Source organism: Narcine bancroftii, chromosome 2 (genome assembly GCF_036971445.1).
Source record: "Narcine bancroftii isolate sNarBan1 chromosome 2, sNarBan1.hap1, whole genome shotgun sequence".
Classification (NCBI taxonomy): domain Eukaryota; kingdom Metazoa; phylum Chordata; class Chondrichthyes; order Torpediniformes; family Narcinidae; genus Narcine; species Narcine bancroftii.
In genome coordinates, this window is record NC_091470.1 from 360087234 (window position 1) to 360629810 (window position 542577).

Genomic DNA, 542577 nt, shown 5'->3' on the forward strand with positions numbered 1-542577 from the left:
TCTGCCTGTCCCGCATCAGACTTGTCAGCCACAAACGAGCCTGCAGCTGACGTGGACTTTTACCCCCTCCATAAATCTTCGTCCGCGAAGCCAAGCCAAAGAAAAAAAAAAAAATATATATATATATATATATATATGTTATGTTCATGTTTAGTTTATTGTTATATGTTACTTAGTATCTGTATTTTGAACGAATAAATAAAGTTTAAAAAAAAGAATATACACAGTGTCATTTTCTCCCCTTTTCCCCCCTCCCTTTCACCCCCTCCCTACCCACTAAACGTTCAACATATACAATACAATAAACCCATTAAACAATGTCATCACACAATGAAAATAAACAAGAAAATTGTGTCTTCTACTTTTACATACTGGGTCAGTTAATTTCGTCTTCTTCTCCTTCTCTCATTTTAGGGGGGGGTGGAGGTCCGCGGTAGACCCTCTCTGTTGTGTTCCATGTATGGTTCCCAAATTTGTTCCAATAATGTGACTTTATTTTTTAAATTATACGTTATTTTTTCCAATGGAATAGATTTATTCATTTTTATGTACCATTGCTGTACTCTCAGGCTCTCCTCTGATTTCCAGGTTGACATTATTAATTTTTTTGCTACAACCAAGGCTATCATAATAAATCTTTTTTTGTGCTTCATCCAGTTTGAGGCCTAATTCTAGCTAGATAAAATAGGGGAGAAGGTACCAGAACATATACTTTATAAGTGGGATGAAAAACTGGTGCAATAATAGAAGTTCACCAGTACTGCACCATCTGCTCAACATTTAGAAGAAGATTCATGTAGAAAGGAAAAAAAACAAATTACCAACTACCAAAATTATTATTGACGCAAGATCAACTAATCCCTTTCACAATAGATAACCTTTCCTTTAGAGAATGGGAGAGAAAAGGGATTAAAAGAATAGAAAATTCTTTTTTTGGGAAAAAATTTATTATCTTTTGAATAAATGAAGTACAAATATGGAATAACTCATGGTACAATGTTTGCATACCACCAACTGAAAACCTACTTGAAGGACAAATTGGGAAGCACACTGAGGTTACCAGAAGGAAGCAGTTTTGAATATGTGATTACAGACACAATGATAATTAAAAGATTTATAACAAACATGTACATCAAGCTGCAAGAGAAAGAGAACGAGGAAACAAGCTGTAAACCCAATGTACTCCCTGAAAAGTGCAAATATACCACTGGGGGTACATGTACCCCAGGTTGGGAACCCCTGTCTTAGAAAGAGTGCATATGCGTGTAAAGCCTTTGTATTGTTGACCAAGAAAGAATCTTGTCTATGTGGGCTCTTGAGATTTGATGTTCATTGCCAAAATGATGATGTAATAATTTTTTTGCCATTTTAAAACCTTGATCTGGATTCATATATTGACAACTTTTGACTAACTCCTTTACCTGTTGTCCAGTATACTGTTACAGGTAATACAGATGATTTTTAGCATTTTTAGTATTACTTTCAATGTGATGTTCAAAGGATTTCATGAACGTCAGATATGGTATGGATCTCCATTAAAATTTGGAATTTCCTTCTTAAGTAAATCATATGAACCTCGTTGCTGCATTAACATAGCAGAAATTTCACTTTGTTTTGCTATGAATTGATATTATTTAGTCTTGTCCACATGGCTTGCAACTGGTTGTCATGTTGTGAATGGAGCATAAGGAACTTGAACTGGTGCCACAGGTGTAGGACCTTGAGTTGTAAGTGATGGCATTGATGGGGATCCTTGGTATGTAAGTGACGGCATTGGTGGAGATCCTTGACTTGTCCCTGGTTCTTCAGCAACTCGAAGAGACATCATAGTTGAGGATGATCAACTCACATGGTTGAACTTTTTTGAAATACTTTTTTCAGGAAGATTCATATATTGAGTGCTTGGAAGAGATTGAATGTCACTAGCTCTTTCCACAGAGTTGGTTATTGTCTTTTGAGCCCTTGCAGCACCACCTGTGGCTCCTTGCTCGAGTCGACTCGTTTCCTGTGGCTGCGGTACCCATTGATCTGCTGGAATGTTAGGTGCTAGCCCTTTGGGTACTTTACTTTGAGTGAAAGATCTTTCAGAAGCCTGAGCTAATGCTTTTGCTTTGGCCATCTTCATAGCATATTGTTCCTCAAGATCTAGTCATTTCTTTTCTCTCTTAATATTTTTTGCTCTTCACTAGCCATTCTTCATTTCAGCTTCTTGCCTTAATTGCTGATTCTTCATTTCAGCTTCCATATGTTCGAAAGCACATTTTTTTTCCAACCACTCATGTTGTGTACGGATAGTCTGCTTGCACCTTAGCAAGCATAGCTGATATGCCTGAAGCACACAAACCTGTACTTGCTCTAGATAACTATGAAGATCTTCCTACACTCATAACCTTGAAAATACTATAATCAGGATTCACATCTGAACTTTCAGAAACCGCTGATTGAGGATCTATCTTCAACATTTCATTTGGTACAGCACCAGTGGGGCTTTGCAATGCACATTCATTTGTTTCAATTCCACTAAGTCAGCCAATAAGGCCTGCAGTGCCTTGATTGTGTCCTCTTCTTGCTTGATAGTTGAAGCCATTTCTTCAATGGTGGCTGGCTCAACTCTCCTGCCAAGCGCTGTTGATCAGCTTGCTGGCTCAACTCACAACCAAACAGCTCTTTGAGAGGAGCTGTTTGCTTAAGGTCTTTAGCCTGATGAGACTTCTCCATCTTGGATTCTTCACCCTGCACCCTTCTCCTGGCTTATCCTGGTTCCTGGGAACTGTAAACAAATTTGTATCTTGTGTGGTCCCTTTAAGAGGATTTATCTGCTTGTCTTGGATCTGTGAATATGCACACAAGCTTTCTTTATCAGGTGTTTTTATAACTTTTCAAAGCATTCTTCTGGGCTTCCTCCCAGATTCTGCAAACCAGAGCTCTATCTTATCTCTCCAAGGTTACAGGTGTCTGGCCAGACCATAGTTCAATTTCAAACTGCACAATCAGACATGTTCTCATAGAGGCTTCTGGAATATTTTAACAGAAAACTGGACTCCTTGTTAAAGCTTAAATGCTCCTTGATTTTAATTCAAGTTGAATTCTTTCAGACAAATTTAACGAGCCTTTCTTCCAAACAAAGTTCATAATTATAACTTTTCTTTGAATCTAAGTATAGATGACACTTTCCAAGTTCTAGTATTTCCCAATTTCAAAAACGTGTCATCTTCAAGGAAACATGAGCGACAATATTCTGAATTACTACCTTATTAATCCAATAAACAAACATTGTAGTTGCATCTTTATTGCTTTAATTTGTTGATAAAATGGATAAACATTTTGCATAACTTCGCAATGAGATTTTCATGATGATGGCTAAACAAAGCATACTGTATAACAATATAACAATACTCAACTTTAAACAGATACAAGAAGAAATATACAAAATAAGACAAATTAAGATGAAATAAGATGAATTCAAAGAAAAGTATTTCAAGCTTATGTCTCCTTCATAATTCTTCGAAGAATGAGATGCAAGCTCTTGGTCCGCTCGGATATTATGACATATGACATCATAGTCACTATGGTAAAACGCTTTTCTGTATTTCTTTAACCCCCCCCCCCTCCTCCCACCTTCTGTCATCTTCTTTCCATTCTGTCTTCTTTCACACAAGCATGATAAATTCTTGCCTTTTCCTTATCATACTCAATTAACACCTTTTGTTGGTCTGGGTTTCTTCCCCATTGTCTGAATTCTGACACTTTGAGATTTCCTTCTTCTGGCTTATTCTGCTTATTCCTTGAAGGGGTCAGGTCCAAAACATCAGCAATATATCTTTGTCTCCTATAGATGCTGAAAAGACCATCTGAGTTCCTCCAGCATTTTGATTTGTTTTTATTGTCTTTTCTGTATGCTTAAGATGGTATGCGAGTTGAAACAAAAAGTTTGAAAACCACCGCTGTTGACTGCGGTTCTTCCCCTCAGCACCCTTGTGTTGGCTGCAGCACGTACTCCTGCAGTCTGGAGTACACCAGTTGGCAGCATTCCCACACCAACATCTGCTGAAAGATCAACAGGTTTCAGGCAGATCAAAGTGCGTCTTTCACCGAACAAGACCATCAGTTCTGGATCGTTTGGCTCTATGCTGAGTCCCCGGGAACAGCCTGTAGATCAGAGAGTCCTGTGTCACGCTGCTACTGGGGATGAACCATGACAAAGACCCTTACATCCTTATCCACACACTCTTAGTGAATTGAGATTCAGCAAATAGGTGGGTGACTGTCTCCACTCCACAGCAGTCAGGAGATCCCATGCACGAATCATAAAGGCTTTGACAAGCTAGATGCAGAGGGGTAATGACCAGGAAGTCGAGGTCCCTGCAGAATTAGGAGAGGTAATTTACAGCTACCCTCCCCTACCCCACCCTGATCCAGTTTCACTGTTTCCATCTGTCCTTTACCTGTTTCAATTCCACTTTTCCTCAAATTCCACAACTGCCCTTACCTCTGCCTCTATTTATTACTTATAATCTGCGAGATAAATATCATGCTTTTTGGAAAGTATGGAGCCCATATTTAGAACATTTTGGTTTGTATGTGTAGTGAATCTCTGCTGAGCTGTCAGTCTCCCTCTTGCCAAGCCTTGCCTTACCGACATTGGCCGGGTATTATCTCTACCATTAAAGACACTCCCCTTGGGTATAACTGTGTATGCACCCATTGTATTTCATTATTGTACCATTAGTTTCTGCTAATAAAATTGAAGTCCCAGTTAATGAAGTAGACAAAGGCGATGTGGTCAAACAATAATCATGGCTTTTATATATACATGTATACTTTTTTAAAAATAATTTACAATTGAATGTAATTATATTGTGCTTAAGTATTTTTATTAAAAAAACCTCTGCTTCTACCTCCTTTATTTGTCCAAAATCCTATCACCTCATGGCCCTCCCAACAACTCCCGCCCCACCTCCCTTTTATATTTGCGACCACTCCTTCCCAATTTAGTCTTGGACACAGTTCCGACCTGACTGCCTAATCCACCGGGTCTCTCCAGCTTCTCAGTTTCTCTTTGTTCTTCTGTTTATCTTTCTCAAAATTATAAATGCTCAAGGAATTTCACTCATCAAAATAATAGGAATTTAAAGCAATAATTTTTGGTGTTTACAGAACATTAAACATATGGTGAAATCAACATATTGCAAGCAATAGAGAACAGATTCTGCCTGATAATCTGCATGGTTACTCATTATAATTATTCACCGTACTTGCAGATTTAACAGCAATCAATGTTATTTTTCTCTTTGACTGAGTGATCAGACAAGTATTTAGTTGGAGATAATGTTTTGAATACTTCAGGTATCAAGGGACTTGAGCTGATATAGGTCAAATGGGTAGCGTCATGCAGACAGATAGTGTGGGATTTGAACCCTTGTCCCGATCGCTGGGGCTGTATAGATCTATGGTGGATACTGCGAACACCACACAAAGAATACTTGAGCTCGACTGTTAAGCTAACTTTGCTTTTCACTAGCAATGGAAGCAGATAATTTCAGCTTGAATATATAGGCACCACAAGCAAAAGTCAAATGTTAACACAAAAAAATTACATTTCAGTACATTTCTGGTTATCCACAAAGCTTGGGACTGGATATTTTTTGGTTAACTGGATATTTCGGATAACTGAATAATGGCTTTAAGCAGTCCTGTAGCATCAGAATACTTGTATCGGCCATTGCCGATCCCACTTCTGTTGCTAATCCTGCCCGGGAATCTGAGGTCTCTGCTCCTGCCGCCATCATCAATCCCTAACACCTCCCCACCCCCATCAGCGATCCTACCCATGAGGCCACTCTCCTTGATGATGCCGGGACAACAGAGAATCAAGTAATAGAGGGTAAAGAAGAAATGGAGAGAAGGGAGGGAGTTACCTGAAATGAGGACAATCTCCTCATGCGCTGCATGACCCACCGACTTCCTCCATTCGCTCACTGATGGCTTGAGATTCCAGTCTGCTTCTCTGAGCCAGCATACAACTGTTCAGTGTGTCCTCGCAGCTGGTTTTAAGCTCTGTTGTTACCAAACTAGCACTAACAGTTCATCAGAGCCCTATGTGAGCAAGTCGGGTGACATTTTTTTTCAACCTGTGGTGTCATGTTGCCACCGAAAATAAGTTTGGAGAACTACGATTTTCGGTTAGCTGATTTTTTGATAATCGGAAACATACTGTATTAGCTTTCTTCTATAATTTGTTCATCTTGATAACCACATCAACAACTTTATTTGTTTATTTTGGTCCACAAGTCTGTGCTGCTCAATTTAAACCCAATTAACCTACACCTACATCTCTTGGTGCCTGCCACATTGACCACCGCCAGTGGGCTGATATTGCCTCAAACCATGCATCTTGGCGCCTCACAGTTCGGCGGGCAGCAACCTCCTTTGAAGAAGACCGCAGAGCCCACCTCACTGACAAAAGACAAAGGAGGAAATACCCAACACCCAACCCCAACCAACCAATTTTCCCTTGCAACCGCTGCAACCGTGTCTGCCTGTCCCGCATCGGACTTGTCAGTTTCCAACGAGCCTGCAGCTGACGTGGACATTACCCCTCCATAAATCTTCGACTGTGAAGCCAAGCCAAAGAAGAACCTACACCCCAGTAAATTTCGAAGAGGAGGAGGAATCCGGAGCCCCTGGAGAAAACCCATGCAGACAGACAGTGTGGGATTTGAACCCTTGTCCCGATCGCTGGGGCTGTATAGGCATTGAGCTAACTGCTATGCCAACCATGCCATTCATATATAGCCCTTATTTCTGAATTGTATTAACATTTTGTAATGTCTTAACATTTTTGCTTTCATTAGGGATGCTTTTCAGTTTTTATTAGTTTTCAGTTGAAATGAGTTATCTGGAATTCAAGCAAGAGGACAAAAAAAGAGAAAAAATACGCAAGTTAAAAATTGGTGCACCTTGCCGTTAGTTCTCCATTAAGGTTTCTTACAATCTCTGTTTCCAGAACTGATGGAAGATTATAATTCAAAACCCTAACATAATTTCCCCTCCACAGTTGCTGGGTATTTCAAGCATTTTATTTATTTCTGATTTCCAGAATCAGAGGCAGCTTTTCAAAGAAAATAACTTAACTAATGAATAAAACAGTGGTTTGTAAATATAATCAACTTTATTTTGTAGCAAAATATTTTGTATTTTGTAAAAAATTAAAAATAACCTCCTCCACTGCTTTTAATAAATACACATATCAAATAGAAAATGTGTACAATAGGCTTACTGTCTCAAGGACTTAGGAACTTAGCCTCATTTGGAAAGACCATCTAATAGGATGGTCATTATGGAGCAACAAGAAGGAACATTCCATTGTTGGCATACACCAAAAGTGAAGGCAGCACCATTACAAAGCTCAGCGGCATCAGAGAACTGAACGGTACTTGCATGCAAACATAATCCAAACTGCACAGGCAGACTCAGGGTACGGATACACTCGTACTCGCACAGCAAGTCGAACCTGGTCCCCTCGGCAGCAAACTATCTCTTCACAGAATGGAGACCTAAAACGGAAAGGGAAATAAAAGAAAGATTAGAATGACTCAGTGGGTAGTATTTTTACTTCCGTCAACCTGGGTTCAAGCTAATATTTTGTAGACTGGAGTACAAAATCTAAATTGGTGCTTCAATCCAATTTCAAATGAAATGTTAAACAAATCTGTCACCCTTCTGAGAGAGATGCAACAGATTGTATATGATTTCAGAGCTCTTCAAGATATTTGGACCAATATTTACTTTTAACCCAGTGGTTCTCAACCTTTTTCTCTCCACTCACAACCCACTTTAAGTAATCCCTATGCCATCGGTGGTCTGTGATTTGTAAGGGATTGCTTAAGGTGGGATGTGAGTGGGAAGGGAAAGTTAAGAATAACTGTTCTAGACCCAATTGTTTCTGAAATATTTTGCTTGAGAAAAATTGTCATTGGCCCATTTCCTTTGAAGTTATGAAACCGTGCACATAACAAGTCAAAGAGGTACGATTAAAACAGGGGTTTTCAAACTTTTTCTTTTCCCCCATATACCACCTTAAGTAATCCCTAATTAATCACATAGCACCTATGGCATATGTGGTATGTGAGTGTAAAGAAAAAGACTGAGAACCACTGGTCTAACCAACATATATTACCTGGTAGTTATCTCACTTATACACGAGCAACAATCTTAGCGAATGGTAGAGGAGGTTTAAAGGACCAGATGGATACTCCTGCCCCTATTTCCCGTGCTCTTATAGCAAATAATTTAAAAGGCTCCATCCCTTAAACATAGTGTAATAATTATTTATATGTTGTGTGCCAGTGATGTTCTTCTCAAAAGTATCATTTAATGTGGAAACAGACCCTTCGGCCCAACTTAACCACTCCAGCCACAATGTCCCACCCACCTGTGTTTCGCCCATATCTCTCCAAACTCATTCTATCCATATTTCCTTCCAATTTTTTTCTTAAACATTAAAACAGTACCTGTCTTAACCACCAACTCTGCCAGCCTATTCTATACACCCACCATCGTCTATGTAAAAACACCCTCAGGTTTCTGTCAAATCTCTCTCCCATCACCTTAAACCCATGTCCTCCAGTTACCGATTCCCCTATTCTCGGGAAAAGACTCTCTGCATTCATCCAAGATTTTGCTTAAAGAGATTAGACTTGGCAGTGGGCCCAAAGAATGTACTGATCTTCAGACAACACTGCCACAGTTTGGAAATAGCTTCCAGTTCACAGTTTATCAAATGGATTGAACTGAATTGGATTGATTAAATATCCTAAGGATGGTCATGCGAACTACTATTTTTAGAATTTCTAAATAAGTAACTGTTGTACCAGTTTAGAAGCATATTTTTTAAAATGTCACCATTTTCTTTCCAATTTTATTCATTCATTTGCAGACAAATTGAAGAGACACTTGGGAAAAAAAACGGCAGCGCCGCCGGAGCTGCTGTAACGGCAGGACTGCTACTGGTGCAGCCCTGCAGAAAGCGGGGAGCAAATTCTCAGCACTCCCCCACGGGGGTCAAACCAACTGCTGTCGGTCTGTACAGGTTTTAAACAGCCCGTTAAATGAGCTGATGATGGTTTATTATTAAATCCTGTGACTTTGGGGTCTGGACCCCAGATGGCGGTGCCTTTAATTGGCAGTAGCCTCGAGGGGTTGCAGACTCCGGGAAAGCAAGAGGACTGGAGCAGGGCACCATAAAACCCCATTTTAGAAGGAGAAGCAGAGGGGACAACCTTTGGGATGGCAGCCACGGCAGCGGAACAGTGAGGGGCTCTGAGACAGAAGAACCCAAAGGTGGCAGGTTTTTGGTGACTCAAGGCAAGGAACCCACTGTGGGTTGCTGCCATCTGTGGTCAAAGGCCTCACGCCAGGCTGTGGGCTCAGGTTGCTCATGGTTTGGACTGAAGGCTTTGTGGCTGAGGGAGCACTAGAGGTGAAGCCATGGACATTCAGCAACTCTGAGGGGACGCTCTTTTGCTTCTCTTTCTCTGCCTGTATGGGGTGCTGGGCAATTTTTGCTGATAGTGAATTTTTGTCTGCCTTATGATAGACTAAAGGAAATTTGGTGTAATATCACATTTTATGTTTTCTTACATGACAATAAAATAATCTTGGATCTTGAAAAAGGTTCCAATTCAAATATCTGTTCATTTCTCTCCATGCATGCTGCCTGAATAGGATTCCTCCAGCTTCTCATTGCTTGCTCAAGATTCCAGCATGTACAGTTAATAGAACATTACAGAACAGTACAGGCCCTTCTGTCCTTGATGATGTGTTGATCTATCTACAATACAAACTAAACCTTCCCTACCTCACACCCATGACTCTCAATTTTTCTTGCATCCATGTGCCTGTCTAAAGAGTATTTTAAATGTCCCTATTGTACCAGCCTCCATCTCCATTCCTTGAATTGCATTTCAGGTACCCACTATTGTGTTTTAAAAAAACTTACTTCTGACGACTCCCCAAACGTTCCTTCCCTCACCTTGGTGTTTGCTTGTCTCGCCTCCGGAAAAAGTTGCTGGTTCTCCACCCAATCTATGCCTATCATAATTTTGAAGACCTGTATTAAGTCACTTCTCTTCCTTCTTTGCTCCAAAGGGAATGGCCTTAGCTCTGTTAAACTTGCCTCATAAAACACGTACATGTGTTTCTATGAATTTATATTATTGGACAATCATTTGGTAATTTTTTTGCAATCAGATCAGATCAGCCCAAGAGCACTTTAAACAACCTGTTCCCAAAAGAGGCCACTTGTTCAAGATAGCAATCAAATAAATGGGCTAAAGTATGTAAATAATTAAGCGAGCAAAGGAATCTAATATTGTCAGCCACAAGAAACCAGGTTTTGAGTGAACATTTGAGGCATCACAATAAATTTTAACACTTTCATCTTGTGTGTGATGATACAATGTGTAAGTACCCTACAGATCCTGGCAGATTCTGTACCTCAACTTGACTTTCTTTCTCAATCCTTTTATTCTGTGACGCCCTATGTTCCAAAAAAATCTCAGAAATGAAAATGCTCAATGAATTGGCATTCACATCCCTCTGCATTTGAAAATTCCAATGATTAACAACCTCCATCCTCGAGTAAAGGCATTTAAGCTCATCTGTCCTAAATGGCCAATTCTTTATCCTGCCTGATTCTATACCTTCAAGTTCCAGGCTCTCCAGAGTGGTGAAATTATCTCTCTGCGTCTATCTGGGAAATATTTTCAGAACCTTGTGTTTTCATAATGACATGGAGGATATGAGGATATTCTTCAAAACTGAAGTAGTGGAGCGCGTCAAGAACTTAAAATTAATTTATGGACGTGAGTGTTATGGAACATGTATGGGTGTGACGTCAGATAACAGCTTTGTATTGTGGGACACAGTAGAACCATTTTAGATTAAATAAAGAACACAAAGGATTAACCACATCTCATGTGAGTGTCTTCTACAGTGGGATGAGGATGGGATTAAAATAAATGTTATCCTGTAGTCGCCCACGCACGGAGATGCGGACTGGCCCACAAAATGACTGACAAATGCAGCAACTGCACGGACCTGGGGTGGGAGGGGGGGGCGGGTAACACCGGCTGTTGTCCCAGGTGACCTCCTGCATGGCGGAAAGACGAGAAACTATGCTGGGAGAGCTGGCCAATCCCAAGCTGGCGCTCTGATGACACAGGACCCTGATGTCAGCACCAAGGGCCCACATAAACATGACAGCTAGGTTAATAAACCAGTTTCAACTTTAAGGCTTTGGTGTGCATGCCATTCTTCTCCACATCCATGCAGTGTAAACACTACAATCCCATACTCCATATGTTGAGGGGGTGGGGGGGGGAAAGAAAAGATTTTAAACTGAAACTAAAATGACCTTGAGCTGCCGAAGCCCATTCATAGTGAAACAAAGGAGAAGCCAAAAATGGCAGAAGGAAGTTTAAAGAATGCAAGGAATCAAAAAACTAGGATGAGTATGTTGAAAGATTCAATTTGTTCTGTACCGCCAAGGGAATAAGAGATACAGAGGGCAATTTAAGAAAATGGGCAATATTTCTAAGTGAGGTGGGAAACAGAACATAGCCTGATACAATCCCTAGCGGTGCCCGCAAGCCCAGATTCTATGTTGTATACTGCTGTGTGTGTCTAGTGGGAGGAAATCTTACCTCAATAGTAATGATAGAAAGATACCAGTTTTGACTAGAAAGCAGAAACCAGGTGAAACAGTGAACCAATATATGGCTGAATTTGAAAACCTGAGAGTTTGGAATATTCTTAAATGAAGCCTTAAAGGACATGTTGGTCATCGATTTGGCCGACCGCAACACTCAACAACAATTACTGAGTAAAAGATGATTAGACATTGACGTTGCATATGAAGTAGGCATTAAGCTTTGAAACGGCCAACCACAACCAGGGTATTATACATGAAGAGCAGCAGGAATATCAAATAAAGAAAATGGAGAGCCGAGAATGTAATTACTTTCTCCGCAGCGGAAACAGTCCAAATAACTGTTTCTTCAAAAAAACCAAATGTTACCTAGAGAGCACATGAAGTCCAGATGCCCAAAGAAAATGGAAAATGAGCAAAAAGATCACCCCAAGAAAGGAAATGATGTCGAGAAATAAAATGCAAGGTGAGGAACATCAAGGAGGAAGAGGAAAGTTCCGAAAAAAAAAATCGGAGCAATGACCCAAGTGGCTCTGAAAAGGACAAGGCGATGGAAGTATTGTATGTAAATAATGTGACAAATTACAATTCAGAAATCTTGATTCCTGTTAACATTAACGATGAACCAGTTAGGTTGGAACTGGACATTGGGACCATGGTGTCCTTAATGCCAGAGATCTTAAAAAGAGTATTTATTATCCAATCTCAAGGTAGGACAATCTGATATGGTGTTGAAAAGTCACCAGAGAGAAAAATCAAAGTATTGGGAAAATACAAGGTAGACATCGAGTACAAGGGACAGACATCTAAAAGATAACCTCTTTACATCATTGACACAAAGGGACCCGCTTTGTATGGAAGAGATGGGATGTCACTAATCTAATTGGATTGGAAGGATATTGGGGTAACAAAAAATGTAGAGACAGAGCAAGAACAAAAATTAAAACTGGAGCAAGTGCTCCAAAAGTACCAGATAGTATTTGGAAAAGACCTGGAGAAAATCCAGGCCAGACTGCACTTGAAACCAGAGGCCAACCCCAAATTCTTCAAACCAAGGATGGTTCTTTTTGCGATGAAGAAGGGAATCGAAGCTGGACTCAACAGACTGGAAAACGAAGGAATCATTGAGAAATTGCAGTACAGCAATTGGGCTACCCCAATAGTCCCTGTTAGAAAACCCAATGGTGAAATTCAAATTTGTGGTGACCATAAGGTCACCATTAATCAAGTTCTGGAAGTACCCCAAAATCCAATTCCCAGAATAGAAGACTTGTTTCAAGCATTGAATGGTGGTAAGAAGTTCGTGAAATTGGATTTATCACAAACATTTCAGCAAGTTGAATTGGATTCTGTTGAGAAAATGTGTGGCAATTAATACTCACTTAACATGGTTTTTGTATTCTAGAATGCCATATGGAATATAAGAAGCTCTGCGATATTTCAATCAATAATGGATGTTATTGCACGGAATAAATGTGGGATGTTACCTAGATGACATTATCATTACTGGTTGCAATGTTGCGGAGCACTTGGAAAATTTGGAAAAAATACTAACCCGACTGAAGGAAGCCAAGGTCAGACTACGTCAATGTGTGTTTATGGTACCCTCAGTATCATATTCGGGATTTACAATCAACAGTGAAGGAGTCTGGATAAACATAGCAGGTACCGAAGCTGTCCGCAGGGCACCTCGCCCCACAAATCAAGCAGAATTACAGTCATTTTAAGGTTTGGTGAACCATTATTTTTTTTTACATTTAAGAATTTTAAAACCACATCTACATTAAATGAATAAATTGAAAAAAATACAAACGTGGTATATATGTAAAAATGCAACCTAATCTCTCCCTCCATCCCCCAACCTACCCAACTTTACACAAAAAAAGAAAAACACCCTATGTCATTACATATAATATTGGAGTAAGGGATATCAGTGCAACGAGTTTTCAGAGAGTCCTTCAAATTTTCAAACCGACACATTATTAGTATGGGATCTATATTTTCAAAAGGAAATTATATTTATTACGTAAATTATGTTATTTTCTCAAGTGGAATACAAGAACACAATTCAGCATGCCATCTCTCCATTCTTAAATCTGTATTTGATTTCCAAGTAATGGTAATGCACTTTCTAGAAACTGCTTAAGCTAATTGTAAAAATTCAATTTGATACATAGCTAATTTTAATCTGTCTAATCATTTTAATGCCACCCAAAAGAAATAACATCAGATCTCATGAGAGTTTTATCTTTAATATTTTCTCCAAATTTTTTTTAACCTCTAACCAAAAAGGTTTTATTCTAGGACACTCCCAAGTAGAATGAAAAAAATGAACCAATCTGATACTATTAAATTCAACTTTAAAAATTTTGGGGGTGTTAAATATAATTGATGTGAACAATTATATTGAACCAATCAACATCTTACATTAATAATTTTCATCATACTATCCTTACAAAGTTGCTTCCAATAAATTTCATCTATTTGTGTACCTAAATCAACCTCCCATGTTAATCTTGATTTATGAATTCCTATTCTAGGAGCTGTTTTCTGAAGTAATTTATACACCTCTGAAATAAATTTTCTCATACCATCTTTAATTCAAATAATAATTTTAATTTATTTTGTTTAGATAATCTCAAAAGCTTTAACTTGATGATAACAAAATAAAATATTATTCGGGACATTAAATCTTTCCTTCATTCATTGAAAAGTAATAAATTCAGCTGCCTCAAAACAATCTTCTATTTTTTTATTCCCATTTGACTCCGTCCTCAAAAATTGATTATTCATAGAAAAAGGAAGTATATTTTGATATGAAGGTGTTCTACAAGAAATTAAACCCTTTCCACCTATTTTATTCCAGAATTCAATCAAATGCCTCAAAATAGGTGTATCTCTAATTCCTATTAATAATTTAGAATTCCATTTATAAATGAAATCCTGTATATGATCTTCACCTATTTAACTCAGCTCTATTTCATCCCAAGTTAAAGATTTCTCAAAATCAAACATTCCATTGAAAAATTTCAACTGGGCTACTTTTTAAAATTCTTACAATGAGGAAGTTGTAAACCTCCGAATTGAAACTTCCAAGTTAATTTCTCTAAATAAACTCTAGGCATCTTTCCTTTCCATAAAAACTTTCTAATACTTGAATTTTAAAATATTTTGAGGAATACCACAAGGAATTGACTGAAAAAGCTATCGAACCCTTGGAAAAATATTCACTTTTATACGTTTACTCTACCATTAATGTTATAGGTAAGTCATTCCATTTATTTAAATCTCCTTAATTTTAAATCATTATCAATTCTTATCCCCAAATATTTAATTCCATTTTCTGACCATTTAAATTGGATAAATTGTTTACACTGAATATAATCTCCTTTTTCCAAAGGCATAATTTCACTTTTGTCCCAATTAATTTTATAATCTGATATTTCACCATATTCTTTCAATCATATAAACAAAGAACACAAAGATTTATAGGATCTGTCATATAAATCAAAACATAATTAGCAAATGAATTAATCTTGTGTACCTCTGCACTAACTTTAATACTCTTAATACTAATATCCTATCTTATTAATTCTGCTAATGGTTCAATTGCTAAAACAAACAAAGCCATGGATAATGGACATCCTTATCTAGTTGATCTAGACAATGAAATAGCTGAAGAAATTTATCCAGTCATTATATAAAAATCTTTCTGCCAAGGTTGTAAAGTTTTAATCCAATTAATAAACAAAGATCCAAAACCAAATTTTTCTAACACCATAATCTATTCTAGCCTATCAAAAGCCTTCTCAGCATCTAAAGCTAATGCCACCACCAATTCCCCTTTCTTTTAAGATGTATGTATTGAACTAATCAATCTAACAATATTATCTGCAGAATGTCTTCCTTTAATGAATTAAACTGGATAAATAATTAGCCAATCCGTTTGCTCAGACTTTATCATATAATCAACATTTAATAATGATATTGGTCTGTCAGATTCTGTTTTTAATGGATCCCTATCCTTCTTAGGTATAACTGTTATAATCACATTCAAAAAAGATTCCAGTAGAGAATGGGTCTCATGTACCTGCTTCAATACCTCCATAAAAGGGAGGAATTAATGTCTTTAATTTTTTTGTAAAATTCTGGCAGAAAGCCATCCTCTCTGAGAGACTTAACAGATTGTAAAGAATTAAGGGCATTAATAATTTCCGTCACCATAAATGGTTCACCTAAATCTTTTTGATCTTGGAAATTTAAAGTAGGAACATTAATTTTATATAAAAATTCTGAATCTTATTTTCATCATTATCAGACTTGAAATATTAACTTGAAATAAAAATCTTTAAAAGAATCATTTATTTCTTGAGGTTTATATAACTTTTTTGAGTTCTTTTTAATAGCATTAATAGTTATTGAAGTTTGTTCAGATTTCAATTGCCAAGTTAAATATTTTTATTTCTTTCAATTATATAAAGTCTGCATCGAATTATAATAAAATTTCTTCTTTATAAATTCTCTTTTACACTTAAGATTTATTTTTCTTGTAAATCTTTTTCCAAATTCTCTATTTCTTTTTTTCAATTTATCTAAATCCTTAACATAATCTTTTTTAATTTTAACTGAAAACTTATTATTTGACCTCTTAAATAAGCCTTCAAGGTATCCCATAAAATAAATTTATTGGCCACTGAATATCTAAATATTCCTGGATTTGTCTTCTTATAAAATTACAAAAATCAACTTTTTTTAAACAATGAAGGACTAAATCTCTATCTATATAACATTTTTTCTTTTTCAGAAATTATACATGACATTAAAAGGGGTGAATGATCTGATAAAATCCTAGCTTTATATTTTCCTTGCATAACTCTTCCTTGTAAATTTGCTGACATTAAAAACATATCTATTCTCAAATAAAAATCATGACTGTAAGAATAAAAAGAATAATCTTTTTCTTCCAGATTTAATCTTGACCAAATATCAATCAAATTCAAATCCTTCATCAAATTCGAAATTCTTTTAGCAGTTTTAGTCTTAGTAACTGATTTTTGCGACTCATCTAAAATTGGATCTAAACAACAATTAAAATCTCTTCCAATTAAAACATTTTCAAGTGCTTCAGGAAAGTACATAAGACTCACTAATAAATTGGGTGCATAATTTCATGAGTTTCCACATTTCTGAATAAATTTGACAATCTACTATGACAAATCTCCCAGCATTATCTGTAACTACAAATTGCATATTAACAGGAACTTTCTTATCAAAATAATAACTCTGCTTGCTTTAGAATTAAACCAAGCTACCACGTGATCTACCCTTTCCCTTTTTAATTTTTGATGTTCCTTTTCAGTTAAATGTGTTTCTTGTAAAAAATCAATATCAACCATTAATTTTTTAATATAAGCCAATACCCTCTTCCTCTTAATTGTGTTATTAAATCCATTTATAGTAAAAGACACAAAATTTAATACATTATGACCTGTCATATTCAAATCTAAGAATCAAAGAACTCTCGCCACTCATTGCACTGGATCCCCGCTCCATAAACATATTCAAATAAATTTGACATCTCCAAGAAAAGAAATAACCCCCACAAAAAAATCCCAACAAGAAAAGTACTGGTTAAAAAAAACAGTATTAATTCCCTCTACTGTGCGGGAAGTGGCCTTCACTCCAAAGTGGCACGTGGCTGCAGAAGGAGAAGACAAAAGGTCCACCCCTCTCAGACAGAATACATAACTTCAAATTTAGTTCATTCAGGTATAAGCAGCTTCTTCAAGACCTTTATTCACTTGCCCATCATCAATCTCCACCAGTTCTTAATCTTTTAAGAGCTATTGAGCAGATTGACTGAAACTTGAAGTTTGATCTTGTTTAAGATTTGGCAAAGAATTAGCAAATTTCAAAGCCTCTTCTTTATCACTGAAAAACCTTGATCGATTGTCTCTAGAAAACACTAAGTACGACTAGGAAACGAAAAGAAAACATACCCTTTCTTCAAAAGGACTGATTTTGCGGGGTTAAATTCCTTTCTTCTTTTAACAATTGACATACTTCAATCCGCATAGAAAAACATTGTTATTTCCCACTATTAAAGAGCCTTGTTTTCAAGCATTTTGTACCGCCAGTCTTAATATCATTTCTTTATCCTGATAATGTAGACACCTTACCAAAATCAAATGTGGCGCTGACCCGGAAATGTTTTTTTGAATTTGATCAATGCGCTCGATCCAATTCTAATGCATTAGGAAAATTTTCAGAAGCCATAATTTCTGGAACCCATTTTTGAAAAAATTGCACTGAATTAGAGCCTTCATAATCTTCAGGTAGCCCTACAATCTTAACGTTATTTCTGTGACTATGATTCTCCAGTACAATGTTTTTTCTAAAAGTTCTTTTCTTTGTACCCCCTAAGCCATAAAAGAATCTTCCATTTTATTAACTGTATCCTTACACTGATCTACTTCATCATAATAATCTTGACTATCATCTTCAATTTTCTTGTCATTACTTTCAACTTTCTCCACAATTTGCCATTTCTTGCTTAATAACTTTCATTTCACCATTCAAATATTGAAATTGCATTTTAGATTCATTTTTAGAAGACCCAAACTGTGAATCCATATGTTTGACCAAATTGCCTTCTTGGCTAAGCTTTAAATTCCTCACTCTGAAATTTAACTTCAGGGTGTTCAAACTTTATATCCTCCATACCTTGAATAAGTTGGGTTTCTTCTTCTTCCACTCTCTCTCCCTCCAATTCTTCATAAATTCTTACTTCCTTTTTAGTATCTTTTTCCTCTTCCTCCAAAGATAAACCAGGTCCGTGCTCTGAATAAGGCCACTGCTGTAAATGGGCCTTACTAGCAACGCTAGCAGACCCAGGTTTATTCCACTGTCTAAGTTCCCATGCAGATACGATTGTTCGGTTGTGTGCATATGCAGACTTCCGCGTATGCACAATTGTTCCTATGCAGTTTGTGGTTAAATAGTCTTCTTCTGGACTCCAGTGCCATCCGAAGAAGAGGCGCTGGTGTTACGTGAATCTTCGCTGCTGTTCAGTGCCATCTTCCCTGGCTCCCTGAAGAAGAGGCGCTGGTGTTACGTGAATCTTCGCTGCTGTTGCTTGGCTCATCCTTGGAGGGTGTGGAACTTAACTAAAGGTTGAATTGTTACAGTCGGCCCAACTTCTTCAGTTATACTAACGTCTCTAGTAGTTGTTTTCCACTATTTGAGTCTTTGCCTTCTTTGTAGCCATCGTACATCACTTCAAATCTATCTCAAAGTTCTGAGTTTAAAACATTTTTAAAAAAATTCAGATTTTAATTAATTCTGCTGAGAGAGGCGTATTTTCATGTCTCCAGCCTATGCCATCACGCCACAGTGAACCATTATTGAAAGGATATCCCCAACACGCCCACATTGTGCGACCTGCTTAATTAACTACTAAAGAAGGATCAACAATGGTGTTGGACGACAGAAAGAGAGAAAACTTTAAAGTGGTTGAAGAAAATGCTGACCTCTAAAGATAATGTTCTCATTCACTACGACCCAGACAAAGAAGTGACCCTGGCAGTATCACAGGTCACAGAAAAAGGAGAACAACCTTAGCTTACGCTTCTCATTCTTTAACACCCTGTGAACAGAATTATGCACAACTAGAAAATGAAGGACTGGCCATAAATTTTGGTATCCAAAGATTTCACCAATACTGATATGGTAGAAAGTTTACCTTAGTGACAGAAAACAAGCCACTGAGTTTAATCTTGGGCCCGAAGAAAGGCATTCCGGTACTAGTGGCCACAACAATTCAAAGGTGGGCAATACAGCTTGCAGCATACAATTACAGTACGGCTCTGATTATCCGAAATGGTCGAGACTGGGTCCATTTCGGATAAACATTTTTTCAGAGGACGGGTCTTTTTTTAAAAAAAAACAGCCCAGTAGCAACAACAAATCACTTGTAACAACAATAAACAAGGTAAGGCTTTTTAAGTATTAAAATAATGTTTAATTCTCACCAACAAATATGCTGGCCACCACCGATCACTGACACGTCCCCACCAAGGCCCCGCTTGTGCCAGGAGCCTGAGGGTCCCTCTCCTGCCCAGGAGATTGAGGTCCCTGCTGCCGCTGGGAGCCCGAGATGCGCTGCTGCCGCTGCTGCCGGGAGCCCAACATTCAGCTCCGAAAATGTTTTGGATAACTGAGGATTTAGTTAATTGAGTTGTACGATACGATTTAAAACATAGTCCAGGGAAGGAAAACTGCCAGACAGATGTGTTGTTGCACCTACCTCTAACAGAGACAGAACAAACAGAAGGATTGATCAACTGGACAGCAGAGGCCACAGCCATTAATCAAAAGCAACTTTGACATTTGCCAATTACTGCAAAAACTATCAGAAGAGATATGAAATGAGGTGACCCTATCAAAGATCCTCTACTTTACATTAAATGGATGGCCCGAAGCTGAGAGGATTAGGCCTGAGTTAAAACCTTATTACATGTGACGCAATGAGAAATCGATTGAAGAGTAAATGGATGGCCCGAAGCTGAGAGGATTAGGCCTGAGTTAAAACCTTATTACATGTGACGCAATGAGATATCGATTGAAGAGAGTTGTTTATTGGTGGGGAACAAGAACAATTATTCTGAAGAAATGGCAAACAACCATGTTAGCTGAACTCCATAACAATCATCCAGGGATGGTCCACAAGCATGTCTGGTGGCCATCAATGGACATGGACATTGAACAGACCATGATAAGATGGCACATTTGCCAAGAAATACAGCCTAAAGCACCCCAAGCTGAAGTGAAGCTCTGGAAATGGCCTGCACACTCCCGGCACTGAATTCACATGGATTTCACTGGTCCATTTATGGGCGAAAACTTTGATTGTGGTGCATGGACATTCAAAATGGCCTATGGTATTCCAAATGGTCTATGGTATCCCAAATGCGGACAACAACAGGAAAAAAAACAATCAAGAGACTAAGGAGTTATTTTCGCAATGAACCATTTACCAATGGAACTGGTCTCTGACAATGGACCACAATTTGTATCTGATGCTTTCAACCAATTCCTGCAAAAAACCAAGAAAAGCCACATCTTATCAGCACCCTGTCATCTGAGTATCAATGGAGAAGTGGAATGCTTTATACAGACTTTAAAAAATAAACCATGAAGGCCCAGAAGTTGTGGAAAATAACGTGGCATCACAAGATCACAAATCTTTTGTTATACAGGACAACCCCGCACTCTACAACAAAATGCATGCTGGCAGAACTGATGTTTGGACACAACTTGAGAACCACACTCTCTGTGGTTCATCCAAACATGGGGCTTCATATCCAGCAAATGGAATCTCTTAGTAACCAACCAGAACTCTAGAAGTTGGACAACAATTATTGGTGAGATTACCAAGAGAATAAAGAAAATGGATAAGAGGAGTGCTTCTGACAAAATTAAGCCCACGTTCATATTCTGTACTGGTGGGAGAAATGATATGGAAATGAGATATCAATCAATTGAGAGCCATGAATATTCCAGAGTGGATTTATGCCAATGAGGACACATGGGATCTGACCCCATTAATGGTTCCAGAGATCCCCTCACCATGGGGTACACGGGAGAATGATGAGCAGCCACAGGATGTACCAACAGTAACTACCCAATCTCTAGGGTCAGCCGATGAGGAAATGATACTTTCTCCTGTGAGACCAAAAGTTTCCCCGGAAAGACTAGAGGGTTTTCCTGAGAAGTCAAAAAGTCCTCCAAGTCTTCTATCACTGAAGAGATTTAATTGCAAGAAGCATTCTCCATTACATTTGAAGTACTATGTCCCATGAATGATTGAGAGGCGCCGAGCTTAGTAATTTGCTTATTGCCACTGACTTATATTGTTGGTATTCTTAGTTTAGTTTTAGCTTTTATTTTGCGTTTTTTGGGGGTGGGGGGGAAAGAGTGTAATGCAACATGCATGCTTGTGACATCAGATAACAGCTTTGTATTATGGAACACAGTAGAACCATTTTAGAATAAACAGAGACACAACAGATTAACCACGTCTCGTGCTGAGTGTGTTCTACAGTGGAAGGAATATACAACAGTCAACATCTCTTGAGGATCTGTCCTGGAGTTTCCATGTTGCTGCCAACACAAAGGCTCTTCTAGTGAGGTGTCTGAGGAAATTCGGTATGTCTCCAAAGACTCTCGTAAACTTCTGCAGGTGTACTGTGAAGAGCATTCTGTCTGGTTGCATCACTGCCTGGTACGGAGGTGCCAGCTCTCAAGTCAAGAATAAACTCCAGAGGGTTGTTAACTTGGCCTGCGACACCACAGGCACCAGACCACTCCATTGAGGATATCTACATGAGGTGGTGTCTTAAGAGAGCAGCCTCCATCCTCAAAGACCCTGTAATGGAAGATTCTAACCTGTTTTTTTAAACTTGCAGCTCTGGGTTCTGCAAGGCTGAGAACCTGCTTGTGTTTTAGAATCAGCAGACATAAGCTAAATTCTACCAAGGGGCCAGAGATGCTGTTATCTGAAGAAAGGACATCTGTGTACCAAGAACATTTAATCTTGTTTTGGTCACAGACTGTCAGAGGCCTAGCCTTGATGCAAAATAAACCATTGTATTCAAAGTGATAAGATGAAAATTATGTTATTCGTTAGAAGCCTAGCATGCTAGCTTGCTTGCTTATCTTTCTTGCTATGCTGGGAATAGGTGCTTAGGTAAGCAGTTTTTGGGTAATACAAGTCATGGTCCTGCTGCTGAAGTTTGAGACTCTACGAGAGGTGGCAACATCTCTCAGCAAGAAGAAGAACTTCTGGAGTCCAGCCAACGTCCCGGTCAAGGGAGGTGGAGAAGCTGCTACAGGCACCCTGACAACCTACTACAAGTGTACAGTCGTTGCCTCGCTTCGGCAGTTGGGACCAGTCCAAGTGTTGATAAGTATAGTTGGGAAGGGCTTACATATTGTAGTGTGAAATCAGCTTTTGAATTTGTAATAAACATTTGTATAAACTGAACTGCTCTCGGTGTGTGTGTCTATTTTCTTTCGGTAGCTCAAACACTGTGACCAATCTAAAACGAACAAAATGAGAGGTATAAGTTTACCCAAGACAATTGGCGCAGCGAGCAGGGTTGGTCTCAAGATGTTTTGCCGAAAGAAAGAGGTGAGCCCTGAGCAGTTCTTGATTCCTGGATCGACTTCCAAAGACAATGGGTTTGGCATGTTAGCCAATACCCTGTCTTTGTTGGGACAATCCATTAGTTGGGATGAGAAGTTAGACCCATCAAGTGCAACTCTGGGAGAGCGGGTTGCCACTCTCCTTCGAGAAAGTAAATTTCCTGATAAAAAGGGGACGCCGACGGATGGTTTTTGGTTGCTGGCCACAGCCTTACGCCACTCCTTTCAGCGTGAAGCAGAATCAGTTCAAAGAGAAGTAGAATCTCAGCGCAAGAGAAAGCAATTAGAAGAGGAGCTAGAAGCCATGCGAACACGCTGTTCCATGATGAGTGAGATTGTTCACACCAGTCACGACAGAGCCAAAGAAATGGAAGATAAGCATGTCCAAACAATCTGCCGTAATATTAAACTCCGGCAGCAGCTCTGTGCAGATAAGGAAAGGCAAGGAGTAGAACCCGATCCATATCGTATTCGTGTCATGATAAGGAATGGATCCTGATGTAATTGAGGATTGGGATGGGAATATCTGGAATGACAATGGTAATAATGCAGATACTCCTCAGCATGTGTCTAACATACTACCCTCTCCACCTGCTGTTCACGCCCTCCCTATAAGGCAGCAGACTTCCCAAACAGACAGAAGGGGGGATGATGTAAGGGTAGAGATTGAAGGGATAGATACCTCGGTCTCCCACGTGGACCCAGGGGAAAATACCCAAACTCCTGCTTGTGCTCTATGGCCTATTCCTTCTACGGGATGGCCTCGGAATCCTCCCCTAGACTGGGTGGAGGGCCCTGCGGGCCAAAGTGGGAACAGGGGTCGGAAGCAGTTAATGATACGTGACTTCTCTGTAAAAGAGCTGGCTGCTATTGGAGATCGATTTAGGCAAAAGGCAGGAGAAACTCTGGCAGCCTGGCTCCTGCGTGTCTGGGAACAAGGAGGGGGTAATGTATTTTTAACCCCTGAGGAATTGTTGGGATTAGGAACATTGTCTACTGATATCAGGGTCACTGCTGAGCTGCGGGGTAGAGGGAGAGAGATGGATTACTTACTTACTACTCTAGGGGATGCCCTGCTACGAGTATACCCATCACCAGTAGATTGGGATTTACATTTGCAGAACAATTGGAGAACCCCAGAGGAGGGTATAGCAGTAATTCGTCAACAGGCCCTGGCCTCTGCCTTGTATGCAGGGTGTTTGAGGCTGTGGGTACACGGGGGGAGCCCTGATGAAGAGATATTCACGGCCGGAATGCATACCAGATTGGTTCGTTCCGCCCAACCCACTACACGGGGGCTGGTTCTGTCCGTAACTAGTCCACTAATTGGGCACCCTGTGTCTGAGGCGGTGCATGCCTTATCTGGGTTTCGAGAATTAGAGTTGGGAGGTAAAATCCACTCTTGTACAGCCCAGGTTAAATCAGACAAGCAGGATGAAAAGAGAGGGTCTGCTGCTCATAACGGACCGACAAGAAAGGACCTTTTTCTAACCTTGTTAAAGTTAGGCGTACCTAAAAGTGATATTGATGGGAAACCTACTGCGGTCCTTTATGCCCTTTATAAGAGAAAGGCAGGGGAACATCATCCTCAGCTGCTGAGTCCTCCTGGCCCAGCTGTCCCCTCTGCTCCCCCTGCTGCTTCTATTGAGCCAGCTTCTCCTGCTCCAGTTATCCGTGTTGAGATACAACAAATGGTTAAAAAGGCTCTTATGGATAATAGTGGCTTGTGGGCCTGGAAGCCCCCAAACCCTACTAAAGCATGAAGGTGTGGGCAGGGCTCCCGTGTCTACTCCATTGAGATACGGCGGATACACGGGGACCCATGGCCCTACATATCGTTAACAATCCATTGGGGTGGAGGTAATGACCACCAATATTTGGCCTTGGTCGATATGGGTGCGGAGCACTCGGTGATTCCGGGTAACCCCGACCTCTGGACTGGACCGACCTTTCGAATAGAGGGGCTGGGAGGAGCGGTCACCCTGACAAAGGAAATAAAAGTCCGTGCCACGGTGGGTGATAGCCCTTCCCCTATCTGGTTACATGCCCTGGTGGCTGCTACTGACAAGTGTATCCTGGGTATTAATATGTTGGCCAGTACGGCCCTTAATACTAGCCAAGGGGGATTTGCATTTGGAATTCGAACTATTACAAAAAAACTAGTAGTGGGTCAGGTTAAGTGGGATCCTGTGATGGTGCCAGCCCCCATGAAACCAGTGTGCATTCCACAATATCGTCTCCCTGGGGGGCAGGAAGAGATTAGTGCCACCATCTATGCTCTGCAAGAAGAAGGGGTAGTGAGGCCCGCAACATCGCCCTTTAATAGCCCTGTTTGTCCGGTCCAGAAGCCGGACGGCTCCTGGAGAATGACAGTTGATTATCGTTTTTTGAACAAACATGCCCCACCACTGGCTTCAGCAGTTCCGGACATTGTTTCCCTTATTGAAAACATTGCTACTGGGAACTCAGGAACATGGTATGCTGTCATTGATCTCGCTAACACCTTCTTCAGTATTCTTATAGTTTTTTTGTTTTTTTTTAATTTTTTATTTTTCACACCATAAATCACATTAACCATGGTACACACTTTTTCCTTTTCACACATATACAGTGCCATTTTCTCCCCCCCCCCTCCCTCCTCCCATCCCACCCTCCCTACCTCCCCCCTCCCGTCCATTTAAGGTATACAATCTAGGATACATTAAACCAGTCAGACAATGTTGTCATTCAATAAAAATACACCAGAAATTCTACTGAGTCCATTCTTTTCATTTCCTTTTCCTTCCGTTACCTTAGGTTATGATTTATTCTTATAGTTGAAGACTCACAGGATCAGCTCGCCTTTACCTGGAAGGGGCGCCAGTATACCTTCCACCACCTCCCTCAGGGTTATGTACACTCTCCCACTATTTGCCACAGCCTAATTGCCCGTGATCTGGAGACGGTGCCAGTATCGCCTTCCCTCTCAATTCACCATTATATTGATGATGTAATAATCCAAGGCGCCACGGAAGAGATGGTATAGAAAGCAGAACAAGAGGATGCCTGGTTTACTGATGGTAGCAGCCGGTGGGTGCAAGGAAAGCAAAAGTGGAAGGCAGTGGCTTACTATCCCAAGTCAGGAACTCACGTATCAGAGGAGGGGGATGGTGGCTCCAGTCAGTATGCTGAGTTGAAGGCAGTCACTTTACCACTAGATCCCCATGATCACCCTCTTCACTTAATTGGTAGTGCAAAAAAAAGCTGTACAGTGCACATACATGTAAATAAAGATAACAAATATAAACAAACTGACTGTGCAATACAGAAAGAATGAAAATAAATTAATAAAGTGCACAAGAGCCTTAAATGAGTCTCTGATTGAGTTTGTTGTTGAGAAGTCTGATGGTGGAGGGGTGGCAGCTGTTTCTGAACCTGCTGGTGCGAGTCTTATGGCACTTATACCTCTTTCCTGATAACAGCAGCGAGTATAGAGCGTGTGCTGGGTGGTGTGGATCCTTGATGATTGCTGCTGCTCTCCAACTGCAGCGTTCCCTGTAGATATTCTCAATAGTGGGGAGTGTTTTGACTGTGATGTCCTGGGCTGCATCCACTACCTTTTGGAAGGCTTTATGGTCAGCGGTATTGATACAGCTGGTCAGCATACTTTCCACCACACATCTGTGGAAATTTGCTAGGGTTTCTGGTGTCATACCAACCTCCGCAAACTCCTGAGGAAGTAGAGGCGCTGAAGTGTTTTCTTCATGATCCCATCAGTGTGTTGGGTCCAGGAAAGATCCTCTGAGATAGTGACTCCCAAGAACTAAAATTTGCTCACCCTCTCCACTTACTGATTCCCCCAATGATCAATGGATTGTCCACCTTTTGCTTTCCCTTCCTGAAGTCAACAATAAGCTCCTACTAAGGAAAAGGAGTAAATCATGAAAATCTGTACACTGGGGTTGAAGTAAAAACACAAAATGCTGGAGAAGTACAGCAGATCAAACAGCAGCTCCTTCTAAGGTGCAAATTTGCTTAAGATCTTTAACTAATTCCATAATTGATAGATACTTTTATAAAGTTTTTTCTCCCTGCATCAAGAAAAAAAAACACTTTGGAGATAGCAATGTTCATTTATTTACCTTAAGCACGTTGCGAAAGCTCTCCTGGGATTTTGGTGCACAAAATGAATAGGGAAACCTTTGAAGGTGTGTCCATCAGGCACCACTCGCTTGATAGCATCTTGGAACTCTTCATTGCCTGCAGACACTCCAGTTGCACGTTCAATCTCATATGCAGCAAGTGCTGGCGACAGTAAGTAAGACAGATGGTCATCCCATACAGTGGTCAAACTGAGGTCCTATTGAGGTAGAATCAGAGAAGGAAAGAAACTAAATGACAGTTGCACCAATGTAATTATTAAGATGTCAAGATAGACGTTCTTATAATCTTAATAATTGGTTGAGATTTAAATTTGATGTCATTAAAAAGTTAGACTACCTTATTGCCAAAGAACCTTGATATTTACATAAATAATTCAATTAATTATTCAGAAACTGATCCATTTGAACATCCATTTCTGCATGCTGTGCACCATATTAAGCACTAAGCTTGAGAGGTTAGCAACATCTTAGCAGGTGAAGACATTTATTTAAAGACAAGAGAATGGCTTTTCTCTGGTTTATTCTAAATTAATATTTGATTTCAACTAAAGAAAATGATTTTCCAAAATTAAAACACGGGTCAATGTTCTTGATATGCTGAGTATAAAACAAAAGTTGGTTTGTTCTGAATTTTTTGTCGTATCTTCTACATTGCATTACCATCAAAACCTGACTTCTTTTCTCTCCACCCTTGCCTAAACAGAAGGCCAGTTTGTTCTAGTTCAGTTTAAGTTTATATAGAGATAGAGAGAGATATATATATATGTAGAGAGAAATAAATAAAGATAGAGAGATATAGAAATAGAGAGAGATATAGAGAGACATAGATACATACATACATATACATACATATATACATACATACACACAATCCTTGATCATCTAACTTTCCACCCAATATTGAAACATTAATTGTTCACAAGATCCTTTTAGGATTTTGTAGTGAACTTAACCATTCCCAAGACATGGAATCTTCAAGATCAGTAGTTTGATGAATAAAAATAATTCTCATTTTCTGAATAACAAATAATTACATTTTAAAATAAAAATTGTGTGGAGAATGCAGGGTTAAAGGAGCAGATCATTCATTTCTCTGTGCTGACACCATCATTCACTAAGATTAAGACTGACCTTTTACCTACTTTCCTGTACTAATCATAATTTCCTTAATATCTAAAATTCAATTGACCTATGACATGAATAAACTCAGTGATTGAGCCTACTTAGATCTTTCCAACGATTCATCACTTAGCAAAGAAACTTCTTCTCCTTGTTCTGAACATCCAAGACAATCTATTTTGCTTGTGTTCTTTCCGCAGTAATTATTCATTGGAACGACTTCATCCCTAACATCGAAGTACTTAAGATGGCAGAGGCTGCTGAAGATCCAACTGCGCTGGGTAGGTCACGTCTCCAGAATGGAGGACCATCGCCTTCCCAAGATCGTGTTATATGGCGAGCTCTCCACTGGCCACCGTGACAGAGGTGCACCAAAGAAGAGGTACAAGGACTGCCTAAAGAAATCTCTTGGTGCCTGCCCCATTGACCACCGCCAGTGGGCTGATATCTCCTCAAACCGTGCATCTTGGCACCTCACAGTTCGGAGGGCAGCAACCTCCTTTGAAGAAGACCGCAGAGCCCACCTCACTGACAAAAGACAAAGGAGGAAAAACCCAACACCCAACCCCAACCAACTAATTTCCCCCTGCAACCGTGTCTGCCTGTCCCGCATCGGACTTGTCAGCCACAAACGAGCCTGCAGCTGACGTGGACATTACCCCTCCATAAATCTTCATCCGCGAAGCCAAGCCAAAGAAAAGAAAGTCCAGTGATCCTTTGTTACACACTTTCTTTCACAAGTATATTCTTTGTGGGTAGACCTGACCTACATGCAATAATCTAAGTGCTGCCTTATCTGGGACCTACGTAATTCCAATTTTCATCCTTGTACTCAAATCTTCTTACAATAAAGATCTTTATACTGTTTGCCTTCTGGATTTTTCTGCTTTATTTGCATTAGGTTTTAAAAATACGTAGTCATATATAGGTTTATAAAAATAAAGAAATAAATAAAGATAGAGAGATATATAGAGATAGAGAGATATAGATATATATATAGAGAGAGAGAGATATAGAGATAGAGATAGAGAGAGATCTGTAACACTGGGTGTGAATCCCATTTTGCTGCAGTAGTGTTTGGAATTTATGATCAAGATGAGTGCAGAGAGGAGTTAAACAAGAAAATCTGCAGATGCTGGGGTCTTTTTTCTATTGAATGCACTGAGGAAACTGTCCACAAGCATTAAAAATGTGAGCTGGTGACAAGACACAAAAGAAAAAAGCGAGATTGTAGGCAAATCTAATGCACTTTGACTGTTCAGTTTTACTAAATGAAGCGCTATGAATGTGGGAAGGGAAAGCCAAATGGAGCTGCAAGGCCGAGCTTTCGTATACAGCAATCTCTAGCCTTCTTGTTCTGATTCCAACTCTTTAGACTAGATAGGCTAGCTTGTCTTTTACAAGCTAACTAACAAAGGTAGCTTATCCCAAGCTGCAAAAAACTTTCCATTGTGGTTCCATGTAAATGGTGAGACTATGACCAGGGCTGTTCCTTGTCTTAGAATAATGAATTTTATGAAGCAAATTTTGCATTGTATTCTTCTATTGAAGGCAAGCAAATTTGAATTAAAAACGCCCTTCCTCCTCAGATATACTTCCATGAAAGAATGTAATTTAATATCTTGTATTATACCTTGTGTTTGAATAGAGCAGAATTCTCAATTTACAGATCTCAAAATACTCAATCCTGTTCTTCCCCTTACCTTCCTGTGCTCAGAAATTAAACCCCTCAAAACCAGTTCAATCTCATTGCTGGCAGCTGCTGCATCAATCACTGGAGGACACAAAGGTGGAAATGGCGGCAAGGAAGTTGACGATCCAGGAGTGCACACGGATTTTATGGCCTCAGTACTCATGGGTTTCCACTTTGATTCATCACTTAGGTCAAAGTAGCACAGTTCAACTGTGTCAGATGGCTGGCAATTTGCATAAAAGCTCTGGTGATTGAAGAGACAGCCTACTGAATAATATGGATATGGTCGCTTTGGCTGCTCTACTAGTGGTGGGTCATCAGGATTAACAGGCCTGTGAACATATCTGCAAAACAGGAACAAAACCAACTTGAAATAGACAGGAATATTATGGATTCCCAATAACATGTTTGTGATAAATGCATCAAACATTAACTTATGCAAATTAAACAGTGATATACATTTTAATTTAAATAGTTTGCACATCTACCAGAGCCTCACCAGTTGATACAAAGTTGATGCATCTTTAACCCGTTACTTCCAACAGCAACAAAAAGAAAAGCCATTTAAAAACAAGGGAAGGCCATAAAGTTTGCTCTTGGACGCATTCCTTGGCTTTGTCTATTTCCTGCCAATCTTCAAAACTCTTAATTCCTCTTGTCTAAAAATTTATCCTAGTCTTGCTGACATCAACAGGTCTGATCTATCTACCAAAGGGAAATATATTTGAGATTGAAAGTGTGTCGCAAAAGTTCACCTGACTGATTTATTGTACGAGGACCAGCTCTGCTCAGTCGATTATAGAAGAATGATTAGTGATGTTTTTGGAATGTACAAAATTAGCACATTGTAGGAAATGCGTCATGACAGGATGGATGTAAGGATCTCAAACCTGCAGTCACAATTTCAAAATAAAGAGGTCTAAAATATCTTCACCCGAGTGGACGGTGGAGGATCTGCCATTCAACATTATTTAAGAAGCCAATTACCAATTTTTGGAGAATGAAAATATATAGGTTAGCGGAGAAAAATGGCATTTAAGTTCTGAATGGAGAAACAAGTAACTATGGACTGAATGGCCTACTTCTGCTTCTATTTTTTATGTTCTACAAAATGATAAACTGGCTCCAAGTTAACATTTTTTTCCCCCAAACAAACAGATGAACCCTAACCTTAGTCCAGTTACACAAAGGATACTTCCAAGGTTGAAAACCAATGAATGGAACTGTTAAGAGATCCTGTCCCTCTGTGCTCTCACACAATTGCACCCGAGAATCAGGGCATAGATCAATGGGGTATAAAAATACACTGTTAATACTCTCAGCATTTGGTTGTGGCTCAAATTACAAACATATTGATTTCACCTGTGTCCAGTTAAGCTCTCCCAGAAAACAACATCTCCATTTGTTCCACAGGTCATCACCCAGGTATGGGGCACTCTCCTGGCTTTTGTTCCAACACATACGTAGGCATCCAATCCAAAGCCCAACAGCAAATTGCACAGTAAGGTGGCATGATCTTCACAGTCCCCCTGTCGGTTATCAACAGTTGATTACACAGATTCTCAACAATGGAAAAACTATTCACCCCACCACATCAGTTTAACAATAATTATATACACTAAAGTGCTATTCTTTTGCCTCTTTCTTGCCTAATTTCATCTGCAATCTGATATAAATGAACAAAATCATGAGTGATTGATAGAATAGAAAATCAGAACCATCGGGCAGCACAGTTGGCGTAGCGGGCAGCACAGTTGGCGTAGTGGTTAGCGCAATGCCTTTATAGCACCAACAATCAGGACGAGGGTTCGAATCCCAAACTGTTTGTAAGTTCTCCCTCATGTCTGGTGAATTTTCCCCAGCGCCTCCAGATTCCTCTCACTGTTTGAAACGTATCAGGGGTGTAGGTCAATTAGGTAGCACAGACTTGTGGGCCGAAATACCATGCCGAAGGTCCAAATTTAAAATTTAAATTCAAAAACAGAATATTTGTTCCCAGTGTAAAATTGTTACATCCTTGATGATGCATTATTTGGGAAAAGAGAGGAAACTAGAACAGTCAGAAGAAACTCCCACAATATGGTGAATACATAAATTGGCCTTCTCTGCATGGGCAAGACTGGACACATCTTGGGAGGTGGCTTCACTGATCACCTTCGCTCAGTTCAATTCTGCGCCCCATTCTCAAGCTGACACGTCTGCTCATGGCCCCATGTATTGTCCCACGGATACCACCCGTAAATTGGAGGAGCAACACCTCATTTTCCATCTGGGCACTCTCCAACCAGATGACATTAACATCGACTTCTCCAGTTTCCACTAGCCTACTCTCTGTTCTCTCTCCTTTCCTTTTCCCTCTGTCTTTCCTCCAGCTCTCCTCTCCTCCTCCCCCTGTTTGCTGGTGTGACCTCCCTCCCTTATCACCTCCTGCTTTTGGGACTGTGTTCTTTCCCCTGCCCCTCCTCCCCATCATTTTGTTCAGGCTCCTGCCTACATTTTTCATTCCTTGATGAAGGGCTCAAGCCCAAAACATTGATCATATATCTTTATCTTTGCTATATAAAGAACACTGTTTGACCTGCTGAGTTTCTCCAGCATTGTGTTTTTGCTTCAAATACCGTATCTGCAGACTTTCGTGTTTCACCCCAAAATGCACCCAGATAGCAGCCAAGAGCAGGATTGCACCCAGATAGCTGAAGCTATAACTTCATTAGTGTCAGAGATTTCTATGAATTTTTGTCAATTGTGAGGAAGATTCCTTACAATTGACAAAAGTCCATAGAAATCTTTGATACTAATGAATTTGTATATTATTTAATCAAGTAGATTGCAATGCAATATTTCCCATTTAATTTTTAGACAAATTCCTGTCGCACAAAATTGTGGGGACAAAATAAGATGAAGCAATTCTGGCATAGAAATTGCTGACTACTTCATAAATCAAAGTGTTGAGTATAGGAATTGGGATATTATGATTGTAACCGGCCCCAGTAAGCTGGCACTCATACATGCACACAAGAAGAAACATGTCTGTGTTTGGCCTACAGACCCTAGGATGCTGCATAACTAAGTAAATGCCCCCTCTCTCGCCCTTTCTGCCCCTACATTACCAAATCCTAAATGAGACATAATGCCTCAAATAACAATTATACTATTATACAATCAACACAGAGAATTCAAACATTGTAAAGATCTTCTTTCTTCTCTCTTTGCAAGGCTATGTAGTCCATGTAGTGGGCAAGGGCCAAGGTAAAAAACAATAACAAAATTAAATCAGTTTGTTCTTGTCACAGTTCCTTTTTTGTTTTCTACTTTTCCAAGAAGATATGTAGCATTTTGGGATGCTTTTGACTACATATGTTGCAGCTGAGTCCCTTTTTCAGTTTTTGCCAAAACATTCTTAATTTTCCTTCAAAAAAAAGCAATTTTCTCACTATGTGTCTTCTTTTTGGAAGCATGCTTGTCATTACAGTATAAACATTTCTTCACAATAGGCAAACTTTCATTTTCTTTAACTTCTTTATCCTGCACTGCCAGTGAGATGGCAGATGTACTTTTAAAAAATTTTGGTTGAAAGTTCCAAATCATACCCTCAACCAAAATTAAAAAAGGAAAATACTTAATACTAAGGCTGAGCCAGTGCCCTGTTTATGAGATGTGTTTGGACCTGAACTAGCCAGGTGGTGCCAAATTTCAAACCCCAATAATGACCCCATTGGACAGAGATGTGAATCGAATGCCATCTTACAGAACACAATACCACCTATTCCCAGCAGGTAATAGAAATCTGGGTGAACAAAGTATCTTACAGCCAGGCATGAGAAGATGAATTGGCTGCATTGTTAATTCAATTACAGCCTCTTTCTTCTCTACCCAAGAGAAAGATTCCAGTTTTTGACAGTGACCCACTTCAATTCCAAGCGTTTATGAAAAACTATGAACACAGTACTGATACTAAGAGCCAAAACTCAGAGGATTGTCTGAATTATTTGGAAGAGTTCATGAGTGCAAAACCACAAGATCTTGTAAAGAGTTGCCATCAATGAAGGAAACCAAAAGGCCAAGTTTTTACTAAAGAAGCATTTTGGCAACAAGCATAAAATTTCTATAGCTTATGTACAGAAGGCTCTCTCATGGTCATCAATAAGACCAGATGACATAAAGGATTGACAAGCTTACGGTCTCTTTCTTAGAGGATGTTGCAATGTCATGACGAAGATCAGTTATCTACAAGAGCTTGACATATCTACTAACAAGCAAATCATTATAAATTACCCTATAGAGAAGTTCAGTTGTTGAATACCAGAAAAGAAACCATGTGGCAGCTACTTTTGAGGATTTGGTGGAGCTCATTGAAGGGCAAGTGGACATTGTCACAGATCCAGTGTATGGAAAGATCAAAAGGACTCAAACAGTCAGAAAAGGTAAAAAGGTAAAGGTTCCATTATTGTCACATAATACATTAAGAATGTAACATACATGAAATTCTTTAACTTTGTCTACTGTAAGGAAGACAGAGAGTCACCACTTTGCCCAGCACCCCTTACAGAAATGAGGATCCAGCAAGAAACAAACTCGCGAGCCCTGGTTTACAAGGCCAGGGCTTTAACCACTGAGCTATCAGAAATTGAAAGGTCCAAATCATACAACCAAAATTTTTAAAAAAGTACATTTGCCACCTCGCTGGCAGGGCAAGATAAAGAAATTAAGGAAAATGAAAATTTGGTTGTTGCGAAATGTTTGTTCTGTAATGACAAGCATGTGCACTGACGGAAAAGATGCAGGGTGAGAAAATTGCTTTTTTGAAGGAAAATGGTATGTTTTGGCTATCCTTGTAAAGGAGATGTTAGCAAAAAGTGCAAAAGGGACTCAGCTGCGACATATGTAGCTAAAAGCATCTCAATGCACATCTTCCTGAAAAAGAAGAAAACAGAAAAGGAACAAATGACAAGTGCAGAAGCCTCAGTATTGACAAATGGTCTTACTGGGACCGGAGAGAACAACTGCCAACTTTTCATAATACCTGTGCAGGTCAAGGTCAAGAAAGGTAGTTCAATAGTGAGTTCCTATGTATTTCTTAATCCTGGAAGCATTGCGTCACTATGCACCGTGGGGCTGATGAATAAGATTAATCTTCAAGAAAGAAGTAGAAAAATTCTACTGAAAACTATGTTAAGTTAAACACATTGAAATTAACATTGTTTCAGGCCTACAGATCGCTGGATTGGATAGTAATGATTTTTGTGAACTCCCAGGCATATGCACTCAGAAGACTATGTCTGCACATTAAGAAAACACCCCACATCAAAATGACATTGAATCGTGGACACATTTGAAAAACATTTGTTTTATGTGAAATCAACTCTGGGATTGAGCCGCTGATTAGTTCAGATGTACCAAAAGCTCTGGAACCACTAGATACGATAAGGAATGTGGGAGATGGGCCTTACGTGGTCACAACTATGCTTGATTGGATGATTAATGGCCCATTAGGAGAAAGAAATGAGGTTCAAAATCAATCAGCTATGTGTCAACAAAATATTGATTGTTAAGCTTGATAGGCTGTGGGAGCCGCAGTTCAAGTATGACTTCCCTGAGTGCACCAGGGAGAACCTTCAAAGGAAGACTAGTGGTTCTTGGAATTGGTGTCAAAATCTGCCAAGCTGGCACTGGTTTACCTTTGAAGAAAAGGGAAATATGCATGCCTGATAATAGAAGCATTATCGAACAACTTGCACTGAATTTATCTTTTCTAATTTTTGTTTTACCCCTCACTTGTAATCAAGGTTACAAGAAGAATTCAAAGATGGATCAAGTCGCAACCTTCAGAAGACCAATGGATCAGCACTAGAGCCGGCCAATAATGACAACATTCTATAAATGAGTCCCTTTTCAAACGGAAACTTTTTATCTTTAATATTATACCTAATTTTCTCTAAGCTTAAATATGTCATTACATCATGTAGCCACTGTACATTAATCTGTGAGAGTTCATCTTTCCATTTCATTAAAACTGCTCGTCTGGCTATCAATGTGCTAAAAGTTAAAACTTTCTCTTGAGGTGCTGACAAAAGTTTATCCGCTTCACTTGAAAAACCAAACAAGGCAATTAAAGGTCATGGATCTAATTTAATCTTAAAAATCATTGATAAAGAATGAAAAATATTCTGCCTAATTTAGGACATTCCCAAAACATATGAATCAGTGAGGCTTCAAAAATTTAACACTTTTCACAAAATGGATCAACATCCGCATAGAAACGGCGTAACTTGAGTTTAGACATATGTATTCCGTGTACCATAGTGGCTTGCACAAAATGAGGAATCATTGACCAAACTAAAAATGGAACACCAATCCTCACCTGAAAAAGATATATTAAGATCACGCTCCCAATCATTTTTAATCTTGGCCATTAGGGCTAGTCTTAAATCAAATAAATCAATATAAATACGTGATATCAATCTACTGTGAACAAACTGTAGATCAAAAATTATATCAAAAATATTTGAGTCTGCGATTCTAGGAAAAGCGTTCTCTTTAGACTGAACAAATTTCCTAACTTGCAAATATCTAAAAAATGACTATTAGAGATCTTAAATATAACTGACAGTTGTTCAAAACAAGCAAAGTTATTTTGAATAAATTAATATTTTAATACCAAATCTGTATCATTCCTTAAAGCCTTCATGTAATATTAAATTCAGAAACTGAAAATGGTAAAGCGGAACCTAAAATTGCCAATAGGTGATTTCTTAGAAGAACAACTGACTAATTTATCAAATTTTAATAATAAGATTAAACTGCGTATATTAATCGCCCAATAGTAAAATCCAAAATTTGGAAGTGACATTCCCCCATTCCTTATAGATTTCTGAAGATGAGCTTTGCTTAGACATGGTTTCACCATGATTCACAGTCCAATTTCACTTCTCACTCCTCCAAGTTGCAGGCAATTCTTAAACTGTGCACAGAATTTAACATTTATTAATTTCACCAGGCTTTGGCACTTGAAAAGTAAATGGTTACCGCTCAAGAAGATTCTTGTCAGTTTTAAGAGAGAGATTTGTTGCCCATTGTGACATCACAACCAATTCCTTTAGATCAGACACTTCATTGTCTTGCCGAAGAAACTTGCCCCATCAGAGTTTTCCAGATGATAATCCCTTTCTTTCAGGTCACCAGAATTCCTTTTCTGTTTCCCTTATTTCAAGTGAAACATTATACAGCCAGCCATCTCATCTTGTATGGACCACAAGGGTTTTGACCAGGCTGAACTAAGAACTCAAAACCTGTCTTCCAAATGGGGGTTTTCCACAAGTTTGCCAGCTTGTCCTGTTCCAGTTCCAGCTGCTGCTGCTGAACTGTAGAACGGAACTCTCTCTCAGAGAAAATCACATGACCCTCTTAGAATAGCAAACTGCACTCAAATAGACTGCGGCTCCAGACCTAATCTTCTGAGTTCATTCATCTGTTTCTTTCCAAAATAATAATCCATACTCTACAGCATCCCCAATTAACACCTACATGTGAAGTCCTTATTGGCATCGTTCAAAGTTTTTGCAAAGGCATTCGGAACCTGGACTATCTGGCTTGAGCAGAGCTTTGGATTTTAAATGAGGTCTGTTTTGAAGTGTTTGTATGTGACCTACACTAAAAACCCTGCCACAATTTTTCTCCTTTAAAACACATCTATATACAAATATAAAATATAACATAATCTGTTGTAGATTGAAAAGAATGAATTAAAGTTGCTGTTTAGAAAGAGTAGGAGATCTGGGATAAGGACAATCTAAAACAACATCTAAACAACAGTTAAAATCCTCTCCCAAGATCAATGAGTAATAATTATAATCAGGTAGAGGTGAAAACAAATGTCAAAAAAGCAGGTTCATCCATGTTCGGTTCATAAACATTGGCTAACACAATCATTTTATTATATAATTTACCTGTAAGAATAATAAAACACCCCTTGTTTACCTGAAGTACTATTATGGAGTTCAAAAGGAATATTCTTATTCATTAAAATAGAAACTCCTCTGATCTTGGCTTCCAAACAAGAATGAAAAAATTGTCCTTTCCTTCTAAACATTAATCTTTATCAGAAATTTTTATATACATCTCTTGAAAAATGACTATGCCTCCCTTTACATTTTTAATATGTGCCATTACTCTTTGTCTCTTAATTGTCCCATTTATACTTTAATATTCCAAGATATTGCAGCAGCTGCTTCCGGCAGCATTATTGAAATGAATCATGTCCACACAGCACAAGGGTAAACCAGGAACTGAACATTATTTGAATCTCTTGCGCTGCTTTAAGGGAACAACCCACTTCCTGTCTGGGGCACACTAATCTAAGGAAGTGACATCAGCGCATTGTGGAGTCACTGTCTGCCCAGCGACGTACAACCAGGAAGTGGTGACATCTCCCAGGCAACGCGTGTTGCCAAATGCGGGCTTCTCCTGAGAAGGGAAGGGGCCCCCGTACTATCTTGTTGCAACCAACTGGGGCAGCAATTCGGCCCCACTAACCGTGACTTTACACCCCCACCCCCCCCCCCCCAGAATCACTCCCACCCTTTGAGCAAGTCACAGAACTGTCTTTAGGTGGGCAGCCTGTGTCTGACCTGGAGATCTGGGACAGGCTGGCCTGATTCCAAATGCACTACCTTGAGGCGTGCATGATCTGCTGCCCGCCAATGTCCAAGGTGAAAACGACCCTGTCGCACTGCATCACCTTGAATAGGCCTTCTTAGGAGAATTGCAGGTGCTCCTTGCTGTCCTCTGTGAACAAAAATGAAGTTGGTGGACTGCAGATTCCCAGGGACATGGTAGGGTCGAGAGCAGTGTTGGGAAGGTGGTGGAGGTTTCGGCTTACCCATTGGTACAGGGCCAACAGCTCATAGTTGGACATGCTGTATTTGAGTTCTGGTGTCCAGAGATATTTGCTGAAGGTGACCAAGGGGCACCACTGTTCATCGACCCACTGCTCAAGCACCACGCCATCTGCCCTGTCCGATGTGTCTGTTGTAAGGGCTGGGGGAAGGAAGAATCAAGATGAGCCAAGGATGTGGCCTCCCTAGTACTGCTTTAGTTGTCTGGAATGCTTCAACGGTTTCGTGTGTCCACTGGAGCCCCTTGTCGCTGAGTTTGATGAGGTCAAATAGGGGTTGCATGAGTGTGGCTGCTTCCGGGAGGAAATGATGATAAAAGTTCACCATCCTTATGAATTCTTCTAGGCCTTTGATTGTGCTCAGCTTGAGGAAATTGCTGGATGGCATCTACCTTATCTGGCAGCAGTGTGGTCCCCTCGTGGGTGATATAGTGTCCAAGGAAATCAATTGTTTCAAGGCTGAACTGGCACTTAGCTGGTGTGTCTGAACTCCTGCAAACTGTTGAAAAGACGACTCAAATGCGTCCTGTGTGTGCTGGTGTCAGGGCTGGTGATGAGAATGTTATCCAGATAGACAAAGATGAAATCAAGGGGTTGCTGCCAACCATGTCCACGAGACAATGAAATGTCTAGGCTGTGTTCTTTAGTACAAAAGGCATCCGAAGGAACTCAAAAAGACCGAAAGGTGTAATAATAGCCATTTTTGGGATGTTGTTAGGATGCACTGGAATCTGATGGTACCCCTTGACGAGGTCCACCTTCGAAAAAAATCCAGCAACCCTGGAGTCTTATAGCGTGGAATGGGGTATTTATCTGAAACTGTGATGTCATTGAGTCATTTGTAGTCACCACATGGACACCAACTGCCGGAGTTCTTCTCGACCACGTGCTGCAGGGACACCCAGGGGCTGTTTGAACGGCGGACAAAACTCAATTCCTCTATGGCAGCAAACTCGGTCTTGGCTTGGATGAGTTTGTCCTGCAGGAGGCACCATGCCTGTGCGTACACTGGTGGTCCGGTAGTCTTGATGTGGCGCTCAACACCATGTGCTGGTTTAGTGTTGTGGAAATTGGGCGCCATCAGAGACAGGTACTTGGCCAGTAAAAGGGCATATTAATTGCAGTCCAGAGCATGGATGCTCAACAGTAAAAAGGAACGTTGCCATAGCATGAGGGGATATAATTGGAACATGGTAGTGATGACCAAGCAGCATCTGTTCATGTTTACCAGGAGCTCATGTGCCCAGAGGAAATCGACTCTGAGTAGGGCTTGCCCAACAGATGCAATCATACACTTCCAATGGAAAACAATTCCCACGGCATGGATTGTGACCAGACGGGTGCCAAAGCTAGAAACAAAAGAGCCGATGGCTGCTGGTAGGGTAAGGCCTTTGGGATTGTCCTTGAGCTCGAAGTATGTCAGCAGGATGAAGCTTATCTTTGCATCCACGTCGACTAGGAAATCCCTCCTTGTCCACTAGTCGCTGAGGTAGAGTAGGCCACTATTAGTGGCTGGCCTGTTCATTTCCTGTTGCCAGCTCAACTTGGCATTTGGGTACAGTGTGGAGGAATGCACCGCAATGCGTTGCAGACCTATCTGCGGCGGTAGAAACAGTAATCATTCTGTTTGTCTGAGTGTGCATTACTTTGCAATTGGGTCGCGACTACTGCTGTCACACCCAGCGGTTGGGGGGGATAGGGTTGAGCTGGAGGCGGCGGAAATCGGACGAATATGTATCGAGCTCTGTTGCATGTGGAAAAGTCTGTCTTCTTTCTTGGCTACCAGGTGTGGGGTGCTGAAACCCATGTCTAATATTGCTGAGGAAACATGCACCGGTAGCTGGGTGAGGAACAGGGCCTCGAACAAAAAAGTTTGTGTGCCCATCCACTAAAGGAACCATTTTGTGAATGATCTCGGAGGGATTTCTATCACCCAGGCCTTGCACTTTCAGGATGCGGATGGGAAGCTCGTGCAAGCTGAGTTCCAGGGAATCATGGAGGAAACACCGGAATTGTGTGCACTTATGTTCCATCGGAGGATTTTCCATGAAGGTGCCTACTTTGGCTGCGGTAGGAGCGTCCAAGGCGCTGACAACATGCCAGAGGTTAGTGTCCTCTGAGACAATGCCTCTGACCTGGAAATGTGACTAGACCAGCTGTAACCAGTTTCTGGGCTAATTATCCCAAAAGGGTGGCAAATGCACACCCGCAGCATTGCTCGCAGCTGTTGTGACTGTGGCAGTAGCAGCATCCTGCATTTTGTTGCGTTCAAGAAGGGTTCCAAAGATGTTGGAACCATCAGGGTCACCACTGTGGTGGCTACTCCTGGCGTTACTGAAATGAAGCACATCCACACAGCACAAGGGTGAACCAGTAACTGAACTTGATTTGAATCTCTCGTGCTGCTTTCAGGGGACGGCCCGCTTCCTGTCTGCGGCGCATTGGGTCTAAGAATGATGTCAGTGCACTGTGACACACAACCAGGAAGTGGTGACATATCCGGGCAACGTGTCACCAAATGCAGGCTTCTCCTGAGAAGGGAAGGGAGATCCGTGCCATCTTGTCTCAACCAACTGGGGAGGTGATTTGGTCCGTCTAACCCCGTGGTCGCTCAGCTTGCTAATTGGTAAATTACTGAGCGCTCCAATTCATTGCTCATGATCCATCTGAATTTAAAGAGAAGATTTAAGAAAGATTTTTCCTTTCATTCAGCCTACCAACTATGACATCCAAAGGATTTGCAGAGAAAATACCAGATGATGCCTTGGAACATGATGATAGCAAAAAAAATATGATATTTACCACTCTATGGGGTTTTGCATCCACAGAAGAAATACTTTGTGTGGTGTTTGATTGTGGAGCAAACTTTCAGGGGGGTGGAGAGGTTCCACAAAATTCTCAACTCATACAGGGTCCTGATTTGACCATCCGTAAAGAATCTCGTCATTACTGCAGACGTTGAAGCAATGCTCCATCAGGTGAAAGTACCGAATGAAGACCGTGACATGTTATGATTCCTTTGGTGGCCTAATGGAGACTATGGTCAGAACATGGTAGAATACAGAATGATAGGGCATCTATTTGGCGTGACTTCATCACCAGGTTGTAGGAATTTTGCCCTTAGGAAGTGTGCTGAAGACAATATGGAACAATTCAGCTCTCAAGCCATAAGCATCAACAGGAATAACTTCTACGTGGATGACTGTCTCACTTCTGCAGTTACAGTTAAAGAAGCAATAGCTCTGAGTTAAGAGTGATCTGCAACAAAGGACAAATAACAGTCACCAGGTATTGGCTGTCATACCTGAAAGCAAAGGCAACAAAAAAGAAAAATTTGGATTTAGACAATGACAACCTTCCTGTTGAGAGGGTGTTAGGTATACAATGGTGTGTTCAGCGTGACGTCTTGAAATTCAAAATCATTTTGAAGGACTAACCTCTCACAAGAAGAGGTATTCTATCAACAGTTAGTTCAATATATTATCCTCTCGGAATATTGGCACTATTGTGAATTTAGATAAATTAAAGCATGTGGATTAACTTCATACCTAGTTTATTAACTATATACATCGAGGATGTGTCAAAGAATGACCAATATTCAGTAGACACATTCAGTAACTGAAATAACAACCATATTAGGTGAGAAACATAAGAAAACACTCTGCTACATGTAAACAATATGAATATCAATTACAATAATCAAACAAATATATATACTGTAAAACACCGTTCAGTCTCTGTATTTGGCTCACTAAAATGACCTGAGCATGTTCTATACAGATTTTCACTTATGCTTGAGGGCGGCTCAGATGCTAGCACCTCTACCTGAAACCATTCAGTGTCCATCCTTTCCGGTCCTACTCTTGTGGGAGTATTGTAGTCTTCTGACCCAGGTCCAGGATCCTGATAGTCAGTGTCACAGACTGGGCTGGGCTAGTAAAGGCAGAATATGTCAGCGATTCCTCCTGTATAACTTTACTTCTGAGTGAACAAAATCTGGGCAACTCTCCTTTACTATGCCTGGCCAGTTGTAATCTTGTGAGGTCAGAGACCTGACAACCTGTCCTTCCATTAAAGGCTGAAGTGGTTGGCTTGATCTGTCATAGCACAACTTTTGTGACAGTCTCTTATTGAGAAGCTGGGATTTTACTTCTCGTGGCTTGTGCATATGAGGTTCAAGTAGCTTCCTTGAGACAGGGAGAGTAGTGCGTGTTTGCCTTGACATTGCAGGAGACCCTAGCGTTGTGTCTCGTGGCACATTTCTGAGATTTAGGAGGTTGAGGAAAATATCAGTTCTATCTCAGTGAGATTTCTCCATGAGCTGCTTGGCCCTGTGGTCAGCTCTTTCAGCTAACCCATTAGATTGGGGATACTCTGGGCTGCTGGTGACATGAGTAAAGTCCTTAAATCGCTGGTTTGTAAATTGTCTGATATGAGGACACATGGTGCTCCATTAACTGAAAAGTGTCTCTTGAGTTTTGTAATGACCGTTGCTGAGGTAACGTCACAAAGCAGCTTGAATACGAGTCCTCGAGCACCAAATACTGCTGATAATGTCATTCAAACATACCTGTTGCCACAGTCTACCAAGACAGATCAGGAACTGGATGAGGGAGGAGTGGTTCCTTTTGCTGGTGTGGTTGTGCGCTGATACAGACAGAGCATAACTGTATCTCCTCGTTGATGTCATCTGTCATTGTTGGCCTGTAAACTATGCCTCTTGCTCTCTGTTTAGTAGCTTCTATACCAGGATGCCCTCTGTGTATAATGCTGATGTACTCAGGACGAACAGCATGTGGTTTGATGGGCCACTGATGTCTAATGATAGGGCTGCGTGTCGCTTTAACGCTTCCCAAAAAGATCCCCCTGGCACAGGTCAATCCATCGAAAAGGCCCAAATTCACCGAGCACGCTTTGCTCTGAATTCCACAGAATGGCTGGGCACAAGAGCTGCTTCTCTCCAGCAGTCAGAACGGTTCTCTCATGCAAAATCACAATGTCTTTGCAAATGTATTGAATTCTGAAACAGACTGTGACAAGCCTTCCCTCAGTTCTTCCAATGTATTGGAAGATACAGCTGGGCTGTGACTTGGGTGAAATGTTAAGTGTTAACTTTGACCATTCAGTCCCTCCTGTCCATACTATCCCTTACAGTGATAATCCCATTTCACTAAAACGGGAGCTTGTGTCTAGCTCAGCTTTGACTCTGACCTTCATAGCCACATATATGCGATGTGCAGGATGAACAATTGGGCTCACTTCCGGGTCAAGTCTCATGGAATAAGTTACAGGCAGCTTTCCAAGCTCACCAGAAAAAAGGCCGCTGTATTCATCTTGAATTTGATGTAACAGATTATCTTTAGTGGGACTTAACTGGTGAAAGTCTTTGCTGAATGAGACCAGCTCCATTTGAATGCATACACGCAGCCCTAGAGTGGCAGAACATTCACATGAACAAAAAACGGCAATAGGTATAGCTGTCCCTCTAGGTAGCACTGAAACCTAACCATACCAACCGTTTGGAATTTGCTACCCCCAGAAGGCTTGTGGATTTAATGCATGCTCTTATTTGTTCTTCACTCTTTACTCACTCAAATGCCTTTTTTACCAAGACATTACACTTGGCGGATGTGTCAACTTTAATTTTAACTAAAGTTCCATTAATTTGCACATAGACAAAAGCATCAGCATTTTCTTTGATCTGCACATCAGTTGAATCAACTGTCATTTCCAAAGTTATACCATCGACATAGCATGCCTCATCTGCATTGCTATCTTCTTGGTCTGGTTTTCTCTGGTGAACAGTTCTTCTAGGTCTCCACCTAACGTAGGCCTGTTGCTTGGACTTGATCAATGATTCCATTTGTTACAGGCATGGCCCTGTTGACCCACAGCTGGACATTTGTCTCCTTTAGCTGTATGATCACCTCCACTGTTGTTGCAGTTAGCAATAAACTGTGTCACAATATTTTTCTGGTTGATTCTTCATTTTTGTCTCATACTTGCTTTCTCATGAACTCAGCCTGGACGGCATCAACATTTGTGACTTGAGTGATATGGAGAAGCCAGTGTTTTGTTATGCTCTTTGGTCATCTTATACATTTGACAGATGGAGATAGCCTTCGCTAATGTTAAATCACTATTTCACGGTAGCACCATTCTCATATTTGTCATTATTAGTCTATCTTTAACAAGCTCCTCGCAGAGAACTCCTAAACTGCAGCTTTTTGCTTTGTTTCTTAAATCACTGACAATATGAGTCAATCGTCTGACCAGCTTTCCGATTTTGTGTGTTGAACTTGTGTCTTTTAATAGTAACATTAGTTTAAGGGATGCATTTTCTCGAGGAATTTCAGGAATCTCTTAGGATTCTGCGGGAACAAGGATTAGTCCTCTCTTACCGAGATCGCTCACTTCTCCCGCATACAGGAAAGACCGTTCATGTGCAATGGTTTCCGATCCTGCTAGATTGAGGACAATGTATACTCGAGTACAGGCTGGCTTGCATAGGTCATATGCATTAAATGGTAGGCTATTGAGATGTGCAGAGCAACAAAGGGATTTAGGAGTTGTGGTAAATAGTACCCTCAAGGCTGATACTCAGGTAGATGGTGTGGTGAAGAAGGCATTTGGAATGTTGGCCTTCATAAATCAGAGTATTGAATTCAAGAGTAGGGAGGTTATGATGAAATTGTACAAGGCATTGGTGTGGCCAAATTTGGAGTACTGTGTACAGTTTTGGTCACCAAATTATAGGAAAGATATAAACAAAATAGAGAAAGTGCAGAGAAGGTTCACGAGAATGTTGACAGGATTTCAAGGTTTGAGTGACAGGGAAAGGTTGCGCAGACTGGGGCTTTTTTCTCTGGAGCGTAGAAGATTGAGGGGGGACTTGATAGAGGTGTTTAAGATTTTAAAAGGGACAGACAGAGTAAACGTGGATAGGCTTTTTCAATTAAGAGTGGGGGAGATTCAAACTAGAGGGCATGGTTTAAGATTGAAGGGGAAAAATTATAAGGCGAACGTGAGGGGAAATTTCTTTACGCAGAGGGTGGTGGGGATGTGGAATGAGCTTCCGGCAGACGTGGTCGAGGCGGGATCATTGGTTACATTTAAGGAAAGACTGGATAGTTACATGGATAGGAGAGGACTGGAGGGGTATGGACCGGGTGCTGGTCAATGGGACTAGGAGGGTGGGGATTTGTTACGGCATGGACTAGTAGGGCCGAACTGGCCTGTTCTGTGCTGTAAGTGGTTATATGGTTATATGGCTTGTGCCGCCGGAACAAAAATATCATATTCTTGTTCAAAGATCTGCTAGTTTTTTGGCAACGATACCATCAAAGACAAGTGATTTGGGAATCCGGAATCCATCTGCCATATTCACTGTTTAGCTGTGCTGTCATGACTGGCTTTAGTCCTCCCCACTCAAAAAAAACCAAATCCCGGCCGAAGAACATTAACCTTGAAAAGTCAAGGTCATCCCACTTCTGACACCAGATTGTGAGTTTCGATAAATGAAAGCAAGTGGATAAACTTCAAACCTAGCTTATTAACTATATACATTGAGGAAGGAAAGTAACAGAACTTGGCCACTGGAGTGCGCCAGCAGAAAGAATCCCCTGGAACCACAGCAACCCGGATAAACAGGATATGAATACAGTGGCTGATCTACAGGCACCAATTGTCCTAAGTGGCAAGAAGATCCTGCATGATTTATGTAGGGAGAGGACTGATTGGGATGATGAGATATCAGAATGGACGAGCTGAATTCAGGATCTTTATAAGCTAGAAGACTTCACGACTGACAGTTTCAAACACACAAATTTTGGAACTGTTAACACTTGCTCAATTGCATCATTTTGCTGAAGCACGTGAAGATGGTTGAGGAACTGTTAGTTACCTGTTACTGCAGAATAACAGGGATCAGGTACACTGGGGATTTGCAATGGGAAAAGCCAGAGAAGCCCCATTGAAACTAATCACTATCCCACAAATGGAGTTGATAGCTGCCACCATGGTGAGCAGAATGGACATAATGTTGAACAGTGAGTTGCAGATGAAACTAACAGATTTCATATTCTGGAACAATAGCACACATACATCAACAATAAAACCACAAGGTTTACTCACAGAATCACTGAAATTGATAAAAGTCCATATCCAGAACAGTGGCCATATGCTAACGCAGTTAACAATCCTGCCGATCTAGCTTAACCCTATAACCATATACAGCACAGAACAGGCCAGTTTGGCCCAACTAGTCCATGCCGGAACAAATCCCCACCCTCCTAGTCTCTCTGACCAGCACCTGGTCCATACCCCTCCAATCCTCTCCCCTCCATGTAATTATCCAGTCTTTCCTTAAATGTAAATAACGTCCTTACTTCAACCACCTCTGCCGGAAGCTTATTCCACATCCCAACCACCCTTTGCGTGAAGAAATTTCCCCTCATGTTCCCCTTATAATTTTCCCCCTGCAATCTCAAACCATGGCCTCTGGTTTGAATATCCCCCACTCTTAACTGAAAAAGCCTATCCATGATGACTCTCTCTGTCCCTTTAAAATCTTGAACACCTCCATCAAATCCCCCCTCAATCTTCTATGCTCCAGAGAAAAAAGCCCCAGGCTGCTCAATCTTTCTTTGTAACTCAAACCCTGACATCCTGTCAACATTCTTGTGAACCTTCTCTGCACTCTCTCTATTTTGTTTATATCCTTCCTATAATTTGGTGACCAAAACTGCACACAGTATTCCAAACTTGGCCTCACCAATGCTTTGTACAATTTCATCATAACCTCCCAACTCTTGAATTCAATACTCCGATTTATGAAGGCCAACATTCCAAATGTCTTCTTCACCACTCTATCTACCTGAGTATCAACTTTGAGGGTACTATTTACCATAACTCCTAAATCCCTTTGTTGCTCTGCATTCCTCAATTGTCTATCATTCAATGTATATGACCTATTTAGATTTGCCTTTCCAAAATGCAACACTTCACACTTATCCGTATTAAATTCCATCAGCCATTTCTCAGCCCACTCCTCTAGCTTTCCTATATCTCTTTTTAAGCTACGGTAATCTTCCTCAATGTCCACAACACCACCAATCTTTGTATCATCCGCAAACTTGCTTATCCAATTCTCCACCCCTTCTTCCAGATCGTTAATATATATAACAAACAATAGTGGACTGAGGACCGATCCCTGAGGAACTCCACTAGTCACTGGCCTCCAATTGGACAAACAATTTTCTACCAGTACTCTCTGACACCTCCCATCCAACCATTGCTGAATCCATTTCAATTTATATTGGATTTGTTCTAAAAAAAAAGACAGGTGAAAGAATATCTTCCATTTTTTTCAAGAGCGACCGAAATGGTTTAAGAACTGATGCAATTTCACGGCAGGGGATGCCATGATCGTCACTGACTATTCAGCGCCTCAAAATTCCTGGGTGATGGGGAAGATTTTTGATACCATCCAGGACAAAAAAGGTCTTGTATGTCAAGTTTGGATCAAGATTAAATCTGGTTTTCTGAACAGACCAATTACCAAAATCTGTCTTTCACAAGAGGCAGAAAACTTTGATAATTGACTTTCTCTTTCTTTTGAAATTTAATCTATATATATATATATATATATATATATATATACACACACACACACACACACACACTCCTATGTACTATGCTTCATGTTTTTATTTGTAATGGCAATTATTTTGTTGAAATAATAATTAGGGGCTGGTATTGTAAGGGTTAAAATGCAAGTTGCAAGCAAATTCTGAGGCAAGCAGCCAGTAGATGTTGACATATTTCATGTTACCTCCTAGTAACATCTTTGCTTCAGCTAGTTTTCTCTGTGTGTTGAGATAAACGAGCAGTTTGATTTTATTTGTTTTACAAAAATGCAGACATTAGAAGAGTTCTGACAACTTTCATTGATCATTTTATCATAGTTTTAGTTCCGTCTAACAAAGTTTTAATGGCTTGTAATAATGTAGTAACTGACGTTTAATAAACTGGAAAACACAACTCAACTTTAGTACAGATTTAGTACAGTTTTGAATAGTTCAAAACAACCAAGCAGGATAAAGTTGTACTCAACTTTAGTACAGATTTGTTTGAGTCATAGATCACAATGACAAATAGTCATTACAATGAGAAAGTTGTACATGACATCGGTGAGGCCAAATTTGGAGGATTGTGTGCAGTTTTGGTCACTTAACTGCAGGAAAAATATCAGAAAGATTGAAAGAATGCAGAGAGGATTTATAAGAATATTGCTGGGACTTCAGGAACTGAGTTACAGGAAAAGGTTAAACAGGTTAGGATTTTATTCCCTGGAGTAGGGAGATTTGATAGAGGTATACAAAATTATGAGGGGTATATATAGAGTAAATGTAGGCAGGCCTTTTTTCTACTCAATTTAGGTGAGATACAAATCAGAGGACATGGGTTAAGGGTGAAAGAAGAAAAGTTTAAGGGGAATGTTGGGGGAACTTCTTAACAAGATAGTCGGAGTATGGAATGAGCTGCCAACTGAAATGGTGAATTGACGCTTAATTTTAACATTTAAGAAAAAAATTGGACAGGAATATGAATGAGAATGGTATGGATGGATGTGGACTATGCGCACGTCAGTGGGACTAGACAGAATTAGAGGTTGACCCAGTGTGGAAGGGCCGTTTCTGTGCTGTAACGTTTTGAGGTTCTATGGAGAACGGGAGTTAGATGCAAGAGCCAAGAGATTATTTGGTGGACTTCAAATACTTTATGAAAGCACCTTAAAAGTAAAACACTGTGGATACTGGACATCTGAAATATAAAATACGGGGATTCAGCTCCTCAGGCTACACCTCCGAAAAGAGAAGCATCAATGCTTCAGGTTGGCTATTTCTGGAAATTGGTAGAATTTGGAGATAACCAGGATGCAGAGAAAGTGGAGAGAGAAAAAATGGGCGGGAGACAGGAATATTTAAGAGACAAAAATAGATGATAGTGCAAGACAAAAGTAAAGTGGCAATAAAACAAGTAGTAATAGAATGACAAAGGGGAAATGAGGATGGTAGTCGTATTTTTATCTGAGAATGAAAGTCACTGTGCAATCAGGAGGGAAGCAGTGTTCCACAGGAGTAGGGCTGGGAGTACTCAATTTACAGTAACGATATGGACTAAAATCCAAAAGTCACCTTTTTAAATTTCCTGATGATTACAAATCTGATGCGTTGGAGGGTGGGGTCGCGGGGGGTGGGGGGGGGGCGGGAAGAGCCAAAAACCAATGACTGTATTCCCTGGAGCGTAGAAGGTTGAGGGGTGATTGGATAGATGTATTCAAAATTATGGGGGATGGATAGAGTTAATGTAGATAGGCTTTTTCCACTGAGAGTGGGGGAGATTCAAATAAGAGAGCGTGGATTGAGAGTAAAAGGGGAAAAGTTTAAGGGGAATTTCTTCACACAGAGGGTGGTGGGGGACTGGAATGAACTTCCGGCAGTGGTGGTAGAAGACAGATCGATGTTAATATTCAAGGGAAGGTTGGATAGGTATATGAACGGGAGAGGTGTGGAGGGTTATGGGTCGAATGCGGGTCAGTGGGACTAGGTGGGAGAAGATGTTCGGCACAGGCCAAAATGGCCTGTTTCTGTGCTGTAAATGGTTATATGGTTTTATGGTAGCAAACAATTCAAGGCCATGAGTAAACTTTCAAAATGGCCAACTAATAGCAGCATATTTTGCAGAAAGAGAGAGATAACTTGGAAGGTGAAAATACTAGAATTTGTTGAACTTCATGTTGCATCTAGAATCTTGTTACATTCCCTAATCAGATGTAGAATATTTAGAACCATAGAACATTACATCATAGAAAACAGGCCCTTTTGCCCTTCTAGTCTGTGCTGATCTATTATTCTGCCGAGTCCTACTGACCTACATCAGCCCATAAGCCCTCCGTACCCATCCCATCCATGCATATGCCCAAACTTTTCTTAAATGTCAAAATTGAGCGTGCATTCAGCTGGCAGCTCGTTCCACACACCCACAACTCTCTGTGTGAGAAATTTCCCCTTATGTTCCCCCTAAACTTTTCCCCTTTCATCCTTAACCTATGTCCTTTTGTTTGTATCTCACCTACCCTCAGTGGAAACAGCCTACTCAGATTTACTCTATCCCAGTGGTTCTTAATCTCCCCCCCCCCCCCCTCATATACCACCTTAAGTATTCCATCTGCCATAGGTGCTCTGTCATTAGTCAGGGATTGCTTAAGGTGGTATGTGGGTGGAAAGAAAAAGTTTGAGATCCTCTGTTTTAATCGTACCTAACTGACTCGTTATGTGCACAGTTTCATAACTCCAAAGGAAAAGGGTCAATTACAATTTTTCTCAAGCAAAATATTTCAATAACAATTGGGTCTAGAGCAGTGATTCACAACCTTCCCTTCCCACTCACATAAAAGAGAAGGGAGGAGAGAACCAACAGTTTTGGACAGAGTGAAGACTGAGAAGTTCTCAACGACAGTTTGTCTTGGTGTGTCCAGAAAACGATCAGATCCCCAGGGTCTTTTATACTCGTCAATTTATACCTCTCACGCAGGAATGGGGATGTGGAAGGAGAAAATAGTCACTCAATCTTGAATAATTACCTATCTATCAAAGACATTCCCCTTGTTCTCTTTGACTTAATTTCCAAGTTGAACCTGGGAGAGTTGATGGGAATTGGAAAATTATTGGAGAATGGGAATGGTGTATGCTAAAACTGCCTTCCGTTTGTCATAAGTATAAGGAAATATTAAGAAACTCCAATTCTAATTCATTAAATTAAAAATATCAAATTTATCTTTAATCAGCGAAGAATGAAGTTAGATCTGAAAATAAAAATAAAAAATGAGTTACGTACCTTGCCTCTGCAGAGAAAACTCAAGAGAGTGGACCATTGCTCCTGTTTGGATCCACCTCCAACCGTGGCTGCTTTCTCATAGCCAAGAACATTGACAAATCTAGCAGCCTGTCTTGGTGTGTCCAGAAGTCGACCGGCTCGCATAGGCCTTACATAGGTACATACTGGTCGATTTACACCATTTTCATCCTGAGGCAGAAAGGGAAGGATACAAATACAGTTAAGGGCTTCTAACTTCCAATTCAAAATAATAGACATTATGATCAGAAGTTCTCAAAAAAGCTGTATTAATCTTTGACTCACCATTTAAAAAATGGTTAGTGGTCATACAGAAATACAGCCATGCACAAGCACTCTAGCACATCATGGCCAAGCTAACCATAAAGTACTCAGCAATACGATTCCCATTTACAGCCTCCTAATTCTTTGGAACTCAAGTGCTCGCCTAGATAGTTTGGTGCTTGCACCACCCACTCAGGCAGTTCTTCTAGGCTTAGGTGGAAATGTAGGCCAGTCATATAAAGACAAATTAAGGATCCAGCCTCAAGTTGCGCATTTGGGACAGCAACAGCCTTTTGTGGGAAGTGGGTAGGAGAGAAAATTGGCTATTAATGATTCTATGGCAAAAGAGCTGATAAAGTCAAGCCATACTGTACAAAAAACAGGCCTCTGACATGAAACATCCATGCTGAACTTTTTGTCCCTCTGCATAAGGATTGGGCCTTTCTTGGCCCTGCTTATTCAGACTTTCATTCAATATGGACTCATCTATGATGGATTGGGTTTACTGAGATGGAATACATTAGTTTGTTTCAAAATTTCTTTGCATTTAAATAATCTGGTAATATTTGCTGCTTAGTGCCCTCCATAATGTTTGGGACAAAGACATTTTTTTCCTTTATTTCCCCCATACATTAAATTTGTAATCAAACAATTCACATGTAATTAAAGTACACATTCCAGATTTTATTCAAGGTTTTTAAAAAAAAATTGTATTTATTAAATGATACACATGTTAAACATACAATTAATGAATGAAACTTAGAAAAGACACAACATAAATGCATGTTATTTTGAAAATTAATCCCCTACAACCCTCACCCCCCTTCACTAACCCTTCAAGTTTTATGATAAAAAAGATAATTATCGTGTAAATTATATGTTATCTTTTCCAATGGAATACAAGAACTCAAATCCATAGGCCATCTCTGAATACTCAAATTTTTTCCAAGTAATTGCCAAACATTTTCTGGTCACAGCTAAAGCCGATCTCAAAAAAGACATTTGAAATCTATTTATTTTAAATTCTAAGATAATCCTCTTAATATTACCCAACAAAAACACCACAGGATCTAATAGAAATTTCACTTTCAAAATAACTTCTAGAAATTCCTTAAGTTTATTCCAAAAGGGTTTCACTGTCTTACATCACCAAGTAGAATGTAGAGAGGAACCTAACTCCTTATAACATCTAAAACATAAATCCAAAGAAATAAAATTATATTTATTGAATTTTTCCTGAGTTAAATATAATTGATGAATAAAATTATAATGAACCAATCGATACCTTACATTTATAATTTTAGTCATACTATCCCTACACAAGTTCATCCAATCATCCTGAGAAACACGTATACCTAAATCTTTCTCCCATTTCAATCTAGATTTATGAATATCCAGCTTAAGCATCTTATTCTGTAATAAAGCATACATCTCAGATACTGAGGGTGGTAAGAAGGGACTTGTAAGTAAAATTTCAAACTCAGATTATCTAGGTAACCGTAAAGAATGTCCAAAATTATCCAACAGTAAAGCTTTAATTTGATAATAAGTAAAAATATTTGAAGATGAATCATATTTCTCTTTCATTCTTTGAAAAGAATGAAAATATCCTGCTTCATAGCAATCTTGCACTAATTTAAGACCCTTTTGATCCCATAACTTCAAAAGTTGAATATTAAGTGTAAAGATGAAAAGCTTTTACCTGAAATCTTGCCTTGAGTACCTATGGCTTCATTTTTTTTAAAAAATACCATAAATCCATTAATTGTTTCAAAACAGGTAAATTATAATTACTCAATAATTTAGGATTCCATCTATAAATAAACTGATCCATCTTCTTCTCACTAATTTGAGATAATTCAATATTAGCCCATATCAAAAGTTTATCTACTTCAAACATCCTATTCATAAATTTCAATTGTGCTGATGCATAATAATTTTGAAAATTAGGAAGTTGCAAACCTCCTAATTCATATTTCCAAGATAACTTCTGTAACGATACCCGTACCATTTTATCCTTCCATAAAAATGTCCTCACCAAAGCATTTAAATCTTTTAAAAAATTTTTTGAGGAATCTTACAAGGAATAGAAGGGAAAAAATACTGAATTTGAGGAAAAATATTCATTTTGAGACAATTAACTCATTCTATTAATGTAATCAGTAAATCTTTCCATCGATTCAAATCATATTTAATTTTAGACAATAAAGGCAAATAATTTAATTGATATAAATGACTATAATTACAATCTATCTTAACATGTAAATACTTAATCTGATCTGACCATTTAAATTTCACAATATGCCTACATGAAGAATAATCCATTTCAATTAAGGGCATAATCTCACTCTTCTCCCAATTAATTTTATAACCCGATATCTTACCATACTGTTCCAATCTATCATGCATGTTCCTCAAAGAATTCTGAGGTTCTGTTAAATATATCAAAACATCATCTGCAAACAAATTAATTTTAAATTCATCAGATTTCACCTTAATACCTTTAATATTACTATCTTGTCTAATCACCTAAGCCAAAGGTTCAATAACTAATGCAAATAGAGCTAGTGTCAAAGGGCAGCCTTGCCTTGTCAATCTAGTTAACATAACTGTCCATTTGTCACGACTCTAGCAGTAGGACTTCTATATGAAGCCTTAATCCAACCAATAAAAAGGAGCCAAATTTAAATTTATCCAAAGCTTTAAATTAAAAAAAAACTCCACTCTACTCTATCAAAGGCCTTTTCTGCATTCAACAAAATAACCATTGGTAGGTTAGATTCCTCCCGAGAAACATTAATTAAAGAAATCAACTTCACAATATTATCTGCCGAATAACGATTTTTAATAAAACCTCCCCTGGTCTAAATGAAGTAAATCTGATAAATATTTAGCTAGCCGATTAGCTAGAACCTTCGCCACAATTTTATAATCAACATTTAATAAAGAAATAGGTCTATAAGACCCTGCTTTAAATGGTCCCTATCTTTCTTAAGGAAAGCTGTAATAATTGTTTTAGATAAAGAATGAACCTGTCACCTGCTTCAATACATCCATCAATAAAGAAATTAATAAATCCTGAAATTCTTTATAAAATTCAAAATTAAAACCATCATCTCCTGGAGACTTCCCACTAGGCATAGATCAAAGTGCATCTATTACTTCTTTAGCAGTAAAAAGCATTCAAATCCTTAATAACCTTATCACTCAAAAAGGGTAAATGCAAATCAGATTTTAAAAATCATCAATTTTAACCTCATCTTTCACTACTTCAAAAGTATACAATTTTTCATAAAATTGAAACACACCATTAATTTCCTGAGGTTGATATGTAAATTGAATCATATCTAATAGCATTTATTGTTCTAGTAGCTTGCTTCATTTTTATCTGCCAAGCTAATACTTTATGAGCTTTCTCCTAACTTAAAAGACCTTTAAATTCTCAAATTTATGAGTTTGTAACAAATTATATCGTAACTTCATATTAACTAAACATATTTTCTTAATCTTTGTCGAATTTCGCTGTATATACTTTTCTAAAATCTATCTCCTTCTCCAATTTATTTACTTCAGCAACATTGTTTCTTAATTTTAACAGAATAACTAATAATTTGTCCCCTTAAACAAGCTTTTAAAGCATCACATGAAACAAATTTATTATCAACTGAATCTATATTTATTTTCAAAAAAAGCTGTATATGATCCCTTATAAAATTACAAAATTCAACGTTTTCATCAAAAAAGAATTAAATCTCCAAAAATAAATATTATCAATTCTCTCTGAACAAATACACGTTATTAATAACAAAGAATGATCAGACAAAAATCCTACTCTTATATTCAACCTTCAATACCCAGCCTTGTAATTGTGCTGATACCAAAAATAAATCTATTCACGAATAAGAATAATTTTGAAATGAATAAAATGAAAAATCTTTCTCCTTATGAATTAACTTTCTTCATATATCTATTAAATTCATATCTTTCATTAACACCACCAATTGTTTAGCCATTTTTGTCCTAACTACTGATTTTGGAGATTTATCTAATAGTGGATTCAAACAACAATTAAAATCACCAGCTATCATAATTTTTTCATATGCTTGATTTAAATTAAGAAAAGAATCCAACAAATTTCTCATCATCTATTCGGAGCATAAATATTCATTAAATTCCAACACTCAGAAACATTTTTACAATTAACAATCAAAAGTCAACCAACTGACTCAATAATTGATTCCAATTTAAAAGATAACTTTTTATTAATCAAAATAGTTTCTCCTCTTGCTTTTGAATTAAACGAAGACCTATAACTTGTGCAATCTCTTTTCAATTTCTGATCCTTCTCAGTCAATTGTGTCTCTTGCAAAAAAGCAACATCAACCTTCAATTTTTTAATATACGCCAACTCTTTTTCTCTTAATTGGATTATTAAGCCTGTTAACATTAAAAGTGCACATAATATGCATCATTACAATTCATTTCAAACACCTCCCCATGGCAACCACACAAAAAGGACCAAATTATCTCCTCAAAAGAAAAAAACATATATATAACCCCCCCCCAAAAAAATGCTGTACTATCTCCCTCAATTAAATGGGAGTAACAAATGCCACAAGGTGGCCACAACTTTGGAAGGATCGGTAGCCAAACTATCTACCCCAAACAGAACAAAACAAATGAACAAATTATTTCAAATATGATATGCTTTCTCCAGATCTCTATTAACTTGATCATCATCAATGTCAATCAACTGCTGAGATTCCTTCTCTCATTTTCCATTCTACCCCTTCTGAACTGAAACAGGCAGTTGGAAAAAACTTTCTTGACTTTTCATCTCTTTATTATCCGATAGAGTTTGCAAATGTAAGAGCTTCAACATCACCAAAAAATAACTGGGATTGAAAGTCTCCATAAAAAACTAAGTACAGCAGGATATCGAAAAGCAAATTTATATCCTTCCACAAAACAGCTTTAATTGAATTAAATTCTTTACGATGTTTAATAACAGCTCGACTCAAATCAGCATAAAAGACTATTATTCTTAACTACCAAGGGGCCTTGATTGCTTCTCGCATTTTGACAACAACTCTTAAGATAAATTCTCTATCTTGATAGCATAAACATCTAATCCTGATAAAATATGGAGTTTTACCTGGAAGAGGTTTCCTTCTTATCACTCTATGAGCTCTATCCAATTCCAGACCATTCAGGAAATATTCTTTCCCCAAAACTTCAGGAATCCATTTCTGAAAAAATTGAACGAGATCCAGACCTTCAAAATCTTCCAGGTGACCAACAATTTTATCATTATTTCTTCGACTTTGATTCTCCAATGCATCAACTTTCTTCAATAAATAATTTCTCTGAATTTCCCAACCAGTAAATGAATCCTCCATCTGACCCATCTTTTCCTTACATTTTTCCACATCTTCTTTACATTCATGAAAATCCTCTTCAATCTTCTTAAATTTATCTTGCACTTTATCCATCATTTTCAGACTTTGCCACATCCAACTTAATATCAGCAAGTTGTTCCAACATAGATGAAAAACCTTGACCCATCTGAGTTGCCAAATTTTCTATCTGTTTAGATATATCAATTTGTTGTGGTGGATCTGCATAATAAGGGTCAGATTTAAACATTGTTAAAAGCTGTTTAAATATAGGCCTAACCTTGTTTATGATAGTTTCTTCTTCCTCCATAACGATAAATTTCTTCTTCTTCCAGTCCTCCAGTGTCTCCTTCTTCCTCATTGATGCTAAAGGCATTTCAGCCCAATTGCAAGTTCGGACCCCCCCTCCCGTCAGTCCAGGATTGCTGGACCGAGAGAAGTTGGGTCTCCCCGCAGTCCGGGCCATATTTAATATAATGCGCATGCTCCTCCTGATCCAGAGGACAACATCAGGTGTCGGCGCCATCTTCTGCAATGCTGCGTGAAGTCGGCACTGGAATCAATCGAGTGAATCCTACTGAGGACCTGTTGCGGTCAACTTGGATAAGGAGGAATCTACTCCGAAGGCTCTACTTTGAAGTTCTTCTGTACGATAGCTGTTTAGGTCGTTTTTTTTAACTGCTGTGCTTTTGTTTTCCTCATAATTGCTTCCAGAATATATCAGCAATATCTTCAATATTTTCTGAAAAAATTTAAAAACTTTAAAAACGGGTTTTTAATAGTGCTGCCAGAGGGAGGTGCTTCTCCACATCTTCCCACGCCATCACGCCAAAACCTCCCCCCTGGTTATTTTTATACCATTTGGATTGATCATGTAGAAATTACAACACTCTTTATACATCGTCCCCTCATTTCAGGGCAGGATAATGTTTGGGACATTTGATTTCACAGGTGTTTGTTTGTTTGTAAGTAATCAGGTATGCCACATTGACCACCGCCAGTGGGCTGATAACGCCTCAAACCGTGCATCTTGGCGCCTCACAGTTTGGCGGGCAGCAGCCTCCTTTGAAGAAGACCGCAGAGCCCACCTCACTGACAAAAGGCAAAGGAGGAAAAACCCAACACCCAACCCCAACCAACCAATTTTCCCTTGCAACCGCTGCAATCGTGTCTGCCTGTCCCGCATCGGACTGGTCAGCCACAAACGAGCCTGCAGCTGACGTGGACTTTTTTACCCCCTCCATAAATCTTCGTCCGCGAAGCCAAGCCAAAGAATCAGGTATGTTTAATTGCTGCATATATAAGAGAGCTAGGTCTGCTTCTAAGCTTTTGATCACCTTTGGAACCTGTAGTTGTCATTTCTCAACATGAGCACCAATGAAAGCCAAAAAAAAAAGCCATTATGAGGCTGAAAATCAAGACTAAAACAGTAATGGCAACTACAGGTTCCAAAGGTGATCAAAAGTTTAAAAACAAACCTCATCACTTATATCTGCACCAATGAAGTGATTAAACATTCCTGAGGACTCACAAACACCTGTGAAGCCAAATGTCCCAAAGATTATGATGCCCTGAAATGAGGGGACTATGTGTAAAAAGTGCTGCATTTTCTACATGGACAAACAAAAAGGTATACAAATAACCTTGAATAAAATCTGGAATATGTACTTCAATTACATGTGAATTGTTTGATTACAAATTTAAAACTGTGGAGCACAGAGGCAAATAGTTTTAAGAAAAAGTGCCTTTGTCCCAAAATTTATGGAGGGCCCTGTATACAATACCTATATATGCATATTTTAATATGGGCAATTTTTTTTCTTCCTTCATTAAATTACTAATTTACATCAATGGACTAGACAAGTATCTGATACATCTATCAAACTGCCATATATGTATATATGAATAATATTTTTAAAATATTGAAATATATACATCACACTTGAAAGTTGCAGGTACTTGCATAATTACTAAGGTAGCTGAAAAAGAAATTGAAACACAACCTTAAACCCACACCTGTGCAAAGATTTTTACAAGTCTGGTATTATGTGAAGGTCTGATCTGAAGATACTCTCTCCACCACTGTTTGGCATAGATGAGGTACAAGCGTTCCTTCTCTATAGTCTTTTGACGCTCTAACGTTAACTGGAAAATTGAACAGATAAAAAAACAGGAAACAAATTATGACACAAATTTAGAGCACAAAACATAGGAGCAAAATTAGGCCATTTGGTCCACTGAGCCTACCCCACCATTTCATCATGAATATTTTACTATCTTTTTATTTTAAACCTCATTCTCCCTATAACCCTGGATTCCTTTCCCAATCAAGAACCTATCCACCTTTGCCTTAAATTTGATCATATGGTTATGTGCTTTTATTGCAGCAATTTTTTATTTAGCAAGTGTTAGTGATTTTAAGCAACAAAATAAAATCAAGTTCATTCACAATTATTTGTCCAAATAATTATGTTGCATGTGTTAAGCCAGAATAAATGTGCTGGCAGGCAACTCAATTTATGAAGGAAAATCCTAAGGATTTCTACAGGTATATTAAAAACAAAAGGATAGCAAAGAACAAAATTGGTTCCCTTGAAGATCAGCGTGGTCAGCTTTGTATGGAGTCAAAAGAGATGGTGTAAATTTTAAACTTTTTTTCCCCATCACTCGGGAAACAGGTACAGAATCGTGGGAAATAAGGAAAATAATCAGTGAGGTCATGGAATGTACAGATTAAAGAGGAGGAAGTGCTTGCTGTCTTAAAATAAATAAGGATAAATAAATCCCCAGAGCCCAACAAGATATTCCCTCAGGCCTTGAGGAAGGCTAGAGAAGAAATTACAGGGGCTCTGGCAGAAATATGTAAGATGTCCTTAGCCAAGGTTTTGGTGCCGGAGCATTGGAAGGAAGCTCACATTATTCTGTTGTTTAAAAAAGACTCCAAAGGTAACCCTGGAATTATAGACTGGTAAGCCTGATATCAGTAGTAGGTAAATTATTGGTTAAACACCAACTACCACGCTCAAAGCCATGTTGACTATCCCTAATCAGTTTCTAGCTATCCAAATAATTGTACATCCAATCTTTCAGAACTCCTTCCAATCTTGTAATTTTTCAAGGAGTTTACCAGAAAAGTAGACGAAGGAAGGGATGTGTGTGGAATTTGTCTACGTGGACTTTAGTGAGGTCTTTGACAAGGTCGCACATGGGAGGTTAGCCAGGAAAGTTCAGATGCTAGATATTCATGGTGAAGTAGTGAACTGGATTCAACAATGGCTGGACAGGACTGCTTCTCAGACTGGAGACCTGTGACTAGTGGTATGCCTCAGAAATTGGAGCTGGGACCACTGGTGCTTTTCATCTATATCAATGCTCTGGATGATAATGTGATAATTTGGATCAGCAAGTTTGCAGATGATATCAAGATTGGAGGTGTTGTGAACAGCGAAGGTTTTCAAAGCTTGCAGAGGGATCTGGACCAGCTGGAAAAATGGGCTGAAAAATGGCAGCTGTAATTTAATGCAGAGAAGTGTGAGATGTTGCATTTTAGAAGGATTAACCAAGAAAGGACATACATGGTGAAAGGCAGAGCATTGAGGAGTGCGGTAGAACAAAAGGGACCTGGGAATAGATACATAATACCCTGAAAGTGGTGTCACAGGTTGATAGGGTCCTAAAGAGATATTGGCCTTCATAAATCAAAGTATTGAGTATAGGAGTTGGGATGTTATAGGAAGAGTAAATATGGATAAGACTTTCTTCACTGATGTAGGTGAAGTACAAACCAGAGGACATGGGTTAGGAGTGAAAGGGGAAAAGTTTAGGGGAACGTCTTCACACAGACTGGTGGGAGTGAGGAATAAGCTACCAGCTGAGTTGGTGAATGTGGGCTCAATTTTAACATTTAAGAAGAAAATGGACAGGTACATGGATGGAAGAGATATGGAGGGCTATGGACTGGGTGCAGGTCAATGGGACTAGACAAAATAAATGGTTTGGCACAGACTAGAAGGGCTGAAGGGGCCTGTTTCTGTGCTGTAGTGTTCTATGGCTCTAACTACAAGAAGATCTTGGAAAGGAATCCAATGCAAAAGAAAGGCTAATGTAAACATAGAGCAGAGCAAGCATGATTGGAAGTGCAAACTGCTTCACCAGGATGGACTGTTTCCATGATGATGCAAAGGAAAACTACATGGAAATGATATTTTCATGCTACCTTTGCTACACTTGCTGTTGAAGACCATCTTTTTAGGAAGAGTTGGAAAGAATCCTTGGGGATTTCCAGCTGTATACTGTATAGTTTGTTCAGCAACCACTTTCCCCTGGTGGTGGAAGGAAACTAATTTATCATGAATGAACCTGATTATTAATTAGCACACACTTCTACACCAAAAGACTTTCCATTCAAGGTGACGACTTAGGTTGCCAGATAGTACTGGTTACACATAAAGTGTCAAGTGGTCAATGTTTAAAAAGATCACACCTGTCACATCCTCAGATTTGGGGCCTATTAGCACTTTTGAACTGTAACCAGTGTTCTATAGAGCAAATATGCCAGCCAATTTTGCCAGCCCAAAACCAGCAATCTGATAATATTTGAACAATACGTTTTTGATGATGTATGCAAAAGTATTAACAAAGACTCCAGGGATACTTCCAATCTTCCATATAACAGTACTTAGTCTCTTCAACCACCTAATAGGGGACATTTAACTCTTCATCCAAAAGACTGATTTCTCCGAATTGAGCTAGTAGTCTGGGGGTGCACGAGGCATTGAGAAACAGAATTTGTCTAATTTCTTGTTAATGAGCAGGCTAAGATATTTCAAACTAAGGCAAAAAAAAATCATATACTCTTTCTGGGATATAATGAATCAGTGCCAGCTGTCGGGTTTGAATTCTTACAATCTATTTCATTGAGAATAATGCAGGGTGAAATATGGTAGACAAACTGTATGACCAGTAAAGTGTATAATGATCCTATTAATCCAGGACTATTAACATTGGAGACAACTACATAATGTTGGGATATTTGATTGTTTTGGTGTACACTGAGCAACTCACTGGAAAAGTGCCTCTGTCCTTTCTATTTTTTGAAAAATATATCAGTTTACAATCAGCTAAGTTCACTAGAAGGCTATTGGCTCCATTCGCTGGAAAAGCAAGATGAGGTACAATGCCAAAGGTACAAATTCACAATGTACATGCTTCAGACAATACATTGACAAATGGTCCAGGCTGTGGTATCATTTCTCAGGAGATGAAGAACCTTTGGCCAGATCACACCAAAGATGCACCATATTTGATTATTAAAACAACCAAATACAGTAATGTAATTCTGGAAAGACACATTTACTAATGTCAAGAAATCAATGGCTCTAAAGTTAAACAAGAAAATATAAGGTCAAGTGCAATACTCAAAGGTGCTGGAGAAACTCAGCAGATCACGTAGCATCTATATGAAGTAAAAGATAACCAACATTTCAGGCTTGTGTTCTTTGTGTTAGGTCTGCTTTGTTCAAGAATGAGTGAGTCAGACACCAGACTGAGTCGAAATCAAGGTTCTTTATTACCGGATTGTAGCACTTGCAACTAACAGTGTTAGTTGGAGAAGGCGCATTCTCCCGATATCAGCAAGTGGTGTTTTTTTTATACCTCAGGACACGCATTTAGTAAATTATCATACCATTGCATTGTCCAATGAATAAGCTGTTGCTACCCTTCTCTGTTAGTCTGCTGCACATCATCTTGTTATTGCCACACTTATCTTGAGCGTGCAAGGTCACACCTGCATCCTGTTACTCCTTAGTACTGGGTGACTCCTTCTCCGGTCCCAACTCATGATGTTTTTACCTTACATTTGTCAGAAATAAGAAAAAGAACAGGCAGATGTCTGAAAGAAAAGCTTAGCAGGATTAAAAGGAGGAAAGGAGATGAAAGAGGAAAGGGGAGAAGCACAGGCTAACAGGTGAATACAGGTAGGAGGGTGGAAGAGATAAAAACCCAGAACGGCGCTATACCTTATTCCAGAGGGTAACAACTGTTCTTGAACTTGGTGGTGCAAGTCTTGTGGCGCTATACCTTATTCCAGAGGGTAACAACTGTTCCTGAACTTGGTGGTGCAAGTCTTGTGGCGCTATACCTTATTCCAGAGGGTAACTACTGTTCCTGAACTTGGTGGTGCAAGTCTTGTGGCGCTATACCTTATTCCAGAGGGTAACAACTGTTCCTGAACTTGGTGGTGCAAGTCTTGTGGCGCTATACCTTATACCAGAGGGTAACAACTGTTCCTGAACTTGGTGGTGCAAGTCTTGTGGCGCTATACCTTATTCCAGAGGGTAACAACTGTTCCTGAACTTGGTGGTGCAAGTCTTGTGGCGCTATACCTTATTCCAGAGGGTAACAACTGTTCCTGAACTTGGTGGTGCAAGTCTTGTGGCGCTATACCTTATTCCAGAGGGTAACTACTGTTCCTGAACTTGGTGGTGCAAGTCTTGTGGCGCTATACCTTATTTCAGAGGGTAACAACTGTTCCTGAACCTGGTGGTGTGGGTCTTGCAGCACCTAGATCCTTATTCCCGATTGCAGCAGGGATTACAGAGCGTGTGCTGGGTAGTGTGGATCCTTGATTGCTGCTGCTCTACTTCGGCAGGGTTTGCTGTAGATGTTTTCGATGGCGGGGAGTGTTTTGTCTGTGATGTCCTAAGCTGTGTCCACTACTATTTTCAGGGCGTTCTGCTCAGAATATTGGTGTCCTCATGGTGCAGCCAGTCAGCACACTTTCCACCACACACCTGTAGAAACTTGCCAGGGTTTCTGGTGTCATACCAATTCTCCGCAAATTCCTGAAGAAGTAGAGGCGCTGACATGCTTTCTTCACGAATTATTGTGTTGTGTCCAGGAAAGATCCTCCGAGGTAGTGACTCACAAGAACTTAAATTTGCTCACTTTTTCCACCTCTGGTCCCACAACGATCACTTATTGGAAGGGATAGCTCTTTGATTGAAGGAATGGAAGGGGGGGTGGGGAGTTGGAGAAAAGGAGACAGAAGGTGAAGAGAGAAATAAGGGGGGAGGTTTAAGGAAATTATAGGTCGCTCAAAGTTTCATTGTCTTTGCCATCCTCCACAAGAGAGCTGTTGAATCTATTGATTATGGTATTACATCTCTTTATACAGCCAACATCACTTGTTACCAAACCTGAAGGCAGTCATATCCATTTTATAATATCCTTGTACTGAATCTTCAGAAACCCAAATGATTACATAGCTCACATCTTTCATCCTGCTTTGCTGCCAATACATCAAAATATGAAGAACACAAATCCTAGAGATAAAATTGACCAGTATTATGGGCAATAAAGTTATTTATATTGAAAAGGGGTGGGGACTGTCAAGAAAGTCTTGAAAAATAGAGACCATAGAACATTACAGCACAGAAACAGCCCCCTTCGGCCCTGCTAGTCTGTACCGAACCTTTCTTTTTGCCTCGTTCCACTGACCAGTCCATAAAACTCCATGCCTCTCCCATCCATATACCTGTCCAAATTCTTCTGGCATCTCATTCTATACTCTCACCACTCTGTATGAAGAAGTTTCCCCTAAACTTTTCCCCTTTCACTCTTAACCCATGTCCTCTGGTTTATATCTCACCTATCCTCAGTGGAAAAAGCATATTTACTCTCTAACCCCCTCATCATTTTAAATCACCCCTCATTCTTCTACACTCCAGGGAATATAGTCCTAACCTGTTTAACCTTTCTCTGTAACTCAGTTCATGAATTCTGGGCAACTTCCCAGTAAATCTTCTCTGCATTCTTTCTATCTTATTGATATCTTTCCTGTAGTTAGGTGAAGAAAACTGCACACAATACTCCAAATTTAGCCTCACCAATGTCTTATACAACTTAACATAACATCCCTTATCCTTTACTCAATACTTTGATTTATGAATGCCAATATGCCAAAAGCTCTCTTTACAACCCTATGATATCACTCTCATGGAGTTATACATCAGTTATCCCAGATCCATCTGTTCTTCTGTACTCCTCAGAGCCCGACTATTTGTCTTTTCTTGGTTTGTCCTTCAAAATGCAACACCTCACACTTGTCTGCATTAAATTTAATCGGCCATTTTTCCAGCTGCTCCAGATCCCTCTGCAAGCTTAGAAAACCTTCTTCGCTGTCCACGGCACCTCCAATCTTAGTGTGATCTGCCAACTTGCTGATCTAATTTACCACATTATCATACAAGCACCAGTGGTCCCAGCACCAATCCCTGCGGCACACCACTAGTCGCAGGCCTCCAGCCTGAGAATCCCTGCGGCACACCACTAGTCGCAGGCCTCCAGCCTGAGAATCCCTGCGGCACACCACTAGTCGCAGGCCTCCAGCCTGAGAATCCCTGCGGCACACCACTAGTCGCAGGCCTCCAGCCTGAGAATCCCTGCGGCACACCACTAGTCGCAGGCCTCCAGCCTGAGAATCATCCAGCACTATTTTCGGCTTCTCCTGCCCAGCCATTGTCGAATCTAGTTCACTACTTCCCATGAATACCTAGCGTCTGTACCTTCCAAACTAACCTCCCATGTGGGACCTTGTTAAATTCCTTACTAAAGTCCACGTAGCCAACATTCACAGCCTATATTTCATCTGCTTTCCTGGTAACCTCCTTGAAAATCGCTATGATTGGTTAAACACAATCTACCAAGCACAAAGCCACATTGACTAATCCCTAATCAGTTTCTGGCTATCCAAATAATTGTATATCCGATCTCTTAGAACGCCATCCAATGATTTACCTACTACTAATGTCAGGATCACTGGCCTATAATTTTCTAAGTTACTTTTGGAGCATTTTTAAACAGCATGCACTAACCTCCAATCCTCTTGCACCACACTCTTGGCTAAGGAGATTTTAAATATTTCTGCCATAGCCCCTGCAGTTTCTACACTAGCCTCCCTTAAGGTCCAAGAGCAGATCTTGTCAGCCCCTGGGGATTTATCCACCCTTATTTGCGTCTGCAGGTTACAAATGAGTTCTGTTACCTGGGTATGTCCATAAGCTGAATTTGTACACATAGCAGAACAGGTACTTACGGTTCCTATATAGTGTTCATGAGGTAACATTATGCACATATGCCAATTGGGGCCCAGACCTATCCTTCTCCATAATTACCTTGAAACTAATGTCATTATGATCACTGGACCCAAAATGTTTCCCTACATATACTTCCGTCACCTGTCCCATCTCGTTCCATAATTGGAGACCTAGTATTGCACTCAATCTAGTTGGTACCTCTATATATTGATTTAGAAAACTTTCCTGAATACATTTGACAATCTCCAAGTCATCCAGCCCTTTTACAGTTTGGGAGTCCCAGTCAATATCTGGAAAGTTAATATCTCCTCCTATCTCTCTATAGATTGGCTCCTCCAATTCATGCTGACTATTGAGCAGTCTATTATACAACCTCATGGGTATGGTCATACCTTTCCCGTTCCTCAGCTCCACCCATATAGCTTCAGTAGACGAGCCCTCTGGTCTATCCTGCCTGAGCACAGCTGTGATATTTTCCTTGACGAGCAATGCTATTCCACCCCCTTACATCCCTGCCCCCCTGTTCTATCACATCTAAAGCAATGGAAGCTTGGAACATTAAGCTATCAGTCTTAGTCCTCCTGCAACTTTTTTCACTAATGTCATAATTCCACCTGACAATTCACACTCTCAGCTCATCTGCCTTTCCTACAATGCTCCTTGCAATGAAATAGATGCAACTGAGAACATTTCCATCGCATTCAACCCATTGACTTCTACCAGTGCATGTAATTTTCACATCATCTTTTCCCTTCTCCACTCCTCTATCTGCTCTGGCACCCTGGTTCCCATCCCCCTGCAAATCTAGTTTAAAGCCACAAGAGCAGCACCAGCAAACCTTCCTGCAAGGATATTTGTCCCCTTCCAGTTCAAATGCAAACTGCCCATTGGAACAGGCCCCACCTTCCCTGGAAGAGAGATGATCCAAAAACCTGAAGCCCTCCTTCCCTCCCTCTTTAGCCACATGTTAAGCTGCATTATCCTATTTCTAACCTCACTAGCATGTGACATGGGTAGCTATCCTGAGATCACTATCCTGGAGGTCCTGTCCTTCAACCAAGCGCCTAACTTCCTGAACTCTCCTTGCAGTACTTCCTCAACCTTCCTACCAACATCATTGAGCCCCTATTGTAAGTGAACTAAAGCAAACCAATCACTAAAGAGTTAAAGCATGATTTAAAAAAAGTTTCAGAGGTTGCTAACCTGAAATAAAAACATGATGGATTTGTCAAGGATCTCTAGTTCTGATGACAGATATTGACCTGAAATCTTAATTCAGCTTTTCTCCCACAAGAGAAGTTGGAGACAAATTGCCAAGAACAAACAAGGACACGAAGTACTGCATTGCAAAGTGCATCAAAATTCCACCACCTCAGTGGCTGAAAGTTGGAGGGTAGAAAATGTGGCCAAACTATTTGAGAGAGAGAGAGAGAGAAAACATCAGACACTTGCAGTTCAATTATCTTAGAGAAGGATAATAGTATTGAGTTGAATGAACGCTGATTTATGGAGGGAACTTGTATTTGACTAATATATTGGAAGAAGAGGGAATTGGTGAGTTTGGACTTTCAAATCTATTGTGACGGATTGTGTTATATTTAATATTGTATATAGCTATGTTTCAAAGGAGATAAATTGTGGGGTTTTTTTTAGTGTAGGTCACAAACAAACACTTCACAACACAAATCTTATTTTAAATGCCAGAGCTCTGCTCAAGCCAGACAGTCCAGGCTCCCAGTGCCTTTACAAAGACAATGGAAACTGCTTTGCAAAAGGGCTTCATAGGTAAGTGTTAATTGGACTGTGATTATTGTTTCGGAAAGCAACAGATGAACAGATTCAGAAGATTAGATCCAGTTCCGCAGTCTGTCGGTGATGATGTAATATGGAGGGGCATATTATACTGATTGCTTGCTATTAGCTATGGTTGTAGAGATACTCCACCCTACTGGTATAACAGATTTTTCGTCTGTTAATAAAATTGATTTGCCATAGACAAGGAACAGTCAAGAATCATTCCAATACTGGGCTTTTATTAACAGATGAAAATCCACCTCTAAACTGGCGAGTAGGAAAGGTTCTCCAACTGTAATACCAGTAGGGTGGAGTAGCTCTACAATCATAGCCAATAGCAAGCAATCAGTATAATATACCCCTCTCCATTACATCATCGCATTCACACCCCTCTAAAATTGACTAATTTTAAGAAAATGCAACAATGGCAAAAGCAAAGGACAAGGTGAAAAAATAAAAGTCCAGTATTGGAATGATATTTGACTGGTCATTGTCTATGGCTTATCACTGTCTGAGTGCAGTTTGATATCAGTTGTACAGTAGCGGCTAGGACTGGAACACAACAAGCTCGTGGAAAAACCCCTTTTTGAAGACGGGTTGTGAGTTCTTAGTTCAGATTGGTCAAAGTCCTTGTGGTCCATACAAGAGGAGATGGCAGGCTGTATAATGTTTCACCTGAGATAAGGGAAACAGAAAAGGAACTTGTGCTGACCTGAACGAAAGAGGTTATCATCAGGAAAACCCTGATGGGGCAAGTTTCTTTGGCAAGACAACTGAAGTGACTGATTGTAATGAATCAGTTTATGTCCAATGAGCAACAAATTTCTCTCTGAAAACCAACAAGAACCTTCCTGAGTGGTAATCTTTCAAGCACTAAAGCCTAGTGAAGATTCATAATGTTAAATTCTGTGCACAGTATTGCCTGATACCAGTGAACTTGGAGGAGTGAGAAGTGAGATTGGACTGTGAATCAAAGAACTTTTCTGAACTTATATACACATTACATACACGTGCACTTAGAATGAAAAGGGGGTTAAGTTAAGAGTAATAAAGTTAAAGATTGTACCTGTTTTCATGTTTAAAGATAATTAAAAGCAACTTTTGTTTAAGTAACCATTTGTCTTGGTGAATTTCTATTGCTGCTGGGTTTTAGGGTCCTTTGGGCCTGTCACATTCTCAATAATGTCACATGTAGTATGTTGGGTAACATACATCGAACATGGACTTGTAAGCAATCTATAAGAGATAGAAAAGAAAAATGTCTCCCTCAGATTAGCAGACTGTAATTCGTGGAGAACAAGGATTGGTGCTTAGACCCCACTCACAATCTACATTAACAATTTGGCTGAGGGGACAAAGTATCATATTTTCAAGTTCAAGTTTATCATCTGATTGTGCATATGCAACCAGACAACAGTCCCACCAGACCTTCCTGCATGCACAAAAAAAGAACAATCACAAATAATCAAAATGTTGGTGTGAGTGAGAGAGAGAGAGAGAGAGAGAGAGAGAGAGAGAGAGAGAAATGGGAGGATATTTATAGTTACAGGATATCATTCATCAGTCTCACAGTCTGTGGGAAGAAGCTATGCCCCAGCCTGGCTGTGCTGATTTTGATGTTCCTGTATTTTCCTCTTGATGGTGGTGGGTTGAACATATTGTGCAATGGATGGAAAGGGTGTTCTACAACTCCTTGAGCACTATTTAGACAAAAGTCCCAGTAAATGTCAACTATGGAGGAAAGAGACCCCAGTAATCCTCTTGCCTGTTTTAATGATCTTCCATATAAATGATTTTTACACAGCCGCTAAGTAATGTGAAATTTTCGCAAAAAACTTGGAATGGAAACGAGTGACTCATTCCCGTTCCGAAACTTTTCCTGCAGCAGCCCTAGACAATTTTGCGGACTGCCTGCAGTTTAAACTGAACTACAGGAGGTCTGCAACAGTGGGCTAATGAATATGACACACATGATGATATGCAATGATGCGTTCCGCTCACGTCTTTTCCCACAGCTGTTGGCATAGACTGATATTCACGTTCCCGTTTTCTCACTTTGGAAAAAAAGCCCAAAATTTACAAATTAACACAAAAGATCAGTTTGATTTTGGTGAGGTTTGGTGTGGGGTACAGTGACCTGCACAGTTATCAACCCTTTATTTAGCATGGATTGTCTCATTTCTTAACCTGTGGTATTTCTTTAGCACTTTTGTGTCACTGAGAAATGGTTTCAAACCAAAGTCCTTCCAATATGATCATAATTAATGTCAAATCCAGTAATTCACCCACACCTTCACTTCCATAAGCTGAGGAAATTTGGCATGTCAGTTTTGCATCCCTAAACAACTTCTACAAATGCTCCTTTGAATGTGTCCTGTCAGGGAGAATTATTGGGAGGAGACTGAGGAGACCGCAGACTGAGGCTTGCAGAAGATTGTGAATGCGGCTCAGACCATCATAGGTACACCAGCCCTGCCTCTATTATTTTCTCTGCATTGGTAAAGCAGGCAATAATGTATTAGAAGACCTTTTTGTCAAGAAGATACAATGATGAGGTTCTTTCCCGCCTTATTCAGACTCCAGAAGGAATCTCACTCTCATGAAATCAAGTTGCCATTGCTCTGCACAATAATTCTGAATGTTTGACCCGTGTAGTTGTATTACGTGTGGGATGTCCATTTCAATTGCTTACATAATTTTCTCTTGCTGTACCTTGATATTCGTGACAACGAATTAGCAAGTCCTTCTGAGAAATAAGAACGCGGATCCAGCCCAGGTAGCATCCATGAAGAAAAATGGTCAGTGAACATTATTACATTTTAAAGTTAGACATACAGCACGGTATAGGCTCTTTTGGCCCACAAGTCTATGAAGTCTAGACTTCATATCCTTCATATCCCTCCTTCCCACATTAGTCTCTTAAAGGGTCTCAACATTGACTGCCCACAGGTGCTGCCTGGCTCGACACATCCACACAGGTTTTAATTTCTTCCTCATGATTAGGCTCCTCTGAAGTTGATGCAAGAAATCCGATTCAGAGAAGAACCAGCCTTCAGAACTGCTGTTCAACAGGGATGCGCAGCAAAATTCGCGAGCAGGCAGACTCCGTATATAATGGAGTGAAACACGAAAGTCTGAAGACGCTGTTAATGCAATAAAATCACTAAAATGCTGGGAGAACTCAGCTGGTCTTGTAGCGTCCATTTGAGGTAAAGCTACATTACTGATATATCTTTGGAAGAGCTCAGGCCCGAAACATCAGTAATATATATTTACCTCCTGTGGATGCTAGGAGACCAGCTGAGATTCTCCAGCGTTTCTGTGATTTTACTGCCATGCATAATGGAATGAGTCCCAGCAGAGTGTGGGGATTGCCAGCCTCCCCTTCCAATCCTCACTTTCACCGTCATTATCACATCACTCTCCCCTGCTCTCTGCTGTCCAACGTTGGCGCAGTGATGCTGTATGTTGCACACAGAGTCCAAGTCTTGATCGACGTTGACCGACGTCCAGCCTTCGAAATCACCACAACTTGTGTATTTTAATATAAACGTCCTTCCTGTATGAACAGCCACCTCAGAGGGTAAGTGTGAAAATTATCGACGGGAAATTATTGCGATGGCTGTGTGTAGAAACCATAATAGACTTCTGGTCTGCTCCTTAGCAGCTACCATACCACATAGTTTTACATTTACAAAACAGGTGAAAAATAAAGTTAGCGTAGGTTGTAAGAAAGAGGATGCAAAGAGGCTTCAAAACAAAATGAGTTTGAGAACAAAGCAGATTGAATATCAAGTTTTAAAAGTTTGAGCCCATCCGGTTGATGTTCAGAGATCAAAGTCACTGAAAGCTAACATGTAAATACCATGACCAATTAGGAAGGCAAATTGTTATTACAAGACAATTTGCATACAAGAGTAAAAAAAATATTATTGCAATTCCATAAGGACTTGGCAGACTGCACATGGAATGTTATACAGGGTACAGTTTTGGGCCCTGTATTCCCCCCCCTCCCCCGCCCAAATAAAGGCATGTGCTTGCCATAGTGGGACTGGTTCCTGAGACTGACAGGTTTGCTGAATGAGATTAAATTGAGTGGATTAGGGCTGTGTTCTCTAGACTTTAGAACAGTTGCTCTCAACCTTCCCCCCCCACCCCACCTGCTTCCATAAACACATAATATCTTAAATAACTCTTTACTAACCACAGAGCATCTATGGCATCTTAAGGGATTATGTAAGGTGAAAAGAAAAGGCTGAGAACCACTGGTTTATAATATTATGAGGGCTTGTATGGGAGGATGCTTGCACGAGGAGTCTGGAACCAGAATTCAGTCTTAGAAAAGGAGCAGACCATTTAGGACTGAGATGCAGAAAAAAAATGTCTACCCAGTGACTTGAATCTTTGGAATTCTCAAACTTGGAAGGCTGTGGAGGTTCAGTGAAGGAGTTCATTTAAAGCAGAGATAGACAGATTTCTGGACGTATGGGAATTATGGGACTGCGAAGTTTCAGTCTGAGATTAGTTAAGATTTTGCAAAATGAAGATGGTCTACTCCTGCTTCAAACCCTTATGTCCTTATGAACATTTATATTTTTTGGTGAATGGAAGAAAACTCATTCTTGTATAAATACAAAAATATTTTATTCAGAGAATATAGACCCCAGCCACAAAGGGCTATAATTTATTGTTATTACTGTTCACAGCTTTAAGGCCATTAACATCACATCCCGTTCAGGGGCAGATGGCCGTGTTACTTTGTTATAGGAGTTATAGATTCATGTTATAGATTTGTTATAGATTCATGCTGAATCTAAAAGAATAACTTGCATTTTTTGGCAGGTGACATGGTACAATCTGGTCAATACATCTAACCAGAATCAGGGGTTAAACAGGAAAGTCTGCAGGTGCTGTGGTCGTGTGCAATACACAAAAGGGGTGGAGGACTCAGGAGGTCATGCAGCATCTACAGGAACACACTCTGTTCTAATTGCTGCCATCAGTAAAGAGGTATAGTTCAGGTGGCACAAGACTTGTACCTCCAGGTTCAGGAATAGTCAGATTCCTAAACAACAGACTCAATAGAAAACTCATTTAAAGATTCTTACTTCATACATTATTTATTACTGAATATTTATTTTTCTGTATTTGCACAGTTGGTTAACTTCTTTCTTTTGTATTCATTTTATTCTTTCGGGTTTCAGTTTATAGTTATTGATATCAGAAATTCTCCCTGGCCAGCAGGAAAAAGAAACTCAGGGTTGTACGTGATGTCATGTATGTACTTTGACAGTAAATTTGAATTTTGTAACCATCATTTCGGGCCTGAACCCTTTGTCAAGGTATGAACAAAAAGCCTACATGAAATAAGAAGGTGAGGGGAGGAGAGGAGGGTGAAAGTGGCAAAGGGAGAATAAGATCCTGCCTCTACCTTTTTATTCAGGTGCCTGTCAAGCTTTTTGTTCATACCTTGACAAAGGGCTCAGACTCCAAAACATTGGTCGCCCTTTACTTCCTATAGATGCTTCGCGACTTGTTGACTTTCTCCCGCACTTTTATGTATTTCAAAACAAGAACCAGGAATGGGATCAACAAATAAGGCAGAAGCTTTTATTTGTGCAAAATTATAAATTATACAGAAAATTCAAAATTTGTTTGAAATGAGAAGCAGACAAGATTGCTTTATACGAAGATGATATCTGGTCTCAGATTTTCCCCAAGCAGAGCAAATGCTCCAAAGTGAGAACCAAACAGCAGCACAACAGCTGCCTTTTCCTGCTTTTTTTCTTTTTCACAATAATTGGAAAATTATCTGAGTGGGGCTTAAACACATTTGTTTAGGTTCAATGTATGTACCGCTTGTCCTCCCTCAATACCTTGTAAAATCAGGAATTTATTACAGAGATAGATTATAACAGATACAGTACCTGAGTGTCAACTATTTCTTGGCTGAGTGGTTGCATCAGAGGGGGATATATTTCAAGTTTTAGATTTAAAACTCCAACTGGAACTTTAGACTCTGTGCCTGAAAGAGTTCAAGTAAACGTTTCATGACAAGTGCATTCAAAGCTATGGCCTTCATATTTATGAAACTGTGGATTCAGAAGATAACAATTGTAGGAAACAACAGATATTTAGAAATGTTTGATCATCTATCATAAAAACAGGATTGGATGTGAAAGGTGCATTCTTCATAAAAATATGAGGTGGGGGTCGGAAATGGTTCAAGTGTGCAAAAATTTAGTGCTTCAGCTTTTTTTTTTAAAAAGTTATTTTCACTTCAGTATATCCAGGAAAAGTTTTATTTCAGTATAAATTTGAAATGAAGATCCATGCAGATCCTAATGCAGATCCATCCAATATTTTTATGCAGATTCATTACATTTTTTTCACTAAAGGGTTCCACAATGAAGATAAATTACATTTTACGATGTACAAAATCCAGAATACAAGAGATAGATTCACAAGACAAAGAGGGTAGTCATTACCTACCAAGCTTGACAAGATTTTTGAAACAGTGTTCCAATTAGTTCCAGAATAGTATATATTTATAATATAAAATAAATCAGTCAGTGACATGATTAATCATCAAAGTCATCCTAAGCTACATTTATAATAAGTAATTTTACTAACCTCTGTACCAATTGTTCAACTGATTACTGTCTATGACAAATCTGCTGACATCAAATCAATACTCTAATTAATCTTTAGAATCTCAACATTTAGAAATACAATTTGACAACCCAAAAATCAGAACCCTACATCAATGGAAGTTTTAACGTGGGCACCAACGAGGTTCATAATTATACTGTCAGTAGCAGAATCCAAATTGTGAGAAAGATGCAAAGAGGCAGAAGCTAGTGGGTAAAGACACAACAAATGGAATATGAAGTGAAAAAGGAAGGCAGAGGATGGTAGCTTCAAAATGAGTTACAATTCCAATTGAGGCTTTAGCTTACTTGTAGCACATTTGTATACAAGTCATGGGTTGGTTGAAGCTGCTTACAGGTAGTTGACCACATTAATTGTACTGATGCTACAATGCACCACTGAGGAGATGCTCCATTGTTTCAAAGTGGAAAATTAGGTTTCATTCCAATTTGGTTTCTGAAGTGAATATACTAGATTCAATCAGCATTGTTTAAATTTGCCAATCTCAACCTTTTTTTTGGCTATGGCCCCCTTAGAACTCTGCTCAAAGTTTTGGGGCCCCTTCCCTTCATTGGTTTCCTCCACACTTCCCTCCTACTGACTGCATAAAAAACAATTTTTTTTTAAAATATAATTTTTGTCCCCCCCAACCCTTCAATGCAATGTGGCCCCTAAGGAGGCATATGGTCCGCAATGAGAATGGCTGGTCTAAATTCCAACTGGAAGCCATTCTAGGCTAATATTTCTTCTTCAGATTGTGACAGATTATGTTATATTTTATAAACATATATAGATATGTTTTAAAGAAGATAGATTGTGGCATTTTTAATTAGGTCACACACAGATACAAACACTTCAAATAGAACTCATTTAAAATGCAAGAGCTTGGCTCAAGCCAGACAGTCCAGGCTCCTAATGCCTTTGCAAAACCTTTGAAGAATGCCTATAGAGGCTTCACAAGTAGGTGTTAATTGGACAAGCTGTGGATTAGTGTTTAGGAAAGCAACAGATGAATGGACTCAGAAGATTGGGTCCAGTGCCGCAGTCTGTCTGAATGAATTCAGTTCTACACTTCACCAGCAGCAGCTGGGACTGGAACAGGACAAGCTGGCCAACTTGTGGAAAAAACCCCATTTTGAAGACAGGTTGTGAGTGCTTAGTTCAGCCTGTTCAAAGCCCTTGTGGTCCATACAAGAGGAAAATGCAGGCTGTCTAATGTTTCACCTGAGATAAGGGAAACAGAAAAGGAACTCTGTGCTGACCTGAAAGAAAGAGATTATCATCTGGAAAACCCTGATAGGGCAAGTTTCTTCGGCAAGACACTGAAGTGGCTGTTCAGAAGGAATAAGTTTGTGTCTAACGAGCAACAAATCTCTCTCTGAAAACCGCCAAGAACCTTCCTGCTCAGTAAACGTTAACCTTTCAAGCATCAAAGCCTGGTGAATATTCATAAATGTTAAATTCTGTGCACAGTGAACTTGGAGGAATGAAAACTGAGATTGGACTGTGAATTAAAGAACTTTTCTGAACTTATATACACATGAGCTTAGAATTAGAAGAGGGTTAAGTTATGAGTAATAAAGTTAAAGATTGATCTTATTTTTATGTTTGAAGAAAATTGCAGCTGGGTTTTGGGGTCCTCTGTGCCCATAAGATTTGGGGCTCGTCCTTTTGGATTGAAAATTGGAGTTTTGGGATCTTAAACGTTTGGAGTTTATTAGATAGTTGCTGTTTCCAAGCTGATTTAAAGCTTGTGAGTGGAAAAACAGCAACAATGGATGTTGGTTCATTTTTGTCACAACCATCACCCGCAGAGCTGCAGAGCAAGAGAAAAGAGGAACTGATGGTCCCTGCTAAGGCATTAAAGATGCCTGAAGTCCAGCATTGGATAAGGAAAATACAAATACAGAGGATTATAGTGAAATATATATAGGTGAGGGAAAATTTGTTGAGAAAGACAGAAAATTTTCCAGATGATACATCTGTTGAATTGCAATTGGAGTTGGAGAAATTGAGGGTGTTAGAAGAAAGAGAGAAACGGAAGGTTGAGCTGCAGAGACTACAATCTGAGGCAGACAAAGCTGAAAAACCAAGAGAAGAGACTGAAAAACCAAGAGAAGCTGAAAAAACAAAGATCAAAATCGGAGGATATATGAGGCAGAGGTACCTGAAAAATGGAGGTAGGCCTAATGAAAGACAAAGAAAATATGACAGAACAGATTGAGGTGACAGACGGTTTCAATTAGAGAAGTGAAAAACTGAGATGGAAGGTGGCAAGAGAATTGAGGCTGCCACTCCTGGGGAGAGGTTTCTGGCTAGTAGATCCTCCTTTTGATGAGGGAGATATAGATACATATTTTCAGCTTTTTGAAAAGGTTGCTGAGAGCTCAAGATGGCCAAAAGTAAAATGACCTCTTATGCTCCAAAGTGTACTGAAGGAAAAAGCACAAATTATATATTATATTTGACTATAGAGCAAGAGGCAAATTATGATACTGTTATAACCATATAACCACTTACAGCACAGAACAGGCCAGTTCGGCCCTACTAGTTCATGCCGTAACAAATCCCCACCCTCCTAGTCCCACTGACCAGCACCCGGTCCATACCCCTCTAGTCCTCTCCTCTCCATGTAACTATCCAGTCTTTCCTTAAATGTAACCAATGATCCCGCCTCGACCACGTCAGCCGGAAGCTCATTCCGCATCCCTACCACCCTTTGAGTAAAGAAATTTCCCCTCATGTTCCCCTTATAATTTTCCCCTTTTAATCTTAAACCATGCCCTCTAGTTTGAATCTCCCCCACTCTTAATTGAAAAAGCCTATCCACATTTACTCTGTCTGTCCCTTTTAAAGTCTTAAACACATCTATCAAGTCCCCCCTCAATCTTCGACGCTCCAGAGAAAAAAGCCCTAGTCTGCACAACCTTTCCCTGTAACTCAAACCTTGAAATCCTGTCAACATTCTCGTGAACCTTCTCTGCACTCTCTCTATTTTGTTTATATCTGTACTGAAAGCTTATGAGTTGGTTCCAGAAGTATATAGACAAAAATGTAGGAGTTTGGTGAAAACATGGAGCCAATCTTATATGGATTTTGCTCAGGAAAAATCTGCATGTTTTGACCATTGGTGCACCTCAAAAGGAATTAATAATGATTTTGACAGATTGAGAGAATTGATGTTAATTGAGGAAATGAATAGGTGTGTTCCAAATGAGATTAAATTATACCGGATGAAAGAGATGTGGGGTTGTGGCAGCAAATGGCAAGGTTAGTGGACGAATACTCCTGATCCATAAAAAAACAAATTTCAGAATGGTAAGCCTGTTCAGAAGGTTAATGTGGAGCAGACTAGTAAGCCTGAAATTAAGTCTGAGGAGAATGTTAAGAGAAAAGATGAAGGTAAAGTGGGAAAGGACGGAACTTCTAGATTTGTATGTCATTTTTGTAAGAAATCTGGTCATATTATTGCAAATTATTTGGTGTTGAAAAGGAGACAAGAGAAGGACGTTTACCAGAAGCATGTGTTCAGACTGTTGAATTTAAAGAGAGCAGATGTTCCAAACCCAGGGTGTTATGGATGTTTTCAAACGTTTTGTGTCAGAGGGCTTGGTTTCAGTAAAGGATGGAGAATCACAGGTTCCGATTAAAATTCTTAGAGATACTGGAGCTGCCCTGTCACTGTGGTTGGGAAATGTTTTAACTTTTGATTAAAAGACTGAAGCAGGGGAGAGGTGATTAGAGGTGTTGAAGTTGAGGCAGAGTGGTGAATTCAGAATGAGTTAAATGACCTGTTGTAGTAGGAGTTATTTCAAAGTTACCCATGCAGGGGTGTTTCGTTTTTATCAGGGAATGATTTGGCAGAGGATAAAGTTGGGTCAGTTTTGAGATTAACAAATCAGCCTAGTAAGGGTGATATTGAAGAGGACTGTGAGATATATCCTACAACGTGCAGTAACAAGGTCTTTGTCTAAAAGTATGATGAGGATTTATTATCTGGAGGAGGGGAAAGATTGGGACAAAGGTATTCATTTACTGCCATTTGCAGCAAGGGAGGCTGGGCAGGATTCATTAGGTTTCAGCCCTTTTGAAATTGTGTTCGGTCATCAGGTTAGAGGACCTTTAATGTTATTAAAAGAGGGTTAATGAGGATGTGCATTTGAACTTTCAGGATTATGCTTCTAAATTACAAAACGTGTGGACTTTGGCTCAAGAGAATTTAGAAATGGCTCAGGGTAAAATGAAACGTTTATTTGACAGGAAAGCTCAAGTGAGGAAATTTAAGACAGGAAGTGTAAATTTTGTTCCCAACACATGACAATCCTTTGAGAGCTAAATTTTCTGGGCCATACGTAGTTAAATCAAAATTGAATGAGGTTAACGATATTGGTAACACTCCAGATCATAGGAATAAAACTCAGGTTTGTCTCATAAATACATTGAAACACATTTTAAAACAGATCTCATTTGAAATACTGAAGAATTCCTATTCAGGAACATTGCAAAGACTATGGAGAATATTATTCACATTTCACAAGTAGGTGCTAATTGAAATGACGTCATGAAATGAATAGACCATTATCTTGGATTGGAGACAAGCTGGCTGGTTGAATAACTTCAAGGTGCTCACTCAAAGGTCAATGATAAGTTTTGATTATCCAAGACAACAGATGGGAGCAGAAGGAGAACTCCTGTTGTTTGCTGAAGAAGGTGGGGGTTTTTGCACATGAGAGAGTCACATGGGCTTTCTGGCAGTTAGCAGTTGGAGAGAGGGAGAGAAGACAAGCTCTCTCAGCCAGTGTGTGTGACACTGAAAGCAGCTGAACAGTGTAAGCCAGGAAGCTTGTTGAAACAGAAAGCTCCAGAGCAGTGGATGGCTGGAAGTGCTATCTGTCTAATGTTTCTCTTGGAATAAGTGGAACAGAAAGGAACTCTGTGGTGGTAGCCTGAAGAAAGAGGTTATCATCTGGAAAACCCTGATGGGGAAAGTTTCATCAGCGAATATTGAGGTGACTAATGGTGGTACCTCAGTTGTAACCCTACAAGAACCTTCCTGAGAGTAAACATTTACCTTTCGAGCACCAAAGGCTGGTGAATTTTATACATGTTAAATTCTGCGCACAGTATAAGAAATGCCTGCAACCAGAGAACTTGGAAGGAGAAGTGAGATTGAACTGTGAACCAAAGAATTTTTCTTAAATTTACACACACGTGTGCTTAGAATTAGAAGGGGGTTAATTTGGGTTAGTTAAGTATAGAGATAAGTTAAAGTTTGATTCTATTTTCATGTCTAAAGTTAATTCAAAGTAACTTTTAAAAAAAATAACCATTTGTCGTGGTATCGCTGCTGAATTTTGGGGTCTTTTGGGCTCGTAACATATAGAATAAACATTTAGAAGAGTAAAATCATGAATCAGGAGGTGGAATAGATGTTGAAAAATGATATTATTAGATCTTCGAACTCAGATTGGAGTTCTCCTTGTATTCTGGTACTTAACCCAGTTGGAACTGTTAGGTTCTGTACAGATTACAGGAAGGTTAATTCAGTAACTAAAACCGATACTTATCCTATTCTGAGAATAGATGACTGTATTGATAAAATTGGGAAAGCTAAATTTCTTAATAAGGTCTATTGTTGAAGAGATACTGGTGATACTGAGAGAGGAAAGAATATTTTGGTTTTTGTAACTCCATCTGGTTTATACGAATATAATGTGTTACCTTTTGGCATGAAAAATGCCCCTGTAATATTCCAAAGGATGATTAATTTGGTAATCCAAGGGTTGACACATACAGATGCTTATATTGATGACTTGGTCTTAAAAAGTGACACATGGGAAGAACATCTAAAGGATTTGGAAAATTTGTTCTCAAGATTATCCAAAGCAAATTTAACTGTCAATTTAGCTAAAAGTGAATTTGGACATGCTACTGTGACACACTTAGGTCATGGCAAAGTTGCACCTATTCAAGCTAAGGTGAATGCAATTTCTGAATTTCCAATTCCCAATGGCAAGAAAGCAGTGAGAAGGTTTTTAGGAATGGCAGGATATTATAGGAAATTTTGCAGAAATTTTGCTGAGGTTGCTCTTCCTTTAATCAATCTTTTGAAGAAAGGGTACAAATTTGTGTGGACTAAAGTTTGTCAGAGATATTTATAAAATTTAAAGGAGATGCTATTCCATTACCGTTTTAAAATCTCCTGATTTTGACAGATCATTTTCTTTAGCAGTGGATGCCAGTGAAGGGGCAGCAGGTGCAATTTTGTTACAAAAACCTGATGAAATTGACCATCCAGTGGGAAAAGTGAACAGCACCATGCTTAAAAATAATTCATCAGCCACAAAGCTGGTTTGAGCTATTCATGTCATGGCACTGTTTTCTCTTAATAGATCGATGGTGGTAAATTCATAGAATTACACATTATCTGAAAATATTCACACGATTCAAATTTTTCCACAGGAACAGTCTATATGGGACAAAAGTCAATATGTTGGAACATTTTAAAAAATCAGTAACTATCAGTTATTTTGTCAACTATGTTTGAATACTTGCTAGCAGAGCAAAAATGGTTGAAACAATAAAATGCTTAATTAAAAAAACATTAATTCAGAAACGCAGCATAACAGGCCCTTCCACTCTACGAGACCACCCTGTGCAAACACACCAATGTGACCAATTAACCTACTAACCCAGGATAAGCATATTTTTTAGTACAGTGAAACCCATGTTAGCCAGATCTCAAGCAACCAACAAAATTAAAATTGTGGAAAATAAATAGGTTAAAAATATGGAAGTTTAAAATTGGTATACCTCATCGTTAGTTTGCCAATAATGTAACACACAGTCTCAAGCAAAGGTAAAATTCACTTATCCGGTATCTAGCAATCTCCATTGGTGCCAGATACCAGAGATAGTACTGTAGTTAATTAATGATAATACAGATGATAAAATGTCCGGATCTATGTCAGATATCCTCTGTACAATCAATGAAATTCATACTTGGTAAAATCTGGTGCTGTCAGGATTCCATTTTAATCCATGCTATACAACAAATGCCTGACAGGATCTCTATCAAAGCAGATGCATCATTTCCTTGACAGTTCAGAAGTTAGATAAAAGGACAGGACAGGTTTCCACCCCATGGGCTTCCTTTAAACACTGATAAAAGCCAATCAACAATTAAAACATTTAATCAAGGTTAAAAAAAAACTTACCTACACCCAGTAGCTCCACAGACATGTTCATTTTTCCATCTGGTGAACTCAGCAATGATCGCCATTCCAAATAGTGTGATGCAATCAATGTTATTTCACTAGAAGTATCAGTCTTTGTAAGAACCATGTGCACTGGATCACAAATTGATAATAAAGTTGTTGCATCGGCCATCTTACTGCCATCACCTGGAATGTGATCCAATAGTAAGAATTTTAAAAATGATCATTTGAGATTTAAATTTTTTTTTCATAAATATACATAGAAAATTCTCCAATATCATGTGGGTGTGTATTATATAACTTTTTCTTACAAAAACAGAAAAGCAACCCCTCCCCCCTCCCTTTTTACAATATTAACCATCAGGACTCACATTTATGCTGACCATAAAAAATTCTATATAAGCAAGTCACTTGCATTTATACTATAGCAGCATTTATTATTAACCTTTTTTTTGTACTTGTCTAATGCAAATCAATTTGTCATAATTTTTTTCTAAACTGTATGCAATTATTTTTCCATAGGTATCCAACTATTCTTCTCAGCAAGCCATTGTGCTATATGTCAGATTTCCAAGTAATTGCAACACATTTCTTAGCCACTGCTAAGTCTATTTTATTGCATATTTCAATAAAGTTGGCCAAAAGATAAAGCTCCGTGAAGGCCACCCGTTATCCTTGTTAATATTTCAGTAATATCCTGCCAGAAAGGTCTCACCTTCACACGCGAACACGTAGTATGTAAAAAATTCCTATTTCTGTCCCAGACCTAAAACACATTTCTGATATTTCAGATTTTGATTTATGCAACTTCTGTGGTGTGAGATATAATTGGCGTTGGAAATTATATTGCACTAATCCATATCTTGCATTTATAATTTATGTCATGCTATCCAAACATCAATCAGATCAAAATCTTTCCTTTATTTCAACGTTTAGATTGACTCCCATCTCTCTCTCGATCTCTGTAAACCTGGTTTCGCACTTTCATTATGGCAAGCATAGTACATCTTAGTTATAAATTTAGGTGTATTCCCCAGCCAAATCGTTCGTTTCTTTTCATTAATTTCAAGTGCATCTTTCTCTTTGGAATGATCTCAGCTGGTGAAAACAAAAGAAAGTCCCATTAGCTACTCCATATTTATTTCTTAATTGATCAAAAGACATGAGATCCCTCCACAAAACAACCATCAATATATCTTATTCTTTTATCATACCATGAATTCAATATTTTGTTACCCAGATTCATACTGCAATACATTTTTTACATAATGATATATCTGCTTTTTTTTCCAAGACACTCATTAATTTCATGCCATATTCTAATATGTATTCATGTACATTATCCGTCATTTTTGTTATTAACTTAGCATTCCTTTTATAAATAAAATTCCTCGCTCTTTATTCTTCTATTGAATTCAATCTAATTCGAATTCAAGGGGGTCTGTCTTCTTCAAAAAAGATGATAAAAAATCTTGCTTGTGGAGATAAACAAGTCCTCCCAACCTATAGCCTCATGTTAGCTTTTCCAATGAAATTCTCAGCACTTAGTTATCCCATAGGAATTGCCTTATGTAATTATTCAATGATTAAAAGAAATTTTTAGGTAATGTAATAGGCAACGATTGAAAAAGATATTGTAATCTTGGCATCACCTTCATTTTAATACAATTTACTCTTTCCACTAATCAGCAGATCTTTCCATTTCTGTAAATATTTTTTCTTTTTTTTTCTAAGATGAGTGTAATTAAATTTATATAAGTTTTGTAAATTACTATCTGTCATTATTCCTAAATATTTGATTCCATCTATCTTCCATTTAAATCTACTACCTTTTGGATATCTTTCATAATCAAAATTATTCAATGGCATTATCTCACTTGTTCACATTTATTTTAACATGCTCTTCTTCCATATTTTTCTAATATTGTTCATAATTTTATCAAGGATTTAGCCAGATCAGACACATATCAGCAAATAAGCTAATTTTATGTTCTTCTTGTCCAACTTTGAAGCCCTAAATATCTTTTTGTCTCTTTATAATCTCCACCAGTGGCTCAATAGCTCGGATAAAAAGCTTCAGAGACGGAGAATACCCCAGTCTACTCAAGAGAAAAACCGCTGACATCTGATTATTAGTTAAAATTTGGTTTGTGATTTATGATAGAGAGTTCTTATCCAGTTTATAAATTTTCTGCCTATACCAAATTTTTCTAATGTTTCAATTAAGAAAGACCATTCTAATCGATCAAATGCTTTTTCTGCATGTGGAGAGATAGTAATATTTGGATTTGATTTTGACATATTTATTATATTACCTAGACTATTTGAAGAATGTCTTCCTTTGACCAATCACACCTGGTCCGTATGTATTAATTTTGGTAGATATTATTCTAATATATTAGCTAATGCCTTTGACAATATTTTATAATCAGCATTCAGGAGTGATGTAGGTCTATATGATGAAGTTTTTAAACAGGAATCTACTTTTCTTCAGTAGAACTGTAATTATAGCAGTTGAGAAAAATTCCAGGAGGATCTGAATCTCTATCACTCAGTCTAATACATCCTCATAAGAGGCATCATTAAATCTTTAAATTGTCAGTAGAAGTCGGGAGGAAACCCACCATGCCCCAGAGATTTGTTAGCTTGTAAAGTACCCAAAGGTTTCTCTTTTTCAAAAATATTTCATTTTGAATCAACACATATATAACAAACAACGAAAATCATATCACATTATTATAAAACTTGATTAAATACATGTTGATGTATATATCAAGGGAAAAAAATCACCCCATGTAACCCTTAACTAAATCTTCCCACACGTTCACCAACCCCTACTAACCTCACTAAAAAAAACCCAAATTACTAAAATACATAATAAATATAATTATATATTAAATTGGATTGCTTCAGAAAATGCTCAAAGATCCCAAAAAATTTAACCAAAAAAAAAACATTATTTATTTCTAAGGGAAGACTTTTCTGGTCCGGAGGATTCAAAGGAATTATTTATAATTTCAAACCCAATGTTCAAGCATATGGACTCCAAATCTGTAAAAATACAAAATGCTTACCTTGCAAGTTGTATGTAATTTTTTCTAATGGAATACAACTTTGAATATCTGTTTGCCATTTGCCTAATGTTAATGAAACATCTGATTTCCAAGTAACAGCAATACATTTTCTTGCTATCACCAAAGCTCATTTAACAAATTTCAATTGAAAATCTGATAAACATAGTTTAGGAGTTATACTTTCAAAATCTCCCATAAAAAATAACTCAGGGTTCAACGGAAAAACAACACCTGTAACCTGTGTAAAAACTTACTAATAGAAATCCAAAAAGGTTTAACTTTTCAACAAGACTATGGAGAACGAATAAAAGTTCTAATATGTTCACTACATCTAAAACATTGATCCGATGTATTCAGTTTCCATCTATTCAATTTCTGAGGCGTAATATATAACTTAAGTAAACAATTATAATGAAATAATCTATATCTTACATTAATTGTATTATTCATAATCTCTTTACATAAATTTTGCCAAATTTGTTGATCTATTGATATATTTAAATCTTGTTCCCATCTTTCTCTTGACTTAAATAAACCTAATTTAAGTGCTTTTTCTTGTAGCATCAAATATGCTATTGAAATAAACTTTTTAACCATTCCCTTACAATCAAATTTCATATCTGGTACTAATTTCTCTCTTAAATATGCTCTTAATTGAAATAACAAAAAAATGGAATTAAGTGGAATATCATACTTAATTTTTAACTGATCAAATTACATCAGTCGGGGTCCCTGGCTTTCTTCTTAAAGCTCTATGGACTCTCAATTAAAATTTTGTCTACAAAATGTTCCTCTCCAAATATCTTCAGTATCCATTCTTAAAAAAAATGAATCGCATCTTTTCCTTCAGACAATCCCATTATTTTAACATTATTTCTTCTGCTATAATTTTCCAGAATATCAACTTTCTACTACAGTTTTTCATTGATCGAGATCAAAATATTCATCGTTTCTTCACACATATTAGATCTCTCTTCAATACGCTGCACTTCCTCTCGAACATCTTGAACCTTACTTTCCAACTTATCCACTCTTTGTGAAACCTTATTCATCACCTTTAATGCATTGTCCATTTTCATGGTCAAATCTGTTTCGACTTCCTTCAATTCTTCAGACAACAATTTAAAATTATTTTCCAAAGTCAAATTAATTTTTATTTGAAGTTCATGTATTTTTGATTCCATCTTATTTATTTCCTACTTAAAAGTCTTTTTCTTGCCTCTAATCTGCTCCTCTTCTGAACTTGATAATCTTCACCTTCATATTCTTCTGAGGCCTCTTCCACTGGGCTTGTATTCCCTTCATGTTCTGACATTGAAATGCCAAACTACCCCTTTAAGAGACTTTGAGTTTTTTTCAACTTTTTTTCAACTGCACCGTGCATGCACGATAGTTTTAGTTTAATCCAGCACCATCTTTACGAGTTGACGCGAAGAAGGCTCCGGAGTAAGGTCCTTACCGGTGGATCCAGAAAGTACCTCAGTGACCGGCTTCTTTGCTAAGGTAGGCGCAGTTTCTTTTTCCTTTTTCTCTTCAAACTTTTTAGTAGGAGTTAATTTAGGTTTTTTTTCCTTCATAGGTGAAATCCTCAATATTTAGTTAGAAGTTTTATATTAATCTTCAAGTAATTTAAAAAAACTTTTCTAAATAGGTACTTTTTTAAAAAAAATGAATCCCAAAGGAGTCGTACAGTTGTGTGTCATTCCTCATGGCATCATGTGATATCCCCCCATCCAAAGCTTTCTCTGTTTCTTCTCATATGAAAGGGGATCTAAATCAATTTGTTCTCTATCTTCAAATTTTGAAAATTAATTTTCATCTCCTAATAATTCTGATTTATATAGTTTCATATAATATTGTCTAAAATATTATTTTTTTTTTGGTTATATGTTGTAATATCATCCTCTTGCTTTTATTGCAATTAACATTCTAGATCATTGGTTCACAACCTTTTTCTTTCCACTCACGTGAGAAGGGAAGGTTGAGAATCACTGCTCCAGACCCAATTGTTACTGAAATATTTTGCTTGAGAAAATCTTACCATAATCTTCCAAATTTAAATAATGTGTAAATAAACTAATTTTCTATTCATCATAACCAACCTTGAACTCTTTAATTTCTAAATCACTCCTAATTATTTCAGTCAGTGGCTCTATAGCTGCAATAAACAAAGCTGGGGCTAAAGGACAACCTTGTCTACAGATCTCACCAGAAAAAGTGGATCAGACACTTGTCCATTAGTTACTATTTTCGCCTTGGGATTCTTATATAATGCCTTGATCCAATTTATAAAAATGTGTCCAAACCCAAATTCATCTAGTATTGTCAACAAAAAATCCCATTCCAATCTATCAAAAGCTTTTACTTCATCTAATTCCACTGCTATACTTAGGTCTTTCATCTTTGAGCTGTATGTATGATACTAATTAATCTGGCTACTGTCTCTTTTTAACAAATCCTGTCTAGTCCATGTTTATTAATCTAGGCAATAATTTAATAACTGTTCCCCAATATTTTAGCCAGTATTTTATAATCTGCATTCAGTAATGAAATTGGTCTATAAGAAGAGGGTTTTAAAAGAATCTATCTTTTTTTGGTATCAGATTAATTACTGCTGTTGAAAGAGAATCTAGAAGATTGTGAGTTCTTGATGCTTGATCCAACATTTTCATAAAAAATACGAATAAATTAATCTTTATATTCATCCTTTATAAAATTCAGGTGGAAAACCATCCTCCCCCAGAGATTTATTACTTTGTAATTAACCTATTGGTTCCTTCACCTCAAGTTGTGTAAATTGTGTACTTACTTCTATTTGTTCTTCCAAGTTTAGTGTGGGTAAATTTATCCTCAATTATTACCTATTTTATTATTGTCTTTTAAAGACTCTGAACTATATAGTTTAGAATAAAAGATTTTGAAAGTTTCATTTATTTCTCAAGGTTTATAACTAATCACATTCGATTCATTTTTAACTGCACTTAATTGTTCTTGAGGCCTGCTCAAATTTTAATTGCCATGCAAGTACACCCAATTTGTAATATCTTCAGTATCCATTCTTAAAAAAAATGAATCGCATCTTTTCCTTCAGACAATCCCATTATTTTAACATTATTTCTTCTGCTATAATTTTACAGAATATCAAATTTCTACCACAGTTTTTCATTTATTGAGGATTTGTTTAGTTCTTGAAATCATTTTTTCAGTTCTGTAAGTTTGTAATGAATCATATTGAAGTTTTTTTTAAATTAATCAATTGCCTATGCTTATCTTCTGAGCTTTGCTTCTGACCATCTTTTTCCAATAATTTTATTTCATACTCCAACTGATCTACTTCTTTCATAGAGTCATTCTTAATTATTTTTTTGTGAATCTTACGATTTGCCCTCTCAGATAAGCTTTCAAGGCATATTGAAAATTTATCATTCACCAAATTTAGGTTTGTATCACAAAATAACTGAATTTACCTTCTAATAAAATCACAAAAATCTTTCCTTTTTAATTATGTTGAGTTTAATTTCTATTTATATATCGATTTTTCCTTGTCTGGCATTATAATAGTCATTAACAAGGGCGAATAGTCTGATAATATCCTCATTTTATATTCAGCTTCCTCTCTTGTATTTGTGCAGATATTAAAAATAAGTCAATTCTAGAATAAGAGTCATGTCTATTTAAATAAAAAGAAGTCTCTTTCTCAAGGATGAACTATTTTCCAAGAATCTATCAAATTCAAATCTCTCGTTAAAACTGAAGTTGCTTTTGGTGCTTTGGTTCTTATGGTTCCTCTTGTAGTTCTATCTAAAATTGCATCCAAATAAAAGTTAAAATGTCCTCCTATCAAAATATTATCATGGGCTTCTGCAAGATTCAAAAAAGTATCTCGAATAAATCTCTCATCATCTCTATTTGGTGCATACAGATTAAGAAGTGTCCATAATTCCAAAAATATTTGAAAATGTACCTCCACACATCTTCCAGCAGGATCCATCCCAATATTTTGTATTTTAATTGGAATATTATTTTTAACCAAAATGGCCACAGCTCTTGCCTTAGAGACAAAAGAAGCTACTACACATCCAACCCAATCTCTCTAACTTTGAATGCTCTTTTTCAGTTAAGTGAGTTTCTTGCAAAAAAGCTCTATCTACACCTTTCTTCTTAAGGAATGTTAATACTCTTTTCCTCTTCACGCCTCGTTTAACCCATTAACATTATAATTTACAAATTTAACTGTATTACTCATCCTGCTAATTCACTATTTCTTTTCTCTCTGCCTGTAAATCTTCCTCTCATAACTCTCCTATTCCAAACCCAGCATGCTTAAACACCTTTCCTCTGGCAATACAGATAAAAGGAAGGAAAAAAGAAAGAAAAATATTTTTAAAATATTTCTTTGGCTTGGCTTCGCGGACGAAGATTTATGGAGGGGGTAAAAAGTCCACGTCAGCTGCAGGCTCGTTTGTGGCTGACCAGTCCGATGCGGGACAGGCAGACACGATTGCAGCGGTTGCAAGGGAAAATTGGTTGGTTGGGGTTGGGTGTTGGGTTTTTCCTCCTTTGCCTTTTGTCAGTGAGGTGGGCTCTGCGGTCTTCTTCAAAGGAGGCTGCTGCCCGCCAAACTGTGAGGTGCCAAGATGCACGGTTTGAGGCGTTATCAGCCCACTGGCGGTGGTCAATGTGGCAGGCACCAAGAGATTTCTTTAGGCAGTCCTTGTACCTTTTCTTTGGTGCACCTCTGTCACGGTGGCCAGTGGAGAGCTCGCCATATAACAGGATCTTGGGAAGGCGATGGTCCTCCATTCTGGAGACGTGACCCATCCAGCGCAGCTGGATCTTCAGCAGCGTGGACTCGATGCTGTCGACCTCTGCCATCTCGAGTACCTCGACGTTAGGGGTGTGAGCGCTCCAATGGATGTTGAGGATGGAGCGGAGACAACGCTGGTGGAAGCGTTCTAGGAGCCGTAGGTGGTGCCGGTAGAGGACCCATGATTCGGAGCCGAACAGGAGTGTGGGTATGACAACGGCTCTGTATACGCTTATCTTTGTGAGGTTTTTCAGTTGGTTGTTTTTCCAGACTCTTTTGTGTAGTCTTCCAAAGGCGCTATTTGCCTTGGCGAGTCTGTTGTCTATCTCATTGTCGATCCTTGCATCTGATGAAATGGTGCAGCCGAGATAGGTAAACTGGTTGACCGTTTTGAGTTTTGTGTGCCCGATGGAGATGTGGGGGGGTTGGTAGTCATGGTGGGGAGCTGGCTGATGGAGGACCTCAGTTTTCTTCAGGCTGACTTCCAGGCCAAACATTTTGGCAGTTTCCGCAAAGCAGGACGTCAAGCGCTGAAGAGCTGGCTCTGAATGGGCAACTAAAGCGGCATCATCTGCAAAGAGTAGTTCACGGACAAGTTTCTCTTGTGTCTTGGTGTGAGCTTGCAGGCGCCTCAGATTGAAGAGACTGCCATCCGTGCGGTACCGGATATAAACAGCGTCTTCATTGTTGGGGTCTTTCATGGCTTGGTTCAGCATCATGCTGAAGAAGATTGAAAAGAGGGTTGGTGCGAGAACACAGCCTTGCTTCACGCCATTGTTAATGGAGAAGGGTTCAGAGAGCTCATTGCTGTATCTGACCCGACCTTGTTGGTTTTCGTGCAGTTGGATAATCATTTTGAGGAACTTTGGGGGACATCCGATGCGCTCTAGTATTTGCCAAAGCCCTTTCCTGCTCACGGTGTCGAAGGCTTTGGTGAGGTCAACAAAGGTGATGTAGAGTCCTTTGTTTTGTTCTCTACACTTTTCTTGGAGCTGTCTGAGGGCAAAGACCATGTCAGTGGTTCCTCTGTTAGCGCGAAAGCCGCACTGTGATTCTGGGAGAATATTCTCAGCGACACTAGGTATTATTCTATTTAGTAGAATCCTAGCGAAGATTTTGCCTGCAATGGAGAGCAACGTGATTCCCCTGTAGTTTGAGCAGTCTGATTTCTCGCCTTTGTTTTTGTACAGGGTGATGATGGTGGCATCACGAAGATCCTGAGGCAGTTTACCTTGGTCCCAACAAAGCTTGAAAAACTCATGCAGTTTGGCATGCAGAGTTTTGCCGCCAGCCTTCCAGACTTCTGGGGGGATTCCATCCATACCTGCTGCTTTGCCACTTTTCAGTTGTTCGATTGCCTTATATGTCTCATCCAGGGTGGGAACCTCATCCAGCTCTAGCCTTAGGGGCTGTTGAGGGAGCTGGAGCAGGGCGGAATCTTGGACTGAGCGGTTGGTACTGAAAAGAGATTGGAAGTGTTCTGACCATCGGTTGAGGATGGAGATCTTGTCGCTGAGGAGGACTTTGCCGTCTGAGCTGCGCAGCGGGCTTTGGACTTGGGGTGAGGGGCCGTACACAGCCTTTAGAGCCTCGTAGAAACCCCTGAAGTCACCAATGTCCGCGCTGAGCTGTGTTCGTTTGGCGAGGCTAGTCCACCACTCATTTTGGATCTCCCGGAGTTTGCGCTGAAGATGGCTGCATGCGCGACGGAAGGCTTGTTTCTTCTCTGGACAGGACGGCTTTGTAAGGTGAGCCTGGTTGGCAGCTCGCTTCTTTGCCAGCAGCTCCTGGATTTCCTGGCTGTTTTCGTCAAACCAGTCCTTGTTTTTCCTGGAGGAGAAGCCCAGTACCTCTTCAGTGGATTGCAGTATGGTAGTCTTCAACTGATCCCAGAGGGTTTCAGGGGACGGGTCCGTGAGGCGGGTTGCAATGTCGAGCTTTGCTTTGAGGTTTGCCTGGAAGTTTCCTCTCGCTTCGTCTGACTGCAGTTTTCCAACATTGAACCTCTTTCTGGGGGCTTTATTGTTCCTGGGCTTTGGCTTGAAGTGAAGGTTGAGCTTGCAGCGAACCAGCCGGTGGTCAGTGTGGCATTCCGCGCTAGGCATGACCCTGGTGTGGAGCACATCTTGTTTGTCACTTTCTCGCACCAGGATGTAGTCCAGGAGGTGCCAGTGTTTGGATCGGGGATGCATCCAGGTGGTCTTAAGGCTGTCCCTCTGCTGAAAAAGGGTGTTTGTAATGACAAGCCGCTGTTCTGCGCAGAGCTCCAACAGGAGGCGCCCATTGTCGTTGCACTTGCCGACGCCATGCTTGCCCAGGATTCCTGGCCAGGTTTCTGAGTCTTTGCCGACACGAGCGTTGAAGTCGCCCAGGATGACAACCTTGTCGGCTGTAGGGGTACGTTGGATGAGGTTGCGCAGGTCGGTGTAGAACTTGTTCTTTTCTGCTGGTTCCGCCTGGAGGGTTGGAGCATAGACACTGATGAGGGTGATGTGACGCTTGTTTTGAAGTGGGAGTCGCATGGACATGATTCGGTCCGAGAGGCCTGTCGGAAGGTTTTCGAGTTTGGAGGCAATGAAGCTCTTGACCATGAAGCCTACACCAGATAGGCGTCGTTCATCCGAAGGCTTGCCAGACCAGTAGAGTGTGTAGCCCGCGCCGCGTTCTTGGAAGCTGCCTACATCTGCCAGGCGGACTTCATTGAGAGCGGCTATGTCGATGTCAAGTCTGAGGAGTTCATGTGCAATGAGGGCAGACCGACGTTCAGGTCGATGGCTGTCAGTCTTATCTAGCATGGTTCTGATGTTCCAGCATGCTAGCTTGAGTTTGTGAGCATCTTTTGAGGGGGAGGACGTGGAGGGGGAGGACGTGGAGGGGGAGGACGTGGAGGGGGAGGACGTGGAGGGGGAGGACGTTGAGGGGGAGGACGTGGACCTGTCCTCGGGCCTGCGCAAAGGAGCTTTTAGGTGGAGTGCAGTGCGCGCAGTACTGGCCCCACCCTTTACACCCATGGTTCGTGTGCCGTGGCTTATACTTATACTTATAACATATAACTACATATAAACCAAGAAAATCCCCTCAATACATATTGTAATAATGTAATCCAACACCACCTCCTTCCATTTTATGGGCTGTGACCGGAGTCACAACTACCCACATGATACAATAGAAGTTAGAACCAAGCCCCTTGGTACTTTTACTTTAAGTTTTTTAAATCTATACATACAAAACACCAAGAAAACAATAATAAAGAGAAAAAATGGTCAGTGTAAGATATCTTAATTTACACCTCATAATAAAAAAAATGCCAAAAATTTAGTCCATAAAAAAGAAAAATTAAAACATTCACAAATCTTTGCATTTTTCACTCTCTCTGAACAATTGGGAGATTTTGTGCCAATTCCTCAGCTTCCACAAAGCTCAAAAAGAACTTGTTTCCTTCACATGGTATGTATGACACAGAATTAAACCTGTATCCTTTCTCCCATAAAATCTTCTTAACCAAATTGAATTCCCCTCTTCTTTTTAAGAAATCTGCACTTATATCAGAGTAAAATAAAACTTTGGCATCTTCATACTCAAGTCGGCCTCCTGTTGACTTGCTGAAGAAATTTAATTAGTATAAATCGTGGATTTTGAGTTGGAGACAGTTTGGGTCCAAGAGCTCTATGCGCTCTTTCAATCTCTACAGGATGATCAAAATATTCAGGACCCAACGTTTTGGAAAGCCATTCAAGGATAAAACCAATCATATCTTACTTTTCTACACTTTCTTTGAGACTGACAATCTTAATTTTAAAAAAAACTTTATTTTAAAGTTTTCATACATGTAGTCCATATACATCCATCATTTTAATACAGATTAATACTGACTACAAAACAAAAAATAATCCCCTTCCCTTGAAAATAAAACCCTCCCTAACTAAAACATCAATCATTACTTATGTTAATAACATATTAAAGAAAAGAAGAGAAAGAAAAAGAATAATAGAATTACTGGATTGAAACAAGGCAAGCCTGGGAGCACAGAGGACTAACTATCAAATATTTCCAATGATATCTGGTGAAGTCATAGGGAATGGTGATTAGAAACAAAAACAAACTTAATGTTTCTCCAACTAAATTTTCCAGTACATCCACTTTTTGGCGCAATTTCTTATTCCAAACTTGAGGAAGGACATACTAGCTATAGAGGGTGTGCAGCGCAGATTTACAAGGTTAGTTCCAGGGATGGCAGGGTTGTCATATGCAGCAAGGCTAGAAAAACTGGACTTGTATCCATTGGAGTTTAGAAGGATGAGGGGGGACATGATTGAGGTATACAAAATCATCAGGGGGATAGACAAGGTGAAGTCTGATTACTTGTTCCCAATGATGGGGGAGACGAGGACTAGAGGGCATAGTTTAAGAATACAGGGTAGGCCCTTTAGGACGGAGATGAGAAAGCATTTTTTTACCCAGAGAAGTGTGAATCTGTGGAATGCTCTGCCACAGAGGGTGGTAGAGGCGGATTCGCTGACTATGTTCAAAAGAGAGTTAGATAAGACTCTTGTGGGTAACGGAGTTAAGGGTTATGGGGATAAGGCTGGAAAGGGGTACTGATGGTAATGATCAGCCATGATCTAAAATGGCGGTGCTGGCCCGACGGGCCAAATGGCCTACTCCAGCTCCTATTGTCTATTGTCTTCATGGTTAAAGCACTAGTAGTATCTTCGACTATAGTTACTCTATCATCTACTGCTGCATGTCTTCTTTCATTATTTTCATTAAACCTTCTAATTTAGTTAATTTTTCTTCATTTTATTAACAGCTTCAAGTACTTTAATTATTTCTCCCTTTACATTTGCCCACAGTTCAATATTAGATATATCCTTGGCCTTAGATTTAAGTCTAGTTTCTACAGTTCTAGTTGTCTTTTTCTCTTTACCTCCTCTTCTTCTGAGTCTTTATCCTCTTCTGCCCGATGTCTGTGAGCCTGAGTTTTCTTCTGTCAGCATCACCACAGACCTCCATTGTTCATGCATACGTGTCGCATCACTTCTGGGTTCCTCTCCTTCTTAGTTGCTGCAGGAGAAGGAGGTTGAAAGTGGGGCCCTCAGAAGGATCATTCCCCTGGTGGAGTAGCCTGAGTGCTGGTTCCCTGCTTCTCTCTGATGGTAGGCCTCTTTTCATCATGACAGGCTCCAGGTAAGGAAGCAGCAGCTTTATCTTTTTTAGAAGACATGTTTGAAAACGTGTAGATGTTTAAATATATTTTGAACAACTTTTAATCACTTAGCCTAACTTTTTTTTCAGTTTTCCCAGGAGGGTAAGGTTCCACATCCTAACCCTACAGCATCATGTTCTTAGTCTTGAAAAATCATCGAATACCTTCTGTTACTTTGACCCTCAGAGTTGCAGGGTATATCATCGAATATTTCAAGTTTTTTCTTTCTACATCATCTTCCTTTGTTTAATCAAAGTAGTATTAAAATCTTGGAAAAATAGCACTTTTTCATGATCAATCTTGGGTGGACCATTATTTTGCTTAGAGTATTTCATATGCTGCTCCCGGAATTGTCTCCCATTCCTGATAACTCTAAAGTTTTACCAGGACCAGTTGTGGTTGCTGATCGCAGGCTCTCCTAGGTCTAAGGGTCTGGTGAGCCTTTCAATATGTAATTTTTCTCTGAATAGGTCTTCTCCCAGCATGTTTAAAGAAGCTCACCAGATCTCTTCCCTCGATTCCTTCTTTTAGTCCAATGATTAGAACATTATTTCATCTGCTAAAAATCTCCATGTGGTCGATCTTGTCTAGCTCACCTTATCTGTCCAACTCCCATCTTTTTGCAAAGCTTTTAGATTATCCTGTGCTTTTAACTAGTCTACTTCTGCTTGGTTCATTCTTTCCATTAAGTCTTCAACGATTAATTTCAGTTATCCTTTCAGTCAACTCACTCATTAAATTTTTGATGCTTACAAATTGGTTGCTCAAGTTTTCCATTTTCTCCAGGATAATATTTATTTCTTGTCCTGATTCCACAGCTATGCTGGGATCTGCTGGTCCCAAGGCCACTCTTGCGCACAAGGTTCCTTTCTGGCTTTTGCTCGATGTTCCTAGTTGAGTGGAAACTTTTGTTCTTGGCTGCTTTAATTTCTTAGTACTTATTTTGTCCATTTTCTGTGAAAAAATGCTTAATTTTAAGATTTTAACCCTTTTTGATGCTCTTCACTGAGAACTCAATTGCATTGCCATGCCCCCGACTTTATTGAGATTTATTAAAATCATGAGAGAAGATAATTAAGCCTAGGCTTTTTTCCTCTGAGAAAGTGAATCTAAGATAAGAGGTTATAGATTTAAAGTGAGTGGGGAAAGATTTAAAAAGGGAGCACCTTTTTCAACACCAAGCATATGGAACGAAGTTCCAGAGGAAGTCGCAAAGGTGTTTTAGAAAGATATCTCCCGAATGCAAGCAAATGGGACCAGCTCAGTGAGCACACGGTAAAATTCTAGCACTCTATGTCTGTATAATTTAGTATCAAAAAAGCAACACAACAAGTGAAGCATGCAAATTATTTTCTCTTAGAATGTACCACTAAATCAACTTTATTTTTAAAATACCTGCAGAAGCAAACCTTCAGCATTACTCACCTAAACTATCCTTGTGAACTTCCAACAGAAATCCATCCTGCAGATCAGGATCACAGGCACACGGTACAGGCTTGGAACGGAAACGCTGATTTCGGAAATGCAAGTAAAGCGTAAATGTGGAGCACACTTGCCCCGGTAAAGGTGGTGGTTCCTCTAAATGCTCCAGGAAAGCTCTACCACCCAAAACCTGAAGGTACACATTTCTTCTAGTAGGATCAATATTTGCTGAAATACAAATAGCAAAACGTAAACATCTCTGCTCCACTTAAATGAATTTACATTTAAATAACATCATTCACATGTTCAAAATTATTCAAAGAGTGTTACAGGCAATGATCTATTTTCAAAGTCATTTTTTAATATTGGTTCAGTTTACATAGCACTTCAATCAATTTGTTCATAGCCTGCTCACAAAAATAACAATATGATAAAGACCATGTCATTTACTTTTGGATGAAAATGTTTACTTTCTTTTCTTTCCGCAGATGCTACTTGATCTGCTAAGTGTTTCCAGATCACCCTGTTCTATTGCACTCCACAGTCCTCTTCCGTTAACCATGCAAGTCCCATCCTGATTTGTTCTCCTGAAGTGCCACACCTCACACTCATCTGCATCAAATGACATCTGCCATTTTGCAACCCTTTTTTTCCAGCTGGTCCAGATCCCGCTGCAAGGTTTGAAAGCCTTCCTCGCTGTTCTACACCCACAATCTTTCTTTCATCTGCATCTGTTGATCCATTTACCACATTATCACCCAGATCATTGCTAGAGATGACAAATAAAAATGGATCCAGCCTTAATCCCTGAGGCACACTACTAGTCACAGACCTCCAGACAGAGAGGTGATCATCTACCACCACTGCCATCTCCTGCAAAGCCAATGTCCAATTCAATTTACTACCTCATCCTGAATGTAGAGTCCCTGAACCTTCTTGACCAACCTCCCATGTGGAACCTTGTCTTAGGGCCTTAAAAGTCCATGTAGACAACATCCACCACCTTTCCTTCACCAACTTTCCTGGTAACCTCCTCGAAAATCTCGACAAAATTGGTTCAATGTGACCTACTACGCATAAAACCTAATCAGTCCCTGTCTATCTGGACTTTTGGAATACTTTCCAATAACTTACCTACTACTGATATCAGGTTCACCAGCCAATAATTTCCCAGATTATTCTTGGAGCCTTTCTTAAACAATGGAATAACATTAGCTTTCCTCCAATCTGCTGGCAATTCACCCATGGCTAAAGACATATTCAATACCTACTTCTGCTTAGGACACTGCAATTCTGCACGAGCCTCCCTCAATGGACGAGGGAGCACTTTGTCAAGCTCTGGGGATTTATTCCCCCTTATTTGTTTCACGACAGCATCTCCTCATCAGCAATCTGAATAGGGTCCATGACCTAATTGCTGTTTCCCCTCACTTCTATGGTCTTGTGACTGCTCAATCAGTAAGTTGATTGTCCATGATGATGTAATACATGAATCCATCAAGACTGAAATCAACCCGGTCCTATAGGATTCCAGTTTTGTATCTATTACATCTGCAGATTTATTGCACAGGTTGATATCAGCTTTAAATTTAATTTTTTGTATTAGTTGGAACATACTTTGCTTTGCTTTTTCCTCTTTGCTTAATTAACTATCTAAATTAGCCATTCTCAACTTTCTTTTGGTTATGGGCCCCTTAGGACTCTACTCAAAGTTTATAACCCACCTTCCCTGTGATCCAGTCAAGTTTAGTTTGTTTCTTCCATACTTCTCCCCTACCAATAATATTAAAAAAGTTACAATTTCAGTCTCTGGCCTCCAGGGGAGGTGTGCTGTTTGGGTTTATAGTCACTGTTGAAATTGGCTGATCTGATCTGAAGCAAAATCTCCTTAGATCCACCTTCTCAAGATGAAAAATCTACATGTCTTCATTGCACTGAAGGTATACATTTATACTAAAACTTCAGAGAAACTGGGATAATTACCTAGAGTAGGTAAGGGGAGTTTGATGGGGGCAAATAGGGAGAAAACTAATTCCTCCAGCATGTTGGCAGATAAACCAGAAATCCGAGATTAAAATAAATGGCAAAGAACTAGGGTAGCATCTCTTCAGGTGGAAGGTCTTTGAAATTCTTGGATGTACCTCCCAAAACCTCATGAACAAACTATACAGGAACTTTCATGAGGTAACAGGGCATGTCATATTTCAGATTTATTTATTTTTTTAAGAGTACATATATGACATCACATACAACCCTGAGATTCTTTTTTCCTGTGGGCAGGGCAGAATTACCACTTATTAGTGGTGCAAAACAAAAAGTTCACATATAAACAAATGTAAACAACCGACTGCAATACAGAGATGATTAAAATAAAAAGCAAAGTGCAAAAGTAAGAGTCCATAAATGAGTCCCCAATTGAGTTTGTTGTTGAGGAGTCTGATGGTGGAGGGGTTGCAGCTGTTCCTGAACCTGGTGGTACAAGTCTTGTGCAGTCTGATGGTAGCAGTGAGATCAGAGCATGTGCTGGGTGATGTGGATCCTTGATGATTGCTGCTATTCTCCCATAGCAGCGTTCCCTGTAGATGTTCTCAATGGTGGGAAGGGGTTTTCTTGTGATGTCCTGGGCTGTGTCTATTATCTTTTGCAGGGCTTTACACTCAAGAGTATTAGTGTCCCCATACCAGACTGTGATGCAGCCGGTCAGTACACTTTACACTACACATCTGTAGAAATTTGCCAGGGTTTCCAATGTCATATCAAACCTTCGCAAACTCTGGAGGAAGTAGAGGTACTTGAAAAAGTGTAATTTTCAAGAGGACAAGCAGGAATAACGGGCTGTATTATTAGACTTGAATCTTTTCAGAAGGTTCCAGGTCAGATGCAAATCCCTAAATATCCTTCTTAATTCTCTACTAAAACTGTTGTCAGAATAAATTTGACCTATCAATTTTTATGTAAAGGCAAAGTAAATACCAGTAATATGCACTCAAATTAAAGCAACAAATAAATTGCTACAGGAATCCCCCCCCCCCAGGTTATGGAAGAACTGTTTGTAACCCAAGCTGATCCCAAGTCAGAGTTGAACAAAAATAGTGTGTTGAAGAGGAAAGCACGGGTGGGAAGAACAGCCGCCAGTCAGTATCACTGACTCAGGGATTCAGTGAGCAAGGCCATGGAGAGCTTCCATCACTACTTAGCCCAGCCCCCAAGTTAGGGGTGAGGTGGGAGAAGAGGGAGTATGAGGATAGGAGGCAGCCCTATAACAATTCACAAATCCGTCCCTTCACCAGTTGCTCATTTGTATGAACAGGGTGTCTACAAGTTAGGCATTCATAACCCAAGGAGTTTCTTTTTTTTAAAACTTTATTTAAGATTTTATAACATGAATAAAATAGAAAGTTACAGTAAAAAGATTAAACATAAGATAATAAAAATTACAATACTACATCGGCAGACTAAATAAACTACCCAAGGAGTTTCTGTATTGTGTTTAAATGAATGAAATGCCAGAATCACTCACTCTTCCTTAATTCAGCTGGCTCTTTGTCTATGAAATGTGTAGCTGGTTTTGAACTAGTTGTGGCTTCTTGACCTTGCACTTCCTAGAAATTAAAAAAAAGTTGTGTAATACTTGCATTTCAATTAATTTCATGCAAAGAAACCGTACAGACCATTTGAGAGAATAAAATAACAGGATTTCAAGTTTCATATTGCAGTTGGTCTTTACTGTACAAAGCACAAGGACAATATGAATATAATATTGATGCACATCATCAATGGAATAGTACAAAATAAACAAAAATAATGAATGCCCACAGCTTGAGAACTGTTCTGAGAAAAATGCAATTTATTGCAGTAAAATACTTACTGTTAAAAAATTGAGTTCTTTCATGACATCATCCACAATCCCCCGGTGTTGTAAAGCTTTTATAAGATCAGCCTCAGATAAACCTGGTGAACTGCTGCCAAGCTTTTCCCGGACCGACTCTGATAAGATGTCCCTGATTTTTCCATGAATGTTCATCTAGTCAAAAGATAACATTGTAACGTTGGAAATTTTCAGATTTGATCCATAGGTTTGAATTTAACTAAAATGAGCAAATCAGAGTCTTGTTTATATATCAATGTTTATTCAAAATTTATCTCAATCCTCTGCAAAAGTTACACCTCCTCTTTGCAGAGGAGGTGTTTTCTCCCTATTTTCCCCCATCAAACTCCCCTTAAAATTCTAAAAAAAGAACATGCTGGAAAACGTCAGCAAGTTAAATGGATGCAGGGAGGAAAAAGGTTTCAGATTAGAGGGTGAGGTAAAGGAGAGGTAGAGGAAAAAAGGAGGGAGAGATGTGGAGGAAGGGTTCCCACTTGAGGATATAGGTGAAGGGTGACGGGAAGAGTAGGAGGAGAGGGAGAGCAAGTGGTAATGAAAATCATTGACCCTTTCAGGAGATTATTGTTGTTGGTGCATCTTAAGTACCTGTGTGGCTGCAGCAGGTAAGAATTTTGGTGTACATTATACTTGTGTATATGACAATAAACTCACATCATATCATATTGACAATCTAATAGAAACCTCATGGAAGACAGAAAACCTGGCATTCAACTCCAAAGCAAGTATTAGAAAGATAAATACAGGTACCTATCTATTAACTGAAATTCTTGGGACCAGAAACTTATTGGAATTTATTGGATAATAGAATAATAGCAAAGGTGGTTTGTTAAGTATTTGCACTGATTTCAGATTTGCGCAAAACAAAGACATAGTCCAATTAGAAGGATCTCTGGAGCGGGAGGGGTTTGCGGCGGCAAATGGTCAAGATCTGCATTTTTTTACCCTATGCAATGTTTTCCTTTTTATTATTTGTTTCTGGCCATCATTCTCACTGTGAAACTTCAACAACTTATCTTTCAGCTTCTTTAAGTCACATGTGGTGGTAGTTCCCACACCATTATCTTCAATAAGACGTCTCATAGATACACCACAATCAAGCTTCTGCAATAACTGTGCTATTGATAATGACAGACACTTCCTTTTCTGCTTCTCTCTGTTACCCATAGGGGACTCTGCAGCTCTTTTTGACATTTTCACAGTCTTCAAAGTCCATGAGCAGCAGAGACATGTCTGATTGGTAAGAGCACTGAGACATGTCACTTCGGGTCATGTTTGGCACCAAACACGAGCTTTGATGTGCAGACAACATCCGTGGAAAAAATATTCGGATTTCGGAGGATTCAGTTTTCAGAATTTCGGATAAAAGAATATGTACCTGTACCAGTACTACTTTGTATACTGTACATCTCTACTTATATTTATAAATGTGAGAAAAGCAAACTGGAAAATGGATAACAGATAATATTTCATGACAAGCCAGTAAGTCAAAAGCCAGAATTTAATAAATTACAGGAAGAAATGATGAACTTAGCACAATTATTCATAGTATTAACTCAGGAAAAAGGCACAGAGTCATGGGAAGTAAGGAAAACTTAGATCACAGAGCCTATACAGATTAAAGAGGAGGAAGAGCTTGCTGTCTTAAACCAAACAAGGGTGGATAAATCCCCAGGGCCTGACAAAATATTCCCTCGGCTAGTGTAGAAATTTCAGGGGAGATGGCAGAAATATTTAAAATGCCCTTAGCCACAGGTGTGGTGCCAGAGGATTGGAGAGTAGTTCATGTTGTTTTGTTGTTTATAAAAAAGGCTCCTAAAGTAACCCTGGAAATTATAGGCTTGTGAACCTGACATTATTGGACATCTATTGTCTATTATCAATAGTCGGTAAATTATTCGAAGGTGTTTTAAGAGATTGGATATATAATAATTTGGATTGCCAAGGACAGATTAGGGATAGCCAACATGGCCTTGTGCGCGGTAGGTTGTGGTTAACACCAGGAAAGTTGACGAAGGATAGGCTGGGGATGTTGTCTACACGTACTTTAGTAAGGCTGTTGACAAGGCCCCACCTGGGAGTTTAGTCAGGAAGGTTCAGACACTAAATATTCATTGTGAAGAAGAGAACTAGATTCGACAATGGATGAGAGGAGGAGGAGGAGCCGGGAGTTAATTGGGGTTAATTGGTAAGGAGTAGAAAAGGAGGGAGTGGCCACCGAGGAGCGGCGCAGTGAGTGAGTGGCCCAGTGAAGGAGTGGGGACTTTGGTTCGAGGCCCAGTGAAGGAGTGGGGACTTTGGTTTGAGGCCCAGTGAAGGAGTGGGGACTTTGGTTCGAGGCCCAGTGAAGGAGTGGGGACTTTGGTTCGAGGGACTTCGGTGAGCAGGGGCTAAGAAGGAGCTTATTAGTAAAGGGTATTATAGTAAGAAAGGAGGAAATGGAGTCAGTTGGGGTAGTTAAGTGCTCCAGTTGTGGGATGTGGGAAATCAGAGACTGCACAGCTGTTCCTCACGACTACACCTGCAAAAGGTGCATCCAATTGCATATAATGAGTGACCGTGTTAGGGAGCTTGAGCTGCAATTGGATGAACTGAGGATCATAAGGGAAGCAGAGGCAGTGATAGAGAGGAGTTACAGGGAGACAGTCACCCCTAGAAGGCAGGAGTCAGGGAATTGGGTGACTGTGAGGAAAGGAGGGAGAGCGCCAGTGCAGAGTACCCCTGTGGAAGTGCCCCTCAGCAACATGTATTCGGCTTTGGATACTGTTGGGGGGAACAGCCTATCAGGGACGAGTCGTGGGGGTCAGGTATCTGGCACAGGGGCTGCCCCTGAGGAAGGAGGGATAAGAATAGGATTCTTGTAGTTGGGGACTCATTAGTCAGAGGGACAGATAGGAGGTTTGTGGGATGAGATCGGGGATCCAGGTTGGTCTGTTGTCTCCCTGGTGCCAGGGTCAGGGACATCTCTGATCGAGTACATAGCATTCTGCAAGGGGAAGGAGAACAGCCAGAAGTCGTGGTCCATGTGGGGACCAATGACTTAGCAAGAAGTGGGGATGAGGTCCTGAAACAGGATTATGTAGAATTAGGTAGGAAGTTAAAAAACAGGACCTCCAAGGTAGTAATCTCTGGATTGCTGCCCGTGCCACGCGCTAGTGAGGGTAGAAATAGGAGGATGTGGAGGATGAATGCGTGGCTAAAGAGATGGTGCAGGGGGCAAGGGATAAGATTTCTGGATCATTGGGATCTCTTCTGGGGAAGGTCAGACCTGTACAAGAGGGACGGACTCCACTTGAACTGGAGGGGGACCAATGTGCTGGCAAGCAGATTTGCTAGAGCTGTGGGGGAAGGTTTAAACTAGTTTGGCAGGGGGGTGGGGAACAGAGTGTGAGAGCAGTGTCCAGGGAGTATGGCCACCTAGCTAGGAATAAAAAAGATAACAAAGGTAGGATGGAGATTAGGGTAGAAGGTTAAAAAAGAGAATATATGTGAGGGTCATTCTCTGAGATGCATATATTTTAATGCAAGAAGCATAGTGAACAAGGTAGATGAGCTGAGAGCATGGATAGATACTTGGGTTCACGATATTGTGGCAATTTGTGAGACCTGGCTACAAGAGGGGCAGGACTGGCAACTTAATATTCCAGGATACATTTGTTTTAGATGTGATAGATCAGGGGGTAAAAAAGGAGGAGTTGCTCTGCTTGTTAAGGAGGACATTACTGCCGTGAGGTGGCAGGATGGTATGGAGGGATCGACCAGTGAGGCTGTTTGGGTGGAATTGAGGGGTGGAGGAGGCAAGAGGGTGCTAAAGGGGGTGTATTACAGACCACCAAATGGGCCAAGAAAATTAGAGGAACAAATTTGTAGGGAGATAACGTATATGTGTGAAAATCATAAGGTGGTGATCATGGGAGATTTTAACTTCCCACACATTGATTGGGATACCCATACGGTTAGAGGGCTGGATGGGCTGGAGTTAGTTAAATGTGTTCAGGATTGTTTTCTAAATCAGTTAGTAGAAGAACCGACTCGGGATGGTGTAATACTGGATCTCCTGTTAGGGAACGAGCTCGGTCAGGTAGCGGACATTAATGTTGGAGAACCAATTGGGTCTAGTGATCATAATTCTGTTAGTTTTAGGGTAGTTTTAGGGAAGAGCAAGGAGAGGCCTAAAGTTGAGGTTCTGGATTGGAAAAGAGCAAATTTCGTAGGAATAAGAAGGGATTTGGGGAGTATTGAGTGGGACAGGATATTTTCAGGTAAGGATGTTAATGAAAAATGGAGGATATTCAAAAAAGAAATTTTGAGGGTACAGAGTAGTTATGTCCCAGTCTGGATCAAAGGAAAGGCTGGAAGTCATAGGGAGGCTTGGTTTTCGAGGAATATTGGAAATTTGGTTAGGAGAAAAAGGGAGGTGTACAAGAGGTATAAAGAGCAGGGAGCTGAGAAGTTGAAGGAGTGTAGAAGGAATCTTAAGAAAAAAATTAGAAAGGCCAAAAAAAGGCATGAGGAAATGGGGGAAATTTTGAATGATTTCTTTGCCTCGGTATTCACTAGGGAAAAAAATGTTGAACCAGTTGAAGTAAAGAAAAATAGTGGGGAGGTCATGAAGCATATAAGGATAACCGAGGAGGTAGTGATGGCTGTGTTAAAAAAGATAAAGGTGGATAAATCTCCCGGACCGGACAAAATATTCCCTAGGACACTCAGGGAGGCTAGTGGACAGTTAGTGGGGCCATTAACAGAGATATTTAGGATGTCACTGGCCACGGGGGTAGTACCAAAGGATTGGAGGGTGGTGCATATGGTTCCTCTGTTTAAGAAAGGGTCCAAATGCAAACCTTGGAATTATAGGCCTGTAAGTCTGACGTCTGTGGTGGGCAAGTTGATGGAAAGTGTTCTGAGGGATGCTATTTACAAATTTTTGGAGGTACAGGGATTGATAGGGAGTAATCAGCATGGTTTTGTCAGGGGTAGATCATGCTTGACAAACCTGATTGAGTTCTTCGAGGGGGTTACAAAAAAGGTTGATGAAGGGAAAGCTGTGGATGTTGTCTATTTGGACTTTAGTAAAGCTTTTGACAAAGTTCCCCACAGGAGGTTAGGAAAAAAGGTGGAGGCATTAGGTATAAATAAGGAGGTAGTGAAATGGATTCAGCAGTGGTTGGATGGGAGGCATCAGAGAGTAGTGGTAGAAAATTGTTTGTCCAATTGGAGGCCGGTGACTAGTGGAGTTCCTCAGGGTTCAGACCTGGGTCCACTATTATTTGTTATATATATTAACGATCTGGACGTAGGGGTGGAGAATTGGATAAGCAAGTTTGCGGATGACACAAAGATTGGTGGTGTTGTGGACAGTGAGGTAGATTACCGTAGATTAAAAGGTGATTTAGGAAGGCTGGAGGTGTGGGCTGAGAAATGGCTGATGGAATTTAATACAGCTAAATGTGAGGTGCTACATTTTGGAAAGGCAAATTTAAATAGGTCATATACATTGAATGGTAGACAATTGAGGAGTGCAGAGCAACAAAGGGATTTAGGAGTTATGGTAAATAGTACCCTCAAGGCTGATACTCAGGTAGATGGTGTGGTGAAGAAGGCATTTGGAATGTTGGCCTTCATAAATCGGAGTATTGAATTCAAGAGTAGGGAGGTAATGATGAAATTGTACAAGGCATTAGTGAGGCCAAATTTGGAGTACTGTGTACAGTTTTGGTCACCAAATTATAGGAAAGATATAAACAAAATAGAGAGCGCAGAGAAGGTTCACGAGAATGTTGACAGGATTTCAGGGTCTGAGTTACAGGGAAAGGTTGTGCAGACTGGGGCTTTTTTCTCTGGAGCATAGAAGATTGAGAGGGGACTTGTTAGAGGTGTTTAAGATTTTAAAAGGGACAGACAGAGTAAATGTGGATAGGCTTTTTCAATTAAGAGTGGGGGAGATTCAACCTAGAGGACATGGTTTAAGATTGAAGGGGGAAAATTATAAGGGGAACAAGAGGGGAAATTTCTTTACACAGAGGGTGGTGGGGATGTGGAATGAGCTTCGGGCAGACGTGGTCGAAGCGGGATCATTTAAGGAAAGACTGGATCGTTACATGGATAGAAGGGGACTAGAGGGGTATGGACCGGGTGCTGGTCAGTGGGACTAGGAGGGTGGGAATTTGTTACGGCATGGACTAGTAGGGCCAAACTGGCCTGTTCTGTGCTGTAAGTGGTTATATGGTTATATGGTGAGGAGAAGCCAGAGAGTAGTGGTGGATAATTGCTTCTCAGACTGGAAACCTGTGACTCGTGATGTGCCTCAGGGATCAGTGCTGACCATTGTTGTTTGTCATTTATATCAATGATCTGGATGATAATGTGGTAATTTGGATCAGCAAGTTTGCAGCCAAGGCTAACATTGGAGGCGTTGTGGAGAATGAAGAAGGTTTTCAAAACTCGCAGAGGGATCTGGACCAGCTGGAAAAATGAGTTGAAAAATGGCAGATGTAATTTAGTGCAGACAAGTGTGAGGTGTTGCATTTTGGAAGGACAAACCAAGAAAGATCATACACAGTAAATAGAAGGGCACTGAGGATTGTGGTAGAACAGAGGGATCTGGGAATACAGATATATAATTTCCTGAAAGTGGCATCACAGGGGGATAGGGTTGTAAAGAGAGCTTTTGCACATTGACCTTAAATCAAAGTATTGAGTACAGGAGTTGGGATGTTATGTTAAAGTTGTACAAGACATTGGTGAGGCCCAATTTGGAGTACTGTGTGCAGTTTTGGCCACCCTACAACAGGAAAGATAACAATAAGATAGAAAGAGGGCAGAGAAGATTTACCAGGATGTTGCTGCAACTTGAGGAGCTGAGTTGCAGGAAAATGAGTGCAGAAGAATGAGGGGAGATGTGATAGAGTTTTTTTTTAAATTATGAGAGGGATAGACAAAGTAAATGTAGATAAGACTTTTTCCATGAGGGTAGGTGAGATACAATCCAGAGAATAAGGGTTAAGAGTGAAAGGTGAAAATTAGTGGTGGGGGTGTGGAATGAGCTTCCAGCTAAAGTGGTGAATGCAGGCTCAATTTTAACATTTAATGGATGGGAGAAGGATGGAGAACTATGGACTGGGTTCAGATCAGTGGGATTAGGCAAAAAAAATAGTTTGGCAATAGAAATTCACCAAGACAATGGTATCTTAAAACAATAATTTTTATTAATAACTTCATAAAATTACATTTTACTTAAATTTAAATTTAACTCCAACTCTGCGTGTGAGAGAGTGTGTGTGTGGTGTGTGTGTGTATCTCTCTCTCATATACAACCTCTCCATAGCCCCTTGAGATTCTGGATGACGTGCAGACAATGTGATTTGTTTAAAATTATATACTATCTGCTGAAATACTCCTGACATAAAATTACTTCCCTGGTCTGACTATTTTTTTAGGCAAACCAACTTAAGTGAAAAATTTCACAAGAACACTTGACATCGTCTTAGCTTTAATATTTTTAAGTGATATTCCTTCTGGAAACCTGGAAGCTGTACACATTCCCAGATTTTGTGCAATGGGCTGACACAATCCACAATAACTTTAGAAAAGGGTTTTCCAAAAGCAGGAATGGGGTTTAATTGAGCCACTGGGGGACACTGATGGGGTGTACCTGCAACCTGTCAAGTGTGACAGGTCTGGCAAAAGGTCTTAACATCTTTTCTTAAACATAACCTTGTATATAGTTTTCCTTACACTAAGGTGACCACCCAAGGATGTGCTATGTGGCAAGGTTAAAATGTCATCCCTATTGGCTTTAGGAACTACAACCTGGTGAGCAACTTCCCATTCTTCAATGGCAGGAATATCGGGTGATCTCCATTTCTTCATCAACACACATTCCTTGAAATAATATTCAACTGGCACTTTCTTAATTTTATCAGCAGAGAGAACCTTATCTCTCAGTTCAGGTCATTATAACCTGCACCATCACAGACTCATGTCCCTTCTAAACCAGTCTGTTCAACACCATCTTCACTGGCAAGCTCCCTAGCCATAGCCTGAGTTGCTGCTAGATATAGATCAGAATCTGTTTTTGTCTCATCAGTGACTGGCTTATCTGTCAACTGCACTGCAGGGACTACTTTATTCTCTGAAAGTTCACTTTCTAATAACAACAAAACCCCAACCACTAGTAAACTCGATCTAATCCCTATTGTAACAGGTCCATTAACCAATTCTGATTTCAACATTATCTTGTGACCGGTATCATCTCCAAATCACACCCCAAACCTCCAATCAAATTTATGCCATGGTGGCAGTCTTATTGCCAAACTCTAAAACACTGTCTAACCCAAGTGACTGGGAGGGCTCAGTATCTCAAAGGATTTTTACTGTCACCTGTGGTGACCCTTTCTCTAACGAAACCTTACCCTTTGACACAAAATATTTGAAGTCCTTCCTAATTTTACCAGCAGGTCAGGAACCTTTTTTATTTCCATGTGTTTCATCTCTTTTAATACAGGCATCTGGTGCTGCCACCATTTCTTTCTTTTACTTCAGCAAGGAACAATTTGCAATCACTTAACCAGGTTTCTTACAATAGCAGCAAAGTTGACCCAAAGGATTTTCCATTTCTTGCTTCCCTTCTTTGCCCCTAGCACCACTTCCCCATTTATTTTCTAACTTACTTGGATATTCCACATTTCCCTTTTGGAAAGGCCTACTGGGTACAAATCTAACCTTGTGAGTTAAAGCATTCTCATCTGCTAATTGAAATTTAAATTGGACAGCAAGTTGCACAACTCAGAAAAAGGTAGGAATTGAGCAGGAGGCCAGAAAGGGCTGGACAGTTAAATTTATGCTAAGAGTTAAAAAAGTAATGGTATATCAGAAAAGGGACCAGTCCCATCAATGTTCCAATTACACGGAACAGGAAGAAGAATTTATAATGGTAATAATGCAGCCATAGAAAAACAACTAAAGTGAAAAAAAGAATAAGAGTTGAAGAGATAATGGGAGCCACAGGGGAGGAAACTTTCTCAATTTCATGTCTGGAATATTACTTAGTGATCAAAGCAAAGTTAATAACGATGGGCAGCTCACGCCCTGTCTGTGCAGTATATTTATTTTTGAAGGCGGATATTAAACTTTTCTCCTCATAAGATGTATAATAAAAATTAAACTGAAATAAAGAACAGACCAGCACCAACTCCAGAATGTGAAACTGATTTAGCATTTCAGATTAAAGAGATGTTAATTACGATTAAGATGGTAACACATTCTCTCAGGCACCAAATGGTTAACAAACAGAAGGTGAAAGAATAAAACCCCCGGGGATATGATGTCAGACAGGGCGGCCTATTCTTGCAGAATGATGAGAATGAGGAATCAAAATATTCCTTGTGGACAAAGCCACCCCCATATATACCCTAGCAGCCACAGTGACCAGATCTGTATCTCACTAGAAGAAGGATTCTGACTTAGCTTTGATGTAAAATTAAGCAGCTGTTATAAATGGTCTTCATTGTTTATTCAGAAAGTGATAAACTGCTTGAATAGAACGGTCTTGCCTGATATGGGGCTGAAGAACAAGTTCACGAAGACGCACATACCATTTCGTTAAGCTCTATAAGCAGTAGGGGGTGTGCCAGAAATCAAATTATGAACCAGTCTGTGCTAATTCAGAAGTGATTGTGTTGTAAAAGCGAGTACCCTGGCAACCTCCTCTGAACGTACTATCTATCTAATCAGATAAGTGTGGCTGGCTCTCTATACACCTTCCTTCAGCTGCTTGGAACCATTTAACTGATTCATTAGCCAACATCCCTAACTTCTGATTGGTGTTATAAACATTCATCTTATTGTGGCAGCGCACATCGCTCATGTCGAAGCAGCCCTGCTTGCATCGCCACACCAGTGAAGCAGCCGCAGGATGATGGCGCCTTCGGGGGACATGACGACATCATCGCCAGTACAGGGGGGGAGCTCATGCCGCCCTTAGGGACGCGCACAAAATTTGAATAAACAGTTCAACTGAAACCTCCACCGTGTCCTGTGGTATGTTTCTGTGTGTGTAGCAGCTGCTACATTATCAACATACAAGTAAGACACATTTAAAAAGGTATTATGCTGTCACCAAAATGCTGCCAAAATGTTTGGCCTGGAAGTCAGCCTGAAGAAAACTGAGGTCCTCCATCAGCCAGCTCTCCACCATGACTACCAGCACCCCCACATCCCCATCGGGCACACAGAACTCAAAACTGTCAACCAGTTTACCTATCTCGGCTGCACCATTTCATCTGATGCAAGGATCGACGAGATAGACAACAGACTCACCAAGGCAAATAGCGCCTTTGGAAGACTACACAAAAGAGTCTGGAAAAACAACCACCTGAAGAAACACACAAAGATCAGCGTAAACAGAGCCGTTGTCATACCCACGCTCCTGTTCGGCTCCGAATCATGGGTCCTCCACCGGCATCACCTACGGCTCCTAGAACGCTTCCATCAGCGCTGTCTCCGCTCCATCCTCAACATTCATTGGAATGACCTCATCACCAACATCGAAGTACTCAAGCTGGCAGAGTCCGCAAGCATCGAATCCACGCTGCTGAAGACCCAACTGCGCTGGGTGGGTCACGTCTCCAGAAAGGAGGACCATCGCCTTCCCAAGATCGTGTTATATGGCGAGCTCTCCACTGGCCACCGAGATAGAGGTGCACCAAAGAAGAGGTACAAGGACTGCTTAAAGAAATCTCTTGGTGCCTGCCCCATTGACCATCGCCAGAGGGCTGATATCGCCTCTAACCGTGCATCTTGGCGCCTCACAGTTCGGCGGGCAGCAACCTCCTTTGAAGAAGACCGCAGAGCTCACCTCACTGACAAAAAAGGAAAAACCCAACCCCAACCAACCAATTTTCCCTTGCAACTGCTGCAACCGTGCCTGCCTGTCCCGCATCGGACTTGTCAGTTTCCAACGAGCCTGCAGCAGACGAGGACATACCCCTCCATAAATCTTCATCCGCAAAGCCAAGCCAAAGATGCTGTCACCAAAAATTCCTCTTTTCAGTTTCAACTCTGGTCTTCAGTTCAAATGTTAGGGCAACAAGAGGCGTAACAATAAAGTCCTCATGCTATAGGTGGGCCTCTCTTTTTCAGTCTGTTATAATAAGTCTTAATGTCTTAGCTGAGTCTTTTTCCTTAAGTCTGTTTGGTGTATCTAGTGAGGCTGTCCTTCAAGCTTTACTGCAGTCACTGTTATTACAGGGACCTGAAATTGTCATTTCCAGCGAGTTCCCAATTTCTTCGGATCTAATTCTTTACCAGAACCTAATTCTCAGGTTTCACATTAGGATGTTCATCACTTTGATCTGCTAGATTAGCCTCCTCAAGGTGTGTTTGTTGAACCTGTGAACGCATCTCTCAAAAAAGTTTTAGTTAAATTACTCAAATATTTGCTTATGTCACCACCTAAAAATATTAAATCCATCCCTACTGGCAGTGTGGGCTTTGTTCCCCAATATGTCCGTGTTGGCTGTCTGTGGACCATCTCTGCAGGAGAGAGCCCTAACTTAGCCTGTGGTGTCATCTGCAGTTAAAACAATGCTAGGGGTAGCACTTTTTAGCCAATTTTAACCCTGTTTCCTCAGTCAATTTGGCCAGTTTAGTTTATTTTTGCACATTCCACTATTCCTGCTGCCTGGGGTTAATGGGAGTAGTGGAACCACTGTAATCCCTAATTCCTTTATCCAATTCAACCCAGTTTCTGCTGACATCTTAGTCAATTTGTTCTTTAAAGACCCAGGCAAATCAATACTTATAGTTACATACTTAATTCTATAAAATCAATCCATATACACTCAAATTCAATTTCTTTACCAGGATTATTTTGGAGGCAGATAATACATTCCTTGCTTTGGAAGGTCCTACTTTCTTAAATTAATGATGTGCCACTCCTATGCCACTCCTCCTAAGTCAATCTACATTATTGCATATATATCATTAAGTCATACAAGTAAAAGAAATTTCATTTGGTACAGAAATTGTCCAGCAGGTATGGTTCATAATTTGATTTCTGGCACACCCCCTACTGCTTATAGAGCTTAACGAAATGGTAGGAACGTCTTCCTGAACTTGTGCTTCATCCCCATATCAGGCAAGACCGTTCTAGTCAAGCAGTTTATCATTTTCTGAATAAACAATGAAGACCATTTATAACAGCTGCTTAATTTTACATCAAAGCTAAGTCAGAATCCTTCTTTATCATAACTAGTGAGATACAGATCTGGTCACTGTGGCTGCAAGGGTACATATTGGGGTGGCCTTGTCCACAAGGAATATTTTGATACCTCATTCTCATCATTCTGCAAGAATAGGCCGCCCTGTCTGACATCGTGGCCCCGGGGTTTTATTCTTTCACCTTCTGTATGTTAACCATTTGGTGCATGAGAGAATGTGTTACCATTTTAATCGTAATTAACATCTCTTTAATCTGAAATGCTAAATCAGTTTCACATTCTGGAGTTGGTGCTGGTCTGTTCTTTATTTCAATTTAATTTTTATTACACATCTTATGAGGAGAAAAGTTTAATATTCACCTTTAAAAAATATATACTTCTCTTAAATAATCGTTACCCCATGCGTTTTGATGGTCCAGGATGGTAAAATTGAAAGATGATTTGCCTTGTATAGAAGAACAAGGCTGGAAACATGACTGTGGGATTAAGGAAGGACACTTCTCATGCACTTGTTTAAAGAAGGAATGTTTGAATCTAACTTGAGGAACTCAGGTAGTTTATGGCGATGCTGCTAGGAAAAACAATGGGAAAAATAAGGTAAGATAGTGTGACAGATGTTTTTGTTTTTGGGAGCTAAATTGGGGCAGGTTTTTTACAAAAACTTTAAAACAGATATTATTTCAAATACTGGAGCTCTGCTCATGCTAGACAGGCCAGCCCCAAGGGCCTTTGCAAAAGCATTGGAGAGTGCCCAAGAGACTTCACGACAGATTAAATAAATCGTCGAAGCCACAGGCTGTCTGGAGTGGAACTTGCTGTTCTAAGAGGATCATGTGGTTTTTCAAGCAGAGAGAGTAAAACAGGCTTTTTTCTCAGAGAGAGAGAGAATTCAGCAGCAGCAGCTGGGACTGGAACAGGACAAGTTGGCAAGGTTGTGGAAAACCCCATTTGGAAGATGGGTTGTGACTGCTTATTTCAGCCTGGTCAAAGCCCTTGTGGTTCATGCAAGAGGAGAGGACTGGCTGCCTAATGTTTCACTTGAAATAAGTGAAACAAAAAGGAACTCTGTGGTGACCTGAAAGAAAGAGAACCCTGATAGGGAAAGTTTCTTCAGCAAGACACTGAAGTGGCTGTTCAGAAGGAATCAGTTGTGAGTGTCCAACGAGCAACAATTCTCTCTCTCTGAAAACCAACAAGATCCATCCTGAGTGGTAACGATTTACCTTTCAAACACCAAAGACTGGTGAAATTCATAAATGTTCAATTCCGTGCGCAGTATAAGAATTGCCTGCAACCAGTGAACTTGGGAGGAGTGAGAAGTGAGATTGGACTGTGAATCAAAGAACTTCTCTGAACTTAGATACATATTATGTACACGTGTGCTTAGAATTAGAAGAGGGTTAAGTTAGATTAGTTAAGTTAATAGTGATAAGATAAAGTTTGATCCAATTTACATGTTTAAAAATAATTAAAAGCAACTTTTGTTTCAGTAACCATTTGTCTTGGGGAATATCTATTGGTGCTGAATTTTGGGGTCCTCTGCGCTCATAACAGTAAGAAAAATCATCCTTTTTTTTGGGGATGAGGAGAGTGAGAGTGAGAGAGAGATCCCAGACATTGGTACAACAAATGTACTCAGACCCCACCGCACGTTATTAGTTAAAAAAAGCCTATGTCTTACAGGAAACAGCCTCCCTGCCTTGTTTGCCATTGGGATCTTAGGACCTCTTGTTGTTCCATGCCCAGAAAATGCTAGAGACAGAAGACAGATCATCGCCAAGGAGTGTCAAAGGAATTTGTGTGAACTATAACAATCCTGTTACCCAAGGATCTGAAATTTGAAAGGTAGTCCTCAGCTCCTCACCTCTATTCATTTGGATATGGAGCTGAGGACTACCTTTCAAATTTCAGCTTGGGTGGTGGCTGCCAAGAATCACAATCATCTCATCTGTGGCTTAATAGTGTTGGGCAACGGCAGGGTTGGAGGCTGTTAACTGAGAAATGGTAGAATTGAGGCTTTTCTCACAACAAACCAGATATTCGGTGGATTATCAGTTTGCTACCCATGGTGGTGTATACTCGATTGTAGGGGATAATTGTATTACAAAGGTTACAGATGAATCCTTCATTATATCCAAGGCAATACAAGATCCGCATAATCAGTTCGACAGTTTTAGAAAGGGACCGAGGGGCAGAATGAATAGCTTGCTCGGTTAACTTGAATATTTGGAGGAACATGGGGATCACATATCTTGCTTGCAATTGTGATATTAGCTAATTAAAAATTACAAACCAAAATACAAATAAAAAAAATGTAGTATTAAAGTGAATTAAAACACAAAATGGAAGCCTGAATAAGGTTACAGACTGGTATGACCTTCATAAGGCACCAACAGCCTTTGGAATGCAAGCAGTGCAGATAAGAAATATATTTTGGGGATAACTACTGTGGTTTAATCTGACCTTTTGTGTGTGGCTCTGTCTTCTCTCTTTATGTGAGACCATCTGGGTTTCAAAGGGGAAAATATATGGAAAATAAACCATATGAACTACCATTACTAGGTAACAATTTACACATACTATGTTAAAAAAATATTAATTCATTATGCATTTACTACCATATAACCATATAACCATTTACGGAGCGGAAACAGGCCATGTTGGCCTTTCAAGTCCGCACCGGTTCACTGATTTTGTGCGCCCTCTTCAGGCATTGGTGAGACTTTTTAATAGTTGCCTGCGGAAAGATTACTGGTGGCAGCCAAAGTTTTATTTTAAACACAAGGCCACAGTAATAAATAGAAGGAAGCAGGTGGCTAGATATGATGAAACACGGAGTTCTAAACATGATTAATGGGTGGAGAATAATGAAAATAATTGTGGCAAGCCAAGGGATGATATTCTGTTAAGGGTATGAGGTTATGAATGATTGGGTGCAGAAATGTGATTAAGTCAGGACTATAATATAAAAAGGGAAGTGTCTCAGAGCCCAGGCTTTGATTTGTCTCAGCTTTTTGTTTGCAAATAAAGGCTTAAACTTTTCTGAAGAATTCTCCACGTATGATGTTTGGACATCAAAAAGCCACAACAATAATAAATCAACAAATGTTACACAATATAGATTTTACCATACTCTTTTTTTGTTACTACTGTATTCAGAAAACCCATGAGACCCAAGTAGATGCAGCAAGATGGATCCTAAACTAACTTGAGTAACAGTGAGTAAAGAGTAATGGTTGATAGATAAAGCTTCTCCTTTGTAATAGAGTTTCATGGGACTTGGTAGTAAATACAGTAAAATCCCATTACCAGAATTCACGAAACCAGCAAAAAAAAACTGAAGATAGGTAAAAAAATATGAACTTAAAATTGGCACCCCTGGGGGTTAGTTCACCAATTCATGCCACACACAATTTCAAGCAACCAGAAATTAATTTATCCGGCTTCTACCAATCCTCATAAGTGCCAGACACCTGGGGTTTAACTACTTCTTTCGGTAAGTGCCAATAACTTGGACCAGTGGTTTTCAACTTCCTTTCATTCACAAATCACTAGATATTCCTTTGTGGACAGTGGAGCACATATAACAAACCCACACACTACCAGTGGGGGGCTCAAACCCATTCCCACACCAGAGACAGGATTTTTTTGGAACATCAGGAGACACTTCTTCTCTAAGAGGGCGATGAGAGTGTGGAATAAGGTGCCAGCAGAAGTGATGGATGCATGTTCAACTTCAACATTTAAGAGAATTGGGATAGGTACATGGATGGGAGGAGTATGGAGGACTATGCTCTGGGTACAGGTAGATGGGATTAGGCAGTACGATAATTTGGCAAAGACAAGATGGGCCAATGGGTATGTTTCTGGGCTATAGTATTCCATGATTCTAAATGTGTGACTGAATACTCTCCACTTGCCTGGATGAGTGCAGCCTCAACAGTTCTCAAGAAGCTCCACATCATACAGACATAGCAGCCTGGCTGATAGGCACTCCATCCATTCATTCACGCCATTACCAACACACCGTGGCAGCAGTTAGTACCATCTGCAAGGTGCACTGCATCAATTCATCAAGACTCCTTAAACAGCACCTTCCACACCACCAACCTCTACCTGGAAATGACCCTCCAAGTGACTTTGAAATATATCACTGTTCCTTCATTATCGCTGGGCGAAAATCCTGGTACTCTCTCCTGAACGGCATTGTGGGTTTGCTATCACTTCAAGTACTGCCACAGTTCAATAAGGAAATTTAGCACCTTTCTGCACTTGGCAACAAGCAATTAAATGCTGGCTCAGCCTGCAAAGTTCATGCCCCTTATATTAATAACAAGAAACTGTTGTTTAAGAAGATATGATTGATCTTGACCTAATTCCACTTTATTTTTAAGGTATTATTACATGATGTTACAGAATCATGTTATTATTAATCTTTAATTTATAAATATATTATATTTAGTAAAGTTATTTTGTGGGTTTGGAAACAGAGGAAAACACACACACAGACATAACACACATTTGTATTAACAGATAAGAAAGGTCTTCCAGAGACAAAATGTGTCCTCATTCAAAGTCACAAAGTGGATTGTTCTCTATTGAAAGTTTGAAGCCAATGGATGTTTACTCAGAAAGCTACCTGCATGCACAAAAGAAAAGCCGTCTACTTGTTGGCTATGTAGACAAATCGGAGGCATTTGCTTGTAAACTTTTGGAAGAGATGAACTTCAAACAAAACCAGTGGTGATGATATATCACGTGATTGGGACCCTACAAGAAAGCACGTTTTAATATTGACCCAGTCTTCAACTGAAGTCAGAAATGCAGTGACATTCTAGGGAGAAGGTTGGCTGTAATGTTCTCCTTGTCATGGGAGGTACACATAATCAGTGGCTAATTAAGAAAGGGTCTCTTCAACTGTTTCTTTGTAAAGAGACAGCAATTCTGCTGTGTCCATTTGTAATAGTCACTTCATTTAACCCTTGCCCGAGTTTGTGAAATCATCGTGGAAATCACAAGTTTCGTAACCTCCATGCAAGAGTGGAAATAGTGAAAAAAGTCATTTGTATTAAGAAATATTTCTCTGAAAGCAACTCTAAAAGAATGTATGAGCTTTGAGAACTTTTGAACAACAGTTTGAAGACTGAGTTTCAACACAAAGATCTCTAAGACTAAACTTTAAATTTGAATCATCTTTTCAGAATTGTGCCTAAACTGCAATGGTTTGGAATCTGCAAAACACACACATTTGCATGTAATTTAGTATGAAATATTATATTATTAAAGTTATTAATAAAAATTGTTTTGTCGGTGAATTTCTATTGCTGCAGATCTCTGTCGTAACAGGGACAATAAAAGGAATTGACTTTATTACCTTCAATGAAACTGCCAAAATGTTTGGCCTGGAAGTCAGCCTGAAGAAAACTGAGGTCCTCCATCAGCCAGCTCCCCACCATGATTACCAGCCCCCCCACATCTCCATCGGGCACACAAAACTCAAAACGGTCAACCAGTTTACCTATCTCGGCTGCACCATTTCATCAGATGCAAGGATCGACAATGAGATAGACAACAGACTCGCCAAGGCAAATAGCGCCTTTGGAAGACTACACAAAAGAGTCTGGAAAAACAACCAACTGAAAAACCTCACAAAGATAAGCGTATACAGAGCCGTTGTCATACCCACACTCCTGTTCGGCTCCGAATCATGGGTCATCTACCGGCACCACCTACGGCTCCTAGAACGCTTCCACCAGCGTTGTCTCTGCTCCATCCTCAACATCCATTGGAGCGCTTACACCCCTAACGTCGAAGTACTCGAGATGGCAGAGGTCGACAGCATCGAGTCCACGCTGCTGAAGATCCAGCTGCGCTGGATGGGTCACGTCTCCAGAATGGAGGACCATCGCCTTCCCAAGATCCTGTTATATGGCGAGCTCTCCACTGGCCACCGTGACAGAGGTGCACCAAAGAAAAGGTACAAGGACTGCCTAAAGAAATCTCTTGGTGCCTGCCACATTGACCACCGCCAGTGGGCTGATAACGCCTCAAACCGTGCATCTTGGCACCTCACAGTTTGGCGGGCAGCAACCTCCTTTGAAGAAGACCGCAGAGCCCACCTCACTGACAAAAGGCAAAGGAGGAAAAACCCAACACCCAACCCCAACCAACCAATTTTCCCCTGCAACCGCTGCAATCGTGTCTGCCTGTCCCGCATCGGACTTGTCAGCCACAAACGAGCCTGCAGCTGACGTGGACTTTTTACCCCCTCCATAAATCTTCGTCCGCGAAGCCAAGCCAAAGAAGATATCTAATGTCTGCTTCCACACAGAATTCCAAAGATTCAGAAGTCTGAGAAGACACCCTTTCTTCTCCTATCCTTCCAATCCATCTTAAATGGGCAATTCATTTTGTGAGAATATGTTTCCTAAATTCACATTCCATACAAGGGGCAACTCATCCTCAAGATTTCTTACCAACTCCCATTAAATCTTGTTTCTGAAACTAGGGATCTCACAATTTAAAAAATAGGGAAAAGATGAGGCAAAATGTTTTTGTTCATAATGTCCTTCAAACTCTCTCCTCACAGGGTTTTTTTTTAAGTTAAACATGGATATTCTTGATAAGCAAGGGTATGAAAGATTTTGCAAGTGGCAGAAATTCAAGTTCAAGTTTATTATCATCTATCTACATATACCATACAAAACAGTGTTTATCTGGACCACAGAGCATGCCACTATCTTAATAAATTGCAGAGCAAACTTGAGGGGCTCCTGTTCCTATAGAAAATAACCTGAGAAAAGACAGTAGACTGATCAGCTTCTGAGCCTAATCCACTATTTAATAAGATTACAACTGACCTAATCTTAGCCTCAGAGCCCCTTTAGTGGACAGACCAGGACATCACAGGTAAAGCTCTCCCCACTATTGAGAATATCTACATGGAACACTACTTTTGGAGAGTAGCAGTAACCATCAAGGATCCACATCACCCAGAACATGCTCTGTTCAGTGCAGCCATCAGGAAATAGATGACAAGACTCATACCATCAGGTTCAGGAACAGTTGCTACCCTTCCATCATCAGACTCCTAAACAAATCTCAATCAGAGACTCATTTAAGGACTCTTACTTACTTATTAATGAATATTTTCTGTATTCAATTGTTTGTATTTCTTTCTCGGTCTACATCCCTCTTTTGTATACATAGCTTTTCTTGAGTAGTTTTTTTTTATATAATGATAAATAGTAATCCTGCCTGGTCTGCATGAAAAAGAGTAACAGGGTTTGTGTGCGATGTCATTTTTGACAATAAATCTGAACTTTGAACATTTTAAAAAAAGATCACAATTCCCTTTTTGCTTATGTCCATGAGTCTCTGCCTTGATGACAATATAAAGAATTACCAATATTCATGAGCCTAAAAGTACTTCATCATTTCCACTTTAAATGACCTCACAAATCAACTTGAACATTGTAATTATGAGTGACAGAATGAATGAGAAAGTGGTGCAATGGGATTTTCAGAAGACAGATCGCACATAGCAGTTCAAAAAATCAACAAAAAGGGTCAGAATACATAGAATTTAGGGCAATGTACTTATAGATATTCAGATTTGATAATCGGACTGCAACCTGTGAATTATTTATTACACATTGATAGACCCAAAGACATAGAATTGTAATAAATAATTCACAGATTGGCAGACCACGTCTTGAAGAATCGCTTGGGTCTTTGATCAAATTTTATATTTCCGGAGAAATGAAAGCACAGGGTTCCTCTTACATACAAAGGAAGATGTCTGCACAGCATTTACATCACACATCCAAAGGGATTATAGATAGGTCCAGTCAGTGCACAGAAGGTTGGTGGAAAGGGATGTGAAAATATCCCTTTGAAAATATAAAGATATTCTGTTTGGAAGAGAGAATAAATAAGCAAAATACTATTTAAAGAGCAAAACAACAAAATATTATGGGTCAAAATGATCCAAGTGTCTTTAATATGTGAAATAGTTATCTCACGTTGCCTTTTATTGCAAGGGATATAAAATATAAAAATGGGGAAATTTTGACAATTTTACGGAGTGCTGTTGAGACTGTACCTGCATCAGGTACAGCTTACATAACATTTTTGATATAGTACACAAAATTCACTATAGTTCCTGAGATGAAAGGGGTTGATAACATTGATATATGGAAAAGGTAAGAACGCGTTGTGTCTGTATTCATTGATGTTTTCAAGAATGAAAAGTAGATTGTGGAACAAATGCAGAAGAATGCCCGCAGTCAAAGATTTGATGAATATTTAGAATTCTCTTCTTCGAAAAGCGGAGAACAGTCATCAAATACATTCAAAGTGAAAAGTGACAAGCATACTAATTAAAAGGGAATCTAGGAATATGAAAAGTGGTGTGAATGCATGATCAATGACCTCAATAGTTTTTGGACCATGCACAAGGTCCAAATGGCCCACTCCTGTTTCATATGTCATGAGAAATGCACAAAGCAGTTGGGTCCAAACTGACTGTCAATCTTTGCATTGCATTTGTGCTAAATGATAGCACCTAAGATTTGCAATGATATTGCCACAGATGGCAAAATTTACTTGTGAAGATAGTGACTTCTTTTGCTTTCTTTGGAAAAGATGGCTGAACAGAGATGTTATAGAGTTAAGACAATGAGATTTCTAAATAGGACAGAGATGCGTAAGCTAGGAGGAAAATATTTAAAGATGAGAATTGAGAAAACAACTAGAGTGGAACCCCGATTTAACGTGCACCAATTTAATGCAAATTTAGATATAATGCTACGAGTCATTGGACCCCTTTACGTCCACTGTCCATTCTTTGAGATAGGATGTTAAGTGAGCCCATTTTAAAAGATGCAGTACCAGGGATGGCCAGCCTGAGGCACAGGCGGATGTTTAGAAGCGGCGTGTCTAAATGATTAAGGTAAGTACAGTAAAATTTATTTTGGTGGGGAATTCATCACATTGATGGGGGTGGGGGGGTGAGTGCTTCTGCTAATGGGGGGGAGGGGTGAATGTTGCTGCGAAAGGGAGGTGGGTGGTGAGTACTGCCGCAAACAGGGGGTGGGGGGTTGTGGGGTTGCTTCCACGATCAATGTGTGTATATATTGTACACAGCACTGAAATCTCGATTTAGCACAGCCCTGCATTTTTTGCGTTGTGATTTTTTTGGATCCCAACTATTGTGGGCTCCAATGTATCTGGGAGGAAAGGGGTCTGAATCACACTGCTCGAAGTGCAGTGGAGGCAGACTCTCATACTTTAAGGACCCAGATGAATACTTAGAGCAAACAATGAGAATGCTGGAGAGACTCAGTAGGTGGATATGGTCAATCAATATTTAGGTCAGGACCTTTTATCGTGACCAAAAAAAGGATAATTCTTTAATCCAAAATTCTGAAAACTGATTTTTTTTCCCCCCATGAATGTCGTCTGCACACCAAAGCTCCAAACATAACCCAATGCGACCCAACCCCACCCAGCGCTGTGTCTCAGTGCTCCTTTGCTGCTTACAGACTTTGAAGACCATGGAAATGTCAAAAAGAGCCACAGAGCTCCCTGTGGGTAACAGAGAGAAGCAGAAAAGGAACCATCTGTCATTATCAATAGTGCAGAAATAAAGTTATTGCAGAAGCTTGATTGTGGTGTATCTGTGCGAAAGTAGATTATGGTGTGGGAACGACCACCATATATGACTTAAAGAAGCAGCGTAGCTGCCTCCCCCACCATCGTCCAGAGACCTTTCTAGTTGGAGTGTCTTTTGTTTGGAACAAATCTGATAATAAGTACTACTGTTTCCATTATTCTGTTATCCCCAAAAATTCTGAATTCTGTAAAGTGTCTAGTCCCAAGGGTTTCAAATAAAAGATTATGTACCTGTACCAAGTTCAGCAAGGAGATAAAAAGCTGGGGGTAGACTAGGAGATGTTGGGGTACAGGGCTGAAGATGGAAAGACTGGTAGAGGTAGAGACCACTGGATGAGATGAGGGCAATTTAATTTTTAATTTAGAGATACAGTTTATGTGCTGTAGAACTCTTACTGGGTTGAACATGAGCATAAAGCAATGATGTGGTTTTTTTTTAAAAAGAGAAACAGCAAGTTAACACTCTTCTAGTAACAGGTAACAGCCTATTCTGCCCCAAGCCCCCAATTAATCCAATACATTTTTGAAGGTTGGGAGAAAATCTGAGCACCTGGAGGAAACCCATGCAGACACAGGGAGAGCATACAAACTCCTTACAGACACCACCAAATTCAAACTTGCGTCACTGGTGTTGTAATAGAATTGCACTAAACACTACACTAACCATGCTGTCCTTTTTATAAATTGGAGAATAGTAAAAAAAAATGAAAGAGGAGATGGAAACAGTGGAACCAGATAGAGGTGGGATTACCTAAAATTAGAACAATCTATGTCCATGCCAAAGGTGTCCAAGAGAAAAAGGACAAGCTGTTCCTCAAGTATACATCTGGCTCACCCTGCCGATGAATGTCGCCAAGGACAGCTATGTCCATGGCAGAATGAAGGGAAATTAAATGGTTGGTTCCAAGACATTGTTAAGGTCAAATTTGAAGTATAGTGTGCTGTTTTGGTCACCTAATTTTAGGAAAGATATCAATAAGATTGAAAGAATGCAGAGATTTACGAGAACTTCGTCGGGACTTCAGGAACTGAATTATAGGGAAAGATTAAGCAGGTTAGGACTTTATTTACTGGAGCACAGAAGAATGAGTGTGATTTGACAGAGGTACACAAAATCACGAGGGGTATAGACAGAGTAAATGCAACTAGGCTTTTTCCACTGAGGTCAGGTGAGATATCAACCAGATGACATGGGTTGAGGGTGAAAGGGGAAAAGTTTCGGCAGAATAGGGGGAATTTCTTTCCATGGAGTAGTGGGAGTGTGGGACAAGTTGCCAGCTGAAGTCCTGATTGAGGGCTCAATTTTAACGTTGAAGAAACATTTCAGAATCAAAATTTATTGCCTTGATCAAGTCACCAAATTTGTTGCTTTGTGGCAGCATTACAATGCAAACCTTTATATAAAAACCACCTTACAAAAATAAAAATAATGCACGAAAAACAAAGCAAGGCAGTGTCTTTGGTTCACTATTCATTCAGGAATCTGATGGCAAAGGGGAAGAAACTGTCCTTGTGCTACTGTGTGGTAGTCTTTAGGCTTCTGTACCTTTTAACGAGCCTGCAGCTGACGTGGACTTTTTACCCCCTCCATAAATCTTCGTCCGCGAAGCCAAGCCAAAGAGAAGAGTAAGAGTGAAGAGGGAATGGCCTAGGTAGTGTGGATAGAAACTGCTTTCTTATGACAGCTTCTTGTAGATGTCCTTGATGGAATGAAATCTGGTGCCTGTGATGTCTTCGACCAAGTTAACAATCCTCTAGTTTTATTTTTCTTCTCCTGAGCATTGGCACTTCCATACCAGACAGTAATGCAACCAGCCAGAATTCTCTCCACAGTGCACCAGTAGAAGTTTGAGGTTTCAGTGGTATACTGAATCTTCTAAAACTGCTCACAAAGTATAACCACTGGTGAGCCTTCATGATTGCATCGACATGGAGGCTCCAGGACGGATCCTCAGAGATGTTGACACCCAGGAATTTAACGTTCTTGTCTGTCTCCACTACTGAGCCCTCAAATAGGATTGGACCGTGCTCTCTTAACTTCCTCCTGAAGTCCACAATCATCTCCTTGGTTTCGCTAACATGGAATGCAAGGTGGTTGGAGTGACACCACTCAACAAGCTGATCTATCTCCCTCCTCTACACTTCCTTATTACTGTCTGTGATTATGCCAATGACCATGGTGTCAGCAAATTTGTAGATGACATTGGAATTATGCCTGGCCCCACAGTCATGGGTGCATAGTGAGTAGAGCAGTGTGCTAAGCATGCATCCTCCATTGTTGTTAGTTAGTAAGGAGATGTGGTTTCCAATTTGGACAGGTAGATGGATGGGAGAGGGTATGGAGGGCTATGGACTGGGGCTGGTCAGTTGCATTAGGCAGAATAATAGTTTGGCATTGACTAGAAGAGTTGAAGGGCTCATTTTCTGTGCTGTAATGCTACCATTGATAGCTCAAATTTAGACCCAGAGTGTGCAAGTAAGAAACACAAAAATTGCAGATGCCAGAATCCTGAGCATACAATGAGCTGCCGGAGGGACTCAAGAGCATCTGTGAGTAGAAATAGCCAATCAAACAGTTCGAGATCCATCTCAACCCAAAGAAATGAATGACCATTTCTACTCATGGATGCTACATGGCTCACTGAGATCCGCTAGCAACTCGTTGCTTGCTTCTAACATAATGTAAGTGTTCATCTACAATTAATCTCACTGATGTAGGGGAGGCCAGCCATGTACTCTAATGCAATAGATTAAGTTGGTCTTCAGATTTGTCAGTGTACATGCATGGCATCACATACTACTTGAAGATTCTTTTTCCTGCAGGCCAAATAGAATTACCACTTAAGGGTAGTGCAAAAATATACTGCACACAACAGACATGTCAATAAATAAATGCAAACTGACTGTGCGAGAGAAGAAAAAACAATAAAGTGCAAAAGTAAGAGTTCCTGATTGAGTTTATTGTTGTAAAACAAAAGTCTGCAGACGCTGTGGTTGAAATAAAATAGCAATGTTGGAGAAAGTCAACAGGTCAAACTTTATACAGTGAAGTTTCAGGCTTGAACCCTTCAAGGTTTGGAAAACTGTTGGCAGGCACTCAAACAAAATGGTGCTCCTCCCCCTCCCATTTTGTTTGGGTGCTGCCAACATTTTTTCTATACCTTAATGAAGGAATCAAACCTGAAATGTTGGTTATGGATCTTTATCTTGACTATATAAAGTACCCTGTTTAACCTGCAGAGTTTCGCCAGCATTGTTTTTATTGTTGAGTCTGATGTTGGAGAGGTAGCAGCTGTTCCTGAACCTGGTGGTGCGAGTTTTGTGGCACCTACACCTCTTTCCTGATGGCAGCAGCAAGAAGAGCGTGTGTTGGGTGGTGTGGATCCTTGATGATCGCTGCTGCTCTCCGAGGTTATCAATGGTGGAAGCTTAGTTAAGTCACAAAAGTCTGTGGTTGAAGTCAAAACACATAATGTTGGAGAAACTCAACTGGTCAAACTGTAACAACAATATACATCAGCACTCTAACAGGCCAATTCAGCCCTACAAGTCCATGCCACCCAACTTACATCCCAGTAATCTCCACCCCGAGTACGTTTTTGAAGAGCGGGCTGGAAACCTGGACGAAAACCACACCGACACAGGGAGAGCATGCAAACTCCTCACAGACAGCACAGGATTCAACCCCAGGCTCGGCCCCAATGGCTGCTGCTGTCCCACCGCCAGGCCAACCACCTCTCCATCTCCAGCAAGTGCACTTATCGCTGTTACATCACGGACACCGTTTGACCAGCTGAGTTTCTCCAGCAGTGCGGGTTCACTTCAACCACGCTGCCTGCAGACCTTCTTGCTTTCCTGGGGTTCTTGCCTGTGATGCCCTGGGCTGCAGTCCACTCCCTCCCTTCACATTGCATGGAAGCAAAGGAGGCTTGGTCGTCACTCCAGCAGCCTCACTGAAGGGGGCCCCTGCACGTCCCGGACCCGGCCGTCCGCTCACCTGCATCAGCTGGTTGCGAATGATTTGCTTCAGCTCGGAGGCTTTCTCCGGTGACAGCGACATGATCGCAAAGAGCTCGGCGCGGCTCTGGATGACGCTCGGGGGGCGCGGCTCCGGAGGACGCTCGGGGGGCGCCTCTGGATGACGCACGGAGGGCGGGCCTGGATGACGCACTGAGGGCGGGCCTGTTTGACCTCACGTCGTCACCAAGCCCTTGCGCCAATCGCGCCCGCTGGCGCCATGTCACTCAAGGTCTGCCACGCGGGGGGAGGGGGAGATCCCGCCCCTTACCCGTCAGCGGTGTTTTAAACCTGGCGCCAAGCTGAGCGCGAATGGCCGTTCCTTTTATTACGTCACAAGATCATTGACTCCCCGTCGTAGTTTTATGGGGTGGGAGAATAAATATGACGCTCACGCCTCGAGGCGGCCGGTTGGACGACGCTTTGCATCATGGGAGAGTGACGGTTGCGGCGGGGCGAAGATGGCCCCGCTCTTTATCCCGTGCGGGGCAGGCGCCGGCAGGTTCTGGGGCTACACGCTCATCACGGTCGGTGGCTGCTTGCTTGTTTCTCGTTTGCTTAATGGCGTCGAAACACGAGGCTGGAGAAAACCCAGCGGGTCAAGCGAATCCGGCCGAGTTTCTCCAGCTTCGTCCTTTTACTTCAGTCACGGTGACTGCATATATAGCATGGGGGGGGGGGGAGAGAGAGGGGGGGCACACCAGTTGAGGGGGAGGGCCCACCAGTTGAGGGGGAGGGCCCACCAGTTGAGGGGGAGGGCCCACCAGTTGAGGGGGAGGGCCCACCAGTTGAGGGGGGGGGGCACCAGTTGAGGGGGGGGGCCACCAGTTGAGGGGGGGGGCCACCAGTTGAGGGGGGGGCCCACCAGTTGAGGGGGAGGGCCCACCAGTTGAGGGGGGGCCCACCAGTTGAGGGGGGGGGCCCACCAGTTGAGGGGGGGGCCCACCAGTTGAGGGGGGGGGCCACCAGTTGAGGGGGGGGGCCACCAGTTGAGGGGGGGGGCCCACCAGTTGAGGGGGGGGCCCACCAGTTGAGGGGGGGGCCCACCAGTTGAGGGGGGGGCCCACCAGTTGAGGGGGGGGGCCACCAGTTGAGGGGGGGGGCCACCAGTTGAGGGGGGGGGCCCACCAGTTGAGGGGGGGGCCCACCAGTTGAGGGGGGGGCCCACCAGTTGAGGGGGGGGCCCACCAGTTGAGGGGGGGGGGCCCACCAGTTGAGGGGGGGGGGCCCACCAGTTGAGGGGGGGGGGCCCACCAGTTGAGGGGGGGGGGCCCACCAGTTGAGGGGGGGGGCCCACCAGTTGAGGGGGGGGGCCCACCAGTTGAGGGGGGGGGCCCACCAGTTGAGGGGGGGGGCCCACCAGTTGAGGGGGGGGGCCCACCAGTTGAGGGGGGGGGGCCCACCAGTTGAGGGGGGGGGGCCCACCAGTTGAGGGGGGGGGCCCACCAGTTGAGGGGGGGGGGCCCACCAGTTGAGGGGGGGGGGCCCACCAGTTGAGGGGGGGGCCCACCAGTTGAGGGGGGGGCCCACCAGTTGAGGGGGGGGCCCACCAGTTGAGGGGGGGGCCCACCAGTTGAGGGGGGGGCCCACCAGTTGAGGGGGGGGCCCACCAGTTGAGGGGGGGGCCCACCAGTTGAGGGGGGGGCCCACCAGTTGAGGGGGGGGGGCCCACCAGTTGAGGGGGGGGGGCCCACCAGTTGAGGGGGGGGGGCCCACCAGTTGAGGGGGGGGGGCCCACCAGTTGAGGGGGGGGGGCCCACCAGTTGAGGGGGGGGGGCCCACCAGTTGAGGGGGGGGGGCCCACCAGTTGAGGGGGGGGGGCCCACCAGTTGAGGGGAGGGGGCCCACCAGTTGAGGGGAGGGGGCCCACCAGTTGAGGGGGGGGGCCCACCAGTTGAGGGGGGGGGGCCCACCAGTTGAGGGGGGGGGGCCACCAGTTGAGGGGGGGGGGCCCCAGTTGAGGGGGGGGCACCAGTTGGGGGGGGGGGGCAGTTGGAGAGCTGGAGGAAAGAAGGGAAGGAAAATGGAGAAGTTGATGCCATCTGGTTGGAGAATGCCCAGACAGAAAATTATTAGCTATCTTCCTGTCTTCTGACACCTCTGTCAGGGCCCTTGCTGATTTCTTCCCTTGCTTTCCATGGTAACCTGTGAAGGTCTTGTCTTGTCCTGGGAATTTATCAACCATTTATCCTGAATACATTCAGGACCTTCCCCACATTGCCTCGATTACCCCTTTGCTACATTTATACTGAATACATTCAGGACCTTCCCCACATTGCCTCGATTACCCCTTTGCTACATTTATACTGAATACATTCAGGACCTTCCCCACATTGCCTCGATTACCCCTTTGCTACATTTATACTGAATATATTCAGGACCTTCCCCACATTGCCTCGATTACCCCTTTGCTAACCATTCTCCTGCAAATGGTTTTCTCTCCTGCCAATTCAAAGCATAAATGAAATTCCAATTCTGCTTCTGCCTTCTCTGCAGACATTCAATTCCATATCATAATTCCACCACGAATTAAATAGAAGATTAAACCGTGTACTTTATATTAGCAAAGATAAAGATATATGAGCAATGTTTTGGTCTTGAGCCCTTCATCAAGGTGTGAGCAAAATGTAGGCAAATGCCTGAACATTAGTCGTGACAGAGGTGCACCAAAGAAAAGGTACAAGGACTGCCTAATAAAATCTCTTGGTGCCTGCCACATTGACCACCGCCAGTGCATCTTGGCGCCTCACAGTTTGGCGGGCAGCAACCTCCTTTGAAGAAGACCGCAGAGCCCACCTCACTGACAAAAGGCAAAGGAGGAAAAACCCAACCCCAACCCACCAATTTTCCCCTGCAGCCGCTGCAACCGTGTCTGCCTGTCCCGCATCGGACTTGTCAGCCACAAACGAGCCTGCAGCTGACGTGGACTTTTACCCCCTTCATAAATCTTCGTCCGCGAAGCCAAGCCAAAGAAGAAGTCGTCTGCCTACATTTTGCTCCTACTTTGTTGAAGGGCTTAAGCCTGAAATGTTGCCTATGTATCTTTAGGAAAGTAAAACAAAAAAGGCCACAAACAAGTCATTTTAAATGAAGGACATTCCACTTGCAGAAGTTATCTACTGCATCTCTTTGTGGCCACACAATATACAGTACATAATAATCACATATATACATGAAATATATTTTAAAATCAATATTTATAAATATTTTGGGATGATTTACTTGGTTACAGGATATTGTTCATCAATCTCACTCACTGCCTGTGGAAGAAACATTTTCTCACCCTGGCAGTCCTGATTTTGATTCTCTTTGTGATGGTAGTAGGTCAAAGATTCAGTGTGTCGGATGGAAAGGATATTCTACAATCCTTTGAGCCCTATTTAAGCAATGCTCCCAGGAAATTATATAATCGAGTAAAGGATCTTCTTGGCTGTTTTGATGATTGTTTGTCTTGTCTTCCTGACTGATGTTTTACAACTACCAAACCACACAATGATGCAGCCAGACGGGACCCTCTCAATTGGGCTCCTGTAAAATGTTGTTTATGCATGAACCAGTCGTCTTGCCCTCCTCACCTTCTTGGGAAGTGTAGGTGCTGATGCATCTTCCTGACTACTGAGGAAGTGCTGCAGATCCAGAATTATGAACAAAAAAAATCGAGTCACTGGAAGGACTTGACCGGTCATGTAGCATATGAAGAGGGAAGTGGAAAGTTGACAATTTGTGCCATGATCTTGCATCAAGAATGAATGTGAGGGGGCATGGCAAGATGGCATAGAAGAAAGATATGTGTTCCACCTTTCCCCAGCTCGATTATTAAATACCCAATTTTAAAAAATTATAAAAGTGGTTAAAAATAATATTTACAGCTTTTTGAACAACAGTGATTCATTATGACTACTAATGTGAAGAAATCTAAAACTCAACTTCAGAATAAACCACCATATAAAAGTGTAGAAGAACTGAGGCCTACCTGTACAGCTGAATCCACAGAGTCATTGTTGGGAGCCTCCAAGCCTCAGAGGACTCCTGCCCATTCAAGCTTGACCTCGGCGCCGATCCTGCAGTCGCAAGGTGGCACCGGCATTCTGGTGAGTTCGGTGTTGCCAACCCGTGTGCACGTGAAGCCATGCGCACAGGCGGCCCGACCGACAAAGGGGCCCATGAGCCCACAATATTGCTGGGTGGCCCAGGGTGGCGTCAGAGGACGCTCCTGCGGTTCTGGGCATGCGCAGGGCATCCCGGGTCCGAGAACCTTTGGAGAAAGTGTGGGCTGTGGGGGAGCCTGTACGCCGGCGCCCCGACAAAGTTGGGGTGTCGGGTGTCCAAAGCTGTACAGTCAAAGGACCTATGGTGACTGAAGAAGAAGAAGAGGAACTTAACATTGGAATTTGCCCAGGATGAGGAGCCTGCAGTTAAATAAGGTAGACCTCAAAAAGTGGCTCTGGAATCTGGATTGGACTCAGTGTTCACTGTTTTGGAAGGGATTGCTTGCCAAATGGACAATATGTCAAAATAAATGTCAACTGACCCAAGGATTTATGGAGGTGAAAACAAAAATGAATACTTTGTGTGATGAAATGTCAACTATGAAACAAGAAATGACTGTAGTTAAGAGTGAAATTAATAGATGTATAAAATCTGTTGATATTGTACAAGATAATTTTTAAAAAATTGAAACAGCCTTTTCTGAATGTCAAAATCAGGTGGAATGCAACAGAGAAAAAATGGAAAAAGTGGAAGGTTCTTTTGTAGATTGGGGGATTCAAAAAAAGGGATTTATTGAAGAAGATTGATTTGTTGGAAAATCAAAGCTGAAGAAATAATGTGAAAACAGTTGGTCTTCCAGAGGACATTGAAGGTTTTGATCCAATAAAAATTTTTAAACATTGGATCCCAGAGGTACTAGGTAAAGAGCTTTTTCTTGAAGGTTTGGAACTGGATCGGGCTGATAGAGCATTGAGGAAATAACCATTTCCAGGACAAACACCGAGGGCAGTCTTGATTCATTGTTTGAAATATCAAGATAGAAAAATGATTTTACGAATGGTGGTACAGCAAATGTGGCAGAATCAATATCCGTTGATGGTTCAAAATAATAGTGTTTTTTTATGCTGATTTGAGTCAAGAGGTTATTAGAAGACAACGGGAACTTAATTCGGTTAAAGAAAGGGCTAAAAGTTTGCTTTTCGTTATCCTGCAATTTTGAAGGTTTTTTACAGAAACTTTCAATCTTAATTTTTTGAGAATGATCATGATGTCTTGGTTTTTGCTAATTCATTGCCAGAGTTGCGAAGAAATGGGCGGACTTCATCATCGTCTCCTAAGAGGAAGGTAAATGGAAATGGGTATGGAAGGAATGGTAAGAATGGAAAGAAAGAAGAGTTGACACAAAGTCTTCTTCACATTGAAGATCCGGAATAATCATTGGGCTTGGAATCATTGGGTTGAATATATTATATTTGATTGTTCTTAATTACATAATGAATATGTATCTGGCTTGGGGGGGGGGGGGGTGGATGACACTGAAAGCTTTGACTGTCATCTACCACTAATCGGCTTACCACACCCAGATTTTTAGGGTGTTACTACCTTTGAGTGGTTTTTAAAATTTTTTTTTGGTTTTATTGAGGGGTGGGATATTTTTTGTTGCTTTTGAAGAATTATAAAGGGGAGCGTTATAGAGTGTAAATATATTAGTAGTTAGTAAAAATGTCTATTTTGAATTTTGCAACTTTTTATGTTCAGGGATTAAATAATCCAATTAAGAGAAAGAGGGTATTGGTTTATGTTAAAAAAAAATGAAAATTGATATTGTCTTTTTACAAGAAACACATTTGACCGTAAAGGAACATTTGAAATTGAAAGGAGATTGGGTTGGACATGTGTTTTCTTCTTTTAATTCTAAGGCAAGAGGGGTGGCGATTTTGATTCATAAAATTTTACCATGTGAATTGGAATCTTTAGAGGGAAATGCTGGTAGAGTTTTATGGGTGAACTGTAAAATCTTTGCTGAATCTTGGACTTTGTTTAATCTTTATGCGCCTAAAATAGATGATGAGCGGTTTATTTCAGAAGCTTTTTTATTGTTAACTAGCTAACGAAAATATTTTAGTTGGAGGAGATTTTAATTGTGTTTTGGAACCTTTATTGGACAGAAACCCGAAGAGTATAGGGAAATCAAAGATGGCAATGCAAATCAATGTGTTGATGAAAGATTTAAATCTGGTTGATATTTGGAGAAAGGTTAATCCTACAGAGAAAGATTTTTCTTTTTATTCATCACGACATGATTCATTTTCTAGGATTGATTTCTTTTTGGTATCTGCATGCCTACAGGGTAGAGCACTGCAAGCCGAATATAAAAGTAGAGATATCAAACCATTCATTATTATTATTTTTTCTGTGAAAGTTCAGAAGTGGTACGTTCGTCGTTTGATGCAATGTTATCGAAAAAAACCCAGAGTTTGTTACTTTTGTTATTTGTTAAAGAGCATATCTCTTTATTTTTGACTGAGAATATTAATTCTGTGGATAGTCATTTTGTAATATGGGACCCGTTAAAAGCTTATTTGAGGGGACAGGTTATTAGTTATTCTATGAAAGTTAAAAAAACAATGTATGGCAGAAAGTTTAATGTTGGAAAATCAGATTTTCAGAAGGCTATAACTGAAGACAAAAAAGTTGCCTTAGTGAAATTGAAATTATGCTATAATACTTTACAAACTTATCAGTTTGAGCGTTTAACAACGTTATTATGAGTTGGGAGAAAGAGCTCACAAGGTACTTGCTTAGGAATTGAAAGCTGAACAGGCATCTCGGACTATTAATGCCGTTAAAAATAATTAAATAATTACTTAGAAGCCTCAGGAAATAATTGATCAGTTTTATTCTATCTATCAAAAATTATATGCTTCTGAGGGGAAGCAGGATAATGGTTCTATTGAATCTTATTTATCTAAATTAAGGTTACCAGTATTGGATGAGAAAGATATTCAGAAATTGGAATCACCATTTACAGATTTTGAAATCAAGATAGTTATACAGGAATTGCCAAATGAAAAGTCCCCAGGGGATGATGGATTTTCTGTGGAATTTTATACATTTTTTAATGATGATTTATCTAATGCATTTGGAGATGTGTTAAAACAAGTTACTGAAGAACAGAAGATCCCAGAATCTTGATCAAGTGCTTTAATAACTATTATTCCAAAAAAAAGATAGAGATCCATTAAAAGTGTCTCCATATAGAAATTTCTTTATTAAATGTAGATTATAAAATTATAACAAAAGTATTAGCTAATAGACATGCTACATACTTACCTAAGTTGATACATATTGATCAAACAGGTTTTATTTAAGAACAGAAATGCATCAGATAATATTCTTCGATTAATTACTTTAGTCAATGCGTACCGAAAGCAGCCTAACCATGGATGCACTAGATGCAGAAAAGGCTTTTGATAGGGTTGAGGGGGATTTTTTTTATTTAAGGTGTTAGAAAAGTTTAAATTCTGCCCTTTTTTTATTGGTTGGTTTAAAGCTTTATATACGAACCTGATTGCTAGGGTGGTGACAAATGGTCAGATTTCTTTATCCTTTAGGTCGACTCATTCAACTCATCAGGGCTGTCCATTGTCACCAGCCTTATTTGCATTGGTTATTGAACCGTTAGCTCAGACTATTAGACAAAATTATGAAATTAGAGGGATGAAGGTTATGAATGAAGAATATAAGATTAATTTATTTGCAGATGATGTATTGATATATTTGACGGAATTGGAACGGTCGAAGCAGTTACAAGAGTATTTGTCAAAATATGGAGAATTGTCAGGATATAAAGTTAAATGGGATAAAAGTGAAATTTTACCAGTTGGAATAGGAGATTATTCAGAATTTAAAACAATTACAAAATTAAGGCAGACAAATAAAATTAAATATTTAGATGTGTTTGTAGATGTTAATTATCAGTTAAATTATATGCCTATATTAAAACGGATTAAAGCTGATTTGATTAAGTGGAAAGATTTTCCATTAACTTTGATTGGTAGGGTCAATTGTATTAAAATAAATATTTTCCCCCAAATTCAATATTTATTTCAGTCAATACCTTATTTACTTTCAAAGGGTTTTTTTTCAGGATTTAAATAAGGTAGTGCGTGAGTTTTTATGGAAAGGTAAATTAGCTCGAATGGCATTGTAAAAACTTACATGGAAATATGTGTTAGTTGGACTTGAGATACCACATTTTCAAAATTATTATGAAGCGGCCCAGTTGAAGTTTATCAGTAGGTTGATGGATCTAGATCAGCCTCCTAGCTGGGCTAAGGTGTAAATGGAGTGTATTTCTGAGGTCGAGGTACATTGATTTATATTTCGTTGGAACTTGAATTTTTTACAGGAACATAATATGCCGGTATTGAAACATTTGCTAAAGATCTGGATTTTAAAAAATAGGGTTTTGGGATCAAAAGATCAATTTTAACTCCATTGTATAATAACCAGCGTATTTATTTTTCAATGTTTAATAATTATTTAAAGAGTTGGGATTCTAAGGGTATAAAGACAATACGGGATTGTTTTGAAGAGGGACAATTTCTTTCTTTTAATCAATTGAGAGAGATTTTAATATATCTGTAAATTCTTTGTGTATTATCAACTTAGAGCCTTGGTAAAGGATAATTATGGTAGAGAGATGAATTTACCTACTTTGTCGAGATTTGAGTCTTTGATTTCCTCTGTACCAAAGAAGGGTTATATTTTGGTTATGTATAATCTGTTATAAGATCATATAGATAAGACAGATTGCGAAAAATCTAAACTTAAATGGGAGAGTGATTTAGTGGGTTTTTTTTCCTGAAGATGATTGGGCGGATATGTGTCAGGATAATGTAATTAAATTGACTAATGTAAGATATGCAATGGTTAATTATAATTTTTTACATCAATTATATTTGACTCCGGAGAAACTGAAAAAAATATGGGTTGATGTTTTAGATGTGATTCATGTATTGGAACTTTTTTTACATGCTGTTTGGACTTGTGTTAAAGTTCAACCATTCTGGCAAGGAATTAAAGTAGTTTTGTAAAAACTTTATATTACCATTAGACCCAATGATTTTCTTGTTGGTTAATTTGATTTCTTTGAGAGGATTGGGTTTGGATAAAATTCAAATTGCTTTTGTACGTTTGGGGTTATCAGTAGTGTGTAAATGTGTCGCGAGTACTTGGAAAGACAATACAGAGATTAATATACTAGGTTGGCACAATGAATTGAAAACTTGTATTGTTATGGAAAAAAATTACCTATCATTTACATGATAATTATTCCTTTTTTGTTAGTAAATGGTCTCCATATTTGGAATATATGCATTTAGATATACTTTGAATTGTTCTTTATGTTTATAGTTTATATATATATATATATATATATATATATATACACTTTATATTTTTGGCTTCCCTTAAGGGAGTTGGCTGAGGGGTTGGGAGGGTGGGGTTGTTTTTTTTAAATTTTCCTGGGTTTTTTTTGTTTTTTGTATATATATATATATATATGATCTTTGTAAAATTATCTTTTGATTATTATTAGACTGTATGTTATATTTTTTCTATCTTTAAATAAAGTTTGAAAAAAAGACTGAATGTGAACAGGGAAGATAGCTGGGATAAAGGTAATCAATGAACTGAGGAGGAGTGAAGGATGATGTTGAACAGTAGTGTCAGTTGGGGAGATTTGGAGGCCTGTGACTAGTGAGGTCTGCAAGAGGCTATGCACTGTTTAACAGTTTGGATGGCAATATGAAACAATTGGTAGTGTGGTGGGAAGTGAGTTTACGGCAGGATATAGATCAGTTTGGAAGGTGGGACAAGGAGTGATGAATGGAATTTGAACTCTTTGTTGGGTGTGAGTTGTTGCTCTTTGGTACATCAAACCAGGGTAGGACTTCTGCAATGAATGATAGAGCCCTGGAGATTGTTGTGAAGAGTGTAACAGATGTGTGTTAATATTAATCCTTAGTTTAATGTTAAGACTATATTTTATATAAATATAGGCTAACGTTAGTTTGGGAGGACAGGGCTCATTTACATTCTGCAGCCACATAGTTCTTTCCAGCTGTTAGCTGACTTCAGCACAAAGGCAACACATCAGCATTTTAAACACACATGGTTCTTTGAGATGGAAGACAGAAGCCAGTTTGAGACAAAAATGGCTACTGATTGAAGTTGGAATCAAGAAGATGAAAGTATTTATGATGGTTTTTGAGATACTGAAAACAATAAGTGTTATTTCAGAACCACCTGGCCATTTTAGCTCTGAGAAGTCCTCCTCGAGGCATAAGTGGACTTGAATACTTTTAGCATATCTGCGTCAAAAGACCATATGAACTTCAAAGACAAATGATGTCACATACCATGTCACATTAGAGATTTACAAGAAATATATTATCGAAATGAGACACAAAGTCAGTTTAAGGAAATTCACCATTTTGTTAAGATACAGAACTGACAAGCAGTAATTTTTCCTGAGAAAGGGGAAACGCTGACTATGTATTACTCCCAACAGAATAAGTAGATTTCAAAAGAGACTGTCTCTTTAAGATAAAGAGGACAGTTTCATCATTTGGAAAACAGATTCCAAAGTCTTCATTCAAAAGAAGAAGATTTGATCCTGGAAAGACAGGACTTGTATTATCCTATTCACAGGAGATATATATGTGGCTCAGAGGATGCTTGAAGAATCTGAAGGACAACTAATTGAAAGAATTGTGTGTTTAAAGAGGCCTGAAGATAGGATGTTTAAAAGCGCTTAATAATTATTTCTGAACTGAAAAATTTAAGACCTTCGAGCAAGACTAAAATGATGCTGAAGTTTTAAAATTGACTTTTCAAAAGTGGGGCTCTAATTACACACACGCATTTACATTTGCGCATAGTGGGGTTAAATTTAGAGATAAGTAAGAAATGTTATGTTATCATAGTTTAATAAAATCTATTATTTTGAATTTACCATTGTCTGGTGAATTTTCCATTGCTGTTCCTTTGTTAGTGCTAAGTAAGTCCCTTTAGTCCCAAACAAAATTAGAAGGTTTGTTAGTTCGTAACAAGAGACTTAGAGGTGCAGGTGCGTGGTTCCCTGAAAGTAGCAACTTAAGTTGTCAAGATGGTGAATAAGGTATTTAGCCTGCTTGATTTCCATGGGTGGGGTATTGAGGACAAAGGTTGGAACCTTATGATTCAGCTGTTCAAGGTGTAGGTGAGCTCATATTTGGAGTAGTGTGTGTAGTTCTGGTCACCCTGTTAGGGAAGGACATCAATACATTGGAAGAGGTGCAGAGGATGTTCAACAGGATGTTGTAGGGACTAGAGGGCTTCAGTTATGTGAGAGTTTACATAGGCTGGGCCTTATTCACTCGACCATCAGAGGGTGAGGGATTTAGAAGTTTATATCATCGTGGGTGGCATGGAAAAAGTGCATGTTCTCACTTTTTTTCCAAGGTTAGATGATTATAGAACCAGTGGGAATAGGTTTAAAGGGGATGGGGAGAGAATAAGAGTAACCTGAGTCACTTTAATGAAAAAATCAAGTGGTCTGTATCTGGAGGTGCCGGAGGAAATTAAATGTGATACAATTCTGACTTTCAAAAGATAAGAAAGACTTAGAAGGATATGATCAAGATGCAGGCAAATGGACTGGCCCAAAATGCAAATTTTGGATGAGTTGGGCCGAAAAGCTTCTGTGCAGTGACTGACTATGAATGGAATTAGGAGATAGAAGCAGGAGAGTGGTGGAAGATATTCAGAAGAAAAAGAGAGGCAAAAGGGAAACAGATGGAACCAGGTTGAGGGGGTTGCTGAAGGTAGAGACGGTTGCTGGAGAGTGATGTGTGAGTACACAAAGGCTACCTTTGCTGGAATCTGATAGGTAAGGAAGCTGTTAGTGGAAACAGTAATGGAGAGATGGAAGCATCCCATCCCCTCTCCTGTTTATTCACGCTATATTTCCTGTCGCAATCTCAAATGAAATAGAGTCAAGACCTGAAACGACAACACTCCACACCACCCCTTCCCCCTGCTCCCCACCCCCCCCCCCCCCCCCCCCCGCCCCATTGATCACCCTCCACTATTCTATCAAGTTAAAGTTCAGGTTCTTTATTTACATTGCACATTTTTTTTCCAACTTGTATTGACCAAATTGCTATACAAACCAAGGCAATCGATCGAAACTAGTACAACTATTTGCAGAACAACGGATTAAGGCGTTATAAATAGACCACAATTGCAGTGAATAGTGCAATGCTGTTGGAGGTTAGGGACATACGAAGGGATTTAGACGTTAAATGCTAACGATGGAAGGAACGTTTTTAACCTGGATTTGTTCAGACCATTTTTGATGGATTGATGTAAGAGCTATAAGAGGTGCTTCGGCAATTCCTGCTGATGGCGAATCTGTAATAGGACACTGTTTTATTACTATGATAATCAATTGAATCTTGAATTTTGATGTTACAGCCAGTTGTATCTGTGGGTAATGTTGGCCAGTTAACAGCGGATCTGATCATCTCTACACTTGGCCTGCCCCGAATCGGTTATATCCATAGTGAATGCCTTGTTCCAGTCGTGGGAAACAATCCATATGCAACAGCTTTGGAGAATTCTGCAGAAATATGCACCAGCTGTGAGGGTGAGTGGTGTCAGATTCCATGTTGAGAAGAACAAAGAAGAGCATCTCTTGACAGTTTTAAGAATGTAAATTTGGACTAATATTTCTTTACAGAACAGGAATTTCCTGATGCAATAAACAAAAGTACTGGAGAAACTCAGCAGGTCATGCAGCATCCATCGGAAATAAAAGATAACCATTGTTATGGCCCAAGGCCCTTCATCAGGTAGAAGGGCTCCGACCCGAACCGTTGTTTACCTTTCACTTTCTGTAGATGTTGCATAGCCCGCTGAGTTTCTCCAGCACGATTGTCTATTACACATCACCCCAGCATCTGCAGACTTACTTATTTAATGGAAATTTCCTAATAGCTTTGATGATTTTTAAATTTACAGGTACAGCACAGTAACAGGCCCTTCCGGCCCATGAGCCTGTGCCATTCAAACAAACTCATACAACCAATTAACCTGTTAACTCTTCATGTCTTTGGAATATGAGTGAAAACTGGAGCACCCAGAAGAAACCCATGCAGACATGGGGAGAATGTACAGCACCAGATTTGAACCCAGAATGCTGGCACTGTAATGGCTTTGGCACCCCTAAAGTTTTTTGGGTTATAAAAAGGAGGTCCAATAAGAGCAAATTGTTCACTATGATTGCGGATTAAAATACAAGGAAACATCTGAATGAGTATGACAGAACATTTTGGAAACCTTATGAAAGGTTATTAATCTGACTATTTTCTCTCCACAGATGTTGCATGACCTATTTAGTATTTTCATTATTTTTTAGTTTATATTTCCAGGCTTTGCCAAACTCCTTTTGTAGAAGTCTTTGTTGTTGAAAAATAATTGGTATATATTTGGTATTTGATTGTTATATTTTGAATATTTTATTTTTGTTTTTTCCATAAATATACATAACAAAATTTTCCATTTTCAAAATATATATAAATATATATAACTCTTTATATATATTTATATATAACTAAGCAAAACACAACAATCCCTTCACCCCACCCCTTCACAATATAAATCCGTACACCATCAGGGCTTACAGTTGGGACTTTTAAAAAATGAAGTCTTCCTTGGGAAGGTCACAAATTTTTATAATAGTAGCACATTTTTAAAAAATGTATATTTGGCCCCTTATAGAATCCAAATATGGTTGCTATATTTTATAAATATGTCATATATGTTCTTTAGATTGTATGTGATTTTCTCCATAGGTATATAGTTGTTTGTCTTCCATTGTGCTATTTGTAGAGGAGAGTTAGATTTCCAAGTGATTCTTAGCCACAGCTAAAGATATTTTAACAAATGAAATTTGGAATTTAGTTAATTACTTACTTCAATAAAGTTGCCCAAAATATAAAGCTCTGGGTCACCCACGAAGGTCACCTGTTATCCTTGTTAGTTTTTCAGTAATCTGCCAGAAAGGTCTCACCTTCACACAGGACCACATAGCATGTACAAACGTTCCTATTTCTGTTCCACATCTAAAGCATACCTCCGATAGTTCCAATTTTGATCTATATGGCTTCTGTGGTATGAGATATAATTTGTGTAGAAAATTATATTGTACTAATCCATATCTTGCATTTATAATTGATGTCATGTTATCCAAACACCAATCAGACCAGCATCTTTCCATTATTGCAACTTTTAAACCTGACTTCCATCTCTCTCTCGATCTCTGTAAACATGGTTTTGCACTTTCATTTTGGAGAGCAAAGTATACCTTAGTTATAAATGTAGGTGTGTTCCCCAGCCAAATTGTTCGTTCCATCTCACTAATTTCGGATGGGGCCAAGTTTGGCCCCCATCTTTCTCTTAAGAACAATCTTAACTGGATAAAGTAAAAGAATGTCCCATTAGTTACTCCATACTTATTTCTTAATTGTTCAAACAACGTAAGAGATCCTTCCATATAACAATCATCAACATATCTTATTCCTTTGTCATACCATGAATTCAATATTTTGTTTCCCAGATTCATAGGCAGTAGTACATTTTTACATAATGGTGTCCTCAGTGATCTATTGTATATTTCGGCGTATAAGATGAGACGTGAAACCTAACAAAATCTCAAAAAATGGAGGTTGACTTGTATGCCGGATATACTTTTGAGACCTTAAATTCAGCTCAAAATCCAATCCACGCTGATCAGGCATACAAGTCAACCCCCGAAAAACTGATTCGGTGTTTAAGTCGACCCGCGAAAAACCAACTCGGCGTATAAGTCAACCCTTGAAAAACCACAGAAAAATCCAACTGCGTCAAATTTTCATTGAGATTTTTATTGAAAATAACAACACAATTAGCACCCTTGAACACTGCTATCATTGTCTGAAAACAACACATTTAGAATTCTTCAAAATCATTCTCACTCTCATCGTCTGAAGCAAAGATGGAGGCAAGCACATCCATAATCTCACTGTTGAAACAGTCATCACATGGGTCCCAGTCTGTATCTGGTGAGGCAGTTTCAGTTTCTTCAGTGTCCCACAATAAATCATCTTCCACGCTATCAGTTGCATGAGAGTTGCCGCACTTTTTAAACCATTTATCTTTGTCGTGTGCCTTGAGGACAAACTTACACAGCATATCAAGTGATGCAGCATGCATTTCCCTTTCCCCGCCTTTTGTAAACAGCTTTTCTGTACTCAACATCCATGTATTTCATTCCTCACGCACATGGCCTTTGAATGGCTTGTTCAAGCAGACATCGAGACGTTGCAATATCGACGACAAATCACCCGGGATAACTACCATGCAAGTGTTATATAGTGCTAATCTACTTTTAGTGTTCTCAGTTAAGTGGCTATAAAACATACCCCAGACAAGCAAACTCCGTTCTTTGCGTAAACCGCTTGCTCACCTGTTCTACACATTGTCTATCCGTAGTTTTTTACACCATTTTCATCCATCCATCCTTTTTCTAGAAAATGTACAAAAATACCTGTAGGGAATTTCATTTTTGGTTTAATTTTGCACTTGAAAATTACCAAGGGTCTTAACTTTGTCCCGTTGGCCAGGCATGATAAACCTGGTCCTTTCATGGCCTGTACAGTTTTAACATGTTTCCATTCCACTGTTCTTTTGCCTGTCATGTCAAAATTCATGGAGGTTTTGTCCATTTTTCCAATAATTACCAGTGCAAACTGGTGTTTCTGCTGGTTACATATAACGAACTGGTGAAAACGTACAACTTTATGATCAAGGTCTTTTGGTAGTTTCTGCAATTTTTGTTTTTTTGGCATAATACCAGATTTTTCCTGTTCATGAAACAATTGCACCAGCCGACTGTAGCCTCAAAAATCATCACTGACGTCTGGGTGTGACTTTGCCCACTGCAATGCAAATATTCTTATTTTATGTCAGGTGACTATATAGCAGATTTGCCTCTGTTCATGTACCCAGTATGCAACACGATTTTCCAACTCTGTCCAACAAGTGATTCCTTTGAACATTGCCTTTTTTGGTATTTTTTTTAAGGACTTTCTTCCTCCAATCTCTTACCAACTTATGCTCATCAAATTTTCTTGCAACAGCTCCCATCTGTACCTTTGCAAAGATCAACACATATTTCAAAGCCCCCCCCGAGGCTCTGTTATGACCATTTCTAATCTTTGCTACAATTACAATGAGCACAGTTGCAGAGTTTTTCTCAGGCTGAAGCTCGCAGCTTGTTTTTTTTACTAGGTATTCTCATTTATTCTGTTTGTAACCTTGATCTTTTGTGATTTTTTGTTTTTGCTTTTGCCATTATTGTATTTTATTAAAATTGGTCAATTTTGGGGGCGGGGGGTGAATGTAATGATATAATAGGGGGACTATTATACTGATCACTTGCTATTGGCTTTGTCTGTAGAGATACTCCACCCAACTGGTCTAACAGATGGAAACACTTTTCCCACTGGCCAGTTAGAGGTGGTTTTCTCTTTCTTTCTTCTTTCTTTGGCTTGGCTTCGCGGACGAAGATTTAAGGAGGGGGTAAATGTCCACGTCAGCTGCAGGCTCGTTTGTGGCTGACAAGTTTAATATAATAAAAGCCTTGTATTAGTATAATACTTCACTGGTCCATGACTATGGCATCTCAGTCATATCTCTCATCACTGTTGCTCACGTTCTCCATTTTTTCCAGGATGATGCTCAATTCTTGACCTGACTCCCCAGTTTTACCTGATTCTACCATTTCTGTCGCCACCTTTCGGACTTTTACCCAATGTTCCTGGTTGAATAGGAACTTCTTCAGTCTTTGTTCTCAGCTGCCTTAGCTTCTTCTTACTAGCTTTATCTATTTTTGATGACAAAAAAATCTTGATTTTAAAGTTTTGACCGTCTATTTAGTAGTCTTCGTGGAGAGCTCAACCAAAACACGTCTTTTGCATTGTCACGCCCCAAAGTTGTTGATTATTTCTGGTCGTTTCTTTCAAAAGTACTCAATAACTTTTGCTTATTTAGAAAAATTACTACTGGTAAATTAAAATTTTGCTCTCAATTGTCCTTTTTTTTGATCCTCTGGACCATTTCTTTTTTTTTCAATACTTTAAGTGCCATTTTCTAGAGGTTTGTAATAGTAATTTGGTGTGGCAGTCTAATGTTTTGTTCCTTTAACATAATGCAGTTACATCCAATATTTTCTCATTTAATCTATTCTTGGATTTGCATGTAGAAGGTCTTGAGATTTGTGATGCTGGGCTGGGAATCTACCAGAGAATTTCCAAGCCTCTGACCTTGAGTGTTAACAGTGTTTAATTAAACTTTTAATGGAATGAATCTTGGGAACAGAACAGCCATGTAGTGCTTGATGTTAACAGGGTCGTGTTGACTCAACCCAAGTAGCCCAATTTCTTCAACTGAATAAGCCAGGAAGTAGAATGACTCTTGACACTCTCAGAAGGTTATGAATTTGAATACTTGAAACAGTATAAAAATGCAAGATTACATGGCATGGTTAGCGTATTAATAACCATTTTTAAACATAAACAATCGAAGGGTGAAGTACCAAAAGATGGAAAGTGGTTAGCATTATATCGTTATTTAACAAGGGAAGTAAGTAAGGACAAGCCAGGAAAGCCCGATGTCAATAGTTAGGAAAATCCTGGAAGGGATTTTGAGGAACAGGATCTACCAGCACTTGGATAGGAAGAGACTGTTTGGCAGTTGTCAGCATGGCTTTGTGTGTGGGAGATAGTGGCTTACAAATCTGAGCAGCTGACCAGTGCAGGGCATCAGAAACTGAGAGAACACCACCCCCCCCTTCCATCCCTGAGAAGGGGAAGCATGGAAGATGACTGTACAGGGAAGGTAACTGCAGCAGCGGACCAGCGAAGACCTCAAAGGACTCACACGGGCAGTGGACTGCTGGAGACTTGCGTTGAGGGATCCACATAGGCAGTAGGTTGCTGGAGACTGGCTTGTGGGTACCGGGATTTGAGAAGGTACTGAGGGCAAGAAGGGCTCCCAAAGGGCTTCAGGCACTGAAAACTTCCTGATCATATTAGAGGTTTGGACCTGAAGCTCGGGTTGCCATTGGACTGAACAGGAGTCTGTGTGGCTATGGGAGGGATGGATATACATTGTCTCTGATGGGACTCTCTTTTGCTTCCCTTTCTTTATTGTTAGGGATGCTGGGCAATGCTGGCAACTTTTTCCTTTCAGGCAACAAAACTTAAAGCATATAATTTATATTACATTTTTATTTAAACTTTAAACACAAGGCACAGTAACAGGTCCTTCAGGCCCATGAGCCCAAGCCACCCAAGTACCCCAATTAACCTTCAACCCCTGTATGTGTTGGAGGGTGGGAGGAAACTGGAGCACTCAGAAGAAACCCATGCAGGCATGGGGAGAACGTAAAAACTCCTTACAGACAGCGCCAGATTGGAAAATGTGTTGCTGGTGTTGCGCTATTAATACGCTAACCATGCCATGTAATATGTATTATTTATACAACAATAAAAACCTTGAACCTTATAGTTTTTTTTGAAGAGGTGACCAAGAGGACTGACGAGGGTAGGTCGATGTGCATGGACTTCAGTTAGGCCTTTGACAAGGTCTCACGTGGCAGGTTAGTGTGCAAGGTTAGATCACATGGGATAGAAGATGAGCTACTAATTGGAGTGATGGTGGAGGGTTGCTTTTGTGAGGCCCATGTCCAATGATGTGCCTCAGACGTCAGTGCTAGGTCTATTGTTGCCCACTACTCTATTAATATTTTGGATGGCAAGGGAGTTACCATGATTAGTGAATTTGCAGATCATAAATTTATGGTATAATTGACAGTGAAGAAGGATATATTTGTTTACAATAGGATCTAGTTGAATTGGAAAGGTGGGCCAAGGAGTGGCATATGCACTTTGGTAAGTCAAAGTGGGATGGGACTTGCATAATAAATAACATGGCCCTGGAGAGTGATGTTGACCATGTGTAAATAACATTGCCCTGGAGAGTGATGTTGACCATATGTAAATAACATGGCCGTGGAGAGTGATGTTAACCATATGTGGGTTCAATTGTGTTTGACCAAAATGTGGTTTGAAAGTGATTTGAAAGGATATGAAGCAAAGGTAGGCAAATGGCACTATCCCTTTCCAACTTGTTTGTCATGAATGAGTTGGGCTTACGGTCCCTTTTCATGTTGCATGACTCTAAGACAAAGTAGAACAATACAAAGTTCTGTAGCAGTTGTGGAAAACTCTGTGCCCACATTTGGAGTGCTGACATTCCTTCTGGGCACAGTACTTCAGAGGATATGTGGAACAGCCTTGCTGAATGAAGCTGGAAGCCAAAGGGTTAAGCTATGAAAATGGTTTGTACAAAATAGGCATGTTCTTTTTGGTACAGAAGAGTAAAATGTCATGTAATTGAGTTATGGATGGTTAAAGTAAATAGTATCTTGGAGGAAATAACTTATTTCCTGTGGTAGGGAGAATCCAGAACAAGTGGTCATAACCATAAAACCTGAACACGAGTATGTATGGCTGAGAGAGCAGGCCACTTCACAAAGAATAGTTTTATTTCCTTCTACGCATACTCAAATTTTGCTTAAAATTAGTTCAACATAAGAATTTCAGTGCTCTGCTTGAGATTTTTGTGAGGTAGTGGTTTGTGTACACTCATTAGACATCAAATTGGCTGGTCAAATGAGCTCTTCCTGTTTACAAGATCTATATGAATGCATAATTTTCATTGCTGGACTCTCGTTAACATTTCCTCCTGTATGACTTACAAAGATGTTCATTATGCAATAAAACCCTATTTATCCTGAATTCAAGCAACCGGCAAAAAAAATCACTGAAAATAAATAGGTTAAAAAAATCTGAAGTTTAAAATTGGTGTGCCTCACCGTTAGTTCAACAATCACGCAATAAGCAACCTGAAAATTCACTTATCTGGCATCTACCAATCTACACAGGTACACAATCCTTTATCCGGACATCTAAAATCTGGAAAGCTCCAAAATCTGGCAAGTGGGGAGAGAGTCGGCAGCGCAAGTCAGATGGGCGAGGGTGAGAGACCAGCAGCATGAATGGGGTGGGTGAGGGGGGGGGGGGAAGACCGGCAGCACGAGTCGGGCGGGCGAGGTGGGGGGGGGGACAGCAGAGCGACTGGAAGTGGGTGGGGGTGAATACGGCAGGACAATTTGGGTGGCTTAAATCTGGCTTTCTGAAATCTGTAAAAATGGTTCTGGATAAAGGATTGTGTACCTGTATGTGTGTGTATTATGAGGAATAAGGTATTGTCATGCAAGGTGTACCTGCGCGTGGGAAAACCTTCCTTTGTTATGTGGAATGTGACAACAGTAATTGGAGAAAAAGGCAGGAACTCGAACAATATAAAAGTCGGGCTTTATCCCTAATAAACCAGAGCTTAACCTGACCACGCTTGTGATTGTCGTTTCATATATACACACACACACATATTATCATCCAGCCAAAATGTTGCCTCTCATTCTAATTTGTAAAGATTCTGGTCATGAATGCAAGTTCATGTATTTTGAGGGTATATTATTTTTGAAAATAAACTGGCTATATATAACTGCAAAACTTTGCTGTGAAAACTTGTTAGCTTGTGTTTAATATATTGATTTCTCTCCACATCACAGTTTATGCGTTGGCAGACCGGAAGTTGGCAGTCCTGCAGATTCGATCACCAATTATTCAGGTATTCAGAGTTACAAAACAGAGAAGGTTGTGTCTGTCTTTGCCTCATTAAATCTGTTGAAATTTAAATGGAACTGTTCACCAAATAGGGCCATGAAGCACTCAGGATGATGCAATTGATCAGAAAATTAGTTTTGATTCAGAAATCTTGTATTAGTACTGTATATACTGAATTATACATTTCATCAATGCATTTAACAAGTTGTGATTAATCTTGTTACAGTTTTCTGTGAACAACCTTTTTTGTCAATCCAAGTTGGCTGAGTGACCTGGTCTTTATGGAAAATTTAATGTACTGCTTTTTATAGGGGAAACAGCGCTCATTCCGACAGCAGCTCCTTTCGTGGATTAAAGAAAGTGAATTCAGTAGAGTTGTAGTCCTGTCTAGCACCTATGCACATCACCGAGTTGACCAGCAGCTCCTTGGGTAAGTTTGGCATCAATCATAACGTTTGACCTATAAGAATGCTAAAATTAATCTTTCAGAAGTTCACAGTGGATGAACAGTATCCTGAGCCAAGGAGCTCTGTTGTAATCTAAGCAAGGCCTGTGGCACATGCCTGGATCCTGAAGCAGTGGAGATAAATAAAACATCAGGTGGCACTCGTTCATACCCAATCATAAGTTCTACAGTGTGTCCATTTCAACAAAACTAGCCCCATTTGCCTCTGTTCACCGCATACCTCTTTAAATTTTTTCAATCCATGTACCCGTCCAAAAATCTTTTGAGTGTTACAATTGTCACTTCTTCTGGCAGCTCATTTCATAATCTCACCACCTATAGATGACACTTTCCTTATTCTAATAGATCCTCATTTCAAAGTATCATCTTCCAAAAGCATGAGCTACGATATTCCGAATTTCAATCTCTTTAATCCAATAAATCCCACTCTGTGACTCCAGCTTTATGTAGCTTTAATTAAGTTGATAAAACAATAGCTCTCTTAAAAAGATAGGCACAGAATCAACTAAGAGTTAAAAAAACACAAGGATTAAACCTTTACCTCACCCTCTGTTTTGCCTTAAATCTATGCTCCCTAGTTTTAGATTCTCTTGTCCTGCATCTAATCTATGCCCCTCATGATTTTATAAATTGTCCCCTCTTGAACTCCCAAATTCCCAGCCTATCCAGTCTCTTATAAATCAAGTTTACCTGTCCCAGTAACATTCCTGTGAATTTTTTAGTTACCTTTCCAACCTCGTGATGTCTTTCCTAGAGTTTGGTGACCAAAACTGTACAATATTCCAAGTGCATCTCTCCAATGTCTTGCACAGTTGTATATGGTTTTGCTTCTGTACTCAATGCCCTGACCAATGAAGGGAAGCTTACCATATATCTTCTTCACCACCATGTATATTGCCATGGTGCTTTCATGGAACTATTGTAATGGAGTAGATAAATATTGGGAGAATTTGGTAAAATTAGAGAAGGTTACATACATACACACATTTTAAAACAGATCTTATTTGAAATACTGAAGAATTCATATTCATTGGACTGTACAGAAACTATGGAGAATGCTATGCACATTTCACAAGTAGGTGCTAATTGAAATGATGTCATAAAATTAATAGACTATTATTTTGGACTGGGGACACTTTGGCTGATTACAAGGCTTCTGACTTTTCTACAAAGTGCTAACAGAAAGGTCACACCTGGGTTTTATTTACCTAAAACCTGTGGTTTGCTAAAGAAGGTTGGGGTTTTGTGGCAAGTGAGAGTCACATGGGCTTTCTAGCAGTCTCAGTTGGAGAGAGAGAGAGAGAGAGGTGAAACAAGCTCTCTCAGCTAGTGTGTGTGACATTGAAAGACAGCTGAAACAAGCAGGAGAAGCTTGTTAGAAACAGAAAGCTCCAGAGCAGATGGCTGGAAGTGCTATCTGCCTGATGTTTCTCTTGGAATAAGTAGAACAGAAGGGAACTCTGTGGTAGCCTGAAAGAAAGAGGTTATCATTTGGAGAACCCTAATGGGGCAAGTTTAATCAGCAAGACATTGAGGTGACTAATGGTGATAGCTCAGTTGTGGAAATCCTGGAACAACAAATCTCTCTTTGCAAACCCTACAAGAATCTTCCTGAGCGGTAAAACATTTACCTTTCAAGCACCAAAGCCTGGTGAACTTTATACATGTTAAATTCTGTGCACAGTATAAGAATTGCCTGCATCCAGTGAACTTGGAAGAATGAGAAGTGAGATTGAACTGTGAACCAAAGAACTTTTCTTAAATTTACACACACACATCATGCACGTGCGTTTAGAATTAGAAGGGGATTAATTTGGGTTAGTTAAGTTAATAGAGATAATTAGTTTGATTCTGTTTTCATGTTTAAAGTTAATTAAAAACAACTTTTGTTTAAATAACCCTGTGTTGTAGTGCATATCTATTGCTGCTGGATTTTGGAGTTCTCTGGGCTCATAACACTATGTAGATGCATCTCTTTGTCCATCAACAATTCCTCGGGCCTGACCATTTGATGTGCAAGCCCTGCCCTGGTTTAACCTACCAAAATGCAATGCCTCATACGTTAAATTTAATCACCCATGTCTTGGCCCACTTTCCCAATTCATATAGACCCTGTTGTAATCTGGATAACCTTCACAGTCCACTATATAGCAAACTTACTCACCATGTCAGCCAAGACGTTAATATCGATGAGAAACAATAATGGACTTAGCACTGATTCCCTACAGCACACCACAGGTCACATGTCTCCAGTCTGAGCAACATTCATAACCTTCCTCTTATCTCCTACCATCAAACCAATTCTGTATATAACTGGCTGGCTCACTTTCGATTTCATGCAATATGACCTTCCTGACCAGCCTACCATGTCAAAAGCCTTGCTAAAGTCCATGTAGACAATGTTGACCACCCTGATTTCATCAATCTTCTTGATCACCACTTAAAAATACTCAATATGTGCGATGTGATTTCCCATACACAATCCCCTCCAGTAACTCGTCCTTGACATGAATCTCACCAGCCTCTGGTTTCCTGGCTTATCTTTGTGGTAATTGTTTATCTAAAGGTTCAACATTAAAGGATCCAGTCTTTCAGCACCTCTCCCGAGTTTAACGATGGTACAAATATCTCCTCCAGGGCTCCTGAATTTTTATGGGATGTTTCTCATAAAATCTGAGGATATATTTGATTAGGCCCTACTATCTTTCTGCACCTTAAGACCTCCAACATCTCTTTTGTTATGTGGACGTTCTTCAAGATTTAATTCCCTATCTTCTTTAGTTTCCATGTCTTTCTCCACAGTAAATATAGATGAGAAAAGATTTGGACCTTGCCTATCTCCTGTGGCTCCAGACAAAAACCTTGTTGATCTTTAGGGGATAATATTGGTTCCCTGATCACTCTTTTGCCTTTAATAGACTTGTAGAATCTCTCGTTAAACTTATCTGCCAGAACCATCTCATACCCTTTCCTTATTTCCCTCTTAAGAGAACTCTTACATTCTCTATACTGCTCAAAGGACTTGCTTGATTTCAATTATCCATCACTAACACCTGCCTCCTTTTTCTTGACCAGATCTTCAACATCTCTCGTCATCCAGGGTTCCTTAATCTTGCCATCCTTTCCTTCAATATAACAGGATCATGCTTTCCCTGAACTCTCCCTATCCATCTTTTCATAGCTCCCACTTGTCAGACCCTCCTTTACCTGCAAATAGCCTTGCCCAATCAATCTTTGCAGATTCCTGTCCAATTCTATAAAATCAGATTTAAAAGTTATTGATTTGTGGGTTGGAAACTGGATTGAAATAGCAATATTGGAGCATCTGCTTGTAGTTTTAATTTCTTTTTTTAATGATCATTTTTAACTCTGGGCTAATATGACAACAATCAATAGTTTTTATTTTTTTTGTACTGATGCTTTTTACAAACAGGATATAAAAATACGTAATGCTGGATTCAAAATGTCAAAAAACCCAAACGTGTAATACACTGATATCCTTTTATTATTTAAAAAAAATTAAAAATTCATCTGCACACATAATAAACACTGACCTAAGGCTCAACATCAACATTATTTTTCTACCACTGATGCTGTCTGGCCTACTGAGTTTCTCCAGCATATTGTTCAGCTTCACAAGGATGTCGCCGGAACTGGAGAAGCTTGACCAACAAGACACTGGATGGGCTAGAACTATTGTCCCGAGTGTGTTGGAGGCTGAACGGTAACTTGTAGAGGGGTATGGATTGGGCAGATAGTGATTTTCCCAGGGTAGGGGAGTCTAAAACTAGAAGCCATAGAGTTAAGGTGAAAGGGAAATGATTTAAAAGGGCAGGTTTTTACACCTGGACAGTGGGTATATGAAACTAGTGCAAGAGTCGGGTACAATTACATGTTAAAAGACATCGTGAATAGGGAAGGTTTGGAGGGACATGAGGCAAATTGAATTTGGTCATCATGTATAAGTTGGGCAAGCGTCAGCTCTGTATGTGACTATGAATTAATAAACAATGGAATGAACAAAAGACTTGGTAACCATAGTTTTACCAGATTATTGTAAAATTTGGTTCACAACATCCTTCTAGGAAGAATATATTTAATCTTTACTTGATCTGACTTAAATGTGTCTCCAAACTTGCTAGTGTGTGACTTGTAATTGCTTTCACAATTCAGGGACAGTAAACAATGGCATTGCCATTGATATTATTACCTTGTGAAATTTTTTTATTTTAAATTTATCCTTGTTATCAATGCCATATAACCATAAAACAATTACAGCCCAGAAACAGGCCAGTTCGGCCCTTCTAGTCCATGCTGAATACCTTCTCTCACCTAGTCCCATTGACCAGCACACAGCCCATTACCTTCCATACCTCTCTCTCGTCCATATATCTATCCAACTTTACCTTAACTATTAAAATCAAACCCGCATCCACTTCGGCTGGAAGCTTATTTCACACTCCCACCACCCTCTGAGTGAAGAAATTCCCTCTCGTGTTTCCCCTATCCTTTTCCCCCTTGAATCTCAATCCATGTCCTCTTGTTTGAATCTCCCCCACTCTCAATGGAAAAAAGTCTATTCATATTTACTCTATCTGCCCCCCTCATAATTTTTAATACCTCTATTAAATCACCCCTCAATCTTCTATGCTCCAGGGAATAAAGTCCTAGCCTTTTAACCTTTAATAATAACTCAAACCCTGAAACCCAGGCAACATTCTTGTAAATCTCCTCTGCACTCTCTATTTTGTTTATATTCTTCTTAAAATTTTGCAAACAAAACTGGACACAATATTCCAAATTTGGCCTTACCAATGCCAACTTCATCATGACATCCCAACTCCTGTACTCAATACCCTGATTTATGAAGGCCAACATTCCAAAAGCTTTCTTCACCATCCTATCCACATGTGACTCCACTTTCAGGGAATTATGTACTAGAATTCCTAAATCTCTTTGTCCTACTATAATCCTCAACTCTCGACCGTTTAACATGTATGATCTTTGCTGATTAGTCCTACCAAAATGTAGCACCTCACACTTATCAGTATTAAGCTCCATCTGCCATCTTTCTGCCCACTTTTATTTGACCTATATCCCACTGCAAGCTTTGAAAACCTTCCTCACTGTCCACAACACCACCAATCTTAGTATCATCTGCATATTTACTAATCCAATTTACCACCCTATCATCCAGATCATAAATATATATGACAAACTGCAATGGACTCAGTACCGATCCTGAGGTACTCCACTAGTGTCACCGGCCTCCAATATGACAAACAATTTTCCACCACTACTCTCTGGCATCTCCCATCCAACGATTATTGAATCAATTTCACTACTTCAACATTAATATGTAATAACTGAACCTTCCTAACTAACCTCTTATGTAGAATCTTGTCGGAGGCCTTACTAAAGTTCATATAGTCAACATCCACAGCCTTCCCTTCATCAACCTTCTTGGTAATCTCCTTGAAAAATTCTATAAGCTTTGTTAAACATGATCTACTGCACACAAAACCATGTTGACTACTCCTAATCATTCCCTGCCTATCCAAATAATTGTATATTCCATCTCTAAAAACACTCTCCATTAATTTACCTACCACCAACATCAGACTCACAGGCCTATAATTACCCGGTTTACTTTTAGAGCCTTTTTTAAACCGTGAAACTACCCTCTATTCCTCTGGCACTCTCCCGTGGCTAATGACATTTTAAATATTTTTGTCCGAGCCCTGCTAATTCTACATTAATCTCCCTCAAAATCCGAGGGAGTATCTTGTCAGGGCGCGGAGATTTATCCACCTTTATTCTCTTTAAAATAGCCTCCTCATTAATCTGTATATTTTCCATGCCCTCACTACTAGTTTTCCTAACTTCACCTGACTCAATATTCTTTTCCTTAGTGAATACTGAAGTGAATACGGGCAGTGAGACTGCTGAATGACAGCTAAAACAACTCTCTGTGACTCTACTCTACAATTGCAGTACATTTGGAAAGTAGTGGTATCATCGCTCAGAGTCAGCATGGTTTTGTGAAGGGGATATCATGTCTGACAAATCTAATAAGAGTTTTTTGAGGATGTAATGAGTAGAGTGGATAGGGGAGAAACAGTGGATGTGGTATATCTGGACTTTAGTATGGCGTTTGATAAGGTTCCGCACAGAAGACTAGCGTATAAACTTAAAGAGCATGGTATAGGTGGTATAGTATTAAGGTGGATAGAGAATTGGTTGAGGGACAGGAAGCAAAGAGTAGGAATAAATGGGTTCTTTTCCGAATGGCAGCCATTGACTAGTGGAGTACCGCAGGGCTCAGTGCTGGGGCCACAGTTGTTTATGATATATATCAATGACTTAGATGTGGGAATAGATAGCAGTATCTCAAAATTTGCAGACGATACGAAGGTAGGTGGCATGGTTAGCTGTGTGAAGGATGCTAGGAGAGTGCAGGGTGATTTGGACAAGTTAGGCAAGTGGGCAGATGCAATATAATGTGGATAAATGCGAGGTTATCCACTTTGGAGGAAAGACCAGGAAGGAGGACTATTATCTAAATGGAATCTGTTTAGGAAAAGGGGAGAAGCAGCGAGACTTGGGTGTTGCTATGCATCAGTCATTGAAAGTGGGCCTGCAGGTGCAGCAGGCGGCGAGGAGGGCGAATGGTATGTTGGTGTTCATAGCGAGAGGATTTGAGATCCTGCTGCAGCTGGACAGGGCCTTCGTGAGACCACACTTGGAGTACTGTGTGCAGTTTTGGCCTCCTTATCTGAGGAAGGACATCCTCTCCATGGAGGGGGTGCAGAGAAGGTTCACTAGCCTGATACCAGGGATGGAGGGACTTGCATATGAAGAAAAGTTGGATAAATTCTCTAGAATTTAGAAGATTGAGGGGGGATCTTATAGAAACTTTAAAAATTCTTAAGGGTTTAGACAGACTAGATGCAGGAAGTTTGTTTCCAATGCTGGGAAAAACTAGAACCAGGGGCCATAGTTTAAGGATAAGGAGGAATTTTTTTAGGACTGAGATGAGGAAAAATTTCTTCTCTGAGAGTGGTAAATGTGTGGAATTCTTTGCCCCAGGAAGTAGTTGAGGCCGATTCCCTGTCAATATTTAAGTGTAGGTTAGATTTGGCCCTTGTGGCCAAGGGGATTAGGGGGTATGGAGAGAAGGCAGGAACCGGGTACTGATCAGCCATGATCATAATGAATGGTGGTGTAGGCTTGAAGGGCTAAATGGCCTCCTCCTACACCTATTTTCTATGTTTCTAGGAACATTTATTTTAATATATGTTCTGTGTTTATGTATTGTTTGTGTGTGTGTTATGTCTGTCTGTGTGTTTTGCACTGTGGGCCAAAGAATGCTGTTTCGTCAGGTTGCATTGGTACAATCGGATGATAAATAAACTTGAACTTATAACACTTGTACAATATTTAAAGACAGCTGGCACGGGATTGCTTCTTAAATCATATCAAAAATCAATGTGAAATTTAAAATGCTGTCAAGTATATTAGAATTGAAAGCGAGTCTTCCAGTATCCACAAAGGGAAAAATCAAGAATTAGTTTGATGACCTTGTGTTAGAAGTGGGAAAAGTTAGAAGGCAGAACAAGCTGTACGTTGCAGCAATCTAAGGGGCAGAAGACAAAAAGGAAAGTCTCTGATCGGGTAGAAAGGAATGAACATTTCAGAACCTGTTCTATCTTTGCAGCCCTCCTCTACGATATTTGGCAACTCCTGCACTACAGACTATTGTGGGAGAGAAATTTCAGACTCTCAAATGGAAAGAAATGGAAAAGGTAGCAGCTTTCCCAGGAATCAGTGATGTAGAAATGGAGCTCTCTATCCCAGGAGGAGGAATCACAAAATCACTCTATGCTGACAGGTAGGAAATGTATAAATTTGGTCACGCTGGAAAAAGTACCCACAGACTGAAGATCAAGTGTAGGTGTTACACTTGAAATGCTAAAATCTGGTACCTAAAGCATATTAGAACCAGAGGCGTTGAACTTAAACTGAAATTAAATTCCAAGTATGTAGCTGAACCTTGATCTTTTGTGGAATGAGCAGCTAAGCTGAAGTGGTGAATGTGGGCTCAGTTTTGACATTTAAGGAAAATTTGGAGGGTTATGGTTTGGGTGCTGATCTTGAACTTGAACTTATAACACTTGTACAATATTTAAAGACAGCTGGCACGGGATTGCTTCTTAAATCATATCAAAAATCAATGTGAAATTTAAAATGCTGTCAAGTATATTAGAATTGAAAGCGAGTCTTCCAGTATCCACAAAGGGAAAAATCAAGAATTAGTTTGATGACCTTGTGTTAGAAGTGGGAAAAGTTAGAAGGCAGAACAAGCTGTACGTTGCAGTTCAAGTTGGGCCGGAAAAATAATAGTTTGGCACAGACAAGCTGAGCTGGGCCAAAGCGCCTGTTTCTGTGCTGTGTGTTCTATGATTTGTGCTCCAGATAATGCAGTATTTTGGGTTGTTACGAGCTGTTGTGTAGTTTCTGACTTCAAAACTTGATCTGTAAAATTGTAAGTCACAAAATATTGCTCATTTAATTGCATTTTTGAGTGTTGTGCAGTTGAAAAACTACAAGTCTACTCCAGCTGGATTAGATATTCTCAATGCTCTGGATCTATTTACGTAGATCAGACCTTTTGAAGGAAACTGGGAGATTGGCCAGGAGGGTTAGGAGAGGTGAACAACAGCTTAATTGAAGCAATGTGTCTGCTTGCAAACAGAGGGAAGTTGTGAATTAAAAGAATATGATGAAAATTTTTCAAATAGAGAATTTAAGGCTGTCCTTCAGAGAGAAAGGTGGTCAAGATACCAGTTGGGGGCAAGGATGCCAGAGATGGGCAAGTAGATTTGTGGATGAAATAAAGAAATTACACAAGACCGTGAGAAGAGACAGGGGGCTGCTTGAAATTGAGTTTGGAAGAAGCTAGAGTTTATTGACACTGAAAAAGAAATTTCAGAGGCGATGACAAGAAGATGACTTGTAGAATGGTCAAAGATTTTTGATTCTTTGGAAAAATGTAATCCTGGCAGGAGGTAGAATACATAATAATGGAAAAGAGCACAACGTCTTTGTAGTCTGATTTAGCCTGAGGAATGAAGAGGAAATGTTTTTGTTAGGGAATTGGTGGGGGGGGGTCCTTCATCAATTATCAGAGATTTTGGCTCCTGCCGAGCAGGCAATTCTTATGAAGCCAAGTTGGAAAAAGTATGTTCAGCATGAATCCTGGTTTCTGAAATAAGCTCCCTTTTGGAGGTTTTGTTCAAAGGCTGCCTTGTTTAAATCTCCTCTGTGAGGATATTTTTCATTCCCAAGTTGAACAATTTAGGTGATACATTGGAGATTTCTGGTGGCTTTAGTGAATTCCTCACAATTAAACTTGGTTCAAACCTCCACCGTTGTTGGAGGTCAGGCTGAGTTGGGCACTTCTATGCTGGAACACCAGAGGGAGCACTTTGTTAACAAACTAGTTTTTTTGAGTGGTTGATAAATGCCAAAATTCTGTGTAAGTGAACATTGTTCCAAATAGCCTCTTGTCTAGGCCTCCTGAAATGGGGGTATTAATGATGATTAAAGGGCTGATTTTTATTTCTTGGGTATAATTTAAAAATTTACGGTAAAATGAACCATGATCACATCCTTCTATTAATTGTCTGGGCTTTTGTTTTGTAGTTGCTCGGAAGGAATCCCATTAGTTGTGCTACTCCTTTTCTGTTCCGAAGGGGATAACATTCCAGATGCGTTGAACCTCCTCAACTTCCTGAATGAGTGGCTTCAGTTAATAGAAAAAACAGTAAGTGGTAGAGCTGCAAGTTGCTTCATTATTTTTGTGTCAAGGAATATTTAAGTTTAAATAATTCTATTAACCTGGCATCCTATACGTACTGTAGTGATTTTAAATATTCTTCCACTAGCTTTTGTGCTCGGGGGCACTGGAGCCTGGGTCAGATCAACGTGAAGAGTTTTAATGGGTGATCTACTTTTGGTCTACTTTTCTTGTATCCCTTTAGTATCTACCCAGCACGATCTTTCCCACCCTCAAAAAGCAGGCCCTCTGCTAGTTGCTCTCCACTCAGCAGCAAGATGATAGAAGTGCATTTTATCAGCGCAGTTGGGCTTCAGATCTCACCGCAATGTGGGCAAATCACACACTGAGGAGCTGGATTCCAGAGGTGAAGTGGCAGTGACTAGCCATGGCATACAAGGAACTTTTGATAAAACAGAAATCTGTGGCTTCAAGGCAAAAAAAACTCCACTTGTGGAGTTACACCTTGCACAATAGAGAATGGTTGTTGGTGGTCAAGCATTTCAGCCCCAGGACATCACTGCAGGAGTTTGTAAATATTCTAAATTTAAATTTTAAATGTCTTCTTTGGCTTGGCTTCGCGGACAAAGATTTATGGAGGGGGTAAAAAGTCCACGTCAGCTGCAGGCTCGTTTGTGGCTGACAAGTCCGATGCGGGACAGGCAGACACGATTGCAGCGGTTGCAAGGGAAAATTGGTTGGTTGGGGTTGGGTGTTGGGTTTTTCCTCCTTTGCCTTTTGTCAGTGAGGTGGGCTCTGCGGTCTTCTTCAAAGGAGGTTGCTGCCCGCCAAACTGTGAGGCGCCAAGATGCACGGTTTGAGGCGTTATCAGCCCACTGGCGGTGGTCAATGTGGCAGGCACCAAGAGATTTCTTTAGGCAGTCCTTGTACCTTTTCTTTGGTGCACCTCTGTCACGGTGGCCAGTGGAGAGCTCGCCATATAACAGGATCTTGGGAAGGCGATGGTCCTCCATTCTGGAGACGTGACCCATCCAGCGCAGCTGGATCTTCAGCAGCGTGGACTCGATGCTGTCGACCTCTGCCATCTCGAGTACTTCGACGTTAGGGGTGTAAGCGCTCCAATGGATGTTGAGGATGGAGCGGAGACAACGCTGGTGGAAGCGTTCTAGGAGCCGTAGGTGGTGCCGGTAGAGGACCCATGATTCGGAGCCGAACAGGAGTGTGGGTATGACAACGGCTCTGTATACGCTTATCTTTGTGAGGTTTTTCAGTTGGTTGTTTTTCCAGACTCTTTTGTGTAGTCTTCCAAAGGCGCTATTTGCCTTGGCGAGTCTGTTGTCCATCTCATTGTCGATCCTTGCATCTGATGAAATGGTGCAGCCGAGATAGGTAAACTGGTTGACCGTTTTGAGTTTTGTGTGCCCGATGGAGATGTGGGGGGGCTGGTGGTCATGGTGGGGAGCTGGCTGATGGAGGACCTCAGTTTTCTTCAGGCTGACTTCCAGGCCAAACATTTTGGCAGTTTCCGCAAAGCAGGACGTCAAGTGCTGAAGAGCTGGCTCTGAATGGGCAACTAAAGCGGCATCATCTGCAAAGAGTAGTTCACGGACAAGTTTCTCTTGTGTCTTGGTGTGAGCTTGCAGGCGCCTCAGATTGAAGAGACTGCCATCCGTGCGGTACCGGATGTAAACAGCGTCTTCATTGTTGGGGTCTTTCATGGCTTGGTTCAGCATCATGCTGAAGAAGATTGAAAAGAGGGTTGGTGCGAGAACACAGCCTTGCTTCACGCCATTGTTAATGGAGAAGGGTTCAGAGAGCTCATTGCTGTATCTGACCCGACCTTGTTGGTTTTCGTGCAGTTGGATAATCATGTTGAGGAACTTTGGGGGACATCCGATGCGCTCTAGTATTTGCCAAAGCCCTTTCCTGCTCACGGTGTCGAAGGCTTTGGTGAGGTCAACAAAGGTGATGTAGAGTCCTTTGTTTTGTTCTCTGCACTTTTCTTGGAGCTGTCTGAGGGCAAAGACCATGTCAGTGGTTCCTCTGTTTGCGCGAAAGCCGCACTGTGATTCTGGGAGAATATTCTCGGCGACACTAGGTATTATTCTATTTAGTAGAATCCTAGCGAAGATTTTGCCTGCAATGGAGAGCAACGTGATTCCCCTGTAGTTTGAGCAGTCTGATTCTAAATATTCTAAATTTAAATTTTAAATGTAGATGTACAGCATAATAACAGGCTCTTCGAGCCCACAAGGCCGTGCCCTCCAAATACACAAATTAACCTACAAACCCCATATTTTTTGAGAGGAAACCACACAGACACAGGGAATATATACAAAATCCTTTCAGACAACGCCAGATTCAAACCCGTGTCACTGACTGTAAAAGCTTAGCACAAACCGCTGCACTAAACGTGATGCCGTACAGCATCATGGATCAACCACACTCATCTGCTTGAATGACTTTTCTTTCATTTGGATCGTCACTGATAATAGTGTAATAGTTAATTCCATTTTCAACTCTAGCAAGTGAAGCTAGTTATGGCTGCACACAGCTAGAGAGAAACAATCTTAATAGCTTGACTGACAAGACTCAAATAACATTGTCCATACATAAGTGCCAAACAATGGCCACCTTCCCATCTAACCTACCTTTAGCTGTGTTCAACCAAGCCAACTTCAAGAGCATGCTACCAAAATACTCCCAGCACGTCTCGCATACCACCAAAGGTACCACGCTCCCTCGACCACTGCCACACATAGATCAATAATGCCTATCGTTCTATCCTGTGCCATCACTGGCAAATCCAACTATCGGGGTATACTTCTCAAACATGGGTAAAAACACCCTACACATAAATGACGTATATATATTATTGGTAGAGCTGCTATATGTCTGTTACTTTTGTGTCACGGAATATTTAAACTTAAATGATTCTATTAACATAACATCACGCGGGTGCCAATGTGAATTATAAATATTCTACCACGAGATTTTGTGCTTTGGAGCCTGGGGCAGATCAGCTATTCAAAATAAATAGTGATCCAAAATAAATATAAAATAATTTATGGGTTTTTCGGCTTGTTCAACAGTCTCACTGCCTCAGGGAAGAAGCTATTTCTCAGCCTGGCAGTCCTGGTTTTTATAGTCCTGTACCACTTCCTTGAAGGTAGTATCTCAAAGGACTTCAGTGATTCTAAGCCCTCTTCTAGCATCACTCCCTGTAGAGGGAAGGGAGATCCCAGTGATCTCAGCAGTTTTATCACCCGCTGTACTAACCTCCCACCTGATGCTTTACAGCTACCATCCCACACTATGATGCAGGCCACCAGGACACTCTCTATTGTTCTCCTGTAGAATGTTGTTAGGATGGTGGCCGGTAGCCTTGCCTCCTCAATCTCCTTAGGAAGTGTAAGCCCTGCTGGCCCTTCCTGATGATTGAGGAGGTGCGGTGGGTCCAAGATAGGTCATCCTTTAAATAGATGCTAAGAAAATTCTTGAGTGTAAGATCATGCACCTACTAGATTCAAGGACAGTTTCTTTTCCTTTATTATTAGACGCCTGAACAAATCTCACAGCAGTAAAATAATGTTGCCTTTGCTCTATTCTAACTAACCTCTAATTCTAACAATGCCAACGTACTGAGGTTCCAGAGGCCAGTGAGTTTGTGGAACAAGCTGCCAAAGGCAGGGGTAGAGGCGAAAAGAAATTGAGTTGGGTAAATGACTAGGAAACATTTAGAAGGATACGGACAAAACAAAACACAGACAAATAGAGCAGTTCAGATAGACAAACTAGTTACAAGTTACAACTTCTCTCTTGGAAGTACTACTGTTCTGGTCTTGAGTGATATTTTTAGGGTGATTTTGCTTCTTATTAAGGCTCCTAGAACGCTTCCACCAGCGTTGTCTCCGCTCCATCCTCAACATCCATTGGAGCGCTTTCATCCCTAACGTCGAAGTACTCGAGATGGCAGAGGTCGACAGCATCGAGTCCACGCTGCTGAAGATCCAGCTGCGCTGGATGGGTCACGTCTCCAGAATGGAGGACCATCGCCTTCCCAAGATCGTGTTATATGGCGAGCTCTCCACTGGCCACTGTGACAGAGGTGCACCAAAGAAAAGGTACAAGGACTGCCTAAAGAAATCTCTTGGTGCCTGCCACATTGACCACCGCCAGTGGGCTGATAACGCCTCAAACCGTGCATCTTGGCGCCTCACAGTTTGGCGGGCAGCAACCTCCTTTGAAGAAGACCGCAGAGCCCACCTCACTGACAAAAGGCAAAGGAGGAAAAACCCAACACCCAACCCCAACCAACCAATTTTCCCCTGCAGCCGCTGCAACCGTGTCTGCCTGTCCCGCATCGGACTTGTCAGCCACAAACGAGCCTGCAGCTGACGTGGACTTTTAACCCCTCCATAAATCTTCGTCCGCGAAGCCAAGCCAAAGAAGAAGATGAAAGTACAATCTGTGTACTGGGTAGATTAACATTAAAAGCACTTTATAACCATAACTATATAACAATTACAGTACGGAAACAGGCCACCTCGGCCCCTCTAGTCCACACCGATTTAAGTGATCTCCTCCAGTCCCACCTACCTGCTCCCTGTTCATAACCCTCCAACTCCCTCACATCCATGCACTTATCCAACCTTCTCTTAAATGACAAAATTGACCCTTCTGCAACCACTTCTTCTGAAAGTCATTCCACTCAGCCGCCACTCTCTGAGTGAAGAAGCTTCCTCTCAAGTTACTTATAAACCTTTTCCCCCTAACCCTTAATTCATGACCCCTCGTTCCAATCTCACCTACGCTCAAGGGGAAGAGCTTATTCACATCTATTCTGTCTATCCCCCTCATAATTTTAAATACCTCTCTCAAATCCCCCTCAACCTTCTATGTTCCAATGAATAAAGACCTAGTCAACTCAATCTTTCTTTGTATTCTATTGTTACAAGCCCAGAGGATCCCAAAACCCAGCAGCAATAGATATTCACCAAGACAAATGGTTACTTAAACAAAAGTTGCTTTTAATTATCTTTAAACATGCAAACGGAATCACAGTTTAACTTATCAAAATTGACTTAACTAACCTAACTTAATCCATTTCTAATTCTAAGCGCATGTGTATGTACTGTATGTGTAAGTTCAGAAAAGTTCTTTGGTTCACAGTCCAATCTCACTTCTCATTACTCCAAGTTCACTGGTTGCAGGCAATTCTTAGACTGTGCACAGAATTTAACATTTATGAAGTTCACCAGGCTTTGGTGCTTGAAAGGTAACCGCTCAGGAAGGTTCTTGTCGGTTTTCAGAGAGAGATTTGTTGTACACTGAACACCCACAACTGATTCTGTTTTAATCAGCCATTTCAGTGTCTCGCCAAAGAAACTTTGTCTACAAGCCTTCTCTATTTGTTGAGCCTTCTCTTTGCTGTTCTCTATATGGACCCCTTTCCCTAACCATACTAGTTTAAAGCCCCTTTAGTAGCCCTAGCAAATGTCCCCGCCAGGATCCTGGTCCCTCTGGGATTCACATGCAACCCGACCATTCAGTAGAGGTTCCACCTCGCCCAAAAAAGATCCCAGTGATCCAAGATCACCCTTCAGCCATGCATTCATCCTCCACCTGATACTATTCTTGCCTTCACTATCGCATGGCACAGAGATAGCCCCCTTTGTGGTCCTTCTTTTTCACTCCCTACCTAACTCCCTATATTCATTTTTTAGGACCACTTCATTCTTCCTCCCTATGTCGTTGGTATCGACATGTACCACGTCCTCTGGCTCATTACCCTCCCCCCCTTAGGATGTCATGGACACAAGAAGTTACATCCCGGACCCTGGCATCAAGGAGGCAAACCTCCATCCGGTTTCCTTTATCGTATCCACAGAATCCCCTATCTGTCCTCCTGACCATTGAATCCCCTATAACTATTGCCCTCCTGGCATGGATAAGTTAGGCTGAAGGGCCTGCTTGATTGCAATCAAACTTTGGGGGCGAAGGAAACTAGGAGCTTCTGGAGGAAGCCACCTGTACCCCAAAGTCTTTCCAGGATGCCAAGGGCACAAGTCAAGGCTGCAACAGCTTATTCTCCATTTGCCAGGTTGAGAGTAGCTCCAGGAAGCCTGATAACATTTGCATCCCTTGTACATAATTTGGAGCTCTCGACCCATTAAAGTGGTGTTCCTCTTTGAGGGCAATTATTGATGGTCTCCACAGCAATATCCACAAGCTGAGAAATGAATAATAAACCATGACTTGTATCATTAATAATCCAGATATTCACACACTAATCATCTTCACATCCATTCTATCCAGCCCTTTCAATAGTCCATTCTTTTTGATGAGATATCCCCTTATCTTTCTGAACTCCAGTGAGTACAACCCTCTCCTATCCTTTTAAATGTCCCTTTTGTACCAGCCTCTACCACCACCCCTAACAATGCAATCTAGGCACCCACCACTTCAAAATAAAAAATAACTTCTGATGTCTCCCTTTAACTTGCATTCACACACCTTGCTATTAAATGCTGTCTGGCCACCCTATCTATGCTGCTCATAATCTTATATACTTCTATTAAGGCATCTTTCATCCTTTGTTGTGGGTTAAGATAAAGCCCTAGTTCTGTCAGCTTTGCTTCATAAGACCTGTTGTTCAATTCAAACAAATGTCCTAGTAAATATCCTCTGCACTCTCTCTAAAGTTTTTACATCCTTCCTGCAATGAGCTGATGAGAAATGAACACCATACTCCAAGTGTGTCCGAACCAGAGTTTTATAGAGCTGCAACAATACCACGTGGCTCTTCAATTTAGTCCCCCAACTAATGAAGGCCAGCATACCATGCACCTTCTTAACAATCCTATCAACTTGGATGACAACTTCTAGAGATCCAAGGTCCCTCTGTTCCTTCACACTGTAAAGAATTCTGCCTTAACCACATACTTCAAGTTCAACCATCTAAAGTACATCACTTCATTTATAACCATATAAATATTTACAGTACGGAACTTATGACCCCTTGTTCCAATCTCCCCTACCCTCAGGGGAAAGAGCTTATTCACATCTACTCTATCTATTTCCTTCATAATTTTAAATACTTCTATCAAATCCCCTCTCAACCTTCTACGCTCCAATTAATAAAGTCCCAGTCTACTTAATCTTTCTCTGTATTCAAGATACTGGAATCCAGGCAACATTTTCATAAACTTTCTTTGCATCCTCTCAACCTTATTTATATCCTTCTTATAATTTGGAGACCAGAACTGCACATAGTACTCCAAACTTGGCCTCAACAATGCCTTAAACAGTCCCCCCCCCCCCCCCCCCAGCTCCTATATTCTATGCTATGATTTATAAAGGCCAGTATACCAAAAGCCTTCTTCACCACTCTATATGGGAATCCACCTTCAAAGAGCACTGAACCCCTATTCCAAGATCCCTCTGCATTCCTCAATGCCCTCCCCTTCACTGAATACGACCAATTTTGGTTATTCCTCCCAAAATGAAGCACCTCTCACTTATCTACATTAAACTCCATCTGCCACATTTCAGCCCACCTTTCCAAACAGCCCAAATCCTTCTGTAGTCCATGAAAACCCTCCTCACTATCCACAACTCTCCCTATTTTTATATCGTCCGCATATTTACCCAATTTACCACCCCATCATCCAAATCATTAATATAAATGACGAACAACAAAGGACCCAATACCAAACCCTGAGGCACACCGCTGATCACTGGCCTCCATCGTGTCAGACAGTTGTCCACCATGACTCTTTGGTGCCTATCTTTCAGCCACCGTTGAGCCCATCTGACTATCTCTATATTAATCCCTAGAGACTGAACCTTCCTCACTAACATTTCATGTGGAACCTTATCGAAAGCCTTACTAAAATCCAAATAGACTACATCAACTGCTCTACCTTCATCAACCTTTCTGGTCACCTCTTCAAAATATTCAACAAGATTTGCCAAGCACGACTTGCCCCTCACAACCCCATGTTGGGTGTCCCTGATCAATCCCTGCCTTTCCAGATATTTATACATAATATCCCTAAGAATTCCTTCCATTAATTTCCCCACCACCGATGTCAAACTTACTGGTCAATAATTGCTTAGCCTACACCTTGCGCCCTTTTTACACAACGGAACCACGTTTGCAACCTGCCAATCCCACAGCACATCTTTGGCTTGGCTTCGCGGACGAAGATTTATGGAGGGGGAAATGTCCACGTCAGCTGCAGGCTCGTTTGTAGCTGACAAGTCCGATGTGGGACAGGCAGGCACGGTTGCAGGGGAAAATTAGTTGGTTGGGGTTGGGTTTTTCCTCCTTTGCCTTTTGTCAGTGAGGTGGGCCCTGCAGTCTTCTTCAAAGGAGGTTGTTGCCCGCCAAACTGTGAGGCGACAAGATGCACGGTTTGAGGCGATATCAGCCCACTGGTGGTGGTCAATGTGGCAGGCACCAAGAGATTTCTTTAGGCAGTCCTTGTACCTCTTCTTTGGTGCACCTCTGACACGATGGCCAGTGGAGAGCTCGCCATATAACACAATCTTGGGAAGGCGATGGTTCTCCATTCTGGAGACATGACCTACCCAGCGCAGTTGGAACCTTTGAAAATTCACCTTCAGAATCTCCGCTCTTTCCTCCCTATATTGAATTCCCATCTCCCGCTTATCAACCCAATTCTGCATCCTGTCTATTTCCTGTTGTAACCTAGGACAACCTCCCACACTATCCACATCTTCAACTTGTACTATCAGCAAAATTACTGACCCACTCCTTCACTTCACTGCCCAATTTATTTATAAAAATCACAAAGATTGGGGGGTCCCAGAAAAGATCCCTGTGGGACACCACCAATCGCTAACCTCCAAGCTGAAAACATTCCATCCACTACTACCCTCTTCTACAAGCAGCCAATTCTGCATCCAAGCAGCTAAGTTTCTATAGATCCTATGCCTCATGACTCTCTGAATGACCTACCATGAGGAACCTTGTCAAACGCCTTACTAAAATCCATATACACAACCATCTGTCGTCAATTTTGTTTTTTACTTCAACATACACCACATTAACTGCCTTATCTTCATCAATTTGTCACCGCCTTGAAAAATTCAATTAGCCTTGTGAGGCACAACTTGCCCATATACTGACTATCTCTGAGAAGACTCTGCTTCGCAAAATGCCCGTAAGAATCCACTTCAATAGTCTTCCCAACATTGACATAAGGCACACTAGTCTATAATTCCCAGGATTCTCTCTCTTGCCCTTCTTAAACAAGGGAAACTACATCTGCCATTCTCCAATCCTCTGGTACCTCTTGTGTGGTCAGGGTAGATACAAAAAACATCATCCCAGCAATCTTTTCCTCACTTCCTATCATAACCTGGGACATATCTCATCTGGTCCTGGGGACTTATCTTTCCAAATATTTTCAAGAAGATCCAGCTTGATAAACTGCAGCACATTAACCTGTTCTACAAAGACCAAGGTTCTTTTCCCTGGTGAACACAAAAGCAAAGTATTCATTTATGATTTCCCCCCCCCCCCCCCCCCCCCCCACTATCACCTCTGCCACCAGGCATGTTTCCCATGTAAAAATATGCAGAATTAAGGGTATTTTCTTTCAGCCATGTAGTCAACAACTGATTTTTTTTATTTCCCAAGCAATGCCGGGTAGCCTGCTAGTAAAAAAAATATTTTATATTACAGCAAATGAAAACAAGGCATTTATTTCAATGGTCTGTGGCCCCTGGGGAGGCAGTAGGACTCACATTGAGAATGGCTTGATTAGAGGAAGGTTTAAAGGTCACTCAAGCCAAAGACTCCAGGTCTTGTATTTGCCACACACGGTGAATGCTCCACTTTAGCTTTCCTTCCTTTTATTGGCTCCAGTTAATTATCAGCACTTTTTTAAAGCATTCCCCTCTCGTTCACTCTCACACCAACTCACACCACTGGAAAAGTAATTCCGAGAACTTTGTGGACGGTTTAGAGCATGGACGGCCAAACATGCTTAACGCAAAAGCCACATACGAGAAACTTCAGACATAAATAAATATTACCTACACATTTTTACTCTTACATGCACATTTTGTTTCAAACATTTTCTCTAAATATTAAGAAATACTTGTACTTAATACAGGTCGAGTATCCCTTATCCAAAATTCTGGCAATGTGCCTAAATCCAAAATTTTTTGAGCGCCAACATGACACCACAAGTGGATGCCAGTTTGCTACTGACCATCCATCAGAATTTCTAGTGTTTAGTGCTGCATTTATCTTCTTTTGTAAACAAAGATAAAGGTTTTTTTTAGAAGTACAAAACATTATTCACATTATTAAACACATTATTCCAAAATCTGAAACACTTCTGGTCCCATGCATTTCGGATAAGGGGTACTTGACCTGTAATATGTATTAATGTATGTAGTTTTTAAACTTCTAATTTTTAATAGTTTCACTAATCAAAAAGCACACATACCTTGTATATGTGTGTAGTAGTTGAATTTTGTAGACCAATTTGTAGGGTAAAATTTAGGGGGTTGACTATTGCGATGCAGTAAGTACCTGCACGGTTTGGGACATCAGGACCGTGGATGGGTGGCCTGGGCCTTGGTGATAGTCCGCGGTCGGGATGTCGGGAGCTCTGGTGGGCAGGCGACTAGGTGAGAGTCCACAGCCAGGGGGTCGGTAGCTTGGATGGGTGGGTGGCCAGGGACTAAGCAAGAGTCCATCCCGACTGCAAACACTCGCCTAGGTTCTGGCCACCCTCCTATCTGAGCTCCTGACACCTCAACTGTGAACCCTTGCCTAGTCCCCGACCACCAACCCCTTTGAGCTCCCAATGCCCAGAACATGGACTTAGCAACTGGTCCCAGCCGCCCATCCCAACTCTTGACACCCCGAACGTGGACCACTAAAACTACCATTGTGAACACTGGCACGTGCAATTCCTGCCTCAGCGAACAGATTTCCATGAACCGCACATTAAACGTCAGAGCCACATGTGACTCAGGAGATTCAGTTTCACCACCCCTGAGTTTAGAGTCTCCCTTGCATGAGATCAAAATTGTGGAATTTAAGATCTGCATCAAATGATTCTGAAATCTTGGATTCTCTACTCCATTGTTGATTACATTGGTTTAATATTTTTCGATTTAAGATGGTGGATGATCTAACGTTCTGCTGCTCATCGACAATGTAGTGAACGTGAATGGGTTGACATGTTTATTTAATGGCAATGCTTCTCCCCTTCAGAATGATCGGCAACCCATGACTCGGCAACCATGGAAGATTCCAAGTTCTTGGCAATTATTGTTTGGCAGCGGTATTCCACCAGCTCTCTTCTGATCTTGCAGATCCTAAAAGGAATGTGGATTACCCTTCAAAATGGCAGTGGTTTCATGGCGAAAGACTTTAAATTAGTTATTATGAGTATTTCTCAGCAGGAAAATCTGCTGTCTTTAGTGGTTGTGAGAACATTGAATAAAGTGAAAGGGAGATTATTTACAACAGCATATATTGGGTAAGCAAAAGAAGTTTTGAAAAGTACTGACAGGGCTGTGGAGTTCAGTGTGAATTTGTTCTTTTGTTTCATTGTTAGCTATTTGTGTCTTTCCCCGATTTTTGACAAGAGTTGGAATGTCGACACTTATCTAAATTAAACTTCAGAGAATGTTTAACACAGGCAATGAAAGCTGAGATGGCAGATACATGACTAACGCAGGACCATCAATGTCGATGTTCCTCAGTTAACACCTGATACCTCAGAATTTCATGTGTTTGTATGATAATATCCATGTGAAGGTATAAGATTCTGATTTAAACAAACTGAGCAAACCATTATTTCTGGAGGGAGGGGCAAGCAGTGTAAGTAAACTACACTTTCACTTTCGGACTGGATGCAATTAGTACTGATTTTACAAGGTAAATGGAGTTTTCTACAGTTGAAGAGGCAAAATAGAATTGTTATATTGCATGTTATATTATCTGTCATATACACTTGCCCAGAAGAAGGAGCAAAACTTAATTTTCCCCTTCTAACATAGACATGCACTATTTGAAAGAATCAGGGATTATACGGAGTAGTTAATATAGGAAGTTGAGGCATTAGAATAACTTTTATTGTAATAAAAATGACTCAAAAGTTCTTCACAGGCATGTTATCAATAAAACAAGACATTAGGATTGGATGATATGAATTGATTAACATTCTTGAGTTCATTTAAAGCAACACAAAAAATGAAGAGAAAGCCAGAATTTAATTTTTTTTAAAATTTTTGCTGTGGTCTGACAACAGCAAAATAAGCATGAAATATTTCTGACTACAACAGCACTTAGCAACATCTTCTGTAAAGTATTGCAATTCCAGACCTTGGGTTTATAAACTATGACATCACCTTTGCATAATTAAAAAGTCAAATACACAAGTTTCAATCTTTTCTGTATACACTTGTGTTATGGAAATAAGTAAATACTGTTTTTAAAAATCCATACACACATTTTGCCATTTTAAGTTACATAGAGGTCTTTAGTGTGCAAGTTACATTGTCAACCTTTCTGCCAGCATTTTTTTTGTAACAAGAACATTCAACTATTTTGAATATTGCAGTACACTTGCTTTGGTCAGTAATTAACAAAATAAGGGTATATGATGGCTTGTAAGTCGCAGTAAAATGTCCTGTATCTGAGGCACCAGAGCTGGAATAAAGCCTGTCATAATCCTAGCAGCTAGAAAGCTGACAGCTGTATTTGAATATTTTGACCTATGCAGCACTGCTTTGTAAAAAAAAAACTAAATAAAAATTAACTTGAATATTGTTTACAAGAAACCATTAGGATACTTATTTGAAAAATGCTAATATTTGAAAGAAAAAAACTTGTTTATTATTAGATATGTAAACTATTAGCATTCCTTTGTTCACGTCATCAGTAAAAGATCGGAAGGATTCTGTAAAAAGTTGTTCTAATGCAATTAAATTTGCTATATTTGTGGTGATTTAAAAAAAAACTTTTACACTGTTGACCCTTCAATTTCCTTTCACATCAAATGTAAATGAGAGGTTTGACTCAAAAAATTGTACAGTTGCTCCTTTGGATAAGCCAGTACTGTTTTATCATCTTCCAGACCCAACTAAGGACTTAAAGGAATAAAAGTTACACCCCTCTCCCTGTGGTTTTGAAACTCAAGAGAAAATATTCAAACCCAACTAACATATTTCCATACATTTTAAATTTCTGATTCTGATCACTTTGGTATTTTGATGGACTCAAATGCCATCACAGCTCTTAAGGATGTCATCATGACCTACTGGACAGTCATGAACCATTCGATGCCCAGGTCTGAATTCTCACCCTGAATCAACTTTGAAACTTCACCACGCACACCCAATTTGCAACATTTCCTTTCAATATTGTCAAAGAGAAGGAGCTGCTTCGTAATGAAGTAACTCTGAGAATGTAACCCATTATTTTTAACAATCAAATATTTTGCATGACATTTTCTATGCCTTTAAAAGTATCTACAAATGTTGCCCTTTAACTAAAGAACGAACAAAAGCACTGTGATATAAATCATTCTTTAAATCAATCCTGGTCCAACTGGGTGGGAGCCAAATGATAGGCCAACTAAGTCGTGAAAATTCTATTGCATTTTAATGCTGACTTAGCAGATTTTCACTGAAACATTTCGTTTCACAATACTGAGGATTGTGTTGCATACAAACTAACTGCCCCCAATTTAGGAGACCTTTAACAAACTTCAGTATTTTACTTTACCGTTGCAGGATATTCATTTTTAGGAAAATAAACTAAGTAGATATTCTTTATGTATTTTGCAAACTTTTTTTTTCCAAAAAGGACAAAGCACATGGTAGGCATTCAAATTCTATGCCATTGTTAAAATTTGTCATCTATACATTATCATACATTATTAACAATGTCTTATCTACCCATTGGGTAGGAAATGTGCATAATATATTCAAGTTATATACACAGTACCATACAAATCAACATGAAAAGAGACCACAATAGAAGCACCCTATTTAAGTGAGGCACAACAAAGGTGGGAGCTCAGAGTGCAAGGGGATTCCTATATCTGCTCAAACCTGAAAATGAGGCACCTTATCTGCTCACATCTTGTAACATGCAAACCTCTATATATATATATTTATATATAGTTATTGTTTCTACCACAGCTGACAGAACAAGCCATGAGAGAAAGCATAAGGAGGCTTCTCTTTGCATCATGTCACGATATAGAATGCAGGTATGATTATTACAAGTACAGACTGTTAAAAGCAATCGCAATTGTAGCAGTACCAGTAACACCACAGAACAAGTCAATTATTGAAAATCATACCTCATACACTAGCAAAAGTAAAGTTACTCGAGAACCAAGGATACACTGCGACTAATATTCTTCAAGAGGAATACAGGATACTGCACGGCATTTGGAAAGGTCGTATGAATTAACTTTTAAATAGCAAAAATGCAATATTGTCTGGTGTCAAAAAAAATCATCTTCATTCGAATAAATGTTAAGGTTCTTCTATTCAAACAGATGTAAAAATGTAAGTCATGTTCGAGATTAGCTCCTACCTCATGTCATAGCTTGAGGCTGCATGGAATGGGAAAAGGCTAACGTTGGAGGCAGGATACTAAACGGATCCTTCATAGTCCTTCAGAAAATGGGTGACTGAAGAATTTATAAATGATTGCATTAATCTGTGAAGATTGTGCTTTCTGAAGATACACTATTAATTAGTTATATCTGTTTTGATATAAATATTAAAAAGGACACAAAAAGGCAAGTCTGGATAAGGTAATAGGACAAACATTCAGTTTTAACCATTTTTCTATACAAATCTGCAGTTATCTACATCAGTTATAGAAATTATTATTTTAATAATGCTTTTATTTAATGGAAAATACTGTTTTGACATGGTTATCTAAATATACATAAAGTTTCCCCTTTGTTACAAATGGCAGAGTATTAAAGATTCCATGACATACCAAATGTACATTTAGCTCAATAATGTTCACGGGATAATGACCATCATTCGAATGGACATTTCTCAGGTGGCCCTTTCAAAGCACAGCGTTGCAGTGTCTGAGAGAAAGCCACAAGGTAGCTCCTGCATGGAGGATAAGGAGAAGGGTGTGTGACAAACATGGGAAAGTAAACATTCCTCATGTGACATGAGCAAAGTACTCTTTAATGGCAAACTGCACGAGAAATAATTCACTCACAACTGGGAGGGAGGCAAAAGAGGCGGAGGAGTGGCAATCTTGATTAGGGATACAGGTACACAATCCTTTATCCGGAACCCTTGGGGTAAAGTGTGTTCCAAATTTCGGATTTTTCCGGATCTCAGAAAGCCAGATTTAAGCCCTCCCGAATTGTGCTGCCGTATCCACCCCCACCACCTTCCAGTCGCGCTGCCTGATCTGCAGAAAAGGAAGTGGTGGAGGGATTCTCTGCTGAGTCTTTATGGTTGGAAGTCAGGAATAGGAAGGGGGAAATAACCCTACTGAGTATATATTATAGACCCCCTCCCCCCACCCAATAGTAAGACATCAAAGAGCAGATTGGGAGGGAGATTCCAGAAATGTGCAAAAATAATTTGTCATGATGGGTGATTTTAACTTTCCTCATATTGATTGGCACCAACTTAAAGTGAAAGGTTTGGATGGAGTGAAATTTGTTAGGTGTGCTTAGGAAGTTTCCTGACACAATATGGAGATAGGCCAACTAGAGGAGAGGCTACACTTGACCTGGTATTGGGAAATGAACCAGTTTAGGTGTCAGATCTCACAGTGTGCAAACATTTTGGAGAAATTGATCACAACTCTCTCTCCCTTACCATAGCAAGGGAGGAGGAGAGAAATAGACAATTTAGGAAAACATTTAATCGCGATGGGGGAAAATATAATGGGATTAGGCAGGAGCTTGGAGCATAATTTGAGAGGAGATGTACTTGTGGAAATATATGGCAGAAATTTGGAAAATGTTCAGAGAACATTTGCATAATGACCTGCAAAAGTATATTCCATTGAGTTAGGGGAAAGGATGATAAGGTTAACCATGGTTTACAAGGGATGCATAAAATCTTGTAAAGAAGAAAAGAAAGGCTTATGGGAGGTGTAAGAAGAAAGGAAATGATAGAGCACAAAAGAACTACAAGATTAGCAGAAAGAGCTAGACTTGGGACTTGGGAGAGCTAGAAGGAGCCATGAGAAGGCCTTGCCGAGGAAAACATCATGGCGTTCTACAAGTATGTGAAGAGCTAGTCATGTGAGGTGAAGACTCATGTGAGAGGTGGTAGTGGAAATGCGTATGGAGTCAGAGGAGGTAGTGGGGATGATTAATGAATACTTTGCTTCAGTATTCACCAGAAAGAAGGGCCTTGGCAATTATGAGGATGACTTAAAGCGGACTGGAATACTTGAGCACATTAACATTAAGAAAGTGGATGTGTTGGAGCTTTTGAAAAGAATGTAGATGAGTCACCAGGATTTACTCAAGGCTACTGTGGGAATTGAGGGAGGAGATTGCTGAGCCACTGGCCATCATCTTCATATCATCACTGGGTAAAGAGGTACCAGAGGATAGCAAACGTTCCCCTGTTCAAGAAAGAGAGCAGTGTTAACCCAGGACATTATAGATCAGTGAGTCTTACTTCAGTGGGAAAGATGTGGGAGGAGAGACAGGATTTACAAGCATTTAGAGGCATAATCTGATTAGGGTTAGGCGGCATGGCTTCTTCAAGGGAAAGTCATGAATGAATTCTTTGAGGATGTAACAAAGCGCATTGATTAAGGTAGAGAAGTGGATGTAGTGTATATGGATTTCAGGAGGGCATTTGATAAGGTTTCTCATGCAAGGCTCATTCAGAAAGTAAGGTGATATGGAATCCAAGAAGGCCTTGTTTTGTGGATACAGAATTAGCTTGCCAGAGAGGGCAGAGGGTGGTCATTAATGATTTGTATTCTGCATGGAGGTAAGTGACCAGTGATGTTCTGCGGGGATCTGTTCTGAGAGCCCCTCCTCTGTGATTTTTATAAATGACCTGGATGAGGAACTACAGTCAACAGGTCAGTGTACTTAATATAGCAAAGATAAAGATACATGACCAATGTTTTGGGCTTGAGCCTTTCATCAAGGTGTGGCAAATGCCTACATCTTTTCATACCTCGATGAAGGGCTGAAGCCCAAAACATTGGTCATGTATCTTTATCTTTGCTATATAAAGTACTCTGTTTGACCTGCTGAGTTGCTCCAGCGTTGTGTTTTTACTTCAGCCACAGTGTCTGCAGACTTTCGTGTTTTACCTGGATGAGGAAGTGGAAGGGTGAGTTGTTAAGTTTGTGGATGGCTCAAAGGTTGGTGGTGGTGTGGATAGTATGGAGGGTTGCCAAAGGTTATAGAAGGTTATTGATAGGATTCAGAGCTGGGCTGATGAGTGGAAAAGTGTGAAGTGGTTCATTTCAGTAGGTCAAACTTGAAGGCAGAATATAATGTTAATGGGAGGGCTCTGACAGTGTGGAAGAACTGGAAGATCTTAGGGTTCATGTCCACAAGATACTCAAAGTTCCTGCACATGTTGATAGTGTTGTTAATAAGGCATATGATGCATTGGCCTTCCTTTACCATGGGATTGGGTTCAAGACCCGTGAGGTAATGTTGCAGCAAAGCAAGACCCTAATTGGATGGCATTTGGAATAATGTCACTTGTGGTCAGCTCATTACAGGAAGGATGTGTGATTTACAAGGAGGCTGCCAGGATTGGAGAGCATGAGGATAAGTTGAGTGAACTTGGTTTTTCATCCTTAAGGAAAGACTGGATCGTTACATGGATAGGAGGGGACTAGAGGGGTATGGACTGGGTGCTGGTCAGTGGGACTAGGAGGGTGGGGATTTGCTACGGCATGGACTAGTAGGGCCGAACTGGCCTGTTCTGTGCTGTAAGTGGTTATATGGTTATATGGAGTGACAGAGGATGATGGGTGATCTGATAGAGGTGAACAAGATGTTGAGAGGCATTGATCATGTGGTTGGCCAGAGGCCTTTCCCCAAGGCTGAAATAACAAACACAATGGGACATGGTTTAAATGCTTGGAAGTAAGTAGGAGGGAAATGTACGAGTTATGTTTTTCACACAGAATGTGGTGGGTGCATGGAATGTGCTGCCGGCAACAATGGTGGAAGCAGGTACAATAGGATCTTTTAAGAAAGTAGGTGATTAGGTTAGCACAACACTGTGGGCTGAAGAGCCTGTACTGTGCAGTAGATTTCTGTTCTACGTACGTTCTAGCCACCAATTATTTTATATCATATTCATTTTTATAATCAATAATGAAGTGCATATTAAAAAAGTAATCTGTAACATACAAATTAATATATTGTCGTTCACTACAAGGTTAATATCTTCCTGTTCTCAATGAAATATAATCAGGTAATAATCTGAAGCCAAAGAGCAGTGAAATATTGAAGAATTGCTTTTGAATACATATTGCTTTCTGCTAAATATAATGTATCTCAGGATTCAGTCACTTTTACAAATATTTTCTGAAAGCAGGAAAGAGTCACAAATGTTCCAAGTGAAAACTTTCACTGTATGTTTTTTTCATGGGCTGTAAAGTACACAAATAAATAAAAACAAAAAAAAATAAAGTGAAAAATATTGCAGAAATTTAGTAACTAATTTTCCCTTAACGGTTAAGGAAAATCAACTGTGTAAGTCAAGAAAGTTCCAAGTATTTAGTGTTCAGGCAATTTTAAAAACAGAATGAAAATCAATTTAAGAGTTTAGATTGAGGAATGCACTCAGCATGGGCTGGACTCGTGTCACTTTTGGAAATTCTGCAGCTTTCAGTGAGCCCTTGACAATATTTCATCTGATGTTAATTGATGCACATGGAAATGGTGATCACATTGAAAATATTACATTCAAAATTCACAGTGAAGGGCTTTTGATTTAGGGTGGCACAGTTAGCAATTAGAGCAAAGCTATTACAGGATCAGCGACCCTGGTTCAAATCCGGTGCTGTCTGTAAGGAGTTTGTACATTCTTCCCATGTCCACGTGGGTTTCCTCTGGGAGCTCCAGTTTCCTCCCACCCTTCAAAACATATGGGGGTTGTAATTGGTGTATTTGGGTGACGGGGGATCATGGGCTGAAAAAGCCTTTTACCATGCTGTATGTCTAAATTTATCGTTTAAAAAATATACTGTTTCGTTCAAATTGAAAACAACCTTCATTTTGGATCAAAATGGGCTGTAAATGTCTGAAAATTTCCAAAAGCAATAGCCAGTAAACAGCTTAAATGTGATTGGATATTTTGGGAAATTAAAAAAAACTTACCAGTAGATCCATGTGTAAATGTACATCGATTTTAGTCACTATATCTAGATTGAACGAGAAATAATCTATATCCTAAATTCCTCCTCTGGAATTAAATCTACATATTTGTAATTTTTCTGCAGAAATAGAACGGAATAGTTCCATCATCTTTGCAAATATTAAGAAATTACATTAAAGTAATGAAGAACTTACATATTCTACAAAATGCCTTTAAACTCATTTTAATGTTACTAGGAGAGCAGAGTTAAGCAAGTGCAAATATGCAAATATATTTGAGCAGTTGTAAAATGGATCACTGTTCATTCTAAGCAGCTGCATACATTGAGCTTTAAACTATCTTCCACCTTGTAGGTTTCAAGATGGAAAACATCGTATTGGTATTTCTTGTACTTATTGCAATGAGAGTTAACATTTTGTGTCCCTGCATTTTCCATTTCCAATATGAAATAGGCATTAGGCTGGAACCAGAAATCACTTTGGAAATAACACCATGATCTGAAAATGCAAGTCCCCTGCATCCTTAGTAATTCTGTTCAGTTCCACAGGTGTGAAGTCAAAGGCTAGATTCAATTTTCCCTTAAAGCAATTTTCCTTTTCCCCCCTCTCCGTGAACAAGAAAATAGTGCAACATTTCAATTTATTTTCCACAAACTAGTAAAACATTGCATTTTCTCCTCCACCTTTTTTGTCAGCACTCAAAAGGAATTTCAGTTTCTTGTCTGACAAAATGAGCCAAAACATTTTTCAATTGAATAGCTGAAGCATCCACCATGGGCAATTTAGTTACTACGAAATAATCAACAAGGCACTAAAAGAAATTAGTTAAGGATCCTTAAAATTAAATAATCCTGTTTTTTTTAAAAAACTGTTCAAATACACCAATTTTGCTGAAGTGGAGGGTAAATTTCTAGAATTCAAATATCATGAACTCCCTCAAAGAAATCAATGGAATTCTTGTTTTGTTTGACCAACTAATTCCCACAAAGTAACACCTTGGGTATTACGACACCACACTCACCAAACATTCAGAGCCAGTCAAACATTTTTTCCTGTATGTGAATCCTTTTCTTGAAATGAAACAATTGTATTGTTTTCGTTGTTCTGCCGAAGTTGGAGTCCATTGTTGTCCTGTGAAGGTGGTATGTTGCGGTGGGGATGGAAGAAGGTTGACCCTGGGTAGTGGCCCATAACCTCACTGTAAGTGGGTGGTGGTCCTTCCATCCTTCTTATGCTGGTATAATTAGTTGCACTTATACCAGAATTGCTACTTGGTGGGCGTGGTCCTCCATTATGCACAGAGATGTCAATCAAATCACTATCAAAGATAGTTCTATTAGGTGGTGCCCTGACAGACTCACGATTGAGTTCCATTTGTTGTTCTGGATCTCGAAGTTGCAGTGTGCACAGCCCCTGATATGGAGGAGGCTCCTCTCCGTCTGACAGAGAAATGGTAGGAGGAAGATCAATTTCATGTTGCGCATAAGGATACGTAGGTTGGAAGCGGCCAAAGCGCTCTCTCTGTATGAAAGATGGGGCTGAAAATCTGTCCCTTGATCTTGGAGAATACATCAACTGAAAGCAAGAGAAAATATCTTAATGCTGAATTTTCACTGAAATAATGAGAATTTTTATATTTCATTTTAAATTGCAGAATGCTTTTTCAAAGACAGCTTCAAGAAATAAAGTGTTTAGACATATAGCATGGTAACATGCCCCACCGGCCCATGACACTGGTCACCCGACAAACCCCCTGTACTTTTTTGAACAGTGGGAGGAAACTGGAGCACCCAGAGAAACTCATGCAGTCACGGGGAGAATGTACAAACTCCTTACACGCCAGCACCGGATTCGAACTCAAGTCACTGGCGCTGTAATAATATTGTTCTAACCACTACTGCTTCCTTCATCTATATGAGTATATTAGGCAAACATCCATCATACCAAAGAGCACTAGCTCCATAATGAGAATAGTTGATGGTTTTACCATAAATACATATGTAATAGTCAAATTTTGGGGACCAATTTTTTGCAAATTTGGGAGAGGTTGGCTATTACATGGATACTATTTTTGGCCGTGGTAAGTGCCTTCATCGTTCAAGGCATCCAGAACTCGGATGGCTGAAACTGGGTGGTAAGTCTGTGTTCGGGCGTCAGGAGCTCAGGTGGGCGGGTGGCTGGGGGTTTGCAGTCGGGGTGTTGGGAGTTTGGGTGGGCTGGAGGCTGGGGACTAGGCAAGAGATGGCTATCGGAAACTTGAATGGGCGGGCGGTCGACTGTGGCGAGGATCTGTGGCTGGGCATCTGGAGCTCGGATGGGTGGGAGGATGGGACCAAAATTAGGTTGGGGGGAGGTCAATCTTTACACAGGTCATATAGAAAACGTGATTTTTGGCCCAAAAAAAGGTTGGGGTTGACTATTACACGAGTATATGCAGTAAATATGTCAGCGGCACCTACTGTGGGAAGCAAACTTACTCTAGGGTAGGGGTGGCTAACCTTTTAATTTAGACATACAGCATGGTAACAGGCCATTTGGCCCTCTATTACGTACTGAGGGTGTAGGTTAATTGGGTGCCACAGACTTGAGGGTCAAAATGTCGTGTTACTGTCAATTTAATATATTAAACTCGTATTCATATTTTCAAATATTTAGCTGGATCCTACCTCTAAAGTACCATGAAAATGAAAAGGTTGGCTGGTGCAAAGCAAAATTCAAAGGACCCAAATTAATTTTATAAAATAGGGTTAGGGTTAGGGTTAGCCATATATTCCTTTATCTGCTCTGCCATGATAAAACACAGAGTAGGTAATTTTTGGGTTGGGAAACTGATTAGTGGGGTTCCAGAAGGATTGATGTTGGGCTCTAACGATTGATATTCTATAGCAATGATTTTGATGAAGGGGTACATTTAAAGCATCCAGATTTCCTAGTATAAAGCTAGATGGCAGTGTGAGCTGTAATAGGGATTAAAAGAGACTTCAGGAGAATGTAGACGGATTGTGAATGGAAAATGATATGGGAGGTAGAAAAAAGGTGAGTTTGAAATGTGACCATGTTTGTGATGTTATGAATGTCTTCGTATATGAATCGTTGACAGTTAATATGATGTCCAGCAAAGAATTAGAGACAAACAAAATGTTGTCCTTCAATTTAAAAGGATTATAAATCAAAGACTTCCTGCTGTGATTGTATAAGGTCCTAACTTGATCCAAGGCAGGATGTACACAATAGAGGAAGTACAGTAAAGGTTTATCAGATTGATTCATGGGGTGTGACCGAGATTTAGTAGACTGGGACTATCCAAAGTTTTTGATACGAGGACATTAATTGTCTGTTTTATTAAGTCATACGAAACAGCATCATTATTCTATCACAACGTCTGGGTCATCAATATCAACAGATGTTGCTTCCAGGATTCCTGCTTTTTTAATCAGGTTCCAGTGTCTGCAGTGTGATGTGTTCGTCTCTCACTCTCCTTTGGTTCACACATTTCAATTTAATATATTAAACTCGTATTCATATTTTCAAATATTTAGCTGGATCCTACCTCTAAAGTACCATGACGAGATACTGTGCTGCTCTCCGATGGGCACAGGCACCCTTCCTATTGAAAAGATAAGCAGTTTACAATTGAATAACTTTTCACGAAAACAGCATATACCATGAGAAAATTAAAGTCTTTTCTATTTATGGTTTATTGGTTATGCAAGCAATCTTTTGTCCAAATCTCATTAGGTATTTGGGTTAGAATCAATACGTTCAAATCTAACATTAAACAAACTGGATCAATATCAGTCACAGAAATAAATAATTAGAAAATAGATTAACATGACATGTAACTCTTCTGTAGACCATTTGTTTTGAAAGAAGGATGCCTTTTACACCAGTGTTTCTTGTCAATAAGGACAAAGTCAACTTAAAACAAATTTGCTTTTTGTTATAATTACATAACAAATGCTACAAACTTAAAAGATCATTGATCATACGACAGTGAAAATGTAAAAAGAAATTCCAAACAATCTTCTTTTAATATTTTAACATCTGGGTTTAAAGGTCTTAAATATCAATCCATCAGAAGGGCATCATTACACAGTTCTCTTAGCTTGACGAGTGAGTTTTCATATGCATTTCGAAAGGCAATTTAATACCTTTAGTATAGGGAAAAGCATAAGGTAAAGCAAATCTATCGTACCTATTCATTTCAATTATTTTCAACCAAACTTTCCATGTTACATTTCCAGGTTTAAGAACATAGATACAATAATAGGAACTTGCCATCCTACTGGAAATACAAGTCCTGCTCAAGAGTGAAGTATTAAAAGCCATACTCTCCTGCCTTACCATTTTCTATAAATGACATAGAGTACTGTATTTCTCCATCATAAATATAACCAAATAACCATCTCGGCCCTTCAAGTCCACGCCGGTTCACTCAAACAACTCCGCTAGATCCCCCCGCCTATTCTCCGCCCATAACCCTCCACTCCCCCTCCTATCCATGTATATATCCAGCCTCCTCTTAAATGAAAGATTTGACTCTGCCTCAACTATTTCCTCTGGAAGATTATTCCATTCAGCCACCGCTCTCTGAGTGAAGAAACATCCTCTAATGTTTCTCCTAAAATGTTGCCCCCTTACCCTCAACTTGTGTCCTCTTGTTTCAACCTCCCCTGCTCTCAGGGGGAAGAGCCTAGTCACATCTAGTCTATCTATTCCCTTCATAATTTTAAACACCTCTATCAAATCCCCTCTCAACCGTCTACGATCCAAGGAATAAAGTCCTAACCTCTTCAGTCTTTCTCCGTACTCTAGGTATTTTAAGCCAGGCAACATCCTTGTAAATCTTCTCTGCACCCTCTCCACCTTATCTATTTCCTTCCTATAATTTGGAGACCAGAACTGAACACAATACTCCAAACCTGGCTTCACCAATGCCTTAAACAGTCACTGCATCACTTCCCAGCTCCTATACTCTATGCTATGATTTATGAAGGCCAACATACCAAATGACTTTTTAACCACCCTGTCAGCATGAGAATCCACCTTCAAGGAATGCTGCACCATAACTCCAAGATCTCTTTGTTCTTGTGCATTCCCCAATGTCCTCCCCTTTACTACATATGTCCTATTCTAATTATTTTTTCCGAAATGAAGCACCTCACACTTCTCTACATTAAATTCCATCTGCCATCTTTCAGCCCAATTTTCCAGACAAACCAAATCCCTCTGTAATCCCTGAAAACCTTCCTCACTATCCACCACTCCGCCTATTTTTGTATCGTCTGTGTATTTACTTACCCAGTTAACCACCCCATCATCCAAATCATTAATATAAATTATGAACAACAGGGGACCTAGCACCGATCCTTGAGTCATGCCGCTTGTCACAGGCTTCCATCCTGACAGACAGTTGTCCACCATGACCCTCTGCTGTCTCTCCTCCAGCCATCTCTGTACCCATCTTACTATTTCTCTATTAATCCCTAGTGACTGAAGCTTCTTTACTAACCTTTTATGTGGATCCTTATCAAAAGCTTTGCTAAAATCCAGATAGACTACATCAATTGCCCTACCTTCATCCACCTTTCTTGTCACTTCTTCGAAAAACTCAACAAGGTTCGTCAAACATGACTTCCCCTTCACAAACCCATGCTGGGTGCTCCTAATCAATCCCTGCCTATCCAGATATTTATACTCACCATCTCTAAGAATACCCTCCATAACTTTCTCTACCACCGAAGTCAAACTTACAGGCCTATAATTACTTGGCCAACACCTCGGTTTGTGCAACGCTATTACAGCTCTGGTGACCTGAGGTCAAATCCAGCATTCTCTGTAAGGTTCTCCCTTTGTCCGCTCTGGTTTCCTCCCACATTCAATACATAGGTAGGTTAATTGGTAATACTTGAGGGGCACAGGATTGTGGGCTGGAATAGGCTATTCGTGCTGTAGTCTAAATTCAATTTTGAGATAATGCAAGGAAACAGCCCCTCAGCCCTAGTCTGCATCGACTATCACCCCACACAAACCTACATTAATCCTACTTTTTATGTTTTCCATATTCCCGTCAACGTCCCCCAGATACTACCATTCACTAGGACAATTAACCTACCAAACTCCACATTTTAGGGAAGTGGGAGGGAACCAGAACACCCGGAGAAACCCATGTGATCACAGGGAGAATGTGCAAAATCTGTACCCACAGCATCCAAGATCAGGATCGAACCCAGATCACTGCCAACATGTACCAGCTCCACCACCCAAAAATTTAAAACTTGTCCTACTGAAGAAATGCATTAAAAATTTTTAACATTAAAATGATTTTAAGTTAAAAATTAGAAAATTTTTAAAGCATTAAAATGCAAAAAGATTTAATTACATTTAAATTAGCAAATAAATGTTTAAGTGTTTCAACTAAGTGAAAAATTGTAACTATTTGATTTTTTTCCTTAAGACTTTCCTTTGAACTTAAATACTTGAGTATTATATAAGACAATGTGTAACTGACATGTGACTCATATCTGTTTTGCATTATATAAAAACTATCTAATTAATTAATATCTAAACAATATATACATGTAATATTTCTCTCTATCTAATTAATACAAATATTTTAAAAAGAAAAAGAATTTAAATACATGCAAACATGAATTGGGAACATGAGTGGATCCCTCAACCCCTAAGTTCAAGTATGTAATGAGATCCTGAGTTAATCTAAAGTAAACACAACCAGGGATTCCTGTCTCCCCATGTTATCTTTCACCCCCTTGCTAATAAAGTATCTACCTCCACCTTAAAAATATTCAGACTCAACTTCCACTCAATCCACCCACCACTTTGAGGTAAGAGCAGATTAATTTATTGTCATATACAAAAATGCACAGAAATTCCTGCTTGCTGTAGCTACAAAGGTATGTAAAATACAGTAAACAATTAAATTACCACACAGGCAAAAAAAAGAGATAATACAAAATTATTGATTAAATTATTCATATATGAAATACAAAAATATAAATCCAAAAGAATCATTCACAGTAGTAGATTGTGCAATAAAAAGTAATGTTACAATAGAGCAGACAGATCTTTGGTGTCCTGGAGTAGTATTGTGGTAAGAGTGGTGCAGGGAGGTTCAGAAGCCTGATGACTACTGGGAAAAAAACCCTATTCTTGAAGTAGACTTGTTGGATTTCAGGCTTCTGTACCTTCAGCCTGAAAGGAGCAGTGAGAAAAGAGCATGACCAAGGCGATGAGCTTCCTTTCTGATGTTGGTTGCATTTTTGAGTCAGTACCTCTCATCGATGTTTTCAGTGGCTGAGATGTGGGTGGGTTTGTCACTTTCTGCAGTTTTCTGCATTCCTGGGCACACAAGTTTCCAAACCAGGCCATGATGCAATCAGTCTGTATACTTTTCACAGTATACCTGGAGAAGTTTGATGGAGTACATGACGACATGCTGAATCTCCTCAGATTCCTAAGAAAGTTCAAAGTTTATTTTATTGTTACATAATAATAACTATATAAAATGTAAGAGATATGATGTTTCAACTTTTGTCTGCCTTAAGGCAAGCAGAGTCACCATGAGCATTGCCCAGTGTCCCTAACAATAAGAGAAAGAGAAGCAAATGAGAGTCCCTTCAGAGGTACCAAGTCTCTAGTGCTCCTGCAGCCTCTGCAGATCCATAGATTCCTGTTCAAGCCATTGGCAGCCCGTGTTCCAGGGCCAAACCTCTGATACGATCAGGTCAGGAAGTCTTCAGCACCCAAGGCCCTTTGGGAGTCCTTTCTTGCCCACAGCATCCTCTCAAATCACGGTTCTGATACATGGTTCCATGAGTTAAAATAAAAAGCGTTGGTGTGTCTTTTTCCTGGTTGCCTTGATATGCTAGCCTCAGGAGAGGTCCTCTAATATGTGGACACCCAGAAACCTAAAGGTATTAATTCCATTCTCCAGTCTCACCAAAGAAGGCAGATGTATGGTTCCTTATTAACGTGTTAAAATCTGCAATAAGTTCCTCCCTCTTGGTGACTTTGACAGCAAATTGCAGTTATGACACCACACAACTATTCAATCAATCACCATCTTATAATGTGACTCATCAATAATTGTTATTTGGCCAACAACAGTGGTGTCGTCATGAAATATATAGGTTGTTTTGAACCCAAACTTGGCTACCCAATCCAAGAATTGAAGAGGCGACTAGGCACACAGGTGTCCTTGCACTGATGGTCAATGAGGAGGAGATGATGTTGCCAATCCACACTGACTGGGGTTTGTTAATGAGAAAGGAACTGAATTACAGATCCCGGAGTTTAAGATTAGCTTTGCGGATATGATAGTGTTAAATGATCAGCTGAAATCAGTAGGTCCAGGGTGGAGGGCTACTGAGATGGCAGACTTTTTATGACAGTCAGCAAATTGAAATTAGTACAAGTACTTCCTAAGACAGGAGTAGGTTTGGTCCATACCCAGTCTCTCTCAAGCACATCACGTTGAACGTCAATGCCACTGAGGCAGGTCAACTTGTTCTTCTTGGATCCCAGAATGATGGATGCCATTTTGAAAAAGGTGGGAACCTTAGACCGTAGTAACAAAAAGTTTAAAAAGTCTGCAAAAACTCCAGCGAGTTGGTCATGCAGGATCTGACCAAGTACACACACCATCTGATTCTTTCATGTCTCCCTCAGAAACTGGAAAAGAGCATTCGAAATATTCTTGATCCTTTAGAGCAGTGGTTCTCAACCCTTTTTTGCCCTAGGCCTCACTTTAATTTTTCAAAAAAACTTACACCCCACCATTAGCAGAAAAAAAGTTATATATTCAAAAGAAATCTTAATTAAATCATTTACTGCAGTTAAGGTTGGGAATACATTGGAACAACACATATTTCATATTCGACTACTTCTTCAATATGTCAACCATCTCAAACACACATTTAGCAATTGTCGTCACTTCAGTGGGAACCTTGCCCTGATGCTGGCTGAAGATTTCTTTGATTTGAGGGACTAATTTTGTTAGTTTCAACCTTAAATCTCCACGTTTTGTAATTTCCAGTCAATTTCTATTAGCTTGTCACAAATCACGAACAGCACTGAAGCCACATTCTACTAAATAGGACAAATGAAAATGTATCAATAGTTCCCTTGCTAAAGTAGTTGAGTTTGGGTCTTTCTTTTCAATCTCGTTAGTTAGCCACATCATGGTTCCTTTTACTTGGAACAGAGTTTTCACAGAATCATCATGTTGCAACTCAGATAACTCCTCTTGGTATTGCAATGGAACTTCAGATAAGCCTACCAGCAATGGCTGATTTAACCAAGAGGGAAAATCCTTTGTCTTTAATCGCAAAATCTATCATTGAAGTTGGTAATCAACATTTTCCAATGGTCAATAATGTTTGTAGCAGCATTAGTTACCTCACACTTACTCAACCAATAGAATTAACTGAAATCTCTTGCAGAAATATTCCTTTGGCATAACTCTAAATTGACATGAATCCAAATATCTTTGTTTTTGCATCACTGAGCATTATATTTGCCACTTGGAGTTGTTTGTTCAATGTACTTAGTTTCTCAAAAATGTCCGTCAAGTAACTCGCATAAGCTTTGCCATCTGTTGTTAGCAAGAGCTTCATTTCAGGTTTGTCCTTCAAAAACTTGCTGAGGAGATCAAACAGTTCCATAAACCTTTTGAAGCAGTTTCCCCTTTACTTCAATGTGAAGCAATAATCTCACATGTTCTGCATTTTTATTGACACAAAACTGCTTAAACAGATGTTCACATTTGGCATTAGCTTTGATGGCATTGATACACTCGAGCAGAGAATGCAATATCTCGTGTAGAACAGGGGAAACTTTCTTGACAACTAAGTTTTCTCAGTGGATAACACAATGCACAACCAACGTGTTTGAATTTTCATCCTTCATTAATTTTAAACATCTTGTTTTTTTACCCATCGTAGCAGGTTCACCATCTGCAGCACAAGATACAAAGTTTCCTTTTGGTATTTCATTTTCATCCAGATAATTTTTGAGCTTGCTGTAGATATCAACTGCAGTAGTGCTTGTTTCCATTGATTCACAAAACAATACCTCTTGTTGAAACTCTTCCTGATCAATATATCTCACGTATGCCAATAACAGAGCCTCACTGTCCCATACGGTCGATTCATCCAGTTGTATTGAGAACTTGCATGATTTCAACTTCTCAATAAACTGTTTTGAACATCTTGACCCATGTCATCTATTCTGTTACGGACGGTACTATTATTCAATGGCATTGCTCGGACATCTTTCCGTCCTTTTGCAGAACTGTTTTGAGAAACAATAATATTGCAGATTAAATCAGTTCCTCCATCATCGTATGATTCTCCCATGTTTTGCGATCAGCAGAGAAATTTCATCGAGAGCTTCAGGGGTACGATTCAGAGTTGTAGTTTGTGCAGTGAATAATGAAGTGATTTTTGAACTTTTTTCAAAGTTCTCTTTCAGTGATTTAAAATATTCCAATTTCGAATTGACATGGTTAGGATGTTTCAAGATGGCCTGCTTTCATTGGTTCATTTATCAAAGTCTGTTGGCATAATAGTCAAAAAGGAGCACGTTCATCGTGTACAGCAGGTATCAATCTAAACTTCAAGAACTCCACTGAATATTGACAAAGCTTTTGCTTGCTTGGTCTGCTCAATTCGAATGTACAACACGAGCTCCCTGAAACAGGTTAATACAACAGCGCGAGCTCCCTGAAATAGATTAATCAATATTTTATTATGTCTTAGAATTGAAAAATGTAATAAAAGTAATGATTGAATCAAAGGAAGAATAATGACCCTAAAAAAAAAAGAAAACAAAACACTAGCGTGGTTTCTGACATTTTTTTCTCGCAGAGTGCATCAAAACTTCGCTAGCCTCGTGTTGTACTTTCTGGGGTCCCTTTTTTCTGATTTTAGTATCCCCCTCAGGCTGGCGCCTGGGGCGGACCACCCCCCCATCCCCCCCACATCAATAGTGCACTAAGATACATACAGATACAGGTCTCACTCACTACTGAACTGACAAAGTAAAGGGATATGGATGGAGACATGATTGTTAAGATCATTTGGAATCCTCGTCGCCAATGAGATCATTTGGAATGGATGATAATATATAACCAGTCAGAAAAAATAATTATAATGTTAACCACGGATAACAACAGCTAAAATAAGAGAAACAACGAAGAAACATCGGAAGAGCAAAAACACATTATGAAAATAAAAAGAACAAAGTGATTTTATTTGGAAGTTACCCACAATTGTGTTGAACTGACAGTGATGCCAAGTCACATCTTTCACACCAACATAACAAGTTTATTTCTTCAAACCAACTTTTTAATGATTTCCCAAAATATTCCTACACCCCACTAAAATATTCTTAAGCCCCACACCCCACCAAAATATTCCAACACCCCACCGCTGGGGCATACTTCCCACCTTGAGAATCTAAGCTTTAGAGAAAAAAAGCCTTCTTTCTTGAAAGGAAAACCCCTTATTTTCAAGCTAGTTCTACATTCTGGCACAAATTCTTCCACAATGGAATTCTTTGTTCATAGAGACCGACAGCATAGAAACTGTCCCGTTGGCCCAGCCTGTCCCATTTTCCTACTCACTCAATTCAAATCCATGCCCTATAGTTTTAGCTTGGAAAAAGATCATGACTATTTACCTTATCTATGCCCTGCATATTTTATAAACCTGTGTCAGGTCCACACAGCCTTCAGGGAGAAAAGTCCCAGCTTATGCAGCTTCTCCTTATAATTCAAACCTATCTGTGCTGGTAACATTCTTGTGAATCTTTTAGAACAATAGAATACTAAAGCACAGAAATAGGTCCTTTGGCCCATCTAGTCTATGCCAAACTATTCCACCTAGTCCATTCGAACTGCACCAGGGCCATAACCCAACAACACCTCCCATCTATTATCATAAAATATTACACCACACTACAGGCCCTTTGGCCCATGATGTTATGCTGGCCCATATACAGGTATACCCTGCTTTACAAATACTCGCTATACACAAATTTGCTTTTACTAAAGGGTTTTCACTTTTACGACAAAGCGGCCAATGGAGCTATCACAGAGCGTCCAGCCGGGCGGTCACAGGTTGGCCAGAGGGGCGGTCAAAATTCACTGTCTTCCTGATTCTGATAAGTGAAACTACACTGTACATACATTATTTCTACTCATATAGGCTGTGAATTTATCATATCATTCCTGCTTTTTCTATATATTAGTTTTAGTTTAGGTCTTATGTGTTATTTAGTATGATTTGGTGGATTATTTTTTGGGTCTGGGAGCGTTCAAACAATTTTCCCATTGAAATCAATGGTAATCGCTACTTCGCTTTATGCCATTTCAGCTTACTAACAGTTCTGAAGGAATACTGTAGTTTCACAAAGCGGGGTATACCTGTATACCTACCTCTGCAAAAAAAAAACCCTTCCTATCTCATAATCCTCTATTTTTCTTTTATCCATGTGCCTGTCTAAGAGGCTCTTAAATATCCCTATTTTTCCAGCTTCCACCCTGGCAATGCATTCCAGGTACCCACAACTCTCCGTTAAAAAAACATACCCAATGTCTCCCCTAAACTTTCCTCCTTTCACTTTCTACACACGTCCTCTGATGTCTCCTACTCCTGCCCTGGGAAAAAGGTGCTGACTGCCTACCTTATCTATGCCTCTCATAATCTTTTTTTTTTTTTTTTCTTTGGCTTGGCTTCGCGGACGAAGATTTATGGAGGGGGTAAAAAAGTCCACGTCAGCTGCAGGCTCGTTTGTGGCTGACCAGTCCGATGCGGGACAGGCAGACACGATTGCAGCGGTTGCAAGGGAAAATTGGTTGGTTGGGGTTGGGTGTTGGGTTTTTCCTCCTTTGCCTTTTGTCAGTGAGGTGGGCTCTGCGGTCTTCTTCAAAGGAGGCTGCTGCCCGCCAAACTGTGAGGCGCCAAGATGCACGGTTTGAGGCGTTATCAGCCCACTGGCGGTGGTCAATGTGGCAGGCACCAAGAGATTTCTTTAGGCAGTCCTTGTACCTTTTCTTTGGTGCACCTCTGTCACGGTGGCCAGTGGAGAGCTCGCCATATAATACGATCTTGGGAAGGCGATGGTCCTCCATTCTGGAGACGTGACCCATCCAGCGCAGCTGGATCTTCAGCAGCGTGGACTCGATGCTGTCGACCTCTGCCATCTCGAGTACCTCGACGTTAGGGGTGTGAGCGCTCCAATGGATGTTGAGGATGGAGCGGAGACAACGCTGGTGGAAGCGTTCTAGGAGCCGTAGGTGGTGCCGGTAGAGGACCCATGATTCGGAGCCGAACAGGAGTGTGGGTATGACAACTGCTCTGTATACGCTTATCTTTGTGAGGTTTTTCAGTTGGTTGTTTTTCCAGACTCTATTGTGTAGTCTTCCAAAGGCGCTATTTGCCTTGGCGAGTCTGTTGTCTATCTCATTGTCGATCCTTGCATCTGATGAAATGGTGCAGCCGAGATAGGTAAACTGGTTGACCGTTTTGAGTTTTGTGTGCCCGATGGAGAAAACTGAGGTCCTCCATCAGCCAGCTCCCCACCATGACTACCAGCCCCCCCACATCTCCATCGGGCACACAAAACTCATAATCTTTTAGACCTCCATTAAGTCTCCTCTCATCCTTCTTCACTCCAAAGGGAAAAGCTAACCTTATTTAAGTCATATTTTCCAATCCAGGAAATATCCTGGTTAATCTGCTCTGCACTCTCTCCATATCTTTCCTATAATGAGATGACCAGAATGAGATATTCTAAGTGTGGTCTTACCAGAGATTGATAGAGCTGCAAAAGCAAATCCACATCCGCCACCTTTGCTGGTGGCTCATTCCACACTCTCACCACCCTGTGAGTGGAGAAGTTCCCCCTATAGTCCCCTTAAATATTTCACCTTTCACCCTTAACCCATGTTCTCTAGTACTGGCCTTACCCAAGCTCAGTAAAAAAAAGCCTTTTTAATTTACCTGATCTATACCCCTCAATCCTGGCAGTACTTGTAAATATTCTCTGGCCTCTTTTGATCTTATTAACATCTTTCTTGCTGCTAAGTGTCTAAAATTTCAGCCAGTACTCCAAATTTGGCCTCACCAATGTCTTATCCAACTTCAGCATCAAATCCCAATACCTGGATTTAATACTTTGATTTATAAAGGCCTCTGAAAGCTTTCCAATAATATAGAGTGTGGTTTCACCAACATCTTGCACAGTTGTAACATGATGTCCCTGCTCCTGTTTATCACCCTGTCAATCTGTGTCACCACTTACGTCATTCTTTGTGCCTGTACCCGCAAGTTCTCTGTTCCACAACACTCTCCAGGGCCTTTCTGTTCACTGTGCAAGTTCCACTCTGGCTTAACACTGTATTTGTCGGAGTTAAATTTCATTTGCCCACTTTTGCAGTTCATCTGGATCTTTTTGTAATCTTAGGTAACATTTTTCTTAGTCCACAATACCATCAATTTTGCTGCATTTTCTGCAAAATTACTAACTGTCTTAATCATATTTATCCAAATAATGAATATAGATAACCCGATTCCAATTCCTGCAGCACGTCAATCAACAGAAGCCTCCAATTTGAGTAACGACCCTTCTCCACCACCCACTGTCTCCTACAATCAACCCCATTCTATGTCTAGTTGGTTCCCATGCGATCTAACCTTCAAGACCAGCCTACTACGTGGGATCTTGTCTCATGCCTTGATAATATCTTCATCAATCTGTTTCAACACTTCTTCAAAAAATTCAGTCAAATTCGAGAAGCACAACTTCCCACGCTGACTAACCCTAATCAGTCCTTGCCTTTCCAAATGCAAGTAGGTCTTTGAGTCAGGTCCTTCAGCCTAATTTTCCCTTGCCGATAAAAAAAATCCCACCCACAGTAGTCACACCTACCCATGTTTGGCCCATACTCTTCTAACCTATTCTATCCATGTATCCATCCATAATTTTTCTTTAACATTGTAAAGGTACCTCTCTCATCGACTCCCTCCAGCAGCCTGTTCCATGCACTCACCACCCACTGAGTAAAAGCTTTACACCTCATATTCAGTTTAAATTTACTAAACCCTTCTGTGTTCTTCTAGGATGCCAATTGTCTGTCCATTTGGCCATCTCCCCTTGGATCCCATACAATCCAACCATCCCAAACAGTCTACCATGCGGAACCTTAATGCATGCCTTGCTAAAATCCATTTATGCAATATCTCAATTTTGCCAACATCAACCTTTTGGTCTCATCTTCAAAAATCTCGAATTTAGGTGGCATTACCTCCCATCTACAAAACCATGCTGACTCTCTGTAATCAGCCCTTCTCCATCTAAGTGATGTATATCTTGCACTGTAATTTCCTCTCCAGGTTCCCACAAATATCTGATCATCCCTAGAAAATTTTGTCTATCTTCATACGCTTCAGGTTTTTCTCTGGTTGTTCTTCATCATTTGATGTACTTAAAAATCTCTTGGGATTATCTTTAATGCTATCTGCCAGAGCTCTCTCCTGTCCCCCTTTTGCCCTTCTGATTTCCATTTTAGTTCCCAAAACTACTCCAGGTATAATGTAATCCCAGCTGATTATACCCTACCCAAGTCTCCTTCTTGATCTTGCCAGAGCCTGAATTTCCTCATCATCCAAGTATCCCTACATTGCTTGTCTGATCCTTCACTCTAACAGGTTATGTGCATTTCCTAGACACCTGTCAACACATGTTTAAAAACATCCCATTTTCCTGAAATTCCTCTTCCAATAAACTTGACATATAAAATTGCTGGAGGAACTCAGCAGGTCCCACAGTGTCCAAAGGAAGCAAAGATATATGCCCAACATTTTGGGCCTGAGCTCTTCGTCAATCATACCTTGATTCTACTGGCCGATATTTAATTGTAACTGGTAATTTGCACAACAGGAAGGTGGTATTTGTGAATATTTATGCGCCCAACACTAATCATCCAGGATTCTTTGAGTGAGGTTTTTTCTTTACTACCTGATACGAGTGAATACGCTTTGATAATTGTTGGATGGATCCGGTGATTGATCGGCCTTCCCCCAATCCTACAATTTAAAACAAGTCATCGATTTTCATGCATTCTTTCTTGCTCCAAAATGGTATCGTGGATGTTTGGCACTTTGTACATCCAAGGATTGAGATTATTCTTTCTTTTCACATGTTTACCTGACTTATACTGGATTGACTACTTTTCTTAATCGATAGCCAACTTGTCCCTTTGTCAGTTTGTATAAATATCAGACGATAGTTATTTCTGATCAAGCTCCTATATATCTTTGTCATTTAATTTTCCTGACGTACCTCTTAGTAACAAACATTGGCATTGTTAACTCGACATCACTTTCAGATAAAGAAGTTTTGAATTTTATGGAGGAGCAAACTCATTTTTTTTAGATGAATGCTTTGGATGAGATTTCGAATTTGACATTATGGGATATGCTTAAAGCTTACCTTAGAGGTCAAATTATATCGTACTCTGCAAATTTGAAGAGAAAAACTAACAGAGGACTTAAAGAATTAACAGATAGATTAAAACAAACTCTCGGCACGCCTCAATTGCTAGTCCGGATTTTATAAGGAAAATTATATTATAACATTTTAATCTACCTGACTTAAGAACTAAAAGTCAATTTTTATATCAATGGTGATAAATTGGGAAATCTGGCAAATCAATTAAAAATAGCTTTCATCAGGAGGCAGATAACAGAAGTGCGTGAGAAGATGGGAACATCACAACTGATCATAGAGAAATTACTAATGTTTTTAAAGATTTTTACTCCAGGTTATATGTTTCAGAGTTTCCAGACAATGGTTCAACAACAGATTTTCTTGATCAACTTAATTTTCTTGCATTATCCTTAGAGCATCATATAAGATTGGAGGAATCCTTCTCTAAGGAGGAAATCTCTAATCCATTTTATCTATCCAATCTGGAAAGGCACCCGGTCCAGACAACTTTCCTAGAGAGTTTTTTTTAAATCCTTTTCCCACATTGTCCTCCTGGTTAAGTACTGCTTTTTCTGAATCCTTTGTAAGGAGAACTCTGCCCAAAACTTTCCATGAGGCTTCAATATCCCTGGTTTTAAAAAAGAACAAAGATTCAACTGAATGTGCCTCCTACAGATCTATTTCATTATTAAATGCTGATGTTAAGATTCTTGCTAAGGTTATTAGCTAACAGACTAGAGAATATTTTAACTTTGATTGTTTCGCAAAATCAGACCAGTTTCATTAAAAATCATCACTCACATTTTAACATTTGTAGATTATTAAACATAATATGTTCACCTTCTCCTAAAATTCCAGAGTATGTTATCCCTCTGGATGTGGAGAAGGCCTTTCACAGGGTTGAATGGCAATACCTTTTTGAAATCCAAAGAAGATTAAATTTTGGTTTCATCTCATGGATTAAATTATGATACATTCATCTTCTGCATCTGTTTTTACAAATAATCAATAATCTACTTTATTTAACTTACATTGTGGAACTAGTCAGGGATGCCCTCTCAGTCCACTCTTGTTTGATTTAGCTTTAGAACCGTTAGCTATTTTCATCATTCTGCGGACATCTCTGGGATTTCTAGAGGAGGTATAGTTCAAAAGGTTTTTTTTAACGTAGGCGACCTTCTGTTATTTGTGTCAAATCTGGAAGTATCTACTCCTTTTATGTTGTCTTTACTACCACAATTCAGTCACTTTTCAGGGTATCAACTAAACTTACACAAGAGTGAACTTTTTCCCCTAATACTATCGTGCCTATCTATGCCAAATATCTCTTTTAAGGTTATTAAGAACCAGTTTACTTACCTAGGATTATAGTCACCAAAAATCACAAACATTTATTTAAGGAAAATTTTCTTAATTTATTAAAACAATTTAAGTGGGCATGCCTCAGATGGTCACCTTTCTCTATTTCATTAGTTGGTCGTATGAACTCTATTAAAATGATTATTTTACCCAAACTTTTATACTTTTTAATGCAATTCTGGTCTTCATCCCCAAAGCATTTTTTTTATTCCCTTGACTATATTATATCTTCCTATATTTGGCAAAACAAATGACCTTGGCTGAATAAGCTTCATTTGGAGAGATCTAAAAGGAATAGAGGCTTAGCATTGTTGAATTTTAGATACTATTACTGGGAAATCAATGTACTTTTTTTCTTGTTTAGGATTCAATATTTTAATAGATTGGATACCCAATTTGGGTCACTTTGGAATTGGGATCGGCTGAGAAGTTTTCAGGAGTAGTACTTCCTTTTTCTTTAGCTAAAGTTAACAAAATGAAATACAGCCCTGTAGTAAAACATTCCTTGCATATCTAGTTTCAATTCAGGAAATCTTTTGATTTAAATGTTTTTTCCTTATCAAGTTTTATATTATCTAATTATGTATTTCCTCCTTTATATGATTCAACGTTTGTCAATTGGTATGATAATGGTAGTCAGAGTTTTTAAGTCTTGTTGACAGTTGTCTCATGTTTTTGAACAGTTATCAGCGAAGATTAATTTACCAAATTCACTTTTTTTTTATTCTTGAAGATCAGAAATTCTTTACAGGTTCAATTACAAAATTTTTCTATGACTTGTGAATCTAACATGCTGAATGTAATTTTCAAATTACAACCCTCCCAGAAGGTTTTAAAAACCTCTATATATGATATATTTTCAAAATCGCGTCAGGTTTCCTTCAATAAGATTAAAAGAGCATGGGAGCATGATATACAGTTTTCTATCTCATACAAAAATTAGGATTGATTCTTAAATTAGTTAACACTTCTTCACTATATGCTTAACATTCTCTTATTCAGTTCAAGGTTGTATATCCGACTTACATGTCTAAAGACAAATTATCCCATATATTTCCTGATCTAAATCTCCAACGTGACAGATGTAACAATGGGGAAGCAACCTTAATACACAAGTTCTGGTCTTGTCGAGTTCTTGAAGGGAGATTTTTTTGTGTTCGGTCAATAATATTACGTGTTAATCTTGAACCTAATCCTTTAATGGCTTTGTTTTGAGTGTTAGATGATATTAATGAGTTTAATTAATGATATAAATGATATTAATTCATCTGATCGTCAAGTCATACTATTTACTACTCTTATAACACCAGAGCTATCTTATTTAGATTGCAAGATCCTGTACTCAGTGGTTACGTCATGTTTTGTTTTAATTTAGAAAAGATCAGGTGTTCTACGTTGTACATTGACACTAATTTTCATAACATTTAGAGTCATTTTATGGACTATTTTTGTGCTAATTATTCATTGATCATTGAATGTTTTAGTCCTTCAGTTAGGAAAGTTTTATTGATTCAGCAGAATTATTACTACCTTTAATTTTATGTCAAAACAGCCCAGTTTTTTTTTCTTTTTATTCCGATAACATTGTATGGGGAAGGGATATATCGTTATTGTTTTATTTTTGGAAATGTAGTTATGTTCTTCATATTTGGTAACCTTGTTTTCTCTATAAAATGTGTTCTTGTTTAAAAAAACTTAACAAAAAGATTGAAAGTGAGAGAAGGGCTCACATCTGAAACATTGGCTATATATCTTTGCCTCCTATATACAGTTCAGATCTTACTGAGCTTCTCCACCAATTTTGTGTATTTACCACAATCTCAGTGTTTGCAGACTTTCTTGTTTCACTCCAATTATCTTCAGCAAGTTCTTGTCTTATACCTTCATACCCCATTTTGAATTTTAATTCGTGGTCCTCCCCTAACTATCTTAAATTGAATCAGAGATGGTCTGTGATCAGACCAGTAGACGTCTCATACATAGTACATTAAGAAAAGACAGTTCAAAAGTGCAACTACAGAAAGGACTGTTCATGGTTCTAATAGACAATAGACAATAGACAATAGGAGCTGGAGTAGGCCCTTCAGCCTGTCGAGCCAGCACCGCCATTTTACAGATCATTTTACAGATCATGGTTCTGCTACACTATCTATTAAGCCCCCAAATTCAGATTTCTGATTTATTGTCAGAGTATATACAAGACATCACACACAACCCTGAGATTCTTTTTCCTGTGGGCAAGGTAGAATGACCACTTATTGGCAGTGTAAAAAAAAACTGTATACAGCGTATACATGTAAACAAATAAAGAATTGTAAACAGATAACAAATGTAAACAAACTGACCAATACAGAGAGAATTTTAAAAATCAATAAAAAGCATCAGTAAGTCCTTAAATGAGTCCCTGATTGAGTTTGTAATTGAAGAGTCTGATGGTGAAGGGGTAGCAGCTGTTCCTGTATCTACTGGTGTGAGTCTTGTGGCACCTATGCCTCTTTCCTGATGGCACCAATGAGACAAGAGTGTGTGCTGGGTGGCGTTGGTCCTTAATGTTTGCTGCTTCTCTCCAATGGCAGCATTCCCTGTAGTTGCCCGTGATGTCCCAGGCTGTGCCCATTACTTTTTGAATGGCTTTTCGCTCAAGGATATTGGTGTTTCCATACCAGACCATGATGCAGCCAGTCAGCACACTTTCCATCACACCTCTGTAGAAATTTGCCAGGGTTTCCAGTGTCATACCAAACCTCCGCAAACACCTGAGGATGTGTTTTCTTCATGATGCCATTAGTGTGTTAGGTCCAGGAAAGATCCTCTGAGATAGTGACTCCCAAGAACTTAAAATTTGCTCACCCTCTCCACCTCTGATAACCCAATGATCACTGGATTGTACACCTCTGGCTTTCCCTTCCTGAAGTCAACAATGAGCTCCCTAGTTTTGGTGATATTGAGTACAAGTTAATGATGGTGTACCACTTAGCCAAGTTTTTAATCTCCCTCCTGTATGCACAAGTGTCTCTCCTCAAGCTTTCTATAAATCATGCCACATAGTACTTGAGGACTGCAATGAGAAGCTCAACACCATCTAGGACAAAGCAACCCATTTGGATGACTTTTTATCCACCCCTCAAATATTATGTCGCTCCATCATCTGCACAACAAATTTCTACTACATAACAAGCAATAAGAAATGCTGGAAATTCTTAGGAACCCATGGAGCATTTATGGAGAAAGAAACAGTAAACCCTTCAGATTACCTAATTAAAAAGTCATCAACCTGAAAAGTTCATTCTATACAACTTGTGGAACCCACTGATACTTCAATAACCTTCTCTTTTTTATTTTGGATTTCCAGAATACACAACTTTTTAAAAATATTGATGACTGCAAAATTTACTATTCCTCAAGATGAAGAATGATTTTTTTTTTCATGCTACCATCCAAAAGGACAAAAATCAGCAGTCAAACTTATTACTTGTTTCCCAGGTTAAAGACCATCCTGATTTGGAAATCTAATCCTTCATTATTTGTTGGGTCAAATTCCAAGAAATCCGATACCACTCAGTTCAATCACAACATGGATTACAACAAGTGAAGTACGTGTATTACTACCACCATTAGGGGAAATTAGGGATGAGCTGTTGGCTTTGCCAGCCGTGCCTGCATCTCATCAATGAATAAAGTGAAAGCAAAATCAGTGTCTAATTGGTAAATCTCGATGTGTTAATTCTCAAATTAAGAACAGCCATTGTGATTACTTGCAAACTATCATGGTCAAACCCATCACAGAACCAAGTAAAAAAATAACTTAAATTTGAGAAACTTTTAATATTAACAGCCCCGTTTATGTATTCTTATTGCATGTTTTCTGAGAATTCGTACTAGCTACAGCCATTGAACATAGAAGCATAAAACAAGCCCTTTGGCCCTTGATGTTGGGCCTACCAATATAAACCTACTCCACAACAATCTAACCATTCCCTAACACATGCCCATACCTCTCTATTTTTCTTACATCCACGTGCCTATCTTAGTCTTTTAAATGTCCCTCTTGTACCAGCCTCCACCACAATCCCCAGCAATGCATCCCAGACACCCCTGTATCCAAAGATATGGTTACAAGTATATGGTGCCTGGAATGCATTACCAGGGGTGGTGGTGGAGGCTGGTACAAGAGGGACATTTAAAAGACTCTTAGACAAAAACATGAATGAAAGAAAAAATACAGGGTTGTGAGGTAGGGAAGATTTACGTTTTTTTGAGTTAAACAAGTAAAGCTGCAGATGTTGTGATTGTAATGTACACAAAAATGCTGGAGAAATTCAGCAAGTCGCACAGCATTCTTTATGAAGATAAAAAATACATAACCAACATTTCAGACCTGAGCCCTTAATCAAAGTGTGAGCAAAAAGCAGGCAGACACCTGATATTCAACGTTCCTTTATTGTCATGTAATAGCACAGAACATGTAATATTACACAAAATTGCCTTCTGCCTGCCATAATGCAGACAAACAGTCAGCATTAGTGTAGCCTGACACCCCTTACAGTGAGTGAGAAAGAGTAGCAAAGGAGAGTCCCTTCAAAGTTACTGAATGTCCATGGATTTGCCTCTAGCACTCCTGCAGCTGCACAGACACTAGTTCGATCCATCATCAACCTGATATCCAGATCCAAACCTCCTACTCGATTAGGAAGTCTTCAGCACCCTTCCAGCCCTCAGCTCCCCCTTGAATCCCGGCTCTGGTTCTCATGAGCCCATCTCCAGCAGCGGGCTTCCCGAAAGCAAATCGCCCACAGCCTGTGTGGGTCCCTTAGCCACTAAGCCCCTTGCTGATCCCACTGCCTTGGTTACCATCATGTAAGATCGTCTCCTTGCTCCTCTTTCTCAACGGGGTGAGGGGGGCGGAGATGCTCTCCCTGTTTCTGGTGTTCTGTGCCGATCCGTTGGTTCCTGGAGTCTTCAACCTTTCATGGCCACTGCTGAGCAAAAGTGCCACCATCCTGGGTGCAGACCTCACGGTTTCAGGATTTTAGTTTATAAACACCACTGGCTCTTCTAACAGGCCATTTAACAGTACAGAACCACCACCATTAGGACTGGGCTATTGTACTCTTTGAAGCAGTGCTGTCTCTCTGCTCTGTGCTCTCTTGGATCTGCACCAGAGGCATTTTTTGGGTGGGAGAGCAGAAGATAAAACAGCTGAGGCGATAGAGGGAGTGGAGAGCTCTCTGAATGGAGGGGGAAGGTGTTGGTAAGCTGGAGAAAAGGAGTCAGAGGAATGGGGAAGAGAGTGTTGTTTCACTTGGAAGGGCTGTTTGGGGTTCCAAATGGTGGTGAATGTGGAGGTCTGGGCGCAATGCAGTATTTCCTGCAATCATAGGGGTAGGTACCAAGGGGGCAATTAGTGGGAAGGGATGAGTGGAGGAGTGTGATAGTACAGATCTATCACCAATGTATATAGTGTATATAGTTACAGTATCTAGACTGTGCTTACAGCGATTGGCTGAGAGCTTAGCCACGCCTACTGTCTGGGCCTTAAAGGGTTATGTCCTTAGCCAGGTCGGATCATTCTGGACTGGTTGGCCACCTGTGAAGAGCTCCGGTCTTTTGCTAATAAAAGGAGAGAGTCACAAAGGGAGCAGTCCCTGCAGAAGGTGGAGAGGGGAAGATGCATCAGGTGGTGGGATCATGTTATAGGTGACAGAAATTGTAGAGGATAATATGTTGGATGTGGAGGCTAGTGAGGTGGTAGGTGAGGACAAGAGAAGTTCTGTCCTTGTTGCATTTAGGGGGCAGAGGGAGCCATAGCAGATGTGTGGGAAATGGAGGAGATCTGGGTAAGGGCTGAGTTGATGGTGATAGAGGGGAAGTCACATTTTTTTGTTAGAGGAATCCATCTCAGATGATCTGGAATGGGAGACCTCATCCTGGGAACTTCCTAGTTTTTAGGCACAACATTGTGGGCCGAAGAGCCTGGTTGGTGCTGTGATGTTCTATGTTCTATTTCTTCTTCGGCCAGTCTAATCCTTAATTATGGATTCTAGGAATGCCCCACATCAGATTATGACTAACAGGCCTGTAATTTGTGAACACAGAACAAAAAACAAATACAAAATCAATCCCCTGCAGTACTGTTTAGTCAAAACAGTGAGGTTAAGACATAGAAACAAAATGACATGCATTAACAATGGCAATTATCCAAAGAACTCTCTTTCACCTACTGAGAATTTTTGGGTTTTAAGATATTCATATTAAAAAATTAGAAACACATTTATTGTAAAAGTGTTGTATTACAATTGGTGCTTGCCATCTATCAGAATAAAACCACAAAAGTTTACATAGACAGTACAACTGCATTACCAATGCTCCAATATTTGAACTCCTGCCTTGCACAAAGGAAGATGGTTTTGTTGTTTCCAAGTTAGTGTTTTGGGCCTGATCAGTTTTAGCTGGCTCATCAATGACCTTTTTTACATCAGGTTAGAACTGTTGATTTGTTGCTTGTTCATTACACAATCCACAATGAAATTCAAAATGCCTCAGAGAATAAAGCATTCCATCCCTGCATGCTGCAAGATTCAGAAAACTTTAAGGTATGGCAGACAGGTGACATCCATGCCACAGGAACAGCAGGCAATATTCATCTTCAATAAGAGAGAGATTCTACACACCTGACCTTGAAAAACAATAGCATTACCGCTGCAATGCATCCCATATCTTATGAACCAGAGCTGACCAGAAGTTTAACTGAATCAGCCATCTAAACACTGTGATTATAAGAGCAAGTAAGAAGCTGGGCACCTTGTGGTGATGAACTTAAATCCTCGCACTCCAAAACCTTCCTATTGATCTAGAATGTGGAGGTCAGGATAATGATGGGGTATTCCCAATTTCTTGGCCAAGTGCAGCTCAAAAAACATCCATGATGCTTAATGCAATTCATGACAAATCAGTCTACTTCACCATCTATTGCAGTTAATTGCCAAGGTCAACCTCTGACCTCAACCACTGTTATACAAGAAAATCTGCAGATGCTGTGATTGTAGTTTACACAAAAGTGCTGGACAAACTCGGAAAGTTACACAGCGTTCTTTTTGTACGAAAGATAAAGTCATTGATGAAGGGCTCAGGTCCAAAACATTGGTTAGATATCTTTATATTTTCCACATAAAGAATGCTGTGTGACTTGCAGAGTTTCTCCAGCATACAGGTATACCCTGCTTTACAAAACTAGAGTGTTCCTACGAAATCTTATGTAAGCTGAAATGGCGTAAAGCGAAGAAGCGATTACCATTGATTACTATGGGAAAAATTTTTGAGCATTCTCAGACCCAAAAAATAACCCACCAAGTCATACCAAGTAACACATAAAACCTAAAATAATGCTAACATATACTAAAAGCAGGAATGATATGATAAATATACATTATACAGAGTAGAAATAATGCGCTGATAGCCTTGCCAGCAGCTTTTTCGTAAAAGCAAAATCCTTATGTAAAAGCGAACACGTTTCTTCGTAAAAGTGAATTTGCGTCAAGCAAGTATTCGTAAAACAGGGTATACCTGCATTTGTTTGAACTTCAACCGTCGTTGATAGCTCTAAACCTTACAGCCTCCTATTCAGTTATATTTTGGGAGTATCTAAAAATGCTTAAACTTTTCAATAGCAGTTAGGGATGAACAATAATGCTGATTTTCCTAGTCGTGGTCTGAATCTTAAATTAATGAACTTTTAAAAAATGACCTGAGAATAATTGAGATTATCAGAATCTGCAATAGCAATTGTCTTTGTTTACTCCATATCCACTATTCTGCCCATATAACTGTTAAAACAAACAATTTGCCAACTACCATAAAAGTTTACATGAACTGGACATTGACAATTTAAGATTCAATGGCCTGCTCCTTTGTAAAGTTCCTATCACCACTTGCTGGAGCCAAGTGCTTAAATGGTGACACTTTATTCTTCCCAAATTTAGTCGTGGTGGCATAATCAAAGTTCCATGAACATTTCATTGACACTAATAATAAAATGAAAACTTTAGTAAAGACAAGGCTGATTAATTAATAGTTGCCAGATTAAATAACAAAATAGCCATTAATGCCGTCAACCATGCATAGACGATAAGGAGGATTCAAACAAAGAAAAATATGACTTAATTGCATAATTATTAATTCTCAGAAACTAATGCAGTAAAACATAGAACAAAGAACAATACTGCATCGGAGCAATCCCAAATTAAATCTTTCTGCCTACATATGATACATATTTTCTGCACATTCATGAATCCGTCTTGAAGTCTCTTAAACACATCCACCAGTACTGCAGGCATTTACCACTCTGAGAAAAGGCTGTTCCCACACATTTGAAACTCACCCCTCTCACTTCAAACATATATCTTCTAGGTGGTGATCTTTTACCTGAGTAAAAGATTCTGACTGTCTACTCATCAGTCTCTCTCATAATCTTCTATCAGGTCATCCCTCAAACTCTGACATTCCAAGGAAAACAACCTCTCTTAATAGCTCATACATGCATATACTCGTGTAATAGTTGAACTTTATGGACCAATTGTTAGGGAAAAATTTAGGGGTCAACTATTGCACGTGTGGTATACGAATGTTATGCCATGATTGGCTGCTGCCACTGGACACGCCTCCCGAGACCGATCCTACCCATAGTCCCTTGCATGCTCCCCCCCTTCCTCTTTGCTTCGATCAGTCAATGAGGTTGATGGTTGCTCCAATTTTGATAGTTTCACAACTCCAGCCTTTTGTGATTATTGATGCTCCATCAATTTTATTAACTAAATATTTCAAAGAAGTATAGAAAAGTACCTGAAACCTGAGAAGCTTGACATCGACCCTCGGTTGCCAGATGCCCTGAACACATTTGAGCTTTGGCTATGCTGCTTTGAAAACTTCCTGGCAGTGGTCGTGGATGCCATCATCATGGATGCTAACCAACTGAGAATACTCCTCTCGTGGGCCGGGTCCCAAGTGTTCCCGATGATCAGTGACGCCAGCTTGTACCAAGCAGCTATGGAGATCCTCAAGGTCCAGTATCGCAGGAAGGTTAATGAGGTCTACACCAGCCACTTCCTGGCCACCAGAAAACAGAAACCTGGTGAGTCATGCACCAAGTCCCTGCGGGCCTTCCGGAATCTGTGCAGAGCATAAGGCTGTGTCGGCTGCCCAGAACGCAAAGGACCTCATCAGAGACGCGTATTTGGCCAGCACCTACTCCAGGTACATATGGCAACATGTACTGGAACAAAAGGTACTCGATCTGCAAAGGGTGGTTGAACATACAGTGACACTGGAGGTGAATTCCAGAACTCAGATGATAACTCTGCCACTTGGTCTCCGTGGGTGCCATTATCCTGGGATGGTGCATCTCCCTGGTCTGTGAGTGACTGGACCCTTACACCATCCCACTACTCATGATCTGACCTCAGCCGCCATTGTGGGTTATCTCACCCATTGCTATGTCAGCGGGCAGGGTAACCACCCAAGGAAATACTGTCCTGCCAAGATGCAATGTGCTCCAGGTGCTGGAAGAAGGGGCATTAAGCTAAAGTTTGTCAGTCCATGTGCAGACAGTCACCACTCCAGGCAGTGCGATTGGCACCATCTTCCCTACACACCAGCAACGCCATGTGCAAGTCATGCAGGCCGCCATTTTGGACTGTGCGCCAAATGCCATCTTCCCAGGCATAAAACACCACGAGGTGTCAAGGCTGGCCATCTTGGGGCTGAGGACAGCCATCTCAGGAGCATAAACACCCATCAGACTCGGACAATTAATCTGTACTGTCCTCCATCACACTGAACCAGGAGGCACTGCAAAACTCACCAGGTCTATGATGGACGTCCAGGTAAATGGGCATGTTATCAACTGTTTATTCGACAACAGGAGTACAGAAAGTTTTATTCACCCCGAAACTGCTAAATGACTGTCCCTTAAACTGTGGCCTGCCAAACACACGATATCACTCATGTCCAAATTATACATGGCAGCCATCCATGGGACCTGTGTAGTGACCCTGACTGTTGGACGCATAGTGTACAAAAGCTTCAGACTGTTCGTCATGCCACAACTCTGTGCCCTCTTGCTACTGGGGTTGGATTTCCAATGCCAACTTCAGAAAGTCATTCTGCGATTCAATAGCCCCTCCCCCTTACTGCCTGCAATGAACAGTTCCTGCAGGCGATGTGTAGCCTCTCGACCCTCGAGGTTGACCCCCCCCCCACTGCTGTTGGCCAATCTCACCCCCAGTGGCCACCAGGAGTAGACGGTACTGTGCATTAAGTCAGAGGTTCAGCGCTTATTAGGTGAGGGCATCATCGAGGCTGCTCTTGGAGAGCCCTGGTGGTCATGGTAAAGAAAGGGGAAAAGAATAGGATGGTCATAGACTACAGCCAGACCATCAACTGGTATACGCAGCTTGATGCTTATACCCTCTTCCCCGCATATCCGATATGGTCAACCAGACTGCACAATATTGGGTATTCTCCATGATTGACAGGAAGCCAGTGTATCATCAGCTCCCGATCCGCCCAGAGGACCGCCAGTATATGTCATTTGAGGCGGATAGCCATCTCCACCACTTTCTCTGGGTCCCTTTTAGGTGTCTCAAATGGGATCTCTGTCTTCCAGCATGACTGCTACGATCTACAGGCCACTTTCCCATACCTAGAGAACGTAACTCTCTGCAGGCATGACTTGCAGGATCATGATGCGAACCTCTGTAAATTCCTCTGGGCAGAAAAATGAATGAACCTTACTTATAATGAGGATAAATGTATGTTGCGGACAGCACGATTAGCCATATTTGGCTGCATGGTCGAGAACGGTGTCATTGACCCTGACCCAGATCGCATGCATCTGTTGATGGAGCTACCCCTCTCACATATCCTCAAAGCACTGAAGAGGTGTCTTGAGTTCTTCTCATACTACGCTCAATGGGTCCCCAAATCTGCAGACAAGATTTGCCCATTGGTCAAAGCCACCACATTTCTCCTGCCAACAGAGGCCAAAGCTGCATTCAACAGTATCAAAGATGACAACACCAAGGCAACCATGCATGCCATAGATGTCCACACTGTTCCAAGTAGTGATGTGTCTGACTTTGCCTTGGCTGCCACTCAATCAAGCGGGCAGACCCGTTGTCTTTTTCTCACACACCCTCCAAGGCCCTGAAATTTGCCATTCCTCTAGGCCATTGTGGAGGCAGTAAGCCACTGGAGGCACTAACTCACTGAGAAACGGTTCACCCTCCTCACAGATCAGTAAGTGGTCACCTTCATATTTAATAATAAGCAAAGGGGCAAAAATCAAGAATGCTAAGATCCTCAGGTGTAGAATCGAACTGTCCACCTACAACTATGGCATTCTCTACCAGCCTGGCAAACTTAACAAGCCCCTAGACGCTCTATCCCAAGGAACCTGTGCTAGTGTTCATATAGACAGACTGCAGGCTCTCCACAATTACCTTTGCCACCCCAGAGTAAATAAGTTTTTCCATTTTATCAAATCTCAGATTCTATCATATTCCATTGAGGAAGTCCGGACAACGATAAAAGCTGCCAGGTCTGCGCCAAAACCAAACCTCAAATCTATCAGCTGGACAAGATGCATCTGATCAAGGCTACCTGCCCCTTTGAGTGCCTCAGCATTGATTTCAAGTGACCCCTGCCCTCTTCCAACCGGAATGTCTACTTCCTTACAATCATCGACAAATATTCCCATTTCCCCTTCGCCATCCCATGCCCAGATATGACTACAGCCACAGTTATCAAGGCCTTCCATCATGTTTTCATGATCTTTGGGTTCTCTGGCTTCATCTACAATGACTGGGGGACCTTATTCATGAGTGATGAGCTGAGGCAGTACCTGCTGGCTAGAGGGCATCGCCACAAGCAGGACCACCAGCTACTACCCTAGGGCTAAGGGGCGTGGTAAGGGAGAATACCATCCTCCTGGCACTGAGGTCATTGGATTTCCCCATCTCCAATGGCAAGAAGTCCTCCAAGATGCACTCTACTCCATCTGGTCACCTTATATATGGCCACCAACAACATCCCTCATGAATGGATCTTTGCTTTCCCTAGGAGATCAGTTTCTGAGACTATGCTGGCCGCCTGGCTTATCTCCCCAGGACCAGTCCTGTTTTGGAAGCATATCAGGCAATCTAAGACTGACCTGCTGGTTGAGATGGTCCACCTTCTCTGCACAAACCCCCCAATAAATCTATGTTGCCTTCCCTGACAGGCGCAAAGGCACAATTACAATCCGGGACTGGCACCATCAAGGACCTCCCTGACCACCACTGACTTTCAACAGACACCACCCCCCCCCACTTCAACCTTAGGGGTCCCAGAACCTGCAGCTGACCACCCCTTATCCTGTCCACTGTTGACGCTAATGAAGTACCAGCACCACACTCCCCCACCACCCCATCTGTCCCCATCCCTTGACAAACTGTTAACAGGCCAACCTCATAAGCTGTTTAGGATGCTACGACAGTGCCCTAATATGGGCCATAAAAGTTTGGCCACATCATTTACTGCGGCAGAGGAGACCCCCTGATAGACTTAACCTGTAAAATGTATACATGTCTAGTTGTTTCGCTTTCTTTTTTTCATCGCCCCACAGGACTCTTCTTAAAAAGGAGGGTGGATGTGGTAAACCACTGTTATTCGTGATTGGCTGCTGCCGGCTGGACACGCCTCCCGAGACCAATCTTACCCATTGCCCCTTTGCATTCTCCACCTTTCTCTTTGCTTCGATCAGTTAAAGATAGGTACATGGATAGAAATGATTTAGGGCAGAGGTGGCCAACCTTTTAATTTTTAATTTAGACATACAACACTGTAAGAGACCATTTAGGCCCACGAGTCCATACCGTTCAATTAACCTACACCCCCAATACGTACTGGTCGGTTGAAATGGCCTGTTACCATCCAGTATATCTAAATTAAAAATTAAAAGATTAGCCACTCCTGATTTAGAGGAATCCACGTCAAACACAGGCAAATGTTGGCATCAATAAGTTGGGCCAAAGGGCCTCTGTCCAGGCTGTACAGATTTCCAAAATCTTCTGATTTTTGATATTCATTTAACCTATCAGTTGACGCCTGATCTACTGAGGGTTGCCAGGAATTTTTGTTTTTATTTCTGATAAAATGTTGTAACATCTGTTTCACTGTGGAAATGATTAGTAAATTAATCTTTCAAGTGAAAAAAATGACTGCTTTGTATTTTATTTACACTAAATAAAATTTAAGCTATACTGTATTTGGTGCAATTATTTTGATATGTAAAGTGCAAGAGTGTAGGTCAACAGTACATTATTTAGAACTGTAGAGTAGAAAGTTACAAGGTTTGGTCAACCCACATCTGGACCCAATGAAGCTCAGCTTCTTCTGGGATTGTAGATGATGGCCATTAAAATAGTGACGTTATTCACCCATAAGCCCACTCAGTGGGTCAAGTATGGAACTGTTAAACATTTCCTATTTAACATTTTCCATTTCTTCTAAGTCAAAATTAAACTCAAATATAATATCAACATTAAAAATAAATCAAGATCACATTTATAATCATCCAGTGATGAAAATATTTATCTTGAGTTATTTTGTTTATTTTAATAGTCATCTTAAAAAAGCATTTCTGATGTAAAACTTTTGTTTAAAAAAACTGTGCTTTTAAAATTTAAATATTTTACAGCAGAATTTTTTTCTAGTAACTCATTGGAACAAGAAACCAAAGTTAACTCCTAAGCACAATCTTATCTTGTTATAATTTTTAGCAGTACATGAGAGAAATTTAAATAGAATGGAATATAAAAATCTATCATTCAAATTGAATGGTCTGAATCCAGGGCTTGCACTCTAGAACATAGAACATTACAGCACAGTGCAGTCCACAATTTGATGTCAACCTATGTAATCCTACTGCACAGCTATCTCATCTTTGCCTACCTCACACCCCTCTATATTTCTTAAATCCAAGTGCCCAGCTAAGAGTCTTTTAAATGTCCCTATTGTACCAGCCACTACCACCACCACCCCCAGCAATACATTCCAGGCACCCACCACTGTGTAATAAATCAACCTCTGATATTCACCTAAACAAATCTCCAATCCAGGCAATATCCGCATCCTCACTAAATATTATACATCCTTCCTGTAATAAGGCAACCAGAACTGTGTGAAATACTCCAAGTGTGGTCTAAAGAAAGTTTTGAGAACAGCGACATTATCTTGTGGCTCTTGATCTCAATCCCCTGAATGGTGAAGGTCAGCACACCATATACCTTCTCAACTACTTTATCAAATTGCATGGACCACAAGATCCCAAATGCAGTCACTGAGGCTAATCTTAGGTCCATCAAATTATTATAAATAATTGACATCAATTCAACATGAGAAAATTTCAAATCAAAAAGTAAATCATGAACATTTATTTTGGGAATTCGAGGAAAATCAGAAAGTTTGGACTGAACAAAATGCCTAATTTGTAATTATCTAAAAAAGATGCATATTAGGAAGGTTAAATTTGGTCAGATTCAGGTGTCAGTTAAATAAGGCCTATGCAATACCAGGTTTTATCTATAGTCCATAAAGTATAAAAGCAAGAAAGTCATGCTGAATCTTTATAAAATACTGGCTTGGCCTCAATGAGATGGAGATGGTGATCAGAACTGAACACCTTATTGAATTAAGGCAAGAAAGGCATGAGAAAGGAATAACAGAATTGTTTCTGAAAAGGACAAGGGTAGATTAGAGGATTGAATGGGAGGTAATGAATGAGGGGTCTGAACAGTGTGGATAGTGGAAAGTTGTTCTCATTAGTGGTGGGGTTGGGGATTAATTTCTCATGTATTGTTTACCTATAATGTGATTAATAAAAAGATTGAAAAAGAAAGAAAGAGGGTTAAAGGTCATCGATACAAAATGAAAAGGGAAAGCACTAAATATTTTTTTTTAATTGTTTTATTCAGTATGTTGGATTCTGGGATGCATTGCTTATCAATGAGATGTACCAAGGTTCCATTGTCCAAAAGAAAGAAGATACATACAGTATATTGTTATGAGCCCAGAGGACCCCAAAACCCAGCAGCATTAGATATTCACCAAGAAAAATGGTTACTTAAACAAAAGTTGCTTTTAATGATCTTTAAACATGAAAACAGAATAACACTTTAATTTAACTCACCTAACTTAACCCCCTTCTAATTCTAAGGACATAACTAATCTTCAGGAAATTGTTGAGGATCGGGGACCTGATGTGAGGGAGGGTATAAAGGAAATAATTTTAAGTCGAGAAGGTGTATTAGTTAAATTGTAGGGATTAAAGGCGGATAAATCCCCAGGGTCGGATGTTCTGCATCCAAGAGTGCTGAAGGAAGTACCCCAGGAAATAGTGGATGCATTAATGATCATTTTTCAAACCTCTTTAGATACTGGCTTAGTTCCTGAGGATTGGAGGGTGGCCAACGTAACCCCACTCTTTAAAAAGGGAGGGAGAGAGAAAAACCGGGAAACTACAGTCCAGTTAGCCTGACATCGGTCGTAGGGAAGGTGCTAGAATCAGTTATTAAAGATGCAATCGCAGTACATTTGGAGAGTAGTGGCTGACGGAGTCAGCATGGTTTTATGAAGGGAAAATCATGGCTGGCAAATCCAATAGAGTTTTTTGAGGATGTAACCAGTAGAGTGGATAGGGGGGAATCAGTGGATGTGGCATATCTGGACTTTGGATAAGAAGACTAGCATACAAACTTAAAAAGCATGGTATAGGAGGTAAGGTATTAAGGTGGATAGAGAATTGGCTGATGGATAGGAAGCAAAGAGTAGGTATAAAAGGGAATGGCAGCCAGTGACTAGGGGGGTCCGTGCTGGGGCCACAGTTGTTTACAATATATATCAACGACTTAGATGTGGGAATAGATAGCAATATCTCAAAATTTGTGGATGACATGAAGTTGGGTAGCGGGGTTGGCTGTGTTTAGGATGCTAGGAGGGTGCAGAGTGATTTGGACAAGTTAGGCGAGTGGGCCAGGACGTGGCAGATGCAATATAATTTGGATAAATGCAAGTTAAGAACAGGAAAGAGGATTATTATCTAAATGGTATCTGTTTAGGAAAAGGGGAGATGCAGAGAGACTTGGATGTTGCTGTGAATCAGTCGTTGAAAGTGGGCATGGAGGTGCAGCAGGCAGTGAGGAGGGCGAATGGTATGTTGGCGTTCATAGCGAGAGGATTTGAGTACAGGAGTAGGGAGATCCTGCTGCAGCTGGACAGGGCCTTCGTGAGACCACACTTGGAGTACTGTGTGCAGTTTTGGTCTCCTTATCTGAGGAAGGATATCCTGGCCTTGGAGGGGGTGCAGAGAAGGTTCACTAGAATGATACCAGGGATGGAGGGACTTGCATATGAAGAAAGGTTGGATAGACGAGGCTTTAATTCTCTGGAATTTAGAAGATTGAGGGGGGATCTTATAGAAACATATAAAATTATTAAAGGTTTAGACAGTCTAGATGCAGGAAGGTTGTTTCCAATACTGGGAATAACCAGAACCGGGGTCACAGTTAAGGATAAGGGGGAAGTTTTTTTAAGACTGAGATGAGGAAAAATTTCTTCTCTCAGAGGGTGGTGGATCTGTGGAATTCTTTGCCACAGTAAGTGTCCATAATGTTTCCCAGAAGATACAACTCCAGATCCTGTAGAAAATCCACTTTTGTAATTTTTTTCAGAATGCCCCCCAGGTCCTCCCAGAAGGATCTCATCTTTGTACACAACTAGGCTAAATGGACAAGGGTTTCAATAGCCACATCACACCTAAAGCACATTTCCGGATTTCTGATTTAGATTTATGTAATTTTGTGGTCTACAGTTGATGCAGGAAATTCTTTTGCACCAACTTAACCTAGCATTAATAACTGCTGTCATGCTGTCCAAACACAAAGTCTGACCAGCACTGCTTGTTGATTGTTGTACCCAAGTTCATCTCCTACCTTTCCCAGCTTCATGCCCTCACTTTGGAATAGGAGGTACATCATAGAGATGAACTTACGCATATTCCCCTTTCGAATAAGAATCTGCATGTCATTACACATGGGAAGGGCCATAGACAGTCCCAAATTATCCCCTAAGAAAAATCTTAGCTGAAGATAGCAGAAGAAAGTTTTATTCCTTCGCTATTCGAATGATATAAGCTGCCCTTGTTCAGTACAATCCTCGATAAACCTGATGCCCTTCGAACACCAGGTGTCCAAGATCTTATTATCCAGAGTCATGGATATTAATTTGTTCTGGGTCAAAGGTGTTTTAGGTGTTCAAGTCTGAATTATATGTTTTAATATGGGGTTACCCCTCCACCTATCTTCTTATTGTCCACAAACCTGGCCACAATGCCATCATATCCGTCATCCAAATCATTAATATATAACGAAAAAGTTGCAGGTCTAAAACCAACCCCTGCAGAACACCACTTGTTACCTACCTTCTGCCAGTCAATCAATGGTCAGTCAACATTCACAGACTCTCATTTTTCAATCTTGCTTTTTACTGGAAGCATGGCCATGACAAGGACCTAGACAGACTGCTTTATTGACCTCCATGAAGAGTATTAAAAAGACAGTTAAAACATTAAAATTAAGAATTATTTTACAAAAAAAAATTGGATAAAATAACTATCAAGAAACCAAGGCAACAAAGAACCAAAAATGAAGAAATTTCTATGCAGCCAGGAACATCGAACGAAAGCCCAAAAGGGAGTGGCGCAAAAGTGGCCCTGGGACCAGTTGACCCCGACAGAGCTGGGGAGGTGGGACAAGAATTAAGTATTAACCCGGAGAAGATGGAAAACTTGAGCAACTGATTTGTTGGTGTTGAAAATGTAATGAGAGACATCACTGAAATTAAAGAACTGGTGAAAAGATTTAATGGAAAGAATGACCCAAGCTGAAACAGACTTAGTAAAAACACAAGATAAGCTAAAAGTTTTGGAGAGTGAAGTGAAGCAATGGCAATCGGACAGACAAGGTCTGCTGGACAAGATTGACCACATGGAGAATTTTAGCACACGAAATAATGTCCAAATTATTGAATTGAAAGAAGGAATTGAGGGAAGTGATCCAGTGAACTTCTTTGAATCAAGGATCCTGTAAGCGTTGGAAGTCAAATTCAGAGAAAAACTGCATATTGAAAGGGCCCATCGGACCCTCGGACAAGAGAGCCAGCAATCAGCAACCACGACTGGTCCTGGTAAGAATTTTGAGCTATTGGGAATGGGAGATAATTCTGAGAACAGCTTATGAATATTCTAAGCAAAATAATGGTCTGCCCGGGATTGATCATGAAAAAAAAGTGCTACTTTTTTCAAGATTTTAGTCCTACTTTGATTAAGGAAAGGAAGGAGTTTGATGATGTAAAAAAAACAATTGCGTTCCAAAAAATTGAGATATTTGATGATTTTTCAAGGCTAAGAATGAGGTGGAAGACTTCTTGTGAGGTTTATGAAAAGGCTAAAGCTGCCAAAGAGGACGACTATGAAGAACGTTTACAATGGGACCAAGTAAAAGTTGCATTTTTTTAAAAAATGTCTTGTATTTATTATTGAAAAATAAACTTTATTGAAATATTCACAGAGAGCTCAGAAAAGAGAGGAAACTTGGGAAAAGTAGTAGCAAGGTGGAGACTCAGTTCTAAGGAGTGTCTGTAAAAGACGGTGCTCAAGAGAGGGGTTCCTCAAGAGATTCTGTGGGCTTTTTTCACGGGCTTTCGGAGTTTCTTGTTTATGTCACTGTCAGGGCAAGGACATACTACGTTTTTTTTTAAGGGGAAAGATCACTGCATTATTTAAACAACCAAAAAGTTTTTGATGTTAAACAATATTTGTTTGAACGTTAAAATTCATTAGTCAATGATAATGGGGGATAAACGGATCAATGAAGAGAAGGTGGGTCTTCACACACCTACAATAAAGGCAAATGTAGTCTTTCAACAAGAAACACATCTCATCAAATCAGAACATACTAAATTAAAAAGAGGATGGGAAGGACAAGTAATATTGTCTTCATTTGGCTCAAAAGCAAGAGGAGTAACGATTCTAATTAATTAAAAAATATACCACTGACTGACCAAGTACAGGTACACGATCCTTTATCCGGAACCCTTGGGGGACGGTGTGTTCCGAATTTCGGATTTTTCCGGATTTCGGAAAGCCCACCCGAATTGTGCTGCAGTATCCACCCCTACCCCCTTCCAGTTACCCGGTCCACCTCTCCAAACCGCAGTCCCTCAGCCGCCTCCCCCAAACGCTGGTACCACGGCCGCCTCCTCCAAACGCTGGTCCCTCGGCTATCTCCCCCGACCGCAGACCCTAGGCTGCCCGGTAGTCTCCCCTGGCCACCGGTCCCTCGGCCACCCAGCAGTCTCCCCAACCGCGGACCTTCGGCCGCCCGGAGGTCTCCCCCAACCACCGGTTCCACGGTTGTCTCTCCCAACCACCGGTTTTTCGGCCACCTGACTGCCTCCCCATCCGCGGTCCCTTGGTTGCCCAGACGTTTTCCCCGACCGCCGGACCTTCAGCCGCCCAGATGTCTCCCCTGACCACCAGTCCTTTGGCTGTCTTTTCTGACCACCATCCTTTTGGCCGCCTGGCTGCCTCCCCAACCACAGTCCCTTGGCTGCCCGGATGTCTCCCCTGACCACCGGTCCCTTGGGCGCCCGCCCATCTCCTCCATCCGCAGGACCCTCAGCCGCCCAGCAATCTCCCCCAACCGCGGACCTTTGGCCGACCGGATGTCTCCCCCGACCACCGGTTCCTCGGCTGTCTCTCCCAACTAGCGGTCTTTTGGCTGCCCGGCCGCCTCCCCAACCGTGGTCCCTTGGCTGCCCAGATGTCTCCCCCGACTGCCAGTCCTTTGGCTGTCTTTCTCGACCACCGTTCCTTTGGCTGCCCAGCTGCCTCCCCAGCCGCGGTCCCTTGGCTGTCTGGATGTCTCCCCTGGCTGCCGGTCCCTCAGCCGCCCGGCAGTCTCCCCTTTCCCCCAACCGTTGGTCCAACTGCTGGATTTTGGAGCTTTCCGGTTTTTAGATGTCTGGATAAAGGATCATGTGCCTGTAGGAAGATTTATAATGGCACAATGTAAAATTTACACAGAATCATAGACGTTTATGAATATCTATGCACCAAATTATAATGACGAAGCTTTTATGAAAGATATTATTTTTTAAAAACAGCAGAGGGAAGACAAAATATACTGGCTGGAGGAGACTTAAATTTCTGTCTAGATCCAATACTGGATAAATCAACCAGAACAGTGACAAGGGCAAAAGCTGCAAAAACAACACTATCATTTAGGAAGGATTTAAAATTGATTGCTATCTGGAGGCAGCTTAACCCTGTAGAAAGAGACTACACATTCTACTCAAAAGTACATAATTATAATACAGGGATTGATGTGTTCTTAATGTTTGCCCAGTGAAAAAGTAGAGCAGTAAAAATGGAATATCTGGTGAGACTTCGATCAGATCATTCATCATAAACTTTAACTATTGCAATAATGGAAAAACAAGAACATGTATACAGATCGCATCTCAATGCCACTGTTTTGCAAAGGAAAGACTTTTGTGAGTTTATTAAGATACTATTTTGTGAAATTAATCTTTCATCTATTGATAATAGGTTTTTAATATGGGATATGCTTAAAGCTTATCTAGGAGGACAAATTATTTCCAATACAAAAATTTTTGAGAGAGTATGTTACAGAACTACATGGTATAGAGCAGTGGTTCTCAACTTTTTTCTTCCCACTCACATACCACTTTAAGTATTCCCTATGACACAGGTGTTCTGTGATTAGTAAGGGATTGCTTAAGGTGGTATGTGGGTGGAAAGAAAAAGTTTGAAAACCACTGTTTTAATCATACCTAATTGACTCTATGTGCAGTGTTATGGAATCCAGAAGACCCAAAAACCAGTAGCAATAGATGTGCGCTACAACACAGGGTTATTTAAACAAAAGTAGTTTTTAATTATATTTGAACAAGAAAGCAGAATTAACTTATTACTTAACCTACTTACTTAACCTACCTAATCTACTTAATCCCCTTTCTAATACTAAGCGCAGGTGTGTGCAATGTATATTTAAGATTATAAAAGTTCTTTGGATCACAGTCAAATCTCACTGGTTGTAGGCCATTCTTGTACTGTGCACAGAAGTTAGCATTAACAAAGTTTACCAGGCTTTGGTGTTTAACAGGCAAATGGTTACCACTCAGGAGGGTTCTTGCTGGTTTTAAGAGAGATTCCTTTTCCAGTACATCCACAACTGAATCCTTCTCAATCAATGAAACGTCCCTGACAGGGTTCTCCAGATGATCTTCTTTCTTTCAGGTCACCTTTCAGACTGCCAGTCTTCTCCTTTGACCAGGCAGCCTTCCAAAGTTTGTCAGCTTGTCCCTCTGGAACTGATTTCTGTGACTCTTTCTCTCTCTGTTTCACACCCTCCCTCTCTGAGAGCAAAACTCTTCTGTCTCTGCCTGCAAAGATCACATGCTCTCCCAGGCAAGCTGTATTCTGCAACTTTGTTGCTCTTGCAAAAAGCACTCTGCAAAAGTCCTGCAAATATTCTGTGTTTTAAAATGTGTGTGTGCAAGCTACTCTAGCAATTCCTCCCAAGCCACCTCTAAACATCCTGTCACAGCACGGTTTCATAACTCCAAAGGAAATGGCCCAATGACAATTTTTCTCAAACAAAATATTTCAGTAACAATTGGGTCTAAAGTAGTGATTCTCAAACTTACCTTCCAACTCACATACCACCTTAACCAATCCCTTACAAATTACAGAGCACCGATGGCATAGGGATTACTTGAAGTGGTATGCAAGTGGAAAGAAAAAGGTTGAGAACCACTGGACTAGAGAAAGATATTGAGAAATTGGAAAAAGAATACTAGAGAACAGGGTCACAAGAAAAATATAGATTGTTAGATAATAAAAAAAATTGAAATATAACACATTACAAACATACAGAACACAAAAAAATATATTAAAAACTCAACAAAAATATTCTGAATTAGGGGAACAGGTGTGCAAAGTCTTATCTTGGTAGTTAAAGGCAGAGGAGTCTTCTAGAATGATAAATGCAATAAAAACAAAGACCGCTATTATAACACATGATCAAAAAAAATACTGCTTTCAGACTGTAGTGGCCCGTGGCTGTTGCCACAGGCCGACACAGAAGATGCTGTTTGAAAACGGCAATCGAGTGGGCTGCACAAGGTGTCAGCAGCTTGTTCCCATAGGTGGTTGCAAAACGAGCTCCGCCAGCCAATCTCCGTCAACGGATCGCAAAAAGCTCAATCGGCGCCCATGGCAGCACAAACCACACCCATCGATGATGCAGCAGAAAATGGGCCAATCCAGCCAACCGTTGATGGCGGGTCATAAGCCTGAAGTGACACAGGTTACACCCGTTGGTCACATGGCAGCCAAGGTCTGCCTGACAAAATAAAAGAGAGCAGGCAGTTTATTAAACCAGTGTCGGGGGGGCGTGGCAAGATGGCGTAAGGATCAGACGTGCCTTCCAGTCCTCTCCTGACTCTATCTTATTGTTTTGTCTAGAAATGCCCGTTAAAATTCTTTAAAAGTTTAGATAATTTCAGTGCTGTTAATTTAACTTATGATGGTACAATTGGTGGAAAAGAGCAAAAAAAATTGACAACAGATCATCAAAAAACTACATTTTCCAAGAGTTCAAGTTTTGGAGCCTACCTGCAGGAAAGACACCGGGACTCAGCGTGAAATGGATTCCAGGAGAGAGGTACAGTGTTCGGATGTAGAGCTCTATGTTATATTGGTAGAGCCCCCTAACGAGGGCGCCAAACAGCCTTTAGAACAAAGAGTTACTCAAAGGCATTTGTCAGCTGTAGAGGTGGCGCTGCAAACTGCATCTCTTGAGATACAAGAACCTATACAACTTGATGTACTGGGAGAATTTAATACATTATGGACTGGGGAAAACCCCAGCCAGCGTCCTCCAGTTATTGCTGGAGAGGCTGTGGCTGGGGTTTCCACACGCAGTCATACTACAAGGAAGGCAACCAGAATGAAGGAAGGAATAGAAGATCCTTTGGAGAAGAAGCAGGAATCTGTTGAGCCAAAATCTCTTCCAATTAAAAAGATTTTTGTGAATTTTGAATCTAAATTATCTTATACAATGCAGGGATTATTCAAGATTATGACTGAACTTGGTACTAGGTTTAATACTTTGGTGAAAATACATTCTCAACAGATGGCTGAGTTTGAAGCTTTTAAGCTTGAAGTGAGAGATAAATTTAATTCATGTGAAGAAGATATAGATGAAATACGGGATCAAGTTTTTGATGTGACCAAAATGGTCGAAGACTTACAAACTCAAAATAAAAATTTGGTGAATAAGATTGATTATTTGGAAAACCAATCCAGACGGAACAATATAAAGATTATTGGTTTGCCGGAAGGTATGGAGGGACCAGACCCAAGAAAAATTTTTACTGAATGGATTCCGCAGGTGCTGGGACAAGAACATTTCCCGGAAGGTATAATACTGGAACGTGCTCACAGAGCCTTGCGTAGAAGACCTATTTCAGGTCAAAGTCCAAGACCTCTTTTGGTTCGTTGCTTGAATTATTACGACAGAGAAATAATTTTACGAGTGGCTATTAGAAATGCACAACAGAGAAAATCACCCTTGATGATTCAAAATAATCGAGTTTTCTTCTATGCGGATTTGAGTCAAGAAGTTATGTTCCAACGACAGGAATTCAATCCTGCTAAAGAGTTGTTGTGGAAGAAAGGTTATAAGGCAACCTTTAGATATCCAGCTGTTTTGAAGGTTTTTCAAGATGGTTGCCAACCAAAGTTCTTTGATTCTCCAAAGGAAGCTATAGCATTTGCTCAAGAGCTGCCAATTACTCAGTTTCAACAGAGACATAGTCTGCCGCGATCTCTAAGGAGACAAGAAATGGAAGAAAATAGCCGTGCTCCAAGAAGGAATGGTTGTAATGGTGACTCGGCAGTTGGAGCTGATTAAAAGAAGAGTTGTCCTTTTTTTTTCTAATGTTTTTTTTTTAAAAAAGAAGGGATATTAAATAATGATGATGTTAGTTTAAGATGAAATGAGAGTTGGGGGAGAGAACTGGATAGGCACTATTTACTGAAAGTTACCTGCTACGTGTGAGTTATCTCACACCCATTTTTTTTTGGGAGTTACCGGATTGCGCGGTTTAGACAGGAGGGGGTATTTTTAACCCCCTACCCGTTTTTTTCCTTTTTTTTTGTATTATTAGATTAAAGATTGAAGGGGGTTTTTTTTGTTTAAATTATAAAAAAAAAGCATAAGAAAGTATTTGATTGTTTAAAAAACTAAAAATTGATGTGGTTTTTTTTGTAAAATTTATTCAGTAGATAAGGAATATCGGAAATTTAAATGTGAATGGGATGGATAAGTTTTTTTTCATATATTTTTTCTTTAACTTTAAGGTGAAAGGAGTGGTAATTTTGGTGTATATTATTTTGTTATTTTAGTTATAGAATGAAGGGAATAATGGTGAAAGTTATAAATTGAATTGTACAATTCTTAATGAGGCTTGAATTTTGTTTGTGGTTTATACTCCAATTGTTGAAGATATAGATTTCATTGTAGATGTGTTTTTATTATTGGGATATCTGAATTTTAACGTAATGATTGGGGATATTTAAATGTGGTATTGGAGCTTTTATTGGATAACTATTCAAGAGTAAAAGGGAAAAATGGTGGAAGAGTACTAAAATTGAATTGTACAATGCTTAATGAGGTTTGAATTTTGAATTTTGTTTTAAGATGGTGGTTTATGTGACTAATATGATGATAGATGTGAAGTTAGTTGATATTTGGTGAAGGTTTATCTCTATAGAGAAAGTTTTTTTTTCATCTTTTTTTCATGCTACAATTTTTTTTAAGAATTGATTATTGTTTAAGAACTTTTGATAGATAATGTTACTAACTTTACTAATTTTTTATATTAAGTTTGAGTTAAATATATGTTTCATCTTAACTCCGTTTGTTAAATATATGCATTTAAGTTTGATTTAAATATGTTTTTTAAGTCTGATATCTTAGTATTAATTACTTTTCTTTTTGTTAGTATTTTAATCGGTTATGTTTTTGTTTTTTTTTGTAAGTGGGTTTTTTTTCTCACATATATTATTAACTTTATTAATTCTTCACTCTTTATTTTGGGGGGAAAGGGGAGGTTGGACTAATTTGAGTTGGGTTATTAATATGTAATAATTATTGGGGAGGGTATAGTTTATTTATATAACTGATATTGTATTGTAATTTTATTATTTTATTCTTAATTTTTTTAAATGTAATCCTATATGTTATTCATGTTATAAAATCTTAAATAAAGTTTAAAAAAAAAACCCAGTGTCAACTGTTCCCCTAATGTGTGTGTCTCATTTCCGAGCTAGAACCTTGAGACACACCACAGTGGTGACCTCAACTGGTCTAAAGAGTTTTTGGACCCAATGCTGGATATTGAAATGAAAGACCAACCTTCAATCAATGCGATCTCCCTGAAGCTGCTGAGCTTCTAAACGTCGCAGCCACGAGTGTGATTCCAGTAAGCCGAGGCACAGTTTGCCATTCGCTGGATCTCCGCTGACAACACGTGCTACTACCACATAGTAAGCGTGCTTGACCACTGTGGCCTGGATCACCAACTTTCTTTAGCAGCGCCCCAGAGCAAAGGACATATGCGGCCATCAAGGAGCTACTAACCCACACATTCGGGCTATCAAGGTACAAGCATGGCTCAACTGTTGCATATGGATGGTTTGGGAGACAGGACCCCTTCCGCCTTCATGAGCGACATGTCCGCTCTCAACAATTGCCACACCTCTTGCCTGCTGTTTCAGCAGATCTCTCTGGAGCAGCTGCCTGAAGACATCCGGCTGCTCATCACAGAAGAAGATTTTGACGACCCCAGAAAAGTTGCTGCCCGAGCAGACGTGCTATGGGCGGTGATGAGAGATGCCTGTGCTAAGCTGGAACAGACGATGATGCCTCGACATCAGTGACCAGCCAGGAAGCCTGCCGACCGACCGACCGACCGACCACTCGAGCGATGGACCCCACCAGTGAGCTGTACTATTTTTATCATTAACGCTGGGGTTCAGAGGCCCGTCAATGCCATTCCCCCTGCCAATTCCTGGGAATTCATGAATCAAATGACATTTATAATTTTTGAGTCCTCTGACATTTTCCAATGTTGGTGCCCTTCACAGTGAAGAGTAATGCAAAGTGTCTATTCAGTTCACCCACCATTTCTTTGTTCCCTATTACCTAATCTCCACTCTTGCTTCTCCTTCACTCTTTATATGTATAAAAAACAAACTCTTGATGTTCTCTTTTATATTATTGGCTAGTTTATTTAATCTTTTCTCCCTTTTTTGCTTTATTATTTGTTTTTGGTTGGTTTTTAATTTACCCAATTCTCTGGCTTCTCATCAAATTTCTAACACTTTCTGCCCTCTCCTTTGCTTTTATGCAATCTTTGACTTCCCTTGTTAGTCACTGGTATCTTTGACTTCCCTTTTTAGTCACAAACCTGAAACGCTGGTTATGTATTTTTACTGTTGCTATATAAAGAACACTGTTTGATCTGCTGAGTTTCTCCAGCGTTGTGTTTTTACCTCAACCATGGTGTCTACAGATTTTTGTGTTTTACTTCTGTAATAATGACATGTCCAATTTTAGCTTTTCCCTCCCCCTCTTAAACTGTGATCACTGCCTCCTGAGGGTTCCTTTACCTTAAAATCTCTAATTAAATCAGGTTCATTGCACAGCACTAAATCCAGATTTGCTTTGCCTGAGTGGGCTCGATCACAAGCAGCTCTAAAAAGCCGTCTTGTAGCCATTTGACAAGTTCATTCTCTTGGAATCCAGTGCCAACCTGATTTTCTCAGTCTATCTGCATATTGACGACCCCATGACCACCTGTAACATTGGCTTTCTTACATGATTCGACAAACTCATGTTGTAATTTGTACCCTGTATCCTGAAAACCATTCAGAGGCTTGTATACAATTTCTATCAAAAGTCCAATCAGAATCTCACTTTGAAATATGCATCAGTTGACAACACTAAGTATTTTGTATTAACAGTCAATGGTCATTTAACTCTGAAGGTTTGCAGATTAATTGTGACATGACATTGTGAAATAACAGCATAGTAGCTCCAGCTGAGACTTAGGAAGTCAATGTCATTGTTTACAATTTTAGTCATGATCAGTTGGTCTCTAAAATTCATTTATCAAAATGATTTAAGAATGTTTAATTGCTTTAGTGACTTTTGAAGAACAAAATTTTATGGGGCTTTTAAATTCAGATTTTCAAGAAGGTATGTTTCACATGAGTCTGGACCTTTATTTCAAACTTATTTGGATCGGACTACACAGAAAAGACATTTGGATCTAAATCTAAATTGCTGCTTATGGTATATATGTCTCTTTCATCCCTAATCATATGCATCTTTTTATTCTTTTCTATGCTATGCACTTCTCAGAAGTGCTTTTACACAGTAAAACAAAATATAGGGCAAGAACTCTGGATTAGAATTGTACCTCTAAGCAAAATTGTAAAAAGCAGCTTACATCGATGACAGACATATGTGTGAAATGTTTTAGCCAATGCACTCTATAGTCAGAAAACATAGGGGCACTAGGTTTAAGATCTAGCTTCCACTATACTGCATTGAATAACCTTAGCTAGGGAATGCTTTGCGAATAGGAGTGGAAATGGCCAGCAAGACCTTCTTTCTCTGTCCACGTCATAATCAGGTGTGGGGGCCATTCTGTAGAAACTAACACATCCCCAGGACAACAAGAAGCACTTGTCCCAAATGAAACTTCTTACCAAGGATAAGTATAGAGCCAAAATACAAAACAACTGTCCCAGTTGTGTTTCTCACAACAACCACCACTTGAAAAAGCCCAAAGTCAGCCAGCTCCAAACAGAGAAGCAATACTGAACTGTAGGGGGGGGGAGGATCAGAGGTGGAGAGGCCAAGTTCTTGGAAGTCACCATCTTGGAGGACAAAACATATAAATAGCATCGTGAAGAAAGCACAACAGTGCCTCCATTTCTTCAGGAGTTTGCGGAGGTTTGGTATTTCATTGGAGACCCTGGTAAATTTCTATAGATGCGTAGATCAGCTGCATCATGGTCTGATATGTTGACACCAATGCCCCCCAAATGAAAAACCCTGCAAAACATAGTGGGCACAGCCCTGGGCATCTTGGTAAAACCCTCCCCACCATCGAGAAAATGTCAGAGAGCATCAGCTATCATCAAGGATCCACACCAACCATCCCCCGCTCTGTTCTCACTGCTACCATCAGGAAACAGGTATAGGTGCCATATGACTCACACCATCAGGTTCAGGAACTGATGCTACCCCTCCATCATCAGATTTCTCAAGAACAAACTCAATCAGGGATTTATTTAAAGACTCTTACATTTGCACTTTATTCATTTTTTTCTCTGTAATATAGTCAGTTTATTTACATTTCTTTATTTGTTTGTATGCATTCGCCGAGTCAGTGTTTTTTGCACTTCCAATAAGTGGTAATTCTGCTGTGTCCACAGGAAAAAGAATCTCAGGGTTCTATATGATGTCATGTATGTACTCTGACAATAAATCCGAATCTGAATCAGGTTCCTGTCTGCCATAGGGCCCAATGAGCTCTGCAGATGAGACCAAGAAGTGCAAGCTCTTTTCTTCCTCAAATAATCAACCTTGGTCAACCGGTACGGACTCGAAAGGCCGACATGGCCTGTTTCCGTGCCGTAAATGGTTATACGGTTATGGTATGGTTAAAACCAATGAATTCATCTGTGGATAATTATTATTAATTATCCCTCAGCCAAGTAATTTTGGACTGTTCTCAACTATCCAAGCCTGAACCACATATTCCAAGGATTTAAAATTACATCAAGTCACTTCAGTTAAAAAAAAACTCAAACACAGACTACTAACCTAATGCATCCAAATATTTTATGATATATATAACCAAGAGGATTCTAAAGGCTCAGCAGCTTTATTATTGATACATGGTTTAGAAATGATGTGCAGTTCCTACTCTTCAGATGTTTACACATTTAACTTAAAAGTTAACAAACTGAATGGAAAATACTTTCAAAAATGTAGAAACAAATCCAACTCTCAAAATGAATGATTTTACAAAAAAGGGGCAATAAAGATTTTTTTTTTAAATTCATGTATTTGGTACACTTAAGCCTCTTGAGAATTGAACTAAGCTTAAGCAGATTCATTAATTTAATAAAATTCATTTCTATAAGTTGAATAATGCAGGTAGTGAAAACAAAGATCAACGTACATTTAACAAAAATAGCTACCATTTTCATAAGAGCACTTTATTAAACTTACAGGATGTAATGCTTCCTCTTGCCGTCGAGCTTGACTCTGTCGATTTATGAAAGACCGTGTTAAAAGTTTGTAGTGGTTTAACAGGCAAACGATAACAACCACCATCACGGTCAGTACTGCAACAATTATGATTATCTTGACAAATTCTTGTTCAGCTGAAAGGACAAAAAAAATTCGCTTAAAATGTCAGTTTAGAGGCAAACAAAACTGTCAATGTTTCTAATTAGCAACTGTCCCAAATATTTTCTGTACTGATCACATATTGAGGTAATGTTTTTAAAAACTCCAATTCATAGCTAGTTTTGAAACATTTAAATAGAAACAAATTTAGGTTTTTCTTCTGTAAACCTGAACATTCATAATGTATTAAGATTTTTAAAAATGTGTTACAACTTTTCATCTATTCTCTAACTTTTTGAGAGATGAAATGTCAAATCAAGGCTCAATTTTCTCTTTAAGGTAAATACAAAGAGTTTCCATTTTCTCTCAGCACTCTGGTCAACAAATCAACATTACTCAAGGCATATCCTTCATTATCACATTGCCAGCAGCAAGTTGTGCCCAATACAGTGGTTAAATTGAAAGTGCAGGATATATAATTTGCCATAAAGTGCTCTGGGGTATCCCCAGATTTTGAAAGATGCAAGTCTTTGTTGTTCTTTTTACCTTTTCCCCAAATCCAGTCATTTGACTGCACAACCTTCACTGCGGTGGTATTTAGTTTATAAGTCTGCATGATAAAAAATGTGTAATATTATGATGTAGATCCAGCTGGACTTGAACATGTTCCTTAATTTCAAGTAAAGCAGACCTCAGAGAGCGGAAGTAAAAAGCTTAAAACTGTTGACACAATACATAGATCACAAGTACGCAGGTGCTAGACTGCAGACAGCAGCTGAATAAGTATGAATCAACCAAAATCAGTGGTAGAAAATATATAATGTCGCAGGATGTTTCACGTGGAAACATAACAATTCTCTTGGCCTTGCCTCTTTTGCTTGACAAAAGCTTTCTTGCCAATTGTTTACTGAAGTTAAATAAACAGGAAAAGAACTAGACATTTCAATCTGAATCCTTCAGCCAGCTCACAAGGGAAACTGGAACAAACAGTTTAATATGGTTTGCCAGGTCCATTAAGAGGATGGGACAACACCCAACAGATTGAGGAAGGATTTTTGCTTCTTGACTTTACTACTCTAACTTTAAAAATATCAGCTTGTGTTAAGCATTATCTTCACATATATTTCTGACCATTTATACTGTAACAGGATCCTTTTGTTTGGAATTGACTTACGCACGCACCTACCGCAATACTCTGCATTTGGACCTCGACATATTTTAAAGTAAAACTTTCCTTGACATGTCACACAATTTCCAGTGCTTAATGAAGAGATGTTTAGTTCTCAAAAGTCACATTTAAAACTGCAGGACAGTCACACTAGGGAATATCAGCATTTCCTCTTTAATCAACAAAGCCTTACACTCTGAACGGCGCTATATGTTCACCATCTTTCCTGAATGTGAAATTTCTATTGGTGTCTGTGAGCAGTCACTGAAATCCTTTCATTTCCAGTTGGGCATGGTATGCCACACCAAACAGAACAAAAATCAGGCAAATGTATGCAGTCTATTTTGGGGAAAAATGTTTCTTCTTCTTTGGCTTGGCTTCGCGGACGAAGATTTATGGAGGGGGTAAAAAGTCCACGTCAGCTGCAGGCTCGTTTGTGGCTGACAAGTCCAATGCGGGACAGGCAGACACGATTGCAGAGGTTGCAGGGGAAAATTGGTTGGTTGGGGTTGGGTGTTGGGTTTTTCCTCCTTTGCCTTTTGTCAGTGAGGTGGGCTCTGCAGTCTTCTTCAAAGGAGGTTGCTGCCCGCCAAACTGTGAGGCGCCAAGATGCATGGTTTGAGGCGTTATCAGCCCACTGGCGGTGGTCAATGTGGCAGGCACCAAGAGATTTCTTTAGGCAGTCCTTGTACCTTTTCTTTGGTGCACCTCTGTCACGGTGGCCAGTGGAGAGCTCGCCATATAACAGGATCTTGGGAAGGCGATGGTCCTCCATTCTGGAGACGTGACCCATCCAGCGCAGCTGGATCTTCAGCAGCGTGGACTCGATGCTGTCGACCTCTGCCATCTCGAGTACTTCGACGTTAGGGATGTAAGCGCTCCAATGGATGTTGAGGATGCAGCGGAGACAACGCTGGTGGAAGCGTTCTAGGAGCCGTAGGTGGTGCCGGTAGAGGACCCATGATTCGGAGCCGAACAGGAGTGTGGGTATGACAACGGCTCTGTATACGCTTAATACCTATGTTTAATGTTTAATACTTTATAATGTTTAATACCTATATAAAAGCATATACATCTTGGACACCTAACATTTTCATGTATTTTTTCAATAAAGTACTTAAAAACTAATTAACTGCATATTAACTATTAATTGAAATAAGACATTTCTGAATATGAAATATTATTATTGTATGCATTAGCAATTTCATCCTTTATTTTTCTAGTATAGATTCAACAGAGCCAAAGAAGATACAATGACAAATTGCTATGGTTTTGACCCTAAACTCTTAAATGTTGCTTCAGCAATAATGATGTCTATTGTCACCAGTCTTGTAGTTATTACCTTGGCTTTGTGTCTCACTTACTTATTTTTCATAGGTACTTGTCATTCATTTTACCCAGTTCTTCAGTCAGATATTACAAGTTCAGTCAGATATTTTATGCCTAATTTTTGAAACTGCGTGGTATTTAATTGCATCCAATACGATCTAGCAAGTCAATCTTTCTTATAATTATTGGGTGAAATGAAACAATACATTTTATGGGTTTGTATCATAAAATCTTGGTGGAAACTCATGCAGATATAGTGAGAACATGCAAGTTCCGCACACAAAGCACCCCAGGTCAGGATTGAACCTGAGTCTCTGTCCCTGAGGCAACAGCTTGACTGACTGCCCCATAGTGCCATTCATTGTTTTCCTGTTTGTAATGGGTGGGGTTTGAGTCAAATAATAGCTTATTATGTCCTTGGCTCTTGTTCCATCTGGTCATGTTTGGGCTGGGTTTTAATTTTATACCCAAGCAGCTCTCAAATTTAGGACAAAAATAATAGATGGCATTTAATTTACCAACTTAATTATCTTTCCTTATCTCTCAGAATGCATCATCTGCAGCTTGCAACAGAGCAACTTGCCAAGATTTCTTCAACCTCTCCAATTAAAATAGCAACCTTTCCAATCAAGACAATGAGGCTGAGGGTGAGCTTTTTGAAGAAACAAAATCATGAGGGGTGAGGATAAAGTGACTCTTTTTTAATGGATTCAGGACAGATTAAGAATTCCTGGATTTCAATCCAGCAATTTAAAGTAGACACATGACTATTTGAGAAGAAGCATGTGCAACTTGAAGAGAAAATTTCAAATAGCATGCTTTAAATCCATTTTCTACTTTTATCCCTGCAGCAGATCATGATTCTTAACAGTGTGGAGGAACAAAAAGATCTTGGGATCCAGGTGCATGGTTGCCCTGCATTTTGATAGGGTGGCTAAGAAGGCATATGGTGGAGGATTGAGTTCAAGAGCCATGAGATAATGAGGGCTTTGTAAAACTCGCGTTAGATCACACTTGGAGTATTCCGTTCAGTTCTGGTCACCTCATTACAGGAAACATGTGGATGCTTTGGAGAGGGTGTAGAGAAGATTTACCAGGATGTTGCTCGGATTGGAGAACATGTCATATGAAGCAAAGTTGACAGACCTAGGGGTTTTCTCTTTGTAGCAACAAAGGATGAGAGATGACAATAAAAGGATGCAAGATTATGAGGGTCTAGAATAGGTTGAACAGCCAGCACCACATTGGTTTAAGTTGCGTGGAGGAAAGTATAGGAGAAATGTCAGAGGTAAGCTTTTTTTACCCAGAGAGTGGTGGGTGCCTGCAATGCATTGGCAGGAATGGTGGTAGAGGCTGATAAAACAGGGATATTCAAAAGATTTTTAGATAGATATATGGATGTAAGAAAAGTATAGAGTTATGGGTGCAAGGTAGAAAAGAACTAGATTGCTTTGGTGTAGTTTTATATTGGTTGGCACAACATAGTGGGCCAAAGGGCCTGTACTGTACTGTAATGCTCTATGTTCTATGTTGAAGAAAATGATTTTAGAACTAGAGGGCAGAAGGTTTTTGGTGAAGGGGAGAGAGTTACCCTGAGGGGCAACTTTTTCATTCAGAGGATGGTCTTCCAGAGGAAACTGTAGAAACAGGCATATACTGAACATGCAAAACACATTTGGACAGATATATAGTTAGGAAGGGTTTGGAAGGATATAGACCAAACACAGGCAAGTGGGACTAACCTAGAATGTCAACTTGGTCAGTATGGTGGTAGACACACAGAGGGGGCAACCTCTGTACCTGCAGGAGTGTAAAGGGACAGGACAACACCTGGCTGGCTGTCCATCAGTCGGCCTGAATGGATCAAGCCCCACCCAGTCGTGTGTCAATCACCCTCCGGGATATAAGCCTGCGCCGGCCAGCCTCCCAAGGCCTCACTCAGAGTTACTGCAGCTACAGCCAGACTGGCTCTGTGGAAGTCTTTGTGGATTAAAGCCTGTTGTACAGTCTTTACCTTGTGTGTGTCTGATTCTGGTTTAAAATTGTCCCGGAGGGGGGAGGGGGCAGTAACAAGGAATCGCACCAACTATGTACATACAATATTTACAGGTTGAGACAATTCAGCGGCTGCCAGGGTCTCTGTGACCATCGTAGGACTGGCTCCTGGTCACTGGTCAGAGGGGAAGTTGGGGGGCTGGCGGCAGGGGTGTGTGTGGGTGGTGTGGTGCCGCGCGGAGGGGTGGCCAGGGGGGCCGGGGTCAACATTTGCGAGTCGTATTGGATTGGTCGGGGGGGTGGGTTTGTCTCCTAAGACTGAAGTGGGCCCCTGGTGGTCAAGGTGGCCCTGTGTGCCCCATAGCTGCCTGGGGGTGGGGATGTATGCCCGGTCAGCATTGTCCTGGGTTGGAGGGTGGCGTGGTATGGTGGGTGCTCCTGCTGGTGCCAGGTCCCTGGTTGAGATGGTGTCCTCCCTGCCACTGCCAAACCTAACATAAGCATAGTTGCGGTTTGCATAAAGGAGGAAAATCTGCTCTACTAGGGCTTCGGCCTTGTGTGTCCGTACACACAGAAGCACCGGTCCCAGGGACGTGAGCCATGCTGGGAATGACATTCCAGTCGCCGACCTCCTGGGGAATGAGAACAGGCGTTTGTGAGGGGTCTCGTTGGTAGCCATGCACAGCAGTGACCGATGGCATGGAGTGCCTCGGGCAAGGCGTCCTGCCAGTATTCAACGGCCCACCCTTTTGACCTGAGAGCCAGGAGGACTGACTTCCAGACCACCCCATTCTCTCATTCCACTTGCCCGTTGCCTCTCAGGTTATAGCTTGTCGTGTGACTGGTCATGATGGCCCTTGCTGTCAGGTACTGGCGCAGCTCATCGCTCAAGAAACTAGACCCCCAGTTGCTGTGGATGAAGGCAGGGTAGCCAAACATGGTGAAAATCTGTCCCAAGACCCTGATGACGGTGGCCGTGGAGGTGTCCGGACAAGGGATGTCGAAAGGGATGTATGAGTACTCGTCTACTACCGTGAGGAAGTAGATGTTTCGGTTCATGGAAGGTAGGGGCCCTTTGAAGTCCATGCCGAGACGCTCGAAAGGCTGAGTAGCCTTTACAACGTGGGCCTGGGGGGGGGGTCAGAAGAAGCAGGGTTTACACTCCGCACAGACCTGACAGGCCTTAGTCATGTCCCTGACATCTCTGATGGTGTACGGCAGATTTTGGGACTTAACGAAATGGTACAACCGGGTGATGCCCGGATGGCAGAGTGACTCACGCAATGCCTGCAACCTGTCGTCATACATAGACGTGCAGGTGCGAGAGAGGGCATCAGGGGAGTCATTAAACTTCCCGAGGCAGTACTGGATGTCATAGCTGTAGGTTGCCAGCTCGACTCTCCAGCACAGGATCTTGTAGTTCTTGATCTTGCTCTTGTGGGTAGTGTTAAACATGAACATCACGACCCACTGGTCTGTGAGGAGTGTGAATCTCCTGCCGGCCAGGTAGTGGCGCCAGTGGCGGACCACTTCCTCAATTGCCAGGGCCTCCTTTTCTTTTTTTTTTATTTTTTATTTTTCACACCATAAATCACATTAGCCATGATATACACTATTTCTTTTTCACACATATACAGTGACTTTTTCTCCCCCCCCCTCCTCCAAAGCCACCCCCCCACTCCCCCTCTCATCCATTTTAGGTATACAATCTAGGTTGCATTAAGCCAGTCAGACAATGTTGTCATTCAACAAAAATACACCAGAAATTCTACTGAGTCCATTCTTTTCTTTCCTTCTCCTTCCATCAACTTAGGTAATGTTTGTCCCCGGTAGGTTTTCGCTATTGTATTTAATGTAAGGCTCCTATACTTGTTCGAATATTTCAATATTATTTCTTAACCTATATGTTATTTTTTCTAATGGAATACATTTATTCATTTAAATTTAGTAGTTTCTTCCTTTTAATTTGGTTATGTATTCCATTAATATTTAAAGTCATATAGTTCAGCGTAGCCCTTTTATATTTTGTTTATCTTCTCTTTCCGTTTTTCCATCATTACCTTTCCTCCTTTTCCATTTCTGTTTTCTTATTTTCAACTCTTTATAAGACAACATTCCTACAACATCCAACATTTTCCTTATTCTCCTATCTCTATCTTATTTATCCCCAATCTCCCCTTCCCCTCCTGAGTTGTCCTTTATCCCTTGTTGGACAACCACATCTCCCCTCTCCATTTGGATTTGCGAATCCACTCGCAAGCGTCAACTGATTTTGCAGTGACCGCTATTTCCCCTCACCCCGCCCCCCCCAGAAAAGATTTCACTTTTCATATGTCACAAAGGTCACTCTTTTAATTCCCTCCTTATTCTCTCTATTCCATTACCTTCCCTTATTAATTCTTGTCTATACTATCTATATTTTCCTCTAAGTACAGATACATTCACGTATGCACATTGTCTCTATTCACTCTTATACCTCTTTACCCGCATACATATCAATCGTGATCATTTTTACTCTCATTACCCGTCTTCATCCCTCAGTCTATTTTTGTCTTTACCCACATACATATCAATCGTGATCATTTTAACTCTCATTACCCGTCTTCCTCCCTCAGTCTATTTTTGTAATTGTTCTGCAAATTTTCGTGCTTCTTCTGGATCCGAGAATAGTCTGTTTTGTTGTCCTGGAATAAATATTTTCAATACCGCTGGATGCTTTAGTATAAATTTATACCCTTTCTTCCATAAAATCGCCTTTGCTGTATTGAACTCTTTTCTCTTCTTTAGGAGTTCAAAACTTATATCTGGATAAATGAAGATTTTTTGCCCTTTATACTCCAGTGGCTTGTTGCCCTCTCTTACTTTTTCCATTGTCTTCTCCAGTACCTTTTCTCTTGTAGTATATCTTAGGAATTTTACTACAATAGATCTTGGTTTTTGTTGTGGTTGTGGTTTAGAGGCCAATACTCTATGTGCCCTTTCTATTTCCATTTCTTGCTGTAGTTCTGGACATCCTAGGGTCTTAGGGATCCACTCTTTTATAAACTCCCTCATATTCTTGCCTTCTTCATCTTCCTTAAGGCCCACTATCTTTATGTTATTTCTTCTGTTATAATTTTCCATTGTATCTATTTTTTGAGCTAGTAGTTCTTGTGTCTCTTTAGTTTTTTTATTAGATTCCTCCAATTTCTTTTTTAAGTCTTCTACCTCCATTTCTGCTGCTACTGCCCGCTCTTCCATCTTGTCCATTTTCTTTCCCATTTCTGTTAAGGTCATCTCTATTTTATTCATTTTCTCTTCTGTGTTGTTTATTCTTTTTCTTAAATCCTTAAATTCCTGTGTTTGCCATTCTTTAAATGACTCCATGTATCCTTTAATAAGAGAAAATATATCCTTTATCTTGCCTTTCTTTTCTTCTTCTATTTCACTGTACTCTTCCTCTTCCTCTTCTTCTTCCTCTGGGTTGGCCATCTGTTGTTTCTTTGGTGCCCTTTCCTTCTCTTCTTTCTCGTTTCTATTGTCTTCTGTGGTCTCTTCTTGCTGCAGGTGTTCTGCAGCTGTCGTTGCCGGCTGTGGAGATCGACTCCCCAGCTGGTCCCCCCTCCCGTCGGTGTGTTTTTTTTCATGCGCGGTTGCGCACTTTTACTCGGCTCAGCGAGCCATTTTTGTAGTCCATTATTTACCGACCTGAGGGAGCGGGTTTCTCTCTCCGCAGCGGGCCTCTTCAGACAGGTAAGGCCTTCACCTTTTTCCTCCTTTGTCTTCTCTTCCTCTCTTCTTACCATTGCTTTCGATTTTTCTTTTTTTGTCGCCATCTTCTTTCCACCTTTATACTCACTTTTCTGTAACTTTTATTTCTGTGCCTTTGTGTTTTCCTTTGTTTTTCCCGACTTTTCTGGAGAGGGCTGGAGTTCACCGTCCGGCCACTACTCCATCACGTGACTCCTCCAGGGCCTCCTTTTCAATGGCGGAGTGCCCTAGCTCGGAGCCGTGGAAGGTCCTGGAGAAGAAGGCGACGGGACGCCCCCCGTCGTTGAGGGTAGCAGCGAGGGCCACCTCAGAGGCATCGCTCTCCACCTGGAAGGGGGAGTCCTCATCGACAGCCTGCATCGTGGCGTCCGCGATATCTTGCCTGATGCAGGTGAAAGCTATCTGCGCTTCGGGTGGGAGGGGAAAAGTTGTGGCTTGGGCCAGTGGGCGGACCATGTCTGAGAATCAAGGGACCCACTAAGAGTAATAAGAGAACAGGCCCAGGCACCTGCGGAGGGCCTTGAGCCTGGGGGGAGGGTTAACTCCATTAATGGGCACATCCTTTCTGGGCCGACGACTCCATGGGCCACGATGTACCCCAGGATGGCGAGGCGGCTGGTGCCGAACACATACTTCTTGTTGTAAGTGAGGTTCAGCTCCGTGGCCGTCTGGAGGAATTTTTCCAGGTTAGCATCATGGTCCTGCTGGTCACGGTCGGATAGAGTGACGTTATCCAGATATGGGAATGTCGCCTTCAACTTGTGCCGGTGTACCTTGTGATCCATCTCCTGTTGGAAGACGGAGACCCCGTTCGTGACCCAAAAAGGAACCAAGTGGAACTGGTACAAGCACCCGTCCACCTCAAAGGCGGTGTAGGGCTTGTCCTTTGGGTGGATAGGGATTTGGTGATATGCCGACTTCAGGTCAATCATGGAGAAAACCCGGTAGCGGGCTATCTCATTGACCATGTCGGCGATCCTCGGCAGGGGATAGGTATCCAGCTGGGTGTACCAATTAATGGTCTGGCTGTAATCCACGACCATCCTCGGCTTACTTCCCCCTTTGACCACCAGGACTTGGGCTCTCCAAGGGCTGATACTGGGCTCTATAATGCCTTCCGCCAGGAGTCGCCACACCTCTGCCTTGATGAAGTCCCTATCTGCAGCACAAAAGCACCTACTTCTGGCGGCAATCGGCTTGCAGTTGGTCAGCATGAACAAATTGGGCTGAATTGGATTGAATCATGGGAGCGTCAAGGAGAGACAAGGTGTGACAGACAGGAGAGAGAACGGTGTGTCAGAGGAAGAATTTTAAAAAGAGTTAGAAGCAAGGCCTAGCGCCATTTGAATCACAGGAGCACCGAGGAGAAAGGAGGAGCGACATGGATATATCATTTTTTAAAGAATATATGGAATCAGTGAAAAAATGGCAATTACAAGAATTTAATGAGATAAAAAGAAGAATTAAGAATGCAGAAGAAAAAATGAATAAAATAGAAATGGTCATATCAGAGATAGGAAAAAGAGTGGAAAATGTGGAAGAACGAGAAATAATCGTAGAAATGGAAGTAGAGGATTTAAAAGAGAAATTAGAAGAATCTAATAAAAAAGTTAAAGAGGTACATGAGCTATTAGCTCAGAAGATAGATATAATGGAAAACTATAATAGAAGAAATAATATAAAGACAGTGGGCCTTAAGGAAGATGAAGAAGGTAAGAATATGAGAGAATTTATAAAAGATTGGATCCCCAGGGTCCTAGGAAGACCAGAATTACAGGAAGAAATAGAAATAGAGAGGGCACATAGAACATTAGCGCCGAAACCACAACTGCAGCAAAAACCAAGATCCATTTTAGTAAAATTTTTAAGATATACAACAAGAGAAAATATATTGGAGAAAGCAATGAAGAAAATAAGAGAAGACAAAAAGCCACTGGAATACAAAGGTCAAAAATATTTTTTCTATCCAGACATAAGTTTTGAACTCCTGAAGAAGAGGAAAGAGTTCAATACAGCAAAAACGATCTTATGGAAAAAAGGATATAAATTTATGTTGAAGTACCCAGCGGTACTTAAAATAGTTATTCCAGGGCAACAAAACAGACTATTCTCGGATCCAGAGGAAGCACGAAAATTTGCAGACAACTACAAAACAAGCAGAGAGATGAAGACATGTAATGAGAGTAAAAATGACCACGAACTATATGTATGGGTATATATATATATATATATATATATATATACGGTCAACCAGTTTACCTATCTCGGCTGCACCATTTCATCAGATGCAAGGATCGACAACGAGATAGACAACAGACTCGCCAAGGCAAATAGCGCCTTTGGAAGACTACACAAAAGAGTCTGGAAAAACAACCAACTGAAAAACCTCACAAAGATAAGCGTATACAGAGCCGTTGTCATACCCACACTCCTGTTCGGCTCCGAATCATGGGTCCTCTACCGGCACCACCTACGGCTCCTAGAACGCTTCCACCAGCGTTGTCTCCGCTCCATCCTCAACATCCATTGGAGCGCTTTCATCCCTAACGTCGAAGTACTCGAGATGGCAGAGGTCGACAGCATCGAGTCCACGCTGCTGAAGATCCAGCTGCGCTGGGTGGGTCACGTCTCCAGAATGGAGGACCATCGCCTTCCCAAGATCGTGTTATATGGCGAGCTCTCCATTGGCCACCGTGACAGAGGTGCACCAAAGAAAAGGTACAAGGACTGCCTAAAGAAATCTCTTGGTGCCTGCCACATTGACCACCGCCAGTGGGCTGATAACGCCTCAAACCGTGCATCTTGGCGCCTCACAGTTTGGCGGGCAGCAACCTCCTTTGAAGAAGACCGCAGAGCCCACCTCACTGACAAAAGGCAAAGGAGGAAAAACCCAACACCCAACCCCAACCAACCAATTTTCCCTTGCAACCGCTGCAATCGTGTCTGCCTGTCCCGCATCGGACTTGTCAGCCACAAACGAGCCTGCAGCTGACGTGGACTTTTTACCCCCTCCATAAATCTTCGTCCGCGAAGCCAAGCCAAAGAAGAAGATATATATATATATATATATATATATATATATGTATATGGGTGTGTATGTATATATGTGTATACATGAGTGTATCCGTATTTAGAGGAAAATATATAGAGTATAAGATAAGAATTAATAAGGGAATGAAAGGGAATATAGGGAATAAGGAGGGAATTAAAAGAGTGACCTTTGTTATATATGAAAATTGAAATCTTTTCCGGGGGGGCTGGGTGGGGAGGAGTTACGGTCAAAATCAGTTGACGCTTGCGAGTGAATTCGCAAATCCAAATGGAGAGGATGTGGTTGCCCGACAAGGGATAAAGGGCAACTCAGGAGGCGAGGGGAGAATGGGGTTAAAGAAGTTTTAAGTAGGAAAATAAGGAAAATGTTTGTTGTTTTAGAAATGTTGTCTTATAAAGTGTTCAAAACAAGAAAGCAGAAATGGATAAGAAGGAAAGGTGATGATGGAGAAACGGAAAGGGAAGATAAACAAAGTATGAAATGGTTACGTTGAACTATATGACTTTAAATATTAACGGAATACATAACCAAATCAAAAGGAAGAAACTGCTAAATTTACTGAAAAAAGAAAAAATTGATATAGCATTTGTGCAAGAAACACATTTAACTGAATTGGAGCACAAGAAATTAAAGAGAGATTGCGTAGGACATGTAACAGCAGCATCGTATAATTCAAAAGCAAGAGGAGTAGCTATATTAATCAGTAAAAATATACCAATTAAAATAGAAGAGGAAATAATAGATCCAGCAGGGAGATATGTAATGATAAAATGTAAGATATATTCGGAGTTTTGGAATCTACTCAATGTATATTCACCTAACGAAGAAGATCAAAAGTTTATGCAAGATATTTTTTTGAAGATAGCAGATACGCAAGGGAACATATTAATAGGAGAGGATTTCAACCTTAATTTGGATTCAAATATGGACAAAACTGGGAAAAAAATTAACAGAAAGAACAAAGTAATCAAATTTATAATTAAATCGATGCAAGAAATGCAACTTTTGGATATATGGAGGAAACAACACCCAAAGGAAAAGGAATATTCATATTATTCGGGTAGACATAAAACATACTCAAGAATAGACCTATTTCTGTTATCAGCTCGTATGCAAGATAGAGTAAGAAAAACAGAATATAAAGCTAGAATATTATCGGACCCTTGATATTGACAATAGAGTTAGAGGACATCCCTCCAAGAATGTATAGATGGAGATTAAACTCTATGCTACTTAAAAGGCAGGATTTTAGAGAATTCATTGAAAGACAAATTAAAATGTACTTTGAAATAAATATAGAATCAGTGAAAGATAAGTTTATACTATGGGACGAAATGAAAGCTTTCATCAGAGGGCAAATAATAAGTTATGTAACCAAGATGAAGAAGGATTACAATCAGGAAACAGAGCAGTTGGAAAGGGAAATAGTAAATATAGAAAAAGAATTAGCAATGAAGGAAGACACAACTAAAAGAAGAGAATTGGCAGATAAAAAAATAAAATATGAAACACTACAAACATATAAGGTGGAGAAGAACATAATGAAGACAAAACAGAAATATTATGAACTAGGGGAAAAAACGCATAAAATTCTAGCATGGCAGCTTAAGACAGAACAAGCTAAGAAAATGGTATTGGCATCGAGGAAAAAAGACAAACAAATCACATATAATCCAACGGAGATTAATGAAAACTTTAGAGAATTCTATGAACAATTATACCAAACTGAAAATGAAGGGAAAGAAGACAAAATAGATGAATTTTTAACTAAAATTGAACTACCAAAATTACAAATAGAGGAACAAAATAAATTAACAGAACCATTTGAAATAGTAGAAATACAAGAGAAAATAAAATAACTACCAAATAATAAAACACCAGGAGAGGATGGATTCCCAATAGAATTCTATAAAACATTTAAAGATTTATTAATTCCTCCCCTCCTGGAAGTAATCAACCAGATTGACAAAACACAAAGCTTACCAGATTCATGTAAAACAGCAATAATTACAGTAATTCCAAAGCAAGGGAAAGATCCACTCGCACCAGCGTCATATAGACCAATATCATTACTTAACACAGATTATAAGATAATAGCTAAACTATTAGCAAACAGATTAGCAGATTATGTACCTAAAATGGTAAATCTAGACCAAACTGGATTTATTAAAAAAAGACGCACAACAGACAATATTTGTAAATTTATTAACTTAATTCATGCAGTAGAAGGGAGTAAAGCGCCAACAGTAGCAGTTGCTTTAGACGCAGAGAAGGCCTTTGACAGAGTAGAATGGAATTATTTATTCAAAGTATTGCAAAAATTCAGTTTACCAGAGAAGTATATTCATTGGATTAAAGCATTATATAAGGGGTCATTGGCGAAAGTGACAGTAAATGGATATATATCAAAGCAATTTAATTTAAGCAGATCAACAAGGCAGGGATGCCCACTATCACCCTTATTGTTCGCGTTAGCTATAGAACCACTAGCAGAATTGATAAGAACAGAAAATAATATAAAAGGGATAAAAATAAAAGATAAGGAATATAAAATCAGTCTATTTGAGGACGATGTTATAGTATACTTAACAGAACCAGAACTATCAATAAAAGAATTATATAAGAAATTGAAGGAATATGGAGAAGTGTCGGGTTACAAGATTAACGCAAATAAAAGTGAAGCAATGCCAATGAATAATGCGGATTTCTCAAAATTTAAGAAGAAATTACCATTCAGATGGCAAATGCAAGCAATAAGATACCTAGGTATACAAATAAATAAAAATCTCGGCCATCTATATAAACTCAATTGTTATCCACTAATGAAAAAATTACAGGGCGATTTAGAGCATTGGAAAGATTTACCACTAACACTAATAGGAAGGATAAACTGTATTAAAATGAACATTTTCCCAACGATACTATACCTATTTCAGCCATTGCCAATACACTTGACAGAGAAATTCTTCAAGGAGTTAAAGAAAAAAATAAGGAAATTTTTATGGAAAGGGGGGAAACCGAGGATAGCACTAGATAAATTAACAGAATGGTATAAACAAGGACGCTTACAACTGCCAAACTTTAAAAATTATTATAGAGCCGCACAATTAAGATACCTATCAGATTTTTATCAAACAAGGGAAAAGCCAGATTGGACTAGATTAAAACTAGATAAAATAGGGGAAAAGATACCTGAACACATATTATATAAATGGGATGAAAAATTGGTACAACGTAGGAGTTCTCCAGTATTACATCATCTGCTCAATATTTGGAAGAAGATTCATGTAGAAAGGAATAAAACAAATTACCAATTACCAAAACTAATAATGATGCAAAATCAGTTACTCCCTTTTACAATAGATAACCTTTCCTTTAGAGAATGGGAGAAAAAAGGGATCAAAAGAATAGAAAATTGTTTTTCAGGAAATAGATTATTATCCTTTGAACAAATGAAGGATAAATATAATATAACTCAAGATACAGTGTTGGCATATTACCAATTGAGATCCTACTTGAAGGACAAATTAGGAAGTAGTCTGAGGTTACCAGAGGGAAGTAACTTTGAATATGTGATTACAGATACAATGACAATCAAAAGATTTATAACAAATATGTATATTAAACTGCAAGAAAAGGAGAATGAGGAAACAAATGGTAAAACTAAACAAAAATGGGAACAAGATTTAAATATAAAGATAAAGAAGGAAACATGGGAGAAGTTATGCTCTGGAACGATGAGAAATACAATAAATACGAGGTTACGTATGATACAATATAACTGGTTACACAGGCTATACATCACACCCCAAAAGTTAAATAAATGGGACCCAACAGTATCAGATAGATGTTTTCGCTGTAAGAAGGAAACAGGAACAACAATACATGCAATTTTGGCATGTGATAAAGTGGAAAAGTTTTGGGAAGATCTAAACCAGATATTAAATAAAATCACAAAAAGCAATATACCAAAAAACTCAGAGATCTTCCTTCTAAGTAATATAAGAAATAAAGAATTTGGACTCAATTTGGATGGAGCAGAAAAAAGATTTATTATGATAGCCCTAGCTAGAGCAAAAAAATGTATTATGTCAACCTGGAAATTAGAAGACAACTTGAGAATACAACAATGGTACATGGAAATGAATAAATGTATTCCATTAGAAAAAATAACCTATAATTTAAGAAATAACATCATAATATTTGAACAAATATGGGAACCATACATGAAACACAATAGAGAAATCCTACCATGGACCTCCACCACCTAAAATGACAGAAGGAGAAGACAACGAAATGAACTGACCCAGTATGTAAAAGTAAAGGATAAAAATTTGTTTATTTTTATTAAGTGACAACATTGTTTAATGGGTTTAATATAGATTGAACTGAATAAATGGGAAGGGGGGGTGAGGGAGGGAGGGAAGGGAGGGGGGGAAAAGGGGAGAAAATGACACTATATATTCAAGAGAAAAATGTCTGTATGTATTTTGGTCAGTAAGGTTCATAGCGTGAAAAATAAAAAATTTAAATTAAAAAAAAGATTGATAAGTCCTTGGGGCTGGAGTGCTGTGGGAAGTGAGAGAAAAGATAGCTGGGGCGGTAGCTATGATTTTTGAATCCTCTTTGGACACAGGGGAGGTGGCACAGGATTGGAGAATGGCAAATGTCGTCCCCTTGTTTAAAACAGGGAGAATCCTGGAAATTATAGACCAATGAGTCTTGCGTCAGTGGTGTGTAAACTGTGACAGATTATGTTATATTTTATATTATGTATAGATATGTTTTAAAAAAAATAAATTGTGGCAGGTTTTTTAGTGTAGGTCACATACGGGTACAAACACTTCAAAACAGATCTCATTTAAAATGCCAAAACTCTGCTCAAGTCAGACAGTCCAGGTTCCAGGTGCCTTTGCAGAAATTTTGAAGGATGCCTATAAGGACTTCACATGTAGGTGTTAATTAGACATGCTTTGGAATAATGGATTATTGTTTTGGAAAGCAACAGATGAATGAACTCAGAAGATTAGTCAGGAGCCGCAGTCTGTATGAGTACAGTTGGCTGTTCTAAGACAGTCATGTGATTTTCTCTGAGTGAGAGAGAGGGAGTGGGGGGGTGGAGGGGGGAGAGAGAGAGAGTTCAGTTCTATGGTTCAGCAGCAGCAGCTGGGACTGGAACAGGACAAGCTGGCAAACTTGTAGAAAAAAAAACATTTTGAAGATGGGTTGCGAGTTCAGCCTGGTCAAAGCCCTTGTGGTCCATACAAGAGGAGAGAACTGGCTGTACAATGTTTCACTTGAAATAAGGGAAGCAAAAGGAACTCTATGGTGACCTGAAAGGAAGAGGTTATCATCTGGAAAACCCCGATGGAGCAAGTTTCTTCGGCAAGACACTGAAGTGGATGATCTAAAGGAACCAGCTGTGGGTGTCCAACGGGCAATAAATCTCTCTGTGAAAACTGACAAGAACTTCCTGAGTGGTAACCATTTACCTTTCAAGCACCAAAGCCTGGTGAACTTTATAAATGTTAAATTCTGTGCACAGTATAAGAATTGCCTGTGACCAGTGAACTTGGAGGTGTGAGAAGTAAGATTGGACTGTGAACCAAAGAACTTTTCTGAACTTACACACACATATTACATGCATGTGATCTTAGAATTAGAAGGGGGTTAAGTCAGTTAAGTTAAGTTAATAATGATAAGTTAAACTGTAATTCTGTTTTCATGTTTAAAGATAATTAAAAGCAACTTTTGTTTAAGTAACCATTTGTCTTGGTGAATTTCTATTGGTGGTGGGTTTTGGGGTCCTCTGGGCCCATAACAAAACTAACAGAGAGGATTCTTAAGGATAGGATCTATGACCATTTGGAGACGTACAGTCTACTCAGAGATAGTCAGCATGGCTTTGAGAAAGGAGTCTAATAGAATTTTTTAAGGAGGTAACAAAAGAAATTGATGAGGGTAAATGGATATTAGCAAGGCAATTAACAAGGTCCCCCATGAGAGACTCAACCAGAAAATCATGAGTCATATGATTAGTGTAAAATTGGCTGTATGGATAAATAGTTGGCTTGCAGGAAGAAAGTAGTAGTGGAAGGAAAGTGTTCTGCCTGGAAGTTGGTGACTAGTGGAGTGTCGCAGACATCCATTCTGGGACCTCTGTTCTTTGTGATTTTTAGAAATGACCTGGATGAAGAGGTGAAAGGATGGGTCGCTAAGTGTACGAATGACATGAAGGCTGGAGGAGTTGAATGTTATTGAAAGTTACAAGAGGATATAGACAGGATGCAGAGTTGGGCAGAAAAGTGGCAGATAGATTTCAATCCGGATAAGTGTGAGGTGATGTAGTTTGGAAGGACTAAGCAAAAGCTGAGTACATGGTTAATAGACAATAGACAATAGGAGCTGGAGTAGGCCCTTTGGCCCGTCGAGCCAGCTCCGCCATTTTACAGATCATGGCTGATCACTACCATCAGTACCCCTTATCCCCATAACCCTTAACTCTATAAGATTCTATAAGATCTATAAGATCTATAAGAGGTCTATAAGATTATGAGAGGCATAGATAGGGTAGACAGCCAGCACCTGTTTCCTAGGGCAAGATCAGCAAACAGCAGAGGACATATGTACAAAGATTTTTTTGAATATTTTATTTAACTTTTAAGAAAATACAGAATATAGAACTCAATTAATATAATAACAATAATACATTGAATATAAAATTTTAGAAAAACATTCATAAGGTCCAAAAAAAGGGAAAGGAGAGTCCCTCTTCTCCTGGTGCCCGCTTTCCAGATTCAAAAGAAAAGGGGACAGACAGCAGCGAAGAGAGGGAGATAAAAAGAAAGAAAAAGCAACAGGAGCATTTATATAATTTTAAAAGTATTAAAATTCTAATAAGGAGTATACTAATTGATAAATATCAAAATAAATTATAAATTTGGGCATTTAAGTAATCTAAATAAGGTGGCCAAATTTTTATGAACATACTATATATCTATTCCTAAGACTATAAGTAATCTTCTCAAGGGGAATACAACTTTGCACTTTCATGTTCTAATAATCAATGTGAAGTCAGGAATCGGATTTCCATGTTATCGCTTATTGACAATGCAATTTTAATAAATTTAGATTTAATTCTGGAGAAGTTAACTTTTATAACTGAAAAATTCCCCAGAAGAAACAATTCCAGGTCGATAAGGAAGTTCACCCCCACAATTTTTTTCAACACTTTCCCCAATTCTATCCAAAAGGGTATTCATTTCATGCATAACCAGGTGGAATGTAAAAAGGCACTAACACCTATACCACACCTAAAACACCTATCAGAAAACTCGAGTTTATTTTTATATATGTTTGAGGTGTGCGATATAATTGGTGCAGAAAATTACAATTAATCAGTCTATATCAATAATTAATTAAGGTAGTCATTGTGGATCGATTACAATCCTCAAAATCGGATTCCCATCTCTCCCTTGATCGATGTAGTCTAGATTTTTGGCTTTGATCTTGGATCAGAGCATATATATTAGAGATAAATTGAACTGACGTCATGAAATGAAAGACCATTGTTTTGGAGGAGACAAACCGGCTACAAGTACCTTTCTGCAAAGTGCTCACAGAAAGGTCATTCTTGGGTTTTGTTTATCTAAGACAACATCTTGACTAAGTCAGGACTCCTGTTGTTTGCTGAAGAAGGTGGGGATTTTGCAAGTGAGAGAGTCACATGGGCTTTCTGGCAGTCTCAGTTGGAGAGAGAGAGAGAGAGAGAGAGAGAGAGAGAGAGAGAGAGAGAGAGAGAGAGAGAGAGAGAGAGAGAGAGAGAGAGAGAGAAGTAAGTTAACAAGCACTCTCAGCTACTGTGTGTGACACTGAAAAGAGACTGAACAGTGCAAGCCAGGAAGAGCTGGTTGGAAACAGAAAGTTTCAGATCAGTGGATAGCTGGAGGTGCTATCTGGCTGGTGTTTCACTTGGAATAAGTGGAACAGAAAGGAACTCTGTGGTGGTAGCCTGAAGAAAGAGGTTACCATCTGGAAAACCATGATGGGGCAAGTTTCATCAGCGAGACCTTGAGGTGACTAATGGTGGAACCTCAGTTGTGGAAATCCTGGAACAACAATTCTCTCTCTGCAAACCCTACAAGAACCTTCCTGAGTGGTAAAGATTTACCTTTCGATCACCAAAGCCTGGTGAACTTTATACATGTTAAATTCTGTGCACAGTATAAGAATTTCCTGCATTCAGAGAACTTGGAAGAAGGAGAAGTGAGATTGAACTGTGAACCAAAGAACTTTTCTTAAATCTCCACACATTACATACACATGTGCTTAGAATTAGAAGCGGGTTAATTTGGGTTAGTTAAGTATAGAGATTAGTTAAAGTTTGATTCTATTTTCATGTTTAAAGATAATTAAAAGCAATTTTTGTTTAAGTAACCATTTGTCTTGGTGAATATCTATTGTTGCTGGGTTTTGGGGTCCTCTGGGCTCGTAACAGTAGTCACGGACTCAGTGGGGAAATTCGTAATGATACATTGACAAATATACTTGGAATCCTGGAAAATTATGAATATATATTCCCCGAATTTCGATGAGAAAACGACCATACAAGATATATTTTGAAAGTAGCTGAAGGGTGTGAGAATGCCTTGACTGGAGGAGATTACAATTTTTGTCTGGATTCGATTACGGACAAGTCAGCAGAGAAAGTAACAAGGGCTAGGGCAGCTAAGTCTACCCTGGCCTTTAAGAAAGAATTGAATCTCATAGATGACTGGAGAAGGCTGAACCCAAGAGAAAGGGATTACTCCTTTTACTCTCGAGACATGACTCCTACACTAGAATTGATTTAATGGGATCAGCCCAATTTGGGGGTAGGATAGTGGTAACTGAGTAGCAGCACAGCTACAGTCAGACCACTCTCCCTTAAATTTATCCATGACAATGCCAGATAAGCAGGCCTCGATGTATAGATGGCATCTGAACACTGGAATTTTGTAGCTTTGTTAGGGCCCAGATAGAATTGTTCTGTGAGATTAATTTCCCCTCCACTGAAGGCATTTTCCTAATATGGGACACATTAAAGGCTTATTTAAAGGGCCAGATCATTGGATATGCCAAAAGCATTAAAAATTGACACATTGAAGGAGGTCAGCTCCCTAAAATAGGAGATAGTTCAACTGGAAAATGATTACCAAAGAGCAGATACAGAAGAAAAATACAGGAATTTGGTGAACGAAAAGCTCAAATACAAGATGTTAAAAACATAAAAACAGAAAAGTTGAGTTTAAGATCAAGACAACAATATTATGAGCTGAGGGAGAAGGCCCACAAAGCCCACAGGTGAGGCGGAAGAGGCATCAAGAATAATTAATGTGATTCAGACAGGGCTCACATAAACCAAAAGAAATAAATTATACATTTGGAAAGTTTTACAAGGAATTGTAATAAATTGGAATCAAGGGGTCATTCCGCCAAAATAGATGACTTCTTGCTTCCATTGGATTTACTGAATCTGGACCAGGATGAGTGAGAGGGTCTGAAAAGTAAATTGCAGAGATCATGTGCTCTTTACAGGCTGGCAAATCACTGGGAGAAGATGGTTTCCCTGCCAAATGTTATGAAAAGTTTAATGATCTGCTAATGCACCTTCTTATGAAGGTGATGGATCAGGCGGCAGAGATGCATAGACACCTGGAATCTTTCTCAACAGCAATCATCATGGCAATACCCAAAAAAGGCAGGGATCCATTGAGCCCTGCCTCGTATAGACCCATTTTGTTATTAAATACAGGCTATAAAATTATTGCAAACAGGTTGGCAAAATATTTGATGAAATTAGCAAATCCAGATCAAGTCAGATTTGTAGAAAGAAGGCTGTCAGCAAACAAAATGACCAGACTGTTTGATATAGTGCATCTGGCACAGTCAGGGATGGATCTGGGAGTGGCAGTAGCTCTGGATGCGGAAAAGGCCTTCGACAGACTGGAGTGGGATGCTTTGTTTAAGGTACTGGAGAAATTTGGATTGGGTCAAACTTTTATTAATTGGATGAAGACATTATATCATAAACCCCAAACGAAGGTTATTACAAATGGGCAGATGTCTCCAGTATTTCCATTGAGTAGGTCCAGTGGCAGGGCTGTTCATTGTCTTCAGCGCTGTTTACACTGGCAATTAAGCCACTAGAGGAAGCCATTTGGTGGGACCCAGACATAAAGGGGTTCATGGTGGACTAGGTGGGACACAAAATCAACCTTTTTGCTGATGATGTGTTAGTTTATTTGACAGACCCTGGAGGGCTGTTGGCCAGTCTGAAGACCACATTGGAAGATTACGGGAAGTTCTCGGGTATAAGGTAAATCTGGATAAAAGTGAAATTATGCCTTTGACAAATGGAGATTATAGATAATATCTATAGGGAAGAACATTGAAATGGCCATTAAGTATTTGGGGGTAAAAATAGATAAAGGTTTAGGAAACTTATACAAACTTAATTATCTCCCTTTGCTCCAGAAGATTGAGGAGGACCTTGATAGATGGAGGACTCTGCCCATAACATTGGTGAGCAGAGTTAACTGTGTCAGAATGAAGGTGATGCCAAGACTCCAGTATCTTTTTCAATCGTTACCCATTTCATTGCTATGGGGTTTCCTTAAGACACTTGGCAAATGTGTCAGAAGGCTCCTGTAGAATGGTAAGGTGACTAGAATCTCCATGACAAAGTTGACGTGGAATCACAATTTGGGGAGGTTAAAATTACCAGATTTTAAAAAATATTATTGGGCAGCCCAGGCAAGGTTTATTAAGGGGGGCTGCCCCCTCCTGGGCACAAATTGGACATGATACAATAGGTGAAAAGATGGCAGGATAATTTATATATAAATGGGACACTAAATTAAATTCAGATAACCCCATACCAAAGCATATTTTTCAGATATGACAAAAAAATAAATCAATGTATTGGATGGTAGATGGGGATATCTCCTAAAACACCTTTGATCAGAACAAGTTGATACACTTGACACTGGGTAATAAGATCCTGGACACCTGATGCCAGTAGGGGATCAGAGGTATCAAGGACTGTTACAAACAAAGGAAGGTCATGTCATTTGAGCAGTTGAGAAACAAATATAGTCTGTCTAATAGAGCATTCTTCTGTAATATGCAAATAAGATCTTTTTTAAGTGAGAAAATTAGGACCATCTATGACCCTGCCTAGGTCTGGTAATGTGGAGATTCTAATTCGACAAGGGAATGTGTGCAAATTTATTTCTCGAATGTATTACATATTGCAAGGTTAGGGCCCGAAGCCAGGCATATATAGGTCAAGGGAGCGATGGGAGTCGGACTTGTGCACAATAATCAATGAAGAGTGGTGGCAAGACCTGTGCCTGGACAGTCATTAATGCCAGATACAGGTTGGTACATTATAACTTTTTGCACCAGCTGTACCTCATACCACAAAAATGATATAAATCAAAGCCTGAAATTCTATATTACATTTTATATATGTATGCATACACTATGAAATGAATTATGTAATGTTAGGAAGGGATCTATGGGTTTGCACAACGTTGAGGGCCGAAGGGCCTATACTGTGCTGTATTGTTCTATGTTCTATTGCTTTTCTCTGAATTATAAGCTGTCTGACCTGCTAATTCCAGCACTTTTAATACTTCAGATTTCTACAATGTGCAATTTTCCGCTTTTAATTTTTCACCTGAAAGCAAAGATATACAAGATGACCCATGGAAGACCATCCTTCGAATTTTTCTCCCTTCCTGTAATTAATACAACTGGTCATAGAATCTTAATATAATTTGAACTGCTTGAAATGAAATCAAAAGTCCTATCAATATCACAAATAGATCTCTATAATAGAAATAAATGACTTTGGATACAAATAACTCTCCAGCAATGCAATATCAGTACCAATAGAATTTCAACTTTATATGTCAACCTTGTTTGCATGTTCGAAGTATTTTCACTGTAGTTTAGCTCTCTGAGTCTGTTCTTTTGGCAAATTCAGAACACATTGCTGTATTCCTAATACCAGGAAGAAAAAAAATGGATAAATCAGAATTCCTCTATCAGTACAAACAGGATTTTCAGGAATTCTGAGTATAGTTCAGAGACAATACAATTTGTGTTTGGCAGTACGTTCTATTAGCTTGACATCTATCATTCCAATAAATTAAGTACAGTTGAGAGGATTTCAACAATAGTCTTGTTATTAACTCACTCTGAAGTGTTTAAGGATGATCTAAAACCATAGGATATTGAAACTGAAAGAGGATCATCTGGATGTTAGACCAAAAGGGAATGTTACCTGCAGGGTAATTGTCCCCAACAACAATTAGGCTCTCTATTTGAAAAGCAGTTTCCATTCCAGGAATGTAAATAACCTTTCAACCATTTGCTGCCCCATATAATTAGAAAGCAATATTCTCTGAAGTCCTGGTGATTATCCAAGCATCAGGACACCCCAAATGGAATTTCAGATTTATGTAAATTTAATTGATCTCACTCACTAGAGGCACTATTTGTAGTGGTAGCTAACTGGAGTCGGGGACGAGACCAGTAAGTAGTCAGTGGGCTCGTTTGCACTCCAGTTGTTTATTGAATCTTCCCGCGCTGCACCTCATAAGGCCGCAGGTAAGTCCCGCCCTCGTGCCAGAAATGATGTCATGATGTTACCCTGCGCGGATACGGACCCATCCTAGCTGGTGGAAAAGATGATGCCAGTGACGCCATCTTGACGCGGCTGCTTTGCTGCCGCAACTGTAACACATGGATCCAATTCACCTGCCGTCAGTGATGTGCACCATCACACAACACCCCCCCCACCACCCCGAACTGAAGATAGTATCCTGTGCCCCCAAGTCCTGTGTTGCTTTTTCCTGACGGGGCCTGTCCCTATGCTTGGCTGGCTGAAGGGCAACTGGCTGGCTGGCTGAGATCAAGATGCACAGGTTTCAGGCGGTTGGCTGTGAACAGTTCCTCCCTGCCCCCAATGTCAAATGTGAACGTGCCATCGCTGCTGTGGACCACCTTATAGGGGCCTTCGTAGGGTCACTGGAGGTGGGAGGGGGTGGGGGAGAGTGTGCACCTTGGCAAACGAACACAGTCAGTTGTCTTTAAGTCTGCAGGCACCAAGGTGGGGTAGTGTCCGTGGTGAAAAGGAGGATGTGGTGCGAGGGAGCCCAACCTGGCCCTCAGTTTTTGCAGTGCTGCCCCTCCTTCTGTGTCTGCCCTTGGTGATGGAAAGGAATTCTCCATATACCAATTCAGCCAAGGAGGCCATGGGAGCTCGTCCACCCAGTCGGGTCTGGTCAGGTGGGCCATAAATGCCGACTTAAGGTGGTGGTGGAAATGCTCCACCAGGCTGCTGGACTGTGGATGGTAGGCGGTGGTGTGGTGGAGTTTCGTGCCATGGAGGGAGGCGAGCTATGCCCACAAAGCCAAGGTGAATTGTGCCCTCCTGTCCATAGTGATATGCCCGGGTCCCAAACCGGGATATCCAGTGCACGAGCACAGCCCTGGCACAGGAATCTGCGGACTTCTCTTTGAGGGGGCAGGCTTCGGGCCACCTGGTGGCATGGTCGACCACTGTGAGGAGATACCAGGCATCCCATGAAATGGGCAGGGGACCGACAAGATCGACTTGGATGTGGTCAAATCATCGGCTGGGTAGTTCGAAATGCTGGACAGGAACTTTTGTGTACTTATGGACTTTGGAAATCTGGCAATGTATGCAAGTGCAGGCCCACTCAGTGACCTGTTTGCATAGGCCATGCCATACAAACCATGCAGCAACCATGCATGCTGTGGTCTTGATGGACAGGTGCGAGAGGTTGTGGATGGAGTCGAAAACCCGTCGTCTCCATTGACCCAGGATGACTGGTTGGGGCTGGCCATTGGACTTGTCGCAGAGCAGGGTGCGGCCACTGTCTGACAGGGGGACATCTTCGAAGTGGAAGCCAGTGATGGCTGTGCGAGAAGCCTGGGTCTCTGCATCGTCTTCTTGCGCCTGTTCAAGCTCGGAATAGTCTAGGCCTGGTGCTAACGACTGGATGGCCAGCCTTGAGAGGGTGTCAGCGACGATATTCTCTTTGTCAGAGAGATGTTAAATGTTGGTGGTGAATTCCGAGACATATGCCAAATGATGTTGCTGGCGGGCCGACTAGGGGCCAGTAAACAAGGTGAAAGGCCTGCCCTCAAGGAAATAACGGAAGTGCCTCACTGCGATGTAGAGGGATAGGAGTTCACAGTATTTTAACTCGGGGGGGGGCGCAAATGATGGCTGAAGAAAGCCAGTGACCAGTGGCCTCCAATGTCCGTCAACCAGCTGTTTGAGTACGCCTCCTATTGCTGTGGCTGATGTGCCGACTGTTAAGGAGGTGGGAACATCCATTCTGAGGTGGACCAGCAACATGGCATGGGCTAGAGCCTCCTTGGTCCTTTCAAAGCCATGGGTGGCTGCCTCCTCACTCCAGGCCAAGTCCTTCAGTTTGGAGGTCATCATGGCGAAGAGGGGATGCATGGTTTGTGCTGCGATGGGTATAAACCAGCTGTAAAAATTGACCATGCTGACAAATTCCTGAAGGCCCTTGACCGTGGTGGGCCTTGCGAACTGCCGAATAGTCTCCACCTGATCATCTCCTGGCCAAACTGACACTTTGCTGGGTTGTACGTGAGGCCAAAGTCAGTCAGGCAGGAGTAGAGTTTGCGTAGGTGGGTAGTGTGTTCCTCGTGGTTCCCGCTGGTGATGAGGATGTCATCCAGGTAGATGAAAACAAAGTCCAGGTCCCTGCCTATTGCATCCATTAGGCACTGGAATGTCTGGGCTGCATTTTTAAGTCTGAAAGGCATGATGATAGTTGTCTTCCCCATGTCATATGGGTGCCTCACACCAAGTTGATTTTGGAGAAAAAAGTTACGCCGTGCAGGATGGGTGTGAAATCCTGTATGTGGGGGGACTAGGTCTGGGGTAGTTGAATCGTTGAGGCGCCGGTAGTCTCTGCAAGGTCGCCAGTGGCCTTGGATACCATGTGCAGAGGGAAGGCCCATGGGCTGTCGGACAATGCCGAGCTCCTCCATATGTTTGAAATACTCCTTGGCCAGCTGCAACTTGTCTGTGGGAAGGTGTCTGGCCCTCCTGTGAGCGGGGTCGGGGGGGCTGCATCATGGTGTGGTGCTGCACACCATGTCTCCGCATTGTGGATGTGAACTGGGGCCTGAGGATGGATGGAAATTTGGCCAAAATGTAGCTGTCGTTGTTGGGAGTGGTGACAGTGGCCATATCCTGGTTTCCCGTGCTAGTGGCAGCAGGTTGGATCATCTGGAATGTCTGGGCATGTACCAGGCGCTTGGCCTTGAGGTCCACGAACTGGCTGTGAGCTTGAATTCTGCGCCAAGGAGTGCCTTCTCCACCATGGCCAGTTTGAAATGCCATAGGAATGTCTTGCTGCTGAGGCGTACCGCCACTCTCCATATGCCGAAAGTCTTTACGACAGTGTTGTTGGCCGCCTGCAGGGTGGGCCCACCACATAGTCATGTTCGGGTCTCTAGTGGTGCCAGTGGAATGACGCTGAGTTCGATGAGGAACTGGCAGCCTGTGGTCTTGTCTGTCACGAGTAGCATACTGTTTGCATGGCCAGCCGCTGAAGCCATTCATGGTGGCTGGCCTGGGCTTTTCCTGGAAACATGCAGGGTTGTTTACATTTACAGGCTTCTGCTCCCCAGCGCTGGTGGTAGAAACACCTCCGCACCTCTGCTACCTCTGCTAGCTTTTGAGGGCAAGGCTGATTCCTGCTTGTTTGGGTTTTGGGCTGCTGCTCTGTCTGGGGGCATGTCAGCTGATTCATGGTGGCTTTGTTCTCCCTCTTGGATGTCCATCTTCGCTGTGACCCTGCGGGGATCGCTGAAATCTGCATCCATTAACGGCAGCTGAATGTCATCGGGCATCTGTTCTAAGAATGCCTGCTCAAACGTGAGGCAGGTCTTGTGGCCCTCTGCCAGCATGAGCATTTCATCCATGAGGGCAGATGGCATTCTGTCGCCCAGGCCATCCATGAGCATGGGCCAGGCTGCTCTCTGGCATCTTGCTGCTGATGTGCAGAGCCTTCAAGGCAGAGTATTTACCTTCATCCGGTGGGTTCTTTATGAGTTCTTCCACCTTGGCTGCTGTTTCTTGGTCCAGGGAGCTGACCACATGGTAGTACTTGGTGGAGTCTGAGGCAATCTGCTTTATCTGAAACTGTGCCTCTGCCTGTCCAAACCAAATGCATGGGCGAAGTGCCCAGAATGTCAGGAATTTGAGGGCAACTGCACTGACTGCTGCAACGTCCATACTGTTGTGCCCAGAGGCATCTGACCCTTTGGGGTCACCAATGTAGCGGCAGCTAAGTGGAGTCGAGGAGCACAAAACCAGTAGTCAGTGGGCTCATTTGCACTCCAATTGTTTATGGGGCCATCTTGATACGGCTGCTCCACTGCCACAACTGTAACACGCGGAGTCTGTTTGCCTGCTGTCAGTAATGTGCACCACCACACTATAATAATTGTCATGAACAAGCCATGAAACTTGGTGTTTTGAGGAAGCATCAAGGAGAAAACGTTCATATTATAACCATCTTATGTAAAAGTAATAGTGCACAAAAAGTAAGGCAGGGTCTATAGTTCATTGATTATCAGGAATCTGATGGCAGTGGGGAAGAAGCTGTCCTTGTGCCATTGAGTATTTGTCTTTAGGCTCCTGTACTTTTTTCCTGATGGTAGCAGAGTGAAGAGGGCATGGCCTGGGTGGTGGGGGTCTTTGAGGATAGAGGCTGCTTTTTTAAGACATTGCCTCATGCAGATGTCCTCAATGGAGTGAAATTTGGTGTCTGTGATGTCAACCCTCTGGAGTTTATTCTTGTCCTGAGAGTTTGCGCCTCTGTACCAGGCAGTGATGAAACCAGCCAGAATGCTCTCCATGGTACACATGCAGAAGTTTACAAGAGTCTTTGGTGACATAACAAATCTCCTCAGACACCTCACAAAGTATAGCCGCTGGTGAGCCTTCTTTGTGATTGTATCAACATGGAGGCTCCAGGACAGATCCTCAAGGATGTTGACACCCAAGAATTTGAAGTTCTTGGCTATCTCCACTATTGAGCCCTTGATGAGGACTGGGTTGAGTTATCTATTCATTTGTGCATGCATCAAGTGACAAATAATAGCAGTTGACTATTGTTATGAGCCCAGAGGAGCCTGAAACCCAGCAGCAATAGATATTCACCAAGACAAATGGTTACTTAAACAAAATTTGCTTTTAATTATCTTTAAACATGAAAACAGGATCAAACTTTAACTTACTACATTAACTTAACTATCTTAACTTAACCCCCTTCTAATTCTAAGCACACGTGTATGTTCAGAAAAATTTTTTGATTCACAGTCCCATCTCACTTCTCATTCCTCCAAGTTTACTGGTTGCAGTCAATTCTTATACTATGCACAGAATTTAACATTTATGAAGTTCACCAGGCTTTGGTGTTTGAAAGGTAAACGGTTACCACTCAGAAAGGTTCTTGTTGGTTTTCAGAAAGAAATTTGTTGATCACTGGACACCCAGAGCTGATTCCTTGTAACCAGTCACTTTGGTGTCTTGCTGAAGAAATGTGCTCCATCAGTTTTCCAGATGATAACCTCTTTCTTTCAGGTCACCACAGAGTTCCTTTTTGTTTCCATTATTTCAAGTAAAACATTAGACAGCCAGTCCTCTCCTCTTATATGAACCGCAAGAGCTTTGACTGGGCTAAACTAAGCACTCACAACCCATCTTCTAAATGGGGTTTTTCCACAAGCTTTCCAGCTTGTCCTGTTCCAGTCCCAGCTGTTGCTGCTAACTGTAAAACTCAGTTCTCTCTCTCTCTCTCTCTCTCTCTCTCTCACACACACACACACACACACACACACACACACACACACGCACACAGAAAAAGCCTGTTTGACTCTCTCTGCTTGAAAAACCACATGACCCTCTTAGAACAGCAAGCTGCACTCCAGACAGCCTATGGCTCCGAACTACTCCTTCTATCTCTTTCATCTGTTGCTTTTCAAAACAACAATCCATTAGTGAAGTCTCTTGAGCACCCCCCAAAGTTTTTGCAAAGGGCAAAGGCCCCCAGGAGTTGCCCTGTCTGGCTTGAGCAGAACTCCAGTATTTTAAATGAGATCTGTTTTGAAATGTTTGTATGTGACCTACACTAAAAAACTTGCCCTAATTTATCTCCCAAAAACATATCTACATACAATACAAACACAATATAATTTGTCACACTATGACAAAGAAATAATATAAATGCTGTCATCAAAATGTAATCATCACAAATCAATACAGGATGTGTGCTGAGGCCACTATTCTACTCTTTCTATATCCATAACTGTGCGGCTAGAAACAATTGAAATGCCATCTACAATAGAATAAGGAAGCGTACAGGAATGAGATAGATCAGCTAATTGAATGGTGTCACAGCAACAACCTTGCTAAACTGTTAGCAAAACTAAGGAACTGGACTTCAGGAAGGGGAAACCAGGAGAACACAAACTAGTCCTCATCAAGGGGTTGTGGTAGAACACGGTAGTGCAGGTATGACCTCACTGGACTGTATAGGCTGGCCTGCCTTCATCCCTGTATCTCCTCCCTGTAAGATCCCCAATAAAGGCAGATAGCCCTTGTCTCCTCCTTCCTTACCAGCCTTGGATCTGGGCCAGCAGCATGTAGAGACATGCCTGATGTTTCTGGATATTAAAGCCTTTAACCACTTGTTTTGTGCCTACTTTTGGTTTTTGATTGAGCTACATTTTCATGGGTCCTCTACCGGCATCACCTACGGCTCCTAGAACGCTTCCACCAGCGTTGTCTCCGCTCCATCCTCAACATCCATTGGAGCGCTTTCATCCCTAACGTCGAAGTACTCGAGATGGCAGAGGTCGACAGCATCGAGTCCATGCTGCTGAAGATCCAGCTGCGCTGGGTGGGTCACGTCTCCAGAATGGAGGACCATCGCCTTCCCAAGATCGTGTTATATGGCGAGCTCTCCACTGGCCACCGTGACAGAGGTGCACCAAAGAAAAGGTACAAGGACTGCCTAAAGAAATCTCTTGGTGCCTGCCACATTGACCACCGCCAGTGGGCTGATATCGCCTCAAACCGTGCATCTTGGCGCCTCACAGTTTGGCGGGCAGCAACCTCCTTTGAAGAAGACCGCAGAGCCCACCTCACTGACAAAAGGCAAAGGAGGAAAAACCCAACACCCAACCCCAACCAACCATTTTTCCCCTGCAGCCGCTGCAACCGTGTCTGCCTGTCCCGCATCGGACTTGTCAGCCACAAACGAGCCTGCAGCTGACGTGGACTTTTACCCCCTCCATAAATCTTCGTCCGCGAAGCCAATCCAAAGAAAGACATTTTAATATCCAGATTACTTGCCATGGACAATGCAATCTGAATGGAGAAGCTGCAGACCGACCCCAGGAACCAGATGCCTCTGTCAAAGTTGATATGTGGCTATATTGCTTATTGAATATATTTAAGAGGGAATTAGATATATTTCTTCAGTATAAGGGAATTAGGGGTAACGGAAAGAAGGTGGGGACGGGGTACTGAACTTTAAGATCAGCCATGATCTCATTGAATGGCGGAGCAGGCTCGAAGGGTCGAATGACCTACTCCTGCTCCTATCTTCTATGTTTCTATGTTTAAAGGCCTACATGAGGCATCACGAAATCACCGCAGACAGCGACAAGTACAATCTGCTCTTTTCATCGGTGGGCCATGAGACTTCAAGAAATTATGATAATTCAATAGCCCTACTGCAACAGCTATATGGTGCGTCAATGAATGCCATGTATTCTTGCTATCTACTGATCACCTGATGCCAGGGCTCTAGTGAGTCTGTCGATGATTTTGTAAGGACCATGAGGAAGCTGAGGTGAGCCTGTGGGTGGCGAGATGTGATTGTGGTGGCCTACCAAGAGGAGCTCATCCACAAGCGAATAGTGGCTAGCTTCCATTCTAACCACATCCACAAGTGCCTCCTGGAGAAGGGCGATCAGACCTTTAGGAAGTCGTACAACTGGTTCGATCACTGGAGGCAGCCTAGAAGAATGTGGAGGCCTACTCAGCAAGTCACGTGGCTGCCAGGTGAGGAGCACAGGCACCACCATCTTGAGACTCAGGGTCCCTAACCATCACTGCCAAGCACGCGTAGTACTACTACTGCAGCCAGGTCAAACACTCATGGAGGTACTGGCCAGCCTGCAGTGAGACCTGCTTGAACTGCTGAAGAAAGGGGCACCTTGCGAAAGTATGCTGCTCTAAACCCCCCTCCGCAACCTGCAGTGCCATGTTGGATCGACCAACTTCGGGAGTCACTTCTGGTAGCCGAGAACTCAACGGTGTCAACAGGAGGATGACAACATAGGATGATGTCACATCCAGCTTCTCTTCTGGATTCAACCACATGCAATCCATGGGGACGGCCATCTTCAGTATCTCCAGGGCAGCCATCTTGGTGGCAGTCATCCCAACCCTACTGAAGCAATGATTCCGACAACGAGTTGACTTTGGCCTCCATCATGCTGGCCCAGAGCAGGCCACACCAACTGGCCTGATCGATGATGGACACACCACAGACATGGAGAGCACAGAGAGTCTTATACACCTGTGCATGGGTTCAACATTATTCCCTTGCAGTGTCCCCTGCAAAATGTAAGGTAGCCCTAGCATCCAAATCCCACTCTATGGAAATCCATGGGTGCTGCACTGTGACGCTAACTGTTAGGGGCATGAAGTATTAAAAACTTCAAGCTCCTCGTGATCCCAATCTCTGTGCACCAGTCATACTGGGGCTGGATTTAGCTTAAGAGCATGCTAATGCAGTTTGATGGGCTCCATCCTCCCTCACAGTCAGAAATAACCAATTCCTGGGGGGCCCACCCTTCCTTCCGAACACGGCCAATCAAACGCATTAACGCCAATCAGGGCACTCAACCTGCAGGTTCTCCACGCTCCAGGTCCCTCCGCCTCTCGGTTCCAGAACCTCATCCTGGACTGCAAAAAGTAGGCAATACAACCCAGGGACAGGAAATTTATAAAAGCTGAAGTGGGGCAACTGCTGACGTAGGCCATCGTAGAACCCAGTAACAGCCCCTGGAGGACACAGGTGGTGGTAGTTAAGAGTGGGGAGAAGCACCAGATGATCATCGATTATAGCCAGACCGTCAATAGGTTCACCTTATTGGATGCCTACCCCCTTCCCCGCAAAGCCAACATGATGAATGAGATCATCCAGTTCCAGGTCTTCTCCACCATAGATTTCAAGTTGGCATATCACCTGATCCAGATCCGCCTGGAGGACCATCCATACACAGTATTTGAGACCAACGGCTGCCTCTACCACTTCCTGCGGGTCCCATTCAGCCTCACGAACAGGGTGTCAGTGTTCCAAAGGGAGATGGACCGCATGGTGGATGACAATAAATTAAAAGCCACATATCCATATTTGGATAATGTCACCATTTGCGGCCATAAGCAGGAGGAACACGACATAAATCTGCAGAGGTTCCTTGCCACCACTAAAGCCCTCAATTTAACGAAAAACCAGATAAAGTGCGAATTCAGCCCCACGCAGCTGGTCATACTGGGGTACGTAGTGGAGCATGATGTCATTGCCTCCGACTCTGAGCACATGTGCCCCCTTCTGGGACTCCCACTGCCCCAGAACCCCAAGGCTTTAAAAAGCTGCCTGGGGTTCTTCTCGTTCTATGCCCAGTGGATCCCCAATTATGCGGACAAGGTCTACCCCCTGGTGAAAACCATCACCTTTCCCCCATTGGTGGAGGTTAGTAAGGCCTTCGAGGCCATTATGAGTGAGATTGCCAAGGCGGCAATGCACGCCATTGATGAATCATTCCTGTTCCAAATGGAGAAGTGATGCCTCAGACTTCACCCTGGCCGCCACACTGAACCAAGCAGGAAGGCTCATGGCATTCTTTTCCTGAACCCTCCAGGGTCCCGAACTCAGGCACTCAGCCATTGAGAAGGAGGCACAAGCTATAGAAGAGTCTGTGCGCCACTGGAGGCACTCACTATTTGACTGGCAGACTATTCACCCTGTTGATGGACCAGAGAGACATCGCTTTTATGTTTAACAATAAACAGCAGGGTAAAATCAAAAATGACATGATCATGAGGTGGAGAATTGAGTTGCCCACCTACAATTACAAGATCTTGCATCAGCCGGGAAGTTCAATAAGACACCCAATGTTCTGTCCCAGGGAACCTGCACCAGGGCATAGTTAGATCATCTCCAAGCCTTCCATGATAGCCTCTCCCACCCCGGGTGTCTAGACTCTACCACTTCGTGAGGGCTCACAACCTTCTCTATTCAGTAGAGGAGGTCAGGGAGCTGACTCGTAACTGCTCAGTCTGTGCAGAGTGCAAGCTCTGCATTTTTACCAGCGGATAGACCTCAGCTCATCAAGGCCACTCACGCCTTTGAACATCTCAGTATGAACTTCAATGGCCCCCTGCATCCACGAATCGGAACATGTACTTCCCATTTGCAATCCCCTGCCCAGATATGACCATGTCCATGGTCATTAAAACCCTCTGCAACCTCTTAACCTTGTTTGGATACCCCAGTTACGTTCAAAGTAATCTGGGTCCCTTATTCATGACTGAGGAGCTGTGCTAATATTTCCTGTCCAAGGGATACACATAATTAATAAAACAATCAGTACATCAAAAACAAACATAAGTCGCAAAACATATCCATAATTCGTAGCCCAGATAGTATTTTAAAAACCTAATAATTAAAAAAGAAAAAAGGAAAATAATAAAAAAGGGAAACAAAACAAAAAGAAAAAAACTCAGCGCCTCTCGCTAATCGCATTGCCAGGTGCTACATATGATTCGTATTAAAAGAAAAATGAAGGGAGAAAAAAAAATGAAAAAAAAAACATTGAAAAGACACAAGGCAGACAATTCAATTACATTGAAATCAAATTATAAAATAAGAAAGTGAATCATAAATGACCCCCACAGCATCTGAAATCTTATATCTGAATTATTAACTGAATAATGAAACTTTTCCATATTCAAACAAGACATAATGTCATGCAACCATTGATTATAAGTAGGCAGGGCAACATCCTTCCATTGAAGTAAAATCACACGTCTCGCCAAAAGAGAAGCAAAAGAGATAGCATGACTCTGCAGATAAAAAGAATCATTCCCTCTCATTGTACTAAAGAGGGCCACCAAAGGATTCGGTACCAAATCTATATTAAAAATTGTAGACAAAGTGCATAAACCTCTCTCTGGTATTTTTCTAGACGAGGACAAGTCCAGAGCATATAAATTAATAATGTTTCTCTGCTCTTACACCTGTCACAACAGGGACTTGTATCAAAGTAAAAATGAGACAATTTATCGTCAGACATACATACCACCTAAATTGTAAACCTGAATCCGCTAATCCGTGTAAAGAACCTTCAATCCCCACTCATATAGGCCAACATACAACCAGTCCCATACTTTGTGGCTGATTAAATGCACTATTATGTGGTCTCACAACAGCACAAAGATCCATTCAAAGTTACAAGTTCATTTTTAGAGGTAAAAGGTTGCTACATATCTGGACCAGCTGCAAAAATGGCAGATGGAATTTACGGCATACAGGTGTGAGTTATTGCATTTTGGAAGGAGAAACAAAGGTAGGACATACATGGTAAATGGTAGGAGTGGAGTAGAACAGAGGGATCTGGAAAGTGGCATTGCAGGTAGATAGGGTTGTAAAGAGAGCTTTTGGCATATTGGCCTTCATAAATCAAAGTATTGAGTCTAGGAGTTAGGATGCTTTGGTAAAATTGTATAAGACATTGGTATAGCCAAATTTGGAGTATTGTCTGCAGTTTTGGTCACCTAACTACAGGAAATATATCAATAAGATTGAAAGAATGTAGATTAAAGAATGTTGCCAAGACTTACAGGAACTGAGTTACAGGGCAAGATTCAACAGGCTTGGACTTTATTCCCTGGAGCATCGAAAAATTATTTGATTGGTGTCCAAAATTATGAGGAGTATAGACAGATTAGGCATTTTTCACTGAGGTTAGGTGAGATACAATCCAAAGGACAAGGGTTAAGTGTGAAAGGGGAAAAGTTTAGAGGGAATTTCACACAGAGAGAAGATGGAGTGTGGAACAAGCTGCCAGCTGAAGTGGTCAATGTGGGCTCAATTTTTAATTTAATAAAAATTTGGACTGGTACATGGATGGGAGGGGTATGGAGGGCGAGGGATTGGGTGCAGGTCAGTGGGTCGAGGCAGAATAATAGTTTGGCATAGACTAGAAGGGCCAAATAGCCTGTTTTCTGTGCTGTAATGTTCTATGGTTCTATATCATGGGGAAAAAAGCTGAAAAAGTGCCAAATAATATTGATAGGTATTTTTCAATATAGCTTCAGGAAAAGCAATACAGCTTCAAAAATAAGGAACAATTTTAAGCAGCTTTTGCAAAGAATATCTTTGAATATCTTTATGTTGAATCTTTATAGGGGATCTCATAGAGACATATAAAATTCTGGCAGGACTGGACAGAGTGGATGCAGATGGGATGTTTCCAATGACGGGAAAATCCAGAACCCGGGGCCATGGTTTGAGGATAATAGGCAAACCATTTAGGACCGAGATGAGGAGGAATTTCTTGACCCAGAGGGTGGTGAATCTGTGGAATTCATTGCCACAGAGGGCAGTAGAGGCAGGTTCATTAAATATATTTAAAAGGGAATTAGATCTATTTCTTCAGTATAAGGGTATTAAAGGTTACGGAGAGAAGGCGGGGACAGGGTACTGAACTTTAAGATCAGCCATGATCTCGTTGAATGGCGGAGCAGGCTCGAAGGGTCGAATGACCTACTCCTGCTCCTATCTTCTATGTTTTAGAAAAGTCTGTCAGGTCCAGAAAAATGCAATGCTAATTCAACAAAAACCAAGCTTTTAAAAGACAGATTAACTTAAAATAACATAGATAAACAAAAACAATTATAGCCATGTTTTTTTTAAAAAAAATCATTAATGAGAGCTGGAGAGGCGGCAGGAGGTGGTGGGGTGCGTGGAGTGGCAGACCATGGTGAGGCAGAGGGAACTGGAACAAGTCCAAGCGAGGCGAAGCGAGTATGCCTGGCGAAAGTCGAAGCGAACACTGCAGATGGAGGAAACGTTCAGCATCTGGGGAGAAGGTGGGGAGAGAGAGAGAGAGAGAGAGAGAGAGAGAGAGAGAGAGAGAGAGAGAGAGAGAGAAAGATACAAGAGGTTATGGGTTGAGAGTTAGCGGGCAAAGGTTTAGGAGTAACATGAGAGGAACTTCTTTACTTAGAGAGGGGTTACTGTGTGGAATGGGCTTCTGGGAAAGGTGGTGGAGGCAGGGTCAATTTTGTTATTTAAGAAAGAGTTGGATAAGTATATGGATGGGAGGGGGTTGGAGGGATATGGGCAGAGTGCTGGTAAGTGGGATTAGAGGAGGGTGCTTGGATCAGTGTGGACTAGAAGGGTCAAACTGGCCTGTTTCCGTGCTGTAGTTGTTATATGGTTATATGTTATATAGGAAGAGCCAGCTCTTCAGCGCTTGACGTCCTGTTTTGCGGAAACTGCCAAAATGTTTGGCCTGGAAGTCAGCCTGAAGAAAACGGAGGTCCTCCATCAGCCAGCTCCCCACCATGACTACCAGCCCCCCCACATCTCCATCGGGCACACAAAACTCAAAACGGTCAACCAGTTTACCTATCTCGGCTGCACCATTTCATCAGATGCAAGGATCGACAATGAGATAGACAACAGACTCGCCAAGGCAAATAGCGCCTTTGGAAGACTACACAAAAGTGTCTGGAAAAACAACCAACTGAAAAACCTCAAAAATAAGCGTATACAGAGCCGTTGTCATACCCACACTCCTGTTCGGCTTCGAATCATGGGTCCTCTACCGGCATCACCTACGGCTCCTAGAATGCTTCCACCAGCGTTATCTTCGCTCCATCCTCAACATTCATTGGAGCGACTTGATCCCTAACATCGAAGTACTCGAGATGGCAGAGGTCGACAGCATCGAGTCCACACTGCTGAAGATCCAGCTGCGCTGGGTGGGTCACATCTCCAGAATGGAGGACCATGGCCTTTCCAAGATCGTGTTATATGGCGAGCTCTCCACTGGCCACCGTGACAGAGGTGCACCAAAGAAGAGGTACAAGGACTGCCTAAAGAAATCTCTTGGTGCCTGCCCCATTGACCACCGCCAGTGGGCTGATCTTGCCTCAACCCGTGCATCTTGGCGCCTCACAGTTCGGCGGGCAGCAACCTCCTTTGAAGAAGACCGCAGAGCCCACCTCACTGACAAAAGACAAAGGAGGAAAAACCCAACACCCAACCCCAACCCACCAGTTTCCCCTGCAACCGCTGCAACCGTGTCTGCCTGTCCCGCATCGGACTTGTCAGTCACCAACGAGCCTGCAGCTGACGTGGACATACCCCTCCATAAATCTTCGTCCGCGAAGCCAAGCCAAAGAAAGAAGAGGAAATGCCAACATTTACTGTATATACAAGTAATCCTATTTTCTGTTGAATTTGAGCAGCTTATTTGACCACATCAGAAGGCAATTAAGTATTAAAAATATTGACATTTACAGACATATAGAGGAAACAGTAGGTAAGATTTGCTTCCCTAAAAGACACGATGAACAAAAGTGTTTTTACAATCTAGCCACTGTTACTGGTACTAGCTTTGAATTCCTGATTTATTCAGTTCCTTCAATCTAAATGTTCCAGCTACCATTGTGGGATCTGAACATGAATCCTGAATCCTCCAATAAACTGATTAATAGAGAGTCAAAAAGGAAACAGTGCCTTTGGTCCATTTAATCCATTCAACATGCCACCATATGAAAAACTTGCCCCTCAAGTCCCCTTAAAATCTTCTCCCCCCCCCACACCCCCCCCCCCACCCCAAATCCTAGGCCTTCTAGTTTCAAATTGTTCCACCCAGGGAAAAAAGACTGTGACAATCCACCTTATGTTCATGATGCTCTAAGGTCGTCACCCTTCAGACTCCTTTGCTCCAAGCCTATCCACTCTCTGTTCATAACTTAAGCCCACCAGACCCAGCAATCTTGCTGTGAATCACTTCTGCACCTTCTCTAGCTTAATCACATTCTTCCTGAAGTGTGCAACCAGAAATGTTCACAATACTCCAAGAACAGTCTCACCAACATCTTGTACAGCTGTAACATGATATCTCAGCTCAGCACTCAAGTGTCCTGGCTAATGAAAGTGAGCATCCCATATGTTGTCTTCACCCCCATCTATCTGTTTCTACTTTTATCGAACTTTGTACTTGCATTTCATCAACTCTCTGTTATCCAACACTCACGGCGGCCCAGTGATTCACTGTGTATTTCTTAAAACTTGCTTTTAACTTACCAAAATGTATCACTTTGCACTGAGTAAAATTCCATCTGCTTATTATTCCTAAGGCCACTTCTCTGTTGTAGCCTTCGACAATGTTTTTCGCTGGCCACTATACCACCAATTTTATGTCTTCCACAAACTTATGAACCATGCCACCCACATTCTCATCCAAATCATTAATACATATAGGAGGGACACAGCATTAATCAGACATCCAATCTGACAAACAACCTTCTCCCACCACCCTGTGACTCCTACCACCGAGCCTGCATTTTATCCAATTAGCTCGCTCATGCAAGATCTCATGTCTGAACCAGCTCACCAAGTAAAGCAAAGACCTTGCTAAAGTTCATGTCCACACTCCACTGCCAAGCCTTCATTCATCCTCTTTGTTGCCAAAACATTCCATCAAATTTGTGAGACACTATTTCCCTTGAACAAAGCCATATTTCTTGCATTTGTGTGGAACCAAAAGTCAGAACGTAAAAACTGTTTAATGCTTTAACAAAAAATTCTAAGTTTAATGCTTCAAAACTAAAAATATCAATGTCAATCAGTATCTGTGATTTGATGATTAAATTGAAATCCACATGCCTGGGTGTGTTGTTGCACTTTCATCTAGGCCATAAAGGGTAATACTAATTCATTGTTCATTTCCAATCTATATTCAATGGAATTTGTAATGATATGGTTGTATGTACTACAGGCACAGGCTGATGACATCCTCTCCTAGACTCCTCCCTGGACTCCAGGCCAAAAAGGTCGAGTCTCCTCTTCCTCCCCTCACTTCCCGCTTGGACCCAGGCCAGCAGTCTCGTGTGTAATGAAGTCTATCGTTCCCTTCAGTCTTTGTCTCTGTGACTAAAGGGGCAACTGGTAGCGCCCAACAGAACTTAAAGATACTATTTTACCAAAAGATTATAGAGAGAACACAGCATCTATTACTGTCATTCTGAACTGATAGAATATACCAAATCCAGACTGCTGAGGAATGAAACATGAAAAGAGAATGTAGTAAAATATGAAAGTGTGCAGACACTGGGGTTGAAGTAAAAACACAAAGCTGGAGAAACTCAGCAAGCCAAACAGTCTACTTTATGTAGCAAAGATAAAGATACATAACCAATGTTTTGGGCTTGAGCCCTTCATCAAGATATAAGCACATAGCATTGGCTTATATCTTGATGTCAGATTCAAGCCTGAAATATTAGTTATGTATCGATAAGATTTAGAAAGAATTGAGCCAAGCAGAGGTATATGGGACTGGAATGTTGATTGGCATGGATAGGCAGGTGCCCAAACAAAATGGTTGTGGTGGGGGTGGTGCAGGAAGAGGAGCAAAGTCCCAAAGGAAGGAACTAATAGGTGGATAAGGAAGGGAAGGCACAGCAGCAAACAAGGGGAGGGGGGGTGGCTCTGTGAATGGAGAGGGAAGGGGGTGGAGAGCTGGAGGAAAGAAGACAGGGATAGGGAAGAGAAGGAGAATGGGGAGTAGCTGGGAGAAACCAGAAAAGTCGATGTTAACGTCATCCGGTTGAAATGCCCAAACGGAAAATTAGGTGTTGCTCCTCTAATTTACAGGTGATCTTGGTTTGACAGTACATGAGGCCATGGATAATTGTGTCAGTGGAAGAGTGGGGTGCGCAATTGAATGGTTGGCCACTGGGAGATCCTTGGGACAGAGCAAAGGTGCTCAGAAAAACATTCTCCTAGTTTGTGCTCTGTCTCTCTGATGCAGGGAAGGCCACATTTGGAGCACCAGATGCAGTAGGTGACTCCCACGGGTGCACAAGTAAAGTGTTGCTTCACTTGGAAGAACTGTTTGTGGCTCCGAATAGTGGTGAGGGTGGAGATGTGGGTGCAACTGGGGCATTTCCTCTGACCACAGAGGAAGTTCCTAGTTATACGAGCAGTTAAGAATTTTATTTTTCTGTCTTTATATTAGAAATATTATGATTACAATTGATATCTTGAAAACCAGAAAGTATTCTAAGCACAAGATCTCACTCATAAAAATATTCAATATAGGCAATGGAATAACTGAAAAAGTCCTCAGCTTAATTATTCTCCAATGTTCATCTCATTTGAAAAACATTATGACTGATCAAATTCATCTGCACATTCACTGTTGAATTGTGGGTGTGGGGGAAGGGGTCATGTTAAAAGCTTTTACCTGTCATGCAAATAAATAACAAACAGTACCTGGAAATATTGACATGGATTAGCTGTGGGGGAGTTTTCTTTATTTTCATTTAGGGGTTTGGTTACCAAACAATGAGAAAGAAAAGCTATGCAGTACTAAAGGCCTGATGTATGAACCAGACAGCCAGGTATTAGATACTCAAGCTGTCTGGATGTTTTTAAAATCTAAATGTATTATTGGCTACTGTCCATGTGATAAGGCTGTGAAAAGTTCATTTTCATTCCACCCACAAGGCATTATTTGTATTAGTGTTTGAGTGGCTGGCATACTTGTCTGCTCAAAGTGATCAAAGATAAGATTTGTCTGTTATCTATAGCATTTCACCAAGCAGTGAGATGTAAGGATAAAAATGAACTCACAGCCTATGTCGACATTTAATCTTGAAATCTGTCAACTTTATAACGAGCCATTGACTACATCGTTAGGAACTATTGGGGAGTTTTTACCTTTCATTTCTGTAATATTTTCTTCTGCAAAACCTAAAGAATGATCGTGGATTTGAAAATTCCTGGTGTTACTTATTCTTGTTTTACAGCCTCATAATATCTTCTTTTACTTTTAGTGGGCACATCTCTGATCCTCATGAGAACAAATGGCAACTGCAGACTCCAAAGGTGAACAAAAGCTTTGAAGCAGGCCCAGCTCTCTTACACCTGCACCCATGAAGCAATTAAACATAACAAAGTACTCACAAATACCTGTGAAGCCAAATGTCCCAAACATGAGGGTGCCCTGAAATATGGAAACTATGTATAAAGAGCTGTAATTTCTACATGGTCAAACCAAAATATATACAAATAATCTTGAATAAAATCTGGAATTTGCACTTCAATTACACGGGAATTGTTTGATTATAGAAGCACAGGGGCAAAAAAAAAGTTTATGGAGGGCACGGAGTATTGAGACATGCACTGTGTATTGAGACATATTTTATAAATGCAAGTCATATTCATTCACAGTTCATCAACATGAAAATCTATTCCCATTATTCAACTCAACAGTTTAAGTGCAGATATTACAATCTTACCAGATAAAAAACATTATTCTACAAATATAATCCCATCTCATAATTTCACTGTCATCTTGAATTACAATATTAGACATTCTCTAATCTCTAACAAATCCTAAAAGTTGGGGTCAAACAGGGCACCAACACCAGACACGTCTAGACTCCTTGCATTTGTGTTTAATTATTTAGCATATATGTCATTATACATCCAAATCCAAATCAGACCAGCTGATGTTGAATCTGATACTTAATACAATGCTCAACACCTCTGTATATTTAATTACTTCAAAATAAATTACAATTGCTTGTGGGAAAGCATGGTAATGCAAACATAACAACTGGTGAACTGGGAAAGGGGAAGACTTTACAGTAAATCTCATGTCTGATAAATTCCATTCATGGTTTCTCTCGCAGCATTTAAATTCCTTGAAGCTGTAATGATCTCCCCAAATGGTTTAACTTCCAATTTTACAATTTTACAATTGCAAAAACAAAGCAGGGCACTATTGTGTACTAGATTGGCAATAAGATTATAATACAGTAATTGGTAAATTTAGTTCAGATAAAAATACAAAATTAAGCTATACCTTATTTTTCATAAACACAGGGTGAATAGAATTACAAATCAACACATCTTTTACAAGTAAACAAGAAGTCTGCAGATGTAGTGGCCATTGACTTCAATTCCACATCCCATTGCCATATTGTCATGAGACCAGGTTGAGGCCACACATAAATTGGAGAAACAACACCTTATATTCTATCTCAGCAGTCTCCAACCAGACAGCAATTCCGACTTCCCCAGTTTCCAGTAATCCCCTCCTCCAGATTTTCTGGCTTTCTCTCCTACCCCTGGCTCCCTTCCTGTAGCTCAAATCCCTTCCCTTCCTTTCTCCTATCAAAAAGAATCTTTGTCAGTTCTCTGTCCCCTTCCTCATTACCCCTCAGCATCTATCTCTTCTTTCCCCTCCCACATATATCCACCTATCACATTTTAGCATGTATTCCTTCACCTTCCCCTCTTCCCATTAAACCTTCTTATTTGGCCATCTGCCTGATTTACAGCATTTTCAGCATACCTGAAGAAGGGGTCAGGGCCGAAACGTCATGAGCCTATTGCTTTTCATTGATGTTATGTGTCCGTAGGCTGCACCCTCTACCGCGTTGACCGGACACCAGCATCAAGAAAAACCAGGGGAGGCAGCGTTTGCACAAACATAATGGTTATGTCTCAGTCCTGCTCCCCTAACCTGAAACATCTGTCGATTAAGTGCTGCCCATTCTATCTGCTGTGGGGGTTTACCACCATCATCCTGGTCGCTGTGTACATTCTGTCACAGGCTAATGGCACTGGAGAGATTGAGCACAGTAATTAGCATCTATAAGTCAGCATATCCTAATGCCTTCCCAATCACTATAGGGGACTTAAATCAGGCAAACCGGAAGAAGTCTCTAACAAAAACGTCACCTGTGCAACCACAGGATCCAACACACTCGACCACTGTTACACGTCCATGAAGAATGCCTACCGAGCCATCCCATGACCATACTTTGGCAAGTCTGATCACCTGACTGTACCTCCACTCCGGATGTACAAGCAGAGACTGAGGACTACAAAACCAGTGGTGAAGACGGTGAAAGTATGGATAAGAAAAGCGGAGGAGCATCTTCAGGATTTTGCTTTGAATTGGTGGACTGGATCATATTCAAGGACTCATCCTCAAACCTGAATGAATATGCAACAGGCATCACTAACTCATCAAGTCCTACATGGATGAATGTGTGCCCATGCGCACATACCAGGAGTTTCCCAACCCTAAGCCTTGGATGAATTAGAGGATCTGCAACCTGCTGAGGGCCAGATCAAGGGACATTTATGGCCAGGGATCCAGATCTCTTCAGGAAGACCACATATGACCTGTGGAAGGCTATGTCTGAAACAAAGAGGCAATTCCAGAAGAAGCTAGAGACAGAGACGAATACTTGTCAACTATGACAGGGAGTGCAGGCCATTACATACTACGAAGTGAGGACGAATATTAAGTGTTGTTAGGCCTCAGCAGCAGCAATTGAACAAAATTTATTAACAAATCAACAATAATAGAATTACCTCAATAAACTCAACAAGCCTTTATGACAATTCTACATTAACAACAGATGTAGGTGTATGTGGGGAAAAAAAAACCCCAGACCATTACAGTCTAAACTCAACATGCTCCAAAAGAAAACTCCCAAAACAAAACCTCAAGTCAGTCACATCAAGTCCTTCAGTCAAAAAGGAACAGCCCCCCGAGCCTGGTCTCCAAGCTTGGAATTCTTAGTTTGGTTTATCAGTTGAGCATAGAGACAGATGGCCATGATCACTGTAAACTTCCGAATTTCCTGAGTTTCGATGTTGCAACAACCAACTTTGATTTCTTTACACAGGAATTTTCACCTCATAGTCATTACATGAGGTTCACACCTCTGAAGCCCATTTTAGGGTTAATAAGTGACTTTCTGTCACACAAGTCTTCCCCTCTAAACATCCTGTCACACGAGGCCCTCCTTTTGAAAGGGGACTGGAACTAGGAAGCCCAGGTTGCGCTCTCTCTCTCTCTCTCTCTCTCACACACACACACACACACACACACACACACACACACACACACACACACACACACACACACACACACACACACACACACACACACACACACACCAATCAGAGTGGCGCAAACTGCTGTCAGGACAAAGTAGTTCAGTCTTCTTTCTCCCACTAAAATTACTGGGTAAGCATACTGATAGTCTGATTTGAAACTGCCCTCCAACCAACCAACCAACAGACAAACCCATTCAAAAACAGTGCGCTGGGCTCTTCACCTGCCCCAGCACGTGCCTTCAGCTCCAGGAGAAAGACTGGCAGCAGCAGGTGTGCTCTCCGTGAGCCCACGGGTTCCCAGCGCATGACTCTCACGCTTTTGACAGATGTCAGCTTTCCCATCTATGATTCAAAGCTTCACATGCAGCGTTCAGTGCTACTTCACAGCAACGCACAATCCTTTCTTTCTCCTGTAGGTTCAGTCCTGTCTCTGGTCCTAAAATAAAATTGTCCAGGGTCCATAACAGTGTACAAAGAGTGATGTGATATGGGTAGCTACAGCTCTTTGCAACTGAATCCTCATTGGCAGCCCCAAATCAGTACAGGTTGGCAACATCACCTTCTCCTTGCTGACCATCCACATTGCAGAACCTCAATGCTGCATGCTTAGTCCCCTGCTCTATTTCCTCAACACCCACAATTGCACAGCCAAGTTTGGCTCCAACGCAATCTATAAATTCACTAACGACATCAGAATATAGGTTGTGTGGTGCCAGAACAACAACCTTGCTCTCAATGTCAACAAGACCAAGGAGCTGATTGTGAACTTTAGGAAGGAAAGGCCATGCACCCTTTTTCATTGGGCAGGTCAGCGGTGGGGAGTCTAAATATCAGAGGACCTTCCGGGAGTCAGAACATTGAAGCAACTATGAAGAAGGCACACCAATGCCTCTTCTTTCTAAGAACTCTGAGGAGATTCAGCAGGTGTACTGTAGAAAGAAATGTAATACATAAAAGTGTTGGAACAATATAGCAGGACATGCAGCATCCATAGGAAGCAGAAGGATAATAACCAATGTTTAGGGCCTGAGCCCTTTGTTAAGGTATGAATGAATAGCAGGAAGGCACCTGAATAAAAAGGGTGGTGGAGAGGAGAGAAGAAGGGGCAGGAGCACAGGCCAAAAGGCAAGAGATCAGAGGTGAATATGTGTGGGAGAGTAGAAGAGAAAAAAGCTGAGGTTATGGGGAGGATGTAGCTCTCTGAATGGAGAGAGAAGGAAAGAGAGTGGGGAGCTGGAAGAAAGGAGACAGATGGATAGGTATTGAGAGAGTGAGATTGGGGTGGGGACCTATAGAAATTGGAGATATTAATGCCATCTGGTTGGAGAGTGCCCAGAGAGAATATTAGGTGTTGTTCCTCTAATTTGCAGGTAGTCTCAATTTGGGAATGGGGTGTGGGATTAAAATGGTTGGTCCCTATTATTGCAGCAGAGGGGTTGAAGATGCTTAATGAAATGATCTTCCATACTGTATCTAGTTTCGCCGATGCCACAGGATTCACAAGTGAAGTGTTGCTTCACTTGGAAAGACTATTTAGAACCCTGAATGACGATGAGGGTGTGTGTAGCATTCTTGCAGCCACAAGGGTAGGTACCAAGGGTGTGATTAATTGGAAGGGATGAGTGGTCAAGCGAGTCCCAGTGGGAGCGGCCCTGCAGAAAACAGGGAGGGGAGAAGAGGAGATGTATCTGGTGGTGGGAATTTTGTTGTAGATGGTGGAATTTCCTCCTCCCCCCCCAACCTTTTTATTCAGGCGCATTGCCTGATTTTTGTTCATATCTTCACAAAGAGCTCAGGCCCAAAATATTGCTTATATCCCTTTGCTTCTGAGAGACACTGCATGACCCACTAAGTTTCTCCAGCACTTTTGTGTATTGCACCACAATCATATTTTCACATTGAGACATCAATGTGAAGTGTGGCCTCAAGAAAGCATCCAATGTCATAAAGGATGCCAATCACTTAGTCATAATCTCTTATTCCTGTGATCTTGAGGCAGAAGGTACAGAAACCTAAGGTCCAGCACCTCTTGGTTCCATGGATCCCATGCTTAATGACTTTCTGAAAGAATTTACCATGCGGGACCTTGTCAAATTACTTACTAAAATCCATATACCTCACTTCCACTGACCCACTTTCATCTATTTCTTTTGTCACTTCCTCAAAAAACTAATTTATCCTAGGGGCACAATCTCCCCCTCACAAGCCATGTTGACTATCCCTGAGAAGTCTATGCTTCTCTAAAGGTTCATAAATCCTGTCCCAAATAATCTTTTCCAATAGTTTATCCATCCCTGATGTAAGACTCACTAGTCTATAATTCCTAGGATTCTCCTTGTTATCTATTACAAGGAGTCTACATTTTCCATTCTTTAATCCTCTGATACCTACCCTATAGTCAGGAAGGATGCAAAGATTCCTCTCTCTGATGAACACCAAAGCAAAGTATTCATTTAGAACCTCACCTTCCTCCAGGCACATGTGCCCCCCGCTTTCCTTAAGTGGCCCTAACATCACTCTAGTCATCCTTCTGTTTTTTGCGTATGCAGGCATTCTCATGCCCTCTTCTAGCTCTCTTAAGTCCTGTCTTTAGGCTACCATATAATTTTCATGAGTCTTTGTGTTCAGTTCTGATTGCCTCATTACAGGGAGCATGTGCAAACTTTGAAGAGGGTGCAGAGGAGATTTACCAGGGTGTCTCCTGGTTGGAGAGTATGTCTTATGAGGCAAGGTTAATAGGTCTTTCTCTTTGTAGTAAAGAAGCATGAGAGGTAACTTAATGAGGTTTATTAGATTATGAGCAGCATATATAGCATGGATAAGCAGCACCTTTTTCCTGAGACAACAGTCGTCAATACTAGAGGATATCTGTATAAAGTGATAGAAGGAATGTTTAGGGAAGAAATCAGAGATGTTTTTTAAACAGAGAGTAGTAGGTGCCTGGAAAGCATTGCCAGGAATGGTGGTGGAAGTTAGTACAATAGGAACATTTCTTTCTTTTTAAGATTTTTTATTGAAGTTTGCAATAATACAAAAATTAAACAATAAAATTTTATATTGATTTACAAATTACAAGTAAAAGGGGGAAAAAAACCCCATTAATTCAAAACCCCTACCACTATACAAGGTTGGGAAAAACAACATGTGGGCATCATGTGATGACAACCTGGAAATAGACAGCACAGCATCAAAGTTTATAGCAACCCTAAAACTTTAGATAGTGATGATGGTCCATAAAAGGGGCCCATGTCTTTCAGAAATTAGTATTTAAATCTTTAATGGCATATCTAACTCTTTCTAAACTTAAACAAGCCATGCTATCCTTTTCTCATACCAAAATGTTGGTTATGTAGTTCTACCTTTGATACATAATCAGCATGTACAGAGCCGTTGTCATACCCACGCTCCTGTTCGGCTCCGAATCATGGGTCCTCTACCGGCATCACCTACGGCTCCTAGAACGCTTCCATCAGCGCTGTCTCCGCTCCATCCTCAAAATTCATTGGAATTTCTTCATCACCAACATCGAAGTTCTTGAGCTGGCAGAGTCCACAAGCTTCGAATCCATGCTGCTGAAGACCCAACTGCGCTGGGTGGGTCACGTCTCCAGAATGGAGGACCATCACCTTCCCAAGATCGTGTTCTATGGCGAGCTCTCCACTGGCCACCGAGACAGAGGTGCACCAAAGAAGAGGTACAAGGACTGCTTAAAGAAATCTCTTGGTGCCTGCCACATTGACCACCGCCAGTGGGCTGATATCGCCTCCAACCATGCATCTTGGCGCCTCACCGTTCGGCGGGCAGCAACCTCCTTTGAAGAAGACCGCAGAGCCCACCTCACTGACAAAAGACAAAGGAGGAAAAACCCAACACCCAACCCACCAATTGTCCCTTGCAACCGCTGCAACCGTGCCTGCCTGTCCCGCATCGGACTTGTCAGTCACTAACGAGCCTGCAGCAGACATGGACATACCCCTCCTTAAATCTTCGTCCGCGAAGCAAAGCCAAAGAGAGACATAAAGGACTCTGTTTGACCTGCTGAGCTTTTCCAGCATTCTGTGTTTTTTACTTCAAACACAGTGTCTAAAGATTTTTGTGATTTACGACTAACATCATTTAACCATTGTGTGTGGGTAGGTGGAGTGTTATCTTTCCATTTAATCAAAATTACACGTCTGGCCATCAATGAAGTAAAAGATAAAATTCAGTTCTGAGTTAAAACGTCAGGCAAAACAATTTGAAATCTAAAACTCTTTGACAAATGTATTAATGCAAGAAAAAGAGGGATATGGGTGTGAGGTAGGAAAGGTTTAGATAGTTGAGTAGGTTTCATCGGCTGAAGGGCCTGTAACTTTGCTGAAATATTCTATATTCTTCCTCTTAACTTGCTGTCTCACCTCTTTTGTACCTAAACACCCTCCACATTACTTCTGTGCTTTACCCTGAGAACATCTGTTCCCAATTTAATCTTCCCAATTCCTGCCTAATCCCATCAAAATTAGCCATTCTCCATTTAAATACTATCTTTTTGTCTACTCCTATCATTGCCCATATCTATGCTAAAGGTCAGGGAGCTACTGTCATCAGAAAACTCCCCACTGAGAGGTCTGTCACCTGACCAGGTTCATTGCTCAGTACTAGATCCAGCATGGTCTCTCCTCTAGGCTATTCTCCTTCTTCGGAGACACCTGACAAATTGTTTAAATTTTACATTTTATTTACATGTTGAAGCCAATTCAGGCCACTGAGACCTATTCCATATTTATCGCTCTTGTGGTAAGAGGTGTCAATCAATATTAGGGAAGTTGACATCTCCCATAACAAAAACTTGGTTATTTTTGCACCATTCCAAAATCTGCCAACTCTTCTGTTCCTCAGTGTCCCAAGGGCTATTTGGGGACTGACAGACTACTCCCAATAGAGTAGTCACTCCCAATCTCACTTTTTCTCTTTTTTTGCACAAATTTGTTTTTAAAGGAAATATTTAGTAATTTTTGTCCCTTGTAAGCTGCTGGAAAGCAACACATTTTGTAAAACATGTTCTCAACAATAAATTCTGATTCTGACTTCCACCCATACAGAGCACAATCCCTCCACCACATCCTCCCTTTTTGCAGATGTGATATTACAGCGCTGAGTGGTACTGCACTCACATTGTACTGTCAGTATTTTTATAATTGTTTGTTTGCTGAATGCGCTTGTTTTTGTTTGCACGTCGTTATTTGTATATAGCACTATTTTTTTAACTTCTAGTTAGATGCTAATTGTATTTCATTGGCTTTGTATTTTACTTGGCACAATGACAATAAAGTTGAATTTAATCTAAACTATCCATGATTAGTTATGCTACTCTTTTTTTTAAAGAATACTTTATTTTAAATTTTAAACCACATTTCATTCAAATATAATAATTCATATACAAAAAACAATGTGCTATATACCAAATCCCTCTTCCCCCCACTCCCTCCTATCCACCCCAATACCCCTCTCACCAATCCTTCCCTCTCCCTACTATCCCCAATCCCAAAGAAAGAAAGGAGATACACCCACCAATAACATAATTAAATGCCACGGAATAGGGTAACACCACCACAACGTGCTGAAGAAATTTCAAAATTTTAAATCCATATAATCCAAATCAGGCCTCCACATTTTATGATTTAAAAAAAGTTCACTAACATGTAAATTATACATGTTCTTTTCCAATGGAGTGTATGATCTTAATTCCATATGCCACCGTTGCAAACTTAAATCAATCTCATTTTTCCATGTAATCGCTATGCATTTTTTCGCTACAGACAAGGCTAATTTGATGCAGGTACACGATCCTTTATCTGGAACCCTTGAGGGACAGTGTGTTCCGAATTTCGGATCTTTCCGGATTTCGGAAAGCCCACCCGAATTGTGCTGCCATATCCACCAGTAACTTCCAGTCTCCCAGACGCCTCCCCCGACCGCTGGTCCATCGGCCACCCTGCCGCCTCCCCCTACCGCCGGTCCCCACTTGCTCCATTTTGGAGCTTTCTGGATTTTAGATGTCCAGATAAAGGATCATGTTCCTGTACCTACTTAATCTCAATTTTAAACCAAACATTTTAACATTACCTAATAAAAATAATGTTGGTTCCATCAACAATTTAATCTTAATAATTTCCTCTAAAACCTCCTTAAGTCAGGTTGTGACAGATTATAGGGTTAAAGAATAGTTTTCAATACCTTAAATTTAAAAAACTCCACTCTATCCTATCAAATGTCTTTTTGGCATCTAATGATAAGACCATTGGTAAGTTGGATTCCTTCAAACTAATTAATTTTGCAATATTATCTGCAAAATAATGATTTTTAATAAATCTAGCTTGATCTAAATAAATTAAACCTGGTAAGTAATTTGATAATCTATTTGCTAGAACTTTAGTTACAATTTTATAATCAACATTTAATAAAGATATAGGTCTATATGATCCAGTATTTAAAGGATCCCTATCTTTCTTGAGAATAATAGTTATAATTGCATGAGAAAAAGAATCCGGTAAAGAATGAACCTCCATTGCTTGTTTCAATACATCCATTAATAGAGGCATTAATAAGTTTTGACATTTTTTATAAAATTCAGATGTAAATCCATTTTCACCAGAGGACTTCCCATTAGGCATTGAATTAAGTACTTCTATAACTTTTCTATAAGTAAAGGGAGCATCTAAGTCATTGCATTCATGAATACTCAAAAAAGGTAACTGAATGTCAGCTAAAAATTTATTAATCTTCACCTCATCTTTTTCAGATTCAGATGTATATAATTTCATATAAAATTCCTTAAAAGCATCATTTATATCTTGGAGTTTATATGTAATTTTTGAATCTTTCCTAATGGCATTGATTGTTCCAGGAGTTTGCTCTGTCTTTAATTGCCATGCCAATACTTTATGAGCTCTCTCCCCTAATTAATGATATTTTTGTCTAGTTCTTTGTAGTAATTTCTCTGTTTTATTCCTGTAATGAATTATATTGCAATTTTTTATTTAACATTATAGCTTTTTAGCCTCAGTTGAATTCTGCTGTAATTCTTTTTCTAAATTTTCTATCTCCTTTTCCAATTTATCACTAAAATACTGTTTCTTAACTTTAGTCATAAAGCTAATAATTTTCTTTTTAAATATGCTATTAAGGTGTCCCACAAAACACATTTACTATTAACTAAATCTGTATTTGTTTGTAAATTTTGTGGTATTTGATCTTATTACAGAACTCTACATTTCTTAATAATAAAGAATTAAATCTCCATCTATATGTAGTTTCTATTTTTTATGTTAATAATAAAAGAGAATGATCTGACAATATTCTTTCATGAATATTCAGTGGATATTAAATGTCCTTGCAAATGAGCCAATAATTAAAAAAATATACTCTAGAATAAGAATCATATTGTGATGAATAAAATGAAAAATCTTTTTCCTTATGATTCAACCTTCTCCAAATATCAACTAAATTCATTTCCTTCATTTCTTTCTTTTTTTTTAATTTTTTTTAAATTTTTTTATTTTTCACACCATAAATCACAATAGCCATGATATACACTTTTTCTTTTTCACACATTTACAGTGACTTTTTCTCCCTCCCCCTCCCTCCTCCCAAGCCACCCCCCACCCCCCCCCCACTCTCATCCATTTTAGGTATACAATCTAGGTTGCATTAATTCAGTCCATTTCCTTCATTAATACTAAAATTTGTTTTGCCATTTTGAATCTCTTACTATTTTTGGAGATTTATCTAATAATGGATCCACAAAACAATTAAAATCCCCTCCAATATTACCTTTTTGTATGCCTGAGCCAAATTTAAAAAAAGAATTCTTGAATAAATTTCTCGTCATCAACATTTGGCACATAAATATTTATAAGTGTCCAAATTTGACAATTAATTACTAAAAGTCTTCCCACTGAGTCACAAACAATTGATTCTCATTTGAAAAGCAATTTCTTCTTAATCAAAATAGCAACACCTCTTGCTTTTGAATTGAAAGAAGAAGCTAAAACTTGACCAACCCAATCCCTTTTCAATCACTGATGTTCTTTTTCAGTCACATGAGTTTCTTGCAAGAAAGCAATATTTATTTTCAACTTTTTAACGTAAGCCAAAAAAGTGGGTCACTACATGTTCATCTTGTGAGATGTTGGAATTCTGTGAGACTTGCCATCTCCCTGATGGCTACATCTGCACAAGATGCATTGAGTTGCAGCTCATTATAGATGAACTCCTCGTACAAGAGAATGAGGAGTTCATAGATAAGAACTACAGGAAGGAAGTCACACTGAAGTTGCAAGAGGCAGGTAGCTGGGTGACTCTCAGGAAAAGGAAAGCAAAAGCAAGTAGCTAGGTAGTGTAGGTACCCCTGGGGCAGTTCCCCTTAATAAAACCATTTTTAATACTTGAGGGGACGACATCTCCAGGGCAAGGCTGCAATGACTGGGTTTTTCGTATTGAGCTCTGTCGTAAAATTTAATTTACTTGCCATCATATTTAATATCATGAATGTTAAACTTCTTTGAATTCCTGAAGAAGAGAAAGGAGTTCAATACATTGAAAACGATCTTATGGGGGAAAAAAAAAACTATTCTCGGATCCAGAGGAAGTAAGGAAATTTGCAGAACAACTACAAAACAACCAGAGAGATGAAGACATGTAATAAGAGTAAAAATGACCACGATTTATATGTATGTGGGTAAAGAGGTATATGTGTGTATATGTATAATGTGCATACATGAATGTATCTGTATTTAGAAGAAAATATAGATAGTATAGACAAAAATTAATAAGGGAAGGAAATGGAATAGAGGGAATAAGGAGGGAACTAAAAGAGTGACCTTTGTTACATATGAAAAGTGAAATCTTTTCTGGGGGGGCTGGGTGGGGAGGAGTTACGGTCAAAATCAGTTGACGCTTGCGAGTGAATTCGCAAATCCAAATGGAGAGGATGTGGTTGCCCGACAAGGGATAAAGGACAACTCAGGAGGGGAAGGGGAGATTGGGGCTAAAGAAGTTTTAAATAGGAGAATAAGGAAAATGTTTGATGTTTTAGGAATGTTGTCTTATAAAGGGTTTAAAACAAGAAAACAGAAATGGATAAGGAGGAAAGGTAATGATGGAGAAACGGAAAGGGAAGATAAACAAAGTTTAAAATGGCTACGTTGAACTATATGACTTTAAATATTAATGGAATACATAACCAAATTAAAAGGAAGAAACTGCTAAATTTACTGAAAAAAGAAAAAATTGATATAGCATTTGTGCAAGAAACACACTTAACTGAATTGGAGCACAAGAAATTAAAGAGAGATTGGGTAGGACACGTAACAGCAGCATCGTATAATTCAAAAGAAAGAGGAGTAGCTATATTAATTAGTAAAAATGTGCCATTTAAAATAGAAGAGGAAATAATAGATCCAGCAGGGAGATATGTAATGATAAAATGTCAAATATATTCGGAGTTTTGGAATCTACTCAATGTATATTCACCTAACGAAGAAGATCAAAAGTTTATGCAAGATATCTTTTTGAAGGTAGCAGATATGCATGGGAACATATTAATAGGAGGGGATTTCAACCTGAATTTGGATTCAAATATGGATAAAACTGGGGAAAAAATTAACAGAAAGAACAAAGTAACCAAATTTATAATTAAATCAATGGAAGAAATGCAACTTTTGGATATATGGAGGAAACAACACCTAAAAGAAAAGGAATATTCATATTACTCGGCTAGACATAAAACATACTCAAGAATAGACCTATTTTTGTTATCAGCTAGTATGCAAGATAGAGTAAGAAAAACAGAATATAAAGCTAGAATACTATCGGACCATTCACCCTTAATATTGACAGTAAAGCTAGAGGACATCCCTCCAAGAATGTATAGATGGAGATGTTACATAAAAGGCAGGATTTTAGAGAATTTATTGAAAAACAAATAAAAATGTATTTTGAAATAAATACGGAATCAGTGAAAGATAAGTTTATACTATGGGATGCAATGAAAGCATTCATTAGAGGGCAAATAATAAGTTATGTAACCAAGATGAAGAAGGACTATAATCAGGAAACAGAGCAGTTGGAAAGGGAAATAGTAAATATAGAAAAAAAATTAGCAATGAAGGAAGATACAACTAAAAGAAGAGAATTGGCGGATAAAAAAATAAAATATGAAACACTACAAACATATAAGGTGGAGAAGAACATAATGAAGACAAAACAGAAATATTATGAACTAGGTGAAAAAACACACAAAATCCTAGCATGGCAGCTTAAGACAGAACAAGCTAAGAAAATGGTATTGGCATCAAGGAAAAAAGACAAACAAATTACATATAATCCAAAAGAAATTAAGGAAAACTTTAGAGAATTCTATGAACAATTATACCGAACTGAAAACGAAGGGAAAGAAGGGAAAATACATGAATTTCTGACTAAAATTGAACTACCAAAACTACAAATAGAGGAACAAAATAAATTAACAGAGCCATTTGAAATAGTAGAAGTACAAGAGATAATGAATGTTAAACTTCCACCGCCACTGGGATGGGACCACTGTTCGCAGTTAAACTGCAAACTAAAATACATCTCCTTGATAGAAAAGAAAGAAACCATTAAAAAGAATAAAAAATATATATTAAACCCTCCCCCCCAAAAGAAAAAAACACTGACAACCAGCACGGAAAGTGACCAACATGACCAAGTGGCCAACAACTTCGGAAGGAGAAGCAAACAAAACCACCTCGTCCAAACAGAACAATTAAGTAAAAACAGTAAAACTTAAAAAACATTTCAAGCATCATCTGCAGCTTGCAAATCTCTGTTAACTTGGACATCATCAATATCAATTTCAGTTAGTTCATGGCATCCACCTTCTGTGAACCATCTTTCTCTTCTTGAGTTGGCTTCATTTATTGAGAGTATTGATCTTGATATTTTTTCTGCTTGTTTTCAGGCCATGAATTAGCAAATACAAGAGCATCATCTTCATCAGTAAAGACACTGTTATTCTTGACCAACAAAGGGGTTTGGTGCTTTCTTGCATTTTGAACTGCAACTCTTAAAATAATTTTTTTTCCCTGATAATATAGTCATCTAATTAAAACGGAGCATGGCGGTTGATCAGGAAAAGGTTTCTTCCTAATAGCTCTGTGCAGTTATGCTACTCTTCCCCATCCCACTTTTACTTCCCTTCCTCTTCATTTTAAACTTCGTTACCTACATCAGCCAATTCTGTCCTTGCATCAGCTAAGTCAATGCAACAGCCACAACATTATAATTCCACACACTGATCAATGCTTGAAGTTTAGCTCCCTTATTCCTAATACATCTTGCATTGAAATAAACACATTTCAATCCTTCCAACTGACTACAGTGGTGCTCCCTTCACTGCCTGTCCTCCCTCACAATCTCACTACACATTGCATTAACCTTTCCACCATCTGCTCCATTCTCTACTTTTCACTTTTAAAACCTCCTCAAAAGCTCTTGCAAACTTATCCACCAGTTCAGGAGTAACCCGTCCATTTTGTACAGATTGCATCTTCCCCATAGAGATCCCTATGATCCAAAAGCCTGAAACCCTACCACCTGTACCAATGATACAGCCACACCATCATCTGCCATATTCCATCCTATTCTTGCCTTTACTGGTGTGTGGCACAGGCAGCAAACCTGAGATAACTGCCATTGAGGTCCTGTCTTTCAGTGTCCTACCTAACTCCCTGTATTCTCTCGTCAGGACCTCATCCTTTTTGCCACTTATGTCATTGATGCCAATATCAAAGGGGTGGTATGGTTAACATACCAATGCTGTTATGGTGCCAGCAAACTGGGTTCGGATCTGGCACTGTCTGTAAGAAGCTTGTACATTCTTCCTGTGTCTCTGTGGGTTTCCTCTGGGTGCTCCAGTTTCCTCCCACCCTTCAAAATGTACAGGGGTTGTAGATCAATTGGGAATAATTGGATAGTAAGGGCTCATGGGCTGAAAGGATCTGTTACCATGCTATATGTCTAAAATTTGATATATGTTCCATGACTTCTAGCTGCTCACCCTCACTTTTCATGATGTTATGGACCCAATCTTAGACATAGGCACCTAGGAGGCAACAAACTGTCTGGGTGTCTCTTTCATGACCATAGAATCTCCTGTTTGCTCCTCCAACTATTGAATCCCTTATCACTCCTGCTCTCATTTTCTCCCTCCTTCCCTTCTGAGCCACAGGGCCAGGCTCAATACGAAAAACCCAGTCATTGCAGCCTTGCCCTGGAGATGTCATCCCCTCAAGTATTCAAAATGGTTTCAATAAGGGGAACTGCCCCAGGGGTACCCTACACTACCTAGCTACTTGCTTTTGCTTTCCTTTTCCTGAGAGTCACCCAGCTACCTGCCTCTTGCAACTTCAGTGTGACTTCCTTCCTGTAGTTCTTATCTATGAACTCCTCATTCTCTTGTACGAGGAGTTCATCTATAATGAGCTGCAGCTCAATGCATCTTGTGTTGATGTAGCCATCAGGGAGATGGCAAGTCTCACAGAATTCCAACATCTCACAAGATGTACATGTAGTGACCCACTTACCAGCAAACGAACCAGCTCCCAAAATGGCGGACATGCTGTGGAAAATGCAGGAAATTGACCTGCATCCAACACAGGTTTTTTATCTGGGCTGATGACATCACTTCCTGTCCATGTGGAGATGTCAGTCTTGCACTAGACTTCACAGTAACTCGACAATGTCTACACCAACAGCTATAGTAGCTCAATAGAGAATACTTTGCTACAGAGACTCCATTAACCCTGTTACCATTTTGTCTATTTCACTAGGCACTAATATAAGGTCAAAGAATAAATAATAATGTTCTCACCAGAATCTATCCTTAGTCTCCACCTCTTCTCGCCAAAGCCACTTGAGCAAAAGCCTCAACTCACCAGTCACACAATGGCTGCTCTGCTTATACTCTCACCTTTTTAAACTGTTTTCCTCTCACTCTAACTCCCGTTCACTGGAAAAGAAACTTACCAGCACACTACTCAGCTATTCAAACTGTCCCACTCTCGCACACTCTTGCTCCAACTCCTGTTTGCTGGAAAAGACTGTGAGCATTCACTTCATCCATGCCCCTCAGTTTTATAAACCTCAAAAAGATAACCCATCAGCCTCTTACAATCTCCGGAACAAAGACCCAATGTATCCAACCTCTCATTTTCACTCAAGACCTCCAGTCTCAGCAACATCCAAAAGATCATCTCTGCACCCCATCCAACTTATTGATATCTTTCCTATGGCTGGGCAACCAGAATTGCACACTGTACCCTTACTGTTGTCTCTATGTGCCTTCCACAGCTGTCCCAGCTTCATGAGGTCCCAACTTTTGTACTCAATACCCTGCCCATTGAAGGAAAGTATGCCAACTGTCCACCTGAGTCAACACTTTCAAGAAACTATACAGATATAACCCTAGATCTCCCTAGATCTCTCTGTTCTACAACACACACCAAGCTCTGTCCTACACTTATTTGAATTATCAAAGTGCATTGTCTCTCACTGGTCAGGGTTAAGTTCCATTTACCACTTCTTGACTCATTTTCCCAACTAATTTGGATCCTGTTGTAAATTTAGATATTTTTCTCAGTGTCTAATACATCACCAATTTTGTCATCTGAAAATTTATTTATCGCATTGACTACATTGCCATTAAAATCATTATTATAGATTAAAAAAACACAGTGCATCCAACATTGGCCCCTGTGGTACACCAATGGTCAAAGGACTCCAATTAGAAAAGCAACTCTCCAATAGCAATTCCTCTAATTCCTCTACTGAGCCAATTTTGAATCCAATTTGGCCAGCTCATCTTGGACCCTTAAGATCAAATCTTCCAAATTAATTTGTAAAAAGCCTTGCCAAGTCCATATAGACGTAGATATCCACCAGCATGCCCATCTCATCAATCCTCTAGTTACTTCTTAAAAAGACTACTTTGTAAGACAAGGACTCCCATGCACAAAACGACTTTAAATTCAAGTTTATTATCATCTGACTGTACATATACAGTACGACCAGATGAAACAGAATTTCTCCAGTCCACACTGCATGCACATGAACATAAAATACCTCTTTCACCCAGCATATAATAATCACATACATACATAAAATACAAAATAAATGCCAAAATAATTTACTTAGTTTCATCTCCAAGAGACCTCAAGTTATGTTATTTGGTACATTAGGTCCCACCTATCCAAATGTCCATACGAATCCCACCAACTTTTCCACTACTGACATCAGGTGCACTCTCCTGTAGATTTCCACCTTTCCAAATAACAGTACAACATTAACCACTCTCCAGTCTTCACTGTAAGGGCCTCTGTAATTTCTTCCCTAGCTCTGTTTTCCTAAAGTCCCAGAATGATTTTCATTAATGAATTCTAGTTTGCTGCTCAAATGATCATCTCTTTGAAGAATAGTGAGATGGAGGAATGAATGTTGAGAAAATATTAAAGCGGTCGGAATCATTGCAAATGTACGAGGTTTGTCATATTTGAGACAAGAAAATAAAGTTCTGAAATGTCCATGCTTTGACCTTTAAGGAAAAGGTGAAATATACAACGGTCAGAAAATACAAGGGCAAATAGTAATCAAGTTGCACAGCGTTCTCACCATATTGACAGAATTCGTACAAATAGATCCATGCTAAGATAGATTGCCAGTGATTCAGCGCAATCATGCTAAAAAAAGGGTTCTTATACTGAAATATTCACACAAAGTAATGACAGAGTGTGGCGGCCCGCCACCACGAAGATCAAGCCAGCACATCACGCGACACGCATGGTAGTAAACAGCAGCATAACACTCTGTAACACGTCCCTTAACGCAACGAACCAATGCGGTTGAAAGATGGAGCAGTATGAGACCAGCGGCCCCAAAATGGCACTGGTAAAGCTGCCCAGCTAACAGATCAATAACAGGCTGGGGAAGAAGGGTATTCACATGCAAGAATGCTATTGTTATTCTTGCAGCTGATGTCAGTCAATCAAACAAACGGCGGGAACTCCAAGTATATTAAAGGAGCCTTTCCAGCCTCAATAAATCTCAGAGTTTAACTTCCCACACTGCAAGTGTGTGTGTTTCTTTGTAGTAGTTGGCTATAATTGGCGACCCCGATAGTTTAGATGTCATCTAAACCCAGTAATGGATAGCGAAGCAGCAATCAGTACAGTCGGCCTCAAGCTCCCAACCTTCTGGACAGTTCAACCACTATGTGGTTCGACCAGGCTCAGGCTCAGGTGCAGATTTGGGGCATCACATCTGAGATCACACGGTACTACCACAAGGCCAGCGCCCTGGATCCAGAGACTGCAGCTAGAGTGGCCAACTTCATCCACAGGCCATCATCAGAAGGCACTTACAGTGCCTTCAAAGAGCTATGAACTGAGACTTTCGGGCTCTCGTGGAGAGAGAGAGAGGGTCATGGCTGCTCCACCACAATGGGCTAGGGGACAGATTCCCATCAGTGCTCATGAACAAGATGCTGGCCCTCCTGGGAGACTACGAGCCCTGCATCATGTCCGAGCAGCCGTTCTTGGAGCAACTGCCCAAGGACATCCAACTGCTCCTGGCTGATGCAGACTTCAATGACACCTGGAAAGTCGCAGCATGGGCAGATATTCTGTGGAAGCAGAAACAGAAATGCTTGGCTATTGTGGGGCTCGTCACAAAGTCTTGCAACCAGACCAAGGCAGGCCCTGGAAAGGAGTGGCAGATAGGGCTCCGAGGCCCGCCAATGCCGGTCACCTTGAAGTTCCAGAGAAACGACAAGGCCATCTGTCGCTGATGGACAAGGCGGCTGGCCATCGAGAGAGCCTCCTGTACATTTGGGATTGCCTTTCCAGTTGATGATTCTTGGTGGATACAGGAGCGGAAGTCAGCATGATGCCCCCGACAGGTATGGACACTAGATGCAGGCAAGCGGGCTTCCATCAACAGCATATGGACCTATGCAATGCGTAGGGCTGAGCAGCAGTTCGGAGGCAGTCACTTCTCGTGGGAGTTCACACTGGCCACAGTGGAGCAGCGTCTCCTCAGAGTGGACTTCCTGCAAGCCCACAGCTTTCTAGTAGACCTCAAGAGCAAGAGACTTGTGCATGCAGAGACATTCCAAACCTTCCCACTTAGGGGTGCCGGTCTCCCGGCACTACACCTGGACCCCATCCACATCTCAGATGATAAGTTCTCCAAGGTGCTAGCCGAGTTCCCGGCAATCTTTTCCTCTCAGTTCATGGTGGAGGTGCCTCAACATGGCATCAGGCATCACATTCTTACCAAGGGTCCACCTCTTCATGGATGGGCAAGACGACTTCCCCTGGAGAAGCTCCAACTGGCCAAGGAGGAGTTCCGCAAGCTTGAGGTGTTGGGCATTGTTCAGCGGTCTCACAGTCCATGGGCTTCTGGGGGCTGGAGACCATGTGGCGACTACAGTCAGCTTAAAAAGGTCACCATTCCAGATTGTTAGAAACATAGAAACATAGAAGATAGGAGCAGGAGTAGGTCATTCAACCCTTCGAGCCTGCTTCACCATTCAACGAGATCATGGCTGATCTTAAAGTTCAGTACCCTGTCCCCGCCTTCTCTCCGTAACCTTTAATACCCTTATACTGAAGAAATAGATCTAATTCCCTCTTAAATATATTTAATGAACCTGCCTCTACTGCCCTCTGTGGCAATGAATTCCACAGATTCACCACCCTCTGGGTAAAGAAATTCCTCCTCATCTCGGTCCTAAATGGTTTGCCTATTATCCTCAAACCATGGCCCCGGGTTCTGGATTTTCCCATCCTTGGAAACATCCCATCTGCATCCATTCTGTCCAGTCCTGCCAGAATTTTATGTTCTCTATGAGATCCCCTCAATCTTCGAAACTCCAGCGAGTACAATCCCAATTTGTGCAATCTTTCCTCATAAGTCATTCCTACCATTCCAGATATCAGCCTGGTGAATCGCCTCTGCACTCCCTCCATTGCAAGAACATCCTTCCTTAGATAAGGTGACCAAATCTGCACACAATACTCCAGGTGGGGTCTCACCAAGGCCCTGTACAGCTGCAGTAAGGTATCCTTGTTCCTAGACTCAAACCCTCTTGATATGAAGGCCAACATACCATTTGCCTTTTTAACCGCCTGCTGTACCTGCATGCTCGCCTTCAGAGACTGGTGTACAAGTACCCCTAGGTCTCTCTGCACTTCCCCATCTCTTAATCTATTGCCATTCAAATAGTAATCTGCCCTCCGGTTTGTATTACCAAAGTGGATAACCTCACATTTATCCACATTGTAGTGCATTTGCCATGTATCTGCCCAGTCCTTCAATTTATCCAAATCACACTGGAGCTTCCTGACCCCCTCTTCCGTGCACACAACCCCTCCTAGCTTAGTGTCATCTGCAAATTTGGAGATATTACATCCAATCCCCTCATCCAGATCATTAATGTAAATTGTGAACAGCTGGCGTCCCAGTACAGATTTCTGTGGCACCCCACTGGGTCACCGCCTGCCACTCAGAAAATGAGCCATTTATCCCAACTCTCTTTCTTCTACCTGCCAGCCAGTTCTCAATCCACATCAATACTTTGTCCCCGAAGGAGTCACGTGAAGGAGTAGTGGCCGGTCAGGGAATTCCAGCCCTCTCCGGAAAAGTTGAAAAAAAAACACACAAAACACAAAGGTACAAGAATAAAAATAAAAAAAAAGTAAAAGTAAAGGTGAGAAGAAAATGGCAGCGAAGAGAGAAAAGTCGAAAGCAACGGGAAGAAGAGAAGAAGAAAGAACATCGGAAAAAGAAGGTGAAGGCCTTACCTGTCCAAGGAGGCCCGCCGCGGAGAGAGAAGCCCGCTCCCTCAGGTCAGTGGAAGTCCCGAACTCGGGACTACAAAAATGGCTCGCGGAGCTGAGAAAAAGTGCGCAAACGCGCATGGAAAAAAACACACTGACGGGAGGGGGGAACAGCTGAGGAGTCGATCACAGCTGAGAGTGACAGCTGCAACACAGCAACAGGAAGAGAACACAGAAAACAATGAGAACAAGAAAGAAGAGAGCAAAAAGAAAACAACGAAACAACAGATGGCCAACCCAGAGGAAGAAGAAGAACAACAACATAGAGAAATGGAAGAAGAAGGGAAAGGCAGGACAATGGATTTTTTTTTAAAAGAATATATGGAATCAGTAAAAGAATGGCAATTACAAGAATTTAATGAAATAAAAAGAAGAATTAAGAGTGCAGAAGAAAAAATGAATAAAATAGAAATGGTCATATCAGAGATAGGAAAAAGAGTGGATAATGTGGAAGAACGAGAAATAATCATAGAAATGGAAGTAGAGGACTTAAAAGAGAAATTAGAAGAATCTAATAAAAAAGTTAAAGAGGCACATGAGCTGTTAGCTCAGAAGATAGATATAATGGAAAACTATAATAGAAGAAATAATATAAAGATAGAGGGCCTTAAGGAAGATGAAGAAGGCAAGAATATGAGAGAATTTATAAAAGATTGGATCCCTAGGGTCCTAGGAAGACCAGAATTACAGGAAGAAATGGAAATAGAAAGGGCACATAGAACACTAGCCCCGAAACCACAACCGCAGCAAAAACCAAGGTCCATTTTAGTAAAATTCTTAAGATATACAACTAGAGAAAATATATTGGAGAAAGCAATGAAGAAAATAAGTGAAGACAAAAAGCCACTGGAATACAAAGGTCAAAAATTTTTTTTCTATCCAGACATAAGTTTTGAACTCCTGAAGAATAGGAAGGAGTTCAATACAGCAAAAACGATCCATGGAAAAAAGGATATAAATTTATGTTAAAGTACCCAGCGGTACTTAAAATAGTTATTCCAGGGCAACAAAACAGACTATTCTCAGATCCGGAGGAAGCACGAATATTTGCAGAACAACTACAAAATAAGCAGAGAGATGAAGACATGTAATGAGAGTAAAAATGACCACGAACTATATGTATGTGTGTATATGGGTAGATATATATATATATATATATATATATATATAGATGTGTATATATATATATATATATATGTGTGTATATGAGTGTATCTGTATTTAGAGGAAAATATATAGAGTATAGATAAGAATTAATAAGGGAATGAAAGGGAACAGAGGAAATAAGGAGGGAATTAAAAGAGTGACCTTTGTTATATATGAAAATTGAAATCTTTTCCGGGGGGGGCTAGGTGGGGAGGAGTTACGGTCACTGCAAAACCAGTTGACGCTTGCAAGTGAATTCACAAATCCAAATGGAGAGGGGAGATGTGGTTGCCCGACAAGGGATAAAGGGCAACTCAGGAGGGGGAGGGGAGAATGGGGTTAAAGAAGTTTTAGATAGGAGAATAATGGAAATGTTTTATGTTTTAGAAATGTTGTCTTATAAAGTGTTCAAAACAAGAAAGCAGAAATGGATAAGAAGGAAAGGTGATGATGAGGAAATGGAAAGGGAAGATAAACAAAGTATGAAATGGCTACGTTGAACTATATGACTTTAAATATTAACAGAATACATAACCAAATCAAAAGGAAGAAACTGCTAAATTTACTGAAAATTGATATAGCATTCGTGCAAGAAACACATTTAACTGAAATGGAGCATGAGAAATTAAAGAGAGATTGCGTAGGACATGTAACAGCAGCATCATATAATTCAAAAGCTAGAGGAGTAGCTATATTAATCAGTAAAAATGTACCAATTAAAATAGAAGAGGAAATAATAGATCCAGCAGGGAGATATGTAATGATAAAATGTCAGATATATTCGGAGTTTTGGAATCTACTCAATGTATATTCACCTAACGAAGAAGATCAAAAGTTTATGCAAGATATTTTTTTGAAGATAGCAGACACGCAAGGGAACATATTAATAGGAGGGGATTTCAACCTTAATTTGGATTCAAATATGGATAAAACTGGGAAAAAAATTAACAGAAAAAACAAAGTAATCAAATTTATAATTAAATCGATGCAAGAAATGCAACTTTTGGATATATGGAGAAAACAACACCCAAAGGAAAAGGAATATTCATATTATTCGGGTAGACATAAAACATACTCAAGAATAGACCTATTCCTGTTATCAGCTCGTATGCAAGATAGAGTAAGAAAAACAGAATATAAAGCTAGAATATTATCGGACCATTCACCCTGGATATTGACAATAGAGTTAGAGGACATCCCTCCAAGAATGTATAGATGGAGATTAAACTCCATGCTACTTAAAAGGCAGGATTTTAGAGAATTAATTGAAAGACAAATTAAAATGTACTTTGAAATAAATACGGAATCAGTGTTAAGTTTATACTATGGGACGCAATGAAAGCGTTCATCAGAGGGCAAATAATAAGTTATGTAACCAAGATGAAGAAGGATTACAATCAAATATAGAAAAAGAATTAGCAATGAAGGAAGACACAACTAAAAGAAGAGAATTGGCAGATAAAAAAATAAAATATGAAACACTACAAACATATAAGGTGGAGAAGAATATAATCAAGACAAAACAGAAATATTATGAACTAGGGGAAAAAACGCACAAAATTCTAGCATGGCAGCTTAAGACAGAACAAGCAAAGAGAATGGTATTGGCATCAAGGAAAAAAGACAAACAAATCACATATAATCCAACGGAGATTAATGAAAACTTCAGAGAATTCTATGAACAATTATACCAAACTGAAAACGAAAGGAAAGAAGACAAAATAGATGAATTTTTAACTAAAATTGAACTACCAAAATTACAAATAGAGGAACAAAATAAATTAACAGAACCATTTGAAATAGTAGAAATACAAGAGATAATAAAAAAAAACTACCAAATAATAAAACACCAGGAGAGGATGGATTCCCAATAGAATTCTATAAAACATTTAAAGATTTATTAATTCCTCCCCTCCTGGAAGTAATCAACCAGATTGACAAAACACAAAGCTTACCAGATTCATGCAAAACAGCAATAATTACAGTAATACCAAAGAGAGGGAAAGATCCACTCGCACTAGCGTCATATAGACCAATATCATTACTTAACACAGATTATAAGATAATAGCTAAACTATTAGCAAACAGATTAGCAGATTATGTACCTAAAATGGTAAATCTAGACCAAACTGGATTTATTAAAAAAAGACGCACAACAGACAATATTTGTAAATTTATTAACTTAATTCATGCAGTAGAAGGGAGTAAAGCGCCAACAGTAGCAGTTGCTTTAGACGCAGAGAAGGCCTTTGACAGAGTAGAATGGAATTATTTATTCAAAGTATTGCAAAAATTCAGTTTACCAGAGAAGTATATTAATTGGATTAAAGCATTATATAAGGGGCCATTGGCAAAAGTGACAGTAAATGGATATATATCAAAGCAATTTAATTTAAGCAGATCAACAAGGCAAGGATGCCCACTATCACCCTTATTGTTCGCGTTAGCTATAGAACCACTAGCAGAATTGATAAGAACAGAAAATAAAATAAAAGGGATAAAAATAAAAGACAAGGAATATAAAATCAGTTTATTTGCAGATGATGTTATAGTATATTTAACAGAACCAGAATTATCAATAAAAGAATTACATAAGAAATTGAAGGAATATGGAGAAGTGTCGGGTTACAAGATTAATGCAAATAAAAGTGAAGCAATGCCAATGAATAATGTGGATTTCTCAAAATTTAAGAAGGAATCACCATTCCGATGGCAAATGCAAGCAATAAGATACCTAGGTATACAAATAAATAAAAACCTCGGCCATCTATATAAACTCAATTATTATCCACTAATGAAAAAATTACAGGACGATTTAGAGCATTGGAAAGATTTACCACTAACACTAATAGGAAGGATAAACTGTATTAAAATGAACATTTTCCCAAGGATACAATACCTATTTCAGGCATTGCCAATACACTTGATAGAGAAATTCTTCAAGGAGTTAAAGAAAATAATAAGGAAATTTTTATGGAAAGGGGGGAAACCGAGGATAGCACTAGATAAATTAACAGAATGGTATAAACAAGGAGGCTTACAACTGCCAAACTTTAAAAATTATTATAGAGCCGCAAAATTAAGATACCTATCAGATTTTTATCAAACAAGGGAAAAGCCAGATTGGACTAGATTAGAACTAGATAAAATAGGGGAGAAGATACCTGAACATATATTATATAAATGGGATGAAAAATTGGTACAACGTAGGAGTTCTCCAGTATTACATCATCTGCTCAATATTTGGAAGAAGATTCATGTAGAAAGGAATAAAACAAATTACCAATTACCAAAACTAATATTGACGCAAAATAAGTTACTCCCTTTTACAATAGATAACGTTACCTTTAGAGCAGGGGTGACAAACTCAAATTCACGGAGGGCCAAAATTAAAACCTTGGACTAAGTCGAGGGCCGAACTAAATATTTATTGAAAATTTTCAACAACATCTGCATGTTTTCTCTTCTTTCAACATATGTAATGTTAAACTTTTTCTTATTAAAATAAATGTTTAATAATAGTTTTGGATAAACTCTTTCATTGTCATTGTCATTGTCATTGGCCCATTTCCTTTGGAGCTCTGAAACCGTGCACATGACGAGTCAATGAGGGATGATTAAAGCAGTGGTCTTCAAACTTTTTCTTTCCACCCACAGACCACCTTAAGCAATCCCTTACTAATCACAGAGCACCAATGGCACAGGGGCGCGAGTGGAAAGAAAAAGGTTGAGAACTGTTGTATTGTGGTAACTCCACATCTGATTAGGTTAATTGTTAGGCAAGTGGTCAGAGAAGAACCCCCCCCCACACCAAGAAAGGCTTAAATCACAGGAACAAAATAAGCTTCCGTCTCACTGCTCCCAATCTTACACACAGTCCTGATGTGGAATGTGGGGTCATAGCTCCACGTTCACCCGAGTTCAGGTGCTGTCTGTGTGGAGTTTGTACGCTCTCCCCTTGTCTTGGACCAACAGGTCGGTCACCTGACGAAGGCACCCGAACTCCCCGTTGAAACGCCGGTGTCCAGGGCGGTGGAGGAATTGGCTGAGAAGAGCGCGTTGCTCCCACCCCCCTACCATGGTTGGAGAGGGATTAAACTGCGATCTCACGGCGCCGGGCTTGTCTCCAACAAAAGGAGCGGGAGGCAGGGTCCGCCGCGCACGGAGGGAGGGGGAAGGCATCGCCAACGAGACGTTCGGTCCGGCGTCGCCGCTGAAGCGCAGACCCAGCGAGGATGTTCCCCAACTCCAACCGTGTGTCCGGGAGCCGGGCGGGCTGAGTGCGGCGCTCCGATCCCCGGGATTCGGGACTCTGAGATCCCTCCACACCTCCAGCGTCTTCATTTTCACCTTCAGTGTGCATGCGCTATACTGGCACGGCAGCCAGCGGGCCAACTCTAATATATATTTAATATGACCTTGTGGGCCAAATATAATTAAATCACGGGCCAAATTTGGCCCGCGGGCCAGAGTTTGACATGTGTGCTTTAGAGAATGGGAGAAAAAAGGGATCAAAAGAATAGAAAATTGTTTTTCAGGAAATAAATTACTATCCTTTGAACAAATGAAGGATAAATATAATATAACTCACGATACAGTGTTGGCATACTAACAACTGAGATCCTACTTGAAGGACAAATTGGGAAGCAGTCTGAGGTTACCAGAGGGAAGTAATTTTGAATATGTGATTACAGATACAATGATAATCAAAAAATTTATAACAAATATGTATATTAAACTACAAGAAAAAGAGAATGAGGAAACAAATGGTAAAACTAAACAAAAATGGGAACAAGATTTAAACATAAAGATAAAGAAGGAAACATGGGAGAAGTTATGCTCTGGAACTATGAGAAATACAATAATCACGAGGTTACGTATGATACAATATAACTGGATACACAGGCTATACATTACACCTCAAAAGTTAAATAAATGGGACCCAACAGTATCTGACAGATGTTTTCGTTGTAAAAAAGAAATGGGAACAACAATTCATGCAATCTGGACATGTGAGAAAGTGGAAAAATTTTGGGAAGATCTAAACCAGATATTAAATAAAATTACAGAAAACAATATACCAAAAAACCCAGAGATCTTCCTCCTAAGTAACATAAAAAATAAAGAATTTGGACTTGATTTGGATGGTGCACTAACAAGATATGTTATGATAGCTCTAGCCGTAGCAAAAAAATGTATTATGTCAACTTGGAAATTAGAAGATAACTTGAGAATACAACAATGGTATATAGAAATGAATAAATGTATTCCATTAGAAAAAATAACATATAATTTAAGAAATAATATTGAAATATTTGAACAAATATGGGAGCCATACATGAAACACAATAGAGAAAACCTACCGGGGACATCTATCTAAAATAACGAAAGGAGAAGGAAATGAAAAGAATTGACTCAGTGGAATTTCTTGTTTATTTTTATTGAATGATAACATTGTTTGACTGGTTTAATGTATCTTAGATTCTGTACTTTAAATGAATGGGGGGGGAGGTAGGGAGGGTGGGATGGGAGGAGGGAGGGGTGGAGAAAATGACACTGTATATATTTGAAAAGGAAAATGTATGTATCTTGGTCAATGTGGTTTATGGTGTGAAAAATAAAAAATTTTAAAAAAAAATACTTTGCCCCCAATCCCATGAGCCTTGATTTTGGAAGCCAGTCGTTTATGCGGGACCTTATCGAAGGCCTTTTGGAAGTCCAGGTACACCACATCCACTGGCTCTCCCCCATCTATTTTACCTGTCACCATCTCAAAGAATTCCAATAGATTTGTCAAGCACGATTTACCTTTTGTAAATCCATGTTGACTCTGTCCGATCCCTTCTCTGCTAGTCATATGCTCCGCTATTACATCCTTAATAATGGATTCCATCATTTTGCCCACTACTGATGTAAGGCTCACCGGCCTATAATTCCCCGCTTTTTCTCTACCCCCCTTTTTAAATAGTGGGGTAACATTAGCTACCCTCCAGTCCATGGGTACTGATCCTGAGTCTATCGAGTTCTGGAAAATAATTCTTAAAGCATCTGCTATCTGAATGGCCACTTCCTTAAGTACCCTAGGATGTAGATTATCAGGCCCTTGGGATTTATCTGCCTTCAATCCCATCAATTTCTCCAAGTCCATGTCCTTAGAGATACTGATTTCTTTCAGTTCCTCCCTTGCATTAGTCTCTATGTTTCCCAACATTCTTGGGAGGTTATTTGTATCCTCTCTTGTAAAAACAGAACTAAAGTAAGAATTTAATTGGTCTGCCATTTCCTTATTCCCCATTATATATTCCCCTGATTCCGACCGCAAGGGACCTACTCTGGATTTCACCAATCTTTTCCTCTTGACATATTTATAAAAGCTTTTGCAGTCGAATTTTATATTTGCTGCAAGCTTACTTTCGTAATTTATTTTTGCTCTCTTGATTAATCCCTTTGTCCTCCTTTGGTGGATCTTGAACTGCTCCCAGTCTTCGGTTGCGGTACTTTTTTTGGCCAATTGATATGCTCTCTCTTTGGACCTAATGCTGTCTCTCATTTCCCTTGTTATCCACGGTTGAGTCACCTTTTTTGGTTTATTTTTCTGCCAAACCAGTATAAACGATTTTTGCAATTTCTCCATTAGATCTGTGAATGCTTTCCATTGTCTATCCACAGTCAACTCCCCCATAAACACCACCCAATCAATCTTACTCAACTCCCGTCTCATACCATCATAATTCCCTTTATTTAAATTCAGGTTGTTACCCCGTGCCGCATATCCAGGACTTTGTGGCAAACCTGCACAGAGCAACGATCTTCTCCAAAGTGGACTTGGTGTGAGGTTACCACCAAATCGTGGTACACCCTGACGACAACCCCAAGACGACCATCATCACTCCATTCGGGCGGTTCGAGTTCCTGAGGATGCCATTCGGGCTCAAGAACGTGGCACAGACCTTCCAGCGACTGATGGACGTGGTGGGCCAAACCCTGGACGGCACCTTCGTCCACTTATCTGATATCCTGGTGGCGAGCAGAACCCGGCAGGAACATCTACAACACCTCTGCCTAGGTCTGACTCTCATCTCTCTCTTGATCTGTGTAGCACCTGCTTGGGGCTTTCACCTTGGAGTACAGAGTACTTTCTTGAAATAAATTTGTGTGTGTTTCCCAGTCAAAGTATCCCTTCAACCTCACTAAGTGTAGGTGGGGTCACTGCATGCCCCACCTATCCCTTAGAAATGATCTTAACTGGAGGAATCAATAAAAGGTCCCATAAGACAAATCTTTTAGCTGCTCAAAGGACACAAGCTACCTCCCTTTCTAGCAATCCTCAATAAATCAGATCTTCTGCTGATACTAAATCTCCAGGAATTTTGTTACCCATGTTCATAAATTCGTTGTGAGTAAGTGGTGCCTCAGGCAATATTTCCACTTTCTCTCCAATACACTTATTGATCTCGTACCAGATCTTAATCAGATGTTTCAGTATGGGGTTATCCATTTTTTTCCCTTTTAATTTGGCATCCCGTGTGTATATGAAATCTTTCGCCATTCCCTCCCCCATTGCGTGCAATCCCATTTGCACCCAAGCCGGTGGTTCATAAACACATGTATTGCTAAACTTCCTTTTAATGAGTATAATACATTAGCTATCTCCAGAAAGAGCATTTTTCATCAAGAAAGGTAAATATGATAATCTGAAAATACAACAATGGTATATAGAAATGAATAAATGTATTCCATTAGAAAAAATTACATATAGTTTAAGAAATAATATCGAAATATTTGAACAAATATGGGAGCCTTACATTAAATACAATAGCAAAAACCTACTGGGGACAATCATTACCTAAGTTGATGGAAGGAGAAGGAAAGAAAAGAATGGACTCAGTAGAATTTCTGGTGTATTTTTGTTGAATGACAGCATTGTCTGACTGGTTTAATGTAACCTAGATTGTATACCTTAAATGGATGGGAGGGGGGGGGTGGGGGGGTGGGTTGGGAGGAGGGAGGGGGGGGGAGAAAATGTCACTGTATATGTGTGAAAAGGAAAAAGTGTGTAGCATGGCTAATGTGATTTATGGTGTGAAAAATAAAAAAATTTTTAAAAAAAAGAAAGAAAGGTAAATATGAGAACTTCTGGTTGATGTAGGTGTGTTGTATCTTCTGATTCTTCCAGTAATATTTCAGGATTCAACGTTTACCACCTCAAGTAAATAAAAAGGAAATTGCTGACCTTAATTAGCCAAAATTTTCTATCCTTCATAAATGTACAAGCTCAATCTACTTCAATTATCTCATATTTCATAAATTTTAGTACACCTCCAGTGTACAATAGAATCCTGGCCAATTGATTCAGTTTTGCATCAACTAAGACCCTGCCGTGCACAAATGTTATGTACGAGCTCAAAGTATCAGTCTAGTCTTTTAAAAGTAATAGCAGTATCATTACAGATACCCTCAAGTTTCCTCAGAAAAAAATTCCTGCCATTTAAACCCATGCCCCCAGATTTCACCAAATTAATCTACAACACCTCATACAGGAAGGAAACCGATGCACCCGGGGAAAATCCACGTAGACATGAGGAGAACGTACAAGCTTCTTACGGACAATACTGGATTCGAACCCTGGTCGCTGGCATTGTAACACTGTTGCAATAACTATATCATATTAGATACCCTCAAATCTCCTCCCAGATTTGTCAAATGAAATTAAAATAAAAAAGGAAGTTAAGTTAAACTTTGCAGACACTGAGTAGTTATCAACATCAACATGTTCTCGGAAGGATATGTAGACATTGGAAAGAATACAAAAAGATTTACCAAGTTAGTAACAGAAATAAGACATCAGTCACATTGAGAGTCTGAAAAAAACTGGATTTTCAACTCCTACTTACTACCATGCAACATGTAATGTGATTGTCACGCCCACCATAAAAAAAGTGATTTCGCACCCACAGCAGTGCTAAAACCACAAGCCCCTCTAGAGTTACAGCAATAGCCCCACAATGATGCAGCATCAAATAAAGCACTGGTTGATTAGGTTGTCATCGTTGGATCTAGTCCAATAATGAACCCAACCTCAAAGAATGAATCTTCAAGCCAAGTGGAAACTTGCCAGATTTCTCAATTTGATTTGCAAGATTGGCTGATTAAGTAAGGTATGGCCCAGTGGCAGCAGCAGGATTGGCAACACCTGAAAAATCAGAGCAGGAGGCTTCATTTTTGAGGAGATGAGAGATCAAAGTGCTGCGGTTGAGAACAAAGTGCAGATTTTGATCAACGTGGACAAGACATACTGGGAAGAGGGAGGGAGCGAAGGGGTTGTGTTCTGTAAGAAAAAATAAAGTTTTGATCTGTATATTTATGAAAAACAAACAAAAATAAAATATTCAAAAAAAATGTGAACTAGACAGAAGAGATGATTGTGAACTTCAGGAGGATGAAGGTTGACCATTCTCCATTCCGTTGTGGAAAGTGTGGAGCCAACAAAGTTCATTGGTGTACATATAAAGGATGGCCTACTCTGGACCCACAACACATCCTCATTAGTCAGGAATGTGCAACAGCACATATTTCCTAAGATGGCTATATTTCCTAAGATGGCTGAGGAGAGCAAAGCTACCAATCTCCAACTTGACATTTTACAGGAACATTATTGAGAGTATCCTGGATTTCTTCTGGCAACCAGATGCTGTGAAGAGGTATAGTTATGAGCTACAAGTATTTTTTATTAATTTTCCAACTTTATACTCGCTCTTAATCAACTAAACATTTTGAACCTTATCTCTGAGATAGTGACATTTACCAGAAACCTTCTGATGCCAAAGAAAGGAGTTAAAATTCTTAAAATACCTAAAATATCTCCTCTTAAACCCTTGGAAGAAAGAGATGATGCAGAACAAACGGAGGAAGAAATAAGCCCAAACAGGATACTCCTCTCACACTTGATATGTCCTCCAAAATGATTTCTAAATATCCAGAGGATATTTATAATGCCCTAAAAATGTGGGCAAAAGAAATTGGACAAATGTTGGATCTGGTTTTGAAGTCAATACTGTGACAGAATGCATGGATGTGTTTTTGAAAGATGGATTGGGAGAGGTTTGTTGGAGTGGGATGCATGCAAATCAGATTTTATTTGAGGTGGTGGAACTTTGCTAGTGCTGGGCATGTCGGCTCCACAGCTTTTGCAAGAGCTTTAGAGTGTGCTCAAGAGACTTCACTAATGGATTGATGTTTACAAAAGACAACAGATGAAAGATTTTGTTGGAGCTGCAGATTGTCTGGAAGAGAACTTGTGATTCTAAGAGAGTCATGTGGTTATACAAGCAGAGAGAGTCAAATAGGCTTTATCTCAGAGAGAGAGAGAGATGCACACACACAGATCACTTGTACAGTGTTACAGCCAGTACAGCAGCTGAGACAGCAGTCAAAGCCCTTGTGGTTCATGCAAGAGGAGAGGACTGGCTGTCTAATGTTTTACTTGGAATAAGGGAAACAAAAAGGAACTCTGTAGTGACCTGAAAGAAAGAGGTTATCATCTGGAGAACCCTGAAGGGGAAAGTTTCGTCAGCAAGACACTGAAGTGACTGACGGAAGTACATCAGTTGTGGATGTCCTGCAACAACAAATCTCTCTCTGAAAACCAACAAGAATCTTCCTGAGTGGTAACCATTTATCTTTCAAGCATCAAAGCCTGGTGAACTTGATAAATGTTAAATTCTGTGCAGAGTATAAGAATTTCCTGCAACCAGTGAACTTGGAGGAATGAGAAGTGAGACTGGGCTGTGGACCAAATAACTTTTCTGAACTAACACACACATTACATACACATGCACTTAGAATTAGAAGGGAGTTAAGTTAGGTTAGTTAAGTTAAGTTAAAGCGTAATTCTGTTTTCATGTTTAAAGATAATTAAAAGCAACTTTTGTTTAAATAGCTATTTGTCTTGGTGAATATCAATTGCTGCGGGGTTTATGGGTACTCTGGGCTCGTAACAATACCACAACTAGAATTGTGTCTGACAACTTTGGAAGAAGTTTGGGCTGCGATAAATAACTGGATGGAAAAGTTTGAAAAAAGATAACAAGTCCTTGGTTGCTGAAAACAATAAATTATAAATGCGTGTAATGAATCTGGAAGGTCAGAGCCGCTAAAATAACATTCATATTTTAAGTCTGAAGGAGGGTATTGAGAAGGACAAACCACCAATAAATTTCTTCACAGATTTACTTACAGAACATTTCAGTGAAGAAGCCGTTGGAAAGTATTCAGTGCTGGAAAGAGCACACTGCTCTCTATCCTTTAAAGACTCTTCAGAATTCCCTAGATCCATTATTAAACATTTCCATCATTTCCAAAAAAAAAACAGAATTGATTTTGAAGCTGGCTAGTTTGAAGAAGGATTTAACATACCAAGGAGCATGCATTCGAACGCTCGAAGACTACTGCCCGGAAGTTGTTTTGCTTTGCTGAGTCCACTATGAAGTTATGGTTGATTTATATTAAAAAAAGTTTTAAGGCTGCCTATTATACTCACCGAGATTGAGGATTAGCCATGGCACTCGGAAGATATTTTTAAATTTGCTCTAAGAACCTTGAGACTGTGGTGAATCTCTGCTAAGCTGCCTGTCTCTCCTCTGGCAAGCCTTGCTGTACTAACATTTTGGTGCATTAAGGACACTCCCCTTGGGTTTAGCTGTGTATGCACCCATTGTCTTTCATTATTGTACCATAAGTCTCTGCTAATAAAGGCCATGATTATTGTTTGATCACATCGTCTTTGTCTACTTCATCAACTGGCACTTCAGGGACTTTATCAAAAGAGAGACCCCAGGAACATCGACTGCTACTCCAAGATGAGTGAACTGCTGTTATTTGAAACTGCAGAATGTGGAAGAAATTTTTCTCTTTTCTGCACTTGCTAGTATAATAGTAAAAAGGGCTAATATGAACATTTCTATGTTTCTAATTTAAATATTTAATCGCCTATAGTTTAACGGCTCCAGGTGATACATCTCTGGGGCTTGAATGTTAGTACTCATTTTGATCTTAGTAACTGTTAAATTTCTGAATTTTTGTTCTCTTCTTATGTTTATAGATGTCCCAGGTATTTCGGGGTAGGGGAGTGACGTATTCCTGGAAAATAGACTGCATCACTGTTTTCTGTAAAACGAATCAGCGCCATCTGCGCGCGCACTTCAAAAACTGTGAATTGAAAATAAGCTTTTGTTATTTTTTACTTTGTTTTCCTGCCTTGAGAAAAAGAGTAAAAATGCTTCTGATTTAAATATTTAATTGCCTATAGTTTAACAGTTTCAGATGATGTCTCTGGGGCTGGTCCATTAGAACTTGTTTGGATTTTAGTAGCTGTTAAATTTCTTTCTGCGCATGCATCCAACACTCTCTTGTACTGATGACTGTTAGATGGTATATCGGTTTACATCTAAAGGAATGAAGATTGAAAGAAATGAAATTGACGATTAGTGATAGTCTGTCTGATAGGCTGAATTCATTTTTTCATCTTTCCAATATGTATACCAACTTTAACATCTAATTCAAAAGTTAAACGGGATGTTTCACAGTCTAATTGATTATAGTAGACAGAGCATGTGCAATGGAGGACTGAAAAGTTACTCAGACATTACCTATGGTTATGTATCATCAGTGTTTTGTCTAACATTGTTATTTTTATTATTGTGAAGAAATATAACATACTACTTGATTAAATAGGAGCAAAAAAAGTCTACAGAGGAGCCAAATGGGGCTGTATCTGATTTTTTGAGCTGCTCACTTTTTATTCAGTGACTTTCAAGTATTGGAGGGTTGGAGGGTTTTTTTCTCTGGAGCGTAGAAGATTGAGAGGGGACTTGATAGAGGTGTTTAAGATTTTAAAAGGAACAGACAGAGTAAATGTGGATAGGCTTTTTCAATTAAGAGTGGGGGAGATTCAAACTAGAGGACATGGTTTAAGATTGAAGGGGGAAAATTATAAGGGGAACATGAGGGGAAATTTCTTTACGCAGAGGGTGGTGGGGATGTGGAATGAGCTTCCGGCAGACGTGGTCGAGGCGGGATCATTGGTTACATTTAAGGAAAGACTGGATCATTACATGGATAGGAGGGGACTAGAGGGGTATGGACCGGGTGCTGGTCAGTGGGACTATGGCATGGACTAGTAGGGCCGAACAGGCCTGTTCTGTGCTGTAAGTGGTTATATGGTTATATGGTTATATGGAAGGGGATTGTTTGGGTCTGCATAGTAAAAGGTTGCAATTAATAATTTTATTTTTCTGTTTTGTTATGTGGTGTAGATTCAAAACGGTGGCCTTGGGGGTGAAGGGGAAACATGTCCCAGTAAATTCATCTATTTCTATTTCACTTTAAAACATTTTTTGAAAGATGGCACCTATTAACATTATTTCATGGAATGTGAAATGGCTTAATGGACCCATAAACCAAAGGAGAGGATTTGCACATATCATACAGTTAAAGGCAGACATCACGCTTTTCCAGGAAACACATATCAAAAAGGCAGATAAGGACAAACCAATGTTTAAATGGAGGGGGCCAATATTATCACTCATCTACCGAAGATAAAATCAGGGGTGTCACCATTTTAATAAAACCAATGTGCAATTTATACTACATAATAGTATTATTGATAAAATGGGGTGCTATATCATACTTACTAAGACATTACAGAATAAATTGGTTGTTTTAGTAAATATTTATGCTCCAAACATGGATGAACCAGTGTTTTTTGAAAAACTTTTTGATCTTTTACCGGACTCATCCCAATACTCATTAATTTTACGTGGAGATTTTAATTGTTCGAACACAATCTTTCTAATAGGAAAGTATATCGGCTTTAGGAATATATTGTCTTTCTTATCTAATATGGGGGTATCAAATCTATGGATATTTTTGAACCCTACTAGTAGGGATTACTCTTTTATTTTCAACTATCTATATACCAGGATAGATTATTTTTTAATTGATAATCAGTTAATTAATTTGGTTAAAGTATGTGAATATCAAACTATAGTCATTTCAGATCAAGCTTCTTTGTTTGGAATTTCTAAATACTCTTAGTATCAAAAAGCAGTGATGCCAGCATCAGGGGCAAGGTTCCCACTGAATGACGACAATTGTTTGAGATCGTTGACATATTGAAGTAGTAGTTGAATAAGAAATATGTGTTCCATTGCATTCCTGACCTTAATTGCATTGAAATACACTTTCAGTAAATGATTGAATTAAAACTTCTTTTCAATATATAACTTTTTTCTGTTAATGGTGGGGCATACATTTTTTTTGAAAAATTAAAGTTGGGCCTAGGGCAAAAAAGGTTGAGAATCACTTTGTTACAGCCAGGTAAAGCCTCGGGTCCAGACAGATATCCAGTGGATTTTTACAACACATTTTCCAAACAACTTGTCCCACACCTAAGCTTCGTATTGAATGACTCTTTTTGAGAAGGGAAACTACCTCCTTCTTTTAGCGAGGCAGCTATTTCTGTGAATTTTAAAAAAGGCAAAGATCCAGAAGAATGTGTGTCCGACAGACCGATCTCTTTACTTAATGTAGACATTTTAGGATATCATCAAAACTTTTAGCATATTGTTTAGAGAATATTTTACCAGTAATAATTAATTTGGACCAGACAGATTTTATTAAAAACACATTCCTACCATAATATTCATAGATTATTGAATATTATATATTCAACCTCCACTCATAATTATGAATGTATTTTATTTTTAGACACTGAAAAAATGTTTGACAGAGTGGAATAGGGATATTGGTACTTATTCGCCACCTTAGTAACATTTAATTTTTGTCCAGGTTTTATCCAATGGATAAAACTTTTATATGCATCTCCAATGGCCTCAATTCGCACTAATTCCCAACAATCCAAATTTTTAAAATTACAATAAAGCACAAGACAGGGTTGTCCCTTTAGCCCATTGCTTTCCGACTTAGTGCTGGAACCACCAGCTATTGCTTTGCGAGAAAATCAAGATTTTACAGGTTTGTTTAGAGGACCTATTGAACATAGGCTATCCGTATATGCAGATGACCTTCTACTTTTTACTTATATCCCCAAGATATCTATACCTAGCATTTTATTACTTTCCTGCTTTGCCAGGTTCGCAGGTTATAAACTTAACCTACACAAGAGCACTAGCATTTAAGGGCCCATTGGTTTTCTATTCTAACTAACCATTCAAAATAGTGATTGAACAATTTAAATATTTAGGTATTACAATAACCAAGAACTTTAAAAATCTTTTCAAAGAAAATTTTACAGTCTTAGTTGATCAAACTAATTCTTACCAGATGGTCACCACTTTCTTTGATTATGATTGGTCGTATTAATTTAGTTAAATTAAATATTTTACCAAAATTTTATATTTATTCCAATCACTACCAATATTTATTTCTGTCCTTTTTTTAAACTCATCAGACTCAATCATTATGTCATATATATGGCAAAATAAACCAAGATTGAATAAAAGATATCTTCAGAATTCAAGAAATAATGGGGGGGGGGGGGGCTGGCGCTACTGTTACGAGTCCAAAGGACCCCAAAATCCACTCACCACGACAAGTAGTTACTTAAACAAAAGTTGTTTTTAATTATCTTTAAACATGAAAACAGAATCAAACTTTAACTTTTCACTATTAATTTAACAACCCAACTTAACCCCCTTCTAATTCTAAGCACACATGTATGTGATGTGTGTGCAAATTTAAGAAAAGTTCTTTGGTTCACAGTTCAATATCACTTCTCATTCTTCCAAGTTCTCTGGATGCAGACAATTCTTCTACTATGCACAGAATTTAACATGTATAAAGTTCACCAGGCTTTGGTGCTCGAAAGGTAAATGTTTACCACTCAGGAAGGTTCTTGTAGGGTTTGCAGAGAGAGAATTGTTGTTCCAGGATTTCCACAACTGAGGTACCACAATTAGTTACCTCAATGTCTTGCTGATAAAACATGACCCATCAGGGTTCTCCAGATGATAACCTCTTTCTTTCAAGCTACCACAGAGTTCCTTTCTGTTTCCCTTCAAGAGAAGCATCAGACAGATAGCACTTCCAGCCATCTGCCACTCTGGAGTTTCAGTTCCAACAAGCTTCTCATGCTTGTTTCAGCTGTGTGACTCTCTCTCCTTCTGAGATTCCAACTGCCAGCCACATGTCCTTTTTTCTCTCACTTGCAAAACCCCCTGCTTCTCCAGCAATAGACCAAGAAATAGAGGAGCACATACATAGGCAAATAAAAGAAAGGTATAAGAGTAATAGAGTATAATAATGGGAGAGTTTAACTTTTGCAATATTAACTGGAATTCCCATAATGCAAAGGGCTTAGAATGGGGAAGAGTATGTTATGTGATGGGGTGGGAAGGGGTTTTTTCCTGGGAGGTTTGTTTTGTTTGGTTTTGGGATATGGGTTTTAGTTCTGTTAACTTAGATTTTCTTTGGAGCATGATCATCTGGGCCAAGGATCAATGGAAGAGAATCAGGACGGAGGTCAAGTATCGAGAGACAGGAAGGAGGGGGATAGGCATAATGGAGTGGTCTGAGCATAATGGACAAGTCAATTAAATTCATGAGCTTTAATGTAAATGAGATAAACAACCCAATTAAGAGAAAGAGAGTCTTGGATCATCTAAAAAAGATGCAGGTGGATATAGCACTTTTGCAGGAAACCCACATTACAGAAGAAAACATTTAAAATGAAAAAAGTGGATGGGTGGGTCAGGTGGCGATGTCCTTCTTCAATTCCAGGGGAATGGCCATTTTGATAAGGAGGAATGTTCCAGTGGTGGTCAAGGATGTGGTCGCGGACTCAGCAGGGAGATTCATAATGATACATTGATAAATATATTTGGAATCCTGGAAACTTATGAATATATATATGCCATGAATTTTGATGATGATATTCTTGAAAGTAAAGGGTGTGAGAATGTCTTGATTGGAGGGGATTTCAATTTTTGTCTGGATCCGGTCATGGACAAGTCAGCAAAGAAAGTAACAAGGGCTAGGGAGGCTAGGGCTATCCTGACCTTTATGAAAGAATTGAATCATATAGATAACTGGAGAAGGTTGAATCCGAGAGAAAGGGATTACTCCTTTTACTCGAGACAACATGACTCCTACACTAGAATTGATTTCTTTTTGGCCTCAGCCCAATTGAAGAGTAAGATAGTGGAAACTGAGTATATGGTGTGGCTACTGTCGGACCACTCTCCCTTGATTTTTTTCCATGATAATGCCAGATAAGCACGCCTCGATGTATAGATGGTATCTGAATATGCTGCTATTGGGAAAACCGGAATTTTGAAGCTTTGTCAGGGCCCTGATAGAATTGTTCTGTGAGATGAATTGCCCATCTACTGAAGATAATTTCCTAATATGAGACATATTAAAGGCCGGATCATCGGATATACCAAAAGCATTAAAAACGGACACATGAAGGAGGTTAGTGCTCTAGAACAGGAGATAGTTCAATTGGAAAATGATTACCAAAGAGCAGGTATAGAAGTAGAATACAGGAATCTGGTGAACAAAAGGCTCAAATAAAACAATGCGTTATAAACATATAAAACAGAAAAGTTGAGTTTAAGACCTAGAAAGCAGTATTATGAGCTAAGGGAGAAGGCCCACAAAGTCTTGTCCTGGCAGGTGAGTGTGTAAGAAGCCTCAAGAACAATTAATGTGATTCAGACATAAACCAAAAGAAATAAATGATACATTTGGAAAGTTTTGCAAGGAATTGTATAAATCGGAATCAAGAGGTCATCCTGCCAAAATAGATGATTTCTTGCTTCTATTGGAGTTACCAAATCTGGATCAGGAAGAGTGAGAGGGGCTGAATACCTCTTTCTCTTAAGAGGAAATTGCAGAGACACTGAGCTCTTTACAAGCTGGCAAATCATCAGGAGAGGATGGTTTTCCCACCAAATGTTATAAAGAGTTTAAGGATCTGCTAATGCCCCTTCTTATGAAGGTGGTGGATCAGGTAGCAGAGACGCATAGCCACCCAGAATATTTCTCAACAGCAATCTCTTGGTGATACCCAAAAAAGGTAGCGATCAATTGAGTCCTGCCTTGTATCATCCCATCTTGTGATTAAATACAGATTATAAAATCTTTGCAACTCATTGGCTAACAGGTTAGCAAAATATTTGATGAAATTAGCAAATGTATATCAAGTCAGATTTGTAGAAAGGAGGCAGTCAGTAAGCAATATAATTAGTTTGATATTGTGCATCTGGCACAGTCAGGGGTGTATCTCTGGATGCAGAGAAGGCCTTCAACAGACTGGAGTGGGATTTATTTGTTTAAGGTACTGGAGAAATTTGGATTGGGTCAAACTTTTATTAATTGGGTGAAGACACTATATCATAAACCCCAAGCAAAAGTTATTACAAATGGACAGATGTCTCCAGTGTTTCCATTGAGTAGGTCCAGTTAGCAGGGCTGTTCATTGTCTCCAGTGCTGATTATACTGCCAATTAAGCCGCTGGAGGAAGCCATTTGGTGGGACCCAGACATAAAGGGGTTCATGGTGGACTAGGTGGAACACAAAATCAACCTTTTTGCTGATGATGTGTTAGTTTATTTGACAGACCCTGGAGACCACATTGGAAGATTACGGGAAGTTCTCGGGTATAAGGTAAATCTGGATAAAAGTGAAATTATGCCTTTGACAAATGGAGATTATAGACAATATCTATAGGGAAGTCCATTGAAATGACCATTAAGTATTTGGGGGTAAAAATAGATAAAGGTTTAGGTAACTTATACAAACTTAATTATCTCCCTTTGCTCCGGAAGATTGAGGAGAACCTTGATAGATGGAGGACTCTGCCCATAACACTAGTGGGCAGAGTTAACTGTGTCAGAATGAAGGTGATGCCAAGACTCCAGTATCTTTTTCAATCATTACCCATTTCATTCCTTTGGGGTTTCCTTAAGATACTTGGCGGAATGTGTCAGAAGGCTCCTCTAGAATGGTAAGGTGACTAGAATCTCCATGAAAAAGTTGACATGGAATCACAATTTGGGTAGGTTAAAATAACCAGATTAAAAAATATATATTATTGGGCAGCCCAGACAAGGTTTATTGCCTCACTCTTTGAGGGGGCCATCCCCTCCTGGGCACAAATTGGACTAGATGCAATAGGTAAAAAGATGGCAGGAGAATTTATATACAAATGGGACACTAAATTAATTTCAGATAACCCCATACCAAAGCATATTCTTCAGATATGGCAAACAATAAATCAATGTATTGGATGATAGATGGGGATATCACCTCAAACACCTTTGACCTGAGTAATAAGATCCTGGATACCTTGTGCCAGAAGAGGACCAGGTGTATCAAGGACTGCTACAAACAGTCATGTCATTCAAGCAGTTGAGAAACAAATATGGTCTGTCAAATAGAATATTCTTCTGCTATCTGCAAACAAGATTTTTTTTAAAAGAAAAAACTAGGACCATCTTTGACCTTGCCTAGGTTCAGTAATATGGAGATTCTAATTTGTTGTGTAAATTTATTTCTCAAATGTATTACATATTCCAAGGTGAGGGCCCGAAGCCAGGCATTTACAGGTCAAGGGAGAGAAGGGAGTCAGACTTGAGCACAACAATCAATGAAGAGTGGTGGCAAGACCTGTGCCTGGACAGTGTGACTGGGGTCATTAATGCCAGATACAGGTTGCACCAGCTGTACCTCATACCACAAAAATGATATAAATCAAAGCCTGAAATTTCAGAAATGTGCATTAAGTGTGTTGTGGACATTGGAACATTTGTCCACTCCACCTGGCTATGTACAAAAGTGAGACCCTTCTGGGAAGAACTGGGGGACATTCTGAAAAGAATTACAAAAGTGGATTTTCCACAAAATCCAGAGTTATGCCTTTTGGGAGATATTAGAAATGGAGTTTTAGACTATCCAAATGTCAAATTCAGTTTGTGAAGGTCACCTTGGCGGTAGCCAGGAAATATTTAACGATTACATGGAAGTCCAACTCCCAATTAAATACTGCATGATTGAACATGGAAATGCAGAATTGAATTCATTTGGAGAAAATCACTTGCAGTCTAAGGGGGGAAACATGACACATTCTTTAAAGTGTGGCAACCATATCTGGATATATGGGCATGTAGATTGACCAGCACCCCCTCCCTGTGAAATGATAAAAATTTGTCCCAGTAGCGAAAGGCATGGGGTTAAGGAAATGAACATGGCACAGGAAACATGCGTGTTTTCTTTTTAGCCCATTTTTAGTTTGTTTTATTTTAGTTTTGTGTTTTCTTTAGTTTTCCTTTTATTCCTTACTTGGGTTATTTAGATAATTAGGTGGTTCCTTTTTTAGGATTAAATGGGGGCTCTGAACCCCACTTGTATTTATTTGTATTTGTACAATGTATAATCGGCATGGTTATATGTTTGGGGGCAAGGCGGGGAGGATGAAATAAAATACAGACTCTGTACAATCCATGAATGTTGAAAAAGATTGTATTGATTGTTGGAATTATTTTATGAGTCTGCAAAAAATTAAAACAATAGGAGCTGGAGTAGGCCCTTCAGCCTGTCGAGCCAGCACCGCCATTTTATAGATCATGGCTGATCACTACCATCAGTACCCCTTTCCAGCCTTTTCCCCATAACCCTTAACTCCTTTGCCCACTAGAGTCTTATCTTTAAAAAGTGCCTGTAACAGAATTACATGGAGAAAAATGCTAAAGGACAGGATGATTTCTGATTGAAAGACCAAGACCAATGATATAGCTGGGATGGATGCTGGGAACTTCATTGCTTGTGATACAGTATATATTTACAAGTTAGATGAGAATGCAGGAGGCATGATTTAGTAAGTCTGTGTTTGGTGGTGTCGTGGATAGGAAGGAAGGAAGGATGTCCAAGTCTACAACAAACAGTATGTTGATCAGAAGGAGAGTTAGGTGTAGCATTGGCAGATGAGTGAAGTAATGTTTTTTTGGAAATCATTCAGGGTAGTTCCTAGTCAATAAATGGTAGTTGATGAACAGACTTGGGAATCAAGTCCATAGTTCCCTGAAAATAGCAAAACAAATAGATATGGTAGTGAAGGCATATGGAATACCTGCTTTCAGAGGTAAGCACATATAATTTACAAGTTGGGATGTTATGTTGCAATTTTATAAAACACTGGATAGACTGCACTTGGAGGAGATTCACCTGGATGTTACGGGGAGAAATTAGAAAGGATGTTTTTTTTCCTCCTTGGAATGAAGGAGGAAAAGGGTTGACATGATAGAGGTGCACAAAATTGAATTGAATTATTTATTGTCATGTGTGCAGAGATGGAGCGACAAGCTGTTTTGTGTTACAGACAGAAGGAAATATACGGAAAATTTAAGAAGCAAAAGTCAGGAATAGTTCCTGAGAATTATATGGTAGCTGGGAAGGAACTTAAGAAAGGACCGGGGAAGTAGAAGGGAGCCCAAGAAGGCCTTGGCACATAGGATTCAGTAAAACCCACAGGAGTTCTCCACGCAAGTAAGAACAACAGAAGGATAACTAGAGTGAGGAAAGGGTCGCTGAGGGGTAAAGGGGGGAACATATGCCTGGGGGAAGAGGAAATCCTAAATGAATACCTTGCTTCAGAGTTCATTAGGGAGACAGTCATTGGTAAACGTGAGGTCAATGTAAAATAGGCTAATGTGCTGGAGCATGTAATGGTTGAGAAAGAGGAAATGCTGGATCTTCTTAAAAATATTTAGATAGATAAGTCCCCAGGACTGGACAAGATAACTGACAAATGTTTTCATGGATATCTTCAACAGCTCACAACAGCAGGGTGCAGTACCCACCTGTTTCAAACAAGCCTTAATTGTATGAAAGCCCAAGAAGAGCGTGGTAACCTGCGGAAATGTCAAAGTGTTTTGAGAGGCTGATGTTGATTATATCAGGTCATGTCTTATCAGAGACATGGATCCATTCCAATTTTTCTAACCATAGCAACAGATCTATGGCAGATAGCATCTTACTGGTTCTATATACAAAACTATGGAATACCTAGATAGCAAAGATGCTCGTTATCACCATCATCCCCTCAAAGTGGATCAACAGACTCCAAGACCTGGGCCTCAATATCCAACTGTGTAATTGTATCCTGGATTTCCTCACCTCCAGACCACAATCAGTGAGGATTGGTAAGAATATCTCCTCCTCAATCTCCATCAGCACCGGAGCACCACAGGATTGCGTACTCTCTTTACACTGTTATGGGCCCAGAGAACCCTAAATCCCAGCAGCAATAGAAATTCACTAAGACAAATGGTTACTTAAACACTTTTATTTTTAATTTTCTTTAAACATAAAAACAGAATCAAACTCTAACTTATTACTATTAACTTAACTTAATCCCCTTCAAATTCTAAGTGCACGTGTATGTAGTGCATTAAATTCAGAAAAATTATTTGATTCACAGACCAATCTCACTTCTCACTCCTCCAAAACCAGTATCAGGCAATTCTTATACTGTGCATAGAATTTAACATTTATGAATCTTCACCAAGCTCTGGTGCTTAAAGATAATTGGTTACTGCTCAGGAAGGTTCTTGATGGTTTCAGAGAGAAATTTCTTGCTCGTTGGACACACACAAACTGATGCCCTCCGATCAGCCACTTCAGTGTCTTGCCCCATCAGTGATTCCCAAATGATAACCTCTTCTTCTGCAGGTCACCACAGAGTTCCTTTTGTTTCCCTTATTTCAGGTGAAACACTCTATCTAGCCAGCCATTTCCTCTTGTGTGGGCCTCAAGTGTTTTCAACAGGCTGAACTCAGAACTCACAATCCATCTTCAAAATGGCGTTTCAATAAGCTACCAGCTTGCCATCACTGCAGAAACCAGTTCTCTTTTTCTCTCTCTCTCTCTTAGAGAAAGCCTGTTTGGTTTCCTCTCTCTCTCTCTCTCTCTCTCTCTCTCTCTCTCTGTTTGCAAAACCACATGACCTTCTTAGAATAGCAAACTGCAACCACATAGATTGCGGCATCGGACCCAAATTTCTGAATCAGTTCATCTGTTGCTTTCAAAACAATAATTCATTTACACCTGCTTTTGAAGTTTCTTGAGTTCGGGTTCTTCTGTTTGCACCTCCTTGTGAAAACCTTCAGCAAAGCAGTCTCCTTGTTTTATTGTCTTTGCAAAGGCTCTAAGATTTATGTTTATTTGTGACCTACACTACTCCCACAATCTATCTCCTTCAAAAACATACCTATATACAATATAAAATATGATATAAATCGTTACACCTTGATGATACCAAATTGTATAAAAAGGGGCTATGAGTCAGTATAAAGGAGGGAGATTGAAAACTTGGCTGAATGGTGAACTGACAACAACCTCGTACTCAGTAACCAAAACCAAGAAGCTGATTGCAGATTTTAGGAAGGGAAACCAGAGGACGACAATCCAGTAATCATTGCGGGATCAGAGATGGAGTGGGTGAGCAAATTTAAATTTCTGTGAGGTCACTATCTCAGAGGGACATTTTCTAGGCCCAACATACTAATATCATCCTGAGAAAGCACATCAGAGCCTCTACTTTGTCAGGGGTTTGTGGAGGTTTGGTGTGTGATTAGAAACTTTTGCAAACTTCTACAAAGTGTGTTGACTGGTTGCATTACAGTCTGGTATGGTGCTACCAATAATTGGTTGCAGACATAGCCCAGTATATCACAGGCAAAACTCTCCCCATCATTGAGAAAATCTACATGAAATGCTGCCGTCAGAGAGCAGTAGCAATCATCATGAATCCTAACCGCCCAGGACATGCTCTGTTTTCACGACTGCCATCAGGAAAGAAGTGTAGATGCCACAAGACTCATACCACCAGATTCAGGAATAGTTGCTATCTCTCCACCATCAGAATCCTAAACAACTGACTCAAGCAGAGACTTATCTAAGGACTCTTATATTAGTTATTACTGAATATTTATTTTTCTTATGTATTTGTACAACCAGTTTGTTTACTTTTCTCTCTTTTGTATATGCATCTTTTCATATATGTATTACACTACCGATAAATATAAATTCTGTCTGGCCCGAGGTAAAAAGAATCTCAGGGTTGTTTGTGTTGTCATGCAGGTACTCTAACAATAAATTTGGACTTTGACTTTGTTACAAGATCAAACCAGCAACCACAAAGAAGGCATATCACACAGGGGTAAAGATGAATAATTACTTTATTAACAAAAAATTCACCTTCAAACTTTAATTCAATATCCCCCCTTTTATAACAATGCCCACTGGTTACTATACAAATCTCTACAACAGTGTAAAACTAATAAATTCCCCAGCCTAAATATAACATACATAATCAAAGTCTAAGGTACACTTCCAACCCGCCCACAGAAAAACTTAGACACAAAACACACAAGACTCACAAAACTTCAATCTCAACTGAAGCAAAGATCATAAACAAAATTCAGTTTGTTTGGTAAACTGAAGCCAAAAGATCTTTGAGAGAGAGAGTGAGAGAGGACAAAATTCAAAGTTGTCTTGTGTTGCTTGCAGAGAGAGGAACCACTGACTTGGTCCAGATCCTTCTGGCTGCCTTTGGAATGTTCATCCTTTTTGAAATCCCAACATTCTAAACTGGGCCTCCTTCCACTCCACAGCACCCATAGTGGTGGTTTATCGTCCACAGAAATTTTTAGATCATTTTCTGCACATGCTCAGTCTGTCTCCCACTCTCTCAGCAGTCCATCTTCACCTTGGTTCTCTAAGACAAACTGTCACTTTTTAACATAAAACCACACAACACATAGGCCAATACACATCACAGAACTCTGTAACAACTTGAACTTGGTATACCCCAGATAACTACATTAAGTGAAAGAAGATTGCTGAGTGTTGGCAATGATCTTTACATTCTCTCTGTCAACAGGAGAGGTAGTGGAGGACTGGAGAATGGCAAATGTAGTCCCTTGTTTATGAAAGATAATGAGGAAATCCTGGGAATTATAGACCAGTGAGTCTTATGCCAAAATTGGGCAAGCTATTGGAGAGAATTCTTAGAGATAGGGTTTATGAACACTTGGAAAAGCATAGTCTTCTCAGGGATAGTCAATATGGCTTAGTGAGGGGCTAGTCATGCCTCATAAGCCTGATTGTTTTTTGAGGAGATGACAAAATAAATCGATGAAGGTAGGCATTTAAAAACCAACAGATGGCAAAAACAAACCAGTGAGAGAAAAGATGAAATATAATGGTAAGCTTGCCAAATAATATAAAAGAGATAACCTTTCATTTTCAGGGATCATTCACGTGAACCTCCTTCTGACCTCTCCAATGCTTACACATTTTTCCTTTGGTAAGAGCTCAAAACTGCTCACGATATTCCAAGTGTGGTCTAAAGCCTCAACATTACATCCCTGCTTTTATATGCTATCCTTTTTGAAATGTGTGCATTTGCCTTCCTTACAATTCTGCAAGCAAGTTAACATATGGGAATCTTGCACAAGGAATCCCAAGTCCCTCTGCACTTCTGATTTCTGAACTTGTTGCCCATTGTGAAAATAGTCTACAGCTTTATTCCTTTGACTAAAGTGTGTGATTATACCCTTTACACCATATCCCATCTACTATTTCTTTGCTAAATCTCCTAATCTGTCTGTCCTTCTGCAGACTCAGTGCTTCCTCACTGAGGAGTGAATCAGAATTAGAATACATTGTCATAAACAAGTCACGAAATTCGTTGTTATATATTTCTGGGTCTGTACTCACTGGAGTTTAGAAGGATGAGGGGAATCTCATAAAAACCTATTAAATACTGAATAGGCTGGATAGAGTGGATGTGGGAGAATTTAGATGAACAGCATGGTATAAACCTTTCCAGCCCATGAGCCCATGATTCCCAATACACCCATATGTTTTGAAGTTTGGGAAGAAACTGGAGCACCTGGTGAAACACACAAGTCTACAGATGCTGTGATTGTAGTAAAAACACAGAAATGCTGGAGGAACTCAGTCCATAGAAAGTAAAGATATATTAACAATGTTTCAGCCTCAGGTCACAGCAAAACCTGCTGAGTTCCTCCAGCATTTCTGTGATTTTACGGAAACCCAAGCAGACATGGGGAGAACGCACAAACTCCTTACAGAGAGCACTGGATTCAAATACAGGACTCTGGCACTGTAATAGCATTGTGTAACCGCTATGCCAACTATAATGCCCATTTTAGGATCCAGGACCAGGGGGCACAGCCTCAGACTAAAAGGATGTCCCTTTATAACAGAGATGAGGTTGAATTTCTTTAGAAAGTGGGTGGTAAATTTGTGGAATTCGTTACCACTTGATCTCTGTGGAGATCAAGTCACTATGTATATTTGAAGGTTGATGGTTGAGTAAGGGTATCAAAGGTTGCAGTGAGAAGGCAGGAGAATGGGGTTGAGAGAAAATAAATCAGCCATGATTGAATGGGGAGTAGACTCAATAGCCTAATTCTGCCCCTCTGTCTTGTCGGGTCACCATGGGGTAAAGAAAAATCTGATTATTTATTTAAGGCTGCCCCCCCCCAATGAATGCACCCATCAAGATTGACCTATAATTCAGATGATCTCAATTAGATACAAAAGTCCAATACATCCACAGGCTATAAATAACTAACCAATTAAAATAGCTTCTTCCTTTTTGGTATTTGCAACAGGATAAAACCATTGCCAAGGGGATGACAGCCAACATCTGCTTCATCAGTAATTTATTAAACCCATTGGAAAAACAAGTTCCTTCAATTCTGCAGTGGGAGTTATTCCTTCATTCATGGAGGTAAACAAGAAAATCTATAGATTCTTTTTCTAGTTCAGTGCACAAAAATGCTGAATGAACTCAGCTAGGTCACACAGCATCCATAAGGTAAAAGGTAGTTGATATTTTAGGCCAGAGCCTTTCTTCAGGAGTGCCAAATATCAGGTATATGCCTAAATAAAAAGGTTTGGAGGGGGTGGATTACAATGCTTTGGACTGCTATCAAAAGCATGGTCTCAGGAAGTATCAATAAAATGTTACACACAATTTGCAGATCCTGTGGGAGCGTAGAAGTTTGAGAGGGGATTTGATGGAGGTATTTAAGATTATGAGAGGGATAGATAGAGTTGATGTGGAAAGGCTTTTTTCATTAAGAGTAGGAGAGATCAAAACAAGAGGTCATGAGTTAAGAGTTAAGGCGCAAAAGTTTAGAAATAACGAGAGGGAACTTCTTTATCCAGAGATTGATGGGTGTGTGGAATGAGCTTCTGGGAGAAATAGTGGTGGCAGGGTCAATTTGGTTATTTAATGAAAAATTGGATAGGTATATGGATGGGAGGGGAATGGAGGGTTATGGGCAGGAACTAAACTAGAGGAGAGGACTTACTTTGGTGAGGACCAGAAAGGCAAAAATGGCCTGTTTCTGTGTTGTAATTGTTATATGGTTATTTTCCAGAAACTTTTCATATAACCATATAATCATATAACCATTCACGGAGCGGAAACAGGCCATGTGAGCCTTTCGAGTCCGCACTGGTTCAATAGAACAATTCCACTAGCTCAAACCTCCCGCTCTCTGCCAATAACCCTCCAACCCCCCCCCCCCCCCCCTCACCTCCATGTACACATCCAACCTTCTCTGAAATGACAGAAGGGACCGTGCTGCAACTATCTCATTCGGAAGATCATTCCATTCTGCCACCACTCGCTGAGTTCTTTGAATACCTTGTGCCAAAAAAGTATAAAGAAATTGCACATTTTATTCCCTCTTGCCTAAAGGGCACTGGTGAAACCTCACTTGGATTACTGCATACAGTTTTGGGCGCCTTATTTGAGAAAAGATTTGCTGGCATTGGAGAGGGTTCAGAGAAGACATACTAAAATGATACAAGGAATGAAAGGGTTATCCTATGAGAACATTTGTTAGCTCTTGGACCGTACTTGTTGGAGTACAGAAGGATGAGAAAGTCAAGGACAAGAGGTGTCAATTTAAAACAGAAACGTGGAATAATTTCTTTAGCCAGAGGAGCATTAGTCTGTGGAACTTGTTGCCACAGGGGACTGAAGAAGCAAGGCCATTGGGTGTATTAACGCAGAGATTAACAGGTATTTGATTCGTTATGGCATCAAGAGTTATGGGAAGAAGACCAGGGAGTGGCGCTGAGTGGGAGGATGGATCAGCTCATGATAGAATAGTGGAGCAGACTCGATGGGCCAATTGGCCTACTTCTGTTCTTTTATCTTGTGAAGATTTCAAATCTCAACCATTTCCAACTATGTCTATAGCTTAGTCAAAAATGAAATTTCAAATGTGCGGAATGTTCATTTTACTCTTAATTACCAGTTAACAAACAGAATATTCAAAAGCTGTGGCTATTTATCATTTTGTCAGATGTTAATTACTGATCAAAATCATACATTCTCAAATACTGATGGAAAACTGCACCTCCCGAAGATCTCACAAGTAACTCTCAAGACAACATCAAGATGAAGTTGCTCTCTGAACTAATGACTTATTTCATTTGCTTTGGATTTTCTGAACAATAAATTTTAATTCAAAAGATTAAATGGCATAAAGTTGGCAACCGAAGGAAATTCTGTTCAAGTTGTCCTGACAATGAGTTCATTCTATGTACAAGGTATCAGGCAAAAATCCATTTAAAAAGTTACAGAATATAATCTTATATTTCTTTTGTATCTACATAAAAAACAAAATGTTTTATTGCCACAGAAATTCTGTCGAATCAGAAATACCTAATCAAAAACAAGTTATATAACAACTGTAGCTTTCTCAGATTTGAAAAGGGAACATTAAAATTAGAAAATAAATGAAGTCTTTGTAAACGTGTGCCTTTAAAAATGATAATTTTTTTCTGTTCAATTTTTTTATTGTTGGATTCAAGGAAAGTGATATGAACTGACTGTTCATTTATACTTTACCTCCATCATTTTATCTTTAATACCCATAAAACCATTATGTGTGGCGGCGCACATCCTCATGGCGGACCGGCCCCGCTTGTATCGCCACGTGACGGGGCAGCCATGGGGAAATGGCGTCGTCAGAGGTTTCCCTCTGACTCCACCATCCCTTCCAATGGGTGCCCTGGGGCAGCGATTATGATGTCACAATGCACTAGGTGACTGAGCTCATGATGCCCTTAAAGGGGCGCGCGCTGTATTTGAATAAAAACAATCATTAATTACCCTCAACGTGGTGGCTGTGTTTCTCCCACTGCTCACACCGCCACATATCTTTCTTTTCCAAATAAACAAATTACCAGTATTCTCCTCAATGGTCTCCCGAGCTCTTTCCATAAAACTACAATCGCCTTAAAACCTTCTCCGAACAAAAGAGCCAAATGCAGAGGTTAAAAAAAGTAAATCACAAAATTCTGTGGACACTGGTTGTAAAAACACACACACAAAGCTGGAGAAGCTCAGCAGTAGAAACAGTGTCCTTTATATAGCAAAAATAAAGATACATAACCGACTTCGGGCTTGAGCTCTTCATCAAAGTAGGAGAAAATACTGGCAAGCGTCTGAACAAAAGAGTGGGGGGGAGGAGGGGAGGTGGAAAAGGCAGGAGATGATAGGTGGAGAAAGGAGGAGACAGTAGCAATAAGAGGGAGGAGGGATGACTGGAAAGAAAGGAAAAGTGGGAGGGGAAAGAAAAGGCAAGCAGGTTTAGTGGAAGGCAGTAAAGTCAATGTTAATGCCATCTGGATGGAGGGTGCCCAGACAGAAAATAAGGTGTTGTTCTCCAATCTGCAAGTGGTCAGGGTGGGATACTGCACAAGGCCATGGACAGACATGTTAGCGCAGGAGTGTGACTCGGAATTGAAACTGCAGGTTGGTCACTGGGAGGTCACTGCAGTTGTGAACAGAGTAGAGGTCCTGAGCGAAGCGATCTCCCAGTCTGAAATCGGTCTCTCTGATGTAGAGAATGCCACAAAGGAAGCACCAGATGAAGTGCATCCTCCAGATGAACAAGTGAAATGTTGCTTCACTTGAAAGGCCTGTTTGGGGCCCCAGACCATGGTGAGGGAGGAGGTGTGGGTGCATGTTGCCCCTCCTGTCGGCACAGGGGAAGGTGCCAGGGTGTGATAGATGGGGAGGGATGAGTGCACAAAGGAATCGCGGAGAGAGTGGTCCCTATGGAAGGCCGAGAGGAGAAGAGAAGGAAAAATGTATCTGGTGGTAGGATCCTGGAGTAAGTGCCGTAAATACTGACGCAAGCTGGTGGGGTGATAGGTGGGATGAGGGGGATTTTATGTTTGTTGCGTCTGGGGCCCAAGGGGGCCAGGGCAGATGAGTGGGAGATGTACCTACCTTCTAAGACATGGGGAGATTTGGCATATCATCAATATTATAAGGAACCACCCCCCCACCCCCAACACCTTCTTTCTGCTAACTTCAGGAAGAGGGTACAGTAGCCTGAAGTCGAAAATCTCTCGTTCAAGAACAGTTTTGATCCAATGGCTACCAGGCTCTTGAACCTCCCCTTAATACCATAACCTTAAACTGCTCTAAAAAGACCCATCACACTTTTTTCTTGCATTAAGTGAAACTGTGAGTATTTATCTATCATTTATATTTTATCTCTTTCATACTGTGATAATTTAATGTATATTATTACAGTTGCATACTTGTTTGGCTACAGCAAGTAAGAATTTTGGGACATATGCACCTTGTACTTATGCGTATTACAATAAACTCATTATCATCTCACAAATGTCGCTGTGCACTAGACCTAAATGAGGCCAGAAGTAGGGATATTCACTGATGACAATGTAATGTTTGATTCCACTCCGAAATCCTCGACAAAATAATTTATGCAGCATGACCAAGGCAACATTCAATCATGCATTGTGAAGCGACAAGAAACATTCACACCCTAAAATAATTACCATTTCCACAGGAGAGACTCTTAATGATCTACTATTTCTTTCACTAGCATTATCATCTCCAAGTCCTCCAAAATCAATAGTGTGCCTTGGGAGGAATGAACAGCATGTAAAAAATCAAACCACGGAGGACTACTCTCAAGATTCGATGGGCCAAAAGACCATTTCCAAGGTTATAAGAGAATACGAGAAACTTAATTTGACTTATTACAAGAATAGGTTAGAGAGGGAAGGGTTATATTGATTGGCGACTTCAGGGGTTTTTATGAGGCTCTAAAGGCTGTGTACGGCCCCTCACCCCGTCCAAAGCCCACTGCGCAGCTCAGACGGCAAGATCTCGATCCTCAACCGATGGTCAGAACACTTCCAATCTCTTTTCAGTGCCAACCGCTCAGTCCAAGAATCCACCCTGCTCCAGCTCCCTCAACAACCCTTCAAGCTAGAGCTGGATGAGGTCTTCACCCGGGAAGAGACATATAAGGCAATTGAACAATTGAAAAGTGGCAAAGCAGCAGGTATGGATGGAATCCCCCCAGAGGTCTGGAAGGCTGGCGGCAAAACTCTGCATGCCAAACTGCATGAGTTTTTCAAGCTCTGCTGGGACCAAGGAAAGCTGCCTCAGGATCTTCGTGATGCCATCATCATCACCCTGTACAAAAACAAAGGCGAGAAATCAGACTGTTCAAACTACAGGGGAATCACGCTGCTCTCCATTGCAAGCAAAATCTTCGCTAGGATTCTCCTAAATAGAATAATACCTAATGTTGCCGAAAATGTTCTCCCAGAATCACAATGCAGCTTTCGCGCAAACAGAGGAACTACTGACATGGTCTTTGCCCTCAGACAGCTCCAAGAAAAGTGCAGAGAACACAAAACAAAGGTCTCTACATCACCTTTGTTGACCACACCAAAGCCTTCGACACCGTGAGTAGGAAAGGGCTTTGGCAAATACTAGAACGCCTCGGATTCCCCCCAAAGTTCCTCAACATGGATATCCAACTGCACGAAAACCAACAAGGTCGGGTCAGATACAGCAATGAGCTCTCTGAACCCTTCTCCATTAACAATGGCGTGAAGCAAGCCTGCGTTCTCGCACCAACCCTCTTTTCAATTTTCTTCAGCATGATGCTGAAACAAGCCATGAAAGACCTCAACAATGAAGACGCTGTTTACATCCGGTACTGCACGGATGACAGTCTCTTCAATCTGAGGCGCCTGGAAGCTCACACCAAGACACAAGAGCAACTTGTCCGTGAACTACTCTTTGCAGACAATGCCGCTTTAGTTGCCCATTCAGAGCCAGCTCTTCAGCGCTTGACGTCCTGTTTTGTGGAAACTGCCAAAATGTTTGGCCTGGAAGTCAGCCTGAAGAAAACTGAGGTCCTCCATCAGCCAGCTCCCCACCATGACTACCAGCCCCCCCACATCTCCATCGGGCACACAAAACTCAAAACGGTCAACCAGTTTACCTATCTCGGCTGCACCAGTTCATCGGATGCAAGGATCGACAACGAGATAGACAACAGACTTGCCAAGGCAAATAGCGCCTTTGGAAGACTGGAAAAACAACCAACTGAAAAACCTCACAAAGATTAGCGTATACAGAGCCGTTGTCATACCCACACTCCTGTTCAGCTCCAAATCATGGGTCCTTTACCGGCATCACCTACAGCTCCTAGAACACTTCCACCAGCGTTGTCTCCGCTCCATCCTCAACATTCATTGGAGCGACTTCATCTCCAACATCGAAGTACTCGAGATGGCAGAGGCCGACAGCATCGAATCCACACTGCTGAAGGTCAAACTGTGCTGGGTAGGTCACGTCTCCAGAATGGAGGACCATTGCCTTCCCAAGATCGTGTTATATGGCGAGCTCTCCACTGGCCACCAAGACAGAGGTGCACCAAAGAAGAGGTACAAGGACTGCCTAAAGAAAGCTCTTGGTGCCTGCCACATTGACCATCGCCAGTGGGCTGTATCAGCTCAAACCGTGCATCTTGGCGCCTCACAGTTCTGCAGGCAGCAACCTCCTTTGAAGAAGACCGCAGAGCCCACCTCACTGTCAAAAGACAAAGGAGGAAAAACCCAACACCCAACCCCAACCAACCAATTTTCCCTTGCAACCGCTGCAACCATGTCTGCCTGTCCCGCATTGGACTTGTCAACCACAAACAAGCCTGCAGCTGACATGGACATTACCCCTCCATAAATCTTCGTCTGCGAAGCCAAGCCAAAGAGTAGGTTTATATTGGTCCAAAGACCCTGTCCTGAACTGTGATCTTTCTTCATTGTGACTCATATTTTATCATCTCAAAGTCTTTTCTCCCTAAACACAACACTTCAGGAGTGTGATGGAATATTCTCTACTTGCCTGGATGAGTTTATCCCAACAATGCACACAAGAAACTCAATACCAGTCAGTCCAACCATCCTTCTTAATTGATACCCCCGTTCACCACCCTAAACATTCATTCCTTCCAATTCATTCAGAAAATGTAACATCTACAAAATACAGCAGTACTTTACCCTGGCAAACCTGAAGGCATTTCCAAAACCTGTGACCTCTACAACAAGTAAGGTTTTCAGATGTCATAGAGCATAGAAACCTACAGCACAGTACAGGCCTTTCAGCTCATAGTGTTGTGTGGACCTAATAACCTATTCTAACAACTGCTTTGAATTTCCCTCCATTTTTCTCAGTTCCATGTACTTATTAAAGTTTCTTAAAAGATCCTATTGTACCTGTCTCCACCACTGTTTCTGGCAGCACGTTCCATGCACTCACCACACTGTGTGAAAAAGTTAACTCTTACATCCCCCTGTACTTATTCCCAAGTACCTTAAAACTATGCCCTTTGTGTTAACCATTTCTTCCACACAATCAATGTCTCTCATCATATACTGTATCAGGTCACCCCCTCGTCCTCCGTTGCTCCAAGAAGAAAAGTCCAAGTTCACTCATTCTATCCTCATAAGTCATGCTCTCCAATCTTGGAAACATCCTCGTAAATCTCCGCTGCACCTTCTCCATAGCATCCACATCTTTCCTGCAATGGTTTGACCAGAACTAAACTCAATATTCCAAGTGGGGTTTAACCACGGTTTTATATAACCTCATTACCTCTTGAACTCAATCCCCCAATTAATGACGGCCATCACACCATACACTGTCTTAACAGCACTATCAATTTGCAGCAGCTTTGCATGTCCTATAGACACAGACCACAAGATCTCTCAATTCATCCACTGCTCAGAAACCTCCCATTAACATAATATTCTGCCTTCATATATGACCTACTGAAAATAACCACTTCACAATTTTCTGGGTTAAACTCCATCTGCCACCTCTCAGTCCAGTTCTGCATCCTATCAATGACCCTCTGGCAAACCTCCAGACTATCCACGCACCACCAATCTTTGTGTCATCCGCAAACTTACTAACTCGTACTTCCACTTCATCCAGGACATTTATAAATATCACAAAGAGAGGGGTCTCAGAACAGATTCCTGCAGAACAGCATTGGTCACTGACCTCCATACAGAATACGAATCATCCACAACCACCCTCTGCCTTCTCTGGCAAGCCAATTCTATATCTACAAAGCAAGACCTCCTTGGATTCCATAACATCTTACTTTCAGAATGAGCCTCACATGAGAAACCTTATCAAATGCCTTCCTGGAATCCATAAACACTATATCCACCGTTCTACCTTCAGGTTGACTATCCCTAATCAGATTATACCGATCTAAATTCTTGTAAATCCTATCTTTCAGGATCTTCTCCTATAGTCTGCCCACCATTAAAGTAAGACTCACTGATCTATAATTTCCTGGGTTATTTGTACTCCCTTTCTTGAACAGAGGAATAATATTTATAACCCTCTAGTCCTTTGGAACTTTTCCTGTTCCCAGTGGTTCAGCAATCACTTCCCTCGCTTCCCACAGTTACCTTGGGTAAATCTTGACTAGTCCTGCCGACTTAGAAAGAACCTTTAGAGGTGACCAGAAAGGTTGATGAAGGTAGAACAGTTAATGCGGTCCATTTGGATTTTAGTAAGGCTTTCGATAAGGTTCCACAATAAAGGTTAGTGAGGAAGGTTCAGTCTCTAGGGATTGATATAGAGATAGTCAGATGGGTTCAGCGGTGGCTGAAAGATAGGCACCAGAGAATCATGGTGGACAACTGTCTGTCAGGATGGAGGCCAGTGACGAGTGGTGTGCCTCAGGGATCAGTATTAGGACATTTGTTGTTCATCATTTATATTAATGATTTGGATGATGGGGTGGTAAATTGGGTGAGTAAATATGCGGACTATACCAAAATAGGGGGAGTTGTGGATAGTGTGGAGGGTTTTCATGGACTACATAAGAATTTGGACTGTTTGGAATGGTGGGCTGAAAGGTGAAAGATGGAGTTTAATGTAGATAAGTGTGAGGTGCTTCATTTTGGGAGGAATTACCAAAATCGGTCATATGCAGTGAAGGGGAAGGCATTGAGGAATGCAGAGGTACAGAAGGATCTTGGAATAACAGTTCAGTGTTCCTTGAAGGTGGATTCCCATGTAGGTAGGGTGGTGAAGAGGCTTTTGGTATGCTGGCCTTTATAAATCATAGCATAGAGTATAGGAACTGGGGAGTGATGTTGAGACTATTTAAGGCATTGTTGAGGCCAGGTTTGGAGTATTGTGTGCAGTTCTGGTCTCCAAATTATAGGAAGGATATAAATAAGGTTGAGAGGGTGCAAAGAAGGTTTACAAAAATGTTGCCTGGATTGCAGTATCTTGAATACAGAGAAAGATTGAGTAGACCAGGACTTTATTCTTTGGAGCGTAGAAGGTTGAGAGGGGATTTGATAGAGGTATTTAAAATTATGAAGGGAATAGCTAGAGTAGATGTGAATAGGCTCTTTCCCCTGAGGGTAGGTGAGATTGGAACAAGGGGTCACAAGCTAAGGGTTAGGGGGCAAAACTTTAGGAGTAATATAAGAGGAAGCTTCTTCACTCAGAGAGTGGTGGCTGAGTGGAATGACCTTCCGGAACAAATAGTTGCGGCAGAGTCAATTATGTCATTGGGCAAGGGAGTGGATAGGTGGAACTAGTAGAGTTTCACGTAGATCGGTGCAGACTAGGAGGACCGATATGGCCTGTTTCCGTACTGTAAATTGTTCTATGGTTATCTAACTTCATGTTTTTGAAAAACTCCAACACATCCTCTTTTTTGCTGTCAACATGCTCAAATGTTTCCACTTTAAGTCAACCTCACAATTGCCAAGGTCCTTTTCCCTGATGAATACTGAAGCTGTGTACTCAACATCACTTTGAAAGTACCTTTAACAAAACGACTGCAGCAGTGGAACATCACATCCTTTATGGGCAATAAATGTTGGTCTTGCCCGTGACAGCATATTCCAAATTAGCGATTATTTTTAAAAAAATAGACTGTCACCTATCGTATTTTCAATTGGCTACACATCTTCCAGTGAAGTAGTGACATCTTAGTTAACATGAAAGCATAAGTATAAGAAAGTGGCAGAGTAAAACTCCTTTATGCTCAGCAGAGAACATGTTCTGACAACTTCATGTAAAATTCATTTCTCTACAGTAAAACAATTCGGATAAGCAATCATAGCAGTAATTTTCTCCAAGTATTCCGTAGGCAGTAACAATATAAACTCTTAATCAATCTATTTTGGATGTGTTATCTAACAGAACAATCATTTTAAGAAGCCCACACTCTATTCTGAATAGGCTAAATTTAGCATTTATATCAATAGTAGCACTTGATATGGACAGGGAATCAGTGATCTCCACTGTTAACATTCCACATTATTGTTATGCCCCTTGGTTGTCCAGTCAAGTCTTCAAGTATGATGGGTGAGATCTTTAATGAGTATTTCTCATCAGCGTTTACCATGGAGGCAAAGGAACTGAAAAAAATAGCAACGTCTTGAAAAGAGTCCAGGTTCCAGAAGGAGGTGCTGGAGATTTTAAAACAAATTAAGGTTATTAAATCCTTCAGCCTTAATCGCATAGGATGTAAGGGAAGCTAGGAAACAACAGGATAGAAACCAGAATTCTGGAGGATGGGTAATGTTGTGCCTTTTAATTAAAAAAAAAGCAAAGCCAGGGAACTGGTGAGCTTAACTTCTATCACAGATAAGTTATTGGAAGATCTACTTAATTTGGAAAGGCAAGGACTGATTAGGGTTAGACACAATGCTTATGTGCAAGGGAACATGACTCACAAAGTTGATTGAGTTTTTTGAACAGGTGACAAGAAATTGTTGAGGGCAGGATGGCACATGTTGTTTTGAATGATTTTTAGCAAGGTCCTTGACAAGGTCCCGCACGATAGGCAGCTCTGGAAGGTCAGATTGGATGGATCTAGTGTGAGCTGGTTAATTGGATACAGAATTAGCCTGATGTTAGGAGAGAGAAAATGATAGTGGGGGAGGGGGGGGGGAATGGTTGGAGGCTGAAAAATCATGATATAGGAGCAGAAGTAGGCCATTTGGCTCATCAAGTCTGGCAATCAATCATAAGTCTCTCTCCCCTACCTTCCCCCATAACCCTTGAATCCCTGTGATGTGGTGTGCTGCAAAGACTGATGGTAGTTCTATTGGTGTTAACAACTTGGATGACAATGTCGTTAACATGGTTAGTTAGTTGGTGAATGACACCAATGACAGATGAACTGGGAAAATGGATCAAGAAATAAGAGGTAGAATTTACTTTGGACATGTGCATGGTGTTGCACTTTGGTAGATTAAGCTAGGTAGGACTTAAAAAGTGAATAGTAGGGCCCTAGGATGTTTTGTGGAAGAAAGACATGAAAGTTACATAAAAGTGACAATGCTTGCACACAGACATTTGGCACACTTGTCTTCATCAGTACACTGAGTACAGGAGCAAGGATATCAAATTAGTCTGATGTGGGTAGTTGGAAAATTATTGGAGACAATCCTTCAGGACCAGGTTATGAAATACCTTGAGGTGCAGGATCTGATAAGTCCAAGCCAGCATGGTTTCATGAGGAAAGATCCTGCCTGACCAACCTATTGAAATATTTTGAAGAAATCTCTAGTAGGATGGGCAAGAGAGTGAATATGGATGTTTTGCTTTTGGATTTTCAAAAGGACTTCAATAAGATGCTGCATAAGAGACTGCTTAATGAGAGCCCATGGAATTACAGGAAAAATATTAGATTGGGTGGAGCATTGGCTGTTAGGCAGAAAGCAAAAGGTGGTGTTCTGGTTGGTTGTTGGTTCCTAGTGGGGTTCTGCAGGTGTCAGTGTCGGTGTTGGGGCCACATCTTTATACAAAATATATTGATGATTTAGATTATGGATTAAATGATTTTGTGGCTAAGTTTGCAGATGTCACCAAGATAGGTGGTGGAATAGGAAGAGTTGAAGAAACCAAGAGGTTGCAGAGAGACTTGGACAACTTAGGATAGTGGGCAAAGAAATGGCAAATGAGATACAATGTTGAGAAATGTACAGCTGTACATTTTGGAAGAGGAAATAAACAGGCAGATTATTATTTGGAAGAAGAGAAAATTCAAAATTTGGAAGTCCAAAGGGACTTAGTGGTCCTCATGCAGGATAACCTAAAGATTAACCACCAGGTTGGATCAGCAGGAAGAAAGTGAATGCTATGTTGGCATTCATTTCAAGAGGAATAGTGTATAAGAATAAAGAGGTGTTGATGAGGGGCATTGGTGTGTGCAGTTTCGGACACCTTATCTGAGAAGGGATGTAATGATGTTGGAGAGAGTACAGAGATGATTTACAAGGATGATTCCTGGAATGCAAGGGCAAACATATGAGGAACGTTTATTGGCTCTTGGACTGTATCCATTGGAATATAGAAGAATGAGAGGGGATCTCATAGAAACACTTCAAATGTTGAAAGGATTAGACACAGTAGATGTGAATAAGAAATTTCCCTTGGTGGGTGAGTCTAGGACAAGAGGGCACAGTCTTAGAATTAGAAGGTATCCATTTAAAACAGAGATGAGGAGAAATTTCTTTAGCCAAAGGGTCGTGGAATTCATTGCCACATACAGGTGTGGAGGCCTGATCATTGGAGGAGTTTAAGGAGAAGATTGATAAGTATCTAATTAGTCAGGGTTCCAAGGTATTTGGGGAAAAGGCTGGAATTTGGAACTCGATGAGAGAACAGTTTTAGCTCATGGTTGAGTTGAGGAGCAGACTTGATGGGCCAAATGGCCTACCATTTTTTTTTTCCTTTATCTTGTGAAGTTACAACTGTACAAGATGTTGGTGAGACCATATTTGAAGTATTGTGCACAGTTTTGGACACCCAGCTATTGGAAAGATATTGTTATGCAGGAAAGGATGCAGAAAATACTCTCGAGAATCTTTCTGGGACTGGTAGGTTTGAAATGTAAGGCGAGGTCAGATAAGTTAGTCTCCCTGGAGCATAGGGGGCTAAGGGGAGGGTGTGATTTATATTGGTTTATAAAATCATAAAAAGCACAGATAAATGCAAATAGTCATAGCCTTATTCCCCAGAGTACATGAGTACGAGAGGACATAGATTTAAGGTGAGAGGGAAAATATTTAAAAGGAACAGGAGGGCAACCATCAGATCGAGGGTAGTGGGTAGATGGAAGAAGGTGTCAGAGGAAGTGGTAGAAGTGGGGAAAATTAGATGGGTACATGGAGAGGAAAGGTAAATGGGACTAGCTAGGTCAATATGGATAAGATGGGTTGAAGGGCCTGTTTCCATGCTGTAGAATTCTGAAGTATGTTACAAAGTGAATCGAGATAATGCACAAAAATTAGAAATAGAGTTTTGAAACTACGACAAATCTGGATATAACCTAACATTGCAAAGGCACAAAAGTCCCTGAAAAGACTGCCAATGGAAAAGTGAAACAAAATTCTTTCACTAAATTTGACGTTCATATGTTGGCAAGAGTCTGCTAACTGATGCATATAAAAGCTGATGGCATTTTGGAAAGAATACACTTTCTCATGCAGTCATCCTAAAATTTGATTAAAATTTAATGATGTCTAAAAATATAAAAGTTTATGCAGTTCCTATGGATCTTTGGAAGATTTACAAAGATGCCGTCTGGATTAGAGAATAACTTATGTAGAAAGGTTGAGCAAGCTAGGGCTTTTCTATTTGGAGTAACAGATGAGAGGCAACTTAATAGAGGTGCATGAGAGGCAAAGAAAGAGTAGACTGCCATCCGTTATTTCCATGGCAGCAATGGCTAAAACCAGAGGACATTTGTTTAAGGTGGTGGAAAAAAGTTTAGCAAAGATGTCAAAGGTAGATTTTTTTAATAGAGTGGTGGGTGTATGGAACTGTCAGGAGTGGTGGTAGAGACTGATACAAAAGAGACTTCTAGATGTAAAAGACTTCTAGATAGGCACATAGATGTAAGAAAAATGGAAGATTATGGGATGTGAGGGAGGGAAGAGATGATTGATATACAGCAGAGGTCAGCAGAATATTGTGATCCAAAGAGCCTGAACTGCTCGATGTTCCAATATTTTTAGGGACATGGAATTTTTAGGGACATGGAAGAGGAAATGTTTTTTCTTTGGCTTGGCTTCGCGGACGAAGATTTATTGAGGGGGGTAAAAGACCACGTCAGCTGCAGGCTCGTTTGTGGCTGACAAGTCCGATGCGGGACAGGCAGACACGGTTGCAGCGGCTGCAGGGGAAAATTGGTTGGTTGGGGTTGGGTGTTGGGTTTTTCCTCTTTTGTCAGTGAGGTGGGCTCTGCGGTCTTCTTCCAAGGAGGTTGCTGCCCGCCGAACCGTGAGGCGCCAAGATGCAAGGTTGGAGGCGAGATCAGCCCACTGGCGGTGGTCAATGTGGCAGGCACCAAGAGATTTCTTTAGGCAGTCCTTGTACCTTTTCTTTGGTGCACCTCTGCCACGGTGGCCAGTGGAGAGCTCGCCATATAACACGATCTTGGGAAGGCGATGGTCCTCCATTCTGGAGACGTGACCCACCCAGCGCAGCTGGATCTTCAGCAGCGTGGACTCGATGCTGTCGACCTCTGCCATCTCGAGTACTTCGACGTTAGGGATGAAAGCGCTCCAATGGATGTTGAGGATGGAGCGGAGACAAAGCTGGTGGAAGCGTTCTAGGAGCCGTAGGTGATGCCGGTAGAGGACCCATGATTCGGAGCCGAACAGGAGTGTGGGTATGACAACGGCTCTGTATACGCTTATCTTTGTGAGGTTTTTCAGTTGGTTGTTTTTCCAGACTCTTTTGTGTAGTCTTCCAAAGGCGCTCTTTGCCTTGGCGAGTCTGTTGTCTATCTCATTGTCGATCCTTGCATCTGATGAAATGGTGCAGCTGGGATAGGTAAACTGATTGACCGTAAGATTTACAGAACCACATCTTTTCTGCTCCTCCTTTATAGCTGCAGCAGTTACTTTTTCTGCACCTTTTCAACATAGACATTTAATGCCTCTCCTCTGGCAATGCCTCCATTTCTCAATCTTTCAAAAATTTATCTAGTTCCACCTTCAGTATTTCTAATGATGGCTCCTCCACCACTTTCAGAGGTAGAGACTTCCAAAACTTTATGATCCTCAGAGAAGAAATTTTTATATATTCCAGTTTTAAATTATGTTTCAGCCATTTTCCTTTGTTTATGACTCTCCCACTCATTGAAGTGTCGAATCTTGTCAAATTCCCTTTGGATCTTGCATGTTTGACTGAGGTCATCACTCGTTCTTCTAAACTCCAAGTATACAGATTCAACTTTGCACAAACTTGACAACCCCCAGCTGTGATCTGGTTTTAAACTCTTAAAAGGTACAACAATTTAGAGAAAATATGTTTTGGCATAAAATGTTATATAAACAAATAAAAACAAAGCATAAGAATTCATGTTTATTGTAAAACAAATGTCTCAGCACAATGACTGCATTTATTCTTTTATCATTTGGCAACACATACATGTCCCATCCACCCTCCCACCTCTAATATTTGAGCTGTATAATTTACAACTGTCGGGGATTGAATTTTGATTTAAATTTTTCAAACACACCATAAATACCATATTTGTTCTTTCTTCCTAGTCTGTGACAAATCTAATTCTTAATTTACACAAGAAAAAGACAGATTTACATTGTTGCATCCTGTTAAGAGTTACAGTCTTCAATAGGAATATATTACACAAGTCTTACAGAAAATGTACAATGTTCTTGTTATTGAAAAACTTCAATCAAAACTTTTTAAAGGTGTGTGCCCACACAAACATACCGGGTGTTTCCCAACCAGAAGCCTTAGATGAATCAGAGGATTCGCAATCTGCTGAGGGCAAGATCAAGGGTCTTTAAGGCCAGGAATCTAAATCTCTACAAGTCCAGGTAAGGCCTACACAAGGCCATCTCTGAAGCCAAGTGGAAATTCTGGAAGAAGCTAGAGACAGAAACCAGCTATGGCAGGGAGTGCAGACCATTACAGCCTACAAAGCCAGAGTGAATTCATAGATGGTTGTGATGCTTCATTACCCTACGAGCTGACTACTTTCTATACCTGCTTTGAGAAGGAGAACCAAACAATGCCTACTAGAATCCAAAGTCTGAGGACCCTGGGATATCTTTCGCTAGGGATGATGTCAGAACATCATTCAGGAGGGTGAACCCTCGCAAGGCATCAGGCCTTGACAGCGTACCTAGCAGGGTACTGAAAATCTGCGTCAACTAACTAGCTGGAGTGTTCATGGACATTTTCAACCTCTCATTGCTGCAGTCAGAGGTTCCCAACTGTTTCAAAATGGTGTCAATCATCCTAGTGCCCAAGAAGAGTAGTGTGAGTTTCCCCAACAACTATCAGCCAGTAGCACTAACTTCTACTGTGATGAAATGCTTCGAGAGGCTGGTCGTGGCCAAATTTAACACATACCTAAGCCAAGGTCTAGGCCCACTGCAATTTGCCTATGTTACAATCGCTCCACAGCAGACGCAATATCACTGGCTCTCATCTCAGCTCTGGATCACTCAAAAACAGCAACTCGTACATACGGCAGCTCTTCATCGACTACAGCTCAAACTTCAACACCATTATTTCCTCAATGCTGGTTAAGAAGCTACAAACTCTGGGCCTCTGAACTCCCCTCTGCAACTGGATCCTTGACTTCCTCATCGGAAGACCACAGTCAGTACGAATTGGAAACAACATCTCCTCCACAATTATTATCAACACAAGCGCACCTCAAGGATATATGCTTAGCCCATTGCTCTAGTCATTATACACCCATGACTAAGTGCCTTCTACAAGTTTGCCAATGACACCAAGTTGTCGGCAGACTGACAAAAGGCAATGAGGAAGGGTACAAGAGGGAGATAGATCAGCTCTTTGAGTGGTGTCACATCAACAACCTTGTACTCAACATTAGCAAAACCAAGGAGATGATTGTGGACTTCAGGAGGAAGTCAGGGGAACACAACCCAGTCCTCATCGAGGGCTCAGTAGTGGAAAGGGTCAAGAACTTCAAATTCCTGGGTGTCAACATTGCAGAGGATCTGACCTGGAGCCTCTATGTCAATGCAATCTCGAAGAAGGCTCACCAGCGGCTATACTTTGTCAGGTGCTTGAGGAGATTCGGTATGTCACTGAAGGGTTTCAAAAACGTCTACAGGTGTACTGTGGACAGCATTCTGGCTGGTTGAATCACTGACTAGTATGGAGGAACCAACTCTCAGGAAAAGAAAAAAACTCCAGAGGGCTATTAACTCGGCCTGTAACATTACAAGAACCATCCTTCACTCCATCGAGGACATCTACAAGAGGTGGTATCTTAATAAAGCAGCCTCTATCCTCAAAGACCCCCACAACTCCCAGGCCATGCCCTCTTCACTCTGCTATCATCGAGATAAAGGTACAGGAGCCTAAAGACAAGAACTCAGCGGCACAAGGACAGCTTCTTCCCCGCTGCCACCAGACTCCTGAATGATCAATGTACCAAAGACATGGCCCATACTTTTCATGCACTATTTTGGTTTTTTTAATTTATTGTAGTAAAAGTGATTATATGAATGTTTACCCTGTGACGCTGCCACAAAATATTGAATTTCATGACTTGTTCATGACAATAAATTCTGATTCATTTCTCAGAAAAAAATATTATTTTCATCCACACCATCCAAGGTTAAAAGTAGTCATGAAGGCTGGAATAACCCTTAACCAGTGGCAAGTGTTCAAGCTACCATAAATTCTCAGCATTGGTTACCTAAGCTTAATTAATTGAAGACATGAAAACAATGGGTTCGATAGAAGCTAACATTACTATTGCAATCCAAGGAGCTAAGTACTCGATTCATTCCTCACTCCACTTTCTTCAGGCTGCAAGAAATAAACTAAAAAGTCCCATTGGTTCCAATACAGACACCCATAAACCCCTGCATATACTATTCCCGGATCTCCCGTCCTCCACCAACTCCCATTTCCATTACTGGGCTTGACACAACACTGACCTGTTCTGTGCCCAGAAACACTCACTTAACCAAGCAAGTACAGCTGCACAGACTAAACATATCAGAGATTTCCAGACTTGCATTTCAACTAAACCTAAATTGGATGCCAGAAATTGTATTTTTTTTAACTTTTTATCTGCTAATTCAACTTCAGAAGTAAAAGAAAATGTTTCAAAAATGCAAACCAATTGAGAAAAAAATGTATAAGTTAATGATTAGCATTTACAAACATCAGATTTGTTTAATTGAATACGTGCTTCACCAAAACTTTCATGAAAGTTTATTTCTCCCAGTAAATCATTCTTGGTATAATTAACCCTTTAGTTGTTATGGCATGAACTTACACGCTCTCTCTGTCACAGTCTGAACACATTCAGTACCGACTCAATAATCCATCTATCTCACTGCCACATTTATCAGTTGGACTATACTTTCACCAGTATATGCTCGTTCTCTCTCCAGTCACTTCCTTATGTTGTTATACATTTAATCCAGCCATTCTCAACAGGGGTGGTGGTGGGGAGGGACAGCACAGTTAAGGATGGCCTCCGACTGAAGTCATACCATTTTTATATCTTTTTATGGAGTCATTAGGAAAAAAGTACAGAACAAACAATAAACAACTGCTTCTCAGCAAAGGGGGCCCAAAAATTTAGCAATGTCCTAAGTGGGCCATAGCCAAAAAAAGGCTGAGAACGGCTGGAGCACATCCCTGTCCCATGTTATTCTACTTTTCCTATCCCAGTGGAGAGAAGAAGGATTATAACATTTATTCTGATTTATTTTACAGATAGTACTCAATTGCACTTACCCTAATCCTTGTCTTCTTGCTATTCAGCAACAACATGGCTCATCCCACAAACCCACTCTCTGAAGAGATTACCAGTGAAACTACCTCCTTTGGGCTCAAATTTAGTTGCCACATTCTTTCATTCTTCCACCAGATCCCTAGTTGCCTGTCATCTTTCAATCCGAATTACAACGAATTCAACACTAGAGGCCATAGGTTCATGATAAGGGGTAAGATGTTAAGAATTTTTTCACTGTGTGTGGTTAGAACCTGGAATTTTACTGCTTGAGAGGGTTATGGAAGCAGATATTTTCACTTTATTTATGAATCCAACGAGCACGACCCATCTACGTCCATCCTCAAATAATACCTTGCGATTTACAAGTCAGAGATCTAGTAAGATTTGTCTCGATGCATTCAGCTCCAACATTCAAGCAATATGGTTGCCTTCTGACTGGAGGCCTGTGACTTGTGATCAATCCTGAGTCCTTTGTTGTTTGTCATTTATATCAACGATCTTGATGATAATTTGGTAAATTGGATAAGCAAATTTGCAAATGACTCTAAAATTAGTTGGATAGTTGACAGTAGGAAAGGCTTTCAAAGCTTGCAGTGGGATCTGGACTAGCTGTGAAAATGATCTGCAAAATGGCAGATGGAATTTAATATGGACAGGCACGAAGTGCTACACTTTGGGAAGACAAAGCCTACGGACCTTAGCGACACCACCAATGCCCGCAACCACAACAGGTAAGGACCGAGTCTATGTTACATGATGTAACAGGTAGATTGAGTCGTAAAGAGAGCTTTTGGCACATTGGCCTTTATAAATTAAAGTACTGAGTACAGGAGTTGCTAAGTCATGTTAAAGTTGTATAAAACAAGTGCAAATTTAGTCATTCAGCCCATCAAGTGTGCTCCTCCATTCCACCATGGATGATTTACTATCCTTTTCAGCCCCACTCTTGATTCTCTTCCTAATCAAGAACCTATCTACCTCTGTCTTAAATATACCTAATAAGGGCACCCACAGCAATGAAATCCAGATTCAACACTCTCTCTCTCTCTCACAGAGAAAAAGCCCTGTTTTACTCTCTCTGCTTGCAAAACCACATGACCCTCTTAGAACAGCAAGTTCCACTCCAGACAGCCTGCGGCTCCGAGTTTTTTCATCTGTTGCCTTTTTGTAAACAACAGTCCATTAGTGAAATCTCTTGGGCACTCTCCAAAGCTTTTGGAAAGGCTCTTGGAACCAGAATGTCCAGCATAAGCAGAACTCCAGTACTTTAAATAAGATCTGTTTTAAATTGTTTGTATGCGACCTACACTAAAAAACCTGCCCCAATTTATCTCCCCAAAACCTATCTATAATCTGTCACAATACTGTTCTGAGGAACTCCTTCAGTGGTGTCAGTGGGATATTGAGATATTCTATTATTAACTGTAAGACGTGGTTAAAAGTAACCAACAATCTTCAACAGTAAAAAAAACTTATACTGATTGTAATTGGGTTCAGTATGTTTTTAGCTGACACAGAGACAAAATTAGAATTTAGTTAAAAATCTAGAAGCTTATAGTTGAAACGAGCACATTTTTAAATCAAAGAGATACCGATACATTTAATGTCCAGCAAAGCACAACAGAAAAATTCTTGCCATATCATAGTAACAAAAGAAAAATTGGATTGTGCACTCAATTAATTACCAAAATTTGTACAAAGCAACTAAATAGCTCAAAATATTTTAAAATAGCATTCAGCAGCTCAATTGGCCACTAAGATTTTTGCAACAGGAAATAAGGTCTCTAATAAAGATTGATACAAAATCAATTAAATACCATTTTCTGTTTAACATACCTCCAACATTTTTCCAACAGTTGGAGATCTGGATTTGATTTCATGGGGTTCTCATTGACATCACTCCTATTAATGACTCAGCAAATTTGATAGCTGTAGGCTGCTATCCCAGAATTATTGGAAAGGCCTGGTCATGCACATTTTGCATATGCATGTGTCACCTACTTGTGTTTGACTTGAGGCACAGATTTCTCAAAGAAACCAAATTAATATGTTTTGGCACAGTATGAAACATAAATAACAAAAAAAATTATTTCATGCGAAGTCACAAAAAGTTTGATTTGAAGTTCTTGTCAGGTTCTGAATGTCACAAATTTAAAACATTGTGCTGCTACGGAGAATTCAGAAGCATAAAAAAAGTCCACATTTGTGACTTTCACATCTTATTTGATACCCTCATGTTTAAGGTATAAACTGCTTGTTTCCATTTTTGGAAAGACATTTTCACGTATATGTGGGTTGCGAAATGTGTGATTAAATTCATGTCTTCAATGCACACCAATCAAAAACAAAGATCAATAAATAGCTCTATTATATTGCATAGGAGTGTAATTTAAATATTATATCCAAAAATAAAGCACTCACTAGTTTTAACATCCATAAAATGGACATCTACCTTCCTTTTATATTGCAAAGCTGCAGTATACCCGTAGACATGAACTGTCTAAGGAAGCCAGCTTGCGTGTTCACACAGAATCAAAAAAAAAGCCAGCTCCATGAGTCAAATATGCTCCATCGGTGAGACTGCACCCCTTGGAGGATCAAAGATGGGTAAGTCTGGAGCACCCAATCCACCTTCAATTTTTTTTTAACACAGCTTGAAAGATGGATAAAACCCGGCTTTACAGCTCTGTGTAAAAGGGGCTTTAATTCTTCCAACCATTTTTAATGATCCCCTTTTTCTCCCCCCAGCACAGAATCAAAAAAAAAGCCAGCTCCATGAGTCAAATATGCTCCATCGGTGAGACTGCACCCCTTGGAGGATCAAAGATGGGTAAGTCTGGAGCACCCAATCCACCTTCAATTTTTTTTTTAACACAGCTTGAAAGATGGATAAAACCCGGCTTTACAGCTCTGTGTAAAAGGGGCTTTAATTCTTCCAACCATTTTTAATGATCCCCTTTTTCTCCCCCCAGCACAAACCTAGCACCACTCATCTTGCCGACCATCAGCTTATTCACAAGTGCGTCATCGCCACTCCTCGTCGGACCACGCCTGCGTGTTCCCAAGGGCAGCCAGCTGTGCGTTACCAAGGGTGGCCAGCTTGTGCATGCACACCACTTCCCATGCACATCACTCCAAACAAAAACTCTTGGAGCCAGGTCCAGGTCAGTAAGCAACTGCAACAATTGTACGTGAAGTTTTTCACTCAAAAAAGAGAAAAAAAATGAGGTAATATCTATAGGTTTATGGTCTGTTCAGAAATCTGATGGTGGAGGGGAAGAAGCTGTTTTTGCAAAGTTGGATGTTTGTCTTCAGTTTCCTGTACCTCTTTCCTGATGGTAGCAGTGAGAAAAGGGCATGGCCTAGGTGGTGAAGGTGCTTTCTTGAGGCAGTGGTAGAAGACTACTGCATGTCTTTTATTTACATAAAAGAATTTATCATCTCCACAGTCAGGATTGAACCCAATTGAATCAGGACCAATAATGCCATAAAACAGCAACTCTTTTACCCATGCCACTGTGCTGCCATTGCACCAGGCACATGCAGAGAGTGCTTATTTTTTGCCTTTATCAGCCTACTCATCGTTGTCAGTTTGTTTTTACTGCATGTGGTAAAACTAAATGGAATTGAACAATCTGAAATCAAAGAATAATTAACAAACAGACCTAACTTTATTTTTTAATATTTATTTACAGCACAGTGGAAGCCAATTCCAGCCATTTAAACCCATGCCACCCAATTACACCCAAATTAATCAACAACCCCATCCATTTTGGAGGGTGGGAGGAAACCATGCAGACACGGGGAGAACATACAAATTCCTTATCGCCAGATTCAAACCTGGGTCACCGGTGCTGTAATAGCCTCATGCTAACTGATGGATAGGAGGTCATTGATGAAGCAATTGAAGATGGTTGTACTGTACATAGGACACTGCCCTGAGGAACCTCTGGAAATTGGATTCTTATCATCCGTGTTCTAGATCTTTTACAGTTTATCTTGCTCATATGTCCATAACTTCATAATATCATATTAAAATTACATTTCCTTAACAGACTGGACTTGTGTCTAATTTATTACCTACCAGTTACTTTCAGGAAATAATTAGTACATTGAAAACTAGATCAACTGGTCAATATTCTTAAGATAGTCTTCTCTTAAACTAAGGATGAGTATTCTTTAAGGACAGCAATTATTGCTTGTCAAAAGAACAGATGCTAACATTGACAAAGTGTTTTCTTGGGGAAAATGCTTGGCAATTAACTCATGAATAAAACAATGCCTAGAAAAGAGAGCCAAATCTTTCGCCTTTCATATTCTGGGTAGGACACCTTGTCCAAGACGACTTAAACATTGGAAACAGTCTACTTTGTACTCTGTCACAGGTCTGTCACTATTTTAAAAAAATCTATTGTATTGTTTCTTAATCTGAAAATCCTAATAACATTGAATTCATCTTGCCATCTTCCCTCATTCCAGCATTTTAACCAACATTTCCTTGTAACTTCCTCTGATCTTCGTAATTAAATTACTTTGTGTCTTATTGTGATACCAATTGCATTATACTTGCACACCATTCCCTTTAGCTCATCAAATGCTTTTGTATGTTCATGTAAATGATATGTAAATTATAAGTTTATTAACTATAAGACTGTAAAACAGATTTGGTAATTGGCATAATTAAGACATATTTCATGCTACATTGCAGCACAACTAATGCCATTAGGCACATTCACAATGTACTATGCAATTATCTGATTACAAGTCACAAAAGGAAAACGTGAATTTACCAAATGCACTTGTTTTTGAAACATCTTCTCCTTGAATATGTACAAATTCTTCAGTTAATCAGTTAGCTTATAAAATTCCAAAGACCTCACACATCTTAGATAAAATTACTTTAAAAGGTTCAAAGAAATGTATGAACCAATACATTTTCTGCAAAGTGGGCAAACCAGGAAGTTCTCATTTGATTGCATAGCAAATGTCTCTATTAAATCTGACAAAAGAACAAATAATTAAATGTATCATCCAAGGTAGAGAGGGAAATCTGCTGTTGTAGACCTGGGTTGTGCAGGGAAACAGCCATTCAGCTGTTTTCCACAAGGTCCTACTGTACAGCAATCCAGCCTGATCATCTCCAGTTGCAGTTTTCACATTATATTGAAGATTCAGACTTCTCGGGACCATTACTGAAAGAGGAATGTAAGATTCGAGAGAGCTGGGAGTGTTGGGAGCCAGCTTGAGGTGAGTGCCTTTAAAAAGTATTTGGAGGGCAAGTTATGGGTTAAGCAGAATGGTGAATGGTGGGAGGAGTAATTAGGATAAGGGGCAGTGACAAATGAAAAGAGGGGTAGCTAAAGAGGTCAGTATATGAGTGGCTCAGGGTAGGAGTGGGACTTAGCTTTGGCTCATGAGGATTCTGCAAGCAGAAGCTGAGGTCGAGATTGATTCCAGTAAGGTAAGATCTTAGAATTTAAATTAGGAAGAGTTAATGGAGACAGCAGATGGGGCAGTAGAATGCTCTGATTGCAGGATATGGGAAATCTGGGACAGCACAATTGTCCCTGATGACTGCAAGAGGTGCATCCAGCTGAGATAGGGAATTGGAGGAACTCTAGATCATTCTAGTGATAGAGAGGAGCTTCAGGGAGACAGTCACCCGCTAAATGTCAGGGGACAGGTAACTGGGTGACTGTGAGGAGAGGGAAAGGGAATAGGCAGACAGTGCAGAGTATCCCTGTGGCCATTCCCCTCAACAAGTATACTGTTTTGGATACTGTTGGGGGGGGGTGATCTACGAGGGACAAGCCATGGTGGTCACGTCTTGTGTCACGAGGGAGAAGAGGAAAGCTATAGTAATTGGGGACCCGTTGGTTAGGAGAAAAGATGAGGCTTTGTGAATGAGATTGAGGCACTAGCTGGTATGTTGCCTCCCATGTGCCAGGGTCACAGATGTCTCTGATCATATTCACAGCAATCTGGAGGGGGAGTATGAGCAGCCAGATGTTGTGGTCCACATAGGGACTAATGACATAGATAGGAGAAGGGATGAGGTCCTGAAGAGGGAATATATGGAGTTAGGAAACTAAAAAGCATGACCTCAAGGGTGGTAATCTCAGGATTGCTGCCTGTGCCATGCACCAGAGAGGGTAAGAATAGGAAGTTATGGCAGATGTGGCTGAAGAGTTGGTGCAGGGGGCAGGAGTTCAGATTCATGGATCATTAGGATCTCTTCTGGAGAAGATCTGACCTGCACAAAAAAGACAGGTTTCACCTGAACTGGAAATGGACCAATATCCTGGTGGGTAGGTTTGCTAGAGCTGTTGGGGAGGGTTTAAACTAGTTTGGCAGGGAGTTGACAATCAGAATGTAAGTGCAGAGATTAGTGCAGAAGGTCAAAAGCATGTTGCCTTATGGTTCTGAGTTTGTGAGGAAGGAAAGGGTAGGGGACAAAACATGAATGTAGCCAGTTAGAGGGATTGAAATGTGTTTATTTCAATGCTAGGAGTATTAGGAATAAAAGGGATGAACTTGGAGTATGGATCAGAACTATGATGTTGTAGCAATTACAGAAACTTGACAGGATTGGCTGATGCAGTAACCGGGGTGACGGATTATATATTATATTGTATATAGATATGTTTTTGAAGGAGATGGGTTGCGGGGGTAGTGTAGGTTACAAATAAACAAAAACTTCACAAAACAGATCCAAAAACTTTGAAGAATGCCTATAGAGACTTACAAATAGGTATTAATTGGACATGCTGTGAAGTAATGGATTATTGTTTTGAAAGCAACAGATGAACAGAGTCAGAAGTTTGGTCCAGTTCCACAATCTGTCTGGTTGCAGTTCGCTGTTCTAAGAAGATCATGCGGTTTTGTGAGGAGAGAGAGAGGGAGAGAGGACTGGTTTCTGCAGTAATGCAAGCTGGCACCTTGTTGAAACTGCACTTTGAAGACAGGTTGTGAGTTCTGAGTTCATCCTGTTGAAAAACTCTGTGGTCCATACAAGAGGAAATAGTTGGCTAGAGTGTTTCACCTGAAATAAGGGAAAGAAAAGGAAAGAAATGGTAACCTGCAGAAGAAGAGGTTATCATTTGGAAAACCCTGACGGGGCAAGTTTCTTCGGCAAGACACTGAAGTGGCTGATCGGAAGGAATCAGTTTGTGTCCAACGAGCAACAAATTTCTCAACAAGAACCTTCCTGAGTAATATGCCATAAGCAAGGACCAGTCTTGTATCATACTACAGGCTTTTAACAGAAGAAGCCACCTCTACTGACCACTGGGATAAGTTGCACCATCTGTTACACCAGAAGGGTGGAGTCAATCTACAGTATAACCAATAGCAAGCAGTCAGCATAATGCATTACATCATTACATCACTACCATCTACCTTTCAAGCACCAAAGTCTGGTGAAGATTCATAAATGTTAAATTCTGTGCACAGTATAAGAATTGTCTGATGAAATTGGAGGAGTGAGAAGTGAGATTGGACTGTGAATCTAAGAATTTTTCTGAACTTATACATACACTACATGTGCGCTTAGAATTAGAAGGGGGTTAAGTTAGGTTGTTATTAGTAATAAGTTAGAGTTTGATCCTGTTTTATGTTTAAAGAAAATTAAAAATTACTTTTGTTTAAGTAACGATTTGTCTTGGTGAATTTCTATTGCTGCTGGGTTTTGGGGTCCTCTGGGCTCGTAACTCTGGGGTTTTGGTGTTTGAAAAGGTCTAGGATGGGAGTTGGTGGGGGGAAACATCATTACTAGTAAGGTAAAATATCATGGATATAGAAAGGAATGACGCTTCAGAGGGAGTGTCCACTGAGTCAGTGTGGGTAGAGGTCAGAAATAGGAAGGGAGCAATCAGTGTGCTGGGAATAGTCTGTAGGCTCCCAAATAGACCTCGGGACACCGAGGAACAGATAAGCAGTCAGATTTTAGAATGGTGCAGGAAATACAGGCATGCCGTTATGGGTGATTTCAACTTCCCTAATATTGACTGGCACCTCCTGACTGGAATAGGGGTGGATGGGGCTGAATTTGTCAGATGTGTCCAAGAAGGGTCCCTGGCACAGTATGTGAACCTGCTGACAAGAGACAAGGCCATACTGGATCTAGTTCTGGTAATGAACCTGGTCAGGTGGCAGATCTCTCTGTATGGAAGCATTTTGGTGAGAGTGATCACATCAACTTCAGCATAGCTATAAAAAATAGATAAAAACAGACAAAATGGGAAAGTGCTTAAATGGGGAAGGACTAATTATGAAGAGATGAGGTAGGAGCTAGCAAGAGTAAATTGGAAACAGATGTTCAAGGGTGAAAACACGGAAGTAATGTGGAGGACGCTTCGGGACCATTTGTGTTGGGATAGGATAGGTTTATTCATTGGGACAAGGAAACAATGTTAGGAACCATGGCTGACAAACCGGTGAGGCAACTAGTTAAATAGAAAGATGAATCATCCCTTCCTCATACATTTCCTATTTAAGTTTAGATAAAATTAGATAAAAATAGGAAGTTCCAATTTATGAAATTGTGGGGGCCATTCTTAGAACTTTTTAATAATTGGAAGAATTAACAATTACTGCCTGTGCCGGTGATTCAATGCCTATTCTCCGGGGGTTGCCTGTGGTTCCACATTTTTTATTAATTATATAAGGTAACCTTGATTAGAGGGAGGGGGTAGATTAGATTTAGTTTTCGTTTTCAATTTTTAAAAAATTTTATTTTATTCAAGTTATTTCAACAACAGGTTTAATGTGATCATTTTAATTAAATGTTTTTGAGGTATTATAAGCAATTATTGATGTAGTTTTACCTATTTTTTGCCTGCTTACTTGTATACAAATGAAATATTATGCGATTGTTAATTCTGTATGTATACTTCTATGTTAAACAATATTTTAAAAAGGAAGCATATATTAGATATAGTAAACAGAAAGGGCTCATGAGAAGTATATGGTAGCCAGGAAGGAGCTTAAGAAAGGACTTAGGAGAGCTCAAAGGGGATAGGTGAAGGCCATGGCATGCCACCTCATTATAGGAAGGATGTGGAAGCTATGGAGTGGGTGCAGAGGAGATTTACCAGGATGTTGCCTCGATTGGAAAACCAGCCTTATGAGGCAAGGTTGGCAGAACTTTTCCTTTTGGAGTGTAAACGTATGAGAGGAGACTTAATAGAGGTCTACAAGATTATGAGAGACATAGATAGAGTTTACAGCCCGCGCCTGTTTCACAGGACAGGAATAACAAACACCAGAGGATATATGTTCAAAGAGAAGGAAGTTTTTTTTATGCACAGTTGTGGGTGCCTTGAATTCCTTTCCAGGGATGGTGGTGGAGGCTGAAATATTAGGGGCATTTAAGAGACTCTTAGGCAGGCACATAGATGGAGGATTACAGAATAGGGAGGTTTTAGTACTTTCTTTTGAATATATGAGTCGGCACAACATTGAGGTGCCTCCAATGTTCCGAGGAGGAAAACACAACCTCTGCCTGGAAGGAGGAGCTCAGTCAGGACAAGCCACAGGAATGAATCTGGAAAGGATTTTGTCAATCCATCCGGGTTGCTGTGTGTGCCTGCTGAGGCAGGCTCCAGCTCAGAGCTTGGTAGCTAAAGGCTTCACTCCAGGCAGCAAGTTGCTGTTGAATGGTTCCTGGGGACCAGGAATTGGGTCCTCTACTTGCAAAAGTGGATGGCACTGACAGTTTCCTAATGCTTTGGGAATTTGGAACCAAGGGTCAAGGATATGCTATTTGGATACCTCAATCTCAGGTTCAAAATTCAAATTTATTGTCAAAGTACATACATGACATCACATACAAACCTAAGATTCTTTTTTTTCCTGTGGACCAGGCAGAATTTCTACTTACTAGTAATTGTAAATTATACTCAAGAAGATACAAGAGAGAAATGTGAACAAACTAACTGTGAAAGTACAAAAAAAATTCAGTAATAAATAATGTGCAAAGTAAGAGCCCTTAAATGTGTCTCTGATTGAGTTTGTTGTTCAGGAGTCTGGTGGAGGGATAACAATTTTTCCTGATCCTGGTGGTACGAGTCTTGTGGCACTTTACCTCTTTCCTGATGGCAGCAGTAAGAACAGAGGGTGTTCTGGGTGGTGTGGATTCTTTTTTTTTTTAATTTTTATTTTTCACACCATAAATCACATTAGCCATGATATACACTTTTTCTTTTTCACACATATACAGTGACTTTTTCTCCCCCCCACCTCCCTCCTCCCAAGCCAACCCCCCACCCCCCCCCCCTCATCCATTTTAGGTATACATTCTAGGTTGCATTAAACCAGTCAGTCAATGTTGTCATTCAACAAAAATACACCAGAAATTCTACTGAGTCCATTCTTTTCTTTCCTTCTCCTTCCATCAACTTAGGTAATGTTTGTCCCCGGTAGGTTTTCGCTGTTGTATTTAATGTAAGGCTCCCATACTTGTTCGAATATTTCAATATTATTTCTTAAACTATATGTTATTTTTTCTAATGGAATATGGCTGCTGCTCTCCAATGGCAGTGTTCCCTGTAGATGTTCTTGATGGTGGGGAAGGTTTTCCCTGTGATATCCTAGGCTGTGTCCACTACTTTTTGCAGGGCTTTCCACAGTATGGGAAAGAGTTTTGGTCTTCCCATACCAGGCCATGATGCAGCCAGTCAGCACATTTTCCATTACATAGCTATAGAAGTTTGCCAAGGTTTCTGATGGTATACCGAATCTCCACAAACTCGAAGAAGTAGAGGCACTAATGTACTTCCTTCACGATGACATTGGTATGATGGGTCTAGGAAAGGTCCTCCAAGATTCACAGGTTACAAAAGGCCATGCAGGTATGATAGTTACAGGAATGCAGCAAGATTCATGACCATTCAACATCTCTGAAGAGACTCCCTTTTGCTTCTCTTGTTTTAATAAAGAAGCTAGATTAGTTAGTAATTCTTTGTTTGCCTTTGCAGGACAAAGGAAAGATTTTTGTGTATACGGTATAGTGTTAAATATTATAATTGTTGGTGTTTAAATCTTCTTAAATTAGTTTACATGTCTTAATTATTTTCATACTATCAGATACTCAATGATGGTTTGATGATGGCGAAAAGAAAGGTATGGTTTAGATGCTTTGCACACAAACTTGTTCTAATCCACATGCAGGATAGAATTGCATTGTACAAGCCCATGCCACTTAGAATCAGAGTGACTTTGGAAAAGATAATGTAGGTCAGTGGCAAGAATGAACAACACAATGCTGGCAACAAGTTCTTGTCATGTTGTACAAAGGAACAAAAATGGTATAAAAATGCTAACTTTTGAATATCCAAATCATGTTCTTCTTATTGATTATATTTTCATGATAATTAATGCTGCATTTTTCATTTCAATACAATATGAACAAGAATAATTACTACAAACATGTTCTTCAATTTAGCATCAACATTTTGCATAAACTCAAAATCAAACACTCCGTGACACACCTTACAGAGTGCACATGGGAATTGGTTTGAAGCCAGTGTCTGCGGCTGAACAACTAATCATCCAGGTATTCAGCTGTTCATTCCTGCAAACTTGCTTAACATAGAATTGGGATGTCAGCCCAAAATATGAGGTAATGTCTAGGTTTCAAGCCAAGTCGTGGAACTGGTAAGACAGTGCTGGTAAACATTGTCTTACAGATGGCAAAATCTACGTCCACTACAAGTCCTGTAAAGACTCAATTATACATTTAATTTATAGTTTCCTGCTTACATCAACCAATACTTTCACTAATTTGCATTAAGAAATTTCACATCATAATGAAATCACAGCCACTGAAATGCATTATTGAACTATTAAACCTGACAGATAATGTTATACTTAGCAAATAATGACATAAACTAAAATCAAAGCTTACTCTTCAGGTAAATGCAAATTTTAATAAAATATTGCTTCCCCTTGCCACTTCAACCCTCAAGAATTTCCTTCAATTGAAAGTGTTAGCATGTGAACTTAAATTATGACAATCATAAAACTAAAATAAAAATTGTAGCTGCTGGAAATCTGAAATAAAAAGAGAAATGCTGGAAACATCCAGCTGGTCAGGTAAATCTGAAAGAGAAACAAGGGGAGGTTGGAGACCCTTCATCATTAACATGAATAGTGATCATTTATAGTCAATGTAGATACAATTCTCATCAAGGTCAAAAAGACATAGGCATATGATTTCTAATATTGGTCATGGCATAGTGAAGAATGGAGAGTTAACATAAGTTTCTTGATCTTTCCTTTATAAGCCTATAAGGAGAGATTGAGTTGTCTGAGGCTGTGCTTGTTTGAATTTAGAAGGAGAAGAGATCTTATAAAAACATATTGAATTATGTTGCTAAGTTGTTTCCATTGGTAGGTGAGACTAGAACTAGGAGACATAGCTTCAAGATCCAGAGTAGTAAATTTAGGATGGAGATAAGGAGGAACTGCTTTTCCCAAAGGGTGGTAAATATGTGGAATTTGCTGCCCATTGATCATGAAGATTTTCTTAATGGCATGGAAAGTTTTTCCCTGTGATGTACTGGGCTGTGTCTGCTATCTTTTGCAGGGCTTTCTGCTCAGAGGTATTGGTGCCCCCATGTAGCCGGTCAGCACACCTTCCACTACACATCTGTAGAAGTTTGCCAAGGTTTCAGTCATTCCGAACCTACACAACCCTGAGGAAGTAGAGGTACTGACATGCTTTCTATGATGGCATTGATATGTTGGGTCAAGGAAAGGTCTTCCAAGATAGTGACTACCAGGAATTTAAATTTACTCATTCTCTCCACCTCCAAATTCCCCCAACAATCATCAGATCAAACACCTTTAATTTTCCCTTCTTGAAGCCCACAATCAGCTCCTTGGTTTTGGTTACATTGAATGTGAGGTTGTTGTTAGTATACCTTTAAACCAAGTTTTCAGTCTTCTTCCTGTTTCCTGACTCATCATCCATTTTTATATAACCCACTATCATGGTATTGGCAGCAAAAATGTAGATGGTGTTGTCATACTGAGCCACATTGTCAAAGGTGTAAAGTGAGTGGAGCAGGGGGCTAAGAACACGACCTGCTGTGCTCGTGTACTGATGGTCTCGAGGTGAGGAAATCCAGGATTCAATTACACAGAGGGGTATAGAGGCAGATAGCCCTTGAATTACAAAATTAATCATCCTTTGTAATGTTGCAGGGACCTTTTTTCATGCCAAAAGGTAACACATTATATTCATATAAACCAGATGGAGTTACAAAAGCCGAAATATTATTTCCTCTCTCAGTTAGAGGCACACACCAGTAACCCTTCAACAAATCCAACTTAGTAAGAAATTTAGCTTTCACAATTTTATCAATACAGTCATTTATTCACAGAATAGGATAAGCATCTGTTTCAGTTATTGAATTAACCTTCCTGTAATCTGTACAGAACCTAACAGCTCCATTTTGTTTTGGTACCAGAATACAAGGAGAACTCCAACCTGACTTTGAAGAACTAATAATATCATTTCTCAACATATATTTCATCTCCTGATCCATGATTTTATTCTTATGAATATTTATTCTATATGGGTGTTGTTTTATGGGACTTGCTTCTCCTACATCCACATCATGATAAATCAATGATGTCCTTTTTGGCACATCAGGAAACAGATTTGTATATTTCAAAATTAATTCTTTCAACTGCATCCATTCTTGTGACTTAAAATGGCCTAACTTCTCCTACAAATTTTCCACAATTGCTGAGTTAGACAGGTGCACAGGAACCACAGTTTCTTTAAGGTTACCCTCTCAAGATTCTGTTTCCGTAATCTTATGATCCATAACTTCCACAACCCTGTCAACAACTAACACCTCTGATGCAGATTGTTCTGCACTACCCTTATCCTCATAATAAGGTTTCAACATATTTATATAACAAACCTGAGTTTTATTCCTTCAATCTGGAGTGTTAACAACATAGTGCTTTTATTAACATTAAAGGTCCTCTAACCTGATGTCCAAAGCAATTTCCAAAGGACTAAAAACTAATAAATCCTGCACCGCCTCCCTTGCTGCAAAACAATAAATGAATACCTTCGACCCAATCTTTTCCATTTTCCAGACAATAAATTCTCATCATATTTTTAAGAAAAATAGAATGAAATCTTTCCAAACCTCCCTGAGTTTCAGGATGGTATGCAGATGAAGTGATTTGTTTTATTCCCAACTCATAAATCAACTGCTGAAACAACCCAGACATAAAGTTAGATCTTTGATCACTCTGGATCTCTTTAGGTAATCCAAAAACTGTGAAAAATCTTTCCAGAGCCTTTACCAATGTTTTGGCTTTAATATTCCTTAATGGTATAGCCTCTGGAAATCTCAATGCTGTACACATAATTGTTAATAAGTACTGATTCCCAGATTTAGTTTTAGGCAAGGGACCTACTCAATCCACAATAACCCTAGTGAAAGGTTCCCCAACAACAGGAATAGGTTGCAATGGAGTCACTGGAGGACCCTGGTTAGGTTTCCCCACATCCTGACAAAAGTGTCATGTCCGGCACCAATTTACAACATCCTTCCTCACACCAGGCCAGAAAAATTGTCTCAAAATCTTATTCATGGGTTTTTAACACCAAGATGACCACCGAAAAGTGTACTGTGGGTTAGAATTAAAATTTCATTCTGGTAATTTGTAGGAATGACCACCTGATGAATCAGCACCCCCCTCCCCCCCCCCCCCATTCTTCATTAGCAGAAATATCAAGAGGTCTCCATTTCCTCATCAACAATTCACCCTTCAAGTAATATCCACAAGCCATTTCTTTAATCTTCTGTTCACTTACTGCTTTGTCCCTGAGGTCAACAAAATATGTATCTTCCTCTGTTGCTAAACTAACTCTTTCCATGAAAAAGAGAAATCCTTACTCCCACAATTACCCTGCTCTTTCAAAACTATTTCAGAAGTAATGGGAAAGTCTCTATCAAATGGATCTTCCTCAGCTCTCATCATTTTCTTAGACAAAGACCTTGTAACAGCACATGCAGGATATATCTCACAATCCTCTCCAACCTCAACCTTACTAGGCTGATTTGTTAATCTCAAAACTGACCCAACTTTATCCTCAAGAAAATCATTCCCTAATAAATGAGACAGCCTGCATAGGTAACTTTGAAATTACTCCTACTACAACAGGTCCCTTAACTAATTCTGAATTCAGCACTATGTTGTGAAGAGATACTGACTCTACCTCACCTCCAACACCTTTAATCAAAGTTGCCTCCCCTGTGTCAGTCTTATGATCAAGAGTTAAAACATTTTCCAACAACAGTGTCTGAGCACCTCCAGTATCTCTAAGAATTTTAACTGGAACCTGTGATTCTCCCTCCTTTACTGACACCAAGCCCTCTGACAAAAGGTTTGAAAACATCTATGACACCCTTACCAGGTTTGGAACATCTGTTCTCCTGAAATTAAACTGTCTGAATTCATGCTTCTAGTCAAACCTCCTTTCCTCATCTCTTTTTCAATACTAGACAATTCGCAATATAACATGACCAGATTTCTTATAAAAATGACATACCAATCTAGAAGTTCTGTCCTTTCCCACCTTACCTTCATCTTTTCTCTTAACATTCTCTCTAGACTTAATTTCAGGCTTACTTGTCTGCTCCACATTAACCTTCTGAACAGGCTTATTAATCAGTTCCACATTAACTCTCTGAAAATGCCTACCATTCTGAAATGTATTTTTGTGAACTCGTGCAAAATCGTCCACTAATCTAGCCCTTTGCTGCCACATTCCCAAGTCTCTCCCATCCAGGTATAATTTAATCTCATTTGGAACAGACCTTTTAATTTCCTCAATTAATATTAATTCTCTCAACCTGTTAAAATCATTATTTATTCCTTTTGAGGCACACCAATGGTCAAAACATACAGATTTTCACAGAGCAAAATCCAAATACGATTGATTCCATGTTTTCACCCAACTCCTAAATTTTTGGCTCTATGCTTCTGGAACCAACTTATAAGCTTTCAATACTGCTTGTTGAACAGTATCATAATTTGTCACTAGCTCTGCAGTCAAGCTAGAGGATGCAATTTTTGCTTTTCTTTTCAATGCACTTTGGAGCAAAAGAGGCGATTTTTCTTTTGGCTATCTTGATCTCTCAGCAACCTTTTCAAATCTGAAAATATGTATCTATATCTTCCTCATCAAAAGGAGGAACTAGATTTAACTCTCTTCTAGCCAAAAACCTCTCCCCAGGAGTTATAAATTTTCTAATTGAAACTGGCTCTTTCAGTTTCCTTGCTCCGTCTTTCACCTCCCTCTAACTCATATTTCCTCTGTTTTTCAACTTTCTCTGCCCATATATCCTCTGTTTTTCAGTCTCTTCTCTGTTTTTCAGTTTGGTCTGCCTCATATTGTTGTCTCTGCAACTCAAAATTCTGTTTCTCTCTTTCCTCTTCCATCCTCAATTTCTCCAATTCCAATCACAAGTCAAAAGGTCTATCTTCCGTAAAATTATCTAAGTCTTTCTCAACAAATTTTTCCTCACCTATATATTTTAATATAATCCTCTGTATTTGTATTTTCCTTATCCAATGCTTGACTTCAGTCAGCTTTAATGCCTTAGAAATAACCATCAGTTCCTCTTTTCTCTTGCTCTGCAGCTCTGCAGGTGATGGCTGTGACAAAAATGTATCAATGTCCATTGTTGCTGTTTTTCCACACACAAGCTTTAAATTATCTTTAAAAAAAACAATGAACTAACAAATCACAAAAACTCCAATTTTCAGTCCAAAAGGACAAGCCCCCCAAAAATGTTACGAGGCCAGAGGACCCCAAAACCTAGCAGTAATAGATATTCACCAAGACAAATGATTACTTAAACAAAAGTTGCTTTTAACTATCTTTAAACATGAAAACAGAATCACACTTTAACTTATCACTATTTACTTAACTAACCTAACTTAATCCCTTCTAATTCTAAGCACACGTGTGTGTAATATATGTGTAAGTTCAGAAAAGTTCTTTGATTCACAGTCCAATCTCACTTCTCATTCCTCCAAGTTCACTGATTGCAACAATTCTTATAATGTGCACAGAATTTAACGTTTATAAACGTCACCAGGCTTTGGTGCTTGGAAGTTAAATGGTTACCGCTCAGGAAGGTTCTTGTCGGTTTTCAGAGAGAGATTTGTTGTCCACTGGAAACCTGCAACTGATTCCTTTTTAATCAGCCACTTCAGTGTCTTGCCGAAGAAACTTGCCCCCTCAGGGCTCTCCAAATGATAACCTTGTTCTTTCAGGTCCCCACAGAGTTCCTTTTGGTTTCTCTTATTTCAAGTGAAATATTAGACAGTCAATCCTCTCCTCTTGCATGAACCACAAGGGCTTTGACCAGGCTGAACTAAGCACTCACAACCCATCTTCCAAATGGGGTTTTTTCACAATCTTGCCAGCTTGTCCTGTTCCAGTCCCAGCTGCTTCTGCTGACTGTAAAACAGCTGAACTGAATTCCCTCTCTCTCTCTCTCTCTCTGAGAATAAACCTGTTTTACTCTCTCTGCTTGCAAAACCACATGTCCCTCTTAGAACAGCAAGTTCCACTCTAGACAGTCTGCGGCTCTGACAAGTTCTTTCATCTGTTGCCTTTTTATAAATAACAATCCATTAATGAACTCTTGGGCACTCTCTAAAGCTTTTGCAAAAGCTCTTGACACCAACATATCTAGCATTAGCAGAGCTTCAGTATTTTAAATAAGATCTGTTTTAAAGTGACCTACACTGAAAAACCTGCCACAATTTATCTCCCAAAAACATATATATTCTGTCACAGACCAAAAGTAAAAAAAATGAATTAAGTAATTCATTAGATTCTTTCTTTTCTTCTTTCATTTGGAAAAAAAAGCACCGTCACCTCAAAAGAAATTTCCTTGAAAATGTTTTTCAAAATGTGGGTTTGGCATCAGATAATTTTTCTTTTTGTTACTGGGCATCGAATATTAGATATATATCATTATTTGGATTCATCATAATGAATTTCAAGGTGATTCAAGATAGATTGACCTCGAGATTAAGTCTATTAAAAGGTATTTTCTCCTTTCTTTACTTGGAGCAACCTTGCCTTTTTTGGCTTCCAAGTTAAGTGATAATTTAGTAGCTAGACACACTTTGAGAATTTGGTTTCAATTTAGAAAACATTTTGGTTACCATAGGTTTTTATTGATTTGCCCCAGTTAAAAATCAAAAGATGCTACAGTTGGGAATGTTCCTTTCTAGTTTGAGCTACCATTCAATAAAAGCATGGGTGAAACTGTGTAGCACGCGTGATACGGTGGCGGTGCAAAAAGAAAATAACACGTCTGCACTGAGCTGAGTGAACCAGTAACTGACTCTTTACTCAAACAGATCGTGCTACAAAAGCAATACTGCGACACCCGCACCTGCCGCACTGGCTCATGGGAGTGACGTCAGCGCACAGCCTGAGGAGCGGCGCTTGCATTCAGTCCGCTCTTTAACCCTGGTGCTTCTCCTCAGTGGGGAGATGGTTCCTTCGCCATTGTGTGTAGGCTGTGTGCTGTGGCAATTTGGCCCCTTGTGTACGGGGCAGAACCAGACTGCTACAACTGCATCTCAAATACTCTCCCATCCAATTTCCATGTTCTCTAATTTTCATAACATCCAAAAATTTTATCACCTTCAGCTCTGAACATGCTCAATAATTGGACATCAGAGATAAAGAATTCCAGTCATTTGGAACCCTCCACACAAAGAAATTCCAAATCTCAGTCCTGAATGATTGACTCCTCACTGTGAAACCATATCCATCAACCTCTTAATCATCCAATCTGTAAATCCCTGCCAGAATTTTGAATCTATATTTAATGAATATAGGCAAATCCTCTTCAATGTTTCTTCACAGGATCTCCTCATCCAAGGAACTAATCTAGTGAATCAATGCTGCACTGACTCTTTCAGCAAGTATAGTATTCTATAGGTAAGAAGAATGAAATAAAAATTGGTCTGCATCCCAAATGGGATTTTAGCAAAGCAGCATACAATTTAATCAATATTTTCAGCTTTCATTCTATAACCCACCTGCAGCAAAAGCAAACATACAATTTGCTCTACAAATTGGATGATGTACCTACACATTTATTGATTGTATATCATGATGCAACACACCAAAATCATTCTGCATGTAAAATATTTACCACATTTATCATTTAAAAACTATTCGAATTAATAGTCATCCTACCAAAGTTTTTTGGCACATTGCTTTAAATCTAAACTGTCTAGCTGTGACAGACTATAGGTATGTTTTTGGGAGATAAATTGGGGCAAGTTTTTTTTAGTGTAGGTCACATACCAACACTTTAAACCAGATCTTATTTAAAATACTGGAGACATGTTGGACAGTCTAGCACCAAGAGCCTCTGCAAAAGCTTTGGAGAGTGCTCAAGACTTCACTAACTCTGTCTGGAGTGGAACTTGCTGTTCTAAGAGGGTCATGTGGTTTTTCAAGCAGAGAGTACAACAGGTTTTTTCTGTGTGTGTGTGTGTGTGTGTGTGTGTGTGTGTGTGTGTGTGTGTGTGTGTGTGTGTGTGTGTGTGTGTGTGTCAGTGTGAGTGAGAGAGAGAGGGAGAGATTTCAATTATGCAGTTTTTACATTCAGCAGCAGCAGCTGGGACTGGAACAGGACAAGCTGGGAAGCTTGTGGAAAAAACCCATTTGGAAGATGGGTTGTGACTGTTTAGTTCAGCCTTATCAAACCCTTGTGCTTCTTACAAGAGGGGAGGGCTGGCTGCCAAATTTTCACTTGAAGTAAGTGAAACAAAAAGGAACTCTATGGTAACCTGAAAGCCAGAGGTTTTCATCTGGAGAACCATGATGGGTCAAATTTCTTTGACAAGACACTGAAGTGCCTGGTTACAAGGAATCAGTTGTGGGTGTCCAGTGAACAACAAATCTCTCTCTGAAAACTGACAAGAACCTTCCTGAACAGTAACCATTTACCTTCCAAGCACCAAAGCCTGGTGAACTTCATAAATGTTAACACCTGTGCACAGTATAAGAATTGCCTGCAACCAGTGAAATTGGAGGGATGAAAAGTGAGATTGGACTGTGAATCAAATAACTTTTCTGAACTTACATACACGTGCACTTAGAATTAAAAGGGGGTAAGTTAAGTTAATAGTGATAAGTTAAATTGTAATTCTGATTTCATGTTTAAAGATAATTAAAAGTAACTTTTGTTTAAATTACCATTTGTCTTGGTGAATATCTATTGCTGCTGGGTTTTGGGGTCCGCTGGGCTCGTAACACTGGCTTAAAACCAATCTGAAAGAGGAAACAGCTTCTCTCTGTCTATTTGCATTCTGTGACATTGCAAAAAATATAAGACCATAATTAATGATAAAAGGCTCTTTAATTATTCATTCCACCAACAACCAATGAGTCAGTGGTGATTACCTACACAAACAGCTAAATTGTTTTCATTCTGAACTATTAAATCAAAACACAATATTTCATGTGAGTACATAAACTTCTGAAATGTTTCAACGAAGGGTTCAGTGTAGGAACAGTAACTTTTGACTTAACCCATGGCTAATATGTAATATGATATTCTTAGCTTATGTTTAAAGTTTTTCTTCACATTAAAAACAGATCATTGACTTGATAAACTTAATGTGCCTGTAAACAAAATTAATGTGAAATGCATTAATCTTCTATTGAATCAAAATATGGCCCTCTGGCAAATCAGTATGAGCTTTATTGATCATTATCTCTGGAGACCTCTGAGCTAATTATATATTCAGGTATTCATTTGTGTCTCTGAAGCACTGTGGGCTGTTTCCTACACTATTGGAGTTATTTAAATCCAAATTATTAGAACAAGACGGGATCCACATCTGCTAAGTCTCCAGCTCAGACAATGTCCTCCCTTTACCATCGCTTTTTCTGGATTTCTTCATGTCGACGATAACTTTTCAACAATGCAGACAATGTTCAGGAAGTCAATAACTGTTCAACTCACCCAGGACTGTCAAAAAGTAAAATCTAAAACTTTTACTATGTTGATATTCCTGAAACTAGATATGCAAACACTGCATTCAAAATATATTGAGAAGAACATAAAGGAACCAAAAAAACAATGAATATAACAAAAATAAAAAAATAACCACAAATGACATCAAGAATGTGAATGATATAAAAAAAATGATTGAGCTTCAATTCATTCCAAGTATAATTTTAAATAAGCAATCTTAATGTGGTTCAAAGATCTTGTCAAATGTTCTTGAAGGAAAAATTAGTCGTATGCTTTTGATTAAGTCGTTTTGAAACAAAGGCACTGCAATGATTTTCTTGTTTGAAGATCCTTTTATTTTATAGAAATGTATATAAAAACATTGTGCTGTTTCACGATGCAAGATATGTGAGAAATAGATTTTGTGGTTACCATCTAATTCAGAGCAAATGTTTTCTTTGGTCCATAGTCTTACTATCAACAAGGAAACACTGGTGTCTTTTCGTCATTGCAGTATAGGAGCTGCTCTGTTCAAGATCAGGAGAAGGTACTACTGAATGCAGCACACCTTTAACACACTCTCATCTCTCCCGACTTCCATTAAGGAGAAGGCATGCTCTAACAGGCTTAAATGCAATTTCTTCCCTGCACCCATCAGGCTCTGAATGAAATCCTTAAGAGTGCTCCTATGTTGCCCTTGCTTGGTGCTAATTGATCTTTCTTTTAAATGGCATCCTGTTCTCTGTAAATTATGCTTTATACTCAACTGTATGTAATGTTAAAGATAACTTGTTGGTCTGTTCGCAGAAGAACTCTTCTCACTGTACCAGGTATTTTATGTCAAATAAACTTCAACATATCTCTCTAAGTCCATCCTATCCATGACCTGTTTAAATGTCTTCTGAATGTTACAATTGTCCCCACTTCCACCACTTATTCTGGGAGCTCATTCTATATACCCACCACCCTCCACCTCACCTTAAATCTATACTGTCTAGTATTAGATTCACCTACTCTGGGGCAAAATGCTATGACTATTTACCATATCTACACACCTCATGATTTTCAAAGACTTCTATAAAATCCCATTCTCATGAATCTTTTCTGTGCCTCTTCCAGTTTAATAACATCCTTCCTATTGTTGTGTGACCAAAACTGTGCACAATACTCCAAGTGCTGCTTCCCTAGCATCTTGTACAGTTGTACAGACACGCCATTATTGTTGCATGCTAATCATTTTGGCTTCTAATCTAGTATATTCACATTGATATCAAAAAGTGCAGTACACATTAAAACATGCATGATGCTTTCTTTGGTTTCGTAATCACAATCTAATTTCAGCACAAGATAATAGTGTGTCAATGCACCGTATTTTGCTTTTTATTGAAACTTGTGAAACACGAAAGTCTGCAGATGATGTGCTTGTAATGAAAACACAGAAATGCTGGAGGAACTTAGCAGATCTCACAACATCCTTATTATGTGAAGATACAGTATATAACCGACATTTTGGTCATGAACCCCATATAACCATATATAACCATATAACCACTTACAGCACAGAACAGGCCAGTTCGGCCCTACTAGTCCATGCCGTAACAAATCCCCACCCTCCTAGTCCCACTGACCAGTACCCGGTCCATACCCCTCCAGTCCTCTCCTATCCATGTAACTATCTAGTCTTTCCTTAAATGTAACCAATGATCCCGCCTCGACCACGTCTGTCGGAAGCACATTCCACATCCCCACCACTCCTTGCGTAAAGAAAATTCCCCTCGTTCCCCTTATAATTTTCCCCCTTCAATCTTAAACCATGTCCTCTAGTTTGAATCTCCCCCACTCTTAATTGAAAAAGCCTATCCACGTTTACTCTGTCTGTCCCTTTTAAAATCTTAAACACCTCTATCAAGCCCCCTCTCAATCTTCTACGCTCCAGAGGAAAAAGCCCTAGTCTGCACAACCTTTCCCTGTAACTCAAACCTTGAAATCCTGTCAACATTCTCGTGAACCTTCTCTGCACTCTCTCTATTTTGTTTATATCTTTCCTATAATTTGGTGACCAAAACTGTACACAGTACTCCAAATTTGGCCTCACCAATGCCTTGTACAATTTCATCATAACCTCCCTACTCTTGAATTCAATACTCCGATTTGTGAAGGCCAACATTCCAAATGCCTTCTTCACCACACCATCTACCTGAGTATCAGCCTTGAGGGTACTATTTACCACAACTCCTAAATCCCTTAGTTGCTCTGCACATCCCAATAGCCGACCATTTAATGCATATGACCTATGACCTATTTAGATTTCAAAGCATTTCTGAAGAAACTTAGTTATTACAGACATAACATGAATACAATGAATATAAACTACACTTACATACTTATTTAAATCTTCTATAAAAATATAGTTTTATGGTAACTGTCAATGCAGAATGCTTGAAGCAATATAACTGGAGTTGACCATGAGAGACTGCAGATGCTGGGCTCAAGTGCAACACACAAAAGGAGTGGAGAATCCATAAGAAGTAAAAAGCAAACAACATTTTGGGCCAGAGCCCTTCCTCAGGAATGTGAGAAACAGTTGATGCTTGAATAAAAAGGTGGTGAAGGGGAGGTGAGGGGGGGGGGTGCGAAGGAGGATGGTGAAGTAGGGAAGAGCACGGGCAATTAGGCAAGAGGTAATAGGTGGATACAGGTGGGAGGGTAGAAGAGAGAGAAGCTGAGAAGTGATGATGGAAAGGGCAGAGGGCTAAGAAGGGTAGCTCTGTGATAGGAGAAGTAAGGGAAAGGAGTCAAAGAGCAATGAAAGAAAGAGATCAGGAGAGGGGATTAACGGAAATTGGAGGAGTCGACATTGATACTGATTGGTTGGAGTTTGCTAAGACTGAAAAGATGTTGTTCCTCCAATTTTCAGGTAGCAGTGGTAAACCACTGTATGTATATATTTATCTGTCTGGACACACCCATTGGCCGACTGTACCCGTGGCCCCTCCCCAGTGCAAATGCAGGATATTCAAGCAGCTTGGACATGCCTTTGTTCTATAGCAAATAAAAGCCTATCAGTTTGCTCAATTTCAGCCTTTTGGAGTAATTGATGGTGCATTAATTTTATTTGCCATAGTTTTTATAATGGTGCAGATCCTGAAGTCAGAGAAACTGAAAATCGACCTTCAATCACCTGAGGCATCTACCAGTTTTGAAACCTGGCTGTGCTGTTTTTAGGCATTCCAGCAGGCATCTTCACCCATCGTATGGTCAGAGAGTGACGAATTATAGGTACTGCATTCCCAAGACACCACCCTGGTGTACTTGATGATCAGGGACACCATATCACATCAGGAGGCTATGGACATTCTAAAGGGCCAGTACCTGTGAAAGATTAATGAAGTCTATGCCAGGCACGTCCTGGTGGCCAAAAAGCAGCAACCCGGGGAGTCAAACGCTGAGTACCTCCAGGCCCTGTGAACCCTCGGAAGGACCTGTGAATGTAAGGCCATGACGGCTGTGGAGTACACGGAGGTCCTGATCAGGGATGCTTATGTTGCAGGGATTAGGTCGAATTACATCAGCCAAAGACTATTGGAGCAATGGGAGCTCAGCCTGTGGAGAGCAGTCGAGCCGGCAGGTACGCTGGAAGTGGCCCTTCACAATATGGAGGCCTACTCAACCAACAATGCAGCTGCCTCATGGTTGCCCTGGCCGTCGCCATCTTGGGACACACTGCCACCCCCTCACCCTGCTAACGATCTGACCATGGTGGCAGTACCCCAAGAACATCTTCTAACCCGACCACAGCCACTGTACTCCAGAGGGATCCGAAGTGCTACTTCTGTGATCTGGGCAAGCACCTGAGGAAACACTGCCCAGCGAAAGACACGGTCTTCCCCTGCTGTTGGAAGAAGTGACACTATGCTAAGGTACGAAGATCTAAACCCCTTCCCAGCAGTGCCACATACGGTTTGTGGGGGCCCCCATCTTGGATGCCATCATCGCCGGGAACTAGCAACGCCACATGTGAGTTGTGGGGGACGCCATCTTTGGGACTCAACAGCACTGCGTACAAGCTGTGGCCTGCCATTTTGGACACCGCCATCTTCCATCCTGGCATGCGATCTCTCCATCACAGTAACAAGCAACGCTCCAACACTGGTCTCCATCACACTTCACCAGGACAGCCCACATCAGCTTGCCAGGTCAATGATGGATATTCAGATTAACAGCCACATGATGAGTTGCTTCTTTGATAGCACTACTCCCTTGTGGTAAGGTCAATAAACCAAAAGGTCTCCTTGACCTCAAAGCCATTTATGGCAGATGTCTACAGCTACTGCGTAGTGACTTTAACCAGACTACAGACTCTAAAGATTTAAACATTTGGTAATGTTGTAGCTCTGCGCTGCCATGCTACTCGGACTTGATTTTCAATATCACCTTAAAAGCGTGACAATGGAGTTCGATGGGCCCCTCCACCCCTTGATGTCTGTACCCAGTATTATCAAATCGCCCACTGCACTCCACCCTCCCTTCCGCCACCCCCTCCCAATCGCACACAGCCAACAACTCAGTCACTTATCACACACGATCTACAGACTCTCCACTCTCAAAATCACCCCCCTCAACCGTCATTTGCCAATCTCACCCCAACTGTAAACCCGTTGCCACCAAAAGTAGACAGTACAGTGCTGGGCACAGGGCCTTTATTTGGGCAGAGGTGCAGAGGCTTCATAATGAAGGGATCACTGAGGCCAGCATCAGCCCTTGGAGTGGTGGTAGTAAGGAATGGGGAGAAGAATTTGATGGTTATCAACTACAGTCAGACCATTAATAGGTATACACAACTAGATGCGTATCCCCTTCTCCCATATATCCAATATGGTGAACCTGTCACAGATTTATGTTCATCTTTAATGTTAAACTATATATTTAAAAAATATCTTAGTAAAGGAAATTATAGAGTTAAAATATTGTATCTGTATTCTTATTTGTGAGCTGGTATGGGGTCACACACAGGTCACAGTATATTTTCAGATATACAATTGTACTCAAAGAGTGTTCATTCTCAGAGTCACAGTGTCTTGAACAGACAGTGCTAATGGATTTAAAGTGGATCTTAATTAATCAAGAACTGCTGAAGGAAGCCATCTGTTTTTATTCAAAGCCACTTAAGCCTCTTGAACAGAAATGTTGTTATGGATATGGAATGGTTTTGAAAAAGGAACAGAATTTTGGTTGAAATAAAACTGATGGTCATGTGGATTCCAAGAATTGGGACTCACCTTGGTGATGATGTAATGGTCACATGATTCAGAGAAATATATTACCGAATTCAGATATTTTGAGTTCCGTTTTGGAAGAGTTCAGTTTGGAGTTGACATAAGTCAAAACCCTGTGACACAGGGGTTGAAACCTTGTAACCAGTATTTGTTGCTGTTGTGTGTTACTCCTGGAAAAGGGAAACACAGAAACAGTGGATTTTGAAATAAGAAAGACCATTTCACTACCTTTTTAGAAAAGTGGACAGATTTCTACTTTGTCTATTTTTGTGTATGGCCACTTCATTTAACCCTTGTCTGGTTTGTGACTTCATCGTGGAAGAAGATAACCACATTTGTTTAACCTTTGTCATGGTTTGTGAATTCATCGTGAAAGAAAATAGCCACTTCTTTTAACCCTTTTCTGGGTTTGAAAATTCCTCCTGGAAGAAAATAACCACTTCCTTTAACCCTTTTCTGGATCTGTGAATTAATTGTGGAAGAAAATAGCCACATTATGAGTAAAGAGGCCTGAAGGTATTATGTTTAAAAGTGCTTTTTATTCATTTCTGAACTGATCATTTAAGATCTTCAAGCAAGACAAAAATGATGCTGAACTTTTAAAGATTGACTTTTCAGAGTGGGACTTTAATTCTACACACACACACTTATACTTACATTTACACATAGTAGGGTTAAATTTAGAGTTTAAGTTTAGAGATAAGTAAGAAATGTTATGTTATTAATATTTTAATTAAAAAGTTATTTTGAATTTACTATTGTCTGGTTAATTTTCCATTAGTGTTCCTGTGTTAGTGCTAACAAAGTCCCTTTAGTCCCAAAAATAATTGAAAGGATTGTTAGTTTATAACAAACAAAATTGTACAGTATCAGGTCTTCTCTACCATCAACCTGAAATCCACATATCATCAACTCCCTATCCATCTAGAGGACCACCAATATACTAAGTTGGAGGCAGATGGCTGCCTCTACCACTTCCTGCTGGTCCCCTTTGGCCATCAGCAATGGAGCCTTGGTCTTCCAGCAGGAGATGGACTGTCTGGTGGATCAGTATGAGCTGCAGGTCAAATTTCCGTATCTCAACAATGTCACCATCTGCACTAATGATCTGCAAGACCATGATGCCAACTTTCAAAAATTTGTCCAAACCGCCGAGCTCCTCAATCTCAGGTACAATAAGGCCAAGTGTGTATTTGACACAACCCACCTTGTCATCCTTGGCTGTGTCAATGGAGTCATTAGTTCAGACCCTAACCTCATACGCCCACTCCTGGAACTTTCTCTCTCTCATAGCCTTAAGGCCCTAACTATGCAGACAAGGGCCACCCCCTCTCAAATCCACCTCTTTTCCTCTAACGCCCGAGGTCTGTGCAGCCTTCAGCTGCATCAAGGCAGATATTGCCACACCACAATGCACGCTGTGGATGAATCCACCCCATTCCAGGTGGAACGCGATGTGTCAGACTTCACTTTGGCTGCTACCTTTAACCAGGCAAGCAGAGCAGTTGCTTTCTTTCCCGTACCCTCCAGAGCCCCAAAATTCGACACTCCTTGGTCAATTCACCCTTCTAACTGACCAATGGGCTGTTACGTTCATGTTCAAAATCAACAGCAGGGTAACATCAAAAACAACAAGAGATCGAGGTGGAGAATTGAACTGTCCACGTACAATTATGATATCTTGTACCAGCCTGGGAAACTCAATGAGCCACCTTATCCCCTATTCTGTGGGACCTGTGCCAGTGCACAGATTGAGCACTTACAGCCCTTCACAATGATCTCTGTCACCCTGGAGTTACCAGTTTCTTCCACCATCAAAGTCTGCAACCTGCCATACTCCATTGAAGAAATCAGGTCAATGACCAAAAACTGCCAAGTCTACGCAGACTGAAAACCACACTTCTACCAGCCAGAGAGAGTGGAGTTGATAAAGGCCACCCACCCCTTTGAAAGCCTGAGTGCTGACTTCAAAGGATCTCTGCCCTCCATGGACCACAATATGTACTTCCTCAATGGTATTGATGAGTACTCCCGTTTTCCGTTTGCCATCACCTGCTCTGACATGACAACTGCCCGTCATCAAGGCCCTGCACAGCCTCTTCACTCTATTTGACTTCTCCAGCTATATTCATAGTGACTGGTGGTCCTCTTTTATGAGTGATGAGCTATGCCAGTACCTGCTAGCCAGAGGCATTGCCACGAGCAGGACCAGCTACAACCCCTAGGGGAAAGGGAGAATGCCACAGTTTGGAAGGCCGTTTTCCTAGCCCTGCGGACTAAGGGCCTTCCAGTCTCCTGCTGGCAAGAGGTCCTCCCAGAGGCACTTCACTCCATCAGGTCCCTCCTACGTACTGCCACGAATGCCACATTCACAAACATACGCTTTCCTTTCCCAGGAAATCTGTAATAGGGACCTCACTGCTGGCATGGCTGATGTCCCCAGGGCCGCTCCTATTTTTACAGTGAAAAACCAGACCACCTGAAAGACTTAATTTATAACTGTAGCATCACCACTTCACCCTGCCTGGTGGTCACAGATGAACTCTACGTGTTGGGGTCGGTGGTATGGTGACCAGAGTTGGTGGTGAAGGCTGGAGTCAGCGGTATCTCAAGGCTGGAGACAGCAGGGCAGCAGCCAGCAGTCTCAAGGTGGGATGCAGCTGTGAGGGCCTTCTGAGTCACTGGGAGTGGCACTGTGTTGGGCTGGAAAGATGGCGATTAGTCGAGGAGGTAGCCGAGGGTCTGGAGCGGTAGGCTGCATGCTGGCTTGGGCACCCATAACGGGTGTGTCGGCTGGGAATGCAGGTTCAGCAGCGGCTGGTGCTGAGCCCAAGTCTCCAAGGAACTGTAGACTGAGGGGAGTTTTCATGAAAAAATAGGATGGAGGACTCTTGCCACCATCTGTGACCTGGTAGTGGTGGGAAACCTCAGATGGCAGCGTGGCAGAAGGCTGCAGCAGCCTCTGGACAGGAGGATTGGCAACTGCTGAGCCAGGAGTCACTTTAAGCTGATATGGACATTGCTATCCTGTCTTACTGAGCCACAGACTGGTCTCGATCTATAAACATGTTCCATTCACTGTTATTTTGTAATATTCTGTTGAGTAGTTTGTTTTAAAGTTAAATGTTATGTTGTTAATTTGTTCAGGATAAAATTATAACTGGGAGGCTGGGATAAGATAGCGACCAAGGTTCAAGATGGCTGTGCGGCAATTGCTCACAGCAACCCCTTGCTAAGTTGCCAGTTGCCTGCTTCTTTGCTTGGTCTTATGTATAATATTACGTTATTAAGTAACAACTTGTCCTGGAGAAACACAATTTGTTTTTTTATGGCTTTTTTACAGTTTTAAAAATGACAATAAAATGCTGACTGACTGATTTCCAATAGCTGCTGTGAGATCTACTGAGTTTCTCCAGCACTTTTGTGTGTACCACATCCACCTGTTCTCCTCTATGCCTTGAAAGAATCCACTAAAGTAGTTAAATATGAACTGCCCTTCCTGATTCCATTCAACACCTGCATGAATATAATTTCCTATATCAGTTTCATCTTACACCACAAAAATTGAATAGGTTGAAAATAGACCTTTCAGATCAATGTTTCAGATGTGGTGAATGGTGAATGTAACTTTTTTACATTCAACTTGGTCCTGTTCCAAGATAAGACCCTTTTGGTTGGAATAAGCAAATTTTTTGCAACAAATTTCTGCAAAATCCATATTTATTTTTATTAGGAAATGTCGAAAGAACAAGACATAAATTAAAATTATTAATATACCAATTCGAGTTTGTTAAGATTACATTAGCAAGGAAATGTATTGTAGTTACTTGGAGATTAGATATGCATTTGAGTATGGCACAACAGAATGTAGAAATTCAAAGTTGTATCCCTTTAGAAAAAAATTCATATAATTTAAGAAATAAATATGCTGTGTTTTTACAAATTTGGCACCCATATACCCAATTATTAGGTTTAAATTTATAATGTTGAGCTTCCTATAACCTCTGACCCCATGGGAAATCTCTAGCATGTATTAAAAGATTTTGGTAAAGTAGGTATAACCATATATAACCATATAACAATTACAGCACAGAAACAGGTCAATTTGGCCCTTCTAGTCTGCACTGATCCAAGCACCCTCCTCTAATCCCACTTACCAGCACTCTGCCCATATCCCTCCATTCCCCTCCCATCCATATATTTATCCAACTCTTTCTTAAATGACAACATTGACCCTGCCTCCATCACCACCCGGAAGCCCATTCCACACAGTAACCACTCTGAGTAAAGAAGTTCCCCCTCATGTTACTCCTAAACCTTTGCCGGTCAACTCTCAACCCATGACTTCTTGTATCCTACTCTCAATGGGAAAAGCCTTTCCACATCAACTCTATCTATCCCTCTCATTATCTTAAACACCTCTATCAAATCCCCTCTCAGCCTTCTACGTTCTAAGGAATAATGTCCTAATTTGCTCAATCTTTCCTTGTATTCCAGATGCTGAAACCCAGGCACTCTCTCTATCTTGTTAATATCCTTCCTACAAATCGGTGACCAGAACTGCACACAGTACTCTAAATTTGGCCTCACCAATGCCTTATACAGTTTCATCATTACTTCCAAACTCCTATATTCTATGCACTGATTTATATAGGCAAGCATACTAAAGGCCTTCTTCACCACCCTATCCACATGCACTCCTACCTTCAGGGAACAATGCACTGTTATTCCTAGATCTTTCTGCTCCACTGCATTCTTCAACACCCTCCCATTTACCACATATGTCTTACTTTGATTATTCTTTCCAAAATGAACCACCTCACACTTATCAGCATTAAACTCCATCTGCCATCTTTCAGCCCACTCCTCTAAGCAGTTTAAATCCCTCTACAATCTTTGAAAACCCTTTTCATCATCCACATTCCCCCTATTTTAGCATCATCTGCATATTTACTAATCCAATTTACCACCCCATCCTCCAGATCATTAATATATATGACAAACAGCAATGGTCCCAATACCGAACCCTGAGGTACACCGCTTGTCACCAGCCTCCATCCTGACAAACAATTATCCATTCCTACTCTCTGGCACCTTCCTTCCACCACCGTTGAATCCATTTGACTATCTCCAAATTAATACCCAAAGACTTAGCCTTCCTAATTAACCTCCCATGTGGAACCTTATTGAAGGCCTTACTGAAGTCCATATAGACAACATCCAATGCTCTACCCTCATCAACATTCCTAGTCACTTCTTCAAAAAAATTCAACAAGATTGGTCAAACACGACCTTCCATGCAGAAATCCGTGTTGAGTGTCCCTGATCAGACCCTGTCCCTCCATATACTATCTCTAAGAATGCTTTCCATCTATTTACCTACCACAAATGTCAAATGTACAGGCCAATCATTGCTAGGCTTGCTCCTCGAACCCTTTTTAAACAAAGGAACCACATGCGCAACATGCCAATCCTCCGGCACTATACCCATCTCTAATGACATTTGAAAAATCACTGCCAGAGCCTTCACTATTTCCTCACTAACTTCTCTCAAGGTCCTGGGGAAAATCCTGTCAGGACCTGGAGACTTATACACCTTTATATGTTGGAACATATTCCTTTGTGCAATCCTGAAAGTCTTTCCTTTTCTTTTTCCATATGACTATATTTTATTCTTATATTGATTATTCTGAGGGTGGGGGGGATTTGGAGGGGAGTCTTTGGGTGTTGGGGGGGTTGTATACCACATATATGTAATTTTAGATTGCTATTTTTTTTAGTTTGTATTAGTATGTTGAACTTGAACATACATGTTGAAAATTTTAAATAAAATAGAGTTAGAGCAGACTCAAGGGACATGGGGAGAAGGCAGGAACGGGTTACTGATTGTGGATGATCAGCCATAATCACAGTGAATGGTGGTGCTGGCTCGAAGAGCAGAATATCCTACTCCTGCACCTATTGTCTATTGACTACCTGCATTAGAATTCAAACAACAAAAATATAGCATTAGAGAACAATAACATTTTAAAGCACTGTGTACCAAAGAAGTAATTCAACTAACCTGGATATCCAACAAAATCACTTCTTTTAACCAATAGATGGGACAAAAATTATAAACATGATGATCATCAGTTATATTTATTGAGTTAGGATCCTAATACCCAGCAAGGTTTTTTAGTTAATGTTCCAATTGAAAGAAAGATACATTTATAGATAATACATAATCAACTTTTCTAGGGTCTTGAAGAGTACCAAGAAACAGAGATCTTGGTGTATGCATTTAAGAATCCCTGAAAGTGACCCTACACATAGATAAGGAATATAGGATACTTTCCTTCATGAGCTAGTGCACAAAATATATGAGCAAGGAAGTTATGAAAATTTAAAAAATGTTAGCTACAATATCATATACAGTTCCAGTTGTCATACTGTACGAAGGTTGTCATTATAATGGAGAAGATGTCGAGGAGATTTAACAGGATGCGAAATGTGGCCTTTATAAGGTGAGATTGGATAGGATAGGTTTGTTTTCCTTGGAATGGAGGAGACTGAGTGGGTACCTAATAAAAGTAGGAAAAGTTCCCCTATATTTTAATGCATGGTGTTTAATTAAACTGTGTTTAATATTAAAGGACACGGGTTTAGGGAAGGGGTAAGAGGTTTAGAGGGGATCTGAAGAAGAATTTCTTCTATCCAAAAGATGCTTGAAACGCAGAAAGACACAACATTTAAGAAGCACTCTGACTAGAAAATAATCACCAACACAGAGAGGAACTAAGTACTACTAAATGGAATTAGACAGGGATGTGGTGGTCAGAATGGATATGGGAGGCTAAAGGGCTTACTTCCATGTTCCATTGCTGCTTTGAAAATAAAAAACTACGTGGAACCTCTATAAAGTGCAACAGAAGAAATTATTCTGGAAACAAGGAAATGATAGAGAAATTGGTATTTTTTTTAAACAGAGAAAACCTGCATCTCAAGAATTTGAAAGTGGTTATAATGGAGAAAGTGAATTCATTGGTTATCTTCTTCCAAAATCCCATGTATTTCAGAATGCTACTCACAGATTTTAACAAACAGAACCTCACAATGTGAGGATGTTATTGAAAAGGGACCAGCAAGACTGAAAACAGTTACAAGAAAAATAGTGGAATCTGTACTATTTAAGTGACAACAATTTGCTTAGAAAATGTGAATTTATGAAAGTGAAATCGTGTCTGACAAATCTGTTAAAAGCTTCCTGACATTAAGAATCAATAAACTTGCTGTTTTTAAACCAAATTGGGCCTGTTAGGATAATACCTGGAACACTGGAGACACACAAGAGACGACAGAAGCTGGAAACTGGAATTGGGGGTCAAGACTTGAAAAGTACTAACTCAAAACATTAACTCTCCTTTTTTTCCACTGAAGCCACTCAACTAGCTTAATACATGGAATATTGTTTGCTTTTTACTGCATTTGAACTTATTTATTACATTTGTATTATTTAGGTTTTTTGAAATATTTTTTAGATTTCAAATAAAAATAAAATGAATACAGATGTAATTATAAAATTTCAACAAAAATATACATATATATCTTCTTCTTTGGCTTGGCTTCGCGGACGAAGATTTATGGAGGGGGTAAAAGTCCACGTCAGCTGCAGGCTCGTTTGTGGCTGACAAGTCCGATGCGAGACAGGCAGACATGGTTGCAGCGGTTGCAGGGGAAAATTGGTTGGTTGGGGTTGGGTGTTGGGGTTTTCCTCCTTTGTCTTTTGTCAGTGAGGTAGGCTCTGCGGTCTTCTACAAAGGAGGTTGATGCCCGCCGAATTGTGAGGCGCCAAGATGCACGGTTTGAGGCGATATCAGCCCACTGACGGTGGTCAATGGGGCAGGCACCAAGAGATGATATATATAAAATTTTATATAAAGCAAAAATACACATAAAAAAGCCTAACTCTACCCTCTTTTAATTCCCCCCCCCCCCCACCCCTTTATTAAATATTCTTTCATGCACTGTCAGAGCCTCACAGAGTAAATTAACCTCAGAATTTAGGGAGTGATCACTTTTGATTTTAGCAGCATTGTTGAAGTTGAACACCGACAATGTGCAAGTACGGTTGCCATATTTTCAAAAACATATCATACTTGTTCCTTAAACTGTATGTTATTTTTTTCATTGATGTCTCTGCTATCCACCTCGCCAAGGTGACCAGAGAGTCCAACTTCCATGTGATTCCAATACACTTTTTGGTCACTGCCAGTGCAATTTTAACTACAAAATTTGAAACTGTGTGATATCTTTGCTTGTATCTATAAAATTGCCTAATAAATAAAATTCTGGATCCCCCAGAAAAGGTCACCCTTGTTAGTACTTCAGAAACTTCTTGCCTAAAGTGTCTAACATGTCCAGGTTGCATGAAAAAATTATTCTTCTATTTCACACCTAAAGCCACCATGACAGAGGTGCACCAAACAAGAGGTACAAGGACTGCCTAAAGAAATCTCTTGGTGCCTGCCACATTGACCACCGCCAGTGGGCTGATATCGCCTCAAACCGTGCATCTTGGCGCCTCACGGTTCGGCGGGCAGCAACCTCCTTTGAAGAAGACCGCAGAGCCCACCTCACTGACAAAAGACAAAGGAGGAAAAACCCAACACCAAACCCCAACCCACCAATTTTCCCCTGCAACCACTGCAACCGTGTCTGCCTGTCCCACATCGGACTTGTCAGCCACAAACGAGCCTGCAGCTGACATGAACATTACCCCTCCATAAATCTTCATGCGCGAAGCCAAGCCAAAGAAAAAAAAGAGTTGAAGTTACACTATCCAAGCACCACTCAGACTAGGATTGTTCTGATATTGCAAAACCCTAGTTGGAATCCCACCTTCCATCTCTGCAGACCAGGTTTAGCACTTTCTAACTGTGAAGCAAAATACATTCTAGTAATAAATTTGGGTATATTACCCATCCAGAATGCCTGTTCCATTTACTAACTCCCAGAGGAGTCAATGCTTGTCCCCATCTTTCCCTCAAGAAAAGCTCTCAGTTGGAGAAAACATAAAAAAGGCTCCCCATTAGGTGTACCATAGGTACAAATGACATCAAAACACAACCTTTGTAACAATCTGCCATACAATGTATACCCTTTAGTAACCATATGTATTATTATTAAAATAGGTGAGCTTCCAAGATTTAACAGGTTGATTCTATAAGGCCATAAGACCCAGGAGCAGAATTGGGCCATTTGGACCATTAAGTTCACCTGCCATTCCATCATGGCTGATTGACTATCTTTTTTCAACCATATTCTCCTGCCTTCTCCCGTAACCTTAAAAAACCGCAATCACTTGGCCTCTACCTCCAGGTAAAGAAATTACTCCTCATCTGTGATCCAAATATTCTTGGCATAGGAATATATGTGGGTGAAATTATCCGACAAGGATAAATTACACAGATTTGGCTTATACAGCCTAGACTTTTGAAGAATGGGATAATAACGTCATTCAATCATATGGAGAAACACAAATGATGGTGACATGCTGGAATCTTGAGGAGAAAAAATTTGTTGGAGGAACTCAGCAAGTCATTTAGCATCTTTGAGTAAAAATGGTCAATGTTTCAGGTGTGAACCTTTTATCAAGACTAAAATAGAATGTTAATTACATATATAAAGAGGGAAAGAAGCTGGGGGAGGGGCCCAATGGGAGGTGGAGAGACACATAGAAAGAGAAACCATTCAGGGGTGGGGAAGAAAAGTTAAAGAGAGAGATTAAAAACAAAACTATAGAGTAGGTAAAGAAGAGATGAAAACAGCAGAAGGGATTACCAAAAATAGAAAAATCAATGTTCATGCCAGAAGGCATGGCTGTCCAGGCTGTATAGTTTCTCAAGTTTATGATTAACCTGCAACAACATTGGGAAGCACCTAAAGGGGTGTAAGGTTGAGTTGGAGGGAAGAATGAACAAAAGACATCCCAGTGAAAGGCAGATTGGAATGGAGAGGAAAAAGATGTGGCTGGTAGTGTGATTGTGTTGAAGTTGGCAGAAGGTTCAGAAGATTGTGATGTGGAGGTTGGTGAGATGGAAAGTGAGGGCCAGAGGGACTCTGCCCTTGTTCTGCTGGGGATAAGTGAGGTAAGGGCAAAAGTTGGAGAAATGGTGGAGATATGAATCCAGGATTTATCAATAACAGTAATGGAGAAATCGATATTTATTGAGGAAATAGGACATTGCGGAGGTCCTGGAATGAAAAGCTTTATCTTGGGATCATATGTTTTCGAAGCAGAGGAATTGTGAGAAACAGACAGTATTTAACAGGGTAAATGCAGAGACGATGTTTTACTAAAGGGTATGCAGATCCTGCACTTTGATATTCATGACAACCTTCAAAAACAATGAAACATGAAGCAAAGAGTTTACAAATGTTAAATGTAAAACAATTTAAAAATTAGAAGCACCTAAAACCAATTTCTTATTTCATCTTTCCCTCTTGATCCCATATTGCCATTCCTACTTGTCCTTCTCGTTAACAGGCATTGATACAGCCGAACGAAATTGTAATATTAAAAATAAAAAATATATAGATGTTGGAAATGAGGGCAAACAATCCTCAAAACACTCAGTTGGTCAGGTAGCATTTGTTGGACGAGAAACAGAATTAAACATTGAATCAAGGGAAAAAATATGGCCTTATGGCCATATAGAATCAACCTGTTAAATCTTGGATGCTCTCCTATTTTAATAATAATACATATGGTTACTAAAGGGTATACATTGTATGGCAGATTGTTACAAAGGTTCTTGAGGGAAAGATGGGGACAAGCATTGACTCCTCTGGGAGTTAGTAAATGGAACAGGCATTCTGGATGGGTAATATACCCAAATTTATTACTAAAATGTATTTTGCTTCACAGTTAGAAAGTGCTAAACCTGGTCTGCAGAGATGGAAGGTGGGATTCCAACTAGGGTTTTGCAATATCAGACCTCTCTTCTGGAAACTACATGACATCCAGTACATGAGCAATTTTGATTCAGTGCACAATTGTCAAAAAAAATTGCAGTTAAAAATCAGTAAATAGTAATGAAGTTCCAGAGCAAATTGAAAGTGTGCGAATGTTTTACCATCATGCAGGTAAGATTAAATTTCACACTTTAATTTCAGGTTTGAAAAAGAAGCAATTGATTAACTGAATATTCAGTATCAGAAGTGTTAATAACAGACTCTGATTAGTTAGCAGACTACATTATTGAGTTAAAGTCAATAATGTTACCATATAACCATTTACGGAGCGGAAACAGGCCATGTTGGCCTTTCGAGTCCGCACCGGTTCACTGATTTTGTGCGCCCTCTTCAGGCATTGGTCCCGGTAGATAACGATGGGCGAATTCAATGCAGGTGGAGCAATTTTGTCAAATGTGCATATTCTTTTCCCACAGCTGAACTTCTAACTATTTGCCTATTATATGAAACACAGTTCTTCTGTCTCTATGCTAATGTCTGGATTGACTAGTATTTGATTAGAGGAGAAAATTTCCATATATTTCCAATTATTTAAATCAGCCTTTCTCAGTGACATGTCCTGAGAATCCACAGCTTTACTTGGGCACAGTCTGTCTTGTTGGTATTCATGATCCATCTGTCTCATTCAGACAAACCCCTTTAGAATTCAAAGTCCTTTAGTGTGCAAGTCAGTAATCTCACTCTGAAAATCATTATCATTGGTCTCAAAATAACATCATTTATTTCATTGACATCTGCACCAGCCTCCTAAATATTTAATGAACCTAGCAATCTGCTAGAACGCCCTTAACAGAGGGACCCCACTGTCTCCAGGAGTGGGTGTTACCGGTTCTCGGGACTTGAGCCACCAATCAACTAATCCAGTCACAGGTGTGTGAGATGGCTCATGAGAGTTTCCTCTGGATAAAGGGCATTGTTAATACTGTAAATAATTCTCTAACTGTAAATAAAAGGGGTTGTTCTTTGGATTTGGGAAAATACTGGTGTCGGTCATTCCTCTCTGGATTTAACAAGATGGAAGCTTATATTCCACACAATGCATGCACACCACAAACATTCGGCACATTTACAACATTTTGGCGACAATATGCCAATGTCAGTCAAAATGGAACAGTTGCAGGCTGTCCACAAGCAGCAGCAGAAAAACTTTGAAGGAATACAAGCGAGGCTAATTGACCAGCTGGCTGAGAAAGTGTCCATTGGGTCTCAAGCCAGGTAGAAGGTGAGCCTGAAGTTAATTCAAATTCAGCAAATGTTTTAATGAGTTCGATCACTGAGTTCTCATTTGACCCAAAGTCAAGCACATTTGAAACTTGGTTTAAAAAGTAAGAAGACTTATTTGCAGTCAACTTTGCCAAGTTCAATGATGCATGCAAAATTAGCCTGTTGTTTCGAAAGATAGGCACGAGAGAACACAAGCGCTGCACAAACTGCCCAAACTTCCCCATGAGCTCAGCTTCAGGGAAACACTTAAGGTGTTGCCAGAGATACTCAATGAGCAAACATCACTGTTCCTCATTCGGTATCAATGCCTCAAAATGACGAAGAAAGGTACCAAAGATTTTGTGATATGGTGAATCGACAGTAAGAGCATTTTAAACTCCCTACGCTGACTGAAGACCAGTTTAAGTGTCTAGTCTTCGTAGCGGGAATGTAGTCGCACCAAGATGCTGATCTCAGAATGTGCTTGCTAGTGAAGATTGAGCAGAAGTCAGATATGTTTTTTCAAAGATTAAACAGCTGAATACCAACACTTAATTGATCTGAAACATGACAGCAAAATGGTGGAAGCGGCACATCCATCTACAAGCAATTGTGTTCAGACAGTCAAGACAGCAGACCCCACTAGACAAAACAAAACTGTGACCCGTCCTGCGCCTGTTGAAACTGCAATGAGTGGCACTATGCTCGTGACTGCCCATACAGACGTTCTTTGGCTTGGCTTCGCGGACGAAGATTTAAGGAGGGGGTAAAAGTCCACATCAGCTGCAGGCTCGTTTGTGGCTGACAAGTCCGATGCGGGACAGGCAGACACGGTTGCAGCGGCTGCAGGGGAAAATTGGTTGGTTGGGGTTGGGTGTTGGGTTTTTCCTCCTTTGCCTTTTGTCAGTGAGGTGGGCTCTGCGGTCTTCTTCAAAGGAGGTTGCTGCCCGCCAAACTGTGAGGCGCCAAGATGCACAGTTTGAGGCGAGATCAGCCCACTGGCGGTGGTCAATGTGGCAGGCACCAAGAGATTTCTTTAGGCAGTCCTTGTACCTTTTCTTTGGTGCACCTCTGTCACGGTGGCCAGTGGAGAACTCGCCATATAACACGATCTTGGGAAGGCGATGGTCCTCCATTCTGGAAACGTGACCCATCCAGCGCAGCTGGATCTTCAGCAGCGTGGACTCGATGCTGTCGACCTCTGCCATCTCGAGTTCTTCGACGTTAGGGATGAAAGCGCTCCAATGGATGTTGAGGATGGAGCGGAGACAACGCTGGTGGAAGCGTTCTAGGAGCCGTAGGTGATGCCGGTAGAGGACCCATGATTCGAAGCCGAACAGGAGTGTGGGTATGACAACGGCTCTGTATACGCTTATCTTTGTGAGGTTTTTCAGTTGGTTGTTTTTCCAGACTCTTTTGTGTAGTCTTCCAAAGGCGCTATTTGCCTTGGCGAGTCTGTTTTCTATCTCATTGTCGATCCTTGCATCTGATGAAATGGTGCAGCCGAGATAGGTAAACTGGTTGACCGTTTTGAGTTTTGTGTGCCCGATGGAGATGTGGGGGGGCTGGTAGTCATGGTGGGGAGCTGGCTGATGGAGGACCTCAGTTTTCTTCAGGCTGACTTCCAGGCCAAACATTTTGGCAGTTTCCGCAAAGCAGGACGTCAAGCGCTGAAGAGCTGGCTCTGAATGGGCAACTAAAGCGGCATCGTCTGCAAAGAGTAGTCTCTTCAATCTGAGGCGCCTGCAAGCTCACACCAAAACACAAGATACAGACGTTAATGCTGCAGTAAATGCAAGCGCTTGGGGCATGAAGCAGAATGCTGCAGAGATGGAAGACAGAAAACACTTGATAAGTTCACTTCGCCCTCAAAAGTGAAACCTATCACAGCAACTTTCAAAGTGGCTACTGCCAAATACAGGAAATATGTGAAAGAGCACATTAATACAGGGTCTGAGATTAACCTAATATCAAAGAAAACATGGAAACTGATTGGTCAGCCAGAGATGACTCTAACTGCAAGCACAGCACTGAACACTTCCGGGGTGGGGTGGGGGGGAGATCCTGGAGTTGTTAAGTTCAGTTGACTATTCCATCAACTTAAATGGCATGGATGAAAATTGAACGTGTTAGGTGGTAAAATGTCCTAACCTCGATCTCGTGGGTCTCGACTGCATCGAAAGGTTGAACCTTCTGGACCGGCCACTAAACAATATTTGCCACAAATTGCATGTGACACATACCCCACAAAAGTTGCCGGTACAGCTAAAGCAATGGTACCATGCAACGATATTTTCCGAAGGCCTCAGATGGTGCAATAAAATAAAGGCAAAACTCTGTCTTCTGCCAAATGTGAAACCGACTTTCAAGCTAAAGTGACCTGTCCCATACACAGCCTTGCAAGAAGTGGAGCAAGAATTGGAATGGCTGCAACATGAAAGAGTAATTGGACAGGTCGACTACTCATCATGGTCTGCACCTATTGTGGTGGTGAAAAAAAATCGAATCGCTCCTTCCCCAGTGGAATAGATTTGATAGACTGAAATCCACTCATATCAAACCAACTTTGAACTGTGTGCTGCTACCCACTGCCATTGCCTGATGACCTCTTCGCTAAACTAAATGGTGGCAAATGCTTTTCAAAGACCGACATAGCAGAGGCTTATGTAGAGGTGGAGGATGATGACGAATCCAAGGAACTCCTTGAATCATTCACATATACACATCTACCATTTGGAGTGAAGACTGCTCCAGCTATCTTCCCACATATCATAGTCACAATGCTGAACAATGTTTTAGGGATTACAGTATACCTAGATGACATCCTGGTAATGGGAGCACACACTTGAGAATTATTAGGTCACCTTAAATTGCATTCTGACCTGCATCAAGACTATGTTTTTGAATGCGTCCCAGAAAAATGCACATTTATCATGAAGTCATGCAAATATCTTGGTTTCATCATTGATAAGCCTGGACGGTGGCCGGATCCACACGACACTGATGCTATCAAGCTTATCAGTAACTACAGTTCATTTCCGCCAGAGATGCAGAAACTCCATGATCCACTTAACAAGTTCCTTACCATGGGTAGCAAATGGAAATGGGCATCAAAATGTCTAGAGTCGTTCAATCAAGTTAAGTCGATGATAAACTCGAACCTTCTTTTGACACACTATGACCCGAACTTGGAGATTGTCATTAGCTTCAGAGGTGGGTGCATCATTTCTCCAGAATTCCCAGATGCAGAGCGTAACTATGGACAAATTGAAAAGGCAGCTCTAGCAATTGTTTTTGCAGTAAAGAAATCCCATAAAATACTCTAGGGAAGGCAATTCACTCTTTTCACAGATCACAAGCCTCTCCCTGCAGTATTTGTTTCAAAGAAAGGAATTCCAATTTACCTGGAAAACCATCTGCAAAGATGGGCGACCATGCTACTTGATTGGGACTTCAAAATTAAATAACTGCCAACTACAAGTATCAAGCAAGCTGATGCAATGTCTCAACTCATTAGTGAGCAGGAAACAGAGACGGAAGATATTCTTGTTGCTGAACTCTCTGCAGAGGCAAAGGTGAACCAGGTATTTCAAGATGTTATTAACTCACTGCTGGTCACAGCAGAAAAAGCCAGACAAGCAACCAACAAAGATGACCTCCTACAAGAGATAATACGTTATCATCATTCAGTGACCAAAAACTTGTCCTCGAATGGAAATCCAGCCATTCTTCAAAAGATGAGAATTATTGGCAATCTCTAATGGCTGTCTTTTCTTTGTAGAAATAATTTTGATTCCCAACACTCTGCAATCCTCAAACAGTTTCACAGTGGACATCCTAGAATGAATCAAGGGAAAGCATTTGCACAAAGCTATGTTGATTGGCCACTGATGGGTGACCACAATGAACAACTGACAAGGTCAGGTATCCAATGTGCCTCAGCTGCGAAATTCCCTGTTAAGACTAATCTACATTCCTGGCCTCAAACAAGCGGGCCGTGGAGTCATCTTCATATTGACTATGCAGGACCAGTTAATGGGGAGTACTACCTAATCGTAGTGGACGCATAGTCCAAATTGCCTGAGATCCTCAAAGTAGCCCGACCAACTGCATCGACTATACTCATAGAACTCAAGTCCATATTCAATCACTTTGGTTCTCCTGTAACATTAGTTTCAGACAACGGGACACAATTCACTGAAGCTGGCTTTGATCTTTTTGCAAGCAATACGGCATCACACACATTCACTCGCCTCCATATCATCCTCAGTCCAATGGTCAAGCAGAATGTTTTGTGGATACATTCAAACAAGCTCTGAACAAACCCAAGGTGAAGGGCCCAATGGAGAAGATCCTGCAGACATTCTTGTTATATTACAGGATTACTCCAAACCCACAAATTCCAGGTGACACTTTGCCTACTGAAAACCTCTTTGGTAGGAAAATATGAGCACCATATAACGTCATATTTCCACAAAGACTAGAATCTGGAATGAGAGATTATGATACGGAACAACAGTATAACCACCAACATGGATCGAAAGAAAGCACATTTGATGATGGTCAATGTGTGTTGCTGAGGAAATACAGAGATAAGTCAGATATACGGCAGCTGGGGTGAATCCTAAGAAAAATTGGAGATGTTCTTATGTTCTTTACCATGTACAAGTTGGACCGTGCCAGCCAGTTGTGACCAACAGAATGCAACCTTGCTGAAGCCACACCTGTATAACTCAGCCTTCATGCCCTGTTGGACACATATGAACTTCAGGAACCACTGAACCACCAATCACGCCCATCACATGGAAACCCGTAAGGAAGTCTCAGAGTTCTGAGACCAGTGAAGCCCTTCCAAGTGGATCCCAGAATCCACTCATATGAGTAACCAGCTGAAAGGGGGAGGTGCGAGGACGCTCTAAACAGAGGGACCCCACTGTCGCCAGGAATGGGTGTTACTGGTTCTTGGGACTTGAGCCATCAATCAACTATCGAGTCACAGGTATGTGAGATGGCTCATGAGAGGTTCCTCTGGACAAAGGGCATTGCAAATAGTTCTCTAACTGTAAATAAAAGGGTTCGTTCTTTGGATTTGGAAAACCCTGGTGTCGGTTGTTTCTCTCTGGGTCTAACGAGGTGGGAGCTTGTATTCCACACAACACGTGCACACCACAAACATTGGGCACCTTAACAACATAATCACAAACCTGTATAACTATCAGATTATTCCTATTGATTTCCATTTGTGCCTATAAATTCATCAACTAGTGGCAAATACTGCATATATTCAGATAAAAAGCCTTCAATTTTAGACTGTTTACCATTTTATTCTCAAGGAACTCCACTAAAATGCAAGTACACACTATACTTTCCTTTCACATTTTGCTCACCATTGGTGCACAAAGGTTGTCTTCCTCTCTAGCTTTCTAAGCTACTTCTCATCCAAACCCTCCTCCAATAGCTTGTTAAAAGTACTAACAGTTCAATAATTGTTTTATTCACAAGGACACTGATCATTTCAAGTGGCATCCTTCCCCAGTGGAATAGATTTGATAGACTGAAATCCACTCATATCAAACCAACTTTGAACTGTGTGCAAAATTCTGACATTTGGGTGTGGTGCAACTAGTAATCCAGAGATCATCACCTTTGTAATTCTACCTTTTCATTCAGTGAAAAGTGGAACCTCTTATTTCATCAACCTACATCACTCACAGCCCTACAAGTAATACAAGAACTTCCCTTTCTTCTCCAAACCCCAGAAAATCTCCAGAACACTGGCATGGAACAGGCGCGACGTGCTTCAGGTCTGACACGCATAAGCTGGAGAGAACAGAATCAGCAAGGGAAAAATAAAAATCATTCTCCAGGTCAATCTGCAAGGTCTTTTATTTTGTTTATTAGTTAAAACTGAGCATTTCAAATTCCATTCATTTTCAAGTCAATGACAAGAGAAACCAAAATAATCCCAGTTCTCCAGCTCTTCATGGAAACATAATAGTTAACAGGAGCTGCATTCAACACTTACAGTTGAAAATTGTTGGAGGTGGGTGTTCAGTTACTCGCGGGCACTTTTCTTCTTCACTATTATCCCCACAGTCATTCAATCGGTTGCAAATCAAGTTTCCAAATTCCAAACAGTTGCCATTGGTGCACTGGAATTTGCACTCTGGAAAAGAACATATTAATTATTTTCAATGGCCTTCAAATTAAGTAGGAAAGAACTTCCTAAATTAATGTAATTTTCATACACATTTCAGTAACAAATTCTAAAAAAAATTATTTTCTGCTTTGAATGTTTCACAGTGAAATCTTTGGCTTGGCTTCGCGGACGAAGATTTATGGAGGGGGTAAAAAGTCCACGTCAGCTGCAGGCTCGTTTGTGGCTGACCAGTCCAATGCGGGACAGGCAGACACGATTGCAGCGGTTGCAAGGGAAAATTGGTTGGTTGGGGTTGGGTGTTGGGTTTTTCCTCCTTTGCCTTTTGTCAGTGAGGTGGGCTCTGCGGTCTTCTTCAAAGGAGGCTGCTGCCCGCCAAACTGTGAGGCGCCAAGATGCACGGTTTGAGGCGTTATCAGCCCACTGGCGGTGGTCAATGTGGCACACAATGAATGGGTCAAATTGCAAGGAACAGCAAAACCCCTGCCATCTGCAACTATGGGGATTAGTAGATGCTGAATAGGAGTATTTTCTAGTTGGTTGAGACTTATTCTTGCAATGCCTAACTAATGCACTTGTATTAAGAATCAACAGCTTAAAAGACAAAAATACTAAATAAAATGCGAAAATCTGTAGACACCATGATTGAAGTAAAAACACACAATATTGGAGAAACTCAGCAGGTCAAACAGTGTCAAGAACATTATCCTCCGGAATTTCCAGCACTTACAAGATCCCACTACCAGATACATCTTATCATCTCCTCCCTTCTCTGCTTTCCATAGGGACTGCTCCCTCCATGACTCCCTCCTATACTCATACCTCCCCACCAATCTTCCCCCCCCCCCCCCGACACCTTCACCTGTGGCTGCACAAGGTATCTCACTTGCACCCACACCTCCCCCCTCACCATCAGGGCCCCAAAGAGGTCTTTCAAGAGAAGCAACACCTCACGTATATCCACAGGACTGATTTACTGCATCTGGTGGTCCCTTTGTGGCCTCCTCTATATCGCAGAGACTGGGTGCAGATTGGGAGATCGCTTTGTGAAGCACTGCCTCTCCTTCTGCACCTGTGACAGAGACCTCCCAGCAGCCAACCGTTTCAGTTCTGTGGCATACTCCCATACTCAAATGTCTGTGCAAGGCCTTATGTACTATCCCACCAAGACCGCCCGCATATTGGAGGAACAATACCTGATTTTCTGTCTGGGCACTCTCCAACCAGATGGCTTTTCCAGTTTCTGCTAACTTGCTCTTCTCTTTCCTCTCCCTCTTTCCCTTCTCCTTTCCAGTTCTCCTCCCTCCTTTCCCCTCCTTTCATCAAGCTATCCCTCCTCCCCTTGATCGCTTCTGTCCCCTCACTTCCTTCTCCACCTATCACCTCCTGCCTTCGCAACCATAAAGGACATTGTTTGGCCTGCTGAGTTTCTCCAACATTGAGTGCTTTTACGGAAAAAATAATACACTGAACAAATTTCACCTGTATTAATACATAAACCTTAAAGTATTTTACTTAATTTTCAATCACATTCTTTGAAAACATTTAATCATCACTGCATCGGTAGATTCTTCCCCCTGCATAGAGCCATCCAAAAGTTGAACAACGACATTAGAGATAATTAACCTGCACTCCCCACCGCCCTCCACTCTCTACAAAGTTTACAGATAAAGCTTCTGACCAGGCCAACTCTTACTCAGAAGGGATAAGGAAACACTTTTAGAACATCAACCAGCTCTTCATCATGGGCGACGCCATTGCTGTTTCACACAACTTTATTCAAACAGCTGCTACGAGCAAAGTACAACCAAGGCACTTCACTGGATGAATATTTGCTCCTATCTTCGAGATGGTGGGGGAAGTTCTATTGCAGTGAATAGCCAGTCCAAGCTTCGATGCAAGAGATTCCCTTGCCGTACTTCATGATATGTGTTTGCTAGATGGTCGTTGATCCTACAAGGAGGTTCGTCCACCCTTTGACAAGTCTTGTTTTTTTTTATCCTGCAGGGTGTCTAGCCACCCTCCACACCAGGTGAGCCTAGTGAATGGAGCCAATTTAGTCGCCGACCACCAAATTATAGTACTAGTTTTACAGTACTAACATAGTAAATACACAAAATTGCTGGAGAAACTCAATAGGTTCCACAACGTCCCTAGGTGCTGGAGTCACTCAGCAGGTTGGCATTCCTTGTTCTTTATTTTAAGTGTGGCTACCATTATGCAAGCAATCACCTGAGCATACAAAATTCCTACAAAAAGTAACAAAAAACAACTATTATGTAAACAGCAACATTTAGAATACTGAAGAAGGTGTTAGAAGAACATGCCTACAAGCAACAACCCCTTAGAACTATAGAACAAAACTGCACAGAAATAGGCCTTTTTAGCACTTCTAGATTGGGCTGAACCATTTTTTTTTGCCTAGTTCCACTTAGAGACGACACTTTCCAGGTTCTAATATATCCCAATTTCAAAACATGTCATCTTCAAAGAAATATGGGGACGATACTCTAAATTACTATCCTATTAATCCAATAAAACAAACTTTGCAGCTTTAAGTAGCTTTAATTCGTTGATAAAATGGATAAACATTTTTAATAACGTCACATTAAGACTTTCATAATGATGAACAAACAAGCATACTGCATAATGATATAATGATATTTAACTTTAAACAAATATAAGAAGAAATAGATGAAATAAAATGATATAAGATGAAATAAGATGAATTCAAAGAAAATTATCTCAAGCTTACATCTCCTCATGGTTCGTTGAAGAATGAGATGCAAGCTCTTAGTCTGTGCAGATATTATGACATATGACATCATAGTCACTATGGTAACACTACAAACAATACTCCTTCTTAAAGAGATAGGCACAAAATTAACTAAGAATCAAAAACACGAGGTTTTAACCTTTACATTCTGTCCCCTAATTATTATAATAGACATTAATGACTAATATATAATTACTATTACAGATACAAAAGTAAATATCGTAAGTATAAGATTAGAAATCAAAACTTTCTGCTTCCTGTAAAAGACAGATTTTATAATAGGTCTATTTAAGTAACCAGACTTGGTTTTAATCCGCACTTGCGGAACAAAACATTTCTGAACCAGAATTTTCCACAGCAACCAAGAATTTCTTTGTGCAGAATAATCCATAATTACAATGTCTCCGCATACAAAATTGCATTTAGCTTTAGACCATTTTTGTCTTTCTTGTGGTAGTGAAAGATATTCTTTAATCCATCTTCTCCAAAATAAATCTGCAATAAACTGCACTTGTGTCCATCTGCATCTCACATAAATATCGTGTTTCTGAAATTGAACTGGAGGCATTAAAGGTTTAGATTTAACAAGTAAGAAATGATTCAGTGTAAGTGCCTCAATATCATTTGAATCGACAGAAATTTTTTTTATTGGACAACTATTTAAAATAGCTTTGATTTCACACAATACTCTCTGAAGATGGTCATTATTGAGTATTTGACTATTCAAAATGGAATTAAGATTTTTTTTTAATTGATCTAAATATTCTTTCCCATACACATCCATGATGTGATCCTGTCGGTGGGTTAAATATCTAATTAATTTCTTTCAGAAATAATACATCATGAATTTGATGTTGATTCCAATTTTGAATTGCTTTTCATAACTCTAGTTGAGCTCCTGTAAAGTTATATCCATTATCAAAACGTAATTCTTTTATTTCACCACGTCTGGTGATAAAATGTCAAAGAACATTAATAAATGAGTCTGTATCAAGCGATGACGCTACTTCAATATGAATAGATCCGTATCATTTTTCAACACTTCTTCCTTGTTTTACTTGAAAAAGACCAAAATAATCAACTCCCACATATGTAAATTGGGGTTTATCAGGTAAAATTCTGTCTTGTGGCAAATCTGCCATTTGTTGTCATCCAGGTTTAACATTCAAAACCTTCTCAATCTCATTAATTCTGTTAGTCACAAAGGTACGAAGCCTCATGATTTTGTTATTAATGTATTTAAGCACTGATGTACTATCAGTCCAAAACATAGTATCTGCTAACTCTATCTGTAGTTCTCTTCTTAACACAGTGTCCATTTTACTCGCCATACTAGCGGCAGTCAATTCCATTCAAGGTATGATGTCTGGTTCCAATGGAGCCACTCTGGCTTTTCCCATTATAAATCTTTTGGTTATTTTGCAGTACTAAATAACTGACAGTACCAAAATCACCTTCGCTTGTGTCAGCAAAGTGACGTAACTGAGCAAATATGGCAATTCCAAAGTCTGTAGGTTTAAAACATCTGTTGACTTCAAAACTTTCTAACATTTTAAGACTCTCAATCCAATTCATCCAATCTTGTTCAATGGAATCTGGTATAGTTTAATCCCATACAAATTTTCTTCTGCAAAATTCTTGCATAATTTTCTTAGCTATTAATACTATTGGTGCCAATATTCCCAAAGGATCATATATTGAGCTTACGATTGAAAGAATATCTGTTCTTTCAGAACAATTTTGAATTTGAAAGCATCAGATTGAACACACCATTGAACTCCTAGAATTCTTTCAACAGGGAGAATGTCAACAATCTAAATCAAGATGTTTTATCTCCTTTGCTCTTTCTGCCTCAGGAATAACAGCCAACACATCTCGACTGTTGCTAATCCATTTCGAAAGGAAGAAATCTCCTTTATTACAGATCTCTTTTAACTCATGATAAAGATCTATTGCTTTTTTTCTGAAACCACTGATGTAAGACAATTATCAACATAGAAATTATTCCTTTTTTTTTAAACTTTATTTAAAGATTTTATCACAGGAATAAAAAGAAAAATTACATTTAAAGAAAAAATATAAAATAAAATAATATAATTACAATACAAACATCAATAACCTAACTTAGTTCAACCTAACCCCCCTACATATACAAGAACTAAAAAAATCTATATAAAAAAAACCACCCTTCCCCTCCCCAAAATAAAGAGTGAAGAATTAGTAAAATTAATATTATATTAAAAAAACACACACAGAGAAAAAAAAACAAATAAAAATAATAAAAAAGATTTATCAAATCTAAAATATCACATCTAAGAACATACTTAAATCAAACTTAATTGCATATACTTAACAAATGGAGTCCACTTCAACTTATAAAAAGACATCTTATCTTGAATTGAAAAAGATATCCTTTCCATAATTAAACAAGACTTCATCTTTAAATACCACCTATCCAAAGTTAGTATATTTCTATCTTTCCAAGTAGATGCTATACATTTCTTGGCCACTGCTAAAGCTAAATAGATAAAAGAAATCTGATAATCATTTAATCCTAGATCAATTAATAATTGCATATTCCCTAACAAAAATATATCAGGATCTAATACAATACAAATAGAAATTATTCCTGATGTTTATAGTCTGAGAACTAAATTACTCTTCATTATCTTCAGCACATTTCCTGAGAGCAAAATTTGCACAACTCAGTGACGAAGTTGCTCCAAATAAATGAACTGTCCTTCTGTATGCAATCATATCTTTACTGCAATCTCCATTAGGCCACCTAATGGAGAAAATCATGATCTTCTGATGGTATTTTCATTTGATGAAACATCGCTTCAATATCTGCAGCAATTACAATAGGCTCTTTACAAAATCTTATCAAAACACCTATTAAACTACTGGTTAAGTCTAGACCTTGTAAAAGTTGAGAATTCAATGAAACTCCTTGAAATGATGCTTCACAATACAACATGTAGTTTCTCCTTTTGTGGATATATAACTCCATGATGAGGTAAATACCATTTTCTACCATCTTTACGTTCCAAGATATCTTCAGATACCTTTTCTACGTAACCCATTGTTATCATGTTCAACATGACATTGGTATATTCCAAATAAAAGGAAGAATTTCAGCATACGCTGTTCTGCAATTATTTTGTTGTCTGGCAGACAAATTTCTCTCTTCTTCAAAGGTAATATTATACAGTAATGACCATCAATATGTTTAACAGAATTTGAAACTAAATCCAGAAACTGTTTATCCTCTTTTGAAGGTTCTTCAATATCAGTGAGACATTCATGAAAATCTATTTTAATCTGTTGTTCCCACAGATCATTAAGTTTGACAACTGACATTTACATTCAATGACTCCTGATTATTATTCATTTTTCCTCTTAATGGTCCATTATTTGTCCATACAAGCAATGTTCTCACAGCATAAGGTCCATCATTTTGACTCTTTATTACTTTTAGAAGTTCGAGAGCTTTTGGTACATCTAATCCAATTAACATCTCGATTTTGGCATCGATCTTGGGTAAGCAAACGTCTTTTAGATGATCCCACTGTTTAATATCATCCTGATAGGGAATATTCTCCTTATTCACAGGCATAGTCCTTTGACTATATACCCTTGGAAGATCGGAAAATCCATTGCTATTCAATCCAGCAATCTGTAAACCTGAAACTATATTAGTTTCAATGTTCTTTCCATCGTTCATTGTTTTCAACAAGATCTGTGATCTTTTACCAAGAAGATTAAGTTTATTCATTAATTCAACAGTATAAAATAATATGGTACTTCCTAGATCAAGAAATGCATAGGTCTTCAGTATGAAGCATCCTTTTTTAGCTTTAACCTGTTCAGAAACTATTGAGAGAGCTTTGTCACTGGCCCCAGTAAGACTATGTATGCAGTAACTTGGGAAGCTTCATTGAGTATGCAGTAACTTGGGAAGCTTTAAACTGCATATATCACAACTGAGTCGCTTATTACAAGTTTTGCTGATGTGTCCTTTACACAAGAAACCAAAACATATTCCATTCTTCTTTAAAAAGGTTAATTTCTCATCATACAACTTTTTTTCCAATTGTGAACATTTTTCTAAAGCATGCTTATCTTTGAAATATAAACAGCTTTCCTGTACAGTCTGATCTTCCTTTTCCTTTGTTTCCTTGTTCTTTCTTATGCTTGTATCTGACACAGCAGTTACAAAGGTACTTCCCTTTGGTTTCTGTTGAGGCGATGATTTAGACTTCTTTACATCTTTAGGAACTATTGAAGTATCCTTAATATTTCCAAAAACTGGTGCAGTGTTAACATGCACATGCCATTCCAAAATTTGTACAACATCCTCAAAAGTGGTGTCCCTTTCAGGAAGAATCTTAAGCTCTGCAACTTTGGTCCTCCATAAGTCCCTCAGCTTATAAGGTAATTTATTGACAATAATCGACAAATAAGCAAGCAAATTCAGATCTTGCAAATGTACACCACATCCTCTCAGAAAGAATGCATATGCTTGTAAAGCCTTTGTATCCTCTGATTTTATTGCTGACCAAGAAAGAATCTTGTCTATGTGGGCCCTTGCGATTTGATGTTCATTCCCATAATGATGATGTAATAATTCTTTTGTCCTTTTAAAACCTTGTTCTGGATTCATATATTGGCAACTTTTTGACTACCTCCTTCGCCAGTCATCCAGTATACTGTTACAGGTAATACAGAAGATCTTTTGTGTTTTTAGTATTACTTTCAATGTGATGTTCAAAGGATTTCATGAATCTCCATTAAAAACAGGAATTTCCTTCTTAGATAAACAGTATGAACCTACATAGTAGAAATTTCATTTTGTTTTGCTATGAGTGATATTTTATTGCCTTATCCACCATGGCTTGCGACTGCATGTCTTGTTGTGAATGGAGCATATGGAACTTGAACTGGTGCTAGGTGTAGGACCTTGAATTTGTAAGTGATGGCATTGATGGAGATCCTTGACTTGGCTCTTCAGCAACATGAAGCGACATCAGTGGTTGATGATTGTATCAACTTGTATGATTGAACTTTTTTGAAATACTCTCCTTTCGGGAAGATTCATATATTGTGTGCTTGGAAGAGACTGTATGTCGCTAGCTCTTTCCACAGGGTTGGTCATTGTCATTTGAGCCCTTGCAGCACCACCTGTGGCTCCTTGTTTGAGTAGACATGTTTCTTGTGGCCGCTGTATCCATTGCTCTGCTGGAATGATAGGTGCTAGCCCTTTGTGTATTTCACTTTAAGTGATAGATCTTGCAGAAGCCTAAGATAATGCTTTTACTTTGGCCATATTCATAGCATATTGTTCCTCAAGCTCTAGACTTTTCTTTTCTCTCTTCAATAATCTATTTTGTTCTTTACTAGCCACTTGTAACTTCAGTTGCTGATTCTTCCTTTCAGCGTCTTGCATTAGTTGCTGGTTCTTCATTTCAGCTTCCCTATCTTCTAAAGCATGTCTTTTCTCCAACCATTCATGTTGCGCACAGACAGTGGCCAAGTCTGCTTGTGCCTTAACCTGCAGAGCTAATATGCTTGAAGCACATGAAGCTGTACTTGCTCTGAAGACTTTGAAGATCTTCCTGTGTTCATAACCTTGGAAATACTATCATCAGTATTCACATCTGAACTTTCAGGTACATCTGATTGAGTCTCTATCTTTTTCACTTTGCTTGGTACAGCACCAGTGGGACTTTGCAACGTACATTCATCTGTTCCAGTTCCACTAAACTTTATGTCAGCTAATGAGGACTGCAGTGCCTTAATTGCATCCTCTTCTTGCTTGGTAGTTGAAGCCACTTCTTTTATGGTGGCTGGCTCCAATCTCCTGCCAAGCATTGTCAGTCCACCTTGCTGGCTCAACTCACAAACAGTTATTTGAGAGGAGCTGATTGCTTGAGGTCTTTAGCCTGATGAGATTTCTTCTTCTCCATCTTGGATTCTTCACACTGCAGCCTGTCTTCTCCTGGCTTATCTTGGTTCCTGGGAACTGTAAACAAATTTGTGACTTGCTTGATCCCTTTAAGAGGATTTCTCTGGCTGAACTGTCTCTGCGTTCTGTGCACAAACTTTCTTATCAGGTATGTATAAAAAATGTTTACAATAACATTTCTGTGCTTCCTGCCAGATTCTGCAAACCAGAGCAGTATCTTATCTTTCAAGGTTACAGGTGCCTTGCAGTCCTTAGCTCAATTTTAAACTGAGCAATTAGACATGTTCTCATAGAGGCTTCTGCAATATTCTCACAGAAAACCGGATTTCTCATTAAAGTTGAAATGCTTCTTGATTTTAAATCAAGTTGAGTTCTTTCAGACAAATTTTACAAGCCTTTCTTCCAAAACAAAGCTTGAGATACTTTTCTATGAATCAAAATATAGATGAAACTTTCCAGTTTCTAATATATCTTAATTTCAAAATTTGTCATCTTCCAAGAAACGTCAGGACAATATTCCGAATTACTATCTTATTAATTCAACAAATCAAACTTTGTAGATGCAGCTTTAAGTAGCTTTAATTCATTGATAAAATGGATAAACATTTTGAATAACTTCGCATTAAGACTTTCATAACGATGAACAAATAAGCATACTGTATAACGATATTCAACTTTAAACAAATATAAGAAGAAATAGATGAAATAAAATGATATAAGAAAAAATAAGACGAATTCAAAGTAAATTATCCCAAACTTACGTCTCCTTCATGTTTCGTCAAAGAATGAGATGCAAGCTCTTAGTTTGCTTGGATATTATGACATATGAGATCATAGTCACTATGGTAATACTCCTTCTTAAAGAGATAGGCACAAAATTAACAAAGAATCAAAAACACAAGGTTGTAACCTTTATACCACTGACCTGCACCCAGTCCATTGCCCTCCATACCTCTTCCATCCATGTACCTGTCCAAATTCCCTATCCACCTGTGACACCACTTTCAGAGAATTATGTATCGGTATTCCCAGATCCCTATTTTACCACACTCCTCAGTGCCCAACCAGTTACCATGTATGCCCTTTCTTAGTTTGTTTTTCCAAAATGCATCATCTCACACTTATCTGCATTATATTCCATCTGCCATTTTTCAGATGGTCCAGATCCCTCTGCAAGCTTTGTAAATCTTCTTCGCTGTCCACAACACTTCCAATCTTAGTGTCATCTGCAAGCTTGCTGATCCAATTTACCACATTATCACCCAGATCATTGATATGGTTGACAAACAACAATGCCCCCAGCACTGATCCCTGGGGCACACCACTAGTTGCAGACCTCCAGTCTGAGAAGAAATCATCCACCACTACTCTCTGACTTTTCCCATCCAGCCATTCTCAAATCCAGTTAACTATTTCAGCATGAATACCTAACATCTGAACCTTCCTGACTAACCTCCCTTCTGGGACCTTGTCAAAGGCCTTACTAAATTTTAAGTCCATGTAGACAACACCCACAGCCTTTGCTTCATCACCTTTCCTTGTAACCTCCTCGAAAAATTCTACAAGATTGATTGAACACAACCTACCATACAAAAAGCCATGTTGACTATCCCTAATCAGTCCATGGCTATCCAAATTATTGTGCTATATAGTCAGGATAATGTGAACTATTTTGTAATCACGTAAGAATACAATCTTCTCACTGTAGTGCACCACTGTGAGGTGTATGTATATGTAAAGGTGTGTGTGTGTGTGTGTGTGTGTGTGTGTGTGTGTGAGAGAGAGAACAGCTTCCTGAGATGGTGGAAGGCATCAGTAAGTAAAGTCTCTATTGTTATTTGAATCTTGCATCTCAAAGTTATTTAAGAAGCCTCCCAAGTAACACAGAGACATAACATGGTGGCAGCAATATAAGAGAACAGGAATAAAGCCATACAATTGATTATAAGTCACTGAAATATAAAGGAGGAGAAGAGAAAAAACATTACTGAAAAAAATGTCTCGAGCAACAGCAGTTCACCCAGTGGTGGACAGGGAGGCTGAAGATATTGATGAATCATTTAGAAAGTTTCAGCAGAAGTACAATTTACCATTCAAAAGCTATTTTAAAATTACAACAGCAGAGGAGAAGGTCAGTTATATACTTCTCTGGACAGGGGTATGATGCCTTGACTTATTTAATAACTGGGAGCTTACAGAGGTGGAGAAAAATGATCTAGAGCAGATATTTGCAAAGTTTGCTTCTCAGCTTGAATCCAGGTCTAATCATTGAATTAAATGCTATGAAATTCAAGGATTAATGCAAGAGATTGATGAAACTGTTGATAACTTCCTCATTAGACTAAAAATTACAAATACAAATAAAAATACAAATTTAAGGATATAAAAGAAAGATTAGTTGATCAACTAATATGGGGGAATGCCCATCTTGAAGTTCAAAAGCCTCTTATAGGGAAGGATAGAGTGAAGCTGGCTGAAGCCATAGACACAGCCAGAGCCAGAAATCCCTATCTATGCAGACCCACCTACAGCAAAGGGAAGGAAGGGTTGATGCTATAAAGAACACAATCAGAAAAGTGCAAACCCCCAGGTCCTGCAGAAGTGCGGCAGGCAACACCCTTTGCATGACCAAAACAAAGCCCTGCATATAGTTCTGGATGTAGAGCCTGTGATAAAGAAAATGTGCAAGTCTGGTATGAAGAAAACAGTAATTCCAGTGAAGAAAAAAGACAAGGAGAAGATCCACAACATAAAAGGAAATAGCAATGAGGACTCCAACACCCAGATACTAGACATAGAATCCATACACCTTCATGAGATGTTGGGTGAGATGTAAGAAGGAAGTGAGTTGCACACAAGGATCCAATACAGAGGACAATCCAGAACAAGCCTACAATATTTAACCTAATAGTGAAGCTAGATACTGGATCACAAAGCAATGTCCTTCCACTCAGTCTCTACCACCAGATGCTCCCAGAAAACATAATAAAAGGATATCCAAAGGATGATGCATTGGAAACAGCAAATGTCACGTTAACGGCCTATGGTGGACCCATGATCAAACAGCTAGGGAGAGCTAAGATCAATGGCTGCCATAAGGGAAAGAACATCTACTGTACATTCTATGTGGTAGACGCAGATGGAACAGCAGTTCTAGGTCTGCCGATTATGAGATCCAGATGAAGAAGATATCTAAAAGGATCAACAGAGACACTCCACTAGAGAACCGACCTCCAGTCACAAACAAGGTTGAGCTCATGAGCATGTACCCAGATTCAGTTGGATGCTTTGGAGACTTTGACTATCACATCACCATAGACCCAAATGGCAAACCCGTCATCCCTGCTCCAAGGAAAGTCCCTCTAGAGTGAAAGAAGAAGCTGGAGCAAGAACTAAAGGACATGGAAAGGATGAAAGTCAGAGTCAAACTGACTGAGCCAACTGACTGGGTACATTCCATAGAAAACCAAATGGCCACTTGAGAATAAGTCTGGACCATAAAGACCTAAATCAAGTAATAAAAAGGGGTCACTACCCAACACCAACTCTGGAAGACATCACAGCAGAACTAACAGGATCCAAAATCTTTAGCAAGCTAGATGCTAAGAATGGATACGGGAATGTGAAACTAGATAAGGAATCAACACTACGAACAATGTTCAGTACTCCATTTGGTTGTTACGAGTTCCTACTGTGACAGAGTATATAGAGGTGTTTGGGAGATATTTTGGTAAAGGTTTGTTAGAGCAGGTCACACACAAACACTTTAAAACACAGAATTTTTGCAGGAGCTTTTGCAAGAGGCTCAGACTTACGATGGTTGGTCATTTGGAAAAGGCAACAAATGAAACAACGTGCAGTGGATGCTTTGTCTGGAAAAGAGCATTTACTTTCTGGAAGGTCATGTGATCTTTGCAGGCGGAAAGCAGAAAAAAAAGAGGCTTTGCTCTCAGAGAGAAGGGGGTAAGCCACTTTCAGGTGGAATTACCTGGAGAATGCAGCTCCAGGGCAGCTGCAGGTGGCTGTGAAACGACGTTCAGGTGGCAGTGCTGAAGGCGGTGTTCTGCCACCTGAAAGGCCCAAAGTGGGGAGAGGTGCCGCGGAGCAAACACCAGCTCCTGAGTCGGGGCAGGGGGAGCCATCTGACAGCTCACCTCCCCGCTGCCAACAGCCCCTTCCTTGCTGCCTGACAGCCCCCTGGCGCGGGACTACAGGGCTGGGGTGGTACGCGCAGGACATCTGCGCTAGGGTGGCCGGTGCAGACCTGATGTTCCGCACCAGGGGACTGTCAGGCAGCAGGGACTGCTAAGCACCTGAAAGCTGCGAGCTGCTTTTCCTAGTGATGCATATAGGTGCAACGGGGATTCTCTGAGCCAGAGAATATACCTTCCCGAGGAGTGTTAAGGTAAGTGCTCCTCCTGGCTGGGTTCTCCACTTTCAGGTGGCCACCTGACAGCCACATTGGGGCAGAATAGGCGGCTTTACAGTCAGGTATTCTGGTCACCTGAAAGTGGCTAGAGAGAGCGGAGAAACACGGACATCGGTTCCAGAGGGACAAGCTGGCAAGCTTTGGAAAACGGCCTGGTCAAAGGAGTGGACTGGCTGTCCGGTGTTTCCCTTTGAATAGAAGAAACAGAAAGGAACTCTGTGGTGACCTGAAACAAGAAAGACCAACAAGAATCCTTCTGAGTGGTAACCATTTGCCTGTTAAGCACCAAACCCTGGTGAACTTTGTTAATGTTAACTTCTGTGCACAGTACAAGAATGGCCTGCAACCAGTGAGATTGTACTGTGAACCAAAGAACTTTGCTGAACTTACACACACATGCACTTAGAATTAGAAGGGGGTTAAGTAAGTCAATAGAGATAAGTTAAAGTTTGATTCTATTTTCATGTTCAAAGATAATTAAAAGCAACTTTTGTTTAAGTAACCCTTTGTTGCTGCTGGGTTTTTCAGCCTAAAGATGAGCCAGGACGTGTTCCAACAGAAGATCGATGAGACTTACAGAGTGTGTAAAGGTGCTAATGGCATCACAGATGACATCCAGATTTTTGGCAGAGATGGAAAAGCTCATCATCTTCATCTACATGAGGCCATGGAGAGAGTAAGAGGAGCTGGAATTAAACCTAATGCATTATAAAAGAGAAGGAATGCCAAATTCTTCGGAATGGTGTACACTCCTGATGGGGCAAAGCCAAGCCCAGAGAAGGTTAAAGCCATTTCTAAGATGAAGCACCCAAAGGACAAAAAGGAATTCAGAAGTTTCTGTGGGTTGGTCCAATACATGAGTTCCTTCATACTACATGTGTTAGACTACACAGCAAACATCAGAGAGTTGCTGAAGGAAGACGTGGAATTTCAGTACTCACCATCACATCAGAGAAATTTTGACCAGCTCAAAGAAATAATATGCATCTAACAGAGGCCTTGGTGCAGCATTACTACAAGAAGGAAAACCAATAGCTTTTGCCTCAAAACCACTAATGCAGGTACACAATCCTTTATCTGGAACCCTTGGGGGACAGTGTGTTCTGAATTTCAGATTTTTCCGGATTTCAGAACAAAAGCCAGCTGCCCCAGATTTAAGCCCACCCAAATTGTACTGCCGTCTCCCCCCTCACCCGCCCAAGTCGCACTGCTGTCTCCCCCCCCTCACCCACCCGAGTCGCACTGTTGTCTCCTCCTCTCACCTGCCTGAGTCGCGCTGCCATCTCCCCCCTGCCCACCTGAGTCACGTTGCCGCCTCTCCCCCCTCCCCCCTGCCGGTTTTTGGAGCTTTCTGGATTTTAGATGTCCAGATAAAGGACAGCGGAGATCAGATATGCCAATATTGAGAGGGAGCGATGCAATCTTATACAGTTGCAAAAAGTTTCACAAGTTTCTGTATGGAAGAAAGTTTATAGTGGAAAGTGATCATCGCCCACTGGAAAACATCCAGAAAATGAACCAAAACAAGGCACCAAGTAGACTGCAGAAATTAGTTCTACAACTACAATGCTACAACTTGGACTTAAAATACATACCAGGCAAAGAGATGGTGCTTGCTAATACCTTGTCACAAATGAAAAATATGAAATGGAAGACATGGGAATCAAGATACATCATCTCACCAGTGTGACCAGTAATAAATTAAGCCGGATCAGAGAAGAAACCATTAAGGACGATGTGTTGCAAATGCTTTCTCAACAAGTAATACAAGGATGGCCAGAGAGGATAAAGCTGATACAACCTTCAATACGTCAATATTGGTCTATTAGAGATGACATATCGTTGGAGAATGGTGTTCTGCTGGCTGGATCAAGACTGATTATACCTGAAACAATGCAGAAAGAGATTCTCCAGAAAAATACTTGAAGGTCACATGGGAATGGAGAAATGCAAACTCAGAGTGAAGTCAGCCGTGCACTGGACTGGTATATGTAAAGACATTGAAAATATGGTGGCTACATGTTAAATATGCCAAAAGTACAAAAACACACAACAAAAAGAGGAAATGATTTCCACAGAAGCACCTGCCAGGCCATGCCACACAGTGGGAACAGACTTATTCACCGAGAATCAAGAGTGATATTTAATAGTAGCCTGCTACTACTCTAAGTTTCCATTCATCAAAAGGGTGAAAGACCTGAGAGCGTCAACCATCACCTCAGAAATGAGAGCACCCTTTGCTGAACAAGGAATACCCAAGCAAGTAAATATGTGACAATGAAACACAGATCATGTCACAAGATTTCTAGATGCTGGCTGCAGAGTATGGGTTTGTTATCACTATATCATCCCCATACTACCCCAAAGGTCATGGGTTAATTGAAAGATGTGCAAACTGTGAAATGCACACTAGATAAGTGAAAAACAAAAAAAACCCATCCTAGCTCTTCGATCATTACAAACAGCACCTTTAAGAGCTGACATGAAGTTCCTGGCAGAACCTCTAAATGGCAGGAGATATAAAACAACTCTGTCAAGCAAAATACACCCTCCAGAAGACCAGGAGGAAGCCAGAAGACTGGCTGGCACGCAGGAAGGACGCCAGCATTATAAAAAACATGCAGAAACATTGACAGGACTCTTCAGAGGGCAGCATGCGCATATTCAAGAGCTGATGTTGAAAACATGGACCCCAGCAAAGGTCATCAGAGAAGCTGAGACACCAGGATCATACATTGTCGAGACAGACTCTGGCAATAAGCTGAGGAGGAACAGAATTCACATCCGGTCAACAGAAGATGTGATGAAGCAGAAAGCTTTAATACTAGCAAAGCCTGCAACACCAATATCAAATGAGGAGACCACAGCCACTAATACCGAAACATCAACACAGCACTTGTCAGGTGAAGCACCACAAGCTACATCACCTACACGTGGACCAGCAACAGAGAGCCCAACAGTCACAGCCAAATCCACTAGATGGGGAAGCAACATACTGCCGCCAGTGCGATATTGGTAAGAACTATTTAAAAATTGTTGTGTAAATAAACGAATGTACAAGTTCAGTTACTTAAGTGGCATTGAAAAGAAAGTGATAAAGAACACCAAATTTTTCTTTATCGTGAGAAGGAGGAATGTTATATAGTCAGGATAATGTGAACTATTTTGTAACCACTTAAAAATACATCCTTCTCACTGTAGTAAACCACTGTATATGTTTAAGTGTGTGTGGGAATAGTTTCCTGAGATGGTGGAAGGCATCAGTCTCTTTAATTATTTGAGAAACCTTCCAAGTATCACAGAGACATAACAAATTGTATATCTGATCTCTTTGAACATCTGGCAATAATTTACCTACTACTGAGCCTTTTGGAGCCTTTTTTAAACAATGTAACAATGTGAACTACCCTTCAAACCTCTGACATGTACCCGTGGCTAAGAACATTTTAAATATTGCTGCCAGACTCCCTACAATTTCTACACTAGCCTCCCTCAAGGTATGAGGGAATATCTTGTCAGGCCCTGGGGACCTATCCACCCTCATTTGCTTCAAGAAAGCAAACACTTCCTCCTCTTTAATCTGTATAGGTTCATGACCTCAGTGCTTGTTTTCCATTCTCTGTGGCCTTTTCCTGAATGAATACACTTAAGAACTTTCCCATCTCTTTTGGCTCCATACAAAGCCAACCACCCTGATCTTCAAGGGGACCAATTTTGTCCCTTACTATCTTTTTGCTCTTAACATACCTGAAGGAACCCTAAGATTTTCCTTCACATTGTCTGCCAAAGCAACTTCATGTCTTCTTTTAGCCTTCCTGATTTATTTCTTGAGGTTTTCTTGCATTTTTATACTTCCCAAGAACCTCCTTTGCTCCATGTTATACAGCTCTCTCTTCCTCCAAACCTGATCCCCAATATCCCTTGAAAACCAAGGTTTCCTATGCCTTCTAACATTGCCTTGATCCTGACAGGCACATACAAACTCTGTACTTTCAAAATTTCACCTTTGAAGGTCCTCTACTTACCTCGCACATCCTTGCCCATAAACAATTTATCCTAATCCACACATTCCAGATCCTTTCTCATTTCCTCGAAGTTAGCCTTTCTCCAATTTAGAATATCAACCCAAGGCCCAGACCCATCCTTTTCCATAATTAATGCTGAACCATTGTCTTTAACCACGTGTTAAACTGCATTATCCTCCTATTTTTCACCTTACAAGCACATGGCATGGGTAGTAATCCTAAGATCATTACCTTTGATGTCCTGTCTTCAACCTAGCACCTAACTCCCTGAACTTTCTTTGCAGGAGCTCCTTACCCTTTCTCCCCTCCTGAGATTGCTGTGAACTCAATTTGAGATATCTCAGACCCTGGAACGAGGGAGGCAACATACCATCCAGGATACTCAATCTCTTCCACAGAACCTCCATCTGTCCCCCAAACTATGGAATCTCCTATCACTTCAGCTCGCATCTTCTCCTCCATTCCCTTCTTAGCCTCAGTGCCTAACTGCATGCTAAAGACCTGATCTCTGTGGCTTGTCCCTGGTAAACCATCCAAAATGGTATACTTGCTATAGAAGTGGACAGCCACAAGTGTGTCCTGCACTGCCTGCCTGTTCCCTTTCCCTCCCCTGCCTGTCACTCAATTACCCTCCTCCTGTGCTAGTGTCCCTGTAGCTCCTGTCTATCACCCCCTGTGCCTCCAAAATGATCTGGAGTTCATCCAAATCCAGCTCCAAGCTGAGTATTTCTGGAGGAATTCAGCCGGTCTCGCAGCATCCATAAGCAGTAAACATATATTTCCAATGTTTCGGACATGAGCCATAAAAGAGACACATGACTATGTTAAAGGCTGGAGAAAAAAAAGAGGGAAGAATGGGAGGAGGAGGAGTATAAACTTACAGACCAAAGTGTGGTTAATTGGATATAATAAGAGGACAGGAAAGAGGAAAGGTGAGAATAGATTTTGGCTCTGAGAAAGGAGACTTGAGGGAAAAGGGAAGAGAGAAAGAGGGACAGAGTTAGAGGAAAGGTGACATGGGGAAAGATTTCAAATAGAAAGCAGAGAAGTTGATGTTTATGCCATCTGGTTGGAAGGTGCCCAGATGGAATATGAGGTGTTGTTCCTCCAATTTGCTGTAGGTCTCAGTTTGGTAGTGCATGAGACAATGGACAGACATGTCAGCAAGGGAATGGGGTGGAAAATTGATGGCCGCTGAGAGATCTGTGATTTTGCAGCAGACAGAATGATGGTGCTCAACAAAGTGATCTCATAGTCTCTGTCCAGTCTCTCCCAAGTAGAGGGCACCTCAATGGGAGCACTGGATGCAGATTACCCCTGCAGGTTCACAAATGAAGTGTTGCTTCTCTTGAAAGGACTGTTTGGGGCCCTGAATGGTGGTGACAGAGGACATGTGGGCAGAAGTGGGGCATTCACTGCAGAGGCAGGGGTAGGTGCCAAGTGGTCAATTGGTGGGGAAGGAGTGGACAGAGGGAGTTACAGAAAGAGCAGTACCTGTAGAAGGTGGAGAGGGAAATATGTGTCCGGTGGTGGGATCAAATAGAAGGTGGCAGAAATGGCAGAAAATGATCAGTTGAATGCAGAGGTGTTGGGGTGGTAGGTGAGTACATGAAGAATCATGTCCTGGATGATCGTGGGGGCTGAGGGGACCAGGGCAGATGTGGAGGATATGCAAGTAAGATGGTGGTAGAGTGAAAGTCACATTATTTGAAGAAGGAGGGCATGGAAGACCTCATCCTGGGAAAAGATACGATGGAGATGGAGGAATTGATAAAAAAGGAATGGAATCCTTGGAGGGAACTGGTTGTGAAGAGGTGTAGTCAAGGTAGCTGAAGGAGTTGGTGGGTTTGTAGAAGATGTCTGTCAAGATTTTGTCTCCCGAGATGGAGACAGAGAGATCGAGAAAAGGGAGAATGTTGTTAGAAATTGATTAAATGAGTTTGTGGTCAGGATGGAAGTTGGCAGCAAAGTGGATGAAGTGAACAAGTTCATCATGAGTGCACGAGTCAGCACCAAAATAGTCATCGATGTAGAGGAGGAAGAGTTGAGGAACTTTGCATGTGGAGGCTTGTAGCATGGATTGCTCCAAGTAGCCAACAAAAAGACTAACATAGCTTGGGCCTAATATGAGTATCCATTGCTACTCCTTTGACTTGGAGAATATGGGATAAGCCAAAGGAGAAGTTATTGAGGGTGAGGCCAAGTTCTGCCAGCTGGAGGAGGGTGGTGATAGTGGGGGTCTGATTGGATCCGTTGATGAGATAGAAACAAATAACTTTGAGGCCTTCAGTATGGGGGAATGGAGATGTATAGGGATTGGATGTCCATGATAAAGATGAAGTGGTCAATTTCAGGGAACTGAAAGTTATCAGTGATGGAAGGCATGTGAAGTATCCGAGATGTAGGTGGGGAGGGACAAGACCATTTTCCCCACAGAACTGGTATCTGCTTTCTCCCTAGTCCACCTACTTCATGATCTGCCACCAGATACAATTTCCCGTCTCCTCAGCTCTCCACCTTCCACAGGTACTACTCCCTCCGCAATACCCTCATGAACTCCTCCCTCCCCACTGATCACTTCCTTGACACCAACCCCTATGAATGCAGGAGATGCTCCACTTATGCCCACCTGTCCTCTCACATCACCATTCGGGGCCCCAAACAATTCTTTCAAGTGATGTAACACTACATTTGTGAATATACAGGGGTAATCTGCATCTGTTGTGGTCTCCTCTACATCCGAGAGTCTAGATGCTAATTGGGAGATCACTTCATTGAGCACTTTGGCTCTGTCCATCACAATAGCATGGATCTCCCAGTGACCACCCATTTCAATTCCCCACCCCATTCCCTTGCTGACATACCTATCCATGGATTCATGCACTGCCAGACAGAGACCTCCAGCAAAATGGAGGAACAACACCTTACATTCTGTCTGGCCACCCTCCAACCGAACGGCATTAACACTGCCAGTTTCTGTTAGAAACCAATGCCCATCATCTTTTCCCATGTTTCCTTTCTTCTAGCTCTCTCTCTTTCTTCCCTTTTCCCTCAGATTCCTTTCACAGAGCCAAAATGTATTCTTATCTTTCGTCTCTCCTGTGTCCTCTTTATATCCAATTAACACTTTTTGTCTGTTGGTCTATACTCTTCTCATCTCATTCTTCCCCCTTTTTTTCCCCCATCCTTTAACAAAGATGCATGTCTCCTTTTTTCCTCATACCTTGAGGAATGGCTCAGGCCCAAAACATCAGTAATATATCTTTACCTCCTACAGACACCGCAAGACTGGCTGAGTTTTTCCAGCATCTCTGTGTTTTCATGATAATCACAGTTCAGCAAACTTTCTGTGTATTTAACTATCTCCATTGACAATAACTGGAAAGGCAAGTTCTGGATTCCTTTGAAATTCCTATTAAATATATTTGAGCACAAGTTTTCTGTCAAGATGAATACTTGCTCTGTTGTTTGAGGTAAAAGAAATCCATGAGTTTTTTTTTCACAATTCTACTGAAATGATAAAAACAAATGACTCTGAGATACCAGAGATGCAATCTGGCATCCAAATCCCCAGGGAATAATTTAAACAAGCATGTCTTCCACAGATAACCAGTAGCTCAGTTGTAGTTTCATTATCAAACTTAGTTCTATGAAGGACAGGTCAATATGGATCTTATGCTTAGGACAACGTGACATGTTCAGTCCCTGGCAATAGATAGGTGAATGTCTTTTCCCAGAGCAGAGCAGTCTAACAATGGAGGGTATGTAGCAGGAGCTACAGCAAAGAAACTCACAGACACCACCTTGGATGCTCTCAACGACCGTCTTATTCAAATCCCACACTCGCCCCTTTAAGGGCAGCGGGAGCTCGGTCACTGCGTGAGCCGAGACGTCATAATGGCTGTCTGAGGCGCGCGCTGGGTGCCTCAGATTATTTATTTGTTTACTTTTCTTTATTTGTTTACATGTGTATGTATTGTACAGTATTTTTTGCATTAACATTAAGTGGTAATCCTGCCTCACCTGCAGAAAAAAGAATCTCAGGGTTATATGTGATGTCATATATGTACTCTGACAATAAATCTGAAATCTGAGGAGAAATTTATAAAATTATAAGAGGTTTTGATAGGTTAAATAGTGAGTCTTTTTTCCCAGTATATAAATGGAGAGCATAGATTTAAGAAGTTGTTTTCTATGCACAGAGAATGGTAGGTTCCTGGGAGGGTGGTGAAATCATGTACAATAGCATATTTAAGAAACATTTAAACATGTATATGAACAGGCAGGGACATGTATATGTGCAGCAGATGGGATTAGTTTAAATTTGCATCATCATCAACGCAGATATTGTGGGCTGAAAGGCCTGTTCTTGTCCATCAAAAATCTACCTTTCAGGGGGGGGGGGAAGCGTGATGTGCAGGGGAAGAAGGTGGAACAAGGACTCTCCCAGGGGAAAATTATTAAAGCCCCAAAATAAAAATTTTGAAAATAATTTATGGCATTAAAAAACTCTTGGAATCTACCTGCAACGTGCTGGGCATGGATGGGAGAGGAAAGAAGACAGCAAAAATCAAGTTAACAGTGAGTAAAGAAACAAAGAAAATGGACAATGTACGGCCTATCTTCACAGTAGAGCCTGGAGCTCACGTTCTGGAGCCTCCACGGACAACGTGAGAGATGTCAGCTTTCCTGAAGCCGGCAGCAGTGCCACCTTCCCGGTGAACTGGGGAAGATGGCACTGGAGCCGCGCAGATCTCTTCCGAGGAGTATCAGAATGTCGTGCGTATACACGAAGGGTTCTGCGCATGCTCAGAAAGGAACAACAGGATTCAGAATGGAGACTCTGGCACTGATAGAATGGAGGTACTACAATTTGGGACAGAGCTGTCAGAAACACTCGTTTTGTGGACAGGAAGTCATACAGAAGGAAAAGAAGAAGAAGAATCAGAAGAAGATGAAGAATTAGATGAAAGCCAAAGTGGAATTATAAAGAATCTTCCTTCATTATTGAAAGGACAATTCCAGATGTTAAGAGAAGATATACAGAATATTATGTGATGTGAAAGATGTCAGATCTGATATTATGAAGTATACTGCAGAAGTTAACAAAGTTAAAGAAAAAGTTCAAATGTGCAAATTGGATGTGCAAATTGTTAAAAATTATATGGATATTTGCATGAACAGAATTGAGTAGGTTGAAACTTCTCGGAATGTCTAGGACATATTGACAGAAGAAAGAATTCCTGGAAAAGATTGATATACTGGAAAATCATAGCAGATGTAATAATGTTAAGATTGTTGGACTTACAGAAGATACTGAAAGTAGTGAGAATCCTGTGGACTCTTTTCAAAAATGGATTCCTAAGGTTCTGGATGAAGAAAATTTTCCTAATGGAATTGATTTAGAGAGAGCACATAGAGGTTTAAGGGAGAAGCCACGGCCAACTCAGCCACCCAGGGCTGTATTAGTGAAATGCCTACATTATCAAGATAAAGAAAGAATTTAAAAAGTTGTGGTTCAAAAGGCAAGACAAAATATGGGACCTATGATAATCGATGGGAAGAAAATCTTTTTTTATGCTGATTTGAGTAAAGCGATGGTGGATAGAAGAAAAGAGTTCAATCCAGTGAAGGTGGTTCTTGAAAGAAAGGTTATAAGTTACATTCAGGCACCCAGCCATATTAAAAGTGTTTCTAGATAACAACCAATGTAAATTTTTTTTGGTAGCGGAAGAAGCAAAAGTTTTTGCAGAATCTCCTCCTTCAATTAAAGAAGATCACCAGGGAGTACAAGTCCTCAGCGAAAAATAAAAAGGGTGGTGACAAAGATACAGCTTACACATAAGGGAACCGTACTGTTACAAGTTTCACTGTCAATAGGAGTTGGATCCAGAGGGACAAAGTCAAAAAGTTATAATCGACAATGACTAGAAGGGCCTAATGGCCTGTTTCCGTGCTGTAATTGTTATGTTATGTTATTAATGACCAAGTGAATGCTGACTTGGAAGCAGCTGCTGAAAGACTGTTTTGAATATAAATGATATTTTTCACCAGGGGGCTTGGGGTTGAATGTTTAATTCCTTGCTTACTTTATCCATCATGTGCTATCATATTATGGCAGGAGCAACAACACATATAGTGGAGAGGGGTAGTGCTGTTTATTTTTTTCTTTCTTTTTCTATATTTTTTTTCCTTTGGGACAGAATTGCTTGTGTTGGATGATGGAATCCTGGGAGAGTGAGACTGGAAGAGATTTACATTTGAATAATGAATAGTAATAAAACATTAAATTTTCTTAGCTATAATTTTAATGGGCTTCATAGTCAAATTAAAAGAAAAGGAATTAATGCTTATGTGAAGATGAAAATTGATGTAGCATTTTTACTTTTAACTTTTAATGGATGTTAAAAACAAGCAATGGATTCCTTTTCTAATGCAATTATAACAGTTATTCTTAAGAACGATAGAGATCTGTTAAAAACTGTCTTATACACCTATTTCCTTATTAAATGTTGTTTATACATTGTAAAAATTTAGGTTTGGATCAATCTTTATATTAAAAACCCTTCTTCCAGAGTGGTGACAAACGGCCAAGTATCATCACCTTTTTTATTACAGATATCTACGAGACAAGGATGCCCCTTGTCCCTGGCACTTTTTGTATTAGCTATTGAACCTTCAATTGATAAGACAGGATAGTGTTGAGCCTAGAGGACCCCAAAACCCAGCAGCAATAGATATTCACCAAGACAAATGGTTAATTAAACAAAGGTTGCTTTTAATTATCTTTAAACATGAAAACAGAACCAAACTTTAACTTATCACTATTGACTTAACTAACCTAACTTAACCCCCTTCTAATTCTAAGTGTATCTTTAAAAAAAATTAACTTGGAAATATGAATTAGGACATTTACAACTCCAAAATTTTCAAAATTATTATAATATGTGTACAAGTTCAGAAACGTTCTTTGATTCACAGTCCAATCTCACTTCTCATTCCTCCAAGTTCACCGATTGCAACAATTCTTATACTGTGCACAGAATTTAACATTTATAAGGTTCAGCAGGCTTTGGTGCTTGAAAGGAAGTTTTTGTCAGATTTCACAGAGAGATTTGTTGTTTGCAGGACACCCACAACTGATTCCTTTGTAATCAGCCACTTCAGTGACTTGCCGAAGAAACTTGCCCCCTCAGGGTTCTCCAGGTGATAACCTCTTTCTTTCTGGTCACCACAGAGTTCCTTTTTGTTTCTCTTATTTCAAGAGAAACATTAGGCAGCCAGTCCTCTCCTCTTGCATGAACCACAAGGACTTTGTACAGGCTGAACTAAGCAGTCAAACCCATCTTCCAAATGGGGGTTTCCACAAGCTTTCCAGCTTGTCCTGTTCCAGTCCCAGCTGCTGCTGCTGACTGTAAAACTGCAGAACTGATCTCTCTCTCTCTCAGTGAGAAAAACCTGTTTGACTCTCTCTGCTTGCAAAACCACATGAACCTCTTAGAACAGCAATTTCCACTCCAGACAATCTGCGGTTCCGACAGGTTCTTCCATCTACTGTCACAATGGTAATATTAAGGGTATGAGAGTTAATTCCAAATAATTTAAGATTAATTTATTTGCTGCTGATGTTTTGATTTATTTAAACAGAATCAAAAGATTCATTGAGGTTATTATATGAGAAATTGAAACAATATGAACTAATATCAGGTTATAAAATTAATTGGGATAAAAGTAAGAATTTCCGTTAGTTGCTGGTGATTATATTCAATGTAAGAAAATTGCTCAATTTAAATGGTCAGATTAAATTAAATATTTAGGTATTAAAATTGATAATGATTTAGATAATTTATACAAATTAAATTATTTACCTTAATTTTATTAAAGACAATTTAAATAGATGGAAAGATTTACTTATAACATTAATAGGTAGAGTTAATTGTATTATGATGAATGTTTTTCCTGGTATTCAGTATCTTTTTCAATCTATTCCTTGTAAAGTTCCGCCAAAAATTTTTAAAGATTTGAATTTTGTAATTAGGAATTTTTTTGTTCATTAAAACCTAGCTACAACCCTAGCTCAGATGGGAGGGAGGACAGGGGTTGGGAGCTTGGATCACACTTCCACTCCGCTAATTCCACTGCCTGCAACACAGCCAGTTGCATCGCAATCACATAATTGCATATCACACCAACTAACACCAAAATACTTGCCCGTGAACCACACATCTTGTCAGCATGTGGCTCACAAGCTGCGGTTTGACCACCCCTGCTGTATTCAGTGCTTTCAGATGAATCACATAGGATGAATTAAATTACTGGAATGGTGGGGAGCTGATATGGACCAGATGATCAACACTGCTGGATGGACATTATTGTAAATATATCAGCCTTTTCTAAAGCACTCACACATTATGTGGCTGGATGTCAGAGCTTTGTACCATTAGTTGTTTGTTATTCATAACTAGACCTGGCAGGACTGCAGAGCTTTGATCTAATTCATGAAGTACTGATTTGCCCACAGAGTTTCTCCAGCATTGTGTTTTTAGTTCAAACATGGTGTATGCAGTCTTTCGTGTTTTACTTGAGATTGCTTTCATCTGCTTCTTGCATGCCGTTTCTTGATTATAATAATCGGTACTAGTTTTATATTTATTTAATCACCTTAATTTAAATTGCTTAGTTGATGCAGTGGGATTTCCACACTCCAGATCAATGATTGATACTTTGTTGAACAGTCATGTTTCCATACAGTACGTTTCCAATTTTCTGAAATGCTTGGGACCAGACCTATCTCAGCTAAACAGATTTTTTGGATATTTGTGAATTTTCTTTAAAGCAGCCCAGTAGCTTCAGGAGATCCCCGACTCCTCCCCATGCAGTCGCTAATCCCCGACAACTCCCCACCGCTGTTGTCAATCCTGCCCAGGAGCCCGAGGTCTCACCTCACCTGTAAGTGGTAGGAGATTGCACAGGGATTGTCATCCAGAAGAATTTCAGCGACCCCGCTGAAAGGGTATTTGACAGATGGAGCGGTTTGGTGAGAGGGGAGAGAGCACAGCTCGGGTGGGCAAGCAGTGGTAGAGCATGGCTCAGGGTGGGTGAGCAGGGAGAGAGCATAGTATTCAATTCAAATTCTGAGAATGGTACAATGCAATTTATCATAAAGTTGCAGTAATTCATGGTAAAAAAAATGACAATTTATAAATAAATAATCAATACTATTGTTTCCTTCAATGTGTATAACATGTAGACAAATGCCACCTTTGTAAAACTGATTCCCTGTAGCTCCACTTGAGCATAGTGGTAATTTTTTAAAAATTTCAAATTGTGACATCATGGCTCATTCAAAAAAACTTTCAGATGTTCAGAATTTCAGTTGTTTGGTTTTCAGTACTGTACAGTTGGAAAAAAAATCTTGAAAACGGTTGAAGAGAGGCGATGAGGAATTCAAAATGTCATGGTGTTTAAATTATCCTTGCATTCTGGGAAGAAGCTATGCTTCAACTTGAGAGAGGAAGAATTAATAAAAATGAAGTTGAGTGTTCATGCATGAGATTCATTTTAATGACTTCCCCCATAACCCATCTTTGGAAAACAAAGCACATGTTTCCACGTGCTTTGTCTCACTATGACTGTCAGGTTATTTGGCAGCCTCATGCTAAATAAACAGAAATTGCCTCCATTAAAATACTGTAAATCTAAGTTTTATCCATCCGCAAACCACTCACAAGCAAATTAATGAAAATAAATAACTGTTTGCACTGATGTTATATATATTATCCAGAGAAGCATCAAACGAATAACCATCATATTTACCAAGACTCTCCATAACATCATTACTTAACTAGGGCTTATCTACTACTGGAATACAATCCGCTCTCTCTCTTTCAGAAAACCCTTACTAAACCTGAATGCAAATCAGTTGTCCATGCCCAAAATCACATCTGTTCCCATATTCATACTGACCCTATCTTTGCTTAACCAGAACTAAAATTAATCAATAATGTTTGAATTTAGGGGGTGTGGCCATGTGAAGGATCTAGGTGATATGTCTTGAATGAACCCTCCATGAAGAGTGATAAAAAGACAATTTAAAAGTTTAAATTCAACAATTCAACTTCCAGGCTTTGGCTCATCAGGCTTCGGCGAAAGCAGGCGGAGAGAAAGCTAAGATAGTCTTTATTACTACTTCATTGGGGTAAGGGATGAGTGTTAAGGCTGTGTGTTGTCGGGAGTGCCAGATGTGGGAGGTCCTGGAGTCTTCCAGACTCCCGGATGTCCATATCTGCACTAGGTGTGTCGAGCTGCAGATTGTCAGGGACCGTGTTAGGGAACTAGAGCTGCAGCTCGATGACCTCAGGCTGGTTAGGGAAACAGAGGTAGTCATAGACAGGAGTTACAGCCAGGTGGTCACGCCAGGGCCACGGGAGGATGAAAGGTGGGTAACTGTTAGGAGAGGGACAAAAGAACGTAAGGTGCCAGAGACGAGCCCTGTGAATGTAACCCTCAGCAATAAGTACGCCTCTTTGAGCACTGTTGAGGGGAACATCAAGGTTGGGGGGAGTGACAGTGGCTGTGCCTCTGGCACGAGGTCGGCCCCTGTAGCTCAGAAAGGGAGGGAAAGGAAGAGGAGGGCAATTGTGGTAGGAGACTCCATAGTTAAGAGGACGGATAGGGGATTCTGCGGACGCAGCAAGGAGAACCGGATGGTGGTTTGCCTCCCTGGTGCCAGGGTCCGAGATGTTGCTGCTCGTGTCCCAGATATCCTAAAGTGGGAGGGACAGGAGCCAGAGGTCGTGGTACATGTAGGTACCAATGACATAGGGAGAATTAAAGAGGTCCTAAAAAGTGAGTACAGGCAGTTAGGTAGGGAGTTAAAAAGAAGGACCGCAAAGGGGGTAATCTCTGGATTACTCCCTGTGCCACGTGACAGTGTGAATAGAAATAGAATGAGGTGGAGGATTAACACGTGGCTGAAGGGGTGGAGTAAGGGGCAGGGTTTTAAGTTTCTGGATAACTGGGACCTTTTTTGGGGGAGATGTGACCTGTACAGTAAGGACGGGTTACACTTAAATCCCAGGGGGACCAGAATCCTGGCAGAGGTATTTGCTAGGGCTACTCAGGATCCTTTAAACTAGAATGGTTGGGGGGAGGGAACAAAATAGTACAGAGCAGTAAGGAGAAGGTTAGAATGCAAACAATGAAAGTTTGTAGTAAGTATTTGAATATGGATGGGCAGGTGATAGAGAAGGGAAATGCTCTGGAAGAAGATGAAGGGCAATTGTCAGGAAAAGTAAATAATGTTGTTCTTAAAGATGAGGGAAAACAGGGATTAAAAAATGGGAAATCCCTGAAATTCATATATTTTAATGCCAGGAGTATTGTAAAAAAGGTGGATGAGCTGAAGGTGTGGATTGATACTTGGAAGTATGATGTGGTAGCGATTAGTGAGACATGGTTGCAGGAGGGATGTGATTGGCAACTGAATATCCCTGGGTTTCGTTGTTTTAGGTGTGATAGAGTCGGAGGGGCAAGAGGAGGTGGGGTTGCATTGCTTGTCAGGGAAAATATTACAGCGGTGCCTAGGAAGGATAGATTAGAGGGCACATCCACGGAGGCTATTTGGGTGGAACTGAGGAGTAGGAAAGGAGAGGTTACACTTGTAGGGGTGTATTATAGACCACCCGGAGGGGACCGAGACCTAGAGGAGCAAATCTGTAGGGAGATAGTAGATATTTGTGATAAGCACAGGGTTGTAATTATGGGAGATTTTAATTTTCCACATAGATTGGGAAACACATTCTGTGAAAGGACTGGATGGGTTAGAGTTTGTGAAATGTGTGCAAGATAGTTTTTTTACAACAATATGTAGAGGTGCCGATCAGAGATGGAGCAGTGTTAGATCTACTGTTGGCAAATGGGATGGGTCAAGTGACGGAGGTTAGTGTTGGCGAGCACTTCGGGTCCAGTGATCATAATGCCATCAGCTTCAATGTCATTATGGAAAGAGAGAAATCAGGGCCAAGGATTGAGGTTTTTGATTGGGGAAAAGCTAGATTTGAGGAGATGTGAAAGGACTTGCAGGGTGTGCATTGGGACAATTTGTTTTATGGGCAGGATGTAGTAGAGAGATGGAAGTCTTTTAAAGATCAGATTTTGAGAGTGCAAAAGCTTTATGTTCCTGTTAGGTTAAAAGGAGGGGCAAAAGGTTTGAGAGAGCCGTGGTTTTCAAGGAATATTGGAAACTTGGTTCGAAGAAAAAGGAAGGCGTACATTAGATATAAGAAGCATGGAGTTAAGGAGATGTTTGAAAGATACATTGAATGTAAGAGGAATCTTAAGAGAGGAATTAGGAAAGCTAAAAGAAGGTACGAGAAAACTATGGCAAGCAGGGTGAAAACTAATCCAAAAGAGTTCTACAAATATGTTAATGGTAAGAGGAAAGCTAGAGACAAAATTGGTCCCTTAGAAAATCAGAGTGGAAAACTGTGTGTGGAACCTAGAGAAATGGGGGAGATATTGAACAGTTTCTTTTCTTCGGTATTCACTAAGGAGAAGGATATTGGGAGATGTGGGATAAAAAAAGCAAATTGGGTAAATATGGGGAATATAGAGATTACAAAAGGTGTAGTTTTAAGGCTTTTGAAGAATATAAAGGTGGATAAGTCTCCGGGACCAGACGGGATCTTCCCCAGGACATTGAGAGAAGTGAAGGAGGAAATAGCAGAGGCTCTGGCAGTAATTTTTCAAATGTCATTAGATATGGGGATAGTGCCGGAGGATTGGCGCATTGCGCATGTGGTTCCGTTATTTAAAAAGGGTTCAAGGAGGAAGCCTGGCAACTATCGGCCTGTAAGTTTGACGTCTGTGGTAGGTAAATTAATGGAGAAAATTCTTAGAGATAGTACTTATAAACATCTGGATAGACAGGGTCTGATCAGGAGCACTCAACATGGATTTGTGGGAGGAAGGTCATGTTTGACCAATCTGATTGAATTTTTTGAAGAGGTGACTAGGAATGTGGATGAGGGTAGCGCAGTGGATGTTGTCTATATGGACTTCAGTAAGGCCTTCGATAAGGTACCACATGGAAGGTTAGTTAGGAAGGTGCAGTCTTTAGGTATAAATTTTAAGATAGTCAAATGGATTGAACATTGGCTGAAAGGGAGAGGCCAGAGAGTGGTAGTGGATAATTGTCTGTCAGGTTGGAGGCCGGTGACCAGTGGTGTGCCTCAAGGATCTGTATTGGGCCCATTGTTGTTCGTTATATACATTAATGATCTAGATGATGGGGTGGTGAATTGGATTAGGTAATATGCAGACGATACTAAGATAGGTGGAATAGTGGATAATGAAGAAGGTTTTCAAGGATTGCAGAGGGATTTGGGCTGCTTAGAAAAGTGGGCTGAAAAATGGCAGATGGAATTTAATGCTGATAAGTGTGAGGTGCTTCATTTTGGTAAGAAGAATCAGAATAGGACATATGTGGTAAATGGGAGAGCATTGAGGAATACAGAAGAGCAGAAAGATTTAGGAGTGACGGTACATCGTTCCCTGAAGGTAGAAACTCACGTGAATAGGGTGGTGAAGAAGGCTTTTAGTATGCTGGCCTTTATCAATCATTGCATGGAATATAGGAGTTGGGAGGTGATGTTGAGATTGTATAAGACGTTGGTGCGGCCTAATTTGGAGTTCTGTGTGCAGTTCTGGTCGCCTAATTATAGGAAGGATATAAACAGAGTGGAGAGAGTGCAGAGAAGGTTTACCAGAATGTTGCCTGGGTTTAAGCATCTGGAGTATGGGGAGAGATTGGACAGATTGGGTCTTTATTCTTTGGAGCGTAGAAGGTTGAGAGGGGATTTGATAGAAGTATTTAAGATTATGAAAGGGATAGACAGAATGGATGTGGATAGACTATTTCCATTAAGAGGAGGAAAGTTTAAAACAAGAGGACATGAGTTAAGAATTAAGGGGCAGAGGTTTAGAGGTAACATGAGGGGGAACTTCTTTACTCAGAGAGTGGTAGCTGTGTGGAATGATCTTCCGGGAGAAATTGTGGCGGCGGAGTCAATTGTATTATTTAAGAAAAGGTTGGACAGGTATATGGATGAGAAGAAGATGGAGGGTTATGGGCATTGTGCAGGGAGGTGGGATTAGAAAGGGGAGTTTGGTTCAGTGCGGACTAGAAGGGCCTAATGGCCTGTTTCCGTGCTGTAATTGTTATGTTATGTTATGTTAATTTTTCCACTGTGGATATGCAAAATGACTAGCAAGAAACAAAATCTGAAGAGGCACCCATTCCACTGGGATCGTTGAGTGAAAGCCTGAAAGGGAGCAGCACAAGAGCCGCCTCGAGATCAGTTGGACCTGTCAGTGCGGGGGTGGGGGCGGGGGGGGGGGGGGGGGTGGGGGCGGGTCAGTGCAAGTTTTAAGTAAAATCTTGGAGAATATGGAGATCTTATGTACATGTTTTATGAGTGTGGAAAATATAATAAAGGATATGTCAGAGAAGATGGGTGAACTCTCAGAGGCAATTAATGACTTAATGAATCGAATGGGCCAAGTGGAAGTTGACCTGGTTACAAGAAAAGCTGAAAGCTTTAGAAGATGACGTAAAAAAGTGGGACTTGGACAGACAAATGCTGCTGGATGAGATCAATGACATGGAAAACTTTAGCACACGCAACAATGTTCAGATTATTGGACTGAAGGAGGGGACTGAAGGGAACGATCCAGTGAGCTTCCTTGAATCATGGATCCCATGTGTTGGGAGAAAATAAATTTAATAAGAAACTACAAGTAGGGAGCGTGGTAAGATGGCATAGTGGAGACACCTCTCCCCAACTGAATTAATGAATGCCTGAATTATAAAGACTTGAAGTATTTGAAAGTTGTAAGAAGTGGATTAAACCTTGATTGCAGTAATAATGAGGAAAACAAAAGGTCAATTAGTGAAGAAACAGACTTTTAGACGAGCAGAAAGTGCTGAGGAACTTCGGCCTACCTTCCAGAAGGAACCTCGGGAGTCGACTGGAGCAGTTCCCAAGCAGCAGAGGAGTCTACTGGGCAAGTTGAACATAATGCTTTGAGTTCTGAGACGCAATATGGTACGGACGTCTCTAGTCATTCCATGGAGTGGGGGGTGCGCAGTGCCAAAGCCGAACATGCGTCCGAGGTTGCCAAGAGACGTGGTGGCGACGTGCCCAGAGAAGAGTGCAATCACATATGCATGGCCAGTGGTTTGGTTGTGCGCAGCGATGTGTCTGAGGAACCTCGCTTACATGCAATGGGTGCATGAGCATGCGCGAGGATTTGCGCATGCGCACTCTACTCGACCGGGTCCGGGCAGCGGAGGGGAACGAGATCGGCCTGGCATGGGGAAGAGCATCCAAACCCACAGCCAGGTAGCCTGGTATGAAATAATGGCAGGTGAAAAGGAAGAAGGAAGCCCTGCTTTGTAGGATGAGGAAGAAGAAGCAATATTTATGGAAGCAGCCAAAATTATGGAAGGTAGGCCTCGGGCTTTAAAGACTACTTCTCCACAAACTTTAAAAACTACTTCTGCTGGAATTGAAGCTATTAATCCTATATTAGAAGATATTGCTAAACAAAGGGAAAATATGGTTTTTCAAATGAAACAAGGTTTTACAGGTGTCAATTTGATGATATGAAAGGAAAAATAAATGTGAAGAAATTTCAACTGTAAAAATAGATGTTGCTACAGTAAAAACAGACGTTAAATGTTTGAAAGCAGTTGATATTGTACAGGATAAGTTTAAGAAGGTTGAACAAGCTTTTACTGATTGTAATGACAAGGTGGAACAGTACACAGAAAGGATGGACTATATTGAAACTTCTTTTACTGATTAGGATATTCAGAAAAGAGATTTGCTGAAGAAAATTGACTCGTTGGAGAACCAGAACTGAAGTAATAATATCAAGATAGTAGGTCTTCCAGAAAATATTGAAGGATTGGAGCCAGTAAAAAATTTTTGGAAATGGATTCCCGAAATGTTGGGGGTTGAGTTTTTTCCGGATGGTTTGGAATTAGACCGAGCGCATCAAGCGATAAAGAAAAATCCTTTTCCAGGTCAACCTGGGAAGTTCTTATTCGCTGTATGTGATATCAGGATCGGGAGATGATTTTGCGTCTTGCAGTGCAAAAGTCTAGCCAGAATCAGGGCCCTTTGATGGTTCAGGGCAACAGTGTTTTCTTTTATGTTGATTTGAGTCAAGATATAATTAGAAGGCGTAAAGAATTTTATCCTGAAAAAGCTTTATTGTGGAAGAAGGGGTATAAATTTGCTTTTAGATACCCGGCAATACTGAAGGTGTTTTATGGGAATTATCAGGCTCAATTTTTTGAGAGTGATTACGATGATTTAATATTTGCTAATTCTTTGCCAGTTAATCAAGATTAACAAAAATCAAGATTTTTGCAGAAGCAGTCGATGGTGAAGTTATCTCAGGAGAAGAATGGGAATGGGAAGAAAGTGTTGGAATCTCAGCGATTGATCGATATAGAAGAAAATGATCAGGCTAATTGTGGATTGGAATCAGTGGGTTAAATATTAGAAAGATTTGTATTTCCTTTAATGAGGATCAGTTGGGGGAGAGGTGGACAACTCTGACACTTCCAAAGTCATCCGCCACTAATGGTATTGACCATACCCGGTCAATTGAGGGGGGGGGGCGGGTACTACTAAGGTTGTAGTCTTTTTTTGGGGGGAGGTCTTTTTGTTTGATATTTTCTTTGTTTGTTTTTGTTATTTGGTAGGGATTTTTTTTAATATACTGAGGGTTATTTTTCAATTTTTAAAGGAGCCTTTTTTTTTTACTTGTATTAGTGTTGACTGTGTGAGGTGCCTCTCCTAGAGGATAAAATGGATAATTTGAATGTTGCAACTTTTAATGTTAAAGGGCTTAACCACCAAATTAAAAGGAAACGAGTATTGGACTATATTAAGAAGTTGAAGGTTGATATTGCATTTTTACAAGAAACTCATTTGACTGAAAAAGAACATTTGAAGTTGAAAAGAGATTGGGTAGGACATGTAATTGCATCATCTTTTAATTCTAAGGCCAGAAGGGTAGCTATTCTAATACATAAAAAGTTACCTTTTATGTTGGAATCATTTTCTGCAATGCTGGTAGAGTGTTGATTGTTAATTGTAAATTTTTTTCAGAAGCCTGGACTTTGATGAATATTTATGCTCCCAATGTGGACAATGAAGAATTTGTAACTGAAACATTTCTGAATCTGAATCGGGCGATTGAAAACATTTTAGTAGGTGGTGATTTCAATTGTTGTTTGGATTCTTTATTGGATAAATCTCATAAAACTTTGTAAACAAAGATGGCTAAACAATTGGCAGTATTAATGAAAGATTTAAATTTGGTCAAAATTTGAAGGAGATTAAATCCAACTGAGAAAGACTTTTCATTTTATTCTGCAAGACATGATACTTTTTCTAGAATTAATTTATTCTTAGTATCGGCACAATTACAAGGTAGAATTACTCATTCTGAATTTAAAAACAGGATTTTATCCGATCATTCTTTATTATTAATTTCTTGTGCTGGATCAGAAATGGTTGAAACTGCATATCATTTGAGATTTAATGAGATATTACTAAAACAACCTGAGTTTATTAATTATATTAGGGATCATATTACATTTTTTTCACAAACAAACTTAAATTCTGTACAAAGTAAGTTTATTTTATGGGATGCTTTAAAAGTGTATTTAAGGGGTAAGATTATTAGTTACTTGTCTAGAATGAAGAAGCAATATTTGGCAGAGAGTCAAAATTTGGAAAAGGAGAAAGATGTTTTAAAGAAGGAGTTACAAGGGAATTCAAATGAAGATAAAATTAAGTTATAATACTTTGCAAACATGTAAATATGAGAAATTGATACAAAGGTCTAAACAGCATTATTATGAATTAGGGGATTGAGCTCAAAGTATTAGCTTGGCAGTTAAAGACTGAACAAATTTCTAGGACAATAGGAAGGAAGAATTCGGTAATTACCTATAAACCCCAGGAGATTAATGATGAATTTCATTTATTTTGTCAAGAATTATATACTTCTGGGGTGGTTCAGGATAATGATCAGATTGTCCCTTCTGGCTAATTTAGATCTAACATTTTTGAAAAGATAAAAATGTGAATGAATTAGTTCTTTTACTGATTTAGAGATTAAAGAAGTGTTACAAATTATGACAAGTGGGAAATCACCAGGACAAGATGGATTTACTTTCGAGTTTTATAAAGAATTTCATTATTTATTGCTTCCGGTATTTATGGATGTGTTGAAGCAAGCCACTAAAACAGGTTTGTTTCCAGACTCTTTTTCTAGAACATTAATTACTGTTATTCCAAAAAAAAGACAGAGATCCTTTGAAAATGCCTTCTTATACACTGATTTCTTTATTAAATGTAGATTATAAAATTGTAGCTAAGATTTTAGCTAACAGACTTGCTCAATATTTACCACAATTAATACATGTAGATCAAGCTGGTTTTATTAAGAATAGATATTTGGCTGATAATATTGTTAAATTAATTACAATAATTAATGCATCAAGAAAACAACCCAACCAACCAATGATAGTAGCATTAGATGCTGAAAAAGCTTTTGATTGAGTGGAGTAGAATTTTTTAAATTTAAAGTGTTGGAAAGATTTAATTTTGGACCACTCTTTACTGGTTGCGTGAAGGCTTTATATAAAAATTCATCAGCCAGGGTGGTAACAAATGGATAAATATCATCTTCATTTAATTTGACCAGATCAACTTGACAAGGTTGTCCTCTATCACCAGACCTATTTGCATTGGTTATAGAACTATTAGCTCAAGCTATTAGACAGGATGTTAATATTAAAGGAATTAAAGTTGGTGAAGAAGAGTATAAAATTAATTTTTTGCAGACTGTGATAGAATATTTGGAGATGTTTTTTGGAGATAAATTAGTAAAATTAGAGTAGGTTACATACATACACACACTTTAAAACAGATCTTATTTGAAATACTGAAGAATTCATATTACAGAAACTATGGAGAATGCTATGCATATTTCACAAGTAGGTGCTAATTGAAATGATGTTATGAAATGAATGGACTGGAATCAGGTTGTCTGTGTTGGACATTTTTACAATGCTTCTGACCTCTCTGCAAAGTGCTCACTCAGAGGTCATTGAGAGGTTTGTTTACCTAAAACAATAGATGGGAGCAGAAGACAGACCGCTATTGTTTGATGGAGAAGGAAGGGGTTTTGCAAGTGAGAGAGAGAAGGACATGTTGCTGGCAGTTGGAATCTCGGAGAGAGAGAGAGAGAGGGGGGGAGAGAGATGGAACAGTGTCAGCCAGGAGAAGCTTGTTGGAAGTGAAACAGAAGCACCAGAGTGGTGGATGGCTGGAAGTTCTATCTGTCTGATGTTTCTCTTATAATAAGTGGAACAGAAAGGAACTCTGTGGAGCCTGAAAGAGGTTATCATATGGATAACCCTGATGGGGCAAGTTTCATCAACAAGACATTGAGGTGACTAATTTTGTACCTCAGTTGTGGAAATCCTGGAACAACATATCTCCCTCTGCAAACCTACAAGAGTAGGTTTCCTGAGTGGAAAACATTTCCCTTTCGAGCACCAAAGCCTGGTGAACTTTATACATGTTAAATTCTGTTCAAAGTATAAGAATTGCCTGCAACCAGTGAACTTGGAAGAATGAGAAGTGAGATTGAACTGTGAACCAAAGAACTTTTCTTAAATTTATACACACATCACATACACGTGCATTTAGAATTAGAAGGGGGTTAAGTTGGGTAGTTAAGTTAATAGTGATGTTAAAATTTGATTCTGTTTTCATGGGGTTTTTTTAATTTTTTTATTTTTCACACTATAAACCATACTGACCAAAATACATACAGACATTTTTTCTCTTGAATATATAGTGTCATTTTCACCCCTTTCCTCCCCCCCCTTCCCATTTATTTAAAGTTCAATCTATAAGATACATTAAACCTGTTAAACAATGTTGTCACTTAATAAAAATAAACAGAAATTTTTGTCTTTTACTTTTATATACTGAGTCAATTCATTTCATAGTCTTCTCCTTTTGTCATTTTAGGTGGTGGAGATCCGTGGTAGGATTTCTCTATTGTATTTCATGTATGGTTCCCATATTTGTTTGAATATTGTAATATTATTTCTTAAATTATATGTTATTTTTTCTAATGGAATACATTTATTTATTTCTATATACCATTATTGTATTTTCAAGTTGTCTTCTAATTTCCAGGTTGACATAATACATTTTTTTTGCTACAGCTAAGGCTATCATAATAAATCTTTATTGTGCTCCATCTAAATCAAGTCCAAATTCTTTATTTCTTATATTACTTAGAAGGAAGATCTCTGGGTTTTTTGGTATATTGCTTTTGGTGATTTTATTTAATATCTGGTTTAGATCTTCCCAAAATTTTTTCACTTTCTCACATGTCCAAATTGCATGTATTACTGTTCCCGTTTCCTTTTTACAGTGAAAACATCTGTCTGATTCTGTTGGGTCCCATTTATTTAACTTTTGGGGTGTGATGTATAGCCTATGTAACCAATTATATTGTATCATGCGTAACTTTGTGTTTATTGTATTTCTCATAGTTCCGGAGCATAGCTTTTCCCATGTTTCATTCTTTATCTTTATGTTTATATCTTGCTCCCATTTTTGTTTGGGTTTACAGTTAGTTTCCTTGTTCTCCTTTTCTTGCAGTTTGATGTACATGTTTGTTATAATTTTTTTAATTATCGTGTCTGTAATCACATATTCAAAATTGCTTCCTTCTGGTAACCTCAGACTGTTTCCCAATTTGTCCTTCAAGTAGGTTTTCAGTTGGTGGTATGCAAACATTGTATCGTGAGTTATATTATATTTGTCCTTCATTTTTTCAAAAGATAATAATTTATTTCCTGAAAAACAATTTTCTATTCTTTTGATCCCTTTTCTCTCCCATTCTCTGAAGGAAAGGTTATTTATTGTGAAAGGGATTAGTTGATTTGTGTCAATATTAATTTTGGTAGTTGATAATTTATTTTATTCCTTTCCACATGAATCTTCTTCCAAATGTTGAGCAGATGGTGCAATACTGGTGAATTCCTATGTTGCACCAATTTATCAACCCACTTGCATAGTATATGTTCAGGTATCTTCTTCCCTATTTTATATAGTTCTAATCTGGTCCAATCTGGTTTTTCCCTTGTTTGATAAAAATCTGATAGGTATCTTAATTGTGTTGCTCTATAATAATTCTTAAAGTTTGGTAGTTGTAAACCTCCTTGTTTGTACCATTCTGTTAATTTATCTAGTGCTATCCTCGGTTTTCCCCCTTTCCATAAGAATTTCCTTATTATTTTCTTTAGCTCCTTGAAGAATTTCTCTGTTAGATGAATTGGTAATGATTGAAATAGGTATTGTATCCTTGGGAAGATGTTCAATGGCCATGTTGAACTATATGACTTTAAATATTAACAGAATACATAACCAAATCAAAAGGAAGAAACTGTTAAATTTACTGAAGAAAGAAAAAATTGATATAGCATTCGTGCAAGAAACACATCTAACTGAAGTGGAACACAAGAAATTAAAGAGAGTTTGGATAGGACATGTAACAGCAGCATCATATAATTCAAAAGCCAGAAGAGTAGTTATATTAATCAATAAAAATGTACCAATCAAAATAGAAGAGGAAATAATAGATCCAGCAGGGAGGTATGTAATGATAAAATGTCAGATATATTCAGAATTTTGGAATTTACTCAATGTATACCTAATGAAGATCAAAAATTTATGCAAGATATCTTTTTGAAGATAGCAGATACACAAGGGAATATACTAATAGGAGGGGATTTTAACCTTAATTTGGACTCAAACATGGATAAAACTGGAAAAAAAGACTAACAGAAAGAATAAAGTAACCAAATTTATAATTAAATCGATGCAAGAAATGCAACTTTTGGATATATGGAGGAAACAACACCCAAAGGAAAAGGAATATTCATATTATTCGGGTAGACATAAAACATACTCAAGGATAGACCTATTCCTGTTATCAGCCCACATTCAAGGAAGAGTTAAGAAAACAGAATATAAAGCTAGATTGCTATCGGATCACTCACCCCTGTTGTTGGCAATAGAGCTAGAGGACATCCCACCAAGAATGTAGAGATGGAGATTAAACTCCATGCTACTTAAAAGACACAACTTTAGAGAATTCATTGAGCGACAAATTAAAATGTACTTTGAAATAAATACGGAATCAGTGAAAAATAAATTTATACTATGGGACGCAATTAAAGCATTCATCAGAGGACAGATAATAAGTTATGTAACTAAGATGAAGAAGGACTACAATCGAGAAATAGAACAGTTGGAAAGGGAATAACAAATACAGAAAAAGAATTAGCAATAAAGGAAGATACAACTAAAAGAAGAGAATTGACAGACAAGAAAATAAAATATGAAACACTATAAACATATAAGGTGGAGAAGAAGATAATGAAGACAAAATAGAAATATTATGAGCTAGGAGAAAAAACGCACAAAATACTAGCGTGGCAGCTTAAGACAGAACAAACTAAAAGAACGGTATTGGCATCAAAGGAAAAGGACAAACAAATTACATATAACCCAATGGAGATCAACGAAAACTTCAGGGAATTCTATGAACAACTATATCAAACTGAAAACGAAGGGAAAGAAAACAAAATAGATGAATTTCTAACTAAAATTGAACTACCGAAATTACAAACAGAGGTGCAAAATAAATTAATAAAACCATTTGAAATAGAAGAAATACAGGAGATATTAAAAAATCTACCAAACAATAAAACACCGGGAGAGGATGGACTCCCAACAGAATTCTATAAAACATTTAAAGACTTATTAATTCCTCCTCTCCTGGAAGTAATGAACCAGATTGAAAAAACACAAAATACACCAGATTCATGCAAAACAGCAATAATTACAGTAATACCAAAGACGGGGAAAGATCCACTAACACCAGCATCGTATAGACCAATATCGCTACTTAACATAGATTATAAGATAATAGCTAAACTATTAGAAAACAGATTGGCTGACTGTGTACCAAAAATAGTAAAACTTGACCAAACTGGATTTATTTAAAAAAGACGAATAACGGACAATATCTGTAAATTCATTAACTTAATCCATGCAGTACAAGGAAAAAAAAACTCCAACAGTAGCGGTTGCTTTAGACGCAGAGAAAGCCTTTGACAGAGTAGAATGGAATTATTTATTCAAAGTACTACAAAAATTCAACCTACCAGAGAAATATGTTAATTGGATTAAAGCATTATATAAGGGACCAATGGCGAAAGTGACAGTAAATGGCTATATATCAAAACAATTTAACTGTTTTCATGGTTAAAGATAATTAAAAACAACTTTTGTTTAAGAAACCATTTGTCATGGTGAATATCTATTGCTGCTGGGTTTTGGGGTCCTTTGGACTCATAACAAGACAATATGTTAATATATTTAACACATCCTAAAGAATCTCGGGGCAACTTCAAAATCGTTTGAAACAGTATGGAGAAATGTCAGGTTATAAAGTTAATTCGGATAAAAGTGAAATACTACCAATTTAAGGCGAGGATTGTTCAAATTGTAACAGATTATGCAATTTCAGGGATCTAATAAAATAAAAAATTTAGGTGAAATGGTTGATGTTGATTACCAAAATTTATATAAATTAAATTATGTACCTTTATTGAATAAAATTAAGTATGACTTGTATAGTGAAGGATTTACTTTTATCTTTAATAGGACATGTGAATTGCATTAAAATGAATATATTTTCATGTATTCAATATCTTTTCCTATCTATTCCTTGTTCAATCCCAAAAGTTTTTTTTAAAGAATTAAATACATCAGTGCAACTGTTTTTATTTGAAGGTAAATGATCTAGAGTATCTTTACAAAAATTGACATGTGTTAGGAGGACTCCAATTACTGCATTTTCAGAATGATTATGAAGCTGCTCAATTAAAATTTATTAATAGGATATTTGATATTGATCAACCCCTGATATGGGCTAAAGTTGAATTAGCATAGATTTCTGAATTTAATATACATCAATTTATATATAAATGGAATCCATATATTTTACAAAATTATATGTACCAGTATTGAGACATTTGATGGAGATTTGGTATAAAAGAGATCAAATTATAGGAACTAAAGGTAAAGCTCAGCTTAGACGCCATTATATCAGAATAAAACAATTCCTTTTTCTATTAATAATTTTTATTTGAAAACTTGGGGTTTGAAGGGTTTTAAATTGGTGGAGGATTGTTTTGAGGCAGGTACTTTTTTTTTCTTTTACTAGACAAAGAAAATTTGGGATATTGCCAAGTTCTTTATTTGTCTATAATCAAGTGCTTGTTTTATTAATGGAAAATTTTGGACGGGATTTGATATTACCTAGGTAAACTAATTTTGAGATTTTAATTGTTGATGGTGGAAAAAAAGTGTTTATTTCTGAAATGTATGCTTTGCTTCAAGAGAAGATGGTTAAATTAGATTTATAAAAAATGAAGAATAAGTGGGAGAAGGACTTATCTATTTTATTATCTCAGGAAGAATGGATGACTATGTGTGAAGATAGTGTAACTAAATTAATTAATGCGAGATATAGTTTAGTCAACTATAATTTTTTGCATCAGATGTATTTAACTCCTGAGAAGTTAAAAAGATATGGTTTTAGTTCTTCATATTTGTGTTTTTGTTGTGGAATACAGACAAGTACTTTTTTACATTCAGTCTGGATTTGTGAAAATTTTAAATCCTTTTGAAAAAGAATTATGAAGTTTTTGGAAGATTTATTTAAGTTGAATTAACACTTGATCCATTACTTTTTTTTAATGGGTTATACCACAACATTAACAACGGTTTTAAGTTTGGATAAATTTCAAATTGCGTTTATTCATCTGGTGTTGGCTGTAGCTAGGAAATATATTACAATTACATGGAAGAATGATATTGAACTGAATATACATAGATGGCATAATGAATTGAGATCTTGTATTTATTTAGAAAGATAACATAATTAACGGAATAATTATTCTTTTATTGTTAAAATGTGGACTCCATATTTGAAATGTATGGGTTTGGATACATTTTAAATGTCTTTTTTTAAGATGTTAAGGGTTGGCACACTCCACAGCAACGGAGTTGCTGATATATGTTTTTGGCTCTTTACATAAGGGTAGTTTGGGGTGGGATGTAGGGTAAGGGTGGGAAGGGGAGGGGGTGATTAGTAGGGTTATTAGTATTAGTGTTTAGTAAGGAGTTACTTTTATTTTCTGTATGTATTTCAAATCCTATACGTAAAGTTTTAAAAAAAAAGAAACGACATGTAGAAAGAGCTCATCGGACCCTCGGTCCCAGAAGACCTGAGGAGCAGCAACAACAGCCAGTCAGGAGGCAACTTTGGGAGCAGCATTTGATTATTCTAAACAACATCGTGGGCCACTTGAGATCGACAGCGAAAAGGTATTATTCTTTCAGGTCTTTAGACCAAGTTTGATCAAGGAAAGGTAGAAGTCTGATGATGCGGAGACAATTGCAGTAAAAAAATGAGATATTCAATGGTATACCCCGCGACACTGAGGGATGGAGGGAAATCAGCATTTTTTCAAGTCTAAGAAAGATGCGGAGGAATTTATAGGAAGATTATGAGAAAACTGAAGTCATCAAATAAGAAGACGGAGAAGAATGTTCATAATGGGACTAAGTAAAAGTTGCATTATTCTGAATCATCTTTGAGTTATTAATAAAAGTGAATGTTATTGCAATTTGCATGGAGAGCTCAAGAAAAAGCAAGAACTGCAAAAGTAGTCTAAGGGGGTAATGGCGCTGGGAGGGGAGAGAGGAGCATTTTTACAAGATGGTGCTAAAGGGAGAAGTTCTTCTTCCTCAGAAGATTCCGTGGGCTTTTTTCAAAGGCTTCCGGGGTTTCTTGTTTACATCATCGTCAGAGCAATGGCACTATATGTGTTTTTTAAAGGGGAAAGATCACTATTATTTGAATAATCAAAAGGGTTTTATTGCTGAATAACATTTGTTAAAGAACTAGTATGGATAGAACATTAAAGTTTATTAGTTTTAATGTTAAAAGGTTGAACAGAACAGTGAAAAGAAAAAGCGTCTTGGCATACTTAAAAAAATTAAAGGTGAACATAGTTTTTTTTCTGCAGGTAACACATCTTACTAAATTGTAGCATGCTCAGTTAAAAAGAGGTTGGTAGGGCAAGTAATATCATCTTTTTTTAGTTCACAAGCAAGAGGGGCAGCAATCTTAATTAATAAAAGTAGAACATAAGAGTAAGTGATTGACCAAGAGGGAAGGTTAGTAATGGCATTTTGCAAGATTCAACCAGAATGCTGGAGGTTTATGAATATTTATGCTTCAAATTATGACGACGAAGCCTTCATGAAGGATGTCTTTTTAAAAACAGTAGAGGGAAGACAAAATAAATTGGTTAGGGGGATTTTAATTTTTGTTTGGATCTGATATTTCATATGTCTATTTAGAAGCATCTTAAATGCTACTTTTGTGGCAGTTTCCACTCTACTCCTGGCAGCTTGTACTAGCACCTCTCACTCTCTGTTTAAAAATTGTACCCCACAATTGTCCTTGAATCTCACCTCCTCCCCTACACCCCACATTAAACATCCTCTAAAACGTGACATCTTTAACTTGGGAAAAAGATTCTATCTACCCTATCTATGTTCCAAAGTCATTATTTTCTGTGTAAAACGTGAAGGCTCTAGCATCAATCTCTGTACGACACCACTCTTCACATTAAAAATGTTATTTCATTTGTGATCAATTTGAACGGAACAAATGTGGTACCGCAGAACACAGAATAGATAGAATTGAGGCTTAAGAATTACCAAGCTAATTAACACCCATCTTGTGAATTATAAAGTCATGGAGGGATTTAGAGCTTGGAAACAGACTCTTTACCCCACTAATTGTTACATTGATCCTATCCTAATCTATTATATTCTTCCCACTTTCTCATCAATTCCTATCAGATTCAATCACACATTTATACCCTCAGGAACATTTATAGTGCTAATTTAACCTACCAACCTACACATTTTTGGGATGTGGGAGGAAATTGGAGTATCTGAACAAACACATGCGGTCACATTAACAAGATACCAGCATCATGCAAAAGATTGAGGCAAACAATCAACTATTACTAGGTCAACTAAAATGCTCAAATATCTAGTTCTAGCATCTTCCGTTTAGTTTTTGACACTACTGCTGACAAATGGCACATTTACAATATAGTATTTATTGAGGATGCTGGAATTACGGTGGTTTTTTTATTGCTAAGAATTACATTTCCCTTGTCACTTTGAGCCTGTTCCACCATTCATCAAAATCACAGCTGATTTTCTGCCACTATTCCCAAATCCCTTCATATCCAAGAATCTGTTTTGAATGAACTCATTAACTGAACTTCCATGGCCCTCCGGTATAGAGAACTGCAAGGATCACCAGCCTTTCAGCAAAGAAATTTCCCCTCATTTCAGTTCTAAATAGCCTACTTCTTATTGTACAGCTGTGACCCCTGATTCTAGATTCCTCAGCCAGCAGAAATATCCTCCCTGCATCCAATTTGTCAAGCCCTATAGAAACTTTTAAAGTTTCAATCACATTCTCTACAGAACACAGACATTGTACTCTTGACAAATGGCAGACCTCAAATCCCAACAACCAGTCTGGTGAATCTTTGCTGCAGTCCCCTATGACTATTTCTTTCGATTTTTCAGTTCAGTATTGGAGTTTAAATTAAAAGTAACATATTCATTTAGCTGCAAGTAATTCATAGGTAATGGGCATTGTAATGACGTGATGCTGTTAATTTACATCTCCAAGGACCTGGATTTGACCCTGATCTCAGTTTACGTCTGCGTGGAGTTCTTCACATAACTGTCTGGATTTCATATATGTTTCTTCTCACTTCCAAAATACATTTCTTATTGTACTATCGTGGAAATACTCATAGTAAAGGTAATTGGCATGAGTACCAGTGAAGAGTTGCTATATGAGAATTTTCAGCTAAATTAGACTGAAATGGCTGTTTTTTTTTCCCTTAAAACAAAGAGTGCTGAGAGAATTTCACAGCAGGCTAAGAGAGAGAAGTGTGGTTTGCAGCAGTAGAAAATTATGTTGATATCCACAGCTGAATATAATTAGGATTAATAGGGTCAAATTGAGAATTTAATCCAGCGAACTATTTTTACGTAAAATAGAATTTATTTTGCACCATACAAGTGCCAAGCAATCCCCATATCCAAAAAGAGAAAATCTAGCTGATTCATCACTGAATCTCCTAATCCATATCCATATCCTGGGCATTACCAATGATCAAAAACTGGAGTTGCCATAGACATACATGGCTACAAGAGCAGACAGAGACTAGGAATCCTGCAGCATGTAACTCATCCGCTAAGTCCCCAAATCGTAACCACTATCACCTACAAGACTCAATTCATAAGTGTGATGGAATACTCTCCAATTACCTGGTTGAGTGCATCTTTAAAAAAATTTGATATCATATGGGACATAGCAGCCCATGTCCAACCATTCACTCACTCAACCACTGATGCACAGTCACAGCAGTTTGTACTATATACAGGATGTACTGCAGAACTCACCAGTACCCTTGAAACTGATGACCTCTACCAGCAACAAGGACAAAGGCCACACCACTATGTTGTCCTCTAAGCCACATATCACCCTGACATAGAATTATATTGCTGTTCATTCACCATCGCTAGGGCAAAATTCTGACATGCCCTTCCTAACAGCATCTCAAGGACAGTTCAACAGGACAATTCATTGTCACCTTCTCAAGGACAGATAGAGATAAGCAATTAAATGCAAGATCAGCTTGCAAAGCCCACATTCCAAGGTTAATTTTTTTTTAAACCTGCTTACAAGGTATTCTCTGTCCTTTAAAGAATTTCTAAGTATTTTGTGTTTGCAAGGCAGTTAATGAATTGGTAAAATAGGTTCAATGAGGATATAGAGAAAAGTTACAAGTTACAATGAGAGTGGCCAGTTAGTACTCCAAAAAATTAACAATTTCTAATATAAGTTTCTGTTGCCAAATTAAGTTGAGGCTGAAAAATCAACAATCTGGTAACAGATGAACATAAGAAATCGAGCAGGAGTAGGCTCTGGATGGTCAAGCCGGCTTTGCTTTCAATAAGATCATGGCTGATCTGGCTGAGGACTCAGCTCCGTCTGCCATTCTTTTCTCCCATAACACTTCATTTCCCTACTATGTAAAGATTGATCCAACTCTGTTTTAAATATATTTGATGAGGTAGCTTCTACTGTTAGCTTGGGCAGAGAATTCCACAGATTCACTATTCTCTGGGAAAACCAATTCCTCATCTCCATCCTAAATCTATCCCCCAAAACTTGAGGTTATGACTCCTAGATTCACGTCAATCTGCTGGATAGGATGTGAAACTGAAGTAGTTGGCCACTAGGAAGTCCTTGCTGTTGCAGCAGACAGAGTGAAGGTGCTCAATGGAGTGATCACCTAATCAATGTCCACTACTGCAAGAACTGCTATTTCCTTGCACATACATTAGATATAGATTATGAAAGCTAACCCTCAGGCTAGTCATAGAACATAGATTTAGATCCACAATGATAATAATATTTTACAGATTTGATAGAGGTGTTTAAAATTATGAAAGGAATAGATAGACTAGATGCGAGTGGACTCTTCTCCCTGAGAGCGGGGGAGGTTGAAACAAGAGGACCAAGTTGAGGGTAAGGGGGAGAAATTTTAGGAGAAACATTAGAGGATGTTTCTTCACTCAGAGAGCGGTGGCTGAATGGAATAATCTTCCAGAGGAAATAGTTGAGGCAGAGTCAATTCTTTCATTTAAGAGGATACTGGATCTATACATGGATAGGAGGGGTTGGAGGGTTATGGGCGGAGAATAGGTGGGGGAATCTAGCGGAGTTGTTTGAGTGAACCAGCGTGGACTTGAAGGGCTGAGATGGCCTGTTTCCATGCCGTAAACTGTTAGATGGTTATATGTTATATCATCCATTTGCAGGGTAAAACAGTTTCTTATGGATTACTCAAGTTCAACTTGCCTTATAATCAAAATGCAATCAAATGACAATGAAATTTCACAAATTTTAAAAAATTTTTGCCCTTAAGTTATCACGAAAGACATTGTTTGGTGGTCTCAATGTGAAGTTTCCTCCAGTGAATCTATTATAAATACATACCTTTTAAAGCATTTGGAGCTTGAAAACCAGCTTCCTGCATACTGTTTTTCAAGCAATGATTGCAATTCCAACTTCAACCTGCCCTTACTGGGCAAAACGGAGCAGGAAGCAAACAGGATACTTCCACGGCAGGTCTTGACATTCCATTTCTAAATGTAATGCGTTTCATCTGCAAACAATCTTGAGAAGCAAATGTACAAATAAATGTTGAAGTTCCAAACTGATAAATATATAAGCAGATAACTATCCACTAAACCACAAGAATCTTGCCGTTGTCAATTTGAAATTCACATTAGAATAAGGAACCATTCCAAAAGACCCTCATTCAAGAAGTTATAATTCCCGTGTCTTCGCTAGGATTCAGTCACAAGCATTTTCCATTTCCATTTCATTGCTTTGGGCAAACTCCTGAAAAATTAAAAATAAACGTTTTCATTATCAATGGACATTATAAACGAACTGTCTCTAAAATGAAATTTAAACACATCAAATAAAAGGAAATGCAAATCTCAAGGCCATAATTCAATTGACTTTGCAGTGCAATATAACGAAAGGTATAGTCATGAAAATGTGACCAATGCTTAATATTCAGTATTAAATGAGTCATGTACAGCGTCTAATAGTTAAGTGGTTTTGTTGAGAAATGTAAATCCACATTGTTTAGTGATAAAATCAATGCTTTAGTTTATCAACAAATTTTCAATACAGATAAGTTTCATTCTTTCATAGAAATGGACACCATTGACAACATAGGCATTTGTTGATCATCCTTGAATGCTCTGTTTGTGCGCGTGCGCACAGGTTTTGCAACCAGTGTAAAGGTTAAAACGTGTTTTTGATTTTTGTTAATTTTATGACTATCCCTTTCAGAAAAATTGTTGTTTGTCATGTTACAATAGTTACTATGACATCATATGTTGTAATAGCCAGGTGAACAGGGAGCTTGCGTTCAGTCTTCAAAGAACCATGGAGGAGGTGTAAGCATAGAAATACTTTTCCTTGAATTCATTTTAACATCTTATTTTGTTTTAATCATCTATTAATCATCTTTTATTATCATTTTATATCACTATGTCTTTAAATATAGTCAAATGCTTTGTTTATACATCGTTATGAAAATCTTGATGTAAAGTTATGCAAATTCATTATATCAACTAATTAAAGGCTACATAAAGCTGCAACTACAACGTTTGGTTTATTGGAATGATAAGATTGTAGTTCAGAATATCAAAGCTTACATTTCTTAAAAGATTACATGTTTTGGAATTGAAAATTACTAGAATTTGGAAAGTGTCTCTACTACACAGTGCACAAAGGGAATTAACGTACATAGAAAAGGTTAATTACCTAAAATAATCTCTTAGATAACTGTTTCTGTTAACTAGTTAGTTGTACATCACTAAATATATCACCTCACCTTTCCTGTTCCGGTTTGTACAGCTGCAGCCATGTTTGGCAGACAGAGTTCATATCGTAAAATTTACAAAGATCTGTTTCAAATTCTGTAGATAGTTGACTGAGTTTTTATTGAAGGGCATGAAGCGCAAAAGAACTGCAAATTTGTTTAAAGTTGTTAGCTGTTAAAATCAATAACACATTAATGAACATATGGAAAAATACGTGCAACTCCCAGACAGCTGGCGAAGCAAAAGTTGTGCATTTGAATTTCTGGAGACTATCAACTATCTGGTTCAGAAAGACATGTTGGAAGAAATAGCATCAGCTGATTTTCCACACATTAACAGTTGATGAAACCACAGACATTTCTGTCAAGAAATGTCTCATTCTGTACTGCAAGTTCACATCTGGGAGACAATATTTCAAGAAGTGAAAAAATTAAAGTAGATACAAGTTTGCTGTTGACTTTTATAAATTATCTTTGTGTTCATTTAGAAGAAATGTTTCCTGAAGGTGAGGTATAAGAATGGTCAGCTTTTGATTTCTCTGCAATTGCAGATTGTGACTTCACATTTGGCGATAAACAAGTTAATGCCCTGTCTAAAAGATCATGATTTTCCAGATGAAAATACTGTAATAGTTACAGTTTCATTATTTCAAATTTTCCATGAAAATAAAAATGAAATCCAAACTGATTTCAAACTTTCAAAATGAACAGTTTTGTGACCTTACACAGTTGATGGACATTGGGGGTACCTTTCTTGCATATAGTGCAGTCTGTGAGCGAGGTTTTAGTCTAATGAATCAGCTCAAAAACAAGCTAAGAAATCGTTTAGGTGAATGTCATTTGCATATGCTAATGAGAATCAAAAGCTATTAATTGGGTAGAAGTTCTATTAGTCTAGAATGGGCAAGTACCAAAGACAGGAGAGGAAAAAAATAACAGTGACTGAAATATCTATGTTATTTTGTTGCTATTCTATGCAGTTTTAAGTCAAATATTTTGTAAACCTACATAAACTGTGCTATGTGTGAAGATTTTCACATTAAGCATCTGGATAGTTTGTCAACTAGTAATTGAATGAGTTATGATTTAACCATTTCCAGTAACTTTAATAATAATAATCTGTGAATTGATGGGTATTATTGCTATTTATTTATTTAGACATTGCATCACATTAAAAATAAGAAATACTCATTGATGTTTTATTTAATGGAACAACAAACTGATTAAAGTAGTTCAAAGTATAGATTAAAATCTTAACTAAATGCATTACTCTGTAGAATGCAATCATACTTTTATTATATTAAAACATGCCAATACAGTTTTATTAGCCATGAGAGATAGGCTGTGCCAAAATGATCTGGAAACAATTTCAAGTTTGCATTTGCACAAGCATTCAGTGCGCACATACTTTTGCCACAGGAAAAAAAATTGCACAACCAAAGATTTTTGTGCACCCTGACGACTGAAAATGAGAGGGAACATTGGTCCAGAGGTACTGCAGCAATTCAAGACTTCCACCACATTCTCAAAGGAATGGTGTGGTAAACCACTATTTGCATATAATTGTCTGATCAGCCACATCCATTGGCTGACTGTACCTGTGGCTCCTGGATAAAGGTGACTGTTCCACAGCCCCCTCCTCAGTGCAGGTCAGTTGAGCAGTATGGATGTGCCTTTATTCTTCAGTAAATAAAAGCCTATTGGTTTCTCAACAAGTTGTTCAAGTATTTGATGGTGCATCAATTTTATCACTGCAAGTTTTTTTACAATGGAGCAGATCCTGAAGCCAGAAACACTGGAAATCAACCCTCAATCACCTGAGACATCCACCAACTTCGTACTCTGGCTCCGCTGCTTTGAAGCATTCCTGCAAGCATCCTCTACCATAGTACAGTCAGATTTCAATAAACTGCAGGTACTGCACTCCCAGGTCAGCACTCTGGTGTACTCCATGATTAGGGACGCCATATCGTACCAGGAAGCCATGGACATACTCAAAGGTCAGTACCTGATGGAAGATCAACATTGACTACGCCAGACAACATCTAGTCACCTGCAAACAGCGACCCGGTGAGTTCAATGCCAAGTACCTTCAAACTCTGCGATCCCTCAGCAGGGCCTGTGCAGGTAAAGCCGTGACTGCTGCGGAGTAAACAGAGGACCTGATCAAGGATGTTTACATTGCGGGGATCAAGACAAACTACATCCGCCAGAAATATTTGGAGTAAGGGGAGCTCAGTCTGCGGCAATCAGTCAAGCTGGCAGGTATGCTAGAAGTGGCTCTTCAGAGCATAAAGGCCAACTTGACCAAAAACGTGGCTGCCTTATGGCTACCCTGAGCGCTACCATCTTGGGATGCGCCACCACCCCCCACTCCATTAACGACCCGATCACGGCAGCAGTGCTCCACGTGCCCTGTCCTGTTGGCGACCCGATCACAGCTACGGTGCTCCGGGAGCACCCAAAGTGCTACCTTTGTTGCCTGGGCAAGCATTAAAGGAAATGCTGCCCAGCAAAGAATTTGAATTGCTCCAGCTGCAGGAAGAAAGGACACTATGCCAAAGTGTGTAAGTTGAAACCACTTCTTAGCAGCGTGGATTATGGGGGCTGTCTTCCTAGACACTGCCATCTTCAGGATCCAGCAGCACCACATGTGGGCCTTGGGGCCACCATCTTGGACACCGCCATCTTCCACAGCAGTGATGAGCAGCGATCTGACACTGAGCTCCATCAATTCAACTAGGACAGCCCATACCAACTCGCCAGGTCAATGACAGACATTAAGGTAAATACCACTTGATGAGTTGCTTATTCAACAGTGGGAGCACAGACAGCTTCTTACACCTGGACATGGTACTCCATTGACGAGATCACATCCATGACAAAGAACTGCCAGGTCTGCGCTGAGTGCAAATCACACTTCTACCGGCCAGACAGGGCGCAGTTAATAAAAGCCACCTGCCCCTTTGAGCACCTCAGTGTCTACCTAAAAGGACCTCTGCCCTCCACTGACCTCAATGTGTATTTCTTCAATGTCATTGATAAATACTCCCATTTTCCATTACCTGCTCGGACATGACAGCTGCCACAGACATCAAGGCCCTGTGCAGTCTCTTCACTCTATTTGGCTTCCCATTATATCTACAGTGACTGGGGGTCCTCCTTTATGAGTGATGAGCTGCACCAGTACCCGTTGGCCAGGGACATTGCCACAAGCAGGACCACGAGCTACAACCCTTGGAGGAATGGACAAGCGGAAAGGGAGAACATCACAGTTTGGAAGGCCATCCTCCTGGCCCTGTGGATTAAGGGTTTCCCAGTCTTCTGCTGGCACGAGGTCTTCCCAGAGATACTCCATTCTATCATGTCTCTACTATACACTACCACAATTGCCACACCGCATGAACATATGTTTTCCTTTCCCAGGAAATCTGCAACAGGGACCATACTGCTGGTATGGCTAACATCCCCAGGACCGGTCCCACTTCAGAAGAATGAGAGAAGTTATGTCTAATCCCCTGGTCGAAACGATACATCTCTTCCATGCCAATCCCCAATATGCCTACAAGGCATACCCTGATGGACACGAAGACACCGTCTCTGTTAGGGACCTGGGGCCTCCAGGGGCCCTGGAGACTTCAGCGGATCACCCCACACACCCTTCACCATTGAACACACATGATACACCTGACCCCTGCTGCCCTGCCCCTGTCCCAAGGGAGGATACACCAGACTCATCAGAGCTTTCCAACCAGCACAACACCAATGAGTAAATTCAGGCCCCGAGACCGTCCAGGACCCTGTCACTGCACCTCAGCCACAACCGGTACTATGACAGTCCCAACAAATGGCCAGACTGCCTGAGAGACTTAATTTGTGACTTTGTAAATTCCACTTCACCTGCTGGACTCTTTTTAAAAACAAGGGGTGAATGTAGAAAACTACTGTTTGCATATTAATTGTCTGCTCAGGCACACCATTGGCTGACTGTACCTGTGGCCCCTACCACAGGCTCCTGGATAAAGATGACTATTCCACAGCCCCCTCCTCAATGCAGGTCAGTAATATGAATCTGCCTTTGTTCTTCAGTGAATAAAAGCCTATTGGTTTCTCCACAACAGTCGTTCAAATAATTGATGTTGCATCAAATGGGTAATGCACGCTTGCCTTCTCTAAGAAACCCTTCATGCAGTGTTCAGATTAGAGCATAATTTAGGTCTTAATTAATATTTCTTTCTTACATCGGACATATAAAGAAGTGCACTCTTAAGAATAATACACAAACATGCTGGAGAAATTCAGTAGGTCCCACAGCATCTATACGAAGCAAAGGGATGTAACTAATGTTTCTGGCCTTAGTCCTTAGTGAAAGTATGAGCAAAAAGCAGGTGAAGGCGAAGGCCCAAAATGTTTGTTGTATGTATCCCTTGCTTCCGATCACATGCACAGCATCTGCAAACTTTCCTGTTTAACTGAACTTTAAAATAAATTGTTTGATTTGAAAGAATTTGATCTGAAGAGAAACAAAGAATCATTCAACAAGCCATAACTTAAATTTATCACTTCTTAGAAATAGATTTCCAATTTTGTCAAACTAACCTCCTTCAACAGACATACTTAGAATATCTAAGAAATTTTGGCCCAGCTTGATGGACAGGCTGTTCCACAGTTCACATAGTACACTAGTTATGTGGCAATTTGAGTTAACATAAATTTCCTGATTTTTTCTGAAACAAACTGTTAGCAACTTGCTTTGACTTCTAAGGAGAATCTCCATCAATGAATATAATCAGCAAATTTATTGTCTCTGAAGACAAATGTTCAAGTTGTTCTGGTATGGAATTTAGAGAACAATAGACCAGCACATAATTCAGGCGGTCAAGGACAGACTGTAGATGGTATAATGAGTCATCATGTTCTGGATTAAGGGTAGCTAAATATAGACCAATTGGACCCAGCTAATTAGATTTTCCTAACTTATTTAAATTTCAATATCTTTTGTGGTACAGGTATTTCTAAAAATAGATGCATTTTGATTTTATTCTGAGACATTAATTGTGTTTTGGTTCATCAGAACTTCAACTTATGTTACCAAAATGTTCCAATGGAGTCATCAACAAGCCATGAAAGACCCCAACAATGAAGACGCTGTTTACATCCGGTACCGCACGGATGGCAGTCTCTTCAATCTGAGGCGCCTGCAAGCTCACACCAAGACACAAGAGAAACTTGTCCGTGAACTACTCTTTGCAGATGATGCCGCTTTAGTTGCCCATTCAGAGCCAGCTCTTCAGCGCTTGACGTCCTGCTTTGCGGAAACTGCCAAAATGTTTGGCCTGGAAGTCAGCCTGAAGAAAACTGAGGTCCTCCATCAGCCAGCTCCCCACCATGACTACCAGCCCCCCCACATCTCCATCGGGCACACAAAACTCAAAACGGTCAACCAGTTTACCTATCTCGGCTGCACCATTTCATCAGATGCAAGGATCGACAATGAGATAGACAACAGACTCGCCAAGGCAAATAGCGCCTTTGGAAGACTACACAAAAGAGTCTGGAAAAACAACCAACTGAAAAACCTCACAAAGATAAGCGTATACAGAGCCGTTGTCATACCCACACTGCTGTTCGGCTCCGAATCATGGGTCCTCTACCGGCACCACCTACGGCTCCTAGAACGCTTCCACCAGCGTTGTCTCCGCTCCATCCTCAACATCCATTGGAGCGCTCACACCCCTAACGTCGAGGTACTCGAGATGGCAGAGGTCGACAGCATCGAGTCCACGCTGCTGAAGATCCAGCTGCGCTGGATGGGTCACGTCTCCAGAATGGAGGACCATCGCCTTCCCAAGATCGTATTATATGGCGAGCTCTCCACTGGCCACCGTGACAGAGGTGCACCAAAGAAAAGGTACAAGGACTGCCTAAAGAAATCTCTTGGTGCCTGCCACATTGACCACCGCCAGTGGGCTGATAACGCCTCAAACCGTGCATCTTGGCGCCTCACAGTTTGGCGGGCAGCAGCCTCCTTTGAAGAAGACCGCAGAGCCCACCTCACTGACAAAAGGCAAAGGAGGAAAAACCCAACACCCAACCCCAACCAACCAATTTTCCCTTGCAACCGCTGCAATCGTGTCTGCCTGTCCCGCATCGGACTGGTCAGCCACAAACGAGCCTGCAGCTGACGTGGACTTTTTACCACCTCCATAAATCTTCGTCCGCGAAGCCAAGCCAAAGATATTTGTGCATCAGTCTTTCATTTCTATTTTCTAGAATTTAATGCCAAAACTTAACATGCATATTTCCACAAATAACATTCCTTGGGAATAAAAAGGCATGATTACTGAACTTAGACTGTAATAAACGGCAATTAACATGGAACTGCAACATCATACCTAGAAATACCTTGCATGAAGTTTAATTTACAACATGCAAAGAATAACCTTTGAACTATATGTATGTGTATGTTTTTTTTTCATCAACATACTGTGGACAAATCAAACTTATTTTCTGAGCCAAAATTTAGAAAAAATTGAATTAGTTTCTTTTTGCTGCTCTTCATTAAAGTTCTTCAAAACAAATATTAATACTGCAAGATTTGTCTATTTCTGTTTCATTGAATGCAAAATATGAAAAACAAATCTCTCAACAGATGATTTGCAAAAGGATTCCAGTCTTTCATAAAACAAGTTTTGGAGACACTTACCTTAAAATATATTTTTTTAAATGTCAGCCCTTGAAAGCAAATAAAAACTTCAACTGAGATGTAATAAATTTCTCCTGGAATGAGTACAGAACTAGAGTTCACACTTGCAATATATTTGGTAGGCCAGTTCAAACTGAAATGAAGAGAAATTTCATCACTCAAAGATGCCGAGTCTTTGAAATTCTCTACCTATAAAGACTTTGTCATTGATGTGTTTAATAGAGAGATGAATAGATTTCTGGATATAGGCAACTCCCCTATATCATGGCGGGATAACATTCCTGGAAAACTATGCTCAATACGATTTTCCAGAATACAAAACTCCATTTCCAATTGAATCCCATGCCATTTGGAGATGCGTTGCTTTTCTCTCAACAGTACTGCTGGTTCACAGTTAGAGGCCACGAGAGATTTGCTTTGGAAATTGTCCAGGAAATCTTTTATTAGACCAGTATAAGAATTTGGAGACATAAGCAACTACAGATGTAATCACCTTCCAGTTTTCCGTTGGATTGAAGATGTGTACTTTTAAACACTTAACAAATATAGGTTAAAATAACCCATATTAGATTTAGTTTCTAAATCCACCCTCCTCTGTTATGTTGATGAACACATTGGGGCTGCTTCCTAAACCCAAACAGAATTCATCAACTTTATTACTCACCTCCAGCCTGCTCCAAAATTCACTTGGACTATTTCATACACTTCTTTCCCCTTTCTAGATCACTCCTTTCCAGGATACAAGCCTTATACTGAATTTATTACCAGCACACTGACTACCCCTCTTCTCTTGAAAGGATGCTATCCCTTTCTCCCATTTTCTCCACCTCCATCACATCTGCTCTCAAGATAGGCCTTCCATTCCAGGACATTTGAAATACCCTTCTTTTTCAGGGAATATGGCTTCCCCAAACATTTCTCAGGATCCACACTCATCCCATTCCCTCCACACACCACAAAGATAGGGTTTCTTTTATGGGGAAACAAAAAAGTCCATAGATGCTGTGATTGTAGTTAATACACAAAAGTGCTGGAGAAACTCAGCAGGTCCTGCAGTCTCAATAAGAGGCAAAATGAGGTAACCAACATATCGGATCTGAGCTCTTCATCAAGGTATGAGCAAAAAGCAGTCTGAAATGAAAAGGTGGGTGAGGAGAGAAGAAAGGGCAGGGGGAGGAACACAGGCCAACACCCAGGAGGCCATAAGTGGGCATGATAGGAGGGGTAGGAGAGAAAACCTAAGGATTGCTCAGGGGAAGGGTGTAGCTCTTTGAATGCAGAGCTGGAGGAAAGGAGACAGAGGGCAAGGGAAAGAGAGAGAAAGGAGTGGCAAGCTCCTCTGCAATTTCTGCCACCTATAATGTGATCCCACCACCAGCTCATCTTCACCTCTATGCCTTATGCAGGGACCAACCTCTCTGTGACTCCCTTATCCCTTCTCACCAATCGTCCCTTTGGTACCTAACCCCTGTGACTGCATGAAATGCTACACTTGGGACCACAGTTCTTCCCTTATCACCATTCAGGGCCACCAAACAGTCCATCTTGATTTAAAGGAACAGTTCACTGTGAATCTGTAGGGTCATCTACTGCATCTGGTGCTCCATTGTGGTTCAGAGACTGGACATATGATGGCATGATTGGCATGCACTGCCAAACTGAGACCACCTGCAAATTGGAGGAATAACACTTCATATTCTATCTGAGCACCCGCCAAAATGATGGCATTAATATCGACCTCTTCTTCAGTTTCTGTTACACGCATCCCTACCCACCTCCTGTCACTTTCTCTTTCCTTATGCTTATAGCTCCTTTCCTCCAGCTCCCCACCCATATCTCTCTCCCTATCCCTCTATGTCCTTTCCTCCAGCTCTGCATTCACCTCTTCCCCAATCAGTTCTCAGCTTTTTCCTCCTGCCTCCTATCCATGTCCACCTATGGCCTTTTGGCTGTTGGCCTGTTTCCGCCTCCCCCCCATTTTTATTCAGCATCTGTCTGCTTTTTGCTCATACCTTGAGGAAGGGCTCACACCCGAAACATTAGTTATATATCTTTGTCTTTGAATACTGAAGGACCTGCTGAGTTTCTCCAGCACTTTTGTATAGTAACTAGGGTTTCTTCTGTCCTCACCTTTCACTCCACTCACCTCCACATTCAGCACATTATCATTATTTCCACCAACTACGACTCCACCACCAGGCCCATCTACCCCTTTCTGCCTTCTGTGGAATCATTACCCTCCATCACTCTCTTGTCTGCTCATCCCTCCCCAACCAACTCTCTATGCCCCAATACTTTCCTCAGCAAACGCAGGAGGCTACATTTGCTGTTTTACTGCCTCCGTCATCACCATCCAGGGAGCTAAGCAGACCTTCCAGGAGAATCAGAGATTCCAGCCTCATTTACTGCATTTGGCACTTACCATGAGACAAAGCGTAAACTTGGAGATTGTTTTACAGAGTATTTATGCTCTATCTGCAATAGCCATCCCAGTTCCTACTGCATACCATTTCAATTGCCCTTTTCATTCCCTCACCAACCTACCAATCCTTGGCCTTCCCTGCTGCCAGAGTGAGGTCCATCATAAATGAGAAATACAATACTCCATATTCCACCTAGGCAGAATACAACCTAATGATATGAACAATTAATGTTCCAATTTCAGGTAATGTGTCCTAAGCCTTCTATTCTTCCACTATTCTTCTTTCCCCCATTTTTGTCTCTTTTACCAGCCACATCCAATCCATCCCTTCACCAAATCACCCTCCTTCCTCTTTTACCCCTATTTCCCATTCTGGATTTTTCCCCTCTACCCACAACCTCGCCTTGGTTCAGACTAGTCTCTCACAGTACCATTATTGTCACCTCTATTTAGAAGATTCCAGTATTGACAGCCTTTGTCCCTACCCATCAACTACTTGCCCTGTTTGAATCGTCTTCCGTCGTCCACCTTACCAAGTTGATTCTCCCTCCCATGATCTGACATCTGCCAGTCAATAGCCTCTGTCAATCATCCTTCACTTCTCCCTGGTCCACAAATCACAGTTCGCATAGCCGTTAGTGAAATGCTATTACAGTACAGGTGACCCAGTTTAGATTCCTGTGCTGTCTGCAAGGAGTTTGTACATTCTCCCAGTGACCTGAAAGGGTTTTTTTCCCAAGTGCTCAGATTTCCTCTTACCTTCTAAAACAGCCATTCTCAACCCTTTTTTTGGCTATGACCCCCTTAGGACTCTGCTCAAAGTTTATGGCCCCTTATCAGCGAAGCAATCAAGTTTAGATGGTTTCTTCGTACATCTCTCTTACCGACTAGATAAAAAACAAAATTATGATTTCAGTCTGTGCACCCCCCCCCCCCCACTTAAATGTGCTGTCACTCCAGGGGGCCATATGACTCCCTGTTGAGAATGGCTGTTCTAAAATATGTGTGGTGTAGGTTAATTGGGAAGCACAGATTTTATGGACCAGAAGACCTACCTACCGATTTGCATCGTTATGTTTTTTTAAAAATTCCCTCACTGGCTCCAGTCTTACACTTCCCACCCTGTTTTCATGAAACCAGATCTCTCTCTCTCCTCCACTCACTCAGTCCTGATGAAGAATTCCCACTCACAATCTTGACAATTTCTTTTCCTCCCACTGATGCTGTTTAATCTGCTGAGTTCCTTCAGTAAATTGTGTGTTGCTCCAGATTCCAGCATTTGCAGTCTCTTGTGTGGCTACAGTCATTTCTTTCTTCTTTGGTTCTTTATCCCCCTGAAAGTGCTATAAAACACCTGGGGATTTTACTAGACTTTGAAGGCATTATACAAGTTGCTGCAGCATAATAAATAATAAACATCTTGATTTAAAGGAATGATCATTCTAAGATCACATCACACCAACAATCCTTCAAACTTTAAGCATTATAGCCATCCTTGTTGCAGCCTTGTATCACCATAACTTAATTTTAGAATATGAAAAAGAGAACATAGAAAAGTGCAGGGCAGGGCCTTCAGCCCACCAAGTCTGCATTGAACATTCTGCCAAATTAACTTCAACTAATGGACCACATCCCTCTCCACTGCCTATCTATCTGTCAAAATGCCTCTTAACATTTGCCTCTACTGCAGACACGTTAACTCTCCCAAATAAGTTCATGCGTTTCCATATACGAGTAAATCCTACCCCAAGAAACTTTTCAATGATTTCCCTACCTCAATGGATAAATCTTTAACATGAGCTAATATAGAAATAAATAAAATAAATCAAAAATCTATACAAGAATGTATTTATAAATGGAATATCAAATTATTAAATGGCAATAAGGGCCCACCTATACTGAAACATTTAATTGAATTATGGAATAAAATAGATTATGAGGTAGGTGGGAAAGGTAAGATTTCACATCAAACACCTTTATATCAAAATAAACTTTTTCCTTTTACTGTTAATAATCAATTTTTAAAGTTATGGAATCAAATGACGATTAAAATGATAGGAGACTGTTTTAAAGCTGGTTATTTTATTTCTTTTCAATGGGTTATTTTATATATTTTCAACAAATGAACGAAAAATATAATGTTCCAAATAATACTGTTTTTTGTTGTTATCAAGTTAAAGCTTTTTTAATTGATAAATTAGGTCAAAGTCTAAGATAATCTGGACAATCTGAGTTAGAAATTCTGTTTACTAAAAGATATATTAATAAATTTATTTCACAAATGTAAAAACTACTTCAAAGGAAAATGCCAAAATTAGATATTCATAAATCAAGATTAAAGTGTGAAATTGATTCAGGTAGAATAGATCAAGATGATTGGAGAATGTCATGTAAAAATAATATGACTAAAATTATTAATGTAAGATATATTATCACCTCAAAAATTAAAAAAATTTAATTTAATATCTTCAGAATTATGCTTTGGATGTCATAAAGAGATAGGTTCTTTTTTTCACTCGAATTTACAGTGTATTAAGGTTGTCATTTTTTGGACACCATATAACCATATAACCACTTACAGCACAGAACAGGCCAGTTCGGCCCTACTAGTCCATGCCATAGCAAATCCCCACCCTCCTAGTCCCACTGACCAGCACCCGGTCCATACCCCTCTAGTCCCCTCCTATCCATGTAACGATCCAGTCTTTCCTTAAATGTAACCAATTAAAGCATTTTTAGATAAAGTATTAAAAGTTAAACTTCTATTAAATCCAATGTTATTTTTATTAGGAAATAATAAAATGTTTAGCTTTAAATTAAGGTAAACTATGTATCAAATTGAATTTTTACTTTAGCTGTTTCATGGAAATGTGTAACTATTACTTGGAAGTCTGATATGGTTTTGGAGATGCAGAGATGGCATATTGAAATGAGATCTTGTATTCCTCTTGAAAACTTATAATTTGATAAATATCATTTCTTTTTGAAAATATGGAGCCTATATTTACAACATGTTGGCTTGAAAATTTAAGCTTTCAATAGCTCGTCATGATGGTGGTTTTCGGTTTCATGGTAGTTGATTTGAATTTATATATCCATTTGATAATCTCCTTTCTTCTTTCTTTATAAGGGGTATTTAGGAGGGAGGCAGGTGGTGGGGAGGGAGGGAGGGATTAGGTTATATACCACGTGTATTTTCTTATATACAATTCATTATTAATTGAATGTATTGTGGTTTTTAAATTTTAAATAAAATATTTAAAAAATAATTTCCCTACCACACATGCAAGTCTCATCGGCCAGTTTCCTTAAATAAAGAAACAATATTGGCTATCCTTCAGTCTTCCAGCACTATGCCCATGCATAAAGAGGACTGAACGATCTATCAAGTTCTAAACAATCTCCTCCTTTGCTTCTGTCAGTTTCCTGGTGTAGATCCCAATAGGCACTGGGAACGGATTTTTTTTTAAATGAAACCCAAAACCCACTCTACTTTAATGTCAACAAATTGTTGAGAGATTATAATAGTGACAATTGTAGAATTCTTCTGTGAGATAATATCTGTTAAAATTTAATACCAGACAGTTACAAAAGCAGAAAATTAAATGCTCCTGAACAGTCCAATGATAGTTGATATATTTCTGCAACGTGAAGGAATCAAATTATTAAATTGAATTTTATTTACGATTTTTATTTCTTTATTATTCATACACAATACTCACAGACAGCTTTGTAGTGAAGAAGTGAGACTTGAGTAACATCGATAATGATGTTGACTAATTAGGTAATTTATCACTCTGATAAGAATTGTCTTTCTTTTCTTTTTTTGTGGTGTGGCAGAGTATCTGGATATGTTTATGGGAGATAAACTGGGAAAGGTTTTTTAGTGTAGGTCACATACAAACACTTTAAAAGATCTTATTTAAAATACTGGAGATCTGCCCATGCTAGACATGTCGGGGCCAACAGTCTTTGCAAAAGCTTTGGAGAGTGCCCAAGAGACTTCACTAAAGGACTGTTGTTTACAAAAGGCAACAGATGAAAGAACTTGTCAGAGACACATTCTGTCTGGAGTGGTTTTGCAAGCAGAGAGAGTCAAACAGGCTTTCTCTCAGAGAGAGAAGAGAGACAGAGATCAGTTCTACAGTGTTACACCCAGCAACAGCAGCTGGGACTGGAACAGGACAAGCTGGCAACTTGTGGAAAACCCCATTTGGGAGACGGGTTGTGAGTGCTTAGTTCAGCCTGGTCAAAGCCCTTATGGTTCATGCAAGAGGAGAGGACTGGCTGTCTAATGTTTCACTTGAAATAGGAAAAATCAAAAAGGCACCCTGTGGTGACCTGAAAGACAGAGGTTATCATCTGGAGAACCCTGAGGGGGAAAGTTTCTTCGGCAAGACACTGAAGCGGTTGGGTGTCCATCGTACAACAAATGTCTCTCTGAAAACCAAAAAGAAACTTCCTGAGTGATAACCATCTACCTTTCAAGAACCAAAGCCTGATGAACTTTATAAATGTTAAATTCTGTGCACAGTATAAGAATTGCCTGCAACCAGTGAACCTGGAGGAATGAGAAGCGAGATTGGGCTGTGAATCAAAGAACTTTTCTGAACTTACACACACATTATATACACGTGCACTTAGAATTAGAAGGGGATTAAGTTATGTTAGTTAAGTCAATAGTGATAAGTTAAAGTGTTTTCATGTTTAAAGATAAGTAAAAGCAACTTTTGTTTAAGTAATCATTTGTCTTGGTGAATATCTATTGCTGCTGGGTTTTGGGGTCCTCTGGGCTCATAACAGTGGCCAAACAGCTTATTTCTTGGTAGTGGGTTTAGACTTTTATTTTTTTAATAATAAAATAATAATATCAGAAAAAAATATTATCTGTTTGCTCAATATGTGGAGTACTTTGGATGAAATGATAATGATTTAAGTGTAATGTATCTTTTTGAATTTTATGTGTAAAATATGTATTTTTGAATGTGATATTTCAATGTTAATAAAAATATTGAAAAAGAAAGAAAAAAGTGAAGCAGCTTCAGTGAATGTCATCATCTGAAAAACTGCTGTTATTGAAACGCTCGCACCCTCGTTCCTGCCTGCTTGCTCCCTCTCTCCCTGCTGGGTGACAACAGCATCGCGCGAGAGTATCCTACAGCATAATCACATTCAAACCGGAAGGTCACAGCATTCTATTTCCAGTTGGCTTCTCGGTATGCAAGTATGAGTTGTTTGTAAATCTGGTGTTTTCAACCCGGGGACTGCCTGTAATGAAAACCAGCACACCATATGCTTTCTTATCCAAGCTATCAACTTGTGTGGCAACCATAAGGCATCAATGGAGTTGTACCATTTACTTTGTTCTTCCATTAACCATGCACCTCACATTAGCTTGATCTTCCAAAATGTGCACTTTTCTGGATTAAGTTTCATCTGCCACTTCTCCTCCCAACTCTGGATCCTGTCCATATCCTGTTGTAACCTACAATAACTTTAAACTCTAGCCATTCTGAATGGGCGCCACTGGAGGCCAGAGTACATTTAAGGTGGGGGCAGGGGGGGCACGGACTGAAATCATAAAATATTTTTAATGCTTTTATGCAGTTGGTAGGAGAGAAGTATAGAAGAAATCAACTAAACGACTGTTTCACACAGAAGGGGGGGGGGTTCTATAAATTTTGAGTAGAGTCCTGAAGGGGCCATAAACCAAAAAAGGTTGAGAATGGCTGGTTGACACTATCCACAATATCTCCAACCTTCAGGTAATCTACAAATTCACTGATCTTCCCTTCCACTTCCTCGTCCAGGTCATTTATAAAAATCACAAATCTACTATGATCCACTGTGGGGAAAAAAAAGACAATGATCATTCACTTTATCGATGCCCACGTTATTTAAAAATCTCCAGATAATAATCCCTCAGATTTCAGCACTTCTGGAATAAGGATGCAGCCTATCTAACCTCTCTTTATAAATTAAGCTTTCTAGTCCTGGCAACATCCTGGTAAATCTCCTCCACACCCCTTTCAATTTACAGATATCCTTCCTGTAGCTGGATGATCAGAACTGAACAAGGTTCTCTCTCTCAGTGTGGTCTCACCAAAGCCTCGTAAGTATCATAAGATCCAAACTTTTACACTCAATACTCCACCAAATGAAGTCAGTTGTGCCAAACACCTTCTTCACACCTAATCCAATAAAGCAGCATAAATATTCTTTCATATGACATCAGTAAGGGTAAATTGTACTTGTATTGTTCGATATTAATATCAATTAGCAGCCTGCTGCAAGATTCTTGTGTCTTGGACCAATTCACTCATTTTACACTGTCAGTCAAAATTTGCCACATCAGAGAATTTGGTTCTTTAAGACCAATTGATGGCAAAACATTCTTCACAATATCCATCCTGAAACTAATAACTCTCAGACATCAGAGTATATTTCATTTATGGCTTAGCCATCCAGTTAATTTATATACTAGACCACATAGCTTGCCTTTGTTATTGTACTCTTGGAAAAACTATAGTGATAGAGGGGTTTATAGATTTATAGAATAGAACAGTACAGCACGGTACAGGCCCTTCGCCCCACAATGTTGTGCCAACCTTTAGACCCTGCCTCCCACATAACATTCCACTTTAAATTCCTCCATATGCTTGTCTAGTAGCCTCTTGAAATTCACCATATACCTGCCTCCACCACTGTCCCAGGTAGTGCATTCCATGCACCATCATGCCCTCTTGTATTGAGCAGTAGTGCCCTGGGAAGGAGGTGCTGGCTGTCCTCTCTATCTATTCCTCTTAATACCTCCATCATGTCTCCGCTCATCCTCCTTCTATCAAAAGAGTAAAACCCTTTCTCCACATTACTTCTGTCCTTTCACCATTGAACGTCTGTTTCCAATTTACTCTCGCTAGTTCCTGCCTCATCCCTTCGTAATTATCCCTTACCCAGTTAAGCATTTTCCTATTTTGTCCTTTTTCCATAGCTATGCTGAAGCTCAGAGAATTGTGGTCACTCTCACCAAAATGCTCTCCCAACCGAGAGGTCTGCCACTTGACCAGGTTCATTACCCAGAACTAGATCGAGTATGGCCTCTCCTCTTGTCAGCCAGTCCACATACTGTGTTAGGAATCCTTCTAGAACACACGTGACAAATTCAGCCCCATCTATCCCACTTGCAGTCAGGAGATGCCAGTCGATATTAGGAAAGTTGAAATCACCCATAACTACAACCCTGCATTTCCTGCACCTTCCAAGATCTGACTGCTTATTTGGTCCTTGACGTCCCCAGGGTTATTTGGGGGTCTATAGATTACTCCCAGCACAGTGATTGCTCCCTTCCTATTTCTGACTTTCACCTACACTGACTCAGTGGACAATACCTTTGCAGTGTCCTTGCTTTCTATAGCCATGACCAGTATGATACTCTTCCCTCTTTTCTACCACCCATCCTATTCTTTTTAAAGCATCTCAACCCCAAATCCTGCATCAGCCAAATCTTGCCCATCTTCCAGTCAAGTTTCTGTCACAGGCACAGTTCCATGAACTGATCCATGCTCGAAGATCATCCCTTTACTCCTAATACACCTAGCATTGAAATAGACACATTTCAAACCCCCTAACTGGCTACATTTGTTTTGTCCCCTGCCTGTCCTTCAACACCAACTCAGAACACATAGCTTCTTGCTTTTGTCCTTCTACCCAATATTTCTACTCACATTCTGATTCCCAGCTCCCTGCCAAACTAGTTCAAACCCATCTCATCAGAGTTGGAGGTCAAATATAAGGAAAACATACACAGTAAATGAAAGGAGCATGAGGAGTACTGATGAACAGAGTGATATTGGGGTGCAAGTCCATCTCTCCCTGAAAGTGGCTATACAGATAGGGTGGTAAAGAAGACATATGACATGCTTGTCTCAATCAGCAAGTAATATCACAATTGCATAAAACTTTGGCTGGGCGGTTTGTGTATGGTTCTGGTAGCCACATTACGTGAAGAATGTGCATGCCATGGAGAGGTTTCAGAATAAGTTTACCATCATATTGCCTGCATTGGAGTATATTAGGTAGAAAGAGGTTGCACAAGCTTGGATTGTTTTCTCCAGTCCAGGAGGCTGAGGAAAAACCTTATGGAAGGAAATAAAATTATGAGAGACATAGGTAAGCTAACTGGTCAGAATCTTTTCCCCAGGGTGGAAATGCCAAATACTGGAGAGCATAGCTTTCTTGTGACATGGGAATATTTAAAGGGAATTTTATTTTTTACAAAGAGAGTTGTGGGTACCTGGAACATGCTGCCAGAAAGTGGTGGAAGGAGACACAATAGTGGTATTTAGATAGGCATGTGAACAGGCAGAGAATGGAGGATATGGATCATGAGCAGGTGGATAGGATTAGTTTAATTTGGCCTCATGGTCGGCACAGAGATGGTAAGACAAAGGGCCTATTTCTGAATTGTACTGTTTTTCGTTCAGTCTTCTGTACCAAACAGCAATGCACGTGACTCATTCCACAATTATACCAGATTGGTATCTCTTAATAAAGCTGCAGTAAAAGTATCCTGAATACTAATTCATATACCTAAAGTAGTGAACCTAAAAAGTTCATGTGACATGGCAGTATGGATAATCAACAGACAATCTAATCAGGAAAAAAAATTCAGGGGTATGGAGGGCTGTGGACTGGGTGCAGGGGTATGGAGGGCTGTGGACTGGGTGCAGGGGTATGGAGGGCTGTGGACTGGGTGCAGGGGTATGGAGGGCTGTGGACTGGGTGCAGGGGTATGGAGGGCTGTGGACTGGGTGCAGGGGTATGGAGGGCTGTGGACTGGGTGCAGGGGTATGGAGGGCTGTGGACTGGGTGCAGGGGTATGGAGGGCTGTGGACTGGGTGCAGGGGTATGGAGGGCTGTGGACTGGGTGCAGGTCAGTGGGACGAGGCAGAATAATAGTTTGGCACAGACTGTTTTTGTGTTGTAATGTTCCATTGTTCTATAAAGCAAATCATAAAAATTAATTATAAATTTATGACAGAAATGTATAGTAGACCTGCTTGTACATTGCCCTGCTAGTGTTATTTTTCAAAGACTTTGACTAGATCTTTGCATTAAACTACTTAATAGATAATGAGACACAAATCCAAATGTAATAACTATAAACACTGCAAAGCCATTAGTTCACGGATAAACACCGGTATCTTGCTTAGTGTGCATGACACGTTTCCAGAAGCAAGGATGCTAATAGGATTATTGCTAAACTGGCCATTATAACATTATATATTATATACAGAGATGCATTAGTTACAGACATTATCAACATTCTTGAACAAATTCCTACCCTATCCATACTGGGTATCTGGTGGGAATCCTGGAATGGTTTGTTTCATGCTAAACATAATCTGCTGGAGAAACTTAGCTAGTCGAGCAATATCAGTGAGAGAAAAAGAATGATCAGTGTTTTGGGCTGGAGCTCTTCATCAAGATTGGAAATTCAGAGAGAGGGAAAAACGAGTGCAGATTGGACAGGATGGGAGGAGCAGGACAGGGATGGTGGACCAGGGAAAGGTGAAGCATGACAGTCAGAGGAAGAAGATTGGCAGATGCCAAAGGGAGAAAAGAAGCAAGAAAAACAAAGGGATTAGGTAATGAGTCATACAGAGGTACTCGTAAATTGGAGGACCAATGCTTAATTTTCCACCCAATTAACCTACACCCCCAGTACGTACTCGTGGGCTGAAATGGCCTATTACCATGCTGTATGTCTTTTTTTTAAAGTTTGCTGCAAGTCTAAATTAAAAATTAAATGGTTGGCCACCCCTGACCTATTACCTCCTGCCTGTGGGACTGTGCTCCTCCCCCTGCTCCTTGCCCCTACTATTTTGTTCAGATGGCTGCCTACATTTTTCATACCTTGATGAAACATAGGTTAAATATCCTTATCTTTGCTAATATAAAGTACACTGTTTGACCAGCTGAGTTTCTCCAGCATTGCATTTTTACATGAGTCATTCAGAGTGGAGTGGGTGATTAGAAGACACGGGATGCTGGTGCAGAAGTCTGATAAAAGGTGACAATGGTGGTATTAAGAAACCACATAGAATAAAGTGGGTGATGGGGGGGGGGGGGGGCAAGGGATTGGGGATGGAAAGAGCAGAAGAATAGGGGTGAAAGGGGATGGAACCAAAGAGTGCAGGGATGAGAATGGATGAGGAGCTGGATGGGAAGGGTACAAAAATAGAAAAAAGTGGGGAGAGAGAAAGTAGAAGAGGTACGGAAGACAACAGACTCATTACCTGAAATTGAAAAAGTCTGTGTCCATACCATTGGGCTGTAGACTGGTCAAGCAGAACATTTTATCATGACTGATTTACTATGTTTCTTAACTGTATTTTCCTGCCTTCTCCTTGGAACCCTTGATTCCCTTCCTCATTGAGAACTTGTATACCCAATGACATGACTGCCACAATGTTCACTGCCACAAATTCCATAGATTCACCACCCTCTGGGTAAAGAAATTACTCCTCATCTTGGTTCTGAAGGGATGTTTTGTACCCTGACACTTTGCTCTCTGGTTCCAGATTCCCCCACCATAGGAAACAACCTCTCCATGTCCACTCTATCCAGTCCTTTCAGTATTTAATAGGTTTCGATGAGATCTCCCCTCATCCAGGCTCTTTCCCCTGTCAAGTCTTCAGTCTTTATTCTGCCGCCTTCCTGTTCTTTGCTTATACCTTGAAGAAGAGCTCTGGCCTGAAAGGTCAGTAATATATCTTTTCCTCCTACGAACACTGTGAGACTGGCCGAGTTCCTCCAGCATTTCTATGTACCTTGGCAGAGCAACCTAATCTTAAGGGCTCTTTCATCACTTCCTGTCGAATATAACGAAAGCTGCTGTTTCCTCTTCTCTTTGTTTGACTCCAGTTTTCCCCAGGCAGAAGAATAATATTTTCAATAATGATTCCTGGCCATTGAATCTGTTCCCATAACGAAATCCCTATGCTTGGGAGAATGAATTGAGCCGAATTGAGAGCAGCTTTCATCAGGTGAAACACAAAATCTGAAGGTGCTGGGATCTTGAGCAAATAATGAGCGCCTGGAGGGAATCAGCAGGTCAGGCGGCATTCATAGAGAGAAATGAATAGTCAACGCTTTGTCAAAAAAAGGGTCCTGACCCAAACAATGAGTTTCCACCATGTGGTGAGAAAAACCCTAAGATCTGGGTTGTCTAAAACCACATGAAGCAGGTACTGTACTCTGCCAAACAGGAGGCATCCTTAAGACCAATATCCTAGGACTGAGCAGGTCACCACTCACTATATTCATCTAACTTCACCCCTCACGGGCAGGCTCTTCAAAGTGAAGCATAAAGTGATTCATTGCTGGGAGAAGCACTGGAGGTGGAAAGGCATTCGCACCTGGTTCCTTCATATAGCAACAAAGAGCACAGGGATCTGTATCAAGTTCTTGACGTAACAATGCATAGTTCAAGCAGGTATATTTTTTAAGCTTTTGATAAAATACATACCTGAAAATATTCAACTGAGGAATAATGCTACCTCTGAGACTAGTGTCACCTTCTAAATACCAATAATCTGTTGGAGGAACTCACAGCAGATCAAACAGCATCAATGAGAGAAGAAAATTGTCACTGTTCGGGCCAGAACCTTTCTTCAAGACTCAATATTAACTTTCTGTAGTGGCAGCTATGATGAAAGAGACTCATAGCCACTACGTTGGGAGGTTCTCAATGACCGTTTTATTCAAATCCCACACGCACCCCTTTAAAGGCAGAGTAAGCTCCGCCCCCACGTGGGCGGTGATGTCATAACGTCTGCCTGAGGCATGCGCTGGCAAAAGCCTTGAGGCAAGGAGGTCCCCCGACGGTGCCATCTTCTCGTGGCTGCCCCGCCACGCGCCGGTACAAGCGGGGCCTGCCACACAACCCCCTCAGAACCGGCTTACGCATCCCGCTGCTTGGGCGGATGGCCTCGGCGCTTTGGCTGAGCCATATGAATTGGTTGCGAGAGGTCTAGGTGTGCCACCTTCAGGCGGTCTACCATAAATAGATCACTTTTACCCCCAATGTCCAATGTGAAGATCTTGCCGGACGGCTGGAGGACTCTGAGTGGGCCTTCATAAGGGTGCTGCTAGGGCGCAGTGTGTGGGCTGCATCAAATTTGACTAATTTGACTTCATCCAGCTCTTTGGGCAATCGGGCTGATCGTGTGACGTAGTGCGTAGGAGGCGGAGGGGAGGGCAGCGAGATGAGTCTACTGCAGAGATCTGCTAACGGGATTGGGTGATCGGTCGTGGAGTCTGTTTCCGGGCCAAAGAACTCACCGGGTAGTGACAGTGGCGCACCATACACCAACTCTGCAGATGACGCTTGCAGATCCTCCTTCAGGGCTGTCCTGATGCCAAGCAGAACCCAGGGCAACTCAACTGCCCAGCCAGGACCGGTGAGGCGGGCCACGAGGGCCAACTTCAGATGACAGTGAAATTGCTCCACCAGGCCATTGGTATGGTGGAGCTTAACCCCCAGTAGGGTCACCTCACCAGGGGCAGAGGTGAACTGGGCACCTCTGTCATTGGTGATGTGCGTCGGGACTCCGAACCTAGCGATCCAGTGAGCAATCAAGTACCTGCCACATGTCTTGCCGGAAGTGTCCTTGATGGGGATGGCTTCTGGCTATCTCGTGGTCCAGTCGACCACTGTCAGCAGGTAGCGCGCCTCTCTGGACATTGGTAGGGGGTCCACAATATCAACATGTATGTGCTGGAACCTTTTGACCGCCGGGTCGAACTGTTGAATCGGGGCTTTCGTATGCCAGTGGACCTTGGAGACCTGGCACTGCGTGCAGCTCCTCACCATTTGGGTTACCTCCTTATTAAGCCCGTGCCACACAAACCACTCCGCCACCATCCACACCGATGTCTTGACCGAGGGGTGTCCTAGATTGTAGACCATGCTGAAGGCCCGCAACATCCACTGCGGCGGGACTACCGGGCACGGTGAACCAGTGCAAACGTCACAGAGCAGCGTGTCTGGGATGCCCGGCAAACGAATGTCCTGGAGGCGGAGGGCCTGCGTTTCTGCATCTTCCCTCTGAGCCTGCGCTAGCTGGGTGTAGTTTAGGGCGGGTGCGAGGTTGTAGATTGCGGATCGAGAGAGCACGTCTGCCACGATGTTGTCTCTACCTGCCCTGTGCCGGATGTTGGTGGTGAACTCCGACACATAGGAGAGGTGGCGCTGCTGGCAAGTCGACTATGGACCTTAGGCCATAGTGAGGGCCTGCGTGAGTGGCTTGTAATCAGTGAACGTAGTGAATGGCCTGCCCTCCAGGAAGTACCGGAAGTGTCGGATGGCCAGGTACAGGGACAGGAGCTCCCATTCGAAGGCACTGTACTTGAGTTCCGGAGGTCGAAGGTGCCTGCTAAAGAAAGCCAACGGCGCCATTGGCTATCGAACCACAGTTCTAGCATGCCCCCATGGCCGTGGCTGAAGCGACTACCGAGAGCGCGGTGTGGGCCTCTGGGCACAGGTGGGCCAATAATGTGGCGCCCATCAGTGCGTCTTTTGTTGCTGCAAAGTCGCCCTCCGCCTCTTCCAACCAAACCAGGGCCTTGTCTTTTGCAGCGATCATCGAGAATAATGGCCGCATGATCCAGGCCGCACCAGGGATGAAACGATGATAAAAGTTCACCATACTGACAAACTCTTGCAGGCCCTTGAGGGTGTTGGGTTTGGGAAACTGACGCACAGCCATGACTTTTTCTGGTGCGAGGGCAGCTCCAACCACCGAGATGGTGTATCCCAGGAACAGCAGCATTTGCTTGCTGAACTGGCACTTTGCCACGTTGACCGTGAGGCCAAACAGGGTGCGGAGGTGGACCTTGTGCTCCTCGTGGTCACGGCTGGCAAAAAGAATGTCATCAAGGTATATGAACACAAAGTCCAGGTCACTGACCACTGCGTCCATCAGGTGCTGGGAAGTCTGGGCCACGTTTTTAAGTCCGAAGGGCATCCACGAGAATTCAAACGGGGTGACAATCATGGTCTTACCAATGTCCTCAGGGTGGACTGGGATCTGATGGTAGCCCCATACCAGGTTGACTTTCGAGAAGACCTGGGCACCTTGGAGGTTTACTGTGAAGTCCTGGATGTGCGGGATGGGATACCTGTCTGGCATAGTCGCGTTGTTCAGACGCCGATAATCCCCGCAGGGCCACCAGCCCCCAGAAAACTTGGGGACCATGTGGAGAGGGGAGGCCCAGGGACTGTTGGACCAGCGGACGATTCCCAACTCCTGCAGACGGGAGAACTCCTCTTTGGTCAGCTGAAGCTTCTCGGGCAGTAGTCGCCTGGCCTTGGCATGCAGCGAGGGGCCTTGCTTGGAGATATGGTGATAGACCCCATGCTGGGGCATGGCGGTGGTGAACTGCGGCTGCAGGATGGTGGGGAACTCGTCGAGTATGCTGGAATACTCGTCCCTGGGAGCGGTGATGATGGCTATCTCCAGCTTGCAGGCTCCCGTGGCATTGAGGAGGACTGAGTGGAAAGTGCGAGTGTTATCTAATCATTTGCCCTTCACATCCACGAGTAGGCCATGCACTCTGAGGAAGACAGCCCCCAATAGCGCAGTACCCACTGACCTCCAGCGGAACTTGTCTTTCTCAATCTGGATCTGCGCCCTGCGGGTGCCGAAGGTTTTGATGGCAGAACCTTGGCTGCCCGCAGGGTGGGACCCCATGCTCGGGTGCGAATCTTGAGGGTGGTCGGGGGTAAGATGCTCAGTTCTGCTTCGGTGTCCACCAGGAAACGCCAGCCGGTGGACTTATCAATCACATGGCAGACATTCAAACCATTCAAGATAACTGCCATGTACGTGTTCTCAGCGAAGTGTCTGATATTGAGAGATTACAATATATATGTCAAACCATCCAGGATAACTGCCATGTATGTCTTCTCAGCGAAGTGGCTATAAAACATATCCCAGACAAGCAAACTCCGTGGGGCTTGGTCTATTCAGGTCAGCTGATTGACAGTCGGCCAGGTGTTGTCTCGTCCCCATGCTCTTCTGTAGGTACAAAGGTTTCCCCCTGCAGTAGGCCAGTGGTGTACCACCACATCGTGTCAAAATTCATGGGTGCTTTGGCTCACTGCTGTGCAAATGTTCTTAATTTGTTTGGATGACTATTTAGCAATCTTGCCTCTGTTCACGTACATATTCTGCAATGTGATTTTCCAACTCTGGCTAATCCCAGACCAGCAAACTTCGTTCTTTGTATAAACCACCTGGCTGTCTGTTCCACACATTGTCTATCCATAGTTTTACACCATTTTCATCCATCCAAAGAACCTGCAGGGAATTTCATTTTTCATTTATTTTTGCGTTTGAAGATTACCATGGGTCTTAACTTTGATCCTGTGGCCATACACGGTAACACCACAGTAAACCTGGTCCTTCTGGTTTGTACAGTTTTAACACCTTTCCATTCCCCTGCTGCATTGCTTATCGTGTCAATATTCATTGGTGTTTTGGCCCACTGCAGTGCAAATGTTCTTATGAATGAACCAATTTATTGCCAATGAATACCTCAATCATAGGGTTTGATAAATACATGTAAATTATAGGTTGATAGATTCCAACATTCAAAAAAACTTTGATTATTATTACTGAGTAATTATATCAAGATTTTTTAAAAGTGGATTGTGGCTACATGCATTTCCCATTTACCTTTCAATATGAAAAACTCCAGCAATATTGAATTAATCTGCTTCTCTCAAAGTTTATTACACTTCAAACACTCTTGGCACAAAAGAATGTTTAAAATGTCTGCATAGACTAAGGGGCCTCTTAACATTCCTCATCTTCCATCATCATTTATGCTACAGTGTTACTTAAAACAATTCTACCACATGAAAAGAATATTTATGATAATAGCTAGAGACACTGAACATAAAAATATTTGGTTTAAGACAGAATACTTCCTTAAATCCAAAGATAAATTCTTTATCATGTTTTCAGCTATTACTGAGTCAACTAAAATCAAAGATGCACAGCACCAATTTGAAGCAACTTCCATTAACTTTCCATTCTTGTTATTGAATACTATATAGAATATGCGGTAATTTTAATGATGAAACTAAAGAAACATAAGGAAATGATGGGAAGAATGAACATACTGCATTAGATGGTGAACCTGAAGGTGGCAATAGCAGAAAAACAAACAGTGCAACAGTGCAAACGACAAAACAGAAGCCGAACATCAGAGAAATGTTTTGGAAGAAAGAGGAGGTACAAGATTAAACTAGACTTAAAAAGGAAGAGATATAGTCAGGGTCAGCATGGCTTTGTTAAAAGTCATTACCCAGGAACTTAAAAGTCATTATCCTTTCCACACAGTCCCCATTAATATACAATGGAGCTGGGGCCAAACTATACCTCATACGGTCCATTACGAGTTCTTGCGTCTTCAAGGAATTCAATACCAGATTGTTTTCCGAGCACCACATTGACAAGTCTGTGGACTTCGTCCTATAGGCTGATTCATTGCTCCTTAATATGAGGGTCACGTCTCCAGAATGGAGGACCATCGCCTTCCCAAGATCGTGTTATATGGCGAGCTCTCCACTGGCCACCGCGACAGAGGTGCACCAAAGAAAAGGTACAAGGACTGCCTAAAGAAATCTCTTGGTGCCTGCCACATTGACTACCGCCAGTGGGCTGATATCGCCTCAAACCGTGCATCTTGGCGCCTCACAGTTTGGCGGGCAGCAACCTCCTTTGAAGAAGACCGCAGAGCCCACCTCACTGACAAAAGGCAAAGGAGGAAAAACCCAACACCCAACCCCAACCCACCAATTTTCCCCTGCAGCCGCTGCAACCGTGTCTGCCTGTCCCGCATCGGACTTGTCAGCCACAAACGAGCCTGCAGCTGACGTGGACTTTTACCCCCTCCATAAATCTTCGTCCGCGAAGCCAAGCCAAAGAAAAAGAATATGAGCCCAACCACAGTCATGTCATCTGCAAATTTAATGAGGGATACAGAGAGACGCAGTCGTAGGTATCAAGAGAATACAAAATTGGGCCCAGCACCCAGCCCTGCGCAGTGAGGCAGGTAGGTGTCGGCAGCAGGGTGGGTGGGTATTGGCAGTGGGCAGGGTAGGTGTCGGGAGCGGGGAGGGTAGCTGTCAGTGGGTCGCCAGCTGGCTGTCAGCAGTCCACCCACTGCTAGGTTCCTGAAAGCTGATAGCCGCTTTGCCTTGGGGGAGTCAAGGGGGAGCGCTCCAAGCCGAAGAATATACCTCTCGAGGAGGGTTAGATAAGTGCTCCTCGGGACCTGCTTCTCCACTTTCAGGTGGCCTCCCGACAGCCGTATTCGGGTATCTTAGGGACCTTTTTACATTCAGGTATTCTGGCCACCTGAAAGCACCCAAACAGGCTGGCTATCCCAGCAACCCAGTAGCAGATTAGAAGCAATTAACAGCATAAAGCAGAGTAATTAGTGTTGGAACCTAAACCTAGCAGCAGCTTGCTATCAGAAGCAGTTCAAGGAGGGGGGGGGGGGGGGGAAACACAACCGGCTCCCGACCCCGGAATATGGCCGTACAGAAAGGGGATTCTGACTACAGAGGGTACCCTACATGTGGGCTACTTACAGGAGTATACACACTCCCATACCCCTGATAATTGGGACCACAGCTACAATACCAGTATTGGCTGTGTCTACAGCGGTACCCTTAAGGGGTTGCAAGTCCCTTACCTGCAACCACATGGAAAAGAGAATGAACAATGGTGTGCTCAGGTTTAAATATCCCACTCTGCTGAATAGGGGCTGTGATGTACGAGGCCAGCCAGTGACAGTGTGTGCTTTGATTGGCGGGCAGGCACACATCTGATTGACAGGCTGGGTGGTGCCCAAGGGATGATGGACAGTTCTGTATGGCTACCGATATCAGAGGTATGGTTACCTTGCCGACGTAACACCAACTGGATTTTTAAAAATGGCTTAGTGATAAGAGTCAGAGATTGATTGTAGAGGGCAATTTTTCAGACTGGAGAACCATGATCAGTGTAGTCCCTCAGGGTTTGGTACTAGGACTGTTGCTCTAGAATCCAAAGTGAAGCGATAGTTGGAATTTTGATTTTGCTTGTCCATAGAAGGCATAGAGTAATGGCGGTAGTGTTATTCTGGTTGGAGGTCCATGACCAGTTTGTGTATGGCAGGGATGAATGTTAGAACTTCTTTATTTGTATAAAATATGTATGACTGGAATGAAAAAGGTGGGTAAGTTAGTAAGTTTGCAGATGACACAAAGATGGGTGGTCTTTGACAGTGTATTAGGTTATCAAAGAACACAATAGGATATAAATCAATTACAGATATGGGCAAAGAAATGGCAAATAGAATTTAATCAGGACAAGTGGGAGGTCAAATGTAAGAGCAAAGTTAAATGCAAGAACAATAGCATTAATCTACAGAGGGTTCTGGGAGTCCAAGTTCAGAGCTACTTGAAGTGGAAATGCATGTAGATAGATGGTAAAGAAGGCATATCAATTACTTGCCTTCATTGGTCAGGGCATTGAGTATAAGAGGAAGGAAGGTCCATTCAAGAAACTGAAAACTGAAGAAAAATATGGTCCTTGAATCAATGGGAAAGCTAAAATTTTCTCCTTAGAAAAGATGAGGTTGCAAGATAATCTGATAGAGATTTTTAAAATCTTCCAGAAGTACTTGTGCAATGTGACTTGGTGCCACAATTTAAACCTAATGATAATGAATGTTCTATCATGAAAATGAAACTCGGAATCATATGATGCTGAGGAAAACTTGTGGTGGTGCTTTTGCAGGCCTATTAGCCCTTTTCATTTTTGGTGGGGTCACAGGTTGAGAGATGCATAGTGGAGCCAACATGCAATGGTATTGAAGGGAATCAAGTAGGCAGCTTTTGTCCAGGAAAATTTCAAGATTTTCAAGTATTGTCAAAGTGGCACTCATTGAAGCAAATAAACAGATTTCTATCAAGATCCTAATTGTTTTAGGATTCAGCCAAGACCTGAAGGCAGAGGTGTACGATCCAGTGATCAATGGAAGGATGAGCAGTGGAGAGGGTGTGTGTCCAATTAGCAACAAATCTCTCTCTGAAAACCAACAAGAACCTTCCTGAGTGGTAACCATTTACCTTTCAAGCATCAAAGCCTGGTGAAATTCATAAATGTCAAATTCTGTGCACAGTATTACCTGCGACCAGTGAACTTGGAGGAGTGAGATTGGATTGTGAATCAAAGAACTTTTCGGAACTTACACACACATTACAGATATGTGTGCTTTGAATTAGAAGGGCGCTAAGTTAATAGTAATAACTTAAAGTTTGATCCTGTTTTCATGTTTAAAGATAATTCGAAGTAACTTTTTATTTAAGTAACCATTTGTCTTGGTGAACATCTATTGCTGCTGGGTTTTGGGGTCCTCTGGGCTCATAACAAATGGAATTCTGAGCTTTCAATCCCAAAGGTAAGCATAGCCATTAGTGGTTAATTGAGAACAGAGGAGATTACATACAAGAAGTCAATTAGAGATGGATGATTTGCAGAAAGGTTAGAAAGATTGGAAAACAAGAATGATAATTATTAAAGGTGCAAGATGTTAGATGCTGCAACGTTATGCTGCAGAGAATGACAGTGATTTAGTGGGTGCCTTTCCAAGCCAAGAAAGTTTTCACTATTGTTAAGTAAAAGTAGCTTCAAAGTTTAATTGATATGTGCTTGTTCACAGTTTAAAAAGAATTACATTCCAAGGCATTATGTGACATTGTTTTGACCTTTTTCCATTTCTGGCCATCATTTAACATATTTTCTTTAAAAAGCATTCTAAGTGCAATATTTATTTGTAGGTGCTCATAGAAAGTCAGAGAATGTACTTAGGGCAGGGACACTGTTAAATATCAAGCATTGAATTTTCACTCATTGTATCAGTTGAATCGAGGTGAAATCAGTTGGATCAACATCGCATGAATGAAGTTTAAACATACACAGTTACACCAGTTATCTTAAGTTTGTACTTACCCCAATCTTTATATTAATTCAAGAATTAATTTTCCCAAATCAATCTTAACCCATAACCATCAATGAAAAACTGCAAGATTCTGACTACACTAATTTGTGAAAGCACAGCAAATTTCAAGTAGCTGAAGAAGCATCTTCCTGTTTTATTAGTTTTAAATTTATCAACAAATACCAAATTAAAATATAAGATTATTTGGAAAAAAATTTTAGACATTTTCAATCATTTTAATATCAGGTGATTCACAACAAGGAACAGAGGGAGGAGGAGGAGAGCTCAAGGACTAGAAAATCTTATTAAACGTTAACCCTTGATCATCCTTAGACTTTATTTAAAGTATACAAATGTTATGAGCTTTACTCAAGTGTTTAATTTTACTCATTCTCAAACATTCTGCACGTGGAATGATAGAGATACAAGAAGATTTGCAAAGAAACAGGCCTTTTGGCTTAACAGATCCAGGCAAATCATCCTATTTCACTACATTTAGCCTAAATCTCTCTAAAGCTTTTCTATCATAAGGAGGTAAAAGAATTACCTTGTTGAAGTATAAAAAAATAATGAGAGGCCTAAAACAGCCAATTGTCTTTTTCCCCCAGAGTAGGAGACTCTGAGCCTCTGTACCTCCCCTTCCCCCACCCCTGCAAATGAATCCTTAACTTTCTCATCAGAAGACCACAGTCAGAATGAATTGGAAACATCTCCTCCTCTCTGATTATCAACACAGGTGCCTAGCCCATGGTTCTGCTCGTTATACACCCACAACTGTGTGGCCCAGGACAATTCCAATGCTATCTACAAGTTTGCCGATGACACCACAGTTGTCAGCGGAATCACAAACAGCAATGAGGAAGTGTAAAGGAGGGAGATAGAACAGCTCTTTGAATGGTGTCATATTAACAACTTTGCGCTCAATGTTAGCAAAACCAAGGAGGTGATTGTGGACTTCAGGAGAGAGTTGGGGTAACACAACCTAGTACTCATTGAGGCCTCAGTAGTGGAGAAGGTCAAGAACTTCAAGATCCTGGGTGTCAATATCTCCGAGGATCTGTCCTGGAGCCTCCACGTTGATGCAATCACAAGGAAGGCTTGCCAGCGGTTATGCTTTGCGAGGTGTTTGAGGAGATTCGGTATGTCACTGAAGACTCTCGAAAACTTCTGGCTGGTTGCATCACTGTCTGGTACAGAGGCACCAAATCTCAGGACAAGAAAAAAACTCCACACGGTTGTTAACTCGGCCTGTGACATCACAGGCACCAGACTTCATTCCATCAAGGACATCTACATGAGGTGGTGTCTTAAAAAAGCAGCCTCCATCCTCAAAGACCCCCGCCACCCAGGTCATGCCCTCTTCACTCTGCACATCTATAGTCACAGGCATCCAATCTAAAAACAACCCTGCATTACCACCTTCGGATTCCTTCCATCAAGCCAATTTTGTATCCAATTAGTTAGCTCACCCTGGATCCCATATGATCTCACCGACCAGCAAGTCTACCATGCGAGACCTTGTCGAAAGATTAAACATTACTCAGTTTAATCCTCACAATTTAAAGTACATTTTGCCACAACAATCCACAAGCGGTACTGGTCAGACTGGTTATTAATGGACAGCAGTTATTAATGTCAGGTATAGTGTGGTAAACCACTATTATGCTATGATTGGCTATTGTTGGCTAGACACATCTCCTGAGACCAATCCTATCCACAGCCCCTTGCATGCTCCCCATTCCATTCTGCTTTGATCAGTCAATGAGATTGATGGCTGTTCCACTCTATAGATAATAAAAGCCTATTAGTTTCACAACTCCAGTCTTTTGTGATTATTGATGGTGCATCAATTTTATTAACTATATTTTTCAAAAAATATAGCATGGAACAATACCTGAAACCTGAGAAGCTCAACACCGACCCTCGATCACTGGATGCCCTAAACACATTCAAACTCTGGCTACACTGTTTTGAAAACTTCCTGGTGGCAGTGGCAGAATGTTATCACCACGGATGCTAACTGACTGAGATTACTCTTATCGTAAGTCAGGCCCCAAATATTCCCAATGATCAGCGACACCAGCTCGTACCCAGTGGCTATGGTGATCCTAAGGGCCAGTATCATAAGAAAGTAAATGAGGTCTACGCCAAACAGCTCCTGGGCACTAGAAAGCAGCGACAAGGGGAATCAAGCGCTGAGTACCTGCGGGCCCTCCGGAGCCTTTGCAGAGGGTGCAACTGTAAAGTCGTAACGGCGTCCCAGAATGCTGACGACCTCATCCAAGATGCTTACATGGCCAGTATCCGCTCCGGGTACATAAGACAGAAACTCCTGGAACAAAAGGTACTTGATCTACAGAGGGCAGTTGAGCTGACAGAGACCACTGGAGGTGGCCCTCCAAAATTCGGACGCCACTATCCTGGGACGGGAGATCATCCACACTGTCCCACTCCTCCAGTGACCTGAATTCAGCCACTGTTGCGGGTGATCTCCCCAATTGCTACTTCTTCGGGCAGAGAAAGCTGCCCTGCCAAGGATGCAGTATGCGCTATGTGCAGGAAAAAGGGACATTACACCAAAGTTTGCTAGTCAAAACAGTCTGCGAAACTTAATAGCACACTGTGTGAGGACATTTACCACTCTGAACAGTGCAATCTCCTCTATGAACCAGCAACACCATGTGCGAGTCATGGGGGCCACCATTTTGGACCGTGTGGCAAACATCATCGTCTCAGGCATAGGACACCACAAGGGAACAGCAAGAGCAGCCATCTTGGGATTGAGGGTGGCCATCTCGGGATCATGAGCACCCATCGGGCACAGACAACGAGTCTATACCTGGCCTCCATCATCCTGAATCCAGAGGCACATGAACTCACCAGATCCATGATAAAGTCCAGGTAAACGGGCACGTTACCAACTGGTTATTCGATAACGGGAATACAGAAAGTTTTATCCACCCTGATACCACTAAGCACCCATCATTTGCGTCCAAATCACACATGGCAGCCATCCACGGATCTTGTATAGTGACCTTACAAACATTTAAAGCCACAACTCTGTGCCCCCTTGCTACTGGGGCTGGACATCCAGTGCCAGCTTCAGAAAGCTACATTGAAATTCAATGGGCCCCATCCCCCCTCTTACCGGTTGCAACAAACAATTCACAGACAGCCCTCTGCGTGCGACCTGTGGCCTCTCAACCCTCAAGGTTGACCCACTCCACTGTTCATCAACCTCACTCACAACTGCAAACCAGGGGCCACCAGGAGTAGATGGTGCTGTGCAGCAGACAAGGTGTTTATTAAGTTGGAGGTTCAGCGCTTATTGGACGAGGGCATCATCAAGGCCAGCAATAGCCCTTGGAGGGCGCAGGTGGTTGTGATAAAGTACGAGGAAAAGAGTAGGATGGTCATAGACTACAGCCAGACCATCAACAGGTCGATGCATACCCACTTCCCCACATATCTGATATGGTCAACCAGATCGCACAATATCGGGTATTCTCCATGATTGACCTGAAGTCAGCATATCACCAACTCCCGATCTGCACACAAGTCCGCCAGTATACTGCATTCGAGGTAGATGACCATTTCTACCACTTCCTCCAGGTCTATTTCAGCGTCACAAATGGGGTATCTGTCTTCCATCAGGAGATGGAACACATGTTGGACCACTATAATCTAAACTGCAGGCCACCTTCCCATACCTAGATAATGTAACCATGTGCAGCCACGACCTGCAAGATCACAATGCAAATCTCTGCAAGTTCCTCCAGGCAGCAAAATGCCTGAATCTTATTTATTACGAGGACAAGTGTGTGTTCCAGTCAGCACAACTAGCCATCCTTGGCTGCTTGGTTGAGAACAGTGTCATTGGTTTCGACCTTGACTGCATGCATCCTTTGCTGGAGTTAACTCTCCCAAATGGCAGTGAACTGGGATTCGCTGGTAGTGTGTTGTGCTAATGGCCAGCCCTGCCCTGCCTCCCGGCTCCGTCGCCATCTGCTCACATATAACCCTGGTTTCCCGGCTAAACCCAGAACCCTTCTGAAGACTACTGTGAAACCTTACCCTTAGTTATAAGCTAATAAAAGCGTTTATTCTCCCTCCAGTCGTGAGAGCTTTTATTCACACTACTATTTTATTAGCTTATTCCCTAACGATGGAAGTGCTGCTCAAGCCAGGTACGCTGCTGATGGGCCCTCTGTCCCCCGACGCGGCTGAGGAGTTCACGTACTGGCTAGACTGCTTCCAGGCCTACCTGAACACGACCAGAGACATCTTCCACATCGATGAACTCACGAGGTCTGCAATAATTTCAAGGGTAGGAATGAAGGGTATGCAGTCATCAGGGACTGCACTACATATGACGCTGCCATCGAGGCGTTGAAGGCTGGGTACCTGAAGATGCAAAACGACGTCCTAGCAAGGCACTGACTCGCTCTATGTGGCCAGCTGCCAGGAGAGACCATCGATGATTACCTGCTGGATCTGTGGATGCTTGTGAAGAAGTACAAGTACGAAGCGGCTAAGGGCCACGTTTGTAAGGAAGAACAGATCTGGGACCCCCTAGTCGCAGGGGTCAGCTCAAAGTACATGAGACAGCGACTGCTCGAGTCAGGTAAGAAGGACCTTGCTAGCCACGATGAACCGGCCAAGTCATTGGAACAGGCCAAGCTTGAGAATAACGACCTCAAAGCCAGTGAGCTCGCTCACTCAGGAGACCCCTTTCAAGGACAGGCTGCTCCCGCTACCCCAGCCCTAACAGCTGCCGCTTCCTGTGCTAGGGAGGGCTTTTCCTGTAGCAAGAGCCAGCCTCCTCGATCTCGTTACCCAGCTACAGACTCAGTGGGTTCCAGCTGTGGGAAGAAAGGGCATTGGGCGAGGGTTTGCCGTGCGAGGGGAAGCACAGGAAGTCCATAGCCTGCACTGCTCCCTGATTAAATTCCAGCCCCAAGCCACCTGTCCCGAATTCACCCAAACTCACTTGCTGTGCCAACAGAGGGTGGCAGTGAAGCCCAAATTCAAACTCGGCGCCATCATCGTCAGAGAAGGAAGAAGGGTGGCCATCTTGCCGCACCACAAGGTCGACGCCATCTTACCCATGCAGGGAAACCCAGGACAGTGGGGGCCACTCGAGTGAGGAGTATGGAGTCTCTGTGGACCTAGCCTCGATGGACCTAGATCAGGACAGCCTCATCAACTCAGCAATTCCATAGTGACTGTGAAGGTAAACAGACATTCCACTAAATGCCTAATCGACACAGGCTACTGAAAACTTCATAGACTCACAGACTATGCAAAAATACAACCTAAAGAGGTATCCTTCCAATTACTGCATATTCCTTGCTTCTCATTCGCATTCTACACATGTTCAACAACATTGTATAGTACATCTGTCGTTTGAAGGGGGGGATTTCTGTAAATTTTACTTGTATATACTTGATGAATTGTGTGCTCTGGTGTTGTTGGGTCTGGACTTCCTGTGTCACCTTAAAAGCATGACCTTGGAGTATTATGGTCGCCTCCCCCCATAACGGTTCAGAAAGGAGGGCCCCTAAAATCAGAACCCACATCCAGCATCTCCACACTAAATATCGACCCCCTCCTCTCTTCCTGAATCTGTTCTCAGACTGCACACCTATTGCTGGAGATACAGTACAGCAGACTGAGATTTTATAAAGCCTGAGAGACAACGTCCACTTGAAGAAGGTATCATTGAACCTAGCACCAGCCCATGGAGAACGCAAGCGGTAGTGGTAAAAGGGGAAAACAAGTCCAGGCTAGTAATTGACCATAGCCAAACTATTAATTGGTACACATTCCTGGACGCATACCTCCTCCTTTGAATTTCAGACATGGTGAATGATATTGTGCAGTATCGGGTCTATTCAACCATCGACCTGAAAGCTGATTATCACCAGTTCCCAATCCGTTCCGAGGACCGTCTATATATGGCATTTGAAGCCAACGGTCATCTTATCAATCCCGGAGGTCCTTTTCGGTATCACTAACAGGGTTTTTATTTTACAGAGGCAGATGGACAGAATGGTGGATGAGTATAGGTTAAAGGCTACCTTCCCCTACCATCCAGTCGCCACTATGTAATGCAACCAATGCTACTCCTCACGAGCTCCTATTCCATTTCAAAAGGTCGGCATCGGGAACTACACTCCCAACCTGGATCATCACTCTTGGTCCAGTCCTTCTCAGGAAGCAAGTGAGGAGAAACAAGATTGACCCCCCGGTGAAACTTCTCCATTCCAATCCCACGGACACTTATGTGGAGTGCCCAGATGGCAGGGAGCCATCAGGGACCAGGCACCTGCTGGAACAGAGGGTCTGTTGCCTCAAATGCCCTGCGAGCCATGGAGCTCATTCACGCCACCCCCAGTCAGGGCCTCAGGAGATTCAGTTCAGGAGGAAAGTGCATCCTCCTCCACCTTTGAGCCAGAGACTTAGCCCACCTCTCCTCCCTCAGAAGGGGGCTAGGAGACCCAAGGAGTCCAAGGCCCACTGGTGCTAAGGTGCTCCACCAGGATCTCCAGATCCCTGGACTGCTAAAATGTGTAAATTTGTAAATAACTATATTTTTCAACCTTTTTTTTCCTGAACCTTTTTTTTCTATTTTCATTCACAGACCCTAAATTCTAAAGGAAGGGATGAATGAATAAACTGGGATTCACTGGTAGTGTGTTGTGCTGAGGGCTGGCCCCACCCCCATCTGCTCACTAAACTCAGAACCCTTCTGAAGACTACTGTGAAACCTTACCCTTAGTTATAAGCTAATAAAAGCATTTGTTCTCCTTCCATTCATGAGAGCTTTTATTCACGCTACACACATACCCTCAAAGCACTGAAGAGATGCCTTGGGTTCTTCTCATATTATGCTCAATGGGTCCCCAACTACGCAGACAAGATTCTCCCACTGGTCAAAGCCACCACGTTTCCCCTGCCGGCAGAGGTCCATATCAAAGACAACATCACCAAGGCAACCATGCATGCCATAGATGAGTCCACACCATTCCAAGTGGAGAACCATGCACCTGACTTTGTCCTGGCTGCCACACTCAACCAAGTGGGTAAACCCGTCGCTTTATCCTCACACACCCACCAGGCCCCTGAAATTCACCATGCCTCTGTAAAGAAGGAGGAATGGCCATCAGAGAGGCACTACTTCGCCAGAAAACTATTCACTCACCTCACGGATCAGTGAGTGGTCACATTCATGTTTAATAATAAGCAAAAGGGAAAAATTAAGAGCAATAAAGACCCTCGGATGGAGAATTAAACTGTCCACTTACAACTACAACATCCTCTCCAAGCCTGGCAAACTTAATGAGCCCCCCCCGAACGCTCTATCCTGTGGGACCTGTGCCAGTTTCCAAATGGACAGACTGCAGACCCTCCATAATAACATTTGTTACCCTGGAGAAATTAGGTTTTTCCAATTTATCAAAGCTCAGAATCTACCATACTCCGTTGAGGAAGTTTGAGTAATGATTAAAAACTGCCAGGTCTGCTCCGAATGCAAACCACAATTCTACCAACCGGACAAAGTGCACCTGATCAAAGCTACCCGCCCCTTCGAGCGCCTAAGCATTGATTTCATGGGGCCTCTCCCCTCCTCCAACCGGAATGCCTAGTTCCTTACAACCATCGACGAATACTCTCATTTCCCTTTCACCATCCCATGACCTGACAGGACCACAGCCACAGTTATCAAGGCCCTCCACAATATCTTCACACTCTTTGGGTATCCTGGCTTCATCCACAATGACTGGGGGACCTCATTCATGAGTGATGAGCTGTGGCAGTACCTGCTGGCCAGAGGCATCGCCATAAGCAGGACCACCAGCTACAATCCTAGAGAAAACAGGCAAGTGGAAAGGGAGAATACCACAGTCTGGAAAATCATCCTCCTGGAAATGAGGTCACAGGGCCTTACCGATACCAAATGGCAATAAGTCCTCCCAGGCACACTCCACTCCATCCGATCACTTTTATGTATGGCCACCTAAAACATGCCTCATGAACGGATGTTTGTTTTCCTGAGGAACTCTGCATCAGGAACTACGCTGCATGCCTGGCTCCTCCCCAGGACTGGTCCTGCTTTGGAAGCACGCCAGGCATTCTAAGACTGACCCACTGGTCTATGTTGTCTTCCCTGATGGGCGTGAGGACAAGGTCTCAATCCAGGATCTGGCACCATCAGGCGCCTCTCCAACCGCCACCTACTTCTACCTTAGGGGTCCCTGAGCCTGCAACTGATCACTCTCCACCCCTGGGTACTGTTGTCACCAAGGATGCACCAGCCCCACACTCTCTTACCCCCTCTCCTGTTCCCCCCCCACCCCTCTCAACAAACTGTAATAATGACAGGCCAACTCCACAAGCTGCTCAGGACACCACGGCAGTGCTCCCCAACAAAGGAGACTTCCTGACAGACTTAATCTGTAAAATGTATATATGTATATTTGTTTCTTCATCTTTCTTTCTCACCCTGCAAGAGTGAATGTGGAAAACCACTGTTATGTTATGATTGGCTGCTGCTGGTTAGATACACCTCCCAAGACCTATCCTATCCTATCCTATCCTAGCCCTTTGCATGCTCCCCATTCCACTCTGCCTTGATCAGTTAAGCCTGATAGTTTCACATCTCCAGTCTTTTTGTGATTATTGATGGTGCATCAAACAGATTAGTGCAATACAATTTCTGCATCACAAAATCTACTTAAATCTAAACCAGAAATTTTGGATGTGGTGTGGAGATTGGAAACTTTATCCACTCAGTCTGGCTGTATACAAAGGTGAGATCCTTCTGGGAGGACCCTGGGGAAATTCTGAAAAAAATTACAAAGGTGTATTTTCCACAGGATTTGGAATTGTACCTTCTGGGAAACATTATGGATACAAGTTTTAAACTGTCCAGATATCAAATTCAGTTTGTGAAGGTCGCCTTGTCAGTAGCCAGAAAGTGTATAATGTTCACGTGGAAGTCCGACTCCCAACTAAACATTACACGATGGAATATAGAGATACAGAGTTGTATTCCCCTGGAGAAAATCATATATAAATTAAGGAGAAAAATATAACACATTCATTAGGGTTTGGCAGCCTTATCTGAAACATATAGGTATGCAGATATAGTTATGGTGGTGGGTGAGGGGAAAATGGACTCTGATTGTAATGTATCATTGTTGAGAAAGATTTTGTTGTTTTGGATTTGTGTGATCTCGAAAAGTACATTTTGGTATATTTTCATATTTTGTTTCACAAAAATAATTATGTATCCATCAAAATCTTTTAAGCTAAGGTAAAACTGTCAACTACTGGAGGACATGCATTTAAGGTGAGGAGAGGAAAGTTTAAAAACAATTTTTTAAAACTGAGTACTGTAGGTGCCTGGAATGGGCTGCCAGGAGTAGTGGAGGAAGCAGAAAAGAGGCTTCCAGGTGTACAAAGATATGTAGGGAATAGAAGGATATGGATCCTGTGCAGGGAGCCAAGTTTTAGCATAACTTGGGCATCATGCACAGACAGAAATGAATTGAAGGGCCTGTTCCTGTGCTACTGTTCTATTCTAACATTGTCTTACTGAGATTTGCAGACATTGCTGTGTGTAATTTAGCTATTTTGATTATACTACTCAGTGGGTTTAAAGGCAACACCATACTAAAACATAAGAAACCACAAAACACAAAGAATTACAAATTATGCATAAAGTTATTCTTTTACTACTAACAAAAATCTAACTGAAGGTACATAAGTGAAATAAAAACAAGTGTTGGAATCACTCAGCAGGACAGGTGGCATCTACGGAAAGAAAAGCAGTTAGTGTTTCAGCTCGTGGACACCTCATCAGAATATGAGTAAATTCCAAAAGGCCATAGAGAATCTACAGACAATGTGTCTCTATTTGCTGATTTTTCTTTTAATATATTTATTAAGTTTCTAGGACTGATCAGCCAGCTCCCCACCATGACTACCAGCCCCCCACACATCTCCATCGGGCACACAAAACTCAAAACGGTCAACCAGTTTACCTATCTCGGCTGCACCATTTCATCGGATGCAAGGATCGACAACGAGATAGACAACAGACTCGCCAAGGAAAATAGCGCCTTTGGAAGACTACACAAAAGAGTCTGGAAAAACAACCAACTGAAAAACCTCACAAAGATTAGCGTATACAGAGCCGTTGTCATACCCACACTCCTGTTCGGCTCCGAATCATTGGTCCTCTACCGGCATCACCTATGGCTCCTAGAATGCTTCCACCAGCGTTGTCTCTGCTCCATCGTCAACATCCATTGGAGCGACTTCATCCCTAACATCGAAGTACTCGAGATGGCAGAGGCCAACAGTATCGAATCCACGCTGCTGAAGATCAAACTGCGCTGGGTAGGTCACGTCTTCAGAATGGAGGACCATCGCCTTCCCAAGATCGTGTTATATGGCGAGCTCTCCACTGGCCACCGAGACAGAGGTGCACCAAAGAAGAGGTACAAGGACTCTTGGTGGCTGCCACATTGACCACCGCCAGTGGGCTGATATCGCTTCAAACTGTGCATCTTGGCGCCTCACAGTTCGGCGGGCAGCAACCTCCTTTGAAGAAGACCGCAGAGCCCACCTCACTGTCAAAAGACAAAGGAGGAAAAACCCAACACCCAACCAACCAATTTTCCCCTGCAACCGCTGCAACCGTGTCTGCCTGTCCCGCATCGGACTTGTCAGCCACAAACGAGCCTGCAGCTGACGTGGACATTACCCCTCCATAAATCTTCGTCCGCGAAGCCAAGCCAAAGAAGAAAGGATACAAGTGCCTATGGCCAGACCAGCCTGTTCTCAATTGCCTTTAAGAAAAGTGATAACACATTTTCTTGAATTGTTGCAGTCCTTAGTTGCGAGTACTTATTTCACATTGCAATGCTGGAATTTAGATTAATAAATTAAGGAACAGTCACACATTTCCAAGTTTATGAAAGAAATTCCAGGGATTATGATTCAGCAAAACTCTTGTCCTAATCCTTCAATCAGCAAAACCAGAAACTATCGCATTTCTGTATTAGAGAAAAATAAAAAGTGTCACTTTAATGTTTATCAGGATTGATATTGCTGTTTTTAACACATTTCCCCAGATATACTGAATTAAATGTTAAGTAATTGATTTCCAGTTTAATAAATATTATTATCCTTTGATATTTTTTCAACAAATGCAATATGAAACCACAAATTGGATTTTGTTACTTTCAACTGAAAAAAAATCAAATTTTCATGCGTTCTCTCTGCAGAACATTATCAAATATTGTAATCAACAACTTTATTTTGCTATGTTGTTAAACCCAACTTAATGAATTCCTCATTTTAATTTCCACTTATTTTCAAAAGAGAGAAAAAAAGTTTTGCACTGACTTAATTTTGGCATGAATAAAATAGATAAAATAAAAACATTTTTAATAAGCACTTTGGGATTTGAATTTTCTCCACATATTCCTGGTTTTCTTAACAGCACCTCACGTCCCCAAATGTAAACAGGCACCAAGTTTTTTACATGGTTAATTGATTTTCAAATTTATGCCTTAGCTTTTCCTCAAACTGTATTCAAATAAACATCTAAAGTGCTGACATAAAAGATGTAGTATCCTGGAAACCATGCATCAGATTTTAGGATCTGCGTTCAACATCACAGTTCAGGGCCAAAATATCAAACTGAATGCCAAGCTTTTGAAAATACCAATTACATGAATTTAAAAGACAAATTCATAGTTAAGTATGTTCCTATTAATGGGGAATATTTTCACAACTTGCATTTTTTACATAAATAATACTGGAAAACAACCCAAAGCAGTTTACGGAAAAATCTTCAAATAATATTTGGCACCAAGTCACAAGGAAATATTGATAATATAGAACATAAAACTGTTCAACATAGCAACAGGCTCTTCAATCCACAATGTATGTGCCAAACATTTTGGCCATATTAAATTAAAACTGCTGTTTGCACATGATACATATCCCTTTATTTTCTGCACATGCATGTGTTTTATCTGGAAACCTTTTAAAAGCTAGCATCATATCTGTTTCCACCACTACCTCTGCCAGGCCGCTACATAAAAATGTGCCCTCATATCTTCTTAACCACCACCCCCCATCCCCACCCTATCTCACCTTAAATACAGCTCTCCAGTGTTTGACATTTTTATCTTGGGGACTCTACTCAGCTTTCCATGCACTAGATTTGATTTAAACTCTCCCAGAGCTCATAGCCTCTAACCCAGGTACATCTTGGCAAATCTTTTCTGTACCCTTTCCAAAGCCTCCACAACTCTCCTGTAGTTGCACACAAGACTTCAAATGCTGCCTAATCAGAGTCTTTCTTTGCTGCAGTTTTCTTCCTCTTATATTCAATGCTCCAACCATGCCATTGACCTTCTTTACCACCCTATCGACTTTCAAGAAGCCATAGATCTAGAACCCCAGATCCCTCTGCATATCAATGCTTCTGGAACATAGGGAAATGGCACTAGCTTAGTCAGCAGGTACAAGTAGAGCTGAGGGGGCCTGTTTTCATTTCTGCACTCAAAACCTCTATGACTCAAGTTGAAGAACAAGCATCAATGGTGCAACGTAATCAAGTGGTTAAAAATTAAAAAGCACGGAGCATTTTCTATGCCCCACTTCTCTGGTCTTTCAGGAAAGCTTTCTTTCTGAATTTTTTTTCAAAAAATATACATAGTAACATTTTAAATATACAATATATTAAACTTTTTCTCACAAACACAACAAACAAAATCAAAAAAAAAAGTCCCTCCCTCCCTCCCCTTCCATATATACAGATCCATTTACCATCAGAGCTTACATATATTTTAAGTATATAGAATATAGTTGGGGAAACTATGTTTTTGTACACAAGTTACTTTTATACCCTTTTTTGTTCCTTTTTATTACTGTATCTGGGCTCCTATGTGATCCAAATACGGCTGCCAGACGTATATAAAAGTGTTATATGTGTTTTTTCAGGCTGAAGAAAACTGAGGTCCTCCATCAGCCAGCTCCCCACCATGACTACCAGCCCCCCCCACATCTCCATCGGGCACACAAAACTCAAAACGGTCAACCAGTTTACCTATCTCGGCTGCACCATTTCATCAGATGCAAGGATCGACAACGAGATAGACAACAGACTCGCCAAGGCAAATAGCGCCTTTGGAAGACTACACAAAAGAGTCTGGAAAAACAACCAACTGAAAAACCTCACAAAGATAAGCGTAAACAGAGCCGTTGTCATACCCACACTCCTGTTCGGCTCCGAATCATGGGTCCTCTACCGGCACCACCTACGGCTCCTAGAACGCTTCCACCAGCGTTGTCTCCGCTCCATCCTCAACATCCATTGAAGCGCTTACACCCCTAACGTCGAAGTACTCGAGATGGCAGAGGTCGACAGCATCGAGTCCACGCTGCTGAAGATCCAGCTGCGCTGGATGGGTCACGTCTCCAGAATGGAGGACCATCGCCTTCCCAAGATCGTGTTATATGGCGAGCTCTCCACTGGCCACCGTGACAGAGGTGCACCAAAGAAGAGGTACAAGGACTGCTTAAAGAAATCTCTTGGTGCCTGCCACATTGACCACCGCCAGTGGGCTGAGATCGCCTCAAACCGTGCATCTTGGCGCCTCACAGTTTGGCGGGCAGCAACCTCCTTTGAAGAAGACCGCAGAGCCCACCTCACTGACAAAAGGCAAAGGAGGAAAAACCCAACACCCAACCCCAACCCACCAATTTTCCCCTGCAGCCGCTGCAACCGTGTCTGCCTGTCCCGCATCGGACTTGTCAGCCACAAACGAGCCTGCAGCTGACGTGGACATTTACCCCTTCCATAAATCTTTGTCCGCGAAGCCAAGCCAAAGAAAAAAGGATATGTGTTTTTTACATAGGTATACAGCTGTTCATTTCTGCAGTACATCATGCTATGAGTAGAGAGGAGTTGGACTTCCAAGTGATCTCCATCTTTCTCTTAAAATTTATCTAAGCTGGAGAACACAGAAGAAGGTCCCATTGGCCACTCCATATTTGTGTTTTAATTGTTCAAAGGACATAACAGTTCCTTTCATGTAACAGTCCTTAATATATCTTATACCTTTGTCATAACATGAATTTAATATTGAATTGTCCGTGTTCATCGGCAGTAACACATTTTCACACAATGGTGCTTTTTTCCCTATACATTCATTTCTTGCCACGTTCTAATAATATGTATTAGAATGGGGTTATCCATCTTTTTCTTTAGTGATTTGACACTCGATTTATAGATAAAATCCTTTGCTTTCCCCTCCTCCATGGAGTACATTCACATTTGAACCCAATATGGGGGATGGGGGAGGAGATGTCTTCAGTGAAGAAGGCCGTGAGAAATCTAGCCTGTGGAACGAGATAATATTTTTTGAAATCTGGAAGACTAAGTCCTAGGTCAGTTTTTCCAATGCAATTTTTGATACCTTATTGTTCGATAGGAACTGTCTTAATATGGTTGTTTAGTAGTTTAAAAGTTTTTAGGTAATGGAATAGGCAGCGATTGAAAAGGGAATTGGAGTCTTGGCATCACTTTCATTTTGACGCAGTTAACCCTTCCCAACAAAATAATCAGCAAGTCTCTCCATTTCAGTAGGACTCTTTCCACCTTCCCAAGAAGAGAGGAAGATAATTTAGTTTGTACAGATTTTACAAGTTATTGTTTGTTGCTATTCCAAGATATTTTATTCCATCCATCTCCCATTTAAGTTTACTTGTCTTTCAGGAAAGCTTGAATTGTGCTGTCATTTCTAGCCACTTATGCCCTCTGATTTGTGTTTTCCCATCTTTTCACCTCTTTAATTCAAGGCAATTATACTTTGCACAAAGGAGGGACCAAAATATTTTAAAAATGAAGTAACAAAAGCATCAAAAATATATGAGAATTGCTGACTATCCCAGAGTTACATTCTAAAGTAAAAAGTAAGAAACTGCACTCACTCTGATCATGAATCAAAGAAGAGTCTGCACTCACATTACAAAACACAATTTACATATTAGCCTTCCTTTATCTAAAAAAACCCAGAACAGAAATAGACCCTTCAGCACCAAACTATTCCTCTGTTTAGTCCCAATGACCTGCATCTGGACCATAGCCCTCCATACCCCTCCCATCCAAATTCTTAAATGTAAAAAAATCAAACCAGCATTTGTCACTTCAGCTGGAAGGTCATTCCACGTTCTCACCACTCTCCGCATAAAGAAGTTCCCTCAAATCCATGACGACTTTGTAACAGCACTGATTTACCACAGCTAATAAATAAAGAATACACTCACTCGTTTCTTTTAGCACACCATGAAGTCGACTACCTTTTATAACTCACTAGACACAACATTGCATTCTTCAACTCCCCAAAACACCACTTAACAAAACTCCTCTGACCTTCTCAATGCCACCTGGGTGATCCTGATCCTCCCACTCTCCTACTTCTGTATCTGAGATTCGTCACCCTTATATTGATGTTTAACACACCTGTGCATGCACACTATTACTCCCATGTGTAGCTTCACTTACATCATCAGCGGCAGCTGGCTCCACTCCCGAAGAAGGCAAGTAGGTGACCACACAAGTTTCCCTTCCCCACCCCAGCCTCTGAGCCATGCAAGGAGATGACTAATTGGAGGTGTCCCACTATGTTACGGTCCTGAGGGCTGATAGTTCTGTCCAACCTCGTATGATAGTGCAAGACAAGCGATTCACAGTCCAACTGCAAGGGTGCCATGGGTCCTCTGGCTTTGGCTCTGATGGTTGATCCTTGTAAGTATGACTGCAACTTCAACTTCATCTGTGAGAAGTACATCCAGCTGCAGCTCCTTACAAACCGAGTTAGGGAATTGGAGCTGGGGTTGGATGATTCAGGAGACTGAGGGGGTGATAGACAGGAGTTAGAGGGTTGCTATCACACCAATGAGGCTGGAGTAAGCAAGCTGAGTGACAGTCAGAACAGGGAAAAAGAACAGCCGATCAGTGCAGACAGCCCTGTGGCCAATTCCCTCAATAACAAGTATACATTTTGGATACTGATGGCAGGGAAGAATGACCTACCTGGGACAAGCCACAGCAGTCAGATATCTGGCATGGAGTCTAGCCTTGTGGCTGAGAAGGGAAGGGAGGAAAGGAGGCGAGCTGATGTGATTGGGGATTCCATAGTTAGGGGAACAGATAAGCGGTACTGTACAAGAGATCAAGAATCCCAGATGATATTTTGTCTCCCTGGTGCCAGAGTTCTGGATATCTCAGATCAAGTTCACGGAATTCTTAAGATGGAGGGTGAGCAGCCTGATGTTGTGATCCAATGACATGGGTAGGAAGGGTAACAAGTTCCTCCAAAGAGTTAGGCACTAAGTTGAAGGACAGGATCTCCAGCATTCTGATCTCAGGATTTCTAACCGTGTCACATGCTAGTGAGTTAAGAAATTGGAGGATAATGCAGCTTAACACATGGCTAAAGAGATAGTGCAGGAGGGAGCGCTTCAGGTTTCTGGATCATTGGACTCTCTTCCAGGGAAGGTGGGGCCTATTCCCACAGGATAACGTGCATCTGAACTGGAGAAGAAACTAGTATCATGGTGCAAAGATTTATTCATGCTGCTCCAGGGGGGTTTAAACTTGATTTGCAGGAGGATGGGATCCAAAGTGCCAGTGCAGAGAGTGGAGTAGAGGAGGTAAAAGATTATGTGAAGACTGCATTATATGTCAGAAATCAAAGGGTTGTACATAGTGAAAATATTCTCAAGTACATCTACTTCAATGCAAGAAGTAAAAGCAGGAGTTCAGAGCGTAGATTGGTGCATGGAATTATGACATTGTGGCCATTAGTAAAACTTGGTTGCAGGAAGGGCAGGACTGACAGCTCAATGTTTTGGGGTATTGTTGTTTCAGATGCAATATAGCGGGAGGGATGAGAAGGGGAGGAATGGCATTGCTTGTCAGGGAAAATATCACAGCTGTGCTCAGACAAGACAGACTAAAGGGCATGTCTACTGAGGCTACATGAGTGGAACTGAGGAAAGGGAAAGGTATAATCACACTCATGGGATTGGATAATAGACCACCCAATAATCAGCAAGAATAAGATCATATCTGCAAGAGATGCCAGATAGCTGCAGGAAACAAAGCTGTGATAGCAGATTTTAACTTCCCATATATTGACTGGACTTCCATACTGTAAAAGGGCTGGATGGCTTGGAGTTTCTCAAATGTGTTCAGGAAAGTTTTCTAAATCAATATATAGAGGTACCCACTGGAGAAAGTACAATTCTAGATCTCCAATTAGGGAACGAGATGGGACAGTGACAGAATTATGTGTAGGGGAACATTTTGGGTTCAGTGATCATAATGCCATTAGTTTCTAAATTCGAGAAAGGCCAATTCTGAGGAAATAAGAAAGGATCTAGAATATTTTTCAGGCAAGGATATGTTTGGTAAATTCGCCTTCAAAGGCGAAATCTTGAGAGTACAGAGTTTGTATGTTCCAGTCAGGATTAAAGGCAAAGTTAGCAAGTATATTGAATTTTGGTTTTCGAGGGATAACAGGAATATGGTTAAGAATTTAACCAGGTAGTGGCAAAAAGGAGCAAATGAGGTACTTAAGGAGCATAAAAATGCAAGAAAAATCTTAGAAAGAAAATCAAGAGGGTAAAAGACATGAGGATGTTTTGGGAAACAATATGAAGGAAAATCCTAAGGATTTCTACAGATATATTAAGAGCAAAAGGATAGTAAGGGACAAAATTGACCCATTGAAGATCAGAGAGGTTAGCTAAGTATGGAGCCAGAAGAGATGGAGGAGATATTAAATGATTTTCTTTTGCATCAGTATTTACTCTGGAAACTGGAATCAGTCTAGGGAGTAAGGAAAATTATCAGTGAGGTCATGGAACCTATATTGATTACAGAGGAGGTGGTGATTGCTGCCTTAAAACAAATAAGGGTGAATAAATCCCCAGGGCCTGACAAGATGTTTCCTTGGACCTTGAGGAAGGCTAGTGCAGAAATTGCAGGGGGCCTGACAGAAATATTTAAAATGCGTTAGTTACAGGTGAAATGCCAGAGGATTGGAGGGTAGCTCATATTATTCCATTGCTTTAAAAAGCATCAAAAGTAACCTTAGAAATTATAGGCCGATTATTATTATTATTCCCTGGAGCGTAGGAGACTGAGGGAAGATTCGATGGACGTAATTCAAAATTATAAAGTGCACAGACAAATCAAATGTAAATGCAACTCAGCTTTTTCCACTGAGATACAAATCAGAGGACATAAGGATGAAAGGGGAAAAGTTTAGGGGACACATGAGGGCGAACGTCTTCACACAGAGAGTAGTGGGAGGGTGCAACGAGCTGCCAGGTGAATATGGGCTCAATTTTGACATTGAAGAAAAATGTGGGCATGTACTTGTACTTGGATGGGAGGGGTGTGGAGGGCTCTGGGTGCAGGTCAGTGGGGCTAGGAACAATAATAGTTCAGCATAGACTAGAAGGGCTAAAGGGCTTGTTTTCTGTTCTGTAATGTTCTATGGTTCTAATGTTCCTTTGAAACCTTTCCTCTTTTTCACTCTTAACCCATGTTAACCCATCTAGTTCTTGTCTCACCTAACTTCAGTGAAAAATCCTGCTTGCATTTAGTCATCAATAACCCTCATAATTTTGTATACCTCTATCAAATATCCTCTCATTCTATTCTTCAGGGAATAAAATCCTAACCTGTTTAACCTTTCCCTGTAATTCAGTTCCTGAAGTCCTTGTAAATATTCTCTATACTCTTTCAATCTTATTGATATTATTCCTGCAGTTAGTTGACCTTGTACAAGGTACAAGGACTGCTTAAAGAAATCTCTTGGTACCTGCCAGTGGGCTGATTTCACCTCCAACCGTGCATCTTGGCGCCTCACAGTTCGGCGGGTAGCAACCTCCTTTGAAGAAGACCGCAGAGCTGTCAAAGACAAAGGAGGAAAAACCCAACACCCAACCCCAACCCACCAATTTTCCCTTGCAACCGCTGCAACCGTGCCTGCCTATCCCACATCGGACTTGTCAGTCACCAACGAGCCTGCAGCAGATGTGGACATACCCCTCCATAAATCTTCGTCCGTGAAGCCAAGCCAAAGAAGAAAAAAAAGAAAAGTTGACCAAAACTGCACACTCTTCTCCAAATTTGCCCTCACCAATGTCTTATACAACTTCACCATGACATCCAACACCTTTATTCAGTACTTTGATTTATGAAGGCCAACATGCTAAAAGCTCTCTATCACTTTTCCACTTCTCCAGATACCTCTGTTCTACTGCACTTTCAGTGCCCTACCGTTTACCGTGCATGTCCTCCCTTGGTTTGTCCTCCCAAAGTGCAACACCTCACTTGTCTACATTAAATTCCATCTGGCATTTTGCAGCCCAGTTGGACTAGATCCCACTACAAGCTTTGAAAGCCTTCCTTGCTGTCCACAACTCAAAACTGTGTCATCTCAAATTTGCTGATCCAATTTACCACATTAACAGACAGATCGTTGATATGCAGTAGATGACAAAGAACAATGGACCCAGCACCAATCCCTGAGCACACCACTAGTCACAGGCCTCCAGTCAGAGGCAATCATCAACCACTGTCTGGCTTCTCCCACAAATCCAACATCTAATCCAATTTACTACCCAATCCTGAATACCTCGTGACAGAACATTTTTGACTAACCTCCCATGCTGGCCTTATAGACAACAATCATAGCCTTTTCTTCAACAACTTTACAGGTAACCTTCAAATGGCACAGTCCATGATCGGAAAGCACAGATATAAGGTACAAACTCCCCATAACTTTCTTTCATAACCAAATAGTCTATTAAGCAATGAGGAGAAATCACCAGGCCTTGCTCCTATGAATCATTGCTGCTTGTTTTCTGACACTTAACATTGTTTAAAAGACACTTTTGGATTTTAAAGAAGCCAAGATAGAAACCAGAAGATGTAAAGAAACACTTGACAAAATTATGTTTTAATAGAACTGAAATGAAATGCATGTTACATCATTATCAAGAAAAGGTTAAAACACAGATTTGGATAAAAAACCAGAAGAGAAATTTGACAGAAAGGGACCAAATGTTTTTCTTCGACTTTCTTTTATCAGACACAGATGCAGAAAGAAATTATTTTCATGTTTTATAGTCAGAGTTCTAATAGTATGGAATATGGCCCTTTGGCCCAATTTATCCATGGCGACTAAGCTCGTCCCATTTGCCTGTATTCGACCCATACCCTTCCAAACCTTTCCTATTCATGCGTCTGTCTACACATCTTCTGAATGCTTCCACCAATTCTTCTGTCAGCTCATTTTACGTACCCACCACCTTTTGCCTGAAGAAGATGCCATCATTAAATCTGTTTTATTCACCTACTCTGCGGGAAAGGCTAATACTACTTAAGTTATCTGTGCCCCTCATGATTTTATAAACTTCTATATGATTCCCCCATACTAATATGATTCACCTCCAAATCTCCAGAAATTCAAGCCCTCCAGTCCTGGCAACATTCTCGTGAATCTTTTCTACATCAATATTTTTCCTTTTGTGGTGGTACACCAGCAGCCTACTGCAGGGGGCAACCTCTGTACCTGCAGGAGTGTACCGCCGGCCTACTGCAGGGGGCAACCTCTGTACCTGCAGGAGTATACCGCCGGCCGACTGCAGGGAGCAACCTCTGTGCCTGCAGGAGTGTACCGCCGGCCACTGCAGGGGGCAACCTCTGTACCTGCAGGAGTGTAAGGGGACAGGACAACACCTGGCCGGCTGTCAATCAGTCAGCCTGAATGGATCAAGCCCCACCCAGTTGGGTGTCAATCACCCTCCAGGATATAAGCCTGCGCCGGCCTCCCGAAGTCTCGCTCAGAGTTATTGTAGCTGCAGGCAGCCTGGCTCTGTGGAAGTCTTTGTGGATTAAAGCCTGTTGCCTTTACCTTGTGTGTGTCTGATTCTGGCTAACAGCGCACCACAATTTAATCCACAAATTTTTCCCATGGCTGCCATGGAAAACATCCTGAGCGCAGGGAGCGTCGAAGTTGACCCATGCCACCCGGAAGCCCAGACACGCTTCAAGATCTGGCGGCATGCAGTTGAGGCAATCATCGAGGCGCACACAAGCGGCATCCTGGATTCTACTCCAGTCAAAGCTGAGTCCCCACGCCTTCCAGGCAACCAAAGGTTGCTCCATGTACAAGAGTGCAATGGACACTCTCGAGAACTTGTACAAGCCCCCCATAAATGCAGTTTGTGCAAGGCACCTCCTCAATACCCGAGCCCAGCAACCAGGGAGATGGCTGAGTGTTACCTGGGACACCTGCGAGAGTTGGCCCGACCATGTCTGACTGAACCCGGGGTAGACGCAGAAGAGGTCAACAGGCTGATCCAGGATGCCTTCGTCCGAGGGCTATGCTCGAGGGCCATCCAGCAGAAGCTGCTGGAAGATAGTATCTACGCCGTGACCAAGACAGTGGAAGTGGTCCGAACCCTGGAAGCTGCAGCCCTGCACATCGAAGCCTTCGATTCCAGGTTCCACCAGGCTCCCTCATGGCCCTCTCACACTGCAGCTGCAGCCCAAGACCGAGCTGGGGAGGAAAACATCATTGCGGCGGATGCCCTGCGCCCCTGTAAGTACTGAGGGTCCTGGAGTGGGTTAGAGCGACGATCGCGCCAAAACTGCCCGGCTAGGAAGCAGTACTGTTCCCGACGCAGCAAGAAAGGCCAATTTGCTAAACTGTGCCTCTCAAAACCAGACAGCAGCTTAGCAGCTTTCTATGACCTCCTCACCTCTTCCACAGACCCGTCCAGGTGCGCGTACCGGGTGGCGCCATTATCCCTGCTACAACTTCCGCCTTCCCCGACCCCAACGGTGCAGCATCCGGCCCTACCAGTGACGATTGCAGCGTGTGCCCCGAGGACCTGGACCAGCCCCCCAACCTCGCCAGTGCCGCTTTCTGAGAACTACGTAATGACGTCACTTCCCCCGGTGCAACGAACATGGCTGGGGAAGGAGGCCATCCACATGGCGGGCCACCACGTGCCGCTGCCATCTTGGGCCAGGCAGCGGCCGACACGGAGGGCCCCCGACGACGACGGGGACAACGTGGTCAACACAGGTAATGATCATGCCACCCACCGATGCACCCCACACCTCCGGAAGTCATCGGTTGCTGCACGCCACACCCCACGACCAACGTTGACGAGGTCAACACGGGCGATGACCAGGCTGCCCTACCGACACTCCCCACGCCTCCGGACGCCATAAGCCGCCGCACACAACCGGAGAGCGACAACTCCGACCCTGAGATGGTCCTGGCTGCCACCACTCTGACCAGGGACATCCTTCACAACCTCGGGCACTCTATGATTGATGTGCAAGTCAACGGGCAGGTAACAAAGTACCTGTTCGACAGTGGCAGCACCGAGAGTTTCATTCACCTGAGCATGGCCCACTCCCTGAGATTAAAAGTCCACCCCACCACCTGCTCGCTCGCCCTCGCCGCCATGGATAAGACTGTTGGTACCCTCGGGTGCTGCTCGGCCGATATAAATGTGGGAGGGGAGACATACACAGGGTTCAGGCTCCTGGTCATGCCCAAACTGCGCCCCAGTCCTCCTGGGCCTGGATTTCCAGTGCCACCTGCAGAGTGTCACCCTTGCCTTCGGGGGGGCCCCAATTTCCATTCACATTACACAGCACACCAACCTAAAAGCCCCGGCTAACCTGCGGCCTCTTCACACTATGCATCACCCCACTGGTGCTCTTCCCACATCTTACACTAGGCTGCAAGCCAATCGCCGCCAGAAGTAGGTGGTATTGTGCCGCAGACAGAGACTTCATCAAGGTGGAGGTGCAGCAACTCCTGGCGGAGTGTCATAGAGCCCAGAAACAGCCCTTGGAGAGCCCAAGTCCTGGTGGTCAAAGGGGGAAGTAAGCAGAGGATGGTCATGGATTTCAGCCAGACCATTAACCAGTACACCCAACTGGACGCGTACCCACCGCCGAGGATAGCTGACATGGTCAACGAGATAGACCGCTACCAGGTTTTCTCCACGATTGACCTGAAGTCGGCATATCACCAAATTCCCATTCACCCAAAAGACAAGCCCTACACTGCCTTCGAGGTGGACGGGCAACTGTACCAGTTCTGCCGAGTTCCCTTTGGGGTCAGAAATGGGGTCTCCGTCTTCCAGTTGGAGATGGATCACATGGTAGACCGGCACAAGCTAAAGGTGACATTTCCATATCTGGATAACGTCACTATCTGCAGCAATGACCAGCAGGACCACAATACTAACCTGGAAAAATTCCTCCAGACAGCCGGGGAGCTGAACCTTACTGACAACAAGAAGTGTGTGTTTAGCACCACCCGCTTCGCCATCCTGGGGTACATCGTGGCCCATGGGGTCGTCAGCCCAGATCCAGAAAGGATGTGCCCATTAATGGAGCTACCTCTTCCCCCCCTCGCTAAAGGCCCTCCACAGGTGCCTTGGCCTATTCTATTACTTGCAGTGGGTCCCTCGCTTCTTGGACAAGGTCCGCCCACTGGCTCAAGCTACAACATTTCCCCTCCCACCCGAGGCGCAGGCAGCCTTCATCCGCTTCAGGCAGGGCATCGCGAATGCCACGATGCAGGCCGTGGATGAGGACTCCCCCATCCAGGTGAAGAGCGATGCCTCCGAGGTAGCCCTCGCCGCTACCCTCAACCAAGGGGGGGGTGCCCCATCGCTTTCTTCTCTAGGACCCTCCACGACTCCGAGCTAGGGTATTTCACCATTGAAAAGGAGGCCCAGGCGATTGTATAAGCGGTCCGACAGTGACCGGCAGGAGATTCACCCTCCTCACGGACCAGCGGGCCGCGGCGTTCATATTTAACACTACCCACGAGAGCAAGATTAAGAACCACAATATCCTGCGCTGGAGAGTCGAACTGGCAAACTACATCTATGACATCCAGTACTGCCCTGGGAAGTTTAACAACTCCCATGATGCCCTCTCTCAGACCTGTGCATCTATGCACGACGACAGGCTGCAGGCATTGCATGAGTCCCTCTGCCATCTGGTTGTCACCAGGTTGTACCACTTCATTAAGTCCCGGAACGTACCGTATATGATCAGGGACGTCAGGGTCATGACCGAGGCCTGCCAGGTCTGCAGGGAGTTTAAACTCCATTTCTTCCGCCCGTGCCAGACCCATGTCGTAAAGGCCACTCAGCCCTTCAAGCGTCTCGCCGTGGATTTCAAAGGGCCCCCTGCCTTCCACGAACAAAAACGTGCACAGCAGTGGACGAGTACTCACGCTTCCCTTTCGCTATTCCTTGCCCGGACACCTCCACGGCCACCATCATCGGGGCACTGGAACAGATCTTCACCATGTTTGGCTACCCCACTTTCACCCACAGCGACTAGGGGTCTAGTTTCATGAATGATGAGCTGCGCCAGCACGTGATGGCGAGGGGCATCGTGACAAGCAGCATGACGAGTTATAACCCGAGAGGCAATGGGCAAGTGGAATGTGAAAATGGGGTGGTCAGGAAGGCAGAACTCCTGGCTCTTAAGTCGAAAGGGTGGGCCGTTGAGTACTGGCAGGATTCCCTGTCTGAGGCGATCCATGCCATTCGGTCGCTGCTGTGTACGGCTACCAACAACACCCCTCATGAACGTGTTCTCATTCCCCAGGAAGTCGGCGATGGAATGTCCCTCCCAGCATGGCTCACGTCCCCGGGACCAGTGCTCCTGCATAAGCACGTATGGACACACAAGGCCAAACCCCTGGTCAAGCAGGTCTTCCTCCTACACGCGAACCACAACTACGCCTTCATTAGGTTCAGCATTGCAGCCAGTGGCAGGGAGGATACCGTCTCAACCAGGGACCAGGCAAAAGCAGGAGCACCCATTCCACGACATCCTTCACCCCAAGACAACGCTAACCGGGCATACATCTCCGTCCCCAGGCAGCTATGGGGCACACAGGACCTCCCTGACCACCAGGGGCCCGCTTCAGCCCTTGGGGACGAACCTGCCCAGCCACCCATCCAATACAACTCTCACACGTTGACCCTGGCCCCCTCAGCCACCCCTCCGCACGGCACCACACCAGTCACACAGACCCCTGCCGCCAGCTCCCCCAGTTCCCCTCCGACCAGTGACCAGGAGCCAGTCCTACGACTGTCACAGAGACCCCAGCGGCCGCCAGATCGTCTCAATCTGTAAATATTGTATTTTGTGCAGTGGGTACGATTCCTTATTACTGCCCCCCCCTCCCTGGGGCAATTTTAAAGAAGGGGGTGAATGTGGTGGTACTGCAGGGGACAACCTCTATACCTGCAGGAGTGTAAGGGGACAGGACAACACCTGGCTGGCTGGCAATCAGTCGGCCTGAAGGGATCAATCAGTCGGGTGTCAATCACCGTCCAGGATATAAGCCTGTGCCGGCCTCACGAAGCCTCACTCAGAGTTACTGCAGCCTCAGCCAGCCTGGCTCTATGGAAGTCTTTGTGGATTAAAGCCTGTTGTACAGTCTACCTTGTGTGTGTCTGATTCTGGCTAACAGCGCACCACACCTTTAGCTGGGTGACCAAAACTGTTTACCAAAGTCCTGCTCATGTGCAACATTATCTCCCTGCTCCTGTATTCCATGCCCTGACTGGTGAAGGCAATCATCCCAAATGCCTTTGCCTCCATATCTGCCTACATCATCATTATCATTTTCATGGAAATATGTGCCTATTTCCCGTATCTTCTTTGTTCTGCAACACTCCTTATCGCCCTACCATTAACTGCATGAGGACGGTCCTGATTTAGCCTACCAAAGTGCAAAACCTCACACTTGTTTCAGATAAATTCCACTCATCATGCACTTTGATCCACTTTCCCAATTCATCTCAATCCTCTTGTTTAATAGCCTTCTTCATTGTTCACTACACCTCCAATTTTACTCCAAGATGATGTTCATTCCTTCACTCACCCTTCACTCCTCCCCGACCCTTCGCTCCTCCCTCTGTCCCTTCTTCGCTCCTCTCCGTTCCTTCTTTGCTTCTCTCCTGCCCCTTCTCCGCTCCTCCCCATCCTTTCTTTATTCCTTCCCCGACCCTTGGCTCTTTTCCCTGCCCCTTCCTTCCTCTTCCCCACACCTTTTTAATTAGCCTGCCTACTTGATGCATACGTGAACACATCATTCAAAGCCATATGATTAAAATAATGAAACTATACAAGAACTACAATATAATATAATGGTGGGACATGGGTTTGTGATCATGAACTAATAGAAAGGAAACACCAAATTTATGTAGAAAAATATCAAGAAATAATTAGACAGTGACTTTAAAAATATATACAAGGAACATTTCCCTGAAATCACTGCACATTTTCATCTTGATAAAACAAAGGAGTCTCAACATTTCAAAATAAAATTCTGACCTTTTTAAACTTTAACCCAAATTAACGTGAAAGTTTTTTTCTTTATTTCCACACTTAATGCAGTACAGCATTAAATACACCAAAGTACTGGAGAATTTCATCATGTAAGCATCAAGTAATCAGGCTAAATAAAAAGGTGTGGGGAAGAGGAAGGAAGGGGCAGGGAAAAGAGCCAAGGGTCGGGAAAGTAATAAAGGATGGGGAGGAACGGAGAAGGGGCAGGAGAGAAGCAAAGAAGGAACGGAGCGGAGCGAAGTAAGGACAGAGGGAGGAACGAAGGGTCGGGGAGGAGTGAAGGGTGAGTGAAGGAATGAAGAAGGGACAGGGGAGGAGTGAAGATGGAACAGAGGAGGAGCAAAGAAGGGGCAGGGGGGAGGAACACAGGCCAACAGCCAAAAACCGAGGTCAACATGAATAGGAGGCAGGAGAGAAAATCTTAAGAATTGATCATGGGAGGGGTGGAGGAACTCTGTGAATGCAAAGCTGGAGGAGACAGAGGGATAGGGAAAAAAAAGACACAGGCTGGGGAGCTGAAGGGAAGAAGACAGGGGTAGGGAGAGGGAAATGGTGAGGAGGATAATGGAAACTGTGGAAGTCAATGTTAATGCCATCTGATTGGAGGGTGCACAGAAGGAATATGAAGTGCTATTCCTCCAATTTGCATGTGGTCTCAGTCTGACTGCACATAAGACCATGGTCTGATATGTTGGCATGGGAATTGAAATGATTTGCCTCTGGGAAATCTCTGCTTCCAATCTCTCTGATGTAGAGGAGGTCATAACAAGCACACTGGATGCAGTACTGTATATGACCCATGCTCATTCGCAAGTGAAATGTCACTTTATTTGGGGGCCTGAATGGTTGTCGGGAGAAGGTGTAGCTGCAAGTGTAGTATTTTTGTGTATTAACTACAATCACAACATCTGCAGACTTTCTTGTTTCAATCCAGTTCAGCAATGTCCAGTTGTCCATTTAATATGAAGAACAACAATGACAGTATACTTTTATAGTGAAACCTAGAAATAAGGTGAAAAATAGTCTGGTGAATGATTGGTATTCCCTCCACCACCATCTAAGAATGTTCACGTTCCTCCACAGTCCAAAAGCAATTGAGATCAAAAGTCATCTGCTTACAGAATCATGAGGTTAAAAATGAGATTCTGTAGATCCAGTTGGCAAATGGCTAGTGCAACGCAATTTCAGCGCCAGCGACCCGGGTTCAAACCCAGGGCTGTCTGTTAGAAATCTGTATGTTCTTCCTGTTCCCTGAGTGGATTCCACCACCCCCACCACCCCCCCCCACCCACCCCAAGTGTTCCAGTTTCCTCCCACCCTCCAAAACATATGGGGTTGTAGGTTAATTGGGTATCATTCGGCAGCATGGTTCTCAATAGACAAAAAACATTTCTACCATGTTGTACATTAAAAATAAAATTAAAGCCCGATAATGGATCTTCAGCCAGATGATAACTGATGGAGCAAACGGATATGTTGTTTTTTGAAGTTATATATTTTTTTTTAATTTAGACATACAGCACAGTTACAGGCCCTTTTGGCCTATGAGCCCGTACTGCCAAATTACACTGAATTGACTGACAACCCCCACTATGTTTTGAATAGTGGGACGAAATTGGAGCACCCGGGAGAAACCCACAGGGACACGGGAGAACGTCCAAACTCCTTACACACAGCACAGGATTGTGCTAACCACTACAGTAACTGTGCCTCCCCATGTTGTCTGGAATGTTGTGCAATCCTTCTAACTTTCTGTGCCCCTGCCATCTAGACTTGAGGTGCTTTGTGCTTCCCTAGATGCTCCTTCTTCATTTTGATTAAGCTGTATGCCAAGGATTGTCCAAGTTTCTTCAGCATTGTGCTTTTACATCTTTTCATACATGCCTGTATTACTGTGAAATTACAAATGATTTTAACCAAATGTAGACAGACTTATTGTTAACTTTGCAGATGACACAAAAATTGGTAGAGTTGTGGATACAGAAGATTATGAGGTAAAGATCAGTTGGAGAAATGAGCAGCAAAATAGCAGATGGAGTTTAATCCATACAAATGCATGGTACTGCACTTTGGGAGGTTATATGTAAGAGGAAAGTACACAGTAAGACAGACCCCCTCAGGAACGTTGATGTACAGAGTGATCTTTGGGTAGTAAGTCTTCAGTTCCCTGAAAGGAGGGGAAATTGATAGCAATTAGATAGGCTCATAAAGAAGGTGTACAGCAGGCTTGCAGGGTGAAGTGTAAAGAGCACAGAACATGGACGTGGAAGCAGATATTATAGTGATATTAAGTAGTCAGGGACATCAATGTACAAGAAATGCAGGCACGTGCAATCAGCTTAGATTAGTTTAATTTGGCATCATGATCTGAAGGCTTATTCCTGTACTATACTGTTCTATATTCTAACCCAGAGTTGGATGTACATGTTAAGAGTTTTACTGCTGAGAAACTAGCCTGGTTGAGAACTCTGGCATTGTTTCACCGAAATTGCCAATGAATTTGGAGGATTTTACAAAGTCAGCATTGATGGGATTTCTGGAGTGCTGCAGGTAGCTAATGTCTCGACAGCATACAGGACAGCGACGATCGCTACTATTCAGTAGACCAGAGTGCCAGATCCAAGGTCTTCATCCTCAAAGGTTTTTTTCCCCCCTCAGAGCTAAGTACCAGCAGAATGGAGACGGTGATAAATTTCACCAATATCAATCTTTGCTGCACAGTGACTCTGAAGATTTGGAAAAGATTCACGTTTTTCAGTTTGTCATGCATCAGCCATGATATAAATACACAACGCTGGAGAAACTCGGCAGGTCAAATAATGTACTTTATGTTGCAAAGATAAAGATAGATAACCAACATTTTAGGCTCGTTTTACTCCTCTCAACCATGATGTCATTGAATGGTGGAGGAAGCACAAGGGGCCAATTACTCCACTCCTTCTCTTCGTGTTCCGATGGATCCTAATTGCTGGGTAACAATATTGAAAAGTTAACACAGTCCTTTGCCTTTTAGGGGTTTAATATTCATTCTTGGTGATGGTTTGCGAAGGAATGAAGAAAGATTTGGAACTTGACCTCCAGGCACCAACGCGAATTATAATCTGCGAAGTCAGAACGACGTTGGTTCTGGAGCGTGGGGGGTGTCAAGAATGAGAGGTTTCCCATTCATTCTGTAGGGAAGCGGAGAACTTACTGGAAGTGCAGTGGAATTAGAAGATTGAAGTGAGGATTAACGCGCCGGCTGCACCCCAGTCCGCGCAAGTCCTCGGGCCGCAGCTTGCCATGTCATCAAGTGGCAGGGACTGCAAGTGGAGTCCAGAAAGGCGACCCTTCCTGAAGCACAGGCCAAACTTGGCCACAACTCCACTCTCTTGCTTAAAAAGAAAAGTTAGGCGCCTTCCCACATTGGGATTGGGTTCCATTCATTCGTTCCTTTTTGGTGTGAGCTCACACAAGAAGGCTGGAGAAACTCGAGCAGGTCTTGATGTGGCCAAGGGTAAGGGTCCATGACCAAGGTTTGGGGCTTGTCATCAAGGCATGAGCTCTGCTCAGTTTTCTTTTGCAGGCTCCCTCCACGACGTTCAAACAGGCTTGATTTCGCTGCCACCAGGTGCTTCGGTGATGGTGTGAGGGGCTGATGTGATTGACTGAGCTGTTGGCTTGAAACTTGGGCCTGTCTGGCGAGGGCACAGGCAACACACTCTGTGTGACTGCTCCAGTCTGGCTGGAACTCTCCTCCCTGTCTGGCTTCGCTGGGAACACAACCCCCCCGCCCCCATCTCCCACCCCCCCCCCGCCCCCCCCCGCGCCACAAAGCCCTGCCCAGCCATCCATCCTCTTGCAAATAATATTTATCAACAGCAATGCAACTTAACCTCCCCTCCCCTGCTGCCATCATGAAGGAAGGACAGCGCGCCTCACTCACCCCGGGACTGTTGTCTGGCGCGGTGTCAGGCACCGACTGACTGGCTTGGGAGATCGACGCTCGAGCCCGCTTCCTCCCGGCTCGCGCCTCCCCCGCCCCCACCCGTCTCCTCCTCCTGCTGCTGTCGTCACTCTCCCCTCCTCCCGCCCGCTCCAGCTCCATCCAACCAAGCGCACGAGAGGAGAGCCGGCACCCAACTGAAGGAGTCCGCCTCGCGCCGCGGCGCGTCTCGCTTCGTCGCCGCAGCGCCCCCTGCAGGGCGGGCGGGAGGACCGAGGAGGAGGAGGAGGAGGAGGTGGTGGTGGTGGTGGTGGTGGTGGTGGTTGGGCGGGGGGGATCTGGCTGCCCTTTCTCGCAGCAAAGATCAAGGTCCATCACCCAAAAATTTCGGGCTTGAGGCCATTCAAGGCGAGCCCTCCTTCACCAGCTGAGTCTCAGATCAGAATTTATGGTAATTGTTTGGCAGCAGCAGCTCAGGCGCATTTAAATCTAAACCACCTCACACACACACACACACAAGAAAGAAAACTAGTGCATGAAGAGTAGAAGTCAGGCAGGGTCTTTGGTTCATTGATCACCCAGGAATCTGTTGCTGTGGTAGTAACGACGCAACTCGAGAGGAGAGCTTGTAACAATAACTACGCCTGTTGACAAGGATGGTGGCCATACCATGCCTGGACTCCAGTGAACTCGAGCCCGCCAATCCAGAGCTTGAGCGTGTACAGACAGCTACTGCCAGTACGGTGGCCACAACGCGATGGCGGTCTGGCCTCCATCCCCTTTCTTTGGCTACTTTACTTTGGCTTGGCTTCGCGGACGAAGATTTATGGCGGGGTAACGTCCACGTCTGCTGCAGGCTCGTTGGTGGCTGACAAGTCCGATGCGGGACAGGCAGGCGTGGTTGCAGGGGAAAATTGGTGGGTTGGGTGTTGGGTTTTTCCTCCTTTGTCTTTTGTCAGTGAGGTGGGCTCTGCGGTCTTCTTCAAAGGAGGTGGCTGCCCGCCGAACGGTGAGGCGCCAAGATGCACGGTTGGAGGCGAGATCAGCCCACTGGCGGTGGTCAATGGGGCAGGCACCAAGAGATTTCTTTTAGGCAGTCCTTGTACCTCTTCTTTGGTGCACCTCTGTCTCGGTGGCCAGTGGAGAGCTCGCCATAGAACACGATCTTGGGAAGGCGATGGTCCTCCATTCTGGAGACGTGACCCACCCAGCGCAGTTGGGTCTTCAGCAGCATGGATTCGATGCTTGCTAACTCTGCCAGTAACCCAAGTTAACCTATACAATGAACACACAAGTCTTTGTACTTGGGATTCAGTTTACTGATGCGCCAGGAACGCGTCCTGTAATAGTGCTCTGTGGGGGGTAGAGGTCTGTGGTACCTCAACCTGAGAATGTACACTGTCCTTTATCTTAGATGGGGCTTGAGTCCCGTGTTCTGGTACACAGTCTCGCCGGGATCGCATTGAACTGGGACCGGCTCCCTTACAGGAAGGATGTGCCATCAGTTTCTCCTGTCCACTTTCCCTTCCGATCGGACCAGGTATGGCCTCGGCTCCTGACAGCTTTGTTTGACCGCGCCAGTCCGGTCATAGCCCTGCGGAGTTTGCATTCTGATGACTTGTCCCTCTGTCAAAGGCTTGAGGAGTCAGCTCACCTTGTCGTAGCACTCCTTCTGCGATAAGTCTTTTGCTCAACACTTCGGCCTTGCTCTCCTGTGGAGTTCTCATTTTGTGCTTCCTTGCCACAGGTAAAGTCATGTGCGTCTGTCTCAACATCAGAACCTGCGCTGGAGACCCAAGCATGGCGTCATGAGCGATGTTCCTCAGGTTAAGCAGATTGAGTAATACATCCGTTTTCTCCCTGTAGGACTTTTCCCTGAACTGTTTCGCACTTCTTACTGCTCTCTCAGCCAACCCATTAGACTGTGGATATTCCCGGGTGCTGGTGATGTGAGTGAAGTTCCACTCTGCTGCGAAATACTTAAACTTTTGGCTCGTAGTCTGATAACAGGGTGTGTGGTGCTCCATGCACTGAGAAGTGCCTTTCAACTTGGTGATGACTGGTGTGGAAGTAGCATCACATAACAAGTCTATTTTGTACCACGCCGAATACAAATCAGCCAACACTAGGTATTGCTGGCATCGCCACTTGAAAATGTCAGTTGCCACAGTTGACCAAGGTAAGTCTGGAACCAGATGAAGCTGTAATGGTTCTTTTGCTGGTGTGGCTTAGTGTTGTTGCACACCGAGGTTTCATCTCTTAGTCGATGTTTTCGGTCATCCCAGGCCAAAAAACTATGTCCCTCACCCTCTGTTTTGTTGCCTCTACACCTGGATGCCCTCTGCAGAATGTTCACTTACCTCTTCTGCAACGAGTTGGGAATCACAGCTCTCTGGCCTTTCATTATGATCCCTTCCTTGTTGAGCAGCTCGTCACGAAATGGGAAGCAGGAGCGCACTACTGGTGGCAGACTGCACTGCTTGTTTGGCCAACCACCCTTGATGAAAGTATCAAGGGTCTTTAAAGTTGCGTCCTCTGCTGTGTGTCTCCTTAGCTCCTCCAGGCAAGATCAGGATGTATGAGTGACTGTCATTACATCGAAATTGTCCTCCTCCTCAACCTGTTGGACAGTGGGGTCACGAGACAGCATATCGGCTAGGTGCATCTCTTTTCCCCACTTGTATACCACAGCGTTATTGTATTTCTGAAGCCTGAGCATCATCCTATGTAACCTTGCTGGTGTGCATGTATGGGCGTCTTCAATATTGTGACCAGGGGTTAGTGATCGATCTCTATGGTCACTGGCTTAGATGTAGTTATTAAACTTGGAACAGGCAAAAACCATCTCCAACAATTCTTTTTCGATTTTTGCATACCTGGTCTCTGTATCAGTGAGTGACCTCAAAGCATAGGCCACACCGAGCCCATACTTGCTTTTGGACATCGTAATATGACAGAACTGGTGGGCATGACATGTGCTTCTTTGAAGAGTTGAAAGCATTCAGTTGCTGCTTGTGCCAAGTCCATATACGTAATCAGGTCTCAATGGAGCTGTGAGTTCACTTGAGTTTGGAATGAATTTGCCCATATAGTTAACCATACCAAGAAACCTCTGTAGGGCTGCAATGTCCCCCGGCACCGACATCTCGCTGATTGCCTTCATTTTCAAGGGGTCTGCTTTCAGGCTTTTGCTGGTAAAAAAAAGTGGCCAACATAGCTGAATTGCTTCAGCCAGATCCTGCACTTGAGGGGATTGAACCTCAGGTTCACCTTTCTGGCATAGTCAAGCACTTTCTTTAAATTGGCATCATGTTCCTCTACGTTCTTGCTGCCCACAAGTATGTCATCTCTGGAACACTTCACTGGCCAAATTAATTCCAAATGGCAGAAAACAGTACTGACTGAAACAAGTGCTGAATGTAGTCAGTAATGATGATTTGTGGTCGAGCGTGATCTGCCAAAAGGAGTTCTTGGCATCTAGGACTAAGAATACGGTTGTGCCAGCCATTTGTGTAGCAACCTCTTCCATGGTGTGCATTGGATGGTATGGTCTCTTCAGTGCTGTGTGAGGTCCCGCGGGTTAATGCATATCCAGATATCTTTCCCGTCCTTCTTGTTGGCGGCTACCATGGAGAACACCCATTCGCTCAGCTCTGAAACCAGAGTAATTACACCCAACTCCTGCATTCTATCTAGGCCTTGACTTTGTCCTTCATGGCCACAGACGAACCACATGGAGCTTCATGGAGTATGTTACTGGCAGCTTCCCAAGCTCGTCTGAGAAGAGATCACTGAATTCAGAGAAAATATTTGCGACAAATCGTCTTCGGAGGGGCATACTTGGTCAATGTCTCTACTAAACGAAATGAAACCCATGTCCATATGTGCACTTAGGCCAAACAGAGGTAGGACATCCTTGTGGACAATGAAGAAGACCTGTAAATGTAACTGTCCTTGTAGGTAGCACCGCAGCTTCACTATGCAAATGGTTTTGATCTTACTGCCCCCATATACCACTAGACTTGTTGACACATGGCTTGATCTGTTCCCCTTTTCTTAGTTGACTGAATGTCTTCTCCAATGTGACGTTGCACTTGACTCCTGTGTCGACCTTCATTTCCGCTGCCTTGCCATTGATCTTTATGATTACAAAAGCTTAATTGTTTCACCTAATCTGTGTCTCCGTTGAGTCCACTGCTATCTGCAATGTCAGCCCATAGATGAAATATGTTTCTTCTGTGTTGTTTTCATCCTGTTTAGGCTCTAGTTGGTCAGTTGTCCTTCTAGGTCTGGGCCTAGTATTGATCTTTTGTCTGTGTCTGCAGCATCTTTTGAAAGGGTTCCACTTTCTGCAGGCACGACACTGCTGGCTGAAAGCTGGATACATTTCCTTTCTTGCTGCATGGTCACCTCCACAGTTGTGGGCTTTGTAATGGACGATGATGTGGTTTGATCTGGCTGGCTCTTCCTCTGGGTCTCCAGCCATTGTTTCTTTGCAGATCCTGAATGGACTGCATCAACGCTCGTGGTAGGCAGCTGTGGAGAGGCTAACTTCTTGCTATTCTCCTCAGTCATTTTATAAATCAGACAGGTAGAGATGGCCTTCACTAGTGTTAAGTCACTGTCGCGCAGAAGCACCTTCCTCATGCTGTCATTATAAATGCCATAGACCAGCCTGTCTCTGATTAGTTCCTCGCAGAGCGTTCCAAGGTTGCTCTTATCTTTAAATTGCTGACATATGAATTGATTGATTCACTAGGCTTTTGATCTCTTGTATTAAATTTGTGCCTTTCCATCGCGATATTCATCTGTGGATTGCACATTTCTCTAAATTTATTTTTCAAGCACTCAGGGTCTCTCTCAATTCTGCTGGACTGAGAATCAGCTCCCCTTCATGCACTTCACTTACATAAATGAATTATCTCTCCCTCTCTATGGCTTTTGGACCCGCCAAATTTAATAAAATGTATGCTCTGGTGCAGGCAGGCTTGTCACTATATGCTGCTGTGATAAATATATCATACTCTTGTTCGAATATATGCCAGTTCTCGGCAACATTACCCTCAAAGATGAGTGGGTCGAGTCGCCTGAATTCATCTGCCAAGGATTCAATTGCAGAGGTCCAGTTTTTCCTCGTTGACCAGGACTGAGAATAATGGTGTTGAAGGCTGAGCTATAGTGGAAGAGCAGCCATATGTATGAGTTTCAAGGTGATCCAGAGCTGAGTAGAGAGCCAGTGATACTGTGTCTGCTGTGGAGCAATTGTGACAATAGGTGAATTGCTGTGGGCACAGTCCTTTGCTTTGGTAGGTGTTCATTGAGGACATTGACAATCTCTCAAAGCATTTCTCGAGCATTCTGTTTTTACTTCACCCATGTTGTCTGCAAGACATTTGTGTTTTACTACTGTGGATCCAGAGGAAATGGGGCGGTTTGGTTCTGGGGAGGATAATGACACCTTGCCTCTGTCCGTCGCAATAGTGTGGATCTCCCAGTGGCCACTGTAAGGTAAAACATCATGAGATGGGAATGTGTAAGGAGTTACCCTGTACAGGGCTGTAACAAGAAGGGGAGGTGTCCTTGTACTCCTGTTAGGTAAAACATCATGAGATGGGAATGTGCAGGGCTGTAACAAGATGTGAATGCATCCTTGTACTTACAAGATAAGAGAGACATTGATGGATTGAGAGGCAGGAAGCTAGCAGGGAAAGGATAGCAACAGTTTTAGTCATTGGACAAGTAATGATATGATGATGTTCTAAGCACATATCCAAGGGTATAAAAAATCACCATTTTGCTGATAACGGCAGAATGCATTCTCCGACTAACATGGTTAGTCGCAAGTGTTACAATCCGGTAATAAAGAACAAAGAACCCTGATTTCGACTCAGCCTGGTGTTTGTCTCACTCATTCATGAACAAAGCAGACCTAACACCACCCATTTCAATTCCCTGTCCCATTCCCTTGCTGACATGTCCACCCTTGGTCTCATGCACTGCCAGACTGAGGCCACCTGCAAATTGGAAGAACAACACCTCATCTTGCACCTGGGCACCCTCCAACCGGATAGCTTTAACATCAACTTCTCCGGCTTTCTTTAAACCACCCCCCTTCTTCCTCCTGTCACCTATCCTCCTGCTCTGCCTATCTCTCTCCCCTTTTTCCCCTGTATCCTCTCACAAAGCAAAAATCAATTCTCACCTCTCCTCTTATCATATCCAATTAATGTCTTTTGTTGGTCTGCCAGTCTTCAGCCTTTATTCTGACACCTTCCTGTCCTTTGCTTGTTCCTCGAAGAAGGGCTCAGGCCTAAAATGTCTGTAATATATATATTTAACTCCTATGGACGCTGTGAGACCAGCTGAGTATCTCCAGCATCTCTGTGTTCTCACTTGGAAACTGGATAGGCTGGTTGTGTTTTCCATAGGATGAAGGAGAAGGAGATTGATGGTTCTTGAGCGAATTATGCAGGGCATCTGATGAAGGGGAGGAACTTTTCTCCAGAACAGAGGAGTGCAAACCAAGAGGGTATAGTTTTAAGGTAAGGATGAAAGGTTTAGAGGGGATCTGAGGGAAATTTTGTTTTATCGGCAGGATGGTTGGAATCAGGAACATGCTGCCTGGGGTAGGTGCTCTCACAACCTTTAAAAAAGATCTGGACAAAGCAAAGCAAGAGCTAAATGTTGGTCGATCCAAGAGACAGCAGATGCTGGAATCTGGAGCAAAAAAACAAACAATCTGCTCGAGAAACTCAGCAGGTATGAAGCATTAGTGGGAGAAAAATCATTGTCTTGATGAAGGATTCCAACACAAAACATTGTCCTTTCTTTTTCTCCCACTGATGCTGCTTGATCCGCAGAGTTCCACCAGCAGATTGTTTCGGCACTGTGTTGGTAAATAGGATTAGAGCAGATGGATCCCAAATCATATGCATTGCGATTTTACAACTTAATTTGCAAAACATGTGTTGGACTTCTCCTTTTCGTTTTGCTGAGATTTCATTCAAAGCCATTTATATATTACATATTTGCTACAACTGTTGCACAAATAATAAGACCAAATATCCCTTCAGCGAAAGAACAAATTAGGCTTTCATTTATGAATAAAACTTGATTGTGCAGAATAACATATAATGATGATTAAAAATGTAGATATATTAAAGTTCAAACCATCACTATCACCTTTGGTTGTACTATTTGAAGAGAAATCACTGATTTAGTTTAATATTATATAAATCCAACTATTAGTTTAATGTGCAACCTTTTTTGCTGACCCTGCCAATTGCAAGAAAATGTTAAAACAGTGGGCCAGTCCCCCTTCCTGCTGGGCAGGGAGAGGTTGCTATCCCTTGGCCCCATCCCACTGGGCAGGGGGAGGTCGTGTCCCCATCCTCCTGGCAGGGAGAAGTCACTGTCCCCTGGCCCCGTCCCCCATCCCGCTGGGCAGGGAGACGTCTCCATCCCAGTCTTGCTGAGCAGGGATAGGTCACCATCCCACTGGGCTGGGAGAGGTCGCGTCCCTCATCCCGCCAGACAGAGAGAGGCCTCAGCCCCGTCCTGCTGGGCAGGGAGATGTCGCCATCCCCAGTCTTGCTGAGCAGGGATAGGTCACCATCCCACTGGGCTGGGAGAGGTCGCGTCCCTCATCCCACCAGACAGAGAGAGGCCTCAGCCCCGTCCTGCTGGGCAGGGAAAAGTCGTCGTCCTTGGCCCTGTTCCACCATCCCGCTGGGCAGGGAGAGATCACGTCCCCCAGCCCTGTCCCACTGGGCAGGGAGAGGTCCTTGTCCCCCATCCTGCTGAGAAGGGAGAGGTCCCCGACTCACAGGTGCATGGAAGCCTTTGAAGAAGGCCCCCTGCCCTGTTGCCCCTCCATTCCCCAGAGACAGGACAAATGGCCCTAAAATGAAGGTCAGACAAAATGGAATTCTTTTTTTAATTATCAAAATGATATGCCTGCCAATTCCTAATGATATGGTTCATTCCAACTTTAATTTACATTACTTTTTCAATGAGGATCATAGGTATGTTAATTAGCAGCATTGATTTTGACAACCAGAGTTCCGTGCACTCTCTGTTCTTTATCTTCACCCTTTTTTGGAATTTTATTTAAGACTTTTACAAAATTATAAACATAACATATATGTAAAATGAAATAAACAAAAAAAACTCCCCTTCCCCCCTCCCCTCATCTAAACTATCCCCTCCCCACCTCCCCTCCTCCTCCCCCTCCACCCCTACCCCCCCTCCCACCCCCCCCAGCCTTAAACACACAAAATAAATTTGGGTATTAAATACTAACTGCTTGGTATGCCAACTCTGTACAGATCATCTACTTAAGATCTATAGCCATATATTCTAAATATAAACTCCACATTTTAACAAAAAAAAGAATAATTTTGCAAATTATAAGTTATTTTTTTCCAAATATATACACGATTGTAATTTATTATGCCATCTTTGTATATTCAACTCTACATCATTTTTCTATGTAACAGCTATACATTTTCTCACTACTGCTAACCCTAATCGTACAAAACCCAAATACGATTTGTCCATCTGTAACCTTTCATTAATGCATTCATATATCCTAATAAACACATCATTGGATCCAATCGCAAATCAATTTTAAACAAATTTCTCAAAAACTTTATAATTTTCTCCCAAAAAGGTTTAACTTTTCCACACTACCAAACAGAATGCATTAAAGTACCTATCTGCTCCCCGGATCTAAAACACAAATCTGACAAACTAAATCCATATTTCTTCAACTTTTCAAGAGTTAAATACAATTGATGTATAAAATTATAATTGACCACACTATACCTCACATTAAGTAATTTTGTAACACTATCAGTACACATATTTGGCCACTCTTCCCAGGACAAAACAATATTTAAATCCTTCTCCCATTTCTCCTTTATTTTATATATGTCAACTTTATCCATTTTTTCCTGCAACAACCTATTCATGTCTGAAATAAACCCCTTATTTCCTTTATCTGCAATTAACATCTTAAATTTCGTTTAGCCTGGCAAAAACAAATCCCGTCCAAAATTTATTTGTAAAAAATCCCTAACTTCATAATAAGCAAAAATGAATTTGATGAAATACCAAAGTTCTCTCATAATCTATTAAATGTAGAAAATCTACCTGCCTCAAAACAATCCTGTATCATATTAATTCCTTTCATTTCCCAATTTTTCAAAGAAGGATTATTTAAAGAAAAAGGGATTAATTTATTTTGATATATTGGTGATTTTATAGAAATTTTTCTTTTAGAACCTATAAGTTGATTTCGCTTATACCAAATATCCATTATGTGCCGCAATACAGGTAATTTATATTTTTGTAACAGTTGAGGGCTCCGTTTATAAATAAAATGACTAATGTTATTTTCAGAAATCTGATCCAATTCAACTTTTGCCTACATAGGTGATTGTTCAGTATCAAATAACCTATTAATAAATTTCATTTGTGCCACCTCATAATAATTTTGAAAATGTGGTAATTGAAGTCCACCCCATTCATGTTGCCATGTTAATTTTTGCGTAGAAACTCTTGACAATTTACCTTTCCACAAAAATAATCAAATCACTTTATTTAATTCCTTTAAAAAAATTATTTGGTATTACGCTTGGAATAGATTGAAAAAGATATTGTGTTCAGGGATAAATATTTATTTTTATACAATTCATGTCAACAGTAAATCTTTCCATCTACATAAATCAGCTTTGATTTTATTTAACAATGGTATATAATTTAAATTGTATAAATCTTGATATTCTCTATTCACTACAACTCATAAATATTTAACTTTATTAGACCATCTAAACTTAGTAATTTGTCTACACTCTATATAATCTTCATCTGATATAGATAATATCTCACTTTTTCCCCAATTAACTTTATAACCTGAAAACATACCATATCGATTTAACAAATTTTGCAAAATTCTAACAAATCTTTAGGATATGTTAAATATATCAATACATCATCTGCAAACAAATTATTTTTATACTCTTATTCTCCTATTTGTAATTCCTTTAATACCAGGATCTTGCCTTATAGCTTGGGCCAGAGGTTCTATTACCAAAGCAAATATAGCTGGAGAAAGAGGACATCCCTACGAGACAAATTAAATGCCCTTGAGATCTGTCCTTTCATCATCACTCTTGCTGAAGGACTGGTATATAAGGATTTGATCCAACCAATAAAAAATGGACCAAAATTTAATTTTTATAACACTTTAAACAAGAAATTCCATTCAACCCGGTCAAATGCTTTTTCAGCATCCAATGCTACTAGCCTGTTGTCTTGCAGCATTTACTATTGAGATCAATTTTAACAATATTATCTGCAGAGTATCTACCTTTAATAAAACCTGCTTGATCAACATGCACTAATTTTGTTAAAAATTTGCTAATCTATTAAGCTAATACTTTTGCCACAATCTTATAATTCACATTTAATAAAGATATTGATCTATATGAAGCCACTTTTAAAGGATTTGAAATAACAGTTATCAATTCCCTTGAAACAGGTTCTGGAAATGAACCAGTTTCAGTTGCTTGTTTCAAAACTTCTATGATTATTGGAAACAATAAATCATTAAATCCTTTATAAAACTCTGTTGTAAACCCATCTTCTCCAGGGGACTTCTCTCCAGGCATCGATTGCAATGTTTCCTTAAGATCTAAATCTGTAAATGTACTATCAAGATCTTTAATGATGGCAAATTTAAATTAGATTTAAAAAATCAATCTGATCTTTATCTTGAATACCCTCTGATGTATACAGATCTTGGTAGAATTTTAAAAATTCCTCATTAATTTCCTTTGGTTTATATGTAATCTCTGAATTCTTCCTAATTGCATTAATCATTCTCGATGCTTGTTCAGTTTTCAATTGCCAAGCTAAAACTTTATGCTCTCTTTCACCCAATTCATAATAATGTTGTTTCGATCGCTGAATCATTTTCTCATACTTAAGTTTGCAAAGTATTATAATGTAATTTTAATTTAGATAATTGTATCTTATTATCTTCAATAAAATTTTTCTGAAACTCTTTCTCTAACACTTCAATTTCTTTTTCCAAAATTTGACTCTCTAGTAAATATTGCTTTTTAACCTTAGCTGTATAACTAATAATCTGACCTCTTAAATATGCTTTCAAAGCATCCCATAAAACAAATGTACTCTGTACTGAACTTTCATCCATTTGTAAATAAAAACCAATTTGATCTCTTATATACATAACAAAATCAGTCCCAACATTTCATTAAACCTCCATGATAGGCAGTCTCTACCACCTCGGCACCCAGACAAGAAACTAACAATAGAGAATGATCAGACAACGTTCTACTTTTATATTCAGCATGAATAAACCTACCCTGCAACTGCGCTTAAGCTAAAAATAAATCAATTCTAGAAAAGGAATTAGGTCAAGCAGAATAAAAAGAAAAATCTTTTTCAGTTGGATTCAATTTCCTCCACACTTCAACCAAATTCAAATCTCTCATCATCTCAATTATTCTTTGTGCCATTTTAGTTCTCTTTACAGTTTTTGGAGATCTGTCCAACAATGGATCTAAACAGCAATTGAAATCCCCTCCTATCAAAACATTTTAATTCGATTGATTCAAATTTAAAAAGGCATCAGTAACAAATACTTCATCATCTTAATTTGGTGCATAAACATTCATCAACGTCCAAGTTTCAGAAAATATCTTACAATTAACTGTCAATACTCTACCCACATTAGCAGAAAAAGAATCTAAAACAAAAGGTATCTTCACCAATCCTGAGTAAAACCAATGATTGTGAATTTATTATGTTTGCTATTTGCTTTGAATTAGGCAAAAACCAATGGCTTTGTCATGGGGAATGACTGGAAGTCAGTAGGATGCTTCAGGTTTCATGCATGAAGTTTCATGTCCCAGTAAATCCTTTCTCTGAAAGGCATTTCAATGCTCAACTTCGGCACCATGTTTACTCAGTCCCGTCCGATATATATTGTGCATTATGGCCTTTTTAAACTGTTACTATCAATTAAAGATGTCATGACTGGAATGAACCGGGTTAAATTCTGCTCGGAAGAGTCAAAGAATGCTTGGAGAAGTTACAGCATTCATTCAAGACACTCATATCAGAGCAGTGTTCACTGTGAATTCACATCCCTGCTCTAGTGACCTGTACTGATGACTGGTCCCGCCTCCCAGCTCCTCCCCCCAGAGGCCCATATATAACCCTGGTTTCCTGTCTAACCCCTGAACCCCTCTGTAGCTTGTTCACGAACCTGACCTGTGTTGTAAGCTAATAAAAGCATTAGTTCTCTCTCCAGTCAAGTGTGAGCTTTTATCTACCTTATAATTTTATTAGCTTATGAACAACAATGGAGGTGTTGCTGAAGCCCAGTATCCTTCCAGGCCTACCTGAACACAACCAGGGACATCTTCCATCCAGACGAGCTCCGGAGGTCAGCGCTCATCTCAGGGGTAGGGACAAAAGGTACGCAGTCATCTGACACTTCTTGACATAAGGCCCGCTACATTAAGGCTCTGAACGAGGTCCTAGTGAGGCACTGGCTCGCCCTACGCTGCCAATGGCTCGGGGAGTCGATTGATGACTACCTGCTGAATCTGCAGACACTGTCTAAGAGGTGCAGCTATGAGACTGCTTCAGGCCACATCCAGGAAGATGAACAGATCCAGGACACCCTGGTCACAGGGGTCCACTTGAGGTACGTAAGATAACGACTGCTTGAATCAGGAAGGAAGGACCTTGCTAGCCACGTCAAGCTGGCCAAATCACTAGAATAGGCCAGTCTTGAGAATGACGACCTGGAGGCCAGCGAACTTGCACTCTCGGGTGAGCTCTTCCAAGGACCAGCTGCCCCTACTACGGCAGCCCCCGCTCTAACGGCTGCCACTTCCCGAACCTGGGAGTGCTTTGGCTGCGGCAAGGGACAGCCCCCTCGTGCCTGCTGCCTGGCCGAAGACTCAGCAGACTCCAGCTATGGGAAGAATGGACATTGGGCGAGGGTCTGCTGCGCGAAGGAAGGTCCCGGGAAGTCCATGGCCTGTACCGCTCCTGGATCCGATTCCAGTCCCAAGTCGTCTGCGCCGGACTCGCCTGAGATTGCCTGTTGCGCAACCCACTGCCTACAGAAATGGTGCGAAAATGCTCGGCGGCCATCTTGCAGCAGCCTGATTTTAAATTCAGCTCCATCATTACGCTCCTCGTGGACCAACGCTCTGTTACATTCATGTTCAGAAACGCTAAGAGGGGTAAAATCAAGAATGACAAAATTGCTAGGTGGAGGATCGAACTCTCTACCTACAGTTTTGACATTGCCTACCAGCCAGGGCCCCTTAACGGCCCTCCAGATGCCTTGTCCAGGGGATGCTGTGCCTCCGCACACATCGGTGAACTGCGGACCATACACAATGAGCTCTGTCATCCAGGGATCATTTGCATGGCTCTTTTTGTCATGTCCCAAAATTTGCCCTACTCAATAGAAGATGTCTCCAGTGAGTGCAAGCCACGCTTTTTTTCATCCTGCGAAAGCGCACCTGATTAAATCATCCAGGCCCTTTGAATGGGTCAGCATCGATTTTAAGGGATCTCTCCTCTCCACGAACGGGAACACTTACTTTCTCTCGGTCATCAATAAGTAATGTTACGAGCCCAAAGGCCCCAAAAACCCATCAGCAATAGTCATTCACCAAGACAACTAGTCACTTAAGAAAAGTTGTTTTTAATTATCTTTAAACATGAAAACAGAATCATACTTTAACTTATCTCTATACTTAACTAACCCAAATTAACCCCCTTCTAATTCTAAGATGTGTGTGTAAATTTAAGAAAAGTTCTTTGGTTCACAGTTCAATCTCACTTCTCCTTCTTCCAAGTTCTCTGGTTGCAATCAAGTTGTTGTCTTAGATAAACAAAACCCAGGAGTAACCTTTCTGTGAGCACACTGTAAGTACTTTTTAACAGCCAGTTTAACTCCTACAAACAATGGTGTTTCATTTCAATTAGCACCTACTTGTGAAATGTGCATAAAAGTCTCCAAAGATCCTGCAATGTTACTGAATATGAATTCTTCAATATTTCAAATGAGATCTGTTTTAAAATGTGTGTATGTATGTAAACCTACTCTAAATCTTACCAAATTCTCCCACATTTTTTATCCATTTCACACCCACCTCTCCAAGACACTATTTTCTGAATAAGGATAAGGAAGAGGTAAAAAGAGTGGAGATCACTAAGTTCCTTGGAGTTCACTTAATTAGTGACCTATTGTTGGTGGACACTCAACATCTCCTCATTTGTCAGGAAGCGACTGCACCTCCTGAGAATTTGAAGTAGGCAAGGCTACCAGCTAACCTTCTATAGGAGCTCTATTGAGAACGTCCTGGCCAGCTGCAATTGCTGCAGAGAAATAGATCAGGGGTCAATTCACAGGACCATGAGAGGATCACTTGAGTCTCCATCCTGCCACTCCCCCCCCCCACCCCCAATCAACGTGATCTATTGGGATCATGGCCTGAAGAGGACACGCAAAATAATTCAAGACCCCTTCCACCCTGCACACAGCATCTTTCGGGGAAGAGATCCAGGAGGATCAGAGCTAGCACCACAGGATGAGGAACAGCTTCGTACCACAGGCAATGAGAATGCTGAGCAACCAAAGGAACTGCTCAGACTAACAATCTCATATTCATGAAACAATATATATTTATTTATTTGTGTAGATGAAATAAACGTCCTCCATATGCATTGTTTGTTTGGTTGTGTGTGTCTGTATGTTTTGCACCAAGGTCCAGAAAATGCTGTTTTGTCAGATTGTACTTGTACAATCAGATGAAAATTTAACTTGAAGTACTGTATATGTTTCTATCTACCATCAGAAAAAAGTAAATTTGGATTTACGCAGCATCTGTCACATTCCCTTTCAGAACATCCTAAAGTACTTCATAGGCAGTAACAGTACTACTGTTATGTATCCAATGTGCCAGACAATTTGCACACCACCTACCTTGACATAGAGAAATGTCAAAATGACTGGTTATCTGTCTTTAGTAAATGCTGATTGAGGAATCAGTTTTCCCAGGGTATAGAGGTAGCTCCATTTCTCTTTACTGAAATATACGTAACCTTAGGGATGTTTGCATTCACCTGAAAGAGCAGATGAAGCCTTGGTTTGTACTTTCAACAATGCAGCACTCGATCACTTCTGCACTCTGGAAAACAAATGTTTGAACGCTCAAAGAAAAGAATTGGAATTTACATGTCACAAAATTCGTTGTTTTGTGGCAGTATTACGATGCAAATATTGTTATAAAATTGGTGCAAAAAAAAGAGAAAGTGAGTTAGTGTCTGTGGTTCATTGTCCATTCAGGAATCTGATGGCAGAGGGGGAGAAAGTGTCCTTGTGCCATTGGGTGTTCAACAGTAATTAATCTGCAGATTGCCCTTCTATCTGCATTACCATCAGTCTTTCCCTCCATGACCAAGTGGAGAAGATCATCAAACCACAGAGATGAAGACAAAAAGATTTGGAATTGGGAGAAATTTTGCTTATGACAGCTATTTCAGATTTATTTTAAATTTCTCGATTTGTTTTTTGCCAGGCGGGTACTTCCAGCATTTCCTGTAGCATCCTTTTGTTTTCTACTTGGAATAGAAGATTTTCCTTCCAGATTTTCTTTTGGGTTTCTGAACAAATTGGGTGATGATTTACATCACAATTTTTATTCCTTGCTGTGATGCCACTGCTACACAAATGCTCATCATGGTGTGGGTCTCAAACAGCCTCTGACAACCAAGTTAAACTGCTGGCTTCATGTGTGCCACAATTCTTATGCCCGACGGAGCTGTTCTCACTGACAAAGGGAGTCCACTGGCCTTGAAACCAGTTGCTTCGGGCAGATGTGGCTTGTAAGCCATGGATGGTAAGTCATCTAGGAGAGGGAAAACTGCAATTGCAAACCTCCACTGCCTTGTGGCTATGGCTTTGGGAGTAAACCCCGAGGAAAAATCTGGAGTCAGAGTCCCAAAGGCAGCTGACTGCTGAACTCAGCACTGGCACGGCCACTCCTGCTGGCACCAAACTGTATCAACTTTTGTCGTTCCTTTGGACCTATGATTAGCATGGGGGTGGGGGTCCCACTGAATGGGCAATAGACAGATCTCCATATCAACCCTCTCCTGACTTGCACCATGGAGAAGCTACTCCAACTTCGCTTCAGTGACTACAAGAGGTGCAGTACCCATGGTCAACCACAATCCGTGGAGGCCACAAAAAAATGTGGCGCTAATAATATTATTCAAGATGTCCTGTTCAATCAGTGATATATATATATTACACGCCACTTTGTTTATCAGTGATCAATTAGCACTTACTTCAATCAAATGTTATGAAACTTGGGGCTGCTATTAATAAACTAAATATTTTGAATAGATATTGTCTTATGATGCAAGGTTGACAGAGCTAGAACTTTTCTCTGAAGCAATGAAGAATGAGAGGTGACAATCAAAATATATAAGATTATGAGGGGCTTAGATAGGGTGATCAGCCTTTTTCCTGGAGTGACAGTAGCAAATACCAGAGGACATTTGTTTAAAGTGAGTGAAGGAACATTTAGGGGAGATGCCAGAGGTAAGTATTTTACCCAGAGAGTGGTGGGTGCCTGGAATGCATTGCTGGGGATGGAAAGACTCTCAGACAGGCATATACATGGATTTGAGAAAAATAGAGGATTCTGGGTGAGGAAGGAAAAAATTAGATAGTTGTGGAGTAGGTTTACATTGGTTGGCACAACATTGTGGGCTGAAGGGCCTGTACTGAGTTGATCATTTTTTCTATCTTTCAGATATATAAAATACATAAATAGAATAATTGCATTTAAATGCAGGATTGTTCAGAAGAATATTAATTTATTTAATTTGATAAAGTAAAATTCAAAATTTTTAAAAATCTAAATATTTTAAAGTGGAGATAATTATTGGTGATATAAGATAAATGCAATCTTACAAAATCCTCAGATACACAATTTAACAGTGATATAAAGTTTTTGAAAATAATGTCAATGCCATATCATTGACCCAAAGAACATTCACTATTAAAAAAAAAACAAACGTTTATTTGGCAATAGTAATTTCACTTTGGGAAATTTCAAAACTGAGGATTGCATAAAGTTCTGCAATAGGAAAGCTGTCTTGAAACAGGAAAGGTTGCAGAAAAGTTTCACAAGAATGTTAATGGAAGTGACAGGCTAGAATTAGAAAGATAGGCTGGAATTTTTCTCCCTAGAGCATAGGAGGCTCAGGGCATACCTTGTATATAAAATAATGAGGGCATAGATAGGTAAATAGTCATAGTCTTTTTCCTTTGAGGTCTTACATTTCTTTGGCTTGGCTTCGCGGACGAAGATTTTTTTACCCCCTCCATAAATCTTAAAGTCAGAGGAAAGGTGCAAAACAGACTCAAGGGTTGCCTTTTCCACACAGAGGGAAGTGGGTACATGGAACATGCTGCCAGAAGAAGTGGTCGAGGCAAATGCAATTGCAACATTTAAAATATACATGAATAGGAACAGTTATGAAAGATATGGACCAAATGCAGGCAAATGGAGCTAGCTTAGCTTGACAACTTGGTGGCATAATCAAGGTGGGCCAAAGGATCTGTTTCCCTGTTGTAAATTTCTATTCACTGTGCATGTTGATCTCAATTCATTGAGCTCAGGAAGAAAGACCGAGGATTCCTATCCTTCTAGAAATAGAAGTAGAAGTAGAAGAGTGAGCTATTCAGCCCTTCACTGATATTGCACTCTTCAAGATAATCTGTGACTTAAATTCACATTCTTTAATTTTACATTTTGACATATAGCATGGTAACAGTTCTTCCGACCCACGAGCCCGTGCCGCCCAAATTCCCCAATTAACCTAAACCCCTGTACGTTTTTGAAGGGTGGGAGGAAACCGGAGCACCTGGAGAAAACCCATACTGGCATGGGGAGAACATGCAAACTCCTTACAGCCACCACTGGATTAGAACTTGGGCCACTGGCACTGTAACAGCGTTGGGCTATTCGCCCATCGTGGTTAGTGCCACACTGCTACAGCATAATGCTGTTAGAGATCCTGCAACCTGAGTTTTAATTTGGTGCTGCCTGTAAGGAGTTTTCATGTTTTCCCCATGTCTGTGTGGGTTTCCTCTGGGTTCTCCAGTTTCCTCCCACCCTTCAATAATGTATGGAGGTTGTAAGGTAATTGGGTGGTGCAGGCTCATGGGCTGGAAGGCTCTGTTACTGTTCTGTATGTATGTCTAAATTTTTTTGTCAGTCTCAGATTAACATTTGAGCCAGTAGCAATGGAAAACAATAGACGAGTTAGAGGTTTTTATGATCTCTAGACAATTACATATAAATAGGCTTTTATGTGTCATTGTAATTATATTACTCTTTTGATTATTTATTTTCACTGTCCAGAACATTTTAATTATCCATCTACAAAAAGTTCTAAGTCTCTTTGGACTTGTGTTGTCAGTATTATGAAATATTTTGCCTAGGGAGGGGTAGAGGGGGGCCTGTTGTGCCCTTTTCAGGCAGCTCGTCCACCTTAGGTTCCTACCTGACGCTCAGCTCTCACCTGTGGCTTCAAGTAGCTGTACCACACGCAGCAGCCACATCCCAGAAAACCATCTTGGCAGATGGGCTAAGCCAGGTGAGGGTAGCCTTGATGAGGTAGGGGATTTGTCTATCCCAACCTGTGAAGTCTGGTCCTCGCGGATTGAGTGGAAAAGACTGATTAATGGTCCATTGGTGAAGAAGGCAGGCCCAACAGGTGTTGTGGAGTGCTAAGAGCATGCCAAGACACTTACACATCTTGGTCATCCAATACAGCAAGAGAGGTCTCCAGCCGTAACGGTTCTCTGTGCCACTGCATCAAGGTCTCTTCTGCCAAGAGAGTGGGATTGCCCCTATGCAATGGCTGTTCCACTTAAAACTCCATTAGTCACAGGTTTCTGTTGTGTGATTCATCTCAATTAACCCAACTCATCAAGTCCTGCAGCAATGGAAGAATGGTAAAGCAACAGGTGGAGATGACCACTGGCAGTTGTAGTCACAAACCTGCATGTAGTCAGCCTTTGAACCAGAGGTCATTCGTCTCTGTACCTGGGGCAGCAGAGATGTCCGGTAGCATCCAGGGTGACTGAGCATTCCTTTCTAGGACAGCACTGCCCACCCTCACATGAGAGAGAGGGTTAGAAAAGGTAGCCCAAACATTGCTTGCCCCACAACTGCATCTGGCAAGCTAACCACAGTTTGCAGATTATCTCTTTAGGAGTCGACATACAAGAAAAATAAATCAAAGAAAACTAATATTTGGAGCCTGGAATGTCCATACCTTGCTGGATAGAGACAAGGTGGCAAGGCCTGAAAGTTGAACAGCACATAGCAGCTGAACTTTGCTGTTATTGCATTGACATCTCTGCACCCAGTGAGACCAGGCTTGTTGACCAGGATCATTACAGGAAGCAGTTTGTGGATATACGTTCTTTTGGAAAGGAAAACCAAAGATTGACAACAGGATCCACGGAGTAGGTTTTGCAATCAAAACTGCTCTGCAGAAGAACGTCCCTCCCCTACCCACTGGAATCAATGAACATATCCTGAAGTTCTACTTTCCTCTCATGAGTTCAGATGAAGACAAGGAAAGTTCCTACAAGGACCTGCACCACATTATTTGGACAACCCCTTACACCGACAAACTCATCATCTTGGGCGACTTCAACGTGAGGGTGGGGATAGATAGTGACAACTGCAACTGAGTCCTTGGGAGACATGGACTGGGAACACCAAACAGTAATGGCCTGCTGCTTCTGAGTAAGTGAGGATCACCAACATGATGTTCAGACTTGCAAACAAGTGCAAAACAACTTGGATGCATCCTAGGTCCAAACACTGGCACCTATCTGACTGTCATATTATGCCAGCATAACCTTCAAGACATCACTATCACCTGGGTCATGAGAGGACAGATCACAGGCTGGCTCGGTCGGTCCTCAACATGCACCTAGCCCAATTTGCATCGTAAACAATCAAAGACTGTCAGAGTGACATTCAACATCGGCAGACTGCAAGATCCAGGTCGAGTCCAACGTTTTCAAGATATACTTAACGAAAAACTCCAGCAATTCACTGCTTGTGGCAACCTGTTCTGAAAAGTGGAAGTAGTCCAAAGATGTCACACAGATTGCATAACTATACTTGGAATGAAAACCTGAATGCATCAAGATTGGTTTGATGAAAACCATGAAACTATTTCATCAGCCCTTAGGGCCAAGGCATATGCAGACTGGCAAAATGACCCATCATCTGTCTCAAAGAAGGACAAGTTTAAACATATGCAGTCTAAAGTACAGGCGGAACTGCGAGAAATAAGGGACGTGCTGGCAGAGAAAGGCTGAGCAGGTGGAACACTATGCAGACATGCATGACACCAGAGTTTTTCAGTACCATAAAGTCAGTTTACAGTCCTTCTAAATCAGGATGCTCGCTCTTGCTGTCATCAGACAGGTTGAGCCTGATCAAAGACTAGGAAGGACTGAAAAACCGCTGGGCTGAATACTTTTCCAACTAACTCATCCACAGTTGATCCTGATGTCTTACAACGCACCCCTCAGCAGCCAGTCATGGATGACCTAGACCTGTCGCCCTCTACTGATGACATCAATAAAGCGATCTCAGAGATGAATTCAAATAAAGCAACATGGCAGGATAGTATTCCTGCTAAGATCTACAAAACTCTAAGCCTAAATGCATTACAGGCATTCCAAGATATCCTGAAAGACATTGGGATCACAGAGGAGATGCTTGACGACTTCAGCGATGCCCTCATTGTGACTCTCTACCAAAATAAGGGAAGTAAATCAAACTACAGAGACTACAGGAGTATCTCACTGCTATCCATCGCAGGCAAGATTTTGCTTGCATCCTCCTGAACAGACTTGTCACTGTCTCAGAAAGAAATCTCCCGGAGGCTCAGTGTGGCTTTCGGCCAGAGCAGAGTACAGTGGACATGATAGTTGCCGTGAGACAAGTTCAAGGGAAGAGCATTGAGCAGAACAAGCCTCTTTACTCTGTCTTCATTGACCTGATAAAGGCATTTGATACTGTAAATAGAGAGGCTCTCTGGATCATCCTGTGTTGTTATGGATGCCCAAGGAAATTCATAAAAATTATTCAGCTGTTCCATGACGGGATGACCGGACAGGTCCTCTGAAGTGGTGATACATCAGCTGCATTTGCCATTTCTAATGGGGTGAAGCAGGGTTGCGAACGAGCCCCAGTCATCTTCAATCTGTTCTTCACTTGCATGTTGTCTCATGCTGTCCAAGGTCTGGAGGAGGGTCTGTACATCAGGTATCAATTCTGCAGCTCTCTCATTGACCTTCATCCCTTGAATGCACAGACAAAGTGCCTCTACACAGTCATTCATGAAACCCTTTATCTTGGCACACAAAGGTAGTGACTACAGTTAATGCTCAACAAATTCTCAGATGCTGCTATGCTCTTTGGCCTGACCATCAACCTTAACAAGACTGAAGTACTCCATCAGTCCATGACAAACACCAACACCATAGAACCAAAAATCACTGTTGATGACACCCAGCTGACAAATGTAAACAGCTTCAAATACCTGGTGAGCATCATCTTAAGTGATGGATCTTTGGACAAAGAAATTGACTCCAGGATCAGCAGGTCAACCAGGCTGTTGAGAGGTTGCATGCTCCATCCTCACAACATCTGCATCTCCACAAAGCTGAAAGTCTACAGAGCAGTGGTCATCCCTTCTCTCCTATATGGATGTGAGACCTGGACTCTATACCAATGCCACATTAAACAATTGGAGAAATTCCACATGTGCACCATCCGTTCCATCCTTGGCATCCGTTGGCAAGACTGTGTCATGTGAAGTCCACCAGTATTAAGTCCCTGATCACCAGAGCCCAGATGTGATTGATGGGACACATCATCAGAATGGATGACCAGCATATGCCTCACTAGCTGCTCTATAGTTAACTGAAGACCAGAAGGAGACTTCAAGGTCATTCACGCAAGTGCTTTAAAGATGCTGTGAAGGAAACCCTTGCTGCTGTGGCATCCAACCAAGAGAACCAGTAGCTGCGGCTGTTGACAGATCCCATTGGCAAGCCCTGTGCGATGAAGCTTACACCATTTTCGAAGACGAATGTTGCCAAAAGCTGGTGGAAGTCCATGACAGTAGCAGCCACAGTTATTACAAAATGAACTTCCAGTGCCCCCATTGCGCTAGACTTTTTGCTTCCAGACTGGGACTGCAAAGTCACCTTCGTGTCCACAGATGAACTGCACAACAACATGTCTTCTTTGATCCGAAGGACGACCAATAATAAAAAAATACTTTGCCCAAAATGAAGATGGATTAGTGTACACACTAAACAAAGGTTTTATGAACTCTTAGGGAATACAGCATGGAAACAGTCCCTTTAGCCCAGTCCACACACACATCAAGCACTAATTTTTAAACTAATCTCACTCAAATCCTTTTATTTTCATCATATCCCCATCAATTCCCATCAGGTACTATCATGCCTCTACACATTTTGGGAAATTTGCTGTAGCTTATTGATCTATCACAATAATAAGTGGTTTTCAAGTGATGTTCAACAAATATAGATTGTAATGGGATGCCATGTGTCAACTTTATAAAACATTAGTTAGGCCATACCTGGAGTATTGTGTGCATTTCTGGTTGCCATATTCATGGAAGGATGTGATTGTGATGGAGGTTACAGAGGAGATTCAACATGTTGTTTCCTGGATTGGAGCATTTCAGTTATGAGAGACTAGATAGCTGGGTTTGTTTTCTCTGGATTTATGGGAATGGCTTTCTTTAATGAGTTAGAATTTACCTGATGCTATGATTATTAACTGACACATTTTCCATTTCATTCCTAGCTTTCAATTTGAAGGCAGCTTCAAGCTACCTCCTGGGCAGGGACACACAGTAGCGGATTAACCAATAGACTGAGTAAGTTGAAGCCTCGGGGCCCAGAAGCACACCTCAGTGGAACTGTCTGAGGCTGGCTCTATGGACTCATCGGTGTCAAGGAAGTGGATAGGGCAAGAGTAAAAACACAAAATGCTAGAGCTGAGTTTCTGCAGCATTTTGTGTTTTTACTTCAACCACTGGGTGTATAGATTTTCCTGATTTACTATTGGACAGGGCAAGAGGTGTTTGGACAGGTGTAGTGTAGATAAAAGCTCATACTTGACTGGAAGGAGAACTAATGCTTTTATTAGCTTACAACACAGATAGGGTTCATGACAGTCTTCAGAGGGGTTCAGGGTTTAGGCAGGAAACCAGGGTTATATACGGGCCCTCGGGGGAGGAGCTGGGGGGGCGGGACCAGTCGTCAGTACAGGACACTTATAGTGTATCCTAGTTTACTACATTCACCCCTTCCTTCAGAATTAAGAGTCTGTAGATGAAAGAAGCCAGTAATGGAGACAGAAGAGAAATATTTACAATACTATTTAGATTCAGGCAGTCCGAGGGTCTGGAGATCCTGGTGGAGCACCTTAGCACCAGGGGGCCTTGGGCTCCTTGAGTCTCCTGGTCCACCTGTGATGGAAGGGTAGTGGGCTGGGACTCCCGTTCGATGATAGAGAGGGGTTCATTCTCCTCCTGAACCGGGTCCCCTGAGGCTCTGGGTGGGGGTGGGGAAAAAGAGGTAGGTAGCTCGTGGGGCTCCTGAGGCAACAGATCCTTGGTTCCAGTGGGTACCAGATCCCTGATGGAGTAGCACTGGTCACAGTGCAGAGTAGCGACTGAATTGAGTGGAGTGCAATGGGGAGGACAACCTGCCTGCGCGAGTGTGGAAGGCTCTCTTTGCTTCAGGGCAAGTTTGAAAGCCTTCTAGATTGTAGCGTTCTCTTTTTCAACCTGCTCATTCCCCCAGGGGTTGTAACTGGTAGTCCTGCTGGATATGATGCCCCTCACCAGCAGATACTGACACAGCTCATCGATCATGAAGGCTGAGCCCTGGTCACTATGAATATAGCCAGCATACCCAAATAGGGTGTCAATAGAGTCTGGGGCCTTCATAATGAACAAGGCGGACATGTCTGGGCACAGGATGGTAAACGGCAAGCGGGAATACTGTAATGTAGTAGATAATTTGATAAAATTAGAGTAGGTTACATACATACACACATTTTAAAACAGATCTTATTTGAAATTTTGAAGAATTCATATTCAGTGAACTTTAAAGAAACAATGGAGAATTTTATGCACATTTCACAAGTAGGTGCTAATTGATATGACATCATGAAATTAATAGACCATTGTCTTGGAGTAGACAAACTGGCTGTTAAAAAGTACTTACAGTGTGCTCACAAAAAGGCCACACCTGGGTTTTGTTTATCTAAGACAACAGCTTGACCAAGGAGAAGAACTCCTGTTGTTTGTTGAAGAAGGTGGGGTTTTTTTTTGCAAGTGAGAGAGTCACATGGGCTTTCTGTCAGTCTCAGTTGGAGAGAAAGAGAGACAAGTTAACAAGCACTCTCAGCTAGAGTGTGTGACACTGAAAAGAGACTGAACAGTGCAAGCCCAGAAGAGCTGGTTGGAAACAAAAGTTCCAGATCATGGCTGGAAATGCTATCTGTCTGATGTTTCTCTTGGAATAAGTGGAACAGAAAGGAACTCTGTGGTGGTAGCCTGAAGAAAGAGGTTACCATCTGGAAAACCCTGATGGGGCAAGTTTTATCAGCAAGACCTTGAGGTGACTAATGGTGGTACCTCAGTTGTGGAAATCCTAGAACAACAAATCTCTCCCTGCAAACCCTACAAGAACCATTTACCTTTCAAGCACCAAAGCCTGGTGAACTTTATACATGTTAAATTCTGTGCACAGTATAAGAATTGCCTGGATCCAGAGAACTTGGAAGGAGAAGTGAGGTTGAACTGTGAACCAAAGAACGTTTCTTAAATTTACACACACATTACATACACGTGCGCTTAGAATTAGAAGGGGGTTAATTTGGGTTAGTTAAATATAGAGATAAGTTAAAGTTTGATTCTGGTTTCATGTTTAAAGTTTATTAAAGGCAACTTTTGTTTTAAAAACGACTTGTCTTAGTGAATGTCTTTTGCTGCTGGGTTTTGGGGTCCTCTGGGCTCGTAACAGGTCAAGTAGAGAATGTATTTCTTTTAATTACTTGCCGAGTAGAATAAAACTCCACTCATGAGTATTTATTGTTATTATTCAATGGAAGATGCTAATATTAATAATTCATCCCAACATTGATCATTCCTTTTGCTGTTTTTATTCAACCAGATATTTTTAAACAAAATACTCACTGTTGCTCCAGAGAGTGATTTCTGTTTTCAAAGGTTTGATTAAAGATGGGGATAGGTCAATAAACTATATTTGGGGCACACACTTGTACAAACTTTGCTTTCTTGCCATTCATTCTAGTTATCATCCCGGCCATTGTATCAAACTCCAACACACTTTACAAGCTTGGCCTTGTATTTATTCCCAAACTGAACATCGAGTCCAATATTTTCATCACACTAAGTATGGCTGTAATTCTCTATTTTACTTGCCATTGCTTCAGCCTGTCTGTTACTAATCTCTTACATCCTTTTGGAAGCTCTATATTTTGTGATCCTTCCAGCTGGCCCCCATTATTTGTGAACTTCATTTCACATAAATTTGCTACCATATTCTACCCTGGACCAATTTTTTCCTACCGATGCAGATCTCTACAACTCTCTATCCTCAAATTCTATTTTGAGTTCAGTGAGCGCTGCTGCGCGAAGAATTCTGACGCAGTCCACAGACTGTACAACAGGCTTAAATGAGCTTGAACTTGTACATAGCAGATCTCAGTATACTCCTGGCTCCATGTGTCTGACTTTCCCCAAAGGGGCTGTCTCGCGTCTTTATACTGGCCAGTGATTGACAGCAGACAGGTGGGGCCAGCCTTCCAGGTTGCCTACCTGCAAATACAGTGGTTGCCCCCTGCAGTAGGCTGGTAGGAGTGTGGCCAGTGTAGTGGTTGTATCACCACAAGTTCCCCATTCCAACAATGTTTACAAGTAGATAATGCCTTCCATTACTTCCAAATGATCAAAACTAATGAACCATTTTACTGTGCATTCACCTTGGTAATGCAGAGAATATGACATGCAATTTGTGCAGTGCAAAGTCCCACCAATGGCAATGAAATAAATTACCTCTTTCATCCTTGAAAATTCTCTAAATACATCCAAGCTTCCTTTATTCCTTCATCTGGCCTCTTGCAAATATTCTCATCACTTTGCCACCAGTGGAAAACTGGCATGTAATATCATCAATATTTAAAACGTCAGATGGACTGCACTTGGAGCACTGTGTACGATTTTGGGTCACTCCATTACAGGAAGGATGTGCAGGCTTCGGAAAGGGTACAGGAGAGATTTTCCAGGACATCACTAGCAAAACCCTCCCCACCATTGAGAACATCCGCAGGGAACACTGCCATTGGAGAGCAGCAACAGTCATCAAGGATCCACACCTCCCAGCATATGCTCTGTGCCCGCTGCTACAATCAGGAAAGAGGTATATGTGCCACAGGACTCGCACCACCATGTTCAGGAACAGCTGCTTCCCCTCCACCTACAGAGTCCTTAACATTAGTTAAGGATTCTTACTTTTGTACTATATTGATTTTTTTTTTCTCTCTCAGTATTGCATTTGTTTACATTTCTTAATTTGTTTACATGTGAATATTAAGTCAGTTTTTTTTTAACACTACCAATAAGTGGTAATTCTCCCTCAGGAAATATAATCAGGTTTGTATGTGTCATTCTCCTCCTTAATCCCCTCCACCTTCCTCTCAGCCTCTAAGGCATCCATAAAAATCTGTCTCTTTCATTAATTATTTGGTCATCCCTCCTGTCTCTTTCTTTGCCATGAACCAATGTTTGTCTTCTTTGGCTTGGCTTCGCGGACGAAGATTTATGGAGGGGGTAAAAAGTCCACGTCAGCTGCAGGCTCGTTTGTGGCTGACAAGTCCGATGCGGGACAGGCAGACACGATTGCAGCGGTTGCAAGGGAAAATTGGTTGGTTGGGGTTGGGAGTTGGGTTTTTCCTCCTTTGCCTGCCTTTTGTCACCAATGGGATAGTTTCCATGACTAATTAACTGTTTTACAAATATACACTTCCGTGATGCATATGCTTCAGTAATATATGTGCTTCAGTAGATGAAGTAATTGCATTTTATATATGAAGGCTTACCACAGTAATTAGTTGTATTTCTGTAACAAAGAGTTAGTTTTCAGGTGCAGCAGGTCCAATGTTGGCCTTCATGGCCAAAGGGATTGAATTTAAGAGCAGGAAAGTTCTGCTAAAACTGTATGGGTTACTGGTAAAGCTACACCTGGAGTACTGCATACATGCAGTTCCAATCTCCATACTTGAGAGAAGATAAATTGACTTTGGAGGTAGTCCAAAGGAGGTTCACCGGGTTATTGTGGAAATGAATGGATTAGTTTATGAGGAGAGATTGATTTGCTTGGGAATTGGAATTTAGAAAGATGTAAGGGGATCTTATAGAAACATAAGCCACTTTCAGGTGCACGGACTCAGATAATGCACCGGCAGACGCAGCTGGGAGAAGATGCCTTTCTGTCACCTGAATGTGCCAGCTGATGGAGAGCCACATCCGAGCGAACGATGGCTCCTCAGGACTGTGGCCTAGACTCGCCCACGCGAGTCATTTGTAATGCGTCAAGGCTGAGAAGCCTCCTGAAGCCATCTCCCAAAAAGGATGGGTGAGAGACTGGAGACAAAATGGTAGCCGTTCTAAAGCCCATAAAGGAAAGCTGAGAACGACTAGATAGGAAGATAGGCGGGACAGATTTGGACGAGTTCGTTGAGAAATAAAAATATAAGCCCGACTCTGCACCCACCCTTCACCTAGAGGAAGTAACACTTAGGTGTTTTTTTGCCCTTGAACATCGAAGTGAGTCTAGCTCCAATTGGGTGCAGCCTGGGCTGTCGGCCCTCTTACTCCAGCCCAGAGCAGCAGCTTAGGCCTGAGGGGAAGTTTGAGACAAACCATACTCGGCTGACGAGGAGACTTTTCCTCTCGCCCCCCAGTACACGGCGCTTACTTACCATATACCAGGGAAAGTGGGTGAAATTGAGTATTTAATATCAGGATCATATTTCCCGTGTGCATGTGTTTTAACCTCTGTGGGAAAGCTGTGGCTGTTCCATCTTGTGTCCAGGTGTTCCGTGGGGAACAGTGACCCACTTGTATCCCCCACCCCCATCCCCTCCCCCTCCCCGCCCCTCAGATTTCAAACTTGCCTCCCAAAGGCAAGGAAAGCGGAAGGTTGAGTCTTCTGAAAAATTACAAATTTAATTCTGACAAACGATCGAGAAGCACCTAGCTCCTTTTAGGCGCAGAATGTATTATTGTGGACAGGTTTTTTTGTTTCAACTACACGTCCGCACTTCCATTAAGCACCTCCATTAAATACTAATGTGTTAAAATTAAAGCTTTAAAGTAATATTGCGTCTGCAGACTTTCTTGTTCAACTTACAAATATAGGTGTGCTGTGCGTAAAAAAAACCCCACAAAAACCTTGATTATCTATGATCTTTTAACAGTTCCACTGATATCGTTAACCTGCAGTATAATACAGGGCAGAGTTGATGGCTCACGACGTCATCAGCTCGCCCTCTGGCAGCCATTTCTGCTTTCAGATGCCACAGGGGATTCTCGGAGCCGGAGATTATACCTACAGGAGGAGGGTTAGGTAGGTGCTCCTCCTGGCCGGGTTCTCCACTTTCAGGTGGCCACCCAACAGCCGAATTGGAGTACAATAGAAGACTTTACAATCGGGTATTATGGCCACCTGAAAATGGCTATATATAATTATGATAGAAGTCATAGTTTCCACTGGTGGATGAGCTCAGGGTGTAGATTTAAGACAGGGATAGGGAGGAGTAAATTACCATGGTTAAAATAAAAACAATTCTGGATAAAATTGGGTCCAAGATGGCAGCATGGCAGCCGCCCACAGCGGCCTTTCTGGACCTGGTGCCACTGTAACTTTTTAAGTAAGGCACCATGCATAATTTTTAATTGGATAAAATGGACAGTAGAGCATCATGAGACATTGTTGCAATATGGAAATTTCCAAGCAATAACAAGCCTTTGGGAAGAAGCTGCAAAGCCTCAACTGCTGTGGGGACTGAGGTTCTGCTGTGGGCCATTTGAATTCTTTCATATACCCTTTGTTTTAAAAAGCGCAGCCCAGATATTTGAACACTGAAAGGACACAGTGACCCAGGGCCTGAATTCTGTATCCATTTATTTGGACAACATCCTTATTATCAGCCAGTCATGGCAGCAGCACCGGGCCTATCTCAACAGGTTGGTAATCACCCTAGCCAACTGCCAGTTTGGCCTAGCGTCAATTGATTTCCTCGGCCACCGCAACAACTTCAAGGCCATCTGCAAATTTCCAAGGCTCTCTACCATCAAGGGCCCTCAAGAGTTAGTTGGCATGATGAACTTTTACCATCATTTTGTAACTGCAGACAGTTATGTAGCTATTTTTCAAACTCTTGTCCAGACATCCCAAGGAACTGAAATGGGATGACGAGGCCACGGTCGTATTCAAGAATGCCAAAGGAGCACTGGAGAGAGTCACTATGCGTATGCACCCGCAGGTTGACGTGCCAACTGCTTTGAAAGTGGTTACAACAGGCGGAGTCCTGGAGCAGCTCATCAACGGCTTTCTTTAGTTGTCATTTGAGACCAGCACAGTGCCTTTGACAGGGAGCTCCTTCCCCTCTACTTGGCTATACAGAATTTCCGCTATTTCCTAGAGGGCAGAGAGTTCACAAGCAATTGATTTTTGCCTTCGCCAAGATGTCAGATCCATGGTTGGAATGACAGCAACAACTCTCCTACATTTCAGAGTTTACGACTATGATAAAGCACATCGCAGAGAAGAGCAATCTAGTCACCGATATGCCATCGCTTCTCGGAATAGACGACACGGCTTTGGTAGCAGTTCAGTAGGAAGATGAGGAAATGGTCACATATCGCACGACCATCTCAGGACTGAAATTGGAGGACATATACTTTGGTCCAGCAAATGCCTCCCTACTTTGTGATATATCCACTGGCCAACCGAAGCCCATTGTACCTGCTGCGTGGCAATGTCGGGTATTTGACACCATACAGTTTGGATGACAAGGCTCGTGGTGGACAAATTCATGTGGCACAGTCTGTTCAAGCAAGTCGACGCTTAGGCAAGGACATGCATCCAGTGCCAGACCTCGAAAGTTGAGCACCACACCAAAGCCCCACTACAGGTTTTTGCACCCATGCAGCACAGGTTTGATCATATCCACATGGATATCATCAGCCTGTTAACCCCATCCAGGGGCACTACTCACCTCTTCATGGTAATAGACAGGTTCATGAGATGGCCAGAGGTTGTCCTGCTCTCCAACACCTCCAACTCAGCTTGTGCAGACTACCCATGCATATCTCCTCTGACAGAGGAGCTTAGTTTACGTCCGGGTTATGGTCCACAATCGCACAGTTGCTGGGCACCCAGCTGCATCATCCCATGTCCAATGGCTTAATGGAACATTTTCACCATCATATGAAAATGGCTCTCATGGAACATCTTAAGGGATCAGATTGGGTAGATTGAACTGCCTTGGGTTCTTTTAGGTATCCATTCCACACTGAAGGAGGGTCTGGCTATGTCCTCCACAGAAATGGTGAACGGAGCTCCCCTAACAGTCCCAAGATTTCATACCAGCAGCAGGAATCTCCAACTTCAGTACTCACACACTTGAGGGAGAAGATGGGTACACTGGCACCTATTCCGACGACCCAGCATGGGTCTATGACTTCATACATTCTGGCTGAACTCAAGAACTGCCTTTACGTATTCCTGCACAGGGATGTGCACAGGACGCCATTGCAATGGCCATATGAAGGTCCTTTCAAAGTGGTAGGTAATGATGACTCCACGTTTGTTATAGACATTGGTGGCAAGCAAGAAATGGGTCTTGCTAGATCGCCTTGAGCTGGCACATGTGGACCTAGATCAGCCAGTACAGATGGCATGCTCCTGCACAGGGGGCACCTACCGGCTAATGCTACTCATGATAACAGGATTGGGTCATCAACTCTTCACTCCATTTCTTGGAGGGGGGCATGTCATGTGGCAGACTACGCCACTACTTACCTCACTGTAGCTTCGGAGTCGCAGGTCTCCGCAGGCCCAGGTGTTCCCAGGTGTTTCCTGGGAAATAAGGACGCAAAGGCTTCTGGGAGCCGCGACATTTCCAGGAATCACATGACATGGGGAGCACGTAAATCTCGTATATTTAAACAACTGGAAGGACACCATTAAACCCGTCAGCTGATCAGCTCATAGTGTCTCTTATGTTTTGTTGCTTCACCACTCGCTACAGTGGTGACTTGCCTCAATATATTAAATTTAATTATATTATAAGAGAGGTAATAAATACTCATAGTAATCTAAATGCAAAAAAAAATGACTTGTAAAAGTGCAGACAGTCCTTATGTGGTGTCGGTGCAGTCCGTAATTAGTGTAACAAGGGGAGGGTCAAGAGCCTGATCGTTGAAAAGAAAGTGATTTTGAAATTAGCAATGCTGACTTTCCTGAAGTCAGCAGTGAGAAGAGGTTGTAACCAGGGTGATGAGGGTCCTTGATGATGTTGGCTGCTTTCTTGAGGCAGCACATCACATAGATTCTGTAGTGGATGAGAGGCTGGAGCCTGTGATGGACCTGGATTTGTTTGCTTCCTTCTGCATTCATGAGTACTAGAATTCCCAAACAAGGCTGTCATGCGACCAAGCGGTTATACTTTCCATAGCACATCTGTAGATTCAATAGAGTATCCGACAACATGCCAAATCTTCTCAGAAATAAGGGATTGATGAGTCCCAAAATGGCGTCGCCTGTGTTTGGCAGTGGCTGTGAGGGGTTGCATACTCTAAGGGAGCAGCGGGCACCAATAATGGGGAGAACATCCCCCCCTCCCTATTGAGAAGCAATAGGATGGTGACCACAGTGATGGACCAACAAGGAGCTCTGTAGCTGTAGGACACACACAGACAGCGAGCTCATGGTGACGCGGGCGAGGAACCCACACAGGCTGCAGGTGACTTGAGGTCAAAGGAATAACCCCAGGCTGCAGGCTGTTGGACACTGGCTTATGACAACCAGGTATCCGAATAGGGATTTGAGAAGGTGCTGAGGGCAAAAAGGATCTTGGGTGCTGAAGTTTTCCTCATTAAGACAGAGGTTTGCATCTGGGTTCGGGTTACCAATACTGCGAACTGAACTGGTGTCTTTTGCGGCTGCAGAGGCTGCAGGAACACTGGAGGTGAGTCCAACGATATTCAGTAACTCTGGGGGACTCTCTTTTGCTTCTCTTTCTCAGACTGTAAAGGGCAGCAGACAATGCAAATCGCGAATCTTTGTTTGCCTTATGACAGACTAAAGACAATTTTGCGTAATATTATATTTCTATTTTATTACCTCCCAATAAAAAGTATCTAACCTGCAAATGGGTGCTTGGTTGTCAGTGAGGACCTGGTGGACTAATAGGAAAAAGAAACTGGTTTCTGGAAAAGGGATATGTGGCCATCTAGAGATGAGTTTTTCTACATGTTTCAGAGGTGAAGTGGAAATGATTGCTCTGACCTCAACAGTATTTTTCTAAGTCTGTGATCGCAATGAGTCAAAGACAATCAGGAAGAAAAGCTGGAGTCAGATCTATCAGAAAGGAAGAATGTCACCATTATTTGAGCTCAATCATTCTCCCTGTAGGAGCTCCTCATGGTAATGTTTGAGTCCTCATATTGTGGAAGTGGTAATATTTTCTGATATTTCCATGTGCTGATTCTCAGACAATCAAAAATTTCCACATGCAGCAAGATCTGGCATTCAGGTACAGATGGACTATTGATATTAATATAATAACAATATTAAATGACCATTGTTACAAGCCCAGAGGACCCCAAAACCCAGCAGCAATAGATATTCACCAAGACAAATGGTTACTTAAACATAAGTTGCTTTTAATTATCTTTAAACATGAAAACAGAATCAAACTTTAGCTTATCACTATTGACTTAACTAACCTAACTTAACCACCTTCTAATTCTATCCGCACATGTATGTAATGTATGTGAAAGTTCAGAAAAGTTCTTTGGTTAATAGTCCAATCTCACTTCTCATTTCTTCAGGTTCACTGGTTGCAGGCAATTCTTATACTGTGCACAAAACTTAACATTTATAAAGTTCAGCAGGTTTTGGTGCTTGAAAGGTAAATGGTTACTGCTCAATAAGGTTCTTGTCGGTTTTGAGAGAGAGATTTGTTGTTCCAGGACACCCATAACTGATCCCTTTTTAATCAGCCACTCGAGTGTCTTGCTGACGAAACTTGCCCACTCAGAGTTCTCCAGATGATAACCTCTTTCTTTCAGGTCACCACAGAGTGCCTTTTTGTTTCTCTTATTCCAAGTGAAACATTAGACAGCCAGTCCTCTCCTTTTGCATGATCCACAACGGCTTTGTCCAGACTGAACTAAGCACTCACAACCCATCTTCCAAATGGGGTTTTCCACAAGCTTGCCAGCTTGTCCTGTTCCAGTCCCAGTTGCTGCTGCTGACTGTAAAACAGTAGAACTAATCTCTGTCTCTGTCTGTCTCTGTCTGTCTGTCTGTCTGTCTGTCTCTCTCTCTCTCTCTCTCTCTCTCTCTCTCTCACACACACACACACACACACACACACACACACACACACACACACACACACACACACACACACACACAGATAAAGCCTGATTGATTCACTCTGCTTGCAAAACCACATGACCCTTCTCGAACAGCAAGTTCCACTCCAGACAGAATGCAGCTCCGACAAGCTCTTTCATCGGTTGCCTTTTTGTAAACAACAATCCATAAGTGAACTCTCCAAAGCTTTTGCAAAGACTGTTGACCCCTACATGTCTAGCATGAGCAGAGCTCCAGTATTTAAAATAAGATCTGTTTGTATGTGACCTATACTAAAAACCCTTCTCCAATTTATCTCCCAAAAACATATCTATATTCTGTCACACTTTCCCCCTTCAAAGGAATTTTAACTCGAGTTAAAATTCAGTTACAACTGCTTTCATTAAAATCACTAAAGAGATAGCAATACACAATATATAACATGTTATAATAAAGTAACCCAATGTTGAGAGTATTTCTATACATAATCAATTTTAACATCTTTTTTTTGTCATTTTTAAAAAAAAATTTAATTTTCACACTATGAACCATATTAACCAAAATACACACAAACATTTCCCTCTTGAATATACACAGTGTCATTTTCTCCCCTTTTCTCCCCTCCCTTTCCTCCCTCCTTCACCCCCCCCTCCCCACCCACTAAACGTTCAACATTTTTCTTTGGCTTGGCTTCGTGGACGAAGATTAATGGAGGGGTAATGTCCACGTCAGCTGCAGGCTCATTGGTGGCTGACAAGTCCGATGCGGGACAGGCAGACACGGTTGCAGTGGTTGCAAGGGAAAATTGGTTGGTTGGGGTTGGGTGTTGGGTTTTTCCTCCTTTGTCTTTTGTCAGTAAGGTGGGCTCTGCGGTCTTCTTCAAAGGAGGTTGCTGCCCATCGAACTGTGAGGCGCCAAGATGCACGGTTTGAGGCGATATCAGCCCACTGGCGGTGGTCAATGTGGCAGGCACCAAGAGATTTCTTCATCACACAATGAAAATAAACAAGAAAATTATGTCTTCTAGTTTTACACACTGGGTCAGTTCATTTTGTCTTCTTCTCATTCTATCATTTTAGGGGGTGGAGGTCCGTGGTAGGCCCTCTCTGTTGTGTTCCATGTATGGTTCCCAAATTTGTTCAAATAATGTGACATTGTGCTCTATGCTCTCACCCACCAAGTGAAGACCAATTTGTACCCAGGATGGCACCTCTCCCCTCCCAATAATATTTTTTAAAGTCCGCCATCCATAATCCGCTCAGACTGTAACCCCAGGTCAATTTTTCCATAGAGACCCTGGCTACCTTCCTGTTCTCTAGGAATGTTCTTAACCGTGAGAGCAAGGCTTGATCGAAACTCCTGGGTAACACCACAGACAAAGTCTGAAAAAGATACTGGAGTCTTGGCAGCAGAATCATTTTCATGCAGTTGACCCTGCCCCCAGCGTTATGGGCAGGGATGTCCATCTGCTTAGGTCCTCCTTGATCTTTCTCAGCAAGGGGGTATAATTTAATTTGTACATTATTTAAGACGTTATCTATTTTGACTCCAAGGTACTTAATCCCATTTTGCAGCCACTTTAGATAACTGCTTTTTTTTTACACTGAGTATAATCCCCACCCGTAAGTGGTATAATCTCACTCTTGTCCCAATTAATCTTATACCTGGAGACTTCCCCATAGTGTGAGAGAGTATATAGAGTATATAGATATGTTTTTGGGAGATAAATTGGGAAAGGTTTGTTAGAGTAGGTCACATAAAAACACTTTAAAACATATCTTATTTGAAATACTGGAGCTCTGCCCCATGCTACACGTATCAGGACCTCAGACCATTTGCAAGAGCTTTGAAGAATGTTCAAGAGACTTCACTAATGGATTGTTGTTTACAAAAGGCAAAAGATGAAAGAGTATGTTGGCCCCGCTGCTGTCTGAAAGAAAGCTTTCTGTTCTAAGAGGATCATGTGGTTTTCCAAGTAGAGAGAGTTAAACAGACTTTCTCTCAAAGAGAGAGAGAGAGAGAGAGAGAGGGAGAGAGAGGGGGAGGGGGAGAGAGAGAGAGAGAGAGAGAGAGAGAGAGAGAGAGAGAGAGAGAGAAGAGAGAGAGAGAGAGAGAGAGAGAGAGAGAGAGAGAGAGAGAGAGAGAGCGAGACAGAGATCAGTTTTGCAGTCTTACAGTCAGTAGACAGCAGCTGGGACTGGAACAGGATAAGCTCGCAAGCTTGTTGAATGCCCCATTTTGGAAGACGGCCTGGTCAAACCTCTTGAGGTTCATGCCAGAGGAGAGGATTGGCATGTTTCACTTGGAGTAAGAGAAACAAAAAGGAACTCAGGGCAACCTGAAAGAAAGAGGTTATCATCTAGAGAACCCTGAAGGGGAAAGTTTCATCAACAAGACTCTCGAGTAGCTGATGGAAGTACATCAGTTGTGGATGTCCTGGAACAACAAATCTCTCTCTGAAAACTGACAAGAACTTCCTGAGCAGCAACCATTTACCTTTCAAGCACCAAAGCCTGGTGAACATTATAAATGTTAAATTATGTGCACAGTCAAAGAATTGCCTGCAACCAGTGAACCTGGAAGAATGACAAGTGAGATTAGACTGTGAACCAAAGAATTTTTCTGAACTGACACACACATTACCTACATGTGTGCTTAGAATTAGAAGAGGGTTAAGTTAGGTTAAGTAAATCAATAGAGATAAGTTAAAGTTAGATTCTATTTTCATATTTAAAGATAATTAAAAGCAACTTTTGTTTAAGAAACCATCTGTCTTGGTGAATATCTATTGCTGCTGGGTTTTGAGGTCCTCTGGGCTCGTAACAATAGTCCTTCAGAGTAGAGCGCAGCTTGGGCAACGAACTTACTGGTTCTGTCAAATATATCAATACATCAGCAAATAAACTGGTTTTGTGTTCTGCCGGGCCCACTTGAAACCCCTTAATGATTGGATCCTGATGAATGGCCTCAGCCAATTGCTCCATTGCCAGTGTGAACAGAGCTGGAGATCTGCTTGATCTTGTGAGTGGGAAAGCTGAAGAAATTTGCCCGTTGGTCCCAACTTTCGCCTTGACGCATGATATAGCACTCTTATCCAATTAATAAAAGTTGGCTCTAGCCCTATTTCTCCAGAACTTTAAATACAAAGTCCCACTCTAATCTATCAAATGCCTTTTTCGCATCGAGAGCCATGGTGAGACCCATCTCATTTCTAGTTTGCCCCAGATGCATTATGCTTAGTAGTCTGCCCATGTTATCTGCCACCTGCCTTTTTTGTACAAAGCCCACTTGATCTTTGTTAATTAGTTCTGGCAAATGCTTCACCAATCTATTTGCCAGGGCTTTAGCTATTATCTTATAGTCCGTGTTTAATAGGTCTATAAGGGGACGGCTTTAATGGGTCCTTATCTTTTTTTTCCAAAATTGTTGTTATGATTGCTGTCGAAAAAGATTCCAGGAGTCCATGAGTCTCCATTGCGTAATCTATCACATCCATATAAAGAGGTATCAACAGATCTTTGAATTCTTTGTAGAACTCAGGTGGAAACTCATCCTCCCCCGGAGACTTGTTGATTTGCAATGAGTTCAATGCATTCACCATTTCTTCTTCCATGAAGGGACAGTCCAGGCCTTCCTGCCCTTCTGGATCCAAGTTTGGTAACTCTATTTTAGACAGGAACTCCCAATTTTTATTTAGCCTCTCTTCCAATTCTGATTTATATAGACCTCCATGGAATTTTTGGAAGGTGTCATTAATTTCCTTTGGTTTATAAGAGTTCCTGCCATCCCCCATTTGTATTGCATTGATTGTTCTTGAGGCTTGTTCTGCCTTATGGGCTCTTTCCCTCAATTCATAATATTTTTGTTTAGACCATACTATGGCCTTTTTCAATACTGTATGTTTGAAGCGTGTTGTAATTCAACTTCTCATTTGTCAAAGCCCTATATTGGTCTTCTGAGCCCAGGTTTTGAAAGTCCCTTTCTAGATGAATGATTTCTTGTTCTAATTCACCCACCTCCCTCTCATATTCCTTCTTTATTGCTTTGGTATATCCAATTATTTGACCCCTCAAATACACTTTGAGGGTGTCCCATAAAAGGAACTTATCCAATGCAGAGGTATAGTTGGCCTCACAAAACAAATCTATTTGTGTTCTTATAAAATTACAAAACTCGAGTTTCCTTAACAGCAGTCCCTTCATACACCACCTGTATACCATCTCCTGTTTATCCAGCATCTCAATCTTAACTACTAAAGGCCAACGATCTGAAAGTAGCCTTGCCGTGTACCCAGCTTCCATGATCCTACCCTCTATATGGGCTGAAGCCAGGAACAAATCTATTCTAGAGTAGGAGTCATGTTGCCTTGAGTAGAAGAAATAGTCCCTCTCCTTCAGATGCTTCTGCCTCCACACATCTATAAAATCCAGCTCCTTCATTCTGTCAATCGCGGCATGTGCCGCCTTTGTTTTCACAATTCCTTTTGTTGATTTATCCAAAACAGGGTCCAGTCAAAAGTTAAAGTCTCCCCCAATTAGAGTATTCTCCTTTGCTTCTGCCAATCTCAGGGAAATATCCTGCATAAATTTTTCATCATTTATGTTGGGGGCATATAGTTTCACTAGGGTCCAGGATTCAGAGTATATTTGACAGTACACCATTATAAATCTACCAGATTTATCCACTGACACTCTCTGCACCCTCACTGGAACACTTCTCCCGATCAAAATTGCCACCCCATTGCTTTTGAGCCAAGCGAGGAGGCCACTACCTGGCCCACCTGCACCTCAACTTTTGGTGCTCTGATTCCATTAAATGAGTTTCTTGGAGGAAGGTCAGGTCCACTCCCATCTTCTTAATGTGCACTGACTCTTTTTCTCTTAATCTACCCATTTAGGCCTTTAACATTAAAACTTGCAAACCTATACTTTTAGCCATTGCCTCAGGGGTTGTCATATCAGTATTTTCTTTGTACCTCAATGGTTCAAAGGACTCTCCTCATCCAGACATTCACCATCAGCCATTTGATCCTGACCACTTGCACCACGCCAGACCCCAGGGGACAAAAACAGAACCTAAAATATCTAACCATACTAAAGTAAAAGGAAGAAGCACATACATAGTTTAGAATAACATGTATCACTAACAAGGACAACAATAAAAACAAAGGCAAAAAACCAAAATAACCAATCAGAAGAAAAATGAGAGACAAACACCATTCACAGCCATACATTCCCTTAATCCCCTATTACCCACCCAACATGATCATCGTCCCACATAGAATCCACCCTCCCCCCTGCTCGGTGACCAACCCCCTTTAGTTCTCACCACCCCCCCCCCCCGACAATAGGTTGTGGAGTCTGCACCCATCTTCTTCTCCCTTCATTTCCCGCACTCCTAAAAAATAACTATAATTATAACTCCATTTCCATTTGCTGTAACCTCCTTTCACATTTTCTTTGATTTAAAAACCAGAATATGCTATAGCCTGCAATAAGTCCATATATCCCTGTGGAAAAATTCACGATATTATATACATTATGATGAGTTAGTCCACAACCGGGCTTTAACACTTCTTGTTACCCCATAACATGGATAATTCTTCGGCAAACTGCTGAGCCCTCTCTGGATCTGTTAAAAAATGTCCTCCCCCCCCCTCCCCCCCGCCCGGGGCAGTACCATCTTCAGGGTGGCCAGGTGCCTCAGCACACATTCATACCCCTTTTACTTAACTAGCCACTTGGTTGGCTCAAACACCTTCCTGGTCTTCAAAAGTGCCACACTAATGTTCGGGTAATAGAAAACTTAAAACCCTTGGGTAATGCTCTTTTCTTTTGCACCAGTTGCTGCCACTCCTGCATTTTTGTTTTCTGACCTCGTAACGTAATAGTTTTACCAGAACAGACCATGGTTTCTGCCTGGGTCCCAGTCTTGGGCATAGGGATCTATGAGCTCATTCTATTTCTACCCTTTCTCCTAATATTTCTTTGCCCAGCACCTCAGGGATCCAACTCTGGAAAAAACACTGGATTTTGCCCTTCGGTCCCTTCTTTTAATCCCACTATTTTTATATTATTTCTCCTGCTATGGTTTTCAAGGGCATCCAATTTCCCCCATATACAGCCCCTCTCTTCCATCAATATGTCTAATTTATGCTCCATACTATGAATGGTATCCTCACTTATCCCCACCCTTTCCTCTACTTCTGTCATCCTGCCCATCAGCCCTGAGGGAGTACCTTACACCTTGTCCAATTTTCCTCCCATGTCCTGAGCCCTCTTCTCCATAGCTTGGAAGAGCCCAGCGCCTCCATTAGATCTCGCAGGGAGGGTTCCAAGCCCCCTGCATGCTCTGCCTTGGCAGGGTTCTCTTGAGTCTCATAGCCCCATGGAGTCTTCCTCCCAAGTTGCCTGCATCTTTCTCACCACTCCCAGACCTGTTACCTCCACTGCTAGTACTCACTGTCTCCTCTGATCTATCGCTGGACCCACTGCCAGTGCTCATTCCTGCACCTGACCCGATGCAGCCTTGCTCATCGCCACCTGCCGCACCACGCGGCCTGCTGCTGGACCCACCGCTGGAATCAAGGTGCCACTCTCCCCAACGCTGACTCCCCCCAGCTTTTTAAACTTCCTAACCAGCCTGCTCTTTTCACTCTCACGGCTCTACACTCTGCAATCGCTGCACCTTGAGCGTTGTGCGTGTCATGAGGGCACCTGATCTGGCACTCACGCTGTGGGTGGGGGACCTAAGATTCTCCCCCTTTCCAAGAGCTGCTGTAGGGCTTTCCCTCCCACCTGCTGGCTGTCAGTGCCTTCTTCCCCGGACCTCGCCTTTCTTGCTGTGTGGGCTGCTCGGCTGGAGGTTTAGCTCCCCCATCGGCCCTCAGAGTGGCCCCACCATTTTCTTCACCACAAAGCATCCCAAGTCAGGTCACCTGCTTCAGCATCAATTCTTTCAGGATTTATATAACCATATGGCTAAAACTTTGCAAGTTTTCTTTTCTTTGTCAAAGTCTCATCCTGGGTGTCTTCCTGCGTTCTTTATTAATATTCTGGTAATTCAAATGAAGTTTTTTTCCCGGTTTATTTCTTACAATCCTTGGAGCTCTCCTTTCTTCCTTTTTTGAGGGAGAAAAACCAGCGTTGATTAAGAAAGAGATGGATAAAATAGGAGAGACAATAACTGAAGGTTTTATATATAAATGGGAAAATAGATTACCATAAATATTTGTGTATAATGCATTCCATGTATAATGCAACCCCCTCCCCATTAAGGGGAAAATTTTTTTTACCCCCATGTACAATACGACCCTCCTCGCCTCACCTGCCTGAGTCACGCTGGCGTTTGTCTGCTCACCCGCCCGGCCTCCCAAGTCACTCTGACGTCTCTCCGCTCGCCCGCCTGGCTGGTCTCCTGAGTCACGCTGGCTTCTCTCTGCTCACCCACCCGCCCAGCCTCCTGAGTTGCGCTCACATCTCTCCCCTCGCCCGCCCGCCCAAATCACGCTGGCGTCTCTCCAGTTGCCCGGCCTCCGGAGTCGCGCTGCCGATTACTGCTCCCCTGCTCAACCTCCTAAGTCGCGCTGCTGACTACCACTCGACCCCCCACCTGCAGAAATTTTTTAAATTTTACTCTCGTGTATAATGCGACCCCCCTACTTTTGAGGGGAAATTTTTTTGCAATATACACGAATATTTATGGTAATAACTGGAGATGGGGATATTCCATTGTTGAACTGGAAATGAGGAATTATGAGATACCTATGATTCCAAATAGACTTATTGCTTTTACAATGAATAATAGACTTTTTAGTAATTGGTCTCATAAATGAATTCTGAGAATAGTGGATTGCTTTGAAGGGAGGAGCTTAATGACATTTGATCAATTGAAATATAAATATTGGATACAAAATAGACAAAGAAGGGAAACTGACTTGAATATTAGTATTGGGGAGAAAAATTGGTTATAATTGTGTTACAATAGCATGACAAATACAATAAATGTTGGATAAAGATAGGTTCAATATGATTTTCTGCATCAATTATATCTCACTCCACAAACATTAAATGGGTTGAAATCATATTTATCAGACAAATGTTTTAAATATAATCAAGAGATAGGTACTTTCTTACACTCCACTTGGTCATGTTCAAAATTGAGACCTTTTTTGGGCAGACAGTGATATTTTTAGAAAGAGTTGTAAAGTTACATTTCCTCAAGATCCAATGCTTTTCTTATTAGGTAATATATCTGGGATTAGGCCAAAACTAAAACTTAATATGTTTCAAAAGGAATTTGTGAAAATTGTTCTGGCAGTTGCAAGAAAATGCATAGCAGTGTCATGGAAATCAAAATCAAATTTGGGAATGGATAGATAGGAACATAGGAACATAGGAAGTAGGAACAGGAGTAGGCCAAAAATGGCCCATCGAGCCTGCTCCGCCATTCAATACGATCATGGCTGATCTAATTTATGACCTAACTCCACTTACCTGTCTTCTCCCCATATCCCCTAATTCCTCTATCATGTAAAAAATTTATCTAACTGAATTTTAAATATGTTTAATGAGGCAGCCTCAACCACTTCCCTGGTTAGAGAATTCCAAACATTCACTACTCTCTGGGAAAAACTATTTTTCCTCATCTCTGTCCTAAATCTACTCCCCCGAATCTTGAGATTGTGTCCTCTCATTTTAGTTTCCCCGGCCAGCTCAAAAAACCTTCCTACATCATTCCTATCCATACCCTTCATAATCCTATATGTTTCTATAAGTTCTCCTCTCATTCTTCTGAACTCGAGCGATGGCATACTAAAATACATAGTTGTATACCTCTTGAAAAAATTACATATAATTTAAGAAATAAATATGATAATTATTTTTTGATATTTGGTGGCCATACTTACATACTGCAGGCATTACATTATGAAATTATCCACTAAACCTCAAAGCCTTATCAACTCATTGATGTTTATATGTTTAATAATTGCCAAGGAAAATATGATTGAATTTAGTGTAATGTTCATAACCAGATGTATTTTCTTTCTCCTTACTTTCTTGTATCCTTTTCTATATTCTTTTTTGTTATTTGGGGTTATTATTTTGGGAGGAGAGTATGGAGAGGTCGAGGGTATTAAAATACTTTCTTACTATTGTATTACTTTTTATTTAGATATTAATACATGTATAAAATTTAAATGAAGTATTTTATTTTAAAAGGCAGTTTATGTCATTTGAGCAGTTGAGAAACAAATACAATTTGTCCAACAGAACATTCTTCTGCTATCTGCAAATAAGATCTTTCTTAAGGGAAAATTGGGACCATCTATGACCCAACCTGAATGGAGATTCTAATTCTAATTTGTCTTGGTGAATATCTAATGCTGCTGGGTTTTGGGGTCTTCTGGGCTCGTAACAGTAGCCAGGAAGTGTATAGTGGTTTTGTGGAAGTCTGACTCCCAGCTAAATACCACACAATAGAATATGGAAATGCAGAGTTGCATTCCCGTGGAAAAAAATTACATAAAATCTTCAGAAGAAATATGACAACTGCTACAACACAGAAACACACCACTGAACTCGATGGGGGTTTCAATTGAACTGTTTATTTGAATTTCGCGGGTGCCCTTTAAAATTCATTTTCCCCCCTCCCCTGTGTCCCTCCCAAACTAGGTTTTTTTCCTGGAATTTGTATCTATACAATTTAATTAACTGTTTTTTCAGTAGGGTAAGGGTGGGGGGGGGGTGGGATATAAACACAGACTCTATATATCATATGAATCTTGAAAGATTATACTGTTTGAATTTTACATTTATGAAAATCAAAATAAAATATTTTTAAAAAGTTGTTAGGGATCATTTTACTTATCTAGAAGTTAAAATTCCAAAAAAAATTAAAGATTTATCCAAGTTAATTTTTTTCCTTTGATTGATCATGTAAAACAATCCCTTTTCAGAAGGTCCCCATTATCATTATCATTAGTAGGTCATATTAATGCAATCAAGATGATGATTTTACCTAAATTTTTCTATTTATTGGTATTTCAAGGCATTGCAATTTTTCATCCCAAAATCATATTTTGATAATATTGATTCCAAGATATCTTCCTATATTTGGCAGAATAAAAATATTAGGCTAAATAAAGTTCAATTACAGAAGATGAAAAAGGATGAATGCTTGGCATTACCTAACCTTAGATTTTACTATTTGGCAATTAATATTCAATATATCATATTCTGGATTTATTATTCTGATAAATTTGAACGTCCGCCATGGGTAAATCTGAAATTGAAATTGGTCGAGAAATTTTCAATAGTTTCCCTGTTGGGAGCTGCCCTTCCTTTTGCACTTACCAAGGTTAATAAACGGATAACCATTCTTACACCCAACCACACATTGTGGATATGGTTCAGTTCCGGAGGTTTTTGATGTAAAAAATTTTACTTTATTGGTTTTATTTTATCTAAACATCTTTTTCAGCCATCTGTGAATGACCAGGCTTTTTCATTTTGGAAGGTTAAGGGTATCGTATGTCTTTGGATTTTTTTAAAAATATTTTATTTAAAGTTAAACATCACAAAATGTAACAATCGTTTCTACAATTTAATACATATATAGTGTTAAACATTTTTATATAAATAACCCCTAACCTCCCCAACCACCCAACTAATACCCTCCCTCCTCCCTACCCCAGCTATAAAGAAAGAAAAAGTAATTCATTATCTAATGCGAACAGTTTTAAAACTTTAAAGCTTCTTGGCTGCAGGAGCAGTGACATCCACTGGAGTGGATCAAGACCTCACATTTTAAGATCAATAGTTTTCAAATATGAGCTCCAAACTTTAGCAAATAAAAAATATTTATCTCTCAAATTATATGTAATCTTTTCTAAAGGGATACAGGCTTTCATTTCATTATGCCATCTTTTCATCCCTAAATTCGAGTCCGATTTCTATGTAATAGCTAAACACATTTTAGAAACTGCCAATGATAAGCGCAAAAATTCATTTTGATACACATTCAATTTCAATCTTAAAGCTATTGATTTAATATCTCCTAGTAAAAACATCATTGGGTCAAGAGGTAAATTTATTTTTAATATCTGCTGTAAAAATAATTTAATTTGCAACTAAAAATTTTTAACCTTGGGACACTTGCAAACCCCCCACCTTCTTTAGCAAACAACAGGAGTTTTTCTCCTTGGTCAAGATGTTGTCTTAGATAAACAAAACCCAGGGATACCTTTCTGTGAGCACACTGTAAGTACGTTTTAAAGCCAGTTTGTCTCCTACAAACAATAGTCTTTCATTTCATGAGATCATTTCAATTAGCACCTACTTGTGAAATGTGCATCACATTCTCCAGAGATCCTGCAATGTTACTGAATATGAATTCTTCAGTCTTTCAAATAAGTTCTGTTTGAAAATGTATGTATGTATGTAACCCACTAACCTTACCAAATTCTCTCAAATATTTATCCATTACATTAGTAAGTAATAATTCTAAAGAAGATAGTTTAGGTGGTTTTAAATCATGACCCAATTGTTGTCATAATTTTTTTAAATTTTGGTAATAACAAAAAATATATATTTGGAGGAATTTGGAATTTATCTTTCATGTGGTGAAAGGACAAAAATTTCCCTGCTTCAAAACAATTTTCAACTTTTTAAATTCCCTTTTGATTCCAATTTTTCAGAAATTGATTATCCACAGTGAAAGAAAAAAGTTTATTTTGGTATCAAGCTGTTTTCATTGAAATCTTACCTTTTTCAGCTGTCTGATAATCAATTTATTCCATAATTAATTATTAATTATTTTGCATTCCATTTATAAATAAATTCCATCATAGATTTTTCACCAATTTTATCCAATTCAATTGCATTTATAAATTTTAATTGTGCCACCTTATAATAATTCTGAAAATGGGGAAGTTTTAAACCTCCAAATTCAAATTTCCATGTCAATTTTTCCAGAGATACCCTATTTATAAAGTTTTGGCTTGGCAGTTAAAAGCAGAGCAAACATTGAGGATTATTACTGTTGTTAAAAAGAATTCTAGGATTACTTATAAATCACAGGATATAAATGATTCTTTTAAAGAGTATTATACTAAATTGTATTCATCAAAGACAACAAATGAAGTAGATAAGATTGAGGACTTTTTACGTAAGCTTTTTACATAAGCTTCAACTGCCAACTTTACACAGCCAAGCCTGTAATAACTTAGATTCTTCATTTACGTTGAAAGAAATTATCAGTGCTTTGAATTCTATGCAAAATGGGAAATCTCCTGGAGAAGATGGATTCACATCTGAATTCTATAAAAAAATGTAAAGATTTGTTAATGCCTTTATTAATAGAAGTGTTGAAACAAGCTACTTTAACATGTTCTTTAACTGAATCCTTTCCTCATGCAGTGATAACAGTGATACCAAAGAAGCCAGAATTTTATAGACCTATATCGTTGTTAAATGTTGATTACAAAATTTTAGCTGAGGTTTTGGAAAATAGAATGAATGAAAATCTACCTAGTTTGGTTCATTCACATCAATCTGAATTTATCAAGAATAGATATTCAGCTGATAATGTAGCAAAAATGGTTAGTTTAATACATCGTGCTCAAAAACAATCAGAGCCAGCTTTGGTTTTAACTTTAGATGCGGAAAAGGCTTTTGATAGAATAGAATGGGATTATTTAAAGTTTTACAAATGTTTCACTTTGGACCAATGTTTATAAATTGGATTAAGGCTTTATATGGTAATCAGATGGCTAGAGTGATAACTAATATACAACTTTTCTTTCCTTTTCCGTTAACAAGATCAGCAAGGCAAGGTTGCCCTTTATCTCCTGCATTGTTTGTTTTAGCAATTGAACCATGAGCACAATTAATAAGACAGGAAGATGAAATAAGGGAATAATAGTAAATAATGAATATAAAATAAATCTTTTTGCAGACGATGTTTTAATTTATATAACAAATCCACAGAATTCATTAGCTGTACTGTATAAAAAGTTACAGGATTATGGTTCGATGTCGCATTACAAAATTAATTGGGATAAGAGTAAAGTGATACCTTTGGTGGAAGAGAATTATGATCAGTGTAAAGAGGTTTCTCAATTTAGATGGACTAAAGACCCAATTAAATATTTAGGTATTAAAATTGGCAAAAATTTAGAAAATTTATATAAGCTAAATTATGTTCCATTATTTGAGAAAATTTTTTAAAAATTAGAAAGATGGAATTACTTACCTAATACTTTGATGGGAAGAGTGAATTGTATTAAAATGAATATTTTCCCAAGAGTACAGTACCTTTTTCAATCTATTCCTTGCTTCATACCTCAAAAAAATTTTAAAGATTTCAATTTAGTTATATGTTTTTGGATTTTGTTTATGGAAGGTTATCTTAAGACCTTTGAACAACTTTCAAACAAATATGGTCTACCTAATTCACATTTGAGTGGATATTTTCAAATTAAACATTTTTGAATGCTATATAACTTAATTTTCCCCTGCTGCATCAGTCAGATATGGTTGATGATCTTTTTTGTTTGAAGCCTTCTCAGAAGAGTTTAATAAGAATCATAAATGATGTGGTAGTGTCCGCTGCATCAGCACTACCAAATAAAGGGATGTCCACACAAAGTGAGTGTACAACACAGAATAGCTTTACTGGTTTGAATTCCCCTTGTGTCCTCGTTGGCCCGCCCACTTCCAGTGATGTAACTCAACTTCCGGAAGTGACATCATTGCATTGCAGTGTCACTCTCCAGTCGGCTGGCTGCTACACAGAAGTGAAGGACTCCTTAGCCCGCAAGTGCCCTTCTCGGCAGTGAAGGGGAGCCTGCACTATCTTGGACTGGCAGCGAGTTATGGCGATTCGGCTGTACTTGAGCTCTGGTGTTCGGAGGTGCTTACTGAAGAAGGTGAAGGGTTGCCAGTGTTCATCGACCCATTGCTCTAGCACCATGCCCACTGCTCTGTCTGAAGCATCCATTGTGAGGGCCGGGGGGGAGGTAGGTTCTGGGTATGCCAGTGCCGTGGCCTTCACCAGTGCTGTCTTGGAGGCATGGAAAGCTTCCATGGCCTCTGGCTTCCATTGTGGCATCTTGTCACAGAGTTTGACGAGGCCAAGCAGGGGCTGCATGAGGGTGGCCACTCCTGGTAGGAAACGATGATAGAAGTTGTCAATCTCAGGAACTCCTGTAGCCCTTTGGTTGTGTTTGGCCTGCGGAAGTTCTAAATGGCCTCCACCTTGTCAGGTAGCAGTGTGGTGCCCTCTGGGGTGATGTGGTGCCTCAGGAATTGTTTGTAGGCCAAACTGGCACTTGGCTAGGTTCACTGTGAGCCTGAACTGCTACAGTCTGTCGACCAGGCGTGTGAGGTCCGTTCTGTGGGTGCCGGCATCAGGGCTGGCGATGATGATGTCATCTAGATAAATGAAAATTAATCTGACATCCCTGGTGATCACTTCCATTGGCCAATGGAATGTCTGGGCTAAGTTCTTGAGTTCAAAAGACATTCTTAGGAATTCAAAGAGGCCGAAAGGTGTGATGATGGCTGTTTTTTGGACATCGCTGGGGTGTTCTGGGATTTGGTGGTATCCCTTCAAGGTCCACCTTGGAGAATACCCTGCAGCCCTGTAGTCTCATGGCGAAATCTTGAATGTGTGGAATGGGGTACCTGTCCGGGACCATCACCTTGTTTAGGCATCGGTATTCACTGCAAGGATGCCAACCACCTGAGCTTTTTTGTACCACGTGGAGCGGGGAGGCTTACGGGCTGTTGGAACAGTGGATAATCCCCAACTCTTCCATGGCGGCAAACTCAGCCTTGGCTTGTTGCAGCTTGTCTAGTGGGAGGTGCCAGGCTTGTGCATGCACCAGGGGGCCGGTGGTCTCTATGTGGTGTTCCACACCATGTTGTGGGTTGTAGTCATGGAACTTCAGTACCAATAGAGACAGGTATTTGGCCAGTAGGGAGGCATACTCATCTTGGTCTAGAGCGTGGATTCCCAGTGACAGGAAAGAGCATCTCTGTAGGGTAAGGGGGAAAGACTGGAATACTATGACATTTACTAACCGGCATCTTGTCATGTCCCCCAGAGGTTCATGAGCCCAGAGGAAATCTGCTCCAAGAAGCTCCTGTCCCTTAGCCACAATGGTGCACTCCCACTGAAAAACAGCATCTGTGACGTGGATGGTGACCAGGCGGGTGCCGTAGCAGGGAATGGAGGACCCATTGGCTGCTTGCAGGGGAAAGCCTTTGGTGTTGTTTCTCCCTCAAAGTGCATGGGTGGGATAACGCTAATCTCCGTGCCTGTGTCTACAAGGAAATCCCACAGTTCTCTGATCTCTGAAGCAGAGTAGACCTTTCTGTGTGCCAACCATCAAAGCCACTATTGGCAGCCGGACTGCCCATTTCCCGTTGCCATGTTGGTTCTTGTGGTGGGGTACCAGCACGGCGGGTGCACTGCCAGGCGTTCTTGCCCCATTGGTGGTGGTAGAAACAGAACTCGCTGTTCTGCTCCACATGTCATTCACGTGGCCACTGTGCAACAGCTACCGCTGGTGTCTCTGTTGGGCTGGATGGGGTGGCAGTGCCAATTGCGTAGACTGGTTGCATGGGGACGGAACTCTTATATAGTCTGCTTCCTTGGCTACGACATATGGGGCATGGAAATCCATGTCCAAAACTATAGAGGATGCATGCACTAATAGTTTCGAGAGGAATAGTCCCCTGATTAGTCTGTGTGCAAGTCTGCCAAGGCCACCATCTCGTGCATTAGCTCAGAAGGGTTTCTTTCGCCCAGGCCCTGCATGATGAGGATTCTAATGGCACGCTTGTGCCAGCTGAGTTCTAGGATGTCCAGGAGGAAACGACGGAACTGCTCATACTTGTGCTCCATCATTGGGTTTTCCATGAAGGAGCTTACTTTGGCAGCTGTGGCAGCGTTCAGGTGCTGATGACATGCCAGAACTTGGCATCCTCTGAAACAATTCCCCTGATGTGGATCTGTGACTAAGCCAGCTGTAGCCAGTTCCTGGATTTAGCCAATGGCTGTATTTTCTTGTGATTGATGCTGGTTCCAAAATGTTGGAACTGTCAGGGTCACCACTGTACTGATTGCTGCGGCAGCACGACTGAATAAAGAGATGTTCACACAAGGTGAGTGTACAACAAAGAATGGCTTTACTGGTTTGAATTCCCATGTGTGCTTGCTTGCCCGCCCACTTCCAGTGATGTACATCCGATGTCCGGAAGTGATATCATCGCGTCGTGGTGCCACTCGATGGCTGGCTGGCCACTACACGGAAGTGAAGGGCTCCTTAGCCCGCATATGGCGCTAGGTGTGGGCTCCTTCTCGGCAGTGAAAGGGAGCCCGCACCATCTTGGACTGGCTGCATGTTGCAGTGATTCAGCCCATTTGCTCGCATGGTCGCTCAGCCCACTACATTATTAAAATTGCAATTGATCTTGATTGATAAATTTCAATGGGTGTGGGAGTAGGAGCTCCAAAAGTCTTTTCCTGCAGAGATGGGGGAAAAATTCTTAAATTAGTTAATGCCTGAACAATGTATGCTCGACACTGTTATGAGCCCAGAGGACATCAAAACCCAGCAGCAATAGATAATCACCAAAACAAATGGTTACTTAAGCAAAGGTTGCTTTTAATTATCTTTAAACATGAAAACAAAATCACACTTTAACTTATCACTATTGACTTAACTAACCTAACTTAATCCCCTTCTAATTCTAAGCGCACGTGTATGTAATGTGTGTGTAAGTTCAGAAAAGTTATTTGATTCACAGTTCAATCTCACTTCTCATTCCTTCAAGTTTACTGGTTGCAAGCAATTCTTATACTGTGCACAGAATTTAACATTTATAAAGTTTACCAGGCTTTGGTGCTTGAAAGGTAAATGGTTACCACTCAGGAAGGTTATTGTTGGTTTTCAGAGAGATTTTTTTGTTCCAACACACCCATAACTGATTTCCTTTTAATCAGCTACTTCAGTGTATTGCCGAAGAAACTTGCCCCCTCAGGGTTCTCCAGATGATAACTTTTTTCTTTCAGTTCTCCACAGAATGCCTTTTTGTTTCTCTTATTCCAAGTGAAACTTTAGACAGCCAATTCTCTCCTCTTGCATGAACCACAAGGGCTTTGACCAGGCTGAACTAAGCACTCACAACCCATCTTCCAAATGGGGTTTTCCACAAGCTTGCCAGCTTGTCCTGTTCCAGTTGATGCTGCTGACTGTAAAAGTGTAGAACTAATCTGTGTGTGTGTGTGTGTGTGTGTGTGTGTGTGTGTGTGTGTGTGTGTGTGTGTGTGTGTGTGTGTGTGTGTGTGTGTGTTCTCTCTCTCTCTCTCTCTCTTTCTCTCTCACAGAAAGAAAGCCTGTTTTACTCTCTCTGCTTGAAAAACCACATGATCCTCCTAGAACAGCAAGTTCCGCTCCAGGCAGAATGCAGCTCCGACAAGCTCTTTCATCTGTTGCCTTTTTACAAACAACAATCCATTAGTGAAGTCTCTTGGGCACTCTCCATAGCTTTCGCAAAGACTGTTGGCCCCAACATGTCTAGCATGAGGAGAACTCCAGTATTTTAAATAAGATCTGTTTTAAAGTGATTGTATGTGACCTAGACTAAAAGCCCTGCCCCAATTTATCTCCCAAAAACATACCTATATTCTGTCACAACACTTCCTTAATCATTTTAAGGTAGTATATAGTGCACATATGTTGAAGGACAAGCTTGCCTATATTTTTCCAAATTTTAATCCAATCTGTTATAGGTGTAATTCACAAGTGACTTCATTGACCCATATGTTTTGGTCCTGAACAGTTTTGGAAAGATATTGGAAAAATATCTTTGGTTCTCTTTCAATAATTCTTGCAATTGATTTACAACCAAATCCCTTAACTGCTTTTTTTGGAGTTTTAAGAGCAGATATATTACATTGTCCAGCTCTGCTCATCGGATAATTGCTTTTACCACCCTGAAGGATAGGAGAGCAATTCTTCTTCAATGGAAGGACTCCACTCTGCCTACTATAGTTCAATGGTTTTCTCAAAACATGGCCTGTTTAAATTTAGAGAAAATTAGAAATGCTACATTTGATTCCTTTGTTAAATTTGAACAAACTGGGCGCCCATTCATAAGATATTTTCATATGATAATAATTTCTAACCTTTTCTTGATTTATTGTCCCTCCTGCTACCATTAAGTTTCTCTTTTGGGTGAGGACCAGGCTTCTTATATTTGATGAGCGCTGCTCCAAGACTCTCCAGTTTTTTTCTTTCTCTTAGATTAGTATAGGTGACTTTATGATAAAGTGAATTAGAGAGAGGAAACCCATAAAATGTTATGGAGTCCAGAAGACCCCAAAAACCAGTAGCAATAGATACGCACCTCAACACAGGTTTACTTAAACAAAAGTAGTTTTTAATTATATTTGAACAAGAAAACAGAATTAAACTTTAACTTATTACTTAACCTACCTAACTACTTAAACCCCCCCCCCCACCCTCTAATACTAAGTGCAGGTGTGAGTAATGTATATTTAAGTTTAGAAAAGTTCTTTGGTTCACAGTCCAATCTGACTGGTTGCAGGCCATTCTTGTACTGTGCACAGAAGTTAGCATTAACAAAGTCCACCAGTGTTTGGTGCTTAACAGGCAAAGGGTTCTTGTTGGTCTTCAGAGAAAGATTCCTTTTCCAGGACATCCGCAACTGATTCCTTCTCATTCAGTCTTGCTGACGAAACTTCCCCCCCCCCCCCCAGGGTTCTCCAGATGATCCACTTTCTTTCAGGTCACCTTTCAGTCCACCAGCTTGTCCCTCTGGAATGGATTTCTGTCTCTCTCTTTTCTCTGTTTCACACCCCCCCCCTCTCTGGGACCAAAACTATTCTCCTCTGCCTGCAAAGACCTCATGCTCTCCCAGGCAAGCTGCTGTCGACACTTTGTTGCAAGTATTCTATGCTTTAAAATGTAAGCTGTTCTAACAATTCCTCCCAAACCACCTCTAAATAGTCTGAAACAAGTGACACTTTTGCCCTGGGAAAAAGATTCTGAATGTCCACCCTATTTAAGCCTCTCCTGAGTTTTTTAATAAACATCTGTCAGGTCTTGCCTCAGCCACCTGTGCTCCAGCAAGAACAATCCAAATTTGCCCAACCTCTCCCCATAACTCACACCCTCTAAACCAGTGGTTCCCAACATTTTCAGGCTGTTGCTCCCAGGCCACATCCCGAGAACCCCCCCCCACACATATAACAAATACACGCTTTTTCTTGGTATTAGGATTACTGAAAATTTAAAACAACAACTAATCTAACAATATGAACAAGCGTATGTATTTCACAATTAAGATTTGTAGTGAACCCATTTATTTAGCGTAGGTTTGCTGCACCATATTTTATTCTGCAATAAAAAATATACGTTCTTTGTAAAATTCATGCCAATTCCAACAAAATGCAGAAGAAAAAAAGAAAATATAATGGCAATGCAATTACTAGGAAAAGTATACAATAAATACAAGTATGAGTGTGAAACTAAAAAATCAAATACTTAAGAACTACTGAACATTAAAAGCTACAGTTCGACGTAAATACGGAAGGAAAACTATGTCGTGTAGCCAGTAACACAACATAGCCTATATATAAGATGTATATGTGCATTCATGAAATGTAAATTAATGTTTCCTGATGTTACATAAATATAAATAAATGAATATATCATATGTCTACAGAGAACAACAAAACAAAGCATTTTTAGCAAAAAACCATGTAAATCACAGCAGAAAAACATAAGGAAATATTGTGGGGTCCCCCAATCATATCTTTATTATATTACAATTTAAATGTACTTTAAAAGACTGAATATAACTTGCAATACTTACAAACCTAGAGCCTTGGGCCTTGCAGATGTGAAAATGCGATGATCGGCAGTCCCCATGGCATCCGCTGTCAGATCTGGCTGGTGTGTGGCACGTGTCCTGTCCAGACATGTCACCAAGATAAAAACAAACGTTCAAACCATTCCCTCTTTCCTCATAGCCCCCTTGGATCTTTCCACCACCCACTTTGATAATGACTGCTCTAAACCATACTGGCAAACCTCTTTGAAGCCATTTCCAAGGCCTCCACATCCTTCCTGCAATAGGCAACTAGCATTGTACACAGTATTCCAAGTGCCACCTAACCAAATTTTTAGTTAGCTGTAACATGTCTTCCTTACTCTTAAACTCAATGCCCTGCCCAATGAAGCCAAGCAAACCATATGCCTTCTTGACCACCCTATCTACTTGCATGGACATTTTCAAGGTGCTATTGGAATGGACTCACAGATCCCTCTGTTCATCAATGCTTTTCAGATGCATGTTATTAACTAAATACATTCCCTTACATTAGGCCTCCCAAAGTACAATACCTCATACTTGTTCGAATTAAACTTCATCTGCCATTTCTCTGCCCATATCTATAACTGATCTATATCCTGCAGAATTCTTTGATACCCTGCCGTACTGTCCACAGCTCAACCAATTTCCAGTCTCAATGAAGGATTTTAGCTTGAAGCATCAGCTTATTCCTCTGACAGACTATGTTTAACTCCACCAATCTCAGTGTCATCTGCAAATTTACTCACCCACCCAACTTTTCATCCAATTTTACCCCTAGAATAAGATTCTGACTGAATTAATGCCTTTCATAATTTTTTTAAACTTCTATCATCTCTCCTCTCAGCTTCCAACACTCCAGAGAAAACAACCCCCAAGGTTGGCCATCCTCTCATAGCTCACATCCTCTAATCCAGGCAGCATCCTGGTAAATCTCTTTCCAAAGCCTCCACATCCTTCCTGTTCTGAAGTGACCAGAATTGCACACAATACTCCAATGTTTTATAAAGTTGAATGTTCCAGCACGTTTTGCCAAGCCTTTGTGTCAGTGACAAGAGCCTTGGTGATATCCGTGCTTTTTGTTATCTGCAGGAAGTTCATGCCCCCATCTCATGTGAGCAACAAAGACTTTGTAGATTCAAATAGTGTGAGAATTTCAATTACTGTTGTTCCAAAGGATCTGGGAGTCTACCTACAAGAAGCAAGATATATTAGCATACAGTTATAGCAAGGTCAAGGGAGCTGCAAGGGATAAACAGAAAGAAATATAGATCATTTAGTCTGGCTCGGAAGAGACACTGACCATTTCAATCGTGGCAATAGCTAAAATGATAGCACAAAGAATATTAAATTACAGTACGGACCCTTTGGCCCATAAAGTTGTGCCAACCTATGTAAACCTACTCCACAACAATCTAATGCTTCCCTCTTTCACACCCATAACTCATGGTTCATCTTTGTTTCGATCTCAAAGAAAGTTATTCAATAAAGCATCAACCATTGCCAATGACAGAGGATTAGCTGCAGAGTCTCAAGATTCGGGGGAGTAGATTTAGGACAAACATGAGGAAAAATAGTTTTCCCAGAGAGAAGTGAATGTTTGGAATTCTCTAACCAGGGAAGTGGTTGAGGCTCCTTCATTAAACATATTTAAAATTTTTACATGATAGAGGAATTAGGGGATATGGGGAGAAGGCAGGTAGGTGGAGTTAGGTCATAAATTAGATCAGCCATGATCGTATTGAATGGCGGAGCAGGCTTGATGGACCATTTTTGGCCTACTCCTGTTCCTACTTCCTATGTTCCTATGTTCCTATCTACAGTGCCCTCCATAATGCTTGGGACAAAGACACCGTGTTTCCTTTATTTGTCCCTGTGCTCCACAGTTTAAAATTTGTATCAAACAATTCACATCTGATTAAAGTGCACGCTCCAGATTTTATTCATGGTATCTTGGCCTGACCATGTAGAAATTACAGCACTTTTTATACATAGTCCCCTCATTTCCGGGCATCATAATGTTTGGGACATTTTCACAGGTGTCTATAAGTACTCAGTTATGTTTAATTGCTTCATTGGTGCAGGTATAAGAGAGTTGGGCCTGCTTCTATGAACATCTTTGGAGTCTGTCGTTGCCATTTTTCAACGTGAGGAACACAATTGTAGCAATGAAAATCAAAAAAAG

The 542577-nt window shown here is 40.8% G+C and overlaps 3 protein-coding genes and 1 long non-coding RNA gene across 14 annotated transcripts in view; 2 read left to right on the forward strand and 2 right to left on the reverse strand.

Moving 5' to 3' along the window:
* Nucleotides 1-7223: 7223 nt before the first annotated feature.
* Nucleotides 7224-126754, reverse strand: cep76 (centrosomal protein 76). 2 transcript variants are annotated; one of them, XM_069922453.1, is made up of 12 exons: nt 126389-126753; nt 100478-100633; nt 100130-100211; nt 96613-96837; nt 82101-82286; nt 74160-74257; nt 59357-59485; nt 51663-51851; nt 31232-31398; nt 29880-30213; nt 27037-27254; nt 7224-7556 (listed from the first exon to the last, which is right to left on the reverse strand). In XM_069922453.1, the coding sequence occupies exons 1-12, from the start codon at nt 126449-126451 to the stop codon at nt 7418-7420; spliced, it is 1986 nt and encodes a 661-aa protein (XP_069778554.1). In that variant the 5' UTR covers nt 126452-126753; the 3' UTR covers nt 7224-7417. The 2 variants fall into 2 exon arrangements, with proteins under 2 accessions (XP_069778554.1, XP_069778555.1); XM_069922454.1 differs by lacking the exon at nt 59357-59485 and having other exon boundaries at nt 126389-126754.
* On the forward strand, nt 126615-170341 carry psmg2 (proteasome (prosome, macropain) assembly chaperone 2). The gene is made up of 7 exons (XM_069922465.1): nt 126615-126935; nt 138922-139093; nt 147185-147243; nt 147551-147669; nt 155423-155596; nt 157411-157531; nt 168768-170341. Exons 1-7 carry the CDS (start codon nt 126774-126776, stop codon nt 168858-168860), a joined length of 900 nt encoding a protein of 299 aa, XP_069778566.1. The 5' UTR covers nt 126615-126773; the 3' UTR covers nt 168861-170341.
* Nucleotides 147440-486703, reverse strand: ldlrad4a (low density lipoprotein receptor class A domain containing 4a). Of its 10 annotated transcripts, XM_069922460.1 has the most exons (8): nt 486594-486703; nt 377864-378004; nt 374924-375094; nt 359623-359789; nt 266062-266095; nt 224235-224389; nt 180422-180478; nt 169753-178446 (listed from the first exon to the last, which is right to left on the reverse strand). In XM_069922460.1, exons 5-8 carry the CDS (start codon nt 266084-266086, stop codon nt 177910-177912), a joined length of 774 nt encoding a protein of 257 aa, XP_069778561.1. In that variant the 5' UTR covers nt 266087-266095; nt 359623-359789; nt 374924-375094; nt 377864-378004; nt 486594-486703; the 3' UTR covers nt 169753-177909. The 10 variants fall into 10 exon arrangements, with proteins under 10 accessions (XP_069778557.1, XP_069778561.1, XP_069778563.1 ...); XM_069922456.1 differs by lacking the exons at nt 266062-266095; nt 359623-359789; nt 374924-375094 and adding exons at nt 147440-147699; nt 425551-425958 and having other exon boundaries at nt 177893-178446; XM_069922462.1 differs by lacking the exon at nt 266062-266095.
* A 22900-nt stretch (nt 486704-509603) lies between these two features.
* Nucleotides 509604-542577, forward strand: part of LOC138752826 (uncharacterized) — a 74487-nt gene continuing 41513 nt past the window's right edge. Inside the window, exon 1 of the long non-coding RNA XR_011350978.1 lies at nt 509604-509678. This is a non-coding gene — a long non-coding RNA (uncharacterized lncRNA). The remainder of the gene's footprint in view (nt 509679-542577) is intronic.

Bases quoted from the DNA above. Each gene is read 5' to 3' on its own strand.
- cep76 (XM_069922453.1), bottom strand. From the start codon at position 126,451: ATGTCGCTGTCACCGGAGAAAGCCTCCGAGCTGAAGCAAATCATTCGC. The intron at 59,486-74,159 runs GTACTGTATCTG...TCAATTTTCCAG, and splicing joins AAGAAATAGTTGACACTCAG to TTAACGTTAGAGCGTCAAAA. The intron at 27,255-29,879 runs GTAAGGGGAAGA...CTACCTCAATAG, and splicing joins TAATTTCTGAGCACAGGAAG to GACCTCAGTTTGACCACTGT.
- psmg2 (XM_069922465.1), top strand. From the start codon at position 126,774: ATGGGGTGGGAGAATAAATATGACGCTCACGCCTCGAGGCGGCCGGTT. The intron at 139,094-147,184 runs GTGAGTGGTGTC...TCCACATCACAG, and splicing joins AATATGCACCAGCTGTGAGG to TTTATGCGTTGGCAGACCGG. The intron at 147,670-155,422 runs GTAAGTTTGGCA...CTATCTTTGCAG, and splicing joins GTTGACCAGCAGCTCCTTGG to CCCTCCTCTACGATATTTGG.
- ldlrad4a (XM_069922456.1), bottom strand. From the start codon at position 425,590: ATGCAGGAAGCTGGTTTTCAAGCTCCAAATGCTTTAAAAG. The intron at 378,005-425,550 runs GTATGTATTTAT...GTTCTTTTCCAG, and splicing joins AGCTCCAAATGCTTTAAAAG to AGTGCAAATTCCAGTGCACC. The intron at 178,447-180,421 runs GTAGGATCCAGC...TCTTGCTTTCAG, and splicing joins CTCGTCATGGTACTTTAGAG to TTGATGTATTCTCCAAGATC.